The following is a 576716-nucleotide window of genomic DNA, read 5'->3' on the forward strand; positions in this document are numbered from 1 at the left end:
TTTTATGGCTTTATAGCCTATAAGTTACAGGTGGCCCCTATAGAGCAAATTGCAATTTATATGAGAGATTCAGAAATATTGATAAGAACGCAGCAGGACAAGAGGTATTTATTTACTTTGCGCACATGCTTTTAATAGGTAGGGAACAGTGGTGTAAAGTAACTAAGTACATTTACTCAAGTACTGCACTTAAGTACAATTTTGAGGTATTTTGTTTTTGAACTTTTACCTGGTATTTCCAGTTTTCAGTACTTTTGGTTCTATCCACTACATCTCAGAGGCAAATATTATACTTTTACTCCACTACAATTATTTGACAACTTTAGTTACTAGTCACTTTATAGATTTTGATAATTATTACAAAACATACATAAACCACAATTCAGCCCTATATACAGTACATTTCAGCCATTTGAAAATTTGCTTCTAGATCAGCTATTTTCAAAAGATTTGAATACATTTGATTTGTTTTTAAACTTGTGAGATAGGACATTCTGCATAATGAGTAACCTACTTTCTACTTTTGGTACTTTAAGTAAATTTTGATGCCAATACTTTTGTACTATTACTCAAGTCAATTTTGAATTCCTTTGATTTGTAACAGAGTACATCTACATTACAAATACTTTTACTCAAGTAAAAAAAAAAAGTGAGTACTTTTCCCACCACTGGTTGGGGAGCAAGTGTGCTCGAAACTCTGCTGGGCTCCCCCCCCCCATGTGCTGTGAGAGCTTGATGTGTTATCTGACTATCTATCCATGCTGTTTGCACTGAGAGAGTCTGTGTCAATACATTTCAGTAATAATGACAGAGTGGGAGGGTGGGTCACTCCAGTGCGACTAATAAGGACCTGGGATCTACTAAGGATCTAAAAGCAAGGCGATCTGATCAACCACACTGTGACTACTTTTTGATTTACCAAGAGATCTCATTGGCACCGGGGATTTTATTAACTGATCCTAATCATAATTGTGGATTAATATGCCTCTCCGTTGTTGGTGTTAGCTCTAGAAGGGGGAAACTTTCTCTACAACAGTAAGTATTACGGCTGCTTAAAGCCGAATCAATTTGCACTCTTACCACTAAAAGAACATAAAAAAGAAAGCGCGTGTGTTAGATTGAACGATCTGCGTGTTGAACCGGGTTAATCCACCTTTAAAAAAAAACCCGGGCTACCTTTTTTTTAATGGTGCGTAAAAAGAGACTTTCGTGCCAAATTTTGGTGCGAAAGTGTCTTTTTACGCACCGCTTCATGGCTTTCTATAACTTAGGTTTGCCACAACGGGACACTATCCTTAAACAATGTGTTTATGTTTTGATTTATGATGAATGGTCCTTGTGTGTATAGGTTTTAAACATTTAATTATGCACGCAGGCGGCAGTGACATTTTTCAGGAACGCGTGGAAATAAATTAAGTTAATCGCTTGATCAAGTAATTATTAAGAAATGAAAGCGTCCAGCCAATCATCAGCGGTCGCTCATTGACACTGTAGCGCGGTCCGGGGTCTGGGTTCCTTTAAGGGGTTCTAAATTGACCCTACTGGGTCTGTAACTCTGACAGTATACAAATGGAACCAAATGGACCCGTATACTGTTGTCAGAGTTAAGGTGGGGGTCCTTGACAGTTTAAAGTTTGAGAGGCACTGCTGTAACGCACGCAGGTGGCCAACTTCATGCTGTTATGTTTCACTTTTGCAAAGTACGTATTAGCTGCCCCATTCACTGACTCATTGCTTCTCAAAGTGGGGTCCGCGGACCCCCCAGGGGTCCTTGGAGGGGGTACCAGGGGGTCCCCCATGCAGCAAAATGTGTTAAAGGAGAATTCCGGACAAATTAAGTGTTATCTTTGATGTCTCGTTACTCACCTACCGATGTGAAAAGTAGCGTTCTTTTTTTTCATATATTCCCCTGTCGTCATTTTTTAAACACCCTCCGTTGTTATAATGGGAGCCGCTGGGTTAGTGAAGTTCGTCTATTATAACCGATGCAATGTTATTTTTTTCTCTACTACGATTCATTGTAGAGTCTCATGATAGTCAAACATGCGCTGAAAATTCCTGCGAGCCTGCCGTTAATGGCGAACGATTTAACACTGGTTGCTTGTTTCCAGATTCTGGCAACACGAGTTGCCAGGTTCTGGAAGAAACAAGCAACCAGTGTTAAATCGTTCGCCATTAACGGCAGGCTCGCAGGAATTTTCAGCGCATGTTTGACTATCATGAGACTCTACAATGAATCGTAGTAGAGAAAAAAATAACATTGCATCGGTTATAATAGACGAACTTCACTAACCCAGCGGCTCCCATTATAACAACGGAGGGTGTTTAAAAAATGACGACAGGGGAATATATGAAAAAAAAGAACGCTACTTTTCACATCGGTAGGTGAGTAACGAGACATCAAAGATAACACTTAATTTGTCCGGAATTCTCCTTTAATACAGCATCACAATCATTTTAACCACTGTATATGTTGGCTATTGAAAAAAATATTTTTTTAATCGAACATTTTGGGATTTCTTTAAATTATTTTGAATTTTCTTAACATATATCTTCTCTTCTGGGGGTCCCTGCCTGGCACAACATATTTTCAGATGGGGGTCCGCAGCCAAATACATATCAATTTGGGGGTCCTTGGCATGAAAAAGTTTGAGAACCACTGCACTGACTGAATGAAGTTGATTATGAATGAATGAATGAATGAGAAAATGCAGCACAGCCTTAACTTTACTGCTCAGACAGGACATGGACATTGAATGCAAAGAATGTGTTGCCTGCTTTGTCTATATTGCTGTTACAAAATGAGAAATATGGGCTACTGGCTGTTGCAGACCAATGGTTCAAAAGCTTTTTAATTTCAAGGACCCCCAGTTTGGTATGCATTAAGGACACGGACCCCCATTAACTCTGAGGGTGTACAAATGGAACCAAATGGGTCCATTTAGTTCCATGTGTAGGTTCTCAGAGTTACAGACCTGTGAAAGTTGGTTCCTAACTATCAGTCATTTAGCTGGGGACCCCCTGAAACCCCTCAAGGACCTCTGGGGGGTCCCTGGATCCCACTTTGAGAACCGCTGTTGTAGACTGTATCAATTTCAGCATCAAAACCTGACATGGTTGACATGGTGATGATAGTGGATATGCAATAAAGTTATTTTTTTCTTCTTGAGGTGAAATATCTTGTGGGGTGACTCTGTGTTGTAATCTTCATAGGGCCCCTGCTTCTCTAGTGTTGCATGTATGGTGGTGGGATGCTAGTGTATTATGCTTGCTTAAACAACACAGTTGTGTTTCGTAAAGTCAAGTGCATTTCATGGTTTGGATTTGGTCTTTTCACTTCTTAGGGCCATTATTAGGCTATTATTTTTGTTTTATAGAAATTATCTGCAAGGACAGCACTTAGAGAGAGTGTCATGAAAACAAATAGTTTACTGTTGGTCTGAGTTGCCCATATCTATATCTTGCTACTTTGCCATGATCTTTAGAGGTCAATTTCAACTGTCTTACAATCAAGGATGCTAGTACATTACCTTACTAGAGGTAATGGTGTAATCTGCAGTGCTATAAAGTAATGGATTTACTTAGGCTAATTGGGATTTGTTTCATTAGTAGGAAAATTGATTCCATTAGTTGCTGAAGTAATCAGTGAGATCAAACTGATTTTTTAAAAAGGTGGCATAATGTGATATTGTTTTGTTAAAATAGCTCAATATTCTCCTAGTAATCATTGCTATAGAGTGGTTTGTTCAGTAACAGGGGTCTATCCATCTCTCCAGCTCTTTAGTAAACATAACATATGTCTTCAGGTCAGGATACCGATCTCATCCAATCAGGAGAGAGAACTTATATACAGGATGCAGGATAAAGAAGTGAAGTTGAAAGTGATGAAACAAAAGAAAAAGAAAAAACAGAGCACACATAGTTGGAACTGGAACACTATAACATCTAGGCTCTAGTAGGCTGATAGATGAGTTCTCTGACTCTCTCCTGATTGGATAGAATTGTCAGCCCCCCTGAAAGTGTATTTTATGTTTGCTAAAGTGCTGGAGAGGTGGGCAGACCCCTGTTACTGAACAAACACTCTTTAGCAGTGATTACTATCAGCATATAAAGCTTTAATGTTTTGTTTATCATGTACATCACCTTTAATCATATTATTCTTATGCAATTCATCGTCTAATAACATTTCACTGATTAGAATTATTATTATACATGTTAGCATTTAAAAAGTATTACTAAATAAACTTAACATTATTTGTGGAACACCCACGTTTGTAACGTCAGACATGATTTAAGTATCTTGAAAACAACAGTCAGCTTGACTGCAAACCTTTTCTTTGTTTCCACACTGTAGTCGGCCTATGCCCAAAGTTTTGCTACAGGCTTAAGTAAGTATGTAAGTAAACACTATTGTCTTAATTTGAACGATGCTAATTTATATCAAGACATCAATAATAGGTTTTTATATGGGATGAAACCCTGCTCTACAACGTGTCAGGTCTCTGAAACACAACAGTCCACATAATGGACAAACTTAGGATAGCAAGCAGTGTTGCCAGATTCTGTGAGAGAAACAAGCAACCAGGTCTAGGAAAACCAGCCCAAAAGCACTTTAACATATACATCAGCTAAAAATCAGCTGAAAATAGAAGATCTACAAGCTCACAACGCGTCGCGATGCGACACGTTGTGAGCTTGTAGATCGGCTATTTTCAAATAAAATCTTGCAGGGAAATTATAATAAGCAGATCTGGCAACCTTGATAGCAAGGTGGTCTAATGATAAAAAGAGGCCATCTTGTTCTTGTAGATAACTGTACAATCTCAGGTTTCATTTCTGAAGTCCACCTGGAAGAAGTATTGGGTAATCTTACTTAATTCCTTCCTGCGGAAGGGAAGGGAGCAAACAATCTGGTCACCACTACACATGACATGATATCCTATACTGTATGAAGAAGTGGTGGTCAAATAGAGTGTTGCCACTACAAGTTGTTAAAAAAAGCTCACGTTTTAATAGGGCATGGCATGGAGTTTACTAGTGTCTATAGGATTCCATTGAGAGAGTGACACCATTTCTCCATTAGATATGGAGTTATGTAAAGCCTTTATGATTGTAAACCCGGTGCCACAAACTATTTCAGAATCTCCCACAAACATTCTCTTATAGGTTCAGAGCATGGTGAGTGAGAGAACCCAGGAATATGAATTGCCATGCTTTTCAATTCATTGGACAAAGGATTGTGACTTGTGGACCAAGGAATTGTAATTCCGGAATCCATTGCTCCCACTGGGAAAGGAGCACATCATGAGAATAGAATACAAATGTTGGGGATTAGCATAAATGTTTACTTATAAAAGAATGATGGACAAGGATGATGGCAGGAATTGCACCCGCTGCAGAGCCATTGCTTGAGTAAAACGGAACAAACTACTGCAAGGCAAATTGTAGTATAGGAAGTCCTGTATTGTTGGTATACAGATTACTAAGTCTTCCGAAACGCTCGGTTGGAGGAAATTATTTTGATGAAATATACAAATATTTAAAAAAATCAATATAGCTGCAGGTGTTTTCTTACGATTACAGAATTGGGGGGCTTGTTGTCAGCTAAGGCCTTGAACAAAATACTGTTGTGGGAAAAAAAGTATAATAGCCAAGTAGTATACATCCATTGGGACACCGTTTTGATAAAACCTTGAACTGTATAAGTGTATATAAGGGTATTCAACTAAGCCATATTAAGGTTACACTGTTGTCTGTTCAAAATGCCTGACAAGGGACAACAAAACATGCTTTAGACATATGTCCAATGTCAGCGGACATAATACTATGTCTAAAGCCTCATATTATGGGAGAGAAGAGCTGATGGACTAGACTGAAGAGCAACTCAATATTAGGAGGGTAATACTTTTACACTTGGGTGTAAATCGAGTGAACTATGAGAGTCATTCTATTTCTCTGTAAAATAAATCTTTATTGATTATATTTGGGCTGAGGTGAGATTGGATTTTTCACAAGGTGTCATTGCAATTAAGCTAAAGATGAGGTGCCCTGGAGGCCTGGGGAGTGGGATACTCATCATCCGACTGCTTGTGACCTTGTCTGTATTATACATGTCGACTTTTTCGCACGTTTCTCTGAATAATGGCGGTGCTTGAAGCAGGTAGAAGGTTTAATTGCCCAAATGGCATCTTGGCTTAGATAAGGTTGAAATGTAACCTACCTAAAGCTATCCATGCAGAAAGATCGCGAGATTAAACGAGTTTGACGCATTTGTTTCAGTTGTCATTCCGGGCTAAATGTTTGGCTATCTTTTAATTCAATCAGATGTGCTCTATTGTGCTTAAGATCCGTGTGCATTTTCTTTTATTTGTATCCAGGTTTGCAGGGAGCCTGCTTTCTAGAGCCAGACAAGACATGAGTAACTTGCTACAATGGACTGCCTTCCTTTGGACTCTGAATTCCATTCCCTGCACTTTTGGAATGACAGTGAATGACAGAACAGGTATGTATTTTTGCTGTCTCCATATTCTCTGTCAAGGTATACTTTTGTTTAGAGGGAGACACGTACGTATATGGTTATGGTGACACATATATAGAACAGATTGTGCAGATAATTAGAGTTGCAAATAACCCACAAATCATCCTGTTGGTTAAAAACATCTGTGGATGAAAAACAATAAAGCCCAGCACTTATTTCCATTGTGGTCCTCTCCTCTCCTCTCACAAACAAACAACCCACGTGTGTGGCAGTCATAGCTATAACAAATTAACAAAAACATCATAATTGTTTAAAACAAGCTAAAATAAAATATAAACTGCTTGATTCACACAGGGACAGTGTCTCATCCAACAGTCACGTTTTCATATTTCAACATTCTCAAATTAGTAGTTAATTTAATTGCTGTGTCCAAGCTGTTCCCTCGAGAAGCACAATGCTGTAAAAAATATCCTTTCCAACAAGACACTTGAATCTATGAAGACACACATAAGCTATGCTGACTCTGTGACTCTTGTGAAGATATTGTGTGCCTCCCTGACAAAAGTTTAAAAGGAAAAAAATCAAAAAATAGTTAAAAATGTAGGAACGTCACCATGAATACTTTTATGAGCCTGGACAGAGTGACCCTGGAAGGGAGTTGAGTTCCCTGAATTGGCTTCTGGGCTGCTGTCAGTGGTGGAAAGTAACTAAGTACATTTACTCAAGTACTGTACTTAAGTAACATTTTGAGGTACTTTTACTTTACCAGAGTATTTCCAATTTTCAATACTTTTACTTATACTTTTAATTTGTTTGTTTTTATCTGTATGAAATACAAAAAAAGTGGAGTATGAAATACTCCACTACATCTCAGTGTCAAATATTATACTTTTTTACTCCACTATAATTATTAGAACATTTTTGTTACTAGTTATTTTGTAGGTTTTGATTATAATTACAAAACATACACTTCAGCCCTATACATTTTGGCCATTTGAAAATAGACGATCTACAAGCTCACAATGCAGATCTGCTATTTTCAAAAGATTTTTATACATTTGAAAACTTGTGAAATGGGACATTCTACATAATGAGTACTTTTACTTTTGTACTTTAAGTATATTTTGATACCAATACTTATTTTGAATTCCGGACTTTTACCTGTAATAGAGTGTTTCTACATTGCAGTATTGATACTTTTACTGAAGTAAAACATTTGAGTACTTTTTCCACCACTGGCTGCTGCACCGGTGTGTGACAGAGGGCCCAGACCCACTATGACACTGATTAGTCTATTCTGAGCAGACTGGACTCCTGAGCAGCTTGACTTTGGGGAGTTTAGTTAAACTCTCAAACAAAGAAGAAGTACAGGCAAAGTCAAAGTTAGATAAAAAAAAAGACAGAAAAAAAGAATTGGCTAAAAATAACATTGTATCGCTGTAACATTGTAATGGCTCAGATATACAAGCTCATAGCGTGGCACCGAGTGCCGCGCTATGAACTTGTATATCTGCTATTTTTGAATATATATATATTTTAAAGCAAACATTTTCAGATGGGGGTCCGCAGCTATGATTTTAGGGGTCCTTGGCATGAAAAAGGTTGAAAACCACTGTACTACGTTAGTTCCATTGCTCCGAGCTGGAACACAATCGATTGATTGATCGATAAAATAAACATTGATCTCTGAAAATGCACGCAGCCCATCCATCTGACCACTTCACTGTTAAGTGAAACGCAAACGCGTCTGAGATTTTCAAGTGGGCCCTGATACAGAAAATGGTGAGAGCCACGGACCTAGAGCAATGGTTCTCAAACTTTAACATTTCAAGGTCTCCCCTTAACTCTGAGAGTATACATATGGAACCAAATGGACCGTTAGGGTTCATTTGGTTCCATTTGTATACTGTCAGAGTTACATACTTGTAAGTGTCAATTTAAACCCCCTAAAGGAACCTAGAGAGTCCCTGAAATCCTCTTTGAGAACCACTGACCTAGAGGTTCTAGCTAAACATCAAACATGAGACCCTATCCAGTACATTGGCCATATTTCAACCATCCTGATTTCTCTACAACTAAGGTATTGCACTGATGATTTTACAGGAACTAATTCAATCATTCGACATAGTCTTAGACTTATTCCTACTAAGCTTGCATCTTGAACCAAAAAGAATAGCCTCATTTTGACCAAATGAACCTTTGCATCTGTATTATATTCATCTACCCAAATGTGATTACAATAGGGTCTGTTTTACTCTCCTTATAAAACAGGGCGAAAAGGAGCGGACCATTATTTCTAACACCAAATGTCTTTCTTTCTTTTGCACTTTGTGCTGTTTATGTGGTGAATTGAAATGAGCTTCTTGAACCTGCACTGGAAACCAATTTCAGGACAGCTAAACTTGAAATTTGAAAAAAATAAAATGTATAGCCAATCAGGGATGAGGTACAGAGGTGTGATTTACATTGAACACGCCCACCTCTTCACTGACTTGATTGATTGATTGAATACTTTATTAGTCAGGAATGTAGACAGCACAAGGTACAGTCAGACATTAAGGCACACAAAAAAGGTCCTGGGAACTTGTTTCCATTGTGGTCCCATGTATTCAATTCATCAGCACAGCATAAAAAATAACACAATAATACATGTCATCAACAAATACAAAACACTATATGTACAAAGGAGAAAAAGGAAAAACGTCAGCAGGGAATGACATGACACCTCCTATCTATGGGAAATGTACCTTCACAGGAGAAGCTTGGCGTGTCTGGGTGCAACAACCACAAACAAAACTTATTTGCAGGTATACTGTATATCTCTGCTGTCCGGCAGAAACCAGCTAACTCCAAAATGTTCATTTTTCAGGAAATGACAAAAACGAAACAAAAATGGAGGTTTTGTTCATCATTGATAAGAACAGCTGATGATAAGAACAGCTGTTGGAGGTCAAAAGGGGGTGGAGCCTGGAGTCAGCAAAACCAGCTAACTCCACCAAAGGGGGTGGAGTTAGCTGGTTTAGCAGAAAGTTTGAGGATCCAATGGAGTTAGCTGGTTTTGTCAGAAGCACTTTTTAATACTTTTCATTGGTTCAATATTTGTTTTACCAACACAGAGACGTAAAGTGTGATCAATAGCACTGATTTATGGAAAAAAATGCAAAAGCGTCAAAATGGAGTTTTGACGCTGGTTCCTGCCGGACAGCAACGAAAAAAGAATGTCATGCTGATTATTAGCTGTGACCACGCTTGTAACATACTGTACCCCACTCTGCCAGTTGGCTCAAAACTTCAAACGCAAACCAAGAGTTGGGTCACAGCTTGCAAATGATATAATCATGGTATTTGGCTTGCACTCAGTATTCTAGGTAAGGGTGTCACTCATAAAATATGAATCAGCAGTCTCTCTGCTTAACCTCAGCATCCCTATTCTGGGCATGTTATAAATAGGTGAACATTCAGCAAAAATGGGCGAACATCCAGGGGAAAATAGCTGATCACGAAGCGCTTTGTGAGCTTGTAGATCGGCTATTTTCAGCAAAGAGATTTAGAGTAGAGTTCATTATCCATCCGCCATCCACCCGCGGTACTTATATCATCCTATTTATAGATCCGCACCAACCGCACCAAATAATTGTTATTTTCCTGATGTTAGTTTTCTTATAAACAGTGTTACTCACCACTGTCGCGATGCAGTGACTGTATACAATCCACAACCATGGTAACAACAAGCGAACGTCTTCATTAAGTTACTTTCGCTTTCAACCACTTTGTTGCCATGTCGGCTTTTTATAAGCTTTTTATAAGCGACTTTTAATATAATAAACTTTATTTATATAGCACCTTTCATGACATAAATGCAGCTCAAAGTGCTTTACAGAAAAAGAAAGAAAAAGTGAAAACAAAACACAGAGCAAAAACAATGCTCTGTGTTGCGACTTTTGGGCTTGTTTGGCACTTGTTTTGGGCTTGTTTTCATAGACCTGGCTACTTATTTCTCTCGCAACCTGGCAACACTGGCTGCCCGCAAAGCAACATGTCGTGAGCGGCTATTTTGTGCCTGGTGTAAAATGACGTAATATTAAAATACTACAAACGCACACACGGTGAAATGTAGTGCTTTTTAAAAGCTATTATAGGCCTATAGATTGATATCATTAATTTAATTCCCGCATTATTTCACCCGCGGTTTATCCAATATGAATTAATAATTATATTTGATTGACCCAAATCCACCCAAACTGCGGTTAACTGCGGCAACCGTGGCTAAAACCGCGATCCGCGCATCTCTACTCCCCACACACATTTCTGTGTTGTCACTGCTGTTGTATCCTACTGGCTCACCTGCCAGTGAGGAGCCTCCACCGGGAGGACGTAGAGCTTTCGTCCTACTCCTCCCGCCCCAACACTCCCCGCTGACAGGTGCCGCGGCCCCGGCCCGTAGGAGTACATGTAGTGACAAGTATCACCCTCCCTGCCCGGCTTGCCTCCTCCTCGAACACGGGCCGATTGTGTTCGTATAGACGCTCGCTCGACAAAGCGGTGGGCAGCTGCTTTAGCACTGTGCCACCCGAGTGCTCTGTTATCTCAAGGTTCAAGGTTGTACTTTGTTGTTACATCTTGTGTACAGGTACACAGTGGTGGAAAAAGTACTCAAATTCTTTACTTAAGTAAAAGTATCAATACTGCAATGTAGAAATACTCCATTACAAGTATTGGCATCAAAATGTACTTAAAGTACCAAAAGTAAAAGTACTAAAATGTTTGAAAATAGCAGATCTACAAGCTCACAACGCGTCGCGATGCGACGCGTTGTGAGCTTGTAGATCGGCTATTTTCAAATAGCCTAGGTATAAAATTGGTTAAAGGGCTAAAGTGGTTAATATATGTTAAATAATATAATAATTTATGTCTTAAAAGTAACTAGTAACTAAAGTTTTCAAAGAATTGTAGTGGAGTAAAAGTAGTGGAGTAGAAGTAAAAGTATTGGAAATTGGAAATACTCAAGTAAAGTACAAATACCTCAAAATTGTAAATGTACTTAGATACTTTCCACCACTGCAGGTACATAAGAGTAACACTTATTTAGTTTTTTATCTTCCTTCAGACAATGCAGCAGCATAGATCATAACAACAACAGAATAATAGTAAAAAGTAAAAAGATTTAAAGAAAAGAAAGAGTGCAAAAAGAGAATAAAATGGAGCATCATCAAATGTACATGTGCATAAAAGACTTGGTATATTGTACCTGCCACCTAACTTTGTGTAAAGAACTTCACAGTATATTCTATGTACAGCAGACTAGGTAGGTGCAGTTCAAGCATAATAGTGCAAGAAAAGGACGGATGGGGTTGGGTGTAAGCTTAGCATTTCCCTTTGCCCTGGTTCGTTCTGGTTCTTGTCAGATCGTTCATGTACCTGATTGTTTGTGGAAAGAAGCTTTTTTTGCAGTCTATTGCTAGTAGCTTTGAGACCACGTAGCCGTTTTCCATGCGGCAACATCTCGAACAGTCTGTGGTTGGGATGGTTTTTAGATCTTTGATGATTCCTCGAGCTTCGCTGACACAGCGTTCCGTCGTACAGGGCTTGTCGTACGTATCTGTTCTTTAATTTTCTAAACTATTTAGACAATCAAAGAACAGAGAACAATTCAATGTTCAAGAGCACCCAAAGGGCTTCAAATGTGCAATATTTACTTTGTGTGTCTTTCATGTGACATTTCAAACAACCCGCTTCTCTAGCGTAGGGATGAATGTCAACAGTGTAACTCTGTCACATCAGACATACCTGCACATACTCAGACCCACGTCTGCCCCTTCCCTAACTAACTATTACCTAATAACTTCACATCCTGAGGCGCTCGGGTGTTGCAGGGATAAAGTACCTGTCTCCCACCGCAGAGAGTAGGGCTTCCAATCCACCGCAGTGCATTCCGGTTAGGGCTGAGCGTCTGTACAAACTCAATAGGTTCTACAGTATGCACAGCAGCCACATTGGAAAGAAATTGGGCCTCTTCCTTACTTCCTTCACAGGCATTACCAATGATACTAATGAAGGCTCTGTTCCATTTAATGTCGCACAGTGGTTCTCAAACCGTTTAATTTCAAGGGACCCCCATAACTCTGAGAGTTATGGGGGTAACTCTCAGAGTTGGACAAATGGAACCAAATGGACCCTTACGGGTCCATTTGGTTCCATTTGTACACTCTCAGAGTTACACACCCGTAAAGGGCCATTTATAACCCCCTCAAGGAACCATGAGGGTCCCTGGAACACACTTTTGAGACCCACTGGGTGTAACAGAGTGTTTCCAGTGAGTCAACATGCACAACATCAGCACCCTGACTCTGTTTGACCAGAATGGAACAGAGCCTTCATTAGTATCATTGGTAACACATGTGAAGGAGGCACAGTTTCTTTCTATTGGCCGTGTTCGGGGCAGAGAAGCCGGGTGGGGAGGGCGATCTTCTGTCGATTTGTTGGCGGCTATAGTGTCAGTGGGGGGTGTTGAACGGGAGGAATAGGACGGAGATACTCTCAGTGGGGGCACCTCACTGGCAGGTGAACCAATAGAGTACGACAGCAGTGGCAACATAGATCTGTGTGTGGGGGGGGATTAATTGGCGTAACGACTAACTTCTGAGAAAAAGGGAGTACAAATAGTTAAAGGTAGGGTAAGTGATATTTTTTGGTTAAAACAAAAAGTATTTTGTTAAAAGGTTAAAATACTATATTCTGATAGTAATCATTGCTATAGAGTGTTTGTTCAGTAACAGATGTCTCCCTGTCTCTCCAGCTCTTTAATAAACAGAAAATACATTTTTCGGTAGGTGTCAAAATCTCAGCCAATCAGGAGAAAGTACCCATTTTTAAGCTTAATTTGTATAGTGTTCCAGTTAAAATTTTGTCTGCTCATTTCTTAGTGTCATCACTTCCAATTTCACTTGTTTAATCTATATCCTGATTGAGTTCTCTGTCCTGGTTGGATAAAATTGGAAATGAAACTAAAAAAAAAAAAAAAAAACTACAAAATACATTTTCTGTTTTATAAAGAGCTGGAGAGACATGGAGACTTTTTATATGGACAGGACACTCTATAGTAACGAGCACTATCAGAACATAGACCCATTTTGCAATTATTTGAATAATTGCAAATCACTTACCCTACCTTTAACTCTAAATGTATTTCAAAACTTGTAAATGTTCTGGAAAAGCATAGCATTACTGTGGAGTGTGGAATAGTATCTGTATTTTAGATTAATTCACTCGTCCTGTGATTATTCAGTATACTGTATAAATTATGCTATTTGGTGCGCTATTTGGGGCAGGCTACAGTATGGGCATCTTATATCAAAGTTTGAGAAGTACAGTATAGCACAAACATGGATATACAGTACAGTGCATGTTTGAACAAAAAAGTGTTACAACCATGAACCGTCCACCTACTGCACAAACAGCTCATTGCTCCAAAATCTGCTAGACAGTCCACTCAAAGAAGACCAAGGACAGCTCTCCCAAAAGCCATGTACACTGATGATGATCAAGCCTTTGGGATTTGTCATTTAAATGTAATCCCAGCTAAATGAGTTAACAGCGTCACAATTTTAACCACTTAGCTTTGGCTATTCAAAAATAGCAGATATACAAGCTCATAGCGCTGCACCGAGTGCCACGCTATGAGCCTGCTATTTTTGAAAATCCTTGAAAATGTGTGCATCTTTTTGAATATATATATATTTTTTTAAAGCAAACATTTGTAACTCAAATATTAAAATATTAGCTTCTGGGGATCCCTGGCAAAAAACATTTTTAGATGGGGGGTCCGTGGTCAAATGTATATCAATTTAGGGGTCCTTGGCATGATAAAGGTTGAAACCCACTGTTATAGGGGACATTTTTCAAAAAAAAATCTTCAAAAGGGTGACATGCAGATTGGCTATTTTAGCTGGTCGTCGTACGTAGAAGTGTATATTGTAGGGCTTAAGTTTAGAAACAGTATTGTGCACAACCAATTGAGTTAGCGATTGCTTTGTTCATAGTTCTTCTTGGGACAGTTTGTCATTTCAGAAGGTTTGATTTAATGTGATTCTACTGCATTGTCATTCAAACTTGCAAAAAAATATGCCTCTGTTTCGCAGATAATTCATGTCCAGCGTTGACAGTGGAGGACCGCCGTTTCTCCAGCAGTTTAGATCGTCCTTTACAAATTACTGGTAAGTGTGATCACTTCATTCATGCTAACATATCGTAGTTCACTTTGAAATGCTGCACATGCCAGTGTCAATCTCACGTGGGTTCATGCTTAGCTGTCACTTTCTCATCACCTTGTTTGACCTACCATGACGTGTTCAAGGCATTTGCAATATTCTTCATATATGTAAATATGCATTAATTGTACATATTATGATAAGACTGCATTTGTTCTTTTCTTAACCCATTAAGACCTGGAACGCGTCTGTGTCACTTTTTCATTTGAGCTAAAAAGCATTATTTTACACTTTGGCTATTCAAAAATAGCAGATATACAAGCTCATAGCGCGGCACCGAGTGCCGCGCTATGAGCTTGTAGATCTGCTATTTTTGAAAAATCTGCTAGATCTGCTATTTTTGAAAAATCGTGAAAATGTGTGCTTTTAATACATATATTTTTAAAGCGAACATTTGTAACTCAAATCTTTGCTTCTGGGGGGTCCCTGGAACAAAACATTTTGAGATGGGGGTCCTTGGCCAAATGCATATACATTTTGGGGTCCTTGACACGACATGAAAAAGTTTGCGAACCACTGACATAGTAACATACGTTTTTTCAAAAAACAGTTTTTTAGAAGACATTCTAAAAACAGACATTTTGTAGAATCGGCCTCAGGTCTTAATGGGTTACATTTTCTGACATCTCGTAATCTTGGTCACACAGGTTTTGATCTGACGGAAACGTTTCTGCTCAGAAAGGGAACAGTCACAGAGGACAGGCCGTCTTTTCGTCTAGGAAGCAGCCCGCTCATTAAGCCAACAGAGTGAGTAGTTTGGTGTTGGGTGCGTTTGTGAGTGTGTGTGCGTGCGTGCGCGCGCACGCGTGTGTGTGTGTTTGTGTGGTACTTATTATTGTGCACAGCAGCCTCTGGGATGCATCTCACTACAGATGCTACAGCCAGATTATTTATCATGTTGTGGATATCTCATAAAGTATGCCTGACAGCTCCCCTGCAGTAAAGTAATTCCTGTGCATGCTATTTCAGAATTGCTACTGTTCTGCAAAGCGCGCCTTGGATGTATGCAGGCAGCTGTTGTAGAAACAGGGAGGCATTCCGTGGCGTGATGAGGGCCAGGGACAATCAAAAAGCCTCAGTGTTTGCCCAAAACGCCTGTGCCCACACGATGCAGTTAGAGCGGTGATTGCTAATCCAATTCAAAACGCTGTAGTTTAACATAAAATCTGCCCCCACAGAGCCGCTCTGATCCTAAAATCCTAAAATAACACTGAAAATCTACTCTGCATATCTCACAAAACTCTGCAATCGTGCCGGTGATTCATGGCGGCGTTGACATGATGTAACACTGATATGCCCATGCTTAGAGAAGTTCCATCTGCTTTGGCTGATAAGGGCAAGCTGTGAGGTCGGCCATTAGACAGGGAATAATTGGGACAGAATTAATATAGGCCTACTGTGAATTATACTGATTCGGAGAGTTTTGTTAGAAGGAGGGAGGAAGATTATGAGCAATGCCTAAGCTGGGATAATGAGGCAGAGATATTAAGAACGCCACAGCAATGGTTCTCACACATTTTCATGTCACAGACCCCTGTGTGTATTCGGCTGCGGACCCCTATTTGAAAATATTTTGTGTCTGAGTCAGTGACATGCCTATGTATGGGCGTATCAGGTTTGTTTATGGTTATGTCTCTGAGTCATAGTGACATGCCTATGGGCGTATCGGGTTTGTTTATGGTTTGTCTGTCTGAGTCATAGTGACAGGCCTATGGGCGTATCGGATTTGTTTATGGTTATTATGTCTGAGTCAGAGTGACGTGGCCGTGGCCCTGCCTTTATATGGGCGAATCGGGTTTTGTTTATGGTTATGTCTGAGTGGTCCGTCCGATTGGCCGGACGGCACGCCTGCCCACCCTCCCGTTAGCCAATTTTTAACCCTTTAAGACCTGAGGTGATTCTTAAAAATGTTTTCTAAATCCTAACAGTTTTTTGAAAAAAATCTGAAAAATATTTTTTCAAGATTTTTCAAAAATAGCAGATCTACAAGCTCATAGCGCGGCACTCGGTGCCGCGCTATGAGCTTGTATATCTGCTATTTTTGAATAGCCAAAGAAATCTAAAGTGACACAGATGCGTTTCAGGTCTCAATGGGTTAAAATAGCGGATCTACAAGCTCACAGTGCGTCGCAGCGCTTTGTGAGCTTGTAGATCGACCATGTTCGAATAGCTATAGTATAAAATAGGGTTAAAGTGGTTAAACAGATTTGAATTGTCATGCTGTTTTAACAAATTTAGCTGGGGACCCCCTGGTAACCCCTTCAAGGACCAGTGGAGGTCCCCGGACCCCACTTTGAGAACCACTGCGGTGCAAAAATGACACACAAAGGTGCGTCTTAAACTTAAGCAGTACATTCTTTATAACCTGGTCACCTGCAGTGGTGGAAAAAGTACTCAAATTCTTTACTTAAGTAAAAGTACCAATACTGCAATATAAAAATACTCTGTTACAAGTAAAAGTCCAGAATAAAAAATGTACTTGAGTAAAAGTACAAAAGTATTGGCATCAAAATGTACTTAAAGTACCAAAAGTAAAATTACTAAATATTTGAAAATAGCAGATCTACAAGCCCACAACGCGTCGCGATGCGACGCGTTGTGAGCTTGTAGATCGGCTATTTTCAAATAGCCGCTATGTATAAAATAGGGCTAAAGTGGTTAATGTATGTTTTATAATATCATAGTTTATATCTGAAAAGTAACTAGTAACTAAAGTTTTCAAGTAAATGTAGTGGAGTAAAAGTACAATATTTGCCTCTGAGATGTAGTGGAGTAGAAGTAAAAGTATTGGAAATTGGAAATACTCAAGTAAAGTACAAATACCTCAAAATTGTACTTAAGTACAGTACTTAAGTAAATGTACTTAATTACTTTCCACCACTGGTCACCTGGAACTGTGACATGAACACCTTGATCTATGATACATTGTCCAACTCCTAATTTCCGATATCAACCGATACCGATATATGGGGTCTTTTTCACCGTAAGTCAACTAATTGTCAGGTCACAACATCAGATATCTATTAAAATAAAATAGCTATAATATCAATATAATATCTAATGAATCTAATACAGTGATGTTGTTAGGTTTTCAATAAAGTGAGTCCCGGGTCATTTGAATGAGTTCCACTAATCTTAGATTAGATGTTGGCCTATTTGACAGTGCAGAAGCATAATTGCCTTCCATGCCTATAACATTAACGAGCGTCAACGAGCATCAGCTGGACACAGACGCCTGCCCTCTGCAGTGCTCTAATTTGAAAGTGACTGCAGTCTGTCTCATTTCCCTGCAAAAGCCCTTGAATATGATGGAATATGATTAAGGATTACTGTGATTATGTTAAGCTCACATTTCATATCACACACACCATACAGTAAGAACTCTATTAAAAAGTTGTTTTTTCCCCCCCCAAAAAAACGATACCGATCTTTTCCAATATTACATTTTTATGCCAATAACGCCCGATAATATCGGGAGGCCGATAATATCGAACATCCCTACACTGAACCCCTAACTGCTCCCAATCAGCAGGTTGGTACCTTGCATGGTTGCCTCCACCATCGGTGTGTGTGTGAATGTGTGTGTGAATGGGTGGAAAAGTACAGTAATGAGAATAGTAGAGCGCGTCGTATAAAAGGTGCTATATATATATAAAGGAAGCGAGGGAGGATGTTATTAGTGTAATTGTGTAACACGCAAAAACTGTAAATGGCGGTGTCCCCTTCTCTGCTCTGGTTAGTGGAGGGAAATATCTCGGGGTCAAATGATTAGTGATTTATTTCCCTATTCACTCAAGCCCAGTCCCAGATGTACGGCAGTAACGGGCACCTACTCCACTTCCACTGCCTTAGTATACCGCTGTCTGGGCTGGCCCGCATGACCAAGGAGCTGTTGGTTGCTCAAAGGACACTGCTGACGGCGAGGCGATTACAGGAGAGAGAGAGAGAGAGAGAGAGAGAGAGAGTGCGATCCCCCTCATATCCAATTATCTGAGTGCTTTAACAGACGATATTGCATGTCAGCTGGGGGGGAGGGAACGGAAGGCCTGGAGTGAGGGGCCCCCTCTTGCCCCCTTCCAACAGCCTTCTGAAACGTCTCTCACTTTACTCTTAACCCATTGAGACCTGAAGCCGATTCTACATGTCTCCTAAATCCCAACAGTTTTCTGAAAAACGTATGTTTCTATATCAGTGGTGCTCAATATTTTTCATGTCAAGGACCCCCAATATGATATGTATTTGGCTGTGGACCCCCATCAAAATATGTTGTTCCAGGGACCCCCCAGAAGCAAAGATTTGAGTTAAAAATGTTCGCTTTAAAAATATATGTATTCAAAGATTTGCACACATTTTCACGATTTTTCATAAATAGCAGATCTACAAGCTCATATCGCGGCACTCGGTGCCGCGATATGAGCTTGTATATCTGCTATTTTTGAATAGCCCAAAGTGTAAAATAATGCTTTTTAGCTCAAATCTAAAAATGATACAGTTCCAGGTCTTAATGGGTTAAGATGTACGTAGAGATGCTCGACTTTCTACATCTGGCTAATGTTCTGTCACCTCCTTGGCACAATATGTATTATGACACCGCTCTAAGAGGCCTCCGCTCACTCGGAACTTGTTTCAGATGGAAGTGTACCCAGGATATCTTTCATTGGAACTTTCTCTGTTTATTACAGCAATAAATTGCCGTATCCGTCTATCCCTGCAGACATTATTTTGGGGACGCTTTTAACCTTGCATTACCTTGTGTCTCGACGTATCGAGATCCCATGCAGATACCGATTTATCCGCGTTGTATTGACACGCGGCATTAAACATTTATCTCTAAGATCCACATAAATCTTGTTACTCTCAGAGAAATTGCAAAATGTATTCTTCTCATTTTGTTTTTTCGGCAAGATGTTAAAACAATAATACAATTTGCAGTATACCCAATGGATTGTTTATTTCAAGACTTTGGCAGCGGAACAGTGGCTTCTCCATTCATTCCATTCGAAAAGGCGTTAGCAAGTAACCACACATGGGTACCTTGCATTGTTCCCTTAATGTGAGTTGTGTTGCACAAGGATAAATACAACAAAACATGATTGACAATGGAGTTGAAAACACGTCAACACAAATGACTTTGAAAGTATTTTAACCACTTTAGACCCTATATACTTCATTGATCAGAGTCTATACTGCACTGGGCCCCCTCATTTTTTCCCTCTACATCAAATCTCTATGCCGAAAAATAACCAGTGGTGGAATGTAACTAAGTACATGTACTCAAGCACCTGTACTTAAGTACAATTTTGAGGTATTTGTACTTTAGTTGAGTATTTCCAATTTCCAATACTTTTACTTCTACTCCACTACATCTCAGAGGCAAATATTGTACTTTTACTACTCTCCACTACAATTATTTGACAACTTTAGTTACTAGTTACTTTGTAGATTTTTATTTGATTATTTTTACGAAACATGCATTAACCACTTCAGCCCTATATATTTCGGCCATTTCAAAATAGCCGATCTACAAGCTCACAATGCGTCGCATAGATCGGCTATTTTCAAAAGATTTGTATACATATGAAAACTTGAAATGGGACATTTTGCATAATGAGTACTTTTACTTTTGGTACTTTAAGTACATTTTGATGCCAATACTTTTTGAATTCCGGACTTATACTTGTAACAGAGTATTTCTACATTGCAGTATAATACTTCTACTTAAGTAAAGAAATGTTGCACTTTTTCCACCACTGAAAATAACCGATCTACAAGGTCAAAACGCGCTTGCAACGCAATGTGTTTTGATCTTGTACATTGGCTATCTTTGCCAAAATAATTGTCCCCAGAATAGGGATGCTAGGGGTTTAAGTTGTTAATTTCCATTGGTATTGTGTTGGATTAGAAATGGAGCAGCATTCACGCAACATACATGTCTACTGAGCGCCATCTGATGCGTTTCATGGTGACAGGATTTACAAAGCTTTGCGGACGCAGTAGTTTTTTATACTGCAGCATAAGCTCAAAGTCAGATAGTACGTGTCTTAAGATAACCGTTAATACACAGTGTAAAGGGAGCGTTTGGATCGAGCAAAATTCTGCTGAGGCAGTGGAGACTCTGGGATACTTTTGTGTTATTTGTTTCTCCATCTGTGGTTTTAACCCATTAAGACCAGGAACGCATCTGTGTCATTTTCAAGATTTATTTTGGGCTATTCAAAAAATAGCAGATCTACAAGCTCGTAGCGCGTCACCGAGTGCCGCGCTACGAGCTTGTAGATCTGCTTTTTTTTTTTTTATTGAAAATGTGTGCAAATCTTTGAATATATATATTTTTTTTAAAGCGAAGATTTTTAACTCATATCTTTGCTTCTGGGGGATTCTACAAATGTCTTCTAAATCCTAATAATAATAATAAAAAAAAACTTATGTTGCTATAATATCAGTGGTTCTCAAACTTTCTCATGTCAAGGACCCCCAAAATGATATGTATTTGGCCGTGGACCTTCATCTCAAAATATGTTGTATATAAATTAATATAATATAATATAATATAATAAAATATATAAATTAATATTCAAAGATTTGCACACATTTTCACGATTAAAAAAAAGAAATTGCAGATCTACAAGCTCGTAGCGCGGCACTCGGTGCCGCGCTACGAGCTTGTATATCTGCTATTTTTGAATAGCCAAAGTATAAAATAATAGTTAAAGTGGTTACGCAGATGCGTTCCCGGTTTGAACGGGTTAAAGGTGTATTAGTGCTGCATCAGGAGATTAGTGTTGTGGGGCTTCACTGCAAGCAACGTATCTGACTTAGTATTCTCCTATTGTGCAACCCCCACTTATTCATCTCTGGAAACTCAAGTCTGGAAGTGCTTGCACTTTTAGTTGGTTTCCCTTTCTTATCGTCCACGTTCATAAGGCCAGCGTCTTTCTCATTAGAAAACGCACTCGTATCGGTCCGGAGGTCGGCTTGCTTTACGATAAACTATGAGCTGATATGCTGGCAGTTGGTAGCTTTCTAGGGATGCACGATATTGACATTTTGGCCGATTACGGATTAACCCATTAAGAGCGGGAAAGCATCTGTGTCATTTTTAGGTTTCTTTGGCTGTTCAAAAACAGCAGATATACAAGCTCATAGCGCGGCACCGAGTGCCGCGCTATGAGCTTGTAGATCTGCTATTTTTGAAAAAAAGTGAAACATTTGTGCAAACCTTTGAATATATATAATTTTTAAGCAAACTTTCATTACTCAAATCTTTGCTTTTGGGGGTCCCTGGAACAACATATTTTGAGATGGGGGTCCGCAACCAAATCCATATAATTTCGGGGTTCAAAAAGTTTGAGAACCACTGATATAGAAACATAGGTTTTTCAGAAAACGTAGAATCGGTCTCAGGTCTTAATGGAACTCGAACTGATTTGACCGATATTGCAATAGAAGTTTCCAGTAGGGTTTACCTCACACCTGCTATACAGTATCTGCGATTCTGGGTGCAGATTCAGACTTATAAAACATTTTACATTCTTATTATCTGACTTATTGGGCTTACTGATACACATATTAGCTTTTTTCGAATAGCACAAGTATCAAATAGGGCTTAATCTTTGTGGTGATTTCTGTGATATCATTGCTGTCGGGCAGAAATCTCTCCATATTTCAACTTTTTGCTTATACTTAATGCTTAATATTTCGCCGTATGACAGTGTCACACACAAGTAGCAAAAATAACCGATCTACAAGCTCACAACATTTGACATCGCAATGCATTGTGAGCTTGTAGACCTGCTATTTTAGATATTTTTGAAGAATCTTCACATGTGCCTTCGTGTGCGCCCAAAATAGGGACACCAAGTTTAAAGTGGCTTAGTGTGTCTGTGGGTTGTATACATATTTAACCAATGAAAGTGTTAAGAAGAGCTTGTGACTAAATAATAGCTACTGTGGATCCATTTGGAACACGTTTTGTTGTTCTCTCCTTCATTTTCTGAATAGTAACAGTTTTGGACATACAAGGTTTCAGCCTGACATCGACCATATCATAGTCGGTCATGCATTTTGATAATAGAAGAAGACGCTCTGCCTAACAAGGCTGGTTTTTGCTTTGGTTTGTACGCTATCGAGAGGAATATGTTCACAGGCAATGGCCATTGCATATCGTATGGAAACCTCGGGTGGAACTTTTATTTTTCAGGAAATGGAACGAAAATGGTCAGAAATAGTGAAATTATCTTATATTACGTTATAAGACAAAAGAAAATGTGTGACGGCATTGTTTAACTCAAGTTTAATGTTGGTATGCTGGGTCCAAGGCACTCGGTCAGTTGCCTGGACAGTAAAGAAAGACCTTTTTTTTATATTATTGTTCTGTTCATGCTTATACAGTATTTGTGGGAAATTGACTGTATGTGGTAATGGGATGTTTCTACTGTAACTTTAATCCCTACTGCATCGGAAGTGGTCGCATCTTAGATAGTTTTAGATCTTACATAATAACCTTAGATTGTCCAATCTAAGTTATATCGTACGAATGATGAACCTAAATTAGATAGGCTACACTGTATTTCTGTTTTAGCTCTCTCTGTTTCTTTTTATTTGGCTGACAGGCTGTTGTATAAAAGGTAAAACTATCTTGGATTCTGATCTCTGGCATTCAGAATGTCAGCGACTGCCACGAGTTACAGTAAGTGTACTGAGTGGGAGTTTGTTCTCTTGCAAAAAGTCAGGAAAAACAGCGTTCAAAACAAAATCCACCTGCCGATTGCGTGTGTGTTTTTAGGCACGGATAGCTGTCAAGACAGGGTCGAGAACTTTGCCCCCCGGCACCCCCCAGGGATCAAGCATGGCACACTGTGTTTTGAAATGAGAGCATACTTGTTTTTGAACCCTGTGAACGTTGCCGTTGGAGTCCAGGAGCCTGCCATAGCACAGCGCATATTTATAGCATCCGGCAAAATACCTCCGCTGGATTATATCCATTCAAACTTATCATGATCTTTCAGTTACTACTCAGCCCCTTGGAGATCTCCTTTAACACATTAAGGTCTGAGACCGATTCTACAAAATGTCTTCTAAATCCTAATCCCATTTCAAGGACCCCCAAAATGATATGTATTTGGCCGTAGACCCCTATTTCAAAATAGTGTGTTCCAGGGACCCCCAGAAGCAAAGATTTGAGCTACAAATGTTCGCTTTAAGAAATATATATTAAAATATTTCCACACATTTTCACGATTTTTCAAAAATAGCAGATCTACAAGCTCGTAGCGCGGCACTCGGTGCCGCGCTACGAGCTTGTATATCTGCTATTTTTGAATAGCCTAAATAAACCTTAAAATGACACAGATGCGTTCCCGGTCTTAATGGGTTAAAAAAAACAAAAAACATCTTACATTTTATTTCTTGGCACTTATTATTTATGAGGTTTGCGTTACACATTTATTGCCTGATGTTATATGCATAGACAGCTCGGAAATGTTTCACGTTGAATCTTTTACATGAATCAGTTTAACAAATAGCGTTGCCACTCTTCCTATTGGATTGCGGCTGAAATAGCCATTTAGCCCCCTTGGGGGCTACGTACGAATAGCCTTCCCAACCGGTTCTCTGCTTTTCATAAAAGCATTTGATTTTTCAGGAGCTTTAACTTGGCGTATTTATCATCGTAGGTTGTGTACCTTTTCCTGCCGGTTTCAAATAATTCAAGACACATACAATCTGGGAGGATATCAAGCTCGGAGAGAACAGGGGGATGATCTATTGGGAACAAAACTCATTTCCGAACTGTCTGAGGGCTCTCTCTCTCTCTCTCTCTCTCTCTCTCCCCCCCCCCCCCCCTCCCTCTTTCTCCTTCCCCCAGGCAGTGTGTGCTGGCTTCTCAGTGACCTTATCATTATTATTTTTTTACACTGAACTTGATTTATTATGTTTATGGCGGTTTCACTTTTTGGCTGCAAATGCTTTAATGTAAAATATCATCAGGATCTTAAGTTCCAGCCAATTAACCCATTAAGACCGGGAACGCATCTGTGTCATCTTCATATTTCTTTGGCTATTAAAAAAAGTAGCAGATATGCATGTTCACAGCGCGGCACTGAGCTTGTAGATCTGCAATTTTTTGAAAAATCGTCATTTTTTTTGCAAATCTTTGAATATATATTTATATATTTTTAAAGCTACAGTAAATTTTTTTACTCAAATTGAACCACTGATATAGACACATAATATTTTTCCAAAAAAACTGTTAGGATTTAGAAGACATTTGTAGAATCCCCAGAAGCAAAGATTTGAGTTAAAAATGTTCGCTTCACCAAAAAATATATATATTCAAAGATTAGCACAAATTATGCACCGAGCGCTATGAGCTTGTATATCTGCCATTTTTGAATAGCCAAAGTATAAAATCTAAAACGACAGATGCTTTTCCCCCGGGTCTTAATGGGTTAAGCGCCTTTTTTAAAAGTAAAAAGTAAAACATTTCTTACAAAATAGTATGAAAGAACGGGGTTGAGAGGTTGCAATGAGACTGAGAGTCTGTTGCACTCTATGAATTTGACGTATGCTAATTCTTGAGCTATATACGGTCGACTTCATTGATTTTGCACCCATTACTGTTACGACGCTGAAGAGGTCGGTATGAAATTAATGACGTTCGATGGAATCACCTTTGTCATTAAATCAAAAGGTTTATTTATGTGTGTGTGTCTTTTGTGCGGGCATAATGAAATACTTTTATCGATTCATTGAAGGTTGATTGGCTTGTGTTTATTGTTCAGACACTAAAAGCTATACCCACGGCTCAAACAAAGCTTGTGGTTGATGTTGCCATGGGGATATATATAAAAGCTCACTCTTGACTCTTAACCCTTTAAGACCGGGAACGCATCGATGTCATTTTTAGATTTCTTTGGGCTATTCAAAAATATCAGATATACAAGCTCATAGCGCGGCACCGAGTGCCGCGCTATGAGCTTGTAGATCTGCTATTTTTTTGAAAAAACGACAAAAGTTGGGCAAATCTTTGAATATATATATTTTTTTTAAAGCGAACATTTGTAACTCAAATCTTTGCTTCTGGGGGGTCCCTGGAACAAATTTTTTTTTACAAATGTTAGCTTTAAAAATATATATATCTTAAAAGATTTGCACAAATTTTCACAATTTTTCAAAACATGAAATAGCAGATCTCATAGCTCATAGCGCGGCACTCGGTGCAGCGCTATGAGCTTGTAGATCTGCTATTTTTTTGAATAGCCCAAAGAAACCTAAAAAATGACCCGGTCTAAACGGGTTAAGGTAAAACTTGAATTTATTCAGTGCACTAGGACATATTGAATTCACTATTTAAATGAGATTAAAATTTAAATTGAATCATTTTCTGACACTGCGGTTTGATCTTCTTTTTTTTCTTCCTAGATTGGTTTTTCCAAACGGAATCTCAAACGAATACTCCCTGGTGGCCACCTTCCGGATGAGGAGAACAACGAAAAAGGACAGATGGTTCCTTTGGCAGATATTTGACCACTCAGGAGGTACTCAGGTGGGCTTACAGAACACTTTAACCACTTAAGCCCCTATATACGTTGTTGTACAATGAATAGCAAAACAAAAAAAAGCAGATCTACAAGATCACAACGTGTCGCGATGTGACCTTGTAAATTGGCTATTTCCGCTATATTTGAAAATGTGGAAATTGTTGAAAAAATTATGTTAACTCCTTTTTTTTAACCCCCTACAATGACATGCCCAAAATAGGGCCGCCAGGGTGAAAGTGGTTAAAATCGAAGAACACGTATAAAATAAACGTTATTAACCCATTAAGACCTGAAGCCGATTCTACAAATGTCTTCTAAATCTCAACAGTTTTCTGAAAAACGTATGTTTCTATATCAGTGGTGCTCAAACTTTTTCATGTCAAGGAACCCCAAAATGATATGTATTTGGCCGCGGACCCCCATCTCAAAATATGTTGTTCCAGGGGACCCCCCAGAAGCAAATATTTGAGTTAAAAATGTTCGCTTTAAAAATATCTATATTCAAAGATTTGCACACATTTTCATGATTTTTCAAAAATAGCAGATCTACAAGCTCGTAGCGCGGCACTCGGTGCCGCGCTATGAGCTTGTATATCTGCTATTTTTGAATAGCCAAAGTGTAAAATAACTATTTTTAGCTCAAATCAAAAAATGACACAGATGCGTCCCAGGTCTTAAAGAGGGTTAAGTCTGTGTTGCTGGTGGAAAAAAAAGCCCTTTTTGTTTGAATCCTTTCCTCACCTCCTCCTTATTAGGCGTCCGTCGTCGTAGACGGTGCCAAGAAGACGGTGGAGTTCTCCGCCCACGGCCTCTCGAAGAACAGCCTCCACTTCACGTTCAAGAGCCGCGACCTCCACGTCCTGTTCGACCGCCAGTGGCACAAGTTCGGCCTCTCCGTCCAGAGCAGCATGGTCTCCATCTACGTGGACTGCAAGCTGGTGGAGCGCAGGCTGACGGAGGAGAAGGACAGCATCGACCCCTCCGGACGGACCCTCATCACCACCCGGGTGGAGGATGGGCGGCCTGTGGACGTAAGTGGGGCTTAACCACATTAGGGCTGTCAACTTTCCTCAGAAATGATATTCGAATATTGGTCTTAAAAATGTGCAGATATTCGAATATATTCGAATATTATTATTATAAAAAAATATATTACATTTTTTTATTTTTTTTTATTTAATTTTTATTTAATTTTTTTTGTGTCAGAAACAGTACCAAAAAACAATGTATCGAGTGCCCGGATCCAATAAAACATATATTTTGTTTGTTTGTTTTTATAACTTCATACATTGTTTTTTGTATTGTCCCTGTCAAAAAACAAACAAAAACGTTTTCATCTTTTTAAATTTGAATATTAATTTTCATATTCGAATATACATATTTTCCCAATATTCAAATAATATTCGAATATCGAATATTCGTTTGACAGCCCTATTGACCACATGCACCCCTAGCGTCCCTATTCTGAGGAGATTTTTGATGACATTTGATTTATTTTAAATACATTTTTTTAAAGTAGGATGGCTCACATTTGCTACACTGGCTCTGGTGAATTCTTTCTGTACTTTTCGCTGAGAACACTCAGCAAAAATAGCCAATCCAAAAGCTCTCGTTGTGAGCTTATATATTAGAGATCAAGGTGTAGAGGGAAATACAAGCAGACCTGGTATGAAGCCCCGAGGAACTCCAGTCAGCTAAGTATAGGTTGTAGGGTTTTAGTGGTTTTAAAGGGATAGTTCACCCCCAAAATGACTCCAGTGGCTCCAGTGTGGTTCTCAGACTTCATGTGGCCAGCCTGTGACGTCAGACATCTGTGACGTATGGACTCTGTGTCTGGGCAAGGTTTCAGCCCAAGCCGAGTCCCCATTGACTGCCATTATAACATTTAAGGTTAATATTTCAAAATGTGAAAAGAAAAGTGGAGGTATACTTCTGTGGCCTACTGGCAGTGTGCACAAGACATTTGAAGATTAGCTCCAGACACACACACATACTGTACAGACGCACGCACGCACGCTCAAGCCAACCCTCTTATAGATGGCTGAGCAAGGCTATAACGATAACGTATTTTCAGCTGAAGAAAGTTTCAATGCTCTTTTTCAGTTTAAAATGTGTTATTTATTTTGTCGAGCAAGGCACCGCACGACATTTGTTGCCGAATCATAAACGAGGCTTTACTTTGTGAAAACAGCATCTTTATGGTTTTGAAATGAAAGCATTCGGCTTCAGTGGGACTGGAGCACAATCATTTCATGGTAAAGTCTTGAGGTGCTTTCCATGACGGAAATACTTCTGTTGTGTTTCATGCTGAATCTCCAGTTGTTACCAATGGCCTCAAATAAACTGTCAGAAACAAAGAACAGCAAGGGATTTTATACAGTATAAGCTTGTAGGTGAGTTTGATGAGATGAGAGGGAATTACAGTTTGATACAGATGCCCTGTTGGTTTAAAGACGTGGTGCCATGGTTTTGCACTTTTTTTGTCTTTCATGTGTCTATGAGGTTGATAGAACTTCATTAAGCCCCCTGGTGGTGTTTTTATGGTGTTTTATGTCTTCTCTGACTATTTTGAGTTTCTTCCTGGAGGCTGAAACCTTGAGGGTCAAACGTGCCAATAGAAAAACAGCACTTTAATGACACAGTAAAATTATACCCTCCCCCTCATTATCATAACACAACAGGTGTGGGCATGAGGAGGAGGAGGGACTAGGACAGGTGGGTGGTGCTAAGGTGGTGGAGGAGGTGCTAAGGTGAGAACCAGGTATACTTAATGAACTTTCTATCCGTGTCCACATAAAAACATAATTTTAACACTTTCTGTACACTTTTGAAAAAAAAATCTTCCTCCTAGTATAACCATAATACCTGATGATTATGTTTTAGGGGGGGGAAAAAACACTGAAAATCACGGCACCCCGTCTTTAACAATGGTTCTTCTTTGCAGATCGAACTTACACAGATTCTGATCTACTGTGACCCTTATATGGCTGAAATGGAAAACTGCGTTGAACTCCTGGAACCTAAGGTAAAACATGATGTGACACTGTCATTTAGACATGTATTTTTAGATGTTAGGTCATTATTAAATAAGTAACAGGTAAAAGGTGCCCACAGCCTTCTAATCAAGGAAAATACTTTTTTTTCTGGGGTGGCAGCTGAATGGGTAGAGACTAGGCAGTCTGGTAATCAGAAGGTTGCTGGTTCACCCCTGGCCCAGTTGAAGTGTCCCTGAGCAAGACAAACCCCTCACTGCTCCCTGGGTGTCTTATTAATGGCACCCACTGCTCCTAATAATTAGGATGGGTTAAATGCATTGGACAAATTTCACTTATGTGCGAATGCACAGTAACAAATACCACAAAACAACCAAAGGGGACTAAATTATTTAGGGGGAGTTTGCATGACGTTGTATCTTTACATTCAGTTCTAAGGTACAAACATAGATCGAGAAAAGCATCTTGCTCCCACAAATCAATAAGGGCTATAATGTTACAGTCACTTCAATAGGAGATGTCACCTTTGACCTCTGATTGTTGTACATTATGCCCCCATAAGCATAGTGTCATGGCAGTGTTGAATTACTCCAAGGGTATCATCATAACCTTGAGTTGTCATCAAAATGGTGGACGACGGCCCCAGGAGCTGCACTGCAACCAGTGTATTTCACTTTGGTCTGCCTCTGGTCTGACCTATCATGAATACATACACTAGTGCTCAATGTATGTCAGTGATTTGATTCTCAACCTTTTTCATTTCAAGGACCCCCCAGTTTGTTATGCATTAGGCCAGTGGTTCCCAGACGTTCTAGCTCGAGACCCAAAAGAGAAATTTGATGTCTCCCCCGGGACCCAAACTAGTGAAAATAGCAGATCTACAAGCTTGCAACACGTCGTATCACGACGTGTTGTAAGCTTGTAATTAGGCTATTATTATGTTTTTTGTGTACGTATTTTTTTATGGAATTTCTTTAATATTATATTTATGTATGAATTGGAATTATTAAGCAAATATATATGAAAAATTCAGATTTTTTAATGTATTTATTTTGAAAACATTTCTATTTATTTTTATTTTTTTATTTTTCTTCCATTTTTATGTAGGAAATGAAAACTTGCGACCCATAAAAATGGGTCCACGACCCACTGTTTGGGAAACACTGCATTAGGTCCATGGATGCCCATTTGATACCATTTATTTATTTCTTATCTCGGGGACACCAATCTATTACCCATTAATAATACACTGTAAAACCCTCAGCGGTTATATGGGGTCCATTTCGGTTCCATTCGTTCACTCTCAGAGCTCTCATAACAGGACCCGTAAGGGTCCATTATTCCGACCCCCTGGTGGCGGTCGCCGGGGGAAAACTGACGTTGACAACGGGTGTGATGTACGACATACCCCCAAGAACATAACTGGCTTCATCTTTTGCCATTTAGCACAAAGAGTGAAGTGTCTTGAGTGATGAAGTCTCTCCGTATTGATCCAGGGCGAACCCAAGACGCCGTTAGATGGGTCTCCCTCCCCTCCCCCGGTGGTTGATGGGACCCCCCCTCCCCCCCGAGGTGTCGGCCGGCTTCCACAGATGCTGTCCATGCCGACCTCGCAGTCCGCTGATGGATGTCCGACGTGTTCGGCTGCTGAAGAGGTAAAAAAATCCCCATCCAATAAAGTATACCCAAATGGATGGAAATGTATTGTGTGTGCACTCTAATTGAACCATTGTAGCTCGGATATATATACGCCGAAACTGATCCCGCGCAGGCACTAAACGGCCAGTTTAACCCATTAAGACCGGGAACGCATAGCCTACCGTGTCATTTTAAGATTTCTTTGGGCTATTCAAAAATAGCAGATCTACGAGCTCGTAGAGATCTGTTTTTGAAAAAACGTGAACATTTTGTGAATACAAATATGTTTTAAAGCGAACATTTTTATATTATATATTATATATATAGTAATAAATATATATATATTAAATAATAATATATATATTTATAATATATACAATATTTATATTTTTTAAAGCATTCTTTTACTCAAATCTTTGCTTCTGGGGATTCTACAAATGTAGAAAAAAAACAGTTTTTTTGAAAAGACTGATGTTGCTATAATATCAGTGGTTCTCAAACCTTTTCATGTCAAGGACCCCCAACAATGATATGTATATGGCCACCAAAATATTTTGTTCCAGGGACCCCCCAGAAGCAAATATTGGAGTACAAAATGTTCGCCTAAAATATATATATATATATATATTAAAAGATTTGCACAAATGTTCACGATTTTTCAAAAAAATTACAGATCTACAAGCTTCTTTCCCGGTCTTAATGGGTTAAAGCACATTTATGCCAATAATTACTTCCCTTGGAAGCCAACCAAAGGCCGTATATGCATAATCTATGGGCAGGGACGTGCAGAAGGATTTGGAGAGGCAGAGGCTGGAATTTCTCAAGGGCACCTATTGGACTTTACGAACAATTACCATACTTGTAGGCCCAAAAACCCGAAACAGTATCATAACGTGCTTAATGTCCTCAAAGTCACGCACTCAACGAGCTTTGAACTGAGCAGATTGGACCTTCTGTTCCAGAGATAATGGCCAAAACAACTTGAAAACGGCCACTTTCGCCGGTTTTCGATCGCGATTTTCGATTGAGTTTTGGTCATTTGTCGCCCGTTTTTCTTTAATAACACGGGCTAGGAAGGTCGTACGGCGACAAACTAGATACCTGAGGAAAGTTCACTTTGAGCTGCATCCAACACATCCACTGACATTTCCGTCAGCTTTACCGATAGGCCGCAAGGGGCAGTTGAAATATATTTTTGGGTAAAAAAAAAAAAAAAAAAAAATTGTCTGGAGAGGGCACTTTTTTGCCGACGGGTAAAAGGGCAGGGGCTGAAGCCCCCTTTCATGTCTATGTGTGCACGTGCATGTCTATGGGGAATGGGTCTCGTGAAATGTCTCACGCAAAACGTTGGGAAGTTGTGGAACTAGGCACTTGTGGGAAGATCTGTTTGCCCTAATGCTAGACAAAAATGTAGACTGAAAGATTAGGTTCCTACCTAGTATTTTGTTTAATTATGTTGATTTATTTTTGGCTTTTTATGCCTTTTTATTAGAGATAGGACAGTATACTGACAGGAAACGGGGAGAGAGAGAGATGGGGAGTGACACGCGGGAAAGGCCATCGGGATCGGGACTCGAACCCGCGACGCGCGGGTGCCCGGACCGCTACGGCAGCGGTCCGGGCCTATTTATCCCTTCTGACTTCCATCTAGGCCTGTCACAATTATTACATAATCGTCGAGATAATCGCAATTATTTGAGATAATTGCAATTATTTTGCATGATCGTCATAATGATCGTCATAATCATCGTTTCCATGAAAATGTTAATTATGTTCATACAAAAAATAGCAGAAATAGCAGATAGCAGAAATAGCAGATAGCAGAAATAGCAGATCTACAAGCATACAACACGTCACGTGCTTGTAGATCAGCTATTTCTGCTATTTTTTCAAACTTTTTTTTTAAGTATAAAATTATGAAATGTGTCAGTAATTCCTTTGTATATTTAAGTCATTTAATTTGTCATATCTGGCCTGTACAATTTGTGATTATGAAGCAAATAAAAGACCAAACAGAAATTAAAATTGTATTATGGTCCAATGTTTCAATGCCAAAAAAACACAACTAAATTGTTAATCGCAATTATTTGTGTGACAATTAATCGTCAACTTAAATTTGTAATCGTGACAGGCCCTACTTCCATCTATGAACGTGAAGAATGAAGGCTTTAGTCAAAACCAGATTTCTCTGGATCTCAGTCCACAACATCCCAAGGCTGTTGGGGGTTGGTTAAGCTCACATTTATAATTGGAAAATAAATTGACTTTTTATCTAAATACATTTTTAGTGAGAAAAAGAAAAGAAAGTTTTCAATTGAAAATAATCAATTCTAAATAACATCGTTGTCATGGTTCATGAAACCCGTAGTTTTTTTCCCCAATAGTACTTAATTTGTGTAATAACTAAAACTTGCTTTGTAATATTCCAAGCAGTCGTTTGAATGAATCGAGTTACTGGGCAATAGCAATCTTTCACTGATACGGTCATTCCTTCACTTGTAAAATAAAAGAACGCTGTACCCCCCCAATTCTCATGACTGTATCTTTACAACATGTTGTTGGCCATTCAAAAATAGCAGATCTACAAGCTCGTAGCGCGGCACCGAGCGCCGCGCTACGAGCTTGTAGATCTGCTATTTTTTACATTTTTAAAGCGAAATTCTGACTGAGAAGTTGTATAGCAGTGGTTCTCAAACTTTATCACCCCCAAAGTGATATGTATTTGGCCACGGACCCCCTCTGAAAATACCTTGTATCAGGGACCCCCATACAAGATTTTTGTTGGTAAAATATTAAGAATACATAGTTTTTTCAGATTTTTGGAAAATAGCAGATCTACAAGCTCACAAGATGCTTTGTGAACTTGTCTACCAGCTATTTTGAAAACATTTAGGGTTAAAGGGGTTTAAACTGATTTTGATGCTATATTAACTCATTTTGCTGGGGACCCCCTGGAACCCCCCGCAAGGACCCCTCTGGGTGCCCCCGTACTCCACTTTTAGAACCACTGCGATATACTGTAGGGTTGACAAATGTAGCTTTTGCACAATTGTGTTTTTAATTCTAACACAAAGCTTAAAGCTGCAATCCTTGAGTTTTATGTACTAGTACTACCCTGGATCAAACATCTACCGCTCATTCAAGAGAGAATCCCCCCCCTTGGCCAGGGGAGATGATGCGAGTATGAGCTTCAGGGAGTACTACTTATCAACCTGTAGGTGTCCTACCTAATGCCCAGGGTCCCACTTTCTCAATTGAAGAACAGGGAGACCCACCTCCAACCACTACAGACATGCTAGTTATGTTTTTATTAACATAGTCTATCGTACAGATTGGTTAAAATAACATTGTATTCATTAAAGCAAGTCCTGGAGTGGATCGCAGCTTTCACATCCGAACACAACACACATCAGTGGTGGAAAAAGTACTCAAATGTTTTACTTAAGTAAAAGTATCAATAACGCAATGTAGTATACTCTGTTACAAGTAAAAGTCCAGAATTCAAAATTGACTTGAGTAAAAGTACAAAAGTATTGGCATCAAAATGTACTTAGAGTACCAAAAGTAAAAGTACTAAAAGGTTTGAAAATAGCAGATCTATAAGCTCACAACGCGTTGCGATGCGACGAGTTGTGAGGTATAAAATGGGGCTAAAGTGGTTAATGTATGTTTTATAATATAATAATTCATATCTGCAAAGTAACTAGTAACTAAAGTTTTCAAATAATTGTAGTGGTGTAAAAGAACAATATTTGCCTCTGAGATGTAGTGGAGTCGAAGTAAAAGTACAGAAAATTGGAAATACTCCAGTAAAGTAAAAAAATACCACAAAATTGTACTTAAGCACAGTACTTGAGTGAATGTACATAGTTACTTTACACCACTGTAATCTGAATTAGGACGACTTTTAATTGGTCATGTTACTTGGTACAGTAGGCTAGTGAATTTGTTTTGGCAACTGGCGCAGTGACACATTGATGGCTCACAGAAGTGCTATATAACACATAGTGGCTACAGATGGCACAAGGACAACAGGAGGACCTCACACGCAGCAGCGCTATAGGGGCAGCGAAACACAAACAATGGACTGTATGCTAAGCTCGCCAACCACTGCACACGCATACACACTCAACATTCCATAACGGTGCAGTAGTGCTATGTGTCAAGTGTTGCCATTAATGCATTCAATCCGGGAAACGCATCTGTGTCATTTTTTAGATGTCTTTGGGCTATTCAAAAATAGCAGATCTACAAGCTCGTAGCGCGTAGCGGCACCGAGAATACATATTTTTTTTAAGCGAACATTTGTAACTCAAATATTTGCTTCTGGGGGGTCCCTGGAACAACATATTTTGAGATGGGGGTCCGTGGCCAAATGCATAATAATTTCGGGTGGTCCTTGACATGAAAAAGTTTTGAGAACCACCGATATAAAGTAGCAACATTTTAGTTGCTACTAAAATGTTGCTACTGTAGGATTTGGAGATTTAGGACTCCTAGGATTAGGAGGTTAGGATTTTGAAGACGTTTTTGTAGAATCGACCTCAGGTCTAAACGGGTTAACAGGATTCTCCTGGATGGAATGATCGGGTTAGATCACATGTAGGTTATTAAATCCTGTGGTAATAAAACACTGTAGTACCATGACTTACAGACAGGTAAACTGTTAAGTTATGGCACTGGAGGATTCGTATTCTTACGCGACCATTGAGCAAGAACAAGCGATCCAACATTTAGATATAATTCATATTTTCTCTTTGTAAAAATAATTATTGAAATCCCATTTTAAATACTGTGTGGTTCTCTACAGGGAAACACTGGACAAGCAGGACTAGCGGGGACCGCAGGAGACAAGGTACAGCATATGAACAATATTTCTTCTTCAGTTATTACTATACTGTAGGTACTATTTTTCCAGGTGCAACAGATTTGCGATGCAAACTTATGCAGGTGTAATCTTTATATACGGCAAGTTTAGTGCTAACTGTGCTGCACTAAAAAATGGTCCCTGCCACCAATTTAAACAGTGAGAATGATGTAAAGAATCCTAATCTGTTAAGAAGAAAGACATTTATAGCAAAAGGCGGAGGGGTAGGAAAAAAAACACACGACTCGGAATATTGAGCATTCAAGCCATTATTAGTGTCCCTAGGCTGCGATGCAAAATAAATGTGGGAAATGAATAAGCAGCCGTCTCCCTGCTGTAAACAACCATTCTTATCTGCCCTTAACCCCTTCAATCCGAGAACGCATACTGTGTGTTTTTCTTTTTTTTTTAGCTATAACCCATTATTTTATACTTTGGGCTATTCATAAATAGCAGATATACAAGCTCGTAGCGCGGCACCGAGTGCCGCGCTACGAGCTTGTAGATCTGCTATTTATTTATTTTTAATCTATTTTTTTTTTTGCAAATCTTTGAATGTATATGTTTTTTAAAGCCAACATTTCTAACTCAAATCTTTGCTTCTGGGGGATTCTACAAATGTCTTCTAAATCCTAGCTTTTTTTGCTATAATATCAGTGTTTCTCAAACTTTTTCATGTCAAGGACCCCCAAAATGATATGTATTTGTCCGCGGACCCCCCCACATCTCAAAATATTTTGTTCCAGGGACCCCCAGAAGCAAAGATTTGAGTTAAAATGTATATGTATATTCAAAGATTTGCACACATTTTCACTTTAAAAATTTTTTTTTTCTTCAAAATGTTTTAAATTTTTATTTTTTTTATTTTAGCCAAATAAATCAAAAAATGTCACAGATGCGTTCCCGGCTTGAAGGGGTTAAGAACGAGAAGGAACAACTGCTGCACTGGAGTCTCTCTCAATGGGAAAATAGCACAAGGCTTCGGCTGCGCTCGGCTAATGTAATGTGTCGAAAAACACCTTTTTGCTGAGAGAAAAGATTAGGTACTCTCAGGCCGAATGTATTATTTACCGCAAAAAAAGCAGTTGTCAGAAGAAAAAAAGAGCACAAGTCAATCTCTTCAACTTGTTCATAGAGTTTTCTTCATTGGTAACATTTTGCTATAGTGTGGTCTTACAAGATAAGTGAATCGGGCCATAACCCTGTTTCTCCATCACTGGGAAAAAGTGCTTATGGTTCAAGAAGGGAATGAGCCTTCCTCCTCCTAGGACAGCTGAATGGACATGTTCAAGTAGATGTGAATGGTGGGTATAAAAGCAACCAATTACTGAACAGAATGGTGTGTAGTATATTGATCAGAGGGAAAACGGACGAGTCACAAACAAACACCTGTGTTTGTGGTCAACACAGTGAAAAAAATATGAATCTGAATATGAATGGTAATTATAATATATATATATTTTTACTGACCAAAACGATTACTCTAATTAAACCCTAATACTGTGTCGTAAAACGGTGGTAAATAGTGATTGTGAGCTTGTAGATCTGTTACAACAGTGGTTCTCAAAGTGGGGTCCGGGGACCCCCAGGGGTCCTTGGGGGGGGGGGGGGTTGCAGGGGGTCCCCAGCAAAATTAGTTAATAAAGCCTCACAATAATTTTAACCCCTTTATCCACATCTTATGCTTTGGCTATTCAAAAAATAGCAGATCTACCGGCTCATAGCGCGGCACCGAGTGTCGCACTATGAGCTTGTAGATCTGCTATTTTTGAAAAATCGTGAAAATGTGTGCAAATCTTTGAATATTACATTTTTAAAGCGAACATTTATAACTCAAATCTTTGCTTCTGGGGGTCCCTGGGAAAACATATTTTTGAGATTGGGGTCCAAATACATATCATTTTGGGGGTCCTTGACATGAAAAAGTTTGAGAACCACTGTGCTACAAGGCCTGCTACGGGGGGGGGGGCTAATTAAAATAGTTTTTTTCCCCTCCTCTTTCTTTTGATTACAATTGGTTATTTCTCACAATGAATTAAATGGATTCGTTTGATTAACCGTTGCACCCCTAGTATGCATGAACTCCAACCAGTCTATGCTAGGTAAATGAAGGTAAAACATGTGTGCTAGCCTACACAGCTATTTGCTACAGCTGAATATGCTCATACATTGAGGGGAGAGACCACGTTTGGCTATGAATTGAATTCCTGATGACGGAACAGGTGGCGGTATGCCTATTAAAACCAGATGGCTTTTGGGGTCAGTGGCCTAATTACCATGATGTGGTCTTGGGGATTACGGACGTTTTTCAGGGGCTACTGTTAGACTTTTGTTTTTAGGAAAACGGCTCCGGAATTCCTGGAAGGCACAACAGGCACTACATGGGCATTCAATCATTGTACCTATAGGACCAAGCACTGGGATATGGGACTTGGTGCTATTTCTGTAACTGTCCACATAATAAGTTTGTTAAAGTCAAATTGTGTTTGATGATATTTCCACCAGGGCCACAAACACCCTAATTCAAGACAACCAGACTGAACTAGCTTTCCTCGCTTTTCATTAACCCACTAAAGCCGGGAACGCGTCTGTGTCATTTTTTTAAATTTCTTTGGCTATTCAAAAATAGCAGATCTACAAGCTCGTAGCCACGAGCTTGTAGATCTGCTATTTTTGAAAAATCATGAAAATTGGTGCAAAACTTTGAATATATATTGTTTAAAGCAAAAAAAAATTAACTCAAATCTTGGCTTCTGGGGGGGGGTCCCTGGAACAACATATTTTGAGATGGCGGGGAGGGGGTGGGGGGGTCCGTGGCCAAATACATATCATTTTGGGGGGGGGGGGGGGTCCTTGACATGATAAACATAGAAACATACGTTTTTTCAGAAAACTGTTAGGATTTAGAAGACATTTGTAGAATCGCCATAAGCAAAGATTTGAGTTTAAAATGTTCGCTTTAAAAAATGTATTCAAAGATTTGCACACATTTTCACGATTTTTCAACCCCCAAAAAAATAGCAGATCTACGAGCTTGTATATCTGCTCTTTTTGAATAGCCCAAAGTATAAAATAATGGGTTATAGCTAAAAAATAATCTAAAATGACACAGTATGCGTTCCGGGTCTAAATGGGTTAATCCTATAAACAGCACCAGGCAAGTCTTAAAACTTTGCATTATTTATTTTTGGCTTCAGACGTTTTGAGCATTTTATGATAAGGTTAACTGTGCCTGGCGCCTCCTGCTTGGCATTTTATAGCTGCGGTTTCAGGCTGCAACCGGGAGGAAGACAAATATCTCCCCATCAGCAATTAGGTCAGTGAGGTCAATGGTGCCTTTTCTTCACTGTACATTATTTCCTGCTGATAGGAAGGTGTGATATGCAAATCGGTCTAATTAACTATGATGGACATGTGGTAGCTATAAATAACAATAGAATATTTGATAACTTAACCCTTTAAGACCTGAGGCGATTCTTTAAAAAAAATCTAAATCCTAACAGTTTTTGGAAAAAAATCTAAAAATTTTTTTTTCACGATTTTTCAAAAATAGCAGATCTACAAGTTCATAGCGCGGCACTCGGTGCCGCGCTATGAGCTTGTATATCTGCTATTTTTGAATAGCCAAAGGCATCTAAAGTGACACAGAAGCGTTCCAGGTATCAATGGGTTAAGGTGTCTGATTGACTAATCAATCAATCAATCAAGATGATGTAAATAAACAAATTAATTGGAAAATGAACTCTCATGTTAAACCACTTTCTCTTATGCAGTATTTATGAAACCAAACCACAATTCACTGGAAATCGATGACGCATCATTTGCCTAGAACATAGGCGGCATATTGCATCTTTCATAGTGGTGCAAACACTATATGCTTCAAGTTTATGCAAATAATATTTGCATAAACTTGAAGCTCCAATTATTTTAACATAAAAAACTTTTCCTTATAAAACCAAACCCTCCTTAGTGCATAAAAACATACAGTATACAGGGTATACGATGGCAGAGTGGCCAGTACCACATAGGGCTTTGATGCCTGACAGTGTGTCCAGGGTTTGATTCCTAAGCCCGGCCGTGGATTTGCTGTGTCACTCTCCGACTCTTACCCTGTTTCCTGTCTCTCTCTCGACTGTCCTTTCAAAATAAAGGTGAAAAACCTACAGTACTTATTGTAGCATATACTGTAGTATGCATGTATTCTTTGGCGTACGTATCACAATATATCACAATGCGTCATAATGCTATATGTTGTGAGCAAAATAAAAAGAAGAAATATGGATAACAGGGTTAATGTAGTTGTCTGATTAGTGGTTTAAAGTTACGTTGAGGTTATGGCAGAATACAGCATGTGAGGGAATAGTTAGGAATAAGGAGTACAGTGATCTGTACACCTTATGAATGACACCATATTACATTAATCACATACTGTAGTCAATCTATTTAAATTGATCTGTAATGATTTTTGGCACTTAGCAATAGGGAACTCTCGAGCTATAATGTGTATGTGTGTGTGTGTGTGTGTGTGTGTGTGTGCGTGTGTGTGTGTGTGTGTGTGTGTGTGTGTGTGTGTGTGTGTGTGTGTGTGTGTGTGTGTGTGCGTGTGCGCGTGTGCTCGTAATGGAGAGGTGATTAAGGACTTGCTACTCATTGACATAAGTGTAATCAGAGATACACTTGCAGTAGGTGTGACAGCGTTGGACTCATAGGAAATATCCCCCTGGTCAGCCGGGGCGCCTGATGGAGGGGAAAGGAACTGGTTGGAATAACGTGTTCCTTCCACGCGCTACCGTCCTACCGGGGACACTCCCCCCTGTCAGGTGATAAGAAGCGGCTTGCTACTGTAGCTCCTCGTGCATCGAAGGAGGCATGAGCTCAGTTCTGGGCTCTCCCTAGGCTGGCAGAGGGAGAGTAGCGCCCAGGATTACATAGGCAATTGGCACTGGGTGAAAAAATGGGTTACAAAATCGTGGTATTTGAAAGGCAGCAGGAAACAGAAAGGTCTTTAGTTGTGAGTTGTAAGTTTGTAATTTGGCTATTTTCACTATTCTTGAAAAAAAGTTGAAAATCTTTTAAATTTTTCCACCTATGCCCAATATAGGGATGCCATGTGAGAGTGGTTAAGTCTGTCTGTGGGTTTTTATGAATATTTAACCAATGAAAAGAGCTAAATAATATCTGCACTGGACCACTGGAACATGAGGCTCTTTTACTTCTTTCCATTTCCTCACAAGTAACAGATTTTGGACATATACAAGGTTTCTGCATGACGGCGATGAAATGGGCGAGACAATCCTGTGCAAAAATGACCTGAAGCCTCAGCACACTAAACAAACATCCCTTGCATCTTCTGCAAACATCATCACCTGTGTACAGCGGAAGCATACAGTCAACATAAAAGATAAATAAATAGAATGGGCAGCTGTGCTGCTGTGTTAACTTTACAATTGAGGATGTTTTGAACTAGGTCTCTATAGCGTGAGAGACGAGGCCATGGCTTTAGTTTTCTACTCTATTATTTGAGCAGTCTGGGTTTGCTGTGAGTCACCGCCTCATCCCACTTACACCTGGAATCTAATTTCAGGTCTTCAACAAATCAATAACTTGACACATTTTATTTACTTACTGGACAACAGAATTCATATCAAATCCTATTATGGTGCTGAACGCCGAATCAATGAAGTTGAGGGTAAAACATGATCTAGGCCTACAGGCTTGGGTGAGAAAAAAAATGTTTCACAGTTCGAGAGAGGTGTGTTGAAATTGTATACCCCAAAAAAATCTAATTATGTGGATCTCGGGATCCACATAGGAACAACATGGCTCCAATGCGGACCTCAGACCCCCAAAATGATATGTATTTGGCCGCGGACCCCCATCTCAAAATATTTTGTTCCAGGGACCCCCAGAAGCAAAGATTTGAGTTAAAAATGTTTGCTTTAAAAATATATATATCCAAAGATTTGCAATATGGATACAGGGGTTAAAATGATTGTGACGCTTTATTCATTTTGCTGGGGACCCGCTGCTACCCCCCCAAGGACCCCTGGGGGTCCCCGGACCCCACTTTGAGAACCAGTGGTCTATTGTACCAGTGGTGTGATGTATTACTCCAGATTTGCACAAGAATTCGATCACAGCCCCATTGTCTTCCATTATAATTAAGATGAAAGTTAAATACTTGAAAAAGTATTGAACATACCATTAAATAGACAGACACACACACACACAGACCCTCTCACAGAGGGCTAGCATCTTGCAGAACGCTGCGAAAAATGCACACGTAGATTTAAATCACAGTTGTGATCCTGCAACATGCTTAACCTTACATTTGCATCTAACCTTTTTCGAATCCATAATGCAGATGTTAGGAATAAAGCGTACGCAGTTCAAAGGAAGCGCGCCAGGCGTTAATCTGATCGTCGCAACCACTGCCAAGATCTATTTTACGCAAACATAGAACAGAACACACTGTTGAGACTAGGTGGATTATTATGAAAGGCGAATTCTTATGATGATATCCAGATGGATTTTTGTATCCACCTTTTTATCCATTAACTTCACGGGCAATGGTGGAAAAAGTACTTAAGTAAATGTATCAATAAAGTACCAAAAGTAAAAGTACTAAAATGTTTGAAAATAGCAAATCTAGAAGCTCACAACGCGTCGCGATGCGACGCGTTGTGAGCTTGTAGATCGGGTATTTTCAAATAGCCTAGGTATAAAATAGGGCTAAAGTGGTTAATGTATGTTTTATAATGTAATAATTTATATCTGCAAAGTAACTAGTAAAAGTAACTAAAGTTTTCAAATAATTGTCGTGGAGTAAAAGTACAATATTTGCCTCTTGAGATGTAGTGGAGTAGAAGTAAAAGTACTCACAATTGGAAATACTCCAGTAAAGTAAAAGTACCTCAAAATTGTACTTGAGTAAATGTACTTAGTTACTTTGCATCACTGTTCACGGGGGTATCATACCTTCTAATGCAAAGTCGTGGGATGTGCGGTGTGGTTCAACATCCAAAAATACCACAGTTTAGTTTTGGGTGATATTTGCAGTGCATATCTTTCATTCATTGTATTTAAAACGTTCATGAAAGTTTGATGACTGGTTTAAACAGAATGATGACCTACATTCTCCAGAGCAAACAGTCTTGTGTTTGGAGACATTTCCTTTTGACAGTAAAAATGGTAATGACCATTAACTGAAACGTTTTCTTGTGCCGTTTGTGTGTTCACATCACCACGACTATTATTAAAGCACTGGAAGATTTAGCTGAGGAATAGCAATTGATTCTTGGGCAATCTGTACAATATTTTTTAAACAGATGTCATGCTCAGATACAATACATGCATAGCAATTTGTTTTCCTCTCGTTCAGCCTGACTTCGTTCTGTGAGAACGTGTCTGGTACATCAAGGTAATGCTGCGCAATTCACAATTCACATGGATAGCTGAATTCCCAAGAGGTTTCCAAACGACTCTCGACTAATACAGCACTCATCTACTGCATACTTAACCCATTAAGACCTGAGGCGATTCTTTAAAAAAATCTAAATCCTAACAGTTTTTCGAAAAAAATATAAAAAATATTTTTTCACAATTTTTCAAAAATAGCAGATCTACAAGCTCGTAGCGCGGCACTCGGTGCCGCGCTATGAGCTTGTATATCTGCTATTTTTGAATAGCCAAAGAAATATAAAGTGACACAGATGCGTTCCAGGTATTAATGGGTTAAGTCATTACTTCAAATGAAGGTTACATAATCCAAGAAATTACCATTAACCACTTGAGCCCTATATTGACCGGGGTTTTGCCCAGGGGCTCTATCCTAGGTCCCCTCATTTCTTCCCTCTACACCAAATCTCTTCACCAAAAATAGCCAATCTCAGAGGTGTAAAGTAACTGAGTACATTTACTCAAGCACTGTGTTCAAGTACAATTTTGAGGTATTTGCCCACTACATATCAGAAGCAAATATTGTACTTTTACTCCACTACAATTCTTTGAAAACGCTAGTTACTAGTTACTTTTTAGACTTTGATTATTATCGCAAAACACACCAACCACTTCAGCCCTATATACATTTTGGCCATTTGAAAATAGCATATCTACAAGCTCACAATGCGCAATTTTCAAACGTTTTTTTTAATACATGTTGAACTTGTGAAATGGGACATTATGCACAACGAGTACTTTTACTTTTGTACTGTAAGTATATTTTGATACCAATACTTTTGTACTTTATCTCAAGTAAACTTTGAATTCCGGACTTTCACTTGTAACGGAATATTTCTACATTGCAGTATTGATACTTGTACTTAAGTACAACATGTGAGTACTTTTTCCACCACTGGCCAGTCTACAGTACAAGCTCACAGCTTGTAGCTGGAGCTTGTAGATCCGCTATTTATGCCAAATGTTTGCCTGATATGACTTTGCCCGACAAGGGACGCTATAGGTTTCAACTGGTTAATAAGACAATCTCATAAAACTTTGAGTTACTGACAGTTTCAGTCTGCAGAACCTTATTCTGTTAAAAAGTTTAGAAAATGGTCGGCGAAACACTGGCTAACCTTTCTGTATTAATTACAATTTAATTTGACTTTGTCAAGATTAACCAAAGGCATCTCTACAGTTTAGAGCATTTAACCCATTAGAACCGGGAAAGCAACTGTGTCAGGGGTTCTTGGGGGTTACCAGGGGGTCCCTAGCAAAAGTAGTTGATATAGAGTCACAATTAATTTGAACCACTTTAATCATATTTTATACTTTATTCATTTATACTTTATTTATACTTTATTCAAAAATAGCTCATATTATAGCTCATATAAAATAGCTCATAGCGCGACACTTCGTGCCGCGCTATGAGCTTATAGATCTGCTATTTTTGAAAAAAAATAAGGGAAAATGTGTGCAAATCTTTAAATATATTATATATATATAAAAAGCACTATTTTACACTTTGGCTATTCAAAAATAGCAGATATACAAGCTTGTAGCGCGGCACTGAGTGCCGCGCTACGAGCTTGTATATCTGCTATTTTTGAAAAATCGTATTTTTTTTTGCAAATCTTTGAATATATTTGTTTTAAAGTGAACATTTTTAACTCAAATCTTTGCTTCTGGGGGGTCCCTGGAACAAAATATTTTGAGATGGGGGTCCGCAGCCAAATACGTGTCATTTTTGAGGTCCTTGACATGAAAAGGTTTGAGAACCACTGACATAGCAACATACGTTTTTTTTTCTTCTTTTTTTTTTTACTGTTAGGAATTAGAAGACATTTTGTAGAACGGGCCTATCGGGTCTTAATGGGTTAAAGGCGTGTGCGATGATAACTGAAGGCCAGGCCGCCATGACCTACATGAAAAGCCTTTTTGGGGAAAGGTCCACGAGGGATTACAATGGCTGTGTTACTCCATCATACAGTACACACACTATCCCAGCCATTACAGTGGAAGTTGGACACAGGATTCTAATTCACTGCAAAGGGATTAAAAACTGCTATGATTAATCCAGGGGGTCCCTCAGGAAATTAAACAGATAAGTAGTGGGTTATAAGAATGCAGCTTACTTGAAAGGAAATCCATTTTGTACAGCCTCACACATAAAGCCCTGGTATTACTAGATTTACAGCTCCTGCTGCATTCACGTGAAACACAGGCATGATGATGGTGAAATTAAAATTGTTTCTTCTTACAATACACTAGGTTTGTGTGTGTGTGTGTGTGTGTGTGTGTGTGTGTGTGTGTGTGTGTGTGTGTGTGTGTGTGTGTGTGTGTGTGTGTGTGTGTGTGTGTGTGTGTGTGTGTGTGTGTGTGTGTGTGTGTGTGTGTGCATCTATTACAAATGTCTTCTGCCCTCATGGCTTGTGTTTTCAATTAACCCGTTAAGACCGGGAACGCATCGGTGTGTCATTTTTAGATTTCTTTGGCAAAACTGGCAGATCTACAAGCTTTGAGCTTGTATTTCTGCTATTTAAAAAAAAAAAAATCGTGGAAGATTTGTGCAAATCTTTGAATATCTATAGATGTTTTAAAGCGAACACTTTTTACTCCGATCTGTGCTTCTGGGGGGTCCCTGGAACAACATATTTTGAGATGGGGGTCCGCGGCCAAATACATATCATTTTGGGGGTCCTTGACATGGAAAAGTTGGAGCACCACTGATATAGCAAAACACTGTTTCGGATTTAGAAAACGTTTAGATATGCATTTGGCCGTGCACCCCCATCTCAAAATGTTTTGTTCCAGGGACCCCCCAGAAGCAAAGATTTGAGTTACAAATGTTCGCTTTAAAATATATATATATTCAAAGATTTGCGCACATTTTCAAGATTCTTCAAAAATACAAGCTCATAGCGCGGCACTCGGTGCCGCGCTATGAGCTTGCATATCTGCTATTTTTGAATAGCCAAATAAATCAAAAAATGACACAGATGCGTTCCCGGTCTTAAAGGGTTAATTGTCTTTAATTCAATTTGCGAAAGGTTTCCAAAGCACACACACCCAAAACTATAAAATCCCAGGTGCTGGACAGAAGACCACATTTAAAATAGAAACATAGAGTTTACTCACTAGATCATGCTCCAAGGTGTATTATTTAATTACTTAGGTTGTTTTTTGTAATTCAATTACCGCCAAGGTACATTGGTGGTTACCTTGGTACACTAAGGGAGAATGATATAGTTTGCAGACTGAATATTTCTATTATTAATTCAATTTGTCACTTATTGTATCCCCCAAAATGAAAAATTCCCCGATTTTTTGTCGAGACAGTTTATTATCACACTGACACTGAGTTTGTCTTAGCTGTCAAAACTTTCCATTGTTCACATTACATTTACCGGAGGTAAATTGTGATTGCCTTCTCGGAAAAAGGGGTTTTGTGTAGAGGGCTGAATAGGAATTTCAAATGGAGGCCAGGCTGAATTTATGACGGCGCTATAAAATATACATTCCCATATGCACTATAGTGCTTTGTGTGAGGGTTTTTTATCTTTCTCTCTATGAATGACAGCAGCGGTGAATGCATAGCAGTGCAGGCCTTGAACAAATAGGATCGATGCATTGTAATTGGGGGACACATGGACGGCTGTATGTCTTATCTCATGTTCATTATCCAGCACCTGCATGGGAGAACAATTACCCACCTCCCTTTGAAGAATAATGTGTATCTTATGAAGATCAAATGTTGAGGCAATCTTAACCCATTAAGACCTGAAGCCGATTCTACAAATGTCTTCTAAATCCCAACAGTATTCTGAAAAAAACATATGTTTCTATATCAGTGGTTCTCAAACTTTTTTATGTCAAGGACCCCAAAATGTATATGTATTTGGCCGCGGACCCCCATCTCAAAATATGTTGTTCCAGGGACCCCCAGAAGCAAAGATTTGCGTTACAAATGTTCGCTTTAAATATATATATATTCAAAGATTTGCACACATTTTCTCGATTTTTCAAAAATAGCAGATCTACAAGCTCGTAGCGCGGCACTCGGTGCCGCGCTATGAGCTTGTAGATCTGCTATTTTTGAATAGCCAAAGTGTAAAATAATGTTTTTTAGCTCAAATAAAAAAATTACACAGATGCGTTCCTGGTCTTAATGGGTTAAATGGATGACTAGACACATTGTCCAGACTCGTTTAATGCAAAGTTCATGTCTCTGCGTGGTCTTAAATGTGGAACGATTTGACTTTTCCATGGAGAGAAACAAGCCAACGTTAGATTGAGCTCTTATGAATAGGACTTTGTATTGAAAGAGACAATGAACGCGACCGTGAATAAGCAACGGGTTTAATCAGTCCGTTCGCTTTCGGTAAGGTCTGTGCAAGCTTAAAGGAGTAGTTCACCCAAAACGTGACTTATTTTCTATCGATTACGCACCCCATGAAGACTTGAATTAATGGAGATTTTTTTTGTTTTTGTCGCATTCCTGAGCCAATAATTGATGACCGGCGGAGACTCAAAGGAGACGCTTTGAGTCTCCTACCGGAGAGACCGACGGTCCTCAAATTATTGGGTTAGGAATGCGACAAAAAGAACTAAATATCCACAAATTCAATGCTTCATGGGGTGTGTAATTGATAGAAAATTTGTATTTTTTGGGGTGAACTACTCCTTTAACGTGTGGCAAAAACCATGCCATCTGCATTTTCTTGTCTTTCATTGTCTTGTCTTGTCTTGTCTTGTCTTGTCTTGTCTTGTCTTGTCTTGTCCTTTCCTTTCCTGTCCTCTCCTGTCCTTTCCTTTCCCTTCTGTTCCATTCGTTTCCATTCATTCCATTCCATTTCCTGTCCTTTTCTGTCTGGTCTTGTCCTTTCAAAGCCAAAACATTTCATGCATCAGCATTGATCAAACAAAGTAGTTTACTGTGCATGTTTTATGCGTAGCCCTTTCCTCCTCTTGAAGGGAAACGTTATCCCATTGTGCAGCTGTTGTGTCACCGTGTCAGACAGAACCGCAGAACAGCTGTAGCAGCAAGATGGCTGTTCATCTGAAAACCCGTCAGAAAGCCACTGACTAATGCGTCAAACCAGAGACCTTTCACTAACTGTTCTCTGCATGCTTTCCTTCAGTGGTGGAAAAAGTACTTACATTCTTTACTTAAGTAAAAGTATCAATACTGCAATGTAGAAATACTCTGCGACAAGTAAAAGTCCAGAATAAAAAATGTACTTGAGTGAAAGTACAAAAGTATTGGTATCAAAATGTACTTAAAGTACCAAAAGTAGAAAGTACTCAGTATGCAGAATGTCCCTTTTCAAGTTTTCAAAATGTATTAAAAAATCTTTTGAAAATAGCAGATCTACAAGCTCACAATGCGTCGCATTCACGACGCATTGTGAGCTTGTAGATCGGCAATTTTCAAACGGACGAAATTGATATAGGGCTGAAGTGGTTAATGTATGTTTTTTTAATAATAATCAAAATCTACAAAGTAACTACAATATTTGCCTCTGAGATGTAGTGGAGTAGAAGTAAAAGTGCTGAACATTGGAAATACTCCAGTAAAGTACCTCAAAATTGTACTTAAGTACTGTACTTGAGTAAATATACTTAGTTACTTTACACCGCTGACTAATGCGTCAAACGAGAGACCTTTCACTAACTGTTCCCTGATCGTTTCCTTCACAGGGAGACATAGGGCAGGACAGGTCTTCAGCAATCACTTGGCAGAAGGTAGGTGCCCCCCCATTCATGTTCAAATCAGACATATATTGCTGAATAATAACGACAATAATGGAGGTCTTTGAAAAGAACAGAGTGCCTAATCAGGAAGTCAAGCTGCCACCGCTTTGGTGACAGAAATGACAACCCTTAATGGTGGCCACTTAACCCATTGAATCCGGGGGAACGCATGTCTGTCATTTTAGATTTCTTTTGGGCTATTCAAAAATAGCACATATATACAAGCTCATAGCGCGGCTAAAAAAAATCGTGAAAATGTGTGCAAATCTTTGAATATGTATTTTTTTTAAAGCGAACATTTTGTAAAAATATTTTTCTTCCAGGGACCTCCCCAGAAGCAAAGATTTGAGTTACAAATGTTCGCTTTAAAATATATATATATACTCAAAGATTTGCACAACTTTTCACAATTTTTCAAAAATAGCCAAAGAAATGTAAAATGACAGAGATGTGTTCCCGTGTTGAATGGGTTAAGACCCCTTGAAAGCATAGGCACACACGCACGCACGCACGCACGCACGCACGCACGCACGCGCGCGCACGCACACACACACACACACACACACACACACACACACACACACACACACACACACACACACACACACACACACAGCTGTAGATACAGATCTTAACACCCCAGATGACAGGAGGCCAGTGTTTCTGTTCTGTTCTGTTCAAATGAGGATTAAAAGCAACACATGTTAACCAGAACAGAAACTTCTGCACAAAGTGATTGATGGCAATTCACTGGCAATTCTTTATTTATTTGTTGCTTTAGCATGTGGTGATAATCATATTCATGGAGTATATATCCACATTATGTTAAGCTCACATTGTAGAGACATACTGTAATGGCTGATGGAATGTCATACAATTAAACCATTATCATCCAAGGCATATCATTATAGGCGGAAAAGATTCTTGACAATAGCCGATCTTCAAGCTCACAGCGAGTCGCGATGTGACGCGTTGTGAGCTTGTAGATCAGCCATTTTCACTCGTTTTGAAATAGTTTTTTAAAGTGTAAACTTGGGCTTAAGTGGTTAATGTAATAATGCACGATGGTGCAGTTCATTCTGCTTTATCTTTTAGAATAGCAGACAGCTTAAATGCTACTATTGAAGATCTTTGAAGATTCTTTTGAAAATGTCAAAAGATTGTTTTTGGAACATTTTTGAAAAATCTCTCTTATAATGACCGGCAATTCCCCAAAACTGGGACGCCAAGTTGAAAATAATAACAGTTCTATAGACCTCTTCTTGGAGACGACCCCAAAAGAAAATACTGGAGCTCTTTATTCATGTCACTACTTTAATAAGTTTGTGTTTACTAATAAGAGTGGCCAGATTACGCCAATAATTCTATAATTCTATGTTTCTGTAGGGGGAACAAGGTTTTGCTGGCAAGGAGGGCACTTCTGGAGAAAAGGTAACAGTGACATGGTCTGGTAGTTGTCCTAGTCATATTTTATTTTCTTATGAATGGTTCCAATGCATTATTCAGGCTCTTTTGACAGTGGAATACTGTAGCAAGCACAGCCATCTCCCTACACCTGTCCAGTGGTGGAGGAAGTACTCCTATTGTTTTTTTCTATAGACCGCCGAAGTCTGACGTCATTTACACATCCTTTGTTTGTCTACCTGGTTCGCAGTTTTCCACCCCCGTTCTGAATCCCATAGACGTATTTAATATCGCGTCAAATAAGAACTGTGTTCCAAAAATAAACAAATGACCACGGCGGGTTGACTCTTATGGATATGAAGCATCAACTGACGGTGAGAAAACGCTAATGTTACTTCCGCCAAATTAGTTACATTTTCGCCAGAAACAGACTGTATCAAATATAAGTGACTGACTATCATAAACTATACAGAACCTCCTCCCTGACAATAACGCCGACACGCAGTGTTTATTTTTGGACCACAATTCTTATATGAGACGATTCTAAGATGACCCAATGTTATTCTCCATAGAGAAATTACTTCCGCAAACCTGGGGATGAACGAGTGACGTCAGGACTTCGGTGCTCTATTATCATGGGGTGTGGGGGCGAATTAATTATTCCACAATGTAGAAATAGTCTGTTACAAGTAAAACATTTACTTAAGTATAAGTATTTTAGTACTTTTTGAAGATGTTTCAAAATGTTCGAAATATTTGTGAAAATAGCAGATACACAAACTCACAAAGCATCACAATGCGACACGTTGTGAGCTTGTAGATCGGCTACTTTTGATTAGCTGAAGTATAGAATAGGGGTTTTGTATTAACAATAAAAAATCTAGCAGTCGTAACCAGTAACTATAACGTTTTCAAATAAATGTAGTGGAGTAAAAAGTATAGGCAACATTTGCCACTGAGATGTAGTGGAGTAAAAGTGTAAAAGCATCATCAAAAATTGTCACGCTCAAAGTAAAAGTATACCTCGAAATTGTACTTACAGTAAGTACAGTACTTAGTTACTTTCCACCACACTGCACCTGTCAATATCATTGACTCCCCCTTGCCACCCTATAATATGGTAGGTTGCTCGAGCTTTATTGGCCTGCTGAGGTCATGAAACCGTATAGGCTAACTGCAACACTCTAATAACCGCCAGCCAACAAGTTCCAAGATACCTCACGCGTTTCTGGCACCGGGGTGTGGAAAGTAGAGGGTGGGTATAGCTTATTGAGGAATCGGTGATCAGTGAGATATCTGTGGAAATTATAAGCCTTTAAGAACTTATTCCCTGACTGCGTACATAATCAGTGGTCGAAGAAGTACTCAGGTTGTCTTTACTTATCGTTTTTGTCGGGCAGAAACCTCCCATGTCCATATTTTTTGGTAAAATTAGTGCCCTACTTGATCATACTACAGCGTCACACAAAAGGATCAAAAGTAGCTGGTATACAAGCTTGAAACGCGTTTTGAGCTTGTAGATCTGCTACTTCTGCCATTTTTGAATTTGTATCCTGAAAAGTAACCAAAGTACCAATACCACAATGTTAGACATTTTCCTCTTACAAGTAAAAGTCCTGTATTCAAAACTTTACTTCAGTAAAAGTACAAAAAGTATTGGCAGTAAAATACTGAAGTGCTGTTTTTTGGGGAAAATATTTTGAAATGTGTGAAATGTTTTTTGAACAAGGTACAAAGTAGGTAGGTACTTTATTCATCCCCGAACGGAAATTAAGGTGTTAAAGCAGCTCTCATAGAGACATCAATAAAAACACATTATAATAAAAAAAATACATCTAAAATAGGCATCTAAGCATGGTCAAGCTCACAGTGCCTCACACTGCGACACGTTGTGAGCTTGTAGATCAGCTATTTTCAAATAGCTGAAGTGTAGGATAGGCGTTTTGTATTAATAATAAGAAATGACCAGTAAAATATAAAATAAATAACCAGTAACTTAAGTTTCCAAATAATTGTAGTGGAGTAAAAGGTATAAAGTATCATATAAAAAAATGAAAATACTGAAGTCAGCTTAAAGTACCTCATAAGTACAGTACTTGAGTAAATGTACTTTATTGTACATTTTACTTTAAGTGTTACTTTCCACCACTGGAAGTGGAAAGTAGAAGGTGGGTAGCTTATGAAGAATCAGTGATCAATGAGATATTTGTGGAAATAAGCCTTTAAGAAGGCATTCCCTGACTGCGTATAATCTTTTTTTTTTGCATTCTGTAGTAACTGTTCCCGAGGTTAAATAAAATGTAGGCACCAGTCCCAGGCGGCAAACAGTTTTTCTTGCAGGAACTTTGGTATTGCGAGTGCATTTGTGCGCTGGCACCACTGCAGAGTAAGTGCATTGTTCGGCGCTAAGCCTCAGCTCAGAGGAGCTCACAGTGAGTTGTGGAGTTTGGGGATTTTACAGACAGGCAAGGAAATTCATTGCACCATAAACCCGCACCACCAACATAAGGAGGTCCTGAATCCTTCCATGATATAACCTCATGCATAGATCCAATTAAGGGAAATCCATTCGTTTAAAGACCAATTTTTTTCCCTTCTTCTTGGTTTTGGATATAAATGCAATATGCACATTAACCTACTGCAGAGCAAACCTAATGTATGACTAAATTAATCCATGAAGACCTGGAACGCATCTGTGTCATTTTTAGATTTGAGCTAAAAAGCCATATTTGACACTTTTGGCTGATCTACAAGCTCATAGCGCGGCACCGAGTGCCGCGCTATGAGCTTGTAGATCTGCTATTTTTTTTTAATCGTGAAAATGTGTGCAAATCTTTGAATATATATATATTTTTAAAGCGAACATTTTTAACTCAAATATTTGCTTCTGGGGGTCCCTGGAACAAAATATTTTGAGATGGGGTTCCGCGGCCAAATACATATAATTTTGGCGGTCCTTGACATGAAAAAGATTGAGCACCACTGATATAGAAACATAAGTTTTTCAGAATACTGTTGGGATTTAGGAGACATGTAGAATCGGCTTCAGGTCTTAATGGGTTAATTCAATAGATTTTTCTTTTATTTTTGTATTTATTTACAGTCATAGTAAACCTCTTTCTTCATGATTCTTGGATGGGTGATTTGGAATGATGCCAAGCAGCCACAACCACTTTTATCCCAACAGAAATAAATTGTGATGGAAAAGGCGTTATCCCGGATCATTCCGTATGGCACACTCTGTGAAAGTCAAAAAAGTGTGAACTTTTCCCTTTTTTTTTGCGATTCTTGTCATTGCAGGGGGAGGTCGGAGCAGAAGGGCAAAAGGGAATCGATGGGGAGAGGGTAAGCGTGCTATCTCCGTCCGACATATCTTCCATACATAGCACATCAGCCAGATCTGGTTTCATCAGGGAATCAATTCTTATGGGCTATTCGTTTTCTGTTCATCTTGCGTGATGCCCTCGGGGCAGAAGTGAGGTAGATCTTTTTTTTCTCCTCCTCTCAATGTGGGTGGCTGTCATATTCTGAAGTGGATTTTCTGAAGTGTGGTCAGGGGGCTGCCATGTCCTTCTCCGGTAGATTTTAATTGATACAGCATATGTAGCACAGAACCTGCATGTTGATGAACCACAGTACGTTTTTTTTTATAACCTCAAAGCTGTTCTGGGCCATTTGGATTTTTACAACGTTGCCCTATCTCGGAATTACTATAGCAATGAAACCTACACCATATTGTACTGGGATATTATTCAGGGTGAAGGCAATACTGGGGGGGGTGAATTAATCCATTATGACCGGGAACGCATCTGTGTCATTTTAGATTTTTTTGGGCTATTCAAAAATAGCAGATCTACAAGCTCATAATGTGGCACTGAGTGCCGCGCTATGAGCTTGTAGATCTTCTTTTTATTTTATTTTATCGTGAACATTTGTGCAAATCTTTGAATATATATTTTTTAAGCGAACATTTGTAACTGTCAAATGTCTCAACAGATGTCTTAATTTTTTAGAAAACCTATTCAGTAGTGCTCAAAAGTTTTCATGTCAAGGACCCCCAAAATTATATGTTTTTGACCGCCGATCCCCATCAAAATATGTTGTTCCAGGGACCCCCCCCCAGAAGCAAAGATTTGAGTAAAAAAATTTTTTTCAAAAATATATTCAAAGATTTGTTCAAGATTTTTCAAAAATAGCAGATCTACAAGCTCGTAGCGCGGCACTCTGTGCCACGCTATGAGCTTGTATGTCTGTGATTTTTGAATAGCCCAAAGTATAAAAAATAATGGTTATTGCTAAAAATCTGAAAATTATGACACAGATGCGTTCCCGGTCTAAATGGGTTAATTTGACCATTGGTTGTGATAAAGAAGATCTCAAAAGATTCATTATTTCCTAACAGGGGTCTTACTGAATACATTAACTTACCAGCGTTCTAAACCGGGAGCAAAGCACGCCCGTGTCCCTGTATACTAATGGGTTAGCTGGACCAAAGGCTGTTTCATATCCTCCTTTCTTGTGTTGGTTGGTGGCTGAGCAGATGGTCAGTTTTAAAGTGGTTTAACCCGTTGAGACCGGGGGAACGCGTCTGGTGTCTTTGGGCTATTCAAAAATAGCAGATCTACAAGCTCATAGCGCGGCACCGAGTGCCGCGCTACGAGCTTGTAGATCTGCTATTTTTGAGAAATCTTGAACATTTGTGCAAATATTTGAATTTATATGTATATTTTAAAGGGAACATTTGTTACTCAAATCTTTGCTTCTGGGGGTCCCTGGAACAAAATATTTTGAGGTGGGGATCCGTGGCCAAATACATATCATTTTGGGGGTCCTTGACATGAAAAAGTTTGAGCACCACTTTATAGAAACATACGTTTTTAAGAAAACTGTTAGGATTTAGAAGACATTTGTAGAATCCCCCAGAAACAAAGATTTGAGTTACAAATGTTCGCTTTAAAAAATATATATATATTCAAAGATTTGCACCAATTTTCCCGATAAAAAAAAAAATGCAGATCTACAAGCTATTATTTAATATTTTTTTGAATAGCCAAAGAAATCTAAAAATTGAACACGGATGCGTATACCCGGTCTAAATGGGTTAACCCATTGATACCTGGAACGCATCTGTGTCACTTTAGATGTCTTTGGCTATTCAAAAATAGCAGATATACAAGCTCATATCGCGGCACCGAGTGCCGCGATATGAGCTTGTAGATCTGCTATTTTTGAAAAATCGAGGGAAAATTTTTCTTTTTTTTTTTTCCATTTTTTTTTTAGGATTTAGAAGACATTTCTAGAATCTTCTCAGGTCTTAATGGGTTAATAAAGGGACCTGTTTTCATCACCATTCCCTCACTGAACAGAGCTATTGCCAGAGAAACCTGCTTCCCTGGCACGGGCCGCGGTGCCTTCGCCACGTCCAAAAAAGAAACGCTGATCCAAATGCTGAGTGTTCATGGGAGAGGAAGTCCAACAGCAAAACCAGAAGCTAGTCCACTGGCCTATATTGTGCTGAGCCCAGTCAACAATGGCCCACAATGTTTCCCTAAATAAATGAACGAATGAATGAACACAGTTATATGCAGAGTCTCTAGACCACTTAACCCAATGGTTCTCAAACTTTTTCATGTCAAGGACCACCCAAAATTATATGTATTTGGCCACGGGACCCCCCCCCCCCCCATTTCAAAATATTTTGTTCCAGGGACCCCCAGAAGCAAAGATTTCAGTTACAAAATGTTCGCTTCAAAAATATATATATATTCAAAGATTTGCACAAACGATAAAAAAAAAAACCCCAGACCTACAAGCTCATAGCATGAGCTTGTATGTCTGTGATTTTTGAATAGCCATAGTATAAAATATGGTTAAAGTGGTTCAAATGATTGTGACACTACATATTAACTAATTTTGCTGGGGACCCCCTGGGGGGGAGGGGGGGGGGGGTGCGTGGCCAAATACATATCAATTTGGGGGTTCTTGGCACGAAAAAGTTAGAGAACTACGTATTTATAAGTACGCATTTTTAGTATCGGCCTCAGCAGGGTTAAGGCCTGGAGACATTGACCGGGGGTCCGAGGGGGTTCGTACTTGGTCCCCTCCTTCATTCACTCCACACCGAATTGTCTTTTCTGATAATAGCCGATTTACAATATCAAATTGTGAGCTCGTATATCACCTATTTTTGGCGACACCGTCGTACTACAGAGTACAAGTTAAGCATTACTCATGGGGCTATGGTGTTATGTCATTACACTGTACTTGGTCTCCTCCTTTTTTCACAATGCGTTGTGAGCTTGTAGATCTGATATGTTTTGCGGAATGATCGCCTATTATGAGAACAGGGACTCTATGATTCACGGGGTGAAAGAGTTTTTTTTTTTTAAACTCTTTATTTTTCAGAAGTTTTATCAGACATACATACATACATACATAAAATCAAATAGTACACAAAAATAGTAAAAATAAAAAAAGAAACATACAAAAAAAAGAACAAGAGAAAATAAAAAGAGGTCATGGGAACATTTGGTACCAGTAATAAGATTGAAACATGTTAGCAGGATTTTAAGTACAATATACCATAGGAGGACAACCAGCCGTCATCAGAGATCTGGCACGCTATCTAAATAGTCCAGCCATTTCCCCCATCTTTTTTCACCCAACTCCTTTTGGAGCCTCAGAGAGTAGGTCATCTGCTCTAAGAGATGCAATTGTCTCACAATACTGACAAATAGTCCCATAGTAGGGCAGTTTTTCTGCAACCAGTTCTTTGTAATAGCTTTTTTGCTTGCTGCAAGTAGGATCTTAAGCAAATAAGAGTCATTCGGACTCAGTCCATCCGAGGTTTGTCCAAGATACAAAGATTCAAATGTATTATCGATACTGAAACCCAGAATTTTTTAGATAAGTGTTGCTATGGGGTGAAAGAGTTTTGCTGAATATTGTGTTGTAATTTAGTCACAGTCTATTAGTCAGCTGTCTTACAGCATTGGCTCAAAGTGGGGTCCGGGGACCCCGAGGGGTTCTTGGGTGGTTACCAGGGGGTCCCCAGCTAAATTAGTTAATAAAGCGTCACAATCATTTGAACCACTTTATCCATATTTTATACTTTGGCTATAAAAAAAATAGCAGCTCATAGCGCAGCACTCGGTGCCGCGCTATGAGCTTGTATATCTGCTATTTTTTTCAAATCTCTGAAAAGTGTGCAAATCTTTAAATCTTTTTTTTAAAAGGCGAACATTTTTAACTCAAATCTTTGCTTCTGGGGGTCCTTCTGTATATGAATGGCTGGGGATGATTTTACAGTTTTTGACATGAGTGGGCATCAGTCACAGTTTAGGTGATAATCTTCCACTAGCTCAGACATGTACAACATCTCGGGCCCTATTTTTGCCGGTGCCTTACCCCATTATCCCTAAACTTCTTCGCCATTTTTTTACTATTTTTTAAAAACATTTTCAAATAGTTCAAATAGCCATTCTACAAGCTCACAACGTGTCAATGTAAATCGGCTAGTTGAACTATTTTTTTAAAATAGTAAAAAATGGCAAAGAAGTTTAGGGATAATGAGTAAGGCACCTGCGAAAGTAGGGCCCCTCATGTCTTATCTTATCTTATATTTATTTTAACAACTTTCTACCTGCCGTTACCATTTTGGGCATGTCAGTATAGATCATATGTTTCAATAATAATACAATAATAAAAAAAGAAGAAATTAAAGATATGTATTTTGTTTTATTTTCAAAACACAGCTTGTAGACTGGCTGTTTTCACTGGCGGTTAAGAAGAACTTCTACTGCTGCTAGAGGCTTTAAACATCCACTAAACTCATGTGGGAGCAGCTATAAGAGTGTGGCTATTTAGTCTTTTATACACAGTATCACATTGATTTCAAATGAAGAACACAGCCAGAATGAGTGAAACATAAAAACCGTTGGTCGTCTTTTTAACGACTTTGTTTAGTTACACAGCTGTTCCAGTCCTCCCAATCTGGCCGTAAAGATGGGGACAGAAAAGAGTCCAATGCCATTGATGATGGAATTGCTATTACCATAACTTTGCTAGCCACTGCATGTATTCCAATGGATACGTTTGAGTTTTTGTTCATGGACCATAATTATGAATTTTTAAGAATCGGCACGATCCCTCTCTCTGTGAATTGGAGCAGACTGACCAAGGTGATGGTGGTATGATCCTAAATCAATAATATCACATTTAGAACACACCCTCGGATAAGAGATATTAACTGTGCGGATCAATAGGCTTTCATAAGTCAGTGTGACTCTGACACGGATATTTGATTCAATCTAATCAAATGCCATTCTGATGCTCATGACCAGTTGCCCCCAGCAGTGGTGGACAAAGTACTCAACCCCCAGTACTTGAGTAAAAGTGTAGATACTCCTGTCCAAATATTACTCAACTACAAGTGAAAGGTCCTCAGTAAAATGTGTACTTGAGTGAAAGTAATGGAGTACTCATGGTCTAAACAATACTTGAGTATTCAGAAGTACAAATTTCAAAGCACATTTTCTTTTTAATATCAATGTATTGCTGTATTAACATTTCTTTATTTTTCCAAAACAATTAGAAGATTTTTTTTTTATCTTCGAAAAAATTGCAATAATAGTGAAAATAGCAGATCTACAAGCTCACAATGCGCTACGTAGATTTGCTTTTTTCACTGTATTTGTACACATAATGTACTTTTCCCTTCCTAGAAATGAAGTGGGGTCAAAAGTACAATATTTGTCTTTGATATGTTGTGGAGTGAAACTCAAAAGTATCCAAAAAATACTCAAGTAAAGTACAGATACTCAAAAAATGAATTTAAGTATATAGTACTCAAGTAAATGTACTTTGCTACTGGCCCCCACTGTGGGGCCTCGGCAGGTGAAGTTAATTTGATCCTGGCCGATCAAAGAGGTCAGTAAATGCAGCACTGTCCCTTAGTCAGCAAAGTTGATATGTGGTTTCAAATTATTCCTTGTCATTCTGTTTGAATTATGACAGTGTTCTAACACATTTCTCATTATGTAAGCACAGGTCTCAATGATATGACCTTGATTTAATATGGGACGTAGAACAGGGGTCTTCAACGTTTTTCAGGCCAAGGACCCCTTAGCTGAGAGAGAGATGACGCAGGGACCCCCTACTATTGGATTCATGATAATATATTTATTATGTATTTTCAGACATTTAACCACTTAAACCACTTGTACTTGGTCTGCTCTTTTTTCCCTGTGCACCAAACGTCTTCACCGAAAATAGCTGATCTACAAGCTCACAACGCGCCTGCGACGCGTTGTGAGCTTGTAGATCAGCTATTTTCGGCTAATGTTCCCCCCAGAATAGGGATGTGAGGGTTCAAGTGGTTAATATAAAAATACAAAAAATAAAGTCCATATCACAAGCCCCCCTGCAGTTTCTCTGAGGACCCCCCTAGGGGGTTGAAGCCCCCTGACGTAGAGGGTTGATTAGTATGTTGACAGCAGTCATTGTAATCATGAGGTGTAGACACGTTCAAGGACCTTCCAAATTTGAAAAGATTTTGTGCCATGGACCCCCTACGAGAAGAGTTATGTTGCATTTTTCACAATATTTAATGATTTTTCTAATAATTTTGTATTTTATTTTTAATGCGATATTCGTTAATTTAGCTGGGGAATGGGACTACCTTGAACCGCCTCAAGGACCCCTGGGGGCCCCCGGACCCCACTTTGAGAACCACCGGTGTAGACAGACAGAAAAAGAAACAAACGTTGTTATGACTGAGTGGCATTTGACCCCTTAGACAACAAGGACTTTGTCCAAAATGGTTAATTGGCTGCTTATCATTGCTGTCGGGCGGAAACCTTGTATCTCCATATTACATATTTTTTATGTTTTTTCATAAATGAATGCCATATTTTTATACTTTTTTCATATGACAGTGTCACGCTAAATAGACATCCTGAGCTTTACATTTAGAAAGCCCAAAATAATAAGCCCAAAATAGGGCTGCCAGGTTGAAAGTGTGTCCGTTGATTTTGATAATCAGGATAGAGAACTCAGACAGGATACAGATTAAACAAGTGGAATCGGAAGTGATGACGCTAAGAAATGAGCAGACAAAATTGTGACTGGAACAAAAAAAAAAAGAGTACTCTCTCCTGATTGGCCGAAATGGAACACAGTTTTAATTTTTTTCCCCCATAAAGTAAGAGTTTTGGACATACAAGGTTGCCACCCGTCAGCGCTGATGTGTCCTCAGTCACACTGGCAATGCGGTTTGCGTTGCCAGGTTTCTGGCTGACATACGCTCATCAAATGGTGTGAAGCGTCACGGCGCGGCTCCATTTCAGCCCTAATTGTCTTATTTCTGGAAAAGATTGTAGCCCAGTCAGTGAAATTAATATAGTGTCCCCACAGTATCTCTTTCAGTGTTTCATCAATTAGGTTTAACATAAGCTATGCTGTAGGAAGGAGGCTATAAATACTGTATGCATTGGTGGAAGAAGTACTCAGATATATATTTTTTAAGGATAAGTAACAATACCACAATAGCAAAAGTAAATTGGACTTCGTTAACAATTTGACTTGAGTAAAAGTGCAAAAGTATTGGTATTCAAAATCTACTTACAGTACCAAAGTATTAACATTTTTCAAAATTTGTCAAACGTTTTCTATAATAGCTGATCCACAAGCTCACAAGTAACGCATCGTGATGTGAGACGTTGTGAGCTTGTAGATTTGTTTTATTTAATTTTTTTTCTCGAATAACTGAAGTATAGGTCTTAATTGGTTAAGGTATGTGTTGTAATAATCATCTAAATCTGCAAAGTAACTAAAGCTGTCAAATAATTGTAATGGAATAAAAAGTCAATATTTGCTTCTGAGATGTATAGTGGAGTTGAAGTGGAATTACTCAAGTAAAGAAAAGTAAGGCAACATTGTACTTAAGCACAGTAAATGTACTTAGTTACTTTCCTCCACTGTAAATACAAGAGCTTCTCCATTAAACGCACAGTTTACTGAATGGTACCTCGGAGCATTCCTTTGTTGTAATTCCCTGCTTGTGTTTTACTCATAGGGTGCAAAAGGAGCAACTGGAGAGCCCGGCGGAGATGGAACGGCGGGAATGAATGTAGGTTGTTGCCCTCTTTGATTTGTAAACACAGCAAAGGATGTTTAAGTTGCATAAATCTCCTCGCATGCTGATGTAGGTTGGCCTATTTCATGTTCAGAGGACTTTTCTACACCCCCCCCACCCCCCACCCCCCCGTCACTACCCCCCCACCCACCCACCCACCCCACCTCTCACTAATATTAGCTCATAGTCTTTTTTTACAGCTAGTATGTTATTTAAGGATTGAGTAGACACCTGAGAGGAGAGAATTCGATGTATGAGCATGTGAGCCGGTATCGTCTTGCAGATATAAGTCCTGCGGGACAGCCCGAGCCCCACTCCGTGGTATTCTGATGGTAAATCAAGTTACACATGTGATTACATGATGTTCTCCCGTTGTGGAGTAAAAGTCATAAAGGCAGAATTTTTACTCCCTGTCTGCGCCTGCAATGTCGACGGGGTGGTCTTTTAACCCGTTAAGACCTGAGGCCGATTCTAAAAATGTTTTTTTTAAACATTACAAATATTTCAAATATTTTAAAAAATTAAAATATTTAAAAAAATATAAATATTTAAAAAAAATAAAAAAATTAAACTATTAAAAAATAAAATAAAATAAAAATGTTCCAGAGATCCCAGAAGTAAAGATTTGTTCGCTTTAAAAACATATATATATATTCTAAGATTTGCACAAAAAAATCTAAAATAGCAGATCTACAAGCTCATAGCGCGGCACTCGGTGCCGCGTTATGAGCTTGTAGATCTGCTATTTTTGAATAGCCAAGGTAATCGTAACATGACACACACACACACACACACAGATGCGTTCCCGGTCTTGATGGGTTAAAAAAAAAAAGTGCATCTGGGGCGAATCTATGTTGAAATCTGCCAACACCCTCCGCTCTTATTTAGATTAACTTTTTATAAATGATATTCAGGAGTTTCAAGGAGAGATGAGGGTGTTTATAAGATGTGTTTTTGAGCAGTTGAGCTTTGGCCCCATACTCTATATGGCGGTGTATCGCTGAGCCAATGGAAAGTCACAAAAGGCATTTCTCTCGCCGTAACCTCCCTGGCATTTGTAGGGCCGGCACTCAAGATATCTGTGTTACTTGGTAGATCCTGTTCCACGGAGATTTAAAGACTTGCCATTCAGTGTATCAACACTTTCTCAGCAGATCATTTGGAATGCCTCACTTTGACTTCACATTTCAATTCGGACCCCGTGCTCCTCCTCTCTCTTGACTGTCATGCGAGGTTTCATTTGCGGGCGATAAAAAACACCCCGCTGATCCCTCAAAAACGTCCTCCCTTATTGCATCCGCTCTGTCTCTCTGTCAAAAACAAACGGCTATGACCAGCAGCTGTTCTAGCCTAGTAAAAAAAAAAGAAAAAAAGAAAAAGGCATAAGTAAACATAATTAGGGCTGCATTTGTACATCCGTGGTGCTTTCCCTGTGTTGTGTTTATTTGCTTGCTTTTCGTTGTGCTCTTGTGCTGGGGAGTTGCCAGATTGTCTTGTGGCCCCAGCGCTATAGGAGTGACGAGACACAGTGGTGTGTGTAATTAGCACAGGCAAGTGTACACAGCTCCCCACAGCGTCCTGACCCCATGTTGCAGGAGTAGACAGACGCCCAGGCAGACACCATCAGCCTTCTCCCTCCCAGCCCCCCGTCCCTCCCCCTTGTCCTGCTCTGTCCATTTCACTGCTGCAAAAGCCCCACACTAGCTCCAGAACAGAAGCCAGCAATACATGCACAGAAAGAATAATCGTTTGTTAAATGGCTCTTTTAAATGGCTCTTTAAAAAGGCTATCACCTAAAGAACGTTTTTATTCAGTGAATGTTTCTTCACGTTCCTCATATGGTTCTATAGAGCAAGTGGTTCTCAAAGTGGGGCCCAGGGGGGGGGGGGGGGGTCCTCGAGGGGGTTCCAGGGGGTCCCCAGGAAAAGTAGTTAATATAGCATCGCAATTGTTTTATCCATTTAAATGTTCGCTACTCAAAAATAGCCGATATACAAGCTCACAGCGGGTCGCTTCGTGCCACGCTGCAAGCTTGTACATCAGCTATTTTTGAAAATGTTAGAAAAATATCAAAAATGTTTGGGGAATCTTTATAATTTAGATTTTTTTTTTTTTTTTACATAAATCTTCTCTTCTGGGGGTCCCTGGCACTAAACCTTTTCAGATGGGGGTCCACGGCCAAATATATATATATCTATGTTGGGGTCCTTGGCACAAAAAAAACGTTTGAGAACCACTGCTATAGAGCAAGGGTTCCCAAACTTTTCAGGCCGCGACCCCCTCCAAAATAATCATATTTGAACTGGGGAGTGGGGACCCCCTCGCCCTGATAAGTACTTGGAATTGTGGGCATTACATTTAGTTTGACTCGGTTTCGATACGTTTTGTGAAAATAGCCGATCTACAAGCTCACAACACCTCGCAGAGGCTTGTAGAGCCTGAGCTTGTAGATCGGCGTTTGCCTCTTTCTTACGTAATATTTGACAATGTGGCCAATTTGGTATTAAAAAAGCTCTTCAAATTTGCAACGCAGCGTGTTGTGAGCTTGTACATCTGGTGTAGAGGGGAAAAAGGAGCGGACCGAGTACAGACCCCCTGGGTGACACTGGTTGATGAAGTACAGATATAGTTTTTAAGGATTATTTTAGTAGAACCATTAAAATGAATAGGTCTGAAAGGTTCTTTCTTGGGACAAAAAATGGTTCTTCCCTGAAGAATCCTGAATTCTTTATTTTTCTGCGTGTAGCAACCCAGCCTCCCTGCTCTGTCTCTCCCTCCCTCCATTGCCACAGAACACTGGGTTGGACCCATGCGATGAGGCTAATTCTGTTAGCGTCTTAAGTGGGTTATGTTCTCGAAGGTCGAACGTAAAAAAATAAAAAAGAAGACAATAATCCTTAAAGGGATTATTAGACACTTTCAGCAGGAACTTTGAAGAAACAAATATAACCATTTTAATTATCGGTCGCTTGTTTCCGAAAGAGAATTTCCATGCTATTTCACAGATGAGTTGACATGTCTAAACAGAGTAATGTCAAAGACATATTTATTTTTTAAAGACTTGGAATTCCAGGTTCACCAAGTGATTCGGCCCCATCGCCCCCCCCCCCCTCTTGCTTTTCAAAATGATGACTTTCCCGTGTTGTTGTTTGGCTGTCAATATGTGTTTCTTTTAATAGATCTCATTATTAATGGTGCTGTGGTGGGCTCATTAAAGCAGCAATTCCAACAAAATCAGCATCAGTTCTCCTGACAGGGAAAACGTCTCTGAAATGATCAAGTGAAAAAGACGGGCTGGATTCCTTTAATATTCAGCCCATCAGTTTATATCACTCCTGTACAACAAAAGAAGCGCAGTTGAATGGAAGCCCCGTGTTTTGACAAGCGAAAAGTTAGCAACCCTGCACTGAATGACAAATACTGTAATTCACTCCACATTCCCACTGCACCAGTTTTTATATTGTCTCTGTCGGGGTGGAAACCTTGTATTTCCAAAACTGTTACTTTGTCAGAAAATTTGAAAAAATAAGCTGTGTTCAATGATTAGTTATGATTTGGTCCCAAGCTCTTGTTAATATGTTTCATTAGTTTAATATTAATAAAATCCACAGACACACTTGACCACTCTCACTTTCCTTTTCAAACATTTTCAATGGTAGCAAAAATAGCAGATCTACAAGCTCACAACGTCTCACATCACAACGCGTTGTGTGAGCTTGTACGTTGGCTAAAGAAAATTGCAACTTTTGTGTGATAGGCTGCTGTAGTATGACTAGGTAATGCATTCATTCAGGAAAAAAACATTAAAAAGTTGAAATATGGAGATACAGGTTTTCTGCCCGACAACAACGATATACAACCCAGTCGTATATCCAGTCCAGTGATGAGCACATGCTTTTTAAAATATACAGTAGACGTCGCTTGAGGGATTATAGTATTTGCCAAAGCTTTGTTCTGAAACGATGTTATATAAAACAAACTCAGAGGTGGAAAACTGCATTTCTTGCCTACTGTGGCTTTTGCCCAATGGCATTTCCACGTTGTTTTTGTTGTTATGTAGATTAAAATGGGCTTCACTCTAACCAGTGCATTCTATTTAATTGATTTCCCCCCTCACCTAGAGGGCTGGTTCAGATTATAAGTTATTTACACGGCATTCCAATAATAATAATCAGCTCAGACAGTACGGATAATTGTTGTAGTGTTAATCTCTGACCGATTTCCAAAGTTAATTTTCATATTTAAGCGGTCTTCGGTGTAATGCAATATTAGTTGGTTATTAAGTTATGGTGATTTGAGGCCCCATTAGTCTCATAATCTTCTAATTGTCTGGCAGATAATGTTTCTTGGTATTCACAATTTACAGTAATGAGTTAAATGCATTGTTGTTGTATCATGTCTTGTAAAATGACTCAAGAGCACAAAAACAGGTTATTGATTTGCGTTTATTCATGGAGTCTTGGATCAAATTCCTCCTGAGAATGCATTCTCAGCGAACCTCCACTGGGTAAATAAAGGTAACAAAAAAAAGAAAATACAAAAACATTATGAAATGTATCCTATTCTAATGGTGCATTAACTGACCAGATGTTTAGCTGGTGTTTAGTGCTTACTGTTCCAGTAATGTTAATGGTAGTGTTAATTGTGGGATCGCTAAAGCGATCACACTAATGTTATTGCCACTATTTATTATTATATCTTCCCACCGTTCTTTGACGGCTAACTAGTCCTTCATACTTTTAGCTACAAACTACATTCCAACTCTACAACGTTCGGCCTACTTAGGACATATCGGCTACCATTTGAATTTTTGAAATCATTTGTACTTTTAGAGATATTTCACTTTTTACTTCTAAAAAACTCCCATTCATTTCAATGGAGAAATTCATACTTTTAGCTAGTAACTCCGTTCCAACTCTATAACGTTCAGCCTACTTAGGACATGTCGGCTACCATTAGAATTTTTGAAATAATTTGTACTTTTAAACCTTTTGAACCTTTAGAACCTTTCAAACATTTCAAACCTTTCAAACCTTTAACATCTTTCAAACCTTTAGAACCTTTAGAACCTTTTGAACCTTTAGAACCTTTCAAACCTTTTACATCTTTCAAACCTTTAGAACCTTTCAAACCTTTAGAACCTCTTAAACCTTTCAAACCTTTCAAACCTTTAGAACCTCTTAAACCTTTCAAACCTCTTAAACCTTTCAAACCTTTAGAACCTTTCAAAGCTTTAGAACCTTTCAAACCTTTAAACCTTTCAAACCTTCAACTCTACTAACACTATCAATACTCAATACCATCAACATTCTTAGCGATCCCACACTGTTTCTTCAGGAACAGTACCTTCTAGTTGTTAGTACTGTTCATTTATCCCTTTGAGGGTTACATTTTATAACCTGACTCCACCAGATGGAAGAAGCTTTGCTTCGCCCTTGTTTCACATCCTACTTCCATCTGGGATCTCGGTATAGCCGAACCGCTGCAAGACGGCGGTCCCTTTTTTTTCAAGCTACTTGGCAGGTGATTGGATGGGACCTTCTGTCTATCACCGTCTGGGCGTGCTAACTCCAACCAATCATATTGACGTTGTCTACATGACGTATAGTAGCTGCAGGAAGTTGTAGTGGTGTTGTTCGTGGTATAGCGGCTGTGATGAATAGTGAAAGAGCTACAATGCTATAGGCGCTTCTCGATGGCGTCACACCCGGTCCCGCCAAGATCCCGCCCCGTAGCTGCCCGCTGATTGGTTCGACTGGGCGCGGGTCGGTTTAAACTCCAATCTCTGAGCGATCCCAGATGGAGGCTGTATTGTGAACTCAATGTGAACTCAATACCACCCCATCTGACGGAGTCAGGTTGTACAGTTTACCCTCAAGTCAAAACTAACGGTGTCCCGTGCTGAAATTAGCCGATCTACAAGCTCACAGTGCATTGTTGTAAGCTTGTGTAGATCGACTAATTTCGGCTAATGTTCAGGTTTATTGATATGATCAGGTTTTAGCGTTGTTTTGCATCACATGGATGCAGTGGTGGAAAAAGTACTCAAATTCTTTACTTAAGTAAAAGTACCAATACTGCAATATAAAAATACTCTGTTACAAGTAAAAATCCAAAAATAAAAAATGTACTTGAGTAAAAGTACAAAAGTATCGGCATCAAAATGTACTTAAAGTACTAAATATTTGAAAATAGCCGATCTACAAGCTCACAACGCGTCGCGATGCGACGCGTTGTGAGCTTGTAGATCTGCTATTTTCAAATAGCCTAGGTATAAAATAGGGCTAAAGTGGTTAATGTATGTTTCATTATATCATAGTTTATATCTGAAAAGTAACTAGTAACTAAAGTTTTCAAATAAATGTAGTGGAGTAAAAGTACAATATTTGCCTCTGAGATGTAGTGGAGTAGAAGTAAAAGTATTGGAAATTAGAGATACTCAAGTAAAGTACAAATACCTCAACATTTTACTTAAGTACAGTACTTAAGTAAATGTACTTAGTTACTTTCCACCGCTGCATCTGACGGAGTCAGGTTGTACAGTTTACCCTCAAGTCAAAACTAACGGTGTGCCGTGCTGAAATTAGCCGATCTACAAGCTCACAGTAAGCTTGTAGATCGACTAATTTCGGCTAATGTTCAGGTTTATTGATATGATCAGGTTTTAGCGTTGTTTTGCATCACATGGATGTTGTCGTGCTAAAGGCTACCCACTTGGTCATTTCTTGTACAGATTTGGAAATAAATTCAAATGAGTATTTTTTTCTCACTGTACTTTCAGTCACCTTGCCGAATCAGAGTGGGCGGAGGTGCTTACTGAAATCGAGAATTGTCTTTTCACATGTATAATTTGGCTAATCAGTAGAACTATTAAAGGAGAATTCCGGACATTTTAAGTGTTATCTTTGATGTCTCGTTACTCACCTACCGACGTAAACAGTGGTGTTGTTTTTTCCAGAGATTCCCCTGTCGTCATTTTTTCAACCCCCTCCGTTGTCATAATGGGAGCGCGTGGCTTAGGGAAATTCGTCTATTGTAACCGATGCAAAGTTATTTTTTTCTCTACTACTACTCGTTGTAGAGTCTCATGATAGTCAAACATGCGCTGAAACTTCCTGAGAGGCTACCGCTAACGCCGACCGATTTAACACTGGTTGCTTGTTTCTTTCCAGAACCTGGCAACTTGGTGTTGCCAGGTAGAGAAACAAGCAACCAGTGTTAAATCGGTCGGCGTTAGCGGTAGCCTCTCAGGAAGTTTCAGCGCATGTTTGACTATCATGAGACTCTACAATGAGTAGTAGTAGAGAAAAAAATAACTTTGCATCGGTTACAATAGACGAATTTCCCTAAGCCACGCGCTCCCATTATGACAACGGAGGAGGTTGAAAAAATTACGACAGGGGAATCTCTGGAAAAAAACAACACCACTGTTTACGTCGGTAGGTGAGTAACGAGACATCAAAGGTAACACTTAAAATGTCCGGAATTCTCCTTTAATACCGCCGCGTGTGAGGACAGGAGGTGGGGTGCATAGGCGTTACAATCCGAGAGGTCCTGTCTCGCACGCGGTATTTCAGGCTATAGACCCAACCCCGTATCCCCTGTCCTGTCCGACTAAAGGAGACGTCCTTGTTAACACATTGCATGCCAGTCGCGTAGATCTACGCGAACCTATTTAAAGCCGCAGCGTGCCAGTCGCGTAGATCTACGCGAACCGCCGATTCCCATGTTAAGTGCCCCAGGTGCACTTTCCGAATTTTTTTGATCCATTTCCGTTTCCGGTTTCCGGTCGGAAACAGAATTATTCGGGTTCCGTTTTTTTTCGATCGTATCCGCTTCCTGTCTGGGATCCTGTTTAAAACTCGATTTTCTCGGTTGTTGTTTTTCTCCTCGCTGATCACTGTTTACCGTTGATCGGCTGTATCTTCAAGATGGCGGCTCGCATTTGGAAACTGTTTTCGCTGGCCGTTTCTCACGGATCCGCTGTGTGTTTAGAACCAAATGAACGCGCACTTTTAACTTATTTAGCGAGGTCTGTGGCGACATGAAAAAAACAAAAAAACAACAATAAAACGCTGGCACTGGTGAGTACATTATGAGATTAAACTCTGGCATGGAATGTGTTAAGAGCCCCAAGAATTGTCACGGCCAGTGTATTTCATGAACGATAAGGTTTGAGAGGAGACTCGCGGAAGAAGAGCCAGTAATTAGTCCCGTCTCTGGTGGTGCCACGGACTTAATGTAATAAGGGTAGGTAGTCATCTCACTGCAGATGTAATTCTCTATTAATAGCCTCTTCAACTCCACACTTAACCATGACAAATTGTATTTTTTTTAGCCATTTAACCCCTTCGATCCGGGAACGCCGTCCGTGTCATTTTAGATTTCTATGGGCTATTCAAAAATAGCAGATCTACAAGCTCCACAAGCTTGTATACCGTATCTGCTGTTTTTGAAAAATCGTGATAATTTGTGCAAATCATATATTTTTAAAGCAAACATTTTCAAATCTTTGCTTCTGGGGGGTCTCTGGAACAAAATATTTTGAGATGGGGGTCTGCAGCCATATACATATAATTTTGGGGGTCCTTGACATGAAAAAAGTTTGAGAAACACTTATTTTGTCTACAAAAGACATTAAGTAGAATCCCCAGAAGCAAAGATTTTAGTTAAAAACTTTTGCACACATTTTCACGATTTTTCAAAAATAGCAGATCTACAAGCTCATAGCACGGCACTCGGTGCCGCACTATGAGCTTGTAGATCTGCTATTTTTGAATAGCCAAAGAAATGCTAAAATAACACAGATGCGTTCCCGGTCTTAGTGGATTAACTGACCCCCCCCCCCTTGTCCCCATCCGTCCCCATCCGTCCTGGTCCCTCTTACAGTATATCAAAGAGTTGCTGCTGCTGGTCTTGGCCCAAATGTGACACAACCTAACAAGGCGGGCTGCAAATTTAGCCTGTCAATAATGTGTCGAGCGTCATTCATCAGCTATCACTGGTGGGGCCATTCATCTCTCGGTCTTTATCTCAGCTGTCCGTTCGCCTTTCACTTTTCACCACCGCGGCGAAGGGGGGGGGGCTGACTTTGCCCCGGGGCTCACACGCACGGTTCAATCCTTTCCCGCTAGCCCCTGCTTGAGGGGCTGAAGGTGATGACAATCTCAGGCCTTTTTTACTCAGACCAAGGGCCATTGGGGGGCAGGGGGCTTGTTGAGCAATGTGCAGTAAGCTGCTTGTTGCATCAACTGTTGCATCATTAAAGGCATAGTTCACCCCCAAAATGACCTTTTTTTCCTATCGATTACTTACGCCATGGAGACTTAGATATTTTTTTGTTTTTGTCGCATTCCTAAGTCAATAATTTGATTTGACTAATTTGACAGCAGCGGTTCCGGTAGGAGACACAAAGAGTCTCCTTTGTGTCTCCTACCGGAACCGCTGCCGGTCATCAAATTATTGGCTTAGGAATGCGACAAAAAAAACAAAAACATCCATTAATTCAAGTCTCCATGGGGTGATTAATCGATATAAAAAAAGTCATTTTGTGGGTAAACTATCCCTATAAGGGCCGTCCACACCAAGAACGATAACTAGGAATATATTGGTTTGAAAATCGTTCATACTCAAGTGGATGGTGGAGTCCACACGCACCACATAACGCCAACGATAAAGTTGGGATCACTTTCAGAGCGATTCGAAAATTCATCTGAAGTGTCATGTTCAACACATCTCTCACGAACAAAACGCCACGCTGTACTTATCTTTATAGTTCCCATTCTTGGTGTGGTCTGCTCTTTAGTGTCGAGTGTTTGTTGACACTACACAGTAAAATTCCGATTTTAAATTGAACTCAGAGAGTGTACAAAGTACCACACAGACTCTCATGGACTCTCTGACTTACAAATGGATCTAAATCAACACTCACAATTTTACTGTGTATTCTCTCCGCATACAGTAGACAGGTATGTATGACAAATCCTACATAGCAGTCCACTGAGTGACTGTTCTGGTGGCCTTTTCCCAGAAACGGCATGCTGCCATTGGGTATGCTGGGACATTGTTCTATTCACAACAACAACCCAAACCAATCGATCAAATCCATATCAATTGAAAGACAAAAGAAACAAAAAACTCCAGCAGGTGATGTGTTTTTCCCTCCAGGGTTTGAAAGGTGAACCCGGGCCAATTGGTCCGCTTGGGCCCAAAGGAGAGAAAGTGAGTGATGCTGCCTAACGTAATGTGTAATAATGGGCTCTATGCACAGCAGCCATTTTGGAGCTCACTTCCTTCACAGGTGTTACCAATCATACTAATGAAGGCTCTGTTCCGTTCTGGTCAAACAGAGTCAAGGGTGCTGATATTGTGCATGTTGGCTCACTGGAAACACTCTGCTACATCAATGGGTCTCAAAGTGTGGTCCAGGGGACCCTCATGGTTCCTTGAGGGGGGTTCTAAATGTCCCCTTAACCCTTTAAGACCTGAGGCGATTCTTTAAAAAAAATCTAAATCCTAACAGTTTTTGGAAAAAATCTAAACATTTTTTTTTCACGATTTTTCAAAAATAGCAGATCTACAAGTTCATAGCGCGGCACTCGGTGCCGCGCTATGAGCTTGTATATCTGCTATTTTTGAATAGCCAAAGACGTCTAAAGTGACACAGATGCGTTCCAGGTATTAATGGGTTAAAAGGTGTGTAACCCTTAACTCTGAGAGTAACTCTGAGAGTAACCCATAACTCTGAGAGTAACCCATAACTCTGAGAGTTACCCATAACTCTGAGAGTGTACAAATGGAACCAAATGGACCATTTGGTTCCATTTGTACACTCTCAGAGTTATGGGGTCCTTGAAATTAAAAGGTTTGGGAACCACTGTGCTACACGAAATGGAACAGAGCCTTCATTAGTATCATTGGTAAAACCCGTGAAGGAAGTAAGGAAGAGGCCCAATTTCTTTCCAATATGGCTGCTGTGCATATAGAGAGCCTATTGGGGTGCTCAGGATCACGCTGCTATATAACACTCATCATCTTCGTGGAACAACATGTTTTTTTTGCTTTGAGGAATCTGCTTTAACTTGCATGAGCTGCAATCTCAGACTCATCGAACTCTCTCTGTCCGTTTTGTTTGAAGTGCCGCGCCGATCGCTACTCCAAACACGTCGGTCAGGCTAAATTGGACTTTTATCTCCGTCCGTCGTTGTCAAGCTTGTAGGTAAGATCTTGAGTGTTGTCCAGTGATGCTCACATCTCGATCAGATATGATATCCATCAAAAGTAAAAGCGTAGGTCCATTTGTACATTTCTTATCTCTGCAGATTGGATATCTAAGTGTCTCCTAATTATGTTTTGGATTAAAGCCAGAAAGAAAAAAAGACGGCGCCATGACGGTGAGACATTGCTTTTTGGAATGGACTTTGCATTGAGAGAATCATGTTTGACGTTGATGTCAGAATTCAGTATCGAAAACCATTGTTTTTCTTCTGAAAAGCTGAAAGTGCTCAATGGAGAAGTTCCATTGTTCTTTGTTGTAACCGATTCAGTGAAAATGTATTTGAATTAGATTCATTTTTATAACATTTTTTCGAGCTTTTCCATTCTTTCCATCTCACTGTGCGATTATTTTGCCATGGCTCGCGTTGAAATGTTTCCCTGTAATTAGTTGCTATATCCCCTGTTCTCTTTCCGTTTTTACCCCCCCACTTATTGGACGTTTTTGTTGTTGTCGTTTTTGGTCGAAGCTCAATGCATAATTGTAGGTGCGATGCACTGTCTGCCTGCCTTGAAGTTATAATGAGCTCTGTGCGTGTCTGTGAAGACAACAGAGCATCACAGGATATTTCATCCTATTTTCCGGATGGGAGGTGGAGAGTGGGAGGCAAGAGAAGGCTTTGTTTTTGTATCGAAACTGACAGAGGAAGGCAGATTTGGAAGACGTTAAAGTAATGAGGCTCTGAATATCCCGTAGCAGGCATATTTTAGGTGTAACATTCATTTAGACAACAAAACGACTGTGAACTACATGCATCTCTTTTTCTTTTTCATCCACATCAGATAAACCGGGGTATTGCCAATCGTAAAGTCCAGAGATTTGCGACTCATTCTACACAGCTTTCATAAGCTGTTTTTGCCTATAACGCAACTGCAATGCAAGTACGGGAAGATTTGAGGAAAGAATAGCGGACGCCGGTATTTGATCCAAAATAGCAAAAAAGACAAGAGCGTTTTTCATCGTCGTTCGTCTGCTTCATTCCATTATTTCCCCCTCACTTTTCATGACTGGCTGTATTATACTGTATGTCACATTCTCCAAACAATGTACTCATACCTCAGTGTTAATGCTACAGCTTTCACATCACAGTATATCACAAGCCTGTCTTTGTTTTAAGGCCTGTCACAATTAATTGCATCAGCCCACCACCTGTCCTTTGTCTGACAGAGGTAAAAGGCTTCCGACTTACAAGTAGATTTTTACGTTGGGGAGGGAGTACTGTACCGTACCGTACATGACACATGCATGGTGAAACCATGACATTTTAACATTGATTGACTGATGTTTTTATTGACACAAATGCAGATACACGATGAACATATATATATATTTTAATGTATCTGTCAAAAGGATAAAACACAAAAAAAAAAGCTTGAATCTTATTTCCATTGTGGTCCTTTGAGTGTAAATGTGTTTGGGGGGGGGGGGGGGGGGGTAGCAGAGACATTCTTACACACATTTCCCAATGTACTACACAACTGAAATAGCAAAAAGACAAACAAACAAACATGGGTACTTTAAATGGAGCCTGTTACAACTCAACTAATTCATGGTTGACGTTAACAATAGACCTAATCAACTTACCCACTTACTGTAAACCCCATTTGGTTCCAGGAGTTCCTCAGGGCTCTATGCTAGTGTATTAAATTTGTTCTGCTATTGTGGGGAAAGCTTTCGCAGGAAAATAGCCGGTCGACAAGCTTACAACGCGTCGCGCTGCGACGCGTTGTCAGCTTGTCGATCTGCTATTTTCCTGCGAAAGCTTTCCCCACAATATACGGATGCTGGGGTCTAAGGCTTGCAAGGTAACCCATTCCACATAACTGCAGCAGAGTACAAAAACGAGTCCTTTCCCATACAGCTTTTGAATCTGCATGGGACAAAAGCTGTGGATCTCACTCTGGTGGAACATCACTAACCGTAGAAAAACAAGTTGCAGTAGTCTTTGAACACGATGTTCACAGATGACTCTAAAATCATCGTGTGTGAATTTTATCCTCTGTTAATCGCCCAATGGATTGTTTAAAACGTTTGGATATATTTATTTTGATGAATAACTGAATTATTTTGTTTCCTCACAGGGTGACGTCGGTCAAACTGGAGCGGAAGGTGTGCCTGTAAGTCGACATTTCACAGTAAAATCCTCAATGCTAATTTGTGTATTTAACATGGTTCCAAAATGCGTAATGTGAGTGTGTGCGTGTGTGTGTGTGTGTGTGTATGTGTTAAACTGGTTGGATTGGTTGGTTGGATTGAGTTTTCTAAATACCGCAGCTTTTCGTCCATACACGGTTTTCGTTGTGTACATTGTGACTATTACTCAGAACGCACATGGAAAGAGAGGCACTAACACCTAATTAATTCTCTGTGCCAATCGCGGTCCCTGCCGATGTCCCCTTGCCAAAAATAGCAGGTCTATACGCTCACGACCCGCTGTGAGCTTGCAGATCGGCTATTTTCAGCGTCGGATACCTTGGTACGCCGAAGTATAAGGGCACGGTCACACATTTGTATTATTATAATTTGTTGTTTTACCTTTATGTACCCGGGGGAGGTTTTTCTTCACACTCACACATACAGACACACATTAAAACCTGGGAACTGCCCAGTACAACCACAGTCCTACAGTAAACTGTTGGCCACTGAGCAGCTCCACTGGAGCAGTTGAGGGTTCAGTGCCTTGCTCAAGGGCACTTCAGCGGTGTTGGGAAGGGAGAAGTGGTGGCCATTCACTTCCCCCACCCAGATTATTATTTCGTTTTTTTACATATGTTTTAGAAACGTACGGTTGGTACGTACGGTTGGCAACCCTACGCGGTGCTTTCAATGCGTCTGAAGCATGGAGTTCAACATTGGTAAACTTTGACCAGGTGTCAACCAAACCAAGATAGGTATGTAATACCGCGTATTACTACTCAAGACAACATGGGAGATTGATGCGTTTGACGACCTTGGCATGCTCTGGCTACAACACACGCGCAGACGTGTGACTGTACCCTAAGGGGCTGTGTCCACCAAGACAATTCGTTTTTCCTGAGAGCCGCATATGTTTTTGATTGTTTACAATGCCAGCAGTACATGACAAGGCGCAAAACGTCTGTTTTGTGCTGCGCGTTCACGTCCGGCGTGTTTTTATCTATGGGTGCCCAGAGTCGAAATATTTTCAACCTCGAATCATTTGCGTTTTTAGCAGAGCGCCTTGTTGTGATATGAACTGTCACTTCCTATATAGACTCAATTTCAAAGCCGGATGCTGGGCCCTTGGTTTTTCAGCACGGATAAAAACGCTTCGGTGGCCAAACACAGCCTTAAATCCAGCTTAAGGTGAGAACAGTCTTTAAGTCTCACATTAAACGTTGCCTTGGAGTCGTTCAAACAAGGGAGCAAACAAACCGTATATATACAGACGGGGATATAGAGCTCCCTCTTGGCTCCCTCTTGTCCAGAGATACAAAGGATGGGAGGAGGGAGCTGTCAGGCAGCCAGGGGGAAGGGGAGAGGGGGAGGGGGGGGGGGTCCATGTGCTCAGTGGGGGTGTGGATGAAAGGTGACAGGTATTGGAGCTGGCTGGGTGAGTCACAGAACGTTTGCTCACACACACACAAAAAAAAGTAATCTTGGTTTCTTTTCCTCATTGTCTCAATGTCCATCCCCTCCTCTTCCCCCTCAATCTGGGAGCTTCCTGATGGGGGTCCCAGTAAAAGACCAGCGGTTCTCAACCTGTGGGGGGCCGGGGACCACCGCGTGAATGCTTTTCGAGATTTTCAAGTGAAAAGGTTGGGAACCACCGCAGTAGACCACTGGTCTTCAACGTTGTTCAGCCCAAGGAACCCTTAGCTGAGAGAGAGATGAAGCAGGGACCCCCTCCTATATATTGTATAACATTTGTGTTTATTTTTTCTCTATTAATTCATGTTAAAGCGTATTTTCAGACATTTCAGCCTCAATATTAAACGTGACGATTGGCTCTGTACTTGGTTTGCTTTTTTTGGGTAGCTTTTTCCCTCTACACCAAACCTCTTGGCCAAAAATAGCAGATCTACAAGCACACAACGAGGCGTTGTGAGCTTGTAGATCTGCTATTTTTCGCTAAAGTTCCCCTCACTCCCCACGGAATCCTATCACGCAAAGATTTGGAGGACCCCCTGTAGTGCCTCTGAGGACCCCCTAGGGGTCCCGGACCCCCTGTTGAAGACCCCATGCAGTTAGACGACTTGCACGTATTGAAACCCTGGGAGGTACAATCCTACCATGCTTTGTACACTCTGATCCCATACCTGGAGGCATCCTACCATGCGTTATGCATTCTAATCCCATACCTGGGAGGTAACCCTATATACCTATGCTTCATGCATCCTGGTCTTATAATTGGGGCTGGTTTACGCCACTATAGCTGCCTCCGCTGTGGTCCTGTTTAATGTAAGCCCAGGGGAGCCGAGAGCATAACCTAGAAATGTATGCACACGCGCGCCTTTATGGACTTACATATAACTGCCAGGCACACTTATATATACAGTATATATTTACATACTTAACACATACAGTAGTGACGCGTACGTACAGTAATACACACACACGATCCTAGCGTTGTATTGTAGCAGAGGGAGTTGACAAGCTGCGTAGATTAGCTCATTAAGACCGGGAACGCATCTGTGTAATTTTTTTTTTATTTCTTTGGGCTATAAAAAAATAGCAGATATACAAGCTCATAGCGCGGCACCGAGTGCCGCACTATGAGCTTGTAGATCTGCTATTTTTACATTTGTAACTCAAATCTTTGCTTCTGGGGATTCTACAAATGTCTTCTAAATCCTAACCGTTTAAACAACAACAAATATCAGTGGTTCTCAAACTTTTTCATGTCAACGTACTTACTAACTTTTCATGTCAAGGACCCCCAAAATGATATGTATTTGGCCGCGGATCCCCATCTCAAAATATTTTGTTCCAGGGACCCCCCAGAAGCAAAGATTTGAGTTAAAAACGGTCGCTTTAAAAATATATATATATTCAAAGATTTGCAAAAATGTTCAACGATTTTTCAAAAAATAGCAGATCTACAAGCTCATAGCGCGGCATTCGGTGCCGCGCTATGAGCTTGTATGTCTGCTATTTTTGAATAGCCAAAGAAATCTAAAAAAAATTACACACACCGCGTTCCCCGGTCTTAATGGGTTAAAGGTATACCGTGGGCGGTTAGCTAATTATCTACACATCACGAGGGGATCCACCTGCCGGTTTTAATCAGCGCCGGAGTGATGCTAACGCTATGCCCACCGTCGCTCGTGGCCTGCCCCTTTTATGTCACACAAAAGCTTACGATGCTCCTTGGAGCGCAGCCACCATCCATCCGTCAGCTATTCACTCATGCTAATTTTACATTTAATAAGGACAAGCACAACGACAGACATCTGTAGTAAGCCGCGCGACGAGCGAGCTAGCGAGCGCGCGCCGCGATCGCCAAACTTTTCTCACGACGCGCCAGTGCAACATTGCGGTGATGGTGAGCACAGAATGTCAGCGATTTGTTTCCGTAGTTTGGATTTACTAGCTCTAGCCTGCTGTCTTGCATGGTTTTTTCACTGTAACCTCAAGGTCAGTCCCTTCTCTGCTTACAGGCCAGCCGAGTGATGTAGCGCCCCGAACAATAAGAATTGATTTATTATCTAAAACACTATCGGAAGATTGAGGCTGATTTTATTTAGAGTTTTATTTGGGGGTGCCGCGGGTCATGGCTCTCAATCTTGTTTTATGGGGCAGTGCTGTGAATATCTTACGGCTGTCTGTCAACCCTACGGTATTAAACAGCTGATTTTTTTTTCTCCCTCTTCTTAACCCATTAAAGACGACGAACGCATCTGCGTCATTTCAAGATATCTTTGGCTATTAAAAAATAGCAGATTGGTGCCGCGCTACGAGCTTGTAGATCTGCTATTTTTTAGAAAAATCGTGAAAATTAGTGCAAATCTTTGAATATATATATTATTTTTTTTAAGCGAACATTTTTAACTCAAATGTAACCACTGATATAGAGACATGCGCTTTTTTCAAGAAACTGTTAGGATTTAGAAGACATTTGTAGAATCCCCCAGAAGCAAAGATTTGAGTTACAAATGTTCGCTTTAAAAAACACATGTATTCAAAGATTTGCACTAATTTTCACGATTTTCAAATCGGTGCCGTGCTATGAGCTTGTACATCTGCTATTTTTGAATAGCCCAAAGAAATCAAAAAAATTACACAGATGCGTTCCCGGTCGTAATGGATTAAAGAAAGAGGCCTCTGTGTTTCATGTTCCACACAAATGGCATGAATGTCTATTCTCAGCCGTTTGAGATTATTTGACTGTTGGATGCCAAAATGGATTTGGCTTGTATTTGAAAGCTGAGAAGTTGTGTGTGTGCGTGGCCTTGTGTCCATGCCGTGGCCCTGTGGGGACAGATGACTGCGTCTGTCCTTTGTTGCCGGTGGTGGCAGGGGGCAAGGTGCCTGTGGAGTTGTAATAACATGACCTTAACGGCACTTGAGGTCATTGAGGCCAAGGATGTGCCGTCCCGTGACAGCTGAGTAGCGTGTTTATTAAGGGTGTAAATTCCTGACCTCACAGCGGTTCATTCTGATTCTAATTCCACCACGATTCAATTCAATGTGATTGTTTTTGATACAATTCATCCATGGCAATACACAAAGGCTGTTTTTTGATAGAATTTTCATGTGAGGATGAACATTTCCATTCTTGTTAACTCCTTGTAATACAGTATTTACACTGCTTTCTTAACTCTACTGTACTGATTCTGATTGTTGTGTTAATTAACATACTATCCCTCTCAAATAAACAAAGTAAAGTACAGATTTGACAGGAGGAACAGATTCACTCAATATTGGAATATACTAGTAGTGGAATGTATAGACACCTAAATGATATACCAAGCTTCAAGTTCTGGCTTGAGAATAAGCAATTATAATCAGTTATAAGTAACGTCCCAAATCAATGAAGTTTAATCACCACCTAAAGATCTATGCATCGTGATACTTTTCTCACCCCCACTGTTTACAGCTGACAACCTTGGTTTAAGATGACTGTTGACTCTTATCTGTGTGTGAATGTAGATTAGCATTTGTATACCTACAGCAATCACAATTTTTATTTTTTTTATTTTTAGGTGGAGCGAGAGTGTCTCAAGGGAGATCAGGTACATTTATTATTATATTTTATGTCCGTGACATTCTACATTTTTTATTATAGGGGACACCTTTTGGTTGGTGGCGTAATTACTTTGTAATTATTTAATAAATGAATTAGGAATGTGCTCCCAAACATTTATAATTATTATATGTTGTCTTTTCATCATCATATTGTCCATACTGACCATCCATTCAGACATTCTGAAATGAGCACCCAAATACAGTCTGAATAACTCACTAATGAGACCTTATCAGCAGAGTAGAATACATACACATACATTAAATACTCAATATCTAGACTGTTTTTAACCGTCTACAAAAGGAAAAGTAAGGGAGATATCCTGTCGACTTTCACTTTAGCACAGCGTTTTCCCGCCTACAAAATAAACATGCTCGTCTCAGAGCACAAAGTGGTTGTGACTCAACGGCAGGCTCCTCTCCCCTGGCCATTTGCGCTGGTCTGCAGAGAACATGTGGCTCGAACATCTGTCTGCAGCCACTTTTACAAGCAACAAGCCGTTAACCCACTAAGACCGGGAAACGCATACTGTGTCATTTTAAGATTTATTTGGGCTATTCAAAAAATAGCAGATCTCCAAGCTCATAGCGCATAGAGCTTGTAGATCTGCTATTTTTGAGGGGGAAAGAAATTGGAAAATGTGTGCAAATCTTTGAATATAATATATATTTTTAAAGCGGACATTTGTAACTCAAATCTTTGCTTCTGGGGGTCCCTGGAATAAGATATTTCACAAATGTTCGCTTTAAAAAAATATATATTCAAAGATTTGCACACATTTTCCCAATTTTTTCAAAGATTTGCACACATTTTCCCCGATAAAGAAAAAAGCAGATCTACAAGCTCATAGCGCGGCACCGAGTGCTTGTATATCTGCTATTTTTGAATAGCCCAAAGAAATCAAAAAAAAAAAAGACACACAGATGCCGTTCCCCGGACTGAAGGGGTTAAGCCCGTTCCTACAGGTCCCAAAACGCTGTTAGAATCCTTAACACCTTAACCCATTGATACCTGGAACTGTGTCATTTTTAGATTTGAGCTAAAAAGCATTATTTGACACTTTGGCTATTCAAAAATAGCAGATATACAAGCTCATAGCGCGGCACCGAGTGCCGCGCTACGAGCTTGTATATCTGCTATTTTTGAAAAATCGTGAAAATATGTGCAAATCTTTGAATATATATATTTTTAAAGCAAACATTTTTAACTCAAATCTTTGCTTCTGGGGGTCCCTGGAACAACATATTTTGATGTGGGTCCGTGGCCAAATACATATAATTTTGTGGGGTCCTTGACATGAAAAAGATTGAGCACCACTGATATAGAAACATACGTTTTTCAGAAAACTGTTGAGATTTAGGAGACATGTAGAATCGGCTTCAGGTCTCAATGGGTTAATTCTTCCCGCCGATGCATCTTGTGTCTCTTCTCCCCAGGGAGAAGCGGGAACACCGGGTCAACCGGGGAGGCCAGGCAAAGAAGGCAAAAGGGTGAGTAAACAGGAGCTAGTATTTGGCTTTGCTGTGTGTGTGTGTGTGTGTGTGTGTGTGGGCCCCGGCCCCCACACTCTCTCTGGGGCTCACGAGTCCCTTGTTCCAAACTGAGAGAGACCCCCGGCACTTGGGGGACGACGACCAAACAGCAGCTGAGGGGGGGCTTGTTGTTGGGGGGGGGGGGGGGGGGAGTGGGGGGCACAGACGGTTTATGGCTCTAGAGAGGTCAGCGTGGACCCCTGGAAATGGGAGAAGGGGGGAATGCTAATTGTATGACAATTAATAATGGGGGCCCCCCACCCCATGCCAGTGGTGGAAAAAGTACTCAAATTCTTTACTTAAGTAAAAGTACCAATACTGCAATATAAAAATACTCTGTTACAAGTAAAAGTCCAGAATAAAAAAATTACTTGAGTAAAAGTACAAAAGTATTGGCATCAAAATGTACTTAAAGTACCAAAAGTAAAAGTACTAAATATTTGAAAATAGCCGATCTACAAGCTCACAACGCGTCGCGATGCGACGCGTTGTGAGCTTGTAGATCTGCTATTTTCAAATAGCCTAGGTATAAAATAGGGCTAAAGTGGTTAATGTATGTTTCATTATATCATAGTTTATATCTGAAAAGTAACTAGTAACTAAAGTTTTCAAATAATTGTAGTGGAGTAAAAGTACAATATTTGCCTCTGAGATGTAGTGGAGTAGAAGTAAAAGTATTGGAAATTGGAAATACTCAAGTAAAGTACAAATACCTCAAAATTGTACTTAAGTACAGTACTTAAGTAAATGTACTTAGTTACTTTCCACCACTGGCGTGGACCCCTGGAAATGGGAGAAGGGGGGAATGCTAATTGTATGACAATTAATAATGGGGGCCCCCCACCCCATGCCAGTGGTGGAAAAAGTACTCAAATTCTTTACTTAAGTAAAAGTACCAATACTGCAATATAAAAATACTCTGTTACAAGTAAAAGTCCAGAATAAAAAAATTACTTGAGTAAAAGTACAAAAGTATTGGCATCAAAATGTACTTAAAGTACCAAAAGTAAAAGTACTAAATATTTGAAAATAGCCGATCTACAAGCTCACAACGCGTCGCGATGCGACGCGTTGTGAGCTTGTAGATCTGCTATTTTCAAATAGCCTAGGTATAAAATAGGGCTAAAGTGGTTAATGTATGTTTCATTATATCATAGTTTATATCTGAAAAGTAACTAGTAACTAAAGTTTTCAAATAATTGTAGTGGAGTAAAAGTACAATATTTGCCTCTGAGATGTAGTGGAGTAGAAGTAAAAGTATTGGAAATTGGAAATACTCAAGTAAAGTACAAATACCTCAAAATTGTACTTAAGTACAGTACTTAAGTAAATGTACTTAGTTACTTTCCACCACTGGCGTGGACCCCTGGAAATGGGAGAAGGGGGGAATGCTAATTGTATGACAATTAATAATGGGGGCCCCCCCACCCCCATGCGCCCATAGGGGTCACGTACAACAGAGCGTGTGAGTGGCAGCGCACGTGGTAAACTCCCACCAGGGCGGCTGTGGTTTTGGTAAGTGTACGGTTTCCATGAAAGGCCACAGCAGCTTTTTAGAGATTTTTAGGGGGGGGCGAAACACAATGTTTCATGCCTGAACAAGTGAAATATTACACCCCCAAAGATTTCTTTGGCTATTAAAAAATGGCAGATCTACAAGTCCATAGCGTGGCACCGAGTGCCGAGCTTGTAGAGCTGCTATTTTTGAAAAATCATGAAAATGTGTGCAAATCTTTGAATATGTTCTTAAAGCGAACATTTGTAACTCAAATCTTTGCTTCTGGGGGTCCCTGGAACAAAATATTTTACAAATGTTTTAAAAAATATATATATTCAAAGATTCAAACATTTTAACGATTTTTCAAAAATAGCAGATCTACAAGCTCATAGCGCGGCACTCGGTGCCGCGCTATGAGCTTGTAGATCTGCTATTTTTGAATAGCCAAAGAAATCTAAAAATGACACAGGCGCGTTCCCGGTCTTAATGGGTTAAATTAATCATCTCTGACTGTAGCAGCTCCGCGATGGAATTAAAGAGTCGGTTTCCCCAAAATGGGGCCCCGAATGAATGAAAGTATGCATGTAATGGCCTCCGTTTAGACAGGCTTCGATTTGCTGGGAGGGGGACCATGCCGTTGGTTTTTGATACCCACCTGTACCAGCTCATTTTTATGGCCGGTGGGGGGGTTTGTGGGAATTGAAATACATGCTTTTCCTTTTGGGAAATGTAGAGTGGCTGAAATAGCACCTGAGGAAGCGGGGGGTCCCCAGCTAAATAAGTTAATGTGTACACGTTGGCTAGTCAAAAAAAAGCAGATCTACAAGCCCACATTGTATTTAATTTTTTCATCTTGAAAATCTTTAATGATTTTGAAAATCTTCTCTTCTGGGGGTCCCTGGCACAAAACATTTTTAGATGGGGGTCTGTGGCCAAATACATATCAATTTGGGTGGCCTTGACATGGAAAAGTTTGAGAAGCAACTCAACTCAAAACACACTCAACAACACAGAGTGAGACTTTCACCTTTCAAGTAGAGTTGTAGTGTTTTAATGAGGGTGCATCTCAGCAGACTGATATAAGATGACCCCACGGGAAGAATGTTGTTGTTGCTTCTTGTCATCAAAGGCAGTGGCTGCGCCAGTGGTTCGAGGCTGCGGACCCCCATAACTCAGAGTGTGTACAAACAGAACCAAAAGTTATATTATATTTGGGTCCACTCTCTGAGTTAGGCTACAGACCTTTTAAGGGCCCATTTGATATTGATCCAACTATCAATAATTTAGCTGGAGACCCTTTGAACCCACTCAGGGACCCTTGGGGGGGTCCCCGGACCAAAGTTTGAGGAGTTTGCGTCACGCGTTACTTCCGCATTGATCCTGTTGTTATCAATTTATTGAATATATGATATGAATATTCTTCGTTCAGAGTTGGAACTCTCTCTCTCTCTCGATATCTCTGGTCATCACGATGGCTGTGCCCATTCAAAAGAATATAGACTTTGCAAAGGACTAAAAATGCACCCATTTTCCCCTGCAGTGCATTAGTTGGAGAGTAAAAGACAAAATATTTTGGCTCTACAGACTGTCTATATATTAGGCTAAGTTTCTGAGCCACCCCAGTAAGTAGGTCAAGCGAATGTGCTCTTCAGATTAAGCAAGGGACTGGGATGGTGCCACAATACCCCCAGACATCTGGACGCAAGCATCTCAAGCATTCTGCCCTTCTGTGTGGGAATACATTTAAACTCCAAACTAGCTCCGATAGTATAAACAATTTATGGCCTGTCATCGTTTGTGTTACTTCTTAATGGCTCGTTTCGCACACTGCGTGAACTAACAGAGGAAGTTGTCCTTGCAGTGCGTTCTCGATCAGAAATAGCCGGGCTTGGAAGCCGTGAGCAGACAGTTATTTGATGTTGTTGACTCTCTTGCAGTCACACACCCCATTAGTCAGGGTGCCGCATTGTACTGTATCTCCGTCGCCGAAAGTTAGTGGAGAGCCGAGCCACCTCTTGTCAAAGGTTACAATTATGGTTTGCACTTCTCCGCGGGAACGTAGCATTTTTTGACAATTTTATCCTCTCTCATATCTCCTTAATTGGTTTAGGGGGCAAAACTCCGAGTACGCTTCTAGAGTGCACTTCCTGATGAGTTCTCTGTTTCCTCTGTATTGTCACTTAATAACCAAGGAGGGTCCGCGGGGGGGGGGGATATACAGTAGGAACCGTACTTCGATAGAACTGAATAAAATATTAAGTGAGGCATATCGTTGCTTTCGGGGCCGAAACCTTGTATCTCCGTATTTAAAGATTTTAAACTTTTTATGTTCTGTTTTTTTGTTTGTAAATTGATGTCTTACTTCGTCGTACAATAGTGTCGTGCAAAAATAGCTTTAAGGTCACAACGCATCGCATCGTGACATGCTGCGAGCTTATAGATCTGATAATTCCTCAGCTTTTTCCTCTATTTTTGAAAAATGTTGTAGTGAAAGTGAAAGTGGTTAAGTCTGTCTGCGGGATTTACTGTATACATATTGAACCAATTAAAAGTATTAACAAGAGCTATACAACTACCGGTACATAGGATCCATTGGAACACTAGGTTCTTTGTTCCTTTTTCCTGAATAGAAACAGCTTTTGATATACAAGGTTTCCACCCGACAGTGACGAGATGAACAGGCCTTAATGCAGTGGTTCTCAAACTTTTTCATGTCAAGGACCCCCAAATTGACACTTATTAGCCCGCGGACCCCCATTTGAAAAGATATGCCGGGGCCCCCCCATAAGAGAAGATTTTTACGGCTCTAGCAGTGATTTTCAACCATTTTAATTTCAAGGACCCCCAGTTTGACATGCATTTGGCTATGGACCCCCATTTAATGGCATTTCTATCTCTGGGACCCCAATTTATGTTGTAAAATCAATGTTAATTTAACTCTGAGTGTGTACAAATGGAACCAAATGGACCCGTTAGGGTCCATTTGGTTCCATTTGTACACTCTCTGAGTTACAGAGCCATAAGGGTCAATTTGGTTCCTAAAAATCTATCATTTAGTTGTGGACCCCCTGGAACTCCCTCAAGGACCCCTGGGGGTCCCCGGACCCCACTTTGAGAACCAACGCCTTAACGAATAACATTTATTCACTCATTTATTGATTTGTTTGCTTGTGTGTTTGTGCGTGTTTATTGGACTGTTATTGCTGTCAGAAGACGCAGCCCTTAACTCTATTAATATCCCGTCTTTGATGACTGACGGCTGACTTCCTGGTGACTGTTAATGTGCTAAGGTTTCTGCTTATTCTTAGCTCCGCCGGGTGGCGGTTAGCATGTGACCCCTTTGGAAGCGGGTGACCAACCTGTGTGTCTCTGCAGTGTCAACCCGCCTATTTTTAGGGGGAAGTTGGCCGCGTATCGTTATCAGAGGCTTGTCGGCAGGCCTGCTGATAAAGCAGCGAAACTCTCACCTAATTAGCAGGCTCCTGACCATGATTACAACGTGTTGGTTGGCGCTTGGAACCGAAGCTGCCATGCGTGTAAATTCTGGAGAGTGTCTGAACACGGGGTTCGATTAGTAAAAAAACTAACAAATAAAAAACTACTTTTCCTTAAAGGAGTAGTTCACCCCAAAAACTTATTTTCTATCAATTACCAGTGGTGTAAAGTAACTAAGTACATTTACTCAAGTACTGTACTTAAGTACAATTTTGAGGTACTTTTACTCTACTGGAGTATTTACAATTGTCTATACTTTTACTTCTACTCCACTACATCTCAGAGGCAAATGTTGTACTTTAATCCACTACAATTATTTGAAAACTTTAGTTGCTAGGTACTTTGCAAACATACATTAACCACTTGAGCCCTATTTTATACCTAGGCTATTTGAAAATAGCAGATCTACAAGCTCACATGAGCTCACTTGTGAGCTTGTAGATCAGCTATTTTCAAACATTAGTACTTTTGGCACTTTAAGTACATTTTGATACCGATACTTTTGTACTTTTACTTTTTAAATGTACTCATTTTGAATTCCGGACTTTTACTTGTAACAGAGCACTTCTACATTGCAGTATTGATACTTTTACTCAAGTAAAAAACATTTGAGTACTTTATCCACCACTGCAGCCCAGACCTCCTCCTCCCTCCTCCCTCCTCCCTCCACCACCTTGCTCCTTGAATTTATTGTCGGAGGAGAAAAAAACAGGGCTCACACATAAGCCATTTAGATTTACTTCCAAGGAGATGCAGAGGGCGATGTAGTGGAAAGCAAAAGGGAGCAAAGAGGCAAGCGCTAAACGATGTCACTCGCACTGATCCTTCTTCCAAAGCACAAAGCAGCAAACAACGGCGACGAGAGGGGGAGATCAAAGTCCCCCCCCCCCCCCTGCAGTGGTGGAAAAAGTACTCAAATGTTTTACTTAAGTAAAAGTATCAATACTGCAATGTAGAAGTACTCTGTTACAAGTAAAAGTCCGGAATTCAAAATTTACTTGAGTAAAAGTACAAAAGTATTGGTATCAAAATGTACTTTAAGTACCAAAAGTAAAAGTACAAAATATTTGAAAATAGCAGATCTACAAGCTCACAACGCGTCGCGATGCGACGCGTTGTGAGCTTGTAGATCGGCTATTTTCAAATAGCCTAGGTATAAAATAGGGTTAAAGTGGTTAATGTATGTTTTATAATATCATAATTTATATCTGAAAAGTAACTAGTAACTAAAGTTTTCAAATAAATGTAGTGGAGTAAAAGTACAATATTTGCCTCTGAGATGTAGTGGAGTAGAAGTAAAAGTATTGGAAATTGGAAATACTCAAGTAAAGTACAAATACCTCAAAATTGTACTTAATTACAGTACTTAAGTAAATGTACTTAGTTACTTTCCACCACTGCCCCCCTGTGACACCCCCCCACGTCCATCACTGGTCGGTAAAGCAGCGCCGTTTGCTTCCCCCTTGTTTCGTCCGGCATCGATGTCGGATGTGGTTTCTTCATCCAGATGGAGGGGTTTAGGGCCACTCCACTCCAAATGACCAATAACAGGGTGTATATCGGGGTCCCGTCCTCCCTACGTTACCCTTTGACGTTAACCCTTTTAGACCGGGAACGCATCTTGTGTCATTTTAAGATTTCTTTGGCTATTCCAAAAAAATGCTGATCTACAAGCTCATAGCGTGGCACAGAGTGCCACGCTATGAGCTTGTAGATCTGCTATTTTTGAAAAATTCTGAACATTTGTGCAAATCTTTGAATATATAAATATATTTTTTTAACTCAATCTTTGCTTCTGGGGGTCCCTGAAACTAAGTATTTTGAGATGGGGGTCCGTGGCCAAATACATATCAATTTGGGGGTCGTTGACATGCAAAATGTTGGTGAACCACTGATATTATAGCAAAATAAGTAAAAAAAAAACTAAAAAACTGTTAGGATTTAGAAGACTCCCCAGAAGCAAAGATTTGAGTAAAAAATATTTGCTTTGAAAGATATATATATTCCAAGATTTGCACAAATGCTCAAGATTTTTCAAAAATAGCAGATCTACAAGCTCATAGCGCGGCACTCGGTGCCGCGCTATGAGCTTGTATATCTGCAATTTTTTGAATAGCCAAAGAAATCTAAAAATGACACACAGATGCGTTCCCGGTCTCAAAGGGTTAATAGTAATGAGAACTGCTTGCTTTCATCTATTATGGATTAGGTGTCTGACACAGAATGGCAGGCGGTGAGTGAGTAGGACTTTGGGACTCGGTGGCACGCGGTATAAGAGGTTTCCAGAAGGAAGGTGGGTAGTGCCAGTTACATAAAAGAATATCTCCCTGGTTGCCCTCAGCAGCAGCGTTCGGTGCATTATTCATCAGGGTTCTGTGAGGATGTGCTAAACGCCGTGTCGTCATGGTGGTATGGATCTGTCCTGCTGTGAGGACAAGGTACGAGGACGGGAGTTTGAGAAGTTTCTTTCGGTGTGAAAGTTTTTTTTTTGGAAGCCAGTGGTGGAGAAAGTACTACATTTCTTTGCTTAAGTAAAAGTATCAATGCTGTAGTGTAGAAACACTCGGTTGCAAGTAAAAGTACGGTAATTTCAACATTTACTTGAGTAAAAGTACAAAAGTGTTGGCATCAAAATATTCTTAAAGGGGTAAGTGTCCATTTGGTTCCATTTGTACACTCTCAGAGTTACACACCCGTAAGGGTCCATTTGGAACCCCCTCAAAGAACCATGAGGGTCCCTGGACCACACTTTGAGACCCACTGGTGTAGCAGAGTGTCTCCAGTGTGCCAACATGCACAACATCAGCACCCTGACTCTGTTTGACCAGAATGGAACAGAGCCTTCATTAGTATCATTGGTGACACCTGTGAAGGAAGTAAGGGAATAGGCCCATTTCTTTCCAAAATGGCTGCTGTGCATAGAGCCTATATCACATACTCTACACAGTCAAATCCTCATTGTTAATTTAACCGTACAGATGTAACCAAATGAACCCGTAGGGGTCCATTTGGTAGCATCTATACACTCTCAGAGTTACAAATTGATGAATTAACACCGAGGGATTTTTAGCTTGTACAGGCGTACGTGTGAAATTTGTTAGGAGGGTTAACAGAGTAACAAACGTTTAAAATATCAACGGCACCATTTAATATGAATGTGTAAGCTCAGGCAAGGAGTGAAAACCAATGCTTGTTGATGCGTGCTGCTTGCATAAAAGCCAAAGATATACCCAGCAAGAACACGGCGAGCTTGCTTTATTCATGTCGTGCCAGGTCCGCCTCGCATATACACCGCTTTGGTAACTGGCACAGCACTCTGTGTGTGTGTGTGTGTGCGTGTGTGTGTGTGTGTGTGTGTGTGTGTGTGTGTGTGTGTGTGTGTGTGTGTGCATGTGCGCGTGCGTGCGTGTGTGTGGCTTGTCAGTAGGCTTCTGTGGATTAATAAATAATCACCTCCAGAAGTCCCACATTACAAGGTGGGATTTGGAGTTTTAATGCATGCATGGCATACTGCCCCTATTAAGCAACAATCAGTGGTGGAAAGTAACTAAGTACATTTACTCAAGTACTGTGGTTGAATACAATTTGTAGGTACTTTTTGTTTACTTGAGTGTGGCCATTTTTTATTGATTGATTGAATACTTTATTTACAGTTTTCAAAAGGTACAGTTATACGATAATGCTAAAACACAGAAAGGCCTGAGGGCTTGTTTCCATTTTGGTCCTGTGTATTCAATTCATCAAGACATATAAAGGCATACAATACTATACAAGTTACTTTGTAGATTAAATTATTGTTACAAAACATACATTAACCAATTAAGCCCTATTTTATACTTTGTTTATGCCAAAATAGCAGATCTACAAGCTAACAACACAATGTGACGCGTTGTGAGCTTGTAGATCTGCTATTTTCGAGAGAAAAAAAATCAAACATAATGAGTTATTTTACTTTGGTACTGTATTGGTACATGTACTATATTTTGATGCCAATACTTTTGAACTTGTACTCAAGTTGAATACAGGCCTTTTACTTGTATTTTTATATTGTGGTATTGATACTTTTACTTAAGTAAAAAATCTCAGTACTTTTTCCACGACTCTTAGCCATGTACTTAAAAATAAGTCTCCAACAAATATAACGTAGATTTTAGCTTGGGAGCACACTGCATTATGGGCACGTGTTTGCCCTAATTAAATGTTTTGGGACCATTGCATTAGTTTTATAAATAAATTGCCTCTATAAATAGATTCAAAATGTTGCCATTAATAAATAATTCACGCTCGTCTTTGATGCATTTTGCAGGATGTTAATACAGTTAATGCAAATCATTTGAAATGCGCTTTAATCAGAGGAGGGCTTCTCTCTCTGCGGCGAGGCGCACTTCCTTTTGTGTCGTGGCTCTTTGGAAAGATGCATACCCCTGACAAATGTGCTGAACAGTGTTTGTTCTTATCCCTTTAAGACCGGGAAAGCACCTGTGTCATTTTAGATTTTAGACATAGTTTATGCTTTGGCTATTTTTCAAAAAATCATGATTTTTTTTGTTTGTTTCTTTTTCGCTTTTTTTTTTGTTGCTTTTTATGCCTTTATTGATAAGACAGTAGGCTGACAGAAAATGGGGATAGAGATGGGAAGTGACACGCAGCAAAGGCTGTCGGGATCGGGAGTCGAACCCGCGACACACTGTCAGGCTTAGGATTACCAACCTAGGTGCCCAGATGGTTATGCCAACCGTCCAGGCCAAAATTATGAACTTTTGTGCACATCTTTGAATATATATATATATATTTTTTTTAAAGCCAACATTTTTAACTCAAAGCTTTGCTTCTGGGGGTCTCTGGAACAAAAATATTTTGAGATGGGGGGGGGGGGGGGGGGGTCTTATATAATCTTGGGGGTCCTTGAAATGAAAAAGTTTGAGCACCACTGATATATCAACAAAATGTTTTTCGCAAAACTGTTAGGACTTAGAAGACACTTTGTAGAACGGGCCTCAATGTGTTATGAGACGTACGGCTGATGAAACTGCAGCAGGCCCTGGAGCTAGAAGCACGACGGTGCGACTGCTCCGTCTACGGATGTGTTCCCTTCAAATGAATTATGCAGCACGGACCTTGTTACCGATTACTTTTAAAGGCTGGTTTATACTTTGCCGCCCAAGCCTTTCGCTAGAGAGGAGTGTCAATGCTACGCTTTTTTTAATCAGTTGAAAACACTAAACTTTTCATGGAATGAAAGGGGTCACGTGCAGAGGTCATCATCACCTTGTCTCGCCACAGACACGTTTGTCCGTGTACGGACACGTTGATGACCCCTGGTCATGTGACAAATATTATAAATCAATTCATATATGCCTGAGTTATACTTTATATTCTTTGCATCACGATGCGTTGTGAGCTTGTCAGTGGTGTAAAGTAACTAAGTACATTTACTCAAGTACTGTACTTAAGTACAATGTTGAGGTATTTTTTACCTTACTGGAGTATGTCCAACTTTTACTTCTACTCCACTACATCTCAGAGGCTACTAGTTACTTTGCAAACATACATTAAAGACTTTAGCCCTATTTCATACATACAGTAGGCTATTTGAAAATAGCCAAGCTTGTAGATCTGCTATTTTCAAACATTTCAGTACTTTTACTTTTGGTACTTAAAGTACATTTTGATACCAATACTTTTGAATTCCAGACTTTTACTTCTAAGAGTACTTTTACATTGCAGTATTGATACTTTTACTTTAAGTAAAACATTTGAGTACTATTTCCACCACTGGTCGGTACGAGTTGAGTGGTGATGGGGTCATGTAACTGTACACGCCTCATTTATTGTACTTGACTTAACAAAGTTCTTGTAAACCTTTTGTGCCTCAAAAGCATCTATCAACGAGGTAAAGGTGACAAGACCGTGTGTCCCGTTTGCCTCGCCCCCGTTTCTGGTCTCCTTGTAAAGCGGCTCCTGTTTTTCGTGATAGAAATGTTTGTCCCGGTGCCCTCGTTGGGGAGACGTGGGGTGTAGCTGACACCACCCTATTAGGAGATGACGGGCTCATGAGTAAATCAAATGGCCGAGGACGAAACGAACAATAAAGGTCAAAAAGGCCTGGAGGCTGCGTTGCCAGTCAGATGCATTAGCCAGTCCAGAGGTTCTCAACCGCTTACATTTCAAGGACTCCCAGTTTGATCTGCATTTAGGCCTCTGTCCCCTATTTGATAAAAAAATATATATATATTTCTGGGACCCCAGTCTACACAGTAAAATCCTCTTAAAGGTGCAGTAAGTGATATATATTTGTTAAAATAACTGTTAAATAGCTCTATATTATGATAGCAGTCGTTGCTATAAAGTGTTTGTTCAGTAATACGGGGTCTACCCATCTCTCCAGCTGTTCAGTAAACAGAAAATGCATGTTTCAAGTCGGGATACACATTTAATCCAATCAGGAGAGAGAACTCTGGAAGTGACACAAAGAAGTGAGCAGACAAACTGGAGCACTATAAAATTGAAGCTGATAAATAGATGCTCTCCCCTCATTGGCTGAAAATGGCAACCCTCTTGATAATGTGTTGCTGGAGAGATGGGGTGACCCTGCCCTACTTTTAACTCAGAGTTACAGACCCATAAGGGTCCATTTTGACCCCTGGTATTCCCCGGACCCGACTCTGAGAAACGACAGTGAGCTCGTCAGCAGCGGTGGAAAGTAACCAAGTACATTTACTTAAGTACTGTACTTAAGTAAACCTTTGAGGTATTTGTACTTTACTTGAGTATCTCTAATTTCCAATGCTTTTACTTCTACTCCACTACATCTCAGAGGCAAATATTATACTTTTACTCCGCTACAATTATTTGAAAACTTTAGTTACTAGTTACTTTCAAGATTTTGATTATTATTACAAAACATACATTAACCACTTCAGCCCTATATAAATTTCAGCCATTTGAAAATAGCCAATCTACAAGCTCACAATGCGTCGCATTGTGAGCTTGTAGATCTGCTATTTTCAAAAGATTTGTATACATTTGAAATGGGACATTCTGCATAATGAGTACTTTAACTTTTGGTACTTTAAGTACATTTTGATGCCAATACTTTTGTACTTTTACTCAAGTACATTTTGAATTCTGGACTTTTACTTGTAACAGCGTATTTCTATATTGCAGTATTGATACTTTTACTTAAGTAATAAATGTGAGTACTTTTTCCACCACTGCTCTTCAGTGCCACTGTGCCAGCCAGCTTTTTTTATTTGGGGTGTTGGAGGGGAAAAACACTTTGAAAAATAGCCTTTTATTACATGATAAGATCTTGGTTTCTTTCAGCCAATGAGCCTGTGAGCCACATCAATAGTACAGGAAAGCGGGTCACTCCATACTATGGATGGCTATCGATGAAACGTTGCGTTGAGTGTTTAGTGGAGCTCCAAGCCATTGCAGGACTCTTTAACAATTACCTGACAGCAGAATCTTTGTATTGAGCCCGCTTCCTTCCCAGTGAGTGCTTTATGCATTAGAGCCGCCATGCTGGATAATTACACTGGACAATGTAAAATAGCATGTTAATTATGCTCAGAAGGCTACTGTGTGCACCTGTGACTTAACCCATTAAGACCTGGAACTGTGTCATTTTTAGATTTGAGCTAAAAAGCATTATTTTACACTTTAGGCTATTCAAAAATAGCAGATCTACAAGCTCATAGCGCGGCACCGAGTGCCGCGCTACGAGCTTGTAGATCTGCTATTTTTTTAAAATCGTGAAAATGTGTGCAAATCTTTGAATATATATATTTTTAAAGCGACATTTTTTAACTAAAATCTTTGCTTCTGGGGGGTCCCTGGAACAAAATATTTTGATGGGGGTCCGCGGCCAAATACATATAATTTTGGGGGTCCTTGACATGAAAAAAATTGAGCACCACTGATATAGAAACATACGTTTTTCAGAAAACTGTTGAGATTTAGGAGACATGTAGAATCGGCTTCAGGTCTCAATGGGTTAAGTCTGCAGCTATTACTCTATTTCTCATTACACAGTAATGATATTACAGCGTTTCCCAAACAATGTATCGGGATTCGGGACTACATTTTTTGGGTCACAAATATACAGTATACAGCAGGGGTCTTCAACGTTTTTCAGGCCAAGGACCCCTTAGCTGAGAGAGAGATGAAGTAGGGACCCCAATTATATATTGTATAAAATATGTTTTTTAAAAATATATATTTCATAGATCGCTTCATAGACCACTTAAACCGTCAATACAAAGTAAACTTGACCTTTCACTCTGTACTTGCTTTTTTCCCCCTCTACACCAAACTTCTCCTCGGAATTGGGATGCTGGGTTGAAGAGGTTAATGTAAAAATCACACACAAATTTGGCGGACCCCCTGTAGTATCTCTGAGGATCCCCTAGGGGCCCCGGACCCCCTGTTGAAGACCCCTGGTATACAGTATATAGTGGTATATGCTGTACTATTGGTAATGGACACAGTAAGCTGGAGCCTTATGCTTCCCTCCACACCGTTTTTCTCAATTGTTTAAAGGAATTTTTCACTTTCAAACATGTTTTAAAGGGAAATATCCCTTTTAAACACATTTCCTGAAAATACAGGACAATTTCTCTTCACATCTACACAGTAATTAAGAGTTACTGCAACCGTTCTTGCAAAATCCCACATCTCTTGCAACATCCAACCATAATACGAACAGATCTAGTAGTTTCACACTGGTGCGATCCATTTCAAACACTTAAACCACTTAAACCACACACACACACACACACACACACACACACACACACACACACACACACACACACACACACACACACACACACACATGCACACGCACGCACACATGCTCGCACAGTCTCACACTGTTACTGCCACACTGCTACAAAGTTTTGACAAGACACACAAGTGACGTTCATTTTGGCAAAATATACAGTAATGGCACTGATGCAAAACAGTGCCAGTGCCAAAAACATTCCACATTTTGCACTTTTTTTCTCCTCAAGAATCATTTGAAAATAGCAGATCTACAAGCTCACAACATGTGAAATCGCGACACGTTGTGAGCTTGTAGATCGGCTAATTTCAAATAGCCAATGTATATAGTCTTGAAGTGCTCATGTGGCCTAGCCACATGAGCACTTTGGGCTTGTTTTCATAGACCTGGTTGCTTATTTCTCTCGCAACATCTGGCAACACTGCTTGCAGTCCTCATCCAACCCTGCCATCGGTCTGCATGAATGCCCCCCCCCCCTCCTCACATGCCACTTCCATCGCCTGCTGCAGGCTCCTTCACTCATGGCGGTTGCGATCATACTAGCGGTGCAACATTTAGTTAACCCATTAATACCTAGAACGCATCTGTGTCACTTTAGATTTCTTTGGCTATTCAAAAATAGCAGATATACAAGCTCATAGCGCGGCACCGAGTGCCGCGCTATGAGCTTGTAGATCTGCTATTTTTGAAAAATCGTGAAAAAATATTTTTCAGATTTTTTTCAAAAATCTGTTAGGATTTAGAAAACATTTTTAAGAATCGCCTCAGGTCTTAAAGGGTTAATGGGATAAAGTTAAATTGTGACGTGTCGTTAGCTTGAGGATCAGCTCTTGATGGCGAGCGACACCGTCAGGCGACAAACGAGGCATGAAGGCACAATAGGAGCTCACAGACCTCGCGTGAACGTTGTGGTCTCACGTGGTGTGAAGTGTCGATGGCTGATAAGACACGATGCGCCAGCAGTTGAGACTTTTGATATGCGCGGTCGAATTCTTACAAGCGCTCGTCTTTCTGAAACAGCTGGACCAGATTGTCGATGCTCAGAAAATGACATCCGACGAACAACTGCTGGTTGTATTTACGCCGAAGGTTCTGCTGTGGTTTCATCCCACTTCCTGGCTGAGGATCATATGTCTCTATAAGCCAGTGTTTCTCAAACATACACGTTCACGTCAAGGACCCCCACGTCGATCTGTTTATGAGTCGCAGACCCCCCCCATATGAAAAGATTTTGTGCCAGGAGGCCCCCATTTTCAAAAATAGCAGATCTACAAGCTCACAATGAGCTTGTAGACCGGCTATTTTTTAATAACCAATTAAGTATAAAATAGGGTTGAATTGGTTAAATTGATCTTTCTGTATTAAAGGTAGGGTAAGTGATATTTTTTGGTTAAAACAAAAAGTATTTTTTTTAAAGGTTAAAATACTATATTCTGATAGTAATCATTGCTATAGAGTGTGTGTTCAGTAACAGGAGTCTCCCCGTCTCTCCAGCTCTTTAATAAACAGAAAATACATTTTTCGGTAGGTGTCAAAATCTCAGCCAATCAGGAGAAAGTACAAATTTTTAAGCTTAATTTGTATAGTTTTCAGTTCCAATTTTGCATGCTCATTTCTTAGTGTCATCACTTCCAATTTCACTTGTTTAATCTGTATCCTGATTGAGTTCTCTGTCCTGGTTGGATAAAATTGGAAATGAAAAAAAAAAAAAAAAAAAAAAACTACAAAATACATTTTCTGTTTTATAAAGAGCTGGAGAGACATGGAGACTCTTTATATGGACAGGACACCCTATAGTAACGAGTACTATCAGAACATATACCCATTTTGCAATTATTTGAAACTTTGCAAATCACTTACACTACCTTTAACCGATTTGGCTTAGGACCCCCCTGGAACCCCTTAAGGACCATTTGGGGTCCGCAGACCCCACTTTGAGACCACTGGTCAAAGCGATCTTTGACCTCCACTACCATCCTAATATGTAATAATAATAATATTAATAATAGGTTTTCTCAATTGTTTGCACACAAACACTGGACCTGTTCTGTTCACATAATGGTGAAAACCTGAAGCCAGCCAATAATGCTCTAGGACAGAGCTTCTCAAACGTTTTCATGTCATGATCATGCAGATGCTACTGTATATTGACCCATTAAGACCTGAAGCCGATTCTACATGTCTCCTAAATCCCAACAGTATTCTGAAAAACGTATGTTTCTTTATCAGTTGGTGCTCAAACTTTTTCATGTCAAGGACCCCCAAAATTATATGTATTTGGCCGCGGACCCCCATCTCAAAATATGTTGTTCCAGGACCCCCAGAAGCAAAGATTTGCGTTAAAAATGTTCGCTTTAAAACAATACGTATTGAAAGATTTGCACACTTTCGTGATTTTTTAAAAATAGCAGATCTACAAGCTCGTAGCGCAGCACTCTGTGCTGCGCTATGAGCTTGTATATCTGCAAATTTTTAATAGCCAATGTGTAAAATAATGCTTTTTAGCTCAAATCAAAAAGTGACACAGATGTGTTCCAGGTCTTACTGGGTTAAATAATTGACCCTCTGGAACTCCCTCAAGGATCCAGGTTCCCACTTTGAACTGCTCTAACACTATACAGGAACTCCAAAAACAGAGAAATTGAAGATAAAATGATATTCGTCAATATATACAGCAGTGTCAGCTTCTCAACAATTGGCCTAAAGCGTAACCATGGCAAGGATGAAAGTATCGGGTTCCATTTGAGCAGAAACTCTCACAGGTTATCAATATGTGCGAGTGAGCACAGTAGGTTACTGTAATAGATCCCATCCTCTCAGTACTCTACATCAATACATTGCTGTTCACTCAGCATTTTGTCTATGCTTGTCTGTCTGACAGGGTTGGTCACGTCTAGTTTTTCAGCATGCCACTGTGAGGTGTATGATCCAGGGTTGCTACTATTGATTATTGTCTTAGCAATAATTATATCGATACATTTTTTCAATTAATCAAACGATGTTGAAGGGTGATTTTCTTATATATTTCATTTTTAATATACAGTATCAACCAATATATGTTTTTATAATCGACCAAAACCTGAATCAATTGGTGTTTTTATATTTAAAAGCAATGGGACTAGTGTCTACACTACACTCTGCCTGACCCTGCAATGGCATGGTTCTTCACTGTCGAACCTAGGGTTGTCACGATCATGACATTTTACTTGACGTTTAATTGTCATGAAAATAATTGCGATTAACGATTTAATTGTGCCTTAGGCATTGAACCTGGGAACATAAATGAAAATTACATTCATGCTGTAAGCAAACATTGCACAAGGCAGACAATACCTTAAAGTAATAGTTAACCCAATAAATCACTTCTACAATCGATCTACGACGCATTGTGAGCTTGTAGATGTGCTATTTTCAAATGGCCGAAAAATACATAAGGCTGAAGTACTGTAGTTAGAGTATTTTGTAATAATAATCAAAATCTACCAAGTAACTACATACTTTTCATACAATTGTAGTGGAGTAAAAGTACAATATTTTCCTCTGAGATGTAGTGTTGTGGAAGTAAAAGTATTGAAAATGTAAAATACTGAAGAAAGTAAAAAAAATACCTCAAAATTGTATTTAAGTACAGTACTTGAGTACATCTCTCAACTCAGTTACTTTACACCCCTGGTGGTGTTGGATATAGTCCAGACATGTCCCATGTGGGACCAGAGACACTCCACAGGAACTGTTACTGTACATAACCATCTGACCCTTAACAACAGCCTCGTTGCCTTTTTTCCTAGGAAGTGGATGTTTGTCTCTTCCCCACTGACTAATGTCTGGAAAAGTTGGCCTAAAACATGAGGAAATGGTACAGGCTGCTAGTCAAATGCTTCATCCAGCCCCAGGGAGCGTGTGTGTAATGATTAGAAGCATGCCCCCTGTCTTTATTACCAAATTGTTGCTCACAGCACAAGCCTTGTTTGTGTGTGCGCGAGCGAGCGTGTGTGTGTGTACTTGTATTACTATATTTGTCAGGGCCAAATAGTAGAATTTGAGAAATTGTTGTTGTGAGGACAATGGTTCCTTGAGGGGGTTCCAAATTGCCTTCCCTTACGGGTGTGTAACTCTGAGAGTGTACAAATGGAACTAAATGGACCCTTACGGGTCCATTTGGTTCCATTTGTACACTCTCAGAGTTATGGGGATCCTTGAAATTAAGAATTGTGAGAACCACTGTGCCACACGAAATGGAACAGAGCCTTCATTAGTATCATTGGTAACACCTGTGAAGGAAGAAAGGAAGAGGCCCAATTTTCTTCCAATATGGCTGCTGTGCACTATTCTTTTTGTCCTCACAACATAAATAGTTTTAGAAATAAAAAAATAATTGGTGAGGTTTACAATTAGGGAAAGATTCAGGTCAGGATTAGGATTGAACAATTAGAGGGGTTAGCGTTGGGTTTATGGCTGATTTATACTGCAATTTATCTGCTATTTTCTAGTTCTGCGTCACTGTCGTGCAACTAAGTACAGGCCAGGCTTAACCCATTAAGACCTGAGGCCGCTTCTAAACATTTTCTAAATCCTAACAGTTTTTCGGGAAAAAATGTAAAAAAAAAAAATTAACGATCTTTCAAAAATAGCAGATATACAAGCTCGTAGCGCGGCACTCGGTGCCGCGCTATGAGCTTGTATATCTGCTATTTTTGAATAGCCTAAAGAAATCTAAAAGTGACACAGATGCGTTCCAGGTATTAATGGGTTAAGGGTTAGCAATGATGTTGATGTCCTCACAAGTATAGTAATACACGTGCGTGCGTGCGTGCGTGCGTGCGTGCGTACTGTCGATGCCTACATGCACATGCAGTGCATTTTACATATAGAGTACATCTGTGCGGACAATGGCACCATGAAGGAGTAATTTTAAAAAGTGCAACAATGTCCTACCAGTAACCCCTAAAGGCTGACATTATGCAGACTCCCTAAGGTCTGAACATTAGTGTCAGATTGGATAGAATCATATTCATCCAGAAATCTATGTATTCTCATTGCACAGTAAATAGCTTTTGTCATTTAACCTAATTTGGCTTGAAGAAATATCGAAGCCATGCTCTGAAAACCAAGCGCATCGGCTGTTACTGGAATTTCGTATGCCTCTGTGCTACGAGACTAAACAAATGTTGTTTTGGGGTAATCGAGCCGCTAGTATATTTAATATTTACATTATATCTAATGGACTTGGCTCGGGTTCATTTTGGAGCAGACGTTGTGTCTGCGGAGTCCGAATGTCAGGCACTAGACAGTGATAGGGAAGGAGTTCTGTATGGTCACTGCAGGGTCGAAAGCTTGTATGTCCAAAACCCTTATTATTATTTCAGGATATTATGTGAAAAAAAAAGAATCTGTATTCCAGTAGATCCAATGTTAATTAGTCACAAGCTCTTGTTAATGCTTTTCATTGGTTAATTTTTTTTATAAAACCCCACAGACACACTTAACCACTTTCACTTTAAGAAATATTCAGAAATAGCCAAAATATGGCCGATCTTGTGAGCTTGTAGATATATTACGGCTATTTCCGTTACAATTGGCTCTCTTGTAAGACGAAGTAGGGCATTAAAGGGATAGTTCACCCCCAAAATGACTTTTTTTATATTGATTAGTTTAATCTTTTTTTAGTTTTTGTCGCATTCCTAAGCCAATAATTAATTAAGTAATTAACCGATGACCGGCAGCGGTTCCGGTAGGAGACACAAAGAGTCTCCTTTGTGTCTCCTACCGGAACCGCTGCCTACCGGTCCGCTGGTCATCAAGTTATTGGCTTAGGAATGCGACAAAAACAAAAAGAATATCCATTCAATATCCATGGGGTGACTAATCGATAGATAATTTTTTCCCGTGAACTATCCCTTTAATTTACGTAAAGAAAACATGAAAAGGTCAAAATACGAAGATTCAAGGTTTCTGCCCGACAACAACAACAACAACAACGATACCCCTGGTTTGCAGGGAGGGTAGCGGAACATTGTGGCTGTGTATTGTGTGTGCGTGCTCCGTATAGGTGCAGGTATACTGTAGACACTGTAGCAGAGAGATGCGGCTGTGTACTGCCTGTTGACCTCTACCAGCACACCTGCAGGGCGAGATTATTAAGTAACGAGTCCCCAGTGAGCAGACCAGCCTGGCTGTCAGAAGCTCTCCATGGGGGGTAGCAGCTGATTTGTGTGATACAGTGTGCGTATGGTAATTATCAGTGATTTGATTGAAAGTGGTCTGTGTTTTTTTTTTTCCTTCTTTTTCTCAGGTTGTCTTCCATACACAACGTGTCGTTAACATCTGGGCATTGTTGACAAATTTCGCGACAAACGTATACAAAGGTCAACGCATCTGCATAGATAACAAGCCTGTTTAACCCATTGAGACCTGAAGCCGATTCTACATGTCTCCTAAAACTCAACAGTTTTCTGAAAAACGTATGTTTCTATATCAGTGGTGCTCAATCTTTTTCATGTCAAGGACCCCCAAAATTATATGTATCTGGCCGCGGACCCCCATCAAAATATTTTGTTCCAGGGACCCCCAGAAGCAAAGATTTGAGTTAAAAATGTTCGCTTTAAAAATATATTATGTTCAAAGATTTGCACACATTTTCATGATTTTTCAAAAATAGCAGATATGCAAGCTCGTAGCGCGGCACTCGGTGCCGCGCTATGAGCTTGCATATCTGCTATTTTTGAATAGCCTAAAGTGTAAAATAATGCTTTTTAGCTCAAATCTAAAAATGACACAGTTCCAGGTATTAATGGGTTAAATATAGGACATTGTTTTTTGTGTAATTAATAACATAACGGGTCATGCCTAATACTGTATATTCAGAGTAAAGGGAAGCGCTCGTTATTTTTTGCTTGGGCCACAGTTTATAAGGGCAACACTGGCTGGTTTGTTTTCTTGGCTAACATTAGCGTGTGCCATTTTAATAGCCCTATAAATACATGATATAAATGTTAGGTATATTAATAACCAAGCGGATAACGAGCAGATAACAGGCAGAATCATTGCCTTGCCCTGCGTTGCCTGGGTTATTGCGCTGACAACGCTTCACTTCGCGGCGCGTCTATGAGTGTGTTCTAAGTTTCTGTAAACCCATCTTTGGCCCGGGTTATTGCGTGGGTGAAATAGGCTTTCTCTCCCTCCTCCCCACTCTCCCTCCCTCCCTCCCTCTCTCCCTCCCTCTCTTTTTCTCTCTGTCCGTCTCTGTCGCTGATAGAGTTCTGATCTGACGTCAAACACAACCTCCATCCCCATTGGTGGAAGTAACTTAAGTACATTTACTTAAGTGCTGTACTCAAGTACAATTTTGAGGTATTTGTACTTTACTTGAATATTTCCAATTTTCAGTACTTTAACTTCTACTCCACTACATCTCAGAGGCAAATATTGTACTTTTTACTCCACTACAATTATTTGAAAACTTTAGTTACTAGTTACTTTCCAGATGTAAATTATGCATATCATGAAACATACATTAACCACTTTAGCTCTATTTTATACATAGGCTATTTGAAAATAGCCGATCTACAAGCTCACAACGCGTCGCATCGCGACGCGCTGTGAAAACTTGTGAAACGGGATATTCTGCGTAACAAGTACTTTTACGTTTGATACTTTAAGTACATTTTGACACCAATATTTTTATTTTTATTTTTATATAATATATTTGTTATTTTAGTCACGAAGATTTTTACTTGTAACAGAGTATTTCTATATTGTAGTATTGGTACTTTTACTTAAGTAAAATATTTGAGTACTTTTTCCACCACTGGTCTGATCTGTGATGACATTTATGATTGCTGCAATAGATTTTTTTTTTTTTATAATTGTTGTTTTTGTTTATCTGATGTTCTTGTACTGTGTCTACAGTATATGTTCTGTGCTGTACCACAAGTTTAAGTGTAAGTCTACTGAGAAGTGTCTCAGACTCAGACACAGTCCCTTTCCAAAAAGAAAGTCTTCAAGCCCCTTAACCCATTAAGACCTGGAACTTTGTCATTTTTAGATTTGAGCTAAAAAAGCATTATTTTACACTTTGGGCTATTCAAAAATAGCAGATATACAAGCTCATAGCGCGGCACCGAGTGCCGCGCTATGAGCTTGTAGATCTGCTATTTTTGAAAAATCGTGAAAATATGTGCAAATCTTTGAATATATATATTTTTTAAGCGAACATTTTTAACTCAAATCCTTGCTTCTGGGGGGTCCCTGGAACAAAATATTTTGATGGGGGTCCGCGGCCAAATACATATCATTTTGGGGGTCCTTGACATGAAAAAGATTGAGCACCACTGATATAGAAACATACGTTTTTCAGAAAACTGTTGAGATTTAGGAGACATGTAGAATCGGCTTCAGGTCTCAATGGGTTAAACGCCAGCAAGCATGAGATTGGACGTTCGTGGAACAACTCGGACGTGGACAAAAATCATCCTTGGAATGACTTGAAGCCACACGGTCGCACCCCGGAAACACCCGGCGTGTCACCTCCAACGTTGACCCCCAGAGAGTCACAGGGTCACGCCACCTTCTCTCAAAGTGACATACCTCGATGAGGCGGGCACGTCCGTTCCCCGCCCCGACCCCAGAGTGACGCGTGACATTCTATTAGCGTTCCCGTAACCCCGGGTAGACATCGATACAATGTTTGAAAACGTTGGGAGAAAAAAAAAGTATTAGACACGAGGCCCGAGGCCACGGAGCCCCCTGATGGAGTGTGACCAGTGGTGGAAAATAACTAAGTACATTTACTCAAGTACTGTACTTAACTACAATTTTGAGGTATTTGTACTTTACTTGAGTATTTCCAATTTCCAATACTTTTACTTCTACTCCACTACATCTCAGAGGCAAATATTGTACTTTTACTCCACTACAATTATTTGAAAACTTCAGTTACTAGTTACTTTGCAGATATAAATTATGATATTATAAAACATACATTAACCACTTTAGCCCTGTTTTATACCTAGGCTATTTGAAAATAGCAGATCTACAAGCTCACAACGCGTCGCAGCGCGACGCGTTGTGAGCTTGTAGATCGGCTATTTTCAAATATTTAGTACTTTTACTTTTGGTACTTTAAGTACATTTTGATGCCAATACTTTTGTACTTTTACTAAAGTAAAATTTTAATTCTGGACTTTTACTTGTAACAGAGTATTTTTATATTGCAGTATTGGTACTTTTACTTAAGTAAAGAATTTGAGTACTTTTTACACCACTGTAGTAGTGTCCCCGGCAGTGTGTTACGGGCGGAGGGCTGTTGTCCCACGAGTCACACACGGCGAGGTTATGGATGTATGAATGAGGGCCACGATCTGGACCAACTATAGCAAGCCTACCGTCAATGCTCCGAGGATGTGTTGACCTACATTACCCCCGTGTTCAACATCACTGAGTGAGTCAGAAAAGCTTTTTGCACCAACATGCACTCACACGAACTTGCGCCACCATAATGGATACCACCCAGTGGTGGAAAAAGTACTCAAATTCTTTACTTAAGTAAAAGTACCAATACTGCAAAATAAAAATACTCTGTTACAAGTAAAAGTCCAGAATTAAAAATGTACTTGAGTAAAAGTACAAAAGTATTGGCATCAAAATGTACTTAAAGTACCAAAAGTAAAAGTACTAAATATTTGAAAATAGCAGATCTACAAGCTCACAACGCGTCGCGATGCGACGCGTTGTGAGCTTGTAGATCGGCTATTTTCAAATAGCCTAGGTATAAAATAGGGCTAAAGTGGTTAATGTATGTTTCATTATATCATAGTTTATATCTGAAAAGTAACTAGTAACTAAAGTTTTCAAATAATTGTAGTGGAGTAAAAGTACAATATTTGCCTCTGAGATGTAGTGGAGTACAAGTAAAAGTATTGGAAATTGGAAATACTCAAGTAAATTACAAATACCTCAAAATTGTACTTAAGTACAGTACTTGAGTAAATGTACTTAGTTACTTTCCACCACTGCCCACCACACACACACATACACGGTAAAATCCTCAGTGTCAATTTATCTGTTCGAAACTCTGCGAGTGTTCAAATGTAACCAAATAGACCCGCATTTGAACACTCACAGAGTTGAATTAACACTGGGCATTTTACGCTGTATTCCACACGATCACACAATCCAGGTATAAGGTACTCAAGTCAGTGAACAATGTGCAATCAAAACCCCGGCCCCTCTCAAGGTCTTGCCCCCCTGTATGCGTCCCTGTAATTAATTGGCCGATTAATGTGTGTTTATTCTAGACACCCATGGATGTAGCTGAACCAGGGCCTCTCTGGGAGAGAGAAGGCGAGGCAGACAGATAAATCATAGCCCCGTGCATCTGTCCTCGCATGTGCCAAACACCTCTCCCAGAGTCCCCTTCCTTCTTTCCCCAACTGGGCTCCAACGTGAGACCTTTCCCGAGCCAATCAGGTCAAATCATTGTTTCATCCTGCCTCCCAATGCACTTGACGTTGACAAGATTAATTGCCGTGTGCGTTGGGCAAAATGTTAATACTTGCAGGTGTAAAATACAGGTGTCAAAAACATATTTCTGCTGCCTCCCCCGATATGGAAAATGGACATCGGAATTGGGGTAACCGAAGCTGTGGCGCTTAAACTCTATACCCGTGGTTGACCGAGGCCCCCCAGGGCCCGATACGAGGTCTGCTACTATTTCCCTCTACACCGAATCTCTTCGGGCCAAAATAGCCGACAGGATAGCTCAAGCCGTTACACAAAAGGGTTAACAAATGCCCCCCTTGCCTTGTAAAATGGGCACAGGGTGTAAATCTGGTAATAAAATCTCAGCTGTGAGGCCTTCTGACCTGGGAATTCTCCCTCTTGATGTTTCGCTGCCATCGAGCCTCCGGTGGGTCAGGCCAAAACTGTAACTACATACCTGCATCACGCTACTGTATTTAAGCTCTGCTTTAAAGACGCATACCGTAGCCATGATGATCGCCAACCCGCGTCTTATTGGCTGGCTGCGGATCCATGCCTCTGTAGGTGTTGCGTTTTCATAGGTTACTTAATGTCACGTGGAAATAACAATGTCGATACTGTGGGCGTTGCTGTGGGGCAGAAACCTTTTTTTATTTTTTTAATGTTACACTACTTCACACTTAACTGCATCTGAACTATATCATATAAACTAAAATATGAAATACTGGTAGTCAAGAATCAAGATTAAATGAATATGGATTATCAAAAGATTTAAAGGGACTACACCATGAATTTTAACTTTACCTTCTTTTTCGTGTGTTTTTGGTCTCCCCTACCTCTCTTCTATCCCCAAAAATACCCCAGTTTGAGCACTCAGGCTTTCACAGCATATCTGGGGTTTTATGTAAATTAGTCTCAAAACAGGCCAAACTGATTTGCCCCCGTACGTGATGTCACAAGCGATACAATCCCTCCCGTTTTTCTTATTATTATTATTTTTTTTAAACTTTTTCCACACAGAACCAGGAGATAACATGCATACAAACTGGCTGATTTAGGCTCAAACCTTTTGAAAAAAACGTTTGAGGGACATAAACAATATGATATTAAATATTAAATATTTTTTTAAAATGCATTTTGTAGATCCTTTAATCTATCTATTACAAGCTGAAAATACACCACATTATCAGCTTCACCAGGCATGCCCATATTTGGGCTTCAACGTTATTTAGTAGAAGTATCTAGTTTACAAGTCCGAGTTGTCTCTCTGTGTGCCTAGATTATGCTCAAATATCCCCAAAATCCCCAAATGTCCCCCAAATCGGCGTATCGTTGTCGGGTGCCAGACCAGAGCTCGAACAGCGCGATAGAGAGAGATAGGGAGATGGGGAGGGAGGGAGAGGTAGAGAGGGATGGACAGTGGTGGAAAAAGTACTAAAATTCTTTACTTAAGTAAAAGTAAAAGTCCAGAATTAAAAATTTACTTGAGTAAAACTACACAAGTTTTGGCATCAAAATGTACTTAAAAGTACCAAAAGTAACAGTACTAAAATGTTTGAAAGCAGATCTGCAAGCTTGTAGATTGGCTATTTTCAAATAGCCTATGTATAAAATAGAGCTAAAGTGGTTAATATATGTTTCATGATATCATCATTTAAATCTGGAAAGTAACTAGTAACTAATAATTGTAGTAGAATAAAAAGTACAATATTTGCCTCTGAGATGTAGTGGAGTAGTAAGTAAAAGTATTGTAATTTGGAAATACTCAAGCAAAGTACTAATACCTCAAAAATTTACTTGAGTACAGTACTTAAGTAAATGTACTTAGTTACTCTCCACCACTGGTGGGCTTACATGTCAACTGTCTACCAACAACTGTAAATAAAAAAAAGTATACTGCACATCCACACATGTATCCATAGTGCGGATAGCTTTATAGGAAAAAAAATCATATATTCGAACCCAGCGTACTTGGCGTACTGCAGTATGTCCTTTGTTTGTGTGTGTGTGTGTGTGTGTGTGTGTGTGTGTGTGTGTGTGTGTGTTTGCTATTTCCCCCTAAGCCAGGGCAAGCACCAGACAGAGAGAGAGAGAGACACAGAGAGACAGAGAGAGAGAGAGATGGGGGACGCAGAGATCACACAGTGCAGTTGGAAGAAGACTGGGTGGGTGGGTGGTGGTGGGGGGGGGTGGGTGGGCATAGCCCTGGAACACTGCAGAACACAGAGGCGTGGTAGTGGGGAGGCTGTGGAGGCTGCAGTACAGTAACAACAGCCCCGCTCTCAGAGCCCTGCTGCTGCTGCTGCTGTCCAGCGTCTACACTCTCCCTCTCTCCCTCTGCCAGCCTGCTGCCTTGCACCCACTTTAGTCACATATTCATCTGTGTCCACTTTAATGGAATGCCAGAAGAATGCCAGAGAGCACAGCAGCGCAACACGGGCAATGGACCATTATTCCCACAGCCTCCATTTTTTGCTCTTATGTACAATTTACAATTTTTACAATCTGGGCATTCAGCGGACCCACAAGTGTGAGATCACAGTGGATGACCCCCCCCCCCTCCAGTGTCCTCTGGTATACACCAAATGGACTTGTAAGGGTCCATTTGGTGACATTTATACACTCTCTTGAGTTACAAATGGACACATTAACGCTGAGGATTTGACTGTGTGCGCTGTGTGTGTGTGTAGTCTGTTCTATATGTGTGTGTGTGTGTGTGGCGAATGACACAAAGTCTCGCTAACGGTTTACATAGCGTAATTGCGGTCCGATCTTTGCACGGGGCTCATTCTTTGGGTTTTCGACCTCAAATATTTGGTCCGTAAAATTAACCCGGAGTTTAATTCAAAGTACATTTTTGTCTCTCCTCTCTCTCTCTCTCTCTCTCGTTCTCATGGATCATGGATTAATGAAGGTACTCGCCGTCCGTAAACGGTGGCTTGCACGAAATCTCCACCGAATGAGGAGCGAGGAAAAGAGAGAAGAAAAAAAAAACATGTCCAGAAGAGAATTTCTAACGGCCAAGCGTTAATAACTGCATCCATTAAGAGATGAGAACATTCAAGGGCCAAATGCTGGGCTTGGTGACGAGCCAACGTATTAGACACCCAGCTCTGGTTTGGAAACGCTGCGCACCTATCCCAGCTGATCAGGGGAAATTGAGCGCCACAGTTTAATATAGATTTATTATCATCTCCGCATAAAAATGCAAATTCACATAATGTCATCAGCCCCTATCTCTTCTCCTTAGGAGTTGTTAAAGTCAATGAGCTCTTTAACCCATTAAGACCCGGAACGCATCTGTGTCATTTTCAGATTTCTTTGGCTATTCAAAAAAATTGCAGATCTACAAGCTCATAGCGCGGCACCGAGTGCCGCGCTATGAGCTTGTAGATCTGCTATATTTTGGCTCCCGTGAGCTTGTAGATCTGCTATATTTTGAAAGCGAACATTTCTAACTCAAATCTTTGCTTGCTGGGGATTCTACAAATGTCTTCTAAATCCTAACAGTTTTTCTTTTTTTGAAAAAACGTATGTTGCTATAATCAGTGGTTCTCAAACTTTTTCATGTCAAGGACCACCCAAAATGATGTCTGTATTTGGCTGCGGACCCCCATCTCAAAATATGTTGTTCCAGGGACCCCCCCAGAAGCAAAGATTTGAGTTACAAATGTTCGCTTAAAAAGAAAAAGGATATTCAAATATTTGCACATATTTTCAAGATTTTTCAAAAATAGCCAAAGAATAAAACAATGGTCTAAGTGGTTACACAGATGCGTTCCCGGTGTTAACGGGTTAAATCCGTCTTGGAGGGGGGTGGTAGGAATGGAGTGAGCAGCAAGGAGCTGTCTCCGAGACACCCCACGAGGGCTAGTCTCTGTCTTCCTAGGCTAGCTTTTTGCCTCCACATTCCTCCCATCGTGGCTTTGCATGCATCCAGTAATTGTTCAGGTTCTGGATATGTGTGCAGACTGTCTGTGCAACACGGAGCGCGAAAGAGAGTCGGATGTTTGTTCAAATTGGTCTGCAGTGGATAATTTACTCAATGATAGGATGCATTCGGTGACGGGGGTAACCTTGTATCCGCTTTGTATTGTGTGTGTCGGCTGAAAAGAGAGGTGTGATGTTGAACATTTTTCCCTCTTTTTCCCCCACAAACTCTTATTTTCTAGCTATTTCGTTTTTTTGTATTCCCCCCCCCCTTCCAGAATCACTCAATTCAGTGCCTAATTGCCAAACTGCCTTAATTAGGGATGCTACCCAACACACATCATACGTTCATGCATTGAGGACATCCAGACATTCATCCTTTTCTGAAAGAAACCCTACAGTCCTTCTTATTGGCTCAATCCCCCCCTCCCCCCCCTCTCCGCCATCTACAAGACAATTTTTGGATGAAGCCAGTTTGCCATCTAGTGGCGGGCGTCGGAATCTCTCCATCGAGTCTCCTCCAGTGGCTGTTGGTCTGTGTTACTGGAGTGGTGTGTGTGTGAGGGAAGCCTTCGTTGTGAAAGCTTTTTTACCAGCAGAATATACAGTGTAGGTGCAGCCCTGGCCAGCTGAACTGTGTCTTAGCCCATTTAAACCGGGGGAAAGAATCTGTGTCATTTTTAGATTTCTTTGGGCTATTCAAAAATAGCAGATCTACAAGCTACAAGTTTGTAGATCTGCAATTTTTTTTGGAAAAATTGTGAAAATGTGTGTGTATCTTTGAATGTATATATCAATTTTTAACTCAAATCTTTGCTTCTGGGGGTCCCTGGAACAAAATATTTTCAGATGGGGGTCTGCGGCCAAATATATATAGCTTTGGGGGTCCTTGACACAAAAAGCTTTGAGAACCACTGATAAACAGTATATAGCAACGTAAGTTTTTTCAAAAAACAAACTGTTAGGATTTAGAGGACATTTGTAGAATCCCCCAGAAGCAAAGATTTGAGTTACAAATGTATACATATATATTCAAGGATTTGAACAAAACTTAGATCTACAACGCGGCAACGCGCTACGAGCTTGTAGATCTGCTATTTTTGAATAGCCAAAGAAATAAAAAAATGACACAGATGCGTTCCTGGTCTTAATGGGTTATGGCGGCAGTGGTGTCAGCTCTCTCTTTATGCGTCCCTGAATATTCAGATGGCCGGGAGTTAAAGAGCGGCATTGTGTGCCAGTCAGAATGGTTAAAAAAAATGCTAAGCTGCATTTGAGCCCCTGCCAGGCAGCTGTCGGCTTTGCCGTTCTCTTCCTGCCCTGCCTTGGACGCTCCTCTTAACCCTCAGTAAACAACTGGAACAAATCCTGTTTTATTGAGGCTTTACCAAGTGCAAGGCTCCATCCAGCGCCGCGGCGCTGTACTGTATCTGTAGCTTGTGTGCCGTGTTGCTAAGATGCTAGCATCCCGCTAGGGGCCGTTACTGTATAGGAGCCAGGCGCCTTGCCTCTAATGGGATCAGATGCAGTGGTGGACAAAGTATTCAACCCCATTGCTTGAGTCAAAGTATAGGTACTCCTGGTCAATTGTTACTCAACTATGTGAAAGTGAAAGTTGCTCAGTCAAATTTGTAGTCGAGTTAAAGTACAAATGACATTTTTCCAGGCATTAAAAAAACATATATCAATAATAGTTAAAATAGCATATCTACAAGCTTGTGAGCTTATAGATCTGCTACTTAAACTATATCTGAAATGGGGTTCGGAATATACTTTTCCCCTTCCTAGAAATGTAGTGGAGTCAAAGTTACAGCCAAAAATACAAAATACTCACATAAATTACCGATACTCAATTTGTTTTTACTTAAATACCGTACTCAAGTAAATGTACCTAGTTACTGTCCACCACTGGCAGTGTGCTAACCTGGCGTCCCGCTTAGGGGCACTTACTGCAGGATGCAGTGGTTTGCCTTTAATTGAATCCTTAATCACAGTGGTTCTGAAACATTTTAATGTCGAGCACCCACAGCCCCAATCTGAAAAGATTTTGGGCCAAGGATCCCCCCTTAAGAAAATGTGTTAAAATTCCACATTTTTAAATATATTTCAAGATAAATAAATAAAAAACTAAACAAAGCTATACTAGGGAACTAGGGGTACTTGAGAACCACTGCTTAATCAGATGCATAAGGTGGAACAGCGATGGTCGTGAAAGATGGTATTGCGGAAAGCAGCGACTCTCTGGTCACACCGTTGGGGTAGCCATAGTCTTGTCACAGTGCAGTGGTTTTGGTGGAGCACTAGCTGTGACAACCCACCGCACATCAGCCAGCATATATTTACATGGTGGGAGTCTGCGTTGAATAATTCTGTCCTTATTCTGTCCCCAGACTGCTAGTTTGGTGTCGCTATCCCCTTGCTGTATCTTACAGTACACTTCTCTTACTCTGTATTCTGTACTTTATCTGCCTCTGGCCCCTCGCGATAAAGGTCAATAAAGGTCTGTCTGTCTGTCTGTCTGTACGTCCATCCATCCGTCCGTCCATACATACGTCCATACATACGTACATACGTCCATACATACGTACATACGTCCATACATACGTACATACGTCCATACATACGTCCATACATACGTACATACGTCCATATGTACATACATACGTATGTATGTAGTATGTATGGACGTATGGACGTATGTACGTATGTATGGACGTATGTACGTACATATGTACATATGTACGTACGGACGTATGTCCATACGTACATACATACGTATGTACGTCCATACGTACATACATACGTACATACATACGTACATACGTACATATGTACGTACATACTAGGGCATTAACGAATAGTGATTTATGGTATTCGAATTATTCGACCCAAAAGTATTCGAATAGTCGATTATTCGGTTTGATTATAAAAAATTTAAAAATTAAAAAATTTCAAAAAAGTTTTTTTTTTTTTTTTTTTTTTTTTAATGGCATTGATGACTCGACTCAAGGAATGCGAGTTGACGTCACACCAGAGCTCACAGCTGCGTGTCTGCTCTAGAAAAGCCACTTTAAAAAAAAAATCTTAAAAAAAAGAAAAAAAAAAAACTTTTTTTTTTTTTTTTTTTTTCGAATAATCGAATAGTGGTTTGATAGTCGAATAGTCGGTTTGATATTCGAATATTCGACTATTCTGTGAATGCCCTAGTACATACGTACATACATACATACATGCATACATATTTGCACGCATGCACACACACACACACACACACACACACACACACTGGTATTTGTGAGTTGAGGCCACAGACAGCTCTGCTCATGTGCATATACATGCTGTATGGAGGTGTATGTATTAATGCACGTTGAGCTGAAAATATGCACATTTTTCTCCCGTAAAACAGTCTCTCCCACACCTCCACAGGCAGAGAGATGCACAGCATGGTGTTTTTGGAAAACTCTGTATTTCGAGAGCCTCTGGTTTCAAGAGGAAAGGGGCGACTCTAGATCAGTGGTTCACAAAGTGGTGTCCGAGGACCCCCCCCCCCCCCCTCCCAGGGGGTCCCTGAGGGGATTCCACGAGGTCCCCAGCTAAATAAGCTAATACAACATCGATATCCTGTTTAAAGGGCAAGACCACTTTGGTAGAGGTTTGGGTTGTGTAGTTACCTTGCCATGATGTAACTCCAAAGGTGGGCAAGAAATAAAAAATAATTGCTCCATTGATTAGAAATTGATAATTCAAAATATGCTCCTCATTGACTTACATTGTACGGTAAAACAGCTCTCAAAGTCACTCTTTTAGCACATAAACGAACGCAAACAAAGTTGATTCAGACAATATAGAACATCAACAAACCCAGTACTGTTTTTTTTTAAATAAAAATATCAACTTCCTGTTGATTTTGCCATTTTTAATAAGTAGAAAACCTGGACTGGATCCGCGGATCCGGATCCAGATCTTCAAATAGTAAAATCAACAGGAAGTTGACATTTTTATTAAAAAAACAAACAGTACTGGGTTTGGTGATGCTCTATATTGCCTGAATCAGCTTTGTTTGGGTTCATTTATGTGCTAAAAGAGTGACTTTGAGAGCTGTTTTACCGTACAATGTAAGTCAATGAGGAGCATATTTTGAATTATCAATTTCTAATCAATGGAGCAATTATTTTTTATTTCTTGCCCACCTTTGGAGTTACATCATGGCAAGGTAACTACACAACCCAAACCTCTACCAAAGTGGTCTTGCCCTTTAACCACTTTTAACGCTTTATATACTAAAGCTTTTCAAAAAAGTTAGTTGATCTACAAGCTCACCCCCCTGGCACAACATCTTTACAGATGGGTGTGCAGCATTCAGGCCATTTTTTGGGGGGGGGGTCCCTTGGACATGGAAAAACGCTTGAGAGAAGCACTGCTCCAGATTCTAATGCTCGCTGATATGTATCATGCTAACGTGACCAGAGGCTGTTGGAATGAATACTACAGCAACACACAGCTTTAACCCATTCAATACGGCAACGCATTATGTGTCACTTTGGGCTATTCAAAAATAGCAGATCTACAAGCTCATAGCGCGGCGCTATGAGCTTTTAGAGCTGCTATTTTTTTACATTTTTTTATTTTATTTATGTTTTTATCCCACGATTTTGTAACCCATATGCCTACCTCTCCCTCTGCCAGCCTAGGGAGAGCCCGAGCTGAAGCTCATGCCTCCTTCAATGCATGAGTTAGCAGACCGCTTCTTGTCACCTGACAGGGGGGAGTGTCCCCGGTAGGACGTAGCGCGTGGAAGGAACACGTTATTCCAACCAGTTCCTTTCCCCTCCATCAGGCGCCCCGGCTGACCAGGCGGAGGCAGTATAGAGACCAGAATTACTGAACATTACTTGAACATTTTTGACCAAAATCTTTGCTTCTGGGGGGTCCCTGGATCAAAAATATTTTCAGATGGGGGTCCGCGGCCACATACATATAATTTTGGGTGTCCTTGACATGAAAAAAGTTGATATAAAGCTGATATATATGGCAACACAGGTTTTTTCAGGAAACTGTTAGAAGACATTTGTAGATGCGTTCCCGGTTTGAATGGGTTAATATCCACAGCCATAGCAGTTGCTGTATATCACAGTTGACTGTATCCCGGGGACATATCCTGGGGATGGAGTCTGGCTTATTTTGGAACATGTATAAATGTATAGTGACAGAACATCTGCACGGGGAAAGGGATGACATTTCAGAATTAATCTCAATTACGGAATTAATTAGCAGTCGCTGGCAGTGTGAGTAATTCATATATCTGGATCTAAATGAATCCTCCTAAAGAAAAGGTCAGCGCCCGCCGATGTCTCCGGGAAACGGCACTGTCTCTGTTGTGATGTCTCAGTCCAGATGGCTTTATTCCATACCTGCAACACACACACACACAGCTAGAAGGTGGGAAACATGCTAGCGTGTCCACTGGAGAATAAATATTGTGACAGGTCGTGCTGTGGCAATTTCCTTCCGTTTCTGTGTGTGTGTGTGTGTGTGTGTGTGTGTGTGTGTGTGTGTGTGTGTGTGTGTTTGTGTGTGCACTTGTATTACTTACTATACTTGTGAGCGCCAAATGTCCCCACAAGTAGAAGAATTTGAGAAATAGACATTCTGCCGGAAAATATTATACTTTTACTCCACTACAATTATTTGAAAACTTTAGTTACTAGTTACTTTGCAGATATAAATTATTACGTTATAAAACAGACATTAACCACTTTATTTTATACCTAGGCTATTTGAAAAATAGCCGATCGGCTATTTTCAAAAAATAATTTACTTTTACTTTTGGTACTTTAAGTTACATGTTGATGCCAATACCTTTGTACTTTTACTCAAGTACATTTTGAATTCCGGACTTGTACTTGTAACAGAGTATCTCTATATTGCAATATTTTACTTAAGTAAAACATTTGAGTACTTTTTCCACCACTGATATAATCGGCATCCTAAACATTCATGTCCTCACAAGTATAGTAATACAAACGTGTGTGTGTGTGTGTGTGTGTGTGCCTGTGTGTGTCTGTGTGTGCAGGTGTTTGTGTGCGTGTGCATGCATGCTCATTGTGGTTTCATTCCGTGTCTCATCGGGTGCCAGTCGTGTCCATGGCGGTGTGGGCTGCTGGATCGTGAGAACTGGAGATGAGTGATTTGTTTTATTTTCCTCCCACGGTGGGAGCGATGGCAGATAGTGGATCCTACTGCTGTGACTCTCACATAGATGTGGAATGACCCCCAGGCCTTGTTGTTGTGTGTTACAATAGCAGGCACCAGGCAGACATTACCATGCTCCGTGAATTGCTAATCAACATAATGGCGCTTTACTGCATCTTCTCATTTTACAGCGTTTGGGACACATGCGTTTACCTGGCATACACAGTACAGCTGCAGGCTCATGAAGCCTGATTTATATTTAGTCGTACGATGGTGTCCCGTGCAGAAAATAGCCGATCTACAAGCTCACACCGTGTTGTGAGCTTGTAGATCGGTTATTTTTGGCCGCGCAAGTGATGGATGCATGGATGGATGGATGGGTGATTGATAGATAGATATCGATTTTTCATGGTAGAACCGCAGTTATAAAACTCAGGACAAATACAGAAAACTAAGAGCTAAGAGTAAAATAATCACAGTCATAATAAAAGAGTAAACAGGTAGGACCAGAAACCAAAGTAGGTTTAGGCACTGGTGGAAAGTAACTAAGTACATGTACTCAAGTACTGTACTTAAGTAAAATGTTGAGGTATTTTTGCTTTGCTGGAGTATTTCCCATTTTCAATACTTTTACTTCTACTCCACTACATCTCAGAGGAAAATATTGTACTTTTACTCCATTACAATGATCAGAAAACCTTAGTTACTTGTTACTTTGTAGATTTAAATTATTATAGAAAAAAACATACATTAACCACTTCACTATATATACTTTGGCTATTTAAAAATAGCCGATCTACAAGCTCACAACGCGTCGCTTTGCGACACGTTGTGAGCTTGTAGATCTGCTATTTTCAAAGGATTTTAAACATTTGGAAACTTGTGAATTGGGACATTGTGCATAATGAGTACTTTTACTTTTAGTACTTTAAGTATATTTTGATGGCAATACTTTTGTACTTTTACTCAAGTAAATTTTGATTATCGGACTTTTACTTGTAACAGAGTATTTTCTACATTTCTGCAGTATTGGTACTTTTACTTAACCCATTGATACCTGGAACGCATCTGTGTCACTTTAGATTTCTTTGGCTATTCAAAAATAGCAGATATACAAGCTCATAGCGCGGCACCGAGTGCCGCGCTATGAGCTTGTAGATCTGCTATTTTTGAAAAATCGAGGAAAAAAAAATTTGGTTTTTTTTATTGTTAGGATTTAGAAGACATTTCTAGAATCTTCTCAGGTCTTAATGGGTTAAGTAAAACATTTGAGTACTTTTTCCACCACTGAGATGTAGGTATATACAGTACTAGTCCTCTAGCTTGGCTCTCTTCCGCACTCGGATTGCCGCGGACTGCCGGAAGGCCGGTTTCAGCTCAAACTAGTCCTGCGGTTAGACAAACTGCCTCAGGTGGTTGTGTGTGAGCGCACGTCCCCCGAGGGCCATATGTCCCCTGATGGACACGTCCCCCGAGGGGGTGACAAGCCTCGGCTCGGCCAGAAAGGGTGGACGTGCAGTGGTGGAAAAAGTACTAGAATTCTTTACTTAAGTAAAAGTACCAATACTGCAATATAAAAATACTCTGTTACAAGTAAAAGTCCCGAATTAAAAATGTACTCGAGTAAAAGTACAAAAGTATTGGCATCAAAATGTACTTAAAGTACCAAAAGTAAAAGTACTAAATATTTGAAAATAGCCGATCTACAAGCTCACAACGCGTCGCGATGCGACGCGTTGTGAGCTTGTAGATCTGCTATTTTCAAATAGCCTATGTATAAAATAGGGCTGAAGTGGTTAATGTATGTTTCATTATATCATAGTTTATATCTGAAAAGTAACTAGTAACTAAAGTTTTCAAATAATTGTAGTGGAGTAAAAGTACAATATTTGCCTCTGAGATGTAGTGGAGTAGAAGTAAAAGTATTGGAAATTGGAAATACTCAAGTAAAGTACAAATACCTCAAAATTGTACTTAAGTACAGTACTTAAGTAAATGTACTTAGTTATTTTCCACCACTGTGGACGTGTCATGCCTTTCAGTCGGGAAAAGGTCATCTTTCACATGCGCTACGCAACGCAGCCACTCACTGACTGACAGACTGACGGACTGACAGTCCGTCAGTCCGTCAGCGAGACTTGGCATCGGACCGCTAATGTCACCAGTGGTGGAAGAAGTACACCGATGTTTTTATTAAGTAAAAATAGCAATACTGCAATACTGCAAATTCTCTGTTACATGTGAACGCCCTGGATTCAGAATTGTATTTAAGTACAATTACAAAAGCATTGGCAAAAGCGCTGGTGTTAACTTTAACATTTTCAAATATCTGATGTATAAAATAGGGCTTATGTTTTGTCATAATGATCAAAATCTGCAAAGTCGCTTTTATCTAGTTAAAGCTGTCGTATAAATCTAGTGGACTAAAAAGTACAACGTTTGCCTCTAACATGTAGCGGAGTAGAAGTAATATAACGTGTTGAAAAATTGGATCACTCAAGTTAAATGTGCCTCAAAATTGTATTTAAAGTACAGTTCCAAATGTACTTAGTTTACATACGACCAGACAGGAAATAACATTGTGCAAGCTACAGTACACATAGGCACAGCCACACACAGACACACAAACACACACACGTGTGTGTGTGTGTGTGTGTGTGTGTGTGTGTGTGTGTGTGTGTGTGTGTGTGTATATGAACGTGTGTATGCCTGAATGAATATACTCACTCAAATATTTCTTTTGCTGGTCGGTGATTACAAGAATGAGAACACTTATCTATGAGTAGAGTTGTTGCTCTGAAATCCACCGATTTACTGTATCGTTTTCACTGCATGACTGAGCCCGTGTCTACCAGGACCAATTTCACACATACTACCAAACAGGAAATCAAATGCCATTGTGCAAGCTACAGTACACACAGGCTCTGTGTGTGTGTGTGTGTGTGTGTGTGTGTGTGTGTGTGTGTGTGTGTGTGTGTGTGTGTGTGTGTGTGTGTGTGTGTGTGTGTGTGTGTGTGTGTGTGTGTGTGTGTGTGTGTGTGTGTGTGCACTCATTTTCGGTTTCGGACAGTAATTTTCCTTTTGGTCCTAAAAAACGCTGCTTATTTGAATTGATTAATCGATCGATAAGGTTATCAACTATCAATTAATGAATGAATCGATAATTTGCATCCCGTGTGTGTGCGTGTGTGCGCGCGCGTGTGTGTGTGCGCGTGTGTGTGTGTGTGTGTACATGTACATGAATGTGTGTATGCCTGAATAAATGTACTCACTCAAATGTTTCTTTTGCTGGTCTGTGATTACAAGAACGAGAACACTTATCTATGTACACTGTTGCTCTGAAATACACACACACACACACACACACACACACACACACACACACACACCCCCACACACACACACACACACACACACACACACACACACACACACACACACACACACACACACACACACACACACACACACACACACACACACACACATTGTGAACGTGTGTGTGCCTGAATAAATATACTCACTCAAATGTTTCTTTTGCTGGTCGGTGATTACAAGAACGGGAACACTTATCTACGAGAACGCCGTTGCTCTGAAATCCACATAAGTTGTCTGACTAAGTATTTCTTATGCAATATGCATGTAATAATCAGAATACTAGCTACTTACTTGACACAAGTTATGTAAATGTATGTAAAATGACTGAGTAAAATTCTCTCAGAATTCTCTCAAAAATAAAATCAAAGTTTCCACCTCCTCCTAGAGCTCTACCCTGCACTCACAGCGGTTCTCAAGGCAGGGGCCTTGTCTGGGGGTTCAAGGGGGTCCCCAGATAAATCAGAGGTTCTCAAACCTTTTCATGTCAGGGACCACCACCTTTTGAAAGATGAGTGTAGATGAGTCATAGATGAGTTTGTAGATCAGCTATTTTCAATGTACTGGATATGCCGTTAAAGTGGTTAAACTGACGTTGATGCTATATTTACACATTTTGCTGGGGACCCCACTGAAACCCCCCATCTCAAAATATTTTGTTCCAAGGACCCCCGGAAGCAAAGATTTGAGTTCAAAATGTTTGCTTTAAACAATATATATTCAAAGATTTGCACAAAATGTTCACAACTTTTTCAAAAATAGCAGATCTACAAGCGCTATGAGCTTGTAGATCTGCTATTTTTATAGCTAAAGAAATCTAAAAATGACAGATGCTTTCCCGGTCTAAAGTCCAGAGATACGAAAAAAAATAAAAATCGTATCAAATGGTCAAATGGGGGGTCCATGGCTTATTGCATGTCAAATTGGGGGTCCTTGAAGTTAAAAAGGTTGAGAATAACTGTTACATACCATTCATGGTATAGAGAATGTTGCATTCTCTATCACACGCAGGGCACACACGCACTACTGTACGTTATTGAGCAGGAAAAACTCATGTTTTCGAGCGTTGGTTCTATGATACATTTTGGACTGATAGAATTGCCATTGCATGTATAGAATTGGGCAGATCAGCGTGGCTAGATTTATGAATCCTCCTAAAAAAAATAAAACAACTCTTTGGACAATTTTCAGCAAATATTTTCAGAGTCTTGGATGTACGTATTATTGGTAGCTGTTGCTCCCTGACAGCTATGAAACGGAGAGGCAGTGTCCTCATAAACTTCAAGGCCAGCACCTCCCCAATAGCTGATGGCATGCTCCTCTTATAGCTACTATAAGTGGACCAGGTCCAATTACTTGTCTGTCACACTGTTTGAGGTCACCGTAAAAACCCCAAAAAGAACATCTGGTTTAACTTATAAGTCCTATTTTATACTTTGTTGTACAAATGGTGTCACATGGTGAAAAAAGCTGATCTAGCTCGTGTCCAATTCGTGGGTTTTATTGTGAATGAAAATTAGTTTGAAACAGTTTGACAATTGTGGAAAATGTCTGAAATGTTTTGAAAAGTTTCGATATCTTTTTTTTTTCCCCCACATTTCAGCCTACAATGAGATAACTCCCTCTTATCCAAAAAAAAAAAACCCTAACCAAAAAGAGAGATTTTATTAGCATCGTTTGTTACGCATCTTTTGGTTATAAAAAGGACAAACTGAGGTCATAGTATATTGAAGCAGTTTGTAGAGGCTTGTCATTGTGTTAGTGGCCGTAGTACGTGTGTGTGTGTGTGTGTGTGTGTGCGTGTGCGTGTGCGTGTGCGTGTGCGTGTGCGTGTGCCGTGTGCCGTGTGTGTGTTTGTGTGCGTGTGCGCGCGCACGGAAGGGATGAGGAGTATCGTAAACGGCCTTCATTTCAGGAAGATCCTCGCAGCTTATCGGTTGACCCCTCTTGACAGCGCTCGGCGTGTCAGGTGGATTATGGGAGGGCTTTCCAGCGCTTTTGTCTGCTCTTTTGTCACTAATGCGCCCCTTGCTCTGTTCCGTCTTTGTCACTCCCCGTGGCACCGGGTTCCTTCTCTCCCAGGCATGAGTCGACAGACACATGAATGTCTGAGGGGACCCCGTTTGACATTTGGGACGAAGGATTACGGAGCCGTCATATAAAACGTGAGCATGTGCTGGCTTGTGGTTGCTGCGTCGCGGTGTATTTATTGACTGTGTGCACCAGCGCTGCACAACAGAGTGATTTACTGTACTGTACACCTTAGCTCTCACGTCAGAGTTATAGCCAGAGGACACCAACCGGCATCCTGTGTGGATTAAGACCCCGAGTTTAAAAATACTCTCTCTCTCTCTCTGGGTCTACCGAGACCACTTCTGTTTCCCGGGGTCTAATGTTTACTCACATTAGCCGCACTGTCACCGTTTACTGAATAGGTTTTGAAAATAGCCAGAGAGCTCTTCATCACTTTCCCCTGGTGTTGTCTGGGTGTACTTTAACCACTTAAGCCCTAAATTAAAAAAACTCGATTTTCAGGCCTGCTGCGCAGCCTTCAAAATGCAGTCCTGTGTATTGCACTGATCAGAGCAATGGTCACCGAGTTATGGCCACTTGAAGTGTCAAACACGGCTGTAACACTGCTGTAGTTCCCCTTAAGTGTGCAAATTTTTTTTTGTCAGACCCCTGAACAGTGTTTGTGCCAAGTTTGGTGCGGATTGGAGCAATAGTGCTCCTGGGGGGCGGGGCCCCCAGTTTGTGCCAAGTTTGGTGAGGATTGGAGCTGCGGTGTGACTATTCTCATGGGAGATCCGTGAACAGTGTGTTAGTGTGCCAAGTTTGGTGCAGATTGGAGCGACGGTCCCCTAGGTCAATGGTTCCCAAGGGGTGGGGGGTGGGGGGCGGGGGGGGGTTCTCCAAATTATTTTGCTGGGCCCCAGGATGATTAGCTTAAAGGAGAATTCCGGACAAATTAACTGTTATCTTTGATGTCTCGTTACTCACCTACCGACGTAAAAAGTGGCGTTCTTTTTTTCCATAGATTCCCCTGTTGTCATTTTTTAAACCCCCTCCGTTGTCATAATGGGAGCGCGTGGGTTAGGGAAATTCGTCTATTATAACCGATGCAAAGTTATTTTTTTCTCTACTACGATTCATTGTAGAGTCTCATGATAGTCAAACATGCGCTGAAACTTCCTGCGAGGCTACCGTTAATGGCGAACGATTTAACACTGGTTGCTTGTTTCCAGAACCTGGCAACACGAGTTGCCAGGTTCTGGAAAGAAACAAGCATCGGTTATAATAGACGAATTTCCCTAACCCACGCGCTCCCATTATGACAACGGAGGGGGTTTAAAAAATGACGACAGGGGAATCTATGGAAAAAAAGAACGCCACTTTTTACGTCGGTAGGTGAGTAACGAGACATCAAAGATAACAGTTAATTTGTCCGGAATTCTCCTTTAATGTGCAACATTGTTTATCTCACTCAACAGTAAACAAACCAACATACAGTATAAGTGCATACATACAGGGTATCTGCACATTTCAAAAAGTTACAATTTAATTACTTTTAAGACCACAGGTTCCCCCCCAAATTTCTTGAAAAGTAACCGTTTTGGACATACAAGGTTTCCACCCGACCATGGGGGGACGTCTTGCTTCCCTGCCCACGTATCTCTCCATCCCCATGCATGCCCTCCCCTCCCTCTTCTCTAATCTACCGCAATGACCTGAAGGAGGAGGGCTTTCACACTGCGGCGCTTAAATAATAATCAAGCTCTCGGATGTTGTCAAATTCATAGGACACCCAAGGGTTGCGTAGCAACAGAGATTGCCGGAGTGATCCGACGGAGCTCCGTCGGTAGCCGGGGCGAGAGAGAGAGAGAGAGAGAGAGGAGGTGTGGGAGAGAGTGACAGGAGGAGGGGGGTGGGGGGGGCAATAGAGAAGAGATGAGAGAAATCAGACAGAAGCGACAAAGAGAGTGGAAGCCAGTGAAGGACATAGAAGCAGGAAATGTGTTGGTTTCCTTCTGCTGTGGGGCTACAACAGCAGTCATTCTCAACCTTGTGAGTTTCAACGACCCCCTAGTTTGATCTGCGTTATAGAGGCCACGGACCAGCATTTTATGCCATATTTCTTTTTTAACTCTGGGACCCCAATTTAACACTGCAAACAAAATCCTTGTTAATTTAACTCAGAGTGTGCAAATGAAACCAAATGTACCCGTATTTGAACACTCACAGTGTTGCAGACCCATAAAGGGTAAATTTGGGTCCATTTGGTTTCATTTTGCGCTCTCAAGAGTTACATTTTACACTCTCAAGAGAGTTACATTATTCTGCTAAACATCTGCATTACTTAATTAAAGAACTGTTATTTTGATCAACGTTTGCTCGTTATCTCTCCTATGGTACCAACAGTTACCATAGGAGAGATAACAGAGATAGAAGTTTTGGGTCTGAGAGGCTCAAATGCCGAATAAATAATGGACCTTGATATGAAAAGGATTGAAAACCACTGCACTAAAAGGTATAAGAACACCCCACGCATGAGTGCGGCCTTACTATAAACACAATTGGTGCATGAGTCAAAATATATTCTTTAGAGTGCAATAACAAAACAAATGCACACAAAATGTGCTGCCAAAAGTTATGCTTATTTTTGTATTATTGACGACAGATGTACACATGTAATTTGCCTACAAGGCGTTGTTCAGTGTGTGTGTGTGTGTGTGTGTGTGTGTGTGTGTGTGTGTGTGTGTGTGTGTGTGTGTGTTTCAACGCTGAACGCTGCGTCTTTGATCCTCCTACATGTGCATGTGATGTTTTGATGGGGTTGTTGTTGTTTGTTGCATGCTGTACTGTAAGTTGTTTGTCCTGACATTTTCTCTTCCTCCGTGTTGCCTAGATACCGCTGTGGACCGCAGGTCACCTCTGACCTGTTTGTCTTTCATTTAGCTTTGCCTCTTCTACGTTCAGCACAAGTTTTCACAGAGGACTTTCACGAACTAAAAAAAAAAACACACACTTGCTGGTGTTCAGATGGTGCAGGGTGTAAAGTACCTGACCGTAGAGTGTATAGAGTGTAGGGCATGGGTCTTCAATGTTTTTTAGCCTAAGGACCCCCTTAGCTGAGAGAGAGAGATGAATAACATATTGTATAACATTTTTGTAAAAAAAAAATTACACGTTAGCTTCTCTATTAATTCATGTGAATGTGTATTTTCAGACGTTTAACCACTTAAAGCCTCAATACTGAACTTGACCATTGGTTTGCTTTATTTTTTTGCTTTTTCCCTCTACACCAAACCTCTTTGCCAAAAATAGCAGATCTACAAGCTCACAACGCCTTGTTGTGAGCTTGTAGATCTGCTATTTTTGGCTAATGTTCCCGTCACTCCCCTCAGAATCACACAAAAGATTTGGAGGACCCCCTTGTAGTAACTCTGAGGACCCCCTAGGGGTCCCGGACCCCCTGTTGAAGGGGGTTCAAATCCACCACGCTGCATCCAGCTATTGGACTGAGCATCTGTACTAACACAATTGGCTGTTGTGTTTTGGGGGAAGGGAAGCCAGGCAGGGAGGGAAGGAGATCTTTGTCTTTCTGCCCGTCAGTGGGGGGGGGGGGTGTTGAACGGGACGAGTAGGACGGAAGCGCTATGTCCTCTCGGTGGGGGCTCCTCACTGGCAGGTGAGCCATTAGGGTACGACGGCACTGGCAACAACGAAATGTGAATAGAAGTTTAACCCATTGAGACCTGAAGCCGATTCTACATGTCTCCTAAATCTCAACAGTTTTCTGAAAAACGTATGTTTCTATATCAGTGGTGCTCAATCCTTTTCATGTCAAGGACCCCCAAAATTATATGTATTTGGCCGCGGACCCCCATCAAAATATTTTGTTCCAGGGACCCCCCAGAAGCAAAGATTTGAGTTAAAAATGTTCGTTTTAAAAATATATATATTCAAAGATTTGCAAAAATTTTCACGATTAAAAAAAAATAGCAGATCTACAAGCTCGTAGCGCGGCACTCGGTGCCGCGCTATGAGCTTGTATATCTGCTATTTTTGAATAGCCCAAAGTGTAAAATAATGCTTTTTAGCTCAAATCTAAAAATGACACAGTTCCAGGTCTTAATGGGTTAATTGACAGAATTACTAAATTGGGAGAAGAAAAAGGGATCAAAATAATTGGCTTCTCTAAATGTAAAAAAAAGGAGAAAATTATGAAAGAAAGAAAAGAAAACACCTGCAGGGGTCATTCTCAAAATAAGTTAAAGGACCATAGCAATGAGTGTTGGGTATGTTTTTAGACCATTGACTACGACAAACAGTTTATCGTATTCCAAAGCGAAAGCATGCAGTGGTTTGTTTAATTTTGGACGAAGCCATTGGATTTCTGTCATTTCAGTATGTTGACATTTTGCTTTAAGCCATTTTCAAAATGATTCTGATGTATAATTGTGGAGGCCTCAGAAACAAAATATACATCAACATTACCTAAAGGAAAACATGCAGTTTAATGAGTTCATTCATGCAGAACATCTCTCCTTTGCTCGAAACAGTGGGTTCAGATACAAACAGCTGTCAGTTTAACAGATGAATTAGAGGTTGATGCAATACTCGTGATTTACTGGCTACCGAATTTACTCTTCTAAAAGTTACAGGCAATAAGAATTGATTAGTTCTTTAAAGGCACTGCCACAGAATGGTTTTATTTTAGCTTTGACAGTAACACACACACACACACACGCACACGCACACGCACACGCACACACACACACACACACACACACACACACACACACACACACACACACACACACACACACACACACACACACACACACACACACACACACACACACACACACACACATACACACACACGTGTCATGCCCACAGTTTATTGCATCAGTCACAGACATTGCAGGAGTGTGCTCAAGGGCACAGCGGTGGTTGTTGCTGGCATTACGTTTAAGCATTCTCCAGGGGCTTGTATCCTGGTGTGTTACTGTCAGATGTTTTCTGTCGGAGGAAGTCAGCCGAGTGCAGGTGTCGATGCAGCAGTCATCATGTCCTTTTTGTGTGGTCCAGCAGGCCAGCCCTACACCTGCAAATTATGCTGGCCCGACTGACTGACTGACTGACTGACTGACTGACTGACTGACTGACTGACTGACTGACTGACTGACGAAGTTACAGCACTGGTCGGCCTAACGATGATCTAGTTCAGTGGTTTTCAACCCTTTTCATATCAAGGACCATTATTTATTCGGCATTCGAGCCACGGACCACCGTTTGATGAGACTTAGCCTCTCAGACCCCAAGACGTTTTTGTTGTCGTTGGATAAGATTTTGTCCACAATTCCATGCTGTATTGATGTTGGTGCCATAGGAGAGACAACAGGCAAAACGTTGATCAAAATAACAATTGTTTAACTAAGTGATGCAGATGTTTAACAATAATTGTACTCTGGAGAGCGTAAAATGAAACCAAATGGACCCGTAAGGGTCCATTTGGTTTCATTTTACACTCTCAAGAGTTAAAGATCTATAAGGGTCCATTTGGTTTCCAACTCCATCATTTAGCTGGGGACCACCTGGAACCCCCTCAAGGACCACTGGTGGTCCCCGGACCACTGGTTGAGAACCACTGCTCTAGTTCTGTGGTTATAAAACGTTTTATTTTCAAGCATCAACCCCACTTACTGCTCTAGCCAATTGCAGACTGAGCGATCGATGTAGTATATATCCGTGGGATGGCCTAACAAACAAACTAGCCAATCACAGATCAATCGTCCCACTAGGTCGTGAGATGTAGTGAGCAAAGTGCAAACCAGTGGGCTCTGGCTCGTGCACACGCAGGTTGGTACTACAGTGGTGCTCAAACTTTTTTCATGTCAAGGACCCCCAAAATGATATGTATTTGGCTGCGGACCCCCCATCTCATATTTTGTGACAGTGACCTCCAGAAGAGAAGATTTATGTTATAAATATATATATATAAGATTTGCACACATTTTCACGATTTTTCAAAAATAGCAGATCTACAAGCTCATTGCATGGCACAAAGTGACGTGCTATGGGCTCATAGATCTGCTATTTTTGAATAGCCAAACTATAAAATAATCTGGTTAAAAGTGGTTAAATGATTGTGACACTATATTAACTAATTTAGCTGGGGACCCCCCTGGAACCTCCCCAAGGACCCCCGGGGGTCCCCGGACCCCACTTTGAGAACCAACGGTCTACTACTCTGCCTGGAGTGTAGCTTTGTTCACGTTAGCCAACGTTGGCTCTTGATCCGTGCTGATCAAAACAGAACTCGGAGATGAGTAGGGTTGACAAGAAAAAATGCTGCTAAATACGTTAGTAGTTCACATTATGCAAATGAATCTGATTCCTCTTACATGAATTAGGCACAGGCAGCATACAAACTTGTTTCGGCAGAGCCTTCCTCAGCTGAGGAAATCATTAAGTGCTACAAAGTAACTACAATACTAGTAACTTACATCAATACAAGTAACCTACATACATATGCAGAGTACAAATAGCATCGATAAAGAAAAAGGCAACAAGAAGCTACATAAGGCACAGTGGTTCTTAAATATTTTCTTGTCAAGGACCCCCAAATTTAGACGTATTTGGCTGTGGACCCCATCTGAAAGGATTTTGTGCCAGGGACCCCTAGAAGAGAAGATTTGGGTAAAAGATCCCCCCCCCCCCCCCAAGATATATCTACAAGCTCACAACTTTGGTGAGCATGTAGATCGGCGATTTTGCAATGGCCAAAGTATAACATAGGGTTAAAGTGGTTAAACTGAATATGATGCTACAATATATTAACCCATTAAGATCTGGAACGCATCTGTGTCATTTTTAGATTTGAGCTAAAAAGCATTATTTTACACTTTGGCTATTCAAAAATTGCAGATCTACAAGCTCATAGCGCGGCACCGAGTGCCGCGCTATGAGCTTGTAGATCTTCTATTTTTGAAAAACAGAGAAAATGTGTGCAAATCTTTGATTATATATATTTTTTAAGCAAACATTTTTAACTCAAATCTTTGCTTCTGGGGGTCCCTGGAACAACATATTTTGAGATGGGGGTTGGCGGCCAAATACATATAATTTTGAGCACCACTGATATAGAAACTGATATTTTCAGAAAAACTGTTGGGATTTAGAAGACATTTGTAGAATCGGCCTCAGGTCTTAACCCATTGATACCTGGAACGCATCTGTGTCACTTAAGATGTCTTTGGCTATTCAAAAATAGCAGATATACAAGCTCATAGCGCGGCACCGAGTGCCGCGCTATGAGCTTGTAGATCTGCTATTTTTGAAAAATCGAGAAAAAAAATTTTTAGTTTTTTTTTTTCAAAAAATTGTTAGGATTTAGAAGATATTTCTAGAATCTTCTCAGGTCTTAATGGGTTAAAGGGTTAACTGAACCTTGGGGGCTCTACAGACCCCACTTTGAGAACCACTGATACAAGGATTGAGGAGACTGCTAGGAGGTGAGTTAGAGTCTGAAGAGGTGAGTTTTCAGACTGCGGTGTAAAATGAGGAGTGAGTCTGCAGTCCTAGCTGAGGAGGGGGGGTCATTCCACAGCTTGTGAGCCAGGAGGGAGAAGTGTGTCTCTAGGACGCTTGGAGCGATGGCCAGCGGGGGGGTCGTAGAGAATGGACGGACAGTTAGTGAGCCAATACATCACCTGGGAGAATCATCAAAGTTATGCCAAAGCAATTTCTCAAGAAAGTATAATGGGGGGAAGTGGGGAAAAGTAGAGAAGCTCAGCTGGAAAGAACTTTGCAATACGGAGACGTCTAGGCAGTGGTGGAAAGTAACTAAGTACATTTACTTAAGTACTGTACTTAAGTACAATTTTGAGGTATTTGTACTTTACTCGAGTATTTCCAATTTCCAATACTTTTACTTCTACTCCACTACATCTCAGAGGCAAATATTGTACTTTTACTCCACTACAATTATTTGAAAACTTTAGTTACTAATTACTTTTCAGATATAAACTATGATATAATGAAACATACATTAACCACTTTAGCCCTATTTTATACATAGGCTATTTGAAAATAGCAGATCTACAAGCTCACAACGCGTCGCATCGCGACGCGTTGTGAGCTTGTAGATCGGCTATTTTCAAATATTTAGTACTTTTACTTTTGGTACTTTAAGTACATTTTGATGCCGATACTTTTGTACTTTTACTCGAGTACATTTTTAATTCTGGACTTTTACTTGTAACAGAGTATTTTCATATTGCAGTATTGGTACTTTTACTTAAGTAAAGAATTTGAGTACTTTTTCCACCACTGGAAGTGGGGAAAAGTAGAGAAGCTCAGCTGGAAAGAACTTTGCAATACGGAGACGTCTAGGATTATTGAAGGGGCGATGTTCAGTTCAATCTCAGTTCAGTCTCTCATATACACCACTCATGTGCGTAAATCACGCGCGTGCAGCCGTTGTGCGTAGTTTGCGTAAAACACACACACACACCTACACGAAATAAAACAATTAACCAACTTAAATAACAACTAGACGCGTCGCAATTCTGGGAAATTGCAAAGTGTGGTTGCGCCGACGCCGGTCGCGGCCGCCGGGACTTGAGGAATACGCTTGGAGGAATACCGTCGGAGGCCGCGCGACGTGCCATTCGAATTTGGTGATGATTGGATCCTGCGTTCATGATACATGGCGTTTTGATTTTAAGAAATAGGCCCCTCCCACTAAATAAATAGGCCCCTCCCACAAATGTAGCGGGCCAATGACATCGTCCTGTAACTCCTGAGATCACCTGCTTTTCATTTTGAGAGGAGTGATCCCCCCAAAAATCATGTTTTTGCATCAAACGGTTACGTTTTGTGCATTTGTGGCGCCCCCTGTGGATCAAAGTGGAAATGCTTTTGGAGATTCGTTGAGTAAACCACCCTCGACATTTGATTCAAATTTGGGATTGACCGGACGTTTCGTTCGTGATTTTTGGCCTTTTTGGTAAAACGGGCCCCTCCTACTAACTTCGGAAGCCATTTACGGACGAACGGTACGGACTATCAAAATTCTGTTTCACTCCAGATTATCGCATGGGTCCAGAGATCATGTGTACCGATTTTTGTGAAATTTGAAGAAAATATGTGGGAGGAGGAGCTAAAAGTGTGTTTTGAAGAAAATTCAAAATGGCGGAAAATCTATCATGACGCAAATGGGCGTGGCCTATATGGGGAGTTGCGTCATGACCCAAGGAATCTAGGGGGAAAAAGATTTTTATTCTAGGACCTACGGTTCAAGAGTTAAAGGCCAAAACGTAAAGTGGGCTGTTATAGCGCCACCATGAGGCCGACTGGTGTAATGTTTTTTTAAAAAATAATTTCGGACTAAATCATGAACCTCGCCACCAAATCTGGTAACTCTAGCTCAGGGCTACTCAACTTAAGATGGCTCAGGGGCCACTCAGCAAAATACCAAGAGTCCAAGGGGCCGCCATAAAAATGACGGTCCTATTTTGGATTTTTCGATTTTGTAACACACAAGAAAATGTACATTTTGACATCATATTCTTTTCACTGTACCAGTTTATTTTGTGTTGTGTGTATGTCCAGTGGCAGACACCTATCCTGGGCGCGCGGCAAAGCCGCGCGGCCGAAAAATTTTGGGGGTCAAACCCCCCCAAAAACCCGAAATGCATAGAAAACTATGCATTATACCTGTAACAATTGACGCACCTGTATGTATGTCTGTCTGTTTGTTTTTGAAAAATGTTTTAGCAACCCATATATTTGAACGGAAATGTATATCCTGTGCTTAATAAAAAAGAAAAAAAAAAAAAAAAAAAGTTTTTTTTTTTTTTTTTTTTTTTTGGACCATGAGGGGGCCGCCAAGACGCTGCCATCGGGCCGCATGCGGCCCGCGGGCCGCGGGTTGAGTAGCGCTGCTCTAGCTCTTACGGTTTCAGAGCAAAAAATACTTGAATTTGAGTTTTTTCACTTTTCCATTAAAGTGGATGGGGAAATTTAATGCACTAATAAATCAATATAAATTAAACTATTTAACCAATCTCTTAGCAAAATACAAGTGCACGATTCCCGGTGAAGCCGGTCATTTTGACATATGGCACTAAATTGGGAAAAATAAACTGTGGGAGGAGATGCAGCCCGAAATAAAGTTTATCTAGAAAGAATAAAGTTTCTGTAAAACAATAGTCTGGTTGCCCATTCGGGCAACCACACTAACTAGAGAGAAATAGAGTGAAGTGAAATTGACGCAGGTCTTCATCGTGGTAAAAGGTTTGAACTGCATCCTCTATTTCTATTCTCTGTACCAGTTCATATGGAGATTGTTACTAGTTTAGTCCACCCTGTTTCATTGTACTGCGGAGATTTTTTTATTTTATAATGTTTTATTTTTTATTAGTTTTAACTTTGAGAAGCATAGTTCTGTAGCAAGTGCATTGGGAAAGACGGACTCCATCCTATTATCATAGGTGAACTTGATGTGCGTCTATAGTGGTTTACTCTCAGTTTCTAGACCTCCACTCAAAGCAGTGAATTCCTTCAATTGTCTCTTCTTTTTATATTCACAGCCTGATAATTTCGGTCGTTTAGACATGCTTAATGCTGCACAATTTCTTAATGGTCATGGGTCGTGACTTGGGCAGGGCTGGGGGAGGGAAGTGGCTCCAGGTGTAGCATGATTGGCACACTCGCTGAAGAATGTGATTGATATATTCCTCAGCAATCAACACGTTTTTGATTAGTTGGCCCCTGGTTAGCCCACATTTTGCCGCCCTTAACACATCGAGTGCCATAAACGGTCCGGACCGTTTTTGAGGATCCAAACGAGAAGTGCCGAAAACGGTCCGGACCGTTTTTGACCCAATTCTATTTTTATACGAGTGTATTTTATACGTGGGGCGCTAAAACGAAACTTTGACATCACCCAAGGAGTTTCTGAGAAGAAGAGGCTGGATGTGGCTCCATGTCAAAAATCCTTCCGGTCGGCGTTTTCAATGTTATCTCCTTGACTAAAAGCTTAATATCTCCATTTCTTTTTAACGTGGTGGAAACGAGCCGTTTTCGATCGGCGATCACGCTGCAATGGAGGATCGCGTTGGAAATATTATTGTTCCATCCAGGCGTTAGTCGGGACCCTCCGCCGTCTCGCACGCACGCTTTGTTTACATGCACTTCCGCGTCGGGGCTTCTACAGCACGAAACGTATAACGCAAGTGGATGGAAGAAATGCAGGCACTCAGCGTATAATATTTTAATAAACCTCTGGCACCCAATGTGTTAACCAAGTGCCGCCCTAGGCAATTGCCTAGTTGGCCTGTATGGACGCCGTAGGCCCTGCAGGCATGTAAGCAAACTTGAGTAGAGTTCACGTGCTAAAACCTATTATAAGGACTGAGAGCCGGTGCTCTCAGACAGGGACCAGAGCAGCATCAAGAAAGGAAAGAGCTGGGGCCATACAGGTCACCTTAAAAACTTTTAATTAATAGGTGCCCAAAATAGATGAATAGAATTGACAGCTCAGTGTCTTCCTCAGAGTTTTTAAGATGACCTGTGTGCTCCGGCTTTCTCCTGTTAGAGGCAGTAAACAAAGTTTGATTTAGCAGCTTGCTGTTAAGTGACTGGCTCCCCGTTGTTGTTGCGGCGCGCTGTAAGCTTGTAGATCTTCTATTTTTTAAAGATTTTGACAAATTTGAAAAATGTTTGAAAAAAAATGAATTAAAGTGAAATGGGCCATTCTGCACAATGAGTACTTTTTCTTTAGTTTTTTTAAGTATACTTTTATGACAACACTTTTGTAACTACTCAAGTAAAAGGAATGGAGTTTTACTGGTATGGATAGAGCAGTGGTTCTCTAACTTTTCATGTCAAGGACTCGCAAATTGATATGCATGTATTTGGCTGCAAACCCCCCCCCCCCCCCCCCCCCCCCATCTAAAAGGTTTTGTGCCAGGGATCCCCATAAGAAAAGATTTGTGTTGTTAAAAATGTAAAAAAATATTTAACTAGAAAATGTGCTCCTCGGAGCACAAGTCTCCGCCAGCAGACTATAGCAATTATATTATCATAGCAATAACTAATGAGATACAGTAGAGTAAAAGAACAGTTTCAGCAGTTGATTGGTGTGTTTGATCAGCTTTGGCCTTCTGCGCCTTTGTTTGACCAATGTTAGGTGTTCTCAGAGGGACACACACACGCACGGACGGGTGATTTGGACTAGAAGATACTGTTCCAATCAAGACTGATTGATCCTGTCTTACCTCGCTTCAAAAATGTAAACGGTTTTTTGAAGTGACACACCTATTTATAGAATTGTATTTCGTCATGCATTCCTCTAGCCAATCAAAGGCATTGGTGTCAACATATTAATACGTATTAAGATTTCGGTCTTGTTGTGGGATCAATTCAACTCTAGTCCTCTTCTGTGTTACTGTTGTAGATGAGTATGCTTTCTTAGCTTTGGCCTTCTGCGCCTTTGCTTGACCAATGTCAGGTGTTCTCAAAGGGACACACACACGCACGGACGGGTGATTTGGACTAGAAGATACTGTTCCAATCAAGACTGATTGATCCTGTCTTACCTCGCTTCAAAAACGTAAACGGCTTTTTGAAGTGACACACCTTTTTATTATAGGATTGTATTTCGTCATGCGTCCCTCTAGCCAATCAGAGACATTGATGTCAACATATTGACACGTATTAAGAGTTCGGCTTTGTTGTGGGATCATTTCAACTCTAGTCCTCTTCTACGTTACAATTGTAGATGAGTATGCTTTCTTAGCTTTGGCCTTCTGCGCCTTTGCTTGACCAATGTTAGGTGTTCTCAGAGGGAAACACACACGCACAGACGGGTGACTTGGACTTACTGAAGGTACTGTTCCAATCAAGTCTGATTGATCCTGTTTTACCTCACTTCAAAAAGTAGGGGCTTTTTGAAGTGACACACCTATTTATAGAATTTTATTTCGTCACGCGTCCCTCTAGCCAATCAGAGGCATTGGTGTCAACAAATTGACACGTGTCACGTGGAGCTTGCCCAATGTTAGCTTGGCTAACAATGTTTGCTCACACAAAGCGAAAACATATTCTCCACCTTCGGCGGAGACAAAAAGTTGTTTCAATATTTGTATCTTCAAGCTCACAACACAATGCAATGCGATGGGGCTTTATTGGCTAATCAGACCTTTTTTCTAGCCTGTGCCTCCATAAATCTATATTAATTGCACTGCGTTTTAGAGCTATGTAAATTCAGCTGTCTAATTGCGCCCACCGACTGAGAAATCAAGTCGGCAGGAAAGTCCTTCGTCAGTTCATAATTGGTATTGGCAAGATAAACGCATTCAAATCGAAGCATTTAAATTGGAGTCATTTTCAGAAAGATTGACTCGGCTTCCAATTTACCAGCAGAGCAGAACAGAGATTTAGATCAACAATAACAAGGAAGTTGCACGCTGGTGGTTCCCCGGGTAGAGCATGTGTATAGTATCAAGCAGTCGTGGAAAGTGTACTCAAGTACTGTGCTTAAGTACAATGTTGAGGTGTTTTTTTACTTTACTGGAGTATTTCCAATTTTCAATACTTTTACTTCTACTCCACTACATCTCAGAGGCACATATTGTACTTTTACTTACACATATTTGAAAACTTTAGTTACTAGTTACTTTGTAGATTTCGATTATTATCACAACACATGCATTAATCACTTTAGCCTTATATATACTTTGGCTATTTGAAAATAGCCGATCTACAAGCTACAATGCGACGCGTTGTGAGCTTGTAGATCTGCTATTTTCAAAAGATATGTATAAATATTGAACTTGTGGAATGGGACATTCTGTATAATGAGTACTTTTACTTTTAGTACTTTAAGTACATTTTGATACCAATACTTTTACTTGTAACAAAGTATTTCTACATTGCAGTATTGATACTTTTACTTAATTAAAAAAAATGTTATTTTTCCACCACTGATACAAGGCTTAGTTCTTGCCACAGCCGGCCCCGGGTTTGAGTCCGACCCAAGGCCCTTTGCTACGGGTCCTTCTCCATCTCTCTCCACTGATATTTCTTGTCTCTCTACACTATCACTATCGAATAAAGGTTTGAATTTAGGTTTGTTATTTCAAGAATCAAGATCAATAATTGAAATGTTGTTGGAAACTGTTCAGCAGAGACTGACTGTGCTAACACAACAATACAATATAACAGGGTTCCCCAATTAGTTTTCCCCAAGGGCCAAATTATGTATAGGGTACCAAGCCGAGGGCCGGGGGCGCGCGCCGAAACCGTGCACGCAAAGTTTTTTTCCTCTAATCTAGCTAATTTGACACTGTGTTATTTTAGGCCTGGGATTCTTAAATCCTGTGTTGAGGGTCACACAAGGAAAAAATGCACTCTGGAAACAAAATAACCAACCATTACTTAAAATATTTGGTTCTGCTTGAAAAGTAATACAGATTAACACATTGACCGCCGGGCCCGTAGTTCTACGGGCCGTTAAATCCAACGGTTAAGCGCCGATCCCGTAGCCTACGGGCTGTGGTGCTTTTTCCTTTTTTTCGATTTTTTTTTTTTTTCAATTTTCTAGGGGGACCATTTTCAGTGTAACACCACCCGATGTCGACCGGAAGTGCGATCTCGTTTTTTGTTTCCCGTCTGTCTCCATTCTAAGTCGTACACAAAAACCCCTGTAAAAGCCCCTGTAAACATGTAGTTTTTCATCCTCGCATTTCCCATGTTAACATAAACGATCAGAACTCAAACATGGCGGCTCCGTTTGACACGCGGTCTCGACGAGTAGACACCAGGACATGTGCCCGTTGTTTACAAACAGTGGATCGCGCAATCTAAAGGATTTTAACGGGGCCTATGGCGACCTGAAAAAAACAAAAAACAACAATAAAACGTTGGCACTGGTGAGTACATTATGAGATTAACCTCTGGCGGTCAATGTGTTAACAGCAGCCAGTTGTACATACTGAAAATCAAAATAAGTCCAGAATCCACAATTTACTAGAGATGTGTTTGTTACAGTCTGCTTGAACAGTAATACAATTGTTTTTATTTTTATTTTTTAATGAGTCGTCGCGGGCCGGACAGTTGCCTCTCGCGGGCCGCAAATTGCCCGCGGGCCGCCTATTGGGGAACCCTGCAATATAATAATAATACAATATAATATATTCCTTTCACCCACCTTTCTAAACGTTTAGATACGTGAAACATTTTGAGAATCTCTTCTCCCCTTCTTTCAAGGTACTACCGTGGAGCTGTGTTTGGTGTTTGGGTTCTTAAAATCAAGTTAACCTCAAATAATCACCACTTATTCCTGCACGCACTTCTTGTGCGGCAACTTTATCCATCTTACTATTTATTTAATGATGATTATGCAAATATCCGGGGCAAGAAAATTAGAATGCAATTCACAGTTAAAAGAGTTTTAAGGGCAAATGTGTAGAAAATTATTTAGAAAACTGCATAATTCATCACCGGCTTTGGAATAATAACATATGAAATATTCATTACGTAAATTACTTACAGTGTATCTGTATAATCTGCTTTTGTTGTCTGGAGTTTGGGGGATACGGCAGGGCAGGGGCTAAGGCTATACAACTAATACTGTGATGTTGTTTTTTTTTACCAGCTCGCTAGAGAGGAAGACCCTAAGGAATGTGGGCGTTTCTTTCAAAATGAGTCATTTTGTATATTGGGGGTTCCAGATAGGTGGGGTTGATAAACCAATTTAGCCCTATATACTTCATTGTACAACAATTAGACAAATAAATGCTGATCTACAAGCTTGCATTGTGGCGAGCAGTGACCTTTTTTTCCAGCTATTTTTGAATTTTCTTAAAATTATTCAGCAATTTTAGATTTTTTTTTTCTTTTCACAAGTGTCATTTTTACTCTGAAAGGGTACAAAATGTAACCAAATGGATCCTCGCATCCGAGCACAAAACGCATGCAGAGGCAGAGCCTTATTAGAGCGTCATTATCTCAGAAGACGATCAAAAAAGCAAAGCTGGCCAAGGCTGTGCGAGGAACATGAAACAGCACGTGACTCATCAGAGAACACACAGCAGTCCCTGAGAGCAGATAATATGCATACTGTACGTTTCATTGTCTCATTATTAAGGTTAATATTTACTGTGCCTTTGTTTCCCCTTTGTTTTGATAAATTGGCAATCTGTGCACTACAAACTACTGCAAATGCACCGCACACACAAATCCTCTCCCCTCTCTCTCTCTCTCTCTCGCACGCACGCACACACACACACACACACACACACACACACACACACACACACACACACACACACACACACACACACACACACACACACACACACACACACACACACACACACACACACACACACACACACACACACACACAGGTTTGTGTTACTATACTTGTCAGGACATCAACATTTTAGGACAGAAATGTTATGAATACCTTTCTTTTTTCAGTGCCATTAGTAACCCTAACCCCTAAGCTCACAATGAGCTTGTTGATCGGTTATTTCCTGTGCGTGACACTGGCGCACAATTAAGTCTATTAATCAGGCATAACTTCAACCCCAACCCCTGAACCTATAACCTATAAATGTCTAAACCTAACCTGAATCTTTTACTATTTTTATTTCTTTTACTATAAAACAACAATTTATCTCTTATCTACTATACTTATGCCCTCACAAGCATAGTAATACAAGTACACACACACACACACACACATACACACAGGCGCGCACACACACACACACACACACACACACACACACACACACACACACACACACACACACACACACACACACACAAACACACATACACACACAGGCGCAGGCACGCACACACACGCACACACACACCCACTCACACACGCTCACGCAGGCACAAAAGCAGATGATTAAAAGCAATAGCTCTCTCAGTGTAACACCTCCGACTTTGGTGTTGTGTTCCAGGCAAATGTTCATTTTGAATTCATCTCCAGTTAATCAAAGTCTTGTGAGGAGGGATTGTCAGAGCAGAGGGTTAGGGGGCATCGCTTTGTGATTCCACCGCTACACTGCTTCTCATCAGCCCTGAGATGAGATCCCATCCGCTCCAAAGTTCTTCACAAGCCTCTTCCTTTCTGTAACTTTTACCCACACCGACACAGAGCTACAGAAAACGGCGGCTCTCAGAAGAACAGACACAGTGTCAGAACTGCAAACTCTGTATTCCGGTATAAAGCCCCACAATAGCAAGAGCCAATCACATTCAAGCTCAATAAAGTTCTCTTTCTTAGCTTGTACTTGTGTTACAGTAGTGTGCATTTATAGAAGAAAAGCCATCTGGATTGAGCTGTTGGTACCTATATATATATTGTATGTACAGTATGGCTTGTTTCACAGCTGTCCTGCATTGAGCTTATCGTTTTTGACTGGAAGAAACCTCATATATCCCTATTTAAACGTTTTATATTCTCGTCACTTAATGCCCTACTTTGTTATACAAGAGTGTAAAGCTTAAGTAGTGAAAATAGCCGATTTACAAACTCAAAATGCGTCGCATTGCGACTTATTGTGAGCTGGTAAATCTGCTATTTTCACTATGTCAGAAATGTTTCGTTCCATTTCCTGAAAAGCAACAGTTTTTTACATAGGGTAACCCGACAGCAACGTTATAATACCTATAGATAGATGCTGTATATACCTCTTTGGCTAAAATAGCTGATCTACAAGCTCATAACGTGTCGCATTGCAATGCGTTATGAGTTTGTAGACTGGCTATTTCTGACAAATATTCGCCCCCAGAATAGTGACAGTGCCAATGCCGTTGGTCCGACATTATTCCGAAGTAGTGATGGGTCGTTCGTGATTGATTCTTTCAAAAGAACTGGTTCATTGCCGCGAACGTGAACAAGCTCGTTCACTGTTACATTCACGATATCGTTCATGCCCCCCATGCCCTCGCCCCGTACACAGGACGGGAGGTCGGGCTATGCCGCGCGACGTAATAATAACACTCCCGCGATAGTGTTTTTTCACTAGAAAATGGCACTACTGAATGAGAACGTGAACAAATCATTTGAACGAATCATTGCCGTGAAAGTGAACAAAACCGTTCGTTCACTGAAATGATTTTTTTTTTCCCACCACTTTTCCGAAGCACCAATGGTCCATTATTCCGGCACTAGTCAGGAAAATGTCCCATTGGCCTGAAATCCCATTAGACCGATGGTCAGCGAGTGTCACTGTTACTATGGTCGTAATCATAATAGTCAGGGGATATTAGCAGAAAGATTTCCAATCTTGGAATAAATTCCTTACCAAAAAAAATCTTCACCAATGTGTTTGTAAAGGTGTCTAGTAACACATCTCACAAAGACTGAAATTCAGTTTCCCTAGGAGAATTTTTGACAGCTGCTGAAAGTTGGGGTACCCACCATTTCCCTGCATTTCCATGCAGGGCTAAAAAAAATCTAATTTTAATTCTGTTTTAAGTAGCATGTGAGGGGTCAAACTAGGGTGTTTTTATGATTCTGAATCCATTGCAAGCATTTGTTTTGCACCAAAACCACTCCTTGGGCTAAAAACAGCCCAATCTCAATGGGCTTTTTACACAAAAAGTATACCTGGACAAGGATGGCTATGGCCGTTTTTAGCCCAAGGAGTGGTTTTGGTGCAAAACAAATGCTTGCAATGGATTCAGAATCATAAAAACACCCTAGTTTGACCCCTCACATGCTACTTAAAACAGAATTAAAATTAGATTTTTTTTAGCCCTGCATGGAAATGCAGGGAAATGGTGGGTACCCCAACTTTCAGCAGCTGTCAAAAATTCTCCTAGGGAAACTGAATTTCAGTCTTTGTGAGATGTGTTACTAGACACCTTTACAAACACATTGGTGAAGATTTTTTTTGGTAAGGAATTTATTCCAAGATTGGAAATCTTTCTGCTAATATCCCCTGACTATAAGCTTGTTGTTCTATAAAACAAAGTGAAACGTTTCGTCGTTAATAGGGAGAAGTTTGGCACTCGCCATATCACAATCACTCAGTAATCATCTTTATCCGAGGCTATTGGCTAATGCACAAAAAAAAAACATGGTGTGCGGGCCCCCACAGTGACGCAATTAGTAGTTCAAGTGTTTGACACAGCAGTATGGTGCGTGGACCAGACCAGTGCTATCATGTTATAATTGAGCCGGTATTACATCTGTCTTGTTTGTAGAAAGGCCCAGTCGGGGAATAAGCAGGGGCCGTGTTGGTAACATGGTGCCTGATGCCTGCACCCCCCTCTGATGCTCTGCCAGTTAGCACAGCACAGCCGTAGCTCTAGCCCATTTAACCCTTTAAGACCTGAGTTTTTTTGAAAGTTTTGACATTTTGAAACATTTTGAAAAAAAAAATCTAAAACATTTTCTTTCAAGATAGCAGATAGCAGATAGCAGATACACAAGCTCATAGCGCGGCACTCGGTGCCGCGCTATGAGCTTGTGTATCTGCTATTTTTGAATAGCCAAAGACATCTAAAGTGACACAGATGCGTTCCAGGTATCAATGGGTTAAACCGGGAACGCATCTGTGTAACAAACACTTTATCCATATTTTATACTTTGGCTATTCAAAAATAGCAGATGTACAAGCTCATAGCGCGGCACCAATGCCGCGCTATGAGCTTGTAGATCTGCATTTTTTTTTAAATCGTGACCATTTTGTGCAAATATTTGAATATATGTATTTTTAAAGGGAACATTTGTAACTACATTTTTTGTTTCTGGGGGGTCCCTGGAACAAAATATTCTGAGATGGGGGGTCGGTGGCCAAATTCATATCATTTTGGGGGTCCTTGACATGAAAAATGTTTGAGAACCACTGATATATAGCAACGTAAGAAAAACAACTGTTAGGATTTAGAAGACATTAAAGAATCCTCCAGAAGCAAAGATTTTAGTTAAAAATGTTCGCCTTGAAAATATATATATTATATTATATTTTCAAGATTTCTCAAAAGAATTGCAGATCTACAAGCTTACTTGCCGCGCTATGAGCTTGTAGATCTGCTATTTTTGAATAGCCAAAGAAGTCTAAAAATGAGTTCCTGGGTCTCAAAGGGCTAAAGGACGTCCACACACAGCCTCATCCTCCCTTTCTCCCGAGGACATAAATCCCCTTGATGTAAATTACGGCAACTTTGGTTTGGTTTCAGAAAGCATTACATCTCATTACGATGTCAGCATTTCAAAGCCTTGAGACTTTTCCCAGCCAAGCACTAAAGCTTTCTGCTATTCATAAATGTTAACCCACTCAATCCGATCTCTTTTGGCTATTCAAAAATAGCAGATCTACAAGCTCATAGCGCGGCACCGAGTGCCGCGCTATGAGCTTGCAGATCTGCTATTTTTTGAAAAATCTTTGCTTCTGGACTCAAATCTTTGCTTCTGGAGGTCCTTGGAACAACATATTTTACAAATGTTCCCTTTAAAAAATATACATTCAAAGATTTGCACACATTCTCACGATTTTTCAAAAAATAGCAGATCTACAAGCTCATATGAGCTTGTATATCTGCTATTTTTGAATAGCCAAATACGTCTAAAATGACAGAGATGCGTCCCCGGTCTTAATGGATTCAAAAGAAATCTCTGAAAAAAGGATCTAAAAGATGTTTTAAAAAAAAGGTTTGAAACGGCTGGTTCGCTCTGGCCTCCTTTTCAGCGCGCTGGACCGCATATCTGGCACGTATACTATGACTTGTGTTGTTATACGGTATCTATCTGCTCTTTCTTGTTGATTGATGTGGCCGGGGTCGCGCACAGATGGGCCAGGAGGCGATAAACTGGAACGGGGAACAAAGAGTGTCGGGGCCATGCAGGGCGCTGCAATTAAGCTGTTTTCTTGTTGTTAATTAAAAGCAAATTAGCCGCTGCGACAGGAGTTTGCTGTCGAGGCGTAATCGCTGGCAGCATGCATGCCCACACACACACCTGGCGCTGTCTCTTCCGCCAGTGTTAATTCCGTCGACTTAAAACTAAATCAAAACTAGGCTCTGATCACTAAAACTACGACTGAATACGTTGACGATTTCACCAACAAATAAAAACTGGACGAAAATGTTAGGGAGGGACTAGTGGAGAAGAGGTCCAGTAGAACTAAGACAAGTCATTTTATTCTTGATTGCGCACTGGTGTCGCGTTCCGAAAATAGCTGATCTACAAGCATCACAACGCGCCACAGAGCTTGTAGATCGGCTATTTTCATCTTACAATATTTAGTCAACTAAAACTACTAAAACTAAAACATTTCAAATGACTAAAACTAAGTGGATTTTTTCTGTTTGTCCCCCCCCCCCCTGTTTGCATTAGGGACGGCGAGGTAAGGCTGGAGATCCTGGTCCCAGAGGTCAACCTGTAAGTACTAACAAACACCCACAACCACAAACACAAACACACACACACCATAAACACATGCACACATTCCATTAATACATCTTTGGCTTGATTTGTTTTACTGTATTGTGTAAATAAAGGGAAATAGATGAACTGTCATCAACTACATTGTAACATTATAATGAACATTCTCAAGCTCAAATGAAGTATACAGTACAGGGCTTTACAGATGGTTAATTCATGAATTTAACAGAAAGATATGAAAAGATTTCACTTCAGTGTCGTGATTTACTTTTTCAGAACATTACATCAGAATCAGATGTAACCTTGGGCAGTTTTTTGGGGGGAGGAGGAGGGGCAAAAACTCTTTCTTAGGTCAGTGCTTCTCAAAGTGGGGTCCGGGGACCCATAGTGGGGCCCTTGAGGAGTTACGGGTCTGTAACTCCTGAGAGTGGTCCCTATACAGTATGTGAACCGTTTGGTTCCATTTGTGCACTCTCAAGAGTTAACCCATTAAGACCGGGAACGCATCTGTGTCATTTTTAAGATTTCTTTGGCTATTCAAAAATAGCAGATCTACAAGCTCGTAGCGCGGCACCGAGTGCCGCGCTACGAGCTTGTAGATCTGCTATTTTGAATATATATATATTTTTAAAGGGAACATTTGTAACTCAAATCTTTGCTTCATGGGGGTCCCTGGAACTAAATATTTTGAGATGGGGGTCCGCGGCCTAATACATATAATTGTGGGGGTCCTTGACATGAAAAAGTTTGAGAACCTCTTATATTATGGCAACATACAAAGACATTTGTAGAATCTTCAGGAGCAAAGATTTGAGTTAAAATGTTTGCTTTAAAAAATATATATATTCAAAGATTTGCCCAAATTGTCGTGCCGCGTGTTATGAGCTTGTAGATCTGCTATTTTTGAATAGCCAAATTCAAAACATGACACAGATGCGTTTCTGGTCTAAATGGGTTCAAATAACACTGAGGATTTTACAATGTAGATTGGGGACAGAGGTAAAAAAAATGATAATATCAAACTAGGGGTCCTTGAAAGTAAGAGGTTTGAGGATCACTACGGGGTTTGTCTCAATTCATGTACTGTAACCTTATGGACACAACAGGAAGTGTATAAGGAACGTCCTTAATGAGGTACTTGGTCAGTGGTTCTCATTGGGCCGTGAGGATTCTATAAGTGGGCCCCAAAATAATTGGCAAAACACAAAGATTTGAATGATAATATAATATATATATATAAATGTCATGGTATTTTCTTTCTTTAAAACCTTGAAAAGTGGATTTCCACTGTGATGATACTGCTGTTTGTTCCACTGATCCAAGCCGGGAACACAAATCGATTGATTCATCATTAAAAGGCCCACCCATCTGATTCAAGGCTGTCATGTTAAGTGGTCAGGTGGGTGGGCCGTAAACACTTTTAACCCTTTAAGACCTGGAACGCATCTGTGTCATTTTTTGATTAGAGATAAAAAAGCATTATTTTTACACTTTGGCTATTCAAAAATAGCAGATATACAAGCTCATCGCGCTATGTGCTTGTAGATCTGCTATTTTTGAAAAATCGAGAAAATGTGTGCAAATCTTTGTATATAAATATATTTTCAAGCGAACATTTTTAACTCAAATCTTTGCTCCTGGGGGGTCCCTGGAACAACATATTTTGAGATGTGCGTTGGAGGCCAAATACATATCATTTTGGGGGTCCTTGACATGAAAAAGTTTGAGCACCACTGATATAGAAACAGGTTTTTCAGAAAACTGTTGGGATTTAGAAAACATTTGTATAGAATCGGCTTCAGGTCTTAATTGGGTTAAGAGATGTTCCAGTGGGCCCTGCATCCTGAACAGGTTGAGAACCCACTGTGCTAGATGATTGGAAGCCTTCCTTGCAGATGAAGCTTGAAGTGTAATTGACTACACCTGGCTCTGTTCTTTTGTCTTTGTTTTTTTTCTCCCCCTCCCAGACTGTCATCTCATAGAAACATGAAAGCTTTTTTTCAAACTTTGTTCCTTAAGGCCATTATTACATTAAAGTGTAAACCGCTCTCCATTTCCTGTTCTCCCATAACAAGACCAGAAGATTATTAGTGTTAAACCTGCAGGGGGCAGATTAAGAAGGCGCTAGAACAATGTCTACCCATAAGGCCTGTTGACTCTTTGAATAATGGTCTCTCTCTCTCTCTCACACGTCCAAATCAATCGCACGCGTGCGCGTGTGCGTGCGTGTGCCTGCGCTTGCCTGCGCATGTGCGTGTAGTCACAGACAGTGGAAGGCATCAGACTACTTACTGTACATGTTTAGTGGTGCAACAGTTAATAGAACTATTCAATATTAATCAATTATAAAAAATATAATTTATTATCAATAATTAAATAAAATAATCGCTTAAAATAGATCCCTATTATATTGTACATGTCATTATAGGCGGAAAACTTCAAATGTAGTTAAAATAGCAGATAGTTGTGAGCTTGTAAATCTGGTAGATCTAATAGGTCTTGTAGATTGGCACGACACCGCTGTGTCGGAGTATAAAATAACATTTAAATGGTTATATATATAAATAGAATAAATGCACTTCTCGATTATTCAATTAAACACAACATCCGTATTGTGGGGAAAGCTTTCGCAGGAAATAGCAGGTCGATCGGCTATTTTCTGCGAAAGCTTTCCCCACAATAACAGAAAACAGAAAGGACACTAGCATAGAGCCGTGAGGGACTCCGTTCAACCATATATATAGGGTTTAAGTGGTTAATTGAAGAAGTAGAATCGACAGAACAACATCTAAGAAGATCAGCGACACAGTTGCAGCCCTATAAACATGTCCGCTTCCTCGCCTACTGTATACTCTGAATTTAGGACAAACAGTCATTTTTAGGCATCATAAAATAATATTGTACCCCACAAAAAGAGAAGAAGGAAATAATAAAGTCTCCGTGCTTTTTGAAGGCTGATTGTTTTCACGCACCGGTGCTCTGATTTAAACGTCCGATCGGGGACACAGAGTTTATTTTATTTTATTCCATCCAAGAAATTCCAGAAAGGTCCCCTTTCGGCTTTCTATCACCGTTATGCTCAATAGATTCCATTATGTTTAGTATAATTGAGGCTGCTCACTGTTAAGTCTCTCCCACATGACTCAATGTATCCTCCTTTAATAACTCATAAAGCTGGAGGACACGCAGTCATTGGTGGAAAAAGTAGTCCCATTCTTTTTTACTTAAGTAAAAATACCACAATTTAGAAATACTCAGTTTCAAGAAAATCGCCTGTATTCAAAATGTTATTGGAAGTAAAAGTGCACAATTATTGGTATGAAAATGTACTTGAAGTACCAATGTAAAAGTAGCATTTTGTTTTTCAAAATGAGTCCAACTTTTTTGGCTTCGCGACGTGAAGCTCATCATGAGCTTGTAGGTCAGCTATTTTCAAATAGCCAAAGTTTAAAATAGGGCTTAATTGGTTAATGCATGTTTTGTGATAATAATCTAAATCTATGTAGTAGCTAAAGCTGTCAAGTAATTGTACTGGAGTAAAAAGTACAATATTTGCCTCTGAGGCGTAGCCTAGTGGAGTAGAAGTTTAAAGTATTATTGATAATTGGATATACTCGAGTAAAGTAAACGTACTTAAAAATGGTACTTAAGTGCGATATGCTTTAAGTAAATGTACTTTCCACCACTTGCTCAGTGTATCGTCCGTTACGTCTCCTTAATAACTCATAAGGCTGTAGGACACAAAGTCATTGGAGAAGAGAAAGGGGAGGGGGGAAGAGGGGGGAGGAAGAGGTGTGACATTTAGAAATGGCACTGTACTCATAATACCTATATAGCAGTGTGCCAGCTCTCCTCCTCCTGTACTCTGGTATATACTGGCATTTATGACTCACCTGTTCTGCTGAGGTAGACGTGCAAGGGGTTAACCGTATTATGAACCCTGGCGTTCCTAATCTGGGAATGTCGTTGTGTCTTGAGCGAAAAGTATATAGGTGAACAACGACTCGGCGAAAATAGCCGATCAACAAGCTCACAACGTGTCACGTTGTTGAGCTTGCAGATCGGCAGTTTTCGCTATTTGATGTGCACAACAAAGGGTATCATTAGTCAAAGGGGAGAGTAAGTTATATTTTTGGGTTAAAACAAAACTATTTTTTTTGTGAAAAGGTTGAAGCTCTATATTCTGATAATAATCATTGCTATTATAGAGTGCTAGTTCAATAACAGGGGTCTCCCTGTTTCTCCATCTCAGATTAAACAGATTATTTTTTTTAGGTGGGTTGCCAATTTAACCCATTAAGACCTGAGGCGATCCTTTAAAAGAATTCTAAATCCTAACAGTTTTTGGGAAAAAAATCTAAAAATATATATTTTTCACGATAAAAAAAAAATAGCAGATCTACAAGCTCATAGCGCGGCACTCGGTGCCGCGCTATGAGCTTGTGTATCTGCTATTTTTGAATAGACAAAGAAATCTAAAGTGACACAGATGCGTTCCAGGTCTTAATCCAATCGTGAGAGAGTACCCAATTTATCAGGTTCAATGTATTGAAACTATGTAGTCAATAGTTTTCCAGTTTTTATTTTTTCTTTGCGTCATCACTTGCATCATCACCCGGCAGACCCCCTGTTACTGAACAAACACTCTGCAGCAATGATTGCTTTAAGAATATAGAGCTATTTAACATGTATTTAACAAAAGAAAATAATTGTCTGCACCTTTAAAACACCCACATCTCTGACTCATTCCCTTTGGACAAGAGGAGGGTGTTTAGTGATGACCGTACGTACGTCGCGATTATGTTTCAAGGTTCAAAATAAAAAGGTGATCATTGTACCATGAAGTTGCTTCATGCACCGTGACAGAAACATGGCCAACACGTACCGTATACCGCAATGAGTGATGATCAAGAACCATGTACGCTGCAAACTTACATGCGTTAATTAAACTCCGAAATGTCTGAGTCAACACTACAATAGTCTTTGTAGCCTAAAGGTAGAAATTGATTAAAAATCCCACGGGGGGGAAATTCGCGTTTCAGCTTCACCCAGCTGATGGCCGCTCAGATGGTCATGATCGATCGCTCGGGGACGAGCAGTGAGGGGTTATGTGTCTTGCTCAAGGGACACTTCGACACGTACCCTGGGTGGGCTGGCGGGTGAACCGGTGACCTTCTGATTACCAGACGGCCTCTCTACCCACTAAACCACTGGTTCTCAACCACTAGATAGTGGACAGTAACAAAGTACATTTACTTTGAGTTCCGTACTTGAGCATTTGTAACAGACCCACGATGGTGACACTAAAGAGTTTGACTCCCTCGTGTCTCGGACACAGCAGAGAAAGGAAGAGAACTACTACTGGCAGTAGAAATGTAGCCTGGGACCAGACGAATCTGCCAGTGCAAAAAAAAGATTACCCTCAGCTATTTGGGTCTGTCACCGCTCCATTGTGAATCCATTTCCTGCTCCCGAAGTCTGGGGTGACCAATCAGGGCCCAGTATTCAAATACGGGAGACTGTAATTGGGTAGTTGGTTGTAGGTCTAACCAATTGCGTGCAGAGCCGTTGTTTTGATCCCGCCCCTTGGAAAAAAAAACGTCCTCATAGAAGCACCAGACTCATATCCACGCAGTGATATAGTCTGGCCCCGCGAGGCTAGTAGAAATGGAGAGCAGGAACATCGGCCTCAATCTCAATGCCAAGAAAACAAAAGTAAAGGCATTTAACACAGAGGGCGAAACCATTGCCAACTCGAGGTAGTCGAGGACTTCAAATATCTCGGTGCCTGGACTCCCTCGACAGAAGGAGGGCACTTGCCTGGAATGCCTTTTTGCACGATGAGGAGAGTGTGGAAATCTGACCTCATGAGGCGGCTCTTCGTAGCTACAGTGGAGTCAGTAGTGCTGTAGGAGGCCGAGACATGGACGCTCACAGTACAGCAGGAAACGGCCCTGGATGGCGTCTGGCCATCTACACAAGAATGCTACGAATGGCAGTTTGTGTAACATGGGCGGACCACACCAGAAACATGGACCTCTACGGGGGCCTCGCACGGGGTCACAGACAAGGTCAGAGAGAGAGAGCAGGATGAGGCTGGCTGGGCACTGCGTCAGGCACCCGCAACTGGTGGCAAGCAAAACTCACACTGTGGGAGCCAACCCCAAGGCACTGCCAGGAAGGGAAATGGGCGAGCTCCAGCAAACTGACACTGTGGGAGCCAACCCAAAGGCACAGCCAGGAAGGGAAAAAGGCGAGCTCAAGACCCTGCTTCTAGTCAGGAGGGCAGTGATTCAGGAGTCCCGAGTTGGTGTTGGCTAGTCTGCACTCTCGCATCATCGTATTTGTAATTTTGGATAATCTCTATTTCAAATAATAGTGCAAATAGCAATCTAGAAGTTCACAACGAGTTGTGAATACTTATGTATTTTTAACAGCATGCACTTTTGAATACTTACAGTATGTATTTTTTAGTATCTACTTTTGAATATTGAGTATTTTTAAGTTTCAGTCTGAAAAGGAAGCCAGTTGTGCCTCAACCAATCTCAGTCGAAGATGATCGCCCCGTCCCCTCGGGCTATGGGATTGATGGTATCTCACTGCAGCCAAAGAAGGCTAATATGTGTAGCCTGTAGCTCGCACAGCCCAAGGGAGAGAGAAAGAGGGGCAGTGCTGAAGCATGTTTATGTTACTTATCATTGCTTATTTCTTGAATGTTTTCAGGTACACATTGTAGTGTATCGTTTAAGTTTAAAACGAGCAATTCACTGTCCGGACGTAATCTTGAATGAGACTCAAAGCAAAAGCAGTCCTGTATGATTAAAATCAGATGTTCATGAGCTATGGGAATCACACAGGTGAATGCAATCTCAATTAATATTTTTTCATATTTATTCATAATTGCGTTTGACAGTAAGTGACAGTAAGTGACTTTTAGGGCCTTTTGACATTTTGACTTTTTTTTCTGGGCATCTATTGTTAGGTACAGTATATGTCCTCGTTATGATCACCTACAGTAGACGCTCTAAAAGTGTGGGAAAAAAAAACGTCTCCTTCCTTTTTTTTTCATTGGCACTTTGAAAGTCATGTTTTATTGGTTATCAATTACTTTGGCGGCTAAAAATAGTCGTTCTCCAGGAGCACTCTTGTCGCACAGTTTGTCATATGTCATTGTTTGTGCGGTGTACAAGGACTGGTAAAAATACCCCAGTGTTAAAGTGTACCCTCTTCTCTCTCTCTGTTCTTCATACTGCAGGGTCCACTGGGAATCTCCGAAGCAGCAAGAGTTAAGGTATGGTGTGAAACAATATTTATCACCCAAGTAATTACTGACACGTGGCATTTGAAGCTAATGTATCAGAATTGATACTATATTTGACGTTGATACACTTATTCCTGTAAAGGTGAATTATTGAGTTTAACCCATTCAATCCGGGTAACGCATCTCTGTCATTTTTTTTTTCTTTGGATATTAAAAAAATAGCAGATCTACAAGCTCATAGCGCGGCACCGCGCTATGAGCTTGTAGGTCTGCTATTTTAGAAAAATCTTGAAAAATTTTGCAAATATCAGATTTTTTATTTATTTAAGTGGACATTTGTAACTCAAATCTTTGCTTCTGGGGGGGGGTCCCTGGAACAAAATATTTTACAAATGTTCGCTTAAAAAAAATATATATATTCCAAGATTTGCACAAAATGTTCATGATTTTTCAAAAATAGCAGATCTACAAGCTCATAGCGCGGCACTCGGTGCCGTGCTATGAGCTTGTAGATCTACTATTTTTGAATAGCCGAAGAAATCTTCAAATGACACAAATGACTGCTCTCCCGGTCTTAAAGGGTTAATTAGAATGATGGTTTTCGGGTTATAGCGACATTCAAAATAACCTTCATTTTATGACTTTTTTCTTTGCCATCCGTGTATATAAAGATTGATCATGTGTAACTATCGGCCCCAGGTGACCTGGCTTATTATCTCAGTTCAGAGCATCCACTCACCTCTAAAGCCTGATATATATATAGTATACTTCGTTGCGTGCCGGTGTCGCGTGCACCAAAAATAGCCGAACTACAAGCTCAAAACGTGTCACGATGCGACGCGCCGTGAGCTTGTAGATAGGCTTTTTTTTTTTCGGTAACACCTTTTTATGGAGCAAATTATATTTCCACTCCACCAGGGTGAAGAATGGACGTTTTATTGAGGAAGATCGGACTATAAAAAACGGCAAAGTAGCAGCATAGACTAGGCCTCATAGCCAAGGCTTCATTCATTCATACCTCCCTGTCTCGTCTCCCTCTCTATGCACTCTCCTCCGTTTCCCCCTTAACATCCCAGTGTACTGTAAATCCCTTTTATACTAGTCTGCTCACACACAGAATTCATCCTTTATTGGTCATATGTAGACATGCTACACTAATAGACACTATATCAATAATAGTTTAAGGTCTTTGATCCCCGGGAGCATTTAATTTGCATTCATTTAAACTGCTGTTTATGTCATGAGTACATCCACACAGAATGCGAATATAACGCAGCGATAAAGCAACATGGGTCGATTTCTTCACCGCCAATAAAATCATCCACCTACAGTATATGAATGATGCATGCACAAATTAATAGTTTGATGTGCAACATTCGCCGACGCATGTTCATATCATGTATTCTCGTTGGCCTAGGTAGTTTCACAATTTGTAGAACTGTGGAATCAGCTGTAGGCTGGACTCTGCAGGGGTTTGTGGCTCATGGTCGCCCCCTGCTGTGGAGCCCAAACAGTCTCAAATGACTAGACGGGTCTAGCCTGGGACCAGACGAATCTGCCAGTGCAAAAAAAAAATGCCCTCGGCAACTTGGGTCTGGCACCGCTCCATTGTGAATCCATTTCCTGCTCCAGAAGTCTGGGTTGACCAATCAGGGCCCAGTATTCAAATAGGGGAGACTGTGATTTGTAGTTGCTTGTATCTCTAACCAATTGCGTCTAGAGCCATTGTTTTGATCCCGCCCCCTTGGAAAAAAAACGTCCTCATAGAAGCACCAGACTCATATCCACGCAGTGATATAGTCTGGCTACGTGAGGCTAAGACGGGTCACAGGACTCTTAAGATGCAATGCTCTACTCCAGAAATTATTTTGGGACAAACAAGTGATATGCACATTAAGGCATTCTATAGATTTCCTGCCATGACACACACCGCAACTTGCTCTGCCCTTGACTGGCATTTCAATGCTGTCAGAGAAAAAGGTGCTCGTCTCCTTTCCCCCCCCCCCAGCACCTCTCAGTCAATCGCGGTCTATCTGCTGTGCAAATTAAATAGCTTTTCCTCACCGTCATCTTCCCCTGCTCTTCCTGTGGCCCGGGCGCAGCGTGACTCACCGCTCCGCTCTCATAACAGACAGATGGCCATTATGTGCGTGCCTTTTGAAAAAAGGAAAAGAAAAAGGAAAGGGGCCCCGCAATCATTTTCACGAAGCCCAGTGGTGATGTAGCTCAGCAGAGGCATAGGAGATATCTCCTGTAAAGAAACTGCGAGACGTAGAGAGCAAAAACCAGGCCCCCTGCTGGGCCCTTGGGACTCGTTGTTAACCCTTTCAAACCGGGAACGCATCTGTGTGTCATTTTTAGATTTCTTTGCGCTATTCGAAAATAGCAGATCTGCTATTTTTGAAAAATCGTGAAAATGTGTGCAAATCTTTGAACATAATATGTTTAAAAATCGTTTAAATCGTTTAAAAATATATATTATATATTTTTAAAGCAAACACTCGTAACCCAAATCTTTGCTTCTGGGGGTCCCAGGAACTAAATCTAAACTTCAAAATCCTAACAGTGTGTTGCTAGATCAGTGGTGCTCCAACTTTTCCATGTCAAGGACCACCCAAAATTATATGTATTTGGCCGCGGACCCCCATCTCAAAATATGTTGTTCCAGGGACCCCCAGAAGCACAGATCGGAGCAAAAAAAAAATCGCTTTAAAACACAAATGTTCAAGATTTTTCCACAAAAATAGCAGATCTACAAGCTCGTAGCGCGGCACTCGGTGCCGCGCTACCAGCTTGTAGATCTGCTATTTTTTTAATAGCCCAAAGGAATCTCAAAATGACACACAGATGCGTTCCCGGTCTTAATGGGTTAATCTATTTCCTTTTGCAAACCTTCCACCCACCTGCCCGCCCTCCCCGGTACACTCACATATAGCCCCTCTTCTGTGACCTCGCCCGTCGCTGTGGCTTGGTACTCCATAGCGTTGCCATCCAGAGGTACTTGGGGTGTTCGGGAGAATAGGTGTATTATTGCGGCGTGGCTCCTCAGAGGCGAGACGTCTAAAAGGTTGTCTGTGTGTGTGTGTGTGTGTGTGTGTGTGTGTGTGTGTGTGTGTGCGTGTGCGTGTGTGTGTCTGGAATGATCTCACAAACCGCTGCACGGATACACATTTCTTGTGCACACTGTCAATAGGGCCACAGAAGTACCTCAACCTTATTTTTTTTCCCCTGCATTATGTTTTATACTTTTGATTTTCATTAGAAAATAGACGATCTACAAGCTCACGCTATTTTCAAATGGCCGAAATGTATATAGGGCTGAAGTGGTTTGTTGCGAACGCGGAAGGAGGCGCGCCTCCGACCAAGTGGAGCTTACTATGTAACCCTGCTCAGGTTGTGTGTGTGTGTGTGTGTGTGTCTGTCTGTGATTCTGTCTGTGTTCATGCTCTCATTGGCTCGCGCCCCCATGTGACTCTGCAGAAATTTAGACAATGCACACCAGCCTGCCACACACACACACACACACACACACACACACACACACACACACACACACACACACACACACACACACACACACACACACACACACACACACACACACACACACACAGTCAATGTTCTCTCCCCATCACGGTGAAATAACACTGATTACAAGTCCGTAAATACACAATATTTTCGAGCTGCGTTCGCTTCCAGCGTTTGCGCGTCTTACTTGTTTTGTCTAAAAAGTAACTAGCGACTATACGTTTTCAAATAATTTTGTGGAATAAAAGTACAATATTTGCCTCTTAGATGTAGTGGAGTAGAAGTAAAAGTACTGATAACTGGAAATACTCCAATAAAGTAAAAAACACAGCAAAATTGTACTTAAGTACAGTACTTGAATAAATTAACTTAGTTACTTTACATCACTGTATTTAACTTAAATCTTATAATGGAAGTCTCTGGTGGGGGGGGGGCTCTGGTTGTGGCTGAAACCTGCCCAAATGTGATGTCATGGATATGTCATAGATGACGGACCTCACGGGCCGGCCACATGAAGTCTGACATCCACATTGGAGCCTCACCGTCCCATGTGGATTTTACATGAGATCCACGTGATTAGATGTTTGACCTGTTTTCCTTATTTTAACAAATGCAAAGGTATTCACATGTATCACATTATGAACAACAGTTTTTAACCCATTTAGACCGGGAAAGAATCTATGTAATTTTTGTATTTCTTTGGGCTATAAAAAATAGCAGATCTACAAGCTCATAGCGCTGCACCGAGTGCCGCGATATGAGCTTGTAGATCTGCAATCTTTTTTTAAATCGTGAACATTTGTGCAAATCTTTGAATATGTATTTTTTTTTAAGCAAACATTTTTAACTCTGTTACAACTTCTGGGGGTCCCTGGAACGAAATATTTTGAAATGGGGGTCCACGGCCAAATACGTATCATTTTGGGTGGTCCTTGACATTTTTTTTCTTCAAAAAACTGTTAGGATTTAGAAGACATTTGTAGAATCCCCCAGAAGCAAAGATTTGAGTTAAAAATGTTCGCCTTAAAAATATATATATATTCAAAGATTTGCACAAAATTTTCAATCATTTTCCCCAAAATAGCAGATATACAAGCTCATAGCGCGGCACTCGGTGCTGCGCTATGAGCTTGTAGATCTGCTATTTTTGAATAGCCAAAGAAATCTTAAAATGAGATGCTTTCCCGGCTTTAATGGGTTAATTGGGTGTTTTGACAGCCTGTGCTGAATATACAAAGAAGTGAACCACACATCAGCAGCAGTGTCCAGGCAACTAAGAGGAGTACGCCTCCTTGTTTTTGAATTGGACATTCTAACACACACAGGCTGTCAACTTACAGTAGGCTACCCAATTTAAACAGTGGTATCACAGTGGAATATACCGGCACTTGTATCACCCTGTTTTCACTACAGACATCCATAGGAATAGGAATTGCTTTAAATTTGCCATATGATGTTGGAAAACAGGCCTATTCACCGGCACCCCCAGTCCTGGATGGATGGCAATGCTCTGTGACAGCGATGGGTGAGGTCACAGATGAGGCTACTATACTGTATATACAGTACAGTACACATATACAGTCAGGGCCGGATTACCCATAGGCCGTAGGGGGCGAGTGCCCTGGGCCACCAGCCAATTAATAAGAATTAAATAACATAACCTTAACATAACCCTAACCCTAAAACCGAAATAAAGTAACCAAAAACCGAAAAGAAACTAACAAAATCCGACAATTTTTCGCGTGAGGTCGCCCTGGGGCACCACATAGTGCTAATCCGGCCCTGCATACAGTAACAGTGTTTCCCAAACAATGGGTTGGGACCCATTTTTTGTTCTCTGATCAATTTTTATGGGTTGTGAAAAGTTTCATGCAATTTGTTTTATTTATTTATCTGAATCTTTATTTCAAAAGATTTTCGCCCCAAAAAGCAAAAAGAAACAAGAAAAAATATATAAATTTCGCAAGAATTACACAAACAAATACATACTCAAGTTTAAAAAGCTTTTAAGAAAGAGTGAAAATAGCACATCTACAAGCTCACAATGTGTCACTATAGATTCGCAATTTTCATTATAAAATAGGGACTGAAGTGGTTAATTCATAAAAAAATATTTTACGTTAGGGTCCCGGGGAGACACCCATGCAGCAAAAACCCACAGTGTTAATTTCACCGTGCATAACACGGTACCCTCAGCCTCCAGTGGCCCACTTGTGATCGCGCGGAGAGTGAAAGCTATTGTGTGTTAGCGGATGACCTCTTGACCTCAGCTGTTCGTTTGATGTATAGGCGCGTTGGTTCCGTGACGTTGTCGGGGCTCGGGCCACAGTACGCTCCTCCTGCTCCCTCTGCCCAGAGGAGGGAGCCGTGTCGGGCCGGCCCGGCGTGCCAACCTTGAAAAGGAAAGTTATCTGTGCTGCACTGCGAGGACACTCCGTTTATACCTGAAAACAAATGGGACGGCAACAGCTGTACAGTACTGTGTGCCGTGAAGCCCCATGCCGCGGTTTTGTTTAGCCCATTAACCCATTAAGACCTGAGGCCGCTTCTAAACATTTTCTAAATCCTAACAGTTTTTCAGAAAAAAATGTAAAAAAATTATTTTCACGATTTTTCAAAAATAGCAGATCTACAAGCTCGTAGCGCGGCACTCGGTGCCGCGCTATGAGCTTGTATATCTGCTATTTTTGAATAGCCTAAAGAAATCTAAAAGTGACACAGATGCGTTCCAGGTATTAATGGGTTAAGACCCGATGAGGCCGATTCTACAAAATGTCTTCTAAATCCAAACAGTTTTCTGAAAAACGTATGTTGCTATAGCAGTCGGTGCTCAAACTTTTTCATGTCAAGGACCCCCACATTTATATGTATTTGTCCCCCCCGACGATATCACTGCGTATGTATTAGTCTGGAATCTCTGCATTTCCAAGGGGCAAATTCAAAAAATGACTCTGGTGATAAACCCGCCCCATATTTGCATACTGGGCCCTGATTGGTCGCTCACAACTTCGGAGGGAGAGAAATCCAATCAAATTTTTACCATGGCAGATTCGTCTGGAACCAGGCTACCAGGGACCCCCCAGAAGCAAAGATTTGAGTTAAAAAAGTTAGCTTTAAAAATATATATATATTGAAAGATTTGCACAAATTTGCGCACATTTTCAAAAATAGCAGATCTACAAGCTTGTATATCTGCTATTTTTGAATAGCCAAAGTGTACACACAGATGCTTTCCCGGTCTTAGTGGGTTAGAGGGAGAAATGCCATGCCGCTGCCTTCGTCCTAGTATATCGTACAGTACACTTGGAAGGCTAGAACAAACCGACAGAGGTTACCTTGATTAGCTTTTCATCAATCAGCTGACTTGTACTCCAGGCGAAACATGTCTTGGGTAAATTGGCCACTGAGTTGTACATTTATTATCTTTGACTCGAGTCTGATGTGACTCAAGAAAATGGATGACTCCAGACTGGAGCTGTATGGGGGAAAGGAAACAGCTTTTCCACTTGCGAGGAGTTGCACACCTGAATCTAAACGTAATTAATGTCCTTGTTTGTGCCAGTCTCTTAAAACAGAAGGCTGGTGGATTTACAAGATTCCATTGTGTGCTGTTTTGTTTGACAGGAGATTATGCACTAAGCAGTGGTGTAAAGTTACTAAGTAACTAAGGTATTTGTTTTTACTTTACAGGAGTATTTTCAATTTTCAGTACTTTTACTTCTACTCCACTTCGTCTCAGAGGCAAATATTATACTTTTACTCCACTGCAATTATTTGAAAACCTTTATTATTATTATACGTTATCGTAGTTACTTTGTAGATTTTGATTATTGCTACAAAACACACATTACCCACTTCAGCCCTATACATTTCGGCCATTTGAAAATAGCCGATCAATGCGTCGCAATATGACGCATTGTGAGCTTGTAGATCTGCTATTTTCAAAAGAGTTTTATACATTTGAAAACTTGTGAAATGGGACATTCTGCATAATTACTTTTGTACTTTTAAGTATATGTTGATACCAATACTTTTGTACTTTTACTGAAGTAACTTTAGAATTCCGGACTTTGTCTTGAGTATTTCTACATTGCAGTGTTGATACTTTTACTTAAGTAAAACATTTGAGTACTTTTTCCCACCACTGGCACTAAGTTTACACAAAGTATTTTGCAGTGTATTTATTGTATTCTATTGATTAAGATTGTGGTTGCATCACAGATAGGTCAGCCTATCCTACCACATGACTTTGCTTACTCATATGATGTGTGTTGTTTACTTACTAGCTTTTTTAATTCATCCTGTGAATACAAATGCCTGAGGTGATGCAATGATGATGAAGTAAAAAAATAAATAAAAATAATCCAAAATATATATAGGGCTGAAGTGGATAATGTATGTTTTGTAATAATAATACAAATCTACAAAGTACCTAGTAACTAAAGTCTTCAAATAATTGTAGTGTAGTAAAAGTATAATATTTGCCTCTGAGATGTAGTGGAGTCGAAGTAAAAGTACTGAAAATAGGAAATACTCCAGTAAAGTAAAAAATACCTCGAAATTTTTCTTAAGTACAGCACTTGAGGAAATGTACTTAGTTACTTTACACCAATGGCTGCATTCACCCCCCTTAGAACCCCACCACTGCCGCCACCACTGGGAAACCCAACCTCCAGACTAACCCCCACAGTGATATAGCCACCCGGAATTGAACCCTGGTCTTCTGCTTAGGAAACCCCGTACAGAGCTAATTCAGAATCGAGGCAGGCACAGGACTTGTTGCTTTAATACCTGTTACATGCTCTGATACTGGTTTTAAATGTGCATTCCAGACATTGCATTGGCATTAATCACTCATATACAATGCCATCAGGGAGAGATCATAGCATTATCATTATACATCCGTGTTTACTCTGGCTGACAAGAGCACTTTTATTTCCCAACAGTATCGGTTTCTATTTTAAACTGCCATAATGATATGACTATAGCCATCCATTTGAAAGGAATTGAAAGAACACGCGAGCATAGCCGCGGGAAGACCTTTTAGGTCAAGGGTGCGGTATGCGCTCGCGATTTTTTTTCAAGGTTTTGGTCGGGTTTTGTTTTTTTTTTGTCACCTAAATTCGGTTTATTCGGTTCACCTAAATTCGGTACCTGGGGGAGGGGAGGCGGCCGCACCCCCCGCACCCCTACTTCCCGCGGTACTGCACGCGAGCGACTGCTGTAAGAGAAGTTAAATCACGACGCCTTTGACAAGAATGACAGGAAACAATTGCCACGTTCAGTCATAAGAGAGAGCCATCAGGGACTCTCCTCAACAGTCACTGCTGGTCCCCCCTTGCATTTTTTAGCTTAAAAAAAAAAGACTTTGAGCTCTGGTAAAGACTAAACTGCTGCTTGTTGCAACATCTGTGAACGTGAGTCGCAAAGCCTTCTCTCACTCAGTCAGCGGAGTGTGAAAAAAAGTCTGTGTGTGGCACATGATGTGCAGGGAGTGACGGCGTGCCCATGAATCACGTCTCCATAACTGCGTCTCCCACTGACAGTCTCAGATTAGGCTCCTCTAACAGAACGCTGCAGATATCGATGGGAGAGAGATGGAGAGATGGAGAAGGAGGACACTTGACGGGTTTAACCGATTCTATCCGGGAACGCATCTGTGTCATTTTTTGATTTCTTTGGGCTATTCGAAAATAGCAGATATACAAGCTCATAGCGCGGCACTCGGTGCCGCGCTATGAGCTTGTAGATCTGCTATTTTTGAAGAATCTAGAAAATGTGTCAAAATCTTTTTTTTTCTTCTTGGGGGTCCCTGGAACAACATATTTTTAGACGGGGGTCCGTAGCCATATACATGTCTAAAAATGTTTTCTAAATCCTAACAGTATGTTGCTATATCAGTGGTGTTCCAACTTTTCCTCGTCAAGGACCCCCAAAATTATACGTATTTGGCCGCGGACCCCCATCTCAAAATATGTTGAAGCACAGATTGGCGTTAAAAATGTTTAACTTTCAGACACATTCAAAAGATTTTTCAAAGAAATAGCAGATCTACAGCTATGAGCTTGTATATCTGCTATTTTTGAACAGCCAAAGAAATCTTAAAATGACACAGATGCGTTCCCGGGTCTTAATGGATTAATTGCATTCTGATGACTAGAGGTGTCCCAAAGTAAACGCCCCACTGGCACCACGGGTGGACCAGTCCCCGGAGCTGCCAGCCCCGCTGGGTATTCATACATATTATTAAGAATCAGAATCAATCTTTATTGTCACATCACATTACAAGTAAGGTGGGTGAAATTCTTAGTTGTGCAGGCTCATCATTGCAGTTTAAAAAGGATAGATAGTCATCTCATAGAGAGAGAGGAGAGGCATAAAGTGCATAATATGACTAATCTACATAATACAATAAAGTGACTAAAGTGCATAATAAATAAAAAGTCATGAATGTGCTTGTATATGTATTTTTAAATAAATACAAAAATCGGGTGAATACTGTACCAGTTTATTCCCTACTCTTTTATTGATCCTGGTGTTGGGTATAGGACCACTACTGGTTAACATGAGGTATTGCATGAATCACATAGCGTAATATCTCCCCTGCCCAAAACAGGCTTTCCTAACCTTTCTCACCAATTATTTACTACCTCGCGTGACGCCTCGCGATACAAAAAAAAAATCATTATCAGTGGTGTAAAGTAACTTAAGTACATTTACTCAAGTACTGTACTTAAGTACAATTTTGAGGTACTTTTACTTTCCTGGAGTATTTCCAATTGTCAGTACTTTTACATCTACTGCACTACATCTCAGAGGTAAATATTGTACTTTTACTCCACTACAATTATTTGAAAACTTTAGTTACTAGTTACTTTGCAGATGTAAATTATTACATTATAAAACATACATTAACCACTTTAGCCCTATTTTATACCTAGGCTATTTGAAAATAGCCGATCTACAAGCTCACATCGCGTCGCGATGTGATTTTGTAGATCTGCTATTTTCAAACATTTTAGTACTTTTACTTTTTGTACTTTAGTCAAGTAAATTTTGAATTCTGGACTTTTACTTGTAACGGAGTACTTCGACATTGTGTGCTATGACACAAACGGAGCCACCGTTTTATAAATGGTACCTTGTTATTTTTCGTCGATTGTTGTGTTGCTTTTGACATGCCTTTTTTTGGATTCACTGTCGGATAACACTGGAAGCCCACACACAGCAGGCTATGTCACTGATAAATCAGCACAAATTGGCTGTCAGATATCTCACAAATGGGGGGGGAAGCTGCCACGCGGTGATGTGAGGGTTTTAACGTCCATAAAAGGCTCGGAATGTCATGTGAAGCGAACGATGCGACGCATCCCATGGCAACCGTGTCATTTGTCATTGTTTAACACCCCCGTAGCACCGCTGCCGCGGCAGTGGCTCAGCGGAGCGGTCACCCGGGAATCGGCAAGATGGGCGGTCTGATCTCGGGTTTGTGTCGATGTGTCCATGAGCAAGACACTGAACCCCTAACTGCTCTCTCCGGGTGCTGTTCAGTATAGCTGAACCACTGCTCCTAGTTGTTCCTATAGTATTTCCTAGTATGTGCAAAATAGTGTATAGGCTACTACTTAGCAGTGGTGGAAAAAGTACTTGCATGTTTTGAAAATAGACGATCTACAAGCTCACGATGCGTCACATCGCGAGCTTGTAGATCAGCTATTTTCAAATGGCCGAAATGTATATAGGGCTGAAGTGGTTAATGTATGTTTTGTAATAATAATCAAAATCTACAAAGTAACTAGTGACTAAAGTTGTCAATACTTGCCTCTGAGATGTAGTGGAGTCGATGTAATAGTATAGAAAAATTGAAATACTCCAGTAAAGTAAAAAATCCTCAAAATTTAAGCACAGTACTTGAGTACATGTACTTACTTACTTTCCACCACTGCTACTTACCTGATGAAAACTCTGTTTACCTGTCCTGATTGATGGAGTACTGTACGTGTCCAAACAAAATCTATTCATTAGTGTGACTTCTGATGCTTCTGGTGGTGGTTTTGCCCTGCCCCTGTGGTCCCAAGCCTTTGCAGGGCCACATTACGGCCAGCGGTGACATCTTGTTAGCGGAGTGACATAACAGGGTCAGTTGTTAGTGAGGAGAGGGGAAGGGTTGAGTATTGGAGTTCGACAGCGCTAAGAACCATGTGTGCAACTTTTTCCACCATGTCACTGTGCCCTCTCAGACTACAGAGCAGGTGATTAAATCTCAGTGCAGAAGAGTACCTAATGGCCTGCCTTTACCCATCCTCCCTCATACTGTGCCATTTTCTTTAATAAGCAACCTTTCTCCTGATTATCTGAAGTGTGTCTTTCTAGTTGGACACGACAACAACACAGATGAAAAAATAAAATAAAATCTGTTGAAACTGGCTGGGAAAATGGGGGCAGAATGTTCTCTGGGCAAACATTCTGCAAAATATAGCTGATCTGCAAGCTCACAATGCATAGCGTTGCACCGCATTGTGAGCTTGTAGATCGGCTATTTTCGGCTAAGATATTTGTCGTAGAGGAAGAGAAGGAGGGGGTTAAGTAATAGAGTGTAGGTCTAGTTAGGCGGTTTACTGCATTTGTCAAGTATATAGCAACTTAACGTCTAAGGGGTTCACTATTAGATAATAATAACAACATAATACCAATATCCTGGGGATTTTCTAATGTTTTCCAGCTGTATAAAAAATTGAAAATCGAGCAAGAAGATTGACAGCAGTAAAACCTCAGTTTGTTGACGAGCTGTAGAATTGGCATTCGTGTGACACTTCTCCCAAAGTCCCCAAGGAAATGAGTTAGTCGCTCGCTTGCATTGTATATATTCAAATGTATATACTGTACCGTGTACGCACTTTATTGGCTCATGCACTATTTAACATGTTATAATCCTGTATGGCTGCATACAGTACCGTGGCTTAATGCAAGTACATGCTGTTATGTTGCAACTCGCTGGCAATGACAATGAGGTTCCATTTCCTCTGTGTGTTCCCCATGTGAAGGAATGAAAGAATGAATGCAGTGGTGGTGGTAGATGTACTCAGATTGTCTTAGTAGCGATACCACAATATAAAAATACTCTGTTACAAGTAAAAGGCCTACTGTTCGAAATGTTACTTGAGTAAAAGTACAAAAGTATTGGCATCAACATATACTTTCAGTACCAAAAGTAAAACTATAAAATGTTTGAAAATAGCAGATCTAGTAGATAATAGTAGATCGGCTATTTTCAAATAGCCTATGTATAAAATAGGGCTAAAGTGATTAATGTATGTTTTATAATGTATATCTGCAAAGTGACTAGTAACTAAAATTTTATAATAATTGTATAGTAAAAGTACAATATTTGCCTATGAGATGTAATGGAGTAGAAGTAAAAGTACTGATAACTGGAAATACTCCAGTAAAGTAAGAATACCTGAAAATCGTACTTACTGTAAGTACAGTACTTGAGTAAATGTACTTAGTTACTTTACACCACTGCACTGCTCTGTTACAAGTAAAAGGCCTGTATTAAAACTGTTACTTGAGGAAAAGTATAAAAGTATTGGCATCACAATATACTACCAGAAGTAAAAGTACTCAACATGCAGAATGTCCATTTCAGAATGATATATAATCATGTTGCTGCCTGGACAGCGATTATTCTATGTGAGCTTGTAGATCTGGTATTTTTTTTAAACATTTAGAAGACTATCAGCTATATCTGTTTTAGTAACTAACTAATTAAAGCTGCATAACTGTAGTGGAGTAAAAAAGTACAATATTGGCCTCTGGGATGTAGTGGAGTAGAAGCATCAAAGAAATGGAAATACTCAAGTAAAGTAAAAGTACTTCAAACATTGAGCACAGTGCAGTAGGCCTACTTGAGTAAATGTACTTAGTTACAATCCACCACTGGAGCGATTGGAAGTTGTTTCATGACTTTTCCCACAAGAGAAAGAGAGGAATCCAGTTTTACAAACTATTGGAGGCACTTTTCACCTGCATTCATCAAGTGCCATCTGTTGGCAGTGAGAGGAATGACTCTGTCATGGTTTAGTTTAGTTTGTTTTACTGGAAGAAAAGTGCTGCAATGCAACAGGGACTCCCCCCATTCATTATTTCACTAGAGCCTAGAAAGTCCAAAATTTTATTGCATATTTAAGCAGTCATTTAATTGCCATTTCAAGCAGTAAATGTTGTTTGTCCACGCGCATACTGCACATGAGATGCAAGCAGTGATGGAAGAAGTACTCAGACGTTTTACTTAAGTAAAAGTATCAATGCCACAATGTAGAAATACAAGTAAAAGTCCTGCATTACATAATATTTTCTTTTAAAGAAATTGTTCAAATCTTTAGAAAATTGCAGGTCCACAAGCTGTGAATGGATCTGCAGATCTGCTATTTTCAAATAGGCAACGTACGTATAAAGTATTGAAAGAAAACCTCATGTAAAGTAAATGTACTTAGCGCACAGTCCCCCTGGGTACTGGAGAACAAAGCATGCAGCAACAATGACATCAGACGGTAACGTTGCAAAAATCAGACAAGCAGAACAGGAGGGAGCTGTGGGGTTGGAGGTGGGTTTATAGCGAACGCTTGGAGGGGGTGGGGGGGGCATGCAGATGAGGGGTGACTTGGATATATAGCAGATCTACGAGCTCATGCTCGTAGATCTGCTATTTTTTTTTTAAATCGTGAAAATGTGTGCAAATCTTTGGGTATGTATTTTTTAAAGCGAACATTTGTGAAATATTTTGTTTCAGGGATCCCCCAGAAGCAAAGATTTGAGTTACAAACGTTTGCTTAAAAATATATATATTCAAAGATTTTCAAAAAGTGCAAGATCTTGCTATTTTTGAATAGCCCAAAGAAATCCAAAAATTACAAAGATGCGTTCCCGGACTTAATGGGTTAAAATGGATGCCAACTGACGGGGGGGGGCTTTGGTGTGTGAGTGGGATGAGCATCGCTGATGGGGACAGACAGGGTGCGGCTTGACTCTGGTGACCTGCCTGAACTATAACGCTATGCTCTGTTAGTGTCACAAACGCTCCACACGTCTTTTGAGTTTAGTGCCTGACTAATTCTCGCTGTAATTACAGCAGCTTTATTAGACCGGTGTGCCCTGTGTCACAGGTACTCGGGGGACCACACAGGTCAGGAAGTCGATGTAAGTCGGGAACGATGCGATTTGAGAATGCATGCCCCACCCGTTTTTTTGCAACACCCATTGTACTTGTTGTCAGAGTACCCGTTTTACTCAGCGCGTTACCCACTACCATACAATCGACAGACCAAATATGGAGATATAGGTGATCCCCGATGTCATCATCTGCTAGTGTTGTGTTAATGATGGACTTGGCCATAAATGGGAGACAGAACAGTTCTATTGTGCACACCACCACTTATATTGGTGCAGCGCGAGCCCCCAGAGCCACGGTAGAACAGTGAAGCTGCCGTCGGCCTGGTGGTCAAATCTGAGAATGCAACACTTCCGCATTTAAAACGCCACTGCGCATGCTTCTACCGTTTGAAACCCTAGTGGGCCTGCTCGGTGCTCAAGACTTCCGCATTTGGGCACCCAAATTTGGTGCCCAAATGCTGAAGTAGAGCGTTCTTCCACTTCAAACGCCGGTGAGCAACTTTCATTGAAATTAATAGCTGGGGGCGGGGCATTCCGCCCTCTAGATATATTATAACTCTATGGTGCAAAGCGACGCGTTGTGAGCTTATAGATCGCCTATTTTCAAATAGCCAAAGTATATGTCTGCAGTGATTAATGTATGTTTTTTTAATAATAATTGAAATCTACAAAGTAACTAGTAACTAAGGTTCTCAGATAATTGTAGTGGAGTAAAAGTACGATAGTTTCCTCTGAGATGTAGTGGAGTAGAAGTCAAAGTATTGAAAGTGGGAACTTTACTCCAGTAAAGTAAAAAATACCTCAAAATTGAATTGTACTTAAGTACAGTACTTGAGTACATGTACTTAGTTAATTTCCACCACTGGAGGTCAATCATTATGATTGCGAACGCAGCGGAAGGAGGCGCCTCCGCGCAAGTGGAGCTTACTATGACACCGTGCTCGGCTTGTGTGTCCGCGTCTCTGTGTGCAGTATTGTGTGCACTGCCTGTGTGCAGCCAAGTCAAGTCAAGCCAAGTCCAATATAGACGTACCATACATCAAATGAAAGGTCTTTGAAAACTGAACACACCTGTCAAGGTTGCGTTTAAGCCCGCCCCTTCCCCCGGAAGCCACGCCCCGGAGAAGGCTCCTAAAAACTCCCCATTGAAACCCCATGTTAAATGAAAAGTGCCAGAATCGCTCCGAAACTTGGGGGTCTACGAACAAATACTTCGGGCTCGGATTTTGGCTCCGCCCCCCGGAAGTGGGTGAAACAGGCACTTCAAACACTTTGATGAATTGTTCAAAAACATTCAAAGTTTTTTTTTTGTGAATTTGTATTTTTCTAAGATGCTCCTTTTAATGTATTTTTTATATACTTTTTTATTGGTTACTTTTTTTAAAATATTTTTTTTTCATATTTTTTTTATTTTTTTGGCGTTCGCTTCCCGCGTTCGCGCGTCTTACTTGGGCAGTAATGATTGTAATAGAGTGTCTTTATGTGAAAGAACAGCTACTGATTAGGAACATTACATTATCTGCACCTGTGCTGATTACCGATATCCCCTGCACCTGCTAAAAGCCTGAGTATATTACAGATCAAGTGCATTTCTATTTCTTTAGGTAAGAGCAAGATGGGGTTGCCCTTGTAGCTCAGCTCTTTCTGGGTGCTGTCAGTCATGGTGTGTGTGGTGTGTGTTCATGTACAGGGAGTGAAAGGCGATGCTGGCGTCCCAGGAGAGAAGGGGGACGGAGGAGATCCCGTATGTACTTTTCCTTGCAGTGACATTTAAAATGCCTATAGTTATAGTCTCTGCTACCACCAGCGGTAGACAAAGTGCTCTACCCCCAGTATTTGAGTCAAAGTATAGATTCTCAGATTTAACCCTTTAACCCATTAAGGCCTGAGTCCAATTCTTAAAATGTTTTCTAAATCCTAACAGATTTTTTTTACGATTTTTCAAAAATAGTAGATCTACAAGCTCGTAGCGCGGCACTCGGTGCCGCGCTATGAGCTTGTATATCTGCTATTTTTGAATAGCCTAAAGAAATCTAAAAGTGACACAGATGCGTCCCAGGTATTAATGGGTTAAGACATGAGGCCGATTCTAAAAATGTTTTCTAAATCCCAACAGTTAAAAAAAAAAATCACAAATAGCAGATCTACAAGCTCATAGTGCGGCACTCGGTGCCGCGCTATGAGCTTGTATATCTGCTATTTTTGAATAGCCAAAGACATCTAAAGTGACACAGATGCGTTCCCGGTCTTAAAGGGTTAAACTCAACTTCAAGTGAAAGTTGCCCTGTCAGATGTGTACTTGAGTTGGAGTACTTGTTTTTTTAGTATTCAAAAGTACATTTTCTTTTATATAGAAATGCATTGCTCTGTTAACATTTAGACACTTTCCAAAAAATAAAACAAAGATTTTCCTGAAAGTATATCAATAATAGTGAAAATAGCGGCTCTACAAGCTCACAACTGAGCTTGTAGATCTGCTATTTTAACTATATTTGAAATAGGACTTAATTCATGTCGTAGCCTACTGTTTTCCTTTCCTAGACATGTGGTGGCGTCAAGAGTGCAATATTTGCCTTTGAAATATAGCGGAGTATCCAAAAATACAAATACTCAATACTCAAGTAATACTCAATTACTCAAGTAAATGTACTTGGTTACCGTCCAGCACTGTGTATTTCCATTGCGGTGACATTTAAAATGCCTCCAGTGGTCGTTAACCCCATCCTCCTCCTCCCACAGGGGCAGGCAGGTGGTGACGGCATGAAGGGACAGAAGGTAAGTCACTTCAGTGTCAAATGCCATATAATGTCATGTATGATAACTCCGTCTGTCCATGCTCCCTGTGACTGTGCGTGCGTGTGCGTGTGCGTGTGCGTGTGCGCGCGTGCGTGCGTGCGCATGCATGCATGCATGCATGCACTGCGTGAGAGACAGACAGACAGACAGACAGACAGTGGCATTCTGTGCATTATTGCTATTCTTCTTAACTATAATATAGTTATTATACGTCATTATATTATAATGACGTACACACATGCGTGCGTGTGATTGTGTGTGTGTTAAATTGTGCATTTTAATGTGATTGTGTGAAATGAGTCATTTAGTCAGGGTGCTTTAGCTCAGTCGGTAGAGCGCTCGCCTTTCAACCACAGTGTCATGGGTTCGATCCCGGGCACTGCCAACTCGTCGTTGGAGTTGGCAGCGTGTGAGTTGGCACCCAAGGCTTGGGTGCGCGGCGAGCCGTGCGGTAAGTACCGGGAGTTGATGGTGGGTGTTGCGCTCTACGTCAGCAATCCATCTCCCAGGGGTTCTAACGCATTGTGAAACGGAGATAGGACTCCCTGATACCGAAGCCTCTCTGACCTACTTACTCAGTCATTTGCAATGCAATCTTCAAGTATGTCCAGAATGTCATCTGAACATCAACAAACACTGTCCCCCTTCACAACTAAATAAGAGCACTTGTTACCCGCGCTAACAGGCCTCTGATAATCAGGAGTTAGTAACTCATGTAACTGTTGTTTACATGTTTCACAATAAGACACCGTTCTGGAACAGTACCACTAGATCAGTGACTTTCAATTCAACGACCCCCACTTTGATATATATTGATATATTTGACCGCCATTATATAGCATCTGTATCTCTGGGATGCTATAATAAAACATCTAAAATCATTATAGTGTTCATTATAGTGTTCATCTGAGAATGTACAAATGTACATTCTCAGAGTTACAGACCTGTATGGATCCATTTGGTTCCTAAATATTTATGATTTAGGTGGGGACCCTCTGGAACCCCCTCAAGGACACCTGGGGGTCCCCAGACCTTAAATTCACTTCCGTTTTCTCCTTTTCTCCTGTGTACATATAGTGTTTTGTATTTGTTGAGGATTATGTATTGTTGTGTTAATTCTGTAATGCTATGTTGATGAATTGAATACATATAGGACCACAATGGAAACAAGTCCCCAGGACTTTTTTTTGTGTTATCCTTTTAGCCTGACATGTCTGACTGCACCTCGTGCTGTTTACATTTCTGACTGATAAAGTATTCAATCAATCAATCAATCAATCAATCAATCAAAGACCCCCATGTTGACAAACCGTATGATGTCAGGATTTAATGTATTTTGCTCAAAGCTGCTTCCCACTGAATCCTGGAAGGTCACTTCATTTGCCACTCTGTTGCAAACCGACCAGTGTGATGGAAGCTGCCAGGCAAATATACATCTTCACTGTTTTGCGAAGCGGAAAATATAAGATGGCAGCTGTGTTACCCAGCTTCACCTCGCTCCCTAAATGGAAATGTGAAATTTATTGAGTGCATTTGAGTGTTTCTGTGGAATGTATATTGCAAAAAGCAATACATTAAGGGACTGCCCCCACCCCACCCTCCACCACTTCTCTGCACAAAGTAATATTGTAATTTTGGTCCTCTACACTGTAACTTTTATTACCGTGTGATATTGTTGTTTTTCTGGAAGAAGTGGCCATGATGTTGCACAGATTACCTTTAACCCGTTAACACAGGGAAAGCATCTGTGTATTTTTAGATTTTAGAGTTGGCTATTCAAAAATAGCAGATATATGCTGACCATATTAACACATTGACTGCCAGAGTTTATTCATAATGTACTCACCCCTGTGCCAGCAATTTGCGTGTTTTAAAAAAAAAATGTTTTGTAATTTTTCATTCAAATAAATTCTCTGATTGTGATGTCACAATGTTTTGGGGGCCTGCTGGCCTAGCGGTCCAGGCGCATACCACATATAGGCTCTAATGCAACCTGACGGCGTGTGTCGCGGGTTCAAGTCCCGATCCCGATCCCGATGGCCTTTGCTGCGTGTCACTCACTGTGTCTCTTTCCCCCTGTTACCTGTCCATCTCCATACTATCAACAAAAGCCTAAATATGAATGAATATTTTAAAAAGAACATATATATATGGTCTGTTTTGACCAAACACATTATTTATTTAGATTATTGGTAGCGGTCATTTCTTTGTAAGTCATTTGTCATTATCTGCCCTGTCACATTTTTGCAGTGGTGGAAAAAGTACTCAAATTCTTTACTTAAGTAAAAGTACCAATACCGCACTATAGAAATACTCTGTTACAAGTAAAAGTCCAGAATTCAAAATGTACTTGAATAAAAGTACAAAAGTATTGGTATCAAAATGTACTTAAAGTACTCAAATATTTGAAAATAGCAGATCTACAAGCTCACAAAGCGTCGCATCCCGACGCGTTGTGAGCTTGTAGATCTGCTATTTTCAAATAGCCTATGTATAAAATAGGGCTAGGGTGGTTAATGTATGTTTCATAATATCATAATAATATCAAAAGTAACTAGTAACTAAAGTTTTCAAATAATTGCAGTGGAGTAAAAGTGCAATATTTGCCTCAGAGATGTAGTGGAGTAGAAGTAAAAGTATTGGAAATTGGAAATACTCAAGTAAAGTACAAATACCTCAAAATTGTACTTAAGTACAGTACTTAACTAAAAGGCAGACAGAAATATATGTTTTTTATTAACACTAAAATTCAATACCAAAAACTATTAAATCTCCAATCGCCATTATTTGTATGACAATGAATGGTCAACAAACATGTCATGACGGTGACACCCCACACAGTCAAGAAGCTCCCAAACAAACTTCCTTCACCCATGGGACTTTTATTCCAGTTTATTTTGGAGGAGAATGTGTACGTATGGAGTACAGTATGTACAGGCCCTCACCTGAAAGACGTGTACTATTTGTTTCTGCATGTGTACATTGCTTCACCTGCAGGGGCCCCGTGGGTAACCCTGTTTTGGATCTTTTTTTCACAGAGCGCACTCATTCAACTTGACAGTGTTCCGGGGTGACATTGAGTTCCCCTGTCCCTCTCCATTACTGTGTTGCCGGGTGCACACACAGTGCACCGTATTAATAGACGGCAGTGGTGGGGAAAAGTACTATTTCTTTTTTTACTTAAGTAAAAGTATCAATACTGCACTGTAGAAATACTCCGGAATTCAAAATTTACTTAAAAAAGTAAAAGTACTCATTATGCAGAATGTCCCATTTCACAAGTTTTCAAATGTATAACATGTATACAAATCTTTTGAAAATAGCAGATCTACAAGCGACGCATTGTGAGCTTGTATATCTGCTATTTTCAAACGGCCGAAATGTATATAGGGCTGAAGTGGTTAATATATGTTTTGAAATAATTATCAAAATCTACAAAGCAACTAGCAACTAAAAATGTTCAATTGTAGTGGAGTAAAAGTACAATATTTGCCTTTGAGATGTAGTGGAGTAGAAGTAAAAGTACTGAAAATTGGAAATACTCCCATAAAGTAAAAATACCTCAAAACTGTACTTAAGTAACAGTACTTGAGTAAATGTACTTAGTTACTTTACACCACTGATAGATGGGTAGGTAGATAGATAGCCATATGGTAGAGAGATACAGTAGTTACACGCGTATCTACAGTAGGTAGGTGGATGGATGGATGGATGGATTATTCAGTTCCCCTGCCCCATTCCATTGCTGTTTCTATCCATAATAGATGGAGAGAAACATAGATAGACTAGAAAAAATGCTCCTCGGAGCACAGGTCTCCGCCAGGTCAGGTAGATTATTGTGGGCCAGCAATGTTCGGAATTCGCCAATCAGGATGGAACAATCAGGATATTACATTGTATTTACATTGGAGCTGTTTATTTGAGATATAAAACAATATATATATTCTTACTTTAGCAAAAGAAAAGCAGAAGAAAATATAGCTGTTAAGGGCAGCATAGGCTTCAGCCTTAATTTTTTCCCAACTCTGGAGATGCATTCTCGAATAGTTTTTAATGGGAGCTGTTGCCTGTTGCCCAAAAGACCTGTTGCCCTGTGTCTCATCATGTTGCTCGTTGTTGCTGAAAAAATTGTACACTCAGAGAGTTACTGTATGGAGGTCCTTGGCCTACCAAACTGGGGGTCTTTGAAATTAAAAAAGTTTGAGAACCACTGGTCTGTCTGTCTGCCTGCCTTTCTGTCTGTGTGTTGATGTAGTCTTGCTGGCCTTTGTGTGGAGGTGATAGTTGTCCTCACAGCTTTAATGGGTCCGTTGTGTTCATCAGACAGGTTGATTGATGTGTTCTTTGTGTTGTGTTTCCAGGGGGAGCTTGGCCCCAGAGGTCCTCCTGGTCCCGTAAGTACAACCGCTGCATTACAAGACCCCCAATGTGTCATTTATGACAGTGCTTTCACAATGGGTCGCGGAACCATTTTTTGGGGGGTCGCGGACCCATTTATATGTGTCGCGAGTAAATATCTTATTTCAAAAGGAATACATATCTATGATTTTTACCCCCCCAAAAAATCAAATAATTTATGAAATTTACACACACACACACACACACACACACACACACACACACACACACACACACACACACACAAAAATCCATTTAAAAATAATAATAATTAAGATAAGAAATAATGAAAATAGCAGATTTACAAGCTCACGTTGGGAGTTATTTTAGGGCCCACAGGTTTGGAATCGTTGGCCTAAAAGAGACAAAACGCGTTGTATCTCTAAGACCACTCGAGACTAACTGAATGAAACATCAGTGCTATGGTGTCTCCAGGGCCATTATGTAACCACACATGAATACCCACAAGGACAAACTACACAATTATGAGAATACTCGTTTTAATTAAGCTGCAAGTATGCTGACTTATTTATTCTGGAGATAGATATGAACAACATCACTTCACATTATTCATTAATACTGTGGGCATATTTAGCACTTCAGATCTGGACTTGAGAACAAAGTTTGTTTTGAAATTGAGTCGAATAAATTTCGTGAGGCAGCTTCATCTTCATGCTGGTTTCACTATCTATCTGCTTAAGTGTAAATATTACGCTGTGCGACGACAAGAGATAAATCTTGCTTTTCAGTAATCTTTGAACTTGTGTTCTTAGCTTTTCCCAAATTGGGCCAATTATATCAAAACAGCTGCGGTTCAATTGATCTTTCGTCTGGAAAAGAAACGAAACAAAGCATCTCTAATAAAGAGATAATCATGTTCATTGTTGTGTGAGAGGTGCGAGCCACCCAGGCTCCTTGTTCCATTGAACAAGGATGCTATAGCACACTTGAATGGAAGCAGCATTAGTCATTTGATGAATGAGGCTCTTTGAGTGTCTTTGTGTGTACGTGGGTGCGTGTGTGCAGTATGCGCACGTGAGTGTGTGCGTGCGTGTGTATGTGTGTACTTTTAATACAATACTTGTGAGCCCCAAAAACGTACCCACAAATAGTGGAATTTGAGAAAATATACAATTTTCCTGGTTCTCTCAACCATTTGGTTATTTTTATGTTTCAAAAAGATTTGGTGAGTTAGGTTTACAATTAGGAAAAGATTCAGGTTGGTGTTAGAATTCGGCTTGGGCATTTAGAGGTTTACTATAGGCTTATTTAGGCTTAGTTATACTTAAAGTAGTTGTGTGCCGGTGCCACGCACCGAAAATAGCTCTCACTGCGTCGCAGCATGACCCGTTGTAAACTTGTAGATCGGCTATTTTCTGCTTTAGGACCAAAAAATGGCAAACATTTTACAAAATGGCATTCATAAAATCCTAAAATGTTGATGTCCTCACAAGTATAATACAAACGTGTGTGTGTGTGTGTGTGTGTGTGTGTGTGTGTGTGTGTGTGTGTGTGTGTGTGTGTGTGTGTGTGTGTGTGTGTGTGTGTGTGTGTGTGTGTGTGTGTGTGTGTGTGTGTGTGTGTGTGTACGTGCTCTCGGCAGATAATTTTGGCAGTTAAGCATTGATTTTCCTTACTCTGCAGAAGCGAGCGATCAGACCATTACCCTTCCTTCATAAACCTCCTCGCTGGCCGTGTTTATTAGCACTGGCTGGGGAGGAGAGCAGGCCTGACGCATTCACAACCACCAGCTCCCCCCAATGCCCACCCATAAAAACCCTTTTGGCTCTAATACACTCCTGCGAACGTACACTCGTAACATCCCGAGTGTTCATTTAACACTCGAGAGTACAACTGGAACCAAACGGGTCAATTTGGGTTCCATTTCTATACTATAGAGTTAAATTAACGCTTAGGGTTTTATTGTGTGTGCCAAAAAGGATTTCTATTTAATATCACAATCTCCAAGCTTATGTTGATGTTAAAAGACTATAAAATGCACTTGATAACAATACTCTTTTAATCCATTAAGACCGGGAACGCATCTGTGTCATTTAAATTTCTTTGGCTATTCAAAAATAGCAGATACAGTATACAAGCTCATAGCGCGACTTGTAGATCTGCTATTTTTGTGCAAATCTTTGAATATACATCATTATGTTTTAAAGCGAAGATTTTTCACTCCGATCTGTGCTTCTGGGGGTTCCTGGAACAACATATTTTGAGACGGGGGTCTGTGGCCAAATACATATCATTTTGGGGGTCCTTGACATGGATTTTTAGATATGTATTTTGGCCGCGGACCCCCATCTTAAAATGTTTTGTTCCAGGGACCACCCAGAAGCAAAGATTTGAGTTACAAATGTTTCGCTTTAAATATTATGTATATTCAAAGATTTGCACACATTTTCAAGATTCTTCAAAAATAGCAGATCTAGAAGCTCATAGCGCGGCACTCGGTGCCGCGCTATGAGCTTGTATATCTGCTATTTTTTAATAGCCAAAGAAAGCTAAAATGACACAGATGCGTTCCCGGTTTTAATGGGTTAAGGGGGAGGGGGAATTCGGAGCACACAGCTCACAGTCTATGAATGCTTATTATGAAATATTATTCTCGCTGCTATTTCCCCTCGTCCAGAAATAAGTTCAAGCTTTTACTGGAAAGGATAAAAAAGCCCAGACAAAAAGGGCTGTAGGCTGCGTGAGGCAGTCGCATATTTATTTTTTCTTGGCGGAGTTTAGCATTCTGGGCAGAAATGTTGACTCACAACTCCGTCTTATTTACAGCAAGGACGTAGGGAGTGTGTGTGTGTGTGTATATATATGCAGGTCAAGGTGGTGCGTGCTACAGCTAGACAGCGTGCATACCAATTCCCCTGGGAACGGCCGTCCTCCTCCTGAGGTTACTTTGAACATAGCGGTTCATTCAATTCATCCACGCATGTTCCTGCCTGAGGATGGAAGGAAGGAAGGATGGATGGATGGATGGATGGATGGATGGATGGATGGATGGATGGATGGATGGATGGATGGATGGATACTGTAGTACAGGGGTCTTCAACAGGGGGTCCAGGACCCCTAGGGGGTCCTCAGAGTTACTACAGGGGGTCTGCCAAATCTTTGTGTGATATGATATTTTTTTGCCTTAACCACTTGAACCTTAGCATCCCTTTTCTGAGGAAACATTAGCAAATCTACACCTATAGATTACACCTATACCTCTTTGCCAAAAATAGCTGATCTACAAGCTCACAACGCCTCGCAGCGCGGGGCGTTGTGAGCTTGTAGATCTGCTATTTTTGGCAAAGAGGTATAGGTGTAGAGGGGAAAATAGAGCAGACCAAGTGAACAAAAAAAGTTGAATCTGAAACACAATTTTATACAATATAGAGGGGGTCCCTGCTTCATCTCTCTCTCAGCTAGGGGGTCCTTGGCCTGAAAACGTTGAAGACCCCTGCTGTAGTAGACAGATAGACTGACGGACAGACAGATCTTTCAGCCCACCAGTTGAAAGTAGAGATGTACCGATACCAGTTTTTCATTCCCTCTGAAATGATCTGAAATTGATAGAAAAATGATAACTTTAAAATTGCATTACAAATGAGAGAATGAGAATAACACCACTTCGGTACGAACGCATCAAGACTAAATACTATCAGATTAGCAGCAGAATATTAAACTAGTTGTGGTGATGAACAGCAAATTAATGTAGGTTCATGTAGATAAATGAGTGTAATATACTATAAGGTGAGAGCAGTAGTTTTGAGAAACTACAAAAGTGCCCCCAGAATGGCCCTGTATGCCCCAAATGGAAATCCCCAGGCAGGACCTCATTATAGATCCATTATTCAATTTAGTATAGTATTATTAATAAAGTGCCCTGAGAGCAGAATGTTGAATATGAAAGCATCTGTGCTTTGCATTGGAGTTGTGGAGCTTTACTAGATATTGGCTAGCTGTGATTGAAGCCATTTTAAATTCATTCAAAGCAGAGAAGTAGCACAATTAGGCTAAACAGTTTGTTTCAATGTAGTAGACTAGCTAGCAATATGGCAGGCTATATTGTTGCATGTACAGTACAAACAACAACATTAATTTGCTGCTCTGAGGGCAGTTTCTCAATGCTGGTCTTAGGGCAGCTTATAGCCTTTTAAAGGTATATAGATGCAACAATGTTAATTTGCTGCTCTCAGGGCACCTTCTCAATGCTGCTCTCAGGGCAGTTTCTCAATGCTGGTCTCAGGACAGCGTATAGCCTTTTACAGGTGTATATACATGCAACAACATTAATTTGCTGCTCTCAGGGCACTTTTTCAATGCTGCTCTCAGGGCAGCTTAAATTATATACATACAACAACATTAATTTGCTGTTTGATGGCATTTTCTCAATGCTGGTCTCAGGGCAGTTTATAGCCTTTTACAGGTATATGTATGCAACAATGTTAATTTGCTGCTCTCAGGGCAGTTTCTCAAAGCTGGTCTCATGGCGGCTTATAGCCTTCTAAAGTTATATGTATGCAACAATGTTAATTTGCTGCTCTCATGGCACTTTCTCAATGCTGCTCTCAGGGCACTTTCTCAATGCTGCTCTCAGGGCAGAATAAATGATATACATACAACAACATAAATATGCTGCTCTCAGGGCACTTTCTCAATGCTGCTCTCAGGGCAGAATAAATGATATACATACAACAACATAAATTTGCTGCTGTCAGGGCACTTTCTCAATGCTGCTCTCATGGCAGCTTAAATGATATACATACAACAACAACATTAATTTGCTGCTCTCAGGGCACTTTCTCAATGCTGGTCTCAGGGCAGCTTATAGCCTTCTACAGTTGTATATATATGCAAAAATGTTAATTTGCTGCTCTCAGGGCACTTTCTCAATGCTGCTCTCAGAGCAGCTGTGCCCTCACAGTAGAATGTGCCTTAATAGCTTGTAGCTATGTTTGAAAATGATTAAAAACACTGCAATTCAAGGCAGAGAAGTTTCACCTGTTAAATTAGCAGTTAGCAATTAACATTTGCTAGCTACAGTAGCTAACATTAGCTAAATGAAATTAGCACCTTGCTAAGTTTGTTAGCTAGCAAACCTTAGCCTAATGAAAGTAGCACTTGCTAAATTTAGTTAGCTAGCAAACGTTAACATATTAATGTTTAAAAGTTGTACCTTCTAGTCAGTGGTGGAAATGGACTGGATTCGCTTTGGGAACCCTACTCGTTTTTTTTTGCGGTTCTGGGCGGATTGGGTTCGTTTTTCCGTGGTTCTGGGCGGATTGGGTTCGTTTTTTTTCCAGTTTTTGGTTTCTTTATTTTGGTTTTAGGGTTAGGATTAGGAGTTAGGTTAGGGTTATGTTATTTAATTCATATTTTTGCCTGATTTTACCAATTTATTATCACAAAAAACTATTTCTGCCTAATAAAATAATCAAACAAAATGGGTTTATACTAATGTATTTTGTGGATTATATTAGACAACAACTAGATGGTTAATTTCGCGGATTTGGGTACTTTATATTGTTTTTTTTGTTACTTTATTTCGGGTTTAGGGTTAGGGTTAGGGTTAGGTTAGGTTTATGTTATTTAATTCTTTTTTTTTTGCGGTTAATTTGGTGGATTTGGGTACTTTATTTTCGTTTTTTTGTTACTTTAATTCGGGTTTAGGGTTAGGGTTAGGGTTAGGTTGTTTAATTCTTATTTTTTCGATTGGGTGCCCCTGATTACTCAATAAAAATACCTTAAAATTATACTCGAGTACAGTACTTGAGTACATGTACAGTACTTAATTAGTTACTTTCCACCACTCTCACTGTCAGCGTTAGATTAAAATTACTTACTCACCTTCTGCAAAGATTGTCTTGGTTTCAGAGAGCAGAGCATGGTGGTAAATATGAACTTTTGCCCCAAACTTTAAGTCTTTATATTCCATATGTCCACGTCGTGTGTAGCAGCCTTGTTTACCTTGTGTGTGCAGTGCTTGCTTGACGACGTAAAGCCTACGTTAGTGCACAGTGTGCACTAACGTAGGCTTTACGTCGTCAAGCAAGCGGCCACAGAAGTCTGTTTCCTTTCAAAGCGATGTGCATTTCAAAATAAGAGTTTTTTTTTAAATCTATACTTCAAAAGTGTTATAATTCAACACGTTTTATTTTGAAATACTACTGGAAATAGAAGTAGCCAGGTAGCCTAGTTGAAACTAGCTATTTTTTCCTGGAGCCCCCCCCCCCCACACACACACACACACACATTTAAAACATTCATATTTCATAATAAAAATAATACACAAAAAATATCATATGGCTTCATGTCTCACAGACATTTTTTATTTTTTTACAGCTACATAAAGATCTCTTTCGAAAGTTACTCAAATAAAATTGCAGAGATCTACTGATTATTGAACCTTGATTGTATTCATGACAGACTTGATGACATTGTTATTGGCACTGCTTCTTCAGCTTCCAAATACATGCGACAATTACCTCAGTTAGAGCAGCTCAATGATAGACGACTCTGTCGAGCCGGTAACACAGTGTGGTCAACGCTACTTCCTGTAACCCTTGTAACCATAGGTGGAAAGCGGGGACCCTGCAGTATTACGGCTGCCTATTGGCTGTGTTCAGAGCCATGTGCGTGTGTTGACAAACACACCCACGGCTCAGCCCTGCCTGGAGTGCAGGGCTGGTCTGGGACCAAAATTCAGCCCTGGCACTTTGGTCCGGACCAAACGTAACTAATAATTTGGCCACGCGACCCGGAAATGACCGTAATAATCCTAAAACGGGAGCGAAAATATTTAAAAAAAAAAAAAAAAAAAAAGATTTTTTTTTTTTTTTTTGACAATCTGAAGAGCGTTCCCACACGTGTTCACAGCGTTCCCCCGCAACGGTTGCTATGGGAACGCCGTTCCCATGCGTGCAACGCCATTTCCACCACTGCTTCTAGTAGGCTTTAAGCAGGAACTGAAGTGGAGGTGCACAATTTAAAATTCCAATGAACCCAGGAGCAGTAGGCTGTAAGTAGGAACAGAAGTGGAGCAGAAAGCTGCAAAATTAAAAATTCCATTGAACCCGCCTCCGTCCCCAAATCCTGCCCCCGGCCCCGCCTCCCGCTCTCTCTGATTGGACGGGCGCGAGAACCAATGAAATTGAATGCTGCCCTTAGGAGGCATTCCAATGACTATACGTCACATCTGCGGGTGAAAAAATGGGTTACAAAATTTTGGGATAAAAATATAGGTTAGAAATTAAATGGTTTGAGAACCACAGATCTGGGAATAAATCATAAATAATAAAATAAATAATTGTGAAGCTACAAGTTAGTAAAATAATTATGTAAATAATACATTAAGAGTATAAAACAGTCCTGCAACATCAACTGAAACATTCAAAAATATCATGTGATAAATGACGTGGTATCGGAATGACATAAACTACCATACTCGCCGATAACGATAACCAGCATTTTAGGCGGTATCGGCATCTTTTCCTGATACTGGTATCGGTATCAGAAACAACTCCAGTTGAAAGCTTGCTTCCCCGTCCAGTGGCCCGCTATTAGGCTTCCAACATCAGAGACGGGTTTGAGCATCAGGCAACGGCATGCATGTACTCTAAAATAATTACAGTAGCTTGAGGAGGCTGAGGACGTCTTTGAGATTTGACGAGCTGGGGATGGAACCAAGGGGCTAGCATCAGGCTTGTAAATTGAGGCTATATAGGAAGTGTGACAGTTCATATGAATGGCCTGTAGTCTCGCTGTTTCACCGCTGTTTCACCGCTGTTTCACCGCTGTTTCACCGCTGTTTCACCGCTGTTTCACCGCTGTTTCACCCCTGCTGGTTGCAGAAGCAATTAGGCTCTATTCAAGCGGATGGGTTTTTGGACGAACTTTACACTTGATTTTATTACATTAATAAGCATTGTCATAAATACTATCTGCTTCCAGTCACCAGTTTAAAGTCTTCTTTCAATCACCATGATATGCGTTTTTGTAAATTATGGTCCCATTTATTTCGAAATTAATGATAAAGTAGGGTATGTTTCTAGGGTTTCTACTGGTTCTACAGAGTGAAGACCCGCCCTCGCTGCGGTTTCAGCCAATAGCATACTTTTCCGTCTGCATTTCGGACCGGATATCAACCGGATATAGAAAGGAGGAGGATTTGAAATCGCTGCAAAATAGGTCTTCATTTACGGTCTGTAGAAACCGATGGCGTGACGCTGTCCATATTCTTTTTACGGTCTATGGATGGAACGCAGACACAAATGTAATTTAACAGTCCAGATTGCTTTGCTCAGCTCAAATGTTGATACATTGGCTCAGCCTGAGCACATGGGAGCCCAGCTGATTTATCGTGAGGGCCGGGACAGTGATGGGTTGCCGAGCAGACCTCAGTCGCTTGGTGTCAGCCCCTCTTTGCCATGTTGCTTTTAAACTGTTGTTTTTAAAGTCCCACGCCACTGACCTTACCACCCAATATCTAATCTGTTCTGAAAACACTCTTATCTCCAAAAAGTGATTTATGTTTGTCTCTGACGCTGGCCGTAACCAATCGAAATAAGACACAGGTGAGAAGTGGTGGAGTCATTCTAGTTGTGTGTGTGTGTGTGTGTGTGTGTGTGTGTGTGTGTGTGTGTGTGTGTGTGTGTGTGTGTGTGTGTGTGTGTGTGTGTGTGTGTGTGTGTGTGTGTGTGTGTGTGTGTGTGTGTGTTACTATACTTGTGAGGGCCAAATGTCCTCACAAGTATAGTACAATTTGAATATTAAGCATAGTGAGGTTTAGAGGCCAGAAAAGGTTCAGGTAGGGTTAGGATTAGGCATTTAGTGGTCAGCTTTAGAGTTTGGTGTTGGATCTAGGCCTAAATTATACTTCAGTTTAGTGCACCGGTCTCAACGCATTGCACTGCGACGTGTTGTTGTGAGCTTGTTGTACACCTGTTATTCTTCTGCTTTTTTAATTTATTTTGTTGATGTCCTCACAACTGTGTGTGTGTGTGTGTGTGTGTGTGTGTGTGTGTGTGTGTGTGTGTGTGTGTGTGTGTGTGTGTGTGTGTGTGTGTGTGTGTGTGTACCGGTATGTGAGTTTGGATGGGCTGTGCGGTGCTTCTATTTTACCTTGTTTGTATGAGCTGATTTTTTTTTGTATTACTGGTGAAATGTTACTGTATATATATATATATATATATACACACACACACACACACACACATATAAATAAGATCACCTTTTCCCTTTCTTGACTCTTAGGTGATGACAGCGCATGGATTAAGACAGATCTCTTCACCGGTAAGCATGTGAACAAAATTACCAAATTGAAACATTTTCATATCGTTGCTTTCATGTGCTTATTGAATATGATGTCGTAATAGGCGAACACTTGCCAAAAGAAGGAAAGCATTTGGCAAAAAAATAGCTGATCTACGAGCTCACAAGGTGTCACATTGCGACGCATTGTGAGCTTGTAGATATGTTATTTTCAGGGCTTTGGGCTTTGGTTTAGAGGGGGGGGGGGCGCTAAGTACAGACCCCTGAATGAAGCATATAGGGTGTAAATGGTTGTTAAGTATAATAGATGATTAAAGTAGCCTACAGTATGTACGCAGTTCGATAAGATTGCTACTGTGTGTTTTCTCTCCTGTAGGATGATGAATATAAGGAGAAAGGCCAGAAGGGAGACCAGGTAACAGTTCTACCAGACATATCATACATTCACTATTGATTTTTATTCTCCAACACAACATTTTACACGGGGGGAAAGTACTGTTTTCATCGTTTTAATACGGCATCGACCATTGCAATGGTGACGTTTAATTAGGGCAATGAGAACGTATGGACAGCGTCTGCTATTGAAATGTGGAGTTTGCTTTTAGTCTCCGTATATCCTCACTGTCGGGCGGAAACCTTGTACCAAAAATACATTTTAGTAGACTAAATCAACTGTAGATCTGTCGACTAAATTCTAATGATGTTTAGTCGACTAAAACTAGACTAAATCTAAAGATGTCAGTTGACTAAAATATGACTAAAACTACCGTAATTTCCGGACTATAAAACGCACCTGAATATAAGCCGCACCAGCCAAATTTAGGGAAAAAAACAAATGTGTGCATATACAAGCCGCACTGGACTATAGGCCGCAGGTGTGAAATCCATAGATTTATAAGGTCCCCTAGTGGCCGTTAGCTGTAAAAATCCATAGATTAGCCGCACCGTTGTATAGGCCGCAGGGTTCAAAGCATGGGAAAAAAGTAGCGGCTTATAGTCCGGAAATTACGGTAAATGGAATTCTATTCAAAAGACTATGATCAAAACAACACCAAAATGTGCTCTCAAAATGAACACAGCAGGCGTCAACACTATTTGACCACAAATGTCGTTTTCAGACCCTTCCTCGACTTATTTCAGCAACGAGAGGGCTTTGTGTGTCTGTGTGTGTGTGTGTGTGTGTGTGTGTGTGTGTGTGTGTGTGTGTGTGTGTGTGTGTGTGTGTGTGTGTGTGTGTGTGTGTGTGTGTGTGTGTGTGTGTGTGTGTGTGTGTGTGTGTGTGTGTGTGTGTGTGTGTGTGTACAGTACATTGATGGATGGCATTGTTGTGTCTGTTGTACCTTCTGCAGGGTGAGAAAGGAGCTCAAGGACCTGTAGGATTCAAGGTAACCTCTTAGCTTTGGAGGAGCGTGGCAGAGTGTGTTTGACAGATAGATGATGGATGCCGCTACAGTCTGATGCTTTGGGCGCCCCACACACACTGAATGAATCAGGTTTCTGGGCCAGCTATTAACGCTGTTCGTGCACATATAGACAGTGGTGGAAAAAGCACTCCATTATTTTTTTTTACTTGAGTATAAGTATCAATACCGCAATGTAGTAATACATCCGGAATTCAAAGTGTACTTGAGTAAAAGTGCAAAACTATTGGTATCAAAATGTACTTAAAAGTGCCAGAAGTATAGAAAGTACTCATTGTGCAGAATGTCCCATTTCACAAGTTTTCAAATGTATAAAATGAAACAAAATCTTTTGAAAATAGCAAATCTACAAGCTCACAATGTAATAATAATCAAAATCTACAAAGTAACCAAAGTTTTCAAACAATTGTAGAGGAGCAAAAAGTATAATATTTGCCTCTAGTGGAATAGAAGTAAAGTAAATATACAGAAAATTGGAAATTGAAAATATTATGCAATACTAAAGTAAAAATACCCAAACATGTTATGCCAAAAACAGTTAAATCATTAATCACAATCATGTGTATGACAGTAAATCGTCAATAAAAATGACATGATCGTGACAGCCCGTCGAAGTGTCCTTGAGTAAGATACCGATCCCCAACTGCTCCCTGAGTGCTGTTCAATAGCTGCCTTTCAAATAGCCTATATAAAATAGGGCGAATGTGGTTAATGTATGTTTTATAATATAATGATGTATATCTGCAAAGTAACTAGTAACTCAAGTTTTCAAATAATTGTAGTGGAGTGCAAGCTCAATATTTGCCTCTGAGATGTAGTGGAGTAGAAGTAAAAGTACTGAAAATTGGATATACTCCAGTAAAGCAAAAATACCTCAAAACTGTACTTAAGTACAGTACTTGAGTAAATGTACTTAGTTACTTTACACCACTGGTGCTAGTGCTCTATAGCTTCAGTCTGATATCAGTTTTTATCACTCCCTTCAAAAGAGCCAAATAAATGCAAGCTACTGTACGTAATAATACCGTTTATTACACAGCTTTGTTGAATGCTCCATTCTGATTGGTCCGTCACAGCATTATTCTGTGGTGTGTTATTTCTGAATAACAGACTCTGTTTACATTGCTATAGAAGCTGAAACTTGCAAGCAATTTTTTAATCGACGTTATGCGCCAAAACATCGATATATTGTTGCTCGTAAGTAGCTGTGTAATAAGCAGAGGTGGTTATTATTGCACAATAAACCCCTACAGCAGTGGTTCTCAAACTCTTTTGTCCTAAGGACCCCCACGTTGATATGTATGTGGCCGCGGAACCCTGCACCTGAAAACAGGTTGTGCCAGGGCAGGGACCCCCTGACGCAAAGATTTGTGGTAAAAAAATGTTTGCCTTTAACTCATTGGCCGCCATTATCGCATTAACGCGATCTAATAAATAGCGCGCTTGGCCGCCAGGATCGCATTAATGCGATCTAACGTCTTTATTGATCTTTATGCTCTGATCACGCTATTCTGTTATGAACCAGGCTAAGTTTCAGGTTCCACTTACTTCAACCACCACTGCATCCGGTTCCATGACTTGGGTTCCGTTTTCGGTTTTACATTTCCCCCCCCAGTCATTTTCGACCATAATAGGGAAACAAACGGTTTTTCACACGCTATGAAAAGCGATCGGAGACCTCCCCTCCTATAATCTATGGTCTGGGTGACGAACAGTCATCCCCGTTGTGTATCACAAAGTAATTTTCGCCGATCACAGAATGTGAGACATTTCACTTCCGGTTCATGTGTTTCACTGTGTGAGTGGGTCTGGGAGGGGGCGAGTGTGATCGAGAGGCGATCAAGCTTGGTATGTGCTGCTCTCTAGTGGTGGAACGATCAAAACGATTCAAGTGTCAAGCTTGACTTTCTATATGTGAATTAAATAACAAAATAACGAAACAAAAAAACACGAAAATCGCTGGCAAGGGCTGCTATGAACGAGGTTTTAACTCTGGCAGTCAATGAGTTAAAAGAAAAAAGATTTAAAGATTTTGCTCACATTTTCGAGATTTTTTCAAAAATAGCAGATCTATAAGCTTGTAGATCTGCTATTTTTGAATAGCCAAAGTATAAATTATGGAAAAAAATTGTTACAATTATTGGGACGATTTATTGACACATTTTGCTGGGGACCTCCTGGTATCCCCCCAAGGACCCCTTGGGGTCCCCGTACCCCACTTTGAGAACCAATGCCCTACAGGACCAATAAATGGACCAATAAATGACCGCCTCACTGTGCTATGCCCTACATATTACATGTCTTTTGTTGTGTGTGTAAGTGTAGTGCTGTATGGAGTTCACATTGTCTCGATGTCATTATAGATAATCAGAGCCTAAAGCGTGAAGATAACTCTGGCTAATGGACTATTCTGTGTTCCATACATACCACATCTCTCTGTATAGAGGATCATATACAGTAGTAATAAAGAAGATTACATTTATTAATCCCCGTGGGGGAGTTCTTTTTTTCTTTCAACTTTACACACGCACGCACGCACTCACACACACACACACACACACACTTTATGAGCTTGTAGCCTATATCTGCCAATTTCTCAGTGTCTTAAAAGATATTGTTTATTATTTATTAAATACTTTAGATTTTTTTTTAATTGTTTTTAATTGATGAAAAGTAGTTTTTAATAGTTGAGATTGTCTTTTATTTATTTAAACTTTTCTTTTAAATCTTTTGAAATAATATATATATTTTTTAAATGTAGGAATAAAAAATGGGGACATTTTCTCACGACCCAGAAAAAATGTGCCACACAGGAAACAGTGGTTTAAATAACATGTGTAGAGGTGTATACGGTGGAGTTTATGGGCCACATAAAGGCGTCCGGGAGCAGTTAGGGGGTTCGCTGCCTTGCTCACGGGCACTTCTGCATTACCCAGTCAGGAGGTGAACTGGCACCTCTCCAGCTACCAGTCCTCACACTCACATGCTGTTGTCTGTGTTGGACCTGAACCGGTCGCCCTCCAGCAGTGGTGTAAAGTAACTAAGTGCATTTACATATTTTGCATATTTATTTTTTGGGCGGTGAAACCGCCCCTATAAGTGAGATTTGGAAAAATGTACATTTTCCTGCGCTGTGATCTGGGCCCAGGAAATTAGTAGAATTATCCAGCGCTGTGATTGGCCAATCACAGCCTATTCAGGACTGTGATTGGCCAGTGTCACATGACACATGTGCATAGCCCTATATAAGCAACCATAACTTGAAAAAAACCAAAATTTGGTTTTTTTCAAGTTATGGTTTTGTCCATCATAAAGAGTGTTTCAATAAATGTATTTATCCTTTGTACATGATTGATCGACTCCATTCAGTATTGTGATTAGCTAGCAAGACACCGCCCACTTCACACAGGGTGTGATTTTTTACTTTACTGTAGTATTTCAAATTTTCAGTACTTTTACTTCTTTTCCACTACATCTCAGATGCAAATATTATAGTTTTACTCCATTACAATTATTTGACAGCTTTAGTTACCAGTTACTTTGTAGATTTTGATAATTATTACAAAACTTGCAGTAACCACTTCAGCCCTATATACATTTCGGCCGTTTGAAAATCTGTAGATCTGCTATTTTAAAAAGATTTTTACATTTTCTACATTTGAAAACTTGTGAAATGGGACATTCTGCATAATGAGTGCTTAATTTCTACTTTTGGTACTTTAAGTACATTTTGATACCAATACTTTTGTAAATGTTTAATTCCTGACTTTTACTTGTAACAGAGTATTTCTACATCGCAGTATTGATTCTTTTACTGAAGTAAAACAATGTGAGTACTTTTTTTTCCACCACTGCCCTCATGTCTCCAAGTCCCTACAGACTGAGCATCTGCCTCCCCTGAGAACAGAGGGAATAGCAGTATATATAGATGTGACAGTGGAACATGTTGTACCTGTATTCTGTAAATGTGGATCTAACAAACCTTCAATTAAAACGCCATGCTCTCTTTTCCTTTTGGTCCCTCTGTCTCTCTCTCTCTCTTCATCCTTCTTGTGGGGGTTTAAAGGGAAGTTTTGGTCTTCCAGGCCTGAAAGGAGACCCAGGACCAGAGGTGAGTGTAAACGTTACTGTCAGTTGGGTTGCGGGCCGGCGCATGGTTAGAGCATATGTTAATCCATTAAGACCAGGATACGTTTTAACAACGATTCGATATATATCACGATACTTGGTTGTCGATACGATACATGAACGATACAGGTTCATTTAGAACGATACGATACGTTTCGATTCAGTGATTTAGTCGATACGATACATGAACGATACTGGACAGGTTAATTTAGAACGATACGATTCGATTCAAGGATTTAAAATCGATATAGTAACTTATTTATTTACCCAAAAATTCTGTGTGAAAAATAAATACCTGGATACTGGATATAAACCCCTCTTTCTCTTTTTTATTCTTAAAAGTGCTTAGTATCGATAAAATTGATTATTTGCATTGCAAAACGATTCGATACAAAGTCAAACGATACGATATTTTGCTGTTTGCATATCGATATAGTGGATTGTTGAAAATTTAAATCGATTTTTCGATGCAGTTACTATATCGTTACACCGCTACCAGGAACGCATCATTTTACATTTTAAGATTTATTTGGCTATTCAAAAATAGCAGATTTACAAGCTCATAGCGCAGCACCATGAGCTTGTAGATCTGCTATTTTTAGAAAATGTGTGCAAATCTTTGAATATATATATATGTTTTAAAGTGAACATTTTAACTCCGATCTGTGCTTCTGGGGGGTCCCTGGATTAACATATTTTGAGACGGGGGTCTGCGGTCAAATACATGTCATTTTGGGGGTTTCACATGGAAAAGTTGGAGCACCACTGATATAGCAACATGCTGTTAGGATTCAGAAAATATTTTTAGATTATGTATTTGGCCCCGCGGACCCCCATCTCAAAATGTTTTGTTCCAGGGACCCCCCAGAAGCAAAGATTTGAGTTACAAATGTTCGCTTTAAAAACATACATTCAGTTTTCAAAGATTTCCGCACATTTTCAAGATTCTTCAAAGATAGCAGATCTACAAGCTCATAGCGCGGCACTCGGTGCCACGCTATGAGCTTGTAGATCTGCTATTTTTGACCTTTTTTTGCACTGAGAAGAATGCTCTGTATCTACGGTGAAAGTTGCTGAAAACAGTTAAATCACACTTTCCATGGCAGTATGCAGGAAAGCACCTCTGCATGAGGACTTTAATCATTGAGAGACAATGATGCTTTTAAACAATCTATCCTGAGTAAGACCTTACTCATTCACTGCCACTGACGTAAAAAACGTAATTTCTCCCGTTTACCAATCCTGCCACTGACGTAAAAAACGTTTTTTTTTGTTTTTGTTTCAAATTTGACCCAAAGACCAAGGAGATATGATTGTTTAAAGATCTAGACTCCCATCCACTTCCTTGTTAACTTAAAACTTTAAAATTCTGTATCTCGGCTCCTGAGTACTTTTTTTTTTCGATGAAAAATCTCTGGCAGTGGGCAAACGCGGCCAGCAATAATTGTGGCAGTGAATGAGTTAACCTGGAGACGAGTCCTTATCTGAAATACTGTGTGTACATACATGTACACCTAGAACCGCTAACTCGGCATGATGACATATTTGGCATGAATGAATTATCGCTGATTAATAAGCCTGTAGCAGCAGCAGGGTCAGAAACTTAGCCAATTAAGACTACTAATTAAAAAGTCAATTGGAAGTCAGTCAGCGTACCTGGCTGGGCTAACACTGAAAGCTTCTGCACCGCGACTACTAAACAACTAGCCTGCTGCAACCCTCCTGATTTCGTGTATAAAGGGGCGTGTGTATAGAGCCGGCGAGAGACGGCGCCTGATCCCATTGGTTCACCGATCTGTCCGTCAACCCCCGCCCCGTTAACACAACATTACGAGCGACGCCCACTGCACTCTGGTTGGTTGGGAAATGAAACACTTCCTCATACCCAGTACAGGCTATAGTTGGGCCAGGCTTTTATTTTTTAGCAAAACTAAGCAATAAAAGCCTGGAGATCGAGGCTACTAAACAACAAGAATAAATAAAACCAAAGTATTGGATCTCTTCTTTTTTTTCTCTCTCTCTCTCTCTCTCTCACTTTCACAGGGGAGGGAAGGACCACCTGGCACCATTGGGCTCCCAGGACTCCCTGGAGAACCGGTAAGAATAGACACAACTTTAGCTTTCAGCTGCGTGTCAAACCTTGCTTCCACTCATTGCTTTATCTGCCACCTTGCTGGTTCCTGTATTCCCCAACGGCGCCTGCCAAATAGAAAGAGGGAGATGAATTAATACGTTGCGACGCCAACAATCGATTGATTTCTCTGTGATTTATTCTATTGCCTTTCGATTAATCAAATAATCAAGTTGTTTTAACCCATTAAGACCTGAGGCCGCTTCTAAACATTTTCTAAATCCTAACAGTTTTTCGGGAAAAAAATTTAAAAAAAAAATTTCACGATTTATCAAAAATAGCAGATCTACAAGCTCGTAGCGCGGCACTCGGTGCCGCGCTATGAGCTTGTATATCTGCTATTTTTGAATAGCCTAAAGAAATCTAAAAGTGACACAGATGCGTTCCAGGTACAGTATTAATGGGTTAATATCAACGCATTGATTAGCGTTATTTGATATTCTGAGCTACAAGCTCACATCAGCACAATTTGTTAATTGTGAACTTGTTGATTTGTATTTTCACAATTTGTACATTTTTGGGGAAATGTTCACCTATTATGGCATGCCTGAAATAGGGATCGATTATTAACTCTCTCAGTGCCACGCCCCGAGATATCCCGAGTTTTTCCCGAGTACCCTCAGTGCCAGCACGAGAAATCCCGAGTTTTTACTTTTGACTGTAGTCGCGCTATTCTGTGTATTTTTCATGATCACTTTCGCTTCCTGACTCCTTCAGACTCACCCGGAGCCGGATGTAAAAAAAAAAAAATTCATTTCCGGGTCACGTTGTTTTTCTCCGGTGATTTTCGGCCAGAATAGGGAAAGTCACGGTTTTTCACACGGTATAAAAAGCTAACGGAGAGGTCCACGTCTACTCTCTTTGGTCTGGGTGACGATCAGTCATCGTAGTCGTGTATCGCATCGTAATTTAGCCCGATCAACGTTGTCGAAAATGTCAACATCCGGTTACGACCGGATATGACGTGAGCCTGTTTGGGAGGGGGTGAGTGAGCCAGCGAGGTCATCAATGTGTCGATTCGTTGCTCTCTACTGGTAGAACTGGATTATGGGTTTAAAAACCCAATCAGATCATTTATTTGAATGAAAAATTACAAAATTTAAAGAAAACCGCAAATTGCTGGCACTGGGGGAGTACTTTATGAAAATACTCTTGGCACTGAAAGAGTTAATCTTTTATTTTATTAAATCGTCGATAATTTTGTATTTTTGATTAAATCGATTAGTTAAATTAACTGTCACAGCCCTAGCATACATACTACTGTATTATATCAGGGTGAGGGAAAACTTCCAAAAATACCCCCAAAATTCTCGACAGACGATCGGTAATCAAATTTAGGAATTAATTAGTGGAAAGAGGCAAATCTGATCCCTTTATGTGAGGGAACAGAGGCAGAGGCCCCAATCTGTTCTCGGCACCTGCTGCAGTAATGAGCATCTGTCTTTATCCCATTGAAACCGGGAAAGCATATATGTGTAATTTTTTGATTTTAGCAGTTGGCTATTCAAAAATTAGCAGATATACAAGCTCACAGCACGTGAGTCAGCAGGTGAACCCGCATTCAATCCGGGAACGCATCTGTGTCATTTTAGATTTCTTTGGCTATTCAAAAATAGCAGATATACAAGCTCATAGCGCGGCACCGAGTGCCGCGCTATGAGCTTGTAGATCTGCTATTTATTTATTTTATCGTGAAAATGAGTGCAAATCTTTGAATGCATATATTTTTTAAAGCGAACATTTGTAACTCAAATCTTTGCTTCTGGGGGGGTCCCACATTTTGAGATTGGGGTCCGCGGCCAAATACATATCTAAAAAAGAAAATCTAAATCCTAACAGTGTGTTGTACAGCTTAGTACATCTGCTATTTTTGAAACATTTTTTGAAAAGCCTTGAAAGAACTAGTGGGTTTTTGAAGGCGTTTTGTGGAATCGGCCATTTGTAGGTCTTAATGGGTTATTCAAAAAGCAAGGGAGGGAAAAAGAGGAGCGTTTCATAAATCCTGGCGTAGGGAAACGATGTTGGAACAGGACGGACCGCTGAAGCGGCCAGGAGTAGGAGGAGGAGGAGGAGGAGGAGATAAATGTGTGGTGAGAGGAGAGGATGAAGGTGCATGGTGATATAGATGTCTCTGTTCTCCTCCTCTGTTTACAGGGCTCACCGTCTGAACCAGGGGTGTCTGGGGGAGACGGGCCGAAAGGAGAGAAGGTTGGTACCATAGACTATATAGTCTTCAAAATGGAGTTCTCACCTCAGAGGTCGGTGGGAGAAAAAAGGAAAAACATGGTTGCTGTCGGGTGGAAACCTTGCATGTCCTAAACGAAAAAAAAGGACCTGTGTTCCACCAGATCCAATGTAGCTATCATGTACTCATATGAGCTCTTGTTAATACTTGACACTGGTTAAATATTTATAAAACCCACTGACAGACTTAATCACTTTCACTTCCAAAAATGCAGTGGTGGAAAAAGTTTTTTCACTCAAGTAAAAGTATCAATACTGCAATGTAAAAATACACTAATACTGTTACAAGTAAAAGTGTGGAATTCAACATTTACTTGAGTAAAAGCACAAAAGTATTGGTATCAAAATATACTAAAGTACCAAAAGTAGAAAGTATTCATTATGCAGAATGTCCCATTTCAAGTTTTCCAATGTATACAAATCTTTTGAAAATAGCAGATCTACAAGCTCACAAGCTTGTAGATCGGCTATTTTCAAATGGCCAAAATGTAGGCTATATAGGGCTGAAGTGGGTATTGAATGTTTTGTAATAATAATCAAAATCTACAAAGTAACTAGTACCGTATTTTCCGCACTATAAGGCGCACCGTCAGTGCGCCAATAGTGCGGATGCGCCTTATAATCCAATGCGCCTTATATATGTATCAATATTGGTTCCCTTGGTTTCCGCACTATAAGCCGCACCGTCAGTGCGCCTTATAGTGTGGATGCGCCTTATAATGCGGTGCGCCCTATATATGAAAATAATACATTTATTGAAGGTGCGCCTTATACTCAGATGCGCCTTATAGAGCGGAAAATACGGTAAGTAAAGTTTTCAAATAATTGTAGTGGAGTAAAACTTAGTTTTTACTTAGTTACTTTACACCACTGCAAAAATGTTCACTAACAGCAAAAAATAGGCAGCAGATCTCAAAACTCACTATGCGTCGCAACGCAACGCGTTGTGAGCTTGTAGATCGGCTACTTTAGCTTCTTTTGCACCACACTTTCGCCCCACATCGAAATAGGGCATTCATTTACCAGAAAAGAAAACAAAAAAAAACGTTAGAAATATGGAGATGCAAGGTTTCCGCCCGACAGCAACGACATGAAGCTCTGCTTGTTTCATGACAGGTCGAACAAGACAGGTTTTGTGAAGATATTCAGGATTACTAACCCAGCTGTGCTGTTTTCAATCACGCCGCAACTTTACGTTGTCATGGTTGACGTCTCTCTCTCTCGACTCACTCTGTTATTTATACACAAATTAGTTTGTGCTGCAGGACTTCCCGAAAGAATCTGTGCCAGTGGAAGCAGCGTTAACGCATTCAATCCTGGAAACGCATCTGTAGTCATTTTAGATTTGAGCTATAACCATTTTATACTTTGGGGCTATTGAACAATAGCAGATCTCGTAGCGCGCCTTGTAGATCTGCTATTTAAAAAAAACGTGAACATTTCGTGCAAATCTTTTAATACATATGTATTTTTTTTACATTTTTAACTCAAATATTTGCTCATGGGGGTCCCTGGAACAACATATTTTACAAATGTTGGCTTTAAAAAATATATATTCATATTGCAAAAAATGTCACGATTTTTCAAAAAACTGCAGATCTACAAGCTCATAGTTCCATGGACCCCCAGAAGCAAAGATTTGAGTTACAAATGTTTGCTATAAAAATATATATATTTCAAAGATATATTTCAAAATAGCAGATCTACAAGCTCATGGCGATGAGCTTGTATATCTGCTATTTTTGAATAGCCCCAAAGACATCTTAAAATGAAACGGATGCGTTCCCCCGGATCGAATGGGTTAAGCAAGTTGCTTGTTTGATAGGGTTCTGGCACCTGTCATAATATAGGGATTATTATTCAAGCTGCCCCACCCACCAGAGTTCCCCGCCCGTTCCGCTCCCCCGGGTAGAGAAATACACTTAAAAGTACACCGTCATCCCTCATCGCGTTTCCCTCCATTATACTTTGTCATCTCTGTTATCGTTACTCACGTTCTGATCAAAGAGACAGTTACCGCTTCCACGGGCAGAGTTCATTGTCAAAATGAGAAATAAATAAAATACGATCAAACGAAAATGAAATAAAAAAGAAAAATGACGAGCAGGTACATTACGAGGAAGTCGGAGTTCTGTCGTCTGTTGGTGAGAAAGTTAATTTTGTGGAAGTAATTTTGAGTTTATTAAAATGTTCCGATTTCGTCAGTGCCAAAAAGATTGTAACTCACGCTAGAAGACAAAGAGGTAATGCTGATACGGAGAAAGTAAAAGGCTGACAAGCTGGGCGTGTAATGGAAATCAGGACTTGTGGCTGACTTGACTGTTTTAAAGGAGTAGTTCACCCAAACAATTTACCCAAAATTAAGAGCTCTGGGTGCCCCCAGAGCTCTTAAATGTTCAAATTTCGTCAGTGCCAAAAAGATTGTAACTTACTCTAGAAGACAAAGAGGTAATGCTGAGACGGAGGAAGTAAGGCTGACAAGCTGGATATGTAATGGAAATCAGGACTTGTGGCTGACTTGACTGGTTTAAAGGAGTAGTTCATCCAAAAAATGACTTATTTTCTATCAGTTACACACCCCATGAAGCCTTGAATTCATGGAGATTTCAATTGTTTGTCTTAAGCCAATAATTGCGTGTAGGCCTAATTGATAGATTTCTTTGGGTGAACTACTGCTTTAAGACTGAACTTCACTTGAGACCTGAAACTCGATCAGCTTTGATCTGTTAAAACTGTGGAAATAGTTTTTTCAAAGAATAATAGAAAATGTAATGTAAAAACGATCACACTTTTTGCCTTTCTGTAGTGTTTGTTTGACTTAATCTTGGTACTTGGCTGGCCACTGCCAAACTGGCTTGATATTCAATTAGGACAGTCTTTCTCAACCAGTGGTCCTTGAGGGGGTTCCAGGTGGTCCCCAGCTAAATGATGGAAAGATGGTAACCAAAATGGACCCTTATAGATCTTTAACTCTTGAGAGTGTAAAATGAACCCATTTGGTTTCATTTTACACAACACGTCACATGTTTTGTAAGCTTGTAGATCTGCTATTTCTGCTATTTTTGGAAAATATCTGATTATGCTAAAATAATTGCGATTAGGAGATTATGTAATACTTGTGACAGGCATACACGGCATTCCCGCAGGTTTGCTGGGGAAATGACACCTCTAATCTGGCATTCTGTCAGAGAGAGAGACTAGCTATGAGCTATATAGCCTCTAGGCCACATCTGTCTGTCTGTCTGTCAGTCTGTCTGACTGTCTGACTGTCTGTCTGTCTGTCTGTCTACAGGGCGATTCTGGGGGTGTGACGGGACCCCCGGGCCTACCTGGACTTAAGGGCGAGCCTGGAGAGTCTGGACCTGGAATTCTGGTGGGTACTAGATAGAGAGGTTACAGAGGCATCTTCATCTGACCTTGTTAGCTTCTGCCACGAAGCTCCGGGCTATGCAGCTATTACTGTATCCAAGAAAGTACTGCTCAAGACATAGGCTACTGTTTGGATAGGAACACACATACTGTACGCCAGGCGGTGACAATTTTTTTTTCAAAGGAGGACATTGTTTAGCCCATTAAGACCTGAGGTTCCGATTCTACAAAATATTTAGATTTTTTTTTTGTATATAAAATGAAGAAAGAAATATATATATATTCAAAGATTTGTACACATTTCCCCAAAAATAGCAGATCTACAAGCTCGTAGCGCGGCACTCGGTGCCGCGCTATGAGCTTGTAGATCTGCTATTTTTGAATAGCCAAAGAAATCTAAAGTGACACAGATACGTTCCAGGTCTTAATGGGTTAAAATATTAAAATATGATAGGGCTGACTACATCTGCTGTCCCACTGTACATTTGGACCGTAACAACGGTCACATTATACAAATGCATCGCATTACAACAATTTTATTTAACTACAGTGCATTATCCATTGTGTTTTTTGTTGGCAGTGTAACCAGATGTAAGCCACTCATCTGTGCTGTGAACAAAACCAAAACAATTGAGCCTTTTACAGCCTTTTTTCACATGCTATTAGGGCTGTGAATCTTCTGAAATCTCATGATTCGATTCGATTTCGATTCTGGGGGTCACGATTCAGATTTTTTTCAAAACAAACGATTCTCGATTCAAAAACGTTTTTTTTTTCCAGATTCAAAACGATCCTCGATTTTTTCCCCCCGATTATTTTTTCTTCAAAAAATGTTTGAATGACATCATAGCCAAATAAATGTCACCGGGTGTGAAAAGGACTCTACAATTAAACAATATATATATAAAAACAATAATTAAATAAAAAATAAAAAAAATAGTCTTTCTCACAAGGAACAAGCTGTTAGGAATCCTTACAAATTCTACTGGGAATTAACCTATCTGCCCGGGTTAATTTCAAAGCACTCGGAGACTTCAGTGTATGAATTTCACATGACTATTACTGGCGGGCCATAAATAATCTGTCCTCGTGCTACGATTCACCCCTGGGACCGACTTTGGACACACACACGCACACGCGCGCGAGCGCACACACACCCACCCACCCGCACACATACATCACACACTAAATTCAGCGTGGACACACGGCGCATAGATCATGTGTAAACAGCTGGGACGGCAGCAGACACGCTGAACGCGGGACCACCTCCCACCAGCTGCCATGGCTGCCAGGACATTATGGAGATGCAATACCATTAACCCTTTAAGACCTGAGAAGATTCTAGAAATGTCTTCTAAATCCTAAAAAAAATTTGAAAAAAAAACCCAATTTTTTTTTTCCTCGATTTTTCAAAAATAGCAGATCTACAAGTTCGTAGCGCGGCACTCGGTGCCGCGCTATGAGCTTGTATATCTGCTATTTTTGAATAGCCTAAAGAAATCTAAAAGTGACACAGATGCGTTCCAGGTATTAATGGGTTAACTCATCCACCATTGGATAACCTCAGCCTGGGTAATCACCTATCCGTTCCCATTCTGGGTCTCATAGCTGTTGAGGCACTCTCTCTCTTTTATGGAGCAGGCTTTGCATTATCGTCGCTGTCAGGCGGAAACCTTGTATCTCCGTATTTCATTTTTTTTTCCCGTGAATGAATGCCCTATACTCACAAACACCATTGTGAGCTTGTAGATCTGCTACTTTCACTTCTTAAGAAACATTTTGAAGGTGACAATGGTCTGTGGGTTTTATAAATATTGAACCAATCAAACGTATTAAATGAAAACAAGATATTAAAAAAATATATATACCAGGTTGCTTATTTCTCTCACGAAACATGGCAACGTTTTTAGATCCCATAATGGTTGCTTATTTCTCTCACTAAACATGGCAACGTTCTTAGATCCCATATTCTGAGAGGACACTGAGCAACAGCGCCACTTACCATAGAGTTACATACAGTGGCCGAACACAGTCACGACTAGCGAGTGTAGATTTAGACCAGGTTTTTCAACCTGGTAAAAAATATGAAAAAATACGTATTTTCTGCAGATCTTTTAGTTTTTTTTCGCATTCCTAAGCCAATAACTCGTTGACCGGGTGGCTCCTACCTACATGTAGCTTGTGACCATCTAGGTAATTTTTTTCCCATTTCCTGAAAAGTACCGTTTTTTGGACATACAAGGTTTCCTCCCGACAGCGGACGATATGGAAGCGTTCATTTATTACGGACAAACACCACAGCTTGTGCAACCCAAGGCCTCGGTCTTGGTTTGACAACCCCCGCACTCCCACCATTCAATCACAAATAAGTACTCTACCCTGGCATCGGACAATCATGTTTGTTTGTATTCGGAAGCGCTAAACTGCACATTAAGCGTGACAGCGGACCTACTCATCATCACGTTGGAGATAATGTGCTCAGTTGCGCGGAGTAACAAGGGAAAGGTCGCATTCAGCCTGAATGTTTAAACCTTTTTAATGTGCTTCTGCTCGGTGGAAATGAGAGTTAGATGGGGACAGAAGGGCAGCGTGCGCGCACGTGTGTTTGTGCGTGTGTGTGTGTGTGTGTGTGTGTGTGTGTGTGTGTGTGTGTGTGTGTGTGTGTAGATTACGAGGAAGTTTCGAGTTCTGTCGTCTGTTGGTGAGAAAGTTAATTTTGTGGAAGTAATTTTGAGTTTATTAAAATGTTCCAATTTCGTCAGTGCCAAAAAGATTGTAACTCACGCTAGAAGACAAAGAGGTAATGCTGATACGGAGAAAGTAAAAGGCTGACAAGCTGGGCGTGTAATGGAAATCAGGACTTGTGGCTGACTTGACTGTTTTAAAGGAGTAGTTCACCCAAACAATTTACCCAAAATTAAGAGCTCTGGGTGCCCCCAGAGCTCTTAAATGTTCAAATTTCGTCAGTGCCAAAAAGATTGTAACTTACTCTAGAAGACAAAGAGGTAATGCTGAGACGGAGGAAGTAAGGCTGACAAGCTGGATATGTAATGGAAATCAGGACTTGTGGCTGACTTGACTGGTTTAAAGGAGTAGTTCATCCAAAAAATTACTTATTTTCTATCAGTTACACACCCCATGAAGCCTTGAATTCATGGAGATTTCAATTGTTTGTCTTAAGCCAATAATTGCGTGTAGGCCTAATTGATAGATTTGTTTGGGTGAACTACTGCTTTAAGACTGAACTTCACTTGAGACCTGAAACTCGATCAGCTTTGATCTGTTAAAACTGTGGAAATAGTTTTTTCAAAGAATAATAGAAAATGTAATGTAAAAATGTAATGTAAAAACGATCACACTTTTTGCCTTTCTGTAGTGTTTGTTTGACTTAATCTTGGTACTTGGCTGGCCACTGCCAAACTGGCTTGATATTCAATTAGGACAGTCGTTCTCAACCAGTGGTCCTTGAGGGGGTTCCAGGTGGTCCCCAGCTAAATGATGGAAAGATGGTAACCAAAATGGACCCTTATAGATCTTTAACTCTTGAGAGTGTAAAATGAACCCATTTGGTTTCATTTTACACAACACGTCACGTGTTTTGTAAGCTTGTAGATCTGCTATTTCTGCTATTTTTGGAAAATATCTGATTTATGCTAAAATAATTGCGATTAGGAGATTATGTAATACTTGTGACAGGCATACACGGCATTCCCGCAGGTTTGCTGGGGAAATGACACCTCTAATCTGGCATTCTGTCAGAGAGAGACAGCGTGTGTGTGTGTGTGTGTGTGTGTGTGTGTGTGTGTGTGTGTGTGTGTGTGTGTGTGTGTTTGTGCGTGTGTGCGTGTGCGTGGGTGTGTATTTCAGATAGGCCAGTAAGCACTCTGGGTAGTGGGTATATAGTTAGATGGAGTAGTTAGAATCAAGAAAATTCCTCAGATAATGGATTGTTATTTTTCATATTTTTATTTAACAAGACATATCTTCTCTTATGGGGGCTGTCCCTTCCCTGGCATAATCGCTTTTTAGATGGCGGTCCGCGGCCAAATATAATATAATTTTTGGGGTCCTTAAAGGGATACTTCACTTTCGGGCCGGGGAAACATTTAAAAAAAATATTAAAAATAAATGAAAAAAGTTATGGAAAATTCATGGCCCCCTCACGCATTAGAGTGTCCTACTAATGCGTGAGGGGGCCATGAATTTTCCATAACTTTTTTCATTTATTTTTAATATATTTTTTAAATGTTTCCCCGGCCCTAAAGTGAAGTATCCCTTTAACACATTCACTGCCAGTGGCTTTCTAATGCTGGCAGGTAGCTTCTGCCAGCACTTTTAAGCATTCTGGCTAATTTTTATTTCTTTTTTATCTCCAGTATGATCGATCTCCTGATGGTTGCTAATCACGGAGGAAATCACTGTGCTTCCGTGAAAAAACATCCCGTTCTCTTGTTATACCCAGTTAAAAATAGCATGTTTCGCCAAAAATACATAGTAAAAAGTTACACAGGAGCCGAGATACAGGATTTAAAGTAATAAGTTAACCAGGAAGTGAATGGAGCAGTAAATATTCGGATCACGTTATCTTGGGTTCTGGACGTTTTTTTTATAATCACGGACATATCCGTGATTGGCAGATAACGGTTTGATTTGAATTCACAGATATAACCGTGAATGGCAGGTTATATGGTAATGTGTTAACATGAGAAAGTTTGAAGAACCACTGCAGTATATACTGAGTCATATGAACACCGAGGAGTTTACTGTGCAGCTACAGAGAGCCCGGTGCAAATGGCTTCCTTGTCCTCAGGCATCTTTAATGAGTCCACCATCTGTTTTTTTATGTCCATTATTTACCAGCAGTCTCTCTCTCTTCCAAAAATACCTTCAAAGGATTCAGGTTTCATGTCATCAGAGAACCAATTTACACAGTTTTTCAAAGGAGCGATCCAGACACAGGCTATTGTCTGAATTTATTTCAAAGACACGAAAGCGTGGACAGGTGATCATATCTTCAAAATTATGCCTTGATTTTTTTCTAACCTGTGTTGTATTTTCTGTCAGGGAGAATGAGTACATCCTTAATATTTATTTATTTACCAAACTTGGAAAAACTGCTGCCGTAGGTCGAATCTTAACTTCCGAACGGCTAATTTACATTGTGCAATGTAGGACTTGTAACACTAATACATGCTGACCACAGAAATCAATGTCCCTCTCTTGAAAGTGAACGGTAAATAATGCTTACAAGTATCCCCTCAATCCCAATCAGGGGGCTTTTTTTGTGTGGCATAGCATTATTGTTCTGTCTTTCTACATGGAAAGTATTGAAGATGTCGTGCTTAAAGTATTGAACACGGCGCCCATACAGCATTTGCAATGCGGTATTCAGACCGCACAGTGGACTGTAGTTCATACACATTCAATATATTCCAATTTAACCCATTAAGACCGGGAACGCATCTGTGCCACTTTAAGATTTCTTCGGCTATTCAAAAATAGCAGATATACAAGCTCGGTGCCGCACTACGACCTTGTAGATTTGCTATTTTTGAAAAATCTTGCAAATCTGTGCAAATCTTTGAATATATATATTTTTAAAGTGGACATTTGTAACTAAAATCTTTGCTACTGGGGGGTCCCTGGAACAAAATATTTTGAGATGGGGGTCCGCGACCAAATACATATAATTTTGGGTGGTCCTTGACATGAAAAAGTTTGAGAACCACTGATTATAGCAACATGTTTTTTTTTTTAACTGTTAGGATTTAGAAGACATGTAGAATCCCCAGACGCAAAGATTTGAGTTACAAATGTTCGCTTTAAAAAATATACATTCAAAGATTTGCGCACATTTTCGTGATTTTTGAGCTTGTATATCTGCTGTTTTTGAATGGAAATCAAAAAATGACACAGATGCGTTCCCGGTCTTAATGGGTTAAATTCCTGCACCGGTGGAAAAGTCTCAAAGTGAATAGCTGATGTATGGGGCGTACGTGCCTGCATTGTGGTGATGATTTCTTCCCGCTGTTTTTCGCAGGCCGATGGGGGGCTGTCCGTCCCCAGAGGATCGCGTGGGCCTAAGGTAGGATCCCCTACAGTGATGGAAATGAGCCAATGCAAACCAACCAAAAAAAAAAGTCTGCTACTAACTGTACATTATAAGTTTTACGGGCAGAATGGTAATGCGGTGGAACTGCATGAATCCTCTGCAAAACTTTCTTCGCGTCTAGGGCTTGGTTTATACTTTGTCGAGCACCGGTGTCGCCAGGGGGTGCCGAAAATAGCCGATCTACAAGCTCTCACAACGCGTGGTGTTGTGTGAGCTTGTACGTCGGCGATATTCGAAGCACGACACTGCCGCACTGCCATGGAAATTAGGGTTAAAAGTGCCGTGATAATAACTAATAGACACATGTGGTTAATGAGGTTTCAAATATGTTAATTGACGTAATGGCGCCACCCTGACTAATGCCGTGTCACATTTGAATAAATACATCGTTCAGAATTGACGGGCAAAAGTTCAAATCGTGCGTTAGCAACATGTCGTTAGCGAGCTACAGCATAATAACGTTGTAAAAGTAAGTTGAAGTCGAGTTGAAATTGAGTTCAGGCATAGTTTCGTTTGCTGGCTGTTACAACTACTTCAGACCAGTAGGAGTCCAGCAGAGAAAGAAAATGATGATATGGTGACAGCGTGGAGCAATGTCAACGAAACAGCTGAGTTGTGCATGAAAGGTTTCTGCCATTGTCATTGCTTTTGGAGCAATCAAAATCGCAAACTAAGTCACTTGGCTGAGGTACAATCTGGAAACTTATTTTGTATACTGTGTATACATTTGTCATTTTAAGATTTCTTAAAAGAGTGCCGCGCTATGAGCTTGTAGATCTGCTATTTTTGAAAAATCTTGAAAGTTTGTGCAAATCTTTGAATATTATATATTTTTTAAGCGAAGATTTGTAAAATATGTTGTTCCAGGGACCCCCAGAAGCAAAGGTTTGAGTTACAAATGTTCGCTTTAAAAAAATATATATTCAAAGATATGCACAAATTTTCACAATTTTCCAAAACATTTCAGATCTACAAGCTCATACTTACATACATACCTCTCTCTCTCTCTCTCGCTCTCGCTCTCTCACACGCCCCTAACTATAACCTCTAAATGTCTAATCCTAACCTGTTAAAACAACAACAAAAAATTGTAAAAACAACAATTTATCTTGAGTGGACAAGGAGAATTGTCCTCACAATGTCTATTTCTGAAATTCTTCTATACTTTTGGCGACATTTTGTCCCTCAAAAATATAGCATACAAGTAGTCAGGTACACACACACACACACACACACACACACACACACACACACACACACACACACACACACACGTATATATTTATGGGTAGCTAGGAAGGTTCAATCATCTCTGCGTAGCTTTGTGTGCGACCAGCGGGGCATTTAAACAGAGCAGTCTGTGCAGTGAAGGCGTCTGGCACAGGAACATAACATACAGTAATTGTGTCTGAAAGCTCTACAGCAAAAATCACCCCCGCTGATATGGCTTTCATGTACGCCAGGCGACAACGTGTGGGAATGGCTGGCGTAGACATTTCAGTTCACCTCAGTATGGCTCACACGTTGACACATTATTAGCAAAATTTACTCTTTGATTGGATTAAAATGTGATTATTCTTCCTATTTAACCAATTAAGACCGGGAACGCATCACTGTCATTTTTAGATTTTTTTGGGCTATTTTTTTTAAAAATCTTGAAAATGTGTGCAAATCTTTGAATAGATATATATATTTTTAAGCGAACATTTGTTACTCAAATCTTTGCCTCTGGGGGGTCCCTGGAACAAAACATTTTGAGATGGGGGTCCGCGGCCAAATACATATCTAAAAATATTTCTAATTCCTAACAGTATGTTGCTACTGTATATCAGTTATAGCAACAACTTTTCCATATTTCCATGTCAAAGGACCCCCATCTCAAAATATGTTGTTCCAGGGACCCCCAGAAGCACAGATTGGAGTTAAAAATGTCAAATATATTCAAAGATTTGCTAAAAAAAAATCACGATTTAAAAAAAAATAGCAGATCTACCGAGTGCCGCGCTATGAGCTATTTTTTAATAGCCAATGAGCTACTTTTTAATAGCCAAAGAAATCTTAAAATTACACAGATGCGTTCCTGGTCTTAATGGGTTAATGTTTGGGTGCTTTATTTGACATTATGTCTTTTGGATGGGAAATGATTGAAACGTCTTTTTTACCATAAGAGTTGCTATATTGGGGCATTAGCAGGGATACGGGGGGGGGGGGGGGGCAGTGGCCGATACATGTTCTCGTTACCTTTAGATGAGCCAAACGTTATATGTAAATTAGCTGCCTTTTTGAACAATGATTTTCCTTTGTTTAAGTAAGATTTGTTGTACTTTAAACATGCCGTGTGCTGTTGTTTTCTTATTGTTTTCTCATTGCATGTTCTGTGTGTGCTCCATGCTAAATGGTAACGCTCTCGATTCACATAAAAAAAAAAAATGAAAGTAAATCCTTAAAGCTACAATCCTGGACTTAATTTTAATGTATAAAACATTATTTTAACCAATCTGTATGGTTGAGTATGTGAATACAGTATAACTAACACAGCTGCAGTGAATGGAGCTGGTCTCCCTGCCCTTCCATTGAGACACTGGTCGTCTGGAAGTAGGACACCGACAGTACTGGATGACAATGAATAGAAAAGTTATGGATTGTAGCTTTAATGACAATTATGTACTATACAGCATTGGTTCTCAAAGTGAGGTCCCGGGGACCCCCAGGGGTCCTTGGGGGGGTTCCAGGGGGTCCCAAAGCAAAATGTGTTAATATAGCGTCACAATTATTTGAACCACTTTAACCTTTTATACTTTGGCTATTCAAAAATAGCAGATATACAAGCTCATAGCGCGGCACCGAGTGCCGCGCTATGAGCTTGTAGATCTGCTATTTTTCAAAAATCTTGAACATTAGTGAACATTTTTTTAACGCAAATCTTTGCTTCTGGGGGTCCCTGGCACAACATATTTTCAGATGGGGGTCCGCAGCCAAATATTTATCAATTTGGGGGTCCTTGACAGGAAAAAGTTTGAGAACCACTGCTATACAGTACTAGTAGCTCTGTTGAATGAATTCTACTGTCTGTATCGTTATAAAACCCCTCTGGTGCCTCTTGTCAGGGAGAGAGGGGGGTCCCAGGACTGCCAGGAGACCACGGTGAGAAGGGGGAACTAGGGGACACCATCGTCGGCCCCCCTGTGAGTACAACAGCACTGTGTGGACCACTCTGCATTCTACCACACACGCCGTTCCCAAACTGGTTCAGCTCAAGACCCAAAACATCATTTTGTTGTCTCCCTATAGGACCCAAACTTTACCTTAACCCATTGATACCTGGAACGCATCTGTGTCACTTTAGATGTCTTTGGCTATTCAAAAATAGCAGATATACAAGCTCATAGCGCGGCACCGAGTGCCGCGCTATGAGCTTGTAGATCTGCTATTTTTGAAAAAAATCTTGAAAAAAAAATCTTGAAAGAAAATGTTTTAGATTTTTTTTTTCAAAAAGTTTCAAAATTTCAAAACTTTCAAAAAACCTCAGGTCTTAATGGGTTAAGTAGTAAAACCTTTTTAAACATGGCAGACCCAACTCAATCTATATTTGAAAAATAGTGGAAAATAGCCGATCTACAAGCTCTGCTATTTTCACTATTTCCTAAACGTTATGTATGGAAGTTTGTTTTTGTTCTTTGAATTTTTTTTTGAATGTTAATTTGTTTTTATTCCTGTATTTTGGTAATTTTATAAATACGGTATATATTAGTTTTTAATTGTGGAAATCTACATATAGATCATATATATAGATATATATTTCTATATCTCTGCTGTCCGGCAGCAACCAGCTAACTCCAAAATGTTAATTTTTCAGGAAATGACAAAAACAAAACAAAAAGTGGAGTTAGGAGGTTTTGTTCATCATTGATAAGAACAGCTAAATGGACCTCCAAGCTCACAATGAGGTTGGAGTTCAAAAGGGGGTGGAGCCTGGAGTCAGAAAAAACAGCTAACTCCACCCCCCTTTGGTGGAGTTAGCTGGTTTAGCAGAACGTTTGAGGATCCAATGGAGTTAGCTGGTTTTGGCAGAAGCACTTTTTAATACTTTTCATTGATTTAAAAAAAAAATGTAATCAACACACAGACGTAAAGGGTGTTCAATAGCACTAATTTATGTAAAAAAAAATGCAAAAGCGGAAACATTTAGTTAGCTGGTTTCTGCCGGACAGCAACGATATGTTTTAAATATATAGTATACAAACAAAAAAGTTATATTTACTCGCAACCCATAAAAAAGGTTGCATGACCCAAAAATGGGTCCCGACCCATTGTTTGGGGAAACACTGTTCTTCCGCCCTCCTGTTGTACCGTGACATTTGTAGCATTTTGTCTTTTGAGATTTTCTACTGGATTGAGGCTCAAAAGGTTTTGAGTGTCGTTTTGCGTTGCCGTTTGAAACACAGGTGTTGTAAACAGAGAATCAATATAGCAGAAGGTGTCTTAACACAGTTCCTTTATTGGATGCGGGGTGCTGGAGGGCGGATGGTTTTAACAATGTTGTGTGATGTTTTCTCAGGGCCTCTTGGGACCTGCAGGGAAGCCAGGAATCGAGGTATGTGGGGGGGAAAACAATACATCCCAATCTGCTGATTTACACACAAAAAAACAGCCCATTCATTCAGGTGTAGAACAACTGACGTTGTCCACAGTGTTCTTGCAATTACATCAGCATTCATATCGTCGCTCTAGGGTGGAAACCTTGTACAGTATATCCAACACTGTGTACTTTTCACGAAATGGGAAGAAGAACCTTAGTTCCAATGGATTGAATGTAGTTATTTTAGTCACAAGCTCTTGCTAATACTTTTCATTTGTTAAATATTTATAAGAACTCACAGACACTTTCACTTGCACTTACATTTTTTTTTAAACATTCCCTGGCTAATAAGCCAAATATGCCTTAATACATTATAATTGTCCTCTAAAACTAAAACGTAAAATTTAAAACACCTTAAATATTGTATTTATTTTAGAAATAGCTCATCTTTCACTCAATAGGGGCAATGCCCGTCGCAAGTTGATGATGTCATTTGTCCATGTGTTGTCTAGACCTATGGAATTTATGGAATGCATGTAAGGTTAATATGAGCATCAAATAAATATTTTTAATATTTTTGTTTGCACATGCATTCCATAAAAAGAGGGCAATTATAATGTATTAAGGCCTATTTGGCTATAAGGGATCATTTTAACAATAGTGAAGCTAGCAAATGTACAAGCTTTTACATCTGCTAGTTTTTCAACGTTCGCACGACACTCTTGTACGACAAAGTATGTCATTAATTTATGAAATAAACATGAAATATGGAGATACAAGATTTCTGCACGACAGCGACGACAATACTGGGACTGCCCAGTGTTATTGCGAAGAATGCTAAAGTCTAGGTACAGCTGAATAGAGTGCTAATAGCGTTAGCGCTCAGGGGGAGGACAGACGGCAGCCAAGGTTCTTGTTCAAAATATTTCCTCACAACATAAGGCTGCTTGCCATGCCTCAGTTGTAACCGTCCCGTAACCACGGGGGGAATACAGAGTGAAAACAAACACATGCATGTGTTGTTGGCTGATTTATCCTGTGTGAATCCTTTTTTTTTTATCAATGGTGTCGTCTTCTTCACACCCAAAGCTCAGAGTCAGGTATGACTGCTTAAATCAGCCATCACCCACCCTACACGTGTATTCAAACCGGGAACGCATCTGTTAACCACTTTAACCATTATTTTATACTTTGGCTATATTGGCTATATTGCAAATCTTTTTGAATATATATTTTTTTAAAGCGAACATTTTTAACTCAAATCTTTGCTTCTGGGGGTCCCTGGAACAACATATTTTAATATGGGGTCCAATACATATCATTTGGGGGGTCCTTGACATGAAAAAGTTTAAGAACCACTGAATATAGCAACATAAGTTTTTTCAAAAAACTGTTTGGATTTAGAAGATATTTGTAGAACCCCCAGAAGCAAAGATTTGAGTTAAAAATGTTCGCTTAAAAAATATATATATTCAAAGATTTGCAAAAATATCTAAAATCGCAGATCTACAAGCTTGTATATCTGCTATTTTTTAATAGCCAAAGAAATCTAAAATGACACAGATGTGTTCCCGGATTGAATGGGTTAAAAAAAAAGCGTGATAGACCCCTTCCTAATCAAGAGAAGTAGTGGGAAGTTTCAGCGTTTCAATCTCTGTACGTCTCCTTGCCTATACCAGCACCTCCAACTCTGGATGTGCACGAGTGCTACCTGATCATAACGATGTGTGTTCATGTTTCCAGGGCCCTCGCGGAACAACTGGTTTATCTGGCCCTACTGGACCGCAAGGAAGAGAGGTGAGTGCTATGATCGTGACCCCGATCGGCCCTGTTTCAGCGCTGTTAGCAGGACAAGCACACACACACACACCAACCTCTGTGCATGAGAGAGCTGCCAGCTCCAAGGAAGCTTGGCTTCCCTACCAGGGGTGGAAAGCAACTAAGTACATTTACTCAAGTACTTAACTCTTTAACTGCCAGAGTATCTATATATACACAATCTACCCCCTTCCCTGCCATATAAAATACATTGCAAAAATAGGTCAAATGTGAATTTTGTCTCAGTTTATTTTTTAACATTGAAGTGAATGGAGCAAAAAATCTTCGCATCGCGTTATCTCCTGCTTCCTTTGTGATAAACGAAAAATTAAAAAAGCCAAAAAATCTCGTTTTTCTAGTTGACGGCTGGCTGAGCCATGCAGAGAAAAACGAGAAATCTCGTCAATGGCAGGTAAAGAGTACAATTTTGAGGTACTTTTACTTTGATGGAGTATTTCGGATTTTCAATACTTTTACTTCTACTCCACTACATCTCAGAGGCAAATATTGTACTTTTTACTCCGCTACAATTATTTGAAAACTTAAGTTCCTAGTTACTTTGTAGATTTTAATTAGTATTACAAAACATACATTAACAAGCTCACAACGCGTCGCGATGCGGCGCGTTGTGAGCTTGTAGATCGGCTATTTTCAAAAGATTTCAATACATCTTATACACATGATACCTTGTGAAACGGGACACGACATTCTGCATAATAAGTACTTTCACTTTTGGTACTTTAAGTACATTCTGATGCCAATAGTTTTGTACTTTTACTCAGGTACATTTTGATTTCCGGACTTTTACTTCGTAACAGAGTATTTCTACATTGCAGTATTGATACTTTTACTTAAGTACAAAATTAGAGTACTTTTCCCACCACTGATGAAGGGCATGCTCACACATACAGAGGTTTCAATAATGTGTGACTGTGCCCTAAAGTTTCCCTATAGGGCTGAGACTCTCCATAATTTTCTTAGCGATTATTCTATCGATTACTTTTTAATCGAATTAATCGAATAATGGAGGATCATGTTTTTAAGTAAAAAAAAAAATTTGTGAAAAATAGTGAAAGTAGCTGATCTACAAGCTCAACTTGTCGCATGGCGATGCATTGTGTGCTTGTAAATCAGCTATTTTCACAATTGTTCAAAACTTTTCAACTTTTCGCCTGTAATGACATGACCAAAATAGGAATTGATTATTAATCAATTATTGTATTAAATGGTCAATTATTGATTATATATATTTTTTATAATTGATTAAATCAATTAGTTTGTTTAACTGTTTCACCCCAATGTCTCTTTGTGAAGGGTCCTCCAGGCAGAAGCGGTTCTCCAGGCCTTCCTGGAGCTCCAGGTGAACCAGTAAGTACTGTAAGCTTTTCCAGTTCAATATATACAGTACCTGCAGAGCGGGTGCTGTCAGCACCGCTGAAGCTTCTCTCAACATACATAACGGTCACTTGGGCTTTAGCACGAAATGCTCCAATATAACCCATTCACACCGGGAACGCATCTGTGTAAACCACTTTATCCATATTTTATACTTGGGCTATTCAAAAATAGCAGATCTACAAGCTCATAGCGCGGCACCGAGTGCAGCGCTATGAAAACTCTTGACCATTTTGTGCAAATATTTGAATATATATATATTTTTAAAGGGAACATTTGTAACTCAAATCTGTGCTTCTGGGGGGGGGGGGGGGGTGAGTTACAGATGCTTGCTTTAAAAAATATATATATATATTCAAAGATTTGCACAAATGTTCAAGTTTTTTCTAAAATAGCAGATCTACAAGCTTGTAGCTTGTATATCTGCTATTTTTGAATAGCCAAGGAAATAAAAAAATGACAGAGATTCGTTCCCCGGTCTAAATGGGATAATTGCTGGTAGAGTTTGAAGGCTAGCAGGTTAACCTGCCACATCACCAACCAGGAAGTGTTTTTTTATGACCAACTGGCACCACTTTTAGAAATCTTTGTGCAGGTGTGACACTGGCACAGACACACGTGCCCGTGCACACGCACGCGTTTGTAATACTATCCTTGTGAGGACATCAATGTTTTTAACCCATTAAGACCCGAGGCCGAAACAGTATAATGTTTAAAGAGGTGGTGCCATGGTTTTGCACCTTTTCTGTTTTTCATGTGTCTATGAGGTTGATAGAACTTCATTAAGCCCCCTGGTGGTGTTTTTATGGTGTTTTATGTCTTCTCTGACTATTTTGAGTTTCTTCCTGGAGGCTGAAACCTTGAGGGTCAAACGTGCTAATAGAAAAACAGCGCTTTAGTGACACAGTAAAATGATACCCTCCCCCTCATTATCATAACACAACAGGTGTGGGCATGAGGAGGAGGAGGGACTAGGACAGGTGGGTGGTGCTAAGGTGGTGGAGGAGGTGCTAAGGTGAGAACCAGGTATACTTAATGAACTGGAGGCGTGTCCACAGAAAAACATAATTTTAACACTTTCTGTACACTTTTTTGAAAAAAATCTTCCTCCTAGTATAACCATTATACCTGATGATTATGTTTTAGGGGGGGGGGATCACTGAAAATCACGGCACCCCGTCTTTAATAGAACCTCTCTTCTCTCTTTGACAGGTTGCCTTGCCAATTATTGGAGACATGGGTACTTTCCTCAAGGTACGTTCTTCATCATCATACAGTAGTTTATGTCAATGAGAACATAATGTAAAATGTACAGTATACAGATGCAGTGGGTGGACAAAGTACTCAACGCCAGAGTCAAAGTATACACACTCCTGGTCAAATAATACTCAGCTACAAGTGAAAGTTGCTCTGTCAAACGTTGTACTTCATTTAAAGTACTGGTGTACTTGCTTAGTATTCAAAAGTACAAATTACAAATTATATATTTTTTTTAATATCTGTATTAAAATGAAAACAAAAAAAGATCTACAAGCTCACAATGCATTGCATCTTGACACATTGAAAGTGGTTAATTCATAATGTAGCCTAGTAGTATCCAAATATATTAATACAGTACAGATACAAAAAAAAAGGTTTACTGTAAGTACAGTACTACTTTGGTTCTGTCCACCACTGTTAAATATGTGAATCCTTTATAAATGATGTAGACAACGTGTACTGTATGTACGCCATTGAGTGGCTCTATTAGGATGACAGGGAGAGTGGGAAAATTGTGTTTCGAGAATAATGTAACTTTTCACAAGAACTCCCACAACGTATTAGTCACGGTCCCTTTAATAGCTTATTTGCTATAAAGTAGATTGTTTTCCAAGCCGTCATAACATAGCCTGGTAAAGCCCCTCCCTCCGGAATTCTCATTTCCATTTGATTCCTGAAATCAAATGCAGGCTCGCTACAGGCTGATAGGAAGTGGAAAGACCTTTCACACCAATTTATCGTGCATATTGAATGCAAAAAGTTTAAAGCAATGATCAGATGATGCTCTATCCAGGTCCTGGAAATACTCAAAGGAAATATAGGCTCCAAATATAATATCGTATTGTATTCAAACAAGCAGCAACGTATAAAATAAGATAAACCTTTATCGATCCCCACGGGGAAATGCAGGCGTCACAGCAGTAACAGTGGTGAGAATGAATCACGGGGAGAAGTACAGGTAAGAGTAGAGAGATGAGAATAAACCTAAAATGAAATAGACTTAGAGTTTAATGCTAGACATCCTCACTGAGTGTCTGAATTAATGAGTTTGCTAACATCATGAACATTGTGTCAATAAATATACATGAAAACAGACATCTATCCCCAAAGAATATACTGTATACAGCCTATCAACAGTGAGCTTGAGATAGAACATACTGTGTCAACTATCCTTAACCCATTAAGACCTGAGGCAGAGTCTACAAAATGTAAATCCTAATAGTTTTCTGGAAAAAAAACGTATATTTCGTATGCTCCAACTTTTTCATGTCAAGGACCCCCAAAATTATATGTATTTGGTCACGGACCCCCATCTCAAAATGTGTCGTTCCAGGGACCCCAGAAGCAAAGATTTGAGTTTTGTTCGCTTTAAAAAATATATATATATATATATCATGTAGTGCGGCACTTGGTGCTGCGCTACGAGCTTGCCAACATGTTACTTAAGTACAATACTCTGTAATCTAAAAGAACAGACAGTGCCAGAGTCAGTATTCCCAGAGAACAGAAGAGAACAGACAGGTCTTGCAGGTCTTAAGCTCCCATAAGGGTCTGGCTTTCTGTGGAGCCTGATGACTATACAGGCACACAATAAAGGACTGTCCTAGTGGCTTAGTGCTATACCGAGGGGATGAGTCTGTATACAGTACATGTGTACAGTATAATAGCATTGCTGTTTGGTGGATACCTTGTATGTCCAAAACCATATACTTTTCAGGAAATAGAAAAAAAGAACCAGCAGTATGTTCCGGTGGATCCAATGTAATTTATATTTAGTCACAAGCATTTGTTAATACTTTTCATTGGTTAGATATGTGTGAAAACCCACAGACAGAGTTAAACATTTTGCACTTTTAAAGGTAGCAGATCTTCTACAAGCTCACGTGTTGAGCTTGTAGATTGGCTATTTTGACTACTTTTGCGCAACACTTTTGTGCAATAAAATAGGTCATTAATTTACCAAAAAAAAGTTGAATATATATATATTTTATGTTTCTTTATTGAGGTTCTGATAGTTTTAACATTTGTTGTAGCATACAATTTGTGTAGAATCACCCTTTTTTAACACAAACTAGCAGGCACCACAATACACAGACATTACATCAGACAACAACAAAATAAATAAAATACAATAAAATAGACACAAATACACCACCGGTTTGACATGATTGCATATTCCAGGTTACCAGAGACTTTTTCCCATTTTCACATATACTGTTCAATAAGGTACATTGAAGCTCAGTCTAGAGGGGTCCACTGCATCCAAGACTGGCTGCCATACCCTTGTGAAAAGTAGATTTTTTCCCCTGCAATTGCAATGCTAGTTTATCAATCACAATAGTCACCCTTCCTCTCAGATGCCAAAGTGTTAACGCATTAAACTTTTTAAATCGAAAGAGGATGAGAGTGTCCATCTTGTTGAGGGGCCATAATTAACTGTCAAGTAGAAGAAGAAAACAAAATCTATTGTCGCGTCTGGATTGTTTTGACCCTGACCCAAAAGGCCAGGAAAGTAGGTACTAAAACAGGCTATTTGAATGTATGAAAGGATTGCTGGGTTTATAAGTGTGAATAGTCCTAGTGTAGGTGTATCGTAAATATAAATGAAAATTGAGTGATACACATACAGTAGGTGTATAGGTAAAACGAATTGAAATAAAATGATGTACATTGAACCCTAAGTGGTAGAGGAGGTGTATGTATCGTCATGGAGATATGATGCATCCTACTGACCTGCACTAGAGTATATGATTATCTTGCCCCTGGCAATGTGCTTATTCAGCACCGCGGAGAGAGTCATGGAACACACACACACACACACACACACACACACACACACACACACACACACACACACACACACACACACACACACACACACACATTGTATAACCTACACTACAGCACATGAAAGCTGTTTAAATAGAGAAACAAGACACACACATTGTATAACCTACACTACAGCACATGAAAAGCTGTTTAAATAGAGAAACGGTCGACTTTAGCCCGACCCCATTAATTGCTGAGATGACGCTATACTGCCAAGAGTTGAATCAGAGTGAGTCAGCCATTAACACATCTTTCTCTCTCGCTCTCGCTCTCGCTCTCACTCTCACTCTCACTCTCACTCTCACTCTCACTCTCACTCTCACTCTCTCTCTCTCTCTCTCTCTCTCTCTCTCTCTGAGAAATAGATGCAGTGAGCACAAAGGAGCAGAATAAGTCTGGAAAAGTTATCAGATATATGAGTCTATACTGTAACTATGCTGTGTGTAGCCTATCTCAGTGGTTCTCAAATATTTTAATTTCAAGGACCCCCAGTTTGGTAATGCATGATTAGGCCACAGACCCCCATAACTCTGAGAGTGTACAAATGGAACCAAATGGGGGGGGGTCCATGTTGATCCATTTGTACACTCTCAGAGCTACAGATCTGTAAAGGTCCATTTGGATCCTAACTATCAATCATTTAGCTGGGGACCCCCTGGAACCCCCTCAAGGACCCCTGGCGGTTCCCGTACCCCACTTTGAGAACCCCTGGCCTGTCTGGCCCACATCCACCCTACCCGATCGCAGTGCTCTCTCTCTCCAGTCGTCCGTAAACCTGGCCGGCCTGTGGGGTTCGGACAGATCCATGCATCACCATGCCATACAGTTTGTCCCGTTGAGACCCACGTGTAAAAAAAATCAGTGGCCTTGTAATCATCACTGTCTACCCAACAACTGTAGTCTACAACAGATGATACCCTGAGGTTATTTCAGTGTGTCACCTACACTACAGTATCAGCACCAAGCCTGGCACACAGTATCTGTGCCAGTATTTTATCAATTTATCTAGTCAGACAAACTATTATTAAAGGAATTGACCTATGACTTTTACCACCTACTTCTTCATCCTTAAAGGTTTAATGACGTTCAGTTTTACCACAAATTAAAAGTCTTTGTCATGGTCCTTCAAACGTGTATAAAAAGTTTTAACAAAAAATTCCACTCAATTGATCCATGGCAGGTGTTTTTCTCTCACATTTCTAAAGCCTTTTCAACTGCAATGAAAAAAGAAATCTTTGCCTGCGGGTGTCGCTGGTGAGGGATTTTGCCTGTCAATCATCGCCTCTGCTCCGCCCCCCCCCAAAGGAAAGGATAGGGGAGGGGAGGGGCAAGGAGGAGAGTGGGCGGGATTAATCGACTGTGACCTCACTGCCGAAGGGCCAAGCTCAGATTACTTTTCAGCCTAATTATTCAGAAAACCCCAGACCACAGAAAATCCACTGAATGTTCAAAGTTCAGATTTTTTAGGTGTAATTGAGGTCATAAAACCCCCCAAAAAACATAAAAGATAAAAAAAGTTAAAATGAATGTCATAGAACCTTTAAGTCCAAGTGGAAATTCCCTCGAGCCCTTGTAAGCAATGGGTGCTCTGACGAGAGCGTCTGATGATTTCAGTGCGTGACCTTGACCTTGACCTCTTACCTTTGACCACAACAGTCAGTACTACTTACTACAACCAATCAGTTGTGGAGGTCGAGGCTTAGTTGGTAGAGAGGCCCTTTGCTAATCAGAACGTCACCGCTTTGCCTCACAGTCCCATCCAGCGTTCACGTCAAAGTGTCCCCGAGCGCTTCTGAGCAGCCATCAGTTGGGTGAAGCTGAAACTTAATTTCCCACAAGATTACTAAAGGTTTGAATCAAAGTTAAATAGAGTTAGATATAAAATCAAAATGTGTCATGACATACAGTACTGTAAACTAATGGTTTATTATGAGTCAAATTAACCCATTCAATCCGGGAACACGTCTCTGTCATTTTTTCTTTTCTTTGGCTATTAAAAAATAGCAGATCTACAAGCTCATAGCGCGGCACCGAGTGCCGCGCTATGAGCTTGTAGATCTGCTATTTTTGAAAAATCGTGAAAAGTTGTGCAAATCTTTTGAGTATATATATTTTTAAAGCGAACATTTGTAACTCAAATATTTGCAAAATATATATTCAAAGATTTGCACAAATCTTCAAGATTTTTCAAAAATAGCACTCGGTGCTGCGCTATGAGCTTGTATATCTGCTATTTTTGGATAGCCAAAGAAATCTAAAATGACAGACACGCGTTCCCGGATTCAATGGGTTAAGTTCAAACAATCACTGTGAAAACCTGGTATTCACTCTGAACCCGCTTCCTGTCTGGAATATACTGCATACAGAACCTCTTGCAGAAGCAGTCGGGTAAGATCAAAGAGAAGGTTAAACATTTAGTGTTGTTGTTATTTTTTATGAAAGCGGATCCTAATGTGAGAAGACAGACGTCAGACGAGGATCAGTCTGAAACATCTTGAAAGCTGACAGGCCTCTCTAGTACGTGTTGAACAATTGAAGTGGGCTTAGACCATGTTGCCCGTGGCTACGCTGTTCCCTTTTGTTGAACCTGTGTACCGTCAGAGCACTCACTATGCATATCATAGAGGAGGTGCTGACTGTCATCGCCGGCAGTACTGTTGCTCACATGCTCCCTATTTCCTGTAAAAATAAATTGCCAACTGCCAGTGGTGGACAGTAGCAAAGTGAATTTACTTGAGTAGCCTAACTGTACTTAAGCTAAAATTATTTTGAGTATCTTTTTTTGGAAGCTTATATTGTCTTCGTCTTCGTCTATTGTCTTTGACTCAACTAGATGTCCAGAAAGGAAGACCCGGGAGTCGGGACACAAACTTACAAAAATATGTTATGAATTAAAATAGAAAATAGCCGATCAACCCACAACGTGTCGCAAAGCACTTCAAGAGATAGTTCACCGATTAGTCACCCCATGGAGACTTGAATTCAAGGATATTTTTTTAGTTTTTGTCGCATTCCTAAGCCAATAATTTGAGGACCAGCAGTAGGCAGTGGTTCCGGTAGGAGACACAAAGGAGACTCTTTGTGTCTCCTACCGGAATCGCTGCCGGTCATCAAAGTATTGGCTTAGGAATGCGACAAAAACAATATCCATGAATTCTCATGGGGCGACTAATCGATAGAAAAAAAGTCATTTCGGGGGTGAACTATCCCTTTACAGTAAGTACAAATTTAACAGAAAAAAACATAACTTGTAGTTGAGTAATGTTTGGCCAGGAGTATATCTATACTTTGACTCAAGAACTGGGGTTGAGTACTTGAGTCCACCACTGCCAATTGCAACCTCTTTTGGAAACGGGACTAAATTACACGTGGTGTGCAACCCTTTCCGGCTTGCTGGCTGCAACACAGCAGCAACCCAGGGCTCGGTATGAAGCAAGTGAATAAGAGTGTGCATGTTTCAGTGCTTCAGATGCCTTGTGTCAGTTCGTTTTGGGTGATGGAGTGGGTGTCACATGCGGGAGGGTCACAGGAGGATCCTCTGCTCGTTGCGCCGGTTCTTGATGGAAATCTGTTAACCCATTTAGACCGGGAAAGAATCTGTGTCATTTTAAGATTTCTTTTTGCTATTCAAAAATAGCAGATCTACAAGCTCGTAGCGCGGCACCGAGTGCTTGTAGATCTGCTTTTTTTGAAAAATCTTGAAAGTTTGTGCAAATCTTTGAATATATATATATTTAAAGCAAACATTTGTAACTCAAATCTTTGCTTCTGGGGGATTCTACAAATGTCTTCTAAATCCTACAGTTTTTTGAAACTCAGTGGTTCTCAAACTTTCATGTCAAGGACCCCCAAAATTATATGTATTTGGTCGCGGACCCCTATCTCAAAATATTTTGTAATAGGGACCCCCCCGAAGCAAAGATTTGAGTAAAAAAATGTCCCTTTAAATATATATATATATTCAAATATTTGCACACATTTTCACGAAAAAAAAAAGCAGATCTACAAGCTCATAGTGCGGCACTCGATCTGCTATTTTTGAATAGCCAAAGAAATCTAAAATGACAGAGATGCGTTCCCGGATTGAATGGGTTAGAATGGAAGACTTGAAGCGTAACCGTCAGAGAGAGGCCATTTTCACGCCATCAGACAACGACAGTCGACTAGCTGCGGATTTTATTTTCATGGCTAGCGAGTCATGACCCTGTGGTGTCACACAACGGGACAGTCTCATGCAAAGACAGCAAGATATGGAGCAATTCTACCAAATTAGACATTTCTCCATAACCGCCTAAGCACGTTTAAGAGCTTTTTACACGGGAAGTGACAGACGCGTCTAGTAATTCATTTTCAAAGAGTGGCAAACAGGCAGGTATAGGGAGGCACGGGCAATCTGACAGGCAGAGGGACAAGCGGGCGCGCTCCCGTGAAACCCGTCCGTGACAAACGATAGATTAAATGCGTTGAGCTTTTTTTCTACGCAACCTGTTAAACGCATCGATTCACATGAGGAGTGCCCAGCAACAACGCAGTCGTTGTCACTAGGGGTGTCAGGAAAAAAAATCGAATACGAATCGCGATTCTACTGTTGGACGATTCAGAATCGATTCTCATTTTCAAAAAAGTGATACAAAAAAAAAAAATCCCCAATTTCTTTTTGGAGGGATCTTGGATTTACCTTTGTGTGTTATTATCAGTTGATAAAACCTTTACAATTATAAAAGCTACATAAATGTACTCTGCTCTCATGCCAGAAGACTGGAGTAGATCCTGAAATCCTATGTTTTGAATCAAGAATCGTTTTGAATCGAGAATCGTTTTGAATTGAGAATCGTTTGAATAAAAAAATAACTGAATCGTGACCCCAAGAATCGGAATCGAATCGAATCGTGAGATAGCAGAAGATTCACAGCCCTAGTTGTCATATACTTACTGTACAAAGAATAGTGAAGCCAAATGCTCCTTATGAGTTGCTCCCGGCATCACGTCTCACGTGTCTCCCCGCTCACTCTGGCCTCGGTGTCCTGTTTCACTACACTCTCCTGAATAAACGATAAATAATCTTTTTTTTTTTTTAATTGCAATTAACACTACAGCTACAATCCTCAAGTTTTATGTCGGTTGTCCCTCTCCCAACGGTGAGAGGTAATTGCAACAATATTCAAATTCCAACTGCAGTAAAGACAGCGGTGCATCTAGTGTTCAATCTTTATTGACTTCATTGACTTTGTCAATCAGCAGGTGTCCTACCCGACAACAGGATCTACATTTCTCTGTAAGACCAAGGCGGATGTACTCTACTAGTTATATTATTAACGTATTCCACCATACAGATTGGTTAAAAACTCCACTATTGCCCTTTTGCACGCACAGTTCCACTGCATTCTGCTGTCTAAATAATGAATCTTCCAACCAGCCCTGTACAGTCTTTATGTACTCTCACACAGATGTGCGGCTGTTGTCCGTCTGTACCGTAATGTTTATTTTTATGACTTCCAGGACGCTTGGAAGCGTAGATTAACAGCCGCATTGTCTCCCAGTTTTATATACCTTTTATAGTTTTAATCATGTACTGTAGTGTACATGAAGCATGTCATCGCTGTTGTGTAGAAACCTTGTATGTACAAAACACGTTACTTTTCAGCAAATGTGAAAAGAACCTGTGTTTGTTCTAATGATCCAATGCAGTTGTTATTTAGTCACAAAGTCCTTGTTAATACTTTTAATTGGATTAATATTTTAACCCATTAAGACCTGAGGCCGATTCTAGAAATGTCTTCTAAATCCTAACAGTTCTCTGAAAAACTTAAGTTTCTATGTCAGTGGTTCTCAAACTTGTTCATGTCAAGGACCCCCAAAATTATATGGATTGTATGGACCCCTATCTCAAAATATTTTGTTCCAGGGACCCCCCAGAAGCAAAGATTTGAGTAAAAATGTTCGCTTATATTTTTTTATATATTCAAAGATTTGCACAAATGTTCATGATTTTAAAAAAAAATAGCAGATCTAGAGCTTGTATATCTGATATTTTTGAATAGCCAAAGTATAAAATATGGTTAAAGTGGTTAAAGTCTAAAATGACACGGGTTAATACTTCATCGGTTACCCACGGACATTTAACCACTTACACTTTCCCCAAATTGTTCCAAAAGTAGCGAAAATAGCAGATCTACAGTACGCGTATTTTTTACTACTATTGCATGACACTCTCGTAGGGCATTAATTTACGGAAAAACAAACGTAAAAAGTTGGAAAACGAAGATACGAGGTTTGTTCCCTGACGGCGCCGATAGGCTCGTCTCCTCCTAGTTGGAGCTCACCACCACTTTACGCTGAGCCGAAGTGTCAGACAGTATCTGGACCGGATTGAGGGCAATGATATTTACGATTGTCCCCTAAATGTCACCGTCAATGAGTTTGACAAAGTTCACCGAGACGAGAGACACTCTTGGAGGGTTTGGAATTATTTCAGCTCCGCAGACATTTACAGAACATTTAACCCATTAAGACCGGGGAAAGCGTCCGAGTCATTTTTAGATTTCTTTGGCTGGTAAAAAAAATAGCAGATCTACAAGCTCATAGCGCGGCACCGAGCTTGTAGATCTGCTATTTTTTTGAAAAATCGTGAAAATGTGTGCAAATCTTTGAATATATATACATATTTTTTTAAGTTAACTTTTTTTTAACTCAAATCTTTGCTCTAAATCAGTTTTTTGAAAAGACTTAAGTTGCTATAATATCAGTGATCCTCAAACCTTTTTCATGTCAAGGACCCCCAAAATCATATGTATTTGTCCGTGTACCCCCCATCTCAAAATATGTTGTTCCAGGGACCCCCAGAAGCAAAGATTTGAGTTACAAATGTGTATATATATATATATTCAAAGATTTGCACACATTTTCACGATTTTTCCAAAATAGCAGATCTACAAGCTCGTAGCGCGGCACTCGGTGCCGCGCTATGAGCTTGTATATCTGCTATTTTTGAATAGCCCAAAGACACCTAAAATGACACAGATGCGTTCCCGGATTGAATGGATTAAGTGTCACTCGGGCCATTGTCCTCCACTCAGGGGACGTGACGCCATGAAGGACACAAAATGGCAGCGCGCCACCGTAGCTTGATAAAAGTCTAGATCTGTCACACCACACCACAGTCAAAATGGTTCAGTGTTCATTTATCCGTTTGTAACTCAGAGAGAGACCCTTACTAGGTCCATTGGGTTAAATTTATACTGGTTTATTTGAACTAATCTGCATGGTAGAGTATGTTAATACAATATAACTAACTGCAATGTACAATGAAACAATATATAACATGGACAGAATCATCTTTATTGTCACATCACAGGTTTACTGGTGTAAAACAGTGGGGGAAATGTGTTTTTCGGCAAGCTCCCATCATTTGTGTTGTTTTTCATGTTTTAGTACAATTGTACAATAGAACTAACAATAGCCTATAACTGCTGCTGTTTTGAGGTGGTCTCTAAATGTCTCTCAACACTTATTGAGACATTTAGATCCTGTAGCCGGGTAGGACGCCCACTGGTTGACAACGGTATTGCAGGAAATTCAAAGGGAAATATATCGCCATACAGTAGCTCAATAAAAAAAAAAGAATTGGGGTGCTTGCGCGTGTGATCCAGGGTTTGTATCCCAGGTGGGACGTGAATCTTACGCATTGCAGCTTTAAAGCGAACACTTGACCATGTATCCGTCCTATCCTTGCCCTGACAGAACGCCTGCAGTGTCTGCACCACCAGAGTGCCAGGTCTGCCCGGCATGAAGGGGGAAAAGGGAGCCCTCGGTGTGGCAGGAGTGGAAGGCTTGGAGGGAGTCAAGGTACGTACCGTAGGAGGAGTCACACACAGAGTGACGGTACTGTAGAGTAGGAGTCACATACAGAGTCAATGTATGGTACGAGGTACTTATTGTCTCCGCCAGGCCCAAAGGCATATTGTTTTGCTCCTTCAGATTTTATGCAAATGTCACGCAAATACACAATACACGGTACACATGATCTCTATAGTCATGTGATCAAGACCGATATCTTTGATTTTTCATATTCCATCCTGATTGGCTAAGATTTACATCTAAAGTTTGCATTACTGGCTTGTTTTGAACAAAATGCCGCAGATCATGAACGCAGCAGCGTCAGATTACGGTCAAACTTTGCACGCACATTCACACTATGTTGAGGAACAAACGCCACCCTTTTAACATTGCCCCAGTATAGCGCCACCAGGAGGCCGATTTTTGCAAAACAATTTTTTTGGAACAAAATGCCTCAAATCATGAATGCAGTGTCCGATTGCCGTGAAAGGCCTAAGAAGAAATGGCACCCTTTTCACATTTCACTATTTCACTATTTTCACTATTATAGCGCCACCAGGAGGCCACAATAACCTACCTCACCTGGCGGAGACCTGTGCTCCGAGGAGCACTTTTTCTAGTTCCAATATATTTTGTATTGTATTGTATGTATTATATGTATTACTAGCATAACCTTTTACTGTACTGTATTGTTAATAATCATGTTAATAAAGTATTCAATAAAAAAAATCTATCAATCAATCCTGTATTGTATGTGTCCTAAACAGGGTGATCCAGGTGTGAGAGGTCCTGTCGGTAATCCTGGAAAGGAAGGCCCAAAGGTAAGACAAGGAAATATATAACACTCATCACCCATTATTGACTCTGCATATCACATACATGTTTCATATACATGAGTTATTAACTGTTTTAACAAATAACAATTTAGTAAAATGATAGTCTAGCTACATAAACCTTTGTTTAGATTCTGTTTAGAGATGATTTATCAGTCGACCGAATTTATCGGCCGTGTCTATCACAGATGTATCGGTAGAGAACATTACAGGACAGTGTGTGTGTGTGTGTGTGTGTGTGTGTGGGGGTGTGTGTGTGTGTGTGTGTGTGTGTGTGTGTGTGTGTGTGTGTGTGTGTGTGTGTGTGTGTGTGTGTGTGAGTGTGTGGTTTATCATTACAGTGAAGTTTACTGTTTCAGTGCCCTGGACAATAAAGTTTATTGTTACATAGCTTCTTGTTAACCACATTTGAGGGATCATTGCAAAGAATGTATTTATATAGTGTGTGTGTATAAAACATATCAGCCCCATACATATCAGTATTGGAATTTCTTGCTGCCTAATATTGGTGTTGGCATTGGCCCCGAAAAACCTGTTTATCAGTCGGGCTCTAATTGTGTTTAATGTTACTGTAAACGCGATGTAAAAACCTTGTAAAAGCCTCGCACAACATATACCGTCCATGCACTCTCTCTCCTCTGCGATGGCTTGCACCAGCTGTTGCTATGGATACAGTGCTATATAACCAGCGAAGTAGGCTAAGCAATTCCAAGACATCAGCTGTAAGATTTGGCATTTATAGATCTCAGTTTTTTTTTAGGGCTTCCACAACTCCTCACTGGTACTACTTGCTTCCCTTTCCCTATAGGGAGTGAAAGGAGAAAGAGGTTTCCCAGGCCCTATAGGTGACAAAGGAGAGGAGGTAAGTTGAAAAGTGTGCCCCTCATTTTTAGAAACAAAAAAGAATGCATTATTCATTTCACCGTGGGCTGCAGGGAAGTCGCACTGAAAGTGACATTAAGAAGTAGATTTAAAAAAAGAGAGAGTTACACGTAATACCTTGGTAAGTCTCGACACAGTCTTTTCAAAAAGCTGTCGCCGCGTGTGGGCGTCCTCGTGGCTCACATGGGAAGAGCGCACGCCACCAGTGGTGTAAAGTAACTTAGTACATTTACTCAAGTACTGTACTTGAGTACAATTTTGAGGTATTTTGTACTTTACTGGAGTATTTCCAAATTTCAATACTTTTACCCCTACTCCATTACATCTCAGAGGTAAATATTGTACTTATACTCCACTACAGTTATTTGAAAACTTTAGATACTAGTTACTTTGCAGATATAAATCATTATATTATAAAACATACATTAACCACTTTAGCCCTGTTTTATAGTACATAGACTATTTGAAAATAGCCGATCTACAACGCGTCGCATCGCGACGCGTAGTGAGTTTCTAGATCTGCTATTTTCAAACATTTTACTACTTTTACTTTTGGTACTTTAAGTATATTTGTATGCCAATACTTTTGTTCTTTTACTCAAGTAACATTTTGAACACGGGACCTTTACTTGTAACAGAGTATTTTTATATTGTGGTATTGCTACTCATACTTAAGTAAAATATCTGAGTACTTCTTCCACCACTGGTTCCCGGAGATGAACATGGTATCAAACGGGGGTCTGCGGTCTACTGAATATCAAACTGGGGGTCCTTGAAATGAATAAAAGGTTGAGAAACACTGCTCTAGAACACACACATGGAAGATGTATGTGTGTTAAATGAGACCGGGCCCTTCACACTGCATGGGGATCAATAACCTGATGAATATTTACATCATTAGCCACTAGAATGATCAGCTGTGGGATGAAGTACTCTGGTATTTTACTGAAAAACTTGGTTTGCCTTTTTTGGGTACGTCATTATAGGCGAATACTTTTGCCTACTAAGCCAACATAGGCAAAAATAGCAGATCTCACAACGCGTCGCTACTATAATTTTTGATGCATTCATGTGTAGTTAAAGGTAGGGTAAGTGATTTTCATTAGTTAATAAGTGTTAAATAGCTCTATATTCTGATAGTACTCATTGCTTTGCTATTGTTCAGTAACAGGAGTCTCCATGTCTCTTCAGCTCTTATTTAAACAGAAAATGCATTTTCAGGTTGGGTTATCAATTTTATCCAATCAGGATAGAGAACTCAGTCAGGATACAGACTAAACAAGTGAAATTGGAAGTGATGACGCAAAGAAATGAGCAGACAAAATTGATGTTGCTAATCCCTGTATGCAAAGTAACTAAAGGTAAATGATTAAGTACTGTAAATGTAGTGTAGTAGAAGAAAATGTAAATACTTGGGTAAAACTTTCCTCAAAATTGTACATACAGTAGTACAGTACTTGAGCAAATATACTTAGTTACTTTCCACCACTATGAATCATTTCACTCCACCTTGTCTTTTTCAGGGAACCGGGGGAGTTCATGGACTTCCTGGAATGACTGGCCGTACTGGTGGACCGGTAAGCTACCAAATACTTAGACAATTTAACCTGGCGTTCCTAATTTGGGCATGTCAATATGAGTCATTTCTTTCCTAAAAAATGTAAATACAAAAAACTCAAAAGTAGAGATTTCTTTTACGAAAAAAAATCTTGTGCTATGTTTACACCGTTGAAAGCTGTCCTTCTACGAAGTCTTGAGATTAGAGGCATCCAGTGCTAGAGCACAAGGCGCAAGGACAGAATCGATTCAAATATTACTTACTGCGGCCCAGAAGGTCAAATCAGTACTCGACTAGGATGAACACTTGTACTTTGACATCTGAGACTGAACTGTTTTTTTCTACTGCTGTTTTTTTCTTTTGCTTTTTTTCCCTTTTACTTTGTAACAGGATTAGAGGGTATCTAACAAACACAATTATAATTTACTTTTTTTTTTTTCATTTCATTGCATTATTAAAAAAAATATTGTATTATATACAGTACATGTATACATCATGGTTTTCCCTTTCCTATAATGTCTATGCGAACCCGGGGGTCTGGTAGGGGGGTTAAGAAGCGACCTGGGCTGTCTTGCAGCCACAGGACCGCCAGTGCATACTGACGGACGATCTATGTACTGAAAAGACACTTTTGTATGCCACTGTGAGAATTGTGTATGAACTGCTTGCCCACACAGTGATGTGATGTAATGTCTCTTACCTCTGAACTTTGTTTTAAAAAAGGCAAAATAAAAAGTTGGTCACAAAAAAAAACATGTGCTGTGTTCACTCTTCGTGGCAAAGCAATATTATTGCTCTATATTAACCCATTGAGACCTGTAGCCGATTCTACATGTCTCCTAAATCTCAACAGTTTTCTGAAAAACGTATGTTTCTATGTCAGTGGTGCTCAATCTTTTTCATGTCAAGGACCCCCAAAATTATATGTATTTGGCCGCGGACCCGCATCAAAATATTTTGTTCCAGGGACCCCCAGAAGCAAAGATTGAGTTAAAAATGTTCGCTTTAAAAATATATATATTCAAAGATTTGCACATATTTTCACGATTTTTCAAAAATAGCAGATATACAAGCTCGTAGCGCGGCACTCGGTGCCGCGCTATGAGCTTGTATATCTGCTATTTTTGAATAGCCAAAGTGTCAAATAATGCTTTTTAGCTCAAATCTAAAAATGACACAGTTCCAGGTATCAATGGGTTAATACACACTATCCATTTCATAATTGCACATAAGAATGTATAATCTCTGTATGTTTCTGTATGTTTTCAACATGACTTGCTGAAAACACAATCTAACAAGCTTGAATTCTTGCACCTGTTTCCAGGGAATTATGGGTAGACCTGGACCGATGGGCCAGTTTGGACCAAAAGGAGATAAAGTAAGATGTTCTGTCTGATTATCTATAAACTATGTTTTCTTGCTATAATGATAATTTATTGATTCCTGTACAGTACATAGATGTATGTATTTAGCCATGAAGCCATTTTAACGTAATAGACAATAATATGGTTGGGTCTAGATTAAAACAGTGACCCATTGCTTACTATCAATATGGCTTATATAGAATAATAATACTGTATTTAAAGATGCCATCCATAACCATTATCCATGGTGGTTATTGTTGGGGCGCTACCCACACGTTTAGCAGTGTTGCTCATTCTACAAATGCCCGATCCTTACAAGCTGTACCTCGTTGTAAAGGTGACAAATCAACGATAAAAATGATATAGAACACAACAATTGGTATTATTGAAGGGGAGAAATAATCGAACAAAGTTACGTTTCCAAACTTTTTGTGGGCAGTATATATATATATATATATATATATATGTATATATATTAGGGCTTTCACCAACTAGTCGACTAGTCGACTATTCGACTAGTATAACCACTAGTCGACTTTGTTGGTACTAGTCGAATAGTCGAAAAAAAAAGAAAGAAAAAAACTTTTTTTTTTCTTTTTTCTTTTTTTTAATGCCATAGTTATGGCCCATCTTACTATTATTATTATCCTCCTGACTTTATTTTTTATCAAAAGGCGGTCAAAAGTATGCCCAATAAAAGCCTATTATTGGGCAATGGGGACCCTTGGAGACGCTGCTGTGGTGCTGTGCTGCTGTGCCAGAAGCGCTTCCCTTAAGACGCCATAAAAATAAGGGCAGGAGGATAATAATAATAGTAATATAGTAGTAGGATGGCATTAAAACAATGCCCCCCCCTAAAAAAAAAAGATTTTTTCATTTTTTTATTTTTTATGTAAATTTCGACTAGTCGACTAGTCGACTACTACTTGGTCAAATGAGTCGACTAGTAAAAATCATTAGTTGTGAATGCCATAATATATATATAAATATATATATATATATATATATATATATATATATATATATATATATATATATATATATGAAAAAGCATGCTTCTCGGTTATTCAATGAATCGAAAACGTAATCGATAGAATAATTGCTAAGAAGACTTTCGACAGTTGCAGCCCTGGTTGTGATGAATGTGGTCTTCAATACTGTGTGTGTGTGTGTGTGTGTGTGTGTGTGTGTGTGTGTGTGTGTGTGTGTGTGTGTGTGTGTGTGTGTGTGTGTGTGTGTGTGTGTGTGTGTGTGTGTGTGTGTGTGTGTGTGTGTGTGTGTGTGTGTGTGTGTGTGTGTGTGTGTGTGTGTGTGTGTTTGGCAGGGAGGCGAGGGCCCGCCAGGCAGACCGGGGCTTCCAGGACCTCCTGTAAGTTCCTATACCTTCCTCCTCAGGCTCTCCTATACCGCCGTGCACACTGCTCTGCACTGCCAGCTGCTTGCGCCGTGATAATGACTCACAGTATCCTTAGATCCCCGTCAGGGGTCGCGCGGTGCACGTTGTACCGTACAGTACGTGATCCGTAGAGGCTCCCGCGTACGTGCCCTGCGGTACCGACGCTTTTAGTAGGTCACAATGCGGAGTCTTTGTTTCATTACAGTAGCCGATTAGCTGCATTACAGGATGTGAAAATGTGTGCAGTGGTGGACACAAGTTCTCCCAAAAACCTACTCATTTTCTATCAAATACACATTCTGTTACCGACTGCGCCACCGTGCCCCTAAAATATAGGCTACTTAATTGTTCAAATGTACTTTAACCCATTAAGACCTGAGGTTTTTTGAAAGTTTTGAAATTTTGAAACATTTTGAAAAAAATAATCTAAAACATTTTCTTTCAAGATTTTTTTTTCAAGATTTTTTTCAAAAATAGCAGATCTACAAGCTCATAGCGCGGCACTCGGTGCCGCGCTATGAGCTTGTATATCTGCTATTTTTGAATAGCCAAAGACATCTAAAGTGACACAGATGCGTTCCAGGTATCAATGGGTTAAGTACACTACAAACGTTTGTTGAATAGAGCTTAAATGGTTAATGTATGTTTTGTAATAACAATAGTAAGTAATTAGTAATTAAAGTTTTCAAATAATTGTAGTTGAGTAAAAAGTACAATATTTGCCTCTGAGGTGTAGTGGAGAAGAAGTATCATTATTGAAAAATAGAAATGCTCAAGAGTAAAATAACCTCAAAATCGTACTTGAGTACAGTACTAAAAATGTAGTTAGTTACTTTCCACCATATGCAGTAGGCGTTTTAGTAGGTCATAATGCCGAGCTTTAGTAGCTGATTAACTGGCATTACAGGATATGAAAATGTCTGAACCAGGCTTTGTTGTAGATTTGGTTAACAACCTATATTGTAGTAATACAGGTATATATAAATGTAGTGGAGTAGACAGTACAGTATTTGCGAGTGTAGCAGAAGTATAAAGTATCAAGAAATAGAAGTACCCAAATTATAGTATAATTAAGTAGTTATATTATGTTATATTATAGTGCTTGTGTAAATAATTATACTTAGTTACTTTACACCTCTGGATTCTCTTACATTAAAGGGCTTGTCCCCTTTACCCGTGGGATATGAACGCCATTGCACGCGGCGTTTAGAGTAGCGCGAGGCATAGAAACCCGACGGAGGAAAGCTGTGCAGATGCGCGGTGAGATTGTTGAGACCTGCAGGCTGGCAGTCTGTGGTGTGGTGTTCCTTCTCTCTTTTAAAAGGCCAGTGAGTAAGCACTTCTAAAGGCAAATCTATAATTCATCAGGCGTCCCCTTGAACCCGCCGTGCCCTCCCACACCCCAGGTCCCATAAACTGCGGTTGGGGAAGGACGCGGGATTGCTGCGATGCCTTGAAAAGGGCACAGGCATCCGCTCGCTTCTAAATGAGAACCTTGACTTCTCTCCTCTTTCCCAGAGCAGCTCGTTTCCAAATATATCACTTTATACTGAAGGAAAACGTTTTTTTTTTTTTTATTCCCGTCTTCTCCCAAAAGGTGTTTCATACTGTATGCATTTAGTACAAAAATATTTTCAGAGGTTTGAGCATTACGTTTATGCTTTTTATTTTTCCTTTGCCACCCCTCCCCCCCACATTCTCCCTCCCTCTCTCACTTTCTTTCTCTCTCCCTCTCTTTCTCTCTCTTCCTCCCCCTCTCTCTCTCTCTCTCCCTCCCTGTCTCTCCCCCCAGCTGTCTCTGTAATCACCAGCTATGCTGCATCGATCTCTCTCATGTAGCATTTAAGGGCTTAACTGTGTAAAACGGCCTCAGACCTATAGTTTTCTCTAAAAGTGCGAGCACACACACACAGTGCACGCCGGTGCCTCTTTGGCTTACCGTCAGGGGTGTAGTGGAGGGGGAGCACAGTTCTAAAAATAGGATTTGGGTTTTGGTCAATAGGCTCTATGCACAGCAGCCATATTGGAAAGAAATTGGGCCTCTTCTTACTTCCTTCACAGGTGTTACCAATGATACTAATGAAGGGTCTGTTCCATTCTGGCCAGGGCGCTGATATTGTGCATGTTGGCTCACTAGAAACACTCCATTTTGGTTCCCAAATGGCCCCTTATGGTGGGTGTGTAACTCTGAGAGTGTAGAAATTTGGTTCCATTTGGTTCCATTTTGGTTCCATTTGGTTCCATTTGGTTACACTCTCAGAGTTATGGGGGTCCTTGAAAATAAGACGACCACTGTGCCACACTAAATGGAACGGAGCCTTAATTAGTATTATTGGTAACACCTGTGAAGGAAGTAAGGAAGGGGCCCAATTCATTCCCAATATGGCTGCTGTGCATAGATTCTATTGATTAACCACTCGAACCCCAGCATCCATATTCTGCGGGCACAAAAAATAGCAGATCTGCAAGCTTGTGAGCCCCACTTCTTAAACAAGACCAGGAGACCTGGTTCTGCCAGACCCAGAATAAAATCCGACGTGTGTCCATATATGGTCAAAAAAGGGACAAGATGGACATACTTTTATGCCCATGTATGGACGAAAGGGGACAAAGCCTCATGTAGGCCAACCCCTTGGGTCTGGCAAAAATAGCACTGACACCCTTGCTTACCGTTTGTTTCTGTGCCATAGGGTGTTCCCCCTGTGGAGGGTAACGGCAACGGTATGAGCAGTCTGTACAAGCTCCAGGTAAGGGCTGTTCACATGACATGACCACTCTATGTACTGCAGTTGATTGGTTGTAGAATGCATGAAAAAAGGTTGTATTCCTTAAAAGGATGATTTCACCCATTTTGAATATAATTGGTCCCTCACTAATACTCATGTCATGATAATATAATGGCACCATTTTTGTCTACTCAGTCTTTGTCTCAGTCAGAGGAGGGCTGTGGACAGTTCATAAACCCGCCTACCAGTGACATCATCGATGGGGAATGCAAGCTAATAGAAACTGCAGGCTTTCTATTCCTGGAAAGTTAGCATGCTATAATGGAAGCCACTGTTCTCGTGTTAACAAAAATCGAGAAAAAAAAAAAAACTTCCTAACGATGATGTCACTGGTAGGCGGGTTTCTGAAGTGTCCTCCTATAGACAAGCCCCCAGAACCCAGTGGTTTCATTGAAGCCAATTGAACATGCTGGCCATTTGAGGTATTGCAGGTGTGGCCAATGTATGTGAACGAGCCCATGGGGTTCCAGTGACGTCACTGAAGCCCCAAATAGGCCGCGCCCATCACATTTTCCAATACGTTTCCAACCCGGAAGAAGGGTTCAATTAGGCCCATGCGCTGGGTGAGCAACTCAATGCAAGTGGATGGGAGGCGATATCCGGTGCCCTCTCTATTATTTTTAACTCTATGCCTATAGACCATATTCACACGGCGGCCATATTGCTATTAAGTTAATGAAATGCCACCCCGGTTTCCACGGCAACGGGGGTGGCATTTTCACCGCCGTGTGAATACGGTCTATGAGACACTAGCCTGAGGCTACGAGCTCAATCCATGGTCTTGAAGGGCGGACCCAAACACAGACGCCCGGATTTGTGCGTGGCTTCCTATTGCTTCACCAATCTATGTCCCCGCCTCCCCTCCCCTCCCCCCTCGGCCTGTTCACGGAGCACGCTGACGTCACCAAATTTAGAGCGACGCCCCTCTGCACTCTGATTGGTTAGGAGATAACAAGGTCCAAGACCATCGTTCCTCCATAGCTCCCCCAGGCTTTTTTTCTTTTGTAACAAAAAAAAAGCCTGGGTTTCCGAGGCTAATGAGACACAGACTGGGTAGAAAAAAATTACACAATTTTATCAGGAGCATTAGTGAGGACCTATTATATGAAGAGAGGTTGAAAATGGGTGAAGTTGTCCTTTATGCAATTGAAATGTATGCGTGAAGTCAAATTGCTAAACATGAACTGAACATACAGCATTATAACAGGTTTTTTTCTTTCACTTCATACTGTGAAGATACAGTATTCAGTCGTATAATGATAACGGCAGTATCCTTTCAGAGCGGCGGAGCGACTTTAGGACCTCCCGGACCCCTCGGCCCACCGGTAAGGGGACATTTTGCCTGAAGCAAAACCTTTTACACTGTACTGTGAAATACGGGGTTAATGATGTGGCATTGCTCTCCACAAACCCTGGGTATAACCTGAACATTACATACTGTATTAACCCATTCAATCCGGGATGACGCATCTCTGTTCATTTTAGATTTCTTTGGCTATTCAAAAATAGCAGATATACAAGCTCATAGCGCGGCACCGAGTGCCGCGCTATGAGCTTGTAGATCTGCTATTTTTTTTAACATGAAAATGTGTGCAAATCTTTACAGATGTCTTCTAAATCCTAACAGTTTTTTGCTACAGAAAAATTGGGGTGTGCCGATACGATACGATATACACGATATTGGGCTCACGACATCGATAAGATATATGAAAATATATGGGGGGGGGGGGAGCAAATGCAAACAAATACTTCTGTTTTTGCATTATTATTATTGCAAAAAATATATATGTACTGTATTTACTTTTTCAAAACAATATTTTTTTCCCCCAAAACGATACATATCGCCACGAAAACCTATCGTGATATATCGTGGGACGATATATCGGCACACCCCTACAAAAAATGAATGTTTATATCAGTGGTTCTCAAACTTTTTCATGTCAAGGACCCCCAAAATGATATGTATTTGGCCGCCGATCACCATCAAAATATGTTGTTCCAGGGACCCTCCTAGAAGCAAAGATTTGAGTTAAAAAGGTTGTTTCCAAATAATACATGTATTCAAAATTTGCGCAAAATTCAACATTTTTCAAAACTAGCAGATCTACAAGCTTGTAGATCTGCTATTTTTGAATAGCCCCAAATCTATAAAAAAAAATCACAGCATGCGTATCCCGGATTGAATGGGTTATAGGAGTGGTGCTGGAGTGTGTTATCTGGCCCTGGTAGAAGCCCCCCTGTGTGTCACATTATGTCCCGTTCCTTGAGAGCTATATGCTGGCCTCGCTGAAAGAGGCTTCTTCCTGCCTCTCAAAAAGGTGTGAATGAGAAAGCCTCAGGGACAGCACGGCGTCATTGATATCATCGCTGTCGGGTAGGAAAAACCTTCTAAGTCCCCCAAAAAATGAACGTTTTCTTTGCAGGAAATGGGGGTGGGGGGAGGGGGGGGGGAAGAACCAGTGGGCCCGCCAGTGGAAAATAGCTGATCTACACGCTCACAATGCATCGCACGTTTCGAGCTTGTAGATCTGCAATTTTCGCTACTTTTTTTGCGTGACACTCCCTCGTACAATGAGGTATAGGGCATTAAGCCATTGAGACCGGGAACGCATCGTGTCATTTTAGATTTGAGCTATAACCATTACTTTATACTTTGGCTATTCAAAAATAGCAGATCTACAAACTCATAGCGCGACACCGAGTGCCGCGCTATGAGTTTGCAGATCTGCTATTTTTGAAAAATCCTGACAATTTGTTCAAATCCTTGAATATATATATATATTTAAAGCGAACATTTTTAACTCAGATATGTCCCTGGAACTAAATATTTTCAGATGGGGGTCCACATCCAAATACATATAATTTTAGGGGTCCCTGACATGAAAAAGTTGGATACAGCAACATACTGTTAGGATTTAGAAAACATTTTTAGATATGTATTTGGCCACGGACTCCCATCTCAAAATGTTTTGTTCCAGGGACCCCCAGAAGCTAAGATTTGAGTTACAAATGTTCACTTTAAAAAATATATAATTCAAAGATTTGCAAAAATGTTTTTCGAAAATAGCAGATCTACTCTCTGTGCCGCGCTATGAGCTTGTATATTCGCTATTTTTTAATACCCAAATACATCTTAAAATGACACCGATGCGTTCCCGGATTGAATGGGTTAATTTACCAAAAGAAAACGTGAACATACAAGTTTTTTCTGCCCGACATCCGGCGATTATGTAGAGTGGACTCTACAGCTTAACCCATTAAGACCTGGAACTGTGTCATTTTTGATTTGAGCTAAAAAGCATTATTTTACACTTTGGGCTATTCAAAAATAGCAGATCTACAAACTCATAGCGCGACACTGAGTGCCGCGCTATGAGTTTGCAGATCTGCTATTTTTGAAAAATCCTGACAATTTGTTCAAATCCTTGAATATATATATATATTTAAAGCGAACATTTTTAACTCAGATATGTCCCTGGAACTAAATATTTTCAGATGGGGGTCCACATCCAAATACATATAATTTTAGGGGTCCCTGACATGAAAAAGTTGGATACAGCAACATACTGTTAGGATTTAGAAAACATTTTTAGATATGTATTTGGCCACGGACTCCCATCTCAAAATGTTTTGTTCCAGGGACCCCCAGAAGCTAAGATTTGAGTTACAAATGTTCACTTTAAAAAATATATAATTCAAAGATTTGCAAAAATGTTTTTCGAAAATAGCAGATCTACTCTCTGTGCCGCGCTATGAGCTTGTATATTCGCTATTTTTTAATACCCAAATACATCTTAAAATGACACCGATGCTTTCCCGGATTGAATGGGTTAACATTTACCAAAGAAAACGTGAACATACAAGTTTTTTCTGCCCGACATCCGGCGATTATGTAGAGTGGACTCTACAGCTTAAGCCGCTCTGCAGCCGGGGGCCAAGTCCATGTGACCCGATTCTGCTTATCGGCGCTGCCCCTGCTCTTTCCCTGTTATCAGACAGACTGTAATCTCACCCATTCCTGGGAGACGTTCACTCACAGCTCCTGGCGACGATCCGTCCGCTGCAACCCACACAGCACTTCAGGTGGTGACGGGAAATAGACATTCCAATCTCCCCACCACCGGTGCACAATGCATGTTGTGCACCCACCGCCCAAACCCCCTATAAGGAGGGCTTCTCTCTCCGCCTGTACTGCATCCATCACAGCCAAACGGCTCCAATGGAGCAATCAATAAGACAGCATCTTAATCAGTGTTAATCCATTAGGACCGGGAACGCATCGGTGTAATTTTTTTTTTGGGGGGGGGGGGTTCAAAAATAGCAGATATACAAGCTCATAGCGCGGCACCGAATGCCGAATTTTTTGGGGGGGGGGAAATCGTGAAAATGTGCGCAAATCTTTGAATATATATATACATTTTTAACTCAAATCTTTGCTTCTGGGGGGGGGGGGTCCCTGGTACAAAATATTTTGAGATGCGGGGGGGGGGGGGGGGTCCGCGGACAAATACATATCCTTTTGGGTGGTCCTTGACGTGAAAAAGTTTGAGAACCACTGCAATAGCAAATACGTTTTTTCCCCAAAAATCTGTTAGGATTTAGAAGACATTTGTATCCCCAGAAGCAAATATTTGAGTTAAAAATGTTACATAGGCCTAATCAAACAAATTTTCACGATTTCTCAAAAATAGCATATCTACAAGCTCATAGCGCGGCACTCGGTGCCACGCTATGAGCTTGTAGATCTGCTATTTTTGAATAGTATAAGTATAAAATAATGGTTTACGTGGTTACACAGATTCGTTCCCGGTTTGAATGGGTTAAGAGGGAAAGGGGGCTACATTTATCAATAGCTGCTTATATTTAGAATGGTAGAGGATGCTGGTGCAACGTAAGAATGTGTGCTGCATATTAATGATACTATTAATGATCTAGTTGACTAGTTAGTTTCAGGCGTTGTTAGAAAATCATACAGGCTATTTAAAAGCTTTATTTATACAGTATATATAAGAGAGAGAGTGTGTGTGTGTGTGTGTGTGTGTGTGTGTGTGTGTGTGTGTGTGTGTGTGTGTGTGTGTGTGTGTGTGTGTGTGTGTGTGTGTGTGTGTGTGTGTGTGTGTGTGTGTGTGGTGTGTGTGTGGTGTGTGTGGGGGAGAGAGAGAGGGAGAGAGAGAGAAGGGTGGGGACAGACTGACAGACAGACAGACAGACAGATACTGTGCCAAGTGATCATTTTTTAAATGTACAGTATATGTATGATAGATGTGTATTGATTGATGTGATTGTTGCATTATCAGTTAGTATTTTCCATGTGGTTTATCTGCCTCCTCCTTCTTTCCAGGGTCCCAAAGGAGATGATGGAAGTATTGTGAGTTGGATTTTTGTTATATATTTGTAATATTTAGTCGTGATATTAGCAGATCTACAACGTGTTGTAAGCTTGTATACTATTGTCACTGTTTCTTATGTTTGGTTTTTAAAAATATGGATTTATCTTTTTCCTTTTTTTGAATATTTCTGAAATTCCTTTGAATCTTAAAAAAAAAAATCTGAATATGTTTTCTTTCTTTTTTTCTTTCTGAAAAGCTTTTGAAATAATAATAAAAAGAAAAAATTGTAGGAAACGTAAAAAAATATATATTGACTCGCGACCCATAAAAATTGATCCTCTACCCCAAAAATGGGACCCAAGTTCCAACCCATTGTTTGGCGAACACTGTTGTAGCAGACCCTCCGCTCTCAACACACACAACAAAATGACCACATCTCCTGCAACTATCAAATTACTGTGGCATTTTGTTTCGCCAGCGGGAACTTACAGTATGAACCCCCCCCCCCCTCACCCCACACACACACACACACGCACGCACACACACACACACACCTTACTGCCCTGAAACTATCCACACAGAGCTGAGACATGGCAGCAATACAACCCGTCTGGTATCAACTTGAATTCTTTATTCTCAAGGGGCCAATTGCATTTTCTTTCTTTTTTTTCTCTCTTTTTTTTTTATTGTTTTGTTGCAGGGGGCGATTTTTCACCAGGATGTTAATTTGACATTTTAATAAATAGTGCGAGCGGTGCCTCAGTGCTGTGGTGGAATTGCCCCAATCCGTCTCCCCGCGCTGATCCTGGGGGCCGGGGCCCCAGCACTCTCTCCCTTTAGCCACACTCGCTTATTCATGGCAATCTACATGTGTGACAATTACCCACGCAATCCGTCTATGTCACAGCGCGTTGGCCCTCTCTCTCTCTCTCTCTCTCTCTCTCTCTCTCTCTCTCTCTCCGCTGCGTAAATGGCATTTCTTACATGGCAGCCCGAGCAAGAGGACATCCAGACGGAGGCCATCACTTTTTTTCCCCCCACTACATGGAATGGCAGGCCTCTATTTTTAGCAGTGGTGGAAAGTGACTAAGTACATGTACTTAAGTACTGTACTTAAGTACAATTTTGAGGTATTTGTACTTTACTTGAGTATTTCCAATTTCCAATACTTTCACTTCTACTCCACTACATCTCAGATCCAAATATTATACTTTTTACTCCACTACATTTATTTGAAAAGTTTAGTTACTAGTTGCTTTGTAGATTTTGATTATTATTATAAAACATACATTACCCACTTCAGCCCTATATACATTTCGGCCATTTGAAAATAGCCGATCTACTAGCTGTAGATATGCTATTTTCAAAAGGTGTTTATACATTTGAAAACTCGAAATGGGACATTCTACATAATGAATGCTTTTACTTTAAGTACATTTTGATACCAATACCTTTGTACTTTTACTCAAGTACATTTTGAATTCCGGACTTTTACTTGTAACAGAGTATTTCTACATTGCAGTATTGATAATTTTACTTAAGTAAAACATTGGAGTACTTTTTCCACCACTGATTTTTAGTGCGAAAAAGCCCGTCTAATCGTACTTTTCATATGGAGTCTCTTTCTCGGCACTGCTGGAGGTAGAATGTGTGTATTGTAGCGTGCCGTGTACATTCCAAAAGTACTGTAGGACTGATCAAAACTAGAAATAACCTTGCATCCTTACTAATAGGACTAACAAGCTCACAATGCGTTACGATATGTTGTGAGCTTGTAGACCTGCTATTTTACGTGAAGAAATTCAGCGTACTAAATATGACTCCTCCTTCAAACACAGGAGCCCTTGGAAAACTGGTCGTAAAAAAAAAAAATTCAATTGAAGACAAAAAGATGAACAGTTTAGCCCTCGTTTATTTTTTACCAGTTTTGGATGATGATGTTAACACATTGACTGCCGTTGAACGTCCATAGAAGTGATTTCAAAACCAACGCTTGACTGCCATTGACTTCCATTAGACGTCATTTGGTGTTTTCAGTGATTACAATAGGGGGGGGGCGCTCTTCCGTAACCTGTGACTGATCCTGGGACTCCCGAAGTAGAATACACCCGGAAATCACGAGATCTAAACAAATTCCAGCCTGTCAACAAGCCATATTCAACTGCCAATAACTAAAGAACGGAAGATTGCGGTTACAATTTTTCTTTTCCAGATGATAGAAGAGATCCTCGTCCTCCCCCCAGAACTTCTTTGAAAAGAAAAAATTCTGTGGGTCTCGGAAGATTAGTATAAACGTTGGCGGTGGCGGATGAATTAATTCATGAATGCCTGCCAGTCAATGTGTTAATAGTAGGCTACATACAGTACATGCAAAATGATTAGATACTGTGTCTGTACAGTGTACCATACAGCCTTTCCTCTCTTATAACAGCCCACCCATCACTCCAGGCTGTGGAATTGACATCCATATTGACAGGACTGGTGTTTATTCATATCTAACCAGGCATAGCGAGAGACGAGCTATGAAATTCGAGTGAAATCTTTTCCTTTTGACAGAAATTAATGCACTCGCCTTGTCGGGCATAGTCGGGTGGAAACCTCATATGTCCTAAACTGTTACTTTTCAGGATTCAAATTCAAAAGCATCAAAAGTAGCAGATCTACAAGCTTGTAGATCTGCTACTTTTGATTCTTTTGAGTGACGCTGTAGTATGATCAAGTAGGGCGTTAAATAACGAAAAGTTAAAATATGGAGATAGGAGGTGTCTGCCGGACTGCAACGTTATAGTGGTGGCTTTGATATTTTGTCATTAACTGTGTGCTAAATGGTTATTGACCGACGTAGATGAGTTCCCTGTCCCTTTGAAGACCTGCTGTTTACTGTCTTATTACAGTATCTACGGCAGCGTTCTCCAAACAATGGGTTGGGACCCATTTTTGGGTCGTGGACCCATCTTTATGTGTCAATATCCCTTTTTTTTTGCGTTTCCTAATTTTTTTTACGATTATTATTTCAAAATATTAAAAAAATAAAGTGAAACATTTTATATTTTCATATAATTATTTTCTTTTTTTAATAAAAAATCCATTAACCCATTAAGACCGGTCATTCTAGGTTTCTTTGGCTATTCAAAAATAGCAGATATACAAGCTCAGAGTGCAGCACTATGAGCTTGTAGATCTGCTATTTTTGAATAATCTACTGATTATAGAAAAGAAAAAAAACTGTTAGGATTTAGAAGACCTTTTGTAGAATCGGCCTCAGGTCTTAATGGGTTAAGAAATAGTGAAAATAGCCGGTCTACAAGCTCACAACTTGTTGCAATGCGACGATAAGTGATTAATTCATAATGAACCCCTGATCCGGGGGGATTTCTCCATGTTGATGTTGTAACTGTGCTCTCTGTGGCAGGGTGAATCAGGACCCATGGGACTGCCAGGTCTGGAAGGTCTGCCCGGTGCCAAGGTAAGTCCCAGCATGGCATATGTGGACCCCCAGGGGTCCTTGAAGGGGTTTCCAAGGGAGGCCTCAGCTAAGTGATTGATAGTTAGGAACCAAATGGTGCCTATTACGGGGGTCTGTAACTCCCAAGCGTGTACAAATGGAACTAAATGGACCCTTATCAGTCCATTTGGTTCCAATGGTACACTCTCTGTGTTAAATGCACAGGGAGGATTTTTCAGTGTAGATTGGGGGTCTCGCTGTCAGGCCCATGTAGCACCCTAACGACAACATTTAGTATGACTCGCTTCCACAGATAAATACTGTGGAAAATAGCAGATCTACAAGCTCACAACGTGTCGCAGCTTGTAGTTGTGTGAGCTTGTAGATCTGCTATTTTCACGATTTTGGCCTATTTTTTAAGTAATGTTGTTTAAGTAAATTGACCATTTTTATAGTATTGTTTTCTTGATTACTTTTGACGCAGTAATGGTCTTTATTTTTTTTATCGTTTTAGAGGTTTTAAAAAGGTCTTGAAAGTCCTTAAATTGTCTATAAAAAAAACATTTGGGGACCACCCTGGGGGTCCCGACCCACAGCTTGAGAACCACTGTGCTATCGGGTCACCCCAAACTGAGGGTCCTTGAGATGAAAAGGGTTCAGAATCACTGAGCCTACAGTACAGTACGTCTCAGGGACTCTGTGTCATCCTCCGTGACATAAACAGATTACAGTGAGGGCATGCTTCCTCTCTGTAAGGCACATTACAGCAGTAGCTACAGCACACGGCTGAGCACTTACCAAAAGTCATATATTCTTAACACTCATGCACTTCTTATAGTATGTATGGTTTACATCTTGACCCAAATATACTGTAAGACCCCCCCGTGTCCAATTGGCTCCATTCAGCTTCATAGCAGAAAACTTGTATTTGTACCTTGCATATTTATCTGGAAGGCCAAATTAGAACCCATTTCTATTGAATTGTATTGAATCGCTCTGTGTGTGTGTGTGTGTGTGTGTGTGTGTGTGTGTGTGTGTGTGTGTGTGTGTGTGTGTGTGTGTGTGTGTGTGTGTGTGTGTGTGTGCGCGTGCGCGTGCGTGTGTACTATACTTGTGAAGGTCAAATGTCCCCAGTCCCCACAAATATAGCAGAATTTGAGAAAAACACATAGTAAGGACAATTTTCCTGTTCCCCACCTAGGATTAGGCATTTAGAGAGGCTAGGTTTAGTGTTTGGGGTTTGAGTAAATGCCAGATTTATACTTAGTTTCCGCGCCCGTGTCGCGCACTGAAAATAGCAGATCTACAAGCTCTCAACACATTGTTCAGCGCCACGTTGTGAGCTTGTAGAATGACTATTTTCGGTGCGCAACATCGGCACGCAATAATGTATAACTCAGGGTTTAGGGTTTAGGGTAAAAAATGGCTATTATAAAATTGGCGTCCTAAAGTACAGTATGGCAATACAAATGTGGTAACGTGTGTGTGTGTGTGTGTGTGTGTGTGTGTGTGTGTGTGTGTGTGTGTGTGTGTGTGTGTGTGTGTGTGTGTGTGTGTGTGTGTGTGTGTGTGTGGTGTGTGTGTGTGCGCATGTGTTTGGCATATTGTTTCAGATTTTCCTTTTAAAGCGAGAATGAATCGTCCTAGAGGGGAATATTGTCAGAAATGTGTTTAAAGGAACCCTCACTAGCAGAGTGCTAAAACATAAAAGCAGTGAAGGTCGTGAAGAGGTTGTGTTCTCACAAATCCTCAGCATGCTACTGTATACGTCGACTGGAACGCTTTGGAGCAAAAAAAAAACAGTCTATCTTTAACCCCTTAAGACCGGGAACGCATCTGTGTCATTTTGAGGATTTCTTTGGCTGTTCAAAAATAGCAGATATACAAGCTCATAGCGCGGTCCCGAGTGCCGCGCTATGAACTTGTAGATCTGCTATTTTTTTTTAAATCGAGGAAACTTTGTGCAAATCTTTGGATATACGTTTTTAAAACTAACCTTTTTAACTCCGATCTGTGCTAATGGGGGTCCCTGAAACAACATATTTTAAGATGGGGGTCCGCGGCCAAATACATATAATTTTGGGTGGTCCTTGACATGGAAAAGTTTGAGAACCACTCAACCACTCAACCAATGTTTACTTTAAAAATATATATACATTCAAAGATTTGCACACATTTTCAAAATATTTCTAAAATAGCAGATCTACAAGCTCGGTAGATCAACTCGGTGCCGCGCTATGAGCTTGTAGATCTGCTATTTTTGAATAGCCCAAAGAAATCTAAAAATGACGTTCCCGGTCTTAAAGGGTTAAGAAATAAATTAATAAAAGTGCCCTTTTCTCAAGAATATTCCAAGAATCAGCTATGTGCACCTGGTTCAAATGGCATGTGGGTGTGTAGTGTGGGTATTTCTGCGCATTCCTGGCACCTATTGTAACACCGCTGAAACTTTTCCCTTTTCCCCTCAGGGAGATATCGGCCTTCCAGGCATCCCAGGAATATCAGGGTCCTCCGTAAGTCACTTTTTCTTTTCTCTCTTTGCCATTTCAAATCCAATACCCTGAAGAAGATGATCTGACCTGCAACCAGATGTAAACGTACCATCATACTTTACTGTACTCTACTGCAGTGGTGGAAAGTAACTAAGTACATTTACTTAAGTACTGTACTTAAGTACAATTTTGAGGTATTTGTACTTTACTTGAGTATTTCCAATTTCCAATACTTTTACTTTTACTTCTACTCCACTACATCTCAGAGGCAAATATTGTACTTTTACTCCACTACAATTATTTGAAGACTTTAGTTAGTGTGGTTGCCCTAACAGGGCAACCAGACTATAGTACTCTTCCCACTTTATTAATCTTTCTAGATAAACAATACTTTGGCACGCTACTCCTCCCACAGTTTTTTTCCCCCAATTTAGTGCCATATGTCAAAATGACCGGCCTCACCGGGAATCGTGTGCTATCATTTTGCTAAGAGATTGGTTGCATAGTTTTATTGATATTGATTTATTAGTGCATTAAATGTCCCCATCCACTTTAATGGAAAAGTGAAAAAACTCAAATTCAAGTTTTCTTTTCTCAGAAACCGTAACAGCTAGAGTTACCAGATTTGGAGGGGAGGTTTATAATTTAGTCCGAAATTATTAAAAAAATAATTACACCATTTGGCCTCATGGTGGCGCTATAACAGCCCCCTTTACGTTTTTGCCTATAACTCTTGAACCGTAGGTCGTAAAATAAAAAAATCAACTCCCCATATAGGCCACGCTCATTTGCGTCTGGATAGATTTTCCGCCATTTTGAATTTTCTTCAAAACACACTTTTTGCTCCTTTTCCTACAAATTTTGTCCAAATCTCACACAAATCGGTACAGGTCATCTATGGACCCTTGCGATAAATATATCCAAACGGCATTTTGATAGTCCCTACCGTTCGTCCGTAATTGGCTTCCAAAGTTAGTGGGAGGGGCCCGTTTTACCAAAAATGCCAAAAATCACGAACGAAACGTCCAATCGATACCAAATTTGAATCACATGTCGAGGGTGGTTTACTCAACAAATCCCCAAAAGCATTTACACTTTGATCCATAGGGGGCGCCACAAATGCGCAAAACGTAACCGTTCGATGCAAAAACATGATTTTTGGGGGATCAATCCTCTCAAAATGAAACGCAAGTGATCTCAGGAGTGAAGTGACAATGTAATTGGCGCAGCCTACGACGGTATTCCTCCCGGCGTATCCCTCACGTCCCGGCGGCAGCGACCCCGTGACCGGCGTCGGCGCAACCACACTTTGCAATTGCCCTGAATTGCGAAAATTCTAGTTACTAGTTACTTTTCAGATATAAATTATGATATTATGAAACATACATTAACCACTTTAGCCCTATTTTATACATAGGCCATTTGAAAATAGGCGATCTACAAGCTCACAACGCATCGCATCGCGACGCGTTGTGAGCTTGTAGATCTGCTATTTTCAAAAATGTTAGTACTTTTACTTTTGATACTTCAAGTACATTTTGATACCAATGCTTTTGCACTTTTACTCAAGTAAATTTTGAATCCCAGACTTTTACTTGTAACTAAGTATTTCTACATTGCAGTATTGATACTTTTACTTAAGTAAAACATTTGAGTACTTTTTCCACCACTCCTGTACTGTACTCTACTGTACTGTTCACTAGGGATGCATGATTCATCTGCCATCATGACGATATCGGCAATATCGGCCTTAAAAAGCCAATGTTTTATTTGATCATATTTATGTTTGAATGTGAATGTGAAAAGGCCTTTTGTGACGACGAAGGCTACAGATTCAATCAGCGCTTTCTGCTTTCGAAGGTTGTGTGAACCAATACTCTGTGTGTGCGTCTGCAGGCCTAATAAATTATGCACTGTGTATATAAGTCTGCATCTGCACCCAGAATCACAGTTACTGCATAACAGGTGTAGAGTAAAGCCTACTGGAAGCTTGCATCGCAATATCGATATCGGTATCGGTCGATTTGACCATGTAATTAACCCTTTAAAACCGTGAAAGTGTGATTTTTTTATTTTAGCGTTGGCTATTGAAAAAATAGCAAATGCACAAGCTCGCAGCGCATCACTTTGTGCCGCGCTGCGAGCTTGTACATCTGCTATTTTTGAACAGTTTTGAAAAATCTTGAAAGAACCACTGATTTAGAAGGCATTTGTAGAATCGGCTTCAGGTCTTAAAGGGATAGTACACCACCAAAATGACATTTTTTTCCTATCGATTAGTCACCCCATGGAGACTTGAATTCATGGATATTTTGGGTTTTTTTTGTCGCAAATTGGAAATACTCAAGTGAAGTACAAATACCTCAAAATCTTACTTAAGTAAATGTACTTAGTTACTTTACACCACTGACGTACGCTACTCTCTCTCTCCATGATTGACAGGGGAAGCCCGGCGCTCGCGCAGATCCAGGGATCCCAGGAGAGCCGGTGAGCCTGAGCTTTTAACTTGTCTTTCAGCTGTCAATCTCTGGCGTCATCCCTTTGTCACCGTGCTGACTGACACCGGGGCCCTTCTGCTTGTGTTTCCCTGACAGGGTGAGAGGGGGCCCATCGGAGAGACAGGATTCCCAGGGCCCGAGGGACCCCAAGGCGTTCCTGTACGGTTCCTATACATACACCTTTCGATTCTTTATTCAAGAGAGGTTGCCTATAACCCGTTAAGACCGGGAACGCATCTGTGTCATTTTTTAAATTTCTTTGGCTATTCAAAAAATATCAGATCTACGTAGATCTGATATTTTTGGAAAAAAACGTGCAATTGTGTGCAAATCTGAATATATATATATAAATTTTTAACTCAAATCTTTGCTTCTGGGGGGGTCCCTGGAACATATTTTGAGATTGGGGTCCGTGGCAAAATACATAATTTCGGGGGTTATTGACATGAAAAGAGTTTGAGAACCACTGATATTATAGCAACATAAGTTTTTTCAAAAAACTGTTAGGATTTAGAAGACATTATATAACCCCCAGAAGCAAAGACTTGAGTTAAAAAAAATCACTTTAAAAATATATATATTCAAAGATTTGCACACATTTTCACGATTTTTCAAAAAAATAACAGATCTACAAGCTCATAGCGCGGCACTCGGTGCCGCGCTATGAGCTTATAGATCTGGTATTTTTCAATAGCCAAAAGAAATCTTAAAATGACACACAGATGCGTTCCCGGTCTTAATGGGCTAAAGTCCTCATCCTCTGAAATCCAGTGTGGAATGTGGGGGCTTTGGGTCATTCACTTGTTCCTATTGCGTCAGCAGTTGTACCCGTTCGTCACTGTCGGGCAGATGTACCTTGTTATCTCCCCCACGTTTCATAGTTCTAGGTTTTTTTCATAAATGAACAGTGGGGGAAAAAGTATTACCATTTTTTTACTGAAGTAAAAGTATCAATACTGCAATGTAGAAATACTCTGTTACAAGTAAAAGTCCGGAATTCAAAGTACTCATGCAGAATGGCCCATTTCACAAGTGTTCAAAATGTATAATAATCGTGAAAATAGCATATCTACAAGCTCACAACGCGTCGCAAAGCGTTGTGAGCTTGTAGATATGCTATTTTCAAATAGTCTAAGTATATAGGGATAAAGTGGTCAATGCATGTATTGTAATAATAATAAAAATCTACAAAGTAACTAGTAACTAAAGTTTTTAAATAATTGTAGAGTGGAATCAAAGTACAATATTAGTAGAAGTAAAAGTACAGAAAATTGGAAATACTCCAGTAAAGTAAAAATACCTCAAAACTGTACTTAACTCTCTCAGTGCCACGCCCCGAGTTATCCCGAGTTTTCTCTGAATACCCTCCCTGCCAGAACGAGAAATCCTGAGTTTTTACCTTTTACTGTGGTCGCGCTATTCTGTTTATTTTTCATGATCACTTTCGCTTTCTGATTCCTTCAGACTCATTGGGTTCCGGTTTCATGACGCAGATTCCGTTTCCGGTTCTCATTTTTTTCCCGCGGTCATTTTTGGCCAGAATAGGGAAAGTCACGGTTTTTCACACGGTATAAAAAACGAACGGAGAGGTCTACTTCTATTCTCTTTGGTCTGGGTGACGATCAGTCATCGTAGTCGTGTATCACATCGTAATTTAGCCCGATCAACGATTGTCGAAAATGTTACATCCGGTTAATGACCGGATGTGACGTAGGCCTGTTTGGGAGGGGGCGAGCGAGTCAACGAGGTGATCAATGTGTCGATTTGCTGCTCTCTACTGGTAGAACTGTCGTGTGGGTTTAAAAGTGTAATCAGATAATTTATTTGAATGGAAAATTAAAAAATTACAAAATTAAAAAACACGCAAATTGCTGGCACTGGGGGAGTACTTTATGAAAATACTCTTGGCAGTGAAAGCGTTAAGTACAGTATTTGAGTAAATGTACTTAGTTACTTTCCACCACTATAATTGAATGCCCTATTTTATACTTTGTCTTATGACAGTGTAGCACAAAAGTAGCGAAAATAGCCGCTCTATAAGCTCACACTGCGTAGCATTGAAAGTAGCAGATCTGTAGGCTCACAATGTGTCGAGATGCGACATAATTAACAAGAGCTTGTGACTAAATAACTACACTGGATCTAATATAATGAAACACAGGTTATCTTTTCCATTTCCTGAAAAGTAACCATTTTGAACATACAGTAGTCCAAGGTCCGCCCCCGACAGCGACCCACGGTTGTTTTAGCATAACGTGGACAAAGTGCACGTTTCAAGGACAATATATGGAGAGATTAATCATGCTATCACTTGTTCTGCACGACGATTACATGACCGTACATAATTACCAGTGGTGGAAAGTAACTAAGTACATTTACTCAAGTACTGTAATTACAATTCTGAGGATTTTTTTTTACTTTAGTGGAGTATTTCTATACTTTCTACTCCACTACATCTCAGAGGAAAATATTGTACTTTTACTCCACCACAATTATTTGAAAATTTTAGTTACTAGTTACTTTGCAGACATAAATTACTATATTATAAAACATACATTAACCACTTCAGCCCTATTTTATGCATAGGCTATTTGAAAATAGCCAATCTACAAGCTCGCAACGCGTCGCAACGTGTTATGAGCTTGTAGATCTGCTATTTTCAAACATTTTACTACTTTTACTTTTGGTACTTTGAGTATATTTTCATGCCAATACTTTTGTGCCTTTACTCAAGTAACATTTTGAACACAGGCCTTTTACTTGTAACAGAGTATCTTTTATGGTATTGCTACTTTCACTTAAATAAAACATCTGAGTACTTCTTCCACCACTGGCACTAATTACCATCAGAGATGGTTTCTGTATAGTTTTTTTTTTCTCCTCGCCTGTATAAGCACAGAATGGAACGGTGTTCACATCACGGCAATCAGGATCATTACGGCACGCTTGAGGTATCTCATTAACCGCTGGAGATTACCAGGAGTGCAACAGCGCTGATCCAATCGAAGGCTGGGAATAATAATGTCTTTGTTTTGCGTCTGTTTCCTTTTTTGCGCAGGGGAGATCTGGAAAAGATGGAATTCCTGGATATGAGGTGAGAGCCTGCTGCAAGTCCTCCTTATAGCATTGTGTCCCATAACGTCGGGTTCCGGGGACCCACCCAGGGGTCCAATATAGGACCCTTATGGGTCTGTAACTCTGAGAGCATACAAATGGAACCAAATGGACCGGTTCCATTTGTATGCTCTCAGAGTTAAATTGACACTGAGGATTTTACAGCGTCGATTTCGGGGTCCCAGAGATGAAACATTTTATCAAAAAGGGGGGTCCGTGGCCTAATGCATGTCAAACTGGTGGACCCCCGAAAAGAAAAACAGGTTGAGAATCACTAAACCAGTAGCCTGAGGCTACGAGCTCAATCCATGGTCTTGAAGGGCGGACCCAAACACAGCCGCCCGGATTTGTGCGTGGCTTCCTATTGCTTCACCAATCTATGTCCCCGCCTCCCCTCCCCTCCCCCCCTCGGCCTGTGCACGGAGCATGCTGACGTCACCAAATTTAGAGCGACGCCCCTCTGCACTCTGATTGGTTAGGAGATAACAAGGTCCAAGACCATCGTTCCTGCATGGCTCCCCCAGGCTTTTTTTCTTTTGTAACAAAAAAAAAAGCCTGGGTTTCCGAGGCTACTAAACCAGTGCTTGTTTAACTCTTGAGAGTGTAGAAAATGCAACCGAATGGACCCATAAGGGTCCATTTGGTTCCATTTGTACATTCTCTTTAGTTACAGACCCATAAGGGTCCATTTGGACCACTGGTTGGGTCCCCGAACCCTAGGTTGAGAAACGGTGCCCTCTAGAACAGTGCTTCCCCATCATCAGCCCCGGCTACAGAGAGATGGCACAGCAGATTTCTATCTCCCTTCCCCCCCCGCAAGCTACGGCATCCTGAGAGTGCATTAGACGTTATTTGCATATTTGAGCATTTAGTGATAACAACTAAATGGAATCCTGCAGATTTAGCCCATTAAGACCTGGAGATATACAAGCTCATAGCGTGGCACCGAGTGCCGCGCTATGAGCTTGTAGATCTGCTATTATTTTTTTTAATCGTGAAAATTTTTGCAAATTTTTGAATATATATAATATATATATTCAAAAATTTGCTCAAATTTTCAAGATTTTTCAAAAATCAGAAGCAAAGATTTGAGTTAAAAATGTTCGCTTTAAAAATATAATTTTTAAAGCGAAAACTTTTTAACTAAAATCTTTGCTTCTGGGACCCCCTGGAACAACATATTTTGAGATGGGGGGTCTGCGGCCAAATACATATAATTTGGGGGGTTCTTGACATGAAAAAGATTTAGCATATAGAAACATACGTTTTTCAGAATACTGTTGGGATTTAGGAGACATATACAGTAGAGTCGGCTTCAGGTCTTAATGGGTTAAGGCTTTGTTGACTTTTACTCTCTTTTTTTCCCCCTCATTCTAATTATACAGTTAATGCTTTGGGGCAATGATAAAAAAAAAAATTAAAAAAATTGTAATAGAGTGCAGCTACAGCCCTTTGAGATGAGATGAAATGGTGCTTTTAGATGGACCTAGCACTCCAAACAAATATCGATGCAATGAGATCTGTCTTTGAGGTGATTATCTAAAATCTTGTATTACAATTTGCAATTTAGCCGTTTAGCAGACTTGACAATAAACAAGGTAAATAGTCGCATAAATAGAGGGCAGAGAGAACAGTGTAAGTGCCTCGAGAAACTAGGATACCCAGTGAGACGATCAACCTAGCATCTTGTCTAAACAAAACACTATGTAAATAACACTCTGAACATTCGAAACTATAGGATACCAGGTAAACAATGAACGTAGAATCCGTCGAACAACATCTAAATCACATTCCGTACACGTGCGGTATTAGACACCGTGGGTACTGTACAGCACCATAAAGAAAACGATTTTTCTAACATAGTCATACCAAACAGATAATGCAGTCAGATTCTTTGAATGAATGGGCTCTGACTAATACGGTTTGGCTCTTTGATGTTGCACGACTTTATCATCTAACACTTGAATGACAGGGCCGACTCCTCGCTGTTTATTTCTTTTTTTTTGGTGTTAGTTATTGTTCTTCCATCAACATCTCACTGCAGCACACACACACACAGACACACACTGTGGGGTGATTTCCCCTCTCTCTCACTGTGTGTCCTTCCTTTCTCTCTTGTGCGTTCTGCCTCTGGCTTCCTCTGGCGGTTTCGGTGGGGCAACAGTGCCATCTAGCAGGTGGATTTTTCCCCCTGCATCCTCCTCCTCCTCCTCGCACACACACACACACACACACACACACACACACACACACACACACACACACACACACACACACACACACACACACACACACACACACACACACACACACACACACACACACACACACACACACACACACACACACACACACTGCCAGTGGTGGAGGGAATTACTTTAGTAAAAGCAGCAATGTCACTATATCGTTGCTGTCGAGCAGAAACCTCTTATAAGCATATTTTAAGTAATTTGTTTTAGTTTTTTCAGAAATTAACGCCCTGCTTCATCATGCTACACTACAGCGTCACACAAAAGCATCAAAAGTAGCAGATCTGCAAGCTCTAAACGCGGCGCTTTTGAAAGTTACAGTTTTCGACATATGAGGTTTCGACCCGAAAGAGATGATATACAAAATACTCTGTTACAAGTAAAAGGCCTGTGTTCAAATTGTACTTGAGTAAAAGTACTGGCATCAAAATGTACAAAGTAAAACAACATATTTCCAATTTATTTTTGAAAGATAGCTGGTCTACAAGCTCACATATTAGCTTGTAGATCATCTATTTTTGAATAGCCAAAGTTAAAGACGGGGTGCCGTGATTTTCAGTGATTTTTCCCCCCCCTAAAATATAATCATCATTTATTATGGTTATACTAGGAGGAAGATCTTTTTCAAAAAAGTGTACAGAAATTCTTAAAATTATGTTTTATGTGGACACGCCTCCAGTTCATTAAGTATACCTGGTTCTCACCTTAGCACCTCCTCCACCACCTTAGCACCACCCACCTGTCCTAGTCCCTCCTCCTCCTCATGCCCACACCTGTTGTGTTATGATAATGAGGGGGAGGGTATATTTTTACTATGTCACTAAAGGGCTGTTTTTCTATTGGCACGTTTGACCCTCAAGGTTTCAGCCTCCAGGTAGAAACTCAAAATAGTCAGAGAAGACATAAAACACCATAAAAACACCACCAGGGGGCTTAATGAAGTTCTATCAACCTCATAGACACATGAAAAACAGAAAAAGTGCAAAACCATGGGACCACCTCTTTAATGCATGTTTTGTAATAATAATTTAAAATCTGCAAAGTACCAAGTAACTAAAGCTGTCAAATAACATTGGATTAAAATGTACAACAATCGTCAATTTACGAGAAAAAAAAGGTTAAAATATGGAGATAAGAGGTTTCTGCCCGACAGACAGCAACAAAGTACAAACAGCAAAAAATGTGCTTAGCTACTTTTCCCAACCGCCACTGCTCGCTCGCGCGCTAGCTCGCTCACTGCACAACCGACTGGCTTTGAGGTTTTCTAATGTAATGCTCGGGGAAGCACATTTCAGTGGGCTCGATGATAGATTTAAGCCTATGCCCCCCCCCCCATCAGGCGTTGCGTTGGGGGAATACGGAGTGCGGGCAGATTAAAGCAGGCAGAGAGAGGAGCAGGCATCAGAAAGAGATGCCCGCTTTTTTTGCTTTTAAAAACCACATCGTGCCACATTGTCTTGTTGCATTGGCTCCTGTAATCCTGCAGGAAATTGATACAAAGAAGCTCCCAGAGGTAATGAATGCAGTCAGCGAGCACTGAGCACCAGAGGAACGGAAAGCAGAGCAATGAGGGATGATGATATAGCAAGCGGGGGTAGCATAATACTGCACATGTCGTTGTCGTCGGGCAGAAACCTCCCATCTCCATTATTGCTAACTTTTTTGTGTTTTTTCGTAAAGATTAACGCCCTGCTTGATCGTACTACAGTGTCACACAAAAGCGTCAAAAGTAGCAGATCTACAAGCTCGAAACGCGTCCCGTTTCGAGCTTGTAGATCTGCTACTTTTGCTGTTTTTGAATATGAATCCTGAGAAGTAACAGTTTGGGAAATATGAGGTTTCCACCCGACATAGACGATGTTCTGTACATGTGTATGATGACATGTTTAGTGACTTATATAGTCAGTGACAGACAGGTGTTTGCTCTCACAGTTCTTCTACAGTGGTGAAAAGTCAATAAGTACTTTTACTGAGGTACTTGTACCTTAGCATACCATTTTGAATACAGGGACCTTTACTTGTAACAGAGTATTTCTACATTGTGGCACTTATACTCAAGGAGTACTTCATCCACCACTGACAGATCCTCTGCAGTATACTGGAGGTGTAGCTGGCAGTTATGAATGGCAACCCTCAGACATTATGTACTGTTGGAGGGCACATAACATGACATGCACGTAACGTTGCTGTCGGACAGAAACCTTGTATCTCCATAATTTAAACTTGAGATGTTATTTTCTCCCCCATAAAGACTGTCGTGGGAAGATTTATTGAAAATAGCCGATCTACAAGCTCACAGCGTGTCTCGCATCGCGACGAGTTGTGAGCTTATAATATTTGTTTTACTATTTAAAAAGATTTCTGAAAGTGAAAGTTGTTTAGTGTATCTGTGGGTTTTATGAATATTGAACCAATCAAAAGTATTAAAAAGTATTAACAAGAGCTTGTGAGTAAATAATAACGCAGGTTCTTTTTTAACATATCCTGAAAAGTAACAGTTTTGGACATACAAGGTTTCCGCCCGACAGCGAGGAGAATGTGACAAAGTGATATATTGCCCCACCCGGAGTCGTGGCCAATAGGAGTCCATGTCACTTATTGACTGACTGACTGACTGACTGGCTGTGGGACTGAGTCTCCATCGTTCAAACACACATGGGTGACTGAGTTATCTGCTCACTAACACATGTTACATAACACATGACTGTGTGGTGAAGTTACACCATTGCTTGGCCTGTTGTTGGCCTAGTGACGAACTAGCCAATCGCAGCGTAATCGTTCCTCCAGGCTATGGGATCAAACAAGCTTTGTGAGAATAATCTCTATTATTTTATCTACGTATGCACTCCAACAAAAACGGTTTCTTATTACATGTTAAGCTAAATACTAGAGGCCATGCAGTTGCTCAATCTTAGTTAATGTAACATTTACAATACGTTTAAAAGTGTCATTAGGCCCGGACGGCTGGCGTAGCGGTCCGGGCACCTAGACTGCTAATGCGGGTTCGAGTCCCGTTCCCAACGGTCTTTGCTGCGTGTCACTCCCCATTTCCTGTGTGACTTTCCCTTTTTGTGGCGCTGACAACAACGCCAGGGGCGTTTGAACGCTGAAGGGGGAAGAATCTTTCAGAGCCATCTTTCTGAAGAGCAAATCCATTTACTGCGTGGAAGTGAATAGACGTTCAATGTCAGGTCATCTGTGTTTGCTCTTAGCCGCCTCATAATGACGACACACTCGAGTGCGCTCCTCGTCGAAAGCTACTTCCAAGGCTTTGTGCGATTCAGAACATGTATTTCCTGAATAACCCATCAAAACCGGGAAAGCACATTTTAGATTTTAGCTATATTAGTATAGCAACATAAGTTTTTCAGGAAACTCTTAGGATTTAGAACAGTGGTTCTCAAAAATAGCCGATCTACAAGCTCACTGCGCGTCACTTCGTGCCGCGCTGCAAGCTTGTACATCTGCTATTTTTTAACATAAATTGTTTGAAAAAAATGTGGAATAATTTTGAATTTTTGAACACAAATCTTCTCTTCTGGGGTTCCCTGCATGGCACAAAACAGATGGGGGTCCGCAGCCAAATACATAACAATTTTGGGGGTCCTTGGCACAAAAAAGTTTGAGAACCACTGATTTAGAAGGCATTATATATTATATATTTGTCCTCTGAGTTTTAACCTGTGCCCCCTCTTTTTGTGATGCGTTTTTAACTAACCTTACTGTATACCTGTATGAGCTATGGGATATCTGAATTCTCCTTTGGGGATAAATAAAGTATCTATCTATCTATTTGTAGAATTGGCCTCAGGTCAGTACTGAAATGTTTCAGTCTATTGTACTCTAATCAAATAAAGGCAGAAAAAAGCAAAAAAAATATACCTTTTTAAAAAAAGTGTCTTTATAATACTGTGTTCATGAGTTTCCACATAGGAATCGGATGCTATGTGGTTGCTACTTGCTACCCTGACACACTTTTAGATGTCCTAAGGGTCTTATTTTGGTGAATTAGGCATACGAGGAGAAAACGCGCTCAACGGCATGGTGCATGGGGCGTGGCAATATGGGACTTTTTAATATTTTGTGGCCAAATTACACTTAAACATACAAAGGTGTCAATTGCCAGATGTTTACGTAAATTGCTTGAAATTCAGTGTGTGTGTGTGTGTCTGTGCAACACTGTTGTACAATGAAGTATATATTAGACATTTGTCTGAATCCATTGTCAGCGGGTGTTGTACTGTAGGTGGATTCAATCTTGGCCAATTTAAAACCGGGAAAGCATATGTGTCATTTTGGATTTTTGCATTAGCTATAAAGAAATAGCAGATGGACAAGCTCGCAGCGCGACACTTCGTGCCGCGATGAGCTTGTACATCTGCTATTTTAGAAAAAATTCAACCCATTTGCAGAATTGACCTCAGGTCTTAATGGGATAAAGGAGTAGATCACCCCAAAAAAAAATCTTATTTTCTATCAATTACACACCCAATGAAGCCTTGAATTCATGGAGATTTTTCTTGTTTTTGTGTTGCATTCCTGAGCCAATAATTACCGGCAGAGACTCAAATAGTCTGCTACTGAACCTGCTTGTCTCAGGAATTGAACAAAAACAAAAAAATCTCCATGAATTCAAGGCTTCATGGGGTTTTTAACTGATAGAAAATAAGTCATTTTTTCTGGGTGAAGTATACTGAGCAGTGTGCTTACTGGTAATATCCGCAGTGTCATGGCAGAAGAGCCACCAGAGCGTAACTTCTCCCAGGAGCAAACTGTCCTTGTGTGGAAGGAAGGGTCAGAGTCTGTGTCAGTGCCTGTTCCCTGTACTCTCCACACCAGTGCACCCGTACATAGTCAAATACCGTGGCACCCATTGTCTTGTTTCTTCTCCTCAGGGTGCTACGGGCAGATCGGGGGACAGAGGATCCAAAGGAGAACGGGTGAGTCCTGTCTTATCGGCTCCTATTGTCCTGTTTGATTGATTGATTGAATAATTGTATTCGTCGGGAATGTAAACGGCACGTGATACAGTAAGACATTAAAGGGATAGTTCACCCCCGAAATGACTTTTTTTTTCCTATCGATTAGTCACCCCATGGAGACTTGAATTCATGGATATTTTTTTGTTTTTGTCGCATTCCTAAGCCAATAATGTAATGACCGGCAGCGGTTCCGGTAGGAGACACAAAGAGTCTCCTTTGTGTCTCCTATACCGGAACCGCTGCCTACCGGTCCGCTGGTCATCAAATTATTGGCTTAGGAATGCGACAAAAACTAAATAAAGATCCATGAATTCAAGTCTCCATGGCATGATAATCGATAATCGATAATCGATAGAAATTTTTTTTTTGGGGTGAACTATCCCTTTAAAGCTAAAAGATTTTATTTATTTATTTATTTTATTAGTTTTTGTCCCGCGATTTTGTAACCCTTATTTTTTTCACCCGGTGCCAATTTTCTAAGTGATCCTGGGCGCTACACTCCCCTCACCAGCCTAGCCTTTAAAGCTAAACGATAACACAAAAAAGTCCCGGAGACTTGTCAGCAATAAAAAACATTTAGTTTCATCTAATTCGCATTGAGCTCATTATGGGTGAAACAGAACATGGGTTACAGTACATACGTAACCTAAAGATTTCTCTGTTCACGATCATTTCCATGAATGAGCAATTTAAAGTTTCCTCCTCCTTTTAGTATTAAAATGGGACTAATGCCTGCAGCAGCACATAAAGATCAAAAGTGTTTAACGCTCAATGCAATTCCCTGTTTTGTATTTAAAAGTCTCAGTTTAAAGAGCTCTGCCACACCTTTTTCGGTAATCTATTCCAAAAGCCGGGTAATGCAGGACGGAAAGTAAGACTCATGGCTTTGCAATAGCCTGCAGTCCCTCAGGAGAGGTGACTGAGTGGACACACGGAGAGTAATTGGTGATTGTGCGCGGCATGTTTAATGGGACCTCATTGGTGGAGGTCCAGCCTAAATAGAGTAATGTCAGTGCTGCCCTCGTGCGCCTTCATTAGACGCCCCCTAACACCTTGTTTGTGCAGGAAATGTGTATAGATCTCTCCTGGAACTAAATGTGAATAAACAGCATGGCCCAGTGTTTGTTTAAAGGTGGCCTAAGTGGTATTCTTTGGTTAAAACAAAACGTTTTTTTTAGTTAAAGATCATTCTGATCGCTCATTGCTATATGGAGTCTCCCCGTCTCTCCAGCTCTTTAATGAACAGAAAATGCATTTTCAGGTGGGTTGCCAATTTCAGCCAATCAGGAGAGAGCACCCATTTATCAGCTTTAATGTTATAGTGTTCCAATCCCAATGTTGTCTGCTCATTTCTTTGTGTCATCACTTCCACTTTCACTTGTTCATCCTGTATCCTGTAGGAGTTCTCTCTCCTGATTGGATAAAATTGGCATCCCGACCTTAAAAAATGCAGTTTCTGTTTACTAAAGCGCAGCAGAGATGGGGAGACCCCTGTTTACTAAACAAACGCCTTAAAGCAATGATCACTATCAGAATATAGAGCTAATTAAACCATTTAGACCAACACCTATAACAACTATACGTTGTTATACCTTTCAAGCCGGGAACACCTCTGTGTCACATTAGCTGTTGCTATATATCGTTGCTGTCGGGCAGAAACCTCTTATCTCCATATTTCTTATGAGTATGATATCTTATTTTTTCGTATATTAACGCCCTACTTGATCGTACTACAGCGTCACCCAAAAGCATCAAAATTAGCAGATCTACAAGCTCGAAAGCGACGCGTTTCGAGTTTGTGGATCCGCTACTTTTGCTATTTTTGAATTTGAATCTTTTTAAAGTAACTGTTTTATTTTCAGAAAACGTCGGTGAGGATTTAGAGGCCGTTTTTAGAATCGGGTCCTCGGGGTCTAAAATGGGCTAACGCTCGTTTTAACAAAAAAACAATATCACGTACTGCGCCTTTAAATCCATTGAAACACCATATGGAGCTATGTAATGTGTCTGGCTCTGCCCCGCATTGCAGGGTGACCCTGGCATTCCTGGAGGGAGAGGCGTTCAGGGCGAGAGAGGACGGTCAGGGGACGACGGACCTCTTGGACTGATGGGACCCCAAGGCCCAAGAGGAGATGCTGGCCCCCCTGGTTCCTTGGAGACCGCAAGCCTCTTGGTATGTAGGTTATAAAAGTGAATCGGGGCAGTAAATAAAGTATTCTCCCAGATGATTATAATCAGCACATCAGCCAAAGACCAGAAAGTTGGCCTTAAATAACAGTACTGCAGTGCTGTAGCGCACTGGTTCTCAATGTCGGTGTATATTTGTGCACTCGGAGAGTGTACAAAATATATGGGTCTGTATTAACGCTCTCTGAGTTACAGACCCGTAAGGATCTAATTTGGACCGTTGAGGACCAATGCTTTTTTCCCACTTTAACACCAGGGAGGGTGAGGTCACAGATTTCTATACGTGAGGTTTTCGCAAGTGAGGATTTGCTACAGTCCGATCAGCTGAGCGTAACAGAAGGTCAGGGAGGAGACGAGAGGAAGAGGAAAATAGACAGAAATACAGACAGACAGAAAGCTCCGCGGAGCATCATAAAACCTCCCTATGTCAAACTTTTTACACATAAACTTGCGTATAACGTTTTAAAGCAGAGATAAAAGGACCGATTTTGAATGCTAAGTTAAGAACGCAGAATCGTTGCACTAGTGGGTGCCAGTGTTGCACAGCGAGCGGTGGCCTAGAGAAGGATATGATAGGATAGACTTTATTGTCCCTGGGGGGACATTTGTCATGGACACATATACAACAACTGCTGTTGAAATTACAATGGCAGCAATATGCAGTACAACACAGACTTCCAACACATGCCCGCGGAACCGCTTATAATGTATGAGGGAGCCCCCGTCGCATTAGAAGCTTTTTTTATGTACAGTGTGTATATATATAAAATTCAATTTAATGAAAAAAGGAATTGGAAAAGGACAACGTCAGTCACCAGAACCAGGGACTTGTGTTTTCAATGAGTCTAACATGGTTAAAATGGAGTTTGACGTTCAATGGACTTATATACCGTAGGTAGGTAAATTGACAACTTTAAAAACGTCCGGGGTGCACACAAAAGCCCGAATAGACCAGAACAGTGTTTTAAAGTGAAATGCCCCTGTGAAGCGGTTCAGCTTGCCCAGGGGGAGGGAGTCTGTAGTGTAGTGTCTGCCTGAGGGTAAGAAGCTGATAGGACTTACGAAGATATTGTTCGAGTGTACCAATATTATATTATAAGATGTTCACACCGGTTCCATGGCAGAGAATTTACAGATATGGCCTTATAGCTATCCCTGCAAATGTACATGGACGGCGGGTGTTGATGCAATGTGTGTCTTCCTCCACAAAAACAAAAAGAAACGCTCATTGCTGCAAGATGAGCGTGAGGATGGGGATATTTTCATGCAATTCCAATGCTTTGAGCAACGATGCATTCCTAGTTCCTACATCCATTTCGCTTTTATTTAGCCTTTAGCTAGCATCGTGGCAGGCATATATATCACAAAGCAATTGTGGGATTGTACTGAGCAGTCAGAAAGCAAGTATAAAATATAAAAGTATGAAAGCGTTTTCAACAGCAATTTCCATTTCTGTTGCCAATGTTTTGAACAACGCAAAGCTTCAGTTTTGTTGAAGCAATCTGTGGACTGAGGTAGTTGGCAGGTAGCGAAGGTATTTATTATGCCGTGATATCTTTATCACCAGTGCTGCTGTTTCACCATGAATAAAACATGAAGTACTGCTGTCTCTTAATTGTATTTTCTTAATCTGTTAAATACGTTTTGGTGAAGTTTCTCTCCCTCTCCCTCTCCCTCTCCTACGCACACACACACACACACACACACACACACACACACACACACACACCCCCACACACACACACACACACACACACACACACACACACACACACACACACACACACACACACACACACACACAGGAGTCCAGCTCCATGGAAGAAATTAAAACGTTCATCCGGAATGAAGTGCTGAAGGTGTTTGAAGGTACGAACTTTCGCTCTGTAAAATTATTTCCAAAAATTATCCCTATTTTGCCCTTTTTCCCTTTTCTTTTTTCTACCTCCATGCATGGGGATATTCCAACTTGTGAATAATACATGTTTGCCTCCACAGAGAAACTATCCGCGCTGCAGAAGACACCGGCGGCCATTTTAAAGTCACAAGTTCAACCCGGGCCTCCAGGACCTCCTGGCAGAGACGGTTTGCCAGGCCCTCCGGGAGAGCCTGGACCCCCTGGCCCCCCTGGCACCCAAGGTACTGTAGGAGCCACGAGCCGCTCATCTAAAGTGCTGGGGAACTACGCTCTACTGTACCTCGCGGCCATAACCTCAACCGCTAAAATGTTGAGACAGTAAAATAACACACTTACACTTTTACACTTACAGTAACAACGTTAAGGGGAAAGCCTCCGAATGTAAATCAGTGATTCTCAAACTTTTCAAGGACCCCCCCATTTGATACGTATTTGGCCGTGGACCCCCCATTTAGAATTTTCTGCCAGGGACCCCCCCATATAGCCTGGTAAACCCTCCCTCCGGAAATCTCATTTCCATTTGATTCCAGGAGTGAGTCTGGCATGAAGGCTTGTATGGGCGTTTCTAGTGCATTACCAAATAACCGAGCCAATCAGCGTCCTCGCTCATTGTTTTGTGATTGACAGCGGGGGTAGGCCAATCAGGTGGAACCAGAGTGGTTCACACGTCATTAATCAATACACCTTTCATACAAGCTGCTCATTAACATCAAAGACAAACCAATTACTCCTGGTGATAATCACTGCAGCCTAAAGTGGCTTAATTGGACATCAGAGGGCCACTTGGACATCAAAGCTACATTACTCCCGCCCAGCTCCAGCCCACAGCCAAATTGCCCATATAGGTCTGCAGGCCAGACTCACTCCTGAAATAAAATACAAATGACATTTCTGGAGGGAGGGTTTACCAGGCTACCCCCCATAAGAGAATATTAGTGTTGTTAAATGTTTTCAAAAACATTCCAAATTTGTACACATTTTTTTCAAGATTTTTTTTTAAATGTCTTGAAAATGGCCATTTACAAGCTCTCAACGTGTCGCATCGCGACTGCCATTTTCAAATAGACAAAGTATAAAATAGGGTTCAAGTGGTTAAACAGATTTTGATGGCTATGTTCAATCATTTTCCTGGGGACCCCCTTGGAACCACCCTCAAGCATCCATCCATAGGGGTCCCCCGGACGCGACATACTAAAGCCTATACAACTTGTGCTACAACCACGCCCCCCTTCTGTGGCCAACGCGGAAGTGCCTCTGCCTACAGCAACTGCGGGCCATTTTTTTTTTTGCCCGTATAGATTTTGACCGCGACGGAGGCGCGCCGTCTCAAGCGAACTTGAGCCACGCGAGGCACCACCGAGCGAGCTAAAGCGAGCTAGTTGCCGTGCCGAACGTCGCGAAGTTTGCTTGGGCCGACTCGGCGCCGTTCGAGTTGTGTGTACCGATAGGGACAGAATAGTAAATCATGTTTTGGTGAGAGCGTTTGCCTCAACTGCCACTCAAAGTGGCTACTGGCCAATCACAGCGCGTCCTTGCACAAGCGTATTGGCCAATCGCAGCGCGTCCTTGCACAAGTGGTATAGGTTTTGGGATGACGCCCCCCCGGACCCCACTTTGAGAACCATTGATGTAAATGAAGAGACTGAAAGCGACACACGTGTGTGTATGTGTACAAACCATGCCATACACGGTGTGCGCTTCACTGGTGCTTTAGATGTAGGCCTACTCAAGGTTAATTGTGTCTCAAATCATCGGTCCAGCTGTGTCATGCTCTGCCACACACACACAACCTTCCTGTGTCTTATACCTCTGTAGAGTAGGCATTTGACTATTAACCCATTAAGACCTGAGAAGATTCTAGAAATATCTTCTAAATCCTAAAAAAAAAATGAAAAAAAAACCCAAATTTTTTTTCCCTCGATTTTTCAAAAATAGCAGATCTACAAGCTCATAGCGCGGCACTCGGTGCCGCGCTATGAGCTTGTATATCTGCTATTTTTGAATAGCCTAAAGAAATCTAAAGTGACACAGATGCGTTCCAGGTATCAATGGGTTAACCGATTTTGCTATTAATCGCGATTAAAAACGTCACAATTAATTAGCCGTAGAGGCTCAGTGTAATCATGGAGAAAAAAAGAAAGAAACATTTTACACATAAGTTGTGTATAACAGTTTAAGCAGAGATAAAAGGACGCATTTTGAAATGCTAAAGCCCTAGTCGCATTGGGATAAGTATTATGTGGGGACAGGGACCTCTAATTTATAAATTACCCCTGACATCTGTGTTTCATGTGGCACATTGGCACGGGATAAGCAAAGTCTGTATTTTACTTGAATTTACTGACATTTTCGATTATCCTCAAAGGGAACCAAAATGTCCAAAAGAAAGGTAGAACTGAAACTATTATTTTGTGATAGAACTGAAACTATTATTTTGTGATAACAGTTGAAAAGCCTTGCAGACAGGGGTCCTGCAGCCTGCATGGATGTTTAAACATGTAGATATACTTTTTGTTTATTTGTATTTATGATTTTGTACGATTTTTTTGACTACTGCATTATTTGACTACTTTATTATTTGACTATTGTATTATTTGTGTTTTGAAAGGCAGCAACTTGTTAAAAAAAAGCCAACAAAGACATTTTGTGGGGAAAATAATAAAAACTCAAATTTAGACATGCTCATGTGATTTCATCCCTAGTGTTGTGGAAGAACTTACTACGCATAATGATCATTATTGTCTCCGCCAGGCCAAAGGCCGTGGCCGAGACTGTGTGTGTGTGTGTGTGTGTGTGTGTGTGTGTGTGTGTGTGTGTGTGTGTGTGTGTGTGTGTGTGTGTGTGTGTGTGTGTGTGTGTGTGTGTGTGTGTGTGGGGGTGTGTGGGGGTGTGTGTGTGTGTGTGTGTCTCCGAAACACATATTTTTATATTACTCCTACAGATTTTGTCCAAACAACACTCAAATCGGTACACATTATCTCTATAGTCATATGAAAGACTGATCTGTCCGATTTTTCATATTCCATCCTGAATTCCTGATTGGCAAACATCGGCTTCCAAAGTGGTCAGTTTGGAACAAAATGCCTCAAATCATGAACGCAGCGTGCGATTGCAGTGAAACTTTGCAAGCACATTCCCTCTAGGCCAAGGAAGAAATGCCACCCTGAACATTTGCCTATTATAGCGCCACCAGCTGGTCGATTTTTGCCAAACACACTTTTCGATATTACTCCTACAGATTTTGTCCAGACATCACGCAAATCGGTACACATTATCTCTATAGTCATGTGATCAAGACGGATCTGTCCGATTTTTCATATTACATCCTGATTGGCTAAGATTGTCATCTAAAGTTTGCAGGAGTGGTCCGCTTTGAACAAAATGCCTCAAATCATGAACGTAGCGATTCCACTCACCTCTATAAGGCCTGAATTCCGAACATTGCTGGCCCAAAATAACCTACCTGGCCTGGCGGAGACCTGTGCCCCTCCGAGGCGCACTTTTTCTAGTTTATTTTTCTATAACCGTACCATCAAAATCCATAATCGTCCCATCCCTACTGTAGAGTAGCAAAGGCTGCAGTTTGAAACAGAAAGGATTAACTGTGCCGTGAGAAATGCTGGTAGCCACGCTCCCAGAAAATATATTTCCACAGTGTGTGTACAGACTAGAGACTCACAAAAGCACAGCAGAGATTACCTGTGATGATGAAGACTGGGAGGGCACAAATGTGGACTGACACTGTGTTTGTAGGGATTCATGGGGTCTTTCTCTCTTGCTTAGACCCATATATCAAAGCAGACTGAGGGGCGGGAAGGAGAGGAAAGGCCAAGCGGTGTGGCGCAGACACAGCGGCTCTCTGGGAAATATGAAGACAGACGAAGAATTGGCCAGAGAATAAGAAAAAGCGATATCGCTGTGGACAGAAAAAGAGGTCCCAGTATTGATACTTGGCTCCACGAAAAAGGGAAAACCTCTGAAAACAGAAAGGAGCACAGGCAGGAAATGAGGGTGGACATTTTTTATCAAACTGATAGGACTTGACTGCCCACACCGCCCCAACATCAATATCAGTTTGCTGGTCAGGCTTCATAGGACATCTCAAACCTGTTTAGTAAACAAAAAAGAAAAATGAATCCAACACTCTTCTCGAGCTTAAAAAAGCTTTATTGTCAAGCTTGTTCATAATTGAACAGGTTTAAAAATGCCAACATGTTTCGGCCCAAAGGTGGCCTTCATCGCTGAAAGCCACTTTTGGGCTGAAACATGACGCCATTAGTTAACCTGTTCAATTATGGATTCATTTTTGTTTTTGTTTGAATGTTTTCCCCCCTTTTTGAGCCAAAGAGCACCTTCTAATAACGTTTAACAAGTCTTGCCCTAGCCTTCCTTTGCTCTACTTTTTTCCCTGTTTAGAATTACATTGTGCCTTTTAGCAACACTGTGGAGTCTTAAACTTTCGGAGAGACAGGAATGTAAGCGTGTGCTGGTGCTGAACAAAGTACCAGCGCCATGGCTTCTTGTCTTCTTTGTGCATTTGAATCTACCTCACATGACCATTTACAATTAGTCTTACTTAAGATGAAAGGCATGAAGCGCTGCTTTCAACTGTCCACAGTGCCGCAAATGAACGCCAACATGAATAGAAGTATATCTGCTGCTGTGTCAATACCAGTCGCACTACACACTCTTGGACTTAGTTTTTGCTTGTTGTGTTTTGGTGTTTATGCTCCAAATTAACTGTTTTATATGTGATTCTTAACTCAGCTTTTGCTAAACAAATATTTATTGAGAAATAAAGAGGAAAGTTATTTCCCTTGATAAATCAAAAAACGAAATCCAACAACTTTTTAATTTTTGCTTTGTTGACTCATGCCTCCGCTCAGCTGGGGAGAGAGTTTGGGGGTAATATTTCCTCATTATTTCTCGTCATCCTCCGCTGGAGACGATGCTCCTCTGGAATATCCAATTTGACATCTTCTCCAATGTGCCAAAATGAATAGTTTATGGAGAAAAATAACCCCTGTGTTCCATCCGCCGTCTTATTTTCATGGTCTGATTTCACTTGGGTTATGTTCTTAAGCCGTTTGTCAGGATGTATCCATTAGCAAGCGGGGAGCGGGGATCTTGGAGAATATTCAGTTTTATGATTTCTGTTTCTTTGTTTTTTTCTTGCGTGTTTTGTGCCAATTTAATCTATCTATTCACTATTTTCTTTGAACTGATTCATTAGTCTTTTTAGTCCTTGTGTTTAAGTGTATATTTAAATTAAATTGATCTTTGTTTTGCTTTGTTTAGAGTCATACTGTGTAACCTTTTCAATTAAGCAAAAGTTATTTTTGATATAATCTTTCACAAGTATATTTTTCACAATAACCATTCCACATAAATGTGTTTTTGACAATTTCTCTAAACACTAGAAACACAATTCTTATTCGCAAGTGTCGGGGGCACTAAAATGACGTATAGGTACTGGAAATGTATTATTTACAGTTAATGAATACAATTTCCGACTACGTGTTTTTCTAAATATCCTCGTGGCACCATGACCCTGCAGCATTCCTTTTCCTTTTTCAGCGTTCCTTCCGGTTAGACAAACGCTGTAATGGCAATGGAGCTACAAGGGGTGTCGCTAAAAAACTGAAAATGAATGTTACACAATATGACTTGAACACGTTTTATTTCGTTTTTAGTTTTCTATACTAGGTTTTTGTGTTATTTTTATTGCATAATATCAAAGTTTCTTTTGCTGGTTGTATGACGTGACATTATACGACAACTGTAATTATGATGTTGGACTGTGAACTGCGTATTTTTTCAGAAATGCTGTGCAGTGTGCTGTATAGTGTTGTAAATATCCCACAATTATTGTCCCTCCATGTAGCAGCTGTTCAAAGTAAAGCTTGATTTGTTAGGCCGTGCGTGAAGGGAGATTCTTCTTCTGACTATTTGTTGTGAACGCCATTTAGAGTGTGCAACAGGTGCTTCATGGCAATGCAATCAATCAGCCCCCCCCCCCCCCCCCCCCAAAAAAAAAACATCCTGTTGCAAGGTTATTTTTCATCCTTGTACTGTATGTTATGCATTAACCCATTAAGACCGGGAACGCATCTGTGTAACCACTTTGACCATTATTTTACACTTTGGCTGTTCAAAAAATAGCAGATCTACAAGCTCATAGCACGGCCCCCTAGTGCCACGCTACAGTATGAGCTTGTAGATCTAGAAAAAAATCATGAAAATGTGTGCAAATCTTTGAATATAAATAGTTTTTTAAAGCGAACATTTTCAAATATTTGCTTCTTTGGGGTCCCTGGAACAACATTTTGGGTGGTCCTTGACATGGAAAAAGTTTGAGAACCACTGATATTATAGCAACATAAAAAAATTAAAATAAATGTTAGGATTTAGAAGACATTTGTAGAATCCACTAGAAGCAAAGATTTGAGTTAAAAACGTTTAAAAAACAGATATATTCAAAGATTTGCACACATTTTCACGAAAAAAAGAAAGAAAAGCAGATCTACAAGGCACGCTCGTAGCGTGGCACTCTGTGCCGCGCTATGAGCTTGTAGATCTATTTTTGAATTGCCAAAGAAATATAAAAAATGACACAGATGCGTTCCCGGTCTTAATGGGTTAACGCCCCACCAGTGTGTTCTACAATCCATTTTCAACGAGTAAAGACACACTACGGCATTTTCGATTTATCGGTGAGTGCACCGATTCAGAGTGGCAGGAAAGCGTCCTCTTGCCTTGTGTGCTATTCAGTATGTTTTTTCGCTTAAGGTACAGTGCTCTTTCCTCCATGGAACGCCACCCTCCTGAATGAATGCCCGGGGCTCCGTGAGTGTTGAAAGAAGAAGTCTCATTATTGCGGCAATGCGTGGATAGCCTCTCTCTCTCGCTCTCTCTCTCTCTCTCTCTCTCTCTCTCTCTCTCTCTCTCTCTCTCTCTCTCTCTCTCTCTCTCTCTCTCTCTCTCTCTCTTTGACAAACCCGTTTTTCGGAGCATCCATAAGCCCTTTTTTCTCTGAGATTTCCCAATGACTTGTAAGCATTGGAGCATTTCCCCTTTGGGTCTAGCAGTCAATGTTTCCGACACACTCCGTGCAACCACCCAGTCGTCCTGTGACTCCATTACTTGAAAATGCCTCATGGGGAAAATCCCGTTCATATCCCCAGCACATTCTGATGGTATGCTGCTGTTTTGTGCCATGAAACAATTATCAGCTTTTTATTTTTGTATGAGCTTGCATGGAGTGATGAAGAGTCCTTTGAATAGTACGTGCTCGTGTGCATATGAGCCAAATATGTGAGACACTTAATGGCCTGTGTTTAGGACTCCTGCGTATTATGCTTTGAATTCCTGCTCATTAGCCTTTTTGTCTTTTTTGACATGATCAGCATGTGAATGCGGCATTCAACCGTCGTCTTTTTGGAAAATACAAAACTTGATCTAAATATCACTATATGTCAGCGAAATCTAATGTTCTTCATGTGATCCAAAGGAGGCTGTGTGTATTGTAATGTTGGTAGGGGATTGGTATTTAGGTCGCTGGACTATGATTTGTGTTGTTCTCCTTAAGAATGACAAGCAACAAACATCCTTCTATACGTTCACAAAATGTCTGTGAGTGTGCGCTCCGCGAATCTCAGGAACTGTCCGACCGATCGACTTCAAACTCACTGCTCGCCACCCCGAGGGAGTGATGCGCTGAGTGGGAAGTCGGTCGGCTTGGTAGTTCTCCAAATAATATTGATAAATCCACAAATCCCCATATAATATATGGTTGGATCGGCGGTTGGGACCTTCATATATGGGCAGAAAAGAGACACAGACAGACAGATACAGAGATCAACTTATATGGGCATACAGGCAAGGACACAGATAGCAGTGGTGTAAAGTAACTAAGTACATTTACTCAAGTACTGCACTGAAATACAATTTTGCTGTATTTTTACTTTACTGGAGTATTTAAAAATTTCTGTACTTTTACTTCTACTCCACTACATCTCAGAGACAAATATTGTGCTTTTACTCCACTAATTATTTGAAAACTTTAGTTACTTTGTAGATTTAGATTATTATTACAAAACATACAGCAACCACTTCAGCCCTATATACATTTCGGATATCTGAAAATAGCTTGTGAGCTTGTAGATCTGCTATTTTAAAAAGATTTGTATACATTTTGTAATTTGAAAACTTGTGAATTTGAACATTCTGCATAATGAGTACTATAACTCTTACACTTTAAGAATATTTCGATACCAATAAAAAAATTTCTCAAGTCAATTTTGATAACCAGACTTTTACTTGCAGCAGAGTGTTTCTACATTGCAGTATTGATACTTTTACTCAATAAAAAAAAAAAAGTTTTTTTTTTCCCACCACTGACAGACAGACAGATGGATACAAGGGGTACTCGTCCGATAGGTAATTCATTACTGGAAGGCCATGTGTTCCCAACGGGCAGCGGCCTCGTAGCATAAACAGATATTGCTTTCGGCAGGAATCATTCTTTGATTAAGCCAATCTCAGATCGCTCTCAGTCTCCCCGGTGAGTCACCGGTGACCCCTGTGTGTCCGACCTTGCGATTGTAAAAGCCTCTTCTCTCAGTCTGAGAATCTTCAAAGCTGTTTTGCTTGCTGTTACCCTGTATAGTTGACAGAACGGCCACATGCACCTACCCCGCCCCGCCATGCCTCCCACTGCCAAACACAAAACACACAGGATGGATTGTTAAAGGGTATTGTTTTGACAGGATGTCAGTGAGCTTTGTATTATTCACAAGCCTGAGTCTCGAACTGGGAGTTCAGAAAGCAGCCTGTTTTCCTATGTATCGTGTACACACAAACGCAAAAGTTTATGCTGGACATTGTGGCTGTTGTTATGTTGATTGTTGCTCGGAGGAAATAATCTATATCCACCCAGACAGATGTTCGCTACAGTTGTTTTGGCACTTTGTCTGTCTGATTACATTCTAACAGCATCTGCATTGTTGCACTAATCCTACTTATTACCGCAAACAACCCACGCAAACATTCTGCATTCTGTGATGTTGTTCTGGGAGTCCAATCGGAGCGTTGGTGTGTCTGTCCCCCATAGGATACAGAGGTATGAAGGGGGAAAGAGGTCAGCTCGGGTACGGAGAACCAGGAGATCCAGGACCACCAGGACCCTCAGGTAGGACGTCTGCATGTTATCTCAATTTTACACAGTAAACTCCTCTGTTTTGATTTAACTCTGGGTGATAAAAGGCAGGTCCACAACGGGTAATAATAATAATAATAATAATGGATGGACCTGATGTCTGTGCAGTTGTCGATTTAGCTTTAAGACTGTAAACCTCTGTAGACCCTCTTTTACTGTGTAGCTTATTTAGGCTGAAGTATGTGGTGAAATGAAGGTCAGTCCTACTTCTCAAGACAGATACTGGATATACTGTATGACAGTACTTGAGGTATAACAATAGCACTGAAATGTGTGTGTGTGTGTGTGTGTGTGTGTGTGTGTGTGTGTGTGTGTGTGTGTGTGTGTGTGTGTGTGTGTGCGTGTGTGTGTGTGTGTGTGTGTGTGTGTGTGTGTGTGTGCGCGCGCACACGCGCATGTATACGTATCTGCGAGGTCTAAAGGGTAATTGAAACACTCCTGTGAATTCTGGACGAACTGGAAATGCGCCGCGAGAATTAATAGCAAACATTTCACTTTTATCTATCAAAGGATCACCTGGAATCAATATCCAAGGCCCGACCGGCACCCCGGGGCCACAAGGGACCCCCGGGCGCTGTGACCCCAGTGACTGTCGTCCTACGCCATCCTACATACAAGGCCGCAGGATGGGATAGGGCCGTACCATGGTGACATGTCTGGCAGCGTCCACAGATATGGCTTCTTGTGGGGACAGAGTCACAAAATGACCGCTTTGTGTTCATTTTTACTGTAGCAGCTGGATGCAGTTGGTGTTTGTTTTCTTTGGTGGCTAATGGGTTTGTTTTAAATCGCCGCTGTCGGGCAGAAACCTTGTATCTTCATATTTCAACTTTTTATGTATTTCCCCCCCCCCGTAAAATAATGTCCTATACTTTGCTGTACGAGGTTATCGCGCAAAAGCAGCGAAACAAGCTGACAACACGTCACAATGTGACATGTTGATTTGGCTATTTTAGCTATTTTGAAAATATTTTTTAAGTTAAAGTGAAAAGTATTAACAAGCGTTTGTGTCTAAATAACAATGATATTGGATCCATTGGAACACAGATTATTTTTCCCCATTTCCTGAAAAGTAACGGTTTTGGACGTACAAGGTTTCCAAGTGACAGTGACGAAATGCAAAGAAAAATCCCTTTTTTTGTTTTGTTGCTATGTTGTATCTTTAAATGACTTCTCACGTTTCATACTGTATCCCCCACTGTGACCTAATGCATTCCATGTTTGATTCTTACCATGTCTTTCATGTGTCCATGAAATGAGTTCAATCCTGCCTGAAAAAAGAAAAACAATCTTAATTGTTTTTTTATGCCTCCTCCATGGGCATGGCTTTGCAACATGTCTGGTCCTGTTCAGATATGCAAGGTTATTGGCAGAAAATCCATCTGAAGTGTGTGTTTTTCTACGTGTGTGTGTGTGTGTGTGTGTGTGTGTGTGTGTGTGTGTGTGTGTGTGTGTGTGTGTGTGTGTGTGTGTGTGTGTGTGTGTGTGTGTGTGTATCTGAGGTGTGAGCATAATAGTCTTTGATGTGTAAGTCTGAGAATTTCTTTTAGCTCTTCATGCAAACCAAAGTATAGCAGGTGTTTCTGAAAAAAATGATATTTATTTTAACTGGCTTCTTATAGAATGTATTAACACAATAGTACTTGCCGTTATTGTAGCATGGTGAATATCCTCTAACACTGTTATTAGATAGATTTTTTTCTTTTCTCTTTTTTTTTTACGATTACTAAAACATGTTGCTGCTGATATGCGTTTTGCATGATGATGATAATCCGTTTTTAAAAGAGTGGTATAGCCTAATCAGTGGTGAACCAATTTACCATATTGTATATGCTACAGTATGTGTGTGTGTACGAGACCGTTAAGTCACACTCACTCGAGGCTATGTTCAAACTGGCAGCCCAAATCTGATGTTGGGGCCTATTCAGATTGGAATCAGATTTGTTTTGGCAATTCTGAACAGCAAAACCACATGGAAACTGATTTCTGTGAATCCGATTTGAACCGCATTCCTGGTGGTTTAAAATGTGATTCAAATCTGCTTTCTAAATTTGTGTCTCATTCTGGACAGCTGGACACCGAAGCCTGATTTATGCTTTATCGCTTGCCGAAAAGAGCCGATCTGCAAGCTTGTAGATCTGCTATTTTTGGCGCTGTCTCAATGCACGAATCCGATCTGTCAGTCCTAAAGATCCGATTTGAGAAACAAATCAGATTTGCCTGCAGTCTGAACAAGGCCTTATGAGGTCACTTTTTATAAAACACAACATGCACCTCAAATCGTTTGTTTGTTAGTCTACTTGTGCTCACCAGCCATGATGCTATATATCATGCAAAAAGAAAAGTACAGTACATCAAGGCCAAAGTTCTTCCACGTGAACAGAATGTACTTTATAAGGCGTGTGTGCTTTATGAAGGTGATGTGACCTCACATTCACATTGAATCCCTTTATCTTCGGTGCGGTCTAAAGCGGTCTAATTTATACTCCGTCGCACAACGATGTCGCTTTGCTGACAAGACTTTTAAGGCCAGTGGTTCTCAACCAGGGGTTTCCCTGAGGGTGTTCCAGGGGTTCTCCTCCAGCAAAATGTGTTAATATAGCATCAAAATCATTTTTAACCACTTTAACACGATTTTATACATCAGCTATTTGAAAATAGTACATAGTAAATAGTTCACTACGTGCCATTTTGTGACCCGTTGTGAGCTTGTAGATCTGCTATTTTTGAACGTTTTTGAACGGCACAAATCTTCTCTCATGGGGGTCCCTGGAATGAAATCTTTTCAGATGGGGCTCCACAGCCAAATAAATGACAGTTTGGGGGTCCTTGACGTGAAAATGTTTGAGAACCACTGTGTTGGACAAGCGACACTGTGGTAATACGGAACATACAGTATATTATGAGGCTTTGGAATGTGATTATGCGATAGTGTGTCTTTCTTGTCTCATGGGGCTTCTAATAGGACCTGATGGTGTTTTTTACAAAAGCATGTTAGCAATAAGCTTCTGGTTTATACTGTATTTTCAGTCACACTTCATGACATGACAGGTTTTTTTTCCCCCTTGTTTTTCTTGTCATCATGGGAATGATTTTCTATTGCTGTTTTTATTTTAGTTGCTGTCGGGCAGAAACCTCCTACAGTATCTCCATATTTTAACTTTTTAGGTTTTTTTCCTAAAGCCCTACGAGCACATTGTCATCAGAAATGGACGATTTCGAAGCTTGTAGATCTGCTATTTTTTTTTAATTTGAATCCTGAAAAGTTACAGTTTTGGACATGTGAGGTTTCCACCCGACAGCGATGATTTACTGTTTACATAGTGTTGTGTATGATGATTCCTCCTCTGGTTTAGTTCTCTGTATATGTTTGATTTTTCAGCCACAAAAGGATATCGGAATACTACACTTTTAAACCACACAGTTTTTCTTTTTGGTGGAAAATTTATGTTTGCAAAATGTACTTGAAACTTCTTCTTTTTTTTTTTTACAATACTGCTCATACAGCCTGCTCTGACTTTTGACTCACTCACTGACCAGCACTGTGTCACTGTATACATTTGTTTTGGGTTGTCTTAAGACTGGATTTTGACTTATTTATTTGTTTTATTATTATTATTATTATTGTTGGTCTCTCCAGATGTTGAATGTTACGTGAGATAACGGGCCCTCAATCAAGTCATAGCTAAAATAAATAAATGTGTATAACGTAATGGGTAAACTTTAGCTAGAACTCCTTATAGACAAAAAGCCAAAGAATTTTGGCTCCGATTTAAATTAATTCTTGAATTGTGTTCTTTTTAATAAGTAACCAAAATGGTCAAATAATAAAGGTACCTAAACGTGAAAAAAAATACCCATAGTAGGACGTACTGTATATATTTAACAATTTAAACCCCATATGGTTGAGCGGAGTCACTCAGGTCTCTGTGCTAGTGTCTTTTCTGTTTTCCGTCATTGTGGGAAAGCTCTCGCTGAAAATAGCAGATCGACAAGCTCACGCGCTGCGTCGCGGTGTGAGCTCGTGGATGGGGATGCTGGGGTTTAAGTGGTTTTAGAGGGGTGACCTTGTACCATCCTCCACCGTTCAGTCAGAATGCTGTTTTCAGGGGGTTTGACCACATGCTTTCAGAGGCGACATTAGGCCAAATTTATTTTCTGTTCTGCTGTGATTAAAGTTTGAAAAAGTTACGTGGGTGTATCTATACATTTATAATGTTCAGAATCTAGCCAAATATTTCATCTAATCTTTCTATCCTTTATATATATTTATTTTTCTGGCTATCTATCTCACTCCCACACGAACACATGTTCACTTCAATCATAGCAATTATGTTTCTCTAATATAGTGGTCAAAAAAATATAACACACTTGTTTCTAATTATTTTAATCTTCAAAGTTTCTAATTATTTAAATTTTCCGAGCATGCTAGAGGGTGGTTTTATATGTAATACATGTTAGGTGTATATGGTGTTAAGTGTACGTGGGTGGAATTTCATGCAAGTAATGTACCTATACAATATAGTCCACCACTAGCTCCATTTGTGGGTGGAAAGAGCCCCCTACTGGACGTGATTATTCTTGAAGGTCATTTCCTGCAACTCTCACAAAGTACAAGCCCTTCATGCAGCAGTAGGCTGCATGAAAGATATATGTGCCTTCCATCAGTGGTGTAAAGTAACTAAGTACATTTACTCAAGTACTGTACTTTAAGTACCATTTTGAGGTACTTTTACTTTACTGGAGTATTTCCAATTGTCTATACTTTTACTTCTACTCCACATCTCAGAGGCAAATATTATACTTTTACTCCACTACAAATATTTGAAAACCTTAGTTACTAGTCACTTTGCAGATATATATTATTAGATCATAAAACATACATTAACCACTTTAGCCCTATTTTATACATAGGCTATTTGAAAAAAGCCGATCTACAAGCTCACAACGCGTCGCGTTGTGAGCTTGTAGATCGGCTATTTTCAAATATTTGTGTACTTTTACTTTTACTAGTACATTTTGATGCCAATACTTTTGTACTTTTACTCAAGTACATTTTGAATTCTGGACTTTTACTTGTAACAGAGTATTTCCATATTGCAGTGTTGGTACTTTTACTTAAGTAAAGAATTTGAGTACTTTTTCCACCACTGCATTAGAGCAACCGTTTTATTATTGATGAAATCATTGTGCACCGATGTTAGCTAAAATGACACAAGTTGATCACTTCCTCCATTAGACTAACTAAACTCATTACTGTTGGAGACCCAATAATGTCACTGATGTCACTATGGAAGTCACACATCACTTCAAAATGGCACATATGAAATAATAGAACCATTAATAGACCTATACTGAACACTGCAGGTGCAGAAACGTGGAACCCTGTTGTAGGTTCCACTATCTATCTCATAAGTATCAATGTCTGTTTAAAGTTATTAGAATGTTTTAAGAGGAAACAGGAAAATGCAGGGAAAGCCAAGCAAATCATTCACATAAAATGCAGTCGCCTCCTCTTCCATCCCCGCATTAAATATCTTTTACATGAACTCAAGTTCACTGCTGTTCGGTGTATTCTAATCTGTGCTTAATGTTCCTTGTTAAATACGTTTGTAATGATGAGAAGTGGATCACTGTCTCAGCATGGCGTCCCTCTCAATTCATTTAGGAATGTGTGCAACTCAACTCACTGTGTTGCTAGTGGTGGTGGTGGATCATAGCATTTCTATCAACTCTTAAGATAATTGCGTATATTATATCTGAAAGTGTTTCTTTTGTTAAATAACTACCTCAATCTTTGGTTACCACATGTCTACGTGATTCTTTAAGACTACATTATAGTTGCTGCCATCATGACACTTAACCATAGCCTTCCACTGCAAAAGCTAAACATGTAAACCTCATCTCTGCAAAAAAAAGAAATAGAATTGACACGTTGTCGTATACATTCATATCAAAAGACGTTAGCCTTCTGAATTGTTGACGTAGGGCAGTGGTTCTCAGCCTTTTCAGGCCGTGACCACCCAAAATGATCATTTGAACTGGGGAACCCCCCCCCCCCCCCACCCTGATAAGCACTTGGAATTGAGGCATTACATTTTGTTTGACTCGGTTCCACAGATAAATATTGTGAAAATAGCTGCTCACAAGCTCACAACGCCTCGCAACGCGAGGCGTTGTGAGCTTGTAGATCAGCTATTTTCACAATATTTGACTCTTTGTTATAGTTTGACAAATTTTGCCAATGTTTGACCAGATTTTATAGTATAGTTTATTGATTACTTGGTCTTTTTTCATTTAATTTAATTTCTCCTCTTTCTTTTTTTTTTAGGTATTAGGTATTAAAAGTCCTTAAATTGTCACATTACTGTCATATGGGGTCCCCCTGGGGGTCCCGGCCCACAGGTTGAGAACCACTGATATAGTCTAAAAACATCCTTATTTAGAGCCGTTCTAAATAAGGATCCTCTCCCAGGTTGTGTTCTGTGGTTATACCAGGAGGTCAGGGGTTATATTTAAAAAAACTTTAAAACACTTTCTTCACGACATCCTTTATTTGCACTGATTATAATGGAACCTGCCTTCACACCTGTGCAATAAAGTGTTTAATTAATGGCATTCCTGTGGTATGTTCACATATTCTACTATACTGTACATCACTAATTATTGTGTTGATAGCAGTTCTTTGGAATGAAATGTACTGTAAAATGACAAAGATAGTGCGTGTCTGTGCATAGCCAATTGCTTTAACTTGAACACTAGAAACTGACACACTTTTGACTAAGAGTACATAATAACTTATTTTAGGGATTTACATTACTGTATTCAGATGCAAGATGCTGAGATACTACATTCAGCCATTTACAGTAATGTGAGAATGGAGCAGATGAATGAACGCCATTCCCTTATAGGAAATGTATTCTAAAATGACTGTTAAAATCCACCTTGACTTGTCTTTATTTTAAGTAAACAAATTGTAGAAAAATGAGTAGTTTTCTCCTTTGCGCAACTCATACTTTCACAAAGACATCATAGCCCTAAAATGATACAGAATGAATGATACAGAATAAATAAATACAATACTTGCATTTTATCAGTAATGATTGGAAGGAAAACATTGTTTAATTTAATTAATCAAACTAAAGTATGTTACCATGATATTCAAAACTAACCTGTTAGCTCTATTTCTGTACAATGAGGCGAAAATCTCACATTAATGGTGTTTTGTAGGAAATATAATTAACCACAATTCAAACAATTTACAGAGATTTACAGCATACGTTGAAGTCAGTGTGACTTGATGTACAATTTCATCCTCTCTCCTTTTTATTTTGGCTGGCGAAGCTATAAAAAAAAAAAAAGAGGCAGGCAGGCAGGCTCTTTAGTTAGAAACTTGGAACATTGAGGTTTCAGGCGGTTTATCTTTGGCACACAGTATAGCACATACACCACAAAAAGAATTGAAAAGGCACTTAAAGCTAAAGGGTATTCAGATCCTGAAGCATTTGTGAATCTATACAGCAAACTGGAGCAGGTTTTATTGATGTTAAGAGCGTGGACGGAGAAAGCGAAGCCAGAATGTGGAATCAAGGAGAGTGGAATAAAAAAAATACCATTAAAAACAAAACTTTTTTTTCTCCATAACTTTTCAAAAAAAAAAAAAAAATGTGGTCGCTCTGGCGGTGACAAAAGAGAATTTGCAACTTTTTTTTTTTGTGCAACTTTTCAAACACTTTTTTTTTTCGCAGTTTGAAGAGGAGGGACTCCTTCCAGGGGGAGATTTGCTCGGAACAAGACATTCTCACAAGACTTAACGGGTTTAACGGGAGTTGAAGGTACCTCAGAGGACAAAGCCACTGTAGAAAGAAAGAAATGCTCTTGGGCAGTGGTTCTCAAACTTTTTGTTTTCTATTTCGAGGACCCTCATAACTCTGAGAGTGTACAAAAGTTGTCCGTTTGTACTCTCTCAGAGCTGTTGGGCCGTTCACGACAAGCACTATAACTATAACGACTATAACTATAGCGTTTCACCATTGTCTTTCTTGGACTCCCAGTTCAGTTGGAATGATTGTTATGGTTATAGTTATTGTTCTTGGTGTGAATGGCCCTTTACCAGTGTTGGAAAAGTTACTAAAACACAGTAATATATTACTTATTACATATTACTTGTTTAAAAAAGTAATATAGTTACTTTACTTATTACTCCCTGCCAAAAGTAATTAGTTACTTTACTAGTTACTGGAAAAAAGTAATATATTACTTTAAGTTACATATTACTTTATAGTTACTTTCCAACACTGTGTTGGAAAAGTTACTAAAACATTACTTTCCAACACTGTGTTGGAAAAGTTACTAAAACATATTAATATATTACTTATTACATATTACCTGTTTAAAAAGTAATATAGTTACTTTACTTATTACTCCCTGCCAAAAGTAATTAGTTACTTTACTAGTTACTGGAAAAAAGTAATAATATTACTTTAAGTTACATATTACTTTAGTTACTTTCCAACACTGGTTATGGTTATAGTTATTGTTCTTGGTGTGAATGGCCCTTTACAGACCTGTAAGGATCCATTTGGAACCCCCCCCCCCCCACAACAAAGGAACCCTCCTTGGACCCCACTTTTTGAGAACCACTGCTTCTCACGTAACGGAGCTGTCCGTGTCAGTGTCTCTCTGTCTCTTGTCTCAAGTTCCTCAGTGAGTGTGTTGGGGGGGCCCTCAGTTCCCGGGGGGGCCCTTCGTATCCAGAGCCTGGACGACGCCCGCTGAGAGGTTGCACGCCGAGGGGTCACAGTAACCGGTGGGACCGGCGTTGCCGGGAGACCCCGGAACGCCCAGCTGTCCCGGGACGCCCGGGGGTCCTCTCATGCCGTCCCGTCCGTCCGTGCCGTAGCCAGGTTTCCCAGGCTCACCTGTGGGTGCAGAAATACTATTAGATATTTAGCCCATTAAGACCGGGGACGCATCTGCGTCTCATTTTAAGATTTCTTTGGGCTATTCAAAAATAGCAGATCTACAAGCTCATAGCGCGGCACCGAGTGCCGCGCTACGAGCTTGCAGATCTGCTATTTTTGAAAAATATTGAAAAAATATTTTCCAGATTTTTTTCAAAAAACTGTTGAGATTTAGATTTTTTTAAAGAATCGCCTCAGGTCTCAATGGGTTAGAGGCCGACGAGGTCCGATTTTTGGGATTGATGCCGATCCCGATCTTACGGAGTCCTAGACTAGTGATGGTTTGAGTGAATATTTTGTAAAAGAAAAAAGTGCAAAATCTTGAAATCAATTAGAAAAATGTTATTAAAATGTCTATTTGAGTAACTCATAAGCAATCAAACAAAAAAAGAAGAAAGCATATATTGAACTTCAATAAATGAAAAGAACATTTAACTTTTATTATACAATGAACACGCTAACAACATAAACTGAACTATATTCTATTTAACTATTTAAAGGTAGGGTAAGTGATTTGCAATGATTCAAATAATTGCGAAATGGGTCTATGTTCTGATAGTGCTCATTACTATAGAGTGTCCTGTCCATATAAGGAGTCTCCATGTCTCTCCAGCTCTTTATAAAACAGAAAATGCATTTTCGTTTCAGTTTCAGTTTCAGTTTCATTTCCAATTTTATCCAATCAGGATAGAGAACTCAATCAGGATATAGATTAAACAAGTGAAATTGGAAGTGATGACACTAAGGAATGAGCAGGAAAAATTTGAACTGGAACACTATAAAAATTAAGCTTAAAAATGGGTACTTTCTCCTGATTGGCTGAGATTTTGACACCTACCAGAAAATGTATTTTCTGTTTATTAAAGAGCTGGAGAGACGGGGAGACTCCTGTTACTGAAAAAACACTCTATAGCAATGATTACTATCAGAATATAGTGCTTTAACCTTTTAACAAAATACTTTTTGTTTTAACCCAAAAATATCACTTACCCTACCTTTAAGCCCTATACATTTTTAATTAGCTCACATCGGCTGCATAATTGCTGATACCGATATGGTCCAAAAAAAGCAGATTCAATATTACTCACCGGGCAGACCAGGTGGGCCGGGCTGACCCTTTGCACCTCGCATAGTGGGACCTCTGCTACCTCTGTCACCCAACTCACCTGTGACAATCACACACATATTTGACATTAACAAAAACGGAAAACAGAAGCTCATCCAAATACATGGGTTTCATTTCATCTGTCATATCTTGTATTTCAGTAAGAATTGACATTTGGCACAGCGTATTTTACCTTTGGGTCCTTTTATACCCAAGATTCCAGGCGGGCCTTTGAGTCCTGGAAGTCCTCTGCCGCCTGCCTGTCCAGGGAAGCCATTGTCTCCGGGAACTCCCTGAGGACCTGGAGGGCCAGGTTTGCCAGGCAGGCCGGGGGCGCCCGACTCTGGCCTCCTAAGACTAGCGGCTAACTGGGCCAGCTGTTCTGTTGGATCACAAGGAAACAGAACGGGTGTTTTCAAACGTTTTCATTTCAAGGACCCCCCGGTTTTGATATGCATTTTAGACCAATTGTTTTATCTCTCGGATCTCAATCTACACCCTAAAATTCTCTGTGTTCATTTGGTTCCTAAACGATGAATCATTAACAGCAGCTGGGGACCGCCTGGAACCCCCTCAAGGGCCCCTTAGGGTCCCCGGACCAGCCAAATGTTGGCCGAAGGGTGGCGCTAGCAGAAAGGCCAAGGGGTCACGTCCAAAACGGGCACTGATGCATTTCTCAGTTGCGTTTGCCATGGTACCATCAACGACTTGATCCTTAGCGTCACTATTTTGGGCATAATAGGCATGCAGACATTCTGTGATAATAGGCAAAGAATCTGCAAAAAAAGCTTGTAGATTGGCTATTTTCCACAAAGATACTTGATGTAGAAGGATAAAAAAGGAGGGGACCAAGTATAGACCCCTGTAGGACCCCGGTCAACTGATGTACAGTTTAAGTGGTTAAAACCAACTCATCCATTTTCCATTTTGAGTAACCCATGTGACAGCACAAGTTGATCTATAAAACATCACATCATGTAATCTGATTTACAGTAAGGTGGTCCAACTGCTTCAGTGCTTCCAGTGAGGTTGCCCATCAGTGTTAGAGGTCGTGTCCCCAGAGAGCGTTTTAAGAGCGGACGGGCCTCGCTTTGCATATCGTTGCTGTCAGGCAGAGAAACCTCTTATCTCCATTATTTAACTTTTTGTGTTTTTTCGTAAATGTATGCCCTACGACCAGTGGTGGAAAAAGTACTCAAATTCTTTACTTAAGTAAAAGTACCAATACTGCAATATAAAAATACTCTGTTACAAGTAAAAGTCCAGAATAAAAAATTTACTTGAGTAAAAGTACAAAAGTATTGGCATCAAAATGTACTTAAAGTACCAAAAGTAAAAGTACTAAATATTTGAAAATAGCAGATCTACAAGCTCACAACGCGTCGCGATGCGACGCGTTGTGAGCTTGTAGATCGGCTATTTTCAAATAGCTTAGGTATAAAATAGGGTTAAAGTGGGTAATGTATGTTTCTTTACATCATGATTTTTATCTGAAAAGTAACTAGTAACTATAGTTTTCAAATAATTGTAGTGGAGTAAAAGTACAATATTTGCCTCTGAGATGTAGTGGAGTAGAAGTAAAAGTATTGGAAATTGTAAATACTCAAGTAAAGTACAAATACCTCAAAATTGTACTTAAGTACAGTACTTAAGTAAATGTACTTAGTTACTTTCCACCACTGCCTACGACTACGCGATCATACTACAGCGTCACACAAAAGTATCAAAAATAGCAGATCTCCCAGCTCGAAGCATGTAGATCTGCTACTGTTGATACTTTTGAATTTGAGGTGTCCATCCGACAGAGACGATATCATCGCACTCAGTGTTTATTGACGCTCGCAAAGTTTGAACCTATCAGCCTTTTGCTGTGCTCAAATGTCGCGTCAGCTGCACTATTAGCACAAATAGCCTATAGCTGAAACAACGGAATAGACATCAGGCCGTATTATTATTATGAGCAGGTTGTCAGACACAACCAGGATCAAACGTGAGATTGATTGCTTCAGTGCCCAGGGCACTGAATAGACAAAGAAATGACACAAATGATGCTTTCCCGGTCTTAAAGGGTTAAGTAATATTAGTTCACCGTCCATCAAGAAAGTAGCATTCTTTATTTTAACTGAGGAGAGGCAGAAAAAAATATCTTCACTCCATAAAGGATCTTGTAACTCTTTTTTTTTGCGTTTTATTTTTCACTCTGGATTCCAGTTTTCAACATCCTGAGGAATATTCATGCAGCGGCTGCTGTTTTTTTTTTCTTTTAAATCCAGGCAGACTCTTTGCTTGGAGCAAAGAAGAACAGGTCTGCTGGAGGTGAAATGAATTTTTCAACACGTCGGATATAAAAAAGTCATGAGTTTGGGAGATGAGTTGCGGAGAAGTAAGGAGCCAGGATTGCGAGAACAAGAACAGAGGGGATGTGACTTAAATGAAACCGTTTGAAGGTGTTGAAAGGAAATCACGTTCTCTTTCATCGTATATCAAGATTTGGATGTTCCTTCTGAGCCTGGGATTCTGTTGAATTTTGTCAGAACAATGCTACATTTGACGGGTTAATACAGCGGTTGTCAAACATGTATTTGGCCGCGGACCCCCATCTGAAAAGATTTTGTGTCAGGGACCCCCAGAAGAGAAGATTTGTGTTCCAAAATGTCTAAATTATCCTGCTTTCTTTTGAAGAATCTCATAAAAATTGGCTTAAGGGAGGACCGTCGCGCTCACACCATGACTCCAAGGAGTTCCCAATGCAGCTACGCCCAAATATGGAGTGTGTTGTCTAACCTCAATGTGTCGTCATGGCATCAGGCGCAAACAAATCAGTCAGCTCCATATATGGGCACAAAGGGGGCCTGCACTTCCACGTATATATGGACATCAGCGATCTCCATATATGGGCATGAAAGGGACAAGGACTGACAGATACAGAAATCTATGGGCATATTGGTTGGATCGGCGGTGCGACATTATAGGTGTGAGGTAGCGGCCTGAACCTATAGTTCTATAAGCTAATTACTTTTTAATAGCCAAAGTATAAAATAGGGTTAAAGTAAACTTTTTTAAAGCTATATTAACCAATTTTTTCGGGAACCCATTCTAGGACCCCTGGGGGTCCCCGGACCCCAGTTTGAGAACCACTTAAGTCCTGTTGCTGTCAAATCTGGATATTACAACTTGTGTCAGGTATGTTTATATCACCAGTCAATCAATATGATTTGAAATGTGAGTTAACTACCCGCGAGCATTGCGAGTTCCTTTGAGGGAGGGGCCCGGACCGCTGGCATAGCGGTCCGGGCACCTGGGCTACAATGCTACTGTCCTATAATAAAGTCATAAAAAGCCCCCAAAAATGTAACTTTAGTTAGGAGCGAGTGGAGGAAGGAGTGGAGGAAGGAGGGGAGGACGGCATGATTTATTATTCTGTCCATCTTATACAAAAGGCAATGTCTGTAAAAAAGGAAAGTGCTTAGGGATGGGTGTGTTTTGCCAAACTGGGGTAGGCTACGCTGCTTCAGCTTCACTTCATCTCCTAGCGAGCCTGTGATCTTAGCTTAGTCCTGAAAAAGTATATCCAATGGAAGTGATATGTTTTACAATTCTTTGTTGTAAACAAGTTTTGGTCAGTGAGAGATTGAGAGAGGTGCACGGGAGCAGAAAGACAGTCGTTTCGTCTCATCTCTGTTCATTGACAGCGCGCCGTCACGTTACTATAGTAACCCGACGCCGGCACTGCGCGCGTTGCAGCCGAATGTACAGTATACTTCGTTGTACGGTGTCGTTCGCAACGCATTGTGAGCTTGTAGATCTGCTATTTTCGACACGCTGTATGCCGAACTATGAATCGAGCTTGTATGTAGCCTACAACTGGCTGCAGTCATAAATCTGCATTACGATTCAAACAGACTGTAACATCCAAATCTTTGAAGTAAATCATTGGTTCTTATTTTGAGTTTCAGTACGTACCACACTGGCTGCTGTTATACAGATGCATACTTTTCAAGCAGACTGTAACAACCAAATATTCAAGTAAATGATTCTCAACTTATTTTGTTTCAACTTTCAAGAGTGCATTTAAAGGTTGAAGATAAAAGAGGTACAGTACAAGGGAACGTCTTGAGGGATCAAAGCATTATCAATCCCTACCTTGCATAACTCTCATGCACACTTGTCTGACGTGCTGATCGCTTGGTTCTTTACCCTGGAAACAAAGATAGCGTACACATTTTAATAAGCAGCAGCATCATCCTTATCATCATTATCACCATCATTATCACCATCGTTATCATCATCGTCATCATCATCGTCATCATCATTGTCATCATCATTGTCGTCATCATTGATATCATCATCATCATGATCATAATGCATTAACATATACTATATAGCAGTGTGCCGCTACTTTTACATCATGGACCATTAGGCAGAATCATTGGTTGAAGTATGAAATGTATCGTGCTTCAGGTCTTGATTCAGGTTTATCCACTTAAACCCTGGCGTCCCTATTTCAGGCATGCGGAAATGTTAGTTTTTCGTTTTTTCCAAACATTTAGCGCCACCTACCGCCGGACCCTGAGTCCCCCTCGTTCCAGGGGCCCCTCTGTTTCCTTGCATGCCACGGGGGCCAGCTGAGCCGGCAGGGCCCTCGATACCAGGCTGACCTCGAGAGCCTTCGGGGCCTCTGTTGCCAGGCTCACCGGGGTTGCCAACCTTAACGGATGGGAGATAGAGAGGATTTACATAACTGCTACTGAACTGGCTTGTACTAGAAAATCATGCTGTAGGAAATATTGAGGTGGGAATGAAATGGTCAAAGTAAAGGTCTTATAACTCACTGCTCCTTTTGGTCCAGCTTCTCCCAGGTCACCCTATAAGACCAGTGACAAAACACAGAGGAGGCAAAAACACATCAGTGTGGTGTGGTGGTTATTTAGAGAAACATGTTAACGAATCCATTGACTACTAGTGGTCTATCTATCTATCTATCTATCTATCTATCTATCTATCTATCTATCTATCTACCTATCTACCTACCTATATAAAAAAAGAAGGCGTACATTATTTAATTATTAACTAGAAAATGTGCTCCTCGGAGCACAAGTCTCCGCCAGCAGACTATAGCAATTATATTATCATAGCAATAACTAATGAGATACAGTAGAGTAAAAGATATATACTGTAGTTAAATAAAAAGGTGTATGTTAAAGAAATATTTATTAAAAAGAAAATGATTTAAAAATCATATTTTGTCTTCTAATGTTTAAAAATATGTTTAAAAAAATGTTTAAAAAAATGTTTAAAAAAAGATAGGATGAAAAAAAGAGATCCAAAAAATTATTTATTTATGTATTTCTTACAAAAATGTATATACTATATACTTTTACTTTTTTGAAGTGACACACCTATTTATAGAATTGTATTTCGTCATGCATTCCTCTAGCCAATCAAAGGCATTGGTGTCAACATATTAATACGTATTAAGATTTCGGTCTTGTTGTGGGATCAATTCAACTCTAGTCCTCTTCTGTGTTACTGTTGTAGATGAGTATGCTTTCTTAGCTTTGGCCTTCTGCGCCTTTGCTTGACCAATGTCAGGTGTTCTCAAAGGGACACACACACGCGCGGACGGGTGATTTGGACTAGAAGATACTGTTCCAATCAAGACTGATTGATCCTGTCTTACCTCGCTTCAAAAACGTAAACGGCTTTTTGAAGTGACACACCTTTTTATTATAGGATTGTATTTCGTCATGCGTCCCTCTAGCCAATCAGAGACATTGATGTCAACATATTGACACGTATTAAGAGTTCGGCTTTGTTGTGGGATCATTTCAACTCTAGTCCTCTTCTACGTTACAATTGTAGATGAGTATGCTTTCTTAGCTTTGGCCTTCTGCGCCTTTGCTTGACCAATGTTAGGTGTTCTCAGAGGGAAACACACACGCACAGACGGGTGACTTGGACTTACTGAAGGTACTGTTCCAATCAAGTCTGATTGATCCTGTTTTACCTCACTTCAAAAAGTAGGGGCTTTTTGAAGTGACACACCTATTTATAGAATTTTATTTCGTCACGCGTCCCTCTAGCCAATCAGAGGCATTGGTGTCAACAAATTGACACGTGTCACGTGGAGCTTGCCCAATGTTAGCTTGGCTAACAATGTTTGCTCACACAAAGCGAAAACATATTCTCCACCTTCGGCGGAGACAATAACAAATTATTATTAGTAACAAAATTGGAAGGAGGGGGGCATATATATATTGCATAATCACTGATGGAGATGCTAGACCATGTACCAATACCTGTAGGGTACATTTTGGCCTGAGCGGGCGCTTGTGGCTAGGTCACGAGGTCACTCGAAAAGTACTCAGCATGTTTTCATGGCCCATTTGATTCTGAGATGTCATTTATACAAATGGACATTTTGGCCTAACGGTGGCGCTGTTGATGAAAGGCCATGGGAGTAGGATTCATCCTCCAGGGAACATAGCTCAGCCAGTGTCATGGACCCATAGATTATGTATTTTGTGCCAAGTTGACATTTTGGCCTGAGGGTGGCGCCAGAGGAAAGACCATGGGGTCACAGAGATGATTAGGGTTCATCCACCCTGAAGCATGAGGGTGCACACAGATTCCATGACTGTAATAATGTCATGGAATTCATTGTTCATGCCAGTAGTTTATGAGACATGTTGTTAGGGACCAAAGTGGAGGAAGACCAGACAGACAGACCAACAGACAGATAGACTTACAGACCATCTGACTGACAGACTGACAGACTGACAGACTGACAGACTGACAGACTGACAGAGTTACAGGACAGACCATCTGGCTGTAAATGGTGATAATCAGTGTTGGAAAAGTTACTAAAACATAGTAATATATTACTTATTACATATTACTTGTTTAAAAAGTAATATAGTTACTTTACTTATTACTCCCTGCCAAAAGTAATTAGTTACTTTACTAGTTACTGGAAAAAATAAATATATTACTTTAAGTTACATATTACTTTATAGTTACTTTCCAACACTGTGTTGGAAAAGTTACTAAAACATTACTTTCCAACACTGTGTTGGAAAAGTTACTAAAACATATTAATATATTACTTATTACATATTACCTGTTTAAAAAGTAATATAGTTACTTTACTTATTACTCCCTGCCAAAAGTAATTAGTTACTTTACTAGTTACTGGAAAAAAGTTATAATATTACTTTAAGTTACATATTACTTTAGTTACTTTCCAACACTGGTGATAATAAATGAACTGTGTGTGTGCGTGTGTGCGTCCGTGCGTGCGTGCGCAACTTACAACTTCTCCTTTGTCTCCAGGATTCCCCTCATCTCCTTGTACTCCCTATAAGCAAACAAAGTGTGTAAATTATTGATGTATTCTTGGTACTTGGTGGATATGCAAGATAATACAAACAAGGCCAGAGATATAGTTTTTCAATAGCAGTGTGTTTGTTTTCCCAGACAATATGGATTTGCATTTCGTACCTGCTCTCCTTTGGGTCCCCCGTCGCCGCCCTCTCCCTGAAATATTCAAAAACAAACATATCTCAGTTGGAATTGAACAGTAAGTGGAGTGTGTAAAGTGGATATCATTCATGTGATGTGATTCATCAATTACACAATTTTGCAGCGTGCCTCTCTCCAAAGGACCCAATGATGTTTTTGATTTACCACACTAGAGGGCACCGAAGAGCTGCCTTTTCCACTGTCAAATGCATTAAATTGCATTTGCAAACAATGCTCATTAGAGAACAGAATCACAATACTTTTCAATCATGTTTCCTCTCAGGGCTGAGATATAATCCAGTTATAGCTTGTGCAGCATCTGCAGCTTTTATGTCTTAACAGTGGTGGAAAGAAAGTAACTAAGTACATTACTCATACTTAAGTACAGTACAATATTGAGGTACTTTTACTCTACTTGAGTATTTCCATTTTTCAATACTTTATACTTCTCCACTACATCTCAGAAGCAAATGTTGTACTTTTTACTCCGCTGCAATCATTTGACACCTTTAGTTACAAGTTACTTTGCAGATTTAGTTTGTTAATACAAAACATACTGTACATTAACCACTTGAGCCCTATTTTAATAACTGATCTACAAGCTCACAATAACGTATCACATTACGACATGTTGTGAGCTTGTAGATCAGCTATTTAAAAAAAAAAGTACTTTACTCACGTACATTTTTTAATACAGGCCTTTTACTTGTAACAGAGTATTTTCATGTTGTGGTATTGCTACATTTACTTTAGTACTTCTTCCACCACTGTGTCTTAATCATTCCAGTGTTGCATTGTTCCACAGGCATCACATCTTAACAGGTTTGTGTCGAGGAGATGATGAGTGAGACTGCAATGTTTGCTTACCCTCTCTCCCTTCACCCCGGGCAGGCCTGAAGGTCCTGGAAGACCTGGGAGCCCCAGATCACCTTTGGGTCCCTAAAAAAAACACAAACAAACAAACACACAATCATAAATGTTTAATTTACACAACACTGCTGTGACAGTCAAACAAATCTATGAAGCCATCAAAGCTGCAGCATCACGTGGAGATCAACCCAATGAACCCTTAAAAGACATTCTCTCAACATTAAACTATATGGTGAACTAGCTTTGAAAGTCTCTTATCATGTTGCAAGGAAGACTTTCTAAAAACAAATGTCATAATTAAATTAAATTAAAAATAATATGCAACACAATTTGTATATGTAGGAGTCCCTGCTATGTCTTAGCTAAGGGGGTCCTTGGCCTGAAAAACGTTGAAGAACCCTGAAAGCTACTCAGTCAGTCATGTTTCTGTTCTTTTCAACAGTGGTGGAAAGTAACTAAGTACATTTACTCAAGTACTGTACTTAAGTACAATTTTGAGGTATTTGTACTTTACTTGAGTATTTCCAATTTCCAATACTTTTACTTCTACTCCACTACATCTCAGAGGCAAATATTGTGCTTTTACTCCACTACAATTACTTGAAAACTTTAGTTACTAGTTACTTTTCAGATATAAATTATGATATTACGAAACATACATTAACCACTTTAGCCCTATTTTATACATAGGCTATTTGAAAATAGCAGATCTACAAGCTCACAACGCGTCGCTTTGCGACGCGTTGTGAGCTTGTAGATCGGCTATTTTCAAACATTTTTGTACTTTTACTTTTGGTACTTTAAGTACATTTTGATTCCAGTACTTCTGTACTTTTACTCAAGTAAATTTAGAATTCCGGACTTTTACTTGTAACAGAGTACTTCTACAGTGCAGTATTGATACTTTTACTTAAGTAAAACTTTTGAGTACTTTTTCCACCACTGCTTTTCAATAAGCCTCTAAACCCATTTAGACCTGTTACACCTATACGTTGTTATACCTTTCAAGCCTATAAAACCTTTACTGTATGTCCTTGACTCAGTATGGGGCGAGTAAATTACCCAAGAACAGTTACTCTTCTGTTCTTAATTACTGGATTCTATACTGTGTACATAGACACAGAGGTTGATGGTCATTTCTTTGGTGAGTGGAGGGTGGGGGTGCTCTTGTTAAATAAAAGTCATTGTTTCTGGAACTTTAGAAAGGAGGGTGTAAACTGTAATAGATATGTTACATTTACTGAGCGTAAAAAGCTTGAAACTTTGGAATAGGGAACCTGTTTGTAGAATACTTAATCTCACAACCGTGCATGCTGTTTAATGTGCTGTTTCACCATGAACAGCTATTGTCTCTAAAGTTATTGTCTTTATGATAATGATATTTTATCATTCAGAAATATTAAAGCTATTACTGCAATGATAAAAGGAAAAGATTACATAGTATTTAACCACTTAAGCCCTACTTTGTTGTACAATGAATAGCAAAAATAGCCTATCTGCAAGCTCAAAACCCATTGTGAGCTTATAGATATTAGCTATTTCTGCTATTTTAGAAAATACATATATTTTTGAATTGATTAAATAGACAATTACAGTTTTTTTTTTAATGCCTAAAGTAGCGACACTAAGGTTAAATTGGTTAAGTTGGGGAAACATTGCTACTTTTTTTTTGTCATGGGTGTGTTTGTGTGTCCTTCCTCTTTGATCAGTGTCTGTGTCCCTGAGGAATGCAGGAAGCACAGAGAGCTCATTCAGTGTGGTGGTCAGTACACCACAGTCTCCCCTTACTGTGAAAATTGCCTTCATGTGAGATTTTAACCAGGCTTATTCTCTGGAACATTCCAGCCTAACAACAGCCAGGTCCGTACATTATTCCATCTTTCAGCTTAATTATTTTCTTTCTTTCGAAAAGTAAATAAATAAATAAAAATCGTTATATTTCTTTGCATATAAATGCACCATTTACCATTTTAAGTCAAGGTTTGGTGCCGTTGTCTTTATTTGGGGTAAGCTTTCATAACAGTGATGAACCAGCTCTGTGGCGTTGTGGTTAGAGTGTCCGCCATGAGACTGGGAGGTCAGGGTTCAATCCCCAGCCGGGTCATACCAAAGCCTATAAAATGGGACCCAATGCCTTCCTGCTTGGCACTCAGCATCAAGGGCTAGATTGGGGGGTATAAGTCCCTGGGACATACTAACATCATGTCCAGATGGGTGTCCTTGTACGTCAAGCTGCCTCACGCTCAGTGGTGTAAAGTAACTAAGTATATTTACTTAATTACTGTACTTAAGTACAATTTTGAGGTATTTGTACTTTACTTGAGTATTTCCAATTTCCAATACTTTTACTTCTACTCCACTACATCTCAGAGGCAAATATTGTACTTTTACTCCACTACAATTACTTGAAAACTTTAGTTACTAGTTACTTTTCAGATATAAACTATGATATAATGAAACATACATTAACCACTTTAGCCCTATTTTATACATAGGCTATTTGAAAATAGCAGATCTACAAGCTCACAACGCGTCGCATCGCGACGCGTTGTGAGCTTGTAGATCGGCTATTTTCAAATATTTAGTACTTTTACTTTTGGTACTTTAAGTACATTTTGATGCCAATGCTTTTGTACTTTTACTCAAGTAAATTTTTCATTCTGGACTTTTACTTGTAACAGAGTATTTTTATATTGCAGTATTGGTACTTTTACTTAAGTAAAGAATTTGAGTACTTTTTCCACCACTGCTCACGCTAAGGACACAGGAGATAGGCTCCTAACCTATGGGCCACATGGCTCTGTTCCCAAAGGCTGCTTATTACTTACTTTTATAACAGTGTTAACCACAGCCTTCTTCATATGACCATGTAGCAAAAAATAGCCTATCTACAAGCTCACATCGTTATGTGTTGTGAACTTGTAGTTCAGCCGTTTTCCCTATTGTAGAATATTTTGAGATCATTTGAATTTTTGCCTATAGCGACATGGCCAAGGTGGAAGTGTTTTATGGCATTGTGCACCAATGTGGTTGTAACAACTTACCCTGGCACCTAGTTTACCAGCAGGCCCACCGGGCCCCTGTTCTCCTATATCGCCCTGTGAAATAAAAACGGAAGAACGATAGACAATAGAGGGTTAATTAAAAATGAAACCAATGAGAAACAAAGACATTTATGACATAACGGAGCGATACTTACAGGCCCACCAATAGGTCCAACAGATCCCAGTTCGCCTTGTTCTCCCCGCTCTCCCTATTGTGTGACAATTAAAAGAAAAATGGAAATGACGTCACATCACGCAAGGGACCGAAATGACACAAGAAATAATGTCACTATAATAAGCCTGATTTAGACTTACTTGCACACTGGCGTTGCCTGCGGTAAATAGCAGATATACAAGCTCACAACGCGCCACATTTGTGACGCGTTGTGAGCTTGTAGATCTGCTATTTACTGAGCACGACACCGGCACGCAACTTAAGTATAAATCAGGGTTTATACACAAGCTGTGCCGTTCAGACTCACCGATTTTCCTGCAGGCCCCATTGTTCCCAGAAGGCCTGAGTCGCCTCCATCTCCCTGTATACAAACAACCACAGCTGATGTTAGCCTTGTTAGTTTGACTAATAACTGTTTTAAAGAGGGGAAAAAAACATTATAGACTATCATTTGGAAACCTTGAATGTCCAAAACCGTTACTTTTCAGCAAATGGAAAAAAGAAAAGAAAATCTGTGTTCCAGTGGATCCAATGTAGTTATTTAGTCACACGCTCTTGTTGTTAAGTGCTTACACAGCCCACAGACAGACTTAACCAATTTTACTTTGACATTTTTTCAACAATAGTAAAAGTAGCAGATATACGGCCCTATCTTGCCTTAACCCTAATGCCTAAACTTTTTTGGCATTTTTTATTATTTTGAAAAACATTTTAAAATAGTTTATATAGCGATCTACAAGCTCACAATGCGTCGATGTAGACCGGCTATTTTCCAAAAAAATATATGTTTTTCAAAATACCGGTAGTAAAAAATACCCAAAAAGTTTAGGCATTAAGCGCTAATAATGCCTAAACTTGGGCAAGATAAGGCTCATAGTATATAAACTCGCAAGTTGTGAGCTTGTACACCGGCTATGTTTGCTACTTTTTGACGAAGTAGGGCATTCATTTACAGAAAAACACAAGGTTTCAGCCCGACAGCTACAATAATGCAACATGCAAGTGAAAGTGAAAAGAGCTTTGCAGCACTTTGCACTTGAAAAATCTGTTATTTTCATTGGGCGACACAGACGTACAACAACGTTTAAACAAAGTAAAGAAACTAAAACAAAAATGTTGTCCAACCTTAGGTCCAGCTGTTCCTTTTGGGCCCCACACACCAGGCAAACCCTACAAAATAAACAAAGAAAACACATTAAAGCGATAACAACTGTAACTGTCTGCCCCTGCTGAAACCATGATAATGTCCTTGTGTTGTTATTTTGTTATTTCACTGTTCATTTAATTCTGCCCTCAGTTGTTTCCTGTCTCCATTGTTTTATTTACACCAGTGGTTCTCAAACTTTTTCATTTTAAGGACCCCCAGGTAGGTATGCATTAGGCCACGGACCCCTATAACTCTTGGGAGTTATACAGCCCTGTAAGAGGTCCATTTGGTTCGTAACTATCATTAATTTAGCTGGGGACCCCCTGGAAAGCGTTCCAAGGAGCCTTGGGGGTCCCCAGACCCCACTTGAGAATCACCAGTTTACGCCATTTGTTCCTCCGATTTTTCTCCCTCCATAGTGGCTCAGGAGGTAGAACGGCCGTCTTGGAATCGGAAGGTTTCTGGTTAACTTCCCGGCTACTCCTGGGTATGTATCGAAGTGTCCTTGAGCAAAGCACTGAACCCCTAACTGCTCCTGTGGAGCAGGTTGGTGCCTTGGCTTGCATGAATGCCTCCGCCGACAATGTGTGTGAATGGGTGAATGTAAGGCACTATATAAATTCACCATTTAAGTGCTATTCACACCAAGCACTATAACTATGTATATATACTTTTAAAACCTTATGTGCATGGCAGGGTCCACATCACAACTATAAGGACAACAGTATCGGCCCTTTACCATGTGCTTTTGTTTACACCATGTGACATCCTATCTTGGTCTGCCCCAGAGCCTTGTATTAGACTGAGAGTTGCGTCACCTCGGGGGCAGTGGTTCATGTAAACTCGAAATAGTGACAAACGCTCATAGACTTCAGTGCATTCCGTAAACTTCCGGTTCAGGGCTTTGTCACTATTCGCCAATAGAAAGGCTCTGTTGAATACTGGCCCGATGAAGTGAACAGAGGTGACACAACTCTCCTTATATAGCTCTGGTCTGCCCCTCCTCTATGTCATGTGTTACACCTGTGTTGATTGTGTGTTGCATTCACCTGTGTCCTGATTGTTTGTTTCAGGAGAGAAAACAACTCCAAGTAAGAATTCTATTCTATTCTATTGTATGGTCTAGTATGGTCAAGTATTTGCGTGAATGCAAAGCCTTCCACATAAATTGGAAAAGCCTCGTTCCAAATGCACATCTTTAATCTAATTCTGTGTTTTAGTAGTGGATGAAAATTTCATTTCTTGAACCCAGATGGTTTTTATAAAGAATCAGATATTGCTTCGTGGTCAGAAAATATTAGGCACAACCACTCAAACCCCCTTCACTTGGAGATTGTGACTTGTGAGAAGGTTTAGCTGGTGGGGTAAAGGATAGATTCATCCTCCCCGTGGGGACAACCAATAAACGTAGACAGTCCTTTGTGCCGCTAGCTATGAAGATGTATAACGAGGCACATGATGGTCATTGGGCTCGTTTAATATATTAATTGCTCGGAAAACAACAGTACAGTATGGACACTGTTAGACATGCTTAATGTGCGTTCTCTTGTCTTGCACTATGCAAGCACTGCTGAGGGTGTATAGTGTTGTACACTGTATTTTCTTTGTATGTGTGTGCCAATTATTGATGGTGTTGCATTGAATTGTGATGTCTTTCGATCATGCAGTATCTGTCTTGCCCTGTAATCAGTATCTTAACTGCTGTGCTGACTTTGGTGACTGAATTTATCAATAGAGGTTATTATCTTATCTTATAATAATCCCAGTCGCATTGATTCAGCTGTTTCTCTGAAGTTCTGCCCATCAGGCTGATCTCTGACTGGGACGTCTATCCTCTCTCATTCTTGTACAGTAATGCATGTCAGTGGGCATAACGTGTTCTGTATGTCTTTCCATTGACCAATTATTTGTACACAAACATTGAGAGTGCATGTGCGCAGTGGTGGAAAAAGTACTCAAATTCCATACTTAAGTAAAAGTACCAATACTGCAATATAAAAATACTCTGTTACAAGTAAAAGTCCAGAATAAAAAACTTACTTGAGTAAAAGTACAAAAGTATTGGCATCAAAATGTACTTAAAGTACCAAAAGTAAAAGTACTAAATATTTGAAAATAGCCGATCTACAAGCTCACAACGCGTCGCGATGCGACGCGTTGTGAGCTTGTAGATCTGCTATTTTCAAATAGCCTAGGTTTAAAATAGGTTTAAAGTAGTGAATGTGTGTTTCATTATATCATAATTTATATCTGAAAAGTAACTAGTAACTAAAGCTTTCAAGTAAATGTAGTGGAGTAAAAGTACAATATTTGCCTCTGAGATGTAGCGGAGTAGAAGTAAAAGTATTGGAAATTGGAAATACTCAAGTAAAGTACAAATACCTCAAAATTGTAATTAAGTACAGTACTTAAGTAAATGTACTTAGTTACTTTCCACCACTGCATGTGCGCATGCAGTTTGCATGTAAGTGATTCCCAACAGATTCCCAAACCTGTTGTTTTGAGGAGCGCTCGTTTCGGTTCACTCAACATCCTGTGCATGAGGCTCCCAGCGCTCCTGAGCGAGATGCTGGGGTGAGCGGGTGCCCGCTGGGCGAGCAGTCCATTGCCTGCCGTGGGCAGCGGTGGCCTAAAGGTTAGAGGCCTGTTGCCGGAAGGTTCCCGGGTTCGATTCCCCGGATCGAATCTGGGTGAGGAAGTGAATGGCCACCACTCACCCCTCCCCAATACCACTGAAGTGCCCTTGAGCAAGGCACTGAAGCCCCAACTGCTCCAGTGGAGCTGCTCAACTGGCCAACAGTATAAGACTGTGGTTGTACTGGGTCAGGACCCAGGTTTTAATTTGTGTGTCTGTCTGTCTGTGTGTGTCTATGTGCAGGGCGTTGCTGAAAATGAGCACTTGTGCTCAGCTTAGCTACTACCCTGAGTAAATAAAGATGAAAAATTAACAAAGCAGGAGAGATCACAGTAAATATTCTAAGCCTTTCTTCCTCTGCACTGGGAGGAAAACTACAGGCAAAGTTTGATGTAATTCATATTTATATGTGAATGCCGTGATTTATTTTCCTTTGCGTCTTATGAGTGGTCAGTTCTTTTGCAACCTGCCTGTGCGTGCATGCCTGCGCGATATCAGTGTTTACATGGTCTGATAAGGGCTCTCTATATGAATGGTGGTACATTTAACCACTTTAACCCTGATGTCCCTACTTTAAAATTTGAACAGTTTTGTTTTAGTTAAAAAATAAGAAAAATAGCAGATCTGCTATCTGCAATTTTCACTATTTGTCATAGGACATATTATACAGGGCTTAAGTGGTTAAATAAATGTATCCAAAGCACTTTAACGTACTGCATCGATCAGAATATGAATTCAGTGTCAGATCAAAGGGCATACTTACAGGAAGTCCCTGAAGCCCCACCTCCCCAGGAACGCCTGCTTTTCCTTGGCCCCCCTGCAGAGTAAAACATTATTTGATTGATTGACATCTTTACTGCCAAAAAGCATAACATTATGCATGCACACATATTTATTATACTTGCCTGTGGTCCACTGCAGGGAAAGAGAACCCTAACAAGTAACAACAATGTTCCTAACGAACATAAATGATCCTTGACAGTTATATTTATTTTACAAACTTTAAAACGATGAAAGAAAACAGATGTCAGATATCTTTTTTAGTTTTGTTCTAATATTCTTGTGACATACTGTCCTACCTTTGTCCCTGGCATCCCTGGAATGCCCTCACGAGCCTCCACTCCTGGCAAGCCCTGTTTGTAACAAGAACAACAACAAATGAATAATGGAAGGCATATGTACAGAACATAAAAACAATCTATGTGTTATTACTGATAGGACACTTACACCCTCTCCTTTGGGACCTGGAACTCCTGTGATTCCTCTTATTCCTTTAGGACCCTTTTGTTAAGAAAAGAAGAGAAAAACATTCAGTTTATTGTATTTCTAGAAGTATCCTTTATTAGTATTAACCCATTCAATCCGGGAATGCATCTGTGTCATTTTAGACTAGCTATAGCCATTATGCCTATTTTATACTTTGGCTATTCAAAAATAGCAGATCTACAAGCTCATAGCGCGGCACCGAGTGCAGCGCTATGAGCTTGTAGATCTGCTATTTATGAAAAATCATGAAAATGTAACAACATGATATGAAATTGCCCATTGTACATAGAAGAGAGTGAGGAAGATGATTCTTCACAAGTTGTTTATTAGCATCTTAACAGGCTATAGGTGGGTTTCTGCACAGCTAAGGGACACAATGCAGCACTCTTTACAGCATGGAACCATGCCTGGAGGTTCATCATGTTGGGGGCAAAGCCACTTGGCCTTTGGTGTAGTGTTGGGATCCTTTAGGATTTTAACGATTCCGGTTCCTTAACGATTCCCTCTTAACGGTCCGATTCCTTAAGGGGTCCCTTTTACGATTCCTGTACCTCACTGGTTCTTAAAATGAGGTACAGGGACCCTATGGGTTACTTGAGGTCGATAGGTCGGACAGTTCTCGAGATACATGAAGGACACACACACACACACACACACACACACACACACACACACATAGATTTTTGCGCATTTATAGATGGATGTTTTATGATACTGACCAGATCACCTTTAGGCCCAAACTCGCCCATCACTCCTCTCTGTCCCATGTCTCCCTGAAAACAGACGGGACATTAGGACGAACCTCCACAGTGACCTCAGACAGTGATGATGTCATAGTAAAAACTATTTACAGCACAGCAATAATAAAACGCTTACGGTGGCCCCGGAAACGCCTTGCGATCCTGGACCTCCATCGTGACCTCTGGCACCCTGCAATGACAAGCATAAATAATACAGCATGTCCGTTGCAAAGGATGATGATCTGGTTTATTGGTCTGTTATTATCTGGCCTTATTCTTCTACGTCTTTCTGCCATTACATCTTGGTTTTGTGACTGAGAGACTGCATGCTGCTGCTTCTACTACTGGACTATCTGCTCCTACACACCTAATCCACTTCTGACCCCAGTCTGGGTGTAGATTCTCTTACTCTGGTCTTTGTCAACTTCTAATGCAGGATTTGTACAGAAAATTGCTGATCTACAAGCTCTTGTAGATCGTCTATTTTCGGTGAGCAACACCGTCATGCAACTAAGTATAAATCACCCTTAAAGGAGCAATACCCCCCTTTTCAACCTATCTTTGTATAATTGGTCTTCAATAATATTATAAGATGGCTCCATTTCTGTCTACTCGGTGTGTAGGAGGTCTGTGGACAGTTCCGAAACCTGCCTACTAGTGACAACATCAGTGGACATGTTTTGTCATTTCAAACAAGAGTTCAAACTATGCTGTAGTTTGGAATCCCCATTGATGATATCATTGGTAGGCAGGTTTCTGAACTATCCGTAGCCCACCAATGAGACACAGAGTGAGAAGACGGAGATTGTGGCATCTTATAATAAGCATAAGTAAGGACCAATAACAGTTTATGAAGATTAGGTTGGAAATGGGTAAAGTGCTCCTTTAAGCATGTTTATAGACTGCTGCAACCAAGCGATAATGACGATTGGGTAAAAGTATAGTAAGTGGTAGAATCGCTCATCTTTTTTTTATATCACGGAATAGCTTACCGTCTCTCCCTTGGAGCCCATCATCCCCATGGCTCCTCTGATTCCTTGAGAACCCTGAAATCACACGAATTGAGTTTCAGTGACTATAAGGACATGCTATCACTAGACATGACAAACTAGAACAATGAGGCTCTAATCAATATCTAAAAACAACTCACTCTTGGTCCTTGAGCTCCAAGGTCTCCCAGTACTCCCTGTTCTCCTTCCTCACCCTGAAGTTATGAGAGAAATATGACAATGTAACAAAACCATAAATGTTCTACTTGGTTTCCTCCGAAAGGACCTGTAAGTATACTGTAACACGTACAGTGACTTGCATCCCAAAAACACCTTTCTATGTAACCTCATTTGAAAGCGAGGCTGCAGTTAATGTTAAAGCGCTGCCCTGACACACTACGAGTGTGCGTTATAAAAAAAAAAACATTGTTTACGACGGCTGCAGCCATACTGGAGGCAACAATTAGACGTGGCAAAACCTGTTGATGCGTCGGTCAAAGCTCTCTGTATTATTCGCTGTGTGCAAAAAGTATAATTTTTTTAGGAAGATCCGCCATCCCAATTGGAGCCACTAGAGGCGAAATGGTACAGAAATACTACAAATGGTCTCGTGTGCACCGGCATCTGAAAGTCCTATGTTTACTGGTGCTAGATCCCGCGAGAGCGTGTTGCTGGGACAGAGAAAGGTCGATAATGAAGTCGATTTTCTCCTGATTTGTCTCTCTGAAAAAAGCCATTTTAGTATGAGAATCATGGGAAGATCGTGTGGCTTGTGGCGATCGCGTCCGATATTTCGTTCAGTGACCATGGGGCTAAACTAAAGAATGGTTCAGAAGCTGTGTTCACGTTCACTCTGCCATTGGAATTTATAGACTCCAACCTGCTTCCGGTCACGCAGATACGGGAAGTAAATGATGATGAGTCTTGCCATTTTTGTCTTGGCCGTGTGGCACAGACCATCACGAGTTGGAGCAACACTCTTTTTTATCTCTTGATGCGCGCCTGTGACGCTTTCAGGGTGTCACAGCCTTAAGTGACCTCAATATAATAGACATCATTATGTAAAGCTGAGGATTTCATTGCAGATTGACATATTGCTGTGCGTTGTAAATTACGAATGACTTGTACTTTGGAAGGCTTGGCGTAAAATCAAGTTTTCTTTTCATAAAACTACAGTCGGAAGGTTTTATGTCTGTTGGACATAAACATCTTCCAACGGAGGGAGGTCATTGGAAAGATGTCCAAAAAATGGCGGTCCATTTGGTGTCCAATCCGGTGTGCCGTCTGCTTCAAATAACTTTATTGACATTGTTAACCAGTAGGTGCCCTACCCCTGTCACCTGGGTCTAAATGTCTCAATGGAAGAGTAGGTAGACCACATCCAACCACTGCAGATGTGTTAGTTATATTGTATTCTACAACGGCTAGTCCCATTCCTTGATTCTGATGGCTAATGGCTGAGAGGGTTTTAGGCACTTTACGCCCCTCAGCTGTTATAAAATACTCGGTAAACTGCGACCTCTAGTGGCTTATTGCTATATTAACATACTCTACCATTGTGACTGGTTAAAAACACATTTTATTGATTCAAATAAAAGAGCAGCTACAATGACACATTCACAGTAGAAACAGTGATGTAACAGTACAAAGTCAAAGAGCAGAGACTTTAGGATGGGAATGTGCTCTGCTCTCCTAATATCAGTCGGATGTTGTTGACAAGATTTGGTGATTTCGGTTGAGCGGGTTACTTATATCTGGAGTATCCCATTGTTTGGGAAACAATGACTTATGTCATAAGACTCGGGCTATAATGAAACAAGAATAGCTCATACACATGCTCAAAATTACTACAGAATAGCTCATGAAATGACAATATTATTTGAAAGGTTTTGCCTATAATGGCATGCCTAAAATAGGGACATCAGGTTGAAAATTGTACAAACAATAAACAATAAAATGGTATGAGATTAATATGGTTAAAAATGAAAACCTCTAAATCACATTCAAAGGTCTTTGTAGAGTCATCACGAAATTAACGACTCAGGGAAAATTTCTCATCATCGCCCTCATCACTGACTAGTCTGCATCCATTACATCAGTGGGGTTATGTGAAAAATGGAGATGCAAAAAAACGCAGCGTCAGCACTGCACATTATGTTGTGATGTACCATACACGCAGGTCGGAGCACCGGAGCGGAGGTGGGAGGAGGTTGGAGGAGGCGGTATGTGTTCCGTATGCAAATCAAAGAGCGCGCATCTGTTCATCTCTGACCTCCCTCCAGACGTAAATCAATTCGTTGCTGTCGGGCAGAAACCTCTTATCTCCATATTTCAACTTTTGGTGTGTTTTTTTTCCGTAAATTACTGCCCTACTTGATCATACTACAGCGTCACACAAAAGCATCAAAAGTAGCAGATCTACAAGCTCGAAACGCGCCGCGGAAAGTTACAGCCTTGGACATATGAGGTTTCCACCCCACAGAGACGATTAAAACAATACCAGATTTAGACTTAGATTAGATTTGTTTTTTTAAGAATGTGATTTAGATAGTGTGTTATTTAGAGAGATGCAAGGTTCATTGTTTACCTGATATCCTATAGTTTCAAATGTACAGGATCTAATTTAGATTTAGAGCACATTGTTCGGACAGATATGAGATTCATTGATTAGTACTATAGGCTACTTTTCTCTCTGCAGTCTACTTATGTGATGATTTACCTTGTTTATTGTATCGCTCTGGAAAGGGCGTCTGCTAAGTGCCTAAATTGTAATTATTATAATTGTAAATTATCTTTTAAGAATCTCATTTTTTTTACTTTTTAAGTAGTTTTATCTACCACACCGTTAAATCTGTATTGTAAAAAAAAAAAGGTGTAAATCTGTATGCCAGGAAACAAACGTTCCATTTTGTGAATGGGGGCGGGAAAAAACGTGCACGCGTGAGTGCAAAAGGTCCATCAAAGTGTGAGATTTCATTGGAGGGAGGAAATGATTCCCAGGCATGGACGGCAGACTGGCAGTAAATCACGGGCCCAGGCAGGAGCTGATGAAGGCAGATAGGCCCCTGGCTCATTTCCATTTATATGGTGCATGGGCACATTAGGGGCTGATTTATACCTAGTCACGTGCCGGTGTCGCGCAGTGAAAATAGCCGATCTGCAAGCTCACAGCGCGGCCATGCCGTGCCGCGTTGTGAGCTTGCAGATCGGCTATTTTCGGTGCGCGACACCGGCGCGCTGCCAAGTATAACGGCCCTCCTTTAGGGAGAACTTGTGTGCTTGTGTTTGAACGCCACTTCATATAAATCATATTCCATGCATTACAAGGGTACAGGGTCATTACTCATAGGTACATTTCCCCTCATTGAAATATAGTGGCACAGATATAGTGGCATAAATAAACATGGTGGCATAAATAAATATAGGGGCATAAATAATAATAATAAGGACAGAGTGCCGTGAATCCCTTGTTTGCATTTAAGTTGTGTGTGTCATTGCTGTTGGGTAGAAACCTTGTATGTCCAAAACCTTTCCTTTTATATATAAATAAAATATAAAAGTAATATTTAAAAAAATGTGAAAATATCAGATCTACAAGCTCACAACGCGTCGCATTGCGCCGCGTTGTGAGCTTCTAGATCTGATATTTTCATTACTTTTGTGCAACCCCTTGTATGATGAAGTAGGGCATCAATTCACAAAAAAAAACTAAAAGGTTTAAATATGGAGATATGAGGTTTATTTCTGATGTGGAATGTTGTGGTGTGTGTGTGTGGTAGCACTTGTGAAGGCGATTCCCTGTTTTTGTTGATAGTTTTTTTGTGGTCATATATTCAACGTCATTTATGTAAATTGAATGCGCTTAATGTCTGCTGTATGAGTATCCACGTCTTCCAGACTGGCTAGAGGTCTCTCTCTCTCTCTCTCTCTCTCGCTCTCGCTCTCTCTCTCTCTCTCTCTCTCTCTCAGAATGAACAGGATTGCAATGGAAATAAGTCGTCAGACGTGTTTTGCAATATGAATGATTAACCACTTAAACCACCTTGTTTTATAGGTACCTCTTCGTACGATGGTGTCACGCGCACATAACTGATCTACAAGCTCACAACCCGTCGTGAAGCAGCGCCATTGTCAATTGCAGTTCGGCTATTTTCACTATATTAAAAAAAACGGTTTTGGACATTTTCACCTATAACTGCATGCCCAAAATAGGGATGCCAGGTTGAAAGTGGTTAAGCACGGTATGATGATTGTGTATTGTATAATTTCATTAAATTAACCAACCAATCAACCAATCAATCAACCAATCAACCAACCAACCAATCAATCAATCAATCAATTAATCAATCAATCATCCATAACAGTGTTCATTTTGACAGAAAATTCTGATTTAGTCTTAGTCTTTTGAATAACACACCATTTAGTTTCAGTCCTATTTTAGTCATCTGAAATTGTTTAGTCTTATTCTAGCCTTAGTCGACTAAATATCAAAATCTTAGTCTTTCAGTCTTTGTCTTAGTCAACAACATTAACACTGATCCATACCTTGTGCCCTTGTTTCCCCGGCTCTCCTCCTTCTCCTTTCACACCTTTGTGGCCCTAGAAGAGTATTAAACACATTGAAGGAGGAGGCATCATCTGAACACAACACTGAACCTCACAACACTATAACACTGTTAGCATAATGCAGTGATTCTCAACCTTTATGATTACAATTAGCGTATTACAGTTTGATATGCATCAGGCCACAGACCCCCCATTTGATACTATCTCTGGGACCCCCAATCTACACTGTAAAATCTTCTGCTGGAAATGGAACCAAATGGACCTGCATGGGTCCGTCTGGTTCCATTTGTACACTCTCGGAGTTACAAAACTGTGAAGGCTCCAATCATTTGGCTAGGGACACCCTGGAACCCCTCAAGTACAGTGGTTCTCAAAGTGGGGTCCGGGGACCACCGTAGGGGTCCTTGGTCCTTAATAGAGCATCACAATAATTTTAACCACTTTATTCATTCATATGTTGGCTATTCAAAAATAGCAGATGTACAAGCTCACAGTGCGTCACTTCATGTCGCGCTGCAAGCTTATATATCTGCTTTTTTTTTTAATGCTTTTTAATAATTTCGATAATGTTTTAGCATAAATCTTCTCTTTTGGGGGTCCCTGGCAAAACCTTTTCAGATGGGGGTCCGCGGCCAAATACACATCAATGTGGGGGTCCTTGACATGAAAAAGAACCACTGCTCTAGCATAATGTGATTGTGTTCCACCATCCTACTCACCTTCATGCCTGGAAGGCCTGGATGACCTGAAGTCCCTGGAGGACAGGAGTTTGGGCACTAGAGCACAATGTCACATCATACAGTCAGGTATATTATGCAAAAGAAAATAAATAAATAATATTTTATTTTGAAGGTGCCGGTGTCTCCATGTCTCTCTAGCTCTTTAGTAAACAGAAAATGTATTTTAAGATCGGGATACCAATATCATCCAATCAGGAGAGAGAACTTATATAGGAGACACCTGTTACTGAACAAACACTCGAAATAGCAATGAAATGACATTTCAGAAATAATTGAGCCTTACCAGTTCAGCACTGCCCTGCATTCCGGCTGCACCCTAACATTTACACGAAACAAAAAAGAGAAGAAAAATACATTTGATTCAAATGGCAAAGGTCTCGTGAGTTATGAGCTCTACAGTATGTACATTGGAAGCATCACTGTCGGTGTTAGATGCAGTGGTGGAAAGTAACTAAGTACATTTACTCAAGTACTGTACTTATGTAAGTACAATTTTGAGGTACTTTTACTTTACTGGAGTATTTCCAATTTTCCACTATATCTCAAGAGGCAAATATTGCACTTTTACTCCACTACAATTATTAAAAAACTTTAGTTACTAGTTACTTTGTAGATTTTGATTATTATTACAAAACATACCTACTTCAGCCCTATAAACATTCAGGCCATATGATCTACAAGCTCACAATGCGTCGCGATGCGACGCATTGTGAGCTTGTAGATCTGCTATTTTCAAAAAGAATTATAAATGTTATACATTAGAAAACTTGTGAAATTCTCCATAATGAGTACTTTCTACTTTAGTACATTTTGATGCCAATAATTTTGTACTTTTACTCAAGTCAATTTTGAATTCCGGACTTTTACTTGTAACAGAGTATTTCTACATTGCAGTATTGATACTTTTACTTAAGTAAAAAATGTGAGTACTTTTTCCACCACTGGGTAGATTTTTTGTGTTCTAAAATGTTCAAATCAAAACATTGTCATTTATGATAAAACGGGTGATGCTTACTCTGACCCCAGCGGGTCCCCGAGGTCCCCCAGGTCCTCGCACGCCCATGGCACCCTGTAGGAAGAGAACATCACATTAGAGCTGGGCAATTAACCGAAAATATGTCGAAAGCCATATTTAGAACCAGTAACCGACGTCATCTCGCTCATGTAGGTTCATCAAATAACAGAGAAGCACGTCTTTTTGCTTCTTACATGTCAACTTTTTAAAAATCAATTAGTCTGATTATCCACTTAACCCTGTTAGCTGTGTACTTTGTAGTGCAATGGTGGCATACAAAAATAGTCAAATTAGAAAGTGAAAATAGCAGATCTACAAGCTCACAACGTTTTACGATGTGACATGTTTTGAGCTTGTAGATCTGCTATTTTCACTTTCTAATAATCATTCAGCCTGATCGGGGTAAACGTTTGAAATAATCATGATATTTATTTGAAGTCATATCACCTGCCCTGCATCTAAAATAATCAAATGAAATGCATCCATTCCTTCGTCATTGGACTTTGATTCCATTATGATTATATAGACTCGATAATAGACTCAATATTGAAATTGTTTTGCACTTCATTGTGAGGCGGTGTCACATGCCGAAGATAGCAGATCTACAAGCTCACAAAGCGTTGCAGCTATTTTCGCGCATGTCACTGGTGCACGACTTAGCATAAATCAGGCCTTATAGTGATGTGGATTCATGTGGTGTAAAGTAACTAAGTACATGTACTCATGTAGCCTACTGTTCTTTACTTTGTTCAGTATTTACAATTTTCAATACTTCTACCCCACTACATCTCAGAGAAAAATATTGTACTTTTACTCCACTACAATTATATGAAAACTTGAGTTAGTTGCTGGAGTTTTTGATTATTATTACAAAACACACTAACCACTTCAGCCCTATATATTTTGGCCATTTGAAAATAGCAGATCTACAAGCTCACAATGCGTCGCGATGCAACACATTGTGAACTTGTAGATCGGCTATTTTGTTCTACATTTTGAACTAGTGAAATGGGACATTCTGCACAATGAGTACTTTAACTTTTGGTACTTCAAGTATATTTTGATACAGATACTTTTATACTTTTACTCAAGTGCATTTTGAATACAGGACTTCTAGTTATAACAGACTACTACATTGAAGTATGGATACTTTTACTTAAGTAAAAATGTGAATACTTTTTCCACCACTGTGGATTAATGTGTACTGTCTCTGTAAGGTTAAAGTCAGAGATAAAATACATAGTCCTGTTAGAAGCTAAGTGGTTGCTGCTGCATCGATTTCAGTGGCTCTCTCTCAGGTTTGCCTCTGCTGTATGTTGATATACTGTATATTATGGTTGTCGAAAGCATTGGTTCCCAAGCAGTGGGTCGGGACCCATTTTCAGGCTGTGTTTTTTGTGGTCACAAATATATATCAATTTATTTACTTTCTTTTTTTGCATTTTCTACAATTCTTTTATTATTTAAAAAGACCTTCAAAGATCGAAAAAATTATAATAATTTACAGAATATTTTAAAGAAATTCACTCATCTTTTAAAATTATTACAGATATGTTCAAAGAATATATATATATATATCCATTAAAAAAATGAAAATAACAGATTTGTGACATGTGAGCTTGTAGATTATTTTCCACAAAATAAGGTCTCAGCTGAAGAAGTTTGGGAACCACTGGTCTAAAGAGATGTCATGTGTGAATCTGCTGTTATGCACAGCTGAAACCACTTATGGGATGATGTGACACCGTCAGAGCTACAATGCTTTGACATTTCATAAGGAAATCGTCATGGTGGAAAGTAACTAAGTACATTTACTTACTGTAAGTACTGTATTAAAGTAAAAGTTTTAGGTACTTTGACTTTACCGAAGTATTTCCATTTCTTTTTTCTTTTACTTTTACTTTAGTTACTAGTTACTTTGTAAAACATACATTAACCACTTCAGCCCTATATTTACTTTGGCTATTTGAAAATAGGCAATCTACATGCTCACAACACGTCGCATCGTGATATGGGACCTTCTGCATAATGAGTCCTTTTACTTTTGGTACTTTTGATGCCAATACTTTTATACTTTTGCTCAAGTAAATTTTGAATACCGGAATCTTACTTGTAACAGAGTATTTCTACATTGAGGTATTGATGCTTTTACTTAAGTAACAAGTGTGAGGACTTCTTCCACCACTGGAATTCGTGAGGATTCACTCGAGAAAAAAGTTACCTGCCGGAAATACATCTTTAAACCGCCATTAAAGATCTACTCAAATTATATACAGTATGCTACCATAAAGGCTGGACTTTAAAGGCTTCGGTGAAGGATAATCTCTCAAAGTTACTGGGAGTCTAATTGAATAAATGGATGGTGTTCTCAGCAGATACAACAACTCTAAGTGGGATTTACCAAACAACAAACTTAGGATAACCTTAATTACTTTGGCAGCTATTACAGTGACCTGAAGGGTACAGACAATACTTTCCATAAACGTCCCGCATGCTCAAATTAATAAATGATGATCAGTATAGTGACCTCTTAGGCCTTTATACTGCAGGAAAATCTGATTTGTTTCTCCAGTCTGATCTTTAGGAGTGACCGTCCACACTGTTATTTGCAAGTGATCAGATTGGATTTGTGTATTCAGGCATCGTCAATAATAGCTGATGTTCAAGCTCGGAACGTGTCGCATCACGACGCGTTGTGAGCTTGTTGATCAGCTATTATTGTGTGTGTGTGTGTGTGTGTGTGTGTGTGTGTGTGTGTGCGTGTGTGCGTGTGTGCGTGTGTGCGTGTGTGTGTGTGTGGGGGTTTATTTGTCACTACTCTTGTAGAAATGAAAATCAATTCGTGATTTCAGCAACACGGTAAGATCAACAATTTCACCAGTCAGGTGAAATTGCAATCACTTTCTGTAAGAGATTCCCCAGAACTCAGTAAACCCTCAGTGTTGTTAGCTCTGAGTGAGTAAAACACACCCTTATGGGCGCATTTTGTACCCTTATGGATCGATTTGATTGATTCATTATTCTTTTATATTATTTTTTGGGGCTTTTATTGATTGAATAGTAGTCTGATAGGAAATGGGGAGAGAGATGGGGAGTGACATGCAGCAAAGGCCGTCGGGGGTCGGGACTCGAACCCGCGATGCGCTGTCAGGCTACTTTGGAGCCAAGGTGCCTGAACCGCGATGCCTGCGGTCCAGGCCAATTTCATAGATTAATTGATTAATATAGACAATATTAATAGACAGTACGATTAATCAACATCATTTTCTGCCAACGGTATCTGTCAGTATACTCACAGGGGGTCCACCTTTGCCCAATTCCCCTGGAAGTCCTCCAGGCCCTGGTGGTCCCTGTGCAAAGACACGTTGTGGAAGTGTTGGTTTGTGTTTTGACACCACAATGTTAAAGATGGTCGCATCAAATGTAACATATAGCACCAAGTAGCATTGATCATTTACTTACAGGGGGTCCATCTTCCCCAACACCCTGTAGAGGGAGACAAACAGAATAAGTCAGTACCATATCTATGTTGTCGGGCAGAAACCTCTTATCTCCATATTCTAACTGTTTTTTTTGTAAATTAACGCCCTACTTGATCATACTACAGCGTCACACAAAAGTAGCAGATCTACAAGCTCGAAACACGGCGCGAAGCGACGTGTTTCGAGCTTGTAGATCGCTTGTAGAATTGTTTTTCAATTTGAATCCTGAACAGAGATAGACAAAATGATGACGAAAATAAAACAAATACATGTGCGACCTGCTTGAGAATTAATCTGTACATATTGGAACCACTTTATTGAAACCCAATAATGAACATAACATTTCACTATCTGGCAGGTGCAATCTGTGTAAGTAGCAAACATGTGTTTTAGCGGTTCATAGAGGATAATAATGTAACTTACAGCTAATCCACGAGGTCCAACTTTCCCAGGTTCGCCCTATAGAGCAAAATGAAAATAAAGATTTTTTTACATTTTACAATAAAATATCAATCTTATTCCATTTCCAACAGATCCAAACCTTATGAAAATGACAATAGTGCCTTTATCAAAGTCATTTAATAGTCAAGCCTACTCATTTTAGAGTGTCGGGGGCAAACACTTATGAATAAGTGAGAAGTTGTAGAACAAGAAAAAAAAAACATTTATGTGGAATGGTTATTGTGGAAAACTATACCAGTGAAAGATTATATAAAAAATAACTTTTGTTTAATTGAAAAAGTTATGACTTTAATCCAATTAAGTGTTTCCTCAACAATACACTAAAAATACTGTATAACTTCAGCAAACTTCTACGCTGTCGCTGACCCACATATTGTGTTCATTTCAAAAGAAGCAGACTTGAGACCTCAAAAACAAGAGACTTGCGTTCACATTCCTCTGGTCTTATCGCATGACTGGGCCGGGGGCACACTTGACCCGGCAATGTTTAGTTTAATGAGGACCGATGTTCTGACTTCCATTCCCCACAGAGATTACACGAGAACACTTGCAGGATTAAGAGCCATTCATCACGAGGAATTGCTTCACGCCACAGTGATTCCCACTGTCATGGCAGCGGAGTGGACGGCACTTTGGCACGGCCGGTCTCCCTGGGAGACCGCGGAGCTGAAAAGATGAAAGGCCCATTAGTCACTCACTTTCTGTCCGAAGGGACCGTCAGGCCCGGCGTCTCCAATAGGGCCAGTCAAACCCTGCAACACACAAAGACAGACTTAGACTTAACTCGTACGTCGTAACAAAGTGAACGTCGGCCATGAGTCAGAGGGGGCTGAGTAGTGCTCTTTGATGCTGAATGAATCATGGGGCTAAAGTCAAGTTTACTTACTTTTACCTCAAACGGCAATGAAGCACCTATTGGCTCTGTGTAAAACCGTAGTACCGTGTTTTCAGAAGGTGGCATACCCGTTTCCTGTTGCAGTTCATTTTCCCATCTAGCTAGGGTCTTTAACAGGGGGTCCGGGACCCCTTGGGGGTCCTCAGAGATACTGCAGGGGGGCCGCCAAATCTTTGTGTAAAAGGGACTTTATTTATTTTTAATTTTTACATTAACCACTTGAACCCTCATATCCCTATTCTGGGGGGAACCGAAAATAGCAGATTGGCTATTTTCACCAAAGAGATTTGGTGTGTAGAGGGAAAAAAGAGCAGACCAAAGGTCAGGTTTACAAAGTATTGAGGGTTTAAGTGGTTAAATGTCTGAAAACACACATTTAAAGGCCAATCCACCCATGCAACATGCAACTACTCGCAACCATTATCCCCAATGGCAGTTGCAAGGAGTTGCATTGGTGTGACATGGCCTTAAAACTGTTTTTTTGCAAGGAGTTGCGACTAGTTGCATTGGTGCGGTTTGGCCTTTACATGAATCCAATATGTAGTGGGCGGTCCCTGCTTCATCTCTCTCTCAGCTAAGCGGTCCTTGGTCTGAAAAACATTGAAGACCTCTGTCTTATATCATTGTCATGTGTCCATATTAATTTGGGAGGAGCTACTTATATATTCATGAGTGAGAAACTATGCTAGCTGCGTAGCTATTGCCCCGCCCCTAACGTGGTTCAGTATATACTGTGGAACATCTTAAGTCAAAGTGGACCTCCCCAGTGAAGTTCTCCCTTGTATAATGATGATAACCTGCTATGCTAGGTCTTGGTTAGCAACATAAGCTTTTGGTTACATTTTTGGTAAAACATACTGCTAATTATACATGGCAGGCTTTATATGGATATAAGGAAACAACAGCTGTAGCAGTGATATAATCACAATACTGTATATCTCAGCCCCTCATGCAATTTTTGCTTAATCAAAAATCTGACCATTTTAAACAACATTTTTCTTCTGTGAAATCTATGTGGCAATAACAGTGTAATGAATAGGAAATCGTATACATACAGCAAACGTGGGTTTATTCACAGTGATTCGGTGTTTTAAACAGATAATGATGCATTAACACAGTGGTTCCCAACTGTCTTTCCTTGGAGCCCCCCCTTCTTACACCTGACAGAAGCTGACACCCCTCCACATATGTGCAAACACACACACACACACACACACACACACACACACACACACGCACGCACGCACGCACGCACGCACGCACGCACGCACGCACGCACGCACGCACGCACGCACGCACGCACGCGCGCGCGCAGCGCGCGCGCGCGCACACACGTGATTTTCAGACATACTGTATTAACCACTTAGGCCCCATATACTTCATGTACAATGAATAGCAGAAATAGACAATCTACAAAGCTCAACTGGTTGTTTTCCTTTTGAAAAATGTAGATTGTTTTTTTTACTATTCTGGACAATATAATGACCTAAAAAAGGCATGTTACTGAATGATTTTGCTGCAACAAGGCCTCACACCCCCCTGTGATCTTTGGTCCCAAAGTGACCCCAGGTTGGGAGGCACTGGATTAACAGAGAGTCAGCGATGTTAGCAGAAGCGGTGTGGAGGTGAGAGCTCCCACACTGCTGGAGACCAACATTCCTCTGGCTGTCCTCAAACAAGCCCATTGACAGACACCATTCCACACCATTCTGAGGATTCTAGACCCCAGACACCAACCAACAACAAGCAACCCACAATACCACTATTGTTTGCAAAATACGGTGGTAGTGGTACACACTTAAATCAGTGATTCTCAACCTTTTTTTAATTTCAAGGACCCCCAGTTTGATATGCATTAGGCCCACAGACACCCACTGTACACTTTAACCCAAATCTACTCTTTAAAATCCTCAGTGTTCATTTAACTCTGAGAGTGTACAAATGGAACCCCTGATGGTCCCCAGAACTGTTCTAATGACAACATAAACAATAATGAATGCAATAAAAATCAATAGTGTTACCTCACATTTTGATAATATTCTCTACCATGGGTATAGTGAAAATCAATAGTAGACTATACTGTATGTCTATAACTTCAGGGCAAGATAAAAATGAATTACAGTCCCTCTTTGTCAGGCTATATCATCACACATTATCATCACACAATGTCTGCTTTCTTGACTTTCCCAGAAGCTCTGGAGGCATCATAAGTTAATTACATTCAGGCCTGGGTTGCACAAAATGACCGCTATACCCTCTCACAAAAGGAAATTCGAATTTTGTTCACCCTGATTATTAAATTCCTCTCTTTTTGTATACTTTGCAACAAGAGCTCGGGGCTAAAACGGACCTTTCACAGGCCTGCTGTAGCGAGCCGATAAGAACACATTATGGGTGGGAGGCATGCCTGGCAAGGTTCCACCCCCTCGCGGCCATGAGTGAGTCCTGAATACAGGCCTTATTGTTGCCAACTTAATATCAACAACAATGCAGAGCCCAAACACAAATTAGTTTCAAAAGTTGTGTTTAAAATAAAAACTCACATCAGCCCCGGGTTCGCCTGGCAATCCAGCAGAGCCCGGTCTACCTCCATCGCCGTCGGGTCCCTAAAAAATGTTCAGAACACCCACATAATACAAATATTTGAAATTATAATAAAGAATATACCACAAAACAAAATACTTAAACATCATTTCAAAACTAATTTAGAATTCATAGTTACAGGAAGGCCTTCCACGCCACCATCTCCCCTTTCTCCCTGTAATGAGACAAATTGTATTTGTTAGAGGTACAGTAAGTGTTTTGTTAAATGATTCTATATTCTGATAGTAACACAGTAAACACTGAGTGTTCATAGAGTAGGCTAACGGGGTATACTCACTGGAGAGACTTTCCAGTCTCTCCAGCTCTTTAGTAAAGCAGAAAATGCATTTTCAGGTCAAGATACCAATTCTATGCAATCGGTAGTGAGAACTCATGCAGGATATAGGATATAAACAAGTGACATTTGAACATAAGTGATGACACACAGAAGCGAGCAGACACAATTGGAAGTGGAACACTATTCAAATTGAAGCTGATAAATGGGTAGTCTCTCCTGATTGGCTGTAGATTAGCTTGTAGATCGGTTGTTTTTAGGCAAGCAACACACTCGTACTATGGATTATAAATTAGGCTTACTGTACACATACCTTCATTGCTACTATAGTGTTGATTATGTCTAGTTCATTATTGTATATTGTATTTAATTAATTGAATACACATAACCTCAATGGAAACTTTTTGTGTTTAAACAATCATTGTAAATCCTACCTCTGTACTAATTGCAAACTGTTAATAAAGTATTCAATCAATCAATCAATCAAAAGGCTATCACTATGAACACTTACAGCAACTCCGTCAATCCCTGGGACACCTGAAGGTCCCGGGGGGCCAGCTGCTCCTTGGCTCCTCTGGGTAAACAACATGATAAAAAAAACAAAAACATGAATTTCAGTTTCATTTGATGAAAATTATCCTCACTTCTTTTGCCCCGTCTTATAGTTGCTCTTACGTATAGCCTATAAGCCAGGCCTAACCTACATCCAAAGTATAGAAAAAAAGTGGAACAGGTGCATTTAGCTATAATTGTATTTGTAAGTATAACACTGACACTGCACAAACGTGCTCTTATGTACAGGCTACTTTAATATTCATATACCTAATTATATGACCGATCTAATCAATGGAACAACTGTAATAAGGCTCAAGTCGTTTTACCCAGATCTCACAGTTAGATGCCAAATAATCTGGCAGGATAAAATCACAACGATTGAACCTCTGTCCAAAAACCAATAGATGTGACATAAATAGCAGGAATCATAGGCTCCGTTTGCCATCGGAATCATCATATACTCACCTGCTGCAACAACTCTGCTTCGTCGATCTATAAAGGAGAGAAACACAAGTGTTATAAAGTCTTACTTGAGCGGAGCAGAGAAGGACCATCTGAAGCAGGGTCACCAGAAGAGGTCCCCTAAAGCCCGGGGTCCGAGCCATGGTCTCCCCGGTGTCAGGGACTCAGGGAAAGGCTAGATTAGTCCTTTTTTTCTGGGTTTCACTGGGTTGACAGACAGACGGACCCCCTGACACAAAAAATCACCCGACTGAATCCTGCTTCAACTGACCTAACCCCGTCTGAGGTACCAGGGCCATCAAAGGCTCATGAATATTCATGACACTGTTTGCCTATAGGATAGTGATTGGCTGATGGCACACAGAGACCACATATGGCAGGGGAGGAGTTACATGGACGAGAGTACGAGTTGCGGGACTTTTAAATGGCCTATTTGCTCAGTGGTGGAAGAAGTACAAGTAGCCTATACTCACAGCTGTTACTTGAGTAAAAGTATCAATAGGCTACCACAATGTAGAGATACTCTGTTACGAGTAAAAGTCTGGTATTCAGAATTTAGGCTAAGTATTGGCATCAAAATATACTTAAAGTACTCATTATGCAGAATGTCCCATTTCAAGTTTGTAGCTTGTAGATCGGCTATTTTGAAATAGCCGAAATATATATAGAGCTTTAGTGGTTAATGTATGTTTAGTAATACAAATCTAAATCTTAAGTTTTCAAATAGCCTAGTGGAGTAAAATTAAAATATTTTCCTCAGAGATGTAGTGGATTAGAAGTAAAAGTATTGAAAATTGGAAATACTCCAAAATACCTTTGGTATACTCATTTGATTGAGACTGACAGTCACACATACAGTTAGATGTTGGTTTAGTTTCCTTACCGAGGTGGTGCTTGGGAGGTAATTGCACAGTTCTTCCAGGGGTCGCATCACCTCACAGTGAAGCAGCATCGTTTGTAGCTCAAACTGGGAGGAAAAAACTCCAAGAAATTAGTATAGGCTAAGACCAAAATCAAAAATAGTAGGCCTGCGTGAAAAGTTTCACTGAAAAGGCTTAACTTTTCACATTGTCTTAAATTAAACGTTTTAATGTTAATGTTACTGTTGCATCTGGACAATAATAGCATAGGTACTCTTAGGCCTACTGTAGTTCAAGTGACAGTGTCAAAATAAGTTAAAGCTTATTTGAGGTTTATCATTCAGTGTCTTATAAAACAAATAACACAAATGTTTATCTCTAAGAAATACACAATTAGGAAGAAAAGAAAATCCCTATCACTTAGGGATGAGAAAATATTTTTGTTTGAATTTACTAGCAATAGCAATGCTGGCTGCTGTGAAGATACTGTGTGTGTGTGTGTGTGTCCCTGTTTTCCCTGAGTAAATACATTGTGTTAAAATGTAGGCTATGTGTTACAAAATGTAGGGACAGACAGCACCATGAATAGGCTAATGAACCATGCAGTCAGGGCAAACAATACAAGAGTGACCTCCACTGGAAGCCTGTTGAGCTCTTTAAATCACTGGCTCTCAAAGTGTGTCTGTCTGTCTGTCTGTCTGTCTGTCTGTCTGTCTGTCTGTCTGTCTGTCTGTCTGTCTGTCTGTCTGTCTGTCTGTCTGTGTGTGTGTGTGTGTGTGTGTGTGTGTGGGGGGGGGGGGGGGGTCATTCGGCAGCTTGACTTTGTGGAGTTTGTAGCTATAATGTCATTCAAGTGGCTTCCTGTACTATCCAATGAAATGGCCGTATTAGTACGTTAGAACGCAAGCGTGTTGGTAGAATTTGGTCTTATCCGTGCGTAATAACACTAGAAAATGTGCCTTGATCTGAGCTCTGAACTGTGGCAGGCCTAATGGGTATAGGCTATGTGGCCTGTGTGTGAGCTCTGAACTGTGGCAGGCCTAATGGGTAGGCTAAAGTGGCCTGTGTATGAGCTCTGAACTATTTAAGGCCTAATAATGGGTAAGGCTGCGTTTCTTCACTGCCACTTGCTACAATTTCCACATATTTGTAGGAATTGTCTCGTTAATGCAGGGACAGTTAACAGCGGAGATTCCTTGGGATTCTGTTAGGGACAAAACAGCCAGAGACAGCCAGGACAGCCCTTAACCAATGTATACCTGTTCAAACAAAAGTACAATCTGAACAATTTCAATTACTATTTTATAGATGTACAAACAGTGGTGGGTTAGTTTTTTTTTTACTTAAGTAAAAGTATCAATACTGCAATGTAAAAAAATAAAGTAAAAGTCTGGTAATCAAAATGTACTTGAGTAAAAGTGCAAAAGCATTTGCATGTAAACATACTTAAAGTACCAAAAGTAAAAGTATTCATTATGCAGAAAGTATCATAATGTATAAAATATATTAAAATATTTTGAAAATAGCCAAAGTTTAAATAGGGCTGAAGTGGTTAATGTTTGTTATGTTATGTTTGTTTAATAATGTTAAGTTTTGTAATAATAATCAAAATCTACAAAGTAATTAGTAACTCAAGTTTTCAAATAATTGTAGTGGAGTAAAAAGTACAATATTAGCCCCTGAAATGTATAGTGGAGTAGAAGTAAAAGTATTGAAAATTGGAAATACTAAAGTCAAAGTACCTCAAAATTGTACTTAAGTATACAGTACTTGAGTAAATGTAATTAGTTACTTTCCACCACCAGTAAAAGTATTGAAAATGAGAAATACTCAAGTAAAATAAAAGTACCTCAAAATTGTACTTATAAGTACAGTACTTGAGTAAATGTACTTAGTCACTTTCCACCACGGACAATTAATAGGTCTAAACTAGCTGTAGAATACAACTCTCGTAGACGTATACACGTATTTATGATTCTGACGTTTTCAATCTACGAGAGTTGTAGGGTTCGCGCCCCATGGAGACAGGGACTTTCTGCACTATGCCCCGTAAACACTCCAAACATGTACAAATTGAAAATAAAGGTGCTTACCCCCAAGCCCCAAATGTTAACTGTCTCTACGTGGTATTAGTTTAATGTAATAATCCATATCTTTCAATAAAGAAGTGTTTTAATGCCGTCTATGGCCGAACGCCATTTTTTCACCCTCGTTTACTTCCTGCTTACATTTAGTGTAATTCTGGGTTTCACCGGATGCGCCCGTCACTACCCGTCACTACCGCCCATTGGGAACTTCCCACAGAATCGTCCACAGACGGCATTAAAACACTTATTTATTGAAATATATCGATTATTACATTAAACTACTACCACGTAGAGACAGTTAACATTTGGGGCTTAGGGGTAAGTACCTTTATTTTCAATGTGTACATGTTTGGAGTGTCTACGGGGTATAGTGCAGAAAGTCCCTGTCTCCATGGGGCGTGAACCCTACAACTCTCGTAGATTGAAAACGTCTACAGCTAGGTCTAAACAAACAGCTTACCTGAACCGCTACCACAGGCTTATCCGTCAGTTTCCCAATGGAAGTGAAGCCGTCCAGACTGACGGCTTCTCTCGGCGGCGTATCGCGAGATTCGATCAGATTACAATCCACGAAGAGAGTAACGGAGCGTTTCTTGACGTTCAGGATGACGTCGTGCCACAGAGAGTTGAACAGGAGTTGAAGTGATTTGAAGACAACGGTGTGTCTTTCCTTATGGAGTCCATGGATGAAGGAGAACTCCAGAGACTGTGATTCTCCATTGAGTCTGACGGCGAGCTCCTCCTCGCCGTTGACATCCTGTATTTGCCAGATATTCCAGTTCTTATTTATGGTGATGCTGTCACTCATGCGAAACACTGACACGAATGAGAACTCCTCTGGTAGTCCCAGAGGATATAAGGATCTGCAACGAGATGTAGAGGAGTAGAAGTATTAAGTATTAAAAAATGAAAATACTCAAGTAAAGCAAAAGTACCTCATAATTGTACCTAAGTAGCCTACTGTTCTTGAGTAAATGTACTTAGTTACTTTCCACCACTGCTAAACCTGTAAAGAATTCCGCAATGGCTGATGAGTAGCTTTTATTTTTCAGCACCATGGACAACGTACGCTATAGTACCACACGTTGAGCACTAGGTGTCAGCGTTCACTAACGAGATTGCATTTCGCCTCCACCGATCCTCTATGCCAGTTGGTTCTCAACCTTTTCAGGCCGGGACCCCCCAAAATAATCATATTTGAAGTGGGGACCCCACAAAATAATCATATTTGAAGTGGGGACCCCACAAAATAATCATATTTGAACTGGGGACCCCACAAAATAATCATATTTGAACTAGGGACCCCACAAAATAATAATATTTGAACTGGGGACCCCCTCACCCTGACAAGCACTTGGAACAACTGTAGGAGTTGAGGCATTACATTTTGTTTGACTTGGTTCCACAGATAAATGTTGTGATTTACAAGTTCACAACGCCTCGCAACGCAAGCTTGTAGATCAGCTATTTAAAAATAAATTGGTTCTTTCTTATACAATTTGACCAGTTTTTATAGTATAGTTGATTTCAAAAGATTTTAATATATTTATACATTATGATACCTTATGAAACGGGACTTTCTGCATAATGAATACTTTTACTTTTGGTACTTTAAGTATGTTTAGATGCAAATGCTTTTGTACTTTTACTCAAGTAAATTTTGATTACCAGACTTTTACTTGGAAGTTGGAACAGAGTATTTCTACATTGCAGTATTGATTACGTTTGATGCAGTAATGGTCTTTTTTTTCTATCTTTCTTTTTTTTTAATTATTATTAAAAATGTCTCCCCCCTGGGGGTCCCGACCCACAGGTTGAGAACCACTGCTCTATGCCACCGATACTTACTTAGTGTTGATTCTGAAGTTGAATGTGTGCCCTAGTTGATAAGCTACGTGCTGGGGAGCCGACCCCACGACCTTTTGTACAGTCCCTCTTCTCGCCAGCTCAGCAATGTGGAACTGAGACATGATATAAAACCCTGTCGGCAGAAAGGAAGGTCGTTAAAACAGAAAAGGTTTAGACCAGTGGATATTAATACAGAAAATGTGCCAAATTTGCGGACTTAACTCGACTGCAATTCAAAATAATCATATTTGAATTGGGGACCCCCGCACAAACACTTGGAAATGTAGGAGTTGAAGCATTACATTTTGTTTGGTTCCACACAGGCTCAATATTGTGAAAATAGCCGATTTCACAAGCTCGTTGCGAGGCGTTGTGAGCTTGTAGACCGTAAATTTTAAAGAGGTGGTGCCATGGTTTTGCACTTTTTCTGTTTTTCATGTGTCTATGAGGTTGATAGAACTTCATTAAGTCCCCTGGTGGTGTTTTTATGGTGTTTTATGTCTTCTCTGACTATCTTGAGTTTCTTCCTGGAGGCTGAAACCTTGAGGGTCAAATGTGCCAATAGAAAAACAGCCATTTAATGACACAGTAAAAATATACCCTCCCCCTCATTATCATAACACAACAGGGGGGGCATGAGGAGGAGGAGGGACTAGGACAGGTGGGTGGTGCTAAGGTGGTGGAGGAGGTGCTATGGTGAGAACCAGATATACTTAATGAACTGGAGGCGTGCCCACATAAAAACATAATTTTAACACTTTCTGTACACTTTTTTTGAAAAAAATCTTCCTCCTAGTATAACCATAATACCTGATGATTATGTTTTGGGGGGGGGATCACTGAAAATCACGGCACCCCGTCTTTAACATTTTTTGCCTCTTTCTTATATAATTTGACAATTTGGCCAATGTTTGACCAGTTTTATAGTATAGTTTGTTGATTACTTTTGATGCAGTAATAGACTTTTTCATGTGGGGACCCCCCTGGGGTCCCGACCCACAGGTTGAGAACCACTGTCTTAACTTACCAGGGAAACGATCTTCTCCAACGTTGACCTGAGGGCACACGGATTGCTCCATTTGAAGGCCAAGGCCAGATGAAAATGGCACCCCTGTAAGATGATGACGAAGAAGATGATATTAGTAGATAGCAGTGGTGGAAAGTTACTATGTACATTTACTCAAGTACTGTGCTTAAGTACAAATTTGAGGAATCTTTACTTTACTGGAGTATTTTCAAGTATTTTTTACTTCTACTCCATTACATCTCAGAGGCAAATATTGTACTTTTTACTCCACTACAATTATTTGAAAACTTTACTTTGTAGATTTGTATTATTATTACAAAACATGCATTAAACACGTTTACCCCTATATACTTCGGCTATTTGAAAATAGCAGATCTACAAGCTCACAACACGTCGCAAAGTGACGTGTTGTGATCTTGTAGATCGGCTATTTTCAAAAGGTTTTTATACATTTTGAAGACTTGTGAAATGGGACATTTTGCACAATGAGTACTTTTACTTTTGGTACTTTATGTACATTTTGATGCCAATTCTTTTGTACTTTTACTCAAGTACATTTTGAATACCGGATTTTTACTTGTAACAGAGTATGTCTGCATTGCAGTATTGATACTTTTACTTCAGTAAAACATTTGAGTAGACAGACAGACAGACAGACAGACAGACAGACAGACAGGTCGGCGCAGGTCAGCGGTGTGGCCTGTGTGTGCTAAGTGTGTGTGTGTGTGTGTGTGTTTGCGTAGGCTACTCATTGAACTCATGATCACCCTCAAGTGAGTGCGTGATAAAATTAGTTGCTGTTTGAAAAGCTGCACTGGCTGCCTTGAATAAATATTAGGCTGCCTGTCAGGGGCTGTGGGTGGTTTCCTGTTTAACACTGCAGCTCTAGACACGCTTGTTGTTTTCATACATCCATGCAGAAGCCAAAGTTATTATTATTCATCAAGTTTGAACAATAATGTTCCACTTAGGCTGCTTAGATAACTCCCTATATTTCACCCCCATTTCTCCAATATAACTTGAATTATATCTAGGCAGGGTGCATCGCCATGCCGGCTTGTGGTGGACATTTTTGTAAAGAAATCTATTTTTGACATATACACAAAACAGAGCTAGCCCTAGATTATACTAGTATTAGTGCTGTGGTCCTCAAAGTGGGTTGAAGGTGGTCCAAATGGACCATTACAGGTCTGCAACTGTGAGTGTGTACAAATGGAAGCAAATGTAGGAGTTCAGGCATTCAATTTAGACTTGGTTCCACAGATAGGCTAAATATTGTGAAAATAGCCGATCTACAAGCTCACAACGCCTCGCAATGCAAGGCGTTGTGAACTTGTAGATCGGCTATTTTCAAATTGTTTGGCTCTTTCTAATATGATTTGACAATTTGGCCAAAGTTTGACCAGTTTTTATAGTATAGTTTGTTGATTACTTTTGATGCAGTAATGGTCTTTTTCTTTTCTTTCTTGGAATGATGGAATGGAATGAGTGGAATGAGTGGAATGAGTGGAAATGGAATGAGTGTGTGCAAATGGAACAAAATGTTGGTTCCATTTGTACACACTCACAGAGTTATGGGGGTCCTTGAAAATAAAAAGTACTGGTGGACTCCTAATGTGCCATGCCATATGTGTCATAGTAAATCAGTGTCATACCTATTCTGCAGAAAACCTTGAAACTGACATTCAGTAATTGTGTCTTATGATCAAAATACAAAGGTTACAATAATATGTTAAAACTCAATCTAAAATTTGCCATAGACAAGTCTTGCCATAGACATTTGTCTGTGTATGGATGTATTGATGACCTCTGTATCTCCCATTCATTTTCACAGTGTCTCATTGATTGCCTGCAGCATTTGGTTGATGCTACAGTGCAATGTGCATTATGTTCTTATCATGGACGAGCCATGTGCAGAAACAAAACCCCTAACCCCTTTCATATTATGTCAGTGATGTGTTTAACCATTCAGCTCAGTGGTTCTCAAAGTGCGGTCCAGGGACCCCCAGGGGTCCATGAGGGGGTTCCAGGGGGTCCCCAGCTAAATTATTATTTAGGAAGAAATAGACCCCTAAAGGTCTGCAACTCTGAGAGTGTACAGCCATCAGTACACTCTCAGAGTTATGGGCGTTCTAATGCATACAGAACTGGGGGTCCTTGAAGTTAAACAGTTTGAGGACCACTGATTTAGCTAAGATGCTACACAGTATACCATGTTGACAACCCATCTAACCTAATATGGAACAGACTGGCAGTAGATAAGGGATGCAGGTCAGGTGCCACAGACATCAGTAGAACCTTTCCTTGCTGTTCATTGGAGTGGATGTACACACAGTGATATCTGGTGTTAATTTAACTGTCTGAAAGAGAATACTGGTGTGGACCACTGGGTTAGGGTCCAAAGGGTCTCTAGAAATATGGCATCAACATTATTAGTTAATTGCAGATCTACAAGCTCACAACGCATTATGATGCAAAGCATTGTGAACTTATTTATAGATCTGCTATTTTAGAAAAATCTGTTTTCTTTTTTTGTCTTGTCGTCTTATGGGGTCCCCTGGCACAAAATCTTTTCAGAAGGGGGTCCGTGGCCTAATACATATCAGTTTGGAGGTCCTTGACATGAACATGTTTGAGAACTTACTGTGACCATGGAGTCCTGTGCAGAGATATCGTGGGATGACATGGCAGCAGAACAAATAGCAGAGAAGGATTCGTCTGGAATGCGATCAGATATTGCAATCGATTAGGAACACATTCTTTTTGCATTAATAATCTCTGCAAGAACTAAACATGCGTGTCAATTGCAGAATATCAGTCACATTTCAAGTTATTCACAGATACAGTCAGCATTATGCAGAAAACGGTTACCTTTTGATTCCCCCCATTAAACAGCCTGATCTGGAATAGGGAAAATTGCCCAGTTTTCAGTTTTTCTTCAGATGAGGGGCTTCCGGTTAAGAACGAGACCGTAGCTAAGTTGCTCCTCTGACCAGAGTGCCAACCTAAAGTTTACTGCACCGAGGTCTCTTTATACTCTGGACTGTTCTTACCCAGATGGGGGTGAGTCAACAGCTTTTGTGTCAACTTTGCATTCCACAGCAACTATCCTCCATCCAACTATAATGCAGTGGTTCTCAATCTTTTGTAAATTTCAAGGACCCCCATAACTCTGAGAGTGTATGCGGGTCCATTTGGTTCCATCTGTGCACTCAAAATGTACATTTGGAACAAGCAGCCGAAAGGGTCCCTGGACCCCACTTTGAGAACCTCTGAACTATTGGAAGACTCGTGTTTACTCATTCAAAGAGCAGAATCAATGTAATTAGTACGTTTGGCCATAGAACACGAATTATGTTCACATTCGTAATTGCATCATCACATGGTTAATGCGTGTTACTGAGAAGTGCCTTGTGACAAACAACACACTGCATGGCCACTCACTTCACATGTTAACTTAGAAACTATCTCTGGATTGTAGATTCCATGGCACAGCATCTTCTTATAAAGCAGTGGTTCTCAAAGTGGGGTACGGGGACCCCCGGGGGTCCTTGAGGGGGTTGCAGGGCCAGTAGTTAATATAGTATCACAATCATCATTCGAACCACTTTATCCATTTATGTTGGCTATTCAAAAATAGCAGATCTACAAGCTCACAGCGCGTCACTTTGTGCCGCCGCACGGTGAGCTGTAAACATATTTACATTTTCAATAATTTAGATGATTCATTTTTTTTTACATCTTCTGGGGGTCCCTGGCACAAAACATTTACAGATGGGGGGCCGCCGCCAAATATACATATTTAAAAAAGTGTTGCTTTTTACCCCCTATTTAGTCATTATGCCATTATTGATTCCTCCCCACACTCATTTCTGTGTTGTCACTGCTGCTATATCCTACTGCCAGTGAGGAGCCTCCACCAGGAGGACGTTGAGCCTTTGTCCTACTCCTCCCACCCAACACTCACAGGTGCCGTGCCAACCTGCAGGATTACATGCAGTGACCAATTATCACCCTCGCCGCCCCGGCTTCCCTCCCCGAACAACAGAGTTTGTGTAGACGTTCGACAAAGCCGGATGCAACCCACAACCTCTGCAGTGGTGGCACTGGGCAGGCACTTTACCACTGCGCCACCCGAGCACCTTTTTGGGGGTCCCTGGCATGGAAACGTTTGAGAGCCGGTGTTAAAAAGGGTTCTGAGACGCAGTTTAACCACCTCCAACCTGGCACGTCCCTATTCTGGGCATGTCATTCATTATAATATAAGTATGTTTTTTCAAAAACTTTCTAGAATTTCTAAGATTTTCAAAGGTTTTTTCAAGAATAGTTAAATTAGCCTATCTGCAAGCTCACAAAAAGAATGTGTACGTCAGCTTGTAGATCGGCCGTTGCTATTCGTCAAACAACAATGTATCTAGGATCACTGTCAAAGGAAGAAACACTCAAATGTATTATTTGCACATTTTCCAGATGGACAAAACATTTAGAAGTCAGTTTTGCCAGCACAAATCAAAGGGGAGCAAAGATCTGTCTTTGCCTATGCCTACGTACTGCTGCCTACACATCCACAGTGGCAGATTTAAAACAACCCATTATCCTGCCCAGTGGCGGAGGAAGTACACATATTTAAGTAAAAGTAGCAATTCCACAATATAAAAATACTCTATTACAAGGATAAGGCCTGTTTTTACTTTAGTAATGGTACAAAAGTATTGGCATCAATATATACTTAAGGGTATCAAAGTAAAAATACTCAAATGTTCTAAAAAATCTTTCAAAAATAGCTGATCTCACAAGGTCACAAGCTTCTAGATCGTCTATTTTCGAATAGCATGCAATATAACATGGGGCTTCAGAATCAGAATCGTCTTTATTGTCACATCACACCATTAAGGGTGTAAAACAGTGGGTGAAATTCGTTTTGGTGCATGCTCCATCGTTTTTCTTATTTCCATAATAAAGAAAGGGAAGAAGAAGAAGGGGGCTTAATTGTTTAATGTATGATTTGTAATAATAATCTAAATCTACAAAGTAACTAAAGCTGTCAAATAATTTCAGTGGAGTTAAAAAGTTCAATATTTGCCTCTGAAATGTAGTGGAGTTGAAGTTTAAAGTATAAAAAATTGAAATACTTAAGTGAAGCATATTGTACTTAAGTACAGTGCCTGAGTAAATGTGCTTAGTTACTTTGCACTACTGGCTGCTATACTTTAAGTAGTGGGGTGAACTCAGGACACAACAATTAGTTCAGTTTTGATATAGACGCGGAACATGACACCTACACACTCACGACCCTCACATTTGTGTTTATATGCAGGCCCACACTAGTTTCAGGGATCTAAATCAAATTTAAATTCAAGAACATGCATATTCAAGTATGTTTTATGAATTCCATAGAATTTCAATCATGAGATACTTTAGCAATGTTTACAAGCTTGTTTAAGAGGAAAATGTTTACTAAAGGCATATTTGGGCATTTACAGATAATGTTTTAATTATCTGTTTTCAAGGAGGTTGGCACAAAATATGTATTTGCCTGCCACAACTTACACTTATAGCTTTTCAAGGTTGTTGTGAAGATCGACCACCATATGAATGTAATTATAAAGTTGAAAATGAATAACATGCATAAATGTGTGCCTACTTCTTGTAGCCTAAATGTGGAATGCAATGGGCAACTTGTGAGTAATGTTAGTTCATTAAGTTCAGTACACAGCAGGCATGGTAGCATACTTCAGACAAAAAGCTACCCACAGGAACAGTAAGCTATAACAATTCTGAATATTTTACTTATGTAAAAAAAGATAACTGGCTTCTTGCTCATGTAAGTTAATCGAATGATCGAGAAGCAGTTTTTATTTATTTTCTATTCAATTATTTATGTATCAACGAAATGACCCAAAAACATTTTCAGAGATTTATTTTCATAATCAGCTAAATCGTTTAGTCTGATTAACCACCTGTAAACCCTGTACTCGCGTTGTACAATGGTGTATGCCTATAAAAATAGTGAAAATAGCCGATCTACAAAACCATAACAGAGTGTATATGCCTTTTATCGTTCATCAATTGTAATCAAGGCAAACATTTGAAATAATCCAGCCCTCTCATCATAACTGGCCTTGAATGTTTTTCGCTTCATCTTTATTCTTGTTGCCATCCATCATGTACTGTACCTGCGCTTTTATCTGTTTGCCTCTTTCACCCAGGAGCTAAAACACAGCCACTTGGGATGACATTAAATGTCATCCCAAGAGGATGTGTCCCCATGTCCAAGGACATGGGGACATCTAAGCAGTGGTGGAAAGTAGCTAAGTACATTTACTTAAGTACTGTACTTGAGTACAATTTTGAGGTATTTGTACTTTACTTGAGTATTTCCAATTTCCAATATTTTTACTTCTACTCCACTACATCTCAGAGGCACATATTGTACTTTTACTCCACTCCAATTATTTGAAAACTTTAGTTACTAGTTACTTTGTAAGATATAAATTATTACGTTATAAAACATACATTAACCACTTTAGCCCTATTTTATACCTAGGCTATTTGAAAATAGCAGATCTACAAGCTCACAATGCGACGCGTTGTGAACTTGTAGATCTGCTATTTTCAAACATTTTTTTAATACTTTTACTTTTGGTACTTAAAGTACATTATGATGCCAGTACTTTTGTACTTTTACTCAAGTACATTTTGAGTATGAGTATGTAAGCCATAAGAAATACACCTCACTTCATATGTACTCAAGTAAAGTATCTAGTGTTCAATTGTATTTAAGTATCAAAAGTAAAAGTACAAGTTTCTAAAGTAAAAGTATAAAGACCTTTTCATAGTACAAACAAAACCCACAGAAATGTTGTCTACTTCTACTTCTTTTCTACTTCTCACTACTTTCAGAATAATGTAGCTTCAGCAATGTCTTTTTATATGTAGGTAGCTATAGGAAGCTTGCCAAAAGCTACATTGTTACATTTCTGTGGCGCATCAACATACATACATACATACATACATATGAGTTCAACTTCTGAGTGCAGTTCATCCATCACAAACCATCCATTTGTAACTATTTCTGGGTCTTGAGTGGATGTTGTCCATTTTACATCAAAGCAATCTTCCATCTTTTCCATCTTCATCCACTTCAAACACATCATAAGAGCTTGTGCTCTTTTCATCCGGATGCTCAAAACAAATAAAGCAGAAACCTTTCATTCATACGAACATGTAAACACCTTGTCAGCCTGCCTCCAAAAATACGCTTGCATGCCAATGACTCCTGCACAGAACACACTGACATATCTACTTCCTATTTCTTTAATATCAAAATCTAAGCCTGTGCACTATAAAGGTCTGGCACATAAATGCAGTATACAGGCCCTAAGTTACCATATTGGCAGTGTTGGGGAGTATTAAGCTACATGTAGCTGAGCTACGTAGCTTAGCTACATTTTGCTGTAACTTGTGGTATTTTAGCTACATTCATATGTGTGTACCTCGTCAAGTAGCTCAGCTACTTTTTGGGTCATTTTTTGTAGCTTAGCTACTCAAGTTACAAGCTACAATTTTGGGCAATAACATGAAATAAATATATTCATTTTGATTTACCATTGGTTGCTGTGTTCATTCTTGTACTAGAACCCCCTTTGAAAAAGCAAGGACTGTTCATTTTTCTGATTGCTTTGAGGGCATGTCAGCACTTGACAAGCCAACAGCTGCCTCTAATTGGCCTCTGATTGGCCCTAGTATCATTCACTCCAATGCTGCAGGGCACAGAAGGCAGTGTGACACACACAAACACAATATATAAGTAAAGAACTAACATCATGGACAACCCTCCTGCCACCCCTGAAGAACCAGCCCAACCGTGGCCACACTTGAGTAGATTCATGAAGTTGGATGTGGGTGCCTCCACAGAAAAATCTTTAGTATTCACATGTGAGCTCTGCAAGCCGAAAATAAACAAAATTTTGACTGCAAAGAATTCCAATGGCAATCTAAGAACGCATCTAAAAGTGAGTGCTTCTGTTTTTCTAACCTACAGTATTGCTATATCCTTAAGGTTTTTGCAAGTTATCCACATTGTAAATTATGCCAAATTATTTAATACATTCTGTGAACATGAACATTTCATTTAATGTAATGCTTTAATGCTCATCTTTGCCAGAATTAATCATTCAAATAATAGTTAGTTAATTAAAGTTAAGCTGATAATATAAATGATACTATCTATGGCCATACAAAAAAAGTGGAAAGTCCTAGGTTTCCCAAGTAGGCAAAAAGTATCATTGCTGCCTGAGGAAGAGTTTTACAACACATTGCCAAGTAGTCTGTAAGATTTTAAGCTAATTGTATGTTCCTTTGCCTAAACAAAAGATGTACAAATAGACATGTGAAGGCATTAAAACTATTATTTTGCATTGCACAGAGGTCTCCAGCCTCATATTTTTTTTCTATCTATGAACCATTAAATGTTCTCATTTAACAACTCATATTGTGACTTGTGTGTCTTTCCTTTATATCATTAGAGGGTGCATAAATCCAAATTTGATGAGATGGAGAGACTCCAGCAGGAATCGGGAAGGAAAAAAGCACGACCATCTTCAGATGAGCCTCAGCCTGGAGGATCGGGACTGGAGCAAGCACGTCCAATGGACAGATTTCTCACAAGTAGGCAAACAGGGAGTGCCATGATGTCACAGGAGAAATTCAACAAACTAACGGTTAGATTTGTTGTGCAAGGAGTGCATCCGTTTAGCATTGTTGAGAGACCAGACTTTCAAGATTACATTCATGCGCTGGTACCTGGAAGGCAGCTGCTGTCAAGAAAGACCCTGGTGAAGATGGTGGAAGATGAGTATGGACATATGCAGAAAAACCTACTCTCTCCCAGCAAGAGCATGTAGCTACAACGACGGACGCATGGTCAACAAATAACAGAAGCTATCTGGGTGTCACTGTCCATTGGATTGATCAAGAGACACTCCAGATACAGTCTGCAGCTCTGGCTTGCCGTCGATTAATGGGTAGACATACATTTGATGTTTTAGCTGGTTTGCTGGAGGACATACATAAAGATTTTAAAATACAGAACAAGGTTTGTCTCACAACCACAGACAATGGGTCAAACTTTGTTAAGGCCTTCCGAGTCTTTGCCGACGTTCAGAAAGAGGTGAATGAGAGGGAGCAAGAGCGAGAAGAAGGGGAAGAGGAAGATGAGAGTGAAGTGATCTACACTGAACTGACAGACATCCTCTCGAACGAAGATGAGGATCAGGATTACCACTTACCACCTCACCAGAGATGCGCCAGTCACACACTGAATCTTGTGGCAACCAAAGATGCAGAAAATGCAGTAAAAAAATCATCAGAGTCATTCAAAAAAATATCCAGATCCACAATGGCAAAATGTCAAGCCCTCTGGAACAAACAGTCGCAGCACGCAGGCTTCAGACACCATCAAGGAAATACTTAAAACCCAGCTGGTCATTCCTAATGCAACTCGCTGGAACTCCACCTACGACTCCCTGGAGAGACTTAAGAAAATCATTGCTGGAGAAGGAGACCTGGACGATGTGATGTTGAAGCTTGACATAGTTCGCTTCAAAGAAATAGAGAAGACATTCATCAGTGAATATGTCACGGTAAATGATGTATTCACTTCAGTTTACACTAGCAGTTTTGAAACAAGTGTACTATCATATCAGCAGTTGAAGTGCAATATAATTGAGTTAATCTTATAACATTAAATCCAGTTTATTAGGATTCAGTGTTTCCTATGACGTTATAACATAAATGTTGATTTTCTTTTTGTTTGTTTACAGGTGGTTGCTCCTTTGGCAAAAGCCCTGGATATCCTCCAGTCTGACAAGATGGCCTACTATGGAGTGTTGCTGCCCACTATTGCGATCCTCATAGACAAACTGCAGAAGATCAAGAGAGAATCCCAGCTCCAGCATTGCATTCCATTGGCTGACGCTCTCATCGAGGGGGTGAAGCAGAGGTGAGACTTGGACACCCCTGCACACACACACACACACACACACACACACACACACACACACACACACACACACACACACACACACACACACACACACACACTCAGGGAGTGAGGGTCATACAGTATGTTGTTTACTAGGCAACAGGTGAGGTGTGTGTTGCTATATTTCTTTGTCTAATTTGTCTACTATCTATATTTGGCAACTGACCAGTGACCCCCATCTGAAAATAGTTTGTGCCAGGGACCCGCCATACAAAATTTGTGTTGTGAAAATGTTTTCTAAACTATTAAAAAATGTTCACATTTCTTTCAAGCTAAAAAAAGGCTGATCTATAATATAAGCTCATAATGCTGCATTGCATCACTATGCATTGCGAGCTTATAGATTGGATATTTTCAAATAGTCCATGTATATTGGGTTAAAGTGCTTAAACTTTGAGACCCTCGGTGTTAAATTAATGTTTTAAACCACTTCTGGAGGTTTCTGTTAGATATTTCTGTTGTGTTAAAACATATTTAATCTGTTTTCAGGTTTGGCTATGTGTTTGAAAACAACAAGTGTCTCATGGCAACTGCGAGCCGCCCCATGTTCAAAATGGAATACATCCCAGAGGAACGGAAGAGAGCCGTGGCGATGCTTCTGAGAGAAGAGGTGAGGCGGCTGCAAACACTCTCCAACAACAGCCGACAGTGACGAGGAACAAAGTGCGGATGATGACATCACTTCATTCTTCCCAAAGAAGAAAGCAGACAAAGTAGACGAAGTTGAAGCCTTTGAGAAGTCACCAGATGACTCTCCACAGAATGTCTTCAAATCCCTGCCCAAAATGAGAGCAGTATTTATGAAGTTCAACAGTGGTGTCCCATCCAGTGCCGCATGTGAGCGGCTTTTCAGTGTTGGCAAGGACATTTTCAGTGCCAAACGCAACCGCTTATCCGATAAGAACTTTGAGAGACTGCTGATGACAAGCGGTTCTGCCCTGGCATATAAAAAAAATATAGGCCCAACTTTCTTTTACAGTTTAGGTTGTGTTAAGTTAAGATTCAAGTCACAGCAGGCGCAGTGGTTCAAATCATGTGGCCTAATACTTTAACTCATTTAAACTAATTTTAGTTGATAAATAGATCAAATAAACAAACTGCTTCACATGAACAATGTTGGTGTAATTAGGAGATTCAATAGGGCGCTGCGAGCTTGTATATCTGTTATTTTTGAGAACCCCTGTTCTAAATCCTATATAATTAGCTATATTGTATATAGCTCAAATCTTAAATGACCAGATGCTTTCCAGTTTCAATGGGTCAAATGCATCGATAGCAAAGCAGTGCGTGAAATTAACAGGAAATTGAAAAGAAAACAAAATCTGATAATGTTGCACATAATACTGGTGCTTTTTTTCCCCACTCTTATCTTGTGAGACTGTAAAGACTATGCCCGTTTCAATAACATTTTCAACAATTTGTTTGTTTTATCCTTTCTTTAATGGGGGAAAATCTGTCTAGAACAGGGGTCTTCAAATGTTGACGATCAAATGTCATCATGTAACAGTTGTTTAGTTAATAGTAGGTGTAGTTATCTCATTATACAAGGGTCTCATCTTTTTACAGTTAAGATGTGTTCACATTGACGATCAAATGCCATGTAACACACAGTATCCTCAACAGATCCTCTTTTATTTGTGTAAGTCTTTTTTTTAATTTTTTTTTTAAATAAAACTCAGTTTAGAGGCATATTTCAGCTGGCATCGTGGCATGTGACTTTTTTGTGGGATATTATATTTTGTTTCATATACACCACATGTACATTCTCAATTTAACGCTGAAAAATAAAAAGTAACTTTGAGCTACTTTTCCTATCTAGCTGTAACTTTACAAGCTACATTTCTCCACGGGTAGCTATGTAGCTTGATCAAGCTACTGCCATGGTGAGCTACTTGTAACTTTACAAGCTACGCTTTCAAAGTAACTTCCCCAACACGAACCAATATGATATTGGACATATATGTCCATTGTTGGAACCTATAACACACACAAAAAAATGTGAAACGGTTAAGCATTAACATTTTGTTCATTTCTGTTGTCACGGTTTTGTGGCCCCCGACTTAAAGTCATTTTACAATTGTGGCCCCCTGCATAATCTTGTTGAATACCCCTGCCCTAGGGTGACCACATTTGAAAATAGCTCCTGTCTTCCATGACCTTCCCATACCAGACGGACCATTCACCATGGATGAGTACCAGAGGGCCAAGGCTACCATGAAGTGTGGCAAGAGCTGCGGGGAGGATGGAGGTTCTGAAGTATGTGCCCATATAGACGAGGTGGTGTTGGATTTTAACAACCACACACGTCTGGCGAGCAGCCGGAGCTGTGGTGCACAATGATCATCGTTCCAATACCAAAGTCAGGCAATCTCATCAAGAGGGACAACTATCGAGCATCAGCCTGAGCTCACAAGTCGCCAAGACAGCTAACAGGATGATCTTCATCCATCTTAGACCCGTCTTTAGACCCTCTACTGAGAAACTCACAGAACGGCTTAAACGAACAACAGGCGGGCAGATACTGGCGCTGAGGTGGATACTGGAAGGAGTAAGGGAGCGGAACCTGTCAGCGGTGATCACCTTCATTGACTTCCAAAAGGCTTTTTTGACACCATCCACCGGTGGAAACTCATGAACATTCTCCGGGCCAACGGAGTTCCTGAGAAGATGGTTCAGATGATAGAGACGAGCTACAGCCAGACTCGAGCCAAGGTTCAAACCATCGTCGGTGACACCAAAGAATTTGAGATCCTAGCGGGCGTCCTACACTACAGGGTGACACTCTCTCTGGCCCCCTTCCTGTTCATTGTAGTGATGGACCATGCACTGAGACTCGCAATCAATGGCAGAGAGGAGGCACTGGGGTTCACTCCGGTCCTGAGGAGGTCAAGCCGAGGACACCCCGTCATGATTACTGACCTCGACTACGCAGATGACATTGCCCTAATCTCGGATACAGCAGAGAAAGGAAGGGAACTACTACTGGCAGTACAACTGGAGCGCAGGAAGATCGGCCTCAGGCTCAATGCCAAGAAAACAAAGGTACTGACAGTTAACACAGAGGACAAAACCATTGCCACTGCGGACGGGACGGTGCTCGAGGCAGTCGAGGACTTCGAATATCTCGGGGCATGGACTGCTTCAACGGAACAGGACCTGAAGGTCCGGAGGGCACTTGCCTGGAATTGCTTGCATGCCATGGGATGAGGAGAGTGTGGAAATCAGACATGGGGAAAATACCTCAAGAGGCGGCTGTTTGTAGCTATAGTGGAGTCAGACTCAGTAGGCCTACGGCCGTATGGGGCTGAGACATGGACCCTCTCAGGAAAGGGCCCTGGAGGCTGGATGGAGCCTACACAAGAATACTACGAATGGCACTAGGTGTCACATGGATGGTCCACATCAGTAATGTGGTCCTCTACGGGGACCTACCACGGGTCACAGACAAAGTCAGGGAGAGAAGGATGAGGCTGGCCAGAACTATAGGCAAGCAGACTGACACTATGGGAGCCAACCCAGGGCACAGCCAGGAAAGGCAAGAAGCGCACCACCTACGTAGATACACAAGAGAGTGTGGAGGGCAGTGATCCAGGAGTCCCGAGCTGGTGTTGGCTATAGACCACACTCTCGCATCTCAAGCAAGTTATCCTTTTAGCAATCATTGTAAAATTGTACCAATGTACTATTTGCAAACTGTTATTAAAGTATTCAATCAATCAATCAAAATGCAACTCACTTCCCGATGCTATAGGCTAATTACACATCTTAAATTTCCTGTATGGAGACCACATGCAAAACCATTACAGAGTATTATGCCTCAAAAAGCATTGCACAACTCTCTCTCTCTCTCTCTCTCTCTCTCTCTCTCAAGCAAGATGTAGCCTCTTCAAAGTGTGTATGGACAGACAAACAGATGTCATTGACTGGCTGACATGACCATAGAGTTATAGTTATACACTATAGCCTACACTAGCTCCCTCAGTGGAGGAAGTTGTGGCGGGATATGGGGACGCTACACTATCTCTAATCTCGGACATAACAGTTTTATATTTCAATCTTAACATTTGCATGTAGAAGGAAGGAAGGTGCGATCCTTGACGGGGGCTGTCAACTGCGCTCCGCAAGATGCGCAACAACTGCGCAGTTAAACGTTCGTAAAGGTGTAGCTAGAAAGGGTAACCGGAAGAGTCGCCCCGAAACACGCTCGCCCCCATCTTTATTGCGGACCAGCGGTTCTTGTATTAAAAATAAGGTTTAATAGGTTTAGGCATAGTTTACTGAGGTTACGTTTAGGAATAAGGTTAGGTTTTAGGCATAGTTTACTGAGGTCAGGGGTGTTTGTAGATCGGCTATTTTCAAAAGATTTTTTTATACATTTGAAAACTTGTGAAATGGGACTGCACAATGAGTACTTTTACTTTTGTACTTTAAGTACATTTTTGATACCAATACTTTTGTACTTTTTTTGTTGTTGAACTAACTCAAGTACATTTTTAAATCCAGATTTGTACTTTTGAGTACTTTTCCCCCACCACTGAGGTTATGTTTAGGACAGTGGTTCTCAAACTTTTTCATGTCAAGGACCCCCAAATGGACACTTATTAGCCCGCGGACCCCCATTTCAAAAGATATCCCCATAAGAGAAGATTTTTTACGGCTCTACTAGAGCCGTAAAAAGTGATTCTCAACCATTTTAATTTCAAGGAACCTAGCCCTAATGCATGTCATGCCCCATTTAATGGCATTTCTATCACTTGGACCACAATTTATATTGTAAAATCTATGTCAATTTAACTCTGAGAGTGTACAAATGGAACCAAATGGACCCTAACGGGTCCATTTGGTTCCATTTGCACACTCTCTGAGTTACAGACCCATAAGGGTCCATTTGGTGCCTAATCTATCATTTAGCTGGGGACCCCCTGGAACTCCCTCAAGGACCCCTGGGGGTCCCCGGACCCCACTTTGAGAACCAATTGGTTTAGGAATACCCAGGTGAATACCGACGGATTAGCACCGGGGGGCGACCGCGTTTCGGGGCGAGCGTTCTGGCACCCGCTGTAGCGGGCTCACGGCTCAGTGCTGTCAGCTCAGCAGCCTGCCAGCAGAACACAGTACAGTCAGTACCGTTACCGTACAGAACACAGTCGCCAGCCCTCAGACAGCACTATTTTACTAAGACGTCTGGAGTCATTTCTGAGATGATTTATTGACATTACAATGTCTCTTCTTCCGTAACGTCGGCGTGCCAAACAAGTTTATTTATCGGCAAACAAAACTAGTAAGCATACGCGTTGTTTTCCTCTCCTTGTCTTCAAAGACAGAAGGACGACGAGAAGAAGAAGACTGTGTTCTCTCACAGAAGAGCTAACGTTGGGTTAGCCATAGCTAATGTTAGTTAGCCAAGTAGCTCCCAATGCAATGGTAAGTAACGTTAGCCTGTTAGCTGCTATATTTTGTGGCTGTTTCTTGCCAGCTGTTTGTGGGTGGCAACGGTTAGCATTATTAGCTAGTTTGTTTGTGCGGATTTGTGTGATATCTTATTTTCTGGTGATTTTTCTGGGCCGCCCCTGACTTTTTTTTGTGGGCCCCTAATCTAAAGGATATTTAGGAAGAGGTCATTCAAATTATGGTTAAGTGTCTCCACTTTTAAATGCATGATCTGTGATCTGAGAGAAAACCCTCGTCTTGGGGTGTTTAGTTATTATTACATGGACATGATGAATTGATAAATAAAGGAGGTATACCAGTTCAGCTGGAGTTTTTAAAAGGGAGTGTACCCGGCTTATGGTTATTTCCCAATAGCAATGTTATCTTTACGCAATTCCACTGTAGTGCGTGAGTATACATGGTCTGTCATGTTACCTCTGTGCCCTCCAGGGAAATATTTTGGATTTGGGTGTGTTAAGGTGAATTTGTAACAATTTCTGCTGATCGGTATTAAGGTGTGATGACTGATAAAAGTTTATTTTTTAAACGCCTTGTAGGTTATGATGAAGAGATGTCAACTTATTCCTTTTCTGAACTGATTACTCTTGACAGTTGTGATTGTTGCTCATCTTATTGGCTCTTCTTCAGGCAAATCCCTGTTGACTTTCCACAAGTGTAGATAAATAGACAGGAGAATGGTCAATCCAGACAAGGACATTACTAAAGTATGGCTGGCTATTGGCTAGCAATATCAAAACTGCATGATGGGAAACATAATTTGGGACACATCTACATGCAATTTGTACAAATTGAAACCCATTATGGATACCGGTACTCTTGACTCTTAAAATGCTGATCATTAAAATTCTGAGGCCATGGAATTCTATCTTGTTAAGAAGAATACCTAAAAAGCAGCTTTCAGTAAAGGACCCCAATGGAAACAAGCCATAGGCTTTCTTGGGTTTAAAAACCTTGTATTTAACTGTACTTTACAGGTGCTTTTTTTTGCAAACTGATAATAAAGTATTCAATCAATCGGTGATGTCCTCAAAGGGATGTTCAGTTTGGCAGTTGTGTTTCTGCAGGAGGGTTGTTCCATACTTTAGGTTGGGAGTCTTTTCACAATGCCACGAAGCCTGATTTATACTTAGTTATGTGCTGGTGTCTTGCACAGAAAATAGCAGATCTAACAAGCTCACAAACGTGTCAAGCTGCAAGCCTGTGAAGCACTGTCTGTTAGCTTGTAGATCAGCTATTTATGTGCACCACACTGGTGTGCAACTAAGTATAAATCAGGCATCAATGTATTGACCTTTTTAGTTGGTCTTATCTGTAGCCTCAATCATAGATCTCAGAGATGGCTGGCTGGTGTGCCTGGCGTGCATCTCACTCAGTATAGCTTGGTCTTATCGCTGTTCTCTTGCTTTCTCTGCTTCTCTTGTCCATTTTAGACTGATAACTTGTGTCACCGGCTTAGGGCTGCAACTATCATTTCCATAGCAATCAACAAATCGATTAATTCATTGCAGAAAAATAAATAAAAAATAGCAGATCTACAAGCTCGGATCAAGAGCTCTACAACAGCATTGCGACACACGTGAGTTTATAGATCGGCTATTTTCAAAATGTTTCAAAATATTTTTTGGTGCATTTCTGCCTATAAATTGATTATTATGTATGTACAATAGATTATATGAATTAGTTTGCTTAACTGGTGCAGCCCTGCTTCTCATGTCTATTTTAGACTGAGAACTTGTTTCTCTGGCTGTTGCCTCGATAGTCGTCGAATATGACACAGACAAACAGTACACTGAGCTAATTCAATTGGTGTCTCTTTTGTCGGTTGTGGCATAAAATATGTGATTCATGCTTTTTCCTTAATGAATGTTATATTTTGATCTTACCATACCTAGGTAGCAGATATACCCTTTCACTCACACATGTTTGTGTAACCTGTATCTAACTGCCAGCTGTATCTGTCAATGTGCATTGTGTTGGATACATTAATCCTCCCATTGTGTCCTATGTTGTCCTGGTGCCTTCAGTTGTCTCTCTCAGTGGATTATTTTTGATAATTTCTTAGATATGCAAATTTGAACTTTTATGTTATATATCGAACAATACCAATTTACTTTTATCTTCTGCTGGTTAATAACTGGTTGATATAGTCTGAGGCTTAAAAATTGTTTGCATTCAAATAGATGGGATGCCCACATGTAACACTCTCTCTAATGGTAGATATTATATTTCAGCCCTATTTGTGTGTGTGTGGTGATTCATAGCTTTCCCTGCATGCTTACTGGCTCTATAATTGGCCGCCCTGCTAACCAATTAGGCCATACACTGGTATTCAACAAAATGGAGAGACCTTTCTGTTACCTTTCTGGACAAGCTGCAAAGCCCAAAAAACATGTAGCCTCCAGTGTTGTTTTTTTTTGTTTTGTTTTATGTTCAGACAGGTAGCGTTCAAGAGATATTGGAAAGAAGAGTGATTTGACACAAGGTTGTTTGCTTTAGGCAAGGCTGTTGAGGAGACATCAAGATGATTGCTGTCAGTGTCTGTAGGCCCCACAGGTCTGTCCCAGAATGATGATGCAACGTCTACATGATTGCTCTGTAGGGTTGTCACGATTAGGACATTTTACATGACCATTAACCCATTGAGACCTGAAGCCGATTCTACATGTCTCCTAAATCTCAACAGTTTTCTGAAAAAACGTATGTTTCTATATCAGTGGTGCTCAATCTTTTTCATGTCAAGGACCCCCAGAATGATATGTATTTGGCCGCGGACCCCCATCAAAATTATTTTGTTCCAGGGACCCCCCAGAAGCAACGATTTGAGTTAAAAATGTTCGCTTTAAAAATATATATTCAAAGATTTGCACACATTTTCATGATTTTTCAAAAATAGCAGATATACAAGCTCGTAGCGCGGCACTCGGTGCCGCGCTATGAGCTTGTAGATCTGCTATTTTTGAATAGCCTAAAGTGTAAAATAATGCTTTTTAGCTCAAATCTAAAAATGACACAGTTCCAGGTATTAATGGGTTAATTGTCACACAAATAATTGTGATTAACTATTTAAATGTTTTAGTTGGACACTGGACCATATGAATAATAATTACATTTCCGTTTGGCTTAGGGATGGCCAAATGGAGACATTAATCAGTTGCCGTTAGGCCTTACCGATGAATTAATCAATAACCATTAAGGAAATGTGCTCCCCAAAAAAAAAGCGCTTTTTACCAATTAAAAAAATAATCCCAAACACCACTTCTCTTTGCTCGCGCTTCTTTTTGTGTTTACTAGTGTTAGTTTAGTGGAAGTCACGTATGGTTGCAGCCAGGTGTAGGCTTGGCCCTTCAAAATAAACAGTTTATATTTTTTGTAACGGTTTGCCATTAGCCGTTAGTGTTAACCGGTTGCCAATTTCTTAACGGGTAACGGGTAATGGTTGGCCATCCCATAGGCTTTGAAGTTGCACAGGGCAGATTTGACAAAAAATCTACAAATAAATTACATATTTAATAACTTAAAGGGATACTTCACTTTCGGGCCGGGGACACATTTAAAAAAAATATTAAAAATAAATGAAAAAAGTTATGGAAAATTCATGGCCCCCTCACACATTAGTAGGACACTCTAATGCGTGAGGGGGCCATGAATTTTCCATAACTTTTTTCATTTATTTTTTATATTTTTTTTAAATGTGTCGGCGGCCCGGAAGTGAAGTATCCCTTTAATACTTTAAAAAAAACATTAAAGGGTCTACACCATGAAAATCACTTTTTTCTTGTTTTTTTTGGGGTCCCCAGTGTCTCTTGTACCCCAAAAAATGTTTTTTTTTTTAATTCAGTCATTCCTTCTCATTTCATGGATTTCCAGAATGGGCGTGTCTGAACAGGCGATCTCAGAATGGAAATGTTTATGATGTCAAGGACCCCAACGGAAACAAGTCCGCAAGGACTTTTTTGGCCGGACCTTTTAGACAAAAGCATTATAAATGTAACTGTGTTGTTTTACATTCTTTTGCCTAATAAAAATTTCAATCAATCAATCAATCAAGTCACAAACATTATTGATGGCAAACCCAATGTTAAATGAAAAGTGCCCGAATCGCTCCGAAACTTTTTCTACCCCCCCTAAGTGGGGGTCTACGAACAAATACTTCGGGCTCGGATTTTGGCTCCGCCCCCCGGAAGTGGGTGAAACAGGCACCTCAAACACTTGGTGGAATTGTTCAAAAATGTTCAAAGTGTTTTTTTTTCGATTTTGTATTTTTCTTAGATGCTTCTTTTTATGCAGAATTTTTCCTTTTTTTTTTCTTTTTTTTAATTTTTTCTTTAAATATTTTTTTGTATTAACAGACAGAATTGCTCAGTAGCCCCCCCCTGCCCAAGAGGACGTTTTGGTATTGCAGCTGAAAGCGCTGTATAAGCCAGAGACAATTGACTTGGGATGAGTATATCTGAGTGATGATTTAGGCTCAAACCTTTTGAAAAAGGTTTGAGGGACATACACCATATGATATTAAATATCAAATATTTTTTTTAAATTCATGGTGTAGCTCCTTTAATAGTAGAAATAGTCGATCTACAAGTTTGTAGATCTGCTATTTCCACTATTTTTTTAAAATGTTTGAAAATATATGAAAGATTTTCAACATGGAAACGATTATGCAAAATAATTGCGATTATCTCAATGATGTAAGGATTGTGACACATGCCTATTGCTGTGTGTCTGTAGGCCAACAGGTCTGTCCCAGATGATGTAAGGCACCTCTGCCTCTAAAGAGCAAGATGAGTGAAGTCCAGGCCACGGTGGAGTTCGCTTTGGAGCTCCACAAGTTCTACAATGTGGACCTGTTCCAGAGAGGGTGAGTAGCAGGGTCTTAAAAGTTACCATTTAACCCATTGAGACCTGAGGCCATTTCTACAAATGCCTTCTTAACCCATTAAGACCTGAGGCAATTCTTAAAAATGTTTTCTAAATCCTAACAGTTTTTTGAAAAAAATCCTCAAAATATTTTTTCCACGATTTTTCAAAAATAGCAGATCTACAAGCTCATATCTATATGAGCTTGTATATCTGCTATTTTTGAATAGCCAAAGACATCTAAAGTGACACAGATGCGTTCCAGGTATAAATGGGTTAAATCAGTAGTTCTCACACTTTCAAGATTTTCAAAAATAGCAGATGTACAAGCTCGCTAACGCAAAAAATCTAAAATGACACCGATGCTTTCCGGGTTTTAATGGGTTAATTACAATTAGTCGAGGTGCATATCCTATCAAATCACACAACACAGGGCCATGACACTCCAGACCTCCAGCTTGATACATCTGGCATAATGTCACCCATATTATGGTACGATCTGAAGGTCAAAAAGTTGGGCGAGGCGATGAGCCATGCATCTCAACTATTGTACGGTTGCCAAACCAGGTGCCACGTGTTGATTCATTTAAGAATACAGACAGACAGAGACACACAACAAACATTTATCGCAGTGCTGAAGTTGTTGATTGAAAATAGGCTTGCTTAATATATACACCTCATAGCGGGTTATTCCTCGGGTGTTCAGCAGCTCTCTGGGGGAGCCATTCTGTCCGTGTGTCCCGGGGCCTCCGGCTAGTTTTGTGGGGTCGGCGACCTTATTTGAACCCTCGGAACAAGAAGACCCTCTTTGTCCAGACTGGCGTAGTTGACCCATCACTGCAAACAATGGCATTGGCGGTCAAGTTGATAAACACACAGGCCATACGGCCGTTGGTGTACTAATGTATGCTACAGTGAACCCTGTGACAACAATGTTGGTCTCAATTTAGGTTTACAAACCAGTTATGCAATATGAAACCTGAGTGGTTATGGGATACGTAGCAGTGGAGAGCCAAGCAACCATGTTTACATTGCCAGCATTTTGCTCTGAAGTGGTCTGACAACTCTAGATTCTCTCTCTATACCAGGGGTCTTCAACGTTTTCAGGCTAAGGACCCCCTAGCTGAGAGAGAGATGAAGCAGGGACCCCCTCTATATTGTATAAAATTGTGTTTCAGATTAACTTTTTTTTTGCTCTTTGCTGAAAATAGCAGATCTACAAGCTCACAGAGCTTGTAGATCTGCTATTTTGGCTAAAGTTCTCTTCAGAATAGGGATGCTAGGGTTCAAGTGGTTAATGTAAAACATAAAAATCATATCACACAAAGATTTGGTGGCCCCCTGTAGTAACTGTGAGGACCCCCTAGGGGTCCCGGACCCCCTGTTGAAGACCACTGCTCTATACCCAGTGGTCTGCTGGTGTTATTAGATTAACTTGTGCAATTAGTTTAGTTTAGTTTAACTGAGTTTAGTTGGAATAATATACAAAATGATGGCTATGTGACCTAAATACGCTTCAGTTCTTTTGTATATCATTTACAGTCACTGTTGACACAAGTCATGATGATTTAAAAAGTCCATCAATTAGTTATACTGTACTTTAAGTAGTATCCAAAATGTTAATAAATAATCTATTGGGCCTATTAATTAACCTGGGATCCAGACTGCTTCGCTACGTTCTGCGGATTTCTTGCGGCTTCTGATTGGTCTTTGGGGGGGGGTATGCGGGACCAGTGTTGTCCAATGTAAAACTTGCGTCACTTCCTGACTTGCGTACGTAATACGTGTGAAATAGGTGGCTGGCCGGACTGATAAGCGAAGTGAGAGAAAAAAAATCAGCCGAACGTAGTCAGTCAGTCTGGATCCCAGGCTACCTATGGTATATCACTGTAACTCCATTGACTGTAATCACAGCCATTTTGCTCTTTACTCAGTACATCATACTCGCGGGTTGGAGTACCCCACCCGGCAGAGATAACGCCATCTCTAGCGGAGGCATGTGAAGATTTGTACAAAGTCTCATACAAAGTCACGGGTAGGGTTGGGATTTAAATTATTCCGGTTTATTAACGGACTGATTCCTTAACGGTTCCCTTTAACGATTCCTATAGGGGTATCTGAGAGTACCCCTATAGTATGGCGGTCCTTGACGTTATAACGTTTGAGAACCACCGGTATTGTAATTGTATAGCAGACGTGTAGTCCACATATACCAGCTCTGACAGCGTGATAAACCGGTTCCAAATGTGATGGAACCGATTCCGGTGCCTCGATGCTGGATCCGGTTCCTCCCGACACCTCTGGTTCCGGATCCCAACCCTAGTCGCGTCTCTTGAATCCGTGTAGCGAGTTCACTTAAGTTGTGTAACATGGCGTGTCGTGTCAAATGATCTGTGGTCCGTGGTCCGCGGAGGCTCTGCAGAATACAGTAGTCGCTTCCTCCTCCCCGTGACACTTGTCATGCTGCTCATGTATGTCTAAGTACCCCCTTTGCAACGCTGTGAACGCAGTCTATTTTGGCCCGTGTACTGTACGTCGGGCATGCTCCTCACGACGAGAGCTTAGCACATGACGAGTCATGTCAAGGAAGCAAACACAAACACAGGACGTACTTGGTCGGGAGCTGGGTGCGAAACAATGTGTCCGACGAGGCGCATTATTCACCACGTTGAAAGGAAAAGGCACAGGAGGAAGCATGACTCACGTTATTTATTTTAAAAACAGCGCAGCATTAATCCTTCCTTGTAGCTTCCACCATCTGGAACTTTTCTTCCTAAACGCTGCATAATGATATAGCTCGGTGTGCTGCTGAACTAAGATGACTTGTCTCCCCGCGCCCCTAGCTCATCAGTGCTGTAAGAGCTCAGGTTTACTACATGAGTGAGTCTGAAAGAGAGTTTATCATTATTCATTCATGTGAGGTTGAGGTTCATTTTACACGAACAAGAGCTTTCAGCTAACAAGACCAATTTGCACTCTGCACCAAGCTTTCACTGGGAGGATATTAAAGGGCGGCGTCGCCGGTTTTCAACCTGAATCCTGTCGTGAGGAGGACGTGTGATCATCTTCAGGTCCTGCTTACAATGTAAAAAATAAGTGAAGTTGCCTTCTAAGGCTTCAAACGCTGCCAAAACGGGCGACTGTAAGTGCGACCTGTGAGCCGAGTGGTCAGGACGCATACCACCTAAGCTCTATTATCTGACAGCGTGTCCCTGGTTCGATTCCTGTCTGGCTATGGGCTGCGATTGCTGAATGGGTAGAGAGCCTGTCTAACGAACCTCAAGGGTCCCTTTTCACCATCGACTGGGCGGTCCGGTCAGCCCAGTCTGTGTCAAAGTATCCCCGAGCAACCCCTAGCTAACCCATAATTAACACCTAACTGCCCGCGGGCGCTGTATTAATAGCTCTTTCCCTGCTCCTAATTATTAGTTAGGATGGTAAATGCAGAGGGCACATTTCACGTAATGTGCAAATGTACAATGACACAACATACCCTAAAGGTGTGAGGACTGGGAGTGACTAAATTATTAATTAAATAAATACAATTATATCCTTTAATTTAATCCTAACGGTAAGATTTTGTGTGTTTTTCACAGATTCTACCAGATTCGTGCCAGCATGAAAGTCCCACCCCGGGTCCCTCATAAAGTGGAAGCCAGTCTGCTCCACCCAGCAGGTGAGTTCAACCGAGGACACCTGCATTCACCCGGAATGAACTCCCTTATCTCGTGTGTTGTGTGCATCAGATCAGGCTGTATTATTTCCTTGGCATTACTGGGCATGCTGTAGACCAGGGATGGGAATAATATAATGGATAGTTTTGAAACCGTTAGCCGACATCATTACCCAGTTAATTAATGGGTTAGTGTAGCTGAAATACAGTTATGACCTACATAACACGGCCCTGAAATGAAAAATGCATGTGTGTACACAGCATGAACGTTTATCAGAATGGTATTTATTTAGGCTCCTTTGAAACCACAGCATTCATCATGACAAAAACCAAAGTATTAGGCCTAATAATAAGGATAATAAATTGTGCCCTGGTCTCCACGGCTTGTAAAAATGCATTAGCCTACCTACACAGTTGGATATCGGGGGAGAAAAATGCATGAAATCCTGAGCGTGTTGAATGTGAACATTCAGCAAAAATATCAGATCTACAAGCACACAAAGGTGTTGTGAGCTTGTTAGACCTACCTACTGGAAATGCTGAACAATCAAAAGTCTGAAATCACTGGCTGTGTTGAAAATAATGAAGTCATTTTGGACAATACGTGAGCTTGCCTATTTTAGTTGAATGTAGGAGTGCAAATATAGATTTATTTTCCTCCAATTTAGTAGTTATGCCAATTGATTCCTCCCCACACATATTCCTGTGTTGTCACTATACACCACAATTGTGTTCGTATAGACACTCGACAAAGCAGGATGCACCACGGTGGATTTGAACCCACAACCTCTGCGGTGGTGGGCCCCGAGGGCCCTCGATGACCTTTTTGAGTTACCAAATAATTGAGTAGCAATTTTTTTTTAAATATCAAAACAAAATTGTTAATATAATATATTAACAATTGTTTTGATATTTAAAAAAAAAATTGCATTATGTTGTTAATCAACTTGTTGATATTATCAACAAGTTGATTAACAAAAGTGTTATTTTATACTTTATCGATTAAATAGATACATTCGATTAACTATTGTGCTAAATTTCTCTGAGTCAGACTTTTTAGGCCAAATGTTAGGGATCTAGTTGGGATTTGTGTGGTGCTGCTGGCAGGGAGCTGGTAGGGCCTGCTGGCTTATCTCACAAACGCCTCCTTGTTCTCTGTGTTTTCTTCAAGGCCTGGTACATATGGCTCATACCCTTTGGTGCTGCGCCTGTCCCTCAAAGAACCCCATTCTTTACCACACACACACACACACACACACACACACACACACACACACACACACACACACACACACACACACACACACACAAGGCTAGTCACAACAATGGGATAAAGAGAAAATATAAATGCTTTTTCATAAATACTGCATTTTGTTGTTTCTGTGACGCTTGTTATGTGCACTGAAATAATTGGATCAGACGTCCTTGGCTGAGGCAGTGTCTGCCTTGTCAGACTGGTTCTGGCAATTGGTTTTGAATGCATTTGAAATGCGAAGATTGGCCATGTTTTGCTACTTTCGTGCGCCATTGTCATCATGCCAAAGTGAAGAAGAAAAAAAAATAGGGCATTCATTTATGAGAAAAGAAACCGAGATGAATATGCAGATACTGTAACAAGGTTTCTGCCTGACGGCGACTATTCTTGTCTCTCTTCACCTCTGTACAGTTTGCCCTGCAAAGGTTTGTCTGCAAAAGGTCAAGTGGGGCGTTAATTTACAGAAAAAAGTTAGTATATGGAGATGAGAGGTTTCTGCCCGACAACAACGATGTATAGCTAAAATCTAAAATGGCTTTCTCAGTTCTAATGGGTTAACCCATTAAGACCTGAGGCTGATTCTACAAATGTCTTCTAAATCCCAACAGTTTTCTGACAAAAAAAGTATGTTTCTATATCAGTGGTTCTCAAACTTTTTCATGTCAAGGACCCTAAAAAATTATATGTATTTGGCCGTCGACCCCCATCACAAAAAGTTTAGTTACAAATGTTCGCTTTAAAAATACAATACATTCAAAGATTTGCACACATTTTCACGATTTTTCAAAAATAGCAGATCTACAACCTCGTAGCGTGGCACTCTGTGCCGCGCTATGAGCTTGTAGAGCTGCTGTTTTTGAATAGCCAAAGTGTAAAATAATGCTTTTTAGCTCAAATCTAAAAATGACACAGATGCGTCCCAGGTCTTAATGGGTTAATACCAATACCATGTGATGCTAGGCGTGGACTAGAACTGCTACAGTCCCTGGCATAAAAACTATCAACCATGTGTAAAGACCAGCACCTGATACACACACCGCTGCTCCAGTGCCTGTCTGTCCTCAGCTGGACAAAATGGTCCTTGTCCGGTAATCTGTCTGTCTAAAGTCTTGTGGTTTCTCTAGACTAGACATTAGAGATGGGCATTTTTTTTAAAATCTTTTTTGGTAAACGTTTAACCTTTTGGACTGTGGGGGATTAAAGGAGTAGTTCACCCAAAAAAATATATTATTTTCTATCAATTACATCTACTAACTAGACCATACCCGTGGGGGGATATGCGCACATGATCTGGCAACCCGGGAGCCAGCGAACACAAAAACGCTAATAAACAGCTGAGATTTCGTGTCGGGAAACGGGCTTCGATGTTAGGTGCTCATGGTAAGGGTCAATGGCTGTGTGCAAATTCAGATCAATTGCTCCAGCCACTGAGGAGAACCGGGCAGAACAATTTTGGCCTCACCACCACGACGCCATGCACCCATGCACTACAGAGGTTTGTCAAATTATAGGAGGATAAGGCCAAACCTCAATGAACAAATAGATGGTCATGGAATGATTTAAGTACAAAAAATGTGAAGAGAACATAATGAACCGATTGCTGTTCCAATAAATCAGAGGACTATTAATCAGGTGAATAAGTAAGTAAGTGTTTAATACTCAGCTGAAATCAGGATATATCACATTCTCTTGGAACAAACAATAAAATACGTACAATATTGTTCAAAACAATTAGAACGTTTTACTATTCTTTTTTTCTTTCAAGCTCCCTGCATATGAAATGATAAAATTCCATAATAAACAACATGCTTCATTCACAAGAGGTGAACAAAACAATGTCAACAAATTGTAATGATTCAGAAAAGGGCAATTTACTGAAACGAAATATACTAGTTATTTCTGCTTTTGAAACAAACTATACCATTCTATATAACTATACCGTCATACCATTTCACTTTCCTTACATCTGAAGGTATCATGGTGAACATTTGTACGTTTTGAAACAGCAATTGTTTTCTGGCAAAGGAGGCACACAGGCTTATTATTGACTTCCACAAATGTACATTATTCCTCCCATGTTTGCTGAAACACTCTGTGTTCATCACTAATCATTAGTTTTGGCTTGGTCATGTTGTTGACAGACTGCTGCTTCTTTGTGCGCGCTGTAACCCATTTTGTGTTCCGCACCGAACACGAGCCGACGAAGTCCAACGGTTAAATTGTCCCATCCCTACTAGACAAGTAGGGCTGTGAGCTTGTAGATGTATACTGTGTGTATATAGGGTTAAAGTTAGTTAGTTAAACATAGTTTAAATCTCTATCTTTGCTGGGAACCCCCTCAAGAACCCCTGGGGGTCCCCGGTCCCCAGTTTGAGAACCACTGCTGTTATAATTATCAATTATCTTCTTAGCGATTATTCTATCGATAATGAAGAATCCATTTTGTATTTCTTATTCTTATATCAACAAATCAATTAACCACTTACAGTAAGCATTTTTTTAAATACATTGTCATACAAAGGTATCGCAAATAAAGTAGTGAAAATAGCAGATCTACAAGCACACTGTATTATTATATTTTTTTACATAGAATGCAGGACATTTATGTACTGTATGTCTTCCCTTTTTGTGTAGGTTCTGATCTGGCCTTCCCAGCTTCTGTCCAAGACGACGTCATCTGCAGCAAAACGTTCCAGATCCTGTACAAGAACGAGGAGATTGTGATCAACGACGTCCTCATCTTCAAAGTGATGATGCTGTTGGATGAGAAGAGGGTAAGATTGTAGTCCTCATCTTCAAAGTGATGATGCTGTTGGATGAGAAGAGGGTAAGATTGTAGTCCTCATCTTCAAAGTGATGATGCTGTTGGATGAGAAGAGGATTTTTGGTGAATGTTCACCCCAGAATAGGCATGGCATGCTGGCGTTCAAGTGGTAAAACATGGCATCTCTATATATTGGCCAAATTTTCACATTTATTCTTTATTCCCCAAAATGTTTGAATGTTTGAAGACGACAGACTTACAATGCGTCGCATCATGGCACGTTGTGAGCTTGTAGAAGTGGGCTATTTTTTGCTATTTGTTGACTAATTATAGTGCTTCAGTGGTTAATTGAATGTCTCCCTTGTTGAATACATTTTTGTTATCATCTCTCTCGCTCAGGTGGAAGACTCACTCAATGAAATGGATTTCCAGCTCTTCTTAGATTTGTTTTTCACGGACGGCGACTACTCGTAAGTGTCCCGCCGTCTGCTTGCTTGTGCGCCTCGTAACCACTCAATTCGTAAGCACGCTCACAGCCCCGCGCTCCCTGTACAGACGGAGCGCTTAGAATCCTATATAATCCGCGTTCTTTGAACCGCGTGTGGTTTTCCCCCCCGCAGGTCGGATGATTCGAGCTCCCTCCAGAGCATCAGCAGCCGCACTCTTCGTTTGCACTTTAGCCTCCAGCGAGGCATCCACCAGCACGTCAACGTCATGTTCGACTACTTCCACCTGTCTGTCATCTCCATGGCCATCCACGCCTCCCTGGTGGCTCTGCACCAGCCCCTCATCAGGTCAGACTGACCGCTGTCTGTGTCTGTCTGTCTGTCTGTTTGTCTTTCTGTCTGTTTGTCTTTCTGTCGGTCTGTCTGTCTGTTTGTCTTTCTGTCTGTTTGTCTTTCTGTCTGTCTGTCTGCAATCCCTGGTGGCTCTGCACGAGCCACTCATCAGTGGTGGAAAAAGTACTCAAATGTTGTACTTAAGTAAAAGTATCAATACTGCAATGTAGAAGTACTCCGTTACGCGTAAAAGTCCGGAATTCAAAATTTACTTGAGTAAAGGTACAAAAGTATTGGCATCAAAGTGTACTTAAAGTACCAAAAGTAAAAGTACTGAAATATTTGAAAATAGCAGATCTACAAGCTCACAACGCGTCGCAAGACACGTTGTGAGCTTGTAGATCGGCTATTTTCAAATAGCCTAGGTATAAAATAGGGCTGAAGTGGTTAATGTATGTTTCATAATATCATAATTTATATCTGAAAAGTAACTAGTAACTAAAGTTTTCAAATCATTTTAGTGGCGTGAAAGTACAATATTTGCCTCTGAGATGTAGTGGAGTAGAAGTAAAAGTACCTCAAAATTGTACTTAAGTACAGTACTTGAGTAAATGTACTTAGTTACTTTACACCACTGTCATCAAGTCAGACTACCGGTGTCTGTCTGCAATGCCTGATGGCTCTTCACGAGCCTCTCATCGGGTCAGACTACCGGTGTGTGTGTGTCTGTCTGTCTGTCTCGCTGCAATCCCTGATGGCTTTGCATCAGCCCCTCATCAGGTCAGACTACCGGTGTGTGTCTGTCTGTCTGTCTGTCTCCCTGATGGCTTTGCATCAGCCCCACATCAGGTCAGACTACCGGGCAGCACCGACCCAAGGTGTTTGACTGTCATAAACAAAGGAGACCACGTTACATTGTGTTGCACAGCACCGGTTTGAGGGACACACACACCAGGGAGACCAATTGGAAAGGAGAGGGGGAAACTAAATAGTTGTATCTGCCTGTCTACCTACCTACTATACCTACCTACCTCTCTCCCTACCTACCTCCTTCTCTCCGTTTTGTATTTTCTTGAAAAATAATCTTGTAGCCTTTTGGGAATAGGTGGGCCGCTGCCAGAGGCTACGGCTATTCTGGGGTCCTTGGCATGGAAACGTTTGTAAAGCATTGTTGTAGGCTGTCAGTTTGAATTCAATGCAGAAACACCTTAACACCAGAAGAATAAGTACACAAAGTCCATTCCGGTGTAAGTACAAAATACTTACACCAGAATAGTCTGGTGTTACATCGCAAATGAATTAAAGTTGCATAAGACATTTTCTTCTCTTTCTTTTAGCTGTCAAAATGAAATCTCCTGTTCAAAGGCCTAGGAGTACGTGATGCCAGTTGTAGTATAGAGCTCATGGATTCAAGATCTCGGTCTCCACGACTGATTTCAGTCGTTTGGTTTCCATAGAAACCAGCTGCACAGCACAAATAGCCTATCCACAAGTTATTATTTTAAGATTAGAGCATTTGAAGTGGTCAAACTATCAATATGTTCAGAAGCATCTGAACATATTGACATATATTTCATATAAATGCAAAGGTTAAAGCCTCAATCTGTGATTTCTTCACCTGGTTGGCAGTAAGTAGAACAGCAGGAACAATATTACTAAAACCTCATAATTTGACATGTTGTGTTAATTGTTTAGGAAACGGTACTATAATGATAATAATCATTATTTATATTGCACCTTTAAACAAAGTTACAAAGTGCTTAACAGCTTAAAATCAAACTGTAAATCATAAACAATAAAACAAAAACAAAAAAGTAGGATGACAAGACACACAATAACAGTATCAGTGAGAATAGATGCATCAATTTCTGCCGGTATGGGCTGAAGAAAAATGGGTTTTTAAATGTAGATTTAAAAATAGTTATGGCGCTAGCAAGCCTGAGGTCCAATGGGAGGCTGCTCCAGAGTCTTAAGGGCCCTGATGGCAAAGGCCCTAGAAAAGTTAACAATAAAATGTTAAAATCTATTCTTCTAAAGGTTACTGGCAGCCAGTACAGCTAGTACCAGGGTTATATGCTCTGATCTCCTAGTCCCAGCAATGAGTCTGGCAGCCGCATTCTGCACCAACTGTAGGCGGTGTATGGATCCCTTGCTGAGAGCTGAGTAGAGGGCGTTACAGTAGTCCAGGCGAGATTAAATAAGGGCATTGACAACTTTATAAAGGCTAGGGGTGGAAAGGACTGGTCTGATTCGGTGGATGTTTCTCAGTTGGAAAAAAAACATGTACAGTACGAACCTCGTTTTTTTACCTGAGCCTCAAGACAGAGGTCAGAATCCAGTAGTACACACACATTTCTCACACTCCTTTCACACTGTTTCACAAATTGCACATTAGGACTTGGCCTTGGCCAGACAAACATTTTCAGTCATGAGATTTTATGTTGCTTTAAACCACGAGAGCTCTGCAGTGAGCATCATTGTCATGACACATTGCAGTGGTTGTAACAAGTCAACAGCACTAAGAGTAGGAATAACAAAGCCCCAAGGTCAGCTGTTTGTGAGCAGCCTAAAGGTCATCCGTCACAAAGTACTGGTTCTCCTCTCTCTGACCGTGTCTCTAATTAAGCATGTGATTGTGTGCCGTGCAGTGCTGACCACTAACATGAAGCCATACCCCGTCGCACAAATATACTTGCACTCAGGCTAGGTGTGGTACTACTCACTATAAACCAGTGGTTCTCAGACATCGTCTTGTTAAGGACCCCCAAATTGATGGGGTGATGTATTTGACCATGGACCCCCATCTCAAATGATTTTGTGAGAGGGACCTCCAGAAGAGAAGATTTGTGTAAAAAAAAATAATAATAATAATAAAATGTGTCTATTTGAAGAAAAAAAATTGCAGATATACAAGTTCACAATACGTTGCCACATGACGCATTGTGAGCTTGTAGATCAGCTGTTTTTGAATAGCTGAAGTATAAAATAGGGTGATTAAACTGATTTTATATGAACAACTTTTGCTGGACCCCTGGGGGTCCTTGAGGGGAACCGCTGCTATATTATAAACATCCTATTTATCATTTGACTTGGAGTGAAAAACTGATCTATTTTCCTGCTGTGTGGATATCATCTTTATTACATTGTAAATCATGTGCATTGTACTGTGTTGGATTTGTGCAGTTTCCCTCGGCTGGTGAAGAGCACGTGGCTGAACCGCAATGCTCCCGCACAGAGCAAGGACTCGCTCATTCCACCGCTGGAGAACGTGGTGTTTGGCAGCAGCTACGTCAAGCAGGTGTCCCCAGATGTAAGTCAACTTCGTCCCACAAGGGACCAGGGTGGTTCTCAAACCTTTTTCATATCAAGGACCCTAAATTAATATGTAGTTTTGGCCGTGGACCCCCATCTGAAAATTTGTTGTGCCAGGGAGTGGAAAAATAAATTCATATTTTTCAAGATTTATTTGAAAATAGCAGATCAACCCATTGTGAGCTTGTAGATTGGCTATTTTCAAATAGCTGATGTACATAGGGTTATGGTGGTTAAATTACAGACTATATAGCATTCAAAGATTATGGAATAGTTGTCTGGCTCGAGAGACTACAAATAGCCTAACTGAGATAACGTTAACTAAAACGATTTGTAGCATTCATGTTTACCGTCATGTTATCCGAATGTTCCACCAATATTTGCTTATACTGTATATGCTCATACTGACAATAAGCCTCTCCGACCTACTCCGATGCGTGTGTATGTATATATATATATATATATATATATATATATATATATATATACTGTATACAGTATGTGCTTGTACCTGTGTACCTGTATGAGTGAGAGACAAATAAACCCCTCTTGATTCTCTTGCTCTAGTGGTTGATCTCGGTGAAGAGCCCACTGTCAGGGGAAGGGTTTGGAGTGTGTGGGTGCATGTAGTTGCAATTTCGCCTCTCCTATGCAGTGTTTGTTGGTCGTTTTTAGTCCTGCCTCTTCCTCGAAGCTCGAACAGCTCGATGAGCATTCCTCAAAGCTAGCCACAGAGAGCTGTAACATGCGGAACTGGGAAGAGGTGCGCTCCTCGCGTGCCTTTACCACGGAAATGGCTGGCAGAAAAGGCGCTGGTAGCTCAAACAAAAAAAACGCTTTCTGAAGAATGCCAGCTTGGAGTAAATCAATTTACTAGCTAGGGTATATCGTAACGGTTTGAAACTAAACACTGCACTGAAAGGAATTGACTGTGTTGTAAACACAAGGTGTGAGGCATGCACAAGAGGGCCATGAGCTGTTAAACCTATATCATTGTTTGTTTTAATTTGGAGAGATGCTTTGGTTCTCATGTGTAGGTTGTGGCTGTGACATCATGCATACGTTTTTATCAAGGGTACTAGACTGGAATGGATGGATAGATATTCTGCACCAACTGCAGGCGGTGTATGGATCCCTCACTGACACTTGTGTAGAGGGCGTTAACAGTAGTCCAGGCGAGATGAAATGAGGGCATTAATGACTTTATGTACTGTAGATTTGGGGTAGAAAGGACTGGTCTAATTCTGGTGGTGTACTGTATATCACATTGCTCTCATGCTTATGCTTACCCACCCTCATGCTTACCATGCACATCAAGGACCATATATCAATAGTCTCTGCGAGTTGATTGTCATACCATACTGCAATCAATGAATGGAATCCAACGGCTTCCTTGAAAATAAAATAAGAATCTACGATATGCTTTTGAAAGTGGTCAGCAGTAATGTCAAATGTGCCGTGAGTTGTAGTCAGTGGGTTAATCATGCCAGACCATTAACACATTGAATGCCAATCGCGTAGATCTACGCGAACCTATTTAAAGCCGCAGCGTGCCAGTCGCGTAGATCTACGCGAACCGCCGATTCCCATGTTAATCGCCCAAGGTGCACTTTCCGATTTTTTTTGATCCATTTCCGTTTCCGGTTTTCGGTCGGAAACGGAATTATTCGGGTTCCGGTTTTTTCGATCGTATCCGCTTCCTGTCTGGGATCCTGTTTAAAACTCGATTTTCTCGGTTTGTTGTTTTTCTCCTCGCTGATCACTGTTTAGCGTGTATCGGCTGTAGCTTCAAGATGGCGGCTCGCATTTGGAAACTGTTTTCGCTGGACGTTTCTCACGGATCCGCTGTGTGTTTAGAACCAAATGAACGCGCACTTTTAACTTATTTAGCGAGGTCTGTGGCGACATGATAAAAACAAAAAAACAACAATAAAACGCTGGCACTGGTGAGTACATTATGAGATTAAACTCTGGCATGGAATGTGTTAACAGCAATCCTATGTCTAAAAAAAAACGTAACAAGTTAAAGCCTATATATTCGCATTGACCGGGGTCCCCCAGGGGTCTGTATATTTGGCCAACCTTTTTCTCCCTCTACACCGAATCTCTTCGCCAAAAATAGCCGATATATCCAATGCGTTGTGACGCGTTGTGAGCTTGTAGATCTGCTATATCGTCTCTGTCGGGTGGAAACCTCATATGTCCAAAACTGTTACTTTAGAGGATTCAAATTCAAAACTAGCAAAAGTAGCAGATCTACAAGCTCGAAACGCGACGCGAAGCGGCGCGTTTCAAGCTTGTAGATCTGCTACTTTTGATGCTTTTGTGTGACACTGTAGTTTGATCAAGCTGGGCAGTAATTTATGAAAAAACACAAAAAGTCAGAATATGGAGATAAGAGGTTTCTGCCCAACAGCGACGATATTTGCTTTAATGTTGGCTTTATGTTTTTCTGAGTGTTGGTCTATCTATGGTGACACACTCAGAATAGAGACGCTAGGGTTCATGTGTCATTGCTTGCAGTTGAACCCGGCCAGTCCCATGCCCACGCATTCACCATTATTGATCCATTCTGGAGTCGACCTTTCAGGAAGGGTGGCGTGGGTAACATTGTTTGCAACGGTGCTTGTGTTGGGCTGTTGGAAAAAAACAGGTGACTAATTGGCAGCGGTGGAAAGAAGTACTCCGATGTTTTTACCTGGGTAAAAGCAGCGGTACCGCAATGTAGAAATGCTCTTGTTACTAGTAAAAGCACAAAAGTTTAGGCATCAAAAATATACATACTTAAGTAAAAGTACTCAAAATGTATAAAAAATGTGTACAAACTTTTGTCGCATCGAAAATAGGGCTTAAGTGGTTGATGTATGTTTTGTAATAATAATCCAAATCTGCAAAGTAACTTGTACATAAAGCTGTCAAATAATTGTAGTAAAAAGTACAATATTTGCCTGTGAGATGTAGTGGAGTAGAAGTATACAGTATCAAGAAATGTAAAAGAGTAAAGCACAGTACTTGAGTAAATGTACTCTCCACCACTGTGCGACTAATTGGCCCAGTTTAACTGGATGAAGGGTTCCAACTAGAGCTGCCACTAAGGCCTGATTTACTGTATACTTGGTTGCCCAGCTGCGTCCCTCACCGAAAATAGCCGATCTACAAGCTCACAGCGTGTCACGCTGCGACACGCTGTGAGCTTGTAGATCGGCTATTTTCGCCGTGCACAGCACCGGCACACCAACCAACTAATATAAATCACCTCGCTGAGATGGAGAGGCTGAAAAGTCCTGGAGCCAGCGAGGCAGAACGGTAGCAGTGCCCCCCCCCGTCACTCGATGGTGCAGTACTAATAGGCACCTCAGGAAAAAAACCATCCATCGACCGCTTTTCTGTTTCATAACACACACAGGAAAATAAAGGTGCCGCCGACTGGAACTGAAACTGGTTCTACAGAGTGATGCCATACAGTAGAAGAACATTTTTTTTATGGTTCCAGAAAGAACCTTTCAGACCCCGGTTCTTTACTTTAAACCCTATATGCACTTCATCGACCAGTGTTTCCCCAGGGGTTTATACTTTGTCCGTTCCTTTTATCACTCTACCACACCGAATCTCCTAATTGAAAACGGTTTATAAAAAGCGTCATAAAAAAAAAATATATATATATATATATATATATATATATATGTGTTTTGGAAAAAAAAATGTTCAGAACCCAAGATATCATGATTTGAAGATTTGCTGCTCCATTCACTTCTTGTTTAACTTCTTACTGAAAAAGGCTGTATCTCGGCTCCTGAGCACTTTTTTTTTACAATGTATTTTTTGGCCTTGGCACAGGGATGATAAAGCCAGAAATAAGTTTGGCACTGAATGAGTTAAGACATGCCTAAAATTCGGATGCTAGGGTTGTAAGTGGTTAAAGGTGCCTACAAATGAGGTTCACTAGAACCATATAAGGAACCCGAAGAGCCATCACACTAAATAAAATGGTTCTTTAGTAGGTGATGGTTCTTTGTGGAGCCATATAGCCTTTTTAAGAACCATTATTTCTCTGTGTGCAGCGAGCTGCACAGAAGCAGCTGCAGAGTGACGCTATGCAGAGATCTCACACCAAATTGCAGTGAATAAATAGCAGGGGTTAATTAAGTGTGAGTTATAGGGCTATATTAGTTATTATCACAGTGCCACAGTAACAAGAGCCTGGCACACTGTCTGACTGTGCACTGACCGCATTTCTGTTCCTTTTCTTGCATTTGTGTTTTCATTTTCAAGTGATTGTTGCGTTCATTTTGTTACCTATGTGTAGTGTAGTTTAATCTGACCTAAATGGTCCTGTTTTTTTTTTTCATGCATAAAAATCATGACAGTTATATTTTGTCATAATCTTTTTGGCATAAATCTGCCCTAGAATTTTATCTACCCTACAAAACACATCTCTACAACTACAGAGAGAGCATGACATAGCGGGCTCTGAAACACTTTAATAAATAGCCTAGGAATAGCTAAGGCTTAGGAATTAGAATTTAGGATAGAATTCACTTTGACTATCCTAAAATAAACAATAACTATTACAGGTAAAATAGTTCTTGAAGGATCGTTTAAATATTAAACGTCCGACTTAAATGACCTCAAGTGTGTTTAAATATTAAATGGCCGTTTCCCGGTGAATGCCCAATTTGTAGTAATGATTTCTTCTCTTTCTCTTCTTTTCTGCTGCTAACCTGCCGGTGTCTCAGGGAAGGACATTCCTGGTGTCTGACCACTGTCTGCAGCATGCCTTCAGCCTGCACCACAGCCTGTGTGCCAGTCTGCTGCTAGCGTACCAGGGCCTCTTTGGCTACTTCACCTCGGTCACCAAGGACCTGCCCTCCTCCCATCGGATGGAGCTAGGTATAAACTCCACTCATCATCTCTGAGCCAGCAGTCTTATCGCCAATTACATCAACACTTAACAGCTAACCTAAAGCCCGATTCATACCGCCGACAATAGCCGATCTAGAAGCTCAAAAAGCGCTGCAGATAGGGATGCCAAAAGAGGATCAAAATCTAATTTGAATATTCTACTGCGAAAAAGCATATTTGTATTTATTTTGGCATCCCATCCGCAACTGTAGTTGCGGATGCAGCTCATTGTGAGCTTATAGATCAGCTATTTTCGCTCCACGATGGAGCATAAAAAAGCCTAACACAACTTCATGTTCATATTTGTGAAGTGATTGACTGCACTGTTTGAGTCGGTGGGATGAATATTTTATTTACAGGCACATGTTTCCAGATAGTTGACACGTTAACCTTGGTTTTCTTTCACGGAGCATGGAGGATCTATTTATAGAAAACGACAACAACAAATAGCCCCATATATTTTATACTTTACTCATAATGGTTTGTCGTTTTGACCATATTGTGATTGATTAGTGTTGAATTATCCAGTGTTTTGTGCTGAATTTTTTTTTTTTTTGAGAGTGTAAGTTTGTGTTCCCATGTCACTGTTCCTGATCCCTGCCCATTAACAAACATTCCCCTTCATAAGCACAATCATACCTCACATTCAGTCTGTTCATTAATCAGCAGAGGTCCTCTAATCTTCACGACCATTCAAATCAAATGTATAGTGGCTCTACTTGCATTTAATAGATGAATCATTTAACCAGTGAACTAAACAGAACATGATTCGGACACACACCTCGCCCCTTCTTTAACTTCCCCCTGGTGTCTTAACAAAACCTAATCCACATTGTCTGGACTGACTTAAACCTTTAACTTGTATTTATTTAACCAGGCAAGACAAATTAAGCATATCATATTTCTTACGGTATTTACAATTGTGGCCTGGCAAAAGGCGAGGCCGTTTGAGGGAAAAGGGAACTAGGGGGCTAAAAGAAATCAGTCAGGTTAAAACCTATCCTAGTAGAGGACAAAGTAATAGATAATGGCTTAAACGTTACTATATGTGCAATCCTACTAGCCAAGCCCAGCATGCAAGTCCTATATGAGCGAGTTCTCAGAAGACCCTATCCTCGAAGCCAAAGGCACGTCTACATAGGTATGTGCCCTCCCTTCCACCTCCTCCAATCAAACTACCTCTTTCGTCCTTCCTCCTCTCTCCTCCTCAATGTAAGTTCCTCTCTTGTGCTGTAAGCCGCACCTTATCTCTGACATGCACCTCATCTCCCACATGCACGACTTTCCTATGATGAAATATACATAAGCTGCCACACTGGCCTATCTATACACAATACAAATACACAACCCTTTCTTTCTTTCCGTCTTCCTAGTTTGGTCCAAGCTCTTCATGACGCAGTGTGACGTCATAGCGCTTCATGACACAGTGATGTCATAACATTTGAAGGGCGTCGCCTGCCCTGTCTGCTGCTTCAGTATTGTCTCTCCTGTCATAGACATGTGACTAACCAATGTCCTCTCTGTCATCGCTCTTCTCTTCAGCCTGTTGTGCGGGTTTCTACTGACAAAAGAACAGCGTGCACGCTGTTAGACTAAAATTATTGCACTCACAAGTTGCACCCACAGGTGCACTTGTGGGTGCAATAAAGGAAAGATTTTTCAACTAGAGCCCAACAAGTGTGCGAGCTGTTTTCTTTCTTTTGTAAGTCGTTGTGTTTTCTGCCTCTCACCTGCCTAATCTGGGTTTGGATGTGCGTGTTCTTCCTCATCAGGTTTCTACTGACAGTCTTCTGCATGAGCATGAACCAAACGTTGAGCCTTGACTTCTCTAATGCGATTCTTCTCCCTCCACAGAACAACTGGACTTAGAGGCCCGGCTAGCTGAGCTCTGTGAACAAGTTAAGGTACTGTTGTCTGTTACTGTCCCTACACTCGTTTCTAAATGTCTTAATCGTCCGTCTGAGGGCAGCTGAAACGAACACATTTTGTATTATATCATGCTTATTATCTTCCTTTTTCTAAAGGGATGTTGTGCTTCTTGGATCCATACACTAAAATAAAATAACTTGGATTATAGAAAATGTATATGCTTGTATGTATGTCTTCCTGACAATTGTCCTATTACAAATAGCTATTTTTAATTTCTTAAGAAAATTATTATTTTGCAAAGAACACTGTTCATGCAAACAGAAAGCCACAGCACTTCACTTTTCCTCCTGTTATCAATATCAGACCCAACATTTCTATATGATATAAGCCCTGGTCATGAACATTACCACAACTTGGTTGCCCTCTATGCCAGTGGTTCTGAGACATTTTCATGTGAAGGATCCCCAAATTAATATGTATTTGGCCGCGGACCCCCATTATAGAATATTTTGTGCCAGGTACCCCATACAAGATTTGTGTTGTTAAAATATTCAAACATTTTCACATTTGTTCTGTTTTTATTTTAAAGTAAAATTAGCTGGAGACCCCCTGGAACCCCCCCCATGGACCCCTGGGGGTCTTCGAACCCCATTTTAAGAACCACTGCTCCAGACAGCTGAAATATAGGACCGCATCTCACTAGCAGCTCCTTGCCTGCAGTTGATGTTGGCTGACTACAAAGTCGCATGAGCACTACCTGGTGGCTGACAAGAGTTGTCTTTCTTTGCAGCAGAAAGGAGAGAGCCCAGACGAGCTGGCAGAGCTGGTGAACATGAACCTGGCTCAGCTGTGCTCGCTGCTCATGGCCCTGTGGGGACAGTTTCTGGAAGTGGTGGCCCTCCAGGAGAATATTGCCACCTTGCTGGCCGTGGAGCACCATAGACTCAGAGTGAGCCCCCCCACCCACCCACCCACTCTATTCACTTACAAACTTGGAATATCATTCAGTCATTAGGATTCCAACATTTTCTCTTGGCTAACTCCTAAGGATGATTTATAGTTAGTTAGTTACTTAGTTAATTAGTTAATATTTTAACTTTGTGTAATATTTTGTTCTTCTTAAATTAATGTTCGTCTTGATCATACTACAGCGTCACACAACATTAACAAAAGTAGCAGATCTACAAGCTCGAAACGCGGCACTAAGTGACACGTTTTGAGCTTGTAGAGCTTGTAGAGCTTGTTTCCACCCGACAGAGAGGATATGCTATATAGCTGTATTTCATGAAAGCCTCAATCTGCGATTGCTTCAACTGGTTAGCTGTATGTCGAACAGCAGGGACGTTTAGAATGACAATACCAAAACATCATCTTTTTATATATTGTGCTAATTTCTTGGGAAACCGAGGGCTTGTGTGGCACGATCCTTTCACGCTGTTTCACAAATCACAGATTAGGACTTGGCCTAACAAAACTTTACAGTCGTGAGATTTGTTGTTTGTTGTTGCTTTTTAGTCCATGTGAATGGCATTAGCAAACATTGATTTTGTCTGTATAACAACTCAAAGCAAAGCAAAAGTTGTCTACTTGCTGATTTTGTAAAATGTCCTGAAGTTCTGTGTGTCCTGTGTTAACAGGTGAGGCGGTTCGCTGAGGCATTCTTTTGTCTGGAACACCCAAGACCCACTGCACTGGCATATCAAGAGTTGCAGTGAGTTGCATGAGTACATTTCTTTTGATCATTACAACTGGATCATAGAATGAGCGTTTTCAAAGATTTCCACTCTGGAAGTGGGTTTCACTTTTTTGCGTTTTCAACCCCCGATAATGCTGTTGCAGTCTAAACTGAAGGCACATCATATTTTATTTTGCCGGTTTCTCTAGATACCGTTGTCGTCTAAACGGGGCCCAATTCTCTGATTAATTATAAGGAGGTGAGATAGTTGCAAGCCACTGAGGTAAAATAGCCTACCAGCTGGCGTTAGAGATTCATAATTGTCTCCTCATCTCCGTTCATAATTAAACCATCACTGATGTGATAGCGAGGGTGAGTGAGACTGATTGCATTGCAGACGATGTCCTTCTGGTGGATTTCAATTGGCTGTTCATAAAAACGCTTAGAAAGTGATCCAAACGATATCGTTTTACGACTATAGTTGTGGTGTGGACTCTATCATCCACTTCAGTTTGGAAGATTTTTTTAAAGGAGCTACACCATGAATTTAAAAAAAATATTTGATATTTAATATCATATGGTGTATGTCCCTCAAACCTTTTTCAAAAGGTTTGAGCCTAAATCATCACTCAGATATACTCATCCCAAGTCAATTGTCTCTGGCTTATACAGCACTTTCAGCTGCAATACCAAAACGTCCTCTTGGGCGGGGGGGGCTACTGAGCAATTCTGTCTGTTAATACAAAAAAAGATTTAAAAAAATTATTAAAAAAAAGGGAAAAAAAATGGAAAAATTCTGCATAAAAAGAAGCATCTAAGAAAAATACAAAATCGAAAAAAAAACACTTTGAACATTTTTGAACAATTCCACCAAGTGTTTGAGGTGCCTGTTTCACCCACTTCCGGGGGGCGGAGCCAAAATCCGAGCCCGAAGTATTTGTTCGTAGACCCCCACTTAGGGGGGGTAGAAAAAGTTTCGGAGCGATTCGGGCACTTTTCATTTAACATTGGGTTTGCCATCAATAATGTTTGTGACATCATAAACATTTCCATTCTGAGATCGCCTGTTCAGACACGCCCATTCTGGAAATCCATGAAATGAGAAGGAATGACTGAATTTAAAAAAAAAACATTTTTTTGGGTACAAGAGACACTGGGGACCCCAAAAAATACAAAAAAACAAGAAAAAAGTGATTTTCATGGTGTAGACCCTTTAAACAACATATTTATAATTATGGTTATAGTTATTGTGCTTGGTGTGAACGGACGTTAATGTGAGAAAAACGCTGGCTACTTTACTTCTGCTTTCATGTCGGTCACTACCTCCGTCCTCTCCTCAGCGCTCACAGCCACCAGCAGATGACAAACGCTATCAAAAGCTCCAGCTACTTCCTGTCTTTGCCACCACTTCCTGTGGAATGTGCGGATCTGGACGGTGACGTCAGCTCCTTGCCGATCATCTTTGAGGACAGATACCTGGATTCCATCACTGAGGGTTAGTTAACACAAGGAAACATACAAATAAAATGAACAAACTGTTTGCTTTAGCCTTAATTTAGGATTAAAAATAAAACAAATGCAGGTGTTTCTCATAATACAGTAGTTATCAAACGTTCCAAATTTCTTAAGAACTACGAGAGTGTACAAATGGAACCAAGTGGTCCATTTGGCTCCATTTGTACTCTCCCAGAGTTGTCGACCTGTAAGGGTCTATTTAGAACCCCCTCATGGAACCCTGAGGGCAGTGGTGGAAAAAGTACTCAAATGTTTTACTTAAGTAAAAGTATCAATACTGCAATATAAAAATACTCTGTTACAAGTAAAAGTCCAGAATTAAAAATGTACTTGAGTAAAAGTACAAAAGTATTGGCATCAAAATGTACTTAAAGTACCAAAAGTAAAAGTACTAAATATTTGAAAATAGCAGATCTACAAGCTCACAACGCGTCGCGATGCGACGCGTTGTGAGCTTGTAGATCGGCTATTTTCAAATAGCCTCGGTATAAAATAGGGTTAAAGTGGTTAATGTATGTTTCATTATATCATGATTTATATCTGAAAAGTAACTAGTAACTAAAGTTTTCAAATAAATGTAGTGGAGTAAAAGTACAATATTTGCCTCTGAGATGTAGTGGAGTAGAAGTAAAAGTATTGGAAATTGGAAATACTCAAGTAAAGTACAAATACCTCAAAATTGTACTTAAGTACAGTACTTAAGTAAATGTACTTAGTTACTTTCCACCACTGCCTGAGGGTCCCTGGTCTCTGTCATAATACAATTTACATATATTTGTTTGTTGATTTTGACTGAAGATCGTGATGGACCTTGGCTGGGTATACCGAGGACCGCCTCCGTGTCCAGCAAGACGGACAAGCCCAACTCCAAGGAGTGCAGTGCAGCCGCCAACTTTCCCAGCCCGACCCCTGACGCCCGGCACGTGCCCATGGACACCGCCTGGCCAGACAGCTGCGATCCGCCGCCCAAGTCCAAAGGCAAGGCGGTCAAACTGAAGAAGAACTCTAAGACTGAAAACTCCAAGAAGCTGACCAGACAGGGCTCTAAAGACTCTGTGGTTCTGGTGGGCTATAAGCACCTGAAGGTTCCCCCCGGGGACCCTAGCACCAAGTACAAGGAAGGAGAAACTCCCCTGACCCAGGAAGAGGAACGAGACGCCTTGTTGGGGGACCTCGGCGGTAATTTAAGGACTAATGCCAATTCTTTTTACGACGCCGGTGCCACAAACGTACATGCTGGACACGGTTCTATAGACTTTCTCGCAGAAGACACTATCACTACAGCTGCTAGTCAAAAAGGTTACTACAAAAGCCTTATGAGCTTGGACGCACAGAATAGGCCTCAGGCAGGTACTGGGGCTGCAGCCACGCACAACCAAGCAGCACATAAAGCTGAGCACGTTGACCACTGTAGCAAACCGCCACCACAGCAGCCTGTGGGGCTTCGGCACATTGAGGTGAAACCAAGTAACAAGGACCCGCACCAGGGCGACAAAGTCACAGTCCTCCTACCCTGTCGGACCGACGCGGCACCAAGTAGCGAGATCCCTGAGATCACCCAGACGGACCTCTGTGACTCCAACCAAACCGCTGTGGATTGTAGCGGCGCGTCCGAGAGGCCCGGCCGGCCGGGCCCCGTCCCGCCGCGAGTGAAGGGCGATTGCATCGGACTCCCCAGCGCCTCCTCCTCGCGTCTCTCCGACTCGGGGATCGAGAGCGAGCCCAGCTCCTTTGCCGCACAGCTGGCCGCGGGACCCCACGGTTGTTGCACGGGACTAGGCGCGGGTGAACCGGACGGGGGTCCCGCCGCGCAGCCGGAGAAACCTGGCCAGAGCGCTTCGCCGCGTCCCGTCCAGCCCAGCGCCGCGGTGCAGAAAACCAGCGGGGCGGCGGAAGGACTTTGTCCAGAAAGCACCAGTACGGTCAGCGAGGTGCAGTCCTCTCTCACCTCCATCAACTCCCTGCCGTCAGACGACGAGGGAGGCGAGGGCTCCTCCCGGGAGTCCAGCGGAGCCGAACTCCGCAGCAGGAAGTCCAGCGTCTTGGTACAGGAACAGAGCGTAGTCTTCTCCGGGGACGCGCCCTCCGCCGCTAGCCGCCCCGTACCACCTCCTCGATCTCACCACTCCGCCTCGTCCGACCGCGACGATTCGCGGCCTCCCAAACCCGCCGCCGCCGCAGACTCGGAAAGCGAGCCCAAACCAACGGGTGTCGCCGAGGACGCCGCTCTCGAGGGAGCGACGGCCACGGAAACCCGCAGCGAACCCCAAACCGCCTGCCCCTCCAGCAACTCCGCCACCACCAGCAGCAGCACCGACCTGGTGAAGCGCGGCATGGTGGAGAACTACTTCGGCTCGCGCTCCAGCACGGACGTGTCGGAGATCAGCCCCGCGGAGACCGCCGCCGTCGTGCTGGGGATGGAAGCGGCGGTGCCGCGGGACGAGGACGACGACGAGGACGAGCCGGAGCACGAGATGATCGAGAACGGTTACTACGAGGAGGGAGACGGCTACGCGTTCGTCAACGGCGTCGCCGACGACAACGAGGGGGCGGCCGAGGGGGACGCCGCCACCGTCGCCGCCGCAGAGACCGGTCTGCTGTTTGAACAGCTGGGTCTGGGTTTCCTCCAAGAACCGAGGGATTTACCCAGAGCCCCCGTCCGCTCTGCCCCGACCCCGGGCGGCGTCGCCGGCAGCCGGCAGAGCAGGCGTTCCCGTGCCTCCGTCCCCCTCGAGTCGTCCCTGCGCTGGTACGAGAGTGCGCCTACACCACAGATGAAAGCGTGAGTCTTTTATTAATGTTCACGCTCTGCATGCTCAACCGTACTCCCACTACTTAACCCATTGAGACCTGAAGCCGATTCTACATGTCTCCTAAATCTCAACAGTTTTCTGAAAAACGTATGTTTCTATATCAGTGGTGCTCAATCTTTTTCATGTCAAGGACCCCCAAAATTATATGTATTTGGCCGCGGACCCCCATCAAAATATGTTGTTCCAGGGACCCCCAGAAGCAAAGATTTGAGTTAAAAATGTTCGCTTTAAAATATATATATATTCAAAGATTTGCACACATTTTCACGATTTTTCAAAAATAGCAGATCTACAAGCTCGTAGCGCGGCACTCGGTGCCGCGCTATGAGCTTGTATATCTGCTATTTTTGAATAGCCTAAAGTGTAAAATGCTTTTTAGCTCAAATCTAAAAATGACACAGTTCCAGGTATTAATGGGTTAAGGGTTTCCTGCATTCCCCATTTAAAATCATGGCACACGTCCCACTTTGCAACAAACTGCCACTGCATCCCACACAGGGATTAGGGTAATGCACCGGAATCGATTTGGTAATATTTTTATGTATATAAAAAAAAGCACTCAAATATGCATCCTTTTCAGTGTCTGATAGGCTTTCGAACACAGATTTGTCACACATGCGATTTGATACTCAGGCATGTATGTCTAAGCCTGTGTGTGTCCGTAAGCCCATAAAACACTGTAAAGGGAGCCTATTTGAAAGCACTAAATAATTATGTTTTGCATAGCTTATACAGTGGCTTCCATCTTCTTCTTTTTATTTGGACTCTTCCCTTTTTGAACTGGAACCCTATTATCTTCCACCTTGTTGTGGTAATATTAATAATGCTATTTAAAGACTATTTTAAGGCATTTTAAGGTAGACGTGCAACACAAGAGATCAAACGCTTATGCATGCATACCACCTGGCTGAGCCTCCATGCCTGGTATTTGTGTTGACGTGTTTCTGTCTGACTGTGCTCCATCGTCGTTCAGTTTCATCCAGGCCAAAGAGGAGATGAAGCAGCTGAAGCTGCCTGGCTTCCTGTACAGCGAGGTGGCTGAGCTGGCGTCCAGTATGCCCTACTTCAGCCTGGAGGAGGACGACAGCTGTGATGAGGGCATTCACCTCATCGTCTGTGTCCATGGCCTGGATGGTAAAGAGCTTACAGCGCTGGTTCTCAAACATTTTTTCAGGGGTCTCAGTTATGAGGCCACAGACCCCTCCATTGCATACATTTCTTTTATCCCCAGATCTACACTATAAAATCCTCAGTGTTAACTCGTTCAATCCGGAAACGCATCTGTGTCATTTTAGATGTCTTTGGATATTTTTTTTAAATCTTTGAATATATATGTTTTTTTAACATTTTTAACTCAAATCTTTTTGCTTCTGGGGATTCTACGAATGTATTCTAAATCCTAACAGTAAAAGAAAAGAAAAAACGTATGTTGCTAGAATATCAGTGGCTCTCAAACTCTTTTCATGTCAAGGACCCCCCCCCATTTTAAAATATTTTGTTCCAGGGACCCCCACAAGAAGCTAAGATTTTAGTTAAAATATATATATTCAAAGATTTGCTCACATTTAAAAAAAGAAAATTGTATATCTACAAGCTATGAGCTTGTAGATTTGCTATTTTTGAAACGATGCACACTGCCATAGTTTTTACAGAGGTGTAGCGCAACTCACGAGTGGCTGAATGTTATCAAACGTCACCGTTATTTTGTGTAACATTGTTATCTCCAGGCAACAGTGCAGACCTGAGACTGGTGAAGACATATCTGGAACTGGGACTTCCTGGAGCTCGCATAGACTTCCTCATGTCAGAGAGGAACCAGGTAATGAACTTAGGCCACAAAGATTACTGTCTCACCCCACTGCTTTAGCTAAAAGGAGGACTTAAACCCAATAGAGCAATACAATAACCTGTATCTTATTTGTCTTAATTTCTTTGACAGAATGACACTTTTGCAGACTTTGAGTCCATGACGGACCGGCTGTTGGATGAAATAGTCCAGTACATCCAGATATACAACCTCACGGTGTCAAAGATCAGGTAAGATGTGCAATCCGTGTGTGTATAGTACCATCATGTGTATAGTAATAATACTAGCACCGCTAAGTGCTATTATGTGTATACTGTATGACTATTCCTGGGTGTAAGCTTCAGCCCTGAAATGCTATTATTACAGTAAATATCGCCCTCTAGTGGATGGCCATCTGTTTGTACACTCAGAATCACTTGTTTCCAAATAAGAATACTAGGACAAACCACTGGCTGAAAAGGGGCCTCTTTCTTTGGTGTTTTGCCCAGGTGGGCGTGGCTATATGCCTAAACCCTTAACGTTTAACCTCACAAAAAACCTAAACCTGACCCCAACCTCACAAACACTATGCCTAACTCTAACCTTAAAGGGATAGTTCATCCAAAAAAAAACATATTTTTTTCTATCGATTAGTCACCCCATGGAGACTTGAATTCATGGATATGTTTTTGTTTTTGTCGCATTCCTAAGCCAATAATTTGATGACCAGCGGACCGGTAGGCAGCGGTTCCGGTAGGAGACACAAAGGAGACTCTTTGTGGAGACACAAAGGAGACTCTTTGTGTCTCCTACCGGAACCACTGCCGGTCATCAAATTATTGGCTTAGGAATGCGACAAAAACTAGAATATCCATGAATTCAAGTCTCCATGGGGTGACTAATCGAAAAGTCAGGCTGAAAAGAGAACCACTGCTGAAATGGAAAGTCAGTATTGCCATACAGCAAACTGAAATGTCTTGGTTTTCCAAACTAGTGGGTCTCAAAGTGGGGGTCCAAGGGCCCTCTGGGTTCCTTGAGGGGGTTCCAGATGGACCCCTACAGCTCTGTAACTAGCAGAGTTCTGGGGGCCCTTGAAATAAAATAAAAAGTTTAAGAACCACTGCTCTAAACGTCTGTCATGTTCTCCTGCAGTTTTGTGGGTCACTCCTTGGGGAACCTAATAGTTCGTTCGGTGCTGACCAGACCCAGATTTAAGTGTTACCTGAGTAGACTGCACACCTTCCTTTCCCTCTCTGGACCTCATCTAGGCACACTGTACAACAGCTCTGCTCTGGTCAACACTGGTAAGTGGCATGAACTAATATTATTATTTTTTTTGTGCACTTGCATGTCAGTTTTGAGCGGGCCGGTTCTGGAGAACCGCTCAACCGATCGAATTTGCATGTTGCACAGCGAAAATAGTCTATCTACAAGCTCTCAATGCGTCGCAGCTTGTAGATAGTCTATTTTCGGTTATTATTTTAACATAAGAGCATTCCCCTCATCCCCGCCATGGGAAAATCAAACCCTGATGAAATTTTGTTTTTTTCCCCAGGCCTGTGGTTCATGCAGAAGTGGAAGAAATCAGGGTCACTCCTACAACTGACGTGCCGGGACCACTCTGATCCTCGCCAAACTTTCCTCTATAAACTCAGCAAGAAATCTGGTCCGTCTTTTTCTCTCAACAAGAAAAACAAACGCATACACACGTCATGCGCTAAAGTAGATTGTACTGTTAATATGTATGTTTATGTTCTTTTAAGGTCTGCAATTTTTCAAGAACGTGGTGCTGGTTGGTTCGCTGCAGGACCGCTACGTCCCCTATCATTCAGCCCGCATCGAAATGTGCAAAACTGCATTAAAGGACAAACAGTCAGGTGAGTTGAGGCGGAGTGGGGATTTCTCAGATGTCAAACTGAATTGATTTAATTGCTTGTAATACAACTACAAAAAGAGAACCTGTGAAGAGTTTTCCTACCGTTTTATTTAATATTCATGTCATAGTAGTGATGCGCGGGCCGACCCGTATCCCGCAGGTCCCGCGGGTTGAACCGCGGGGCGGGCGGACGGGTTATAGATTACGACCCAATTATCGCAGGGCGGGCGAAGCGGTTCAACCCACGGAAGAAGAAAAAACACCAAAAAACACCAGGACGGGCTGGGTCGTTGATTTATATTCATTTTTGCGGGACGGGTTGGGACGGGTTGGGGCGGGTTGGGCTCCCGTGTGGGGCGGGTTGAAGAAACTTGACCCGCGCATCACTAATGTCTAGCCACCTTCAACCTGGCATCCCCCTTTGGGGCATGGCATACTAGGCAAAAAAAATCTAAAATAGTCAGAAGATCTAAGAGCTCTCAACGTGTACTGTACTGCCATGCCACGCCTTGTAGATTGGCTATTTTCACCGCGTGACACCATCGTACAACGAAGTATGAAATAGTGTAGCGTGATATGAGACTACATATCGTCTGAAAACCTTATATGGCATAAGTGTTGTCTTTACCTGGCTCTAATCATGTTTCACCAGTACCTAAAACAGCTGATCTACGAGCTGTTATTTAAAAAAAAATGAAATAAAAGGACATTTCCGCAATATGATACTATCGTCACAATATTGAGAGTTATTTGCATAAATGAGTAGTTCACCCTAAACATTACTTATTTTCTATCAATAACACGCCCCATGAAGCCTTGAAGTCATGGAGATTGTTTAGTTTTTGTCGCATTCCTGAGCCAATCATTTGATGACCAGCGGACCGGTAGGCAGCGGTTCCGGTAGGAGAGACAAAGGAGACTCTTTGTGTCTCCTACCGGAACCGCTGCCGGTCATCACATTATTGGCTTAGGAATGCGACAAAAACGGAACTATCCCTTTAAGGTCGTCAGGAAGGGATGGGTCGTGGGGACTGGCTGCGGAGCAGGCTTATAGCCTGTTACTGTGTGGAACCCCTGCCACAGCCGCCGAGTGTCCTTGTTGTCATTAAATTGACTTGCCAACCTTTTCCCCCATACAGTCCTTTTGCCTCATTGATGCCTCTTCTCGGGTCATTTCTTGCCTTCCTATAGGCCACCGGATCGCCAGATCTAAAGGCATTATCCCTGGCCCTCAATAAGTAGGCGTGTCTTCCTGGTCAGCCATGGTGTTTGGCTGGCACGTACTTTTATCGTCTTTGTTACAGTCACATGGTCTAATATGCACTCGACTCTGTGACTCTGCGTATTCCTGTGACGTCGCTGCCTCTCTAAAAACATGCCATAGTGTCATAATGTCACACACTGCGCGTGGTACAAAAACAATCTCTGCCTCAGGGTTCCCACGGTTGTGAAATTCCTGGAAATATTTTGAAATAAAAAAAAACTTTCCAGGCCTGGAAAATGTTTGGAATTAATCAAATGTTCTGGAAAGATATTTGGCTATGCGTTGTTTTGGGCTATCGATTCTGTTAATCAAAAACATGTCTAAAATTACATGAAATATATAACATAATGAAGTAGTTGTGCGCCGAACGGGCTGCGTGATTGCAGCCTAATGTATACCGCATGTCACGTGAAAAAAAAGAACAGCCCTACAAGCTCACAACGTACTGCAACGCGATCCCTTGTAAGCTTGTAGATTTGTTCTTTTGTCACATGACGTCCTCACTCGCATATGAATCAATCAAGTGACACAACAAATAATGAAGGGGAATTAACAATGAATCAACTAGCGATTAATTGCTGTTAAGAATTTCAATTAATTGAAAATGAAATATTACGCTGAATGATTGCTTTATAGGCCCCTGGAAATCTGGTTAAATATTTTGGAATGGTTTTGGAAATTCATTGGTAAAAAAATGTGTGGCAACCTCTTTGTTCCTCAGGTCCTGTTTACGCCGAGATGATCGAGAACATCCTGCTGCCTGTGCTCCAGAACAAAGACTGTAACCTGGTGCGCTACGATGTCATCCACGCCCTGCCCAACACGGCCAACTCCCTGATTGGCCGGGCAGCCCACATCGCCGTCCTCGATTCGGAGATCTTCCTGGAGAAGTTCTTCCTGGTTGCGGGCCTTAGATTCTTTCAATAGGGAGGCGGGGGTGTCAAAATCAAACTCAGTAATGCCTATTGTATGATGCCGTCGCGCGGCGAAAATAGCCGACCTACAAGCTCACAACGCGTCACGTTGTGAGCTTGTAGGTCGGCTATTTTCCACGTGCAACACAGTATCAAACGGCGTAAGAATGTGGAGCTATTACCTCACTGCATCCAAACCTGACTCTGATTATTGTATCTGGATTATCACTTGTCTGTTTTTATATGTATATGTATATGTATATGTATATGTATATATATGTGTATATATATATATATATATAGAAACAACAAAACAAACGGTCATTTCCTTTTTATTGGTATGTTAGTGGATATGGAGTTCTTCATTTTTATTTTTATACTGCCATTTTTTTCTAAATAATTGTTTGTTGATTTCATGTGCTGGGGAAATCGTTCCCCCCCCCCCCCCGTCATAAAGGTATATTATTGTCAGTGTTATTTATGTTAAGTAGTCCTTTTGTTTCTCAATCAACATATCCTTTTTAAAAAATACGTTTTAGATGCTGAACTGGAAATGTAGCTGCTAAAATTGGGGGACGGGGGTTTTCGGTGAGCTGGCCCAAGTCAAGTCTGCACATGTCATTGGAAAAGAAAAAGAAAACGTTTCCACAAACTAGATAATAGAAGAGATAACATTGATTTGTACCACACAACTGCATTTTACAAAGCTTTTTGTACTGAGAACGTCATTTGTACAATTTTACTTTTGTATCAACAATTTTTCCATCGTTTTTAAAAAAGGCACAGACTGCTGTCGAAATAAGGGTATAGTTGTTCAGATTTCGCAGCCTTGGCTTTTGGTCTTAATACTGTTTGCCGTTTCCCTGCCATCGCAGCGTTTTCTGCACAACCTTGAACCCAGCCTGGTGTTGGGAGAGGAAAGCTTTGCTTCCAGCTTGACGACATTTTATTAACAGCGGGTTTTAAGTCAGGGCCATTGTGGAGCTAGAATGTTGGTCGGTTGGTTCTCAAAGTGGGGTCCAGGCCTGGGACCCTCAGGGTTCCCTTGAGGGGGTTCCAAATGGACCCTTAAAGGACTAGTTCACCCGAAAAAGATTTTTTGTCGCATTCCTAAGCCAATAATTTGATGGAGACCCAAAGAGTCTCCTACTGAGTCTGCTACTGACCGATGACCTGGTCATCAAATTATTGGCTCAGGAATTCGACAAAAACTAAAACATCTCCATGAATTCAAGGCTTCATGGGGTGTGTAATTGATAGAAAATATGTAGTTTTTTTGGGTGAACTACTCCTTTTAACAGGCCTGTAACTCTTGACAGTCCACAAATTGAACCAAATGGACCCTTGCGGGTCCATTTGGTTCCACTTGTAAGCTCTGAGTTGTAAGGGTCCTTGAAATAAATAAAAAGGTTTGAGAACCACTGGGTTATATTAATTAATGGAAGTATTTGTTTGGTGTCTGTCATTTTGGGATTATTTATGTGTTTAAACTGGAAAGTATTATTTTGAATTAAAAAAGCTACCATTTCCTGGTCAGTGATTTATATATATCATCACACTACCATTAAATATGCATTATTATTACAGTGTTTGTGGTATCTTTTTTTATTCCTTTAGATAACAGCCCACAGCCTATAGTTTAAAAACGCTGTCATTGTACTATTGTTGCATTTACTTTTTTGGTATCCCAGCAATGGTTCTACATATTCTAGCCTACATAGGGCAGTAGTTATTATTAAATTATTTTTTTTGTCGCATTCCTAAGCCAATAATTTGATGACCAGTGGCGTCTCCTACTGACCAGCCACCCCAGTCATCAAATTATTGGCTCAGGAATGCGACAAAAACAAAAAAGATCCCCATGAATTCAAGGCTTCATAGGGTGTGTAATTGATAGAAAATAAGCATTGAAGCTTCTCTGGTATGCTTCACACTGCAGTTCACCCAAAAAAATGACTTTCTATCAATTACACACCCCATGAAGCCTTGCATTCATGGAGGTTTTTTTTCTGTTTTTGTCGCATTCCTGAGCCAATAATTTGATGACCGGCAGAGACTCAATTGAGTCTCCTACTGAGTGAGCAGCCACCCGGTCATCAAATTATTGGCTCAGGAATGCGACAAAAACAAAAAAATCTCCATGAATTCAAGGCTTCATGGGGTGTGTAAAATAGAGAGAAAATAACGGTCTCGAAGGAAGAGCCATAGTGGCTCGAAACGTTACTAAGAGCATTTGGATTTGGGAGCAGTAACTGGTGTGCGGATTTGTATTCTTATACACTGTTTACACAACTTGTTTTGATCCAGCATCCATCCTAGTAGCTCTAGGGGGATGTGCATGTCTTCTAGCTGTTTATCAGTTTCTCTCTCAGATTATTGATAGAAAATAACGGTCTGGGGAAGAGCCATAGTGGCTCGAAACGTCACCAAGTAAAGTGCATTTGGATTTGGGAGCAGCAATACTGGATTTTTATTCTTATAGCCTACACTACACTGTTTAACTTTTTGTGCGTGTCTTTTAGCTGTTAATCAGCTTCTCTCTCAAATTGATAGAACATTGATACAAGGCTATTGGGGAAGTATGCCCAAAGTATGTGCATACCCGAGATGCTTCAACCAACAGAAGACCAGTTCAACGGTGATCTTTCACAAGCTGCCCTGTGGGGATCCTGACCTCCTGCGGTTGTGGCTGACCGCGATGAACATGAACGATGTGGGCTCTTCAGCGGTCAGAAGCCTGCATTCACGGGATCTCCGTGTGTGTGGGGATCACTTCTCTCCAGAGGACTACCGTACGATCCCGTCCAAAGGTCACCGGAGATCTAAACTACTGAGATGTTTCGCTGTTCCGGTGACTTTTGTTGTCCCTGGAAGTGATGATGAGCTGAATTACTGTGCGGTGGTGAGTTGGTGGATTTGTATTTTTGGTAACAGGCTAGGTGGGCACCAAGGAAGAGTGGGCACCGGTGTTAATTGGCATTTTCTTTCCAAAATGTAAAAAATGAATATATATATATATATTTGGAAAATTAAGTGAAGTTTAAGTAAAGTAAAGTATACATGATAAGAACATGCTTAAACATTCAACAACACAATTTAGGTCTAATATTTCTACAATTGCTACAAATTGCTACAAAACCTGTATATTATCCAGTCATTTTGTCTGATAATGATGTACCGTGCATGTTTACATCATGTATTTTTTTTAAATTATTTTTTTGACAAAATAGCCAATTTTACATCGAGGTACCCAGAATCAAGAGTCCCCTAGTGACCACCTATCCACCCTGTATCCACGTAAAGTTTAAACACAGGCATTTGACAATATTAGACTATGTGTGTAGATCAAGACAAACGTAGATGTATTTTATCGAGTCTGACTTTTACTTTCGTATCTACGAGTCTTAGCGACCCTCACCCCCCCCCCCCCCCCCCCCCAGTTTGACCTAGAATTTCACCAGCCCAAGCCCATATTTCTCCGAACATGTACACATGCAAAATATAAGGTGCTTACCCGCTTGCCCCAAATGTTAACTAGGGGTCCGGTCTATTTGTGCAATGTATTAGTCCATATTTCTCAATAAAGAAGTGTTTTAAACCCGTCTGTGGCCGATTCTGTCGGAAGTTCCAAATGGGCAATAGCAACGGAGCGCATCCGGTGAAAGCCGGAATTACACTCAATGTAAACGGGATGTAAACGAGGGGGGGGGGCTTTGGGCCACAGACAGAATTAAAACACTTCTTTACTAGAAAATATGGACTAATACATTGCACAAACACGCCGGACACCTAGTTAACATTTTTGGGCAAGCGGGTAAGTACCTTATATTTTGCATTTGTACATGTTCGGAGAAATACAGGCTTTACTGGTGAAATTCCCGGGCAAACTGGGGGGGGGGGGTCGCTAAGACTCTCGTAGATATAATGTCAAAATCGATCAAAAATACATCTACGATGGTCTTGATCTAAGGCTAATATTAGACACCAATAGGCAATAGGTGAACTCAACACGTAATCAGTGATTATACTCAATCCCTGGTCTTTTTGCTCAGCTACCAGCCATGTGTCTCCATTATAGGCTGCTTTTATGGGTCTAAAAGTTATTTATTTTTAATGGCAATTTTATAATGTGAGTTTTAGTTACATTTCTGATTAATTGGTTTTTAACTGATAACAGATGTATTGAGCTTATAATATTTTTCACACCCAATCACAATTCATTTTGATTACTATGAAGAATATTACTGATGGTTAGATGAGTAAATGCATTTAAGATGCATTGAAGATAATTTCAATTATATAAAACATGACAACAGTATGGCTCTTAATTGTTTAAATAAAATACCAAAAACAGAGCAGACAGATGTCACATAAAAAAAATATAGGCCTACACACAATAACATGTGTGTAGGCCCCCCCACATTACAGAGTAGCATCTATTAATACAGGATTGCCTTCCATAAAATGTATGAACTCTTGAAAGATAGCAGATTTTCCTTTAAAGGATACAGTTCACCACCCAAAAGACTTTTTTTCTATCGATTGGTCACCCCATGGAGACTTGAATTCATGGATATTTTTTTGTTTTTGTCGCATTCCTAAGCCAATAATTTGATGACCGGCTGCGGTAGGAGACACAAAGAGCCTCCTTTGTGTCTCCACTCTCCTCAAAGAGTCTCCTTTGTGTCTCCTACTGGAACCGCTGCCTGCACGGTCTGCTGCATCAAATTATTGGCTTAGGAATGCGACAAAAACAAAAAAATATCCATGAATCCAAGTCTTCATGCGGTGACTAATCGATAGAAAAAAGTAATTTTATGGGTGAACTATCTCTTTAATGGCTAAAGTCAGTTTCTCTAGTAGTGCAAGACAATTTTGTTAACCCCCTCTTTTCTGCCTGCTGCTCAGGCGCAGCACACACACACACACACACACACACACACACACACACACACACACACACACACACACACACACACACACACACACACACACACACACACACACACACACACACACACACACACACACACACACACACACACACACACACACACACACACACACACACACACAGAGATGGGTCTCTGGTAACTGGTAAATGGATGCCATGTAAAGTGAATAATGAAGTTAGCTGATCTTTATGCCAAGTCTGCTATGTGGTATGTGTGTGAGTGGTGGAAAAAATACTCAAATGTTTTAAACTTAAGTAAAAGTATCAATACTGCAATGCAGAAATATTCTGTTACAAGTAAACATCTGGTATTAAAACATTACTTGAGTAAAAGTACAAAAGTATTGGCATCAAAATGTACTTAAAGGGATAGTTCACTCAAAAAACTACTTTTTTTCTATCGATTGGTCACCCCATGGAGACATGAATTCATGGATATTTTTTGGTTTTGTCGCATTCCTAAGCCAATTATTTGATGACCAGCGGACCGGTAGGCAGCAGTTCCGGTAGGAGACACAAAGGAGACTCTTTGTTTCTACTACCGCTGCCGGTCATCACATTATTGGCTTAGGAATGCGACAAAAACCAAAAAAATATCCATGAATTCACCATGGGTGACTAATCGATAGAACATTTATTGGGGGTGAACTATGAGCCCTTGGCTTTAAAGAACCAAAAGTATTAAAAAGTGCAGAATGTCCCATTTCACTAGTGTTCAAAATGTATAAAAAGCTTTTGAAAATAGCTGATCTACAAGCTCACAACGTGCCCCAGTTGTGAGCTTGTAGATCTGCTATTTTCAAAAGAAAAGATAGAAAATAGCCTAAGTAGGCCTATATAGGGGTAAAGTGCTTAATGCATGTTTTGTAATAATAATATAAATCTACAAAGTAACTAGTAACTAATGTTTTAAAATAATTGAAGTGGAGTAAAAGTAGCCTACAATATTTGCCTTTGAGATGTAACGGAGTAGAAGTAAAAGTATTGAAAATAGGAAATACTCCAGTAAAGTAAAAATGCATCAAATGTGTACATAATTATGTACAATACTTGAGTACATTTACTTAGTTACTCTCCACCACAGGGAATCGTTTGAGTCACTAAGGAAAGGCAAAATATATCATATTAAATGTGTAAAAGAAACTCACTTAAAAGGGTTAGTTTGGATTTTTGGTGGGGGCCACTCATTAAAAATAAATTAATCAATAAAACTAGCGTTATTTGTATTGTTAACCTATTTCTACCATATAGCCCAGCTTTTGTTCAACTTTAACCCCTGTGTCACATGGTACTATTTTTTGTGTCCAGAATATATATATATATATATATATATATATATATATATATATATATATATATATATATATATATAGGTCGTGTGGGCTATTAGTCGCTTGTTTTGGGCTTGTTTCTCTCGCAATCTGGCAACACTGGCAGTGCACCTTGTTTTGAGAGAGTATGCTGCAGCAGTGCAGTGATTCTGGACACAAAAAATAGTACCATGTGACACAGGGGTTAAAGTTGAACAAAAGCTGATCTACAAGCTCACAACGTGTCTCTCTTCATAGAAAGACTTCATAGAAAAACAAGCCCAAAGTCGCTTATAGTAAGCAGACATGGCAACACTGTGCACTGCAGTTAGCTGATCAGCTACCATTTATACATTCTATGATCAGCTATTCCAAAGGGGAACAGAGGAAAAATAAAAAGTCATTATGGTGAGAACTTGCCATTTTCCTGGATGTCCTAATAAGAGCATTACTGGATCAAAACAGTTCTTTCACCGTTTCCCTACGGATAAAGACACAAGACAACTTTGGCTTATTGCAGTGGGATTGAACGTTCATACCAAGTTGCCCAGGATAAAACAACTTCGAATATGTAGTGATCATTTCACTGAAGACGATTATGAGAAAAAACATGTTTTGAAGTGCAGTGCTCTGCCTGCATCAACCCCAACACCACAGGTAAGACAGACAGACAGACATGTACATATAACCTCGTCAGTTTAATAGTAAAAGACGATGGGTTGTTGTATTGAGCTAATAGAAAAGCTGTTCGATTAGACTCACTGTGAGATGGAGCAGATTTACCTGGTTATCTTTCTACAGTACAGGAAGTCCTGCTCGCCATATCTGTTTTGGCCATCATTCAACCACAAAAATGTGTAGCCTACTACACATCTACTACTTCTAAGTTCACTTGGGTATTACTTTGAATGTAGAATAACAAATGATAAACGTGTGATACTGTGAACCAGAGAAATCTAGTAAAGATGTTATTGTTTTGACGGGTTGTGAGCTTATAGATCTTCTTCTTTTGGGCTTGTTTTCGTAGACCTGGTTGCTTGTTTCTCTCACACAATCTGGCAACACTGACTCAGTTTGTTTACACCGGAAGTGTCTCCCGCCTCTGCAGCGCGGTGAGCTCCGTTCCGGTAGCAAATATAACACATCCGGTTTCTGAGCTAGCAAATATAAGGTTTCCGGTTGCCTTCAAAGTAAGAGCATCGCATTTAATGTTTTATGAAAGACATACATGCATTTCGAAAAAGACATTTATACAGTGGTGGAAAGTAACTCAGTACATGTAATCAATTACTGTACTATGCATTTTGAAAAATACACGTATACAGTGGTGGAAAGTAACTAAGTACTACTCCACTACATTTCAGAGGCAGATATTATACTAGTTACTTGTTACTTTGTATATTTTTGATTATAATTACAAGACCACTTCAGCCCTATTTAAACTTTGGAAATTTGAAAATAGCCGATCTACAAGCAAAAGATTTTTATATTTATACAAGACCACTTCAGCCCTATTTAAACTTTGGCAATTTGAAAATAGCCGATCTACAAGCAAATATTTGTATATTTAATTACATTTTGATACCAGTACTTTTACTTAATTACATTTAGAATTCAGGACTTTTACTTTTGCAGAGTATTTCTACATTGCAGTATTGATACTTTTACTTAAGTAAAACATTTTAGTACTTTTTCCACCACTGCATTGATGGATGTATTTATAAGAATTAGCCTACGCCCTAACAGGTCGTTATTGAAATTGGCCTTTGATCCACATTCAATGGGCACTTAGCACATTTTCCATACACCCATGTTTAACCACTGTGATTAGACTGTAAACAGGTTTCAGATTTAAATTGGAATGCCAAAGATGGCAATCCCCTTTCTATAAATAATAATAGTAGCTTGTACAGGTGTAACATGTGGGGGGTTTATAAACATATTTAACAATACAATACTGTGTGTGTGTGTGTGTGTGTGTGTGTGTGTGTGTGTGTGTGTGTGTGTGTGTGTGTGTGTGTGTTTGTCATGGCATGGTGTGCACAAAGCTTTGGTGTGCACAAAGCCCAAATACCATTTAATATAATATATATGTATATATATATATATATACACGTATACGTATACGTATATGTGTGTGTGTGTGTGTGTGTGTGTGTGTGTGTGTGTGTCAATGCAACAACTACAGTTGTTAAAAAACAGTTTTGTCTGAATCCAGCCACTGTAGTCCACACACTAAACCTATATTTTCTACAGAGGTTGTGAATATTTGATTGTTAGGTTAGTGCATCAATGATCTTGTTGTACAGTATGTTAAAATGTTTTGTTGAAATGTATATACAAAAAATCTGTTATTTCTAATTATGCTGCCGGTATCGTGTCTGAGTAAAGAGTAAACTAACAAAGAAAAGGATTTTGTATTATGAGATTGTAGTAAGTTCATCCACTTCGTCCGCTTCAACTCCTGTAGCATTTATGATCAGTGAACAACACACCCAGACTGCTGTAGAGGAGCTCCTCACGGAATTGAGGTGCAAAGAGAAGGAGATATTTGGTGCCAACACAACACCCATGCAGATTAATAGTGATAGGTCCATAGTGCTTTTGAAAGCCAGTATGCATATCTTCAATGGAGATAGCATGAAAATGTACTTGTTACGCTGCTGGAGAATAGTGAATGGAAAGGCAGATAGCAAAGATTTGAATTTTTGTACCATAAGAGCATGTAAGAGTCATCTGATGAAACAGGCAAGTCACATTTGCAAACAACAGTACAATACTAGAGATTGTAGGTTTAAGTTGGCTATGTTCATCTTCAGCGCTTTAGTTAATGCCAAAACACTGAAACAAGCAGGTAATATAGTATCTGCTGCTTGTATTGTACTTGGTAGCAAAAGGAACTCCAGCGAGGTGGCAGCTAGTCTTGGCCGCATTGAGGATGAAACACAGAAGCTGCCAGGAATTGCAGGAATTATTGATAAAGAGCATGATCGACAAGACAATTCATATGACACTGCGGTTGATGATATATTTGACTTGACTGCTGATGTTTGTGAAGGTACATCTCCCTTCAAAGACTATTTTGAACAACTAAGGGCTACAGCCAATAATACAATTAAAACCAGCAATGACACAGGTGAAAATCAATACCATGGAGAAACTATTTTAAACAAACTGTTCTCAAACTTCCTCCCAACTATTCCAATATGGTCAGATCTACTCTCAGGTGATTTGCAGCGATTCTCTGGAGCCTATGCTGCACAAATAAACCATGGTAAGAAAAGCACAGCTATTAGTGAGGCCATGTTCAAAAACACAAAAGTGTTGCTTTTACGAAATGAGAAACACAGAATTGACGAATGTATACAGCGCATACGCTCACTATACAAGCAGTCAGCCATAGATTTCATTGCCAAAGTAGGCTACAGGATATCACAGGCATCACAGCGTCCACACCCACCACCTGTAGAAGAGTGGAACAAAAAGAGAACTCTGCCGCCACAGCTGAGACGCTCTTATCAAAATAAGCCACAAGCAAATTCAAAGATTTTCTTACAAAATGACAGCTCAGCAAGTGTGCCAGACAAAACAAAGGCACAAAACAGAGGCACAAATGAGGAAATATGCAATAGTATATGCAGGTTTGCAAATAATGAGAGTAATTGTTGGCTAAATGCAACCCTACAATCGATACTGCATCTGCAAGTAGTACAAGATAAATTGAAACAGTTGACACCTACTTATATGGTTGCGATGTCATCAATGCCAGGGAATTTAGCAGCTCTCATCCAAGCGTTTTTTCAAAATCCAGGGCACACATTTGATGCTAAAACAATCCATGGTGTCACTCAAGAATTAGTCAAGAGCATCCCAGCGTTGTCCTTGTCAATGCACAATGACCCACTAGATTTGATACACAAATTATTAATCTGGTTGCATGATTGTAGTGTCCAAACAACTGCTATGGCAAAACATACAGACATCTGTAAAAAATGTGCATCGAAAGTTGAAAGCATTTCATGCGCGCCTACTGTTTTTGCATTACCGCTGACACAGAAATGTGAGTCCCTCAATTCTCTTTTCGAACACACAATCATGGAAGGTGAAGGTCAACAGAGATGTACAGCATGTGGTTCAGAAATGAAGAGACAAATATGTTGGATTGATGCTCCTGATGTCATTACTCTTTCTGTGTCCCGTGTTGATAATGGTGGGACGGTGCTCCACACGCCTGTAGTCCCATCTGATATAATCGAAATTCCCATTCGTGACAGCAGTAAAATTAAGTATAAGTTGGGCTCAATCATTTGTCATGTAGGCTCAGTGGCCAAAGCCGGACACTTCTGGGCACATTTGCTTTATGACAATGTTGTAATTAGAGCAGATGATACAAATATAAACATCCTTCAACCAGCAAATGCATTGCAATTGGCAAAACCACTTGGGTACATTTATTTCTATGTGAAATGTAATGATGCATCACTTAATGCTGTTATCACAATAGAGGACAATTTGGAAGATATTGGCCATGGTGTGGATGTGTTTTTTTGCAATGAAAGACCAAATCACAATATGTGTGAAGCCATACCATTACCAATACTAACATTTCTAAAACAGACATCTGCTTTCCAAAAATGTCACACACGGCTTGCAGCAGCAGCAGCAGCAGCGCAGTCCCCAGCATTGTTTAAAAGAGCGCTTGAGAAACTTGCCAACACTCAGGTGGTGTCATTAGTGTCTCGGCAATTTTCTATGACAGACGTGTACCACATATTAAACAGCTTTGTGAATGACACACTTGGGGCTCCTTTCCTTGGAAATGACCTGCTTTGCCTTAAAAGTCTTGGTCGCTATATTTGTACTCAATGTGGTGACCAGGCCGTACCATCTAGAAAGAACATATCAGAACTCATAGTGCAGCCACTTGAAGTGTCACAAAAAGGCATCTTGGACACAGTTGCCAAAATATGTTCTGCTCAACTTGACCAATGTGAAACATGTAAGCAGGACTTAAGCTTATCAACCTATCAAGTAATTCACAGCCCACAGACTTTACTTCTCCTGCTAAGATCTGGTGCAGAAATTCCCAAAACGTTCACTCTCTCCTGTCTGTACCACCAAAATGATTATGCTGTGTCCAGCATTTGTGCATTTTTTGACAAGTCACCATATGTGTCATTGTACACGTGTAAAGACCAGCAATGGCATATCATGACAAAAGCATCCAATGACACAGCAGGCTATACCTTTGAGCTGATGCTAAAAATACTGACCACAGCCCGCCACTTTTTTTTACACCTTAGTGCCGCTTAGCGGAGAGTGTGGCTGTGTAGAGGGGGTCTCCCCGAACGCGTGCGTACCTCAGAAGTTCCGGCACTAAGCACCGTCTCCTGTCCAGTGTCCAATTTGTATAGGCTATGCACTGAAAAGGGCCCTTTTCTGACCCTTGACCTCACTGGACGGCCCGCCACTTTTTTTTACACCTTAGTGCCGCTTAGCGGAGAGTGTGGCTGTGTAGAGGGGGTCTCCCCGAACGCGTGCGTACCTCAGAAGTTCCGGCACTAAGCACCGTCTCCTGTCCAGTGTCCAATTTGTATAGGCTATGCACTGAAAAGGGCCCTTTTCTGACCCTTGACCTCACTGGACGGCCCGCCACTTTTTTCTACACCTTAGTGCCGCTTAGCGGAGAGTGTGGCTGTGTAGAGGGGGTCTCCCCGAACGCGTGCGTACCTCAGAAGTTCCGGCACTAAGCACCGTCTCCTGTCCAGTGTCCAATTTGTATAGGCTATGCACTGAAAAGGGCCCTTTTCTGACCCTTGACCTCACTGGACGGCCCGCCACTTTTTTTTACACCTTAGTGCCGCTTAGCGGAGAGTGTGGCTGTGTAGAGGGGGTCTCCCCGAACGCGTGCGTACCTCAGAAGTTCCGGCACTAAGCACCGTCTCCTGTCCAGTGTCCAATTTGTATAGGCTATGCACTGAAAAGGGCCCTTTTCTGACCCTTGACCTCACTGGACGGCCCGCCACTTTTTTTTACACCTTAGTGCCGCTTAGCGGAGAGTGTGGCTGTGTAGAGGGGGTCTCCCCGAACGCGTGCGTACCTCAGAAGTTCCGGCACTAAGCACCGTCTCCTGTCCAGTGTCCAATTTGTATAGGCTATGCACTGAAAAGGGCCCTTTTCTGACCCTTGACCTCACTGGACGGCCCGCCACTTTTTTCTACACCTTAGTGCCGCTTAGCGGAGAGTGTGGCTGTGTAGAGGGGGTCTCCCCGAACGCGTGCGTACCTCAGAAGTTCCGGCACTAAGCACCGTCTCCTGTCCAGTGTCCAATTTGTATAGGCTATGCACTGAAAAGGGCCCTTTTCTGACCCTTGACCTCACTGGACGGCCCGCCACTTTTTTTTACACCTTAGTGCCGCTTAGCGGAGAGTGTGGCTGTGTAGAGGGGGTCTCCCCGAACGCGTGCGTACCTCAGAAGTTCCGGCACTAAGCACCGTCTCCTGTCCAGTGTCCAATTTGTATAGGCTATGCACTGAAAAGGGCCCTTTTCTGACCCTTGACCTCACTGGACGGCCCGCCACTTTTTTTTACACCTTAGTGCCGCTTAGCGGAGAGTGTGGCTGTGTAGAGGGGGTCTCCCCGAACGCGTGCGTACCTCAGAAGTTCCGGCACTAAGCACCGTCTCCTGTCCAGTGTCCAATTTGTATAGGCTATGCACTGAAAAGGGCCCTTTTCTGACCCTTGACCTCACTGGACGGCCCGCCACTTTTTTTTACACCTTAGTGCCGCTTAGCGGAGAGTGTGGCTGTGTAGAGAGGGTCTCCCCGAACGCGTGCGTACCTCAGAAGTTCCGGCACTAAGCACCGTCTCCTGTCCAGTGTCCAATTTGTATAGGCTATGCACTCCTTTGAACAGCATCTATCAATTTAGATAAATAATTAATGTTTTAAATCCGTTTTTGTTACACAGAAACATAATATGTGATATATAGCTTCGTTTAAATGCTTAATTTATAGTTTTAATGTGCAAATGAACCGTTTTTCAATGGTTTTCAATGGTTTCTTTTTACTCTAGAGGGTACTCTTATTCTGAAGAGATCGTCCACCGGAAGTCTTATATTTGCTCCGTTATATTTGCTGACTGAACACTGCTAGCGCGGTGCTACCGAGTGTGTGTCTTTCAGCTGTTAAACATCTTCTCTCTCAAATTGATAGAAAATTTAAAAAAATTACAAGGCTATCGCGTCACCAGACTTTCCACCTCGGAGGAAAACCTGGTATTCTTTCTAAATCTAGAAAAAAGAACCGTGTTTCCGGTGGTTGGTTCCGGTTGGCGTCGCATTGTTTTTGAGTGGTACCAGCCACTCCTACACTTGAGTCGTGTGTGTGGGGGTCCGTCAGACGTCCGTCCCTTTGAGCACGGCCTCAACAGCAGCAGCTGATTGCAACACAAGGATGCAACCAGTTACACTAATTCAAAGGCACCACTCTCTTCACACTGGGTGTGAATGTGATTTTTGTTCCCTACATAATGCGAATCAATTAGTTCAGTCTCGCTAGTCGCGCCACGAGTTAAAAATAGAAAATGGACATACCAAACGTATGGCCACCGGATGACGTAACGTTCGTACCGGATCAGAACCCTGAAAATGGTCCTGATCCCAGGCTACCCAAAGTCTGTGCATACCCGACATGCTTCAACCCTGATGTGACGATAAAGACCCCGACGCAGTGTGTGTATCCCGGCTGTACAACCAGGAGGTCCTTTGCTTCCCAGAAGCGTAAAAGTTTTCATTCTTTCCCTACGAGTGAAGAGATGAGGACACTGTGGCTCACTGCCCTACACATGGAGCCCAACACTCTTTTAGATCGGCATCGTACGCTCTGTAGTGACCATTTCACACCTGATGATTTCCGCCTCAAAGAACCAGAACCAGAGCCAACAGAGAAGAGAGAGGGTCTAAGAAATATAAAACGAAAGGCAAAGCGAAAGATCGAAAGGACTAAACTGAAGGCACATGCAGTTCCAAGGACTGCTGCTCCAAAACCAGATGTGCCCACTGTCAAAGTACACAGACAGAATGAAGCACACAGCAGAACACAGACACAGGTAGGAAAACTAAACCATGCAAATTTGAAGAAGGAAAAAATACATTTATTGCAGAAACAAAAAAAAGGTAGGGCAAGTGATATTTTTTGGATAAACAAAAACTTTTTTGTTTGTTAAAAGGTTAAAGCATTATATTCTGATAGCAATTATTGCTATATATAATATAGTGTTTGTTCAGTAACAGTAGTCTCTCCGTCTCTCCAGCTCTTAAATAAAGAGAGAATGCATTTTCAGGTGGGTGGCCAAATGTCAGCCAATCAGGAGAGAGTACCAATTTAACAGCTTCAAATGTATAGTGTTCCAGTTCCATTAAAATGTATAGTGTTCCAGTTCCAATTTTGTCTGCTTATTTCTTCGTGTCATCATCACTCCCATTTTCACTTGTTCATCCTGTATCCTGTTCTCTCCTTATTGGATAAAATTGGTATACCGACCTGAAAATGCATTTTCTGTTTACTAAGCCCCTGGCTGTTACTGAACATACACTCTATATAAATGATTACTATCAGAATATAGAGCTATTTAACACTTAAAGGAAAATCACTTACCCTTAGTAGCCCACTTTCTCTTAATGGTGTCTTGTTCAGGCTCCCCAACAATTAACAAAGCCCGGGACAGACTGCAGTGTGTGCAGAACTCAGCTCACATCACCCCCACCCTTGAACACCTACTATGGCTTCCGGTTAAGTTCCGCATCACCTACAAATTGCTCCTCCTCAACTATAAAGCTCTCCAATGCCCTAGCCTAGCCCCATGGTACCTGTTAGACCTCTTCCATACACCACAGGGGGTAACCTTTGGCTTTCTGACTTGGGGCTCTTCTCCATTCCCACACCAATAGGCGGACCTTCTGGGATAGAGCCTTCAGTGTGGCAGCCCCTACCCTCTCTTCTTCTCCCTAAAACAGAACTTTTATCACAGACCGAGTCGCATGTTGCGTTGCATTGCTCAACAGACATGCAAAAGTGTCACTTTTCAGCTACAGTCACCTTTTTGAACCCAAATAGGGCAATTGTGTGACACCTGACCCGAAAGAAAACAACATGTTGTCACCTTTTTCACCTCGGGCTGTTTGCATGCCTGGCTCAAGCTTAAGCTATTTAAAATGTGGGTGTAATGTCATATGAAACATTGCTAAACATGTTTGGTATCTCTTTACTAGTTGGAGGAGGAACCTCTGGCTGCAGTGTCGGTGAAGGAGGAGATGGAGGAGTCTCAGGTGACTGTGACAGTGGAGGAAGAGGATTATGTGGTGGAGAAGGTGCTGGATCGCCATGTGATGAATGGAAGGGTGAAGTACCTCCTCAAATGGAAAGGTTTCTCAGAGTGAGTCCAAGCCTCCTTTCTCCTCACATTATAAAACAAATGTTCTCTGTGTGGAACAAACTCCTTCTTGTCTACCGACCCAATAGACTGTGCATATATGATCAAAGTCCCTTGATATATTTGCTACATAGATGGCCAATTCCACGCCTCGTAATAGTACAAAATGGTCTGGTCCCCTAAATGGTCAGTCTGGGCAGTGGGCACGGTCACTCCACGTGAGCGTCAGATCGTGTGAATGTCTTGTGATCACTGTTAATGGATCTCGTGAGAGTGTGTTGTGGTCAGGCCTGGAATTTCATCCTTTTAGGAACTAGGGTCTAGGCCTCTTGACCTTTGCCAAATGTCAGGGCAGGAAGGCCATCAAAATAATGCAACAATGATTAATCCATAGAAATAATTAAATCATTTAAATATATATTTATATATTTAATACATAGTATAACTGTCAGTGAAATAAACTGAGCAAAAAGCTCTTAATTAAAAAAAAGAAAAAAAATGTAAATTACCGATATTTATAGAAACTCTTGAGTCAAAAGTTCACACACACTCAGCCCTGGACTAATCAGAGTCATTTGATTCATTTGAAGATAGGGAGTCAGTCCCTACATTTGGGACGGCAGGATGAAAGTGGTTAAAATTGGGACAATGAGTCATTGACTCAATTTGAGACGTAACTGCAGACACCGATGTCTTAGTTAAATAAATGTCAGACAAACTGGTATCTGGTGGGCTCTACATAAACTTGGTTTCTATAAGCTGTGTGTGTGTGTGTGTGTGTGTGTGTGTGTGTGTGTGTGTGCAGTGAGCAAAGCACATGGGAACCAGAAGACAACCTGGAGTGTCCCGACCTGATCGCTGAGTACATGATGCAGAAAGAGAAAGAAGGGGATGGGAATGCAGCCATAGAGACACCTGCAGACGGAGGAGAGGAGAGAGGAAGCAAGAGGAAGATAGACGAGGTGAGAAGAAGGGGATAGAGGAGAATAAAAGTCTATTTAAATGTCTAGCTTTTATCCTGCTAGGATAAAAACAAAAGAACAGCAGTACTAGACGTACTGCTAATGTAAATAAAGGTCCCCCAAATTGATATGTATTTGATTTGTCCCTGGACCCCCATCTGACAAGAGTTTTTGCCAAGGTCCCCATAAGAGAACATTTGTTGTGAACATTTAAAAAAAAATCTCATGACTTTTCAAAATGTTTGCACAAAACATTTCACATTTCACAAAAGTTCACAACACGTTATGAGCTAGTAAATCAGCAATTTTTGAATAGCCGCAGTATAATTTAGGGTTAAACATCTGCCTCGATTACGATGAAGAATTATTATTATTTGTAATTGTGAAAATTAGCTCATCTACAAGCTCACACCGTGTTGCATCGTGTTGTGAACTTGTAGATTTGCTATTTTCACTATTTTTGTGTGACACCATTGTACAACAAAGTATAATACAGACTACGGTACTCGATGTAGTCGAGTTTAGCTTCTCGGTTATTCGATTAACCTACATGAGCATTACAATGTTTAATGTATCTTTTACAGGTAGTGCCCTCAGAGGACTCCTGGGATGAAGAAGAAGATCAGACGGTGCCAGTGGACAATAAAGACAGTGATTTTGATCCCACGGATCAATACAATATCGACAGCGAGGTTACAGAGAGTGACTCAGGTATAGGGCTGCAACATTTCTCATCAATTATTCTATCGATTGCTTTTTGGGTACATTTGTTGGGTTTTAATTAGTGCTGCACGATTCTTGCTCAAATGTGAATCACGATTTTCCTCCATGAGAATTGAGATCACGATTCTCACACGATTCTCTTGTAAATATAAAAATATTAAGTAAAAAAAAAAGAAAAAAATGGTTTGAAAAACAAAACGCCATAATTTCAAATCGAGATTGCATAGGTGTCTGAATCGAGATCACGATCTTTTTTCGATTAATTGTGCAGCACTGGTTTTAATTATATATTAGTTTATATATTAACAAATTGATTAGCCACTATTTTATACTTCATCGCACAATGATTTTGTGCAAAAATAGCAGGTCTACAAGCTCACAAAGTGTTGCGATGCCACACGTTGTGAGCTTGTAGATCGGCTGTTTTCACTAGCTTTGAACCTATAATGACATGCCCAAAATTGGGATCGATTATTAATCGCTTATTTTATTAAATGATCATTTTTTATTTTTTTTATCATCTGTTAAATTGATTAGTTTGATCAACTGTTGCACCTCTACTCAGGTACTGATGAGCTTGATGAAGAGGATGAAAAGATTGATGGAGAAAAACGCCAGCTGTGTCCCAAATGCGGAAAGTTACTCAACAAGATTCATAAGAAGACTCACACGTGTGATGAATACATTCTCAAGCCCTATCCTTGTTATGCGTGTGGCAAGTGTTTTGTTTCCGAGTGTTATCTGAAAATCCACAGCAGGATCCATAAGGAAGGCTACCAGCATAGGTGCACCTTCTGCTTCAAAACCTTCGAAGTAAGGGGAGACAAAATTGCACACGAGAAGCGCCATCTACCTGCAGAGAAACCCTACCAGTGTCCCGACTGTCCGGAGGTGTTTGCCACGCGCCAAAAGCGCCACGACCACCAGAAGAGTCACAGAGGCCCCTGCTGTCAGATATGTGACATGGAGTTTCCTTCTCGCTTTAAATTGGAGAGGCATATGGTTGTGCACACGGGAGCAAAGCAGTTTGTATGCGAGGTGTGTCAACGTTCATTCAGCCAGGAAAGCCACCTGAAATCCCACATGCGTGTCCACACAGGAGAGAAACCCTACCAGTGTCAACACTGTGATGAGAGCTTTAATCACAATGTTAGACTGAAGAGTCACGTCCAGCAGTACCACGGACAAGTCCTCCCTGACCCAGGACAGAAAGTGCACATGAAGACGACGAAAAGGAATGGCTCTGAGGCTGAATTAGATCCGTCAAATGAAACCGAGACCAATGCTGTTGATGCTGAGCAAAGTAAGGAAGACGCAGAGTACAACCCTGAGGAGGAGGAGAGGGAGATGAGAGAGGAATTGAATAAGCGTAAAAAGAAAGGGTATCAAAAAACCTCAGGTAGACCCAGAGGAAGGCCAAAAAGAAATGCAGTGCTCACCTCAGATTAGGGTGGAGCAATTAACTGAAAATACTGTATATCGAAACCAATATTTAGAACCTGTAATCTTAAGACTTCATCTTGTTGATGTTTGCCCACTAGATGGCAGTGTGTCCTTGTACTAATAATATTGGGCATCCAAATGAAACATGAGCATGTGACATAACAAAGGTTACTTGTTGTAACATTTAGCTGTGTTCCATTCATAAAGAGTGTAAGTGTATAAGAGATAAGTGTATCTCGAGAATTTAGGTCACCTTTTATTTTATTGTTTGTATTTTAATGTTCTCACTTGCCTCTGAAGGGAAATTACAAAAAACACTGTTGGAATGTAACTAAATGCATTTACTCAAGTTTTGTACTCATGCGTTGTGAGCTTTTATTTTTGTTCTCCCCAAAAGAAAAAAGTTCCATTCTTTTACTTTGAAACTGTATCCAGTATGTTTTGATAATAATACTTTTGTAATTGTCTTTTACTCAAGTAAAGTATTTTGAATACAGGACGTATCGGAGTATTTTTTTATATATTGTGGTATTGCTACATAAGTAAGTAAAAAAAAAGTGAGTACTTTTTCCCACCACTGCCAAAAAGCTGTTTTGCAACCAGCTGATTTGGGGAATTCTGTATCCCATGGAAACGGCGGGGCCCCCATTGAGAGCAGCCTCCCCCTCCCCCGCACCAACCCCTCATCTCAATGCACTTTGCACAGGGCATTGTGGGTGGGGTGACGTAAGGGGTCCAAAAGCAGCGAGGAGAGACCCTCATGCAGGGGGACCCTAAATTAGCCCATTATAATCGGGAAAGCAGCTGTGTCATTTTAGATTCTAAAAAGCATTATTTATTTTATACTTTGGCTATTCAAAAATAGCAGACCTACAAGCTCGTAGCGTGCCACTTCTTGCAGCGCTACGAGCTTGTAGATCTGCTATTTTTGAAAGATCCTGAAAATGTGTGCAAATCTTTGAATATATATGTTATTTTAAAGCGAACAATTTGAACTCAAATCTTTATTTCTGGGGCTCCCTGACCTGGAACAAAATATTTTGAGATGGGGTCAGCGGCCAAATACATATCATTTTGGGGGTCCTTGACGAGACACATTTTGAGCACCACTGATACAGCAACAGTTACAGTAGCTACAGTACAGGAAGTCCTGCTAGCCATATCTGTTTTGGGCAAGCCCCCAGAACCCAGTGGTTTCATTGAAGCCAATTGAACATGCTGGCCATTCATGGTAGTGCAGGCGCGTGCAGGCCTGGGGCTTCAACACATGAACGCGAAAACGGTTTCGACCAATGGGCTCGACTCACGAGCATGCGCACGAGCTTGCGCACGGGGCTGCGCGCTTCTGTGACGCAAAACGCGTCACAGAAGTGACGCGTTTGGAGCCCCAAATAGGCCTCGCCCACCAAATTTCCAACCCGGAAGAAGCGTTCAAATAGGCACATGCGCTGGGTGGCGAGCGGCCTTTTTGCATGTAGTTGAAGCGCAAGGGGGCGGGTGGGGAGAGTGTCAGCGCACTTAAGTCAAGGCACAGACTACTGTGTTGTTGACAGACAACGGATGCACGCTTATGAGAAACAACAAAAATAAAACCTCGCAAAACAGTTGCGTGCATTAGCGCAAGATGAGGATAAAGGAAACATTCAGTCTAAATGTCCAGTTTGCTAATTCACTACTACTGTGCCAGATAATCACCAAGAGAGTAAAGTAGAAAAAAGAAAAAACGTTTCAGTCATTCAGTCCGACTTCACTGTAGCCTATAGCCTTTTCAAAAATTATATTTGTATTACGCTGTCCTGAAAGTTTATAATGTTTAGAGAAATGTAAAGTTTCAAATACAAAAGTAGTAGTAGTAGTAGTAGTTGCGAATTACTGGACATTTAGACTGAATGTTTCCTTTATCCTCATCTTGCGCTAATGCACGCAACTGTTTTGCCAGGTTTTATTTGTGTTGTTTCTCATAAGCGTGCATACGTTGTCCGTCAACAACACAGTAGTCTGTGACTTCAGTGCGCTGACTGTCTCCCCACCCGCCCCCTTGCGCTTCAACTACATGCAAAAAGGCCGCTCGCCGCTGGGTGAGCAACTCAATGCAAGTGGATGGGAGGAGAATTCGGGTGCCCTCTCTATTATTTTTAACTCTATGGTTTTGGGCCATCATTCAACCACAAAAATGTCTATTGAATTTGCAGCCTACTACACATCTACTACTTCTAAGTTCACTTGGGTATTACTTTGAATGTAGAATAATAAATAATAAACGTGTGATACTGTGAACCAGAGAAATCTAGTCGAGATGTTATAGTTTTGACGCGTTGTGAGCTTTAATGTAGATCTTCTTCTTTTGGGCTTGTTTTCGTAGACCTGGCTGGTTGCTTGTTTCTCTCACACAATCTGGCAACACTGACTCAGTTTGTTTACACAGGAAGTGTCTCCCGCCTCTGCAGCGCGGTGCTACCAAGTGCGTGTCTTTCAGCTGTTAAACATCTTCTCTCTCAAATTGATAGAAAATAATTCATTTTTACAAGGCTATCGTCGTGTCACCAGACTTTCCACCTCGGAGGAAAGCCTGGTATTCGTTCTAAATCTAGGGGGGGGAATCACAACAGTGTGAAGAGAGTGGTGCCTTTGAATTAGTGTAACTGGTTGCATCCTTGTGTTGCAATCATCTGTTGAGGCGAATCAATGCGAATCAATTAGTTTAGTCTCGCCGCGAGAATAGAAAATGGACATACCAAACGTATGGCCACCTGATGAACCAGAACCAGAGCCAACAGAGAAGAGAGAGGGTCTAAGAAATATAAAACCAAAGGCAAAGCCAAAGATCGAAAGGACTACTAGACTGAAGGCACATGCAGTTCCAAGGACTGCTGCTCCAAAACCAGATGTGCCCACTGTCAAAGTACACAGACAGAATGAAGCACACAGCAGCACACAGATACAGGTAGGAAAACTAAACCATGCAAATTTGAAGAAGGAAAAAATACATTTATTGCAGAAACAATTAAAAAGGTAGGGCAAGTGATATTTTTTGGTTAAAACAAAAACTTTTCTTTTTGCTTAAAGGTTAAAGCATTATATTCTGATAATCATTGTAATCATTGCTATATAAAGGGTTTGTTCAGTAACAGGAGTCTCCCCGTCTCTCCAGCTCTTTAATAATAAAGAGAGAATGCATCGAATGCATTTTCAGGTGGGTGGCCAAATGTCAGCCAATCAGGAGAGAGTACCCATTTAACAGCTTAAAATGTATAGTGTTCCAGTTCCAATTTTGTCTGCTTATTTCTTCGTGTCATCATCACTCCCATTTTCACTTTCACAATTGGTATCCCGACCTGAAAATGCATTTTCTGTTAAAGGTTTAATGACATTCACTTTTACACCACATTCAAAGTCTTTGTCCTGGTCCTTCAAAAGTGTACAAAAAGTTTTAAGTGAAAATTCCATTCCAGTGATCAATGGCAGGTGTTTTTCTCTCACATTTCTAAAGCCTTTTCAACTGCAATGAAAAAAGAAATCTTTGCCTGCGGGTGTCGCTGGTGAGGGATTTTGCCTGTCAATCATCGCCTCTGCTTCGCCCCCCCCAAAGGAAAGGATAGGGGAGGGGAGGGGCGAGGAGGAGAGTGGGCGGGATTAATCGACTGTGACCTCACTGTCGAAGGGCCAAGCTCAGATTACTTTTCAGCCTAATTATTCAGAAAACCCCAGACCACAGAAAATCCACTGAATGTTCTAAGTTCAGTTTTTTTGGGTGTAATTGAAGTCATAAAACCCCAAATAAAACATTGAAAATAAAAAAAGTGAAAATGAATGTCATAGAACCTTTAACTAAGCCCCTGGCTGTTACTGAACATACACTCTATATAAATTATTACTATCAGAATATAGAGCTATTTAACAAAATTAGCCTACTTTCTCTTAATGGTGTCTTGTTCAGGCTCCCCAACGATTAACAAAGCCCGGGACAGACTGCAGTGTGAGCAGAACTCAGCTCACATCACCCCCACCCTTGAACACCTACTATGGCTTCCGGTTAAGTTCCGCATCACCGACAAACTGCTCCTCCTCAACTATAAAGCTCTCCAATGCCCTAGCCTAGCCCCATGGTACCTGTTAGACCTCTTCCATACACCCCAGGGGGTAACCTTTGGCTTTCTGACTTGGGGCTCTTCTCCATTCCCACACCAATAGGCGGACCTTCTGGGATAGAGCCTTCAGTGTGGCAGCCCCTACCCTCTCTTCTTCTCCCTAAAACAGAACTTTTATCACAGACCGAGTCGCATGTTGCGTTGCATTGCTCAAGCTTAAGCTATTTAAAATGTGGGTGTAATGTCATATGAAACATGTTTGGTATCTCTTTACTAGTTGGAGGAGGAACCTCTGGCTGCAGTGACGGTGAAGGAGGAGATGGAGGAGTCTCAGGTGACTGTGACAGTGGAGGAAGAGGATTATGTGGTGGAGAAGGTGCTGGATCGCCATGTGATGAATGGAAGGGTGAAGTACCTCCTCAAATGGAAAGGTTTCTCAGAGTGAGTCCAAGCCTCCTTTCTCCTCACATTATAAAAAAAGAAAATCTCTGTGTGGAACAAACTCCTTCTTGTGTACCGACCCAATAGACTGTGCATATGTGATCAAAGTCCCTCCCTTGATATATTTGCTACATAGATGGCCAATTCCACGTCTCGTAATAGTACAAAATGGTAAACATGTCTGGTCTCCTAAATGGTCAGTCTGGGCAGTGGGCACGGTCACAGATCTTGTGAATGTCTTGTGATCACTGTTAATGGATCTCGTGAGAGTGTGTTGTGGTCAGGCCTGGAATTTCATCCTTTTAGGGAGTCTAGGCCTCTTGACCTTTGCCAAATGTCAGGGCAGGAAGACCATCAAAATAATCCAACAATGATTAATCCATGGAAATAATTAAAATTTTTATATATATATATATATATATATATATATATATATATATATATATATATATATATATATATATATATATATATATATATATATATATACATAACTATCAGTGAAATAAACTAAGCAAAAAGCTCTTCATTAAGAAAAAAATGTATTGGTGTTTGTGAACGGCAGGATGAAAGTGGTTAAAATTGGGACAATTTGAGTCATTGACTCAATTTGAGACATAACTGCAGACACCGATGTCATCAAAAAAGTTAAATAAATGTCAGACGAACTGATATGTATCTGGTGGGCTCTACATAAACTTTTAGGTTTCTATAAGCTGTGTGTTTGTGTGTGTGTGTGTGTGTTCAGTGAGCAAAGCACATGGGAACCAGAAGACAACCTGGAGTGTCCCGACCTGATCGCTGAGTACATGATGCAGAAAGAGAAAGAAGGGGATGGGAATGCAGCCGGAGGAGAGGATAGAGGAAGCAAGAGGAAGATCGACAAGGTGAGAAGAAAGGGATAGAGCAGGAGGAGAATAAATGTCTTATCTCTTACGTAGGGTGACAGAGGAGAGAGAGAAATACCAGTAGTGCTAAAGATCCTGCTAGGATAAAAACAAAAGAACAGCAGTACTAGACGTACTGCTTATTTAAATAAAGGTCCCCCCTATAAGAGAACATTTGTTTTAAACATTTTTTTTAAAATCTCATGACTTTTCAAAATGTTTGCACAAAACTCTGTTTTACAAGTTCACAATGCGTCACGTTTACTAGCTCACGTTATGAGCTAGTAAATCAGATTTTTTTGAATAGCCGAAGTATAAGTTTGGGTTAAACTTCTGGCTTGATTACGATGAAGAATTATTATTATTTGTAATTGTGAAAATTAGCTCATCTACAAACTTGTAGATCTGCTATTTTCACTATTTTTGTGTGACACCATTGTACAACAAAGTATAATACAGGATTAAGTGGTTAATCAGACTACGGTACTTGATGTAGTCGACTTTAGCTTCTCGGTTATTCGATTAACCTACATGAGCAAGATTACAATTGTAGCGGCCCTTGGATTTGAATGATGACGAAGGTGGATGGTTTCAACGGGTGTATTTATTTTCTCTTCAACACAGAATGAAGCTTTGTTCGAACACCGTGAAAACTATAAAAATAGAAATAAATAATGTTACAATCATATTAAATCATTTCATAGTTTCACTCAACAATAAAATCAGTGCATTTCAAAGTATCACTTTCAAAGTACAATTCAACGATAAAATAGTTAATTTACAGTTGATATAATTCAGTGAATTAATGCAAATACCAAACAAAAATGTACCATAACCAAATCAAAATACCAGACAAACAATTAATAGATCCCAAATTAAATCAGAAAGAAAATCCAAACAAACAAACAGAACACTCCTGTACCTCGCTCCGCTATCCAAAGGGTGCTATGGGCTGCATACAAAACCACCTTGGCTTCAGGTTACTCAAACGATCATTTAGTTGCCCCCAAACGTCACAACAGGCACTGTGAACAATATATAAACTAAACAACCTTACTCCACCTGTGCATTTAAAGTGCAGAATACAGGGTTACAGGTTACAAATAGGCCACAGAACGTTAAAGCAAACAAACAAACATTTCGTACGGTGTCGCGCCGATTTAGGAAACACGTTGGTGAGCGGCCGTGCCTCTCTGTACTGTCACTCTGCTCTGACGGTCTCTGAATGGATCTGTCCTGTGAGTAACGCTAGAACGCCTCAGATAAGGCCGGTCAAGTAACAGGAAGTGTCAAAATAAAAGGTAGCAAACCTCCCTCATTCCAACAGTGGGTCAAAGAGGTACTCTCTATGATACCTTTGGAGAAATTGAGATATAATCGTAGTGGCTCCAAAGATAGATACATTAAAACCTGGACCCCTTTTATAGAATTTGTTGAAAACATACCTTTCACTTGAATACACACTCCCTTATATAATTGACAACGCCCAAAAAATCTGACTCTGTCGGCCTCTGGCTGGAGGCCTACAAGATATAGACGGTTGGATACGAAATATATATTTTCTCATTTTATTTTTATTTATTGCTTTCAATAATGGAACTGTCTAACTTGACCTGAAAGGAACAACATATTTTGTCGAAAGTTAAACTGTTTGGTTTGTCTGTCCGTTTGTTTGTCTGTCTTGTCCTTTTCTTTATTGTCAAGTGATTACTATTATTATTTATTCATTTTTTGTCTTGTCATTTGTCTTGTTATGACCTTGGTGGGAGGGTGGGGGATTGGGGGAATAAGATGTCGTACAAAATGTCATATTCTTGTATTTTTGTCTGCAACATAAGGAAAAATAAAAACAAAGTGTTTAAAAAATAAAAAATAAAGTAGCCCAAAATACACAGGAAGTGTCAAAATAAAGGTATCCCAAATTAAGCAAAATAATAATAAATTAACTTCAAACTAAAGAAACAATTGAAGTTAAAAGGACAAGTGTCACAGACACTTACAACAATGTTTAATGTATCTTTTACAGGTAGTGCCCTCAGAGGACTCCTGGGATGAAGAAGAAGATCAGACGGTGCCAGTGGACAGTTCAGACAGTGATTTTGATCCCAAGGACAAAGATTTTGATCCCAAGGACAAAGATTTTGATCCCAAGGCAAATATCGACAGCGAGGTTACAGAGAGTGACTCAGGTATAGGGCTGCAACTTTTCTCATCAATTATTCTATCGATTGCTTTTTGGGTACATTTGTTGGGTTTTAATTATATATTAGTTTATATATTTACAAATTGATTAGCCACTATTTTATACTTCATCGCACAATGATTTTGTGCAAAAAATGTGAAAATAGCAGGTCTACAAGCTCACAAAGTGTTGCAATGCCACACGTTGGGACCTTGTAGATCGGCTGTTTTCACTAGCTTTGAACCTATAATGACATGCCCAAAATTGGGATCGATTATTAATCGCTTATTTTATTAAATTATATATATATATATATATTTTTTTTAAATATATATATATATATATATATATATTTTTTTTTCATCTGTTAAATTGATTAGTTTGATCAACTGTTACTCTACTCAGGTACTGATGAGCTTGATGAAGAGGATGAAAAGATTGATGGAGAAAAACGCCAGCTGTGTCCCAAATGTGGAAAGTTACTCAACAAGATTCATAGGAAGACTCACAAGTGTGATGAATACGTTCTCAAGCCCTATCCTTGTTATGCGTGTGGCAAGTGTTTTGTTTCCGAGCGTTATCTGAAAATCCACAGCAGGATCCATAAGGAAGGCTACCAGCATAGGTGCACCTTCTGCTTCAAAACCTTCGAAGTAAGGGGAGACAAAATTGCACACGAGAAGCGCCATCTACCTGCAGAGAAACCCTACCAGTGTCCCGACTGTCCGGAGGTGTTTGCCACGCGCAAAGAGCGCCACGACCACCAGAAGAGTCACAGAGGCCCCTGCTGTCAGATATGTGACATGGAGTTTCCTAATCGCTTTAAATTGGAGAGGCATATGGTTGTGCACACGGGAGCAAAGCAGTTTGTATGCGAGGTGTGTCAACGTTCATTCAGCCAGGAAAGCCACCTGAAATCCCACATGCGTGTCCACACAGGAGAGAAACCCTACCAGTGTCAACACTGTGATGAGAGCTTTAATCACAATGTTAGCCTGAAGAGTCACGTCCAGAAGTACCACGGACAAGTCCTCCCTGACCCAGGACAGAAAGTGCACATGAAGACGACGAAAAGGAATGGCTCTGAGGCTGAATTAGATCCGTCAAATGAAACCGAGACCAATGCTGTTGATGCTGAGCAAAGTAAGGAAGACGCAGAGTACAACCCTGAGGAGGAGGAGGAGGAGGAGGAGGAGGAGAAGGAGAAGATGAGAGAGGAATTGAATAAGCGTAAAAAGAAAGGGTATAAAAAAACCTCAGGTAGACCCAGAGGAAGGCCAAAAAGAAATGCAGTACTCACCTCAGATTAGGGTGGAGCAATTAACTGAAAATACTGTATCTCGAAACCAATATTTAGAACCTGTAGGCTGTTTTCTTTTATTTCTTAGATGGCAACGAATCGACAAAAAAAAAATCTATGACAGAAAATTATCGTTCAGTAATCGTACTGTAGGCAAAGGTTTGAAACCGTGATATTGTTTTAAAGTCATATCGCACAGCCCGGCCCCTACTGAGATCCAAGTAAAAGTGGGACTGAAACCTGTAAGGACAGAGAGAGACGTCCATTGGTCTGACTGTCCTGTAAATGACTTCGAAGATTTGTTTGTGTTCTTGCAGAAGAGATTGGAACCTGTACTTCCACCACTGAGTATCAAGTTGTTCAATATCAATAGTGCCACATGATTCACTACTTGCATAGAACCAGTTTGCCCACTAGATGGCAGTGTGTCCTTGTACTAATAATATTGGGCATCCAAATGAAACATGAGCGTGTGACATAACAAAGGTTACTTGTTGTAACATTTAGCTGTGCTCCATTCATAAAGAGTGTAAGTGTACAAGAGATAAGTGTATCTCGAGAATTTAGGTTACCTCTCATTTTATTGTTTGTTGCAATGTAACTAAATGCATTTACTGAAGTGTTGTACTTATGCGTTGTGAGCTTTTATTTTTGTTCTCCCCAAAAGAAACTGTATCCAGTATGTTTTGATAATAATACTTTTGTAATTGTCTTTTACTCAAGTAAAGTATTTTGAATACAGGACGTATCTGAGTATTTCTTTTTATATTGTGGTATTGCTACTTAATTAAGTAAAAAAAAAAAGTGAGTACTTTTTCCCACCACTGCCAAAAAGCTGTTTTGCAACCAGCTGATTTGGGGAATTCTGTATCCCATGGAAACGGCGGGGCCCCCGTTGAGCCTCCCCCTCCCCCGCACCAACCCCTCATCTCAATGCACTTTGCACAGGGCATTGTGGGATGACGTAAGGGGTCCAAATGCAGCGAGGAGAGGGACCCGCACGGGGTCCCTAAATTAGCCCATTATAAGCGGGAAAGCATCTGTGCCATTTTAGATTCTTGGAAAAAATCTGCAAGACCATGAATCCACGCATTTGCATTGACAAAGCATTGGCAAATTCCGCCCCAGAGGTAAAATAAAAGTGCGGTGGGAGCGCGCCCTTAGACTACTGTTTGAAAGAAGGATGAGTGAGTGGTGGTCAAAGGGCAAAAAATACAAGTGGATGGCAGGGACATGTGGGGACCAATAGGACAAGAGGGGCGGCCATAGCTGAGTGGTTAGTGAGCCCGCCTAGGGAACCAGAAGCCCTGGTTGCCCCAGGTTCGATTCCAGGCCAGGCCAGCATATGTGTCGATGAAATGAAATTTGTCCCTGAGCAAGACTCTTAACCCCTAATTGTTCACAGGTTCTCATTGGAAACAAGACCGCAAGGACTTTCATGAACGACCTGTTAAAAGGAATTATCTTATCTTATCTTAAGAGTTGGAAACCCATCACTAATTAGCCTCGTTCCCAGCCCCCAAAAAAATAGATCACTAATAGGAAGACTTGGGATGACAGTGATGATTATACATTAATAAAGGATATATTATATATCTCGTTATTGTTGTTGGGCAGAAACCTTGTCCTTAATTTAACTTTTTGTGTTTTTTCGTAATTGATGCTTTTGAATTTGCATCCTGAAGTAACAGTTTTGGACATGAGGTTTCCGCCTGACAGTGACTATATATATATCCTTGAAGTGTAATTAGTTTGTCAAGGGCAATTTCTAGTTTACCTATTTTTATATTCAGGATTCCCAGATAAAGTTAGCTGGTAAATTTCTTGCTGTTATAAGAAAGTTAAGTAGGTTTATGTCTAAATAACAGCAGGAAACACATTGACAACATAAACCTTGGACAACTTCATTGCATCATACAGAAACGACAACCAATAAGGTACAATTTATTATCAAAATAAAGTGTTTTGCTTTCTATGTTCCTAAAGCATGTCTGTGTACACCATCTCATGACACTGGTCCATTGTTTCACAGATGTGGCAAAAATCTAATAAGTGATCACACATGATATTAGGGAGTGGGTCGGTCTATTTGATGTTGAAATGGAATGTGGGGCAGTTTATTTTATTTAATTAAATACACTATCACATGGATATATAAAACAATTTAATTGAATCTATATTCTGAATTGGTTGTGGTGATTTTTTTTGAGGAGGAGGAGGATGATGATGATGATGATGATGATGATGCCTTAAAAACCAATGGTTCTCAAAGTGGGGTCTGGGGACCCCTAGGAGTCCTTGAGGGTGTTCCTGGGGGTCCGCAGCAAATAACCCTATGTTATACATCTACAAAATTGGTTGGTTAATAAAAAACTGTGACAAACTTTATTTTCTACATTTTTGTTGTTGTTTTGACTAGTGTTATCCAAAGCGCTTTACAATAGTCATTACGCATTCACTCACTGATGGCACGTCACGAGCGTCATGGTTGAACTTCAACCTGGTGTTTGCACTTTCTCCATTTACAACCCGTACATCTACATAAACGTTCAGATTTCAAATATAAAGTACTGACCCCATGGCCACGGACGTTACAATTATTTTCGGGCTCTCAGAAGTACCTGTATCTTCCGTATTGTTCAATAAAAAATATTTTAATCCGATTGGTGGCCATTTTCTTCGCATTTTCCCCATTATGCTTTCAACTACGCGACCTTATCGGTTGGGAGGTGTAATGCACTCTGATACATTATAACTATGAGAAAATAGCCACCGATCGGATTGAAATGCTTTTTATTGAAAAATACGGAAGATACAGGTACTTATACCCACCCGAAATGAATTGTAACATCCGTGGCCATGGGGTAAGCACTTTATATTTGAAATCTGAACGCTTATGTAGATGTAAATGGAGAAAGTGCAAACACCAGGTGGAAGTTTCGTCATGATGTGACAGTCATGTTTCAGGGCTAGGCACAAACCTGCTCATCAGGAGCAGTTCAGTGTCTTGCTCAAGGACACTTTTACACAGGGGGGAGCCTGGATCGAACCGAGAACTCTCCGATTCCCAAGCGGCCGCTCGGCTCTAGCCTCTACCTGCCTCATCCTCCGTCCCTTATAAACAAACAACACAAATATTATTTTCTGAAGTTCTGAGGGTCTGACTCTGTGGCCCAGCATCTTTTCAGATGGGGGTGCTCAGATAAAATCAATCCTGGGCTCCCATATGAAAATGTTTGAGAACCACCAAACCCCCCCTCCAGCAGCTAGTGGAATTGGTACGGTCCAATCCTGCACCACCGGTGGAAAAACCTTTGAGTGAATGTGTGTGAGTGAGTGTGTGTTGTGTCAGTGTGTCTGCTGCAACTCTACAGAGTAGATCACATCATCATCTGATCATACTGACTGAACTAAACACTGCGTCTCCATGAGGATCTACTCAACACAGATCTGTCAACACAGCGTGATGACTGCAGTCTGTCTGTCACAATGTATCCTCCTGTAATGTAAAGGTGAGTTGGACACTTTTTGTCTTTTAAACTTTAAACGACGCGTACGTACACACACACACACACACACACACACACACACACACACACACACACACACACACACACACACACACACACACACACACACACACACACACACACACACACCATTCAGCTTATAATTATGAAGCGTTTTGTAACTTTTTAAAAAGTGCTATACAAATATATTATTATTATTAATTATTATTCTATTATTATCATTAATATATAAAGTTGTGTCTGTTATGCCCATATTCTGTCTACTTTGTTCTATTCGTGCAAGATGTTGGTTAATAGAGAGGAAGGCTAGTACCTTCAGCTCTTATGATGCTTTTTGATTGACTGCATATAGGCCTGGTAATTAAAATTGCTTTGGTAATTAATTGTCATTAAAAGTAACTTCAAATTGTAGCCGTTATGTAGGTCAAAACATTACGTTCCTTCCCCTGTAGTAGGCTGACATCCAATTGTGAGAATCAGGTGAACTTGAGAAAGATCACAAGTAGCCGTTATGTTTTGGGAATTAAACTAACCCGATTGGATTTACTTTGAATTCAAATAAGTTTTAAATTGTCCAGAATAGTCAACTAGTACTAGTTTCATCATGATCTGTGTATTGTTGATCAAGTGAAGAATTGGTTCATTGCTCTGCACCCCACAAACACCATGCACTGATGTCTTGTTCATCTCTTTGTTCTATAATAATTGACTACATCTCCACCTGCCAAAGGTGGAGACAAATGTTACTAGTACTATTTTCATCATAATCTGTGTAAGTGAAGAATTGGTTCATTGCTCAGCCTCTGCAATCTAAACACCATGCACTGACTGATGTCTTGTTCATCTCTTTATAATAATAGACTACGGGCCCTATCTTGCACGCCTTATCCCTTATCCCTAAACTTATTTGCCATATTTTGCTATTTTGAAGAACATTTTAAAATAGTTCAATTAGCCAATCCACATCAACACGTTGTGAGGTCGTAGATCGTCTATTTGAACTATTTTAAAATGTTTTCAAAATAGTACAAAATTGCAAAATAGTTTATGGATAAGGGGTAAGGTGGCATGCAAGATAGGGCCCTACATCTCCACCTCTCAAAGGTGGAGACAAATGGATGATTTCACCTGTCATCCATGCATGCTGTGGTGTTTAATGCATTCAGTAAGTTGTTGAGCTTTGAACAATTCAAAGGTCTAGTACAGGGTTCTTCAACAGGGGGTCCTCAGAGTTACTACAGTCAGGGGGGCCACCAAATCTTTGTGTGATTTATAGCAGGAACTTTTACCTGAACCCTAGCATCCCTATTCTGAGGGGAACATAGCAGATCTACAAGCTCATAACGCCTCGCGCTGCGAGGAGCTTGTAGATCGGCTATTTTCGGCAAAGAGATTTGGTGTAGAGGGGGGAAAATAGCAGACCAGTATTGAGGGTTTGATTGATTGATTGAAAATTTTATTAGGCAAAAGAATGTAAAACAACACAGTTACATTTACTTTTGTCTAAAAGGTCCAACCAAAAAAGTCCTTGCGGACTTGTTTCCGTTGGGTTCCTTGGTATTAATTTCATAGGCATATATAGTAGCAACCAAACAGTTCAAATATCAATATAAAAATACAGAGAAAAAATACCACTATGTACAAAAAAAAAGCATGAAAAAATATATATATACAAAAAAAGGGGAGGGGGGTCGTCTGTCTACCAGGAAACTGGTACTACCTCCTCTCATGGCCTCCAGAAAGATGAGTTTTTAGGGCTGTTTTAAATGAGCCCAGCTAACTGCATTTTTTGAGGGATGGGGTTAGACTATTCCATACCTTGGTGGCCGTGCTGTAGAAGGAGAATTTGCCCATGTTTGTTTTATGGGTGGGTGGTACCAGATTGTTGTTTACGCTCCCTCTAGTTTCGTGACTGTGGGTGTCACTAACTTTTTGGAGGTATTTAGACAGATATGCGGGTATAGGGGGCATTTCGGGCAAATCTGCATTTACAATTTTGAAGACCAGTCCCATTTTTAGTTGTTTAACCCCGTCTTCCACCCTGAGCCAGCCTAGGCTGGCAAAGTGAGTGGGAGAGAGGTGGGTCATGGGCCCCAGTCCGAGAAGTAGTCGAATCAGTTTGTTTTGGGAGGTTTGAAGCTTAGTCTTCAGTGACGCTGAGGTGTTGGATTAGGTGTTGGGTTTAAGTGGTTAACTGTCTCAAAATACACATCAACATGCATCCAACACAACGCAACACAAGTCTATGAAGCTACCTAATGAAATCTATGAAAAAGTAGACACAATTTATACAACATGTAGTGGGGGTCCCTGCTTCATCTCTCTCTCAGCTAAGGGGTCCTTGGCCTGAAAAACATTGAAGACCCCTTGTCTAGTAGCCTGCTACCACCACCACGTGCAAGCGGGAATGTTTGTATTGTTAGGAGGAGGGATTAAAACAGTCTTGAGGGGGAATTAAGGCATACAGATGGCTACTCATGTGATGAGGTTCCACTCCGCTGGACAGACACCCCAAGACTGTCTGACTGATCGCAGGCTTGTTTTGAAGATGACATGCTGTCTTGGATAAGTCTGATATATGGACCCCTCATCACCTTCTTGTACACTGTAGTCTTAACTGTGTAAGCTCATTCATTTAATTGGCAGACCTATATATCTTAGGCTTTTGATCAACTGTTAAATGATGTAAGCTTTTGACAGTACACGTCTGTTACGTTTCCTTCACCAGCCTGTACTAGGAAGATTCTACGCTTGTATCTTAAAATGGCATTGGCATTTCTAATGGGAAAACAACTGATACTGCAGTGCTGACTCTTTTCCTGCTCCAAGAAATAGTAGAGGGACAGTATTTTTGGCCCTATACTTTATATTGCAAGTCTGTAATTTGAAACATTAGATGGAAGAAAAAAGTGTCTCTCTCCCCAATAATATTTTGTTAAAAAAAACATTACAGATATATTGTTCAGAGCGATGTAGAATTGCATTAGAATTGCTAAAATGTACTCATGAATGCCAATCCTGCTTCCAGTGTCTCAGTAATCAAAGTTCTGGTGTTTTAGGGGAAGCACTCCCAGCTCATTCAGACCTCATTTAGGCTGATGTCATCTCTAACCCATTTAGACCTGAGGCCAAAAATGTCTTCTAATGTCTTCAGTTTTCTGAAAAACTTATGTTGCTCTATCAGTGGTGCTCAAACCTTTTCATGTCAAGGACCCCCAAACTTATATGTATTTGGCTGCGGACCCCCCATCTCGAAATATTGTGTTCCAGGGACCTCCAGAAGCAAAGATTTGAGTTAAACATGTTCTCTGCAAGAATACCTATATTCAAAGATTTGCACAAATTGTCATGATTATTCAAAAATAGCAGATCTACAAGCTCATAGCGCGGCACAAAGTGATGCGCTATGAGCTTGTATAGCCAAAGCTGAATAGCCAAAGTATAAAATGACAGCTGATTTTCCGGTTTTAATGGGTTAAGAAGCAGCATGTTATATAACGCGCATGAGAAAGAACATTCATCGGTTGATCAAGAACATTGTTAAACTGATTAATGATATTGGAATTCAATATAAAATAATGGTAAACATCAGAACCAACCACTGAAGCTGTATGAAACATACTCAGCCCTTTCTGAAATAAACTTTGACTCTGTAATGAGCTGGTAACATATTATTTAAGCTACTGGATTTTCAGGTCTGTCTCTTTGCTCTGTTGGGCAGATGAGAAGAGGCCGTGTTTAAACATGTTCTTCCTTCAGTGTATCGTCCTGTGACTCTAGAAGAATCACAGTCGTAGTTCCCACACCTTAAGGTATTGGGACCACGGTATAATGACAGGTGTGAAGCGGCTTACTATCATCTGTTTTTTTCTTCATAATCCGGCAGAGTGGCGTGTCACATCATGTTGCATATGAACAAGTATTTTCACATTATGAGTGCTTAGCTTCTGAAAAGCAGAGCTTAATGGAGAAACAGACAGTCAGTACGTACTGTTCGGACTGTTCTTTTTATGCAACATTCAAAGACGTTTCTTTACTGGCATGAGAGCATGCTTCTTTGCTTCACAAGCAAACATGTGTTTTATTTTGTATATTTTCTGCTGTTATTGTCCAGACACTGGGATTTAAGCAACCCATTAAAGCAGGGGTCTTCAACAGGGGGTCGGGGACCCCTAGGGGGTCCTCAGAGTTACTACAGGGGGTCCGCCAAATCTTTGTGTGTTATCTTTTTTTTTTTTACCTTAACCACTTGAACCCTGGCATCCCTTTTCTGAGGAGAACTTTAGCCAAAAATAGCAGATCTACAAGCTCACAACGCCTTGCACTGCGAGGCGTTGTATAGATCGGCTATTTTTGGCAAAGAGATATATATAGGTGTAGAGGGGAAAAAAGAGCAGACCAAGTAAACAAAAAAAGTTTAATCTGAAACACAATTTTATACAATATAGAGGGGGTCCCTGCTTCGTCTCTCTCTCAGCTAGGGGGTCCTTGGCCTGAAAACGTTGAAGACTCCTGCATTAAAGGGATAGCTCACCCCCAAAAAGACTTTTTTTCTATCGACGATTAGTCACCCCATGGAGGCTTGAATTCATGGATATTTTTTAGTTTTTGTAGCATTCCTAAGCCAATAATTTGATGACCGGCAGCGGTTCCGGTAGGAGACACAAAGAGTCTCCTTTGTATCTCCTACCGGAACCGCTGCCTACCGGTCCGCTGGTCATCAAATTATTGGCTTAGGAATGCGACAAAAAACAAAAAAATACCCATGAATTCAAGTCTCCATGGGGTGACTAATCGATAGGAAAAAAGATTTTTGGGGTGAACTATATTGACCAGAGGCCGATTGTTTTCTGAAAAACATTTGTCGCAGTGGTATCAGTGGTGCTCAAACTTCTTCATGTCAAGGACCCCCAAAATTATATATATATTTGGCCGCAGACCCCCATCTCATAATATTTTGGTCCAGGGACCCCCGGAAGCAAATATTTGAGTTAAAAATATATAGGCTTATATAAAAAAAAATGTTTAAAAAATCATGATTTTTTAAAAATAGCAGAACTACAAGCTCATAGCACAGCACGAAGTGACACGATATGAGCTTGTATATCTGCTATTTTTGAATAGTCAAAGTATAAAATAATGGTTAAACTGGTTACATAGATGCTTTCCCGGTTTTAATGGGTTCAAATGAGTCCCAGTCAGTGTGCCGTGGCCAATAATCAGATTTATTGATTTTGAGACTTAAATCAGATGAGGGTTGTGGACTAGGGGTCAAAAGAAAACACTACGGGCAAACTTCAGGTGGGCTTTACTTTGAAGCCACACTGTACAGATTCTTCCTTATGTTGAGCAGAACTCAGCATAATTCAGTTTTTACTTTTTATATTGTGTGCTGTTGCTTAGCAGATGGTAATACAGTATTTCCCAAGTTGGTCGTAGACCCATTTTTATGGGTCGCGATTAAATATCCCTCATTTTTACGTTTCCAAAAATATTAAAAAAATATATACACACGTATTTTTTTCTTTCTTTCTTTGCATAGGATTGAATCAGATTGGTTAATGGTTTCAGTTGGTAGGTATTTATTTCAGTTAGTATTTATAATTCATTGAACAAAAAGTGAAAGCGCCACCTTTGTATTTTATTTAGCGGTTGCTCCATTACAAAGCCATTAATGTCATCTGTCACTTACTTGGTGACTTTATAATTGAGGGATTTAGTGTAGACATTTCTAAACAGGTTCTACATCACAGCATCAATATCGTTCTTCACGGATTCATATTGGGTTTTCATTTTTTTTCTCTTAATTTTTTTAATATTAATTCCTCCGTACACACATTTCTGTGTTGTCACTGCTGTATGCCACTGACTCACCTGCCAGTGGGGAGCCCCCACCGGGAGGACGTAGGGCCTTCGTCACACTCCTCCCACCCAACAGGAGTATGTGCAATGACCAATATCACCCTCCCTGCCCGGCTTCCCGTCCCCGAACAAGGTGGATTCAAACCCACAACCTCCATGGTGGTGGGTTTGCAGGGACTTTACCACTGCACCACAGCGCAGTGGTTCTTAAATTGAATATAACATTTGTTTAGGATGGGATAGGCCGGTTGAAGTTAATGAAGGTGGTTGGATCATGGCAGGAATGCAGACTCTCCATGGTGTTTACTTATGTCTGGAAATGGGATTTATTTCCTTGGCTGACAGACTGCATACCAACAGCACGTCAATGCAAAAAGCTAGCCTACTACTTATGGGTGAACACAACAGAATTTCAGAGCTTAAGGGTTATCTTAAAGCTGCCCGCTGTAACTTTCCTATTTCCACCCCAGATTTGAACCTGGGTCTCCTGCGCAAGAGTTGAACTTTTTAAACTCTGAATATTGTATAAGATATGTTGTATTGACATACTCCATACCATACAGATTGGACAAAATAGCATTTTAATCACCCAAAAAAAGAAGAAAGAAAAAAGTGACATAGTGCAGCTTTAACTTTTCTTTTTCTAAACTGCTGCTTTATTTATTTTTTCACAAATTTTTATCCCGCGATTTTTGTGACCCATTTTTTTTTCACCCGGTGCCAATTTCCTAAGTGATCCTGGGCGCTACACCAGCCCTACACCAGCGCTACACCAGTCCCCCACAGCCAGGGAGGTCAGGGCCGAGCTCATGCTTCCTTCAATGCATGAGAGCTAACTGACCTTCTTGTCACCTGAGTGGGGGAGTTTCCCCGGTAGGACTTAGGGCGTGGAAGGGCGTCGTTAGGGCGTCGTTATTCCAACCAGTTCCCTTCCCTTCCATCAGGCGCCCCGGCTGTCATGGGGGAGGCGGTATAGTGACCAGGATTACTACATGTTTTTGTGAGGGTATTAACTACCCTAGGAGACACGGGGAGAACATGCAAACTCCACACAAAGTAGGCCCTTTCGCCAACCCCACCTAGGGTATGGGCACTGACGCGGAGGAGAAGACACGCCCCCAGCACCCACAGCGCCCTCAGCGGGAATTGAACCTAGGACCTTCTAGCTGTGAGGCGACAGCGCCACCGACAGCGCTACCAACTGCGCCACCGTGCCCCCTCTTCTAAACTGCATTCTAATACATCTTGTCATTCATGTTGCAAACCTCGCTGGATTGTTTATTACATGTTCTAATAGTTATCTTGTCATGTTTAACTTCCTTTTTAGAACATGGAAGAGGCACTACCCCAGGACAGATAAAACGGTGATTGCGAGGCAGAACTCAAGCAGGGAGAGCGGAAGAGGATAATTAAGAAGTGCGACGGAGACAAAACATCTTCCTCCTCGACGTCATGTCTGTCTCGGCCAAGCAGGAGAGAACCATCTGCGTCTTTCTCCCCAACAAAGAACAGCTGGACATCACTGTAGGGGTGGGTGTTTGATGTTGGTGGAGCTGTCAGTCATCTTATTTGACCTAACTAAGTGTTTATGAACCCATTAAGACCTGAGGCCGATTTCAACGAATGCCTTCTGAATCAGTAGTTGTCACACTTTCAAGATTTTTCAAAAATGTTCAAAAATAGCAGATGTGCAAGCTCGCAGTGAGCTTATCTGCTCTTTTTTAATAGTCAACGCTAAAATCTAAAATGACCCTTTCCCGGTTATAAACCCGGTTCTCAAAACATTTTCATGTCAAGGACCCCCAAATTGATAAGGATTTGGCCGCGGACCCCCTTTTGAAAATATTTTGTGTTAGGGACCCCCATAAGATTTTTGTTTAGATTTTTCAAAATTTCAATATATATATATTTCAACTTCTCGGTTGGCAATTAAAAATTGCCCTAGTAGGGTTAAAGTGCCATTGGGTTAAAGTGTTCAAACTCATTTTGATTCTTTATTAACACATTTTGCTGGGGACCCCCCTGGAACCCCCTCAAGGACCCCTGGGGGTCCCCGGACCCCACTTTGCGAACCACCGTATTAAGTAATGCAATTTCCTGTCTTCCTGTTCCCATGTTTGATGCATATTTTGAATTGACGACCATACTTCCTCTCTGCCTGCTCCAGCTCAAGTCTACAGGCCAGGATGTGTTCGACCGCGTGTTGGAGCTGCTTGGAATGAAAGAGCTCCACTTCTTTGGCCTTACAGTGGTGAAGGGTAAGCCAAGCTCTTAATCAACTGAAGTGCATCACAACCTGAAAACGGCGTTCAAACTGGAGCTGTTAGTAACATTGTTTTATGATCTTAGCCACTTAAAGGGATAGTTCACCCCCAAAATGACTTTTTTCTATTGATTAGTCACCCAATGGAGACTTGAATTCATGGATATTCTTTTGTTTTTGTCGCGTTCCTAAGCCAATAATTTATGACCAGCAGCGGTTCCGGTAGGAGACACAAAGAGTCTCCTTTGTGTCTTCTACCGGAACCGCTGCCTACCGGTCCGCTGGTCATCAAATTATTGGCTTAGGAATGCGACAAAAAAAACCAAAATATCCTTTAATTCAAGTCTCCATGGGGTGACTAATCGATAGAAATTAGTAGTAATTATTTGGGTGAATCATCCCTTTAAGCCCTGTATACTTCATTGTATGATGAATCGTTGAAAAAACGTTTAATGGAAAATTATGGAAAAGTTTCACCGATAATGTCATGCCCAAAATAGGGATGCCAGGTTGAACGTTGAGGTTGAGGTCATACAGTAATGACTCGCTTAATATGTTCATCTCATGCACCATGTTTACTCTCATAAGCAACACCCTGTGTGCAGTGAGTGAATGGCTGCAGTGGTTTTATTTTTGTTTTGGCAGTTTCCATTTACACAATACTGTTGGAAATGGTCATGACAAATGTCTGCGACAACTAATAGGGTAATATCCCTCATTGTTGTGTTCACGCTCTGATTCGGTTTCTCTTTCCGTACGAATATGTCGCAATGCCTCCGTAATCTTGTATAGGGCTCACCTCTTGAACAAGCAGCCTTTTGTTTTTGTGGTGTCGGTCCGGCGACCACTTGGGCCTGGATTCCAACAATATTAACTTCATTAAGCCAGGAATGCACTCCTGCATTCCACTTCTTCAGTGAAGGGAGGGACGGATTGATGACTGGCCTGGGGGGGTGGGGGTGGGGAGGGGGGCGTAAGGGGAACTGGACATGACACAGACTCACTCAGAAAACCCCCAGTGAAAGAGGAGTGGAGAGAGGTAGAGTGAGTCAGAATGAGTCAGAGAGGGGCCAGGATGAGATCACAGATGGATGGATGGTTGGAGGAGTGAGGTTTGAATAAGTAAGTCCATGGCGTGGCAAATTAGTTGTGCAACACAACGGCTGTCTGAAAAAAGTGAAAACAATGACGGATCGGCCAAAACATTTGACTCTTAAACCGTGGTACCAGAGGCAGGGTGGTACATGGGTTCTGTGAGACGTAATGTGGTCAAATGTTGCAATATGTCTGTTCTCGTGATAGTTAAAAACTGCTTTATCAACCCCCCTACTGAGACAGCAACAACTTATCATAGATAAGTACTTTCCATAAAACAACACCAAGCTTTGGTATTTCATTCCATTTGTTAATCCGTTGACGTAAACCACAGCGAGGGCCATCCACATCAAGCACTATAACTATATTAGGGGCAGCCGTAGCTTATTAGTGGGGAGAGAGGCCGCCTGGTAATCAGAGGATCATCGCTTTGCCTCCCGGGCCCCAGTCTACTGTATATGTGTCAAAGTGTTCCTGAGCAAGACACTTAACCCCTAACTGCTCCCCACTGAGCACTCATCATAACCATCCGAGCAGCCAGCCATCAGCTATAGCCTACACTATGAAATCAAATGAAATCAATTCAACTATACCTATATTTTTCACCAGTGTCATTGTTATATTTGTGGTGTGGACGCTGCCATTCACTTGCGTTGGAGTGATAGATACAGTATATCTTGGTGTGGACTGTGGAACGCCTTAAGTAAATGTAAGGGACCGGTCAAAAGAGGGTTCACAGTATCAGCATGCACACATAAACACTCGTACAGCTAGGCATGAAGTATTGACTTGCTAAATCAACACGGCTCCTGCCCAAAATGTTTACTCCTGAGCTGCCATGCTAACGTTAGCATAACAGACATTTGCCAAAAGTATGTGGACACACCATCACACCTAATATGAGCTTGTTGAACAATGGACATCCTATTGCCCAAAAACATGGGCATTTAATGTGGAGTTGCCCACCCCTCCTTTTGAAGCTGTAACAGTTGCCATTCTTCTGTGAAGGCTTTCCGCAAGATTTTGGAGTGTGGGGTGTTTGTGCCCATTCGGTCAAGAGCTTTTGTGAGGTCAGGCACTGGTTTTTGGAATGAGAAGGCCTGGCTCGCATTTGGCGCTCCAGTTCATTCCAAACGTGTTGTTGGGGGTTAAGGTCAGGGCTCTGTGCGGGCCACCCGTCCTCCAAAACAAATCGTCCAACCGTGTCTTCATGGACCTCGCTTTGTGCACAAGTCCTGCTGGAACGGCAGAGGGTCTTCCCCCAAACTGCCGCCACAAAGTTGGAAGCACCCAATTATCTAAAATATCTTTGTACGTTTGGGAGATATTGTGACGATGATATAATAGAAAAAAATCACCCAAAAATGGCAGATCTACAAAAGCTCACAACACTTCATGATGTGACGCGTTGTGAGCTTGTAGATCTGCTATTTTTGAACATTTTCGAAAGCGTAAAATGGGGCATAAGTGATTACAACCAGGAAGAGACAACAGTTGTGCCATATCACAATATTATTATATCCTCATCTCATATCATGGTGTCGATCTTATGTCAATATAGTGCCTATCTTTGTATCCTGTAGCATTAACCCATTAAAAAGCATCTGTCATTTTAGATTTTAGCGTGGGCTATTCAAAAATAGCAGATGTACAAGCTCACAGCGCGTCAATTCGTGCCGCGCTGAGAGCTTGTACATCTGCTATTTTGGAACATTTTAGAAAAATCTTGAAAGTGTGAGAACTACTGATTTAGAAGGCATTTGTAGAATCGGCCTGGGGTCTTAATGGGTTAAGATTAGCCCACACTGGAACGAAGGGGCCTAGCCTAAACCCTGAAAAACAGCCCTCCTCATCCAACTCAATAATTAGTAGGGGTGTCCACATACTTTTGGCTGTATAGTATAGCTGTCATTCACCTCCTACTAGCCTCATTCACAAATCGCACAACAAGGTTTTTTTTCTCTTTCTTTTCTTCTAATTAATTCCTTTGTCAAGCAAATTTTACGCTCGGTTACATGATGCTTTTGTTTGGATACTGAGGGTGGTGTTGTTTTCTGCTTGTCTCTCTTCATCCACAGACAATGAGCACATATTTTTAGACATGGAAGAGAAACTGACCAAGTACTTTCCTAAGGAATGGAAGCCAGATTCAGGAAAGGTAAGATTTTTTTGTGTTTTTATTATTATTGTTTTATTTATATTATTGTTATTTATTATCGGAAAATGTTGTCAGGGGAAATTGGGAGCATTTAACTTTGAGCCACAGTCTGCATTAGCCTAATACCGCCCAGCAACAGTCCGCTGGCCTATTTAAGAGTGGCTCATTATTCTGTAGCATGACAAAAACGTATGCGCGCATCACTAGGCTTAATCCAACATGGCTTTGTTTTCACACAGGCCTTACAGAAGAGAGCCCTGCCTCTGGTCCTCTTTCTCAAGGTGCAGTACTATGTGGAGAACGGCAGACTTATTTGGTACGTCTCAATAATCATGTATTTTCCCATTAATCAGCGTCAATTTTATAGTGTTCCAATTTTTGTGTGCAATTTCACTTGTTTATCTTGTATCCTGTATGAGTTCTCTCTCCTGATTGGATGAAATTGGTATCCCCGACCTGAGAATGTATTTTCTTTTTTTTTCTTTTTAAAACAAAATTACTTTATTTATCGTTTTTCAGGTTTATCATGTGGGCAGCAATCGACGATGCTGTCCTCATAGAGAATGTATTTTCGGATTAGTAAAGAGGTGAAGAGACACGGGGGAGACCCCTGTTAACTGAACAAACACTATAGCAATGATTAGAGCGATTTAACCCTAACAAAAAAAAACAAATCACTTACACCCGTTTAATTCTATTGCTTTCATTGTACTGTTTACATTTTCACGTGCCTTTTGTCACCTCCCTTTGAACTCTTGTTGTCACATCCCCTCTCTCATTGCTCCTCTCTTCCCCGCATGGTACCAGTGAGAGGAAGGCACGGCATCTGTATTATTCGGACCTGCGGGAGCGGGTGTTGCGCTCCGAATGCCGTCAGCAAGAGGAGGTGTACTTCCAGCTGGCAGGCTATGCCTTGCAGGCCGACCTGGGGGACCACCCGCTGCCAGGAGAGGAGAAGGGGGGAATGCCGTACTTCCAGCCAAAGGATTACTTCCCTCCATGGGTGGGTGTCATCGAGCGGCTGTGGCCTCTGAAAGGGCTGTCAATTAGGGCTGCAACTATCGGTTAACTTCTCTGCGATTATTCTATTGATTACTTTTTTTGTTGTGATACTGTTCTGTTTTGATATTGGACTCTTTGCACCAGTGTTAATTTCGTCGACTAAAACTATGACAAAAAACGTCGACTACCTTTTTTCACTGACGAAAACTAAATAAAAACAAAGCTATGATGACTAAAACTAAGCCTAACTATATTGACAATTTTGTCAACAAATTAAAACTAGACTAAAATGTTAGTGAGGGACTAGTGGAGAAGAGATCCAGTAGAACTAAAAGACAAGTCATGTTATGTTTGGTTGTGCTCGGGTTTTGCGCTCTGAAAATAGCCGATCTACAAGCTCACAACTGCGACGCAGTTGTCAAAAGTTGCTGTTAAAATTTGTGGTTTGCACTGAAGAGACACTTATTCACCTAGGCTTTTGGCTGCGAGATTGTTTTCTTTTGTTGATGTTAAGCGTCCTTGGGTTTTTTGAAAGGCACTATATAAGTTGAAGTTATCAATTTTATTATTTTAACCACTATTTTATACTTTGTTGTACAAAGGTGTCACACAAAAAGAGCCGATCTACAAGCTCTCTACGCGCCTCGATGCGATATATTTTCTGTATTTTACTAAATTGATTATTTGGATAATTTTGTATAATTGATTAAATTGATAAGCAACTCACTGATGCACCCTTAGTGTCATTACTGTATGTGGTAGGAGCTTCTGAAAGGACTGTCAGTACCATTAAGGGGCCGTGTACAACGAGAGCGCTTTTTTGAGCGTAGGGGTGCTTTGGTTATCGTTGTTGTCGGGCAGAAACCTCTTACAGTATCTCCATATTCTTCCTTTTTGTGTTTTTTCGTAAATTAATGCCCTACTTGATCATACTACAACGTCACACAAAAGCATCACAAGTAGCAGATCCGCAAGCTCGAAACTCGTTTTGAGCTTGTAGATCTGCTCCTTTTGATGTTTTTGAATTTGAATCCTGAAAAGTAACAGTTTTGGACATATGAGGTTTCCACCCGACAGAGACTATATGGATATCATGATGTCCATAGCTGGATATGGATATGATGTCCATAGCGGAGGCACGCAGCGTTTTATTGACGCGCTTGTGTGTTCGAATCGATCAACCGTTGCTCTGCTCGAATGTCCGGTCATCTGCGTTATTTGCACAAATGGCTTAGTTCAGGGGTCTTCAATAAGGGGTCCGGGACCCTTAGAGGGTCCTCAGAGTTACTAGAGGCGGGGTTACATTAACCACTTGAACCCTAGCATCCCTATTCTGAGGAGAACTTTAGCAAAACATTGCAGATCTACAGCCAGCCAGGAGGATCAAAAGAGCAGCGCTCCTCTCCAAATGTTGAACTGTCTCCAGCCTGAAGCGCCCGGGGCGGTCTGCCAAGAAACGCTGCTGGGCGCCGGGGGGGAGCGATGAAGCGCGATGCTCGGGCGCTGGGAAGAGTCTGCCATAGAATTGCATTGTGCACTGGCACTGCCAGCTCAAAAGACGCTCTCTCTCTATGGACACGGCCCTTAATGCATTTAAGTTTTAAACAGCGATGCAGACATTGTGGTGGATGTATAACAGCCTGGATTCGAACTCTGGTCTCCTGCATGGGGAAAAAAAACAGACATCTACTGTTCAGTGAAAGGGGCCGAGGGAGGTTTTGTGCTTCCGGGCTCAATCCATTAAGACCGGGAACTAGGCCCGTAACGATACAGTAACTGCATCGATGCATCGTTTTGAATTTTCAACGATCTACTATATCGATATGCAAACAGCTAAATATCGTATCGTTTGACTTTGAATCGTATCGAATCGTTTTGCAATGCAAATAATCGTATCGAATCGTTCTGCAATGCAAATAATCAATTATATCAATACTAAGTACTTTTAAGAAGAAGAAAACAGAAAGAGGGGTTTATATCCAGTATCCAGGTATTTATTTTTCACACAGAATTCTTGGGTAAATAAATAGTTACTATATCGATTTTAAATCATTGAATCGAATCGTATCGTTCTAAATTAACCTGTCCTGTATCGTTCATGTATCGTATCGACTAAATCGCTGAATCGAAACGTATCGTATCGTTCTAAATTAACCTGTATCGTTCATGTATCGTATCGACAACCAAGTATCGTGATACGTATCGAATCGTTGTTAAAACGTATCGTTACACCCCTACCGGGAACGCATCTGTGTCATTTTAAGATTGATTTGGCTATTAAAAAATAGCAGATAGATCTGCTATTTTTGAAAAATCTTGCCAATTTTTGCAAATAATATACATTTTAGCGAACATTTGTAAAATGTTTAGTAGTTTACCTCCAAAAGCTAAAATTTGAGTTACAAATGTTTGCTTTAAAAAAAATATATATATTTAAAGATTTGCACACATTTTCACGATTTCTTTCCAAAATAGCAGATCTACAAGCTTGTAGCGCGGCACTTGGTGCCACGCTATGAGCTTGTAGATCTGCTATTTTTGAATAGCCAAAGAAATCTAAAGTGACACGGATGCTTTCCTGGATTGAATGGGCTATGGCATGGCCACTCATTGCAACCCTTTCTATATACGTTTGTGTTTATTTTTCGTAGATTGTGGCCAAGCGTGGCGCAAACTACCTCCTGTGCCACGGTCCCAAGGTGCATCGGGAGCTGTGGGGAATGCCGGCGCGCGACGCCATCCTGCACTTCATCAGGGAGTCGTGTCGACTGGAGGACGTGCCCGTCACCTTTTACAAACTGCAAAAGGTCAGAGGTCGCATAACAACCCAGTACAACATTTCAGGGACCCCCAGAAGATAACATTTGTGTTAAAACATTCAAAATTTGTTTAAAAAATAGCAGATACAAGCTCGCAGTGTGGCACGAAGTGACGCGCTGTGAGCTTGTATATCTGTTATTTTCTAATAGCCAACGTAGTACTATAGAATATGGATAAAGTGGTTAAAACGATGTGATGGTTTATTGACTAATTTAGCAATCAAGTACAAAAAAGAATGTATACTAGTAATAATTAACATCATCAAAATCAGACCCAATACATTAACTTGTGAAACATAAGTAGACATAATCATTCAGATAACCAGTCAGTAATTATACTTGCACAGGTGGTTTGATTTCAACCATAATTTGTGTCCTCTGTTAAACACTTTACCTTACATAACCTTGTATCGTATCTGTCCTGGTTCATTGTTCTCTACATTTCTAGAATTGTTCCGATATCAATACCAGCATCCGATACAGCCTAAACTGCTGGATTGGGTATCGCCATGTACGCCAGACTGTATATATATACAGCTCATTTATGCTACACAGGCAAACAACAACACGTGCAGTGCCAATGGAGAGTGTAATGTTAGTCAGAGACGGCAAAATGGCATTGTCAAAATGGCATTCATTCTCTGTAAGTGTTTAACCTGAGCCAAACCTACAACAATGAGCGATCATATCACATCCATACAGGGTTAGTCTTATACTGTTCATCTACTGTATATTTTCTTTAATGCACTGGTATTCTGTACTCCCTACTGACTTATACACATGGCCAAGTATTAGAATTGGAATCAATAATGGAAAAAATGGAATATGAACATTTCAAAATTGCATGAATGGGTTAATTTAGTGTTAAGAGCTGCCTGAGAGATTTCCTATTGAAGTAGAGGAGGGGCTGCAGAGCAGTGCAAGGGTTTCTTATCGGAAAGCTCGGATGCCTGTCTGACGTCTCATCTTTCATTTTGTCCAGGACAAGAAGGCAGAGAGAGGGACGGCATTGCTGGGCCTGACCCTGAGAGGAATGCAAGTTTATCAGGTGCGTGAGGAGCTGATGGAGAGTGTTATTAACGTGCACATGTCAGCATTTATGTAAGAGAAAACGCAAAGCAGTAAAAAAAGAACTGGTGTCTATGATCATGGAATGCTACCCTGTAGCCATGTTGGGAGCGGTGTGTTCAGTACATTTTTATTTTCCGATGTTGGACATATAAATATATATAAAAAAGTGTAATACATTTTGGGGGCGGCAGTGGCTCAGGGGTAGAGTGGCCGGATGAGCTTGTAGATCTTCTATTTTTGAAAAAGCATGGACATTTGTGCAAATCTTTGAATATATATATTTTTTTTTTGAGCGAACATTTGTAACTCAAATCTTTGCTTCTGAGGGGGTCCCTGGAACTAAATATTTTGAGCTTGTCGGGCCCTACCCTTATAGCCTGGTAAACCATCCCGGTCATATGAATTCACATTATCATGTGTCTTCTGCAGACCGTTCTGGACCCATGCGCTGGGTGAGTGTTCTGTAGAAACCAAAAAGTGGAAGAGCCAATCACCTTCTGTCAGTCACAGGCCCTGAGCGCAAACCCTGATCGGCTCTTCCACTTTTTGGTTTCTGCAAAACGCCCACCCAGTGCTTGGGTTATTATAAAACATACCGGTACATTAACCAGTTAAGCCCTATGTTATATACTTAAGCTGCTTCGAAAAACAGCCATTCTACAAGCTTGCCGTGAGCTTGGAACTCTGCTATTTGTGAAAAAGTTTGAAAAAGTACTTTTACTTTTTGTACTAACATTTTTAATGCAGGCCTTTTACTTCAGTCTATCTTTATTTAGTGTTATCGCTACTTTTACTTAAGTGAAGAATAATTGGAGTAATTCTTCCACCACTGATGTTGGGAGGAATGTGTGGGGTTGCCACCAGCGGTTGTGCATCAGGAGATAGGGGCTGTCTGCCAGAGCAGTCCGTTGTTTGATGTGTCCATCAGGGGCCATCTGGGGGGATTAGGGCTCTAAGCATGGCTGATTACAGGGTCAACAGACATGTCTCAAGGACCCCGTCAGCTCATATCTTAAAGTCCAGATGGTCAAGAGAACAAATAAAATGATAATTAATTGCTAGATTAATTATATATATAGTGTGTGTGTGTGTGTGTGTGTGTGTGAGTTTTAGACAGATGCCAAGTTCATTTGTTGACCTGGCATCCTATAGTTTGTTTTAATGTACATATTATAATGTTTAGACTGATGATAGGTTCTTGGTTTACCTATGATCCTAGATTACTGAGGCACTACACTGTCTCTATGAATTTGATGTATTACCGTCGCTCTGGATTTTGAGCGTCTGCTACATGCCTAAATCACGTGTGTGTGTTCGATATTCATAGGAGGTGAGCAACATACGGCAGCTGCTATACGACTTCCCGTGGTCCAATGTGGGACGTCTCACATTCCTGGTATGTGCACACACACACACACACACACACACACACACACACACACACACACACACACACACACACACACACACACACACGCGCACGCACACACACGCACACAAGCACTTTCTTTTCATTGTCCGTTAAACAAAGTGGACTCGTGGAGTCTAATTATTTAATGTGCGCGGACCAGCACAACAATGGCACGGCGTATTAATGCCCATGTTGTCCCATTCAGGGCAAGAAATTTGAGATCCAGCCAGATGGCCTGCCATCGGCCAGGAAGCTGGTGTATTACACCGGGTCCCCGTTCCGCTCGCGCCACCTCCTCCTGCACCTGAGCAGCAGCCACCGCCTCCACCTCAGCCTCCAGCCGGTGCTCAAACGCCTACGTCAGCTGGAGGAGGTCGAAGGTAAGGCGGGGAAGTGTGGATGCATGCACAGATTAACTCATTCACTGCCACAATTATTGCTGGCCGCGTTTGCCCACTGCCAGAGATTTTTCATCGAAAAAAAAAAGTACTCAGGAGCCGAGATACAGATTTTTTAAGTTTTAAGTTAACAAGGAAGTGGATGGGAGTCTAGATCTTTAAACAATCATATCTCCTTGGTCTTTGGGTCAAATTTGAAAAAAAAAAAAAAAAAAAAAAACGTCAGTGGCAGGATTGGTAAACGGGAGAAATTACGTCAGTGGCAGTGAATGAGTTAAGTTAAGTTGGGTATTCCCAAACTTTTCCAACCCCTCCAATTAACCATAGCGCCTGTGACCCCGGCTGTTAGGGGGTTGATTTTTTTTTATTTTTATGTTTTTGAATAATTTGGACAATAATGACATGCCCAAAATGGGGACAATAGGTTTAAAGTGGTTAAACTGGCACAATATAACACTTTTATTTCATTATTATTATTATTATTGCGTCACTTCGTGCTTCAAATCTTCTCTTCTGGGGGTCCCTGGCACAAAACATTTTCAGATGGGGGTCCACGGCCAAATATATATCCATTTTGGGGGGCCTTGGCACGACAAAGTTTGAGAACTACTGATTTAGAAGGAATTGGTAGAATTCATTCCCAACGTTGATTACAACTGGATAACGTTTTTTTTCTCATTTCGCGGTGAATAATGCTCACATCTTCCTCTGTTCCCCTTGGGTCGTCGTCCAGAGAAGAAGCGCTACAGAGAGTCCTACATCAGTGACGACATGGACCTGGAGCCTCCGGGGAGCGAGGGGGGCAGTCCTGGTCTGTCCAGGCACTCCACCAGCAGCTCCGGCATCGAGGTGGACGCCAGGCAGCGCAGCATCTCCATGGACATGGACAACATGGAGGGAGAAGAAGAGGAAGAAGAAGCAGAGAAGTGCTTCAGCTCGGCGGCCAGCCATGGCAGCTCCCACACCTCCGGCATCGACGTGATGATGGGCTGTAAGGCACGCGCAGAGGAAGAGGGCTGGCACGAGGACGAAGGTCAGAGCCGTGTACACTGTGTCTAAGTTGACTGTTAAACCAGTGGTTCTCAAATGTTTTCGTGTCAAGGACCCCCAAATTGATGTGTATTTGGCCACGGACCCCCCCCCCCCCCATCTGAAAATGTTCTGTGCCAGGGACCCCCAGAAGAGAAGATTTGTGTTTAAAAAATGCTAAATTATTATATTCGAGATTTTCAAAATTAATTCAAAAATGGAAGATGCACAAGCTTGTGACGCGTTGTGAGCTTGTATATCTGCTATTTTTGAACCAATGTCTTAAATCCTAAGTTTTCTGAAAAACGTACAGTATGTTACTATATATATAAATATATACATATATATATATAAATATATATATATACTGTGCATGGACATGATTGACATCTGGTTGTTAAATGTGTGAAATTTGCTTTCACCATTTTCAACCAGTCATCCCTATTTTGGGCATGTCACACAGAACAATTCTGTACAAAATCTACAAGTTCACGACGTCGCTTTGTGATGACTCATTGACTGTGACTCGTGGTTTTCTTGACATTGCTGCTGACCGTTTTCCAACTAGGAGTAGTTTGATTTTTGAGGAAGCCTTTGGAATTGCATTCATTTCAGTATGGTATGAAAATGAATGAGATAAGGAAATTGTCATCTGCTGTTTGAAAAATAAACATGCTAATAAATAAATCGCTCTTCCCCAGAAATCCAGGCCAGTCCCGGCAGTCCAAAGACTTTTGCACCCTGTGACCCTGTGGAGATGCTTCATCTGGCTGATCTTCTGGACGCTGTGTCAGTGGACTGTCCAATAGTCACTGCACACACTCACTGGCCCGGTAGGAATTCAAATGTTATTTTAAGCTCATGAAATCTATGTTAACTGATGTTAATAATTAATGCACATGTTTCTCAACATCCGGTCTGGAAACCACCAGCGGTCCAAATGAAAGCTTATGGGCCTGTAACCTGATGTTGAGTAACAAGGAATGAATGCATACATCTATCCTCCTCAATAGTCTGTCATTATTCTGCTAGCAGTGGGGCTCTATGGGTGGATATGTCTGTTGGTCTGTCTTATTATTTTGCACCCAAATAAGATCTTGAAAACTATTGGCGGTTTGCATAAGAAGCAGCATGATCACTAGAGGCTGCTAGAAGGGCTTTTAGTCTCAGTCTTAGTCTTGTTTTACATTTGACTGTTGTTGTCATTTTGTGTTCCTCAGGAAGCGAAGAGTTTCCCCCAGACGGTGGTGATGATCTAGGAGCATTGCATAGCCAGGACACTCTAGGACAGGTTTGTCATCGTTTTTCTTCACTGTCAAATTGCCCTCCCTTTCTGCCTGTTGTATAATTGTCGACCATCGTGTGGACTCTTATCATCCACTTGAGTTAGAACGATTGTTAAAACAACATAGTAAACTTATGGTGATGGTTATTGTGCTTGGTGTGAACGGCCCTTTCATATGAATGAAGGTAGGATGTGCACATCCCAACAGTTCTCCCCAATGGTGCTGGACACAAAAAAAGAAAAAGGGAATGTTCTCACACAATATACTGCTCCTCCGTTTTTTTTATTTAAAGACCCTGTAAACAGGAAATGTCCTGTTTTGGGCATTTCCTGCTGAGAGCAGGTGAGTTTCAGTGATGTCATCAGAGTCACTGATGGCGGAAGACTGGTGTAGTTGGGAATTATGCCAAGGTACACCCAAGGTCCACCAGTCTTCTGATGCTACACCCTAGAGTGCACTGCCGTCTTTTGGCCAGTGTGCCATGCTATGCCCTATAGTGCATCGCCATCTTCTGGCTAAAATAATGATTTCACTGCCTTCAGTGGACAACCCCTCACAGACCTTGGCAGAAAAACTACAGCTTATTTTCACGACTTTGAAACCAATTTGTATATACTTAACAGTTTAAAAAATATATATATCATTCTAATTTGGCTGGGTGGTTTATAACATATTGTTCTGTGGTCTGACAACATTTGAATACACAATACTGCTTATAGGCCTTCTTCCTGTAGCAGGTGAGAGTCAGTGGGTGTCATCACACATAATAAGCCAATAGGTAGGCTGAGGTTCTCTAAGTGAGGTTCCCCTCCCAGAAAATACATCAATTAAGGGGCCATACTTCTGAACAATCGGTTAAAAAAACATATCAAATACACCAAAACATAAACAATCAATATTACATTTAATATAAAGATATACATATAATTGAAGTAATCCAATTTGATTTAATATAATAAAATAATATGTTTTCAGGGGGGGTCAATAGTTTCAGCCCTATTTGCATCTGCACTTGTTGCCTACATAGATTGCCTCCATAGATGCTAGTTATGTGTACTGTATGTTTACTTTGTGTTTACTCGTTCACAGATTCTAAGTATGTTAGATAACATACTTGCGCAGTACTTAAAGGGCAAGACCACTTTGGTAGAGGTTTGGGTTGTGTAGTTACCTTGCCATGATGTAACAACAAAGGTGGGCAAGGAAAAAAAAGAAAAATGTGCATTGACTAGAAAATGTATGATTTAAAATATGCTCCTCATTGACATTGTACAGTGAAGAGGCTCAGTAGGAGCTTTGTTAGCCTGTAAACAAACTCAAACAAAGCTGATTCAGACTATATAGAACATCACCAAATCCAGTACTTGGGTTTGATTTTTTAATAAAAATGTCAACTCCTATTGATTTTGCTATTTTTATTGGGAAGAAAACCCGGACTGGATCCGCGGATCTGGATCTGGATCTTCAAATAGTAAAATCAATAGGAAGTTGACATTTTTATTTAAAAAAAAAGCTACTGGGTTTGGTAATGTTCTATACTATCAGAATCAGCTTTGTTTCCGTTCGTTTACGGGCTAAAAGAGCCTGCATCAGAGTGGTCTTGCCGTCAATGAGGAGCATATTTTGAATTATCAATTTCTAGTCAATGGAGAAATTATTTTTGATTTCTTGCCCACCTTTGGAGTTACATCATGGCATGGTAACTACACAACCCAAACCTCTACCAAAGTGGTCTTGCCCTTTAGCAGTACTTTGTGAGTCGCTCCAGATTAGAGTGTCTGATTGCCAACATTGTAAGCTTACCTTTTTTTTTAATACAGTTGCAAACACCTAAGGCTCATCATACCTGCGTGGATCGACACAGCCAAAGTCTGGATGATGTGCGTTTCTTCTCCCCTCCTGTGCCACTGGGCACCCCGCTGCTGCCCGACGCCTCCCACAGCTTCACCTTTGGCCTCCCGGAACCCCAGACAATCACCCAGACCCCCGCCGGTGGGGACCACAGCTACCTGGCTAAGCCTTCCTTCTACGGCCGCAGGTCCACCAACTGCCTTTCCCTGGACATGCTAGGAGATGAACAGCTGCTGGAATACATACTCTGAACCCCACAAAGTACTGATTCCCCCCCCTGTATAAATCTATCCCTTTACCTAAATGTTCCATTTACACTCCATTATAGAGAGGAGCGTCCGCATGTGGGCATTTCTTTGCATGCGTTATTATAGCACTGGTTCTCAAAGTGGGGTCCGGGGACCCCCAGGGGACTTTCGGGGGGTTCCAGCAAAATGAGGAACAGTTTTAATCACTTAAAGGAGTAGTTTACCCCAAACATTACTTATTGGCTTCATGGGGTATGTAATTGATAGAAAATAAGTAATTATTTGGGTGAACTACTCTTTTAAGGCCTGTTTTATTTTTCGGCTATTCAAAAATAGCCGATCTCTCGGCTTGTAGATATTTTGCCAGGGGGTCCCTGGCACTGATCTTTTAAAATGGGGGGTCCGTCCGCAGCCAAATACTGTACATATCAATTTGGGGGTCCTTGACATGAAAATGTTTGAGGACCACTGCACTATAGGACTCATCTTTGTGGTGACGGTGAGGGACGGGCATGCTGGTATTTGCATAAGTATTGAAGAAGCTGACGCGAGGGCCTTCTTGATACCAATCATGTTTTCTTCTATTTTCCAATGTTTCAATCGACAAACGGAACCTATTTATTTACACTTTTTTAAATTGTATATTATGTACATACTTGCACTTTTTTTATTACTCATTTCAAACTTTGGAGAAAAAGAACGGTCAAACTTTTAAAAGTTTTACATAATTGATAGATTTCTTTTATGACTTGTACCTTTCTGAAACGGTGTACTTTTGAGTGCACATACATTTTTACTGTTCCAAAGTATGTAAAAATCAGAGGGTTATTCTTGCCATGTGACATGCAAAGGAAAACAAAATATGGCCACTTAAGTGTTCACTAATGTGAAATAGCCGACCTACCAGCTCACAACTGTGCTTGTAGATCTATTATTTTGCCGAATGTTCATCCCAGAATAAGGACGCTAGGGTTCATGTGGTTCACCAGAAAACTCATTGGATGACCTGTTTGTATTGTTCACCCTTTGTGTGTGTGTGTGTGTGTGTGTGTGTGTGTGTGTGTGTGTGTGTGTGTGTGTGTGTGTGTGTGTGTGTGTGTGTGTGTGTGTGTGTGTGTGTGTGTGTGTGTGTGTGTGTGTGTGTGTGTGTGTGTGTGTGTGTGTGTGTGTGTGTGTGTGTGTGTGTGTGATGTTTAATAGCACTGGTTCTCAACGTTGGACTTTTTGGGGTCTGTAACTCTTGAGAGTGTACAAATGGAACCGGGTCCATTTGGTTCCATTTGTACACTCTCAGAGTTAGATTAGCACTGATGATTTTACAGTGTCGATTGAGGTCCCAGAGGTGAAACAATTGTATCAAATAGGGTTCCATGGCCAATGCATATAAAAAAAAGTTGAATCACTGTTTTTATAGCATTTCATCAAATGTGTTTTTGCGTTGACTCTATATGAAAACATTGTCTATACCTGTATAAAATTACTACGAATGTAGAGAGTGTGTTTTTGGCGTTTTTATGCTGCAACAAACCTTGTCTTTTCTTAATGGTAAAGTCTGCAACAAGTGGTCCAAATTATTCAACATTGTAGAAAATGGAATGATGTCAAATCTATCTATGTTCGTCCAGTGTTTAATTGTGCTGTTGTCTCTTACCAATTTCATAACTAGCACACGACGCCCGTTCTAAAGGAGCTATTTCTGTTACTGAGGTGTATAATGGATCTATTTTTGTGTATGATGTAATCTGCCCCCAAACAAAGAGCTTATTTTTCTAGTTTACTCAGACATGTTTGTCAATAACGGCTTTGTAAATAGTAATTGGTGTGTTAAGCATTCAATTCCCTCCACCTGCCAACCCAGATAAAGTGAGCTTATTGGAAAGTGATCTCAGTTATTCATTCCACAAACAGAAAGATTTATTTGATGCAAATCATGTTTTAACCCATTAAAACCGGGAAAGCATGTTATCATTTTAGATTTTTGCATTGGCTATTCAAAAATAGCAGATGTACAAGCTCACAGTGCATCACTTCGTGCCACACTGCGAGCTTGTACATCTTCTATTTATTTTACGTCTTGAAAGTTTGAGAACTACTGATTTAGAAGACATTTGTAGAATCGGCCACAGGTCATAATGGGTTCAGAAATCAAACTACTGTTATTTAGACCTACACCTAATTAATTTAACTTCCTTTATATGACAGCAAGGAGGAATTTACAAGCAATCTTAATCTGGCAGACCTGAAAATTAAAATGGCAAAAGTAAAAGTAGTCATGGTGCAGAAATAATGCACATTTTCAATTCATGTTATTGGACTATACTGAACATGTGTTCATCACCTTGGTGAAAGTGGAACTCAAGTAAAATTGTAATTCCGGACTTTTACTTGTAACAGAGTATTTCTACATTGCAGTATTGATACTTTTACTTAAAGGTAGTGTAAGTGATTTACTTTGGTTAAATAATAAGTGTTAAATAGCTCTATATTCTGATAGTACTCATTGCTATAGAGTGTTTGTTCAGTAAAAGGAGTCTCCCATGTCTCTCCTTCTCTTGAAAAATGGGAGTACTCCTTCCACCACTGGTTATATTATGTGAGAAGTCTCGTCTCGCGAGAACACCACCAGGTGACGTACGCGGAAGTTTACATTCCGCATTGGATACGCGTGGTGGTGTCGCCTGGGTGTCGCATCATCCAGAGAGAAGCTGAACAGATCAACACTAAAAACTCTGACTGAACAACAAGAGAGAGAAGCCGAACAGAGCGAAAGAACAAACACTGATCATCAACCCTCTGCTGTATGGATGGATGGCAGTGTGTTCTCCAACATGTCTTCTGTGCTGATCAACGCTCTGTTGTCCAGCCGTCCTGACTATGACCTGCTGTTTGACACTCTGACCTGGAGCAGTGACCAGTGGCCGGTGGACAGGGACAGGATCGAGGCTCTGACAGCGTTCATACAGGGACTGGGGCCGAAGCTGACCGATCAGACCCACACCTCCTCCTCTGGGTCAGAGGAAAACATTAACGCTCGTTTTACGTCCGACAAAAGACGGTTTTTAGTGTCAAAGATCGAGTCGGTGGTCTGGTCTCAGTGCATCCCCCTCCTCTCACACATCTCTGCTGAACAAACGGCCTCGGCGAGCAGAGGAGGTACTGTGTGTGTGTGTGTGTGTGTGTGTGTGTGTGTGTGTGTGTGTGTGTGTGTGTGTGTGTGTGTGTGTGTGTGTGTGTGTGTGTGTGTGTGTGTGTGTGTGTGTGTGTGTGTGTGTGTGTGTGTGTGTGTGTGTGTGTATGGCAAGACCTTTTAACATGCTCAATGTTAGACTGGATGTAGCCCTGAAACATGATCTGTCATATCATGACATGACAGTCATGGATGAACTTCAACCTGGTGTTTGCACTTTCTCCATTTACAACCCGCACATCTACATAAACGTTCATATTTCAAATATGAAGTGCTTACCTCATGGCCACGAATGTTACAATTATGTTCGGGCCATCATAAGTACCTGTATATTCCGTATTGTTCAATAAAAAGCATTTTAATACGATTGGTGGCCATTTTCTCCTTATTTTCTCCGTATGCTTTCAACAACGTGACCCTATCGGTTGGGATGTGTATTGCACTCTGATACATTATAGCTCTATGAGAAAATGGCCACCTATGGGATTAAAATGCTTTTTATTGAACAATACGATAGATACGGTTACTTCTGATGGCCCGTACATAATTGTAACATCCATGGCCATGAGGTAAGCACTTTATATTTGAAATCTGAACGTTTTAGTAGATGTACGGGCAAAAATGGAGAACACGCAAACACCAGGTTGAAGTTCATCCATAAATAAATAATGACCAGAGCTAGACTGGATGTGTTCTCCATAATGTTAAACTGCTCACTGGAAAACTAATTGGATTCAATATATCAATTTATAAGGTGTTTCCTTTGCATCTCTTTAATGCTTTGTGTCTAAATGCTTATTGTTCATGAAAGCTCTTTGAATTGCCTTGTTGTTGAAATGTGCTGCTGTACAAATACACTTGCCTTAAGTAAGCCTGCAAACATATTCCATAAACGTATTACTATTCATATGATTATTTTTACATGTTGTACTTCTTCAAGTATGTGCTAAGAGGAATAGTGTGATTTTATTACATTTAATGTTGTATATGAGTTAAAAGAGTTACTGAAATAATCGTATTACTTAATTGCAAGAGAATCACATGAGTCACACTACTTAGTTTATATGCACACCCCCCCCCCCCCCCACACACACACACACACACACGCACACACACAATCCTGAGTGTTAAATTAACACTGAGGGTATAAAAAGATAAAAAGGATTTGACTGTCTATGCACACACACGCACATTTTTTTCCCATTTTCTTGTGCGTCTATGTGACTGTTTTAACATTTGACAGATAGACTGGATAATGTACTGCTGACATCTGGTGTAATTCAAAATGGATCATTTCAGATCATCCACAATGAACATTCTTCCTCTTATCTCCAATTGTGTCGTTTCACAGGCGTCATCATCACCGTACAGGAGAGCACCGGCGCTGTGTGCAGGCTGCTGGGCGCGTGCGCCCCGCTGTGCGACGCCTCCGTCACAGAGAGACTGTGGCACTGCGTCCTCCCCGCCCTGCACCCGTCTAAGGCCGACGATGACGCAGAGGAACGAGCGTCGTCCGTCTGCGGGAGACTAAACGTGGACATTGCCGTGGAAGTCATGGCCGTACTGTTGCCCACTCTGACGTCGTCGAACGACGAACACCTCGCGCGCGCCACGCTGTCGTCCGCCGTGTGTTTTATCAAACGCACGCCCGACCTCGTGGCGGTCTCCAGAGTGTCCGTCAGGCTTCTGTCGACCCTCCTCGACTGTTACGGCGGCGCGGGGGGTCCAAAGTTAGGGAGCGCGCTGCGGTTCATTGTGGAGGATCTGTGCGGGTGGCACGTCGGCGACCGCACGCCGGCGGTCACGGAACGCACGTTGCTGTGCTTGACGGTCCTCTCCGATCATCTGTTTCCTCCCAAGGTCTGTTGGTTTTGTCTGATTTTGAAGACCCGGGGAACGCATCCGTGTCATTTTAAGATTTCTTTGGGCTATTAAAAAATAGCAGATATGCAAGCTCATAGCGCGGCACCGAGTGCCTCGCTATGAGCTTGTATATCTGCTATTTTTGAAAAATCGTCAACATTTTGTGCAAATCTTAGAATATATATATTCTTAAAGCGAACATTTGTAAAATATTTTGTTCCAGGGACCTCCAGAAGCAAAGATTTGAGTTACAAATGTTCGTTTTAAAAATATATATATTCAAAGATTTGCACAAATTTTCACGATTCTAATTTGCAGATCTACAAGCTCATAGCCGCGCTATGAGCTTGTATATCTGCTTTTTTTTTTTACAACTTTATTTTATATCTGCTATTTTTTAATAGCCAAAGAATAGCCAATGCGTTCCCGGTCTTAATGGATTAAAGGACCACATGGCCCATTTCAGCCTATCTCTTCATATAATTGGTCCTCACTAATGCTCATGATAAGATGGCACCATTTCCGTCTGCACACTCTGCGTCATTTGGTGGGCTGTGGACGGTTCATAAAGCTGCCGACCAATGAATTCATCGGTAGGCAGGTTTGGTCATTTCAAACACAGAAGGGCTGTAATTTCTATTAGCTTTGAATCCCCATCGATGATGTCATTGGTAGGCAGGTTTCTGCCTACTAGTTTCTGCCTCTAGACGGAAATGGTGGCATCTTATAATGAACATTAGTGAGGACCAATTATATGAAGATGTGGTTGAAAATGGATGAAGTGCTCCTTTAAGTTAAATATTTTTTTCTTTGTCACTATTCTTTCATTATTTAGTTTTAGTTTTAGTTAACAATAATAATAACCCTGTTTCCTCTTAACAATAATAATAACCCTGTTTCCTCCTCCGGGTCAGAGCCCTCAGGCTTCATCGGGTCACCCTGACCCGCGTCTGTCTGTCCAGTTCTGGAGGATCATCCAGGACGGACTGACACACGCGGACAACGTGTCACGCAAGCGTGCGTTGTACCTGCTGAAGAGGTGCGTGGCCCGGTCGGAGGAAGAGGAGCTCGACTGTCCCCGTTCTTCATCAGACGAAGGTAAAAGGTGCCGATTGATTCCCTACTGACAGCATTGTCCAGTATGAAGACAAGTAGCTCTGGTCCTCACAGTACAGTGAACAGACATGATCATCTGAACACGATGTGTTCTCAGCAACTCTTTTAAATTGTTATAGATGAGATCTTGTTCAGATGGGATCCTAGTAGAAGCAAGTTGCTTAGAGAGTTCTGGGAGGATTATGCGCTGGTGATGGAGACTTTGGAGGAGAACCAGGTAGGTAATTCCCCCAAAAAAAGGTACTTCCAACGTATCCCAACCATTTCAGTGATGCAGTGATGTCCCCTGTCCCCCAATGCCCCCCCCCCAGCCCCATCACTCTCCCTTTTCTATTTTTGAGGACGTATGATGTAAATATGTCTTTTGTATGGAACACCTAAGTCTGACATCACGGCCGCTAGAGGGCGCTATCCCCTGGGTCACTGCGTGGTTTTTTGTATTGTAATTCCCAGACGGGAATCTTAGAATCGCGCCATATAAGAACTGTGTTCCAAAAATAAGCAAACCACCCCGGCGATTTTACTCATGGATATGAAACAACTGACTGTGAAAAAGTACTAATTTATCCAAAGAGTAAGATTATTATTTTCTTCTCCAAACACAGATTTTATCAAATGTAACTCAATATCATAAACGACATATCGCATATCTGACAAAATCGCAGCGGTAGTTTGTTTAGCGGTAGTGGGAGTGACGTAGCGGTAGTGGGAGTGACGTCAGGACTTCGGTACTCTATTGTTATTTACTACAATGCATCATCCTCACCAATACACACTCCTTATACTGTATGTGCAAATGATACCAGGCAAAATAATACAAATAATTCAGATTCTGATGTCGTCAGCAGTTTTCATTTCTGCTTGTTATTTCCTTTTTCTTCTGTGCAGATTCATGTCATCCGACCAATTCTGAACAGAATCGACATGCTGATCCAAACAACAGCGTCTGACAGTGAAGGTAGAGTAAGACTTAAGCAACGATGCCATCCAAGCACCGTACCGGCACATGCCTTCTACTTTTTACACTCATGTACATACATTATACTTTTTTATATACGTTATAATGTACATGTCTCTGATTTTTCTTTTGATCCGTTTCTTTCCTATGTTCTTCTCCATGGTCTACCTCTCTCTACGCCCCCCCCCCCCCTCTTTCCTGAATTACTATGAATGATGGAGCTTGTAGATCTGCTATTTTTGAATAGCCAAAGAAATCTAAAATGACACAGATTCGTTTCCGGTCTTAACACATTGGGTGCCAGAGGTTTATTAAAATATTATACGTTGAGTGCCTGCATTTCTTCCATCCACTTGCGTTATACGTTTCGTGCTGTAGCAGCCCCGACGCGGAAGTGCATGTAAACAAAGCGTGCGTGCGAGACGGCGGAGGGTCCCGACTAACGCCTGGAACAATAATATTTCTAACGCGATCCTCCATTGCAGCGTGATCGCCGATCGAAAACGGCTCGTTTCCACCACGTTAAAAAGAAATGGAGATATTAAGCTTTTAGTCAAGGAGATAACATTGAAAACGCCGACCGGAAGGATTTTTGACATGGAGCCAGATCCAGCCTCTTCTTCTCAGAAACTCCTTGGGTGATGTCAAAGTTTCGTTTTAGCGCCCCACGTGGCCCACATGTATAAAAATAGAATTGGGTCAAAAACGGTCCGGACCGTTTTCGGCACTTCTCGTTTGGATCCTCAAAAAACGGTCCGGACCGTTTTTGGCATTCAATGTGTTAATGGGTTAAAAATCTTGAAAACAAGGCAAATTGAAAACAAGGCTGGTGCACCGATAGAAGTGGCCTCGAGCCCCATGAGGTGAAGCTGAGCACGTGCCCCATGCCCCCCCCCCCCCCCCCATGGCTGCACTGTTGACTCAGCACTGTCCAAGTTGCATACCAATAGGGTGAGCAGGGAAGTCGTTTGTCTTCTTCTTTCGGCTAATTCCCTATCGGTCTGCATATGGGTGGAAATCATTTATCATTTCTTTAGAAATTGCACCTACAGTACTTTGCAGTGATCAGTCAACCTGGTCTGCATCTAGAAATATTTACGTATATCATGTATTTTTGGTTCATAAACAATTATTTATAAAAGCATTTTTTTGTTCATAAATGTAGAGACAAAGTACCGGTGACTAATCACACACTTATCCAGTGGCCATTGGAACCCAGGTTGTTTGTTTTTTCATTTCCTTGAAAAGTAACGTTTTTCTGTACATACAGGGTTCCCCCCCTGACATGTTGTTGAGAGTTGTTTTGATCAGTGCTGTTCTTGTGTGTCTTGCAGTGTCAGGCTGTGGTCTGTTCCATCCATCGTGGCTGCTGTGTGTTTACCAGCGCATGTTTCACAGTGAAAACAAGTCCTTAATGAAGGAGGGAGTGTGGCACCTCCTGGACCTGCAGGCTCTCCAGCAGACAGCCTTCTCTCTAGCCTTCTCAAAGGTCCACACAACTTATTTATAACATCTTTTTAAACTTGACATGTATGTTAAAGGGGAATTTTGGACTAAAGTTTTCTTACCTTTTCTATGACGTTATGATATCTTAGGATGAATGGTACAGTAGAAAAATTTCATAACTCCACCCCTGAGCCGCCACAGCTTAAAAGGTGCGCGGATAGGCCTTAGGTTAGATCACATATTTTAATAGCTTTTTATTTCTTTTTTTTTTGTGAGATCTGACGTTCATAGTGACAGAACACTGTCCCAAAAAAAAAGAAGAAAAAAAAAAAACAGAAGTCTCGCTAGACGAGATTGAAATCTCGAGATTTCAATCTCGTCTAGCGAGACTTCTGTTTTTTTTTTTTTTTTTTTTTTTGGTTGCATAGTGTTCTGTCACTATGAACGTCAGATCTCACCAAAAAAATTATAAAAAAAAGCTATTAAAATATGTGATCTAACCTAAGGCCTATCCGCGCACCTTTTAAGCTGTGGCGGCTCAGGGGTGGAGTTATGAAAATTTTCTACTGTACCATTCATCCTAAGATATCATAACGTCATAGAAAAGGTAAGAAAACGTTAGTCCAAAATTCTCCTTTAATGATATATATGTTTTAACTTGACATGTACAGTATGTAACATTGATATTTGTTTATAATGATCTCTGATTCATAGTCTGCTTTATGGTGAAATTGATGACCTGACAAAATATGTGACCACCATGGAACGCCTATTGCACTATGTAAATATTACTAGATTTAACTCAAAAACAAACGGTAGTAAGTTACGTTTATGGAGTCCACAAGATGGTCACACATTACGTCAGGTCACCGATATCATTGTAACCCTGCCATGCTGAAGGACTAAGGAGGCAGGGATTTGAGTATTGGGATCTGGCTATTGAGAAGTGGTATAGTTATGCTGTGTTTGGTGTTTTCAGCACCCTCCGGTGGACAAATATGTGCACATCACTACTAGTTTAGCACTCAACTGAAAATACTGAGATTCTTTGTTTGAATGTACTGCTGTACTCTTGCTCTGCAGTTCATTGTCGGCCCCTTCATGGATGTGCTCTCTGAAAGCTCCCTCTTCCACAGGTAGGAATCTTACCAAACTGTAAAATAATTACCAACTGCAAAATTAAACTTCAAATACTTCCCTGCTTGATATGGTGATTTACCCTCTTTCCTAATTAAACAGCTCTATATTTCTTCCCAGGGCAGCTGGTCAGAGCGTAGGAGATTGTCCTGAGTTGGGGGTGAAACTCCAAGCCTTCATGGTTACTTTCTTCAGTAGCCTACCATTGGAGGACAGAGGTACAGATAATAATCACCAGAATACTTCTTAAATGATGATGCAGGCATCAACATGTGATTCACAGCTTCGGTCATATATTATATTCTGTTCTCAATTCAATTAAAACTAAACGTAACAATTAGCAGTTCAGGCATTTAGCCAACACTCTTATCCACAGCGACGTACAATTACGAGATGAGAGTCGGCAGAGTAAGCATGAACCAGAGTCAACAAACAACAAAGTAAATAGTCACACAAGTAGAGTGCAGAGAGAACAATACAGTGTCTCAAAGAGACTAGGATACCAGGTAAACAATGTACCCAGCATCTGTCCAAAAACATGCTAATCTAAATGACATTCTTAACATTTGTGGTCAAGAAACAAACAGATCTAAACAATAAAAAAACAAGAACAAATAACCAGCATATATCTGCATAGTAAACTAGCATCTATCAAAAAAAAAAAAAGTGACAAGAAGGGATACATTCAGAGAGAAGTGCTAGGGGGGTGAGGTGGAGTCTGAAGAGGTGAGTCTTCAAATTATGGCAGAAAATTGGGAGTGAGTCTGCAGTTCTGACTGCAATGCGGAGTTTATTCCACAGCTTGGGAGCCAGGAGGGAGAAGAAAGTCCATAATATATGTCCAAAACTGTTACTTTTCAGAAAAAATAGCAAAATAGCAAAAGTAGCAGATCTACAATCTCAAAATGCGTCGCTTCGCGCCGCGTTTTGAGCTTGTAGATCTGCGACCTTTGATGCTTTTGTGTGACGCTGTAGTATGATCAAGTAGGGTGTTGATTTAAGAAAAAAACACAGTTAAAATACGGAGTTAAGATATCTATATTGAGGTTCAAGCAAATGGTTTGATTACTTTAGTGCTTTTAATTGTGCAGCCCCAGTTTTAGGTACCAGAATGCCATGCCATCTCTTAACCGGTGTGTCTGCTCTCTGTAGGGTCAGTGTTGCTGCAGCTGATTCAGAGGCTTGGATCGCAGCACTGGTGTGCAGTACCCATCCTCTTCCTGTCGGAGGCGCTGTCCTGCCTCCCCGACAGCCCTTTGCTGGGCACCGATGGGCTCAATGCTCTTAGGTACCACACCATGTCCACAGACACATACACACACTGTAGACCAGCGGTTCTCCAACTTTTTCACGTCAAGGACCCCCAAAATTATGTATTTTGGACACGGACCCCCATCTCAAAATATTTTGTTCCAGGGACCCCCATAAGCAAAGATTTGAGTGTTCAAATGTTCGCTTTAAAAAAATATATATTATTCAAAGATTTGCACAAGTTTTCACGATTCTTCAAAAATAGCAGATCTACAAGCTACGAGCTTGTATATCTGCTATTTTTGAATAGCCAAGCTATACAATATGTGGTTAAAATGATTGTGACACTATATTAACACATTTTGCTGGGGACCCCCCTGATACCCCTCCAAGGACCCCTGGGGGTCCCCGGACCCCACTTTGAGAACCAATGCTGTAGGCTGCATTGTAACTAAAATGGACGGTGTGGATAAAACTTTGTTTACGTGGTGTCTTTTCAGGGAAGTGATGCGTTGCACTATGGTCACCCATCAGGTCCTGCTGAGAGGAGCGGCCCAGTGTTTCCTCCTACGCAGCGCCCTGCGTCTCATTGACGTGGTAAGATTAGTCTGATAAACACATTAACACCTGAGGTCGATTCTACACATGTATTCTCACACTTTCAAGAAAATATGTTAAAAAAATAGCAGATGTTCTCTGCAGCGCGGCGCGAAGTGACGCGCTGTGAGCTTGTATATCTGCTATTTTTGAATAGCCAACGCAAAAATCTAAAACGACACAGATGCTTTCCCGGTTTTAATGGGTTAACCATTTAAGCCCTAAATTATTATTTGTTGCACAATGGTGACACGCACAAATAGTGAAAATACCGATCTACAAAGTTCACAACACTTCGCATCGTGACGCGTTGTGAGCTTGTGGATCGGCTATTTTCACAATTTATGTAGACCAATTATTTAATTAAAATCGATATATATTTTTATAATCGTTTCAATTGATTATGTGCATTTGCATCCGTAATATTTACAGTACAAACCTTGTCACAGAACTATGAAGGCAGTGTAAGAACAAGTGTATAAAATAATCATGCATTCATTGTAATCGAGGCAAAAGTTTGAAATAATCGTGATATTGATTTGAAGTCATATTGCCCAGCTCTAATATCTACTTTATTGCAACTTTCAATGTCGCTTGATAACATAGAGATTGCTTATTCATTTGTTTGTGTTGCAGACCGCAGTCACCGTTGACGATGTGTTTAGTTTCCTGATGCATTTCCGCCCAGATGAGTCACTGTGCCGGGGGACATCACTTTGGATTCAGGTAATGGCTGAACGGAACAGAAAAGCTGACAGTTGCTATCTATAAAATGTGCTTAGTAGAGCAGAGACCTCCACCAAGGTGACAGTGAGTTTGTCTATAAGGTGAGGTGCTTCTGGCACCGTCCGCCCTATTCTCCAGCACTTTTCCCCCCCCTCTAAACCACGTTAAATCCGGATAATGGAGCTGCGCCGCCCCAATAGGTTATTCTAGCACCTGCTCTACCCGTCACCATTATGCCGACGCCGTTATTTGCGCGTGGAGGTGTGCCCGTGGGCGTGTTGTTGCTATATCCCCCACATTGCAATTCTACAGACACACATGGGTACGGGTTTCGGGGGGGGGGGGATAGTGGAATCTAATACCACCCGCCGGTTTCTAAAATCACCCGCCAAGTGCACACAGACACTACAATGGATACTACAAAATAGATAGGAAAAATAGGAAATAACAAGAGTCAGATCTGTCAAAGTTTAATAAACACACACACACACACACACACACACACACACACACACACACACACACACACAGAGATGTTGTGCATAATCTAGACGAAGCATGCATAATTGTGTACATATATTGCCAGAATTTACCAAATGATCTAATATTGGCTGAATTAGTCACTTATTGATATTCCCTATAGTTTTATTGCATTCCTTGTCCCAGAAAACGTATATTTTGACACCAAGATTGACCTTCTAAGTGGCTTGGAAGCCGAGATATTGGCTTTTATAGATATTGCATGGTGGCCATCTTTGTAATCCAAGATGGCCGCCTTCTGCCATCTTGATGGTGTGGCTCCCCTTCCAAAATGAAATTTATGGTGATGGAGAACACGTAAAAAAAATGTGGCGCTTTTGTCAGCCGTGTCCCCCTTTTTAAAAAATCTGGTCTTAAAGGAGCACTTCACCCCTGGAAGAAGTTTTCGGTCTTTTAATGAAGTTTAGGAGTCAATAAACAAGATCCTGGGTTTTTTTTTTGAGTAATCTGTGTTTTTAGATATCTAGTAATATTCGCAATATTCGTGACGTTATTTGCGTCATGAGAGATTGGTCTCATTCCTTTCCGCACTACATGTCTCGGCGTGTCTCAGTCAGACCATCTCAAAAGACAGCCCCAATGGGGTGTCCGTAACACTTTGTTCAACCTTCTTTCCCCACTCGGCCACTCCCATTAGCTGCGGCCATCGGCCCTTGTAGAGTGAGGCATTACTTTACCTGAGTTATCTTCTGATAGTTGTACTTGAATGTTGACATGAAATAATAATCCTGTGTAGTGTTTCATAAGCGCAAGCTTGAAAAAAAAAATACAGCGTGGAGTAGCAGCGCTGGTAAACAAACACCGTCACGAAAGGCTAGGATCATAATACCAAGGATGTGACAGTGATGTCAATACTATGCGACACGGAAGTTAAACTGCATGAAGATACTAAGGATGTCCCAGTGATATGACATCACTAACGAATCCTTGGACATATATGTAACTAGATGAAGTTTGCGAGGACAGCCAGTGTTGCCAGATATTGTGAGAGAAATAAGCAGCCAGGTCTATGAAAACAAGCCCAAAAGAAAAATAACTATGCCAAGAGCACTTTACCTAGACATGGGATATTATATATTTGAAAATTGCTGATCTACAAGCTCACAACGCTTCGCAACCCATTGTGAGCTTGTAGATCTGCTATTTACAAAAAAATCTTGAGGGGGAAAAAGTCCAAAATGTGGATTTTTTTTTTTTTTTGCAAAATATTTTTATTTGCTTTTCAAAATGTGGAATATTTTTGACACATATTTGTTAGGGGCTCCCTGCCACAAATTATAATTTCAGATGGGGGTCTGTGGAAAAATACATGAACATGTTTGAGAACCACTGGTTTAAACAGCAATCAAAACATTTGGAAACAAGCCCAAATATCAACTACATTTTAGAAAGAAGCCGCTTATAATAAGCAGACATGGCGACACTGGCATGCTGTTTGGATGTTATTGTTGGAGATCACACCCACATGGAACCTCCCCTGCCACAAGGCACCAAAGCATTCTGGGAGTTGAAGTTATAGGCAGTGATACGCTGTGGTCCCCCGTGGTCCCCCCTGTGGTCACCCCTGGAACTTCTTCCAGGGGTGAAGTGCTCCTTTAAGCAACCGGGCTAAGGGCGGCATGTCCCCTTTTGGCCTATAGCACTAGTTCTCAACCTGCGGGTCGGGACCCCCAGGTGGGTCCCCACATGCTTTTTTTCCTTCTTTTTCTTTGGGGGGGGGGGGGGGGTCCCCAGATGACAGTAAAGTGACAATTTAAGGACTTAAGACTAATAGAAACACCTAATAGAAAGGGGGGGGGAAGACCATTAGCCTACTGCATCAAAAGTCATCAACAAACATTATAAAACAACTATAAAAACATTGACCAAATTGTCAAATAATATAAGAAAGAGGCAAAACATTGTGAAAATAGCAGATCTACAAGCTATAAGTGAGCTTGTAGTTCGGCTATTTTCACAATTCAACATTCAAATTCAGTTCAACAGAATATTTTTCTGTTGAACCGAGTGAAACAAAATGTAATGCCTCAACTCCTACAATTCCAAGTGCTTGTCAGGGTGGGGGGTCCCCAGATCAAATATGATTATTTTGGGGGGTCCCCAGATCAAATATGATTATTTTGGGGGGGTCGCGGCCTGAAAAGGTTGAGAACCACTGGCCTATAGAACTTCACGAGGGAGTAGCACACTGGTTCTTAATGTCCAGAGTCTGTAACTCAAAGAGTGTGGGTCAATTTAGTTCCATTTGTACACTCTTGGAGTTACAGACCCGTAAGGATCCATTTGAACCCCTGGCGGTCCCCGGACCGAACGCTGAGAACCAGAGTTAATAATACATAATAGATGAAGTGCTACCCTTTCTGCTGTACGTGTGCCTCCGCTCTAGCTGTGTGCCTGGCTGTCCAACAACGAAGGCACCTTCAACGTCAGAGCCTACGTCCAGTCTGAGATGCACACGTTCCTCCAGGTCCCAGCTAGTACAGGTGAGTCCCAAAAGATAGATTTTACACGGACTGAAATTCAGTGCAGGGTTGCACATATTTTCATTTCATTCCTGCAAATGTAGCACGTATAATACGGGGGATTCCCGCTCACATTCACACTAGCAATGTTAATAATATAATGACCCACGGTGAATGCAGGAGGACTGTCTGGAAGCGCTGTGTCAGACACAGTGGCGTGTCCTGTTTTTTTTTGGCCTGAGGTGGTCAAGCTGGGGGTGGAATAAAGTATGAACACATGTGCACACACAGGCGCATGTACGCATGCGTTGAAATAGCATTAATTACAATGTTTCCCCCCTCGGTAACATTAAACAAACATGATATCAAATAAATATAATTACAAACGTACAAAACATAGTTTATTATGCATTTATTAGTGGTTAATTGGTTTACCTGGTCTTAAGTGGGAACAATGACTTATTAAGGTTAATAAATCCTTTATAGGCTCTGTGCATAACTGGAAGATGGCTTACCTGTTTCCTGTTCCAGTTCATTTTCCCATAGCTTAATTTGATTGGCTGATTTCATTGGTTTATTTGATCGATTGCAGCCAAGCCAATCATACGAAGCTATGGGAAAATGAACCTGAACAAGAAATGGTTATGTCAGTTTCTGGAAACCTGCAGAGCCTATTATACACTTATTGACAGTTGCTACCAGTCTAAAGTTCCCACTTTAGACCAGCCACCCTACAGAATGTAGGCCCTGCGATTGGTTTCTCTACACATTTCATGGGTTTATACTTAATTTAATGTTGACATTTGTCGAATTGTCGTATGGCTTGTATATTTTACCTATGATATGTTACAAATAGGTTATCATTACCGTCATCATTCCTCAGGTCAAAATGAAAGCTTACCTGACCCAAAAGAGGCCGATAAGCTAGCCAGAGCCATTCTCCTGTGTCTGGACATGAAGGAGAATACGGATGCCGGGTTGGAGCCATTACTGTCCCCATTGTTGGAGACACTGAGCAGAATCAGCACCAACGTCTACCTCCCCGTACGCAAGACGGACAAGTGCCTTCAACTGTTACTGCGACTGCTCCAGCTCAAAGCAACACCTCGCTGTCACAAGGCGGAAGAGAAGCAAGGTTTGCAGTAATCTCTCTCGACAAGCAAATAATGTCACGCTAAATGCCAAACAACGTTTCAGATTACACTCATGGATACACTCTCGATGGATTAAAGTCATTTGGATTCCATAGAAGCCAGCCATGTCTTCTATGGAAGCATGTTGCGCACCGAAAGTCGCCGATCTACAAGCTCTCAATGCGTCGCAGACGCATTGAGAGCTTGTAGATAGGCTACCTTCGGTTATTATTTTAAGATTAGAGTATTTAAAGTGGACAAACTAGCAAATTATGTTCAGAAGCATCTTCCATAATATAAAACCCCTATGTCTCGGATATTTCATTAAAGCAAAGCTTAAAACCACAGGGCCTTATTTCCCTAAACTTCTTTGACTTTTTTTTACTATTTTACTCCTTTCACACTGTTTCACAAATCTCATATTAGGACATGTTGGCCATACAAAGATTTTCAGTCGTGAGATGTTCTTTTTGCGTTAATGCATGCTCTCTCTGCTCCGTGTGTATCACAGGTGACAGAGTGGCGGTTGACATGGAGAGGATCATGCTTCGGGTCTTAGATCCCGTTCAAGAGTTTATCTTGAGACGACTGTGCGGGGAACTTCTAGAGGTACAAGTCCTGCCGTCACCTCAATACAGCTAGCATAGATAACTGTTGTCCATAATCAGTGGTGGAAAAAGTACTCAAATGTTTTACTTAAGTAAAAGTATCAATACTGCAATGTAGAAACACTCTGTTACAAGTACGGAATAAAAATATGTACTTGAGTAAAAGTACAAATGTATTGGTATCAAAATGTACTTAAAGTACGTAAGTAAATAAAAGTATACTCAATATGAAGAAGGTCCCATTTCACAAGTTTTCAAATGTATAAAAAACTTCTGAAAATAGCAGATCTACAAGCTCACAATGCGACGCATTGTGAGCTTGTAGATCTGCTATTTTCAAATTGCCGAAATGTATATAGGGCTGAAGTGGTTAATGTATGTTTTGTAATAATAATCAAAATCTACAAAATAACTAGTAACTAAAGTTTTCAAATAATTGTAGTGGAGTAAAAAGTACAATATTTCCCTCTGAGAAGTAGAAGTAAAAGTACTGAAAATTGGAAATACTCCAGTAAAGTAAAAAATCTAAAAAAGACCTTAAAAAAAAAGTACAGCACTTGAGTACATGTACTTACGGTAGTTACTTTACACCACTGATTGACATGTTAGTCGTGCCTTGCAGCTGTGCGACATGGAGCGGGCGGAGCTCTACCTGGGCGTGTTGAGGCAGCTGGTGGCGATGTACAGCGGCGTTCCACAGTATCGCTCTAAGATGCAACAGACCTATTTCCCTAAACTCATCACAAATTGCCTCAGGGCCCTGCAAGAGCCAACACCACAGGTACAGTACAAAGCTAAGTATTTATAATCATTGACCCCACTGCATTGGTTCTCAACCCAGGGGTCCGTACTGGGGTTCCAGGGGGTTCCAGGGGGTCCCCAGCAAAATGTGTTAATATAGCATCACAATAATTTTAACCGCTTTAACATTTTATACTTTGGCTATTCAAAAATGGCAGATCTACAAGCTCATAGCGCGGCATTTTTAGAAAAATCATGAAAATGTGTGCAAAGTCACAAATATATTTTTAAAAGCGAACATTTGTAACACAAATCTTTGCTTCTGGGGGTCCCTGGGAAAAAATATTTGAGAGTGGGGTCTGCGGCCAAATACACATCATTTTGGGGGTCCTTGACATGAAAAGGTTTGAGAACCACTGCCCTACTGTACAGTTGGCATCTGTCTAAATAACATTCTGTACATTTGAAACTATAGGATACCAGGTAAACAATGAATCTACAGTAGCATCTGTCTAAATAACATGCTATCTAAATCACACTCTGTACATTTGTGGGCGAGAAAAAAACTAATCTAAGAAACGAGAAAAAAAGTATTCATGTCATTGTCAGAGTTGCCCTTGTTTTACTTTTGTTGTTCTTTTTTCCCTGTTCCTATTTTTTATTTTTATAATTTTTTGTACTGTAAAACGCTAAAGGGCATAGCAGTGGCGGCCATTTTGTGGTGCCACAGATAGAAACCCCATTCATTTTTTTCCCATAGAGATTTTCGAAAATATTTATATGAATTATTTTAAGCCTGGAACCAAGCCAATTTTTTAAAATATATTTAATTGTATTATATACTTTATTTAATGACCCTTTGCTTGCGGTTTTCAAATATTCGTTGACACAGAATAAAATGGTTCACGGTCATGATTCACCAGGAGCCTGAATGGCTTGATTTCAGGTTCCAAAAAAGTATTGCCTACATTTTAGGGGTAAAAAAGTAAAAAATAAGCATATATATTCAAAGATTTGCACAAATGTTCAAGCCATTTAAAAAAATAGTAGATCTACAAGCTCATAGCGCCGCACTCGGTGCAGCGTTATGAGCTTGTAGATCTGCTATTTTTGAAAAGCCCAAAGTAATACAATAATGGTTACAGCTCAAATCTTAAAAATAACACAGTATGCCTTCCCGGATTGAATGGGTTAAATCGTATTTCGTGGTGTTGCCAGATCCTCTCCGTACCAAGCCAAGTGGCCAAGGCGGTGGCCATGGCATCACTGGCTACGGTGTGTGGCCTGGTGGAGCAGCAGACGATGACCGACCGGCGCTCGGAGACCGTGGCTGCTCTGAAGTCTCTGAACGACTACCTGTACAGCTCAGCTCCATCGTGTGCCTCAAACAGCCAAAGCCCTCTGGGACAGTTCAACCAGAGACTGCTGAAGCCACAGACAAAAGGCTGTGACTGGTTAGTGCATTTTGCTTTTACGGAAAAGCATTTATCCTACTTAGAGCCCCTAGTTCTAAAATCTAGATCATGTGGATCTCGGGATCCACATGGGAGCGGCAGTGGTGGAAAGTAACCATGTACTTGAGTAAAAATGTTGTGTATTTTTGGGCGGTGAAACCGCCCCTATATGTGAGGTTTGGATATTTGCACACCAAATCCTGCGCTGTGATTGGCCACAAATGTACCCCGCTAACCCTGCACCGTGATTGGCCAATCACAGTCTATTCAGGACTGTGATTGGCTAGGGAAACATGACACGTGTGCATAGTCCTATATAAGAAACCATAACTTTAAAAAAAACATAAACTTTTTTTTTTTTTTTTAAGTTATGGTTTCTTCCATCACTTCTTCCATCACTTCTTCCATCACTGTGATGACCACTGTGACCACACCGCCCACTTCACACTGGGTGTGATTTTTACTTTACTGGAGTATTTCCAATTTTCATTACTTTAACTTCTACTCCACTACATCTCAGAGGCAAATATTGTACTTTTTACTCCACTACAATTACTTGAAAACTTTAGATTTTGATTATTATCATAAAACGTATATTAACCACTTCAGCTTTATATATATGCTTCTGCTATTTTCAAAAGATTTTAATCCATTTTATACGTACGATAACTTGTGAAACGGGACATTCTGCTTAATGAGTACTTTTTCTTTTGGTACTTTAAGTATATTTTGATGCCACTACTTTTGTACTTTTACTCAAGTACATTTAGATTTCCAGGCTTTTACTTGTAACAGTTTTTCTACATTGCAATATCGATACTTTTACTTAAGTAAATACATTTAGTACTTTTTCCACTACTGGGGAGTGGTGTAACTAATTTACATTATGCTTCGACGTAAGATGGTGTCGCACACCGAACATAGCAGACACACAATGTTTGACACGTGACGAAGAAAGTACGAAAAAGTATAAATTCTTTGGGGGGGCTTTTATTTTTTTGCCTATAGTGATGCCGGACTGCAGGGTCCTGTGCTGCAGAACTGGGGCCGCATGTCTGCCCACTTCATGAGGGACCAGTGGATCTGCCTGAGCTTCCTGATGAGGGCCGGTGTTGTGTCTGAGGCCGAGGAGACGTCCAGGAGCCCCGGGGGCCTCAAGGCCGCCGTGGCCTGCTGTGTGGAGGCCCTGGCTCTGCTGCCCAACGACCTGGTGCTGCCTGTGCTGGCCTTCATGGAGGAAGTTTTGCCAAAGGTTAGTTCTTCTCCAAGCTGTAGCGTTAACCTGATTTTCCCAGTGGTGGAAAAAAGTACTACATTTTCTTACTTTAGTAAAAGTATCAATACTGCAATGTAGAACAAGTAAAAGTCAGTAATTAAAAATGTACTTGAGTAAAAGTACAAAAGTATTGTTTAAAAAAAAATCTTTTGAAAATAGCAGATCTACAAGCTCACAATGCGTCGCATCACGATGCATTGTGAGCTTGCAGATCGGCTATTTCCAAATGGCTGAAATGTATGTAGGGCTGAAGTGGTTACTGGGGGACATTTGGAATATTGAGTTAGAATTTGTGGAAACTCAGATTAACTCTCTCAGTGCCAAGAACGAGAAATCACGAGTTCTTTTTTTTTTTTTTGAGAACCCAAGATATCATTATCTGAAGATTTGCAGCTCCATCCACTCCTTGTTTAACACATACAGTGCCAAGATCGCATCGATGCGTTCTTTCAAATCCATCGCTTGAGTGCCAGGAGTTCTTTTGAATTTTCATTGTTTAATCTGTGATCGCACGGCTGTGTTTATTTCTCATCAACACTTTCGTGTTGGATTTGCTGCTCTCTACTGGTGGAACTGTCGTAGGTGCTTGACAACACAATCAGAGGATTTATTTGAATGAAAAATTAAAAAACAAAAAAATTAAAAAACAAATTGCTGGCACAGGGGTGAGTACATTATGAATAAACTCTGGCAGTCAATGTGTTAACTTATAACTGAAAAAGGCTGCATCTCCTTCCGAAGCACTTTTTTTTTTTTTTTAATTGCTGGGACAGTATGAACATATTTTTTTATTTCATTGGCACTGAGAGAGTTAATATACGATCAATATTCAAAAAACATTTTTGTCTCTACCCATATTTCGGGGTTAGTCACTATTGGGTTTTCATTTTCATGGCAATCTCACCAAATATATGATTCTGCATGGAAGCAGTGCTGTTCATTTGGTTCAAACAGTCTGAGATTGAAGCGAGCTGCCAGTCTGCCACCAATTTCAACAGCCTTTGATGTGGGTGTTGGCAAGGTGAGAGCAGTTGCCCTCAGATGGTACTGATGATGCTGGGATCTGAAGAATGGCATCATCAAAGAGAGACAAGGGCTTCAGAGAGTCCCTTTCACCAAGTTGATGCTGTGAATGTGGTTGGAATCGCTCCATATTACATCACCTTTCCAAACGTCATTCTTTAATAGTGATTTTGTACAAATCTCTTAAGAACTTTCCCCACATCAATATGGGTGCCATGTCGGGGCTGCTATGGTGCTGAAGGCACCAGGCAGGGGTTATCCTTTCAGTAGTGTGGATCTGAATGAACTGTCAGGACTCATGGATTAAAGTTCTCAGTCTACTAGATAGCTAAATTGTCAATTGTAGCTCAACACATCAGATTTAATATGCAACGTTTTTGTACATTAGGCCTATATGTAAACTCCCCAAATTATAGAAATAACATTCCTGAGGGCTGGACCACACATGGACAAATGACATCAACTTGTGACGGGCGTTATGTACATAATGTACTATTTCTAAAATAAATACAATATTTAAGGTGTTTTTAATTTTACATTTTATATATAGAGGGCAATTATAATGCATTAACTCATTGACTGCCAATCGCGTAGATCTACGCGAACCTATTTAAAGCCGCCACGTGCCAGTCGCGTAGATCTACGTGAACTTATTTGTTATTTTTTCATTTGACCCAAAGACCAAGGAGATATGATTTTTCGAAGATCTAGACTCCTATCCACTTCCTTGTTAACTTAAAACTTAAAAATTCTGTATCTCGGCTCCTGAGTACTTTGTTTTTTTCAATGAAAAATCTCCAGAAATAGCCAGAAATACTTCTGGCAGTTAATGGGTTAAGGCATACTTGGCTTATTAGCCAGGGATCCTTTTAAGAAGTAAAGGTAATATCAATGCCCTTTTACGACCCTAATGCCTGCCCAGTTATTCTCTGGCTAAGTGTACATGCTGCATCTTGCTTGCCAGGTGGTGCGCACGGAGGAGGATCTGTGTGCGGAGGCGGTGAGCGTTTCGTGGGAGCTGGTGCAGGGCCTGAGCACCAACCCTCATGACTTCTGGCCTGCTTTGAGAAGCTTCATCTCCATGGCCTACCACCGTGAGCTGCTGGCGCTGACGGGCGCGCCCAAGTTCACTGCCATCCTCAAACAGGTGACTAAAGCAATCTTTCCCAACTTGGGGTCCAGGCCCTCCTCCCTTGAGGGGTGCCAAAGATCACAGATGGGGCTTTAGGCCTTATGACTGTTTGGAGGTTGGTGGTTGTCATGGATTCAGTTCTCAGTCGCCACGACTGATTTCAATCATTCGGATTCCATAGAAGCCAGCATCTCTTCTATGGAAGCATGCTGCGCAGCGAAAATAGCCGATCTACAAGCTCTCAATGCGTCTTGTAGATAGGCTATTTTCGGTTATTATTTTAAGATTAGAGCATTTGAAGTGGTCAAACTATCAATATGTTCAGAAGCATCTTCCGTAAAATCCTAATGGTCTCGGAATCACTCACTTAAAAAAAATCACACCCTGTGTGAAGTGGGCGGTGTCTTGCTAGCTAATCACAATACTGAATGGAGTCAACCAATCATGTACAAAAGATAAATACATTTATTGAAACACTCTTTATGATGGACGAAACCATAACTTGAAAAAAACAAGTTTTTGGTTTTTTTCAAGTTATGGTTTCTTATATAGGGCTATGCACATGTGTCATGTGACACTGGCCAATCACAGTCCTGAATAGACTGTGATTGGCCAATCACAGCGCAGGATAATTGTACAAATTTCCTGGGCCCAGATCACAGCGCAGGAAAATGTACATTTTTCCAAATCTCACTTATAGGGGCGGTTTCACCGCCCAAAAATATACAGTATATTCAAAGTTCTGCACAAACTTTCACGATTTTTTTCAAAAATAGCAGATCTACAAGCTCATAGCTATGAGCTTGTATATCTGCTATTTTTGAATAGCCCAAAGTATAAGATAATGTTTAAAGTGGTTCAAATCTAAACTGACAGATGATTTCCCCGTCTCAGTGGGTTAATCCATGGAAATGGTGATGGTGGTGATGGACGTGTTGGTGTGTGTGGTGCGTCTCTCTCTGTGCTGCAGGTTGCCAGTGAACTGGTGGAGCTGTCTCAGTGCAAGACGGGCGTCTTCAACGTGCTGATCCAGCACTGCTGTCACACCTGGCTGCCCAGTTCGGCGTCCGGCGGCCCATTAAGCCGGCGCGACGTCGACGCCACGTTTTCCAGCACTTTCGTCCACATCGACATCCTGACCGAGGCGTGCGTCTACGGCCCGGTGTTCAGGAGAGACCAGCGGTATGTTTTTTTCTTGCACCTTAACTAACGTCCATAAGTATATCATGGTGCACAGTATTCGTCTGCTGCTATGCTCACGCACCATAACTTGTTTTGTTTTTTTTGTTCTCTTGTTTGATCTCCTTTCCCCCTTGGCCCCGCCCCCTCTTCCTCTTCCCTTTCTTTTTTCTATGAAAATAACGATACGATGGAAACTACGCACGAAAACGAATTTCACCCACTTTTTTTACTTCTGTAAACCTGTGATGTGACAATAAAGCTGAAGTTTTTAACCCATTAAAACCAGGAAAGCATCTGTGTCATTTTAGATTTGAGCTATATACAGTATAACTGTATATTATAGCAACATACGTTTTTCAGAAAACTGTTAGGACCAGAATCATTTAAACCCTTTATCCATATCCTTTGGCTATTCAAAAATAGCACGTATACAAGCTCACAACACGTCACTTCGTTGCCGCTCTGCGAGCTTGTACATCTGCTATTTTTTAAATGTTTGAAAGAAATATTTCTATTGTTTTGAAAACATTTTCTTTCTTTTTTTACACAAATCTTCTCTTCTGGGGGTCCCTGGCACAAAACATTTTCAGCCAAATATATATCAATTTGGGGGTCCTTGACACGAAAAAGTTCTACTGAATTAGACGACGTTTGTAGAATCGGCCTCAGGTCTCAATGGGGATTCAAATTCCTCTCTTCTGCTGCTCTTGTTAGCTGATGTATCTTGGTGTTTTGTAGGTTAATTCAGGAGGTCCAGACGTACGTGGAGCAGCTCGGAGACGAGTGTTCTGCCAACGCAGTGGTTACTGGGTGAGTGGATCAGACCGTCCTCAAGCCCATTTCTTTGGCTGTGAATTTACCTTCTGCCACTAGAGGATGCTCCTCAAGCACAGATATTTAACCCATTGAATGCGGGAACGCATCTGTGTAACCACTTAAACCATTATTTTATACTTATAGATATATAAGTATAAAATATAGATATACAAGCTCATAGCGCGGCACCAAGTGCCGCGCTATGAGCTTGTAGATCTGCTGTTTTTGAAAAATCGTGAACATTTGTGCAAATCTTTGAATATACATATTTTTAAAAGCAAACATTTTTTAACTCAAATATTTGCTTCTGGGGGTCCCTGGAACAAAATATTTTCAGATGCCCCCAGATGCCCCCAGATGCCCCCCATCTTTTGGGGGTCTAAAAATGTCACAGATGTTTTCCCGGTCTTAATGGATTAAAGAGCTGTCTCCTCTTCTCTTTTTGGTTTCAGTGAGGACAGGGATGAGCAGATGGCTCGTACATGTGTACTAGTCTTCCTCAGTCGCCTGGAGGGCTCCAATCCACTGCATGAGAAACTGATGGAGGAGCTGGTTACCCTTCTCTTGAAAAAGGTGCTTTTGACTTGTGAACCCTTAACACATTAACCCTGGAGTCTCTTATTTTGGCCACATATTCAGACTTTTAAAAAATCTTTCACTTTTTATTGTTGCAATGCAGCTCTACAGTATAAGCTAATGGCACAGCTGTAAAGGGGATATGGCATAATGCTATGTCATTCCTCGCAAAAGGGTTTTCATCGTCAGTAATGGGAAATTAATCTAATCTATCTAGTTATTTTCTTCAGAAGGTAATCCTGTAACGTAACGAAATACTTTTTAATTCCAGTAATCCTGTAACACAACAAGTTACTTTTAAAAGTAACGTTACCCAACACTGGTTGTAGACAGTCACATGATGTGATCCCTGAGGATGTGTTTTCATTCACAGCATATCGATGTAGCAGATGGAACCACATGTAATAACATCTGACGATTATCTCTTCCCCCTATTCCCTCCAGGACAAGGAGATATCAAAGTCAAAAGTACGTTACTATAGCAATTCTCTGCAACATCGTGTGAAAAACCGGGTATGGCAGACACTGCTGCTGTTGCTGCCCAAACTGAAGGAGGTGAGACACAATCATTTGCATGCTAACACACTTGTAGGCTAAACATAAAACTAACTAGGGCTATAACTATCAATTATTTTCCTAGTGATTATTCTATCTATAGATTACTTATTTGATGAATCGAATAATTGAGAAGCTTTATATATAAGCTTTGGATTTTTTTTGGGGGGGGGAATCGTAACGGTTGATTATTTCTCCCCTTCATTAATACCAATTGGTATTGTATTTTGTATCGTTGATTAGTCATCTTTACAACGAGGTATAACTTGTAAGGATCGTGCAATCGTGGAATGAGCAACACAGCTAAATGTGTGGGTTGCACGCCCCCAATAATTTGCCAAAATCCCCCAATATGCTTCTGTTGGTATTCGCTCTCGCAGAATTTGTAGAATTGGCCTCAGGACTTAACGGCGTAAGTGTTGCACCGCTAAAACTAACAATGAGAAAGTAACTGTGTGTGTGTTTTGCAGGAGTTTGTGGTCACCGTGCTGAACCAGGTATTTGAGGCAGGGTTTTGCAGTAACCAGGCCTCAGTCAAGTACCTGATGGAGTGGATGATGATTTTGATACTGTTCCAGTACCCACAACACATAGAGCGACTGTGGGCCTGCTTCAATGTGGTGAGTTCCCACACAAATCAGAGGAAATGCACACACATCTGCGAAACATTTAAACAGTTGCAGGATTAAAAAGGAGCAGAGTGTGCACAGACTTCTTCTTTTCATGAGGTCCCAGATAAAATCCTTTAATCTCCCATCTCCAACTGTGATGTATTCATGATTTCGACCTTTGCTTTCCTTTGATTTGGTGTTTAGTATTTTCACCCTGCCTGTTCATCTGTGAACAAAATAACTTGTGAACCAGCGGCTGGGGTCATTTGGTTGGAATGATTTAGTAAGGCTGCCCCGAAGAGATAATTAAGTTTCGGGTCAAGGTCAAAATGGCAATCAGTCATCTCTCATGAACACAAACCGACATCTAAAGATGGCGCTGGTGCAGCCGGCAGGGTTTGCCCCTCTAGGCGCGTTTCGTTTATGAATAATGGTCCTGTGCCGTTTGCTTTTAATTATGTTTCAGGATCAAGAAAAGACCAAGACGAGCATCTGCACCTTCCTGTCAGTCCTCGTACATCTGAACATCATTCTGCCCTTAACTAAAGATAAGGTACTGTATGGTCTGTGGACGTCACATCTCATCACATTAAATCACATGTAATTTGATGTGTGATTATGATAACAGGACCATAAAAGCATCATATTTGAAAACAAAAAGTTAATCTAAGTAAGGAACAATTGTGTAGTTGAATCTGTAGTTTCAGTACATCAGATCGACTATTTTCACTATTCGTCATACTAGAAGTATATATATAGCTATTGAACACCCTTTACGTCTCTGTGTTGAAAATATTGAACCAATGAAATGTATTAACAATCGCTTCTAACAAAACCAGCTAACTCCATTGGATCCTCAAACTTTCTGCTAAACCAGCTTAGTCCACCAAAGGGGGGTGGAGTTAGCTGTTTTTTCTGACTCCAGGTTCCACCCCCTTTTGACCTCCAACCTCATTGTGAGCTTGGAGGTCCATTCAGCTGTTCTTATCAATGATGAACAAAACCTCCTAACCACTTTTTGTTTTGTTTTTGTCATTTCCTGAAAAATGAACATTTTGGAGTTAGCTGGTTTCTGCCGGACTGCAGAGATATAGGACTTGTGATTGTTAACATGATTGTGGGTGTGTGTGCGCATGTGTGTGTGCACATCTCAGCTTGTGTTAGATGTAAAAATGGGGGCTCCAAGGAAATTGTTTTCGGGAACCCCTGCCCTACGGACATTCACATGACGTGTGTGTGTGTGTGTGTGTGTGTGTGTGTGTGTGTGTGTGTGTGTGTGTGTGTGTGTCAGGCAGTGCAGTGGCGCAGAGCGCTGGACGTGAGCCTGCAGTGGTGCTTCTGCCACAACTTCAGCGTGCGTCTGTACGCCCTGCTGGCGCTGAAGAGAGTGTGGTCCCTGGGCCAGGTCCGCGAGGAGGCCCAGTCCCAGGCCCAGCAGGGATGTGACGGCTTGGGAGGGTTAGCCTCCGTCGTGGAGACCTGTCTGAGCCAGGCCGAGGCCATGCAGAACTCTGGGTGAGCATAGCTACAGTTTAGTCCCAGTTTAGTCCCATTAACACATCGCGTGCCAATCGCGTAGATCTACGCGAACCTAAATAACAGCGCAGCGTGCCAGTCGCGTAGATCTACGCAAAGTGGTCTTTTTTTTTTTCTCTCTCTCTCGCAGTGACACATTTCATTGTAGCACACCCGGAAACGGAAATGAATGTCAATCGAAGATTTTCGTTCCCATCTGCCGCCGCTCTAAAGCTTCCGCTAAATCGCCATTATCTCGGTGTTGTTTTTCTGTTTTAAACGCTGAACGCTGTTTAAAACGTTTTTTAGAAACTGCGACTACTGCAAAATGGAATGTCGCTGATTGAAAATGTCTTCTCTGGGCCACTCACACAACTACCCTGTGTGTCTACAAAGAGTTGAACGCGCGATCATAAGGTATTTAGCGAGGTCTGTGGCGAGGTGAAAAAAACTAAAACACAACAATAAATCGCTGGCAGTGGTGAGTACATTATGATATTAAACTCTGGCATGGAATGTGTTAAGACCGATTGAGGCCGATTGATTCTACACATGCCTTCTAAATCATTTAGTTTTCGTCTAAAATGTTTTGTGCCAGGGACCCCCAAGAGAGAAGATTTGTGTAAAAACAAAATTCAAATGATAAAAAAAAAATTCAAACACTTTCAAGATTTTTCTTGAAAAATAGCAGATATACAAGCTCACAGCACGTCACTTCGTGCCGCACTGTGAGCTTGTATATCTGCTATTTTTGAATAGCCAAAACTAAACTCTAAAATGACACAGATGCTTTCCCGGTTTTAATGGGTTAAAGAAGGTTTATTATTTCACATAACCATTTAAACCCTATATACTTCAGTGACTGGAGTCCCCCAGGGGTCTATACCAGGCCCCCCTCATTTTCCCCTGTACACCAAATCTCTTCGGCAAAAACAGCCGATCTATAAGCTCACAACTCGTTGCGATGCTGGGATAACGTTGTAATGTTTTTCTCCACCCATATACACTAGAAATGCCAACAAGAACTGGATCAGAATTCAGGAGCATTTCTTCTTTGGTGCCTTCCATCCTATCAGGGACTACAGCATTGAGGTGCCTCTTTATATCATGTCAAATACTGTGAAAATTAAACCCATCATTCACCCGTTGCTAAAAAAAGAGCAGTACCTGTAATTAGTTTTTCTCCTCTATCTCCTACCCTTTTCCTGTCCTAGACCATATTCCACACGTTTCCCAGTCTGTCGGAGTTGGCCGACGACGAGTGGATCCCACCGTGGAAGTTTGAGAAGCTGGTGTGTTTCTCTGAGAGTCCCACCCTGCCACTCAGAAACCCCGTCCCCGACCTGAGCCAGCTCCCGCCCGGAGACTGGGTCCAGCAGGACAAAGGTAACGGAGCCCCTCCCCCATGTTCTGGCCTGGAATTAGTTGAGCTGCTTTTCTGTATATGTCACTCTGACCATAAACACGTCTGTACTGAAAGTTAGCAATACCACTATGTAGAAATACTCTGTTACAAGTTAAAGACCTGCGTTGGTATTAAAAGTACTTAAAGTACCAAAAGTAGAAAGTACTCATTATGCAGACTGTCCCATTTCACAAGTTTTCAAATGTATAAAAGTATTTAGAAAATAGCCGATCTATTGTGAGCTTGTAGATCGGCTATTTTCAAATATGTTTTGTTATAATAATCAAAAAAGAACAGGAGAACTGTTGCGCCTTTCTTTGTCCTTTTGATGAATATTAACTGCAGGTGCGGTGGTCTCGAAAAACATAAAGGTAGACTGACAAGGAGACTCGCTCACTGCATGGAGGTATAGGAAATAATTAAGGAGATAATTGTTATAATAATCAAAATCTATAAATTAGAATTACTAACTAAAGTTGTCAAATAATTGTAGTGGAGTAAAAGTATAATGTTTGCCTCTGAAAAGTACAGAAAATTGGAAATACTCCAGTAAAGTAAAAAATACCTCACAATTGTACTTAAAGATGGAGTGCCATGATATTTTTCAACCCTAAAACTTGATCATAAGGTATTATTATTATGTAAGGATTTTTTTCAACAAAAAAAAAGTGTACAGTAAGTGTTAAAATGTTGTTTTTATGTAGACACACCCACCAGTTCATTAAGTATACCTGCTTCTCACCTTAGCACCTCCTCCACCACCTTAGCACCACCCACCTGTCCTAGTCCCTCCTCCTCCTCATGCCCACACCTGTTGTGTTATGATAATGAGGGGGAGGGTAGGGCTTTGTGACGTCACTAAAGAGCTGTTTCTCTATTGGCACTTTTGACCCTCAAGGTTTCAGCCTCCAGGAAGAAACTCCAAATAGTCAGAGAAGACATAAAACACCATAAAAACACCACCGGGGGGCTTAATGAAGTTCTATCAACCTCATAGACACATGAAAAACAGAAAAAGTGCAAAAACATGGCACCACCTCTTTAAGTACAGTACCGTACATGAGTAAATGCACTTAATTAGTTACTTTACACCACTGTACATTCTGCAGATTTGTCCACAAGAGGTTACTGAAAATGATCATTCTTAACAGTAATTATGATGCAGCCTTATGCATAATCACAATCCTACCTTGATGGTGTTCTTAACCAGGTGAACAGGAGAAAGAGGAGCGCTGGGCGGAGGTACAGAAGAAGATAACGCCCTGGCGCCTGGGCATCCAGGAGCAGGAGCCTGAGCTTCAGCTGGTCCCCCAGCAGAGAGCTGCCCGTCTGGGCAAACTCCACGGAGCCCTCCTGGTGGTCGCCTCGCTCATCGACAAACCCACCAATCTAGGAGGTCAGAGACGGGATGTGCGATCTGTGATTCATAGTGCTTGTGCTGGATCAGTGATTCTCAACCTTTTTAATGTCAAGGACTCCCTGATTTGATACACATTAGGCCACAGACCCCTATTTCAGTGGTTCTCAACCTTTTTAGGCCGTCACCACTCAAAATAATCATATTTGAACTGAAAAGGACTTGGAATGTAGGAGTTGAGGCATTACATTTTCGGTTCCACGGATAAATATTGTGAAAATAGCAGATTTGCAAGCTCACAACAAGCTTGTACTGTAGATAAGCTATTTTCAAAATTGTTATTCTTATATTATTTGACAATAATTTGGCCAATGTTTGACCAGTTTTTATAGTATAGGTTGTTCAAATTACTTTTGATGGTATTAAAAAGGTCTAAAAAGTCTTTAGATTGTCACTTCACTGTCATCTGGGGACCCCCCCAAAATAATCTAGTGGTCCCGACCCACAGGTTGTGAACCACTGCCCCATGTGATATAAATGGTTAAAATCCTCAGTGTTTATTTAACTCTGAGAGTGTACAAATGTAACCAGATGGACCCGTATGGGTCCATCTGGCTACATTTGTACACCTCAACTTCAAACTCAATGTTAACCATGTTAAAGTCATTGAATACACACAACCCTGGTTTTGGTGACTGACATGGTCCTAATGTGTGAGGGGGGCTGTGTCTTAAATAAAACATTTTGAAAAAAGAAAAGAAAACGTAGAAAAGGTCATTGACAAAGCATGGCGCCCTCACGCATTAGAAGGACAATATCAATCACCAGAACCAGGGATGAGTGTTTTCAATTAGTCTAACATAAAATGGAGTTTGAAGTGCAATGTACTTACAGTATATAGGTTGTGTCTGATAAACCTAATAGCAAATATCAGAAAATGTAAACAAGCAACTTAAAAACTACCGGGGGTGCAAAAAACTTTAGTTACTAGTTACTTTGCAGATATAAATTATTATAATATAAAACATACATTAACCACTTTAGCCCTATTTTATACCTGGGCTATTTGAAAATAGGCGATCTACAAGCTCTCAACGCGTCGCACCGCGACGTCTTGTGAGCGTGTAGATCTGCTATTTTCAAACATTTTAGTACTTTTACTTTTGGTACTTTAAGTATATTTTCATGCCAATACTTTTGTACTTTTACTCAAGTGATATTTTGAACACAGGCCTTTTACTTGTAACAGAGTATTTTTTATACTGTGGTATTGGTACTTTTACTTAAGTAAAATATCTGAGTACTTCTTCCACCACTGACCCTGAGTAGCCCGAGTAGAGGGGAAAAGGACCCCAGGAGTGAAATACCCCTTTAAACACAGCTGTGACGCCAAAAGAAAACAATCTCTTCCATCCTGTCACAGTGAAATGTAAGGATGTCCTCATATTGCCCATGTATTGTCCCACTGCTACTGTACCTCCTCACATGATAAACGGCTGCAGATGATAAGCACTGAGCAGCTGAATCTATTTGAATGTGTAGACGGAGGGAAAGCCCTGTGGTACAAATCAATATTGATATTTGATGTGCTCCTAAGTGTGCAGGGCAGGCAAAGCCTGTGTGTTGTGTAAATATTTACACAACACACACATACTCAATGTTCCACATAGTGGCCTCATTCTGACTCTATGGTCCTGTTTAACATCTCTCAATGGTTGATATCTTTGGTAGGAATTCACACATGATTCATAATTGGAAAATACCGTCTCTGTTGGGTGGAAACCTCATATATCCAGAACTGTTACTTTTTCAGGATTCAAATTCGAAAAAATAGCTAAAGTAGCAGATCCACAAGCTCAAAACGTGTCGCTTCGCACTGCGTTTCGAGCTTGTAGATCTGCTACTTTTGATGCTTTCGTGTGACGCTGTAGTATGATCAAGTAGGGTGTTAATTTGCGGAAAAAACACAGGTTAGAATATGGAGATAAGAGGTTTCTGCCCGACAGCAACGATAGTCTCCAAATATCGATTTTAACCCACTGAAAACCAACAGTCTCTACACGATGAAAAGACCATTCTGACTTCCTCAGTGTTACCTTGAAACCGTGCTCTGCTAGCCTTTCATCATCCTCACTGTTGTTGCTTCATACTCGGATGTTGAGGAAATACACCCTCTTGTTCTGTAGGTATTGTATGAAGATACTAGCATGGCAGGCTTTCAAGACAACTGACTCCTGCAGTAACCGGCTTAACCACTTAAACCCTATTTAAATGAAACTGCTGAAATAGCCGAGCTTGGGCATGCCTTTTAATGACGCCAGGATGAACGCGGTTAACCGCTTTTTGATTGATTGAATCATTTATTGGACAGAAATGTAAACCGCACGAGGTACAGGGCTAAAAGGATAACACAAAAAAGTCCTGGGGACTTGTTTCCATTGTGGTCCTATGTATTCAATTCATCACTTAAACCCTTTGGTCTTAGTGAAATGGACTTGAGTTACAACTGTACTCAGAACGCTTTTTTGCGTCTACACCAAATCTCTTTGCCAAAAATAGCTACAGACTTGTAGATCCGCTTATATTTGGCTCTCCTGATTGGCTGCTGTACCTGAAAATGTATTTTCTGTTTATTAAAGAGCTGGAGAGACCCCTGTTACTGAACAAACTCTCTATAGCAATGATTACTATCAGAATATAGTGCTTTAACCTTTTAACATAAAATATTGCTTACCCTACTGTACCTTTTTTAAAGGGCATTTTTATTAAGGGGTGATGTCAGGATCACCTTCAGATAGGCTTCACTGTCATGCGGTTTCTTTCAGGTCTGTGCAGGACGTGTGAGATCTTTGGTGCCAGCGCGCTGGTGTTGGACAGCCTCCGTCACGTCAGTGACAAACACTTCCAGGCCCTGAGCGTCTCCTCTGAGCTGTGGCTCCCATTGCAAGAGGTGGAGTATAATAACGCCTGTCCATGATTCATCGTCTGGCTTTTAGAGAATCAATCAACCATTTGCATGGATTCTAATTATCAGTCGCCACAGTCATTTGGATTCCATAGACGTCAGCATGTCTGTAACTCTTAACCCATTAAGACCTAGAACTGTGTCATTTTTAGATTTGAGCTAAAAAGCATTATTTTACACTTTGGGCTGTTCAAAAATAGCAGATATACAAGCTCGTAGCGCGGCACCGAGTGCCGCACTACGAGCTTGTAGATCTGCTATTTTTGAAAAATCGTGAAAATGTGTGCAAATCTTTGAATATATATATTTTTAAAGCGAACATTTTTAACTCAAATCTTTGCTTCTGGGGGTCCCTGGAACAACATATTTTGAGATGGGGGTCTGCGGCCAAATACATATAATTTTGGGGGTCCTTGACATGAAAAAGATTGAGCACCACTGATATAGAAACATACGTTTTTCAGAAAACTTTTGAGATTTAGGAGACATGTAGAATCGGCTTCAGGTCTTAAAGGGTTAAAGGAGTAGTTCACCCAAAAAAAGTACTTGTTTTCTATCAATTACACATGCCATGAAGCCTTGAATTCATGGAGTCCCTGGCACAAAATGTTTTCAGATAGGGGTCCACGGTCAAATACATAAAGGTTACAAAAAGGTTTGAGAACCACTGGTGTAGTCAATGTCTGGTATGTTTTTTTTTGTCTGTCAGGTGAAACCTGTGGAGCTGCCTGACTTCCTGCTGCTGAAGAAGAGTGAAGGGTATTGCATTGTGGGAGTGGAACAGACCGCTAACAGCCACAGTCTGCAGGATTATCAGTTCCCAGAGAAGACGCTGCTGCTTCTGGGGTAAGATGACCATAATAAAGGAGTTCCCAATGCAGCTACGCCCAAATATGGAGTGTGTTGTCTAACCTCAATGTGTCGTCATGGCATCGGGCACAAACAAATCAGTCGGCTCCATATATGTGCACAAAAGCGGGCATGCCCATATACAGTGTGGGCATATACTGATGACATAAGGGATCTCCATATATGGGCATAAAAGGGACACGGACTAACAGATACAGAGATCTCCATACAGTATATAGGCATATCAGTCGGATCGGCAGTGAGACATAGGTGCAGTGGCCCGAACTCTACTGCACAAAAGACCCCCAAGTCCTGACATATATAATTCCCTCACAGATCTACTCTCACACCCACTGCCTGCCCTGACCTGATGCATGCATTGCAGTTAACATGCTATTACACGTTTATGTCCCCTCCTGGGAGCATGTTCCCACGGGGCCTTTACGAGAAAGCGAGCTTCCCTTTTCACTGAAAATGCTTGTTGAGGCACGCCCGGGCTGTAATTGGCTCTCCCTCAGGACAGGAGAACAGGAAACAGATTACTCACACCTGTATAGTACAGTACATACACCCAATGCAACCGGCCCAGTTTGAACCTTCACCATGCTCTGTAGCTTAGATCAGTGGTTCTCAAACGATTTGGGTCAGTACCCCATTTCCCTGATTTCTGAATCCCAAGTTACCGCCCTTTACCCAAATTCAACATTTTGCTTAGAAAACCATGTATATTATGCTATGAAAAATAGCAAAAGTAGGCTTGTAGATCTGCTACTTTTGATGCTTTTGTGTGACCCTGTAGTGTGATAAAGTAGGACATTCATTTACAAAAAAACACAAAATATGTATCACTTTACTTTTAAGTATTGTTGTTGACCTGTTTAGAGAGAATGTTCCATGGTTCTTTAACTAAGTACCTTTACTCGAGTAGTGTACTTACGTAAAAGAAAATGTTTAATTGGAGCACTTCTTCCACACTGCCCGTGTAGTTTGCAATGCACTGTTTGTTTTAGCCCAGCTCATTGATAAGGGTGTGTGTTTCAGTTTATCTGTAATGAGTCCATGCTTCCTTTGTGTGAGAGCAGTGCTCGGTGTGTGAGCAGCTGTGCTGTCCCCAGCACAGCATGGTCCTGCTGCGTTAATGGACTATTACATTATTACACTATTATCTCACCCAATTTACCTCAGGATGAATGGAGTTTGCTGTCGGGCAGAAACCTCTTATCTCTATATTGTCAAATACTTTTGTGGTTTTTTTTTCTCGTAAATTAACGCATTACTTGTTCATAACTACAGCATCACACAAAAGTAGCAAAAGTAGCAAATCCGCAAGCTCAAAGCGTGCCGTGAAGCGACGCGATTTGAGTTTGTAGATCTGCTACTTTTTCTTTTGAATCCTGAAAAGTAACAGTTTTGGAAATATGAGGTTTCCACCCGACAAAGACGAAACGATGCTCTTTTTTTTTTTTTTTTTTTTTTAATTTTTATCCCGCGATTTTTGTAACCCATTTTTTCACCCGGTGCCAATTTCCTAAGTGATCCTGGGCGCTACACCCGCCCTACACCAGCACTACACCAGTCCCCCAGAAACGATGCTCTTTGAAAATTCACTTTCAACTCCACGTGCGTTAATTGAAAACCGTTCTCTAGGTGTTCAACAGTTAATGAAATTAAAAAAAGAGATCCATTTGAATAAAATAGTAGATTTTCCGGTAGGTGACTTGCGAAGTCCATCAAATTATTGGCTTAGGAATGCAACAAAAACAAAAAAATCTCCATGAATTCAAGGCTTCAAGGGGTGTATAATTGATTAAAAAAAAAAGTAGTTTTTTTGGTGAACTACTCCTTTAAATGGGCACCAGACACCGATGTGCATGTGAATCATAAATGTATTTATGTCTTTCTGCCCAATGCGTCGCGTGCTGAAAATAGCAGATCTTATGACAAAGTATAAAATGTGGCATTCATTTGTGATACCAGTCTTCTTAGCCTTTCCTTCCCTGCTTCTCTCTCTCCGTGTCCTTGTATAGCAACGAGCGGGAAGGCATCCCAGCCAACCTGCTGCAGCTGCTAGATGTTTGTGTGGAGATTCCTCAGCAAGGAGTGATCCGTTCGCTCAACGTGCACGTGAGCGCCGCCCTGCTGATCTGGGAGTACACCCGGCAGCACTTCACCTCTGGCTGAGCTGGAGTCACAGTCTTGGTTTGGAACACAGCCCTTCTATGGCCTTAACGAAAGCTATCAACGCACATGAAAAGCCTAATTTATGCTCCAGCGACATAAGTAACGTAAGCGTTACTTTTGTCAAGCGACAGTTCAAATTTGATTTGTTTTATCAAGTCTAAACGGCATAAAACCACAACAATATAGATTATTGTGAACCGAATTCCTACGTCGCCGATCTACAAGCTCACAATGCGTTGCAAATGCGACACATTGTGAACTTGTAGCTCTGCAATTTTTGCTGCTGTCTGAATAGAATACACTAATCTAATCTGATCCCTTGCTTTAATAACAGTGTGGACAGTCAGTCCTGAAGATCAGATTTGATTATTTTTCGCAGAGTGATAAATCGGGCTTTAGTCTTACCGTATGCAGACTTCACACTCAGCAGTTATGCATATGCATTGTGTTTAGTGAGGAGATTTTACTTCTAGTTTACTTATTGTATCAAAATGAGAACACTACGTAACCTATGGTAAAAGGTGCAGTAACTGATTTTCTTTTTGTTAAAATAAGTGTTAAATAGCTCTATACTCCCATAGCAAGCATTGCTACAGAGTGTTTGTTCAGTAACAGGCGTCTCCCTGTCTCTCCAGCTCTTTAGTAAACAGAAAATGCATTTTCAGGTCGCGATACCGATTTCATCCCATCAGCAGGGAGAACTCATACAGTATAAACAATTGAAATTGGAACTGGAACACTAAAAAATTGAAGCTGATAAATGGGTCTCTCTCCTGGTTGGATGAACTGTATTTCCTGTTTATTAAAGAGCTGGAGAGACAGGGAGACTCCTGTAACTGAACAAACACTCTATAGCAATGATTACTATCAGAATATAGAGCTTTAACCTTTTAACATTTGGTAAAAAGAAAAAAATATCACTTACACTACCTTTTAAGATTTGGTCACATTATTGATGGGAATAAAGTGACTACAGTGTGATGAATGAGTTGTATGTCTCGGGCCAGATGAGTTTTTAATTTCCCCAAGGTTTGTTACAGTTAATGGCCATTGAACTCTCCATGTTGCTGTTAATCAGGGAGACAGTGGAGAATAAATACATACTGGATATTGGTACATTACATTAACATATTCCAGTGGGCTCGTTTGAATGGAAACTTGATATTCCTTTCTTGAGTTTCTCGTTTGCATGAAAAATCAGTGCCTCTAAAAGACTGCAATAAATGACTTTTAGCTCTCCTCTTAGTTCAGCCATCGTTCATTTTTAAGTTGTACAATAACCTAAGATATTTTGCAATGTTTCATATGCAAATGTAAATTGTGAATTACTTTTTTGAATAAATACAACTATAATAGGATTGGGTACATCTCTTTTTTTTTGTATGATGAATAGTGAAAGTAGCCCATCTAAAAGCTCACAATGCGTCACAATACGACGCGGTTATTACATTTCTTTTTAAATTATACTGAGCAATTCCACCTGGAATAGGTATATACCTGGAAAAGGTATATATGATTCATATATACCCTGAAGAAGACATACTTTGTTGAAACGTTGGTGTCTTAAATAATTTAAAAAAAGTTATTGCATTGTGACTTCGAGCTGTGCGTCTTCCTTTCTTTCAAACAAGTTATTTCCCGTGGTCAGCACCTCCTTACTACTGGTGTGCGCTCCTATTTGCCATTGTTTGCCTGAAAGTGGTTAATTAACTTCCCCTGGATAACGAGGATATATGAGCTAATGTAGCAGAAAGAGTTAAAGGAGGGGTTAGCTCAGGGGTGGGCAACTTTGATGATGGAGAGGGCCACAATATTTCCACACTCACTCCAGAGGGCCACATTGCATATACTGTCTCCGTATTTTAACTTTTTGTCACACAAAAGTAGCAAAAATAGCCGATCTACAAGCTCAAAACGTGACGCGTTTGTGCTATTTTTTAATTGGAATCCTGAAAAGTAACATTTTTATTTAATTTCAAATACTTATGTTAACTTTATGAACTTAAATACAAATACATTGGACATAAAAAAGACAATATAATTTTACTAGTCATTAAGCTACTAATATAGACTGAAGTAATTAAAACTGGTCATGTTTGCATGTTTGGAATTGTAACAGCTGAAATCAATAATATACCAGTAATCCGATATTAACCTGCGGGCCGCATTAAGTGAAGGTGGGGGCCGCATGTGGCCCCCGGGCCACCAGTTGCCGCTGTAACCTCTCCCCCCTCCTATAAAAGAGACGCAGAGCGCAGGTGCTTTGGCACTGAGACCTGCAGGTGGAGATGAACTGGATAACTACCACCTCCTCCTCATCTTAGGACCACTGGGACCCTGGTGAAAGGATGACTGGACCCGTTTGGCTTTACTTATTATGTGGAATTAGAGCTGGGCCAATTAACCGAAAATACATCAAAAACTATTTAGGAACCAATAACATGTAGGCTAATCAAATAATCGAGAAGCCCTGTATTAATTATACTTTGTTGTACAATAATGATAAAATGGAAAATAAAAATGGAAAATAGCCGGTCTATTTATTTAGATCTGCTGTTTTCACAATTTGTTTTAAAAATAATCGTTCAATAATCATAATCGAGGCAGAAGTTTGAAATAATTGTGATATTGATTTGAGCCTTATTGTGGAACATGCCTAAGGCACCCCTTGTGGGTGTGATGCAAGCATTGAACAACACATATGCAACTGACGTTTTCTCATCCCGGACGAAACTGATTCTGGAAGCCCTCATGGCGTTGATGTGTATCGGCGCTATAACAGGTAGTGTATATAATACTATATCAGTTTGAGGAATAATCATTTCATTGACATTTAAGTTCTTAATTAACTGGGCATGTTGTGCAATATATCTTTGTATCTGTCTTCATTGTTACATTTTAAGGGGGGAAAATACTGAGCCACCATTTCATGTTTACATATAAACAACACTATTATTAATAATAATCGTTATTCTCAGCATGCTTTTTTTTACCACACAATTTAAGCATTTTGTAACAGATTTTTTTCTTCAAACTCCCATCTTCTCACACTCTCTCTCACACACACACATTCTCTCTCACACACACACAATGTATAACAGAAAACAACACACTGATATTCAGGTGATAGAATGACGCTGTGTGTGTGTGTGTGTGTGTGTGTGTGTGTGTGTGTGTGTGTGTGCAGGGAACATTCTGGTAATTGTGATCGTGGCTGCCACCAAGACGTTCCACTCGGTGACGTCAGTGCTGATCATCAACCTGGCCATCAGTGACCTGCTGGTGGGGATAGGAGTCATGCCTTTCGTAGCCCTGTCCCTCATGCACACCGGCTGGGTAGACTGCACCGTATGTCATACTCTAATACACTTTAATTTACATGTATATGTACAACGGCTGGGTAGGCTGCACCGTATGTCATAATGCTACCACACTTTAAGTCCGTGTCCATCATGTACAACGGCTGGGTGGACTGCACCGTAGGGCTTTCACCAACTAGTCGACTAGTATAACCACTAGTCGAATAGTTGATTAAATAAAAAATATATATATGGATTTTTTTGGCATTGTTTTAATGCCATTACTATTATTATTATCCTCCTGCCTTTATTTTTATGCCGTTTTAAGGGAAGCGCTTCTGGCACAGCAGCACAGCAGCGTCTCCAAGGATCCTCAAAAGGGGGTTATTGCCCAATAATAGCCTATTATTGGGTTAGGGTTAGAAATAATGAATAGGCAGGAGGATAATAATAATAGTAATGGCATTAAAACAATGCCAAAAAAAAATTTGTCAAGTGAAAGCCCTACTGCACCGTATCTCATACTCTACAGTAGTTCCCAAGCAGTGGGCCGGGACACATTTTAGATTTTTTTATTCAAAAAATCTAAAATCTCTCTTAAAAAAAACAAACAAACATTACCACCTAGTAGTAGAAAAATATAGCCTATTGAAAAGTGGAAAATATATATCTCCACATTAAGTCAGTGTTAAGTAAAATAAAATAACAATAATTAATTAATAATAATACTTATTATTTGAAGGATATTATAATTTCACAGTAATAACATAAAATGTACAAATGAGTGAAAGTACTTGAAAATTGGAAACATTCTTCAAAATCTTATTGTATTATGTTAGTTGTCCAGTAGTTGTTAGTTGTTTGAAAGAAAGCAACCTACCTATTTGATCTTTAGTTTATACAATAAATGAGTAATTTCTTCAGATGTCATCTAAATTTCAGAAACATGCAGGAACGACAACTTCTGACTACAGACAAAATGTCTCTGAAACTGACTCATTTTAAACTACTCTCATACCTCTCCATCTTGCTTTCAGCCCCCCCGCACGCACGTACGCACGCATGCACGCACGCACACACACACACACTGTCAATGTCTGCTGTGAAAAGGTGCATATTGGTTGATTTCATACCAGTATTTAGGGCTGTCATGATTATGAAATTGTACATGACGATTAATTGTCGTAAACAAAAGGTGTACAGGGCAGATTATGACAAATAACATGCATCATTAAATAACTTTATACAAAAAAAACATGAATAGTGGAAATAGCAGATCTACAAGCTCAAAACTCGTCACGATGTGACGCGTTTTGAGCTTGTAAATCTGCTATTTCCACTATTTTTGAAAATGTTTGGAAATATATGAAAAGATTATTGCGAACTATATACAGGACTACCAGTATACATTTTCAATACACCACTTTTCATATTATCAAACGTGTGCAATGTTTTGAAATACAACAAAAAATATGTATTATTAATTTCAAGAGCAAACAACTATAAAATGATATTAAAACTTTAAAGACAAAAATGGAGTGAAATTAATTGATTACATCCTACACTTTTTGTAGCTGTAAGGGTCAAACTATTAATCTATTTGAGTAAAGACTTTTGTTTTGAATGAATGTGTTTAGACTATTTACCTTCTCTGATTTCTACTTTTGCTAATGTCCTCCTGTAATGAAGGCCATTTTCTTCTTCCCCTTCTATATTCTGTTATTCAGTTCAGTCTTTTTTTTTTTGTGTGTGTTGTTGTTTGGGAGGTTGTCCTTTTTTTTACAGCTGACCCACTGCCCTCCCAAAAGTCTGTGCACGCACCTGATGACATCCCAGGAAGAGATGTTTCTATTTGGTAGATTTTTATATCAGTGGTTTCAGCATTACCAGCCGGTCCAACACTGAACAATGGGTAGAGTTTCTCAGTGAATGTGTCTTTAAGAGTGTAGATGAGAGTCATGTCTTCATGGTCGTAGAAGGACACTTCCCCCATGTCATAGTCTAGCTGAACTCTGATCCTTTCTGGATTTCTCTGAACTGAGAGGTCTCGTCCAGCATCATAGTAACCGTCGCCGTCCCTATAACATAAATACCACATTCCATTGCTTGGTGTGGGACTTATATTTCTCTTCCTCTCAACATTTTCTGTAGCCAAACCTATAGTCCAGTTAGGATAGTTCCCAACCTCCACCACCCAGCTGTGTTTTCCTGAACTGAAGCCTTCTGAACCTAGAACACTAACACTGTTAGTGAACCTCTCTGGGTTGTCAGGAAGCGTCTGCATTGTGTCTACGGTATATTTCAAACTGGTCAGGTCATCAGACAGACAGAGACTGGGGTTTGCTGTGTTTGGGTCCAGGAGGACAGGATTTATCTTGACCTTCTCCTTAATATTTTCCCAGACACCGAAGGTCAGGTTTGCCTTATGTTTGGCCACATCAATCAGCATTCCTGAGTTCAGCTGTGGTTCCGACAGAGTACACTGGACTTTGGCGCTGGTTTGAATGTGTTTATAACTGCTGAGAAATGACTCATTGTCTTTCTGCAGCTCTTGTTCTACAGCAGAGATGCTGTCTGAGAGAGAGGAGATCTGCTCCTGAATGATCTTCATCTCTCTGCTGACAATCTTCCCCTTCTGCTCCGCTTCCTCTCTCAGGTCTGCCAGTCTGATCTCCTCCACGTCTCTCAGGAACTTGTGGAGCTTTTCAATCTCTGCTTTGATCTGCCTCTCTGTAGCCACCACCTGCTTCTTGGAGTGTTGAACCACTTGATTGTATGACTGTTCTACTTGTTTCCATTTGTTCCTCTTGACCTTTAGAGCCTTGAGGTCAGACTTAATTTCATCCTTCAGGTTACTGACTGCTTGTTCTATAGGAATCAGCTTGTGACCATGGTGGTCAGAGGAGTCACAGATATGACACACAGCTCTCTGTTCTTCCTCACAGAACAGTTTTTGCTCCTCTGTATGTTTACAACACAACATTTTGACGTCTTCCCCAGATGATTCAGCTTTCTGTCTTCCATCATAAGAGTCAGCTAGTTCCTTCAGAGCTAAGTTAATGTCAGGGTCCATTGATGATTTTCTCTTACAAGTGGGACAGTTCTTGCTGTCAGTTTGTTCCCAGAATTTCTTCAGGCAGTTGCAACAGAAGCTGTGATGGCATTTCAGCGACACAGGATCTCTAAAAGTCTCGGAGCATATGTGGCAATTCAGGTAACTGTCAAAGAGAGAAGTTTTCTCTGCCATCTCCTTTGGATCTTTAAATAGCAAGACTTACCAATTCACATTCAACTTAAACCAAATAATCCTCCAAATCTGTATTCCGAAGAAATCCAATACCCTGTAATGGCAGTGGCAAATGGAAAAGTGTGAAACTTGAGTAGGGTGAGGTTGTCTAAAGTCTACTTGGTAGATCTTGCTAATCTTTAATAGGATGACAATAAACGTTAAAACCAAGAGGCTTATGGACAGGATCAAGGTTCAATGGTTTAAACGGTTTTATTACAAAACAAACAAATAAATACTATCACCACCTCCCTTGGCCCGCTGACATGAAAAAAAGTCATCCATGCCCTCATCTCCCGCCTAGATTATTGCAACTCATTATACTCAGGAGTTTCTAATGCCTTCTCTCGCTAGACTACAGCTCGTCCAGAATACTGCTGCTAGACTCCTGACTGGCACCAGAAGGTGGGATCACATTACTCCCATCTTGGCTTCCCTTCACTGGCTTCCAGTCAAATACAGTACAGAATTGATTTTACATTTTTCTATTTGTCTATAAAGCCCACCATGGGTTGGAACCATCATACATGAGTTGCTTCCTCTCCCCCGATACCTTAGTTAGTTAAAAGGTGACTGTGCCTTTTCGGTCACTGCTCCAGAATCTTTAAAAGCTCAAAGACTCAAAACGCACCTGTTCTCCCAGGTCTTGTAAATAAACCTCCTGCCTTGGAGAATGGTTGGACACTTGTTCATGTGCTTCCACATTTTTATTTTCCTCAGCTATTTGTCTTCTTTATGATTTTATATATTTGATGCTTTTTTGTTTTTTGGAGTTGTATGTTCTGTGTTTGATGCTTTTTTCTGTGTTTAACCTTGATGTTTTCTGTATACATTTGTCATGCTGTACAGCACTTTGGTCGGCCTTTGGTTGTATTTAATTGTGCTTTATAAATAACATTGACTTTACTATTACACAGCTTGGTTGAACGCTTGATACTGATTGGTCATTCACTGAATTCAGCGGTGTGTTATTTCTGGCTAATGACCGATGAACTCAAAAACGGACCGCTGTCTATTCAAAGCCTCAGAGCACCTACTGCGCTGCTTGATTTTATGCTGTATCCAACACAGCAGCCATGTAAACAAACACACAATGTAATTTACAGCTAAACATTGCTCTCAAGAATGTTTTTGACAACGAGAAATAGACAATGCAGTAACCGAAAATGTATTCTATTTTATCAACACTTGTTGTCACCAAGGGGCTAGCATCCGGCTTGTAAATTGAGGCTATATAGCACACATGGGCAACATACAGCCCTTTGACCATCTTAATCCGGCCCGCCAAGTACTCAAAGAAAAACAGAATGACCCCCCCCCCCCAAAAAAAAAACAGGCCTCACATCTAGCGTGGCGTACCGCCCACTTCGTAGCGCAGATCGGCCATATCCAGCCTCTCCAAGTAAACGATGTACACGCTCATCGCTGTAATATTAGGGGAGCGTGCATTACATAGACTCACTGGCCCTCATTTATCAACGTGGTGCAGCCCAAATAATGGGCGTAGAGCGAGATCACCGCACCTTTCGGCATTTATCAATATATCCTGACGTGGGCTTCATCCTACCATACGCTGAGATCTCACGTCTGGTCGAGACCAGTTGTTGACGTTGGCTGCGCCCGTTTATTCCATTCTAGACCTGCGGAGCAGCATTGTCTGACTGTCTGACAGGCATCTGGACACATAATCCACTCCTAAATGTATATCTACACACTAATAATTAATCCCTGTGAAAATATAACATTTTATAAAGTAATTTAAACAAACTGCTTTAACAGTCATTCAGTTGCATTGGCTATTTTAAAATAGCAGATCTGCAAGCTCAAAAACGGGTCGCATCGCCACGCGTTGTGAGCTTGTAGATCTGCTATTTTCAAAATATACGAGCGCTTTTGCGTCGGGACTCCCGAGTCCCGCGGTCGGGACTGCCGACGATCTTTTCATGGACAGTGAGGTGTACAAACTTACAGTAGCTTGTCCTATGTTATGGAGTTATGTCATAGAGAATTTTGAAGACTGCAATCTGGCTGTGTTAAGGATATAAACCCGACGCTCCAATCTCTTATTAACGTGGCGGACCGAAACCACTGCCGTCTCACGGGGAATATCCTACATGACTGCTTGTGCACTGCTCGGTATGGGTTAAATAAATTAATATACAAACGTATTCCATTCATGGCGATGTGATTGGTATCATAATATGTCATTCATGTAGGCTACAAGCCTACGTGACAAAGATTGTACCGCTACGGTAACGGTACGGATTACAATACATGAAAAACACAGCTGGGCGGGCGTGTGTGTGTGTGTATGTGTGTGAGAGAGAGAGAGAGAGAGAGGGGGGGGGGCGTGTGCGTGTGTGGCGAGGCAGGCGGGGGAAACTCTTTCTCATTGGCTTTTGAAGTCTTTGGTCGTATTCTGGTCCTTCTTCATGTCGTAAAATCGGGGCGTTTTGAGAATATTTAAGGGCGTGTTATTTAAATGACGCTAGGTTCCAGCCGTGACATTTATCAAGCCTGGGACCAAATGTAGGCTCGGATCAGCTGTGTAGGATTCGTTGATAAATGTGACTTCGACGTTGGTGTACGGCCGAATATATGGAAAAATATAAGCAGGTTTATAAGCTGCGTTGATAAATGAGGGCCACTCTCTCCCTCCCTCCCTCCCTCCCTCCCTCCCTCCCTCCCTCCCTCTCTCTCTGTCTCCCTCCCTCTCTCTCTGTCTCCCTCCCTCCCGCCGTGTTCTCTGTGACATGATGATTAGTGTGTGTAAGAAAATAGTCAACGTGTTGTTCGTAGCATGAGTTGCAGTGAACACAACAGTGGATGTATGAGCGGCCAGCGCGAGTAGGGGTGTGCATCGCGGCTTGACGCCACACACACACACACACACACACACACACACACACACACACACACACACACACACACACACACACACACACACACACACACTCGGGTTGTGTTCTGTAATATGACATCCCATCGCGATCCTAAATTGAATGGGCGCAATTTTACAGCGCGAGGCCGGCCCGAAGAGCGACATGTTTGTTTAGTAATAATTAATTATTTTCAAGTGTGCGCTTTCACTGGTGCGCGCAGTAGCTGCACTCTCAGCTGTGCTCTAGTGCTGTGATATAAACAAAGCCAGAAGGAGGCAAGAACACAGACATGAGACATCACACTAAAAAGTAAGAAGTCGTCCGTATTGTGAAGTCGGGGAATCAATATGAATGACAGGGCGATTTTTTTGAGAAATGATGGTGATTCTGCTGTCCAGCTCTCACAACTCTCACTGACTCTCCCCTCTCGTTGCAAAGCTGTGTGTGACTCACTGTCATGGCGTCAGGGAGCTGTGCGAGCGAGTATGCTATGCTGCGTGTCTGGAAAGTGCCCTCAGCTTATTGGCTCATTGACTCATGACACGACCAATGAGAGTTAGCGCTTTCAGTGTTGCTAAGATACGGTGTCTACCCCATAGCGTGTCTGCCCCATAGCTTGTAGATCTCTCGGACATGATTGGCGTAGCCTGTGTTGCTAGGTCTGCTTATTTTATAAGCGATTTTGGGCTTATTTGGTCACTTGTTTTGGGCTCTTTGCATAGACCACGCCAGTGCTTGTTTTTCGCCCCGTTCACGGATCTGGCAACGCTTGTTTCTCGCACATGATTGGCTTTTAAAGTCAGTGATCATTTTGACGTTGCACACATCCCGGAAGTAAAGTGTGCGCTGAAATATTGCAAACACTTTTTGATTATTAGAAGTGGAGACACATGTGAAGGTGGAAAAGGAAGTAGATGCTATTGTCAGAAAAGAAATGAGCGATTTTTGTAGCAAGTTGGGAGAGAATTGGACCACTGCTTTGGCCGTGAGTTGTACCTAAAGTGTTGGGTGCCGAAAAGGGCCCCCTCTCTGATTGTGTAGCAGGATACCTACCTGGATTCCTCCATCCGTATGTACTCAAATGTTTTGTTTATAATGTAACAGTTTATAATTTACAGTTTAGGCATTTAGCAGACGCTGTTAATCCAGAGCGATTTACAGTAAGCAAGGACACAAGATAATACATCATAATACATCAAATGCATAAAAGTAGTAATCTAATAATAAAGTAATGCATAGTAAACCAATAATCTAATAATAACTAATACATACGTAAACCAAGAACCTATCATCAGCCTACATTGAAACTATACACACTGTAGGATGCCAGGCCAACAATGACCTGGCATCTAAGTTACATTTTAGCCTTTGCATAATCCTGCAAGGTCGTCAAGGCTAGGGCAAGTGCAACGGGCTGAGGTGGAGTCTGAAGAGGTAAGTCTTCAGATTACGGCAGAAGATCGGGAGTGAGTCTGCAGTTCTAATTGCAATGGGGAGTTCATTCCATAGTTTGGGAGCCAGGAGGGAGAAGAGTCTGGGGCGTGTGGAGCGTTGTCCCGGATATTTTAGCGAGGGTTCTGTCAGCTTCCCTGTGTTAGCTGATCTGAGAGGGTGGGGGGGTTGTAGGGTTTGATCAGGCTTTTAAGATACGGGGGTGCCATACCTTTGGTTGCTTTGTAGGCCAACGTCAGTGTTTTGTACTCTGTGCGGGCAGCAACTGGGAGCCAATGGAGGGAGCGGAGAAGGGGGGTGACATGTGAAAAACAGTCAACCTTGAGTCCATATTTATAACATAATGCAATGTGTTTGATCAGTGACCTATGGAGTGGTGCATATCAGATAAGATACTGTATAAATTTATAGGCTCATTTAAAAGTTGATACGGCATTGACGTGGATTGTTTTATGCATGTAATCTTTTTATTGTATGGCCAGAGTACACCAGAGTGATACAGCACAGTACAGCTATAAAAAAACTAAAAAAAAATTATTGTTGTGAAGACAAGTACCTTATTGTAGTAAAGTACTGGCATGTCTACCAAATTCATGCAGTCTTAACATAATTCAGCCCCATGTATTTCACGTTTCAATTCAATTGCACAATGTGTGGCCCTTCACTCACTTTATCGAGGTCAGTATGGCCCCCTGGAAATAAATCTTGCCCACCCCTGCTATATAGGAAGTGTGACAGTTCATATGAATGGCCTGTAGTCTCGCTGTTTTGCCGCTGTTTCACCGCTGTTTCACCGCTGTTTCACCCCTGCTGGTTACAGAAGCAATTGGACTCTATTCAAGCGGAAGGGTTTTCTTTACACTTGATTTTATTACCTTAATAAACATTGTCATAAATACTATATGCTTCCAGTCGCTAGTTTAAAGTCTTCTTTCAATCACCATGATATGCATTTTGGTAAATTATGGTCCCATTTATTTTAGAATTAATGATAAAGTAGGGTATGTTGAAGACCCGCCCTCGCTGTGGTTGCAGCCAATAGCATTCATTTATGTTAGCATTTCGGACCGGATGTAGAAAGATTGCGGATTTGAAATTGCTGAAAAACAGGCTTCATTTACGGTCTGTAGAAACCAGGGGCATAAAGCTGTCCATATTTTTTTACGGTCTATGGTTGTTATCCGAGGCGACCGTGTTGCGCTGGACGGACGGCCGCCCCTGGCATAAATTAATTTAATACTTTCATTACCGTAAGCAAGGAAAGTTTTGTTGTTACTTTTGGGTCAGTTTATTGATTTATTTATTAAGGGATTTATTAAGGGATAATTGACGTTTATTACGAGGGGGTCAATCAGGATCATTAAACCCCTCGGCTTCGCCTCTGGGTTTATTTCTCAACAATGACAGCCGCACCGTCAATTATCCCTTGAATAACACTCTTTGATTAATCATTACATGTTTTATTACAGTATATCAATTCATAATGTATATATATAACTTAATTATTGCAGGAATAAAACAATGTGAGCTGATTCACATCAGAACATTGAAGCACTATTCATCATTTGGTTACTGTAGCTTACAGTAGCAGTTTGTGAGCTCCATTATACAGTATAGCCAGGCTGGTAACCAGAAGAGTAGGTGCCTGAGAGGTCTGGGCAGTGGGCACCATTCTTTTTGGAAGACTAGAGTGGGTATTTGTCTAGGGGAACTTATCTTTGTGAAGATGCTTTTTCGGGAGACTGAAGACTGATGTGGCACTACTCTGATTAGCAGTGGTGACTGAACGTTAAGATGGTTTGGACAATGTAAAAAAGCTAAATAAATGTCCTATCAATCTATCCAGCAAAAATGATCAAATGGTGTACACCTTATCGTTGTGCTTTATTTCATCTTCCAGGCCCTGTGTCTATATGTGGGTTACACCTCGTCGGTGTACTGCACCGCCTCGGTCCTGACCCTGGCCGCCATCGCCCTGGACCGCTACTACTCCATCGTGGACTGCCTGCGCTACGCCTCCCGCTGCACGCTGTGGAGGACCTGTGCCGTGGTGCTGTGGATCTGGATGCAGGCTCTGGCCACCAGCTGCCCGCCTCTGCTGGGCTGGAGCTCCGTCAGCTACGTGTCGCCCATGTACAGCTGCGCCGTCAGGTGGGGCTAATGGTGGAATCGTTTTTACTTAACCCATTCAATCCGGGAACGCATCTCTGCCGCACTACGAGCTTGTAGATCTGCTATTCTTTTTTTAAATTGTGAAAATGTTTACAATTGTGCATTCGTGTTTTTAAAGCGAACATTTGTAACTCAAATCTTTGCTTCTGGGGGTCCTTGGAACAAAATACAATGTTTCGGGTCAAAATATATATTTTTTAATGATAATTTTAATCAGCAAAGTAATTTGCAACTAAAGTTTTAAAATAATTGCAGTGGGAAGAATGTACAATATTTTGCCTCTGAGATGTAGTGGACTATATAGTATATAGTATAAAGTATATATATATTTTTAATATAAAAGTAAAATAATATTCCTCAAATGTTTTACTTAAAGCGGCTCTATGTAACTTCTTTTTAATGAATAAAATGTAATTTGGTCCAATCTGTATGGTAGAGTATGTTAACACAATATAACAATATAATTTAGTCTCCCTGCTATTCTATTGAGACATTTAGATCGTGTCAAAGGTCATGTCTCTAAACACGATGATGACGATATGACACGAAGTTTGACCTGATGGTCAAGATTCAATGCATCCCCTGAGCAAGCAGGCTCTATTATCTCAACGGTAAAACATTTCAGCACTTGCGCAGGAAACCCGCGGGTTCAAATCCGGGGGTAGAAGAGGAAAGTTACATAGTGCAGCTTTAAAGGAGAATTTCGCCCGGCGCTTTTCTTACCTTTTTTTATGATGTTATGGACGAGGATGACATTTCTGTACTGTACCACTCGTCCCAGGATATCATATCATAAAAAAAGGTAAGAAAAACGTCGGGGCGAAATTCTCCTTTAATTACAGCACAGTTCTCTCCACCACTAACCAGGTGGGCCACCAGTCCCAGTTACACGGTCTTCATGGCCGTTCTCTCGTACGCGGTGCCGGCGGCGGTCATCCTCTTCTGCTACGTCAACATCGTGCAGGTGGCCCGCGGCCACGCCCGGAGGATCCACACCCTGGAGGAGTACCTGCAGAGACGCAGCAGGAACACGTCCTCTGCTGACCCGACCGCGGCCCACCGACACTGGGGGAACCACCGTGGAACAACCACCACCACCTCCTCCTCCTCCACACTGGTCTACCACCTCAGTGGACGCTTTGTATCTGAGGTTTGTAGCCAGACGACCTCCTTTAGACCAGCGGTTCTCAAACTTTTTTCATGTCAAGGACCCCCATTTGGCCGTGGCAGATCTACAAGCTCATAGCGCGGCACCGAGTGCCGCGCTATGAGCTTGTAGATCTGCTATTTTTGAATAGCCAAAGTATAAAATATGGTTAAAATTATTTTAATGCTATATTAACTAATTTAGCTGGGGACCCCCTGCAACCCCCCAAAGGACCCCTGGGGGTCCCCGGACCCCACTTTGAGAACCAATGCTTTAGACTCCCACTGTCGGTGGCGGAAAGTAACTTATTTTTTTTTAAATATATTGTTATACTTTATAATTGTACTCCACTTACTATATGACTCCAGTACAAAACTTTTTTTTACTTTAGTTACTAAACTTTAGTTACTTTAGTTACTACTTTCCAGATTTGTATTATTGTTATTACTGTACAAAACATACATTACCCACATGAGCCTTATTTTATACTTTGGCTATTCGAAAATAGATGATCTACAAGCTCACTGCAGGTCAGGATGTGACGCGTTGTGAGCTTGTAGATGAGCTATTTTTGTAAAATAAAATAAAAATAAATTGTGAAAGCGGACATTTCTTCATAATGAGTATCGTAAGCATATTTTGATGCCAATACTTTTACTCAAGTCAAATCTTGAACTCAGGATGTTTTTACTTGCCACAGAGTATTTCTGCATTTTGCTACTTTAACCCATTGATACCTGGAACGCTTCTGTGTCACTTTAGATGCCTTTGGCTATTCAAAAATAGCAGATATACAAGCTCATAGCGCGGCACCGAGTGCCGCGCTATGAGCTTGTAGATCTGCTATTTTTGAAAAATTGTGAAAAAATATTTTCTATATTTTTTTCAAAAAACTGTTAGGATTTAGATTTTTTTAAAGAATCGTCTCAGGTCTTAATGGGTTAAAAAAATCTGCTGCCCACAGTCTCCATCTAATCCTCCACCCAGAGGCATGCTGTCCTTCCTGGCTCAGGGCGGTGGAGCGCCCCCTCCTGGCCAGAACAACAACAACAACAACAACAACTCCCATCAGCCTCACACCCTCCACCAGCACCAAGGCTTGTTGCGACTCTTCCTGGTCATCTCGGCGTTCTTCCTGTGCTGGACGCCCTACATGGGCGTGGCCATGGTCCAGGCCGCGGAGACGGCCCTGTCGGTGCGCTCCAGCCGCGTGCCGCCCTCCGCCGTGACCTTCTCCTACTGGCTGCTGCTGCTGAACTCTGACATCAACCCGCTGCTGTACGCCCTGCTCAGCAAGCAGTTCCAGAACGCCCTGCGCCGCCTGAAGAGGAAGGTCCGAGCCCGCCTGGGGGGGAGCGTGGTGGCGGCGCGCAGGAGAGAGGAGACCAGAGACCAAGGTACACTTTAGTTTGCTGTCGGGGCAGAAACCCTCTTATGATCTCCATGTTCTAACTTTTTGTGTTTTTTTTCGTACATTTACACCCTACTTGATCATACTACAGCGTGATGCAAAAGCATCCAAAATAGCAGATGTACAAGCAGGGCCGTGCTCAGTGGTGGAAAGTAACTAAGTACATTTACTTAAGTACTGTACTTAAGTACAATTTTGAGGTATTTGTACTTTACTTGAGTATTTCCAATTTCCAATACTTTTACTTCTACTCCACTACATCTCAGAGGCAAATATTGTACTTTTACTCCACTACATTTACTTGAACACTTTAGTTACTAGTTACTTTTCAGATATAAATTATGATACAATGAAACATACTGTACACTAACCACTTTAAACCTATTTTAAACCTATGCTATTTGAAAATAGCAGATCTACAAGCTCACAACGCGTCGCATCGCGACGCGTTGTGAGCTTGTAGATCGGCTATTTTCAAATATTTAGTACTTTTACTTTTGGTACTTTAAGTACATTTTGATGCCAATACTTTTGTACTTTTACTCAAGTAAATGTTTTATTCTGGACTTTTACTTGTAACAGAGTATTTTTATATTGCAGTATTGGCACTTTTACTTAAGTAAAGAATTTGAGTACTTTTTCCACCACTGTTTACACCCTACTTGATCATACTACAGCGTGATGCAAAAGCATCCAAAATAGCAGATGTACAAGCAGGGCCGTGCTTAGGGATCAGGAGGCCCTAGGCAAACCCCAGTGTGAGGCCCCTGGGTCGGGACCAGGGGGTGCAATGCTCACAGGACGGCCTTGCACGCCGTGCATGAACCTATTTGACCAGGAGCACACGCGGACTTTAAATTCACACCTCAACAAAGTTTTCAAAGGCTCCCGACTCACACCTGGCGAATTAACATAGGAATAAGCCTAGATGCATATCAATTGTCGATTGTGTGACCTGTAGTATAGGTGTTAAGCGACGTGCGCGTCACGTCATTAAAATACAGTGCAACCACGTTCCAATTCAGCACTGCAACACTGGTCGGGACCCATATGTGGGTCGCAGACAATTTTTTAAGGGTCGCGAGTAAATAACCAAGCTCGAAACGCGGCGCGAAGCGACGCGTTTTGAGCTTGTCGATCTGCTATTTTTGCTATTAATTTTTTAACCCTGAAAAGTAACGGTTTTGGACATGAGAGGTTTCCACCCGACAGAGACGATTTACAATTTAGGCATTTAGCAGACAGCCTGTTAACTATTATGTAAAATCGCCTGATCGCAAGATTTTGAGATAATCGCAATTATTTTTTGCATAATCGCCAGAATCGTTTCAAAATTGTATTCATTTTCAGAAATAAACAAAAAAGAATATCTGTATAGATTCATCTGTTGCAAAAGAGCTATTTAAAAACAATATATTTTGAAGGTGTTAAATTATTAAATGGCCTGTTTTGGCTATAATACATGATGACTAGTTCCGGTCATTGTCATTCGTTTCTTTGCATATTGAAGTTATTAGTCATAATTGCTCTGTGAATGCAATTTTTGGGCGGTGAAACCGCCCCTATAAGTGAGGTCTGGAAATTTGTACAATTATCCTGCGCTGTGATTGGCCAATCACAATCTATTCAGGACTGTGATTGGCCAGTGTCACATGACACATGTGCATAGCCCTATATAAGAAACCATAACTTTAAAAAAAACTATAGATTTGTTTTTTTAAAGTTATGGTTTCGTCCATCATAAAGAGTGTTTCAATAAATGTATTTATGTTTTGTACATGATTGGTTGACTCCATTCAGTATTGTGATTAGCTAGCAAGACACCGCCCACTTCACACAGGGTGTGATTTTATTTTATTTATATGTCCCAATGCCATAAACACAATAAAATCATGAATCGCAATTATTTGTACAACACCTAATCATCAACTTCAAATATTTCATGATGGCGGTGACACAGACCTAGACGAGGGGAGAACCGGCGGCGGTCCCAGTACGGTGACGTCGTCGAACGCCGACCTGCGCTCCGCCTCGGCGACGAGCACACACCGTGACCAGGACTCCAGGTACTGCTCCTCCGTGTTCACCGTCGACACCGAGTTCCGGCGTCAGTCTGAGGAGCATCTGTGTGGCGTGCTGGTCCCCGGCAGCACGTCCCCGTCCTGCTCCTACTGGGACCACCACCAACACCCCAGTGGGGGGGACGCCACCACAGAGACGCCGGGCAGCCTGCAGGTCCCCTCTCGGACACAAGAGGGCGCCAGGCTGCCGTGCTCTGCCTTGACCAGGGAGAGACAAGCCACGTTCTTCTATGGGCAGATCACAGTGAGGGTAGAGCAAGATGTCTGCTAAGTGCAGGTGTTTCTCAATCACAGGGGTCGTGACCCATGTCTGGGGACGCTGACCAGTTTTTATGGGTCGCAGCTGTTTTTTGAGGTTGTTTTGAGGTTGTTTTCTAAAGAAAATAAATCCCCACTATTTAAAAAAAAAACAATGTCAGAAGACTTTCTGAAATTAACAAAAGGCGGAAAAAAATAATAGTGAAAATTGCCAAGTTCACAACACAATGGTTGGCTATTTTCACTGTTATTGAAATAGGACTTAGGTGTTTAATTTAGAATGTATTTTTGTACATTTGGGTCCTGGGAAACCCTGTGCTAGAAAATTAAATGCAGGCATTCAAATATTTGGTAATTTGTCGCTTTGGACTTAAAATGTCATCAAATAGATTGACTGGCATGTTGAACAAATGCCATTCTCTAATATGGACCTTGTACTTACTGTACAAAATAATTCTTAAAAAGGGTCTTTAACTTTAAAACACCTCTAGGGTAATTTTCATGTTTACTTGGGTTTTTATGTGCACCCCAGATGGTATTTAAATTGATTGATTCAATATTTAGGTATGCGATATTCATTTAATCAGACACGCCCCCTCCTACGTATATAAGACCATTCAACTTCAAACTACATTTTAACCATGTTCAGACTCCTTGAAAACACATGTCACTGCTTCTGGTGATTGATATTGTCCCTCTCATATACTGTATGAGGGCAGTGTCATTTTTCAAGTACCTTTTCATTATAAACGTCTAACGTTAGTAAATGAATAAAATAAAACATATAAAATAATGTCATGCTACTGTCATAATCAAGGAGAAAACACACCTGCACAAGGAAACTGTATTTAAAAGAAGTATTTTTTATGTAGGACATGTGATTACACTCGAGGACAACCAACAGTAGAACTAATACATTTATTTTTACGCTCTAAATATCTCTCTCTTTTTTTCTCCTCAAATGTGAAAATCATATGTTGCATTTCAGTGTAAAAATCATCATTCCTTACAAAGGTTTACATTTATTTCTAGCAATAATTCCAGAGGAATACAATATAATTATTTATTGTCATAGAGCATGACAATGGGAAACAGTGCTGATTTAAACGGTTTTATACTTTGTTTGTACGACAGCATCGCGTGCCGAAAATAGCTGATCTACAAGCTCATAACACGTCGCGTCCGCGACGTGTTCTGAGCTTGTAGATCAGCTATTTTCACTACTTGCACGCCACACTGTCATACGATGAAGTATAAAAAAGGGTATTCATTTATGAATTATAGAAAAAACAGCATTACTCTATTGCAAAACAAATCAAAAGGCAGTGAAAGTGGACTTCTCAGATATGACTTCTTCTGGTCATATCTGCATGCGTAATCCTCTGTAGATAGTAAGTCTCTCACTGTCCTCTCGGATTAGTTGGCAACCAGCGGAAAATAAATATAAATAAAAAAAGTCTGATGATTCTGCACCAGTTTGTTAGTATTTAAAAAGTACATACAGTAGTAGCTACATAGCTAGCGTGCATGGTTGAGTGATGGCAATACATTCACAACGAGGCAGTTCACACACTAATCTGTACACCAGTCTTCAGTGCCTGATAAAAACAGTGGTTCTCAAACGTTTTCGTGTCTACGACCCCCAAAATTGATATGTATTTGGCCACGCGGACCCCCATCTGAAAATATTTTGTGCCAGGGACCCCCATACAAGATTTTTGTTGTTAAAATGTTAGATATTCCACATTTTTCACAATGTTTTCTCGTTGAGAGCTTGTAGATCAGCAATTCTTTTTATAGCCAATGTATATATATAGTCAGGGGATATTAGCAGAACATTTTCCAATCTTGGAATAAATTCCTTACCAAAATAAACCTTCACCAATGTGTTTGTAAAGGTGTCTAGTAACACATCTCACAAAGACTGAAATGCAGTTTCCCTAGGAGAATTTTTGACAGCTGCTGAAAGTTGGGGTACCCACCATTTCCCTGCATTTCCATGCAGGGAAAAAAAAATCTAATTTTAATTCTGTTTTAAGTAGCATGTGAGGGGTCAAACTAGGGTGTTTTTATGATTCTGAATCCATTGCAAGCATTTGTTTTGCACCAAAACCACACCTTGAGCTAAAAACGGCCATAGCCATCCTTTTCCAGGTATACTTTCTGTGTAAAAAGCCCATTGAGATTGGGCTGTTTTTAGCCCAAGGAGTGGTTTTGGTGCAAAACAAATGCTTGCAATGGATTCAGAATCATAAAAACACCCTAGTTTGACCCCTCTCATGCTACTTAAAACAGAATTAAAATTTGATTTTTTTTCCCTGCATGGAAATGCAGGGAAATGGTGGGTACCCCAACTTTCAGCAGCTGTCAAAAATTCTCCTAGGGAAACTGCATTTCAGTCTTTGTGAGATGTGTTACTAGACACCTTTACAAACACATTGGTGAAGATTGTTTTTGGTAAGGAATTTATTCCAAGATTGGAACATGTTCTGCTAATATCCCCTGACTAATAGGGGTTAAAGTGGTTAAACTGATTTTAACTAATTTTGCTAGGGGACCCCCTGGAACGCCCTCAAGGACCCGTGTGGGGGTTTCTGGACCCCACTTTGAGAACCACGGCCTTAAAGTGACACTTCACCACCAAAAATGACTTATTCTTCTATCAACTAGTCACCCAGTGAAGCCCTGAATTCAAGGAGTAACGTACTGTTCTTGTCACATTCCTTTACAGTGAATGAAGTAACAGAATACTTGATGAATTGAAGAAATGAATAGCGGTCCAAGATTAACAATAGCGTTGTGAGCTTGTAGATCAGCTACCTTCACCGCTTGTGTGCGACACTCTTGTAGGGCATTCATTTAGGAAAAAAAAACATAAAAAGGTTTCTGCCTGATGGCAACGATATCGTCTCTGTCGGGTGGAAACCTCATATGTTCAAAACTGTTACCTTTCAGGATTCAAATTCAAAAGTATCAAAAGTAGCAGATCTACAAGCTACTGCTACGGCGTTAATTTACAAAAAAACACAAACAGTTAGAATATGGAGATAAGAGGTTTCTGCCCGACAACAACGATCTGCAGGTGTGTACATAAACGAGCTGCCGGACTGGATACAAGACAATATTTTTTATATAATATTTTATGAACAACTTTTTCATTTACATTATTTATTGTTATAATCCTGTACCCCTATTTTCTTCAATTCATCAAGTATGCTCCTTGTTTTTGGATTTGTCGTTCACAAGGAACGTCATAAAAAAAAAAAACATCTCCATGAATCTAGGCTTCACCTGATTTATGCTTCGCCGTACGACAGTGTCGCGCGGCAAAAATTGTGTCTGCAATCTCGTAACGCATCGCAGATGTGTGATATTAGATCTGCAACGCATCGCAGATGTGTGATATTAGATCTGCAACGCATCGCAGATGTGTGATATTAGATCTGCAACGCATCGCAGATGTGTGATATTAGATCTGCTATTTTCCATGTGCAACGCCATTCGACGAAATATTTCTACACAGTTTTTTTCACAGTAGTCAACATGCCTCGGGATGTGTCATGAATGAAAACAGCTACAGTAACAGAGTATTTACCTCATGTAGCAGAGCTGGACAGCTGGACACATAATAGCCATTCGCATAGTGAAACTAAAGCCACTGTGAAACATTTTTGCATCAGTCGCAAGTTATTCTTCTCCCAAAGGAGAACAATGAAACCGATCATCACCACTGGCTAGTGTTAGTGGCTCTGACATTAGAATGTTAAGGGCTTTCCACAAGGGGAGCGATCCACCTGCCTTGTAATTCTGTATTTTTCACTGAGAGCGGAGCGGCAGGTAGGAAAGCGCGGGTAATTATGCCAGGCGGAGCGACAACGAGCGGGCGCAGTCCCGCGAAACTGTCACGTTCGTGCTCGTCTGAGGCAGTGTTGATTTCGTCGACTAAAGCTATGACGAAAAATGTTCGTCGACTACCTTTTTTCACTGATGAAAACTAAATGAAAACAAATTAAAAACGAAGCTATGATGACTCAAACTAAGACTAAATATATTGACAATTTCGTCAACAAATAAAAACTAGATTAAAATGTTAGTGAGGGACTAGTGGAGAAGATATCCAGTAGAACTAAAAGACAAGTAATTTTATGTTTGTTTGCGCTCGGGTGTTGCACTCTGAAAATAGCCGAGCTTGTAGATCTGCTATTTTCAGAATGCAACCAAGTGTAAAATCAGCCATTACGATGCCATCAAGGCACCGCCAAAATAGATTTTAGTCGACTAAATCAACTGTAGATTTAGTCGACTATAATCTTATATTTAGTCGACTAAAACTAAATGGAATTTTATTAAAAAACGAAATAAAAATTTGCTGTCAAAATCAACACTGGTCTGAGGCACACGCCCGGCCCTGACAAGAGTTGAAATGTGTTTTTTTTTTCCTACGTGTCTATTCTCATGAGGAGCGCAGTGTAACCTTGCAGATCCAAGCGAGAAGGCAGGCAGGCGTTGTCGCTCCCCGTCTGAGAAGCTGTAAACTCTTGTGATTGGAATCCAAAGGGGAGGCTACTTTACATACCTATGGTTGCATTTAAAAATAAATACATAAATAAATAAATTAAGGTATGGTTCAAGTATTTAAAGTGTTTATCTTTCTTATTGTGAGTCTTTTTGGTCCATCCAAATGGTACTTGCTTCGCACCACGTTACAGTTCAGAGGAGTTTCATCTATTTATGTATTGAGTTGATTGGAAGCAGAAGCTGTGAGTATTGTTACCAGTGTGAGATGGTTGCCAGTGTGAGTAATGTCACAGAGTTAAGCAATCAGGAGTTTGGAAGCCGCTGCATGTATAATCTCTCAGAGAAAACTGAGTTTTTCTCCTCTTATTTACACTACCATTACTAACATGCTCTAAAGTCAAAAGAAAATCCACAATTTCAATAAAATGTTCAAGAGACCAAGTCGGCAAGTGCTCTGACCCAGCAGGTATTTGCCATCATCAGCTTAAAAGTGTTACCCCATTGCAAGTTTAGCGCTATATATTCACACCAAGCACGAGAACTATGACTCTGTTGTTTTAAACATCGTCGTAACTGAAGAGGATGGCGTAGTCCACACAACTATAACGACGGTCGTAAATGGTATCGATTGGATCACTTTCTTGATTCACTTTCAGGGCGAATTATTGAACAATAGAAACCCTGACAGCCAATCAAAATCAATCAGAACATCTGGGATGCAATCGGTCTCACTCATTGCCGGAATCAGTGGTCGTTTTGTTATTATTAATGGAGATGAGGAGGCGATTATGAATCGCTGGCATTACCTCAGGGTCGCCTCCTTATAATTCATCATTAGAGTTAAGATTATCCATCTATCTCGCTTTCAGCACCACAGAGGCGAGATCTCTCTCTGCCTCCGCGTGTGTGGGCTCTGACACAGCTTTGACTGCGCAATGCGTAGCGTGTTTGGTGCCACTTTTTGCATAACATTATCATTCATCAGTGTGGAGTCTCACTTAATTATAGTTATAGTTATGCTGCTTGGTGTGAAATGACCCTTTGTCCTTCAGGCATTGGTCTTTGTAATTGGTGTATTCTCTGTCAAACAGAAATAGCTTCTGTGTCCAATGTCTCAACAACCAAAACGGCAGGACAAAGAGTTCTATGGATGACTGCAAGATCTCACCCTTCACAGTGAATCAGGCTGAACTCACACATGTGCTTCAGACGCGTCCGCTTCCCCGTTCATTTCCATTATATGTGAGGAAAAGAGGCGGAGCGTTGGAGGCGCTGAAGCGCATGGAGTCCGATGCGTGTGACGCGACGGGTTTAACATTGATCAACCTCGTCCCCGGTGTAGCCAACTAATAGGACAGAAGCTATGTGCGCTGACCCCACTTGACAGCCATTTCAGTTGTAGTTTTCTTGGACACGCCTGACGCATCGGCTTGCGTTTCAGATGCGTTGGCTCTTGGCTGAAGTGCATGTGTGAGTCCAGTCTCAGACAGACATCTGATAGACCTGAACCATCAGATAAGGATTTAAAAAATAAAAGGTTAATGCAAATATCCTACATTTGGGTCTCTGCTTTGTGACTAAGCGGCGAGACAGAACCGTGGGTGTGTTGACATCGGCTGTCCAGAGAGCTCCGCCACCGGGACGGCGTTATCACAGCGGGTCCACACCTGGGCCCAATCGGTGTGGTCAAAGACGGCCTGAACTGCTCTCACCTGCCAAGCGTAGAGAGGCACACGCAGTGACAGCTTCATTCAGCTCACAATGATACGTCCTGGCATTGTCTCTTCACACCTTCAGTGACTTCACAGTAGCAGGGACATCCATCCATCCATCCATCCGAGGTGTGAATGTATGCATGCATGTGCAGTGCACGCCAAGGCAGCCAGGTAGATACAGCTATGCCGTGGAGTTTACACCTGAGGGGGATGCCACCGTCATGTTTCTCCTCTTGTTTGTTACTTTGTTAGGCATTCAGTATTGTCAGGCATTCGTCTTTGGATCTTAAAGGTAGGTGATGGGTAGGTATTTGTCGTTAAAAACCGCCAAGGTTCACAGGTTTTCAACTGCCTCAGAAAAACAAAGTTCTGTTCCTTCCTCAAACCTGAAAAAGAAAAAAATATATATTTGGGCAATATAGCAAGTTTTCCCAGGTAAAAGTATGTAGCGATCCGATGAAATAGTTAAGAGGTATGTCAAAATGTTAAACGACAAACGACCCAAATGACACAAAATGTTTACATTAACCCTGAAGAAGACATCTGTACTAAAAATAAAACACTAATCTTTTGCATGGTGTTATCAAATGGGGTTCTGTGGCTTAATGCATATCGAACTGGGGGTCCTTTTGAGAATCACCGTCATACATTAACAACAAGTCTGAAATAATTAAATGATTTCCTTCCTAGGCAATGAAAAATAGAGCAGGTCACCTCAATCCAACATCCCAGACATGGTGGATGTTAAGGGGTGTACGTCTCCTCAATCGACTAACTGCATTGTGTGTTTGCAAAACGAACTAAAACAAACTCAAATCATAGATAAAATGTCCTTAGTTTCATTTTAGTCTTCAATATTTCATCCATAAACCTAGTATTTTGGGTGGATATGAAATCTTATATGCCGATATTTTACCTATGCCAGTTGTAAGCCCTGTTGTCAAACATTGTCAAAAATAAAATATAAATATAAAATAGCCTATAAAATATGAAATAAAATGTAATGTCTACAAGATCACAACGCATCACAAACCAACTAAAGTAAAATTAAGTCTTTAAAAAAAATCCAACTTAACAAGCAAACCAACTAACCTAAACTGAAATTGAAATAGATAAAAAATAAATAAAAAACACTATATAATAACCTTGCTCTGAATCAATGTGCAAACGTTGACATGGAGGTCCTGGCTCTACGGCTCCAGTTGAGCCCCGTGTTGGCACCCGGCTCTGCGGTGGCCTCTGCTGGCTCGTCGCGCTTGCGCATCTTGGCCCTGAGCTGGATGAGGCACTCGTCCCAGTCCTCAGGCAGCAGCAGCATGAGGAAGCCCACACAGATGCTGAACACAGCGATGAGACGCACTGAGTTGAACTGGATGTCACATGTGTACAGGTCCACCACTAGAAGACCACAAGTACAGTACGTGTTAGAATCATACATAGCACTATGAAGCGTGTGGTTCTCAAACTGTTTTCATGTCCGAGACTCCCAAATTAATATGTATTTGTTCACGGACCCCCATCCAAACATATTTTGTACCAGGGACCCCCATACAAGATTTGCGTTGTTAAGAAATGTCAAAAATATGCAATTTTTTTCACATTTGTTAATTTAAAAAAAAAATAGCTCTACAAGTTCACAACCCGTCGCTGTTTTTGATGCTATATTAACTCATTTTGGTGGGGACCCCTGGAACCCCCTCAAGGACCCCTGGGGGTCCCCGGACTCACTTTGAGAACCACTGCTATGAAGGATATTCTAAATGTTTGTAAATTGGATCATACTCCTCTAGTGATTAACCATCATATTCTTTATCATTAAGTTATAAGCAACATGTCTCATTCATCTGTGTGTGGTCTGATTGACTATCTTGTCTCTATAAATAGGACACAGGTGTGTGTCTTGCCCATGGTTTGTACTCCTGACTCACATGCCATGCTAGCATGGAAGATGGAATTGAGAATGATATAATTAACTAAGAATGTGATACTGAACCTTTTATTTATAAAACCCTGAATAATACCACGAGCCACACTAACATGGAAACCTCACGTAAGAATGCAATACTTAACCAACCTCTTTGATTTTAGATTGAGAGTGAAAAATTATATTAAAGGCATACTAGGTAACGTTTTCAACAAAACTAAAGTTAAATTGTATATCTTTTGTGAGTGGCAAAAGTTTCACTACACCCACTCCATGAATTTCACCCCCGGAAGCCTTTTATTTATATATTTTCTATTGAACGTGGACTGGGGGGACTTTCCCGGGAAAATGACGTTCCTGGCCAACGTCATGACGTCGTGGCCGACGTCCTGGCCGACGTCATGACGTCGGCCAGGAAATACCGCAACGGTTTCCTGTTTGGCCAGGAACTACCGCGCTAATAACAAAAAGGAACCTCACGCTGATTTCAAGAGAATGTAGGATTGGAAGATCGAAAAAGAATAGAAAAAGAAAGCACAGCTCATGGTAACTAATGCTCCACTGACTAAGAGAAACGATCCGTAGATAGTATAAAACAATTAAAAGATCGCTTTTTTGAAACGCTTCCGGCTTCCGGTGAAAACGAATGGAATTCTGGGTAATCGAGGACTACGGAAATTGTATGCAGTGACGGTAGTGACCAGCAGAGGTTGCTAGAAATCGTTATTTGTGATTCTGCATTGTACAACTTTAAGGAGTTTCAAACCCTAAACCTTCAGCTTATAAATCCCTGGTATATCTCCTGAGCCACACTGATATGGAAGATGCAACTCTATTTAATGACTATAAGATATGACAATAACGGATTTGTATTTTGATGACATTAAAAATCCCTCTGTTTGCTCTCAATGAAGAGTAAATCTGGGTGCAGAGAAAAATGTTCCAACAGATGTTTTCTTGTTGTGTTCCTTAGCTATACTTTTAGCTCCGGTAGGAGGGGGAGGAGCAGGGGTAAAGCCCACCTCCAGTGGGAGGAGCTTAAACATTTACATACTAAGCAAAACAATCTTCGTCGTATGTCAATGACATTATTAGCATTATAGCTGACTTATTTTTTTATTTTTTTACCACTGTTTTATGTTTTTTTATTGAGGCACTTTGAAATTTTGTATTGATTGTTGTTTTGGTTGTTTGAGATATTTTGTATTAGTTGTTGGAGTTATCTTTTGTATTAGTTGAGCTTTGAACCCTGAACCTTTGGTTTATAAACCCCTGATTCATCTATTGAGCCACGCTGGCATAGAAGATGCAATTGGGAATGTAATACTTAACTCACCTTTTACAATTTAGATGGAAAGTGAAAAATGCTCTTTGGGAGTTTCGAACACAGAACCTTGGGATTATAAACCCCTGATTTATCATTTAAGCCACACTGACATAGGAGATGCAATTGGGAATGTAATAGTTAACTCACCTTTCACAATTTAGATGGAAAGTGAAAAAATTTCTTTGGGAGTTTTGAACCCAGAATATTCAGCTTATAAACCCCTGATTTATCATTTGAGCCATGGTTTGTACTCCTGACTCACATGCCATGCTAGCATGGAAAATGGAATTGAGAATGTAATAATTAACTAAGAATGTTAACCCACCTTTTAGAATTTAGATGGAGAGTGAAAAAGTTCTTTAGGAGTTTTGAACCTTTAACCAACGGTTTATAAATCACTGATTTATCTCACATGATAGCTGGCATGGAAGATGCAATAGAGAATGTATTACTTCATCCACCTTTGAGAATTTAGACGGAGAGTGATTTTTTTTCAGCTGGAGTTTTGGCCCTTAAACTTTCTGTTTATAAACCACTGATTTAATGTTTGAGCCACACTGGCATTGACGATGCAACCGAGAATGTAATATTTAACCCACCTTTTAGAATTTAGATAGAGTGATGATAATGTTCTTCATGAGGTTTGATCCCTGAACCTTTTATTTATAAAACCCTGAATAATACCTCGAGCCACACTAACATGGAAAACTCACCTAAGAATGCAATACTTAACCAACCTCTTTGATTTTAGATTGAGAGTGAAAAATTATATTAAGGAGTTTCAAACCCTAAACCTTCAGCTTATAAATCCCTGGTATATCTCCTGAGCCACACTGATATGGAAGATGCAACTCTATTTAACAACTATAAGATATGACAATAACGTATTTGTATTTTGATGACATTAAACATCCCTTTGTTTGCTCTCAATGAAAGAGTAAATCTGGGTGCAGAGAAAAATGTTCCAACAGATGTTTTTTAACAATAACTGTTGTGTTTTCTTGTTGTGTTACTTGTTTCTTAGTTATACTTGGTGTTTTACAATACAGTTGTGTTTCTTTACATATTTTAGAAATATATCTTCTTAGTTCTAGTTTTAATTTACACTTGTGTACCTGTTGTTTTGTAGTGATGTCTGAGTGTTTCCTGTTTGCTGCTACCTGTCTTGTCTCACCCTGTCATTTGCAAATGTTGTTCACCTGTGTCTTGTTTAGCCCTAGCCAATCGTGTGTTGATTGTCCATATATATTTACCTGTGTCTCCAATGTGTTTCTGTTTGTCCCCTTCACTGCCAGTCTGTTTGTTGTATGTAGTTGTCTGTGAGTATCTTAGTGTTTGATCTAGTCTCCTTGATTCGGTGTATGTAGGCTATCTTCTTGTGCTTTTACAAGTGAAACTTGCAAGTGCCTTCCTAGTCCTTCTCGTGCTCCTTGTGTTCCCTGTTTTTGTCATAATAAAAAATAGAAAACTTATTGTATCTGAACTAGTCTGCCTTGGTCTTTCTGTCCTGCACTCCCTCCCTCCTGACTCGCATAGTGACAGCAGTCTTCATTACTTTTGGAGTCTCTCATTCTCCCCTCTCACATTTTGGCTTGTTTGTCTTTTGGTCTGCATCCATCATCCAACTCCTTACTTCTAAGACATTTTAATTTTAATGACCCCCATATCTCTGAGAGTGTACAAATGGACCATTAGGGGTCCATTTGGTTCCATTTTGTACACTCTCGGGATTTACAGAAATGTTAAGGGGACATTGAGAACCCCCTCAAGAAACCATGAGGGTCCCCTGGACCCCACTTTGAAAACCACTGCTTTACACACATCCACTACAGATTCTGCAGACTAACTCACTCATAAACAATTAGTTAACTAGCCTTTGTCTTTCTATTCATAATCAATTCTGTGTTGTATTGCTCTTATTTTGTTTGAACTCTGAGCCAGGTTCACACTCTTGATTAAAACTGCCAGTTTTGGTCTTCTGAAATTGATAAATGACTTTAAGATATGACAATAACGAATATGTGTTTTGATAACATTAAACATCCCTCTGTTTGCTCTCCAACCATCTGTTGCATTTTTTTTTCAACAGATGGTTTTTAACAATAACCTAAAACTCAAAAAAGTTGTGTCATTAATGAACCCTGATCATCAGTGAATCTAGTAGATTCAGTCATTCTGTCAGGGGGAGAGGTGTTTGCTGTAGACTTTCAACTTTTGACCTGCCACCTCTCCCTTCAACTTCAAATATTACCTCGAGTTTCTAATTAGTGTGAAAAGCCTGGTGGCGCAAGAGAAAAGGAGAGGCCTCGCAGGTGGAAGGTTGGGGGTTTGAATCTTGGTCCTGGTAAATCTCTATCTTTGCTCTTTTTAAGGCGAGGAGTGTGGAATCAGCCCGCCTCTCTCCTCACACCCTCTTTTAGCTCCGGTAGGAGGGGGAGGAGCATGGGTAAAGCCCACCTCCAGTGGGAGGAGCTTAATAAATTTACATACTAAGCAAAGCATTTTTGTCGTCTGTCATTGACATTATTAGCATTATAGCTGATTTTTTTTTTTTTTTACCACTGTTTTATGTTTTTTTATTGAGGCACTTTGAAGTTTTGTATTGATTGTTGTTTTGATTGTTTGAGATATTTTGTATTAGTAGTTGAAGTTGTCTTTTGTATTAGTTGAGCTTTGAACCCTGAACCTTTGGTTTATAAACCCCTGATTCATCTATTGAGCCACGCTGGCATAGAAGATGCAATTGGGAATGTAATACTTAACTCACCTTTTACAATTTAGATGGAAAGTGAAAAATGCTCTTTGGGAGCTTCGAACACAGAACCTTGGGATTAAAAACCCCTGATTCATCTATTGAGCCACACTGGCATGGGAGATATAATCGGGAATGTAATACTTAACTCACCTTCTACAATTTAGATGGAGAGTGAAAAATGCTTTTTGGGAGCTTTGAACCCACAACCTTCGGATTATAAACCCCAGATTTATCATTTGAGCCATGCTAATATGGAAGAAGTACTCGGGAATGTAACTCTTAACTCACCTTTCACAATTTAGATGGAAAGTGAAAAATGCTCTTTGGGAGCTTTGAACTCAGAACCTTTAGATTAAAAACCCCTGATTCATCTATTGAGCCACGCTGACATAGGAGATGCAATTGGGAATGTAATAGTTAACTCACCTTTCACAATTTAGATGGAAAGTAAAAAATGTTCTTTGGTAGTTTTGAACCCAGAATATTCAGATTATGAACCCCTGATTTATCATTTGAGTTATGGTTCGTACTCCTGAGTCCTGACTCATGTGCCATGCTAGCATGCAACATGCAATTGAGAATGTAATGATTAACTGAGAATGTAATACTTGTAATAGATTTTTTCCTTCTGGAGTTTTGGTCCTTAAACTTTCTGTTTATAAACCCTTGATTCATCATTTGAGCCATGGACTCTTTATGGCAGGTTGAGGATGGTTCTTTAACCGGTAAAATGTATCTCCGCCTACACTTTTTCTTTGGGTAGCACTCTTTAATTTGTTTCACTATGGATCATCTTTTTTTTTAACCCTCGTAGGGTCTTCGTGTTTTAGTCACACCCAGGGCCTTCGGGTCACTTTGACCCGAAGGCCCTGTGTGAACATTTTCATTTTCATGAAAATGAAATTTTTCATTTTCATATCACATGTTTAGTACAGTAAATAAGGCAAATAGAAGAAGTTTCATAGAGAACAAAAAATGTTTACATAAGTTTAATTCATGTTGAAAATGTTAAACCGGGTCAAAAGGACCCGAGGACCCAGATTCTATTTTTGCATCTGCCAAACCTCTGTGGACATTCCTGTTGTTGTGTTGTTAGTATGTGATCATTCCTTTTGTATTCCTGAAATGTTGTAATAGGCTCTGTAAACGGCAGCCGTATCGGAAAGAAATTGGGCCTCTTCCTTGCTTCCTTCACACGTCTTACCAATTATACTAATGAAGGCTCTCTGTTCCATTCTGGTCAAACAGGGTCAGGGTGCTGATAGTGTGCATGTTGGCTCTCTGGAGCGACTGCGACACCAGACGGTCTCAAATTGGGGGTCCAGGGACCCTCATGGTTCCTTTAGGGGGTTCCAAATTGCCCCTTACGGGTGTGTAACTTTGAGAGTGAACAAATGGAACCAAAGGGTCACGACTGCCATTTTGGAGAAGACAGGCTTCCTGATTACTGGCCAATCACACAGCGCATCTTTTCCGGGACTTGTCAGAATCTAGTTGCATAAAAATATCCTGTTACATTTTTATACAACTAGATTCTGCCAAGTCCCGGAAAAGACGCGCTGTGATTGGCCAGTAGTCAGGAAGCTTGCCTTCTCCAAAATGGCGCCCGAGATACAGACGCCTCAGAGCCGGAGGAGGCGTCTACCTTTTATATGTGTATGCTTTATTCATTCCTGAGGGGAAATTAAGGTGTTACAGTAGCTCTCATAGAGACATCAATAAAAGCACATAATACAAAAACATCTAGTATAGGCATCTAAGCATAGTCCAACCTACAATATTAAAAACGACAGACCAAACACTACTAAAGAGTCCAATAGCTTGGATTCAACATCCTCCATCCTAAATCAGCCTGATCCAGCCAACCAGAGGAGGAGTTGTACAGTCTTATTGCTGCAGGCAGAAAATATCTCCTAAAGTGCTCCTTCTCGCAACGTGTGTGTAACCAGTGGTGGAAAGTAACTAAGTACATTTACTTAACGAGTACGAGTACTGTACTTAAGTACAATTTTGAGGTATTTGTACTTTACTTGAGTATTTCCAATTTCCAATACTTTTACTTCTACTCCACTACATCTCAGAGGCAAATATTGTACTTTTACTCCACTACAATTATTTGAAAACTTTAGTTACTAGTTACTTTTCAGATATAAATTATGATATAATGAAACATACATTAACCACTTTAAACCTATTTTAAACCTAGGCTATTTGAAAATAGCAGATCTACAAGCTCACAACGCGTCGCATCGCGACGCGTTGTGAGCTTGTAGATCGGCTATTTTCAAATATTTAGTACTTTTACTTTTGGTACTTTAAGTACATTTTGATGCCAATACTTTTGTACTTTTACTCAAGTACATTTTTAATTCTGGACTTTTATTTGTAACAGAGTATTTTTATATTGCAGTATTGGTACTTTTACTTAAGTAAAGAATTTGAGTACTTTTTCCACCACTGTGTGTAACTGAAGGAGCTTTTTTGCCCTGCCAGTGTCATGTAGAGGGTGAGAGGGCCAATTTCTTTCCAATATGGCTGCTGTGCATACATAGAGCCTATTCATATATTTATAGGGTGAGAGGAGCTTACAGGCGTTGATAGGAACACTCAGAACGATGCCCAGGGAGATCAGTTTGGGGTGGGTGATGGCGATGCCAAAGTTCACCAGCATGTTGAACGCTGCGGGGCAAGAGCAAAAGCACAGCACCTCGAAACATGAAGACATAAAGAGTGACTTCCTCTGGAAAACTAATTAACGAGCTCTAACAGGGTTCTTCTGCCCAACAGCAGCGATATCCTACTTCCATACCTAGAAGCAGGCCAGCCACTCCACACGCGTAGGCCCAGGGGATGTCTTCTAGCGAGCCGACGTACTCCACGTGAGTAAAATACAGCATGACCGGTACAAAGCTGATTAAGACTAAGTTGGCACAGCCAACGATGCTCATGAAGAGGGCGGCCTCTCCGAACTTGGCGCTGCCCAGGACCATCTTGAACAGCACCTAGTGTGTATGGAAGGTTTTAAAAGCAGAGAGACGGTCGATAGGTTAGACACATCGGGAATTCTCAGCAGGGGCCTGGCAAGACCGGGAAAGCATCTGTCACTTTAGATTTTAACCACTTTGACTATTATCTTATACTTTGGCTTTTCAAAAATATCAGATATACAAGCTCATATGAGCTTGTAGATCTGGTATTTTTTTTTAAAATCATGAACAATTTGTACAAATCTTTAAATATAGTTTTTTTTAAAGCGAACATTTTTAACTCAAATCTTTGCTTCTGGGGATTCTACAAATGTCTTCTAAATCATAATAGTTTAAAAAAATATATATATGTTGCTATAATCAGTGGTTTTTCATGTCAAGGGCCACCCAAAATGATATGTATTTGGCCGTGGACCCCCATCTCAAAATATTTTCACACATTTTCACACATTTTAAAAAATAGCATATGTATATCTGCTATTTTTTAATAGCCAAAGTATAAAATATGGATAAAGTGGTTTACGCAGATGCGTTCCCGGTTTGAATGGGTTAAGTACATTTTACCCAAGCACTGCACTTACAGTAAGTAAAATGTAAAGGTACATTCACTTTACTTTCCTGTTTCAATTTCTTGATACTAGTTACCTTGCAGATTTAGATTATTAATGCAAAACATACATCAACCACTTAAACCCTAAATACTTCAGGCATTCAAATATAGCTATTTGGGGGTATAAACAAAGCGTGCCAAACCTGCCAAGCGACTGGCAGACCTGTGTACCTGGCACTGGGACAACGCTGTCTTGTTTATCAGCGAGACATGAGCGCCACCAGGGAGGGACCGAATACCAATCTCTATAAGACATCACAGCCTGTGGGCCGGGCAGCAAAGCAACTAAACCACCCAGCGTCTGTCAGAGCAGACCTGCACAGTCATGTCACCTGCTTACTTTCTCGCTGTCGGGACGGAAACCTGGTATTGTATGTCCAAAACGGTCGCTTGTCAGTATTCAAATGCAAAAGTAGCAAATATAGCCGATCTACAAGATCACTACGCGTCGCAATGCAACACGTTGTGAGCTTGTAGATCGGCTATTTTTGCTACTTTTGTGGGACACTGTAGTATGTTTCTGCCCGACGTCGCTGTCGGGTAGAAACCTCGTATCTCCACTGTTCAAAGAAGAAAACCACGGTCAAGGTCATTATATTATAAAATCACAAGATTGATTTTTTTTTAATGGTCCACTCAAATATGTTCACTCTGCATATTTGTAAAGCATTCATATGGATTTTAATCTCCCAAATGCGGTTTTCAGGTCGCCACTCACTGAAAACTGGTGTGACGTAGTGCACGTCAACTCAAGTGCACATGCCAATGGCATGTGCCACGTGACGTTGGCACATATGCCGTTGGCATGTGCACCTGAGTTGCGCAAACCTCATCAAAGACATGCATAAACAGCTTATATGCATGCATAATGTGCATGTCTGTAGTGTGGCTCTGATTGAACAGACCAGCGTGGGATGGCCAGACCAGACTAACGGGAAGTAAACAAAGCCACCTGCACATGTGAAACAGTGCTGCTTTCCTCTGTGTGTGTGTGTGTGTGTGTGTGCGTGTGTGCGTGTGTGCGTGCGTGCGTGCGTGCGTGCGTGCGTGCGTGCGTGCGTGCGTGCGTGCGTGCGTGTGTGTGTGTGCTTGTGCGCGCCTGTATATTTCCTCTACAAGAGAGAGGACACTAAACCTTTATTTTGTTTAATTTTTTATTTATTTTTTATTTAAAGTAGCCAATTATTTTTTTACCTCTTTTTTCTCCCCAATGTAGTCGTTTTTGCCAATTGATTCCTCCCCACACACATTTCTGTGCCAGTGAGGAGCCCCCACCGGGAGGACGTAGACTAGAGCCTTCCTCCTACTCCTCCCGCCCAACACTCCCTGCTGACAGGTGCCGCCCCAGTCCGTAGGAGTACATGCAATGACCAATATCACCCTCCCCGTCCGGCTTCCCTACCCCGAACCCGGGGCAATTGTGTTCGCACAGACACCCGACAAAGCTGTATGCACCACGGTGGACACTAAACCTTTATGATGCTGCTTGATTACTCACGGCCGTGCGTGCATGTGCTGCTGTGGAGTTTTATGACACCACTAAACCTCATTGATGTGCACATTAAAAGTGAGCATATGCATGGGCCAATGTGACAACGTATTGTACATGACATTCATCCTGTCTTCTCATAACATCAGGCTGTTTATTCTAATATTCTTGCTTAATGTTTGCACAGAAGCACAGGCTTTAATGTATAATGTCCTTCATTGTGTTGTACACATAATATTATGGCAAGTACTAGGTTATTATATTTACATTTAAATTCATTTATAACTTGAGAATTCCGAATACATAATACACATTGGCTATAAAAGTGAACAAATGAAGATGTGATTGGAATAGACTACAGGGTCCTCTCGAGTCATTCTCGCAGTACTGGCATAAGTAATAGGTCCTGGAATGCTACATGAGGGCAAAGATAGAGCCAAGTTTGAGGTACTATAAAACTCCTTTATGGACGTTATTTGGGTGAGAAAAATACATTTATTGATCAGAGGTTAACCACACTTATATTTAACAAGATTTAAAACACACTTTGGATGTGGGGACTGCGGCTATAAATGTATTTTAAAAAGCTGTAACATTAATAAAACACTTCTTTTTGTCAAGCACCTGCTTAAAGGAGGAGTTCACCCAAAAAATTACTTATTTTCTATCAATTGCGCACCCTATGAAGCCTTGAATCCATGGATTCTTTTTTGTTTTTGTCGCATTCCTAAGCTAATAATTTGATTCCTGTCTCCTACCGGCTAATGTATCCGGTAGGAGACAAAGTAGATTATTTGTGTCTCCTACCGGAAATACACACGGTCATCAAATTATTGTCTTAGGAATGCCACAAAAACTAAAATAAATCCATGAAATCAAGGCTTCATGGGGTGTGTAATTGATAGAAAATAAGTCATTTTTTGGGTGAACTCCTCCTTTAATTGTATTTGTATTTTCAGTATGTGCAGGACTATGCATTTTTTTGTACGTTTTAGATCTTGTCATGACCACAACTAGGGCTTAATGGTATAGCATATAAATCATACAGTTCAAATGAAGCACTTTACTACTACTCAGTTACAGTACAGTATGTAAAAAATCAAGTACTTTACTTTTACTTTACTTGAGTACGTCCATTTTGTCCATCAATACTTTATACTCCACTACATCTCAGAGGCAAATATTGTACTTTTTACTCCACCACAATTATTTAAAAACATTCGTTATGCTAGTTACTTGGTAGAATTATATTATTATTACAAAACATATGTTTACCAGTTAAGCCCCATTTTATACATTAGTGTATTCGGAAATAGCCGATCTACAAGCTCACAGCGCATCGCATCTCGACGCGCTGTGAACTTCGAGCATATCTGCTATTTTCGAAAAAGTTTGACAAGATTTTGAAACAAGTAAGTATTATGTGTATTTTGATGCCAATGCTTTTGTACTTTTACTTAAGTAAAAGTTTGAATACAGGCCTGTTACGATATCGTCTCTGTCGGGTGGAAACCTCATATGTCCAAAACTATTACTATTCAGGATTCAAATTCAAAAATAGCAAAAGTAGCAGATCCACAAGCTCGAACTCGCGCCGCGTTTCGAGCTTGTGGATCTGCTACTTTTGACGCTGTAGTATGATCAAGTAGGGCGTTAATTTACAAAAAAACACAAACAGTTAGAATATGGAGATAAGAGATTTTGGCCCGACAGCAACAACATTGTGGTATTGCTGCTGTTGCTTACTTGTAATTGTGTGGCTCATACTCATACAGTACCTTGTAGAGTGCTGATGCAGAAGCCGAAGCCACCACCAGAGTGATGCCGATGACAGAGCGACCATGGAATCCATCCGCGTACGTCATCATCACTATGCCTGCTATGGCCAAGATGGCCGCCACTATCTGGAGAGGGAAAACAGGCAGGATGCATTGATCAAAACAGTGTGCTCAGTCTCAGAATGAGCACACTTGAGTTCTTGTATTATTTTGTTGCTGTCGGGCAGAATCCTCTTATCTCCATAGGTTAACTTTTTGTGTTTTGTTTTCATAAATTCAGGCCCTTCTTGATCATACTACAATTACAGCGTCACAAAAAGGCATCAAAAGTAGCAGATCCGCAAGCTCGAAACGCGGCGCGAAGCGGCGCGCTTTGAGCTTGTCGATCTGCTACTTTTGCTATTTTTTTATTTGAATCCTGAAAAGTAACTGTGTTGGACATACCGGTATGATGTTTCCACCCGACAGAGACGATTTATTCATTTACTGCAGTGGTTCTCAAATGTTTTCATGTCAAAGACCCACAAATGAATATGTATTTGGCCACGGACTCCTATTTTGTACCAGGGACCCCATACAAGAGTGGTGTTGTTAAAATGTTTAAAAAATATTCAAATATCTTTGAAAATAGCCTATCTACGAGCTCACAACGCGTCACATAACCACGCGTTGTGAGCTTGTAGGCTATATAGGGTTAAAATGGTTTAACTGATTTTGATGCTACATTGCCGGGGCAGTGCCGGCCACACACAAGTCAACATTATGGTTTTTGGTTTGTCTTGCTTAGTTTATTACGGTCAAAATCTGGAACCGAAGCTTAGTGGTAACTGATAATGCCCCGAAGAGATGATCGTGTGTGTGGTTGAAAAAGGTCCAAATTGAGAAGCACAGATGAAGTCCAACGCACTTCAGCCAAGTTTGAAATCAAAGGGTTTTTGGTGCTCAACAGTAAAATACAGCAACGTTGTACAGGCAAAACATTTCACCTGGGAATTTAGGCATTTAGCAGACGCTCTTATCCAGAGCAACTTACAAGTGCGAGATCGGAATAAGCAGAGTAAGCATGAATGAAAAGCAAACGACAAGGTAAATAGTCACACTTCTAATGAAATGAACACCTTTCTCAGAGTCAGGAACTCTGAGGAGGACTTTTGTCACACCGTTAGTCTGTCACCCCCTGCATGCAATTCATGTGCAGACTGTCTAGCTTTCAGAGCAAACCTCATTTACACTTGATTACGTTTTCTTTTTTTTTCACCAGTCATTGATTTGTACTGTCTTCTCGTGTCCTTTAGAGACCCTGGTGTGCTCTCGCGCGCGCGCGCACACACACACACACACACACACACACACGCACACACACACACACACACACACAGTGATTTACACTGCACTGCCATTATGTTTACAAGCCACGTACAGTACTACTGGCACAACTCACAGTCCATTTATACTTCATCGCACTACGGTATCGCGCGCCCCCCAAAAACGGCTGATCTACAAGCTCACAGTGTGCTGCATCCACACTGCGTTGTGAGCTTGTATTTTTGCAGAACTAGCTTAATTTCCAGGGCTAGAGTCAGTGTGCAGTTTCTCCCTTTTTGGTGATTTGTTTTTCTGCTGCCAGAGCTTCATGCCATCATGTGCATTATCTCCTGCCTACAAGCCACAACCATACGACATTGTTGTCGGGCAGAAACCTCTTATCTCCATATTCTAACTTTTTGTGTTTTTTCTTAAATTAATGCCCTGTTTTATACTTAGCTGTATGACAGTGTTGCGATTTGAAGCGTTGTGAGCTTGTAGAACGGCTTCAGTATTTCTGATTTTTTGAAAGGTAATAATAAGAGGGTTTAGGACCCATCCGTGGTGAAAGTTTTTCTTTCCGTCGTGAAAATGTGTCTTTCGCTGTGACGCCATGCTGTGGAAAACACGCCCATAGGCTAAGCTTTGCAGGACGTGCTGTGATTGGCTAGCGAGACACATGATGAAATTAACTTCAAACTTCGCAGACGCGCTGTGATTGGCTAGCGAGACGCATGATGAAATTAATAATAATGTAAAAAATTTAAGCACGTCACTTCGCAGGACGTGCTGTGATTGGCTACCGAGATGCATGATGAAATTAATAACTCATAAATAGCACCGCTCACTTCACACTGGGTGTGATTATTTTTTTGAAAAGTGAGAATTGTCGCTTGTAATGAAATGCCCAAAATAGGACCGCCAGGTTGAAAATATCTGTCTGTGTGTTTTATAAATATTTAACCAATGAAAAGTATTAGCCAGAGCTTGTGACTAAATGATAACTACTTTGGATCCACGGGAACAAAATGCTCTTTTTTTCCATTTCCTGGGAAGAAACGCTTTTGGACACGCATGGTTTCCACCTGTCAGCAATGTTATGCGTCATGAAACTTCACTATTGATGACAGCATCTTTATGTCATGTTTGTAGAGGGCTGATCATAAAAAAATATTCACTCATTCAATTGTGTGAACAATACATTAATTATGCTTAAACATGCATTACGTTTTTTTGGACATACAAGGTTTCCACCCGACAGCGTCGATATAAAGCTGCACTACAGCAGACACATGCTGGCTCAACAATACTCAGACATATACACCTTATCCCACTCAGCCAGCCGTGCTGAGCCTGCAGTGGAGGGCTTAAAGTACCTGAAGTGCTTCAAGTGTTCTTCATCCGTACACACAGAGATATGCATTTGAAATGCTTATTTCAAATCCTTTTTTGTATTTCGTAATTTCAGGGATGGGGATGGGGAATAAAATCGATGTAATTTCTATCAAGATACTGTGAATGAAGCCTCGTGGATATTTCCTTATGCATGAAAGATTACTTTTGTGATAGCTACATTACTGCATAACCCATATTATAATTTAGAGAGACATTGAAAATGTTCCTGACTGATCTTGAACCACAAACCTTTGGTTTATTAACCCCTGACTTTTATCTTACGCCACACCGACACAACACATGTGAATGGGAATGTAATACTTAACCTTCTAGAATTAAGGTTGACAGTGAAAATGTTCCTGCCTGGCCTTGAACCACAAACCTCAAATTCACAAGCCACTGACTTTTCCCTTACACCACACTGGCACAACATATGTTAATGGGAATGTAATACTTAACCTTTTAGAATTTAGAGGGACAGTGAAAATGCTCCTGACTGGCCTTGAACCACAAACAATCAGTTTATAAAACCCTGACTTTTCACTTGCACCACTCTAGCACAGACATGCATGGGAATGTAATACTTAACCTTTTAGAATATATATGGATAGTGAAAATATTCCTGACTGGCCTTGAACCACAAACAGGCAGTATATAAACCCCTGACTTTTCACTTGTGCCACACTGACACAGCACATTTTAATGGGAATGTAATACTTATCCATTTTAGAAAACTTAACCTTATAGAATATAGATGGACAGTGAAAATGTTCCTAACTGGTCTTGAACCACAATCCATCAGTTTGCAAACCCCTGATGCAACTCTCTTGCCACAGAGAGATGAGAGACACTGGTGCCAACAACGTACTTAACCTCATAGGATTTAGAAGAAGACAGAAAATGTTCTGTGCTTTTGTGCATTTCCTTTCAACTAATTGTTTCATCGCATCCACACACTCGGGAAAGGCGTCTAAAGTTTTCTTTTCAATCAAAAAAATCTACCATAATTGAACATGTTTTGTCAATTTTCTGGAATGCTTGTCAGTGAAAGATTAGAGGCAGCAAAACATCTGAGGTCTTAAACTCTCAACCTCTGATGTAAGAGGTACATATTTTACCACTGTACCACAGCGTACTGTAGATTTTAATCTTTTAAATATATAGATTACTATTCCCCCCGCCCCTCATTTTCTGCTTCATTTGACAGTCACAGTGAGTAGAAAGAAAGGAATCTCAGGAGCAAGTTTGGGTTAATAAGTGTTCTCATTTTATGGCTGTTTTAGCTGTTTAATGAGTTGTTTTGGGGTTTTGAACCAAGAACCTTCTGTTTATAAACCCCTGTCATATATCTTGTGTCACATTGGCAATAGTGACAAAATGGGGTTGGCAAGATGACAAATTTAGATCTTATTTTAAAGGCATGTAATCAGGTTTGTTAAAAGTTACAATTTGCAGTCATGTTGGTTTCATGTAATTTGAAAAGACATTTGCACTAATTTCACAAATTTACAGAATGTGCATGAAAATGTCAAATGGTGTAACCAAATAAAAATAGAAAGCCTTAAGTTGCTTATAATAAGCGGATATGGCAACACTGGTGTGTGTACCTTCCCTCGCGGCAGTTGTGTTCGTATACATAGCATCTCAACCATCCCAAAGAACTGCAGAAGAACGACCATTTGTTGTTTGCTTGCATGCATGCATGCCTGCGTGTGTGTGTGTGCTTGTGTTATTTGTCATTGTTTTGGTCCAGGCAAAGAGAGGAGCAGGAGATGAATGGTTTTAGTTTGGTGGATTTGAAACACCTCTCCCCCCAGACCACTGCTTTCATCACATTTTCATCTGTTCCCCAATCTGCACAATGGATTCACCCTCCTTTAGTTTCACTCTCTGTTTCACATTCAGCCCATCTCTCCCCCAGGCTGTACCCCACAGATTCTCATTTGAAGGACGGACCCCCAGTTTGATATGCAGTAGGCCACAAACCTCAATTTGATCCAATTTCTTTTCTCTGGGATCCCAGGCTACACGGTAAAATCCTGAGTGTTCATTTAACTCTGAGAATGCACAAATGGCACCAAATGGACCCGTGGTCCCCAGGCCCCGTTGTTGAGAACCTAATGCTGTACAGTGCATTCTCCTATGGCCTCGTCTTAGATGAAAGCCTGGAAGAAAAGGTGTAACATTGTAATCCCCCATCTCTCTCTCTCTCTCTCGTGATGAGGAGTGCAGTGTTTTGATGTCTGCAGCAATGCAGGGCATCTTGGATGAGGTTCCCTCATATGATAATGAGGCAGGGGAGCATGGTAGGGGCGGGGGGGGGAGTCCAATCCTATCATCCTTGTGAAACAGCGATGCAATGTTGGCTAGGTGTGGTGAAGTACTGCCACAGGCCCCTGTAGATGTCATTCATCACACCAAGGATATGCTTCTAAGACAATAACAATAACAAGACAAGTTGCAGGTAGTGTAGTGTGTGCACAGAATTATTTTTAGCTGAATTATGACTCATATTTGGATTAGAAAGGCGTGAATTGAGAAAAATAGAGCCTGGTTTGCCTTGCTTTGTTCTCATCTAGGTCATAGAAGGTGTGTGTAATTACCTTGAACGTAGAATAGGATGTTTCCACAGATATGTATGGTGGATCTTTTTTTTTTTTTTTTACTGCTTGAATGAGTGCTGCACAATGAAATTGGTCAAAGAGTTTGCCTCAGTCATGATTAATTTCCTCTTGCATTGTGCTGAAACAACTGGAGTTGGGGTCTCTCTGACCCAATCTAAAACACTGACACATACAAGGTCTCTGACCCGGGGAAAGAAACAGCACTGAATGGTACAGTTTGTGACTGACGGGCAGCCTGCACTGCAGTGAGAGGCCATGCAGGGTAACTCTGGGTTCTGGCCAAGCAGCAACAACAAAATCCTGTCTCGTTTATCTTGCTGTCACCTCCCTAATGCGGCGCTAATCCACTCGGCTGACCTGCAACCTCATCCCTGTTACTCAACACAGACATATTTGCTCACCTGCACATTGTAGCATACATACACACCCAACATGCAGTCTAACAGGCAGCCTGCAGTATGTTATAGGTTCTACTCTAGAACCAGGACTCAAAAAGAAAGCTCTGTATTCAGAGAGAGGGCACTATATGATCATTGCTGTATTTTCATTGAAAGTCAAATGTCTGTGCGCAGACATATTCATAAAGACATAATCACAAAATGATTTATCACTGAAGCCACCAGTGACAAATTTATGCAGGCTTTCTCTTCCACACCCGTCCCCCCTCAGGGCTCAGTCAACTGTCAACGAGCTTGTAGAACATTTCAATTCTAAAATTACAAATGTTATTGATGCAATGGCACCCACTAAGGTGAAGGTCGTCTCAAGAAAAGCTCTCCTTGGAGAAATAACGCGCTGGACTGGTAGAAAGAAAAGAGAGAATGTGGGAACGCTGAACGAAGGTGGCGTAAAACATATCTCCATATTCATTATGACATCTATAAAGAGAGACTTTGCATTTATAATTTGTAACTGAAAAATGCAAGGCGTTTGACATGACACTGCCTGTGATACTGACCATGATACTGACCATGATACTGACTTGATACTGACCATGATACTGACATGATACTGACATGATACTGACCATGATACTGACCATGATACTGACATGATACTGACCATGATACTGACCATGATATTGGCCATGATACTGACCATGATACTGACATGATACTGACCATGATACTGACATGATACTGACCATGATACTGACCATGATACTGACCATGATATTGGCCATGATACTGACCATGATACTGTCATGATACTGACCATGATACTGACCATGATACTGACATGATATTGGCCATGATACTGACCATGATACTGACCATGATACTGACCATGATACTGATCATGATACTGACCATGATACTGACCATGATACTGACATGATACTGACATGATACTGATCATGATACTGACCATGCTACTGACATACTGACCATGATACTGACCATGATACTGACCATGATACTGACCATGATACTGACATGTGATACTGACCATGATACTGACATTATACTGACCATGATACTGACCATGATACTGATGTAGTGGAGTCAAAAGTACAATTTGTCTTTGAATTGTAGTGGAGTGAGAGTCATAAGTATCCAAACATGCAAATACTCAAGTAAAGTACATATCGTCTGTGTCCAAAACTCTTACTTTTCGGCATTCAAATTCAAAAACAGCAAAAGTAGCACATCCACGACCTCAAAACGCGTCGCTTCGCAGCACGTTTCGCAGCACGTTTCGAGTCGCGTTTCGAGCTTGTACATCTGCTACTTTTGTAGGGCATTAATTTACGAAAAAACACAAAAAGTTAGAATATGGAGATGAGAGATTTCTGCCCGACAACGTAGTTACTGTCCACCCCTGACAATGAGTTATTTGAACTGCATGACTACCAGTAGTCTGACATTGATACTGGGAGAAGAGGAGAAAGAAAAACCAAGGAATGAATGAATGAAGAAATAAGGGGCAAAAATGCCACCTCTCTCTAGCAGGCTGTGAGAGGGGGAGCTAAATTAACAGACATACTGACTGATACACCGGTCGCATACACAAACGTGCAGACACGCCGGTTGCATACGCAAACATTCAAACGCATTTCGTGCGCACTTACAAAAACCTCACACAGGCTGAATAGGAAGAAATTAGATATTTTCCCCTCTGACTTTAGAGTGTTGGTTCCTTCCTCTAGTTGGATTGGACCCCTTCGTGTTCTCCCTACTATTTTCTTTCTTTAAAAAAAAATATTTTTCTTTTCAAAAATGGCAAAAGAAATTAAGGGTTAAGTGGTTAATCTCCTTTTGTAAAACTATACTTGTTTTGAAAAGTGCTACACAAAATAAGATTATCATTAATTTCATAGACTCCATCTCCAAATGGACCCTACAGGTCTGTAACTCCAGGGGCGTACAAATGTGTACACAGTTATGAGGGGTGGGGGGGTCCTTGAAATGAAAAGGTTTGAGAACCACTATAGTCATACAGACTGACTCACCCTGACCCCCATGAAGCGGTCTCGCAGTACAATCCAGGAGAGCAGGAACACGAAGGCCTTGTTGCAGCAGAAGAGTGCCGAGGCGTCGGTGCTGTGGATCTTCCTGAGGGCCTGGAGGTACAGGTAGTTGGTGAGGATCCACAGCAGGGCAAAGGGAGCCACTCTGGTGACCAACACCTTCCCTGTGAGGCCATCGTCCCCGAACAGCCGACAACACTCTCTACGCACACAAACACACAAACACACAAGCACAGGGGGAAGAGCTTTTAATGCCTGATAAAAATGCACATCCAAAGTTAAAAAGGCCAGGTGCTGGGCAGAGACAAATACTAAAATAAAATAGAGTCCCCGAACTGGATCCAGTTCCACATTTTTTAACATTGTATGTATTATTTTTATTAGCAGCGAGGTGGTAATAAAAAATACCTTTAGAACTGGATCCAGTGTGCGGCCTCTGTTTTCTTTTAATAGAAAATAAACAACAACTTGATCTTCAAGGTAGCAATGTATTGCATAGTGATATTACATACAGTACTGTACACATGCCTGTACTGTATATTGCTGTAGCTAAAGGTACAATTAATAGTACAATGTATTTATTTTAGTTTATTTTGTACAACCTTGCTTATTGGGCTAAACTATTAGGTTCATTGGGATTCAAAGGTCACAACACATACAGAAAGACACCCCACATCCATGAAAAAAGACAACAAATAATAATAATAGTAATAATTGATAATGGTTTTCTTCTAATAATAGTAATGATATAATAATGAAGATGATGATGATATTATAATTATAATTATAATTGTAATAATAATAATAATAATAATAATAATTATTATTATTATTACTATTATTGGTACCCTGTGTCGTAGTATTAATATATAAACATGTAAAAAGGAGATAAGAGCTAAAAGATAAAGGGTTAGACAGGTAACATTGTGAATCATGAGGGATATTCACAAGATCTGTGCTACAGCAGCCAGGAATGACAATGACTCAATGAATAACAAATTCAGCTTGACAATCAGTAGTTAACATTGGGAGGAGCACATTCAATACTGCAGGTAGCAGAATAGTTTCTTCAACTCGAGCTCCTCTCCAGAGACATTTAATTGCAAGTTACAAACAGGCAGCAGTCAGCAGTTGTAATATGTGTTAAATCAATGTGTTCAAGTCAATTTACATTTACAGTTCTTCCAAAGTGCAATATCGGAGTATTGGAACCTGAGTCAAGCAAACAACAGTGTAAGCAGATAACATAACTAGCATCTATCTAAATAGGTAACAGTCATTTGATTGAAAAATCCTTTTTGAATGACTTGACAAACTGAATTTAAATTAAAACAAATTGTGATAGCTAATGGGTTGCACACTTTACGAAGATGCCACAAAAAAATCTATTAGAATTAGTTTGTGTTGATTTGTTGATATACTGTAAAAACAAACAAAAAAATAAACCACGCTCCTCGATAAATCGATGAATTGAAAAAATTACAGATAGAATAATAGCGACGAATAGTTGCTAGTTGTAGCCCTACTACTCTCGTTCTGAATACACGCAACACAACAAAGCCAATACGTTGCCTGTCTACGTGAACTTTTAGACATCGTCTCTGTCGGGTGGAAACCGATTTTTATTATGTCCAACAGGATTCAAATAAAAAAATAGCAAATCTACAAGCTCGAAACGCGTCGCTTCGCGCTGCGTTTCGAGCTTGTGGATCTGCTACTTTTGATGGTTTTGTGTGACGCTGTGATGATGAAGTATTGGTATCAAAATGCACTTAAAGTACCAAAAGTAAAAGTACTAAAACGTTTGAAAATAGCAGATCTACAAGCTCACAACGCATCGCGATGCGACACATTGTGAGCTTGTAGATCGGCTATTTTCAAATAGCCTATGTATAAAATAGTATTAAAAAAAAATAAAAATTATTCATATCTGCAAAGTAACTAGTAACTAAAGTTTTCAAATAATTGTAGTGGAGTAAAAGTACAATATTTGCCTCTGAGATGTAGTGGAGTAAAAGTAAAATTATTGAAAATTGGAAATACTCCAGTAAAGTAAAAGTACCACAAAAAGTACAGTACTTGAGTAAATGTACTTAGTAACTTTACACCACTGCAACACAACAGAGCCAATACGTTGCCTGTCTACATGAACATTTTTCAACACGCTGAGTCATCATCATAAGTGCAGAACAACAGCAGGCATAACTCCAGCCAGACTGTCCTGCCGTGCACTGAGGATGATGAGCGTTGTTTAGATGTGGGTCCAGGGTGCTGAGTAGGCACTAAAACACGCTGAACGTAGCTCACTTTACAAACAGGTCACAAACCTAAAATGAATGGCGGGTCAAAGCCTATCTTGGTTGCATCACTGAAACTGGCCATACTCCAGAAATCGATAACAATAACAGCTTGCGCTTGCACTGCAGCGGGTGTAATTTCTGCTATCGTGCATGTGTGTGTCTGTGCGTGTACGTGTGTGTGTGCGTGTGTCTGCGTGTGTGCGTGTGTGCGTGTGTGCGTGTGTGTGTGTGTGTGTGTGTGTGTGTGTGTGTGTGTGTGTGTGTGTGTGAGTGTGTGTGTGTGTGTGTTGTGACATAGGAGTACTATAATGTGAAGTCGTCCATCTCTGCCAAGCCCCATGTCTTGAATGATAAATTGACATATGTGCTGAGGAAAGCAGAGCAGGCTTTGTACCCGAGATGGACTGTGAATAATGACAGGTATCACCCTGTGCTCTGCTCGGACAGCACGTCGTCTTAAAGTCAACAGTGTATCAGCTCAACAACCTGTATATATGACTCTCTCATCATCCTCTCCCTCTATCTGTCTGTCCTTCTGTCAGTCAGTCAGTCCGTCCGTCCGTCTGTCAGTCCTTCTGTCAGTCCTTCTGTCAGTCCGTCCGTCCGTCCGTCCGTCCGTCAGTCCCTACCTTTTTAACCCATTAAGACCGGAGGACCCGATTCTAAAAATGTCTTCTAAATCCTAACAGCTGAAACACTTATGTTGCTATATCAGTGGTTTATGTCAAGCCTTTTATGTCATATGTATTTGGCCGCCGACCCCTATCTCCAAATATTTTGTTCCAGGGACCCCCAGAAGCAAAGATTTGAGTTAAAGTATAAGTATTGAACGCGTCATCTTTTTTCTCAGTATATGTTTCCAAATATACAATTCATAGGATATTTCTACCAGACATTAACTCAAGTAATCCACACATGAAAATAAATCACAACATACAAGTCCATAAATAATAATTATGTTTAATCAAGTGCCATAACACCGGAAAAAAGTATTGAACACACTAACTGAAATGAATTTAATACTTAGTGGAGAAGCCTTTTTTTATGACAGCTTCAAGAAACTTTTCTTTAGTTCTTTCCTCAAATGTTCAATCGGATTTAAGTCAGGTGATTGACTGGGCCATTCTAACACCTTGACTTTCTTTCTCTGAAACCAGTTGAGAGTCTCCTTTGCTGTGTGCTTTGGATCCTTTGAAGCCCTTTCCTTGGCTCTTTGAGTACACTTCTGACCATCCCTCTGACTCCCTGGTCAGAAATCTTGCCAGGAGCTCCTGTGTGCGGCCTTTTGATGGTGAAGTGATGCTTCTTCCAATGATCCCAACGGTGCCATTGGCCCCAACAGTGTTTACTGGAATATTCAGATGCTTTGAAATATGTACCCAGCTCCATTCTGATGCTGAGCAACAATCCGGTTGCGAATGTCTTGAGAGACTTTTATCCATCATGAGATGTTTCTTGTGTGGCTGCTTGGTAACAAAACAACCTTTTCATATCCCATCAATTTGCACTAACCCAGCTAATGTTTTTTTTGCACAGATAGGAGGTAGAAATACTAATTACTTACGGAAATTAGATGGTGCATTGCCTTTCCTTGCCTAAGTATACTGCTTTTTTCCTGTGCTATTCCACTTTATACCACATACAATTATTTGTGGACTTTACTTTTGTAATGTTTTTACATGTGTAGATTTCTTGAGTTAATACCAATGTCTAGTAAAAAAGTGTGAATAGCGTCTTTGGAAATATATTTACAGGGAAAAAAGTTGATGCGTTCAATACTTACTTTTCCCATTGTATATTTAAAGAGGTGGTGCCATGGTTTTGCACTTTTTCTGTTTTTCATGTGTCTATGAGGTTGATAGAACTTCATTAAGCCCCCTGGTGGTGTTTTTATGGTGTTTTATGTCTTCTCTGACTATTTTGAGTTTCTACCTGGAGGCTGAAACCTTGAGGGTCAAACGTGCCAATAGAGAAACAGCGCTTTAGTGACATAGTAAAAACATATCCTCCCCCTCATTATCATAACACGACAGGTGTGGGCATGAGGAGGAGGAGGGACTAGGACAGGTGGGTGTTGCTAAGGTGGTGGAGGAGGTGCTAAGGTGAGAACCAGGTATACTTAATGAACTGGAGGCGTGTCCACACAAAAACATAATTTTAACCATTTCTGTACACTTTTTTGAAAAAAATCTTCCTCCTAGTACAACCATAATATGATGATTATGATTATGTTTTAGGGGGGGGGGGATCACTGAAAATCACGGCACCCCGTCTTTAAAGATTTGTCACAATTGTTCACAATTTTTCAAAAATCTACAAGCTCGCTATGAGCTTGTATATCTGCTATTTTTGAATGGCCAAACTATAAAATAATAGTGAAAGTGGTTAAAATCTAAAATGACACGGATGCTTTCCTGGTTTTAATGGGTTAATCTGCCTCATGGCGGCAACACAACATGTTCTAAACATCATGTACATACCTGCTACTACATATCCTGTGTTTTTCTTTTCTCTCCTGCTCTATCTTCTCCCTTCTCACAGAAACTACACACATAATTTCACCCACTTCTTTTACACCTGTAAACCTGTGATGTGACAATAAAGACGATTGTCAGACTGTCAGACTCTCTCTCAAAGCTATCCCTGTCAGGGTAGTCCAATACTACAACAAGTACAATTTGAGTCAGTGAAGAGGGAAAGCCATATCATGGAGGGAGACAAACATCAGACTCTCAGGGATCTATCTGGAACCACATTTAACAATGATGTTGTTGGTCACATTGTCTATATGAAGATATATCACATCATGTCATTTAAGCTTCAAGACAACCTTATTGTCTGTCACAAGTAACCAATGTTTATTTGACAAGGATCAGCAATGCTGAAACTGCCAAGAAGCAGTGTCAAAATGTCAGCATACAGTGGCTATTTTAATTTGTTCACGCTCACACAACCTTTGGGGAGCCCCGTGTATTCAAATTAAGTTAAAGGTATAGTTCACCCATTTTTTTTTTCCTATCGATTAGTCACCCCATGGAGATTTGAATTCATGTAGATTTTTGTCGCATTCCTAAGACAATACCAATCAAATTATTGGCTTACTAATGCGACAAAAAACAAAAAATATCCAGGAGTTCATGTCTAAATTGGGGGAAAAAAAGTCATTTTGGGGATGAACTATATCCTTTGAGCTGAACTCCGTTACACTAGAGGATATGATCTTGCCCGATATCTGCTCCCGAGCTAGGCTTGGTAACGGAACGTCCCCCGATTGTCGGGAAGGGCTTATTTCCCCAACCTCAAACATCCCACATCATCTTGTAGTGTGAGCCCACCTTTACTGGATTTAAAACCATTTACAAGCACCTGTCGTGGCCTGTCCAGCGAAAGAAACACTATTTCTCATTGCACACAAGGGGCAATTTGATTGAAAGCAGAAAGCGGGTGTTGGGGATTCCGAGCACGTGCGCATTCCTGTAGACAGTGAAGGGAGAGGAGGAGTCTCAGAGGACTCCGGCTTATAGCATGCAGTCCCAAGACATGAGGTGCATCAGAAGAGCAAGGCCAACAGTAACTCTGACTACCAGTATGCAATGCATTTCTCTCTCTGTTTGTCTTGCTCTTCCTCTCTGTGCTACAGTACAGGAATGCAGCAGGTATACAGTAGCAGAGATAAGATCCCTGTCAGAAAGCTCATAATTAATGGACGGATCCGACAGTGGAAGCGCTGCTGCGGTCTCTAGACTTCCAGACCGTGGTCACAGTACTTTGTTACGAACTTGAGACTCCCTGCTATATCCTGATAAATGGCCTTTGAATTTAATTAAATGATAAGCCTGCGTTAGCCAGCAAATAACATACAGGAAGTGGCTATTCATAAGTGGAGAACGGGGCGAGGTAAGCGACTTTGTCTGTAGTAGTGATTGTGTACAGGTGCGCCTGTCTCCTGTAATACGGATGACAAAATGAGATGTCATTGACTCCAGTCAACAGGCATAAATCTGAAGGTTCTAGTGTAGAATATTGAGTGTCCACTGAACCTATTTTTCACAATAACCGTTTCACATAAATGTGTTTTTTTTTACAACTTCTCTAAACACTATTAAACACTTTGACAATGACATAAACTCAGAAAAAGTACTGGAAATGTAGTGAAGGTAATGGGATGCTCTCTTACAGGGTTCTACACCCCTTCTTGCCACATTTGATAGATGGCTACTATCTTCGTCACTCGTTCTCATGTCTTTTGTTTCATAATGGATTCGTTTTTCTTGACCACAAATGTTAAGAATGTGATTCAGATTTAGCATGTTATTATTTTTTTTTTGAAATTTAACTAGAGGATAAGTCGACATGCAGCATTCCGTTTTCAAGGGGGTCCTCAATTTAGACAGACGCTAGATTCATTGTTTACCAGGTATCCTACAGTATATAGTATACATGTTAATAATGTTATTTGGATAGCATGTTGTTTAGACACATTAGTTTCATCGTTTACCAGGTATCCCTTTTTCTCGAGGGCACTACACTGTTCTCTCTGCATTCTATTTATGTGACTTATTGTATTTACCTTGTTTATTGTAAGTCGCTCTGGATAAGAGCATCTGCTAAATATAAATTGTATAATCAGATGAATGGGTCCCCAAATGTTTACTTACGTAAAAGTATCAATACTGCAATGTAGAAATACTCTGTTACAAGTACAAGTCCGTAATTCAAAATGTACTTGTGTAAAAGCGCAAAAGTATTGGTATTAAAATATCCTTAAAGTACAAAAAGTTAAAAATTCTCATTATGCAGAAGTCTTCAAATGTATACAAATCTTTTGAAAATAGCAGATCTACAATAAATGTATATAGGGCTAAAGTAGTTAATGTACGTTTTGTAATAATAATCAAAATCTACAAAGTAACCTAGTAACTAAAGTTTTCAAATAATTGGAGTCAAATAAGTGGAGTCAAATATTTGCCTCTGAGATGTAGTGGAGTAGAAGTAAAAGTGCTGAAAATTAGAAATACTCAAGTAAAGTATAAATACCTCAACATTTTACTTACTAAGTACAGTACTTGAGTACTTAGTTACTTTACATCACTGCCCCATCCCCCAAAGCCAACCGAACCCTGCTCTACTGCCAATGTTGTGACTCAGCCACAGTGTTGCCAGGTATTGCGAGCAACCAGGTCTATGAAAACGCCCAAAAGAAGCGATTATAGGCTACATGAGCCCTTTAAACCTATACACTGTACATGCAATGCGCTGTGAGCTTGTAGATCGTCTATTTAAAAAATATTCTTGAAGGAAATGTGAAAAATGTGGTTTATTTTTTAAACAATCTAAGAACACAAATCTTGTATGGGGGTCCCTGGCATAAACTAAGATCAGATGGGGGTCTGCAGACAAATACATGTTAATTTGGGGGCCCTTGACATGTTTGAGAACCACTGGCCTAAACAACATTACACAGCAAGCCCAAAATAAGCAACTACACTTTAGAAACAAGCCCCAAAAAAACACAACTACCAATATTTACAAGCGACTTTTACAGAAAAACAAGCCCAAAGTCTGCTTATAATAAGCGGACATAGCAATTATTTTGCATTTTGCATGTCGTCTCTGTCGGATAGAAACCTTATTATGTTACTTTCCAGGATTCAAATAAAAAAATAGCAAAAGCAGCAGATCTACAAGCTCGAAATGCGTCGCTTGTAGATCTGCTACTTTTGATACCTTTGTGTGACGCACTGACGCTGTAGCATGATCAAGTAGTGCGTGTCCTCTCACCTAAACCTCTGCCTGGGCGTCTGTCTCTCGGGGTTCCTGAACGCGTGGCCGACGTAGTAGAGGGGGAAGAAGAGGCAGTTCCACGAGGTGGCGAACCAGGTGAGGGTGAAGGGTGCGTCGTACCGCTTGAAGGTCAGCTTGGCCAGCTGCGTGGCACCGGCCCACGACGAGCACACGCACGTCACGATGAACACTCCCCACAGGACCTTCTGCACCTGTACATGAACACATCACAATGAACACTCCCCACAGGACCTTCTGCACCTGCACACACGTTAGGGTTGCCAGTCACCATCATGACAGTTTAGTCATTGTTGTACAAATAATTGCATAATTCAAATTCAAAAGTAGCAAAAGTAGCAGATCTACAGCTTGTATATCTGCTACTTTTGATACTTTTGTGTGACGCTGTAGTATGATCAAGTAGGGTGTTAATTTACAAAAAAATCAAAAAGTTAAAATATGGAGATACGTGGTTTCTGCCTGACAGCGACGACGAATAGAAACGATTCTGACGATCACGCAAAAAATAATTGCGATTATCTACAAAAGATAAAATCGCAATCAGGCGCTTAATTGTACCAGGCCTACTGTACCTGCAGGGTGTTCACTCTGAGGCAGCAGTGGGTCTGACACCTTCGATGGTTGGTCGTGGTGGAGTCCACCGCTGTCCCACTGGAGGGTGTCTGTCCTTCTGGTGCAGCCACCACATTCTCCCTGATGCGGTCTTCTCCTAGAGGCACACATACAGTACAAACTGAGGTTAGATTCTGTCCTTCTGGTGCAGCCACCACATTCTCCCTGATGCAGTGGGCTGGGAAAAGTACTACATATTTTTTTCTTAAGTAAAAGTATCAATACTGCAGTGTAGAAATACTCTGTTTCACGTAAAAGTCCAGGTATCAAAATTTACGTGAGTAAAAGTACAAAAGTATTGGTATCAAAATGTACCAAAAGTAGAAAGTACTCATCATGCAGAATGTCCCGTTTCACAAGTTTTCCAATGTACAAAATGTATAAAAATCTTTTGAAAATAGTAGATCTACAAGCTCACGATCGTGAGCTTGTAGATCGGCTAGTTTCAAATGGCCAAAATGTATGTAGGGCTGAAGTGGTTAACGTATGTTTTGTAATAATACTCAAAATCTATACAAAGTAACTAGTAACTAAAGTTTTCAAATAATTGTAGTGGAGTAAAAGTATAATATTTGTCTCTGAGATGTAGTGGAGTAGATGTAAAAGAACAGAAAATTGGAAATACTACAGTAAAGCAAAGATACCTCAAAATTGTACTTAAGTACAGTACTTGAGTAAAGTTACTTAGTTACTTTACACCACTGCCCCAATGAGGCACATATACAGTACAAACTGAGGTTATCTAACAACCTTTGTTCTCTGATTGCTTGCTTGCTGCTGGGTAATCGTACTTACTTCAGTCGATGAGAGATGCTGCAAGTCTTTCTTTGAAAGTATATTGTTGCTGTCGGGCAGAAACCTCTTATCTCCATATTCTAACTTTGTGTGTTATTTTTTCGTAAATTAACCCCCTACTTGATCATACTACAGCATCACACAAAAGCATCAAAAGTAGCTGATATGATGAGTAGCTCGAAACGCTTTGAGCTTGTAGATCTGCTACTTTTGATACTTTTGAATTTGAATCCTGAAAAGTGACAGTTTTGGGCATACAAGGTTTCCACCCGACAGAGACGATATGGGTCTAGGAGGTCTAAGAGCCATATTGATTTATTGTTTTATCATAATTGTTCTGTCACTAGACGTCTGTTTATTCCACTCCATGGGTTGGGTTTGTGTGCTGAGACAGATCTAACATATGAGACTATATATATCTCCACGGTTTCTAGGAATTCTATATCAATGAGTAATTCGTTGTTGATGCAAACGTCTGAGTCTGAGATGACACTTAGATGTTCTAAGATGATGGTTTAAGCCATTCAATCCGGGAACGCATCTGTGTCATTTTAAGGTTTCTTTGGTTAAAAAATAGCAGATCTACAAGCTCATGAGCTTGTAGATCTACTATTTCTGGAAGAAAAAAAAACGTGAAAATGTGTGCAAATCTTAACAGAAAAAACTGTTAGGATTTAGAAGACATTTGTAGAATCCCCAAAAGCAAAGATTTGAGTAAAAAAAAAATCCCATTCAAAATATACATATATTCAAAGATTTGCACAAATCTACAAGCTCGCTATGAGCTTGTATATCTGCTATTTTTGAATAGCCCAAAGTATAAAATAATGGTTATACTGTAGCTATAAAAAAAAACTAAAATGACACAGTATGCGTTCCCGGATTGAATGGGTTAATACATGATATAAAGGGAGACATATATTAAACACACAGTGGTCGGTGCTAAACTACTTTAGTTCTGTGTCTGACTGCAGGGATATAGGACCATAATTATTATCTATATTCATACACATACATTAGAGAGAGGCCTGTGCCACTGAGCCAAGCTGTAGCCATAACAATAAATGAAGTCAATATCAGGCCATGCACTGAGGACAGCATACAGTACATAATGTCTTGAAATATTCAGATTGCTTCTGGGCCCTTCACAAGGAGAAGGACAAATAACCTCCATGCATTCATAAGGACCACGGTGAACAACATCTATCTATGAATTGCAAAACCTGTGTGTGTGTGTGTGTGTGTGTGTGTGTGTGTGTGTGTGTGTGTGTGTGTGTGTGTGTGTGTGTGTGTGTGTGTATGTGTGTGTGTGTGTGTGTGTGTGTGTATGTGTGTGCGTGTGTGTGCATTCCCAACGTGCATCGCTCTCGATTTTATATCGTTCCTGACTTGCGTGGTCCCCGAGTAGGCCGGTGCCTTTCTAGTAGTAATAATATAAGTTTCTTACAGATTTCTAAACTAAATTATGTAGCCAATGTATCCATGTGAAAAACGCAAAGTGGTGGTCTTTTTGTTTTGTGTTATTTATATACAGTAGCCATTTTAAACTGTATATCAATGAAATATTTTAGAGCAGTTTGAACACAGAGAAGAATACTCTTCTTATCCCATTAAAAACCAGGAGAGCACCTGTGTCATTTTTGATTTTAGCGTTGGCTATTAAAAAATAGCAGATATACAAGCTCACAGCGCGTCACTTCGTGCCACGCTGCGAGCTTGTACATATGCTATTTTAATTATATATTTTTTAAGTGTTGAAAAGTGTTGAAAAGTGTGAACAATTTAGATTTTTTTTTCCAGATGGGGGTCCGCGGCCAAATATAAATATAGTTTGGGGGTCCTTGTCACAAAAAAAGTTTGAGAACTACTGATTTAGAAGGCATTTTGTAGAATGGGCCTCAGGACTTATTAATGGGTGGTTACATACATCGTCACATAATTCATATCTTTAATTTCCTTCATTCATGAGAATCTTCAAACTTGTTCAGTGACCTCGGGTCATCCAGTCTTTCCATGTGTGGATCAAAATAGCTCCTTTCACGGTTTAATTGACCCGTAACGTAATCAATAAGACATTTGACCAGAACTTCACATGATCAAGTGTGGCAGGCTGTGGCCAAACAGAGGACAGGAGAGGACAGGTCTGACATCCAATACAGCGGTGGAAAGTAGCGAAGCAGTAAGTACATTTACTCGAGTACTGTATTTTTTTGTATCTGTATAATTTTGAGGGACTTTTACTCTATTATGCTATTTTATTATGCCTTATACCTCTACTCCACTACATCTCGGAGGCAAAAGTTGTAGTTTTTACATTTATTAATGTGAAGGCTTTACAGATTTTGATTATTATTAATAAAAAAAAAACACCCAAGGACAATTTTTTACTTTGAAAAAGCTGATCTACAAGCTACAAAGTGGCACGGCTATTTTCGAGTGTGACAATGCCAACACTTTTGTACTATTACTCATGTCAAATTTGAATACAGGCCTTCTACTTGTAACAGAGTTATATTTTTGTATTGTGGTATTGCTTCTTTTACCAACAGTAAGTAAAAAAGCGGAGTAATTCATCCACCACTGACTCAATGTAAGGCGAACTCTGCCGTGACAATGACATAACTGCGAGTGGCAACACATAATGGCACTTACAGTACATCCTCAATAATGTTTCTCCAATCATTCTGATAATCTATGCTGACTGTGACTCTGTAACTCAATAATTTAAATATATAGGCTACTGTAGCCGTTTTACATTGTGGATTTATTGTGTGTGGCTTATCTGTAGGCATGTCACAATCCTTACATAATCGCGAAATCACAATTATTTGAGCTGATCGCAGTTATTTAACATTTTGCATGTCGTCTCTGTCGGGTAGAAACCTCATAAGTCCAAAACTGTTACTTTTCAGGATTCAAATTCAAAAGTAGCAAAAGTAGCAGATCTACAAGCTCGAAACGTGGCGCTTTGTGCCGCGTTTCGAGCTTGTGGATCTGCTACTTTTGATACTTTTGTGTGACGCCGGCTGTATACAGTATGATCAAGAAGGGCGTTGATTAAAAAAAATAAACACAAGACGTTAAAATATGGAGCTAAGAGGTTTCTGCCCGACAGCAACCATGTAATATTTCATTATTTCCGCGTTGTTGTCGACGTTCCATGCTCTTTTAACAACGTTCAACCTGGCGGCCCTATTTTGGGCATTTAGGACAATTGTTTTTTTGCTATTGTGGTGCTGACTGCGAGTCAGTGTACTTCCTGGGGGAGGGGTGTTTTACAAGTCTGTGCCCAGGGTCCCCATTGTGTGATAATCCGCCTACGTTCTGAGCACTACCTCATTCGGACAGCTTTCTGCACCTCAACGAAAATGTGCGCCGAGGATGATAACACACATGTATTAACCGGCAGCACATCACACAACCTTTATCTAACACATACACACAACAACCCTCCAGACAAGCTGAGACTGCCAACATAAAACACAACACAACGCAGCTGAAAATGTCACTTTTGTGCCCCTAAGCTGACAAATGGCGCCAATACCCCTTACAGTACATACACTTTTATTTAGACACTGAATGCAAGCACCAGAACAAGAATATGGTGCCCTTACGTAATTGGAAATGAAACAACATCCCCTATCAGTTTGGTTAAGTAACAGCCGTATAAATCACTCACATCACGCATTTCCTTTGGCTTTGTAACTTCCATCAAGACAAAAAAAAGAAGTGAATCCTGATGCATTTTGTTTCTAATATATTTGATTTCTATATATAGAACCAACTTCAAAGAACCTCGGTGAGAGAAAAAACTCCCTGCGTTGAATTGGATGTGTGCCCACTGCCCAACATGACAATGTTTTGCCTGATGAAGACTGACAATACATTAACATGAACTGCACTTTAAATACATTTGTGTGGGAGCTTGGACCCAGTGTGTCTGGATATTTTAAATACTTGCCTTGTTATCCAGCACCTGGCCTAAGTACAGGTACAAGATGTGCACATGTCTGCACTCTGCACACTATCTCTTCATTGAACTACCGTGGCATTTTAACCACAGTGCACAATCCTATCACACACTGAAGTCTTTCACATAATTGTTTCAAAGGTCATGTATCACTTCGTCTCTGTCGGGTGGAAACCTCATTATGTCCAAAACAGTTCAGGATTCAAATTCCAAAATGGCAAAAGTAGCAGATCGACAAGCTCAGAAAGCGTCGCTTCGCACCGCAATTCGAGCTTGTAGATCTGCTACTTTTGATGATCAAGTAGGGCATTATTACGAAAAAACATCAAAAGTTAAAATATGGAGATAAGAGTTTTTGCCTGACAGCAACGACTTTGTAGTGTATTACTCTGTATTGATTGTTAGACTGCTTCTCTTGCTTTCTGGTCCTTTGTAATTACTGCACAGTGCACACTCAACAAAGGGACATCAGGTTAATAGTGTGTACGTGTAAGTCTGGCTTCCTTCACCATTTAAACACTTTCAGCCTACTGTCCCTGTTTTCATTTTCATTATCAAGGACCCCCAAATTGACGTGTTGGCCGTAGGGCCACCATCAGAAAATATTTTGTGCCATTTTTTCTTAAGTGTCAATAATGTCCCCAAAAAAATGTATCTACATATTGTAGATACACAATTTTCTATTTTTTTCTATATTGTAGATACACAATTTTTGTGTATCTACACACTTTTATTGTAGATATTTTTGAATAGCTGAATAGGGTTAATGTGGTAAAAACTGATTTTGATGCTATGTTAAAGCTATGTTAACGCATATTTCTGGGGACCTCCTACTTGGGTCCGCAGAACCCAGTTTGAAAACCACTGACTCTAAGTCAGAACTCATCAAGCTCAATGAAGCCTCAGTCTCTTTGATAAGAGAGTCACTTCCTTTGTGTTGCTGGTGGTGCTGCGTCTGACCTTGACATGTGCTCCCATCTGACCGCAGATTACCTTCCATCCATGATTACTATCGACTCTCGTGCCTGGAAGAGACTAATGCCTCTGTGCTCTCTAGGGAGCCTCCACACACTCGGGAGGGACACTATGGACCTCTTCGTCTAGAAGAATACACACTTGTGTGTAACCTGTGCGTGAATGACTGCAAAGCGCTGAAAACATCGGTCAGAATGATACAGTATACTAGTCTATACTGTACTGCAGGTCTGTAGGGACTGGTGAGGTTGGAGAGGTTACAGTATGGCCTCATACAGTATGTGTCCGGTAGAGTCCGACCAATAAAATTAAACTGATCTTTGGGGTCGATGCCGATACTGATATTAGGGAGGAACATTCGATGAAAAATTCGGATTCTCATTCCAATCTGATAGATTGGCTGATAGTATTATACCTTTAAAGCATAACGTGTAAAGCAAAAATTGTCAGTGCAATATGTATAGTAGCCTATGCCAAGTGGTTTTGAATAGAGCTGAGTCGTCTAGCATTTTGGTCTTTTAGTTTTTTCATGTCATATGAAAGCAGAAAATCACAGCAAAAGAATGAGAGAAACCTTAACTTGAATGGCTCACATTCAGAGATAATACAATGCTTAGTCTCTACTAATCTATCTATCCCATCATGCAGAGCGGGGGCATTTCCTTTGTTTACTGGTCTCTCTTTGTTCCCTGTATGTTCTCTGAGACCAAGCGTTCGCCACTGCCCCTGGCCAATATATACAATAGGCTAACATCGTGAGACTTATACATCGATATCGATGCCTGGCGTCCCAAGCAAACAATACTCAGTGTGATGGATACAATAACACACATTTAACTTCACTGACAGCACTAAATCACACAGTTTGGCCTTGGGAGTGAAAGATAATTCAAGAACCCTTGTCTGCTATTGCGATGAAAATGATGAATAGGCAGACCAGACGCCACAGTGTGTCACACACACACACACACACACACACACACACACACACACACACACACACGCAGACATTTTTATCCAAATCTTTTCACACAAGGGTGAGAACTGAGCTTATTCTATTCTGAGCTCTCAAAGTGTCGTTCTCTGGATTTGAAGGTCATTTCTGGCCAGCGCCGCCCAGTTTGTCCTTCGTGGACCTTTTCTTTCTTTCTCTCATTCTCCCACATCCTGTGGCCGTGGCCAGCCCAGCGGCTCCGTACTGCACCACAGTTTAATCTTCCAAATGCAGTGACGGGCCGGGCCAATCAGCTCCCCGGGAGCCATCGGAACCCAGCTAAGCACTTTCATTCCCTGGCGCGCGTCCACGCGGCTAACGGAAGTGTCACAGCAACATTAACCATACTGCCGTGAAGTTTCCTGTCATACTGTCCACTGGCTTCCATTTTTACAGTCTATGCTCCGAATATTGTACCAAATTTAGATCATTGGTTCTCAAACCTTTTCATGTCAAGGACCCCCAAATTGATATGCATTTTTGGCAACGGAACCTCATCTGAAAATGTTTTGTGCAAGGGACCCCCAGAAGAGAAGATTTCCCAAAAAAGAAGCTTGTAGATCTGCTATTTTAGAATAATCAAGGTATAAAGTGGTTAAAATGATTGTGACGCTATGTTAACTATTTTGCTGGGGACCCCCTGGAACTCCCCCCAAGGACCCCTGGGGGTCCCCGGACCCCACTTTGAGAACCAATGCCATAAAGACATTTATTTTTTTACAGTCTATGCACCGAAGACTGTACCTACTTTAGATGAAATATCATGTAGCAACATGTATAGTGTGTGGCCACACACGTTTGTCACTCTCTGGAGCATTTAGTAATGTGATCTAGTGGTAATGTGCTTCTTTACACTTTGGTTGATGCTGACAAATGGTACAGTATCGACCATGACTGCCGGTGCTTGAGTATACTGACGGAGTGCCACGAACACGCAGGCTGCTGAATTCATGTGTGCGTGAGAGGAGAGCTGGAGTCGGTTGAGTGAGTGGTTGAGTGGGAGAAGGGATCCTCCGCTAATGAAGTGGTTCACACGCCAACGACTGAATGATTCCATAATAAAAACTCAACCGTCAAGGTTAACTCTCCAATAGGGTCAATTGCTTAGCCTAGACTACATGAAACGGAAGAATTACATGCAATTATATCAGAATTTACCCCGTATCTCAGTACATACAGTACAGAATAAGTGGGTAGTATAGATTGGAAGTGCAGTTGCAGGTATGATTGTTGTAATGCAAATTAAATGCTGTCATGATAAAACTCCTTTAAAACATTGCCTTTGTACTTTAGGGCAGGAATGGTGACTTCAGCGATAAGCCCAATTCAATTGCCTATAATTATAGCCCTTGCTACCATAATATGGAAGCAAATACAATTTATTATTTACTATTTAGGCATTTAGCAGACGCTCTAATCCAAAGCGACTTAAAAGTGCGAGGTAAATCACATAAATACAGTGCAGAGAGAACAATGTAGTGCCTTGAAGAAATACCAGGTAAACAATGAACATAATATATAATATTCTTGTGGCCAAGAAAAACTAATGTAGGTAACAAAAAACATGGGAACAAGTCCAACATACTGTACTGTGTATCTGCACAGTAACCTAGCATCTATCGAAACAAATATAAATATAACATGGAGAATGTTATACTTCAAGTTTTCTTTGAATTGCGTTTTTCAATTATTTATTATTTTCCAAGACTACAATTGTAAGGTAGAGTTCTGGTTTAAAGGTTATGTAACATCGCCACGGCACATCGGCAAGAATGTTGGACAAGTGATTTCCGTTTAAGCCATTTTATTTCCGTTGCACACACACATGATTGATTGAGCAAGGAGGTGATGCGGCTTCACGGTTATGCTTTTTTATTCATTGACGCATAACCAAGGCCTGCTGGCCCCACGACAGAGGGGTTGTTGCTGCTGCTGCTGCTGACAAACAATGAAGGAGGGACAGGCACTCAAGCAGTATTTATAGCAGGCCTCTAATGAGTTGGAAGTGAAGACAGGTGAGGTGACAGGTGAGGTGGGTGGAGCCAATCAATGGGAATAAGCCAGGGGGAGGGTTGCTGTTTCTGACTAGGTTGACTCTTTTCTACAGCCGCCCCCAAATACTGTAAGCATTTGAAACTTCCAAGAGTCATACTAGGAAGAGTGAGTTGGGGGTCGTTAGGGATTTCAGGCAGGGAAACTGGGTGCACATGGAAGTAGTGCCAGCGGCTGAGGAGTTCAGAGCACAGATGACACCAAAGCAGAGAGGGGTCCCGCCGCCCCATGAAGAACAAATTTTGGCTCACAGGGTCAGGGTCTGTGATGCTGGGGACAACTACTTGGTTAGGGTTGAGTAAGTGACTGGTCGATGGTAGGGGTCTCTGAGCCTTGAGATGGATGAGGTCTTCTCCAATGGCATCCCTCTGTGCCCGTCTCAGGATTCCCATATCGGCCGGAAGATGATCAGCTGCAGTGGGGGTTATGTCAGCATCAGGAGAATGTTTCAGCTGGACTGAATCATCACGGAGGGCCAGGTTAGGTCGGCAATGGCTGGAATATGGAACAGACCTGATGGTCGCAACTTCTTCACAGAAGGGCTTGATCTCGAACTGATGGCCACTCACGTCTGGGTTAGGGCCATCCAGGGCTTGGGGCCAGGTGTCAGCATGGTAAAGGGATTGAGTGTCTTTGCTTGGCTGCTGGGTCTCCATTTGATGTGGAACCGCCTGGATAGATGGAGGGGCATTGCTGATATGAAAGCACTTGGCAGCAGAGGGGTGAGGTTCAGTGTACCTGGTTGGACCTTGCAGTGTCCAGCCAAGACGAGTCTTAACTGCTGCTGGTGCTCCTGATGGGCCAAAACGCACTGGGGCAATAGGTGAGATCAGGTTGATATTATCTGAACCAATCAGAAGTAGTGGGGTGACCTTGTGCATTGGTGACAGTGGCAGTCTACGTAGGTATTTATGTTTCCTTTGGAGGGAACTGACAGGGTGCGTGTGCTCAGACAGAGCAAGTCGATCGGCAGTGAAGGCATGATTGATTTGAAACTCCCTGGAACTGCAGGTCGAGCTCACCTTAAAGGAGACGCAAGCACCCTTCAGCCTCTCCACTCCTTGCCTTACTGTTTGGAGGGCCAAGTCCTCTGGTTCTCCATGAAGCTGAAGTCTCTGGGCTGCGGAAGGCAGAAGGATTGTTCGCTCTGACCCGTCGTCCAGCAGTGCAAAGGTCTCCAGGGTGTGGCTGCCATTTCGTAAGAGGACTTTGACTAATTTCAAGAGGACATGACCTGTGCGAGTTGGGCGATCAAGGTATAGGGTCTGGGCAGTGGAATTTACATGATAAGAACTTACATCAGAGGTATTGTTGATCTCACAAAGGACCTGTAGGTGTCTCCTCTGGCAGGTATTACAGTCTCTCTTGAGTGTGCACATAGCTGCCAGATGTGGTCGGGCACAGCGCCAACACCTCCTGTTTCTCTTGATCCATTCTATGATTTGCTCTTTGTTCAGGACTTGGAAATCAGCACACTGGCTTATGTGATGATTTGTTGAGCCACAGTAGGCACAGGGGGACACAGGGGGCATTTGAGGTTCAAAGTTCTCACCACTGCTGTCAGCTCCATGGAATATGGTCGTGGAATGGGTAGTTGCTTGTGGTCTGTGGGATCGAGGGGGGTTTGGGCCTGGGCAGTCACTTCTCGGTTGGCAACGGGACTCCATCTGCAGCCACTCAGAAAGGTGGGTAAGGTTGTATGAGGCATCTACCTTGAGTCTGTGCATGTTACGCTTGAAGCGGCTAACCTGTTCGTTGGGGAGTTTCTCCAGTAGCCGATCCACATGGGAGCCACAGAGGAGTTCGGCATCGCCTTCGTCATCCATAGTCTTCAACAGCCCAACCAGAGCTTGGACTCGTAGGGCAAAGTCATCAAGGGCATGACCATCTCCAGAACGTACAGGGGGGAGAGCCATTATGGTTTTTAGCTCTTTGAGTGCCAACTGACGGGGCCGGCCATAACGATCATCAAGGGCTCTCAAAGCTTCAGTGAATGGCTGGCGGGCATAGGAGTGTGCCAAGGCCAGGCGTCTGGCCTGGTCCACCTTAAGGTGGTCAAGAAGGACATGGAACTTGAATTCCTCGGTTTCTTCCGGGTCAAGCAAGTTGTTGAGTGCCATTCGCAACATCCGGTATTGCACCTCATCCTCTTTAGTCAAGTCTGGGAATTTGGGTGCCTCAACTGACCTGAAGTGCCTGGATCGACCAGTGGGGGGTGCTGTAGACACAGGCTGATGGACTGGAGAATGGGATTGCGTTAGAGGATGGGAAAACGAAGGATTGGGCGACACCGACTGATGGTGAAGAACTGGACGATGTGGAGGCATGGCGGAAGGAAGGGCTGAAGGATGAGGGGACACAGGCTGGTAAGGCGCTGGATCGTGTGAGGGGACTAGTTGGTTATGGGCTGAAGGAAGAAGGGGGGGGGGGAGGGGGTGGAGGTAACCTGGTTAAACGGCGGGAGCTGCCCTCTGGTCTGGAGCCTTCCTGTTGCTCCATGAGGCGCTGCAGGATTATTCCTTGCTGCTTCACTGTCTCGAGGAGATGTTTGATGATGTCCGCTTGACTTGGCTCTGGATTGCCTTCTGCTGGTACTATGACATCATCTGCGGGGGGTGACTGGGCTCTGCTTTGACTTGTGAGGGCGCGGCCATCGTCATGGTGTTCACCATCTTCCTCTTCACAGTCCTCAGGAATCTCTTCCTCCTCCTCCTCCTCCTCTTCATCTCCTTCATGCTCTTCCTCTGGCTCATGTGTGCGTGATGTATTTGTAGCTCGGTTCTCATAGCCAACTTAGAAGCCCTCCAGGTGCTGAGGTAGGCGGACCGGGCGACGAGAGGGTAGAGCTCCCTCGGTTGGCTCCTCTTCAGCCATGGCAATGTTCGAATCCGGTTCGAAGGACCACTTGTAAGGTAGAGTTCTGGTTTAAAGGTTATGTAACATCGCCACGGCACATCGGCAAGAATGTTGGACAAGTGATTTCCGTTTAAGCCATTTTATTTCCGTTGCACACACACATGATTGATTGAGCAAGGAGGTGATGCGGCTTCACGGTTATGCTTTTTTATTCATTGACGCATAACCAAGGCCTGCTGGCCCCACGACAGAGGGGTTGTTGCTGCTGCTGCTGCTGACAAACAATGAAGGAGGGACAGGCACTCAAGCAGTATTTATAGCAGGCCTCTAATGAGTTGGAAGTGAAGACAGGTGAGGTGACAGGTGAGGTGGGTGGAGCCAATCAATGGGAATAAGCCAGGGGGAGGGTTGCTGTTTCTGACTAGGTTGACTCTTTTCTACAACAATATGAATATGAAACTATACTTTTAGTGCAACAATAGCATCCAATGTAAGCTTTAGGTATAGCCTATATAAGAAACATGCATTCTTGTTAGTTTAACATCAAATGAAACCTTACTTAATACATCCCATACCAGCTACAGAGATGGACGGAGAGCACAAATAAGGGGTTCAGGAAGACGAAAACCTCTTGATAGCACGTAGGATTAAAGTGTGATCCTGACAGCCATATTATCGCTTCTCTTTGTTAGCCTGACTTGTATCTCTTCATCCCTGTCCGTCAGCTCACAGAAGGTACAGAATGGTACTGTGTGTTGATACCAACGTATCCAATATGCATATGGAGAGGTGCTCTAAACCAGTGGTTCTCAACCTTTTCAGGCCGCGACCTCTGAAAATAATCATATTTGAACAGGGGACCCCCCAAAATAATCATATTTGAACAGGAACTGGGGACTTTTAAGACCTTAAAAAGGTCTTAAAAGTCCTTACATTGTCACTTTACTGTCATCTGACTGGGGAAAGTCATGTTGTGACCCCCCCGGGGGTCCCGACCCACAGGTTGAGAACCACTGCTCCAAACAGGTGAGGCAATTTAAATAGAATATCGGTTGCAGTTGTTCATGCAGTTGTGTTTCGGTTTCGGTACTACTCAGTGCTGACTGGGACAAACAATTCAGCCCTGGCGTTTAATGCCTAAACCAGCCCACCGAACGCTATGATCATCCCTTGTGTTCATCACATTTCAGTTCAGAATTACATTTCAGCATCAATTCATCCATTAACAGGGTTAATAGACTGTCTAATGCAGGGGTCTTCAATGTTTTTCAGGCCAAGGACCCCTTTGTTGAGAGAGAGATGAAGCAGGGACTAATATCACTGAGCTTTTTTTTTTTTGTTTGCCCTGGCAGATTCGTCTGGTTTCCAGGCTAGTCCCCCACTACAAATTGTGTTGCAGATTAAACCTTTTCATAGATCTCATACATAGCTTCATACACACAGACATTATGAGTTCTATGAATATGTTGGATTCATGTTAATGTGTATTTTCAAACATTTAACCTTTTAAACCCTCAATACTTAGTAAACTTCCCCTTTGGCTCTGTACTTGGTCTGCTCTCTTTCCCTCTACACCAACTATCCGAAAATACTCTCAGATCTACAAGCTCAAAGCTTGTAGATCTGCTATTTTCGGCTAATGTTCCCCATCACCATCACGCACAGATTTGGCGAACCCCCTCTGTAGTAACACTGGCTGAGGACCCCCTAGGGGTCCCGGACCCCTTGTTGAAGACCCCTGGTCTGATGCATCATTGTGCACGCAGCCTCTCTCACACAGCTGATACAGTCCAAGGTTGTAGCCTCTCAAATCAAGTAGATTTGATTGGCAGTTCATTATGAAACAGGCTACATTTTACTAGAGCAACGATAAATCAAATGTTTATGGTTGTTGTTGAGTATGAGAGACTGACAGACCAGCCAATCTCTCTCCGCTCTGTTGACTGGAAGGTCAGCCAACAAAAATAAATAAAAACCAGCCCTTATACCGGCCCACAGACAGGCCGGCCCACTGGGAATACTCCCTGTATTCCCACTTCCCAGTCCATCCCTGCTACTGGGCTAAAATATTTAGGATGCGCACGCGCTACTTCCTTCACAGCCACAGTAAAGTAAGTGCCTGACATACACGTCGAAATCCAAGGTGTTAATTCCCAGTGGTGGAAAGTAACAAAGTACATTTACTCAAGTACTGTACTTAAGTACAATTTTCAGGTACTTTTACTTTACCTGAGTATTTCCGATTTTCTATACTACAGTACTCCACTAGGAAAATATTGTACTTATACTCCACTATAATTCTATGCCAATTTGAGTTACTAGTTACTTTGTATATTTTGATTATTATTACCAAACACACTAACCACTTCAGCCCTACAGTATATATATTTCGGCCATTTGAAAATAGCAGATCTACAAGCTCACAATGCGTTGCATCGCGACGCATTGTGAGCTTGTATATGGGCTATTTTCAAAAGATTTTCTTATGCTGTACATTTCGAACTTTTTTTGAACGTACAGCTTATGTGAAATGGGACATTCTGCACAATGAGTACTTTTACTAGTGCTTTAAGTATATTTTAATGCCACACTTTTGTACTTTTACTCAAGTATTTTTAATACCGGACTTTTCTACATGGTGGTATTGATACTTTTACTCAAGTAAAAAATGGGAGTACTTCTTCCACCACTGGTTAATTGCACTGTGGTCTATTTCTACTCACACCTGATTAACACAGTTTTGTGTAGAGAACGGCTTGTAATCAAGACCAACAGAGCTCTCAACAGTACAACAACAATAAGCACTCAGATTGATGCTGATGAGGTTTGCGTGAGGCTCATTTAGCAACTACAGGAGTGGTTCTCAAAGTGGGGTCTGGGGACACACCAGGTGTCCTTGAGGGGGTTCCAGGGGGTCTCCGGTAAAATTAGTTATAGTCAGGGGATATTAGCAGAACAAATTCCAATCTTGGAATAAATTCCTTACCAAAAAAAATCTTCACCAATGTGTTTGTAAAGGTGTCTAGTAACACATCTCACAAAGACTGAAATGCAGTTTCCCTAGGAGAATTTTTGACAGCTGCTGAAAGTTGGGGTACCCACCATTTCCATGCAGGAAAAAAAATAAAGAAAATAAAATTCTGTTTTAAGTAGCATGTGAGGGGTCAAACTAGGGTGTTGTTATGATTCTGAATCCATTGCAAGCATTTGTTTTGCACCAAAACCACTCCTTGGGCAAAAAACAGCCCAATCTCAATGGGCTTTTTACACAAAAAGTATACCTGGAAAGGGATGGCTATGGCCGTTTTTAGCCCAAGGAGTGGTTTTGGTGCAAAACAAATGCTTGCAATGGATTCAGAATCATAAAAACACCCTAGTTTGACCCCTCACATGCTACTTAAAACAGAATTAAAATTTGATTTTTTTTCCCCTGCATGGAAATGCAGGGAAATGGTGGGTACCGCAACTTTCAGCTGCTGTCAAAAATTCTCCTAGGGAAACTGCATTTCAGTCTTTGTGAGATGTGTTGCTAGACACCTTTACAAACACATTGGTGAAGATTTTTTTTGGTAAGGAATTTATTCCAAGATTTTTTTAATATCCCCTGACTATTAATATAGCTTTGAGGTAAGGCTCTGCAATTTCTGAAAACATTTTTGAAAAATCTTGAACATTTTGGAATCATTTTGGTAAAAATAATTACACAAATCTTCTCTTATGGCGGTCCCTGGCACAAAATAGGGGTCTGTGGCCAACACACTCCTGATTAACAACACTTCTGAGTTTTGCTGTGTAGAGTACAAGCACACAGATTGACGCTGATGAGGTTTTTTTGCGTGGCTCATTAGAGACTACAGAATTTTCCCAGTGTTTTCTCTATCTCTCTGCTCTCACGCTGCTCATCTTCCTTCCTTTGCACTCCTTCTACCCCCCCCCCCCCCCCCCCCTCAGTTTCTGCAGTGCAGATCTCTCCTGCTGATAACTGCAAATCCCAGTCCTGCCAGCAGAGTATAGAGTCCCGCCTGCCTGACTGCCTGACTGCCTGCCTGACTGCCTGTCTGCCTGACTGACTGCCTGACTGCCTGACTGCCTGACTGCCTGACTGCCTGCCTGACTGCCTGTCTGCCTGACTGCCTGACTGCCTGACTGCCTGTCTGCCTGCCTGCCTGCCTGACTGCCCGACTGCCCGACTGCCCGACTGCCCGACTGCCCGACTGCCTGACTGCCTGACTGCCTGACTGCCTGTCTGCCTGCCTGCCCACGGCGCTCACACAGCGCCTGCCTGGTCGTGACAGGCCCACAGAAGCCCGCTTACTGTTAACCCTCCTCTACGCTCTCACCCAGGCCTGCCACAGTTATTACATCATCGCATGGTCGAATTGTTTTTGACATTACTGCTATCATCTTTGCCTAATCCGTCAGAATCGGTTCCCTTCGTCTGTATAAATGAATCAGTTGGAAATTTGTGGAAATAGCCGATCTACATGGTACTATTATTATTTTATTTCATTTGAAAGTATACAATTGTTAAATATGCGGCCTGTTTATAGCATAGCTATAGCACATTATTTGTCATAATCTGCCATGTGCACTTTTTGTTTACTAAGCCTAAAAGGCAAACATGAATGTAATGTATTTATATGTTCCAATGTGCAAAGCCAAAAACACAATTAATCATTAATCCCCATTACAGGATTTGTATGAAAAACCTTAAAAATGTCAAGGTCGTGAGTCATGACAGACCTACCTCTCCACTCTTACCTTCTACCCTACCCGGTAACCGGAGTAGCGTTTTGGTATTCCCCTACCCCACCTCCCCAACCCCCCCACTACCACCTCAACATAAATTGTGATTCACCAGTCACGATGTACAGTAGCGTCGTAGATCATCGCAGGCGAGCCTTTGCCGGAGCGTGGCAAAGGCTCACCTCGCCTGGCCTGAGCCGCGCGTCGCTGAAGGTGACCATATGACAAACTGATTGTGATTGTCAGTGTTAACCCATTGAGACCTGAAGCCGATTCTACACGTCTCCTAAATCTCAACAGTATTCTGAAAAACGTATGTTTCTATGTCAGTGGTGTTCAATCTTTTTCATGTCAAGGACCCCCAAAATGATATGTATTTGGCCGCGGACCCCCATCAAAATATTTTGTTCCAGGGACCCCCCAGAAGCAAAGATTTGAGTTAAAAATGTTCGCTTTAAAAAATATATATATTCAAAGATTTGCACACATTTTCACGAATTTTCAAAAATAGCAGATCTACAAGCTCGTAGCGTGGCACTCGGTGCCGCGCTATGAGCTTGTATATCTGCTATTTTTGAATAGCCCAAAGTGTAAAATAATGCTTTTTAGCTCAAATCTAAAAATGACACAGTTCCAGGTCTTAATGGGTTAATAACGCTTTGCCCAGGACCCCAGCTACTAAACAGGAATCAGGGAGGGTGCTTGTGTGTGCGAAGTCACACCTCCGCGTGAGGAACAACGGCCTGCAGTGACAAGGCTCAGTGATTCAGGGAGCAAACAGATCCATCACTGACACACCGCATAGAGGAATGCTCTCTGCTCGTCTCTGCGGTTCGATGCTCTGAACGCGCAGTACTGTATATGCTGATGAATACGAATTCATGGGTAAACGGTGCATTTATATAGCGCCTTTATGCAAAGTGCTTTACGATGTTGTTGCTGTCGGGCAGAAACCTCTTATCTTAATTTTTTTCCCGTAAATTAACACCATACTTGATCATACTACAGTGTCACACAAAAGTATCGACAATAGCAGATCTGCAAGCTCGAAATGCAGCGCATAGAGCTTGTAGATCTGCAATTTTTGCTATTTTTGAATTTGAATCCTGAAAAGTAACAGTTTAGGACATATGAGGTTTCCACCCAACAGAGACGATGTGATGTGCATTACATTCACCCATATATTCATACACCGACGGCGGAGGAAACCATGCAAGGCATCAACCTGCTCATCGGGAGCAGTTAGGGGTTCATTGTCTGGCTCAAGGACACTTCAACAGCAACCCAAGGGCAGCCGGAGGTCGAACCGGGAACTTTCCGATTCAAAAGCAGCCGCTCTACCCCCCTGAGCCACTGCTTCAACCACTGACAGTTATATCATAAGGGCTGTAAAACAATTACTTTTTCTGCCGGAGCCTATGATTGCTTCATAACGGCTCCAGTGCCCCACACTGACCCCACGTTCTGTAAGACCAACCAAACAGAATACAGTTCTGCTGTTGATGTGATCCTCCCAAGCCCACAGAACCACGGTAGAACAGTGAAGCGGCCGGCGCCTGGTGGTCAAATCTGGGATATCGACACTTCCGCATTTAACCCATTGAGACCTGAAGCCGATTCTACATGTCTCCTAAATCCCAACAATTTTCTGAAAAACGTATGTTTCTATATCAGTGGTTCTCAATCCTTTTCATGTCAAGGACCCCCAAAATGATATGTATTTGGCCGCGGACCCCCATCAAAATATGTTGTTCCAGGGACCCCCAGAAGGATTTGAGTTACAAATGTTCGCTTTAAAAATATATATATTCAAAGATTTGCACACATTTTCACGTTTTTTCAAAAATAGCAGATCTACAAGCTCGTAGCGCGGCACTCGGTGCCGCGCTATGAGCTTGTATATCTGCTATTTTTGAATAGCCAAAGTGTAAAATAATGCTTTTTTAGCTCAAATCTAAAAATGACACAGTTCCAGGTCTTAATGGGTTAAAATGCTACTGCGCATGCTTCTACCATTGTACCACCTGCTCGGTGCTCAAGACTTCCGCATTTGGGAACACAAATTAGGTTCCCAAATCAAGGAACCTTTTCAAAGGAAGAGACACGCTGGATGCCGGGGATAGGCCATATGACACTCAAGGGTGGCAAACCTCGCAACGGAAGTTCGATTGAATACATTGTAGCGAATGGAACAAACATTATTAACGATTGTGACCTTTGTCATATAATCGGTTCAGGAATATAAAAGAAGACATATCACAGGTTGTTTTCTAATCACGTGCTTTTCGATGTGCACAGCACGTCATTTTATGGAGGCATCTAAACAGCGGCAGGTATCGTTTCTGTCTCTGTGTGAGATTTAGCTGCCAGACAGGAAATGGGGGACAGTCTTGCGATACTTTGGCCGTTCAGAAACACACTTTGTGCTCTTTAGATACCTCTATAGAATTATACAGTGTGCACATCGAGTGTGATACAGTATGTCTTCTTTTATTTTCCTGGGCTGAGTATTTTATAAAGGTCTCAATCGTTCAGAAATAGTGTTTGTTCATAAGCTGTCCAGCCGGCTCTCATAGGCTCCAATGTTACTTCACTGAACTTCCGGTGTGAGTCTGCCACCCAGTGCAGTGGTGGAAAGTAACTAAGTACATTTACTTAAGTACTGTACTTAAGTACAATTTTGAGGTATTTGTACTTTACTTGAGTATTTCCAATTTCCAATACTTTTACTTCTACTCCACTACATCTCAGAGGCAAATATTGTACTTTTACTACACTACATTTACTTGAAAACTTTAGTTACTAGTTACTTTTCAGATATAAACTATGATATAATAAAACATACATTAACCACTTTAGCCCTATTTTATACATAGGCTATTTGAAAATAGCCGATCTACAAGCTCACAACGCGTCGCATCGCGACGCGTTGTGAGCTTGTAGATCTGCTATTTTCAAATATTTAGTACTTTTACTTTTGGTACTTTAAGTACATTTTGATGCCAATACTTTTGTACTTTTACTCAAGTCATTTTTTTATTCTGGACTTTTACTTGTAGCAGAGTATTTTTATATTGCAGTATTGGTACTTTTACTTAAGTAAAGAATTTGAGTACTTTTTCCACCACTGACCCAGTGCGACGAATCTGCCGGCTGGAATTGCAGGATAGAGAAAATGACGTCGGCGTCTCTTCCTTATAAAATAAGTTCCTTGGCCCGAATGCGGAAGTAGAGCGTTCTTCAAATGCTGGTGAGCAACTTTCAATGAAATTAATAGCTGGGGGGCGGGTCCGTCCACCCTCTAGATATATTATAACTCTATGGATCCTCATCAGTTTACTGCAGTGGTGGAAAGTAACTATTTACTCACGTTACTGCACGAAACATTTAAGGTACTTTTACGTTACTTGAGTACAATGTAATTTTTTCAAGTCAAGATGATTATTATTACTAGCCTATACTAAACATACATTAAAGGTAGGGTAAGTGGTTTTCTTTGGTTAAAATAAGTGTTAAATAGCTCTATATTGTGATAGTACTCATTGCTATAAAGTCTTTGTTCAGTCACAGGAGTCTCCATGTCTCTCCAGCTCTTTATTAAACAGAAAATGCATTTTCAGGCCAGGATGTGTTTTGAGCTTGAAGATCCGCTATTTCCACTATTCATATAAAGTATAAAGTTTTTTAATGAAGTTATTTGCCATAATCTAAATCTGCCCTGTGCACCTTTTGTTTACGAAGCCTAAAAGCTAAACAGAAATGTAATTTTTATTCATAATGTTCCAATGTTCAATGACAGAAACACAATGAAATTGTTAATCCCAGTAAAATGTCATAATCGTGACAGTCCTAACTCCTGGTACTGCAAAGCAGTGCAGCAAATGTTGGCAGAACTGGCTGGCACTGGCTCTGCACTGCATGCATGTGGGCTTGCTGGTACCCTTGATGTCTTTCCTTGTTAATTCGCCCTCGTGCTGTTTTGAAACAAAACGTCAAGCCAAATCACGCCACAGGGAGAGATCGAAAGAGGGAGAAGATTAATGGACTTTTTGTCCAGAACACACTAGTCTCATATTGTCATAAAGACATGCAAACTATTTTCAAGTGGAGCAAACGAGACGTGTTGAGTGACGAGAGCTGAGAGCAGCACTGTGAGCACTATGCGGGCAGTGGTGTGTGTGTGTGTGTGTGTGTGTGTGTGTGTGTGTGTGTGTGTGTGTGTGTGTGTGTGTGTGTGTGTGTGTGTGTGTGTGTGTGTGTGCGTGTGCGTGTGCGTGTGTCCGTGCGTGCGTGCATGCGACTGTCAGAGCGAGTCTCTTTTCCACTAGGGAAAGAAGAGTCATAGGAGAACGGCCCGACTGCAGTGTTGCCATGTCTGCTTATTATAAGCGACTTTGGGCTTGTTTTTCTGTAAAGTTGCATGTAAATATTGGGTTTTTTGTGCTTGTTCTTCCTTCCTTTAAAATAAAAACAGTTCTCAAACATTTGCATGTTAAGAAAGCCCACATTAATGTATTTCTCCGCAGATGCCCATCTGAAATTTTTGTTCAGATATATTCCAAATATTTCACTCTTTCTTTTCATGATATTTTTGAAAATAGCAGATCTACAAGCTCACAACATGTCGCAATGTGACGCATCGTGAGCTTGTAGACATTGGCTATTTTCAAATAGCCAATGTATATAGGTTAAAACTGCCAATGTAGCCTAGTCGCTTCTTTTGGGCTTGTTGTCATAGACCTGGCTGCTTATTTCTCTCACAAAATCTGGCAACGGTGCACGGCTGGTGTTACACTGCAATAACAAATAACACTTCCAGGCGTGAATCATCACAACATTTCAAATTAATTACATGCATTAACGCAATAATGACCTTTAGCTGTAATTAACAACACATTACGGTGACAAAATATGTTCTAGAAATATTCATGAATGTGCTTAATGTGTCTGTTAAGTATCACTCTCTTAATAACAAGCAAACGCTGCAGGGTACTGTAGGAGCATGGGGAAGCTAATGAGCTCTGAACATCTCGTTTCAGAAGATGGATGGTGTGCTGCTGCTGTGAAGAGGCACACAGCTCTGGCACCACACCGACAGGTGGTGGAAAGTTCTCAAGTACTGTACTTAAAACCACTTAAACCCCATGGTTTAGGGACAAATGGTCCCTCAGGGCTCTATGCCTAGTGAAAAGACATTTCAGTTTTCAGTTTTTCAGTTTTTGTCCCCACAATACGGATGTTTAAGTGGTTACGTACAATTTTGAGGTACTTTTACTTTACTTGAAGCTGCACAATGTAACTTTCCTCTTCTACCCCGGATTTGAACCCGGATTTGAACCCGGCTTCCTCTGTGTGCAGATTTCTTCTTTTACCATTGAGCTAATAGAGCCTGCCTGCTTGCTGCTCAGGGGATAAATTGAATCTTGACCTTGTCAGATCCTGTGTTATGTGTCTTAGGTGAGACATGACCTTTGACACAATCTAAATGTCTCAATAGAAGAGCAGGGAGAGAAAATACAACCACCCCAACTGTATAAGTTATATTGTATTAACATATACTCTACCATACATATTGGACAAAATTACACTTTATTAATTAAAAAAAGTTACATACTCATTAAACTACCACTACATCTCAGAGGCAAATATTGTACTTTTTAACTCTGCTACAATTATTTCGAAACTTTAGCTACTAGTTATTTGTGATTTAGATTATTAAACCAAAACATTCATTAACCACTATACTTTGGCTAATTTGGTACAAGTATAAATTGATGCCAAATTGCCAATACTTTTGTACTTTTACTCCAGAAAAAGTTTAAATGCAGGCCTATTACTTTGTAACAGACTATTTTGATATTGTGGTATATTGCTACTTTTACTTAAGTAAAAAAAAATATGAGTGCTTCTTCTTCCATTGATGGATGGATGGTGTGCTTCTGGTGTTAAAGATGGGGTGCCATGATATTTTTCAACCCTAAAACCTGATCATAAGGTATTATTATTATGTAAGGATTTTTTTCAAAAAAAGAAAAAGTGTACAGTAAGTGTTAAAATGTTGTTTTTATGTAGACACACCTCCAGTTCATTAAGTATACCTGGTTCTCACCTTAGCACCTCCTCCACCACCTTAGCACCACCCACCTGTCCTAGTCCCTCCTCCTCCTCATGCCCACACCTGTTGTGTTATGATAATGAGGGGGAGGGTATGGCTTTGTGATGTCACTAAAGCGCTGTTTCTCTATTGGCACGTTTGACCCTCAAGGTTTCAGCCTCCAGGAAGAAACTCCAAATAGTCAGAGAAGACATAAAACACCATAAAAACACAACCGGGGGGCTTAATGAAGTTCTATCAACCTCATAGACACATGAAAAACAGAAAAAGTGCAAAAATATGGCACCAGCTCTTTAAGAGTCCCACAGACAGCTTTCATTGGATGGGGCTGTGGTGGCACCACACACAGACAGACAGACAGACAGACAGGAGTCACTCTTGTCACCCGACCCTGTAGGCCCGACAGACACACAGCGTGGCTCAGTGACACGCAGCTGCGTGTGACAGCAGGCCCGGTGCTACGCTGTCAGCCAGGCCTGGACGGCCCTTCAGCGCACATGGGCCTGATATGATTCATCTGACTGGCCTCGCCTGTCCCACTCCAGAACAAACCAGAGAGACAGATGGAGTGAGGTGCGGGGCATGGTGGGCGCAGATCTTGGGGGGACCCCAACTTCGGCTTCACACACCGGGCACCGCACTCCCTCTGGACCTCTGCGATATGCACGCGAGTGTTTGAGGCCGTGAATGTGACAGACTGAATATAAAATAAAATAAAACACAATCTTTATTGTTACCATGTTTTATCACCCTGGTGCCTTATATGGCCTGAATGAGAGATCGATTACTCATGGCTGCAGTCGAATACAGAGAGGGCGCTAATGCTACGTACTGTCATTAATACAGTGTGTGAGAGCTACAGCAAGAAGTTGTCCTGACTGTTACTTATATTAACCATCTTTTCCCCTAATTCAAGGGTTCTACGTGAACGTGTGACATCACAGAGCGATGTCAGAGCGTAACCGACACCAGCAAGGTTTATATAACTGTCTGCTGATTTTGATGCTATATAATGTTTTTTTTTTTGCTGGGGAGCCCCTGGTACCCACTCAAGGACCCCTGGGGGTCGGGATGGCCAAGCAACTCATTGTTTGATGACTTATAACTTGTCTGTCACGGTCCAGGCGCACGCGTGTGTCCTGTCTGTCACGCTACAGATGTGATGAGCAGATGTTGATGGTACAGGTCAGCGCCGCATGGCGTCACTCAGACACAGTGTTCAGTGACATGGCAAAACACTGCATGCAAGCAAGTGCGTGTGTGCGTGTGCGTGTGCGTGTGCGTGTGTGTGTGTGTGTGTGTGTGTGTGTGTGTGTGTGTGCGTGTGCGTGTGCGTGTGTGTGTGTACGCGCCTGTGTGTGCGTGCGTGCATGGAGTACACGGCCATATCATGAATATTAGTTAAACTCTGAGAGTGTAAAAATGTAATAATAATAATAACAAGTTAAAATAAGGTACACACTATATCAGGGTTCCCCCAATAGGCCCCGCGGGCCATTTGCGGCCCGCGAGAGGCAACTGTCCGGCCTGTGACGACTCCTGTCTTTCCCCCTTGGGGAAAAGTAATTGGGGAACCCTGCACTATATGTTGTGAAATAAGGTACACACTATATGTAGTGAAGTAAGTGAATGACAGGTTGGTATTTGGACACTATTTGTAGTCAAGTAAGTGAATGACAGGAAGGTACTTGGACACTATATGTAGTGAAGTAAGTGAATGTCACGTATACTTGGACACTACAGTGAAGTAAGTGAATGTCACGTAGGTACTTGGACACTACAGTGAAGTAAGTAAATGACAGGTAGGTATTTGGACACTACAGTGAAGTAAGTAAATGACAGGTAGGTATTTGGACATGGCAGTGAAGGGCAGAATGATGACAGGAAGTGGGACAGAGAAAGGAAGCGTCAACACACAACCCTGCAAGTCACTGGAGGAAGGGAGCAGGTGGCTCCGCCATCTCAACACCTGCTTTGAAACGTGGACAGAATCACCGGGGGACACAATGTGAACCCACTCACACTGCTTTAGAATACTGATTCTCTGCTGATTTATGCAAAGCCCATACTTCGTCCTGTCATCTATGACAGTACTTCTCAAACTTTTTCGTGTCAAGGACCCCAGCAAAATGATATGTATTTGGCCGCGGACCCCCATCTGAAAATGATTTGTGCCAGGGACCATCCAGAAGAGAAAAAAATACAAATAAAATAATAATAATTCAAAATCTGCCAAACATTTTCAAGATTTTTCAAATAATTTCAAAAGTAGCAGATGCACAAGCTCGCTGTGAGCTTGTACATCTGCTATATTTGAAAAGCCAAAGTGTAACACATTTTGCAGGGGACCCCCTGTGACCCAAACCAAGGACCCCTGGGGGTCCCCGGACCCCACTTTGAGAACCACTGATCTACAGTATGACGCTGTCGCTCGCCGAAAAAGACCCTGATCTACAAGCTCACAGCGTAAATAAAATAAATATACGTCAATACAGCTATAACTGCTATATTCCCATATCGTCCCATATCGTATAATATCGTCCCTCTAATAAATCTGGTGGGCTCTGTTCAGGACTCTGTATTCTATCAACAGGTGAGCTTGTTAAAACACAAGGCACTGGTATCAACACAAAGTAAAGCAAAGGAAAACTACAGCTTCACTCACTGTCCCTTTACAATAATATATCAGTAATCAACTTGTTCCATTGTTTAGAAATGTAAGTATGTAAGTAAGTCATTTTATTTATAAAGCACCTTCAAAAACAATGTTGTACAATGAACCACAATATAAACAATCAAGTTAAAACAAGTCAAAACAAGGCACATACAGTAGGAGCAATAAAACACAAGTGAGTCACGTAAAAACTACATAAGACAAAATGCTTACTGAACAAATGATTTCACACAACATGCTCTTGTATAAAACCGTCAACTGAAGGTAAATGATTGATAGTTTGGAACCAGGGCTAGTGTAGATTAGAGTCCCAGAGATTAAAATAATTCTCATCAAATGGGGGTCCATGGCCTAAAGTCTGTGGCCTAAAGCCTCGTCTTCTGGTACAGAGCAGTTTTGCCAGATTATGCGAGAGAAATAAGCAACTGGGTCTATGAAAACAAACAAGTAGGCCACATGAGCATCGGACATTTGAAAATAGCAGATCTACAAGCTCAAATCGCGTCGATCTGCTATTTTCAAAACAATCTTGAAAAAAAGTTAAACATTTTGAATATGTTTTTGAAACATTTTAACAACACAAATCTGGTACAGGGGTCACAAAATACTTTTAGATGGGGGCGGGTGGGGGGGGGGGGGGGGTCAAATACATATTCATTTCCCGTCCTTGACATGAAAATGGTTTGAGAACCACTGATTTAAACAACATTAGGAAGCAAGCCTAAAAAAACGCAACCACCAAAATTTACAAAAGACAGAAAAGCTACAGAAAAACAAGCCCAAAATCGCTTATAATTAGCAGACCTGGCAACGCTGGTACAGAGATGTAAATCCAACTGGTCTATCTCCTGCCTGACAGGAGGCCACTCCGCTGTCTCTATCCAGAAGATTAAATACTCTGGATTTTAACTTCCTCTTGTACTGCTCATTGGCCCACTAACAAGTCCACATAATATGAATTATTGATTTCTCTTCAGATGTATTGCCATTGCCTGTGGCTACGGGGAATATGTGCGCTATTCATCTATTGTCACAGACATGGTGTAAGGAGTCCATTAAAGTCACTTTAATCTCGTTTACAGGCTTTGGAAAAAAAGATTGCCTTTGAAAGATCATGTTTTTGTTTTGTTCCTCCTATAAGCTGATCATATTTGCCTGGCTTACACTAGTAGACTGATAACTGTGCCTGTCCCCAGTTCATAATTTAACATCACCATAGATTATATCCATTCCCAGTAAAAAGTTGCTTAGACTTGAGGGTCTTTTTACAGGTTTGGTTAATGAGTGATTAATGGCTGAGCGATGTTAAGGGACTGTCTACCCTTCACTTGATGCATCCGTGTGATATTCTTTCATAATATAACATGGACATTGAATGTGTTAAAACGATATCAAAAAGCTAGCAAAGCTCAGAAAAATTAAAACATTTAAGAACACTTATTATTAACCACATGAACTCTAGGGGCCCTACCTCACATGTAATCATTATTACATGTGAAGGCCAACATTCAATAAAAACAGCAGATCTACAAGTTCACAACGCATTGCGATGCATCGCATTGAGATGCAGTGTTCTGAGCTTGTATATTGGCTATTGTCAAGCAAACTAATCTGCCAATTATTCATGGCATATTGTCACAAGGTTGTTATTTATTTTTAGATTGGGTGTGCGTGCTCTCTTTTGAATACTTGATACATTGTCATAACAGACTTGGTAGCACATTTGCATGTTGTGCTGCATGCGAACTCTCGTCTCTTGTGGTTATTATGTCTGTCCTGTTTGACCTTGGTCTGTGATGTGAGTCAGACTACTGGATAAAAGGATGGTTTTCAGCCATATACTGTTAAAGGAGAATCCGCCACAGCTTAAAACGTGCGCGGATAGGCCTTGAGTTAGATCGCATATTTTAATTGCCTTTTTTTAGCTTTTTTTTTTTAGATCTTACGTTCATAGTGACAGAACACTATGCAACCAAAACATAAATAAAATAAAAACCTAAGTCTCGCTAGACGAGATTGAAATCTCGAGATTGAAATCTCGTCTAGCGAGACTTAGGTTTTTTTTTTTTTTTGACAGTGTTTTGTCACTATGAACGTCAGATCAAAAAAAAAAAAGAAAAAAAAAAGCTATTAAAATATGTGATCTAACGCAAGGCCTATCCGCGCACGTTTTAAGCTGTGGCGGACCCGGGATGGAGTTATGAAATGTTTCTACTGTACCATTCATCCTAAGATATCATAACGTCATAGAAAAGGTAAGAAAAACTTAGTCCAAAATTCTCCTTTAAGTATATATAAGCTGGTCTCTTACGAAGTATTTTAAAGTGTAAGCGTCCAACATTGCCCGTGTCATCGTACTATAGGTTGACTTTGCAGTGGTGGAAAAAGTACTCAAATTCTTTACTTAAGTAAGAGTATCAGTACTGCAATCAAGCAATATAGAAGTACTCCGTTACAAGTAAAAGTACGTAATTCAAAATGTTACTTCAGTAAAAGTACAAAAGTATTGGTATCAAAATGTACTTAAAGTACCAAAAGTAAAAGTACTAAAATGTTTGAAATTAGCAGATCTAAAAGCTCACAACGCGTCGCTTTGTGAGCGTTGTGAGCTTGTAGATCGGCTATTTTCAAATAGCCTATGTATAAAATAGGGCTAAAGTGGTTAATGTATGTTTTATAATATAATAATTGATAATTGCAAAGTAACTAGTAACTAACGTTTTCAATTAATTGTAGTGGAGTAAAAGTACAATATTTGCCTCCGAGATGTAGTGGAGTAGAAGTAAAAGTATAGACAATTGTAAATACTCCAGTAAAGTAAAAGTACCTAAAAATTGTACTTAAGTACAGTACTTCAGTAAATGTACATAGTTACTTTACACCACTGTGACTTTGAGGGCTGTCACTCTGAAGTCCAAAACTTCTCCCTCAAATTAGTTCATTTAAAATGCAATGTGTAAACAGCAGGCGTCTCTCTGCACTACGACATATAATGAGAGAAGAGTGGATTTGGTGCCAGTGATGTAAATCCCCCCCAAAAACAACATCCAGCAGAGGTTAGTTACCAGTTTACTGCTTATCTAATTTTTGTCTTTCATTTCAAAAACACTCAACATGTTACAGGAGCCTTTTAATCTTAAATGTGTTAAGTCAACGCTCTAGGCTAATCATAACTTGGGAGAGTTGATCCGCCACAGGCAATGAGTCTGGCATAATGTCCTCTCAAAATGTCTGTTCCATCCAGAGGACTAGATGGAGCCGCTATTGGCTATCTGGGCGACTGTTAGCTTGGCGATAAATGAAAATAATGTTTACTAAGCCTAGCAGTCATTGGGACAATGCGGTATCAATGGGCTCAAGCAAAAGGTGTAGTTCTGTACAGTATGTGCCTAAATCAGCGGTTCTCAAAGTGGAGTCCGGGGACCCCCAGGGGTCCTTGGAGTCTTTCAGGAGGTCCACAGCAAAAGTAGTTAATATAGCATCAGAATCCATTTATCCATTTATGTTGGCTATTCAGAACATTTAGGGTTCCTGCCTGGCACAGATGTACAAGCTGGGAACTTGTAGATCCGCTATTTATTTATTTATTAATAGAAAAATCTTGAAAGTGTTTGGAAAATGTTGACATTTTTAAACACAAATCTTCTCTTCTGGGGGGTCCCTGGCATAAAATATATTTCCAGATGGGGGACGCGGCCAAATACATATCAATTTGGGGGTCCTTGACACAAAAAGGTTTGAGAACCACTGGCCTAAATGCATTTCATTTATGAAATGACTACACTGGCAGCTTCATGCGTTTGCATTTTATTTTGACTGTAAGAAACCAGTAACCACATTACAGCCTGATTCGTACTTCTCTGCACGACGTCTTCGTAGCGCCAAGAATAGCCGACCTACAAGCTCACAACACGTCGCATCCGTGACGTGTTCTGAGCAGGTCTGCTATTTTTGGCACGTGACACCGTCGTGTGATGGAGAATAGATTTGGCTTAAGCCTGGCATCCATATTTTACACTGTCACTAATTATATAAAAAAAACATAAAACATTCAAAAATCTAAAAGAAAAATAGCAGATCTTCAAGATTGACGCCTTGTGAGCTTGGACATAGATCGTCTATTTTTGAAAGTTTTGGAATAGGGCTTGTGTGGTTAAAAAAGTCCTCCACCACCAATTCTGTCTCCTATAAGTAGCCATTTGTGCTGCTCAGACGCCGGTCCATTAATTCAACAGGGGTATTGTAATTTGTGGCCAAGCTCTTCCATATTGATTTGTAGGGGGGAATGTGTTGGGCGTCCCGCCAGGAGGTTAAGCTGCTGGCCCATCGTGATTCTACCCTCGCTCGCTGCTAAAGGCAGAGGGCTGAGCCCTGAGAGGAACGTCACGCCATCTGGGGACAAGGGTATGGGTATGCCCACTGCCAAATGCTGAGTAGCTGCTACAGGATCACTTAGTAATAGTAATATAGTAATGCACAAATGAATGCACAAAACACGCACGCACACACGCACACACACATATATATATATCTACTCTTATAAAGGGGAGATTGCTACTTCCGCGGCTGACGCCCACAGCAATTCCATAGCAATTGCACCTCTCGCCTGCTGACGCCATACCCACAGCATTGATTTCGACTAAACACAACAACTACATCGGACCTCTCAACACAAAACCAGCCACAACGTGCACGCTGAATTTACGGGTGGCGTAGGGCACCTCTCATTGCTCACTACATATTTTCCACCTCGCAACATAATTAATTCCACTCACCATATTACGACCACAACGGAAGGGGAAACAGTTTCGCACCGTTTACCGTGCGCACCACCGAACGCCAACGGCCACAGCCGAAACAACACGAAGCAGCGGCCATTGAAATCAGCCGTCTTCGCTCGCAAAAGTATGTAAGGGATAATGCATGGGGACATAGTCATTATTCACATTTAAAGCCGTTCAGGGCGATTAACCACCATTATCCCGCTTATTACACGGCTACTTAATAAATACAATGAAAGTATTCCATAACTATTGGGCTGGGCGGACACGTTTGCCTCGGAAAACAAATGACACAATGAAAAAAAAATCGCCCCAAAACACAGTCGCCCCGGGCCAAATCTGGCGGTATTACAGGCAAATCGCCAGTATATACACTGGGGGGCGACTGTGTTTTGGGGCGACTTTTTTTTTCATTTCCTCATTTGTTTTCCGAGGTGATTGCATCGTCTATTTCTCACTTCAAATGTTTTCCAAAACATTCTTGAGAGCAACGTTTAGTTGTAAATGACATTGGTTGTTTGTTTACATGCCTGTCATGTTGGATAAAGCATAAAACCAAAAGGTTCAATCTCTCTGCATCGCCACAACAACAACAACAGAAGCACGTCCTTCGCTTCACCCCCCCCCCCCTCCTACAGGCTTTGTCCAAAACTCACACAAATCAGTACACGATATCTCTGGAGTTTTCATATTCCATTCCGGTTGGCTATGATGACTGACTCCCAAACTTTGCGATTCCTGGGGAGGCAACCCGGCATGGTGGAGACCTGGGCTCACACTTTTTTAGTTGTATATGGATTTATCTTTATTCTTATTTATCTTGGTTTGTTTCTTGACTCGTACTCTTACCGGTACTTCTCTTGTATTTCACTCTTACTGCTGTCACTGCTATGACATCTGAATTACCACCCCCCCCCCCCCCGCCCCCGGAGATCAATAAAGGTTTATCTAATCTGATTTTATCTTACGATAAGCTTCTGAAAGAGGTGGATGATCTTGGGTTTACAGTATTTGATTGTTTCCCGGGATGGCCGGTAACTGTGCTTGTCATTCACTCAGTGTTTCAGTTAGAATGCTGTGACATCAATGACAAATTCCAGAGCAGCTCAATATTTACTTGGCGGTTTCACAAAACAAATGATCATCCACCGGGGCATACGATAATCCTCTGCGCTATAAGATTTAAATATGCAAATCAGTTCCCCCGACAGCATATCACCGCCTCCGCTGCATGAAAGCATCAGCCAAACAGAATGGCATGCGGCGAGGCGGAGTCTTCTCTACAGCAATGACACAATTCTTCAGAGGCAAGCGTTTGATCACATCAAAGCCAATTGTGTTGAGAGTGATTCAGCAATATAAATAGAGCTTTGAGAAACATAAATAATATCCACCCACACGGACACTCTCTCTCCCGAGTCATACAAACACATACATGTGTTGCCCCTTAACTAACAATCCCAAAAGATAATGACACATTTGATCTATGTCCCACTTTAGAACTTTGGATCTGTTTTAAAAAAAAAATGTGGTTCTCAAACATTTTCAACATTTTTAAAGGAGAACAAAATTGATATGTATTTGGCCGCAAACCCCCATCTGAAAGTATGTTGTAGGTGTAACAACATACAACGTAAGTTGTGCAATAACCTAATGCTTTTGTTAATTGAAAATAAGGAAAATATGTTATATTATTTTATGTGAACATATTTCTGTTTGTGCTTAGATTTTCAAAGATTTTCAGTAAGTGATGCTATTTCATGTTGTGTTTAATTGAATGAGTAATATATGACTCCTCTCTTTTTAGATATGTTTTACGACATTGCTGGGAACAACCGCCGGCTTAGCTTGTACAGCTTGGAGTGCAGTATTGACCAAATGGACCCATGGGACACGAGAAAGTGGAAGACTGGACAATTCTGAATGAAGACTTTCTGACCCTCATGTCTTCTTTTTGAGCCTGTGAACCGTGTTTTGCTTAATTTAGTTGAGTCAGGTTTGTGTTGTCCCATTGAGACACGTTTTGGCTCCACTGTAATTGAATACTTTGAAATCTCTCGTACTTTGAAATCTGAGTTGTTGTCTGTCTCATTCTGTCAACGTCTGGGGCCATTGTACATGAACGAGCGAAAACGGTTTCGATCTTGCGCACGGGGCTGTGCACCGAGGTGACGCAAAACGTGTCACAGAGGTGACGCAAAACGCGTCACAGAAGCCCCAAATAAGGCCCGCCCATCACATTTCCCAACCCGGAAGAAGGGGTGATTTCGGCCCATGCGCTGGGTGAGCAACTCAATGCAAGTGGATGGGAGGGGATATCCGGTGCCCTCTCTATTATTTTTGCCAGACCCAAGGGGTCGGGCTTACATGAGGCTTTGTACCTGTTTCGTCCATACATGGGCATGGTCACTTTGTCCTCCGGCCCCAGCCAAAAAAAAGTCTGTCACTTTGTCCTCCGGCCCCAGCCAAAAAAAAGTCTTTCCCCCTTTCGTCCCCTTTCGTCACGAACTATTCATGACATCATTATTATGTCACAAGTATGTAATTAAGTAAAGCTCATCAGCTCATTCTGGGTCTGGCAGAACCAGGTCTCCTGGTCTTGTTTAACTCTATGGTTGTACCAGTCTGTCTGACTCTGTGTCCCTTTTGTGCCCATATATGGAGATATGTGTTTCTGTCTGTCTACCTGTGTCACTTTTATGCCCATATAAGGAGATGTGTGTTTCTGTCTGTCTACCTGCTGTGTCCCTTGTATGTCCATATATGGAGATGTGTGTTTCTGTCTGTCTACCTGTGTCCCTTTCATGCCCATATATGGAGATATCTGTATCTGTCAGTCCATGTCCGTTTTATGCCCATATATGGAGATCCCTGATGTCATCAGTATATGGCCAAAAATTGGGTGCCCATATGGGCATATGCCCCCCCCCCCCGCAAAACTAGACCAGGAGACCTGGTTCTGCCAGACCCCTAGTGGTTGAAATCTGAATGGCTGGGTAGGAAAAGAGGGACAGACCGACCGACCGACAAAGCCTCCTGTAGGCCGACCCCCTGGGTCTGGCAAAAATATGTTTTACATAAGTCGGCCTCCTGGTGGTGCTATAAAAGGCAGATGTGAAAAATGCAGGGCAAAGGTTTTTCCTTGGCCTCTAGGGAGTGTGCATACAAAGTTTTACACAGTTATATCAGTTATAGGTAAAAAGACAAATCGGGCTGTTATAGCGCCACCATGAGGCTGATTTGAACATTTTCAAGTGGCATTTCTTCCTCATGCCTGGTGGGAATGTGCGTGCAACATTTCACGGAAATTGCACGCTGTGTCCATGATTTGAGGCATTTTGTTCAAAACGGGGCACTCCTGCAAACTTTGAAAGCCAATCTTAGCCAATCAGGATGGAATATGAAAAATCGGAAAGAGGCTTTTCGTTTAATGACTATATAGATATACTGTGTTCCGATTTGCGTGATGTTTGGACACAATCTGTAGGAGCACTGTCAAAAAATGTGTTCTCCTGGTGGCGCTATAACAGGCCATGTGAAAATGTTGGGCCAGAAGTCCTGCTCTGGCATCCAGGGAGTGTGTGTGCACATTTTTGCTGCGATGGGGCCTATGCAGGAGATTAGCTGTTCACAGATGGAAGGACGGACGGACGGACGGACAGGGTGCAAAACATAGTCTTGGCCATGCCTTTCGGCCTGGCAGAGACAATAATAAGTATTAGCCTATTATTAATGGTTCCACTGCAAGATACAGAAGAACATTATGGACTGTACTCAAGTCATCTGTGGCTTATGAATCTGTGCCAGTGAAAGACAATATTTTATATATTTTTTCCTGGACACATTTCTTTCAGTTGCTGTTGGTAGCCATGGAGCCATGGAGTCATGGCTGCCAGTTCCCACCTGATGTTGTGTGGGAGTTCTGACTGCTCCAGATCAGCCTGAATAACGGCCAGCTTGCATAACGTCTTAAGACTAGGACGTAAGTCTAAGATGTGCAGGCCATCACCAAAGAGAATGATAAGATCTCCCACCATGCAACAGCACACAGACGCTGGGTCGATACGTCCTTGGTTGCACAGTCTACTTAACGTTGGACCCGGTCTGACTCCCTTGGGCTCAACCTTCCTCCGGGAGAAGGTCTCTGGGTTGAATTGCGTCAGATCACTGAAAGTCTCCTGGTTGTTACCACCCAATATGTACAGATCTCCATTGTAGGTAAAGGCTGAATGATGCCGGCGCCTTTCATGCCGGCGCCTTTCTGGGAGAAGCTGTGCAGAAACTGTGTACAGCCAGCAGTCGGTCTCTGTGTCAAACACTCTCATTTTGTTGCAGTAGGGGTCCCACCCCTTCCCTACACCCCAAAAAACAAACATCTTCGTCCCAATGATGGTGGCAGAGTGACATTCTGTTGTTAGGTTGAAGACATTAGGTTGTGGAGCGCCTCCAGTGTTAATTAAAGACCAGACCATTGTGGTGGTGTCCAACTTGTGCATATCATTGGTGCACAAATAATGATTGGTCCATCCTTCATGTATATACATGACCTTCCTCAAGACACAGGCTGAGTGGTTGTACCTCCCCTCTGGAACACTCCCTGAAACCCTGGGTTTGAACCATCTGTGGGTGTTGACATCAAAAGCATACAGCACGTTGGAGAAAAGAAGCCCTCCCCAGATGTAGATTATATAATCTATCAGCACAGCTGTGTGGTTGCGGCACAAGGAGGGAACCTCAAGGAGACGTTCTCCTCTTTCAGTTGTCACTGGAGGTAACGTCCTCCAGCGCAAAGACACTGTGTTGAAAACACGCGCGTCAATCGACAACCGAGTGTTGTAGTCAAAGAGCCCTCCGAAGCAGTACACCTTGTGCTCCACTGCAACAGCGGCATAGGATCCTTCAGGTCCTCCATACAGATGTACCGTCCAGCAGAACATAATCTCACACCGTAGATCGGGTTGGATCTTTAAAGTCTCGTCTGAACAACACTGGAGTCCTAATGTGCGAGTTATCGCTTCTCTTCGTTCAGTAGCCAATCCACAAAAGCTGATCAGTTGGGTTTGTCAATTAAGGGCGACTGTTGATCTCCTAATATGGCAAATTGAATCCCCTGGCCTACCCAGCAGACTCTGTATTCAGCAGTGTTAAATATTAATCTTCAGGTGAACTACTGGCTTCATAAATTCATCTGGATACGTTGGTAAAAGTTGCTGAATGACATGTTCAGTTAACATTTCATTTTAAAGGACATGGTTGTGATGATGACATTGTGATGTCATTGAGCGATGATGTCATTACGTAGAATAGCCACGTTACTCCGACTGACTGTCGCCTGACATAGTTTTGGAAATCATAGGCAGAAAACTTGCGATTTTACATTTTCAATGTTATTTTTGGAAAACATATACAGTACTAGAGAAAGTGCTCCTCGGAGTCTTCATCACTTGACCAGAGATAATGTGTACCGATTTGCATGATGTTTGGACAAAATGTTAGTAATGTTTGCAATAATCGGCCTCCTGGTGGCGGTATTATAGGGCAATGATCTATTTAAAAAAAACACCTGGCAAACATTCACAGAAAAAGAGAAAGTGGCATGTGACAGATTTACATTTAAAAAAAAGACCAGGAGACCTGGTTCTGCCAGACCCAGAATAAATTCCTAGTACTTTATAAGGACTTCGTATGACGGACTTCGTATTACGTGTCAGCCTGTGTCCCTTTTATGCCCATGTATGGAGAAGAAAGGGTCCCTTTTATACAGCCGGTCTTTTTCGCCCATGCATGGACGAAAGGGGGCAGAGCCTCATGTAGGCCGACCCTTGGGTCTGGCAAAAAAAGTCTCATCTTACAGACAGTAGCTTCTCTTAGTAGGTCTTACAGGACAAGAGTGAATGAAAAAGACACAATGGCAGCTTGTGTTTAGAGGGATGATGATCTCATAATTATGATATTACAGACATCATGTCAGGGGTCTATATTTTATAGCTCATTTGTACCAGAAGGATGCACCCTGTTAGATGCAATCATAACTATATAGAATGGATGCCATGCACGTGTCTTTGCGCGATCATGACTGTAGCTTTCAGTGAGGGAATCCCGGGTCCACTGCAATAACAACCACTCTCTCTCTCACACACACACACACGCGCGCACGCCCTCTCTCTCTCTCTCTCTCTCTCTCACACACACACACACACACACACACACACACACACACACACACACACACACACACACGCACACGCACACGCACACACACACACACACACACACACACACACACACACACACACACACACACACATTCCTCCAAGTAAAAGGTGGAGAAGAGGACATTAATCATCATCTACACACACAGCCAGGGCAATGCGCGTCGCGATTAAACTGCGACAATAATGTTCTACTAGCCTACAGGCTGATATGATATATTAGCCTTTATTTATAGGATAGCGCACAGTATTCTACTACACACCATTTCCCAGTTTCGCATGTTTTATGAGCTGTCTTTTATGACTTTTAACAAATTCTGGGAACGAACGGGGTAAATGAATTCATTAAACATTACATTAAATCTGGCATGCCGTTCACAGCGCGCCGCACGGCACGCATCTGATTACGCAGCTGTGGCAGTGGTTCCCAAACAGTGGGTCGGGGACACTTTGTTTTGGGTCGCGAGTAAATATCCCTTTATTTTTCGTTTCCGACATTTTGTTTACTCAACTATTATTTCAAAACATTAAAAAAATAAAATAAAAATAAAATCATAAACGTAGATGTTTTTATGAATAAGAAATGACAAGATTATTATTTTTTTAAAGAAAAAAAGAAGTTTAACAAGTAATGAAAATAGCAGATGTTGTAGGCCTACAAGCTTCTGTAGATCTGCTATTTACACTAGTGCGGGTCCCGGGGAGTCTCGAGCTAAAATGTTTAGGGACCAGCGTCCGATCAAAGGGCTGCATGTGTGTGTGTGTGCGCGTGTGTGCGTGTGTGTGTGTGGTGCGTAATTCCCCCAGTGCGTTCTGGAGGTTCGGATCGATTGATTGGATAACTTGATTCTTCTCACGGTGTCGGATGAAAAACTTGATCCACGTCGGGGGGAGGTGGGGGGAAACGCCGCCAGCCTCATGCACGACACGAGCACCCGCCAATCTATATTCAACTAAGTGTAACTACAGGGCTTTTATACAGATGGGATTTGAATACAAACACATACACAGTCCAAAATGCAGTCATTTGTCAGGACATAAGGGATGAATGAAATTATGTCCTGACAAAATGACTCTATAGTCTCCCCTATATAAATATGACCAGTGATCATCTGTCCCCCTACCTTCTACTATAATATGACCAGTGATCATCTGTCCCCCTACCTTCTACTTTGGTGAGGGTGAGCACCGGACTGTTGCAAGCGGAGAGCGGGGCCACCCTGGCGGAGTGTTTCTTCATATTAGCTGCTGAGCCCCTCGGAAGGTCACAGAGCTCTATCCCCGATGAGGCTACATCCCTGCAGGCTGTTCTGGTGCGATCTCAGCTTCCAGGGACCCCCTCGATGCTTCCAGACCCACCGTCTCTCCTGTTTGCTCTGCTGCCCGCCTCGCGTCCAACAACAACAACTACTCCCTCCCGTGTTGTTTTGTTTTAGAATAATATCCCCTTCTCCTCCTCCTCCTCCTCCTCCTCCTCCTCCCACGTCTAGGCACCACACACACTCCTCCGATTGCTGCAATTTGCCACGTCACTGACAGCTCCATCACCAGTCACCACCCTCCCCTGCACCCTCCTCCTCCTCACGTCCCAAACCGAGCGAGCCCACCACAGTGTGGTATGCCCCCCCCCCTCCCCCTATCATCCCCTCCCTCATCCAGGGAGGGGTGGAAGGGAGCCAGGGAGCTTGGCTCAGGTTTGGAGAGAGAGAGAGAGAGAGAGAGAGAGAGAGAGAGAGAGAGAGAGAGAGAGAGAGAGAGAGAGAGAGATATGTGACAGCTAAATCTAGAAATACTGCTAAATGTTCCAGAAGCTTTATACCAACTTATACCCCCAGCTTATACATATAACTGCTTCTAAGCAAACACACAATTCTTCTGGTTTTGTATGCATTTCTAATGCAATGGTTCTATTGTAGGCTACGTTCCTTTTAGTCTTGATTTGTGTTTGGTTTGTTTCATTTTTGCTTTGATGCCAATAAGGTCCCATTTGAATTGAATTGAATTGAATTGAATTGATTGGTCGGAATGGTGAAGCAAACCCTGTGGTCTGTAAGTGGATTATAGCAGCGGTTCTAAAACTTTTTTCTTTTTTTTTCAGGGACCCCCATATGAATATGCTTTTTATAGGCCATGGACTTCCATTTGGAAGTTTTTGTTCTTTTATTTAATCTCTCTGGGACCTCACACTGTAAAATCCTGTGTTAATTTAACTGTGAGAGTTTACAAAAATGGTCTGTAACTCCGGCTGGTAACTCAGACCGGTAAGGGTCCATTTGGACCCCCTGGTGGTCCCCAGACCCGACGTTGAGAAGCACTCGATTATGATATCGTTGTTGTCGGGCAGAATACCTCTTACGTATTCTTTTTGTATTTTTTCGTAACGCCCTTGCTCATGCAGTGTCACACAAAAGCATCAAAAGTAGCAGATCTACAAGCTCGAAACAGAGCGAAGCGACCAACTTTCAAAAAGCTGTTAGGGGGTAAAGTGGTTGAACGGATTTTGATGCTATATGTTAACTCATTTCGCTGGGGACCCCCTAGAAGCCCCTCAAGGACTACTGGGGGTCCCCGGATGCCACTTTGAGAACCCCTGTCTTAGATGACAATCAGAATTTCAGGTTTTAGCTAGCCACCAAAATCTTATGTGAAACACTTTTGTTGCTGGTAGCTGTGACTATCAGAAGTAATGTTTGACATCATTATTTTTTAACAATGTGTCAAGCCTCCCACTGTCACCTGTCCTTATGGGTCAATTCTTACACTCTCCAGTTAAACTGACTCTGCATTTTGCAGAACCTGTCACCTTGTACCAATCTAGACACCAATCTTGACACACAGACACAGAAAACAAGAAACAGACAGACAGAGAGACAAATAGCTATAGCGAATCAACAAGCTCACATGCAAGCACACACTATTTTTGCACGACAGCATTGTAAAATAACGCTTATGTGGTTAATCGATTCAGTGATATAGTAAAAATATACATGTTGAAAAACATTTCACAATGAATTGAAAATATAATTGATAGAATAATGGCTAAGAAAATAATCAACAATTGCAGCCCTATAGTCCACAGTACAGTTAGTCTTGCTGCCACTGTGTTTATTGCTAGATCAACGTATGCTAATTGAAATGTTGATCTAGCAACAGAGTGGGAGGCTGGGAGCAAGTCTAACAGTATTGTGTACTCTACTTTTTAATGCTGATCTTGTTTGTCTTGCACCTGATTACCATAACAGGAGTGGATGAGCATGCTCTACTTTCCTAAAATAAGGTGACCGTTTTCCCTACAACCCTACATCTGACGTGTGCGTGTGCGTGTGCGTGTGCGTGCGTGTGCGTGTGCGTGTGCGTGTGCGAGTGCGAGTGTGTGTGTGTGTGTGTGTGTACTTGTATTACTGTTCTTGTTTTTGCCCAAATGTAGTAGAATTCGAGAAATTGTCAGGACATTAAACGAGAAGAGAAATGGTTGTTTTATGCTTAAAAACAAAGATTGGTAGATATATGCTTACAATTAGTAAAAGATTCAGGTTGGGGTTAGGGTTAGATATTTAGAGGTTATGTTTAAGAGTTGGGGTTGGAGTTATAACCGATTTATACTTAGTAGTTGCGCGCCGGTTTCGTGAACCGGATATAGCTGAGCTGAAGGCTATTTTCGGCTTTAGAGTAATGGGTTGCAAAAAAAATAAGGAAAAATGGCATTCATAAAATCACAGTCCTAAAATGTTTATGTCCTCACACAAGTATGGTAATACAAACATGCGTGCGTGCGTGCGTGTGTGCGTGCGTGCATGCGTGTGCATGCAGCCGTGCATGTAAAAGCTGTGGGCGTCCCACTTATGCCCAAAGGGAGCTACTGTGAATAATTCAGATAGATTCAGTTAGATTCTAAAACGCTGAAGGTAGTATCCCCCTGCCTGGCCCATCAAACTAGGGCAGGACACGTAAAAACGCTCACCACTCAGACGTGATGCCCCCCAGTGTTCTAATCCCAATCCGGAGCGGTGGAAGACCTACTCTGATGTTTTACTTCAGTAATACCTCAATTTAGGAATTGCAAGTAAAATCCTGTATTCAAAATTAGACTCCAGTAAAAGTGCAAACATATTGGCACCAGAATATACAGTATCAAAACTTGAAGATATTTTCAAGTAGCTGAAGTATATATATATGTATATAAAAAAGTATAATAAATAACATTTTCGGATTAAGTGGTTGATGCATATTTTGTATTCATAATCCATCCACTGTTCCCCGGTCTGGTGTGTTTGGGTTTGAAAATAGGAGATGTCAGAGCCAGCGGATGGGAGGTAATAGATGAAGTGACTGAACACATAGTGGATGAACTGCAAGCACTGCACAGGATGTTTGATGGATAAACAGTAGAAACTGGTCACCAAAGACGGACGGACGTGTGTGTGTGTGTGTGTGTGTGTGTGTGTGTGTGTGCGTGCGTGCACACGTGTGTGTGTGTGTGTGTCACACACCAGTGATGGAAGAAGTACTAATAATGTATTACTTAAGTAAAAGTATCAATACTGCAATGTAGAAATACTCCAGTAAAAGTCCAGGATTAAAAATGTACTTGAGTAAAAGTACAAAAGTATTGGTATCAAAATGTAATTAAAGTACCAAAAGTAAAAGTACTCATTATGCAGAATGTCCCATTTCACAATTTTTCAAATGTATAAAAATATTTTGAAAATAGCAGATCTACAAGTTCACATTGTAGATCGGCTATTTTCAAATGGCCGAAATGTATATATAGGTTACTGTATGTTTTGTAATAATAATCAAAATCTACAAAGTAACTAGTAACTAAAGTAATGAAATAATTGTAGTGGAGTAAAAGTACAATACTTGCTTCTGAGATGTAATGGAGCAAAAGTAAAAGTATCGAAAATTGGAAATACTCCAGTTAAGTAAAAATACCTCAAAATTGTACTTAAGTACAGTACTTGAGTAAATGTACTTAGTAGTTACTTTACACCACTGTGTGTGTGTTTGTGTGTGTGTGTGTGTGTGTGTTTGTGTGTGTGTGTGACTCACACACACACGCACGCATGCACGTGCTTGTGTCATTATGTATGGCAGAACAGTGTCCCAGTTCTCGTTGAGAACTGGAAGCCTAATTCATGCTTTGTCACACGTCTGTGTCTCTCGCCCAAAGCAACTGATTTGCAAGCCAAAAAAAAAGAAGAAAAAAGGGCAACTCGTTGAGAGCTCTCCAGAGTCATATAAACACAACCCAGAAAAATAATTGGACTCTCCCTCCTGCCCTTACTGGGAAAGAAGACACCTTCACATCAGAGCCAGAAGTACTGTATCATCTCTGTTCTCTGCTGCCATCTGGAAGGCGCTACAGGGCCTTAAAAGACCCACACTTCCAGCTTCAAAAACAGTTTTTATCCCCGGAGCCGTCACTGAACTTAACTCCATACAACTGCCCGCCCCAACATCATCATCATAAAACTCCACACACACCAGTGGATTAACAACTGGAATAGATCAGACCGGCTACACGTCACACCGCCAAAGCTGTGCCTCTTCCCCGGGGGAATGAGCTCCATTCTAAGCCTATGCTATTAGACAGTGATGTAAGAAGTGTACTCATATGTTTTACTTAAGTGAAAAGTATCGATACCGCAATGTAGATATACTCCGTTACAGGTAGAAGTCCCGTGTTCAAAATGTACTTGAGTACAAGTACAAAAGTCAGATTACTTCTGCATTCCACACGTCTTCTTGGCATTTCTCTTCCATCGGATTATTGATGGAAGAGAGATGATATCGATTGATGATATCTATCTATCTATTGCGTTGTGTATATGTCTATCAATGCGGAAGGCATTGTGACATATACATGTGAGCTTATGTAATTTTAAAAAAATCTTGAAAAACAAAAATGAAATTGTTTGAAAATGTTTTGAAACACTTTAACAACACAAATCTTTTATGTGGGTCCACGGCACAATTAATTTTCAGATGCAGGTCCGTGGCCAAATACATATTAATTTCATTGGGGGTCGTTGACATGAAAAAGTTTGAGAACCGTTGTCTCGGAGTAATAATTAAGAACACGTCGGAGTGTCTTTGCGATGATTAATGAGGAGAGAGGGAGGTGGAAATAAGCACAGGACATGAAATAATAAAATCACAGAGGGAGATCAGGGGCTCTGAGCTGCCTCATGGCAACACTCTAGCTCTGTCACTCTCTCTCTCTTTCCCAGTCCCCATCCACGCACACACACACGCACACACACACGCATGTTCCGCCTGTGATCGCATTACACAGTGTTCATTGTCCATGATACATAGTACACACACTCACACAGGCCTACATGCAGACACGCACACACGCATGCACGCGCGTGCACTTTTGCATCTGACAGTCTTTCTTACAGTACATTAAATTAGATAGGGTTATGTGTGTGTGTGTGTCTATGCGTGTGTGTGTGTGTGTGCGTGTGTGTACTGTATATAGCCTTATTATCAGTTAATTGGTTTGTGTATTGTTTATTATGGATGGGAAACACAATTCTCAGTGTGTGTGTGTGTGTGTGTGTGTGTGTGTGTGTGTGTGTGTGTGTGTGTGTGTGTGTGTGTGTGTGTGTGTGTGTGTGTGTGTGTGTGTGTGTGTGTGTGTGTGTGTGTGTGTGTGTGTGCATGCGTGCATGTCTACAGTATGTCTGAGCTTTACAATGGACATCTTGCCACCATATAGCAGAGATAAGAAGCCACTTCGCTTTGTGTCAGGTGAAAAGTAGGGAAAGTAGGATTTACTTGTTCTGACTACGCCATGATAAACCAGTTCATTTCTTCAGTTATTGAGTTGTGTTAAAATACCGCTTGCAGTAGCTCAGGCATGTTATTGGCAATTGCTTTAAAATCAGCTAGAAGATTGAGACACAGCTAAGTGGTAATGACTCATTATGTGGGAGCACCTAATATCAAACTTTAAAACCCAGCTGCGCAGCTAACATCGCTGCCTTCCTCACAGATGAGCTGAATAGTCTTTTAAGCCTGTTACGAGGTTATTACAGGGATATTTCACTTTCAAACATGTTTGGGTTCATTTTAACGTATACTCACACCCTCAGTATTTAGACATTTGATATTCATTTTATCAGACACGCCCCCTTCCTACAGTAGCCTATATAAACCATTGTAAATGAAAAAAGTTACTGAAAAAAACACAGCCCCTCATGTATTAGAAGGACAGTATCAGTCACCAGAACCAAGGACTAATGTTTTTGATGAATCTAACATGGTTAATATTAGTTTGAAGTTACGATGGGTTTGTAGGAAGGGGGTGTGAAATGTCCATGTAACACCAGTGGTTCTCAAACTGGGGTTAGCAAAGACCCCAGCCACCCAAACCATGGACTGTTTTAGCATCTACCATCTGGCAAGCGGTACTGTGCAGCCAGCAGGCCCAGACCAGCAGGCTCTGGGACAGCTTTTTACACCAGGCAACCAGGCATATGAAAAATGGACACTAACCGCCTGTTGCCTGTCCGTAAGAATATTTATTCTTGAATCTTGAACTCAGGTCTCCAGAATTCAAAACAGATCAGATCACCGAATACAGATTGTACATAATTTTTATCGGAACAGAAAAGTGGTGATTAGGAATGGAGAAGGGTGTGTTTGGGTACTTTCTAAATATTTCTAAATATCTTAGCCCGATTAACCTATAGTGTCAGTAAAGGTGCTTGATTTGCATACACGAGTTGGCAGGCAGTGCTTGTCAGCTGTTGTATAGGGACAGTACAGTACATGTGTATCTAATACAGTAGTACAATATGCATCGATTTACTCACATGGAAAACACATCAGTGCAAGTTGCACTCAATGGAAATATGCCCTTGAGCTTTATTGTGTTTTACCATTTTGACAGATACTATGTACAAATAATGTTCATGTACAGTATTATGCCATTTTGTCAATAAAAACATAATTCAATCGATCAATACTTGGCACTGCACGTGTGTTTGCTCTTCATGTGACAAGCAAACACAAACAATACAGTGGATTATACTTGGCACACAAGAAATGGCTTATGTAAAGAATTTAATATTAGAATAGTGATATTAATTATTTATATGAGCTATCTGCCCACTGCTGCAGCCCACTGAGCTTCACGGACAACAGTTAGGACTGTAGATGTACAGTAACAGTAAGGCAGTTAACCTCTTGGGTAAAAAGGGTGTCAGTGACTCAGTCAGGAGGTAGAGCGGCTGCTTGGGAATCGGAAAGTTCCGGGTTCAGTCCACGGCTGCCCCTTGTGTCACCGTCGGAAGTGTCCTTGAGCAACACACTGACACCCATGAGCCTTGCATATAGTTTCCCAGTGGTGTAAAGTAACTAAGTACATTTACTCAAGTACTGTACTTAAGTAAAATGTTTAGGTATTTTTTACTTTACTCATATTTCCAATTTTCTGTACTTTTACTTCTACTCCACTACATCTCAGAGGCAAATATTGTACTTTTACTCCACTACAATTATTTGAAACTTTAGTTACTAGTTACTTTGTAGATTTCGATTATTATTACAAAACATACATTAACCACTTTAGCCCTATATACATTTTGGCCATTTGAAAATAGCCAATCTACAAGCTCACAATGCGTTGCGACCCATTGTGAGCTTGTGTAGGCCTAGATCTGCTATTTTCAAAAGATTTTTTATACATTTGAAAACTTGTGAAATGGGACAGTCTGTATAAGTACTTTCTACTTTTGGTACTTTAAGTTCATTTTGATACCAATACTTTTGTACTTTTACTCAAGTACATTTTTAATTCCGGACTTTTTTACATCGTTTTTTTTACATCGCAGTATTGATACTTTTACTTAAGTACAACATTTGAGTACTTTTTCCAACCCCTGTAGTTTCCCTCCACCGTCGGTGAATGGATGAAAATGTACATTATAAAGCGCTTAGGATAAAGGCGCTATATAAATGCACAGTTTACCATAATATTTATTTATTTAATTTAAAAAGGGAAGCTCATTACACAGCTGGAGAAAAGCAGGCTACATCACAGGCCCTACAGTTAATTAACCGCACCATGAACCCTTGTGTTCCTATTCTGGGGCAAACATTCAGCAAAAATAATGGAAATACTAGAAGATCCAGTACAGAGCCCTGGGGGACCCCGGTCAAGTGGTTAATAACGCTCTGTTTTCAGAGAGAGGAGAGATGACAGGAAGATCACAGAATCCTAAATCATGGCACATTCAATTTTAATCACATTTAACCCTGGCATCTCGGTTTTGACATTTCATAATTTCATAATAAATGGTAAAACAGCAAATCTACTACATTTCAAAAATAACAGATCTAAATATACAGTACAGTCAGTGCAGTCTTCAACACCACAGATATGAAAGATATGTCACATCCCTGGTGGCCACAGACTGTAGAACGATATGAAAAATATGTCACATCCCTGGTGGCAGCAGAGTGTCAACAGGTACGCAGTAAAACAGCACTTTATTAGATTCATTCTCTTGCTAAAGATCCCCTGAGGAACACAGATAACCACAATATGTTTGCACTTACAGTACTGTACATGGTGGCACACTCATAATTTCACAATATCGCACATGTATGCAAAACATTATGAGCAATGTACCCATATTTCCAAACTTCCAATGTACTCATTAGAATTATCTTTACTTAGGACTTTTAGACAGCAAATTAATCCATTGTTATCTGGAAAAGGGAAACTGTAATTGCGAAGTCCGAAATGTTAATGTATACTTTGTATTTACTGTACTAAAGAGCTAGGAGAAACCCTGTTACTGAAAAAGCTATTTAGCACTGATTATTATACTGTAGGAATATAGAGCTTTAATCTTTTAGCCAAAAGGACAACTTAGTTTTTTTTTACAACAAGGGTAACGATAGAAAGCAATAACAATTTTTTTTTAACACTCATCTTTTAATTATTATCATTACAAACTAATAAAAGAACCCTAGTTGTAAAAAAAAAAACTAAGTTGTCCTTTAACAAAAAATATGACTTATGCTGCGTTCACACTGGCAGCTATACAAAGCTATAGGCTGCCATTTATTTACAATGGAAACCAGCGACATGAAGATACAAAATCTACAAATCTACAGTCCAAGTTGAGCTGGCTTCAACCACAGAACTACGTGGGGTTGTTTAACCATTTTCACTCACCTTCTATCTTCACACAATTCCTGCTTTTAAGGCGGAGCAAACTAATTATTTCCGTCAGCCAGTTCCCAGTTCTTTTTAGCCCCGTGGCTTTATGTTTTCCTTTAGATTTTTCTCGCTCGTCGCCATCAGACGCGTGCTTGACATCAATGAGTGTGCATTACTGTACGTGCAGTACGCTGCATTGCTTTAAGTAGCTTTTAATCTTTGGAAGCGGCCTGCCAGTGTGAACGCAGCATTATTTACAGACTCACCCTTAATTAGATGGTTTGTACGTGTGCTGTGTTGACTATAATTCCACACCATGGGACTTGTTTAAAACAGTCCCTGATGCTGTTACCTTGTGCCGTCCTCTGAACACAGGGAGCAGTTCCAACCATTACTGCACTAAACTACTGGCAGATGATCAAAAGTGCTTTTCAGAGTACTCACTCTGAAAATACATCACTGGATCTGCTGGTGTACACTCAGATCAATGCACACACACACACACACACACACGCACACGCGCGCACACACACACACACACACACACACACACACACACACACACACACACACATACATACTCTCTCTCACACACACACACACACACACACACACACACACACACACACACACACACACACACACACACACACACACACACACACACACACACACACACACACACACACACACACACACACACACACACACACCACACGCACGCACGCACGCACGTGTGCGCGCACACGCGTACGTATGCACGCACGGACACACGGACGCACGGACGCACACACTCACGCAAGGCCTTCTCTCTGTGCTGCCCTGATGCTTCAGAAGGGAACAGTTTCACCACTTAAAACCTATTTAAGCCCCCCTCCTTTTTTCCTTCTACACCAAATCTCTTAAAAAGATGACAAATAAAAGCTATTTCTATTCTATTACACACACACACACACACACACACACACACACACACACACACACACACACACACACACACACACACACACACACACACACACACACACACACACACACAGCAAAGGATCTGTGTTTGTTGGACATCTAACACCCTCTTCTTACCTCTGTCTGAGCTGCTTGAGAGAAGCTAGAATCACTACCAGTTTTGTCAGAGTTGAGTTACAGTACAGCAGCATCCTCCAATGAATTACCATTTACAGCCAATAAAATCCTAACGGCACGATCAATTACAGGCGATGGCGTTGAGATAGGCCCTATAATCACATGCCGTCCCTGTGGCCCACGCTTAATCAGGAGGAGAAAGTCTATTTAATTTACATCTCACAGAGGACATCACAGCATCTGACAGCTCATGTCCCTGTTCAAATTAAGCTGGCCTGACCACATAAACCCTGACGTCCCTGTTTTGGGAATGTCATCATAGGGGAAAGTTCTTATTCTAGGCCTTACTTGCTTGCTTATGGCAGTCCATCATTATCGATGGTGACTTCATATCTCCCAGGGGAATTGGGGTTTTCAGTGCTTGGTGCGCTCATGCCACCTCGTGGTTGTGTAGACCTATTTGTGATCCACACACTTTTCCACATGTGTGGCAGGTGTGTGCAGGGCTGTCACGATCATGGCATTTTCATTTACGATAAATTGTCCTACGTATAATTTGCGCTAACGATTTAATTGTGTTTTTGACATTGAACACTGGATATATCATAGCTGATGTACAAGCTCACAACGCATCACACTATGACAAAGTATAGGGCTTAAGTGATGCTAAACTCATGGTTTTACTATTGTAACGTCATGACTGCAACTGTAACATATCATTTAATGTTTATTTCATTTAGTTATTGGTATTATTTTATTTTGTATAGAGTGTGATTGTCCTGAGTGTTTTATAGTTGTACACCTGCCCAGGGACTGCTCTGAGCTAAAAGAAAATAGCACATCTGCAAGTCACTTTGTGATGCGTTGTGAGCTTGTAGAGCTGCTATTTTTGGCACAAAAATAGGAGCGAACCAAGTATGGACTCCTGGGTGACTCAACCCCTGGTCAATGCAGTACTGTAAATGGTTAAAATATTCCAAATTAAACATATCTGCTCAAATTAAATTTAGGATTGTAAAATGTGTAGTACAGGGCATGATAGCCCAGATAGAGCCACAGTATACTGTATGCTACAGGAAATGTAGGCAAAATTTGAAGAACGCAGAGCGGCTCCTAGTTTGAAGACCTATTCATCAATTCACATATTAATTTGATCCTACAAATTGATCCTGCCAGCAGCAATGTAACCGAAAACCATCTTGCAAAAGAAGAGTAATGGCCTCTATTGCTTTTACTGTATAACGTTATCTGTCCACATTAACTCTGCGCCTTCAGCCCTACAGATATTCTATTGAATGCAGTTGACAATATAGCATGATCCATAATTAGTGTAAAATATGATCACATTTTGGTATAATTCCTCATTGACTCCATCTTAAATATACATTACTATTCTATTATTAAATGGACTTAAATGACAGCGGGAAGACTGCGAGTGGCTCAGGTGAAAGGAGATAGGAGTGAATGACATAATGATGATCATTGATCGCAGGCCATTGATCAACTATAATACTGTCTCTGACCACTTGCGCACAATCTTTTCATATCTAATATCTAATATTAAGATCATACTGCATGCTTCTGCACGATACCTTTGATAGCTTACATCAAATACATTTTCTTTTCTTTATATATATATTTATAGAATTGTTCCAAACATTATTGATAAGGAATGTTAATATTCAGTTTACCATACACTGGCACCCTCTGTTGTCCAGCAATGGTATAACCATTTATTTCTCACCAGATACGTATGGTCTATAAATATGAGGTTTGAATATGCTCAGGTTTAAGATAATTCACATTCTGAAAAAAAGTTTTTAATACATGAGTATTTAATATGCATCCTTTAGACCAGCATTTGGCTGCATGTTAAATGATTTGGCAGTTTTTGGCCCTGTCCACAGTGCTTAATACAACATAAGTTCCTTCTGTTGTGGATCACTTATGAAGTTATTTATGACTGTCTGAAACCTTACAACATCTAGAACCTGACTTATTTTTGTTGACGTTTGACCTGAGAGTATTAGCACAGATGAAAGTGAAAGTGATTCAGAGCAGTGGTTCTCAAACGTCAAGGACGTCAATGTCAAGGACCCCCAAAATTATATGTATGTGGCCGCGGACCCCCATCTCAAAATATTTTGTTCCAGGGACCCCCAGAAGCAAAGATTTGAGTTACAATTGTTGGCTTTAAAAAATATTATATTCAAAAGGTTTGCACACATTTTCACGATTTTTCAAAAATAGCAGATCTTCAAGCTCAAATCTTGAAGCTCACTTCAAGCACTCGGTGCTGCGCTATGAGCTTGTAGATCTGCTATTTTTGAATAGCCAAAGTATAAAATATGGATTAAGTGGTTAGAATGATTGTGACGCCATAGTAACACATTTAGCTGGGGACCGCCTGGTACCCCCCCCAAAGACCCCTGGGGGTCCCCGGACCCCACTTTGAGAACCAATGCTTCAGAGTAATGAAGGGGCTGGGGGTTAAAAAGCCGCACAGCTGCAGCAGTGAGAGGGATTCATCATAACAAGACAAGTGATATGTGATACAGTATGTTACAGTAATCTACCCACAAACAGTGGAGAGGGTGAGCAGTTCCAAGTACCTCGGTGTGCAGACTGTGCACGTCACTATAAGGGCTATAAGGAGGATAAGAACCTCACTGCAGGCTCATGGACAATGTGACGAATGCAGTGGTGGAAAAAGTACTCAAATAAATCTTTTACTTAAGTAAAAGTATCAATACTGCAATGTAGAGATACTCCATTACAAGTAAAAGTCCGGATTTAAACATTTACCCGAGTAAAAAAATGTTTTACTTACCAAAAGTAAAATAACTCATTATGCAGAATGTCCCATTTCACAAGTTTTCAAAAAGAAAAACATTTGAAAATAGCAGATCTACAAGCTCACAATGCGTTGCATCGCGGCGCATTGTGAGCTTGTAGATCGGCTATTTTCAAATGGCCAAAATATATATAGGCTGAAGTGGTTTTATGTATGTTTGTAATAATAATCAAAAGTAACTCAAGTTTTCAAATAATTGTAGTGGAGTAAAAGTACAATATTTGCCTCTGAGATGTAGTGGAGTAGAAGTAAAAGTTGGAAAATACTGAAAATTGGAAATACTCCAATAAAGTAAAAAATACCTCAAAACTACTTAAGTAAAGTACTTGAGTAAATGTACTTAGTTACTTTACACCACTGGTACAATGACACCATGCTTCAGTCCTTCTACTCAGGGGCATCATTTGGGGTCCCAGGGGGACATAGATCTATTGCCACCCCCATAGCTTCGCCTTTAAAGGTTTAATGCATTCACTTTTACACCACATTCAAAGTCTTTGTCCTGGTCCTTCAAAAGTGTACAAAAAGTATTAAGTGAAAATTCCATTCCAGTGATCCATGGCAGGTGTTTTTCTCTCACATTTCTAAAGCCTTTTCAACTGCAATGAAAAAATAAATCTTTGCCTGCGGGTGTCGCTGGTGAGGGATTTTGCCTGTCAATCATCGCCTCTGCTCCGCCCCCCCCCAAAGGAAAGGATAGGGGAGGGGAGGGGCGAGGAGGAGAGTGGGCGGGATTAATCGACTGTGACCTCACTGTCGAAGGGCCACGCTCAGATTACTTTTCAGCCTAATTATTCAGAAAACCCCAGACCACAGAAAATCCACTGAATGTTCTAAGTTCAGGTTTTTTGGGTGTAATTGAGGTCATAAAACCCCAAATAAAACATTGAAAATAAAAAAAGTGAAAATGAATGTCATGATACCTTTAACCTCAAATTCAGTTCTTTGATGCATATTGTGTCCACCTCTGAACGCTTTTTGCAGATTAATCTAATTTTAGATTGGGTTGAGTGCATCTCAATCCACGCCCGTCCATGTCACACGTTTGTTGTCTTGTCTGTATATCCATACATTCATTGACCACTTTTAACCTAAGCTTCCCTATATAGGGCATGGCATTATAGGCATTTACAGAAATGCCCCCCAAAAAAGGGCTAAAATAGCAAATCTACAAGCTCACAGCAGCTTAGACCTGAGCTTGTAGATGTTTTTGAAATAGGACACACTGCAAGTGGTACATTTTTGCCACTCTGGCAACTGAACTAACACCTCTGGCCATCCCTGTGTGGTGACACGGGAACATCTCTTCCCAGAACCAGCCAGCTCTGCAGAGGCTGGTGCACTCGGCCAAGCAATTGATTGTTTGTGCCAGTTGTGCCGCTCATACAAAATGCCTGTGTTGTCACAAAGCCACTACAATCTACAAATTAAGCATTTAACACAGACGAAGTGTGAAATTGGATTAAGCAGAGTAAGCTTGACCTTTTGTCTATAAACAACAAGGTGAATACAAATAGTCTATACTGTAAGTAGAGTGCAGAGAGAACAATGAAAACTGGAAATAAATACCAGGTAAAGATTGTAATTAGCATCTAAAAAACATTCGTAATTTGTGGTCAAGAAAAAACTAATTTAAGTGACAAAAACATGAGTAATCAAGATATATCTGTATAGTAAACTAACATATCGATCAAGGATGGGAAATATTGAGGAGGGCTAGGACTAGAGTCTGAACCACGGACCCCCCACCAGCAACCCCCCCCACCAGCAACCCACCCCCCCCCCCCCCCCCCCCCCGACCCACCCTGACAGCAAACAAGATACACTACACCTCAAACACAAATGCACCCATGTAGGCTACCTGTCAAACTACTTAAAAAATGTCCACAAACACAACACCAGAGGGAGCTCCACAAATCACGTTCAACCCAGATTTGGCTAAAACAAGGGGTTACATTTGTTCTACTGCTATGCCACCAAAATGTGGAATGCTCTACCAACAGTCATACAAAGAGTGAATCCTTACTCTCCTTCAAAACCGCTCTAAAAGAGCACTTACAGGTGACTGCAATTCGGAACTGGCCCGTGTAAAAAGTCCAAGCCTAGCACCAAAAAGTAAATGTACTTAGTATACTTTACACCACTGGTTTTATGCCCCAGCGGAGCTTCGTGCCCCAGGCTAAAGCCCCATGAGCCTGTGCCTTCAAGCGTGCCTGGTTGGTTCTGACTGCAATGGGGAGTTTGTTGGAAGTCTAGGATGTGTTGCGTCATGCAGTTGTCCGCAACAGAGAGACAGATCTCTTACCCTCAGGCTGTGAAAGCCCGGACCTAACTGCCAGGTCAAATGTACTCAACCAGTAAATAAATAACTCTTTGCTCACAACAGAGCACATACGCTTTTTGAATTCTTATTTTCATTGTTTGGGTCAAACCTCATGCACATAATTGTAGCCTACTTTATATGTACAGCATGTTGCTGCCGCATGTATGCACAGACTATTCTATGTGTAAATGGAGTCTGCGGTGCACACCACTCTTGTAGATCTGCTATTTTCACAATATCTGAGTAACCGAGTCAAAATAAATGTAATGCCTCAACTCCGACATTCCAAGTGCTTGTCAGGGTGGGGGGTCCCCAGTTCACATATGATTATTTTGGGGGGTCGCGGCCAGGAAAGATTGAGAACCACTGGCATAAACTACATACTACAAAGAAATAAAACCACTTGAATCTGGAACGTTTGTACCATGGACAGTTCCCCTGCTGTACCACCAATCTGCCTGCAGGGGTCACTGTGACCCTCTAGAATCCTATAGAAAAGGGGGGGGGGGGATAACCAGCAGCTCAGCTGAGGTCCTTGCAGGCTTTCGTTCTCTCTTAGTCCATGAGCCAGAGCCCCAAAATTGAGCAATGATTATCGAAAGAGTGGGCAAAACCATACCTATATTAAATTGTTTATAGGGTCAATATAAGTAAATAAATATATGATAACCTTTCCACAGGAGCAGCTTTTTCATATTTATCACACATTTTGTTATTTTCCCCATACGTACATTTAAAAAATAGTTATCATAATGAAACTTCCCCAGTTGATTACTTACGTGAAGACAATGATTTATCGTATTACAAGTTTTCTGAAATTGTATATTAAAATATGCAAATTAGGCATTTAGTCCATGAGCCAGAGCCCCAAAATTGAGCCAGATATTGAATATTCCCTCGTCAAAAACCTTTGACTCCAACATCTTAACAAAATGAAATAAGAATGTTGACTCTGGCTTTGTCCAATGTTCCAATGTTGATTCTGGAAAGTTATGCAAATTCGGGCATATTTTCCTAATGCCTAATTTGCATATTTAAATATACAATTTCAGAAAACTTGTAATACGATAAATCATTGTCTTCATGTAAGTAATCAACTGGGGAAGTTTCATTATGATATATATTTTTTTTATTTTGTAATTCTTTCACCTGTCATGTACGTATGGGGAAAATAACAAAATGTGTGATACATGTGAAAAAGCTGCTCCTGTGGAAAGGTTATCATATATTTATTTACTTATATTGACCCTATAAACAATTTAATATAGGTATGGTTTTGCCCACTCTTCTTCAATCAATCTTGTCTGGCTCATGGACTATCTGGGTTCTTGCATGGTTAGGCAGCAGTGGTGGTAAAGGTACTCAAATTCTTTACTTAAGTAAAAGTATCAATACTGCAATGTAGAAATACTCTGTTACAAGTAAAAGTCCAGAATAAAAAAAATTACTTGAAAAGGACAAAAGTATTGGTTGGTATCAAAATGTACAGTACAAAAAGAACTCATTATGCAGAATGTCCAAATTCGCAAGTTTCCAAATGTATGAAATGTATTAAAATCTTTTGAAAATAGCAGATCTACAAGCTCACAATGTGTTGCGCGGCGACGCATTGTGAGATTGTATTTATAGGCATATAGAGGGCTGAAGTGGTTAATGTATGTTTTGTAATAATAATCAAAATCTACAAAGTAACTAGTAACTAAAGTTTTCTAATAATTGTAATGGAGTAAAAGTAGGCTATAATATTTGCATCTGAGATGTGGTGGTGGAGTAGAAGTAAAAGTATTGAAAATTGGAAGTACTCCAGTCAAGTAAAAGTACCTGAAAATGTTACATATGTACACTACTTGAGTAAATGTACTTAGTTACTTTACACCACTGTTAAGCAGCAAGGATTTAAAACACACACACACACACACACACACACACACACACACACACACACACACACACACACACACACACACACACACACACACACACACACACACACACACACACACACACACACACACACACACGTACGTGGAGGAAAAAGTACTCACATTTTTTATCAATTTTTTTATCAATACTGCAATGTAGAAATACTCTGTTACAAGTAAAAGTCCAGAATTCAAAATGTACTTGAGTAAAGTACAAAAATGTCGGCATCAAAATGTACGTAAAGTACCAAAAGTAAAAAGTACTCCTTATGCAGAATGTCCCATTTAAAAAGTTTTCAAATGTATAAAATGTATAAAAAATCTTTTGAAAATAGCAGATCTACAAGCTCGGCTATTTTCTCGGCTAAGTACTGAAAATTGGAAATACTCCAGTAAAGTAAAAGTACCTCGAAATTGGACTTAAATACAGTACTTGAGTACATATACTTAGTTACTTTACACCACTGACACACACACGGGGTGAAAATGAGAGTCATGGAGCAGATCGTTCCTATCGACAGACACAGGATGCCAGTCCGTTTAGTGTGAGCTTCATTTCCTCGCCGTCGGGTGGAAACCAGTTCCAATAGATCTAATGTAGTTATTATTTAGTCACAAACTCTTGTTAATGCTTTTCAATGGTTCAATCATATAACACAATCTGCTTTTTTTCGCAAGCTTTGCGTGACACACTTGCACAACAAATTATAGGACATGGACAATTATACGGAATAAACATAAAAAGCTTGAAATATGGAGATACGAGGTTTCTGCCCATCAAAGCAACGTTTTGTGTCGGCCTCTCCCTCCGAGGGACGTTGTTAAGAGCGGATTTGTCACACTCTCTCTGAGAGACATCTGTCTCTGGCTCTATGTCCCAGGGACACCCTCTTAACCCGTGTGCAGTGGTGTAAAAACTACTAACATGTTTTACTTGAGTAAAAGTAGCAATACCACAATATAAAAATACTCTGTTACAAGTAAAGGGCCTGTGATCAAAATGTTACTTGAGTAGGCCTAAAAGTACAAAAGTATTGGCATCAAAATGTACGTACCAAAAGTAAAAGTAGAAGAACTTTGTGGAATATACACAGTATCAAGTATTAAAGGACCAAGGTCTTCCCACATTTTTAGTTTGAATTCTGGCGGGATACCGGGATCCAGGTGATTGGCCCTTTTTCATTTGATTTAATGATTGTTATTTGAGTGTCAAGATTGTTTATCTCCTCAGTTGAAAGACTTGGCAGCTCTAAATCCCCCCCAAAAAAAGAGCTCATACTTTCTGAAGAGTCATTAATTTCACTCCGATATACATTTTGGTAATATTTTTGTAATTGTTTATTAATTAATAAGGGGTCATGTAAAAGGGAGCCGTCTTCTGCCTGGATTTAAGGTATATCTGCCAAACGGTCATTATTACGCAATTTACTAGCTGTAGCTAATAAAAAACTCGGTTTACTCCCATCGAGATAGCGAGATTGTCTTGAACTGTGAATGAAAAACTCTGACCTTTTTGCAATGATTCCATTTAACTGGACTTTAACCATTGATATTTTCCTCATCTCTTTCGACTGAGAATCTAGCATGTTGCTGATGAATTAATAATGCATAGGTTTGTTCCAGGTTGGTGATTTATTTTAGTCGTGCTCTATTTTGTGCTGATGCAAACGATATTGAATTATTCCATATAAATCCCTTTAATAGTGGCATCCCACAAAATCCGGGCAGTCTTTATTAAAACGTAGGAATTCTTTCAGGGAATTTCTAAACTGATCGCAAAATGAGGAGTTCTGCAAAAGAGTGGTGTTAAACCTCCATCGAGATGCACTATTGTTTTTTTTTATCAAGCATAAGTTTGCATGGTGGTCAGACAATGACATGTATATTATTTCCGCCTTGGAAGTCATGTGTTATTTGAGAAGAAACAAGCACAAAGTCAATTCTAGAGGAATAACGGTGTCTTCTGGAGTAGTAAGTATAGTCCTTTTTGTGAGGATTATATTTGCGCCATATATCTACGAGGGCATAGTGATGCATCAAATGTTTTACCGCACGGGTGCTTGGCGAATTAACATTAGTCCTAGATGTTCTGTCTATGCCTTCCACGGCTGTGTTGAAGTCACAGAGTATTTCTGTTGTTTACTTAAGCAAATAAAATCAGAGTACTTCTTCCACCACTGGCCTCTTTACCCGTGTGACAAAAAACAAAGCCAGGCTGATTGCTGCCAGAGATCCAAAGCTGTGGCTGAGTGCAGGCAGAGCTGATCGGGGACTGACAGCTTCCATTAGCGGCCATGTACTGTGATGGTTCATTCAATGGTTCCCAAACAATGGCTCTGGACCCATTTTTATGGGTCACAAGTAAATATCCCCCTTGTTTACGTTGCCTAGATTTGTAGTAATAATAAAAACAATGGTTTTTATTATTTTGAAAGATTCTTTTCCATATGAATTTCAGTAATAAAATAAAATAAAAACATTTAAACTTAAGAAATAATGAAAATTACAGATCTACAAGCTGTACTTAATTCAATCTGTAATTCAATAATGTATTATTTAAGTTTGGGTCAAGTTGAAACTCCAAATTTATGATCTTTTTGATCTGCTGTGCTTCATAATCCATCGCACAATGGCAGACAATAGCAGAGCTACAAGCTCGTAGCTTGTAGATGTGCTGTTTTCGGCGAGCGTCACCGTTTCACAACAAAGTACAAATTGGGCTTAACTCAGCGGTGTAGGGGCAGATCTCTGCATGCTTAATAATAGATGAAGAGACAGCCTTCACTGTCTAGTAGCGCTTTATGAGTTGTTTTGATCCATGTCTCATGCTACTCTCAACTATAGTCGTAGGCCATCAATCTGCAGCCATTTCGATATATTGGGAGAGCTTTACTCATGGACGGGCCCTTGACTACCCAGAGGTCCCTGGGGAACATATACTGTATATTAACATTAAATATCAAATATGTGGGCCCCTCAGCTTATAAGTTCAAGTCCCCTCCTGGCTCCTACTGCAGGTATATAGCCATCTGACAAGCAGAGCTGACAAGTACTCGCAAATATAATGTATACAGTGGATTGTAGACTGTAAATCCAGTAGGATAAAAGGATGTTGCCTCACGTTTGAGAGACATCAAACTTGAGGCTTGGACTGTGAAAGAATTGTAACTTTTTCACGTTTTTTTGAAAATAGCCAATGTATACTGTAGGGTTAAAGTGGCTGAACTGCTTTTGATGCTATATTAACAAATGTTGCTGAGGACCTCCTAACCCACTCAAGGACCCCTGGGGGTCCCCGGACCCCACACTGGTATACGGGATGCAGGGTGTTGGTTTCATTATGGGACAATAGGTGTGGTCGCCCAACCCATCAATTTTGCGTGCCCGGTCAAAATGTCAATCCTGCCGCCGCTACTGGCTCATGTGGTTAACCCTTTAAAACCGGAGGCTGATTCTAATGCCTTCTAAATCAGTAGTTGTCGTACCAAGGACCCCCAAATTGATATATATGGCCGTGGACCGCCATCTGAAAAAGGCTTTGTACCAGGGACCATCCAGAAGAGAGGATTTGAGTTTTAAAATAATACAAATTATCAAGATTTTTCACAAATGTTAAAAAATAGCAGATGTACAAGCTTGCAGCGCGGCACAAAGTAACATGATGTGAGCTTATAAATCTGCTATCCAACGCTAAAATCGAAAATGACACAGATGCTTCCCGGTTTTAATGTGGTTAATAAAACAAATTGCTACGTATAGCAATCAGCCACTCACGTTTCATCAATTCAAGCACCTAATTCATCTGAACTGCATGCAGACGACAGTGTTGAAAAATGACAAGCAAACATCAGACTCCAGAGAATAACAGCAAAATGACTGCCCCAAAACTACGGAGCAGAATATCAATTATTCAGTTAAAATGATGAGATATTTTACTTGAACATACAGTACTAGAGGCCGGCCAGACAGACACTGGGAATAGTTCTCTCTACCTTTCCGTGGTAAATTATTCACTGCCAGAGAATAGCTTCAACCAAAACATTACATAAACAGCAGTTTATAAAACACAGCCAGTGGTGGAAGGAGTACTTTCTTGGTATTGTTGCTAAAGTAAAGATTACTTCAGTAAAAGTACAAAAGTATCAAAATATACTTAAAGTACTAAAAGTAAAAGAACTAATAGACGTTTGAATTGAATATATTTCAAAATGTGTCTAAATGTTTCGAAAATAGCAGACCTACAAGTTCGCAACTATGAGCTTGTTGAAATATAGAGAAAACTAAATGACACGGTGCTCACGGAGAAGAAAGTGGTACGAAATATTCTCCTGGATCAAGCGAGATGCAATCACAAGAAAGAACAGATGATCAGGGCACTCAAAAGTTAAGAGGATCGAGGAAGCAACCTTTATTAAAATGCAAACATGTTTCTGTCAGGATCTGTCCCTATGTGTGTTATTTCTGTAGTGATATTGTTTCCTGTTTTCTCTGGTGTTCTTAGGTTTTATATACTGCTGTGTTCCTTTTTATTTTTAAGTAATGTTCCTAGGTGTTTCCTGTTTTCTTCATAGCTGTTGTCTGTCTTGTCTCATCTGCCCTATTTAAACCCCTCTGTGTCCTCTGTTGACTCACTGCCAGTTTGTAAATGTTGCTGTTGTTGTTGTTGCTGCAGTGTTCTGTGCCAGTCCTTGTTCTCAGTATGCTCCTGTTTATTATCCTCGTATTCCTGGAGTCTTTTGACCTGCTCTGCCTCTGATCATCTGTTCTGCATTTGAGTCGTACGTCTCCTTGAGTTGCACCCTGCTGGAAGTAGAGAATAGGGGTTTTGTACTAAGGATACAAATCTGGAAAGTAACGCGTAACTACAGTTTTAAAATAATTATAGTGGAGTAAAATGTACAATATTTGCCCGTGGGAGGTAGTGGAGTAGAAGCATAAAGTATCTAGAAATAGCCCTCACTTGAGTGGGGGCTGTAGTAGGCTACTTCAGGCCGCCTCGCGCTACAGAAACAGGAGATCAAGGCACCTCACCTATGGGCCACATGGCTCAGTTCCCAAGGATACTTATTTAAAGTAGTTGAGTAAATGTACTCGTTCCACCACTGTCTCTCACTGTCTCTCTTCATCTGTTTTGTCTTTGAAGTGCTCAGAGTGGATTGGAGGCTCAAGGTGAGGGCTTTCAACACGGATCAAACTGGTTCTGATCACGTGATGTGAACCCATCACATCACCCTTTACTGCACCAGGTTGGCTGGAGCGCCAGCTGTGTGCGTGCGTGCGTGCGTGCGTGCATGCGTGCGTGCGTGCGTGCGCTCTCACAGGTTCCATTTGGTTCCAACTGTGAACTCGTTAGAGTTCACTGAATTGAGTTCTTCAAAGACTTCACAAGAAGACATTATAATGGCATGCCACTGAAAAATAATGCAATTCAGTTCTATATCCGACAATTCTCAGGGATTAAAGCAAAAACAAATCTCATGACTGAAGATGTTTTGTTAGGCCGGACCCAATTTGTGATTTGTGAAACAGTGTGAAAGGAGCACCCCCCCCCCTCCCCCTCCAAGAAGTATGATGTTTTAGGTATTATCATTCTAAACATGCATTCCTGCTGTTATACATACAGCCAACCAATTGAAGAAATTAGGACCATGGTTTTATGGAAAATGCTTCTGAAAATGTATTCTATTGCTAGCTTGATCCATTCTAATATCCTATAATCTTATGGAAATGATTGAAATCAGTCTGACTGGGAACTTTCATCCATGGATTCTGTCAAATTGACAGGACACAGCAATGCAGGTATAATATTTAACAGTGGTTCTCAAAGTGGGGTACGCGGACCCCCTGGGGTCCTTGGGGTGGTTCCATGGGGGTTTCCAGCAAAAGTAGTTAATATAGCATCACAATAATTGTAACCACTTTATCCATTTTTATTTTGGCTATTCAAAAATAGCAGATCTACAAGCTACGAGCTTGAACATTGCTATTTTTGAAACATTTTTTTTTTTTACATAAATCTTCTCTTATAGTGGTCTCTGGCACAAAACCTTTTCAGATGGGGGGGGTCCGCGGCCATCAATTTGGGGGTCCTTGACTTGAAAAAGTGTAAGAACCACTGCTATAAATAAGCAGCTGTCTCTCTTAAGGAAGAACATCAAAGACCTTATGTAAAAGAAAATCTCTCTGTCTTTTTCTCTCTGTTTCTATCACCTGTTTATTTATTTTTCTTTCTGTGTTCCTCTTCCTTGCATCTCTTTCTTGGACCATGGCTCATTGCCCCCGTTCTGTCTACCTTGTCTTCATCTCAACATGTCCTCGCTGTTGGTTTCATCTTTTTATGATTTTTTTCTTTTCATAAATATATCTATATTTAGAAAATATTTGCCTATTATGACAGGTCCAAAATAGGGTTGCTACTGTAGGTTGAAAGTGTGTCTGTGGGTTTACATGAATATTTAACCAATGAAAAAGTATTAACAAGAGCTTGTGATTAAATAATAACTACATTGGATCACAGGTTTATTTTTTTCAATTCCTGCAAAGTAACGCTTTTTGACATACAAGGTTTCCACCCGACAGCGATGATGTACTACTAGATCATGTAGTAACAGTCCTTTGTTCTTCTATGCATGAGGCAGGGGCTGTGAGTGTAGAAACACGTACTCTATGTGGCATCGCCATCTACAACACAAAGCCAGTGGTGGAAAGTAACTAAGTACAAATACTCAAGTACTGTAGTTGTACTGTATAGTAAAACAAATTCTGTTACTTCTATCCCACTAAATCTCAGAGGCAAATATACACCTATAATTATTTGACAGCAGTTATTATCTGACGATGCGAAGCGTTTGTAGCTTGTATCTAGTAGTATATATCTTGGAAAACAATTCCCAAACCTTGTATGGTGGTCCGTGGGCAAAGTACATATTAATTTTGGGGTCCTTGATATGATTTTTTTTTAGAACCACTGACACAGGGGGGACTTAACAAACCAATATACTGTAATAGTGTATATGCACATTTCTAAAGTTACAATTTAAGGACCTTTAAGACCTTTTTAATACCTAAATAAAAATACCTAATAAAAAATAAGACCATTACTGCGTGAAATGTAATGAACAAACTAGATTTATACAATTAAAAAAATTCAAACATTGGTCAAATTGTCAATTATTACCAAAGAAAGAGGCAAACATTTTGAAAATAGCCGCCTCGGGCGTTTTTCAAAATGTTTATCTGTGGAAAACGTGTTTAATACCTCAACTCCTACAATTCATGAGCTTGTCAGGGTGGGGGGTCGGGTCCCCACCCTGTTCAAATATGATGATTATTATTATTATTATTATTTATTTTGGGGGGGGGGGGGGGGTCGCAGCCTGAAAAGGTTGAGAACCACTGACATCGATGGTAGAAATCTGTGGAGTAAATAGAACTGTGGTAGAAAAACACTGGAAAACTTTACATCCCAAAGGAATACAGCGTACGTGTGCGTACATGTGTACTGTATTATCTGCTGACTGGATTGGACTGGATTCAAGGTTTTCAACAACTCGCCCTTGCATGGTCCTACTGGTTGCTGGCTGCAGGGTTGTGCAATATTATCAGTACTATTATTCTGTCGCTCTCTCCTCTCTCGCTCGCTCCCCTCTCTCTCTCTGTATCTTCTCTCTCGCTCCTCTCTCTCTATCCCTCTGTCTCTGTCTCTCTCTTCTCTCTCGCTCCTCTCTATTTCTCTATGTCTCTCTCTCTCTCTCTCTCTCTCTCTCTCTCTCTCTGTGTGCATGTGTGATACCAAGAGATGCCAATTAGCCCCAAGCAGATTACCAGTGTTTTGCATGTGTGTGTGTGTGTGTGTGTGTGTGTGTGTGTGTGTGTGTGTGTGTGTGTGTGTGTGTGTGTGTGTGTGTGTGTGTGTGTAGCCTGAGGCTACGAGCTCAATCCATGGTCTTGAAGGGCGGACCCAAACACAGCCGCCTGGATTTGTGCGTGGCTTCCTATTGCTTCACCAATCTATGTCCCCGCCTCCCCTCCCCTCCCCCCCTCGGCCTGTGCACGGAGCACGCTGACGTCACCAAATTTAGAGCGACGCCCCTCTGCACTCTGATTGGTTAGGAGATAACAAGGTCCAAGACCATCGTTCTTGCATCGCTCCCCCAGGCTTTTTTTCTTTTGTAACAAAAAAAAAAGCCTGGGTTTCCGAGGCTAGTGTGTGTGTGGCTGACTTTGCAGCCTTAAGCAAGTCAGCAGGGGAAAACAGTGCAGTTTAGCCTACAATACACTGACTCTAACATAACTGACTCCAGTCTGTTCCATAGCAATAAAACACTGACTCCATTCAGTATAACAATATGTTTTAACAATATAACAGCAATCCTGTTCTTGTCATGCAGTTCTCACAGCTGGTTTCCTCTTCTTGGTCTTAATTGCTACACATCTTCAAGGTCTGCCACCTGCTTCTTCTTAATAGTTATTTATGCACCTTCAATGTTGTCTACTAACTGTTTCTTAATAGTTATGCACATTCAATGTCTGCTACCTGCTTCTTTTGGTACCTGGGTTTTGCTGCTTGTGCGTTTGTGGTTAAATTTCACCCTGTACTCTGAAGCACTTTGTGACATTGTTGGGAAAAGTGCAAGACTTTGATTCTATTTATAATCTTGGTGTGAAAGACAGCTTGTGTATGTTTTATGGTCTGTTAAAAGCTTATTGATGTCTCTTGATTAATACTTGCCAGCTCCCTTTTGTGCGACAAAATTGCTGCTCAATGCTCTGCCCGTCCACAATTTACAATTGACATTTTAGGAATTTAGCAGATGCTTTTATCCAGAGCGAGTTACAAATTGAAAGTAAATGGCATGCCATGAAACCTATTCAACAAATGACAGAATAAATCGTCACTTAAATAGAGTGCAAATAAATCAATCAACTTCTACAAAGTAACTAAACTACAGTAGGTAACATCAAACCTGCCAATAGCATCTGTCTGAAATAAAACATGCTATAAATGACATTTAAAGGGTAAGACCACTTTGGTAGAGGTTTGGGTTGTGTAGTTACCTTGCCATGATGTAACTCCAAAGGTGGGCAAGAAATAAAAAAGAATTGCTCCATTGATTAGAAATTGATAATTCAAAAATATGCTCCTCATTGACTTACATTGTATGGTAAAACAGCTCTCAAAGTCACTCTTTTAGCACATAAATGAACCCAAACAAAGCTGATTCAGACAATATAGAGCATCACCAAACCCAGTACTGTTTGTTTTTTTAATAAAAATGTCAACTTCCTGTTGATTTTACTATTTGAAGATCTGGATCCGGATCCGCGGATCCAGTCCAGGTTTTCTACTTATTAAAAATGGCAAAATCAACAGGAAGTTGACATTTTTATTTTAAAAAAAAACAGTACTGGGTTTGGTGATGTTCTATATTGTCTGAATCAACTTTGTTTGCGTTCGTTTACGTGCTAAAATAGTGACTTTGAGAGCTGTTTTACCATACAATGTAAGTCAATGGGGAGCATATTTTGAATTATCAATTTCTAATCAATGGAGCAATTATTCTTAATTTCTTTCCCACTTTTGGAGTTACATCATGGCAAGGTAACTACACAACCCAAACCTCTACCAAAGTGGTCTTGCCCTTTAAGGACAAGCAGACAGTATTTAAATAACATAACATGTGAACCGGTAACCAACATATATATGCATAGTATATCGGCGCTAGGAAACCTCATACACAAAATAGCAAAAGTAGCAGATCTACAAACTCAAAACTTTGCACCGCGTTTCGAGCTTGTGGATCTGCTACTTTTGATGCTTTTGTGTGACGCTGTAGTATGATCAAGTAGGGCGTTAATTTACGAAGAAACACAATAAAAGTAAAAATATGGAGGTAAGAGGTTTCTGCCCGACAGCGACGATAAATGAACCGGTAACCAACATACATCTGCATAGTATATCTATAATTTGATCAAAAATGGGCAACAAGAAGTGATACAAGGGATGAGGAGTGCGAGGGGGTGAGGGAGTTTTCAGGCTGTGGATGAAACTGGGGAGTGAGTCTGCAGTCCTGCCATCCCTCCTTATCGAGTTTCTGCAGTTACATTTTTATTTCATAAGCCTGAAGTTATTTTTCACTGACATGAATCAACCTTCAGGGCAGAACTAGTGGATATCAGTTGAAGATTGAAGGGCAAATGATTTTGAAGCTTGATGAAGTTTGATTAAAAGCTATTTTACTATCCACAGCCTCATCATCATCTTCAAAGGGATGCTCTGTGCAAAGAAGAAATTACATGCATTAAAATTTCTCGAATATCAACCATTCTCATAAAGCAGAGATTACGAGGGATCTACGGAAGCATATATAACTTTTCAATTACGACTGCAACACAACCAAATTGTATTTCTCGAATATCAACCATTCTCATAAAGCAGAGATTACGAGGGATCTACGGAAGCATATATGACTTTTCAATTACGACTGCAACACAACCAAATTGTAGCACATCATTATTTTCTCTTGCTCCAACTGTCTCACTCTCAGTTCTAGAAAGCGCTCATCAGCAAAGGCGTCGTTTCCCAAAAAGGTCTGTCTGGCTAAAAAGTGCCTAATGAATGTAGGGTTCTTCAGCGATGATCTAATCATCTAATCTAATCAGATGTGCCAAAAAATAAAAAATAAATTGTTCAGAGCTGGAGAAAATGTGCATGCATAAAATAACTGAATTTGAGGTTAAATGTGAACATTAGGGCAACTGCCATCCCCTGGGACCCCGACGCCCATGCTCGTTTGACAGTCATCTGTGACAGTTACGGTGTGAGCAGTTAATTGCCTTTCACATCCACCGAGAATGGACCATCTTTCTGGGATCTCATCCAAGGTTATTAAAAAGTTGCCTTTTTCATTATTTTTTATTTTTTAATTTAATTCCAGTTCGGTTTTAGTTTCTTAAGCAGGTTTGGTAGTTTAGTACGTATCTTTTGAAGGGTTAGGGTTAGGGTTAGGGTTATTTTTATTTTATTTTATTTATTATTTAGTGTGAAGTCTTTCATTGTAATATAGGGTAGTCAGGGGCCGAGATTCAACATGCTCAGAAAAACGTCTCAAAAAGCTATGATGCGACGCGTTGTGAGCTTGTAGATAGAAATGCTATTATTAAAGGACATGTGAATACGTGTGAGCTTTGGCCTCACACAGTGATGATGTGCTGGGTCTTCTTCGCCCAGACAACCCCCTGGGAAGCACTCAGTAAGGAGAGGTACAGTATTGGACAGTTTTTGTGAGACGTCACAACCCAAGAGAGAGACTCTCCACCATGCTGTGTCACTGTAAGTCACTGGTTCTCAGCCTGTGGGCCGGGGCCAACTGGTGAGCCGTGGGGATATTGCAAGTGGGCCCCAAAATAATTGGCAAAACACTAAGTTTTAAATAATAACATAACATAAAAATGTATGTAAAACAAATGTCATGGTATTTTTTTATGTAGGCCTACAACCTTGAAAAGTGAGTTTTCATTGTGATACCGCTAAATAGGAACTTAGCCTATAGCCTACTATGCTAGTTACATTGATCCAAGC

At 40.8% G+C, this 576716-nt stretch overlaps 10 protein-coding genes across 17 annotated transcripts; 7 read left to right on the forward strand and 3 right to left on the reverse strand.

The window, feature by feature from the left end:
• The first annotated feature begins 863 nt into the window (after positions 1-863).
• LOC308099849 (uncharacterized protein) lies at positions 864-267344 on the forward strand. Its single transcript, XM_080448669.1, has 55 exons — positions 864-1035; positions 6378-6502; positions 14617-14691; positions 15393-15492; positions 26167-26290; positions 27041-27316; positions 29230-29310; positions 30775-30933; positions 35727-35771; positions 48924-48968; positions 50364-50408; positions 53682-53726; positions 61456-61509; positions 71683-71736; positions 74872-74907; positions 79954-79983; positions 81431-81484; positions 142667-142711; positions 149970-150005; positions 166366-166419; positions 167415-167450; positions 171833-171865; positions 181119-181157; positions 181513-181551; positions 182486-182521; positions 186624-186668; positions 188729-188782; positions 190971-191024; positions 194353-194433; positions 200470-200514; positions 203649-203726; positions 205100-205135; positions 206864-206917; positions 208253-208306; positions 209546-209587; positions 220163-220267; positions 221026-221079; positions 221900-221953; positions 223497-223550; positions 224856-224909; positions 226220-226264; positions 228982-229038; positions 230358-230402; positions 234419-234445; positions 237820-237873; positions 240321-240365; positions 242787-242831; positions 242939-243001; positions 245901-245936; positions 253101-253145; positions 255217-255360; positions 257180-257243; positions 257373-257513; positions 266405-266482; positions 267020-267344. The coding sequence occupies exons 2-55, from the start codon at positions 6415-6417 to the stop codon at positions 267142-267144; spliced, it is 3507 nt and encodes a 1168-aa protein (XP_080304795.1). The 5' UTR covers positions 864-1035; positions 6378-6414; the 3' UTR covers positions 267145-267344.
• Positions 267345-275236: 7892 nt separating this feature from the next.
• Positions 275237-315893, reverse strand: col9a1b (collagen, type IX, alpha 1b; the record flags this gene model as incomplete). Its single annotated transcript, XM_080449570.1, has 35 exons — positions 275237-275430; positions 276561-276638; positions 276771-276959; positions 280721-280775; positions 281138-281284; positions 281410-281442; positions 283890-283934; positions 284078-284113; positions 284966-285037; positions 288013-288066; positions 288168-288221; positions 288495-288548; positions 289313-289357; positions 292733-292786; positions 293049-293102; positions 293197-293250; positions 293955-294008; positions 294112-294165; positions 294968-295021; positions 295126-295179; positions 299510-299563; positions 300250-300306; positions 300554-300586; positions 301286-301339; positions 304582-304635; positions 304748-304771; positions 305191-305226; positions 305928-305981; positions 308668-308730; positions 309514-309576; positions 310023-310049; positions 310903-310986; positions 313427-313829; positions 314815-314947; positions 315842-315893. 35 exons carry the CDS (start codon positions 315891-315893, stop codon positions 275237-275239), a joined length of 2625 nt encoding a protein of 874 aa, XP_080305696.1.
• A 15090-nt stretch (positions 315894-330983) lies between these two features.
• fam135a (family with sequence similarity 135 member A) lies at positions 330984-368175 on the forward strand. Of its 4 annotated transcripts, XR_013934394.1 has the most exons (22): positions 330984-331310; positions 336066-336195; positions 339791-339870; positions 343757-343896; positions 344286-344356; positions 344507-344680; positions 347849-347975; positions 352714-352867; positions 353943-354020; positions 354734-354783; positions 355539-355697; positions 356386-356459; positions 357764-357918; positions 358737-360720; positions 361725-361885; positions 362479-362570; positions 362691-362788; positions 363690-363841; positions 364093-364203; positions 364301-364414; positions 366399-366654; positions 366715-368175. XR_013934394.1 is itself a non-coding variant. In XM_080448680.1 (21 exons), exons 2-21 carry the CDS (start codon positions 336119-336121, stop codon positions 366602-366604), a joined length of 4257 nt encoding a protein of 1418 aa, XP_080304806.1. In that variant the 5' UTR covers positions 330984-331310; positions 336066-336118; the 3' UTR covers positions 366605-368175. The 4 variants fall into 4 exon arrangements, 3 of the variants coding, with proteins under 3 accessions (XP_080304806.1, XP_080304807.1, XP_080304808.1); XM_080448680.1 differs by having other exon boundaries at positions 366399-368175; XM_080448681.1 differs by having other exon boundaries at positions 355542-355697; positions 366399-368175.
• An 11838-nt stretch (positions 368176-380013) lies between these two features.
• On the forward strand, positions 380014-394968 carry LOC308100114 (uncharacterized protein). 2 transcript variants are annotated; one of them, XR_013934411.1, is made up of 6 exons: positions 380014-380964; positions 382127-382290; positions 383093-383249; positions 383834-383960; positions 384538-385519; positions 394380-394968. XR_013934411.1 is itself a non-coding variant. In XM_080449017.1 (5 exons), the coding sequence occupies exons 1-5, from the start codon at positions 380440-380442 to the stop codon at positions 385419-385421; spliced, it is 1857 nt and encodes a 618-aa protein (XP_080305143.1). In that variant the 5' UTR covers positions 380014-380439; the 3' UTR covers positions 385422-385981. The 2 variants fall into 2 exon arrangements, 1 of the variants encoding a protein (XP_080305143.1); XM_080449017.1 differs by lacking the exon at positions 394380-394968 and having other exon boundaries at positions 384538-385981.
• On the forward strand, positions 387889-394387 carry LOC308100115 (uncharacterized protein). Its single transcript, XM_080449018.1, has 5 exons — positions 387889-388359; positions 389781-389944; positions 390693-390831; positions 392858-393020; positions 393419-394387. Exons 1-5 carry the CDS (start codon positions 388141-388143, stop codon positions 394321-394323), a joined length of 1590 nt encoding a protein of 529 aa, XP_080305144.1. The 5' UTR covers positions 387889-388140; the 3' UTR covers positions 394324-394387.
• Positions 394969-397669: 2701 nt separating the features above from the next.
• Positions 397670-421735, forward strand: LOC308100977 (FERM domain-containing protein 6). Of its 3 annotated transcripts, none has more exons than XR_013934475.1 (15): positions 397670-397708; positions 405031-405235; positions 405873-405963; positions 409142-409221; positions 409461-409537; positions 410029-410224; positions 412875-413030; positions 414025-414090; positions 415441-415509; positions 415730-415904; positions 416656-416955; positions 417653-417784; positions 418172-418242; positions 420058-421396; positions 421537-421735. XR_013934475.1 is itself a non-coding variant. In XM_080450206.1 (14 exons), the coding sequence occupies exons 2-14, from the start codon at positions 405158-405160 to the stop codon at positions 420337-420339; spliced, it is 1773 nt and encodes a 590-aa protein (XP_080306332.1). In that variant the 5' UTR covers positions 397679-397825; positions 405033-405157; the 3' UTR covers positions 420340-421735. The 3 variants fall into 3 exon arrangements, 1 of the variants encoding a protein (XP_080306332.1); XR_013934476.1 differs by having other exon boundaries at positions 397679-397825; positions 405033-405235; positions 420058-421404; XM_080450206.1 differs by having other exon boundaries at positions 397679-397825; positions 405033-405235; positions 420058-421735.
• A 1350-nt stretch (positions 421736-423085) lies between these two features.
• Positions 423086-458353, forward strand: tarbp1 (TAR (HIV-1) RNA binding protein 1). 2 transcript variants are annotated; one of them, XM_080448666.1, is made up of 31 exons: positions 423086-423489; positions 424875-425383; positions 426301-426484; positions 426622-426719; positions 427391-427460; positions 428795-428949; positions 429990-430042; positions 430146-430261; positions 431196-431331; positions 431795-431891; positions 432528-432617; positions 435544-435640; positions 436503-436754; positions 437264-437361; positions 437983-438141; positions 439320-439555; positions 440564-440807; positions 442819-443001; positions 443957-444168; positions 444907-444978; positions 445437-445557; positions 446005-446115; positions 446586-446735; positions 447193-447279; positions 448018-448241; positions 449252-449333; positions 449456-449627; positions 450857-451042; positions 453829-453953; positions 454678-454814; positions 456845-458353. In XM_080448666.1, the coding sequence occupies exons 1-31, from the start codon at positions 423141-423143 to the stop codon at positions 456996-456998; spliced, it is 4959 nt and encodes a 1652-aa protein (XP_080304792.1). In that variant the 5' UTR covers positions 423086-423140; the 3' UTR covers positions 456999-458353. The 2 variants fall into 2 exon arrangements, with proteins under 2 accessions (XP_080304792.1, XP_080304793.1); XM_080448667.1 differs by having other exon boundaries at positions 430164-430261.
• Positions 458354-459650: 1297 nt separating this feature from the next.
• Positions 459651-474999, forward strand: LOC308100506 (5-hydroxytryptamine receptor 1D; the record flags this gene model as incomplete). The annotated part of the gene is made up of 6 exons (XM_080449571.1): positions 459651-459780; positions 460186-460346; positions 469818-470068; positions 470957-471239; positions 472201-472633; positions 474608-474999. 6 exons carry the CDS (start codon positions 459651-459653, stop codon positions 474997-474999), a joined length of 1650 nt encoding a protein of 549 aa, XP_080305697.1.
• LOC308099983 (zinc-binding protein A33-like) lies at positions 461218-463544 on the reverse strand (the record flags this gene model as incomplete). The annotated part of the gene is made up of 2 exons (XM_080448885.1): positions 461218-461228; positions 462119-463544. The coding sequence occupies 2 exons, from the start codon at positions 463542-463544 to the stop codon at positions 461218-461220; spliced, it is 1437 nt and encodes a 478-aa protein (XP_080305011.1).
• A 6544-nt stretch (positions 475000-481543) lies between the features above and the next one.
• Positions 481544-548152, reverse strand: slc35f3b (solute carrier family 35 member F3b). The gene is made up of 9 exons (XM_080449868.1): positions 547935-548152; positions 510561-510697; positions 509965-510179; positions 501866-502085; positions 494090-494215; positions 490035-490227; positions 489815-489904; positions 482365-482617; positions 481544-481605 (listed from the first exon to the last, which is right to left on the reverse strand). Exons 1-8 carry the CDS (start codon positions 548008-548010, stop codon positions 482376-482378), a joined length of 1299 nt encoding a protein of 432 aa, XP_080305994.1. The 5' UTR covers positions 548011-548152; the 3' UTR covers positions 481544-481605; positions 482365-482375.
• Positions 548153-576716: the final 28564 nt, after the last annotated feature.

This window comes from Gymnoscopelus braueri, assembly GCF_963280865.1.
Source record: "Gymnoscopelus braueri genome assembly, chromosome: 14".
In the NCBI taxonomy this organism is placed as follows: domain Eukaryota; kingdom Metazoa; phylum Chordata; class Actinopteri; order Myctophiformes; family Myctophidae; genus Gymnoscopelus; species Gymnoscopelus braueri.

Excerpts from the sequence above, each read along its gene's own strand:
- LOC308100114 (XM_080449017.1), top strand. The coding sequence starts at position 380,440 with ATGGACATACCAAACGTATGGCCACCGGATGACGTAACGTTCGTACCG. Across the intron at positions 380,965-382,126 it reads ACAGCAGAACACAGACACAG|TTGGAGGAGGAACCTCTGGC; the intron begins GTAGGAAAACTA and ends TCTCTTTACTAG. Across the intron at positions 383,250-383,833 it reads GCAAGAGGAAGATAGACGAG|GTAGTGCCCTCAGAGGACTC; the intron begins GTGAGAAGAAGG and ends TATCTTTTACAG.
- slc35f3b (XM_080449868.1), bottom strand. The coding sequence starts at position 548,010 with ATGAAGAAACACTCCGCCAGGGTGGCCCCGCTCTCCGCTTGCAACAGT. Across the intron at positions 510,180-510,560 it reads TCAGAGTGAACACCCTGCAG|GTGCAGAAGGTCCTGTGGGG; the intron begins GTACAGTAGGCC and ends GTTCATGTACAG. Across the intron at positions 494,216-501,865 it reads ACCGCTTCATGGGGGTCAGG|ATAGTGGCGGCCATCTTGGC; the intron begins GTGAGTCAGTCT and ends TTCCCTCTCCAG.
- LOC308100977 (XM_080450206.1), top strand. The coding sequence starts at position 405,158 with ATGTCTGTCTCGGCCAAGCAGGAGAGAACCATCTGCGTCTTTCTCCCC. Across the intron at positions 405,236-405,872 it reads AGCTGGACATCACTGTAGGG|CTCAAGTCTACAGGCCAGGA; the intron begins GTGGGTGTTTGA and ends TGCCTGCTCCAG. Across the intron at positions 409,538-410,028 it reads GAGAACGGCAGACTTATTTG|TGAGAGGAAGGCACGGCATC; the intron begins GTACGTCTCAAT and ends GCATGGTACCAG.
- fam135a (XM_080448680.1), top strand. The coding sequence starts at position 336,119 with ATGAGTGAAGTCCAGGCCACGGTGGAGTTCGCTTTGGAGCTCCACAAG. Across the intron at positions 344,357-344,506 it reads TTCACGGACGGCGACTACTC|GTCGGATGATTCGAGCTCCC; the intron begins GTAAGTGTCCCG and ends TCCCCCCCGCAG. Across the intron at positions 344,681-347,848 it reads CTGCACCAGCCCCTCATCAG|TTTCCCTCGGCTGGTGAAGA; the intron begins GTCAGACTGACC and ends GGATTTGTGCAG.
- LOC308099849 (XM_080448669.1), top strand. The coding sequence starts at position 6,415 with ATGAGTAACTTGCTACAATGGACTGCCTTCCTTTGGACTCTGAATTCC. Across the intron at positions 191,025-194,352 it reads ACGGGCCGAAAGGAGAGAAG|GGCGATTCTGGGGGTGTGAC; the intron begins GTTGGTACCATA and ends GTCTGTCTACAG. Across the intron at positions 255,361-257,179 it reads TGGAGACCGCAAGCCTCTTG|GAGTCCAGCTCCATGGAAGA; the intron begins GTATGTAGGTTA and ends ACACACACACAG.
- tarbp1 (XM_080448666.1), top strand. The coding sequence starts at position 423,141 with ATGGATGGCAGTGTGTTCTCCAACATGTCTTCTGTGCTGATCAACGCT. Across the intron at positions 423,490-424,874 it reads GGCCTCGGCGAGCAGAGGAG|GCGTCATCATCACCGTACAG; the intron begins GTACTGTGTGTG and ends GTCGTTTCACAG. Across the intron at positions 435,641-436,502 it reads CCAGGTCCCAGCTAGTACAG|GTCAAAATGAAAGCTTACCT; the intron begins GTGAGTCCCAAA and ends ATCATTCCTCAG.
- LOC308100115 (XM_080449018.1), top strand. The coding sequence starts at position 388,141 with ATGGACATACCAAACGTATGGCCACCTGATGAACCAGAACCAGAGCCA. Across the intron at positions 389,945-390,692 it reads AAATGGAAAGGTTTCTCAGA|TGAGCAAAGCACATGGGAAC; the intron begins GTGAGTCCAAGC and ends GTGTGTGTTCAG. Across the intron at positions 390,832-392,857 it reads GCAAGAGGAAGATCGACAAG|GTAGTGCCCTCAGAGGACTC; the intron begins GTGAGAAGAAAG and ends TATCTTTTACAG.